Source organism: Stomoxys calcitrans, chromosome 3 (assembly GCF_963082655.1).
Source record: "Stomoxys calcitrans chromosome 3, idStoCalc2.1, whole genome shotgun sequence".
Lineage (NCBI taxonomy): Eukaryota > Metazoa > Arthropoda > Insecta > Diptera > Muscidae > Stomoxys > Stomoxys calcitrans.
The window spans coordinates 93562000-94042426 of NC_081554.1; the positions used below are offsets into that span (position 1 = coordinate 93562000).

At 39.3% G+C, this 480427-nt stretch overlaps 1 protein-coding gene and 1 non-coding gene across 9 annotated transcripts; one reads left to right on the forward strand and one right to left on the reverse strand.

Moving 5' to 3' along the window:
* The first annotated feature begins 46476 nt into the window (after positions 1 to 46476).
* Positions 46477 to 364516, forward strand: LOC106084052 (mitogen-activated protein kinase-binding protein 1). 8 transcript variants are annotated; one of them, XM_059364412.1, is made up of 18 exons: positions 75840 to 76297; positions 92115 to 92657; positions 304337 to 304428; positions 331773 to 332016; positions 332068 to 332697; positions 332759 to 333487; positions 333557 to 334827; positions 339225 to 339523; positions 339637 to 339782; positions 340076 to 340120; positions 342461 to 342572; positions 350312 to 350410; positions 350478 to 350626; positions 350699 to 350774; positions 350844 to 350927; positions 354300 to 354491; positions 354565 to 354730; positions 363120 to 364516. In XM_059364412.1, the coding sequence occupies exons 2-18, from the start codon at positions 92439 to 92441 to the stop codon at positions 363277 to 363279; spliced, it is 4713 nt and encodes a 1570-aa protein (XP_059220395.1). In that variant the 5' UTR covers positions 75840 to 76297; positions 92115 to 92438; the 3' UTR covers positions 363280 to 364516. The 8 variants fall into 8 exon arrangements, with proteins under 8 accessions (XP_013102940.1, XP_059220395.1, XP_059220396.1 ...); XM_059364413.1 differs by having other exon boundaries at positions 339225 to 339496; XM_013247482.2 differs by having other exon boundaries at positions 75840 to 76214.
* On the reverse strand, positions 341881 to 341951 carry Trnag-gcc (transfer RNA glycine (anticodon GCC)). Its single transcript has one exon. It is a non-coding gene; the product is annotated as a tRNA-Gly (tRNA).
* Positions 364517 to 480427: the final 115911 nt, after the last annotated feature.

A 480427-nucleotide genomic window follows, 5' to 3' on the forward strand; every position in this document is an offset into this window, starting at 1 on the left:
ACTCTCCCATCGCCTTAAGCCTTAAGCATTTAATCTGTATGAGAGGTTGCTCCCAAGATTTGTGAGTGACTCACCGTTTTGATCGTTTGTAAATCGACCCGTATATTATGCTCTCTGGTGTAATTAGTTGTCCAGGAGGTAAATAGTGTTGATGATGATTTGGTGGGAGACACCTCGAAGCTTGGTGTCAGAGATTTTAGAATGAGCGCAAAAGATCGAAGCGCTTGGAACGCTATTCTACGTTCGGCTAGTGGAACAAATGTTCTGTCATAGCCAATTAAAGTAAGTAAAATAATTTGGTGGGGGAGATTTTTAGATTAGAGCTCCGAGGCTAAATATTTATTTCTCGCATAGTCCATTGATATTGTTTCCCCTCGACAGGACAGAGCCATCATCAGCAAATGATATGATCTCCACGGCAGAGGGGTGAAGGGAGTTTGGAAATGTTGATCTTAAACAGGATTGGGACGAGAGCCACGAGTACAGTAGGTTCTTGAGGCTATCTCCCATTCAGACCGCTGCTGATATGAGTGGTGAAAGCTGCGAGTGTTGTTGTTGTGCTATGCATTTTACGGAAGTCGTGTTGATGATCCGCTGGAGTCAGAGACGAGCTCAGGCCAGGTACGTGGCTTGAGTGTCCAAGGGACCACTCGAGTTACCGTCCGTATGACTGGATTCACCAGGGTGGAGATGGACAGATGTAGGACATACGTCAGGTATTTCATTCCCACTTTTACCCTATTGTTTGAGCATCACCATCGATATTCCATCGGAGCTTACAGCTTTCGATGGCTTAGCTGTTTTTATAACCTCGGCAACATCTTCTGTACTGAATAGTTATATTTCAGTGTTGAACGAGAGTTTCCACGTTTTTCTCCTTCTCGCGGTGCTCCTTCTCGCCTTGTCCCTAGTTGGGTGCTCGATTTTGTCCATTGAAGGCAATTACGATCTCCAATCTATTGGCTTCAGAGCCTGTGTTGCATTTTTCAACTTGCTCCAACCATTTTTGAGTTTGTGATTTTTGTTCAACTTCTCAATCTCTTCGATATGTTCACTTATGCTTGTACTGCCAGGGTTTGCTAGGCGAAGCTCATCACGTTCCTAGCCAATCTCATTGCTTCGGTATATGACCGGCTGGAAGGAAACGGACAGCTGGATAGCTGCTGTCGTGATGATTGACCGGAGAATCATTGCTTCGCTGTGAACATCTGAAAGGGGCGGATGTCATCGGAATGCGTCTTCGGTATGGGCCCCTGAATACTGACCAGTATGCTCTCTTATAGTTGACGTATGTTCGGCACTTGGAGATTATGAAGCCATTTGAACAACGAAGCTCTGTAGTAAATGAAACGTGATTTGAGGCGAGGGTGAAAATCGTTCGCCATGTCGTTAGGTCTATCAGATTTGCGCTGACTATCGTAATATCAGGTGAACTAGAGCAATTTTCCACAATTCTAGTTGGGGCGTCGTCGTTATGGTGCAGAACGTGGAGTTATCCATACGTTACGCCATATCGGTACCTCTCTGGTCGTGCCCCAAGCGCCAGAGTGCATAAGTCATCTCATGTAATTAAGCGGTTCTCGCCCAAGAGCAATGCTCCAACACCAGGGCCATAGCCGAATCGGCAGGAGGACATTGACAGAAAATATACATTGAAAAGCACTATCTCAGTTTTACCTGTTTTGTCGGGGAACGCTTGCGATTTGAGATTCTCATCCTGTAACCGCTAGTCAGGTTAGGTCGTCCTGTATTTCACTGATAGGTAGATTATGAACGCTATGCCCCCACCATCACTTGTCACTCGATCTTTTCGTATAACGTTGTAGTAGTAACAGCTGTGAAATTGTTGTTGTTGTTGTAGCCACATTTGCCTGTGGAGATAGCGATCTTCGTCGTTCCATAGGACCGATCGCCACGGGAACGTGATGACCATTATTTGTTTAATGGCCCAAAATTTCGCCGTTTCATGAGACTCTCCACTCCATATCAACAGTGATGTCTGGAGTTGCTGTTTATCTTTGTCTCTTAGATCGCAGCAATTGAGCGGCGTGTCTGTGCATGAAGACCGTTGTCACCGTTATCTAACTCCGGAGGCCATTAGAGTTGAATTGCGTTAATTTAATGCCATCCTGGATTGGCATGTTGAGATGTGGTGTTAAATAACGGCGTTGTATTAGGACATGTGGTGGTGAGGCTTTGGGTAATGACTTTTGTGTTGGCCGAAGTAGGGAGTGTGGCGGTGAAGGAGTTGGTGGGTGTGGATGAGGCGGTATTGGTGACGGTGTAGTTAGCAATGGTTGTCGGTTCATATTCTGACATTTTAGTAGGCCCCGCGGTGACGAGGCAGTGATTGTTGCGCTAGTCGAGGTGGTGAGTGTGGAGACGAAGGGGGTTGAAGAGGTGGTGTTGGTGACAGGGTGGTAAATCGTGATTCCTGAGTTCTTCGAGGCGGTGTGTGTCGGTTCTGTTATGAAGGAGATGCAGGGGAGATGGCGTTTGATATGTCGGGGACGAGGGTGACAATTTTCTTCGTTCTATAGTCACCACAGCATGACGTCATATACGATGAATTCTAGTCTTTATGATCATCCAGGCCTGATCAGTTCTTACTCCGGAGGCCATTACAGTTGAATTGCGTTACTTTAATGCCATCCTGGATTGGCATGTTGAGATGTGGTGTTAAATTATGACGTTGTATTAGGGCATGTGGTGTGAGGCATTGGGTAATGACTTTTGTATTGGGCGAAGTAGGGAATGTGGCGGTGAAGGAGTTGGTGGGTGTGGAAGAACGGTATTGGAACGGGGTAGTTAGCCATGGTTGTCGGTTCATATTCTGACATTGTAGTAGGCCCCGCGGTGACGAGGCAGTGATTGTTGCGCTAGCCGAGGTGGTGAGTGTAGAGACGAAGGGAGAGAGGATGTGAGAGGATGGTAAGTCGTGGTTCCTGAGCTCTACGAGGCGGTTTGTGTCGCTTCGGTTGTGAAGGAGATGCAGGGGAGATGGCATTTGACTTGTCGGGGACGTTCTATTGTCATCACAGCATTACGCCATATACGATGAATTCCAGTCTTTATGATCATCTAGGCCTGAGCAGTTCTTCCTTTTTCGGAAGTGACACCAGCCATTACAGTCATTACAATTAATCGAGGTGGAGCGTCTGGCATACCGTGTATGTTTGCAGGTTCCGTTTTGATTCGATTCTTTGCTAGTGTCTGGGTGACTGATGCATAATTGGTGGGATCTTGTAAGTCGCTGTCGTCGTTGCTGTCATTTCCAGCCGTGTGGCTGAGGACGGCCTGCCCCTCAATGAATGGGAGTCACTTGATGGCTGTGGTGATAGTGACAGAGATGTCGGGGACGAAATAATTATTGCGAGATTCGCGCAGAAGGCATCCCTGACTGGTTATGGCCATGGATGGAGGCGATCTTCATGCAAATAAGGATTGGTTCGCGCAGCAAGAGCCCACATAATCCACTCTTTAATCCCCAAGCCCACGAAGGCTTGGGCAATTTCTATTACTGATTTTTTCAAAAATTTATCTTTTCTCCTTGGGTCAAACAAGTGGAACGTTTTATGGCAATCGGAAAACAAACGCGACTTGTATTTGGATTATAAGAACACCATAGCATACAAACTACTTTGACCTGTACAATTAACAATGGGCCTAACACTTACTCCATCTTAGCTTTAGTAACAAATCCCCTATGTTATAATACCCTGAATCACAGTGATGGTGTAGGGTATAAAAAGGGGCGGGATGAATGCTTTACGTAAGTTTTAATTCAAACCAAATGTGCTATGATAGTTAATAGCTGTGCGATTTCAATGCCTGATCATTCAGTGTTCATTCATCAAAAACTAAATGAACAAAAATCGAACTTGCATCCCATTCAAGTTAAAAACTTGCCGCCAAAACGTGTTTTCAAGCATGATAGTTTTTTACGATAGCCAAAACAATTTACAATTTGTTTTGCAATTCAAACTATTTTCATATTTGTTTCTCTGGTTGGTGGAAATAAATCATTTTACAAGACAATTGAGGCTTTTCTTTTTTTTTTGCAAATTTCTTTCTATCACTTGTTGGTGGGGGAAAAAAACAAAATCAAAACAGCAACGAACAAGTAAAATTTACATGTTTTGTTGTATAAACTAATTTGCATACCACTTGATGATGACGGCGATGGCGACGCCGATGCCGATGCCTTGTTGAAAATGAGTTTGAGGGAAAAGTTTTTTTTTCTCAAAAATATTTGCACATTTGTTTGGAAAAATTTTGTTTTGCTGGTTCGTTTGTAGAAACAACATCTATTGTTAAGGATTTGTTTTAACAAATTGTTACTGCTAAATTGGCCATAGCGAACACAAACTGCACTTTACACTTGCTAACCGGAAAAGTTAGTTGAAGAGAAGTGAGCTACTTTAAGATGAAAATTGCACAATTTTGTGGTATGGTAGGGCAACTTTAAGACACAACATAAAAGCGGGCATGATGGGATGATTGTTTTAATTTTGAGATATTTCGAGTAAATTCATATTAGCGACTCTATCTAATTAGTGCAAAGTGCAAGGGAACAGGGGCCAACTTCTCACATATCGATGTATGCTGTCCGATTCACATGAATCTCAATAATAATGGGATTATTTTATATAGCCGAGTCTATACAGAGCGACACCACTTTGAGCAGAAGTTTTTACATGGCATAATACCTCAAAAAAGTTGCCATCAAAAAAGTCACAGCTAAACATTTTTTTCTGATGTTCTCGCCAGGATTCGAGCCCAGTCCTTTAGTGTCGTCCTTAATGTGGTTGTCAGGCACATACTAGTCAATCTTTTAAATCTGACTGAGTATTGCATAGTAGTTTTTTAGCCCACTTCGTAGTGTGGAAGTTTCCTGAATGACGTATTAACGAGTGTTGAGAAACTTTCGGCAATTGGCACACAGTTATCATGTGCGACCCTTTGAACATTCTTCCAGCTGTCCCTTTGTTAGGTTAGGTTGAAAAGAGGGTGCTGATATTAATCCGCCCCATGCCTTTCTGGACATGCACTTAAGCCTGTAATCGGCTTGTTGTGCGCTCTAAAAACTATAAAGTAACCTCTAAAAAGAAAATTTTAAGTTAGGAATTCCGTGCTACTTACAAAATCCTTAATTGTTTTCAATACCACTCCCCTAAGTTTGTTCATGTCTGGTATTTTGTCTCCACCTAAGTGCCGGTATCTTTTAGACGTGAAAGCCGGGCAATGACAAAGGAATTGCTCCAACGTCTCACCATGCTATCACTTGTCGCACCGATTTTACATAATAAGCTCGTAGTCCTATGTGTCCCGTTATGATACCAATAGCTATACTAACCTCCTTCTTCCTAGCCTCGTCTTCTCACGATCTGGATCCCCCCATAGGATTTTCGCCGTCCTACCGACCGTTTCGCTGTTCCACAATGTTACATGCGCTTTCGTCGCCCACTCCCTTAACTCGGACTGCGTCGACCCGAAAGGCTTCGTGTTTACCAAGTTTATTGACGGCAGTCCTCATTTCCCCTTATTGCCCCTTTGTTAACATATCTATGTGTTGGAGAGTTTCCTAGAAAATGGGTGTCCAATTGGCAATTCATTTTCTTACTTCTGAAAGTACCTGTATGTGTCTGTATGTGCAATCGTTCTGGCTATGGAAGTTTAAATCTTCTGTAGTTTAGAGGCTTCTGGTGTATCTGCAACGATGCTGTAGAAGTCCATCCACGATTTTTTGTGAGCTACCTCGGTTACTACCAGCTTCTCTCAGGGAACCTTAGGTCCTAGAAGTAATAGGTAACACAGAGAAAACATGTGGTACCAGTCAGATCGGGAAGAAATTCTCGCTGATTAGAATATTGTCCAGTCGGCCAGATCAGGACTGCGTATGGAATTATTCTCACAATTACAAAGACACAATGGTGCTCGACCGTCTGTAACTCCTCCTTGTCATTCCACAACCTGCAGAAGTCTACCTCTTCGCCAAAGATCTGATATTGGAACGACGAGTCGACATAAGCGAAGTCCTGTTCCGCGTAATCCACTGTATCAGTTGATTCAATGAAGACTTCTTTCTAATCAAATTAAGACCCTCTATATATATAGAAGGCCCCAGGATAGGCGGGATACCTCCAGCAAAGAGATCCCTTTTCGGAAAAACGACTTTCAACCTTTTAACAAGAAATTACTCTCTTGGTGTATAATCAGTTGCGCCGCATCTGTCATCCCATCCTTCAGCAGAGCGGAAGAATGCAATGCAGTATGAGAAATTCCGAGGGCGATCATCGTAGTCATAGACCCAACATACAGTTGCAAATGCCTAAGGACCACAGTGGTAATCAGCGCCTCTCTTTGGCCAATCCTCTTCTATCCTGATGTCGGCACCGCCGCGCTATTTGGCACAGTTATACAGAATCTAAATAAACATCCAGTGTAGCGATGTGCGCGCTAGTGATTTTTACCTCGAGCTCACGAGAACAAAATTTTACTCAAGCACGACTTTTTTTATGTAGACTCACGTTCTCAGCGTGCGTGGACAAAAACATTTCTCGTGCAAGACTCACAAGAAAATCACGGGACACTCACGACACACACGGGCACGAGCGTCTCATAAGTCGTGAGTGTTTCGTTAGCCTTTTTTAGCGTCGTGAGCATGATTTTACTCACTTATGTCCACGGACGAAGAATTTTAAATCAATCACGGTTACGCCAATCAAGTGATTGGATTTGTATCTTACTCACGAATCACGTGATTCACGCGTGCCATGATAATTCACGACGCACCTGCACACCTCTAGTTCGATCGAGTATAGCGGAGACATCTTGATGCTGTGGTTCGCGACAGCAGAATTTATACCCTCAAAAAGTCCGTTAACGCATTCCCAATATCTGGGGGCGCAAAGATAAACTTGTGAGGAAGCGATGGTCTTCATCAAAGGTTGGAACAGCAAGTTTGCGATGGAACGCATGATGCAGGTCTAAAACAACAATGTTTGATTGAGGTGTAAAAAGGAGGTTTTCCACCGGAAAAGTCTCCTTGAAAAGTTTGATTAAAACGTAAGCCCTGGTGTTCTATGTCTTCAAGTTTATCTTTTTCAAGATTGGTAAGACTAGGATAGCCAAATATCTTTATCTTCAGGCATCAACATCCGTCAGTGCAGTGACAGCGGACTCAATATAGCCTGTTGAACAGAAACTCACCGACGAAATCATCACCTGCTCCCAAGAAACCTGTTTACTGGAGAACCAATGATCGACATCATCTAGAAAAACCTCCACCGAAACGAGATATTGAATTTAATATTGCTTTAATTCTGAAGCCATGGTCGATCCAGAACAAAGTTACTGGACCGAATCATGTCAAACAGCAATTATTCAATGCTAACCCAGGACTGGACCGAGAACCTGCATTATAGTCAATAAAAATCTAAGTTATCTCTCTCTTCCCCAGAATTGTCAACGTTGGACGCAACAGTGTTGAGACAAGCCAACGGTGGAGCATACCTCTTTATCTGCCTTTCGTCTCTCTGATGCAAGCGCCGGGATATAAGCTTCCGAAATAAGGCGAACACAAAATTCGGAGAGACCAAATTCAGTATATATATATTCATTGTCGTCGTGACATTCTAAGTCGATTTAGGCCAGTCCGTCTGTCTATAACCTGTTATATCCATATAAACAGATCTCCCGATCTGATCAGAGCACCAAACCCTACCTAAAAGTTCTTCCCTGAACAGGTCGATAACGAAAACCCATGTCCGACGTGGGAGCAAGAACAATGGGGGCTTTAGATGATTTTTCCAGGTTATTTGGTGACTTAGATTTTTTCGAAGTTACTTTTTATACCCTCCACCATAGGATGGGGATTATACCAATTTAGTCATTTCGTTTGTATCACATCGAAATATTGATCTGAGACCCAATTTCGTAAATATATTCTTGGTCGTCTTGACATTCTAAGTTGATTTAAGCCAGTCCGTCTGTCTATAATCTGTTATATCCCATATAAACAGATCTTCCGATTTTATTTCCGCAATTCGCATCCGATTTGATTGAAATTTTGCACAATGAACTCCACTTTGGTCTCCAACACTCAAGGCAAATTGCCCCAATCGATTCATAACTAGGTATAGCTCAAATAGCATATCAAATACCGATTCAAGTTTAAGCCTAATGATAATCGGCTTTTAATAGCCGGGTCCGAATGGCAACACCCCTTTGGGGAGTAGTTTTAATGTGACATAGAAGTCACATTAAAACATGATATTTGTGAGGTACCGTGATATCACGGTACCTCACAAATTTCGCCAGCATTGGGAGGGTTAAGCCCCATTCAGGCGTTTAGCGTCATAGACGTATAAGCTAACCTCTGCGTTACTGTGGTCTTCATAGTGACATGTGGTGGATTGATATCCGCACCCTCATTTTAACCTAACCTAGCCCTATTTCGCATCTGGGTTATTCAAGCTAGTATTACTGCCTACCAAAAAAGCAGCTCGTCAGCATTTATATATATATAAGATCCCCTTATTTTAGTTTATTATTTAGTTAGTATTATTCGTTTTTCTGCGTTAATTTACTTATGTACGCTTTTTTAATTTCAGGTAAATGTAAATGGAGTTTTAATAAGACAAGGTAACTTTCATATGCACACATTCCATTTAAAGTATGTCTTGAAGTTTATTGCTGTAAAAATTGATCTCCATCATTATATTCACATTATCACCTGCTACATCTTCACACATAGCTATTATAAGGGAACATTTTCATGCTTCCCATGACTGTACGGAGTTTAAAGAACAAATTTCATCTAGTTGTCCTAGCATATTCTTTACCAATTGTCCCACATTTACACTGGCTCCCATCAAAAGAAATTGCAGAAAAGTGATTATTCATAACATTTTCGTTGTGAAGATAGGAATGAGAACTGACGAAAAGAACATAAGAACTGTACATTAACAAACCATAAATAATTTGTAAATTTTATATTTGTGTGAAAATCATTAACACCACCCCAAGTCTCTAGCCCACAATATTGCCCTCCCACTTTTGATGGTATCCCAGTCTGGCTGTTGAGTCGAGTAATAAGCGTAAATGTTCAACTGCAATATAATGGGCCTGCAAAGAAATCACAAAAGAAGACAACTGAAAAAGTTATGAAATAATATTCTCGTAGATAAAAGACGTAGAACAGCCGCAGGCACGACATTTTAACATGTAAGGAACCGTAATATGTAAACGATACATAAGGAAAAACAAACAAAATCGTTGTCTTAGTGCTACTTTCAAATAGTTGGTAATTAAGATTGTCATAAAGTAGGCAACCGGTTGCAAACAAACAAATTGTGTGTTCTACCAATATGTATACTTTGACAAACGTTATTGGGAAGATACTTGCATTAAAATCCCGTAAGAGCTCTTAGTTCATACTGAATACGAATATATAAAACGAAACGAACTGGACTCCTTAAACAGTCCTCTTGAAGTCCTGAGTATTTGTATGAATTTATCTTCGTTGTTTTAAAGTTTTCTAATATTGATATCTATATTACATGTTTCCATATTCCTCCTGATTCCGACATCGAGGTATACTATGCTCATCTAGAACTTATTACCAGTATTTCCAGCGGACTGGTAACAAATGACATTTTCTTGGGTTTGGCGATTTTAACATTACCAACGTATACTGGTCAACGAATTCGGAGGATAATTTACAAATTCCTTCTAAATGGTGTGCTTATGAAGACTTCATTGATACTTTGTATCATTCTTATCTAATACAACTTAACAACGTACCAAATATGTATGGTAAAATGTTAGACATATTTTTTTTAATTCATCACCATTCGAGAGATATATCAAACGGTGTATTTTATTACTTCCGAAGATACCTACATCCTATGCCTACTGCGTCCATTAATATTGACAATACTTAGAATTATCGATGCAAGGGAAATCTGAAGAAATCTTGTTATCGATACAACTTCAGGCGCATAGACTTCAAGACTCATTGAAATTCCTTATATTATGTCGCCTGGCCCTCGTAAAACGTACTAAATACTGAGCGGCTCTACCTCAGTACCACTTTGGTTTTGCCAGGAGTTAACAACTCTGAGAAACTGCAGAACCAGACTTTTTAAGTAGTTCCAGAGGTATAACTCAAGGCAATTTTCGCGAAATGTATTAATGCTCGATATAGGTATCAAATTTTTGTAATGAATGCTATGCAAAATATTTGGAAAGCATAAGAGATAACCTTAATGGCAATCCTAAGAAATGTCTTGGTATTGTCAAATTCAAAAAAAAGTCCTTCTAACATCCTTAAATAGGTTAATACTGAATCTTGAGACACAGCGGAGATTAAGAATGTTTTAGCCGATATTTTAGAGAAGCGTCGCTTGACACAGTTTATCTGTAAATGCAAATTTTGCCCATGAACATTCCACTAAGGAACAGGGGCAAACTTCTCACATATCAATGAGTGCAATGCGATTCAAGTTTTAAGCTCAATGATATGGGACCTACTTTTTATAGGCGAGTCCGAACGGCGTGCCGCAGTGCGACACCTCTTTGGAGAGAAGTTTTACACGGCATAGTACCTCCCAAATTTGCTAGCATTAGGAGTGGTAAACCACCCTTGAAAATTTTTCTGGTGGTCTCGCCAGGATTCAAACCCAGGTGTTCGGCGTCATATGCGGACATGCTAACCTCTGCGCTACGGTGACCTCTACAGTTTATCTATTTGCAATAAATTCCTTCAATACCATATCTAACATAGACTAGGATAGGTTGAAAAGAGGGTGCGGAGGATGTCAATAAGAATATGTATTATATCCCCACCTAAGTAGCGGTGTCTGTTAGCCGCGAAAGCCGGGCAATGGCAATGGAAATGCTCCAGCGTCTCCATCATCTTCCCCATCTGCCCTACACATGCTAAAACGATTTAGCATAACTGAGCTCGTAGTAAGTAAGCGAGCTATGTGTCCCATTATTATATTGTAAGATATACTGGCCATCTTCTTACTTCCTTTCAGCAATAGCCTCGTCTTCTCACGATCCGGATCTCCACATAGGATTTTCGTTGTTCTACCGGCCGTTTCGCTGCTCCATAGTGTTACATGGGTGTTCGTCGCCCATGTATAGCTTATAGGTCTGTAAGCTATTGGTCTTGCATAAATTGCATTGCTGGACTTGAGTATAAATACCACCGCTGTGAAGTTAATGGCCAGATGGGGCGCCAGATAGTCGGCCTCCATCTGTACTAACTCTGAAAATATTTCATCAGGTTTGGGCCACTTAAATGAATAGAAACTCCTCAAGGCTTTCTTTGCCATAAATTCTGTATTGCTAATCCTTCCCATTATTACAAGATTCCGAGGTCTCCGTTAATCCCGTCGTATCCTATGGAAATAAGTTTGCATCAAAAGCCTCAGCATATCCTCCGTTGCATCCGCTCTCATTCCCATGTGCAACGTTTCAGTTTGAACATGGGTTTTTGAGGGAAACTTTTTCGTATTGGCGGCGTCATTAACGTTATCGACCTGTTCCCAGAAAATCTTCCAGGGGAAACGTTTTCGCTCTGATCAGCTTATTGTATTCCTTAAGCCGTGGTCCCAAGGCTTGGTCCTGCTTATTAATATTGATACTACTCCACGAAATGTGGTGAGAGTTCGCATCGCAGCCTTTTAGTTCCTCCTTTACTGTCTATTTTGCCTTCCCTACCAGCCGTTGCCGATATTTAACATAAGACTGGCGTATGATGAGGTTTTGAATGCACTTCATACGTGCAAGTGTTATTTCGATTCCTTTTCAGATCGAATCGCATCTGTAGTTTTAAGGAACTGTTCGACTTCGTTGTATGTTCCCCTGACTGATTGAATCAACTTCTCTTTATCCTCTGAATGGGTTTCCCCTTCCTTTTTACACTGCATTTCATCATATTTATCCATTAAGACTCAACAGATCGCGATAAAAGGATTTTTTTTGTCCTTTGTTTGTTAATCTGGGGTCCCACAGGGAAGTCATATAGGGTCGATTCTATTTGCACTGTATCTTAATGACCCACCATACCCAATGTAAGCGCATGATATTAAGCTTTTTTCTCCTGTTACTTCTGCCATTGAATCTGTTGTCCTCCAGAGGGATTTGGACGAGTTACCAAATTGGTGCGAAACGAATCATATGACTCTGAAAATGGATTAATGTTAGAAAATTATCTTTTACAGAAGGTCTGCCTTGACCACATCGTATTTCATTGGTGGACACCAACTGGATAATGTGGATCTATTTAATAATTTAGGAGTATTACTTGATGGCAGGCTGACATCTGATGCTCACATCGATTCTGTTCAGAGTTGATCAATGTGTTCTCTAGGGTTCATCAAACTATGGTCTAAAGAGTTCAATGATCCGTACTTGTTTAAACGTCTTTTCCCTTGTGAGGCCAACGCTCGAGTACGCTTCTATCGAATGGACTCCTAATTATGAGTGCTATATAGACAGAGGTGAATCCATCCAGAAACAATTCTTTATTTTCACATAAAGAGGCTTAGGTTAGAGGGACCCTTTGTATCGCCAGCCCCATGTGAACCGTTTAAAATTGATTGTTCCATGATTGCTTGAAACTGTTTTCATGAAACTTATAAACGGGAAAACCAACTCTCACTCCTTAATATGCAGGATAAGCTTTAATGTCCATTCTTAGACAACAAAACACTTCATTCCTTTTAAATTACCTATTTTAAAAGTAATTACCAAGTAATCATGCCTTTTTATAAACTTTGGTAACAACTTATTGTAATTATAAAAAGTCATTTATTTTCCACGTCGGATTCTGTTTTTCATATTAACAAATCTATCTTACGACAACATTAAACCCGAGTCCTGTAAAAATGGGTTACCAACTGACGATCCTATTGTTCCTGTTATTCCTGCTATAATATTGAGTCCCCGAAATCTCCACGCTATCGACTGCTATTCATCTATATATGTAGCTTGTTTTTCTGTTCTTTTCGCTCCAGTACCTTATTTGCATTTTTGATTCCACTGGTTCCAGTATTCTGTCTTGAATCTGTGCATCAATCCATCATCCATCACGTTCCTGTTCCAGTTTCTTCCTTATTCTATTTTGCTATTGATCGTGCTTGTTCTTGTAGCCTGTTTTACTTCCAGTATCCTCTATGCTCTAGGATCCTGTTCCAGCCTCTTCCTGTACAAATTTTTCCTGCGGTGTTTCCGTTACAACAGTTTTTTATTCCCATATGATATTCATTTAGTCATTCCGTTTGCAACACATGAAAATATCAATTTCCAACCCTACAAAGTGTATATTTTTCGGATCGTCGTAAAATTCCAAGACGATTTAACAATGTCCGTGTGTCCGTCTCTTGTAATCACACCCTTCAAAAATTGAGATATTGAGCTGAAATTTTGCACATTTGCACAGGTTAAGTTCTTGGACGGACCAAATCAGATAATTCTTGGATATATTAGCTGCTATATAGACCGATAAACCGAATTGGGGGTTTTGAGCTCATAAAGAGCGCATTTATTATCCGACATTGCGGAAATTCGAAACAGTGAGTTGTATTAGGGCCCCCAATATACAAACCAAATATGATTCACATTAGGCCATATTTACATATAGCTGTCATACAAGCCGATCTGCGGATTAAGGGTCTTAAGCCCATAAAATCCGCATTTATAACTCGATTTCTCTGAAATTTCCGAGTATGGTCCACATCATACCACATTTAGAGAAGCTATATTACTATATTACTGCTATATTACTATATTGAAAAGGTTTGTTGTGCGCTCTGAATACTAAAAAGTAACCTCGAAAAAGAAAACTAAATTAGAAACTCGGTGCTAATTAAATCCTTAACTGTTTTCCACATCACACCTCTATGTTGGTTCATGTCTGACATAGAAAATGCTCTATTGTCGCATAAACTTCCCCGCATGCCTTGCACATGCTATCACTTGCCGCACCGATTTTGTATAAGTGTCCTATGTGTCCCGTTATGACACCGAAAGCTATACTGACCTCTTTCTTACTTCCTTTCAATAATAGCCTTGTCTTTTAACGAACCAGACCTCCTCATGGGATTGTCTTTGGGTCTTAAGTGCGTAAAAGTGCATTTATTATCAGGTTTCGATGAAATGTGAATTTGATCTGGCCACCCTATATCCCAACCAAGTATAGTACACATAAAACAACATTTAGATATAGCTGCCTTATAGATCGATCTGCCCATTAAGGGTTTTAAGCATATAAAAGGCACAGTTGTTACCCAATTTGACTGAAACTCGGAACAGTGAGTTGCAGCTGGGCACTTGGTATCCGAACGGAGTATGAATGTTTCTATTATGCTAGGGTTGTTGTAGTTAAAATTGGCTATATCAGCTATTGTGGTGCTGGTTCTTTTCCAAAGTTTGAAAATTTGATAGTGTACAGTTTAGATCAAGCCTATGGAATACTATCGAATTCCTTTACAAGTATTAAGTCCCAATCATACCGTAATCGATTTTAGTTGGATGAAAAATTCTTACAATTTAAACTTGAAGTGTGCTGCCAATTCGCTTCGACCAGCTGTTAGCGTTTTGATTTCCAATTCATTTTCCCATTCCTATCACCATTCATGACAGAAACATGAATATGCAACCTGGAGAAAATAGGTAATCTAGTTAAGGCACGACAGCAACATATCTCTGTACGTTCTACGATAAACAACAGGGAAAGATTTGTACGAGTATAGCAGAACAGAACAAATAGCAAATGAGAACAACTGGGCCCATTATGTACAAAAATACAACAACAATAATCACAATAAGGAATAAAGACCAAGAAGAAGAAGAGTAACAAGCAGCAGAAATGGTAAAGTGGTATGAGTCAAGCATACCATGAACGGAATAAATGCGGGAAACGGAAAACAATTTTCGCAACAGCCTATGGGTGGGTTAGTTGTATAAACATTGGTACCAATTCTTTGCTTGTCCCCAAAAAGAACATTTTAAGGGCTATACAAATATGCCATATTTTGTCGAATGAAACAATCCCCAAAGCGCCCAAAGTATTTTGTGATAACAGTGTTGAGTATAGCAACAATGATATTTTGAACCCTTTTAATGCATATTTAATCAAATAGGGGAAAGAAAAAATTATGGCAATGGTTGTGTGTTGGTTAAACAATCTGCAACTTCAAAGTCCCCCCTGTTGGTTACAAGCCATTGACGGCCACAATGTTGACTTTTGAGAATTCATTGAATTAATGTATGATGTATGCGGTATCTCTCTGCTTTCTTGTCACTTTTTGAAACCTTCTTCACCAATAACTTATAATTGATTAATTCACATTTTTGATCCTCTTCATAGATCTCTATTATTGATTTAACAGAACTTTGTTGAGGTGGTAGGAGAAACGTATCGTTGGTATCCGCCACTACACAGATCATGAGTGTAGTCTAAGGAGCAGCCCTGGGCTCAATCATGGCTATTGGTATCATTCGCCTCATCCTTATGACTCTTATTTCTATTGGGTGCGGATATTAATCCGCCCCATGCCACTATGGACATACACCTAAGCCAGTAATCGATTTGTTGTGCGCTCCAATTACTAAAAGTAAACTCGAAAAAGGAAACCTAGTAAGGAATTTCGTACTACTTACAAAATCCCTAATTGTTTTCTATACCACCCCCCTAAGTCGGTTCATGTCTGATATTGTGTCCCCACGTAAGTGCCGGTGTCTGTTAGCCACGAAAGTCGGGCCATGACATAGGAAATGTTCCAATGGCTCATCATCTTCGCCACCCACACATGCTATCACTTGCAGCACCGATTTTGCTTAAGTGAGCTCGAAGTCCTATGTGTCCCGTTATGATATCGGAAGCTATACTTTCGATGTTGTATCCTTGCACGGTATATTTTTAGATCTATTGCCATTTGGTTGTTGCTATGGCGTGAATTTCGGTGAATTCTAGCCCTCACTCGTAGAGCTATTTCAGTGTTTTTTTTTTTAACCACCATGTCATTTGGCAACGCTATATATCGTTAAAACGAGATTTTTTTTTTTACTTCGATAACAATAGCCGGTTGTGCTATAGGTTAGGTTAGATTAAAGTGGCAGTCTGCCATCAGACTCACTTAGACGTTTACGCCAATTGTGATACCACGGGAACAGGACAAGGGTGATGCCATGTTATTCCAGATCGCTTAAAAAAGCTCAACAAATTGCGAATGTTCACATTCGCTAAATCAGACAGGAAGGTTAGGTTAGGTTTAAGTGGCAGTCTGCCATCAGACTCATTTAGACGTTTTCGCCAATTGTGATACCACAGGAACAGAAGAAGGAAGATGCCTTCTTCTAGTTCTTACCGTTGAACCATCCAGATCGCTTTAAAAAGCCCAACAACTTGCGAATGCTCACATCCGCTAAATCATCCAGGTTCTCAAAGATATGAGAACCTAAAGTGGAACTCAACTGCTAGTAAGGGATACACACAGTAGGTGTTCTATTGTCTCTTCTTCTTCGATGTCCTCCCAGCTTCTCCAAAAGTCGTTGCTGGCAATCTTCAGTCTGTCAGCATGTTTTCCGATTAGACAGTGACCTGTCATGACGGACACAGTGACTGAGACGTCTGTTCTAGCCAATGACAGCAAAGCAGTAGACCTCTTCAAGTATAGATTAGGCCACTTAGTTTTGAAATGCTCACTCCCCCCACTTTGTGACCATCTATCATTCGTTGTCCTTCGGGCCTGGTCCTGAAAACTTAGCTTACATGTAGCTAGAGGCATAACCACATATTTTAGTATCCCTGAAATGTTTAGGGTAGTTCCTAGTCGCGCAAGCTCGTCCGCTATACAATTCCCTGGATATCTCTGTGGTCCGGCACCCAGAACAGGTGATTTTTTAACTGTTCAGCCATCTCGTTGAGTGATCTGCGACAGTCGAGGGCGGTTTTTGGTGTTCAGAAATACGTTCTCCAGGGATTTTATGTCTGCCTGGCTGTCTAAGAAGATATTTATGCCAATCGTCATAGTGAGATTATATCTTAGCCATTCCTCCACTTCTTTCATCCGCTTAATACACACTGCAGTGGTCGGGTAACCGATCATCAGACAGGAAAAGAAAGTAGAACCTAAAGAACACAGTTGGAGGCCACCGTAGCGCAGAAGTTAGCATGTCCGCCTATGACGCCGAACTCCTGGGTTCAAATCCTGGCGAGACCATCAGAAAAAATTTTCAGCGGTGGTTTTCCTCTCCTAATGCTGGCAACATTTGTGAGGTACTATGCCATGTAAAACTTCTCTCCAAAGAGGTGTCGCACTGCGGCACGCCGTTCAGACTCGGCTATAAAAAGGAGGCCCCTTATCATTGAGCTTAAACATGAATCGGACTGCACTCATTGATATGTGAGAAGTTTGCCCCTGTTCCTTAGTGGTATGTTCATGGGCAAAATTTGCATTTGCAAAGGACACAGTCACACTATTACTCTTCCTGTAGATTCGTGGGTCAACCCATAAAAATCTCAAAAATATTTCTGTTCTTCCATGATGTTATGGAAAAAATTTCCCAAACTTGGTTATTAAGAGGAACTGTGAGTATCAAGAGTTTGCCCAACTTTTTCGTGGATTAACCTAAATAAACCCTCAGATTTTGTAGAAATTATTCCTTTCAAATCTATTATTTTTCACTTTGTCTTCAAGCTTAGTATGTTTAGCTGTCACTGTTATTATCATTGGTTGTTTAATCATCATGCCTTAGGGTATCTGTGAACTTTTCTTTTCTGACTAGTTTTGCTTGTTTTGTTTTTCACTTTGTGTTGCTTTAAGAAAAGCCTACCTACCTAATTTTTTCCGGTTTATACGCAGTGATGACATTTGCTTATTTAAATTTCTTGATGTCATCACAACTCAAATTTAAATTTGGGCCAACATTTTGCTAAATAAATATTGTTGTTGTTTTTTTATTTGGCTTTTGATGTTTGCCTACCTTTGTGTGTGTACGTCTGTCTCTCTGTTCTCGACTAGAAGTCAAATTAAAACAATTAAGGTCGGTCAACAAATCATAAAAAAGCACATTGACTTGTCGTAGAGAGAATTTTTATACGGGTGGCATCTCTTTGAATTTCGCTGCACAAGTAAATTTGGCATTTGTACGGGCGTGTGTCTAGTTTCTACATTCATTTAATTGTTATGGTTTTATTAAGGTGTATGCAAAATAAATAACTCGATTAGAGCAATGATCATAAAAACTAAATAAAAAATTATGGTTGTCTTCTGAGGTTGGTTTAGGGCGAAAAAAAACCAAGCTGAAGCATTTGTTTTTCGAATATTGTATTTTGACACATTGAAGGAATCTAAATTCGAAATTCTGTTCAAATCTGCTCTAATTTAAGCTGAGTTCGCTGCTCTAACGAAATCGGGAATGCTGATTAGGTTTAGGTTAGGTTAGGTTGTTTGCTAACACATGGTGATAAAAAAACGACACCTTCGTTTGGCCAATCTGCCACAATTTTTGCTGATAAAGTACGTCATCAACAAAATTAATAATCAAAGCATAAAAATTTTAACATTTAAAGATGCTGCTATTTGTACGGCATTAATGTGACTTCAACAAAGGTGTAAACTTGTCCCTGTCCCTAAACTTCAACGATTTTTATATTTTTCCACTAATCGCAATGGTCACTTCATCAGCATTCCCAACCATTTATACACCATTTTTTTCCAGAGACAATAATATATTGTAATGGCTATATTCCAAAAGAGTGAAAACAGTACACCCCCCTGAGAAGACTCTTCACTGACTCATCTGATCCATCAGATCCCAAACCTCCCGTCACGTATCTTCTACTAAGTAAATTGTTAATAGACTTTCTTACGGTTGTATTGAGGCCGAGAACTGTCAGCTTTCTCATGATTGACTTCGGTTTTACAATATTGGGATTATTGAATGACGCTGCTATTTGTAGGGTTATTTTGCGTCGTTAACTACGGTCAAATGCTGTCTTGTCCCAAAGCCAATTTCTTAACTTTCGACGCTATTTTGATCTTCATTTTGGATTATTTTTTTCAATAACAAGACGCAAAGTTTAGGAATTATTAACCTACCATTTCCAATAAAAAATTCTTAGTATGAAGGAAAATATTTCTCAACAAAAGTCTTTTGTCTTTAAATTAAATTAGCTAATCTTTGGTTCGAATATTTAAAATACGGACAAAATTGTTTCGTTGTGCTAACACATAAACCTACCGCTTGTTTCACATCTTGAGTTCCTACAGGCTTTAATTTTACCCTACACCACAACTGTAGAACCGGATATTAAAACTTTGTGTATTTGTTTGCCAAGCAAGGAAGGAGAAGAAATTTACCCATTAATAAGCATATCGATCGGCTCAAAATCACTACCTGATTCAAATTAGCCATTAGTCCGTCTGTCTGTCCATGTATACTTGTAATCAAAGTACATGTCGCATTTGTTGTCCAATCAAATTTTGCACAAGTCAATTTTTTTTTGCCCTGGGACGATTTTTCCCGAGATTTACTGAGATTGGAGTCGGGATTGTAAAATTAGCGGGAAATGCGGGACTTTCCGGGACGAAATTTCCTGATGAAAATTCTTAATCCTATCGTAATATGTTTCGAGGCTGCATCTTCAGTAGCCTAGGGGCGTAGGATGTATCCTTCACGGAGTTGCAGAATGCCACCCAGGATTTGTTCTGAGCCTTTCTCAGCTTGCGCTTGTATTTTCTTAGCTCAGCCAGTCGTGTAATGCCCTTGTGGTTTTCGTCCTATTGAAGAGTCTTTTGCGCAATTCAATACAAGTCCTAAACAAAGCAGGCATGAAAATAAAAATAATTGCGAAATGTTAATTCAGGCGATTTATAAACAAATCTTCTGGACGATTATGACGCAATAATCGTCGCGAAGGAAGCCACCGTAGCGCAGAGTTTAGCATATCCGTTAGCATATGACGCTGAACGCCTGGATTCGAATCCTGGCGAGACCATCAGAAAAAATTTTCAGCGGTGGTTTTCCCCTCCTAATGCTGGCAACATTTGTGAAGTACCATGCTATGTAAAAATTTCTCCCCAAAGAGATGGTGCTCTGCGGCACGCCGTTCGGAATCGGCTATAAAATGGAGGCCCCTTATCATTGAGCTTAACCTTGGTTAAGTAAACACGTTAATTTTAGGAGTTACGAATTGTTCAATTGTTAAATTTCTCTCGTCAGAGAACACCATGTCTATAAATTTACCACATTCGTCTGGCAACGCTACCAGTATCATTATAACGAATATTGGTGCGATGCACAAACATTTTGTTCACTTTGAACATTCTTTGCAAGAGCACATGTCTGTATGTCCCATTACCATTACCCTTGAGTAGTTTAAATCCAGGAATTTGTAGTCCACGAATCATTCCTCTACACATACATGGTTCCTGGATAAGAACAACTTCAAATCCTCCTGTTATTAGAAGCACAAGTTACCTACAGTGGTACCTGTCTCCTTGGGAGGAGAGAAGGGAGCCATTGGAATTAGGGTTTTGACCTCTCGTCGTTCACTGGGTATATATTGCAGTTGTCGATACTTCTTTACGTTCAAAGGTATTTCAAACCTGCAAAATTAATAAGACTCTACAGGATGACACTTGCTGATACGCGTTCCTCAGCAAGAATAGAAAATAATCTCTCCGAAGCATTTAATTCCAAACGAGGTTGCGGACAAGGAGACAGCCTATTGTGTGATCTCTTTAATATCCTGGGAAGATTATACGAGATGCAGATGTGAATAGATATGGCACACTAATCACAAGAGAACACATGCTACTCGCCTATGCCGACGACATCGATATCATAGGTCGGTCATCGAAAGTAGTAACTGCAGCCTTTGAAAGAATAGAAAGAGAGTCAGTGAAAATGGGTCTGGCAGTGAATGGAGATAAGACGAAATCGATGGTTTCAACTCCCAAAAAGCCTTGCACCGCCGAGCAGATAAAGAAAATGGAGAAAGTTGGAAACCACAACTTTGAGACAGTCAGTAACTTTATCTACCTCGGCACCGCCGTAACCGAAACGAATGAGACCAGATTTGAGATTAAGAGAAGAATAATACTGGCTAACAGATGCTACTTTGGACTAAGTAAGCAGTTTAGAAACAAGGTCACCTCCCGACAGACGAAGATTACACTATACAAGACACTGACACTACCCGTGGTGTTATATGGTTCTGACGCATGGGTACTTGTGAAAGCAGATGAGACAGTGCTTGGAGTATTTGAGAGAAAGATTCTTCGTAAAATACATGGACCATTTTGCGTTAATGGAGAATATAGGCGACGTATGAACCACGAGCTGTATAACGACGATAGCATAGTTACATGCATCAAAATACAACGGCTGGGTTGGCTAGGTCATGTTGTCAGAATGGATGAAGAAGCTCCAGCAAAGAAGTCTTTTGAAGGCAAACACGGTGGTACACGCAAACCAGGAAGACCAAAAGCCCAATGAAAAGATCAAGTGATGGGAAACACCTCGAAACTTTGTGTCAGAGATTTTAGAATAAGCGCAGAAGATCGAGGCGCTTGGAAAACTATTCTACGTTCGGCTAGTGGAACAAATATTCTGTCATAGCCAACTTAAGTAAAGTAATATTGCAGTTGTCAGACCTATAATGCTATATGGTGTAGTGGTCTGGTGGACGGTGCTTTAGAAGTCCATCTACTGTTAGATACTGGAATCTCTGGGTATTCCTCTAGCGACAAGTAAGCTTTGTTTTTAGGACCAGGCCCGAGGGACAACGAATGATAGATTGTGAGCATTCCCAAACCATGTGGCCTAATCTAAACTTGAAGAGGTCTAGCGCTTTGTTGTCACTGGCAAGAACAGATGTCTTAGTGGTAGCGTCTGTCATGACAGGTCACTGTCTTATCGTAAAAACATGACTGACACAGACTGAAGTTTGCCAGCAACGACGGAGTTCCACTTTAGGTGCTCATTTCTTTGAGAACCTGTCTGATTTAGCGGATGTGAACATTCACAAGTTGTTGGTCTTTTTAAAGCGATCTGGAGGGTTTAACGGTAGGAAATAGATGGCATCCTTCTTCTGTTCCTGTGGCATCACAATGGACGAAAACGTCTAAGTGAGTCTAATTGCAGACTGACACCTAAGCCTAACCTCACCAAGAAGGAATTTTTGTCTGGATGTGGAAGATAAAGTATAACGGACAGACTTTTAGACCCATAGTTTTCGTTTGCGATATCCGCTTGGTGATATACTTTTTATTGGTTCACACAAAATGACCCACCCTAATCATGATATTCATGGGAATCATGGTAACAGAACCAGAAAGCCAATCTTTGATTTCGATTTTCACATCATTACACCTGACATGAAGAAACTCACCGTTAAAGAAGAGATTCGTTATCACAGAAATTCCAGAGTATTTAAGCGTAATACTGTTCAGTTTCAGTTAATTTATGTTGACATTATTTGCATGGCAACCGCTACCGTAGCTCAGAGGTTAGCATGTCGGCTTATGACGCTGAACGCATGCATTCGAATCCTGAATCAGCGGTGGTTATCCCCTCCTAATGTTGGCGACATTTGTGAGGAACTATGCTATTGGATAAATTGTTATGGCAGCCATGTAAAAACTTCTGCCCAAAGAAATATCACACTGTGGCACGCCTTTCAGGTTCGGCTATAAAAGGCGGCCCCTTATCATTGAGCCTAAACTTGAATCGGGCACCACTCATCGACAGCATTAGCCACCGAGAGTAAACCTAAAGTTGAATTCATTTGTCGTTGCTCTGAATTTCTGTGGCTGATAAAATTTAATCTCTATTCTAGACTCCTAAGGTCATAAGGCATAGGAATTCCAAGGCAAGAAGGGCAAAAAACAATCTTTTTGGACCGTCAAAGAGCCCGCAGGCCACTTTGACCAACTAAGGAAACTACCATTTATAGGTTTGCCCCTACCGTTTATAGTTTGCCCCTATTCCTTAATGGAGTGTTCATGGGCAAATTTGCATTATTTGGATTCAAAGAAAATTGACGAGGTGAATGAAACAGTATTCTCTGCAACTTTAGCTTTCTTTGAAATTACAGGAAATAATTCCTATTAAGGGTAAAAAATCCAATTAGCAAAAATTCACTTATTTGAACATTTTATCCATCCGTACGTTTACGTTCATTTTCCGTTGTGTTTTTCATCAGAATAATTTCATGGCAATTTTCGCTATGCAATGAAATGAGTAAAAGCAAAATATTTTCGTGTTGATTTGCCCTTAAATGTCTGAAATTAATTTATTAATTCATTCATTTGTAGTTGTTGTTGTTGTTGTTATTGTTATTGGTATTGTTGTCGCAGTTTTGTTAATATTTATGGCTAATTAATACGCATTGCTTAGCACGCGACTATGCCCGATTTTAGATTTAGTCTCCAGTGTGCTGCCTCCGTTTTATGGTCATGGAAAATATTTTTTCACACTGACCAAAGAAGGTCTTTTGTAACAGCAGCAACTGGTAGCTGCAGATATATGGGTGCTGATGATGGGAGATGGTGGTACCCAATGCTTTTATTTGGTCACTTCAAAGGCAAAAGAAAAACATATTTGATACGTGCTGGGAATTTCAATTTTGAACCATCACAATTGCCTATTTCTCGAAGACAAGTAAAAGTGTTTTGCCTTTTTTTGTAGGTTTGTGGGTTTGGAAAGACAACAACAACAACAACAACAAACAAGTAAATTATGCAAACACACATCTTTGGCATGACATCGATGATTTCAAATACCATGCACGCACTTTTTGTGGCATATCAATTATGGGGTTTATTTTAGATTTACTTCAAACTCTGGGTTGTCATTGAAAAGCAATGTACCTTCATCGATCTTCTCATCCAATTGATGTTGAGATGTCTGTAAATCATTGCGGATATGAGATTGTGTCAATAGCAGCTAAAGCTTTTGAGCCAAAAATAATTGTCTAGCCTCGAAGTGTGACGAAAGCCATGTTATCACTATCGTCATTCATCACCTTCGTATCTTCGTCATCATTGTTTCTTCATCATCATAGCCCATAAGCAATACATCAAGATCTGCACAATTTTCGAAAGATTGCATGGCCAAAGTGGGTTTAATGTTAAAAGTCAAATAATGGGAGGGAATACTGGATTATCATATTGGCTTTATTTAGGCACATATTAAGAAGAGCTCCGTGGAAGGAGTTCACCAGGAAAGGACTCTAATTTAAAAAAAATCGAAACGATATTGATTTTTTAACAAATGGATATTGAGGCCACCGTGGCGCAGAAGTTAGCATGTCAGCCTATGACGCTGAACGCCTGGGTTCGAATCCTGGCGAGAACATCAAAACAAATTTTAAGCGGCTATTATCCCTCCTGCTGCTGGCGACTTTTGTGATGTACTAATGCCATGTAAAAACTTTTCCCCAAAGATGTATGGCACTGCGTCACGCCGTTCAGACTCGGCTATAAAACGGAGATCCCTTATCATTGCGCTTCAACTTGAATCGGGCAGCACCCATCGATATGAAAGAAGTTTGTGGCTGTTCCTTTATGATATGCTCATGAACAAATTTTCATATTGAATACCCTTCTAAATTGAGAGATCGTCACTAGCATTCGCCACCCAGAGTAAACCTTAAGATGAATTTATTTCGTCGCTGCTCTGAATTTTTGTAGATGATAAAGATTTATTCTCTATTCTAGACTCTCAAGGTCATAAGGCATATAAATCTAAGACGAAAAAGAGAAAAACTATTTTTGTGGATCCTCAAAGAACCCGCAGGGTGCTTTGACTAACAGCAACGAAAAATCTTTTAAGCTTGGATGGATGAATTCTGTAATGAATGCACAACAGCCCAACCGTTGCCACCTCACCCCATGTATAAACTTTTCGGCAAGATGAATAATGTTTACGGAAAAGTGTTAATGATTGATTGCAAGGAATCTCGGGCAGGTGGTACTGCGGATGAGGATGGAAACAATCGTAAAGCATTTTGACAGAAGTCGTATATATAAGATCGGCGACGTCCAAGTTGCAGACTCATACACCAGATTACTGCAGACCGTGTGTGAACGTTTAACAACTTTGGGCAAATCAACACTGGCCGGAGGAAGACACATTTTTCGGGGGGATTTCACCATCCAGTCCACCATCCCCATCCACCATCGCAATCCACTTCAGAGCCTGGATGGGACCAAGGATATCCTTTGGCATGACAGTCGGACTAGTGACTTTATGCCAAATCAGACTCACTTGGACAATTTTTATACCCTCCACCCTATGATTGGGCTATACTAATTTCGAAATATTTATCTCAGACCCAACAAAGTACATATAGTCTTGATCGGCTTTAAATTCTAAGTTGATTTAGCCATGTCCATCAGTCCGTCTGAAGCACGCAAACTTTCTAAGCAGTAAAGCTAGGCACTTGCAATTTTGTACAAATACTTCCTGCTTGTGTGGGTCGATGGGATTTTAAATGGGCCAGATCGGTCCATGTTTTCATATAGCTGCCGTATAAACCCAAATTTCTAATTCTTGAGCCTCTAGAGAGCGCAATTCTTATTCGATTGGTCGTTTTGTTTCTCTTTCTAGACGATCTCAATAATCAGAGATCACAACACACACCAACCACTAAGGGACGTGTTTCGTCATTTGGTTAGAATAACTCATCGGTCCTGTTAGGTGTGGAAGCTTTCAGGGCCATACATTTGTAATCGTACTTACATGGAATATACCGCGAAAACGATGTAAGCAAGTAAGAAGTAGGTCAGTATAGCGATATAATAACGGAACACATAGGACTACCAGCTCACTTATGCAAAATCGTTGCCGCAAGTTATAGCATGTGTAGGGGATGCGAGGAAGATGATGAGACATTGGAGCATTTCCTATGTCATTAACCGGCTTTCGCGGCTAACAGATACCGGCACTTAGGTGGGGACACAATACCAGGCTTGAACCAACTTAGGGGCGTGGCATGGAAAACAATTAAGGATTTTGTAAGTAGCTTGGAATTCCTAACTTAAAATATTCTTTTCAGAGGTTACTTTATAGTTTTTAGAGCGCCCAACATGCCGATGACTGGCTTAGGTGTATGTTCATAGTGGCATGGGGCGGATTAATATCCTTTTCAACCTACCCTAACCTACAGCATCCACCGATATGAGTTCAGTCTTCCCTATTCTTAATGGGATGTTCGTGAGAAATTTTTGAAATATAGTTTGAGGATTATGTACTGCAAAACTCCACAACAAAATTACCAGCCCACTATAAGTAATTGCACTTTTTCTATCAGTTAACTTCATAAAATTTCATACATGACTATCCAACACCATCGGTATATCAAATTTCAAACGGTCAGCAATTCATTTCCAACATGTAATGTGAATAAAAAGTGATAAAACTTTCATCGGCACATCTCACATTCACTCACTCAATAAATAAATGATTCGAGATAAACACAACCTACAAAGCAACATCATTACCACCATACGGCCGTCCATTCGAGACTAAATTGATTAAACGATACTCAAGTGCAACAAAATGAGCATCTGCCGGCATTACAAACATTCGTCCGGTTTATGCCATCATTTATTTGTCCGTCCGTCCGTCTTCTAGGCGGTGTGTCCATCCACCAAGCCACAATGTCTTGGAGCAATATCTCAATTGCTGCAGCGCTGTTGCCCACACACAGTTGGAGTTGTTGTGAATGCTTGCTGATTGTTTTTGCAAGTGTTTACATGACTTCGTGTTATTGCATGTGGTCAACGTGGTATAAAAAGGGGCAGGCAAGGAACTCAAGTCAAGTGCATCATCATTATTGATAGCCTCAGCAGTGATCTGGAGGAACTTAACGGACACCTTACCTAGTGACCCAGTATATGGAACTTAAAAAAAAAAAAAAATTTATAAGTTTTTATATTGAAAACGGAGAGTCAACCACCATAGGAAAATGTGAAAGGAAAAGTTTAAGTTCTTATAGAAAGGAAGTATATCCAAATTTTTTGTTTTCTGTGTACAATAGACTTTGGTTTTAAATCACTTATGTGGGTTTTGGGTGACATTTTAAGCGTTTATAGCGACTAACACTACTCAACCTTTTTTATACCCTCCACCATAAGATGGGGGGTATACTAATTTCGTCATTCTGATTGTAACTACTCAAAATATTCGTCTGAGACCCCATAAAGTATATATATTCTTGATCGTCGTGAAATTTTATGTCGATGTCCGTCCGTCTGTCCGTCCGTCCGTCCGTCTGTCTGTCGAAAGCACGCTAACTTCCGAAGGAGGAAAGCTAGCCGCTTGAAATTTTACACAAATACTTCTTATTAGTGTAGGTCGGTTGGTATTGTAAATGGGCCATATCGGTCCATGTTTTGATATAGCTGCCATATAAACCGATCTTGGGTCTTGACTTCTTGAGCCTCTAGAATGCGCAATTCTTATCCGATTGGAATGAAATTTTGCACGACGTGTTTCGTTATTATTTCCAACTACTGTGCCAAGAATGGTTCAGATCGGTCCATAACCTGATATAGCTACCATATAAACCGATCTGGGGTCTTGACTTTTTGAGCCTCTAGAGTGTGCAATTCTTATCCGATTGGAATGAAATTTTGCACGACGTCTTTTGTTTGTGATATCCAACAACTGTGCCAAGTATGGTTCATATCGGTCCATACCCTGATATAGCTCTCATATAAACCGATCTTGGGTATTGACTTCTTGAGCCTCTAGAGGGCGCAATTCTTATCCAATTTGAATGAATTTTGGCTCGTAGTATTTTGTTATGATATCCTACAACTGTGCCAAATATGGTTCAAATCGGTTCATAACCTGATATAGCTGTCATATAAACAGATCTGGGGACTTGACTTCTTGAGCTTCTAAAGGGCGCAATTCCTATCCGATTTGGCTGAAATTTCGCAAGACGTTTTTTATTGTTACTTTCAACAACTATGTCAAATAAAGTACAAGTCGGTTTATAACCTGATATAGCTGCCATATAAACCGATCTGGGATCTTGACTTCTTGAGCCTCTAGAGGTCGCAATTATTATCCGATTTGCCTGAAATTTTGTACGACGGATTCTCTCATGACCATTAACATACGTGTTTATTATGGTCTGAATCGGTCTATAGCCCGATACAGCTCTCATATAAATCGATCTCTCTATTTTACTTCTTGAGCCCACAAAGAGCGCAATTCTTATTCGAATTGGCTGACATTTTACACAGGTCTACAACATAAATATAATTTAATTGTGGTCCAAACCGGACCATATTTTAATATCGCTCTAATAGCAGAGCAAATCGTTTCTTATATCCTTTTTTTTTGCCTAAGAAGAGATGCCGGGAAAAGAACTCGACAAATGCGATCCATGGTGGAGGGTATATAAGATTCGGCCCGGCCGAACTTAGCACGCTTTTACTTGTTTATTCACACTTTGGGTAAACATTTCATTCAGGCTTTGTTTTACCCCCCAGTTGCACAGCTTACTATTTCACTTGATTCCATTTTAAACCTACAAATAATGTGTGATTTGCGTAGTTTTCTTACACCAACATAGCACAGAGGTTAGCATGCCCGTCTATAACGCTGAACGTCTGGGTTCGAAATCTGGCGAGAACATCGGGAAAAGGTTTTTCAGCGGTGGTTATCCCTTTCTAATGCTGGCAACATTTGTGAGCCATGTAAGTACTTCTCCCCAATAAGGTATCGCACTGCGTCATACCATTCGTACTCGGCCATAAAAAGGAGGCCTCTTATCATTGAGCTTAAACTTTAATTGGAAGGCACTCATTGGTTTGTGAGAAGTTTTGGGCAAATTTCCATTGGCAGCTTTGTTATAAATCTGATAAAACACTCCGATTTGCAGCATATATTGAATTTGTTTATTGAAATCAATAAATCGGTTGCTTCTGCCGACTATTTTTTAAAAATAACGTGTAAATGTTGCCCCAGCTCCGTTTAAAATTGTTCATTCGTAAGATTTAACTTTGAACCTCTACACTTCACAGACGTCTTTAAAGAAAAATTAACCATGACACCATCAGCCCGTAAATCGGCTGAGCCGTATCTTGGGAACCCACCACAATGGATTCTGCTATAGATGTTTAAATAAATTTAATTGAAGGGCATAATGTTATTTTATTCTACATATTTGTAGAAACCGAAAAAGGATGATTGAGAGAACGGTTTACATGGAAGCTATATCAGGTTATAGATCGATTCGTACCGTACTTGACACAGTTGTTGGAAATCATAACATAACACCACACGCAAAATTTAAGACAAATCGGACTCGAATTACGGCTGGAAAGGGCTCAAGAAGTCAAATCGGAAAGTTGGTTTATTTGGGAGCTGCATCAGCTTATAGATCGATTCGTACCGTACTCGGCACAGTTGTTGGAAGTCATAACAGAACACTACATGCAAAATTTCAGCCAAATCCGACAAAAATTGTGGCTTGTAAGGGCTCAAGAAGTCAAATCAGGAGATCGATTTATATGGGAGCTATATCAGGTTATAGACCGATTCGGACCGTACTTGACACAGTTGTTGGAAGTCGTAACATAACGCCACATGCAAAATTTAAGCCAAATCGGACACGATTTACGGCTGGTAATGGATCAAGAAGTCAAATCGGGAAGTCGGTTTATTTATATTAAGTATCTGTGCGAAATTTCAAGGGGCTAGCTTTACGCGTTCGACCGCCATCGTGATTTCGACAGACGGACGGACGAACATGGCTAGGTCGAATGAGAATGTCGAGACGATCCAGAATATATATATTTTATGGGGTCCCAACTCAATATTTCGAGGTGTTACAGACAGAATTGGATGCCGCCGTAGCGCAGAGATTAGCATGTCCGCCTATGAAGCTGAACGCCTGGGTTCGAATCCTGGCGAGACCATCAGAAAAAAAATTTTCAGCGATGGTTTTCGCCTCCTAATGCTGGCAATATTTGTGAGGTACTATGCCATGTAAAACTTCTCTCCAAAGAGGTGTCACACTGTGGTACGCCGTTCGGACTCGCCTATAAAAGGAGGTCCCTTATCATAGAGCTTAAACTTGAATCGGACTTCACTCATTGATATGTGAGAAATTTGCCTCGTTCATGGGCAAAATGTGCAATTTTTTCAAACGGAATTACTAGATTAGTTTACCCCCATACTATGGTGGTGGATATAAAAATGGTGAAATCAAATTCATGGGAGGAATCCTGTGAGGAATTTAAAATTTCTGGTCTTGGGGATTTTTGACTTTTATTTTTTTTTTTTCGGAATTTTGGCCGAGATAGACTTTGTATTTTCCAATCTGAAATCAAATTCATGGGAGGAATTCTGTTAGGAATTTAGAATTTCTGGTCTCAGGGATTTTTGATTTTGATACAAATAACCACATTAAACACGCTCGACAAACCTGTCTCTTAGCTGTACTTTTCCCAATGCGTGTGTTTTTGTGTATTGGCAGATTTTCTTTCTGCACAAATTACACTACTTTCATTGGTACGTTCAAGATTCTGTGCGTCTGTTGGAAGTTGTATTGATGGCTTCGAACAGATTATTTAAGTTTTTTGATTTTTCTTATCTATGAAATGAATTGAAAATTCAGAATCTCTAATAATTTTCAAGGTGTATAATCTTTCTATTTAACTTTAACTCAGGTGCACCGTGACCCTCATTTTTAAGTTTCCATTAATTAAATTTCCCTAGATTTTTATCACCTGTTTTGCTACTTTGGAAAATATTAAAACCTTTAATGACTTGCTAATTATATTGCATTGTGTGCTCTGAAAGTTTAGTATCTTCTGCTTATTTAATTTCCGTGCTTGCAAATAAAAATGTTCGTAAAGTACCAACTTTGACACAAATGTGAAAGATATTTTCGTAACTAATTTAACGATTGCTTTATAACTAATGACACTTAATTTCCACGCAAACTCTTTTTCTGCGGGTTCATATCTCCTACGTACATCCTCTAGAAAATGTTGAATAGAAGCATAAGGCTTAAAGAAGCTTCATAATTTTCAATTTTTGTTTTTACCCAAGCGCAAAAGTTTTCCTTATCCGGCACCTTTGCCACCTGTGTCATCATCTTTTGCTGCTGTTGCAAAAATTGATTACCCGCTACCATCCCGTTTTAGTTGTTGAGTTTTCTGAAGAAAATTCATTCATTTTCACGACCATAAAATAAAATAAAAGTTTTTCTTGCCAAGTTCAAAGGAAAGAGTGTCATTATGGCTTGCAGTGTTCACAACATCATCAGCATAATTTTATTTACTTCATTCATTGGTTAGCGGCCAAGCAAATTGGAAAAGTCTACTCAAGAAAATAGTTTTGTTGGAATTTAAACAAGTAAAATTATCATAAGAAAAATAAATCCTATGCATTCGTATTGGAATATGCATCGTAAGGAATTCTACGAAAATCATTAGTACTCTAATTTTTACCATATAAATAATTGAATTTTAATCTACTAACAGGAAAAAATTCAAAGATGTTAAAAACAAAAATGCAAAAACTTCTTCCGAAAGATGCACAATAAACAGGTGTATTCCATGGAATTGATTGTAGTTGTGTGGACAAAAAATCCATCACTACAACCCAAAAAACATGCATTGGGACAAGAACAGCCAAAACTTTTAAAGGGGATGCTTAGCCCAACCCCCAGAGGCGTTTCTACGCTTATGATGTCAGCTACATATACATAAATATAGTCACATCTGGACCATACTTGGGTCGGAGTCTGGACCACTGGTCCGATTTATCCCGTTCAAGAACTTTATCTGCGTGTAGGAAAAATACGGATTTGTGCCAAATTTCAGCTTTGAAGCCTGTAGCGTGATTGCAACGGACGGATGCACAGACACACGGACATCGTTATATGAAAATTTAGGTTTCCAAGGGATCGAGAAGGCAAATCGGGGGATCGGTTTATATGGGAGCTATATCAGGTTCTTGAGCGATTTGAACCGTACTTGGCACAGTTGTTGGAAGTCGCAACGAAACACTATATGCAAAATTTCAGCCAATCGGAAAATTTGCAGCTTCCAGGGGCTCAAGAAGTCAAATCGGGAATACGGTGTATATGGAAGCTATATCAGGTTATAGACCGATTTGGACTGTACTTAGCTCAGTTGTTAGAAGCCATAACATTTCAAAATTTCAGCCAAATCGAAAGAAAATTGAGGCTTACAGGGGCCCAAGAAGTCAAATCGGGAAATCAGTTTATATGGGAGCTTTATCAGGTTCTTGACCGATTTAAGCCAGGTTTAAGTGGCAGTCTGCCATCAGACTCACTTAGACGTTTTCGTTCATTGTGATACCACAGGAACTGAAGAAGTAAGATGCCTTCTAGTTCCTACCCTCGAACCATCCAAATCGCTTTAAAAAGCCCAATAACTTGCAAATGTTCACATCTTCTAAATCTGACAGGTTCTCAAAGAAATGAGAACCTAAAGTGGAACTCCTTCAAACTGCTAGTGCGGGACACACCCACGGAAGGTGTTCTATAGTCTCTTCTTCTTCGATGTCCTCACAGCTTCTGCAAAAGTCGTTGCTGGCAATTTTTAGTCTGTCAGCATGTTTTCCTATTAGACAGTGTCCTGTCATGACGGACAAAAGTACTGAGACATCTGTTCTAGCCAAGGACTGCAAAGCAGTATCCCTCTTCAAGTCTGGATTAGGCCACATAGTTTTGGAATGCTCACAGCTTTGTGACCATCTATCATTCGTTGTCCTTCAGGCCTGGTCCTGAAAACTTAGCTTACATGTTGCTAGAGGTTGTTGGAAGTCATAACAGAAATTGAGGCTTCCAGGGGCTCAAGAAGTCAAATCGGGAGATCGGTTTATATGGGAGCTATATCAAGTCAGAACTGATATGGCTCATTTGCAATCCCCTACGACCTGCATCAATATAAAGTATCTGTGCAAAATTTTAAGTGGCTAGCTTTACGCGTTCGACCGTTATCGCGATTTCGACAGACGGACGGCGGACATGGCTAAATCGAATCAAGATTATATATACTTTATGGTGTCGAAGATCAATATTTCAAGGTGTTACACACGGAATGACGAAATTAGTATACCCCCATCCTATGGTGGAGGGTATAGAAATTAATTTGTGTTTGTTCGTGGGCTTGTAAATTTTTTTGTTCCGCAAAGACTCAAAAACAGCTAAACCGATTCTCTCGAAATTTTTACATATTATGTAGGTTGGTCTGGAAGGAGCGATAGGCTTGATATCGAAAGGGGCGGATGCTCCCCCTTACCACAAAAGTACGACCCCAAAATAAAAGTGGACCGATGGGGACAATATGGGACTCAAATTAAAACTTTTCAGGAGTAGAGTACGAATTTTATATTAAAAATTGGGTTCAAGTAACTGAGGGGCCGCCCTGATCCCAAATCCTCATAAAATAGGTTTATTGGACGCTAATGACAATATTAGACTCGAATGAAAGCTAATCGGGGATAGATACGAATATGGTCAGGAAGGAGGAAAGGGCTTTACATTTTGTTGATATTGGAATGAGGCGGTCCCTCCTCCGTTGCCCCAAATACTCCACTTAAAATCTGAAGTGGATCCATAGGGACAACATGGGTATAAAATGAAAGGTATTGGAGAGTAGAATACGAATATGTTATTAAAAGTTGTGATCACGTACCCAAAGGGTACTCGCAAACGACCGTGATGGGATTCATTGACGGCTGAACTAACCCCATACCCGGTCGCTTATCCCACGTGCAGTCCAATTTCCTGGCACAGGCAGTGGACGAGCGTGATGGGATTAGATGACGGCGCACTAACCCCAGTATTAACGGACATAAGCGGAATTTGTGGCTGGAACACTTGAAGCAATGTGACTTAGGCACCGGTTAAGTGAGATGTGGTCTACTGTTTAGTCACTCTAGAACCCCGAAAGAAGGGATGAAAGAACCTCATTCACTTTTGGCGACGGCGACTTATTTAGCATCCTGAGAGTGACAAGGCAAAGACGAGAGCCATTCGTCGTATCCGTGGTCACCGAACCATCACAATTTACCGTAGACGAAGTTACAAATCCATGGCGGCATGCCATCCAAGGCATTGGGCCCCGACGGAATATACACTGATGTTTAAGAATTTTGATCTACCTAAAGTCGAGTACCTTATGACTGTCCTTAACCTGTCTCTGAATTCTCTTAAAATAGCCGATGTCTGGAAGATGAGCAGAGTGATCCTGCTACTGAAGCCTGGAAAGGACGCGGGCAAGGGGGAGTCGTACAGACCGATCTCCCTTCTCTCACCAGTAGCCAAGACGCTTGATGGAGTACTGCTCCCGGGCCTCGTTGGAGAATTTCCATTCGCCGAGCATCAGCATGGATTTCGAAGATTGCACAGTTCCGTAGACCAGAGGCGCTGAACGCCTGGGTTCAAATTCCGGCGAGAACATCAGAAACAAAATTTCAGTGTTGGTTTCCCCCTAATGCTGGCAACATTTGTAAGGTACTTTGCCATGTGAAACTTCTCCCCAAAGAGATGTGGCACAGCAGCACGCCGTTTGGACTCGGCTATAAAAAACTTGATGCGGACAGAACTGATTTGTGAGAAGTTTGCCCCTATTCCTTGATGGAATATTCATGTTCTAAATTTGCAAAAAAAAAGCACAACTATCGTCTTGCATGCCATCACTGCACAAATTTGTCGTGACTTCAATGTGCCCTGGCCATGTAAAAGGACGGTTCTTGTAGTACTGGACCTATCGAAAGCATTCGACACGCTTAGCCATGCCTAACAATTTGAGGACATCGACAACACGTCCCTCCGGAGAAGCCCGAAACGCTGGGTCACGAATTACCTGTGTAGTCGTCAGACGTTTGTGGAATTTAGAAATAAGGATTCAAAACACCGTAGAGTAAAATAGGGAGTTCCCCAAGGCGGGGTGATATTTCGGGCACTGTTTAACTTCTACCTATCCTCTATTCCACCTCCTCCGGCCGGTGGATAGAGATCGTATCATATGCGGACGATTCTACGATCATGGCATCAGGTCCCCACCCATTGTAACATCTGCGATACGATAAACGTCTACCTCAGCGAACTTGCCTTCTATTTAGCTGCAAAGGTTCTAAAGATGTCTACCATCAAATCTTCAACCATATTGTTAACTACAAACACGGATAGGGAGCTGAATGTGATGGTCGACGGAGTGACAATTTCTACCATCAATTGTCCACATTCAATTGATCAATTGTACCCATTCTCCTTACATACCACTGCTATTTGCAATAAGTAGAAACAAGGTGCTCAAGTCACTTGCCAGCAGCACATGGAGTACTGACAAAGAAACCTTGTTGACCACATACAAAGCAATTGGCCGGTCAATGGTAAGTTATGCAGGCGCCACTGTGGTCTCGTCAGCCATGTGACTCACAGTGGAAAAATATTCTGATCTGTCAGAATGGTGCTCTTCGAACTGCGACGGGCTGTCCCCTCAGTTCTCATGCGGGCCACCTTCAACAAAGGGCCAAAATTCTACCCCTGCAAAATCATATCTTTATGTTGTCTAAGCAATAACTTCTGGGTTGTTATCACAGGCACCGTTCAAATCATCATCTTGTGGATGGGTATCCACTGCCCAGAGGTCTCAAGGTGGATCTTCATAATTTAGAGCGAGAGGTTCAGCGCTACAAGAGAGAAGCTCTTTACCAAGCGAGTCTGGACAACATTTATGCAGACACAGTAGCTGATGCGGTGATCAGCTATTGATTGAATGTTATCTTTGGAGAACGAGCACCACCAATCGCTTATTTCCCTCGGCAAACCAGTGTAGTTCTGGCTCAATTACGGTCCGTCAGATGCAGCCGCCTCAACTTCTACAGAGCAGGGATTGATGCCGACGTGCAGGATGTATGTCCCGATTGTGGGATCTGGGACCATACGACACACGACATCTATCTTACCTTAACTGCCAGCCAGGCCCACTCGACTAAGACCCAAATCCCAATGGACACACCCTTGATTCTGCATCTGGATATACAACAGAACCAAGCAGACGAAAGACAGAACACAACAGACTGTTGGTTAAAAAAAAAAAACATATTTTTAAAATTCCTCAACTATGTGTCCAGGGAGCTGGTATATCGGACAATGCTAGTAATTCAAAACCAAATCGGATGACAATCCCAAAAAAAAGTTGTCATTATTTAACCTATGGGGCGTTGCAGCATCTCTCACTTTGATTGGTATCCCCTTAGGCGTATGCCTGTTACTCGACTCTTAAATGAACTTGATAAAAACTTTATTAGCCACCCCCCCTATAGTCATCAACTGCACAATCATTATGCTCCTTACGTTTATTACCTCTGTTTGGTATTTTATTTTACCACCTTTAGAGCGGGAATTTTCCTCGAATAAAGTGAAAGGAGTAGCAGAAAATATTTTCTCAAATGCTATGTTGAGTAAGCAAAGTGTCAGCATGACGAGTAGTTACTGGGGTTTGATGGAAGGGTAAGGAGTGGCAATAGGGGCAGTTTGCCACAACAGCCATCGCAACATATTTAATTATTCAATGTCATTTAAATGCCCTCCGCACATGTTGTTGGCGGTGGGCTTTGGTATTTTGTTTTGTCTGTTGTTGGTATGTACGATTGTTTTTCTGTTTTTTTTTGGTTGTTTAATTTTCATTGAATTTTTATTTTTATTGCAAACATTTCTTGCAGTTCATTTCAATTTTCAATTGCAAATTATTTGCAATTTCTCAATTGTCAGGGTTTCATTTTATTGATGGCTTATTGTTGTTGGTGTTGCGGGTTTTCTGTATAATTTTTTATTTGCCTTCACTAAAACGTTGCCTTAATGCCAAAAGGTGTTAAGTCGACAATATTCGATTGTTTTTAAAATATTTTTTGGCTAAGGTAAATGGCTTATCACAACAAATCTTTTGCCATTTTTATACATTCCACCATAGAACTATTCGAAATATTCGTCTGAGACCCCATAATGTATATATATTCTTGATCGTCGTGACATTTTATGTCTATCTAGCCATGTCCGTCCGTCCGTCTGTCTGTTGAAAGCACGCTATCTTCCGAAGGAGTAAAGCTAGCCGCTTGAAATTTTGCATAAATACTTCTTATTAGTGTAGGTTGGTTGGTATTGTTAATGGGCCAAATCGGTCCATATTTTGATATAGCTGCCATATAAACCGATCTTGGGTCTTGACTTCTTGAGCCTCTAGAGTGCGCGATTCTTATCCGATTGGAAATTTTGCACGACGTGTTTTGTTATGGCTTCCAACGATTGTGCCAAGTATGGTTGGAATCGGTCCATAACCTGATATAGCTGCCATATAAACCGATCTTGGGTCTTGACTTCTTGAGCCTATAGATTGGAATGAAATTTTGCACGACGTGTTTTGTTATGACTTCCAACAATTGTGCCAAGTTTGATTCAAATCGGTCAATAACCTGGTATAGATGTCATATACACCGACCTTAGGTCTTGACTTCTTGAGCCTCTAGAGGGAGCAATTCTTATCCGATTTAATTGAAATTTCGCACGAAGTATTTTGCTATGATATCCAACAACTTTGTTAAGTATGGTTCAAATCGGTTCACAACCTGATATAGCTGTCATATAAACAGATCTGGGGACTTGACTTCTTGAGCTTCTAGAGGGCGCAATTCCTATCCGATTTGGCTGAAATTGTGCATGACGTATTTTATTCTTACTCTCAACAACTGTGTCAAATAAGGTTCAAATCGGTTCATAACCTGATATAGCTGCCATATAAACCGATCTGGGATATTGACTTTTTGAGCCTCTAGAGGTCGCAATTATAGGCATTTTGCACAGGTCTCCAATATATAATATAATTGTGGTCCAAGCCGGATCATATCTTGATATCGCTATAATAGCAGAGCAAATCTTTTCTAATACCTTTTTTGCCTAAGAAGAGATGCCGGGAAAAGAACTCGACAAATGCGATCAATGGTGGAGGGTATAAAAGATTCGGCCCGGCCGAACTTAGCACGCTTTTACTTGTTTCTTATAATTTCACCAAATCGGCATAGGCTATTTCAATGTTAGGGTATTGGAAAAAAAATTGAGTAGAAGTTTCTGCCTTGTTTGTGTCAAACCAAGTCGGTTACAATTGCCTTTGTGTGTGGGGAAGTTTTTATCTTTTGTTTGCCATTTTAGGAGATTTATTACCTTTTGTTTATTAATTCAAAATATTTCATTTCACTTACTTTAAATCATTCCTTTTAATATTCTCCACCATAGGTTGGAGGTATACTAATTTCTTCATTCCGTTTGTAACACCTCGAAATATTTGTCTATGAAGCCGTTTGATCGTCATGACATTTTAAGTCGATCTAGCCGAGTCCGTCTGTCAGTCTGTCGAAAGTTGGCAAACTTTCGAAGGAGTTAAGCTAGGTGCTTGAAATTTTGCACAAATACATTAGTGTAGGTCAGTTGGGATTGTAAATGGGCCAAATCGGTCTATATTTTGATATAAGCGATCTTGTGTCTTGACTTTTTGAGCTTCTAGAGGACGCAATTCTTATCCGATTTTGCACGCGGTGTTTTGATATAACTTCCAACAATTTTTCTAAGAATACTCCAAATTGTTTCATAACCTGATATATTAACCAATCTCCCGTTCAGACTTCTTTAGTTTCAAGAAAGCGCCATTCTCATCCGATTTGATCCGAGTTTCAACAATTGTGCCACTTATGTTCTTAATCAGTTCATAACCCGATATAGCTGCCATATTAATCGATCTCCCGATTTGACTTCTTGAGCCTCTGGAGGGCGCAATTATTACTCAATATGCCTGATATTTTGGAGGTGACATTTTCCTATGACTGCTAACAGTCGTGACAAGTACGATGCATATCGGTTAATAATTTCATATAGCTCATATATATTTGAAAAAGTCATTTAAAGAACGTGACAAATGCGATTCATGTTGGAGTGTATATAAGATTCGGCCCGGCCGATCTTGGCACGCTTTTACTTTTTTCTTTATTTTTATACCCACCACCGAAGGATGGTGGGTATACAATTCATTCTCATTCCGTTTAGGGCGCCCCGGTAGCCGAGTTGATAGCGTGCTTGGATTACCAGTATAGGGGTCGTGGGTTCGATTCCCGCCAGAAGGCTGGGTCTGTCGCTACTGTAGTATCACAATGGACCTAAAATTGTCTAAGTGAGTTTGTAAAGGACTGCCACTCTTACCTAACCTAGCAACACATCGAAATATCCACTTCCGACCCTATAAGGTATGTATATTCTTGATCGTCGTAAACATCTAACATGATCTAGCCGTACGTCTGTCTGTCTGTTGAAATCACTTTACAGTCTTTAAAAATAGAGATATTGAGATGAAACTTTGCACAGATTTTTTTTTTGTCCATAGGCAGGTTAAGTTCGAAGATGGGCTATATTGGGCTATATGTGGATGTAGTCCCCATATAAATCGATCTGCCGATTTAAGGTCTAAGCTCCATTAAAGCCACAGCCACAACGTCGAAGACCTGACTTTGCATTGGCCAATTAGGCTCAACATCCTTAATGGCCCGGGAAGGATTAGAGCCTAATAGCCTTTCCCATGCAAAGCTAGAGAACAGAGTAGGCCTGGGTTTACATTGAGAACCCAGGGAACTGAGATTTGTTTCCGGCTGCATGACTACAATACGGTCCTGCAAGCAGAGATACGGGCGATCACGAAATGTGTTAGGTGGTAGGGTAATAATGCGGGGAAGTCTAGTATGAACATCTTTACGGACATTAAACTGGCCATTAGGACAATAACAACCAATACGGTAAGGTCGCGAACAGTCTTGGAGTGTAAGAAGGAGATTAACGCCTTCTCTGAGGATGACACGATCCTCGTCATTTGTTTAACCCGAAGCCTTTTGTGTCGACGCAGTCCGAGTTTAAGGTGTGGGCTACGAACGCAGATATAACATTGTGGAACATTGAAACGGCCGGTAGGGCGACGAAAATCCTATGGGGAGATCCGGATCATGAAAAGACGAGGCTATTACTGAAAGGATGTATGAAGGAGGTCAGCTACTTATGGAAAATCGGTGCAGCAAGTGATGGCATGTATAAGGCATGTAGCCAAGATAATGAGACGTTATATAGCCCCCATATATAACGTCTCATTATCTTGATATAGCCCCCATATAGACCGATCCGCCTATTTAGGGTCTTAGGCTCATGAAAGCCACATTTATTATCCGATTTTGCTGAAATTTGGGACAATGTGTTGTGTTAGGGCCTTGAATATCCGCCTTCAATTTGGCCCCCATCGGTCCAGATTTGGATATAGCTGCCATATACACCGATCCGGCGATTTAGGGTCATAGGCCCATAAAAGCCACATTTATTATCCGATTTTGCTGAAATTTGGCGCATTGAGTTGTGTTAGGTCCTTCGACATCCGTCTTCAGTTGGCCCACATCGGTCCAGATTTGGATACAGCATATAGACCGATCCGCCGATTAAGGGTCTTAGGCCCATAAAAGCCATATTTATTACCCGATTTTGCTGAAATTTGTGTTAGGCCCTTCGACATTCTTCTGCAATTTGGCTCAGATCGGTCCAGATTTGGATATAGCTGCCATATAGACCGATCTCGATTTAAGGTTTTAGGTCCATAATAGGCGCATTTATTGTGCGATGTCGCCGAAATTTGGGACAGTGAGTTAAATTAGGCCCTTCGACATTCTTCTGCAATTTGGCTCAGATCGGTCCAGAATTGGATATAGCTGCCATATAGACCGATATCTCGATTTAAGGTTTTGGGTCCATAAAAGGCGCATTTATTGTGCAATGTCGCCGAAATTTAGGACAGTGAGTTGTGTTGGGCCCTACGACATTCTTCTTCAATTTGGCTCAGATCGGTCCAGATTTGGATCTAGCTGCCATATAAACCGATCTCTCGATTTAAGGTTTTGGGGCTATAAAAGGCGCATTTATTGTCCTATATCGCCGAAATTTGGGACAGTGAGTTGTGTTAGGCCCCACGACATTCTTCTTCAATTTGGCTCAGATCGGTCCACATTTGGATATAGCTGCCATACAGACCGATCTCTCGATTTAAGGTTTTGGGGGCATTTATTGCCCGATTTCGTCATATATATATACCGATCCGCCGATTTAGGGTCATAGGCCCATAAAAGCCACATTTATTATCCGATTTTGCTGAAATTTGGGACAGTGAGTTGTGTTAGGTCCTTTGACATCCTTCTTCAATATGACCCAAATCGGTCCAGATTTAGATATAGCTGCCATATAGACCGATATCTGGATTTAAAGTCTTGGCCCCATAAAAGGCGCATTTTGACATCCGTGTCGTATATGGTTCAGATCGGTTTACTTTTAGATATAGCTACACACTTGAGCAATGACTTGTACTTATTAGTATTTGGTCCAAATCGGAACATATTTCGATATAGCTGCTATGGGTCATAAGTTATGAATTTTTCACCGGATTTTGACAAAACGTGGTTTACATGCATAGCCGAGGTGGTATCCAAAGTTCGGCCCGGTCGAACTTAACGCCTTTTTACTTGTTTGTAATTAAGGTAGAGATTATCCAATCATTTCGAATATATGCATATATCACTTTCTAAGGCCAAAGACAAGCGCTATAAATTTTGGGAAAAATCGGTTCAGATTTAGATATAGCTCTCATATATATAATTCACCCGATTTACACTTAAAAGAACGTACTTACATCAATTTTCGACTGACTTACACGAAATTCGTTATGGAATAAGGGATTACCCATCTAAAAGCCTCTGCCAATTTTAACAAAATAGATTCGGATTTGGAACCTTATTTCTATAGTGGCATGGGGCGGATTAATATCCGCACACTTTTTTCAACCTAACCTAACCCAAGCCAAGTAGTAGGATCTAATAGCTGATATAGCTCCCATATAAACCGATATCCCAATTTTACTGCTTCTTTACCCTTTCCCAAACGACAGATGTTTTACCAGTTTTTTTCGTTTCTACCCCACTGTGTCCAACACACAGTTTATCCTAAAAACAGAACATCAGTTTGTAGTCAGCATTTCCTACCGTTTTATGTTCTTTGTAGTTTTGTTCATTTTTGCAAAAACTCCACAAGGCTATGCTAGGTAAAATTTTTATCCAAATAATTTGATTTGTGTTGTTCATGGAAATCGTTTGCTAAATAATGTAGGATGTACATCTATTTCGGATTCTGTGTTTGATGTTTTATTTGCAAGTGACTCTAAAATAATTTGCATATTTCTATTTTGCCATCAAACAACAGACCAGTACCAAAAACACTCACAATAAGGCCAACTCATGTCTACAACGGCATCAGCAACCATGGCAAAAGGTCAATAATGCATGTCAGTCAGGGTCAATTGAGAGTTGAGGAGGACATGAAGCCTGCAGCCCAATCTGCTCTCTGAAATCCATGCTCCCTCATAAAGTCATCATCGCCATAAAAGAAAACAAAAAAAAAACACACACAAGAGCTATTATCAAATCCACCCGAAGCATTTGGCAACTGGCCATGTGGAAATTGAAAATATCCCTTGAAGCACCACACCCTCCCTCCAAATCTTATTATCCTTTCTGGGTAATGCATCGAAATATTTCGAACTATATCATCTCTAAAGAATGATAACAAAAATTATATGGAAAAAAATGGAAGCAAACCTTGAAACAACTCAAAGTGTATCACTGAAAGTCCGCCAATCCTAGTTGTTGAATATAAGCTAAGATGCTGTGAAACCTCAGTCTGTCGTCGTTGTAATTCACAAGAATGCGATTTAGTACATGGATAAAACACGGCTGTTTGAAGGAGGTGATGGCAAATAAGGATCTTAGTATGATAAGTCCTTGATACAGCTTTTTTATGGTTAGTATATATGAGCAGACTTTTCGGACTGTTACTTGGGAAATGATTTCAACATATCGGACATTGTATTAAGAATTGTCAAATTGTCTACAGCGGCTGTTTGCTGCGGCAGTGGTCTCATAAATTAGTATAGCATAAAAGTCTGACAACTGCAGTATACCTCCAATACTTAACCTCCAACGATTGTCAATAGCCCCTGTGCAGGTTTGTGGGGCAAGAGTTGGCCTTTATGCTCCAAACTTTTTAGATGAGGGACTTTTAATCATTCTGATAATATCATACGTAATCATTGTGTTTTAATACTCTGTCAACATCGTCATACAGCTCGGGGCCCATACGAAGCCCATATTCTTCATAAACGCAGAATGGTTTATACATTTTCTCGTTTTCTTTCCTAATTTCTCATTATTGGAACCATATGACAACATAGGCGGCACCAGTGCCTTACTTACTTAGTTGACCATTACAGAATATTTGTTCCTCTAGTCGAACGTAGAATAGATTTCCAAGTGCCTCAATCTTCTGCGCTCCTTCTCCAATCTCTGACCCCCAGTTTCATCTGAGTTTTTGTCTTCCTCTTTTGCGTACTCTATTATGATCGCCTTCAAAAGACTTCTTCGATGGAGCATGATGATCCAGCCAACGCAACCTTTGTATTTTGATACGAGAACTATGTTACGTTACGATGCCTATCGTTACGTTACGATGCCTATGCCGTTGTAAGCCTGCTGTAGAAGGTGGCTTTGTAGTATGGTATGGTAGGTGTTGATTTGTCCTTCTCCAATGTTTTCCAGGATTTGCCATAGTGTCTGGTCTATGGTAGATTTGCCAGGTCTAAAGCCGCCCTAGTAGGGCCCAATTATTTCGTTGACTCTAGAGCCAAATTATTTTTTTGACGTGTCATGCACCGCGTGTATACTGTAGTTTGGTATATGGTGTTGTGGTCTTGTGGACGTCGCTTCAAAAGTTCACCACCTACCTTTTAATTCTCAGGAATTCAATTCTCGGATCCGAAGTATGGCTTGTTTGTGCATTACAGCCACACAGACGTCGACACCCTCTGATGTACTGAATTTAATGCTACACCTAATGCTGTTGCGCATTGAGGCTAGGCAAATTGATGCGACCCCTGTTGTGAGGCTTAGGGAGCTTTCTCATTGGTCATGCAGGAGCTACAGACACTGTGTTATCATTGATACAATGCCCCATGTTCCAGGGAGTATGAATTACACATCGCCTTTTTGATAAACATTACTGTACAAATTTTCCTGATGGAACCGATTGTGCTATTATGTGGTGGGTTCCTAGGTCTAGGATGACCCGGTGGGCTTTGGGGTGTACTCTGAAGAACTAGTAATGGTTATATCGAGAAGGTTACCCGACCACTGCAGTGTGTATCAAATGAAGAAGAATGGCTAAGATAAAATTTTATAATGACGATTGGCATAAATATCTTCCTAGATAGCCCTGGAGAATGTATTTCCGAATTCAAAAACCGACCTCTAAGTCGCAGATCTTTCAACGGGATGACTGAACAGTTCAAAATTCACCCATTCTGGGTGTTGGGCCACAGAAATATCACAGGGAATTCGGGAGCAAACAAGCATGCTAGACTAGAAACTTCCTTACACATTCCAAGAGAACTGGAGCCTGTGGGTATGACTCTAGCGATATGGAAGCAAAGTCTTTGGCATCAGGCCCGAAGGGCAACGTATGATAGAAGATCACAAAGTGGAGGTGTGACCCAATTTGCATTTCAAGAGGTCTACCGCTTTGCTGCCACTGCCATTGTGTCCGTCATGTCAGGTCACTGTCTAATCGAAAAACCTTCTAATAGGCTGAAGGTTGCATGTAACGACTTGCGGAAGCTGTGAGAACGTCGAGAAAGAGGAGTTTGTAGAACATCTGCTGTGTGTGTGTGTGTCTCGCACTGAAAGTCAGAAGGCGTTTCACTCTGGCTTCTCATTTCATTAAGAACTTGTCTGATTTAGGGGATAGGAATATTCGCAGTTTGTTGGTCTTTTTAAAACGATCTAGATGATTCAACGGTAGGAACTAGAAGGCATCCTCCTTCCCCTTGTTCCTGTGGTATCACAATGGACGATAACTTCTAAGTTAGTTTGATGGTAGACTGCCACTTAAAACTTAACCAACCAAGGTTCCTCAACGTTCGCACCGAGTATGGTCCAGATCGAGCTATATTTGGATATAGCTGTCATATATATACCGATATCTCCATATAAATCTTTGGGCCCATAAAAGGCTCCTTTATTAAGCGATTTCGCTGAAGTTTGGCACAGTAAGCCGTGCCCTATATGGTCCAGATCATCCTGAATATGGTGAAGATCGAACTATATTTTGATATAGCTACCATATAGATCAATCTCCCGATTTATGTTCCACAACAATGAATTGTACAAGACTCCTCGAAGATCCTGACAAGTTTGGTCCTCAGACCGTATTTCGATATAGTTGCAAATGTAATGAAGCCAATATGTGTATCCGAGGTGGTGAGTATCCAAAGTTCGGCTCGGCCGATCTTAATGTAATTTTATTTCTTTCAAAGTTGATTTTCTCATATTTTACCCGACCCCCTTAACAAACTTTTTATCCTTCTGCGGGAGAACTCGTGATACATTTTTACTTACTATCATCAGCGGATGTTAACAGCAGCTACTAAGGTAACACCACGTCCACATTTGAGATAAAGTCAGACTAGGATAAGCCTGCGTTTTGTCAAGTTGGAACCATTCAGAATCGTTTCATGGTTTCCAACATCCCCAAGTCACCCAGCATCAGTGCCGTGTAAAGCCTATCAGAGGTAGCTTTTTTTTCTCAACAGCCTGTTTAATCCGAAGAATTACCTCATTTAGTAGTATCTAAAGTCAACTCGTTTAAAGCCCACAGAAATGAATCACCTCTAACGTATTAAACATTTCATTCTTAATACCAATAGCTGGCTTCCTACTAATTTGAATCCTTTTATTTTTACGTTTACAGATTCTTTGGCCAAAACTAATTACTAATTCCAGGGAGCAGCTAAGCCGCCACCACCGTCATCCGTCGTTCAACAACCATTGATCATCGTTATCATTCAATGCCTTTGTTGGTTTATGCACCACAATAACTGCCAACAACACCAGAGAGCAATGTAAATCAAGTGAAAAATCTACAAAGAAAAGTAACTCTTTTATACCCTTACCCCTCAATCATAATATATCAGCTCTCTTTCTCCTTTTACCCTAACCAATCGAGAGCACTTTGAATGAGAATGCAACGAATCTACCAGAAAATGCCTATGATTTATTCGCCACTAAAACATATCAAAATAACATTGCCAGAGAAAGCCTTCAGTTTTAATTGCTGTTAAAAACACAGCACTGCACTTCACTGAACAGTAACAGTAAGAGTGTTGCTGATGTCGCTGCCAATATACGTGTGTGTGTGTGTGTTAAACGTCTCCATCCATTAATGTACATTCCATTGTTAAGTTGCCGTTATTTTCGCAGTCGCTGTCGTCGCCTTCGTTGTCGTCGCCTTCGTTGTCGTTTTCGTCTTAGTAGTCGTTGTTGACGTTATTTGGATCGTAAACTATCGCCTTTTTGTCTTAGCTAAGCCCTCAACCTCATGAACTCTACAACAATACCATCCACATACGCTTGCTTACTACTTGCTACTCACTTAGCCTGGACATGCTGCTTTTAACCGTTAAACATAGCGTTATTACCTCGGCCACCAACAAAGCGTGGATCTCAAATCACTGACACCAACCCAGTGTTCTTGAACAGCACACAGCCATAGTCAAGACACATTGCGAATTGCCGTTGTTGAGTCATCGGCAGAATTTTATGTGATTCCTCCTATTGTTGATAGCGTCACAAACCAACAAAGAAACCACCAACAACACAATGGATTCCAAAGATGGTCTTATGCTGCGAGCACCCATACGCCGTAAGCGCAACGACGAGCAGTTGGTTGATAGGGTGAGTACAATTTTAATCAAAATCTAAAAAAATGGGTCACCATGTTTGCTTTAACATTATTTTATTATTATGGATATGAACCGATATTAAAAACTGTTAAGGTCGACTTAAATCAGTGATGGGAACACTTAACCGTTGAAAATACAAAAATGGGTTTGTTTGGGACACAGTATAAATCGAACAATCAACTCATGGAAAAATAAAAAGTGTGTTAACAGAACGAAGCCACATGAATTTGCCTACACTGTACTGTTCGTACGTTTCTTTGCTATCCCCGGGGCCATACATATGTTCGGTTGTATGTTGTTGCCCATCTATCAGCCCAGCTAACAAAGTTTTCCAATTTCGATTTCCAACAATCGAGTGATCATCCGATGTCGAATCCGATGTCTTGCCGACATCTTATATATAAAATTGATTTTGTGTTTGTTGTTTGTTCCGTATAGACTCAAAAACGGCTGAACCGAAAATCTTGAAATTTGCACAGATTATGTAGGTTGGTCTGGAAGGAAACATAGGCTGTGTAATTTTCTGATATCGGACGGGGGCGGACCCTCCCCCTTACCACAAAAGTACTACCCAAAAGTAAAAGATGACCGATTGGGGCAATATGGGACTCAAATGAACGAAATTTCATGTTAAAAATTGGGTCCAAGTAACTGGGGGCCGCCCCAACCCCAAAACCTCTTAAAATATGTTTTGTGGACGATCATAACAATAATGGGCTCAAATGAAAGATATTCGGGAGTAGATGGCGAATATGGTCAGGAACGAGAAATAGGCTTTATAGTTTGTTGATTTCGGAAGGTAGCGAACCCATCCCTTCCCCTTTACCAAAAACAACACTCAAAATCAAAAGTGGACCGATTGGGACAATATGGGCACCAAATGAAAGCTATTGGAAAATAGAATACGAATATGGTATTAAAATTTGGGTCTAAGTACGACATCGGGCCGCTCCAACCCTAAAATTTCCTCAAACAGACATATTGGGCGTTCATTTCAATATGGGCCCCAAACGAAAGGTATTCGGGAGTAGATTACGAATCTGGCAAACAAAATCAGATCGAAGCATAGGGGGTCCCCCTACCCTCCAAAAAGCCTTCAAATGGGCATAGGACCCATCATTGCTATATGGGACTTGGATTTTTGTTTATTCCGTAGAATCAAAAACGGCTGAGCCAATTTTCTTAAAATTTTCACAGATTGTGTAAGATTGTCTGGAAGGAAACATAGGCTATATAATTCTTAGATATCGGATAGAGGCGGTCCTTCCTAACAACGCCATCCAAAACATCCATCCAAAAGTAGACCGATAGGCACCGATATTGGTATCAAATGAAAGGTTTTGGAGACTGGAAAGCGAATATCGTATTAAAATTTGGGTCAAAGTACCCAGCGGGCTTCCCTAATCCAAAAACTCCTCTAAACAGATATATTCGACGTTCATGTCAATATGGGACTCAAAAAAAAAGTATTCCACAGTAGATTACAAATATGGCATAAAAAATTAGGTCCAAGTAATGGGAGGTCGTCCCACTCCAAGTACCCCCAAATGGGCATATTACCTGACCATGTCTATATGGAACTCGAATGAAAGATATTTGAGAGTAGATTACGAATATCACATTAAAATTTGTGTTCAAGTCTAGGTCGCACTTTTCTTTCCAAAAATAAGTCAAATAGGTTGTTTGACCCATTATGACAATATGGGACTCAAATGAAAGGTATTTGAGAGTAGAAAACGAATTTGATGTCCAATTTCGGAGCCAAGTGTTTGGGGGTACGCCTTAATGCGCCCCCTAAACTAACTTAATTTTCGATTGTGGCAATATGGGGCTCAAATCAACGGTATTTGGGAGTAAAGAACGAATTTGATATCTATTTTAAGGGCAAAGTGCGCCGGTGGCCGCCCCAGCCCCAAAACACCCTCCAAACATTTTATATTTACTGACCATGGCAATATGGGGCTCACATTGAATGGAATTGGGAGTGCAGAACGTATTTGATATCCATATTTGAGTCGAAATGTCTGAGTGCCATCCCTCCCCTAAAAATCACTTCTCATTACCCTAATTTTCAAAAACACCAGATCTCGGAGATTGGTAATGCGATTCGTTCGAAGTCCCTGGGGTCCTCCCCACCCTCAAACAGAATTTATTTACCGATCATGCCATTATGGGACTCATGTATTTGAAATTAGAGCACGAAGCGCATATTTACATTAAGGGCCAAGTGTCTCTCTAAACTGGATATACAGCGGTCAAAAAAAGTATTCATCATTAGCAAAATTGATAATAAATTCACTTATTTTGGGTAATTGAAGAAAATTTAAAGTAAACAAATAATGCAGTTTTATGCAATAGTTTATTTTTCGTAATATGTTTTAAAATAAATTCAAAAAATAAATTTAATTAGCGCAAAAAATGCAATTTTATATAATAACACCAAAAACAGAACAAAAAAAGTATTCATCATTGATGTGCTATCATCAAAGTCAAATTCAAATATTATTTGGGAATCCCCCTTTTCTGTTTTATTTAGTAAAGGAGGCTTTGCCCTTGACAGCAAATATTTAATTTCATTGAAAATATAGTTTTTGTCAAAATGGGTCGTAAGCAAAACGAGGTTTCTGATGAGGTAAAAGTTTTGATAATAAAACACCACAGGAATGGTTTAACTCAAAAAACTATCAGTGAAATATTAAATAGACCACGATCTACTATACAATCCATCATCAGAAAGTGGACAGAAACGAAAACTGTTGACAATAAACCAAGATCTGGTCGACCAAAAGCACTTTCAGTTGGAGATGTGCGTTGGCTAGTGCGGCAAGTTCAGAAAACTCCGAAGACAAATGCGACCATTCTTCGTAAAAACACTATGGAATATTTAGGGAAGGAAGTTACTACACAAACAATTCGAAATACACTCAAAAGGCATAGTTACAGAGGAAGAACTGCACGTAAGAAGCCCTTTATAAATAAAATAAACCGAGTGAAAAGGCTAAACTTCGCAAAAATGTATGTAAAACAGCCCGAATCATTTTGGAAAACAGTCATTTTTGCAGACGAGAGCAAGTTTAATCTTTTTGGGTGCGATGGAAAGGTCATAGTGTACAGAAAACCAAATACAGAGCTTGAAGAACGAAACACAGTTGCTACTGTAAAACATGGTGGAGGTGGTTTAATGGTTTGGGGGTGTATGGCGGCTTCAGGAGCGGGAAATCTTGAAATTATTAATGGAGTAATGGATCATAAGTATTACATTGACATTTTAAAGAGGAATTTAAAAGATAGTGCTGTAAAACTTGGGCTTGGTAATAACTTTCAATATTATCAAGATAATGACCCCAAACATTCTGCTTTAAATACCAAGATGTGGATGCTGTATAACTGCCCCAAAGTCATTAAAACTCCTCCTCAAAGTCCCGACTTGAACCCAATTGAACATCTTTGGGAACATCTCGAACGCAAATTGAGAACGCGCAATTTTTCGAGCAAGAGTCAAATGCAACAGGTGATAATGGAGGAATGGACTAATATAGACCAAAATATAACCGCTAAATTAGTCCAATCGATGTCAAACCGTTTAAAAGAAGTTATAAGACGCGGTGGTCGAATAACAAAGTATTAATTTTTTTAAATTATGTTATTTATTTTTTTGTTTTTTTGCAATGATGAATACTTTTTTTGTTTAATTTTTTGTGTTCAGCTGTAAAATGGCCCTTTTTGTTCCAATAAATACTATTTTTTTCTTTAAAAACAATGAAATTGTGTACATATATATCACACAAGCACTACTGCATCATTAGTTTAATATGTTTTTATTCCAATTGTCTTTTGTAGACTTATTAAAAAAAAAACATTGAATGATGAATACTTTTTTTGACCGCTGTATTTACCAATACGATAATATAGGACTCAGAGGAAAGGTATAAGCTTTTCGATTCAGGTTTAAACTTAATGATAAGGGACTTTTTTATAGCCGAGTCCGAATGGCGTGCCGCAGTGCAAGAATTTTTTACATGACCATGCATGGCAAATGTCGCCAGCATTAAGAAGAAATCACCACCGCCTTAAATTTTGTCCGATGCTATCGCCAGGATTTGAACGCAGGCGTTCTGCGTTATAGGCGGACATAGGCTACAGTGGCACGATTTCGATATACACATTCAGGGTGAAGTGTGCCAACCCTAAAAAGATATTGGAGGAGAGTTAAAGAAGGCGCAGCGGAGTGGGCCCGGTTTGGCTAGTCGTAACTTAAAAACGAAAGAAGTGGTTTTCACGTTGCACAGTGGGGTGAGAAAAAGGAATAAGTGGAAATAAGTCTGCCATTTTTTATTTGATGGAAAGTGCTTAAAAAACCCTACAAAAAACATGCTTTTATAGTGTCCAAGAAATTCGACTAATAAATTTTTTTTTAGAAATTTTCGCAGAGACTGTTACCTTATTTTGTTGCTTGTGAAGGCATTTCTGAATCGATTTTAAATTTAACTGATTTGTAATATCGATTAAATTTACTATATTTCTGCCACGATATAAGGTCCGATTCTTCAGTCAAAAGCTATGTGAGTTACATAACAAAAAATATGAAAAAGTAAGGTTTTGACATTTTTTCTTGAAAGAGGTAATTTTATTGTTTCCTCTTTATACAGAAAACTTGGCCTAATACTATCAATTTTGCTTAATGTAGATGAGTTTTAAGTGTAATTTTTATAAATTGCATTGACTCTTGTAGGTGATATGTGACATACAATATTGGCCTTTTTTCCAAAAAAAAAAAAAAACTGCGAACACCCATCGAGTTCTCAAAACGCAATGCTGCAATATACTAGCTGGGCAGGGCCCGCCCCGCTGCGCCTTCTTTCACTCTCTTATTTTATCGGAGCCCTATAATGGCACGTTCACGAAATAAACCCTGTTTGGGGGTGATGGTACCGCCTTTCAGATATTTCACGCCAATGTGGATATTATATTGGTCCTCTACTCCCAAATACTTTCATTTGAGCCTTAAATTTCTATTGTCGGTAAATATATCGGGATGTTTTTGGGGTGAGGTGGACCCCAATATATCAGACTCGTGCTCTAGTGTCAAATACCTTTCACTTGAACCCCATTTTGTCATCATTGATTTAAATTTCCATTTGGCGGGCTTTGGGGGTGGGGCGGCCGCCCTTGATATCCCACCATACTAAATTTCTGTTTTGAGCTAAATTTCGCGTAAATTACTCCACCCATCTCCGAGATCTGGCGTTTTTGAAAATAGGTTAAGGAGAGGGAAAGGACACAGGGTACGCCACAGGGGGTCATTTTATCGCCACTCCTATGGGTGACCACCAAACATTTATGGTCCAATTACGGATGCTGACTGGGGAGGAATTTGAACCCGTCTGCTACGCAGACGATGTTATAATACTTCTAAGGGGTAAGGATCCGAACGAGCTATGCAGAAGGGCCGAAAGAGTCTTGCATATGGCATATGCAAGTGGATATCAGATTCATACTCAACTCCCAAAAACCACATTTGTGCTACATATGGCTATAGTCGGTATATATGTGTGGTTCAGGGGGGTTTATGAGATGATTCGTCAATGAAACAATAAAACAGATATCAGATTTGAGCCCCTTTTTGACATAATCCACAAATATGTCCAGTTTGAGGGGCATGTAGGGTGGGGCGGCCAACCACGCATTTAGCCCTGAAAAAATGTCTGCATCGTGCTCTACTGTTAAATTCCTTTGAGCCGCAAATGCAATTGCTTTAGGGGGAGTTTATGGGGTTAGACTACACCCAAAGACTTGGTCTCAAATACCTATTATTTGAACCCCTTATTGCCATAGTAGGCAAACATGGCCGGTTTGAAGGGAGGTTAGGGAGCGGACTCTAAAGTGGCCCCATAATGACAATGTTTGAGCCCCATAATGTCAATCATGGTGAATGTGGCGATCCAGATATTCAGGGCTACGAATCTCGTTCAGATCCACATTAATTATTTTTTTTTTGTCTTGGTTATCTACATTCAAAATCATATTTCATAGTTACCACTTGGGATACCACATTTTTAAAGATCCGCAGATCCTCCTGTGCCTATGCCAATTTGAGGGTGGAAAGTGTACTCTCCTACCAAAGATCTTTTTTTGCTGTGCTATTCTATCCTGATCGGCCTTCATTTATTATTTTTAATTCCTTTTTTTTTGGGTAAGATGGGGAATACTCACAGATGTTGGGTACTCAGTAGTTTAGTGGATAGCGTTGGAGACAAAACAGGTTCAGTGAACTTGTTGTCCTAGTATAGGTGGGGGATGAGAACCATGCCTCTAGGGCACTGCATAACCAACACTCACACCAAATTCTACCCAGAAAACTACGATTCGAATACAAACTAACGGATTCGAACCTTGCATTGCATATTATGCAATGAGTGCGAGTCGAATGTGCCACATAGTAGTACGCATGAGAAAACGTCTATCATTAGTGCCATATTCAATAAACCATTATTCGAGACTTTTTTTTTTGTATTTGTACTGGGCTATATAATACATATATAAATCTGGTATTACTAGGATTTTTATACCCTCCACCATAGGAAGGGGGTATAATAATTTCGTCATTCTGCTTGTAACTGCTGGAAATATTCGTCTGAGACCCCTTAAAGTATATATACTCTTGATCATCGTTAAATTTTTTATCGATTAAGCCATGTCCGTCTGTCTGTCGAAAGCACGCTTACTTCCGAAGGAGTAAAGCTAGCCGCTTGAAATTTTGAACAAATACTTCTTATTAGTGTAGGTCGGTTGGTATTGTAAATGGGCCATATCGGTCCATGTTTCGATATAGCTGTCATATAAACCGATCTTGGTTCTTGACTTCTTGAGCCTCTAGAAGGCGCAAGGCAAGTATCCCACAACTGTGCCAAGTATGGTTCAAATCGGTCCATAACCTTATATATATGGGCCATATAAAACGATCTTGGGTCTTGACTTCTTGAGCCTCTAGAGGGCGCAATTCTTATCCGATTGGAATAAAGAAGAAGTATTTTGTTATGATATCCAATAACTGTGCTAAGTTAGGTTTAAATTGGTTCATAACCTGATATAGCTGCCATATAAACCGATCTGGGATCTTGAATTCTTGAGCCTCTAGAGGGCGCAATTGTCATCCGATTGGAATGAAATTTTGCAAGAAGTATTTTGTTATGATATCCAACAACTGTGCCAAGTATGGTTCAAATCGGTTTATAATCTGATATAGCTGCTATATAAACCGATCTGGGAACTTGAGGTCTTGAGCCTCTAGAGGTCGCAATTATTATCCGATTTGCCTGAAATTTTGTTCGACGGTATACAACTCCCATATAAATCGATCTCTCTATTTTACTTACTCGAATTGGCTGACATTTTACACAGGTCTCCGACATATAATTTAATTGTGGTCCGAACCGGACCCTATCTTGACATCGCTCTAATAGCAGAGCAAATTTTTCTTTTATCTTTTTTTTTCCTAAAAAGAGATGCCGGGAAAAGAACTGGACAAATGCGATCCATGGTGGAGGGTATACAAGATTCGGCCCGGTCGAATTTAGCACGCCTTTACTTCTATTTGTAATAGGACGTTCATTTTGAATAGCAGGTAACGCTTTAATGAATCAACTAAAAATAATGGCATGTGCTTCAACAGTTCTAACGGGACTTTAAGCGAAATGTTCAAGTTGCAGAGATATATGTCAGTTTTCCACAGAACAATATTTTTTATAAGCAGGGGCTTTTAAACGAACATATGCAGCAGCATAGCTAAAGATAAAGGAAACCCCATAATTAAGTCTTGGCTTACGAACAACATTCTAGCTGAGGAAAAATTTTCTTCACAAATTTGTTTCTCTCCATTTTGTACACGAAATTTGGGCTTTCAACAACATTCTTAACGTTCGCATGGCCAAAATAAGGCTTAGGAGGAGATTTGTTTAAGTTGTCCATGCTCCATTGGCAACGTTGTTTGTTATTAACCAAAAGATGTGGGTCACATTGAAAGTCGTGCCTACAAAACTCCACTGTCAAGCGTGTAAACAGAGTATGCAACACAGACTGCCGGCCGTGCTACGAGCGGATGGATGGACCAATTTGTGGAGTTGGCATGCAATACGATGCCGATGACTGGCAATGCAAGACGATATGATTGAGTTATGGCCAGACAAATACTCTCGACATTAATAGGAAATGTGTGGTCGCCTGGACGGACAAGCTGCGCCTGGTTTGTGTCAGAGTTTTTTTTCAATTTTCAATTTTCTTCTAACCACTATCTGTATGTATGAGTATGTGAAAAATGGCTTTAGAATTGTGGCCAACGCAAGAGAAGGCATGAAACCATAACATTAAGGCCATTAAGACAAACATTTTGTCAAAACATTTAAAAGACTGCGACAAAAGTCAGAGGAGTGAAATCCAAACCCATGAAATCCAAGGAGCAGCTACAAGCCACAGTGTCAATGCTGTAGAACATTAGAAAGAGAAGATGTCAAATCAACGACACACCGACCAAGCAATCCATAAAGATGCCAGTCATCAATTGCTCCTTCTGCTGCAGAAGAAAGTTATTGGAATCATTGCTAGTGAAAGACCTCAAGACAATGCCGTTGATAAGAAGAGCTGATGACTGTTGCTTTTCTTTGATCTTTTTTCCCCCAACGTGTGGCTATGGGTATGCATAGAAAATTGGATAAATTTTCTTGCGCTTGGACTGACAGATGATCAGCAAGATGGATGGATATGGACATGGAAATAAAAACGTTTGCCATCAAACACCGCAACAAATGTTTGCCATTTAGAGGTCACATTTGTCAAGCAGCCAATGTCATATCGATTTCCAACCTCAACTGCATACTCTGCGAAATGTCATTGATATTTACTCGTCACCCGCCTCCAGGGACTGGATTTGAGGCAACTTTTATTGGCTTGTTGCAATACTTTCTAGGCCATACTCTTATTTAAGCCACAAACTGATCATTTGTCTCTGCGGCATGAGATGTCGAAGTTTTAGTACAAATCAAAAATCGAATCAGTTCACAGAGGAGGAAGGGGGGGGTATTGGAGCAAGTTGGGGTTTTTTTTTGTTCAATTCCGTTATCATGATCCACTTTTCTGCAATCACTCATCGCTCCCACGACAATGCAAATGTCAATTTTAATTTCAAAAGTATACAATGCTGTTTTTAACACTCCGAATGAAATTGCACAGTGGGATAATAGCACCATGAACTGAAAATAGAATTGTTTTTGTATGACGCTAACAATTGACCACTGTTAGCCGGAGGGAGATGCTAAAAATGTACCTTGCTGAACTAAATATTAGCCTCAGCTCCGAGGTGTGCCAGTCATCCTTTATGGCGAAGACTCTGCAACGGTTGAAAAGTATATAGTCCAGTGCGTAGATTTTTAAGGATCGCCTACCTCGACAACGTCCATAATACCGCAAGGGAAATTCCACTGAAACAGCCCTTCCTGACATTGTCGGTAAAATACAATAGAAGACTATATCGCCATTTCTTTGCATTGAGGTTATCTTCGGTGTTAAACCAGCTAGTAATATAATATACTCAAAAAAGCACCTATTCCTTGGGAAGACATAATGTTCTGAAAAGCCTGGTTGTTTCGATGGACAGTCCACTGAATTTGAAATCCTTGCCGTATACAACTTCAAGAAGGCTGTCATTAGCCCATAGAAAAAATCAAGCACGACGTTGACAAAGTGACCACATTCGTTCATAGTAAAAGTAAATCAACACACAGATGATATCAGGTCAACCACAAATGTTCATGAACCAACAAAGCTTTTGTAAATGAAACGTACACACTCGTTCATATTCTGGGAGTTCTTTAAAGATTTAAAAGATTTCAAAAAGATTTTTTGTGATACTTAGTACTGAAACTGTGTTCCATCCATCACATTGAATGTTTGCAAACGCCTTACAACACTGCACCACAGCCGGCTATGTTGGTTAGGTTTAAGTGGCAGTCTGCCATCAGACTCACTTAAACGTTTTCGTCCATTGTGATGCCACAGAAACAGAGGAAGGAAGATGCCTTCTAGTTCCTACAGTTGAACCATCCAGATCGCTTTAAAAAGCCCAATAATTTGCGAATGTTCACGTCCGCTAAATCAGACAGGTTCTCAAATAAATGAGAACCTAAAGTGGAACTCCTTCTGACTGCTAGTGCGGGACACACACACAGAAGGTGTTCTATAGTCTCTTCTTCTTCGATGTCCTCACAGATTCTGCAAAAGTCATTGCTGGCAACCTTCAGTCTGTCAGCATGTTTTCCGATTAGACAGTGACCTGTCATTACGGACACAATGACTGAGACGTCTGTTCTAGCCAATGACAGCAAAGCAGTAGACCTCTTCAAGTCTAGATTAGGCCACATAGCCCTCCCTTTGTGACCATCTATCATTAGTAATTATTCGGGCCTGGTCCTGAAAACTTAGCTTACCTGTCGTTAGAAGCATACCCACAGATTCCGGTATCCTGGAATGTGTAGGGTAGTTCCTAGTCTCGCAAGGTTACCCGCTTTACAATTCCCTGGGATATCTCTGTGGCCTGGCACCCAGAACAGGTTAATTTTGAACTGTTCAGTCATCTCGTTGAGAGATCTGTGACAGTCGAGGGCGGTTTGTGTGTTCAGAAAAACGTTCTCCAGGGATTTAATGGCTGTCTGAGAAGATATTATGCCAATCGTCGTAATGACATTATATCTTTGCCATTCCACCACTTCCTTAATTGCAAAAGTCTCTGCTTGATATACACTGCAGAGGTCGGATAGATCTTTAGAGTACACGCCAAAGCCCACCTGGTCGTTTAGTTTGGAACCATCCGTATAGAAGTCTATGTAACTTTTGTTACCAGGGATATCGTAGTTTCAATCGGTTCTATCAGGAATAGTGGTACAGTAATTTTTATCAAAAAGCGGTTCAGGTAGGGTGTAATCCACACTGCCTGGAACATCGGACATTGTATCAAGGTTAACACAGTGTCCGTAGCCGGCACATGACCAAAGAGAAAGCTTCCTTAACCTCACGTCATCAGCATACGCGACCACTTTTACGCCTTTTCTTCCAGAGACAAATATATTATTGTTAGTGATTATATTCCAAAGTTGAGAAGACAGTACACCTCCTTGAGGTGTTCCTCTGCTGACCCACCTTTTTATATCCACAGATCCCAAGCCTGCCGTAATGCATCTTTTAGTAAGTAAGTTATTAACAAACTTTCTTGCGGTAGAGTTTATGCTAAGAAACTCCTTCATGATTGGCTTCGGTTTTACGGTAGAGTTGATGCCTAGAAACTCCAACTCCTTCATGATTGGCGTCGGTTTTACATTATTGAAAGCACCTTCAATGTAAAGAAATGCTACCATTGCATATTCCTTGACAGCGAGAGAATCCTCTATGTAGCCGACTAGGTTGCAAAGGGGTGTTTCAGTGGATTTGCTTTACTATATGCATACTGCTTCCGCGACAGGCGATCTCCAGGGATCTTTGCCCTAAGATATGTTTCTATCAACCTCTCAAGAGCCTTCAGCATAAAAGATGACACACTAATAGGACGAAAATCTTTCGCCTTCGTGTGGTAGGATTTTCCTGCTTTCAGAATGAAAATGACCTTCGTGTCCCTCCATCCCACAGGTATATATATCATTCTGATACAAGCAGAGTATATATTCCTAAGCCAGGGAACCAGTCTATCAGACACTGCTTGTAATTCAACCGGTGATACATCATCAGGCTATGTTAATACAATATTACAGAGTTTTAGACCCATTTAAACTAAGAATTTACGAGTTTATCATATGTTTGACAAAAATGGTACAGCAAGTTGGGTCAAATATTTGACTAATTTGAATGTAGCTTAAGTTTAGAAGAGGGAGCTCCAACGACTCGTCATATTCCCCACATGCTATTACCTACCGCACTTATTCTGCGTAATTGCTCTCGTAGACCTATGTGTCCCGTTATGATACGAAAAGCTTTAATGATCTCCTTCTTACTTCCCCTCAGTCTCGTCTTCTCTTCTCACAATCTGCATCTACCCATCGGATTTTCGTCGTCCTACCGACTGATACATATACCGAAAGAAAAATTTATATATGAATACCGTAATACCAAAACAATACCGTAGTGTATTTGAAAAGCTTTACATCATCCATTCTATGCGGTATTGTTTTGTATTACTTTACTATCAATGCCATTGGCATACATTTTTCGTTCGGTGTACCTATTTTGTAGGGACGATGTTCATAACGGTCGGTGCATGAAACAACAACGTGTGTTCACAAAATCATCCACGCTTGTTAACAATATTTCCAACAACGTAGGTGTATGAAAATGGCAACACTGGTGCATGATTTTGCAACGTCTATTTTCTATCAGTGTGCATTGACTGCATACTGCAGTTGTCAGGATTGGTCTGACAACCACCATCATCTGTCATCAATTTAATGCTAGACATAATGCCTCTCGACATTGCGGCCTAATAAATTTCTGCGAGTTAAGCAATGGAAACGAACGCAGAGTTATCCTTATAAAAATGGCTGATTTCCCGGACTGTGTGGACTATACATCGCATAAGCCGCAATTTGATAAAAAGTGCTATAACACTCTACCTAATAAAGCCAATTTAAACAATGTCCCTGAAGAAGAAGGCATGCAGACTCTTATACGACCACGTGGGCTTTGGGGAGACTCTGAAGAACTGAGACTTGGTATATCGAAAAGGTTATCTGATTTTGGTAGTGTGTATCAAAGCGCAAGACCATTTTTTTCTGCTTTCAAGACAACAACAATCATTGAGCATTTTAAGAACTGATCTCTTTGTTTAGAAATACAACCTTGAATGAGACAATTGAGAACTGAGTAAAACAGATAACAAGACACAAAGGCAATGAGATGAGTGAATGGATAAAAATAAATAAATAGATTCAGATTTCAGTGAGTGCATGTTCAACAATGCTACATGCATTCGGGTCCATTTTGTTTCAGATAGAGTATTACTTTTCTTGTCGTCTGCTTTCGTAGTACGAAATTCGTACGAAGGCATCGTGGTTGACTTGGCAAAAGCATGGTTAAACACACACACACACACGCCTAGTTTTTTTTATATGAGAAAACAAACAGTTTGCAAATGATTTGTGTGATCAGTTCCTCTATAGAAAATGACAGCGAGACGCTTTCATATACAGCCAGTACATCGAGTAATTTCTTATATCTCACTGTAGCGGCGATGAATTCGAGATAAAAATACTCCCAAGTACTGAATGGTGGTTGTTTTTGAAGATTATCTACTCAACAGCAACTTGTTCGTTTTACTCTATCTTCAGGGTCTCGCTCTTCAGTAGTTTTGAAATACAACATCATGTGGGTTCAGTATTCACGAGTTCAGCAAAAACAGTCATCAATGAATGGTTTTTGCCAGGCCTTTGGTGTGTATCAAGTGGGGAAACTCGCATTCAAAGAATATTTTGGGTGGGTGGCTCAGATATAATGTCGGAAAGATGGTTCGCATATAGTGACCTATTTTACCACCGGAAATATGTCGAGTATGACCTTCAAAATCTAGAACATAATACTACGTAGTGAAGTTGGTTTGGACCCATATTTACTTTGTATTTTATTTACTTTTTGTTTTGAATTTTTCAATATCACAATTTTTTTGCGACATCAAACGAGGAAATCCAAATTTTACATGCAATCGAAGGTAAGACAAATAAAAAGCCTTCTTTTGATCTAATGGCTAACGCTATTTGATTTGCATTTGGACAAACTAAATGTGTCATATAAATGTGTCTAATGTGAATACAAAATCAAGAATTTACGAGTTTATCATATTTTTGACAAAAATGCTACAGCAAGTTGGGTCAAATAATCTAATCTGACTAATCTGAACGTAGCTTAAGTTTAGAAGAGGGTGCTCCAACGACTCGTCATATTTCCCAATTGCTGTCACTTACCACACTTATTCTGTACATTTCCGCTCGTAGACCGATGCGTCCCGTTATGATACGGAAAGCTTTAATGATATCCTTCTTACTTCCTATCAGTCTCGTCTTCTCTTCTCACAATCCGCCTTCGTCGCACACGCACTTAACTCTGTCAGCATCACTCCGAAAGGCTTCGGATTCACTAAATATACTGATGGCGCTCCTCTGTTCTTTACATCTGCTATTCTGCTATTTCATTCCCCTTTATTCCGCTATTGCTAGGCACCCACACAACGCGATTTGGCTTCTCTTCTCACAATCCGCATCTACCCATCGGGTTTTCGTCGTCCTACCGACTGTTACTCTGTTCCACAGCTCTACAAGCGCGTTCGTCGCACACGCCCTTAACTCTGTCTGCATTACTCCGAAAGGCTTCGGATTCACTAAATATACTGATGGCGGTCCTCTGCTCTTTACATCCGATTCGTCAGCTATTTCATTCCCCTTTATTCCGCTAATGCCAGGCACCAACACAACGCGAATTGTGCCATCCTCAAAGAAGGCATTAATCTCCTTCTTACACTCCAAAACTGTTCGTGACCTTAGGTAAGGCTAGGTTAGCTTGAAAAGAGGGTGCAGATATTAATCCGCCCCACGCCACTATGGACATACACCTAAGCCAGTAATCGGTTTGTTGTGCGCTCTAAAAACTATAAAGTAACCTCTAAAAAGAACATTTTAAACTAGGAATTCCGTGCTACTTACCAAATCCTTATTTGTTTTCCATACCACTCGTTCGTGAGCTTACCGTTCTGGTTGTTTTTGCCCTGATGATCAGTTTACAGTCCGTAAAGACATTAACCATACCACCTCAAGCATTCCGTGATCGCCCGGATCTCTGCTTTAATTCATCTGTGTATCATGAACTTTTAGATGGCAATACCAGAGTTCCGTCAATCCAATACTGTCCCGCTGGCAGCAGTGCCTCGTACTCGACTTGAAGTATCGTCTCTGGTATTCGATCCGAAACTTCTGACAGGTTTTCTATTGTCGCCTCAATTATACCGTTATTGGCCCACCTTTTTCATCCTAGTGAACAAGCAAATTTCAGTCTTCTCTGGGTTGACATAGAGATTCCTAAGTCTAGCCCAGTCGTTTGACATCTCCAAACCCTTTCAGCCTTTTTGCATAGCTAATCGTCTTTGTAACAGACGTTTTCAAATCCCCCTCAGTCAGCATCCGTAGTAGGTTATTTCTGGTGGTCACTCATAGGAGTGACTATGAAATGCCCCCTGGGACATGCCCTGTGCCACTTTCTCCTTTATCTTTATGGCAAGAGACCCTCAGCTACCTATGACTTTTGTGTCTCATAACCTTGGCGGGCTTGTGTTCAAATGCCACACTTACCTCCTTCCAAGTTTTCATAGTATATGCAAGTCCTAGGCACGCCGTGAAAAAAGCGGCCAGATGGGTCGCCAGATAGTCCGTCTCCTTATGTGTTAATACAAAATCGCCAATGATAATCCCATTAACTAACAGGGGCAAACTTCTCTCATATCAATGAGTGCTGTCTGATTCAAGCTAAAGCTCAATGATAAGGGGCCTGTTTTTAAGCCGAGTCCAAACGGCGTGCACCAATGCGAAACCTCCATGGGAAGAAGTTTTTACATGGCAAAATACTCCTAAATGGTTGGAAGCTTCTCAAGGCTTCCTTTCCTTTCTTTCTGTAATGCCGTCGATCAACCTCTTTATTCCATTCTGATGTCTCCTTGGGTCCCGTCGTATTCTGTGGAAAATGAGTTTTTTTTTTATTTAGAGCCTCAACATGTCCTCCATTGACTCTGCTCTCACTTTTGTTTGGACATTGGTTTATGTGGGAAAGTTTTTCATCTGTGCGGCGTCATTAACGCTATCGACCTGGTCGCAGAATAGCTTCCAGGAGGCACAATTTTCCGTTCTGATCATCTAATTGTATTTCTTTTAGCCGTGTGTAATACAAATTCAAATAAACTGCCGCTTTTTACGACGTACTCTGTTATAAAGTCTGCAGACCTCTTACCCAATATTGCGAACCACCCCGGTCATCCAGGTTTTTTCTTGGGCTGATTTTCTTTCTCGATGAAGACCCCACTAGTGCAGTCGTATAACTGTTGACATTGTCGTCAATGTCTTTTATGCTTGGATAATGTAAATTATCTTGTCCAAGCCTTCTTCTGAGTTTTGTCCAGTTGGTTTTCAACTTATTTCGGAAGCTTATCGTATTCGGCACTGACCTTTCTATTCTGTACCTGATGTAGCGATGCTGTGAGAATGAGTGCTCCTTGGATACCCTCCAACCCTAAACCTCATCGATCAGATTTACCAAACATCTAAAACCTCCTTCCCAATCCAATTGACAAAGGTGGGGGTGTTACCAACGTTAAGTGTTATTATGTCGTAAGTATGCAAGAATTCTGCCAGTGCTTGGCCCCGCTTATTAATGTTGGTACTACCACACGAAATGTGCTGAGGGTTCGCATCGTAAAGTCATTCCCTGGCTGTTTTGCTTTCCTCACCAGCCGTTACAGCTCCGACGTGCGTGGCGGTGTCGAAGAGTCTAACGGCAGATTAAGTGATGCGAGGTATGCTCCACCGTCTCCCTGTATCATCACTGTTACTGCATCCGACGTTGACAACTCTGGGGAAAATATATAATTTTAATTTTTGACAAATAACGCAGGTCCCCGGCCGAGTACCAGTGTGTGGATAGAATAATTGGTAGTTTATATGGTTCAGTCCAGAATCTTTGTTCTGGGTCGTCCATGGCTCCTGAATTAAGGCAATATGAATCTTGCCCTTGCTGATTTCCTCCATCAGAGCGTTTGTAGCTGTCTCGCTCCGGTGGAGGTTTATCTGGATAACATCAATAATTGGTCCTCAAGTAAATGGGCTTCTTGGGAGTGGGTGATGATCTCATCGTCTGCTCCCTGTTGGTTAGGCTGCACTGAGATTCTTGCCATTGCACTGCCCGATGTTTCAATATTAGGATCATTGCCTAAACTAGTCTTACGAATATCGAGAAAGTCGGTGATGGTTCCATCGTTGAATCCCAGTTTGTTAGGTTCTGTTGAGTCTCTCGCCCTTGCACCGCCTGTTGTCTCAATTTTGGGACCTTTTATAATCCTAGTCTTCCCATTATTGGGACAGTCGGTGATGGTCTCGACCTGATGTCTCAATATGAGGATCTTTGCCTATCCTAGTCTTCCCAATCTTGAAAAAGGTGGTCTTTGTCCCTAAGTACGACATGCCTTTAGTCTAAGCCAAACTTGTCATGGAGACTTGATTAGTGCTTACCACAAGTAGAGTTCCTTCCTCCTTCTCCTCCCTCTGGAAGACCTCCAATTTCTCTGCGATGAAACCTTGGTTTTGCTTGCCCAAGAATCCCAATATGCGTTGCGTCACGAATTTACTGCCCCATTCCTTGATGAAGATCGTCGCCTTTGTGAGCTGGGGGTTGTCCACTTTTCTCACCAGGTCAAGCTTTGCGCACTCCCAGGGAGTGTGGATACTTCTGACGAACTTTTTGACGGTATCAATACATTTTGTTGACGTAAAGCGCAGAAAAATGTATTGATACCCTTGGTGAAGGTCGTCGCCTTTGTGACCTGGGGGATGTCCACTTTTCTCACCAGGTAGAGCTTTGTGCACTCCCAGGGAGTGTGGATACTTCTGACGAGCTTTTTGGGCGGTATCAATACATTTTTCTGACGTAAAGCGCAGCGTAAAGATGTCCCCTCTATACTTGCTGCTCATCATTTCTATGGGTGGACCCTCTTTAGAGTTCCACACATGTTGGAAAATCCGATTGTTGACCAGATCCTCCACTTGGGACCGATGATCTGATGGAATCCCACCGGATGCTCAGCCGATATTGATGACTGCATAGTTCAGCTCTTCTCCCTTAAGCTTCCCTGCCACTAAGGTGCAAAAGGGTCGCTCCTTACTGTTATCACTTCTGCCGTCATCCCGCTGTCCTCATCTCTCGATTCGGCTGCGATGACTGTTTCATTGACACTATCGAAGTCTGAATATAAAACAAAACCTTTACTTTAAGTCTGGGGACGAACTGTGCATAACTCGATTCGGCTGCGATGACTGTTTCATTGACACTATCGAAGTCTGAATATAAAACAAAACCTTTACTTTAAGTCTGGGGACGAACTGTGCATATCTCTGGTTCATGTGTCCCTTCCTAATTCGTCAGTCTGACGGCTGATTGTGCGCTTGAAGTATTACTCTCGACTACAGGTGCCAAGGCCCTGACACCTATAGGAAGGGCGGATAACACGCTGCGGTCTGATGCCAGCACCGCATCTGTTGGGTATTTGGAGTCCCTCTCGAGGCTACTCCTGAAAGGCTGTAAAATTGTTCGTAATAGGTACCTATTCCGAGACACAGGTATTTTTCTTCAAGGAGCGAAATGAAAAAACGTCCGATCCACACAACGGTACTTATGGGTGTCTAAACCGATCCCCCGATTTGACTTATTGCGCTTCTGGGGGGCGCAATTCTTATCCGATTTGGCTGAAATTTTGCACGTAGCGTTTTGTTGCTGCAAAAGTTTTTATTTATTTTGTTCTAAGTATAACTTTCGTAAGATGCTAGATCTGACTACAAGAATCTAGACTTAACTACAATACAAGGACAAAAGGGTGAATGCATTTCAGTTTAGCAGACTATTTTTACTCTACTTGCTCTTGTTTGCCCCACTGTGCGTCATGTAAGGTTTACATTGGCATTTGACTATGTTCAACTTACAACAAAGTACACAAATGCTTAAAGCAATCACTTTATAATATCGTAGCACTCAACCTTTTTTTATACTAGCCCAATAGCACAGCCTTTGCATATCTTGACCAATTTGATGACAGTAACTCTCCTGCCGCTACAGTCCTTTCAGGCCAAAATCTCTGAACATTTCAAGGGATGTGTGACAGCACCATCTTGGTCCTTTATACTATGTGTCGTCATGAAAACAATCTCCGAGGGCATAATTTAACCAAAAATTTAGGAAAACATTCAACCGCCTTGCCCCCTACCCCTTTTTGCCAGCATATCAAAGAAATCGCTTTATTGTTTTCATCATGGACCAAGAGATGAATGAATGGACGGAGAGGCGGCTAAATGAAAAGCATTGTTGATAATGCAGTTAGTAGCAATTTTCATTTTCATGTCTCACAATTTTCACCAATTTTCATCTGACCAAAAATGTAGCTCAGCCTTTTAGGGTAAAATCAACAAAACGAAAGCAACCTCCTTGTCACGATAGTGTTGGAAGCGCCAGGCCACCTATTCTCCTCCTACGTGCGTTCAATTTTCAATGACAACAATGGGTCCATCTCTTTGCCTAAGTTTGGCAAACACTTTTACTTTCTGCTTATGGTTATTGTTCAACTGACCAACAATTGCCACCATTGGACTTGTGGGCGAGGAGGACTGGTTAAGTGGAACGGAAGCACTGAGGCCCCCGACAACGACAGCTCTGGATAAATTAAACATTTATCAATATTTTAATTGGCGAATGTATGTCCAGCTCATGTAGGAGCAAATGCTCTCATTTTGCAGTTGCAGATTTCCCATGGCAAAGTAACAACCCAAGTGGAATGGACATTTTTTTTTTTTTTGTAAAACAATTTAAAAAATGATTTATTGTCGAGCAGCTGGTGTCGAGCTGCGACCACCACCAGCAAATGTGTAAAGAATGGTGTTATATTTTTTTATTCTTTGCAGAAACTTGGTTGAAAGGTTAAACTTTTGTCAAATATCCTTGGAGATTACTCAAGGATGTTGTTTGAAAAATTACAAAAAGTGGCATATCTGTCGCGATACCCCTTATTTTTTCAATGTTGTCCACCCCGGAGTGATATTGTAACGATGCCATGAACTCGATTAATGAGAAAGATAATTAAAATGCGATAAAACGCTGCGAGAAAAATGTATACCAATATTTGGTTCGTTAAAGGCCAATGCATTGCTCATGCAGATTTGTTGGTGGACAATTTTTCACAAAGAGCATTAAGACAAAACGGAGGAGTTTATCATCATGCATGCTTTTTAAAATGGTCAAATGCCTTTCATTTACTTTATGTATTAAGTTTGGATTTCACAATGAAAAGGCTTAAAAAAATTTAAATGTTTGACACTTTGTTCTATTTTTTAAGGTATACTTGTTTCCGATTTAAAACTCTATCGACTAATGGTGGCGATACAACTTTATCTTTTATTTTTAACAGAAATTCGAGTAAGAATTTAAGCGTTATTTTCCAGCATCATTACCGGAATATTTTTCAAATCAAAAGTCCCATACCCATCTTTCTTTCATTAGGTAGGTTAGGTTGAGAAGAGGGTGCAGATATCAATCCGCCCCATGCCACTATGGACATACCCCTAAGCCAGTAATCGGCTTGTTGTGCGCTCTAAAAACTATAAAGTAACCTCTAAAAAAAAAAATTTAAGTTAGGAATTCCGTGCTACTTACAAAATCCTTAATTGTTTTCCATACCACTCCCCTAAGTTGGTTCATGCTTGGTATTGTGTCTCCACTTAAGTGGCGGTATCTGTTAGACGCGAAAGCCGAGCAATGACAAAGGAAATGCCCCAACGTCTCATTATCTTTCCCGCATGCCCTACATATGCTATCACTTGTCGCACCGATTTTACATAAGTGAGCTCGTAGTCCAATGTGTCCCGTTATGATACCAATAGTTATACTAACCTCCTACTTGCTTCCTTTCAGTAATAGCCTCGACTTCTCTCGATCTGGATCCCCCCATAGGATTTTCGCCATCCTAACGACCGTTTCGCTGTTCCACAATGTTGCATGCACACTCGTCGCCCACGCCCTTTACTCGGACTGCGTCGACCCGAAAGGCTTCGGGTTAACCAAGTTTATTGACGGCAGTCCTCTAGCCTTCACCGCCAAATCGTCTGCCTTTCATTTCCCCCTTACTTCGTTAGGGCCCGACATCAAAACGATGCGGATTTTGCCATCCTCAGAGAAGGTGTTAATTTCCTTTTTACACTGCAAGACTGTTCGTGACCTTATCGTGCTGGTTGTTATTGCCCTTATGGCAATTTTACTGTCGGTAAAGATGTTCACACTCGACGTCCTCGCGTTAGCACCACACCACTTCACGCATTCCGTGATCGCCCGGATCTCCGCCTGCAGGACCGTATTATGGTCAGACAGTCTAAAACAGATCTCAGTCCCTGGGTTCTCAATGTAAATCCTCAGGCCCACTTTGTCCTCTAGCTTTGATCCATCCGTGTAACACGATCTTCCAGATGGCAATATTAGAGTTCCGTCAATCCAAGACTGTGCCGATGACAGTAGTGTCTCGCACTCGACTTCAAGGGTCATCTCTGGTATCCGATCGGAAACCTCTTCCCTTCCTTCCAGGTTTCCTATCGTCGCCTCGATTATACCGCGATGGTATGAGCTGCTCCCATCCTCAATCCATTCTCCCATCGCCTTAAGTCTCATAGTCGCAATGGCTGCTTCACACTTAATCTGTATGTCAATGAGTCGGATATCTAGAATAGTCTCCAGTGCCCTAGTGGGCGTGGTCCTCATCGCTCCGTCTATGCCAAGACAACATGTTCTCTGAACCTGTTGTATGGTCCTTATGTTGCACTTTTTCTCCATAGCAGTCCATCAAACTACTAAGACGTAAGTAAGTATTGGTATAATCACGCTCCTGTAGAGCCAGTGGACTATCCTCGGATTCGGGCCCCATTTCGAGCCTACGGCCCATTTACATAGTGTCCAACATCTGTGAGCCTTCTCAGCATGCTCCTGAATGTGATATTTCCAATTCAGTTTCCTATCCAAGATCACACCTATTTTGACCTTGTCAGTTATCGAAATCGCCTTATTGAGGAAACGTGGTGCGTTAAATTGGCCCGCCTTCATTAGGTAAGGTTAGATTAGATTTTGTGACAATCGGTTCTCAGTATCACTTTGACATATTAGTCTATTGTGATAACACAGAAACAGAAGCGGGAACATGCCTCCTAATTCCCTCCGTTGAAGCAGCCAGCCCAATAACTTTAAAAAGCCCAATAACTTTTGGGTATAAGGGTGCGATGCTCACTCTCAACACATTAACAACGGCATCAAGTCCTGGTACAATTCGTAAATACTAACAACCAAATAACACTTAATACAGATAATATAGCTAGGTTTGTAAAAAGGATTAGGGAGGAAGTTTTAACAATATGTTCGGAAAACCTGACCGATTTAGAATAGCAAGCTTACAAAAAAGTGTTAAATCCAACTAGACTAAATTCGGATGTCTACTCAGACGAAGGCTTGGGCAAGATGCTTTGGATTGCTCAAGCATAGACGACATTGATGGCAATGACAACAGAATTACGAAGATAGTTGTCCTCTTCGAGAAAGGAATTCATCCCAAGAATAACCCTGGATGACCAAGGAGATTCGCAACATTGCGAAAGAGGTCCTCGGGCTTTATAACAGAGCTCGTCGTAAAAAGCGGCAGTTTATTGAAATGTGTATTACTGCTCTAGGGATACAATAAGAGGACCAGTGCGTTAAAACGGGCGTCCTGAAAGATGAAAGGGTAGTGGATGAAAACGCATTTTCCACTTGATACGACAGGACACGACTTATCTTATAGACTTTATGGCAAGGTTAGGTTAGGTAAGAGTGGCAGTCCTTTACAGACTCACTTAGACAATTTTTATGCCCTACACCACTTTGAGCATTTCTTTGCAACGCTCAGAAGGAGAAGAGCTAGACCCATTGATAAGTATACCGATCGGCTTAGAATCACTTTCTGATTCGATTTAGCTATGTCCGTCTGTCTGTCCATGTATTCTTGTGATCAAGTTACAGGTCGCATTTATTGTCCGATTACCATGAAATTTTGCTCAAGTCTTTTTTTTTGGCCCAAGGACGAACGCTATTGATTTTGAACAAAATCGGTTCAGATTTACATATAGCTCCCATATATATCTTTCATCTGAAATGGCCTTTAAAGGCTGTAGAAGCCACAATTTTGGTCCGATCATTACAAAATTTGGCATGAGGTGCTTTATTTGACGTCTTGATTAGATTTAGATATACCTCCCATATATATCTTTTTCATCCGATTTGGACTTTTAGGCAGAATTTTGGCCCGATTTCTACAAGTTTAAAAAAAAAATAAAATTTGGCTTAGATTTAGATATAGGTCCCCGATTATCTTTCATCCGAAATAGACGTTAGCCTGTAGAAACCACAATTTTTCAACACTTGCCCAAAATTTCATTAAAATCGGTCCAATGTATATATTTTATCCGATATGAATTTTTAGGGCAGTAAAAACCACAATTTTGGTCACATCTTTACAATATAGGGCGTGAGATGTTCTATTTGACGTGCAAGTATGTGTCATCAAAACTAGCACTGATTTCGATGTAACTCCTATATAATATTTTATCCGATATGGCCTTTTAAGGGTGGGTAAATCAAAATTTGTTGTCCTATCGTAGGAAAATCTTATAAGGTTCTATTTGATATTCCAATAGGTATCCAAATTAAAGTCTGACTAGATTTCGAGATAAGTTCTACATATAATAAGTACTACGTACACAGGTGGTGTAAGGTATTATATAGTCGGATCCGCCCGACTTTCCCCTTCCTTCTGGTTTAAGTCTATTGTGATACCAAAGTAGCGACAGACCAAGGCTTTTAGCAGGAATCGAACCCATGACCCCTGCACTGGTTATCCAAGCACGCTACCAACTGGGCTACCGGGGTGCCCGAATTTATGGCAAAGGAAGCCTTGAAGAGCTTAGAACCATTTAAGTCAATCAGTCCTGAGGATGTATATCCGGTATTACTACAGAAGGAGGCAGACTATCTGGAGCCACATCTGGCCGCTTTGATCACAGCGTGCCTAGGAATTGCATTTATTCCGAAATCATGACAGGAGACAAGGGTGGCGTCTATCATCCAAACCCGGAAAGACAAACTATGCCAACACTAAATGCCTGCAGTCCTACACTGATAGAAAGGCACCAATGTTGTCATTATCATACACAGACGTTGCTGGAAATATTGTTAACAAGTGTTGATGATTTTGTGAACATGCGTTTTTGTTTCAGGCACCAACCGTTATACACATCATGCCTAGAAAATGTGTATGTACACCAACCTTAAGCTTAAGGGACTCTTAAACAGTGTTGGACAGTGTAGACGTTTCATTCACAAACATTGTTGTTGGTTTATGAACATTAGTTGTCGATTTGATAACATCTGGGTGTCGATACACTTTTATGAACCATTGTTGTCACTTTGCCAACGCCGTAGTTGACTTTTTCTATGAGTATATAGGACTATAGGCACGCCATATGCAAGACATTTTAGACTCCTATGGGTGACCACCATAAATAATAATAAATGTTATAATACTTCTAAGGGTGTAGGAATCCGAATCAGCTATGCAGAAAGGCCGCAAGGCTCTTGGAGATGGCATACGACTGGGCTAGGCCTAGAAGTCCGTCCCAATGTTAACTAAGAGAGGACTAAAATAGGCCTCTTCTTGAGGAAGACGAAGGTGGGCGACATTGACGCACACCTCCTCCAATAGGAGGCGTTATTTAGTTATTCAAAGAAAAAATCAATTTTGTTGAATTGATTAAACGGATGTTATTTCATCAGCCAAATGGCCACCACGCTTGCAGGACCAGATCCTTTTCATGAAACTTTCCATTTTGAAATTCTGCAGACGTATTGGGACATAAAAAAAATATCATGCAAAAGTTTGTAAAGATTGGAACAAACTTGTGGCTTTATAGCCATAAAATGCCATATCGGATGAAAGATATATACGCGAGCTACATCTTAATCTAAACCAATTTTTATGAAATTTTGTACACATGTTGAAATGTCAAATGAAACATTTCGTGCAAAATGGACGGACTAAAATTGTGGCTTCTACAATCTTAATAGGCCATATCAGATGAAAGATATATATGGGAGCTATATCTAAATCTGGACCGATTTTTTTTTTCAAAATCAATAGCGTTCGTCTTTGGACCAAAAAAGTGACTTGTGCAAAATTTTGTAATAGTCGGACAACAAATGCCAACTGTACCTTGATTACAAGAATACATGGACAAACAGACACACGGTATACTTATCAATGGGTCTAGCTCTTCTCCTTCTTAGCGTTGCAAACAAATGCAGAAAGTTATAATACCCTGTACGACAGTGGTGGTGTAGGGTATAAAAAAAGCTGCACACTTTTGTCAATTTCGTAACGTAAATTGTTTTACAATCGACATGCGTTTGAAAAATGTTATAAACCATAGTTTTAGCTCTCATTTTACGCCATTTGGAATCCTTTATTTGTCTGTTTGTTTTTACTTGTTTACTTTTGCTTGCTTTTTTTTATACACCACCATAGCAGGGGGGTATACTAATCTAGTCATTCCGTTTGTAAAACCTCGAAATATTGATTTGCGACTCCATAAATTATATATATTCTGGATCGTTTTGACATTCTGAAACGATCTAGCCATGTCAGTCCGTCCGTCTGTCGAAATCGTGATAGCGGTCGAACGCGTTAGGCTAGCCTCTTGATGTAGGTCGTTGCGGATTGCAAATGGGCCATATCGGTTCAGATTTGCATATAGCTCCCATATAAACCGATCTCCCGATTCAACTTATGAGCATCAGGAAGCCACAATTTTTTCCGATTTAGCTTAAATTTTGCACAAAGTGTTCTCTTATGACTTTCAACAACTATGTACGTATTCCAAGTACGGTTTAAATCGGTCTTTAACCTGATATAGCTCCCATATAAACCTGATATAGCTCCCATATAAACCTGATATAGCTCCCATATAAACCGATTTGACTTCTTGAGCCCCTGGCAGCCGCAACTTTTGTCCGATTTAGCTGAAATTTTGCATGCGGTGTTCTATTACGACTTCCAACAACTATGTCATGTACGGTCCAAATCGATCTATAACTTGATATAGCTCCGTATAAACCGATCTGCTGATTTAAATTCTTGTCCGATTTGGCTGAAATTTTGCATGCGGTGTTCTGTTACGACTTCCAACAACTGTGCCCTGGTCCAAATCAGTCTATAATCTGATATAGTTCCCATATAAACCGGTCTCTCAATCATCCTCGTTCGGTTCCTGGAAGCTTTAATTTTTGCTGGTTTGGCTGAAGTTTGGTAAAACCGGTAAACCGATTTGCCGATTTGGTTTCCAAAACTTGTGCCAAGTACGGTTCAAATCGATCTATAACCTGATATAGTTCCCATATAAACCGAACTCCCGATCTGACTTCTTGAGCCCCTGGAAGCCGCAATTTTTATCCGATTTAACTAAAATTTTGCGCGTAGTGTTGTGTTATGACTTTCAACAACTGTGCCAAGTACGGTCCAAATCGGTCAATAACCTGATATAGCTCCCATATAAACCGTTTTGCCGAGTTGACGTCTTGAGTCATTACAAGCCGCAATTTTTATCCAATTTGGTATGCGGTGTTCTGTTACGACTTCCAACAACTGTGCCAAGTACGGTTCAAACCATATAAACCGATCTGCCGATTTGACATCTTGAGTCCTTACTAGCAGCATTCTTTGTCCGATTTACATGCGTTGTTCTGTTACGACTTCCAACAACTGTGCCAAGTACGGTCGAAATCGATCTATAACTTGATATAGCTCCATATAAACCGATCTGCCGATTTAAATTCTTGTCCGATTTGGCTGAAATTTTGCATGCGGTGTTCTGTTACGACTTCCAACAACTGTGCCCTGGTCCAAATCAGTCTATAATCTGATATAGTTCCCATATAAACCGGTCTCTCAATCATCCTCGTTCGGTTCCTGGAAGCTTTAATTTTTGCTGGTTTGGCTGAAGTTTGGTATGTAGAACAAAATCATGCCCCTCAACTAAATTTAGTTTGTAGAAATTTTAATCAGAATCCATGGTGATGGGTTCCCAAGTTTCGGGCCGGCCGAATTTAACACGTTTTTGCTTGTTACTTTTTGAGTCCTAGATGGTGGGTACATTTTGGTCCAATTTCGCCAGAAATTTGGTTTAAGGCGGTTTAGCTCCATCAAATACTACCTAAATAGGTCCATGGATAAATTAAGACCCAATATCAATCCGCTACCTTGAATTCATCTCGTACTTTACTAGAAGATTTAACTTTTGCTTGATTCAACTGTCATGCGGAGAACATATATGACCTCCAACACACTCACAGAAAAAAAGCCTGCAAACACTGTATTGCCACCTTTAAACTCATTCTTTGTCTCGTAACTCTTTGTTTTCGTTACTTTTCGTAACAGTGATTGACACTACCATTTTTGCCATTGAAACCGTTCCAATGTAAACTTGAATAAATGCATCTATTGGGTTGCCCAAAAAGTAATTGCGGATGTTTTAAAAGAAAGTAAATGCATTTTCATTCTAAGTTTTATTAAAAACTTAGAATGAAATTTAATCAAATATACTTTTTTTACACTTTTTTCTAAAGCAAGCTAAAAGTAACAGCTGATAACTGACAGAAGAAAGAATGCAATTACAGAGTCACAAGCTGCGAAAAAAATTTTCAACTATATGAAAAATTACTTTTTGGGCAACCCAATAATTTTGTAATGAAAATCATTTCTTTTTTTCTCTTGACAGATAAATGAAATTAGCACTGATTAAATTCGTCTAATTGTCAGAACTGCTTGCGTTCTTTCTGTATTCATTATTTCATTAAGCTACTTTACTCTTCAGCAGAATTTGTTTTATTGCTTAGCAAGTTGTGGGGTATGTTTAATTATTTTGTTTACTAAGAATAATTACCGTTTGCAAAGTGTTTGTTTTTCGTGATGTATTATTCATTTTTATTGTTTTTTTGGCCTTTTGTTTCCCCCAAAATTGAGGAAAAAGCTACCATTCGGCATTGCAACATATAATAGTAGAGAACCTAAACGATTTGTGTAGGTTCTGTATGTCTTTCTCCTTTGCTTAAAACTCTGCTCTCTCTCTCTCTCTCGCTCACACTCTCTCGGTGTGTTCACTATAAAGTGTTGTTGGTTTTTCTCACAGTGTATTGGTTATACGATCTTCGTTATAGCGTTTCTTATTGTATTTGTTTGGTAGGTTCAGGAGGAGTGCTTGCCACCTAGAGATGTTACTTGGGTGCGGGATGAGTGGGGAAAAACTTGTTGGGAAATTTCAAGCCATAAACAGCAGTAGCTGAGTGTTTTGTTTGGTCTTTGTTGTTGCTGTTTGTTGGGTTTTTGTAGTTGAGGCTCTAAAAAAGTTTTCCCCCATTTTTAGCCAAATCCAGTTGTGTTTGGTGCTGGTGGTTGTTGTTTATCGCGCTTGCTAGTCCGTTCGCTCGTATGAAGTCGTCATGTGCCCATTGTTGGGTGGCTTTAACGCAGCGCGTTTAGTGCGGTTTAGTCAGTTTCCCTGTAAGCGGTTGATTAAGCGATAGAAGAATCCCTTCGTGTTGTTTTACTTGAACTTTTTCTTAACCCCCCTCCCATAAGAGTGTATGTGTTGGTGTGAACAAATATGTAATTTTGCATTTCTTTTTCAAGAGTTATGAATGGCTAGTTGAGAAAACATTGTTGTGGCGCTGAATGAGTGAGTGTGTGCCGCCAGTCTTTCTGTGTGCGATCTTTCGTTTTTCGCCCTCTTTATTTTGATCATCATTTTCGCATTTCTACTGGCCTCGCATCGCCAACGTAGACATCGATGTTGGCGCCGCAGCTGCTCCCGCTGAGCAAAAGAAGATGACGACTGCGCTGCCCCCTGGGGTGGTGATGGCGGAATGAGCCAAACGGCGGTTTACCAAGCGCTAAGTGTTGGCGCAGCATTTAGTCTCGTTCGTGGCATTCACAATAGACGATGGACGGGTTGCTGTGGCAAGGCTACAACGCCATAAAAATAAATAAATAGAAGTGCAACATGAATTATTAATGAAATAAGAAGAAAAACGAAAATCAAGAGAATTATTCAGACAAAAATATTAATTTTCAACAAATTAGGCCGCGTGGTGAAGAAGGCAAAGATCTGAGTGCTTTGCTCTCTCTCTCTCTCTCTCTGGTTGTCAAAAGTGTGTATGTTAATAAAACCCATTGGGGTTAGTGTAATTAACGAAGCAATTAACTCGGATCGGTTGGCCGGTCGGTCAGAGGTGATGGTTGCATTATCGATTCATCGGCAAGTTCATGCAACCACCCGTCGTGAGTGAACAGAAATCATTTTAAAGGGTTACCACCCACTCAAAACGAAGGTGTTTTAATTACCACACACAAAAAATGAAGTGAAAACAAAATCCAAAAAATAATTGCAAAATAATACCTCAGCTGAAAAAAAGTGTGACTTAATTGGTTTAGTGTGTTGCTTTGATTGTTGTTGTTTTGCTGTTGCGGCTGATGGCTTGCCAGCTGACTGACGGACTGGCTGGCTGACAATAGAAAATTGTCTCTATTTATTCTATGAGTCTTCATTATGCTTTGTTGTGTATTTATCAACGCTATTCTTGTTTTTTCAATTTTGACTATTTGTGTTCTAAACATTCGTACCTATGTAGCAAGCAACCTGCTGTGGTTGCCGAGTTGTATTTTTATGGTGCTGACCTCCATTCCATAACACTCGCCACTCTGTCAGTCATTCATTCACCGAAATACGCTCTGCCACAAAATAATCAACAATTTTCAATCTTTGCGATTCTTTGCTGTTTTCATTTTGGTTTTCCGTTTCTGTTATGCCTTTTGGGAGGTTTTAAATGTGGACACTGTGTAACCAAAACCCTCTCCGCGTTGCCCCACCACCATCGCCCTGCATTATGTTAAATAATGGATTTATTAAATTTTTGTCGGTCTAGTTTAGTTGTAATTCTTCTTTGTCACGGTTGTTGCTTTTCTGGAGCGTGAAAATGTACGTGAAAATATTGCCCCCTCAAAAAAAAAAAAAAACAATCTTTGGCAAAAATGTAAACAACAAAACTAGGGAGAAATTATGACAAACTATCAGCAAGGGATTTTAAAGCGAAAAATTTTTCTATAAAACCAGGAAACCGAAAACCAAACATAACGAAAGCATTCAAGACGCTAAAGTAACAGCTTTCAATGGGCTGCATATGTTGAAAACAAAGGGTATACATAATAACAAGGGGGAGAGCTTGCGTCTTACAGTATTAGATAATGTTTTCATTGGGGTTCCCATTGCGTTCAAAGGCACTATGATGCCACTATTATTAATGTGTTAAATGTTCCTCTTTGTCGAGTTTTGCAGTTCCGAGAAAAGCCAGGTTTTGGTTTCCCATGCACCTAGAAATGTAAGTTTGCTGATATGAACAAACACTGTCTGCTGATTTTAAATTAATCATTTGTAACCTTTGAAGGACAGTGTTTCAAAATATTAAGCCAGCAGCAAATGCTTGCTGTTTTAGTAAAAAAATTACTGCTGTCACATTACCAGCAGACTTTTAGTTGTTACAGAAAATATTTTTGGTAACAAATTGCTCTGAGCGTGCCTTTATCTTATCCCTGCACCATAGGATGAGGGTAGACTAGATTCGATTAGGTTAGGTTTAACTTACAGTCTGCCATCAGACTCACTTAGACGTTTAAGTCCTTGTGCCTGCCAGTGCAGGACACACACACACCAGATGTTCTTAACTCCCTGTTTCACTTTGCAGTGTTTCGACTTCTTATCCCTAAATTCCACAAATGACTGGCGACCTTACAGATAATTCGCGACCTATCGTTTCAAGCCGGAGGAACATGTTGGTGATGCCCTCAAGTAGTTTGGGTTCGCTGACAATGTCGAACGCTTTCGATAAAAACAAGCCTCGGCAAATGTGTGCGGTTATGGCATGCAAAGCAGTTGTTGTGCTATGCAGTCTTCGAAATCCATTCTAAAGTTCGCCGAAGAAAATTCTGCAACGAGGCTCGGGAGTAGTAGTCCCTCAAGCGTCTTGGCTACTGGTGAGAGAAAAGTGATCGGTCTGTACGATTCCCCCTTGCTCGGGTCTTTTCCAGACTTCAAAAGTGGGATCACTCTGGGTACTACAATGGTTCAGAGACAGGTTGGGGCAATTTTAAGGCACCAATTTGAAGCTAGATCCATATCCTTCAGCAACAGTGCAGAGATTCCGTCGGGGCCCAACGCCTTGGATTGTCGCCACGGATGTCATTCGTAACTTCATCCACGATAAATTGTGAGAACTGTCCATTGGCCATGAGACCACGGTTCGACAAAGTGCTCTCCTCCCAGCTTTCTCACTCCCGGGATGCGACTCCCATAACGCCCATCTGCGAGTACCAATGCCTGCGCCGGAAAAACAGGCCGCATTTGGGGTTTTAAACCGGCAGGTATAAAGTGAGCGGATGTTGCGTTAATGATGTCTCGAAATTTCTCATTATTGGGCTTTTGGGGGGAGTCAGCTAACTGAAGCGGACCAATTTTCCGGTTGATAGACTTCCGACGCTCAGAGGTTATGAAGTCGGGTGGTTGGTCCATGATGAGTATTATCGGAAGGCGGTTTGTTCCCAAAAAAATGGCGGCTTGTCAGGTAATGTCACTCAGGAGATCAGGGGATGCAATGGAAATGTCTGGAGAGCTACTGCACCTCCTCGTAATCCTAATGGGATTCTCACTCACCGTGCAGAACGTGGGGTCATCAATCTACCCTACCAAAGCTATGCCCCAATGGTCCTTAGTGAAACGTGATACGCGTTAAATTCCCATAGAAACAGGCGGTTATAGCCAGATATAAGACCACTAATGTCGGTACTGTATGTTTGGTTATTCTCTGGGACACAACTAGCAACCGGCGGTATATACACATTGTATAGCTCCCGGAATGGGATAACTGTGAGCACACAGGCTCGATCCCTAAGCTCCGATCTGTGTAGTGTTCATTGTTATTACGAAAAGCTTAGCTGCGAGCTACCGGGTGCGTCCACAGGTTGCGGATAGTCGAATGCTCCATACGGAGTAGCTGCAATTACAGTCGTCGATCGAGCGGAGAGTCCCAGTGAGAGGCCGGGTGACACCGGCTCTTATATAAATATGCTCGATATGACAATGGCCATCATAGTATATCACGAGGGTCAATCCCCCATCTTCACTCTAAGCAATCCTTACATAAAACATTGTATCTGTGACAACTGTGCAGGCTGCAAGTGCTGGTCAGCTTTGTCTCCTGTATTACTGCAACCACTATGTTCTTCCAACTAATAAAATCTAACTTATTGATCTTGCCTCGGAGACCATTGGAATTCTATTACAAGAAAAATAGTAGTAGTAGTTAGTATTGAGTTTTGCCAAAGGTGACGACGACGACGGTTATGACCCACTGCTGTCTATGTTTGCACAACACCTTGCAACATATTCAGTGCGACGATACTCCCCAGGCCAGAACACGATCGGAAATGCACCCGCTCCATGCGATGGTTACACGTCACTAACACCGACCGATGATGGTGGCGATTCTGGCAAAACGACCAAAACCAGAGTCCGGGGTTCACTTTAATCTCGGCACGGACAAGAAAAGTGCGGGGAAGGCACTCCGGGATGTACCTCTCCCATTACGAAAATAGGACAAACACGTTCACAGAGGTGACAGCCGTTGCCAATGGAGGACGCAATCGGGGCATCCGGCACGTATAACCGGCAGCCCAACCTGTTTGTAATGTCCATATATTGAACTTCTTGTTGTAGCAGTTTGTAGAACTCTAAGGCGGCAGCTCTTGAGGATGAAGGACTTCATCGGGTAAATACGGTACTTACAACCGGCTGCCATGGGATTGCACTTGAACTTGTTCTCCATCGCAGTACAACTTATGAGTCGTAAATTAGTATTGGTCTAATCACCAGTGAACTATTGGCGTATTCAGGCCCCACTTCGAGCCTACCTAATGCCCAACATCTGTGAGCCTTCTCAGTATGCTCCAATATCTGTGAGCCTTCTCAGTATGATTCTGTATCTGTGTACCTTCTCAGTATGATTCTGCATTTTCCATCAAAGATCACTCCCATGTATTTGACCATATCAGATATTGAAATCATTCTGTTGAAGAAACGTTGTTCTTAAATTGACCCACCAACCAGGTAGATCTAAGACTTCTCTAGGTTTTTTTTTCATATACTCAGCACCGCCCGACTTATGCCTTACCTTATTTGTCATGTCTATCGAATGATTTTTTTAACGTTTTGAAACATACGGTTACAGCTTGAAATTTTAGAATTGAATTAAATGTTCAATGTTTTTGTGGTCAAGTTACCATCGATCGCAATTCGAAGTGGTAGTCTTTAAAGAATTTGGATTTTATAAAAATGTACATTTGTGTGTCATATTTGAAATGGATGAATGAGGGACTAATTTAACTCTCCATTCACATTGCACTTGAGAACATAAGGAATCCAATCACGATATCGTTCTATGGGGTTTTCCAAAAAAGGAATCTTTTTTTATACCCTCCATCATTGGATGGTGGGTATACTTATTTCGTCATTCCGTTTGTGACACCACGAAATATTCATCTGATATTTCATGCCGATCTAGCCATGTCCGTACGTCTCGGGACGGCTGGGACTGTAAATTTGTCATATTGGTCCATGTTTTGATATAACTGTCATATAAACCGATCTTAGATCTTGACCTGTGAGCCACTAGAGGGCGCAATTCTTATCCGATTTGGCTAAAATTTTGCATGAGATCTTTTGTTATAACTTCCTTCAACTATGCTTAGTATGGTTCAAATCGGTCCATAACCTGATATAGCTGTCATATAAACCGATCTGGTATCATGACTTCTTGAGCATCTAGAGAACGCAATTCTTATCCGATTTGGCTATAATTTTCTACAACGACATACGTGTCAAATATGGTCTAAATCAGTTTATAGTTTGATACAGCTCCCATATAAACCGATCTTCCGATTTTAATTCTTGAGTCCCTAAAGGTTGCAATTCTTATCTGAATTGGCTGAAATGTTACACCATGACTTCTTCTATGGTGTCCAACATTTGATTTAATTATGGTCCGAATCGGATTTTTTAAGATAAAAAGAGATACCGGGCAAAAAACTCGACAATTGCGTTTCATGGTGCAGGGTATATAAGATCCGACCCGGCCGAACGTTCACTTGTTTTATATAAAACTCAAAACCATTTGGAATATTTTAAAAACTTTATTATGGGTTTGAATCAAAACACCGTAAGCACGTTTGCATCTGTCAATACGTTGAACCCGTTTTTCGATGACTCGGCCACAAATTACAGCCCAAACGGTCGCTATTTCCCGTTCAATATTGGGTCTGAGCTCTTTGAACGTCGTCGGCTTTTTGGCACTGTCCATTGACCTGACGTACCCCAAAGAATATAGTCTAGAGGCACCAAATTGCACGAAATAGAAAACACGTTTATCAAAACCATTGCAACGTGGGCTGCGTGACTTGTGGCATCATCCTGTTAAAACCAGGTGTCGTCCAGATCCACATCTTCCAATTCAGGCCAAAAATAATCTGTGAGCATGGTGCGGTAGCATTGTACATTCACGGCAACTTGACGATTGGCATCGTCGACCAAGAAGTATGGCCCAATGACGCCGCCGGCATGCAAATCTCACCAAACAGTAATTTTTGTGGATGAAGTGTGGGGATTTTCGCCTGACCAATACGGCATATTTTGCTTATAGACGAACGCATTAAGTCAAAAATGAACTTGGTCTCTAGTTTCGCTTTTAAAGCAGCGGTAGTAAAATTCGGTAGTAAAATTTTATGATTTGCAGAGTTTGTTCCTTCGTGTACTTTACCATAACGACAATGCTGAGTTTACTGAATAAATTTACGTTGAGTGTAAGAGTGCGTTCACAAATCAAATTTGTCAAATCCCTTTTGGAAAGCCCTTCATATGGGAGTGATTGTCAAGATATAGTCCAAAACGGACTACTTTTGAGCTAAACTTGTCCCTGGATAAAATACAACTTCCATGTCAACATCTCTTTATGATAGCAGACTGAGGGGTGGAAAAACGGACCTTACCAAATATGTTTAAGAATTTTACAACGATGTAGAATGTATGTACGTAGGCTGCCTAGAGCCGGAAGTCAATATTTGGATATGTTACAATAGCAATGACAAAATGAATACCCACACATGTCCTATCGTATGGTGATGATGCGTACTTCCAGCTGACTTTCATTACACACAATGTGCGAAAAGGTTTGATGTTCTAGCCATTCATGTTTGGGGAAGTGAAAACAAAGTGTATATTTCCTTACTCTCTACCAGCTTAAGCCCCAAGTAAGCCAAAATTAGATGTGATACCAACGTTGTTTCTTTTCCGCCTATGAAAATATTTTTATACCCTCCACCATAGGATGGGGATATACTAATTTCGACATTCTATTTGTAACACCTCGAAATATTCGAGGTGTTCGAAAGTATGTATATTCTTGATTGTCGTTACATTTTAAGTCGAACTAGCCATGTCCGTCCGTCTGTCTATAGAAAGCACGCTAACTTTTGAAGGAGTAGAGCTAGCCGCTTGAAATCTTGCACAAATACTTCTTATTAGTGTAGGTCGGTTGGGATTGTAAATGGGCCAAATCGGTCCATGTTTTGATATAGCTGCCATATAAACTGATCTTGGACCTTGACTTCTTGAGGCTCTAGAGGGCGCAATTCTCATCCGATTTTGCACATAGTGTTTTGATATCACTTCTAACAACTGTGCTTAGTATGGTTCAAATCGGTCCATAACCTGGTATAGCTGCCATATAAACCGATCTTGGGTCTTGACTTCTTGAGCTTTTAGAAGCCGGAATTCTTATCCGATTTGACTGAAATTTTGCGCATAGTGTTTTGATATCACTTCCAACAACTGTGCGAAGTATTGTCCAAATCGGTCTATACCCTGATGTAGCTGCCATATAAACCGATCTGGGATCTAGAGTTCTTGAGCCTCTAGAGAGCGCAATTCTCATCCGATTTGGCACAGATTTTGTACAACGGATTTTCCCATGGACTTCAACATACGTGAGCAATATGGTCTGAATCGATCTATAGCTTGACACAGATGGGAGCGGGAACCGATCTTCCGATTTTGCTTCTGAGCCCCGAATCGGACTTTCACTTGATATAGCTTCTCCTCCGTCCATATTCATTATTCTTTGTTTGCCTAAAAAGAGATACTGTGCAAAGAACTCGACAGATGCGATCCATGGTGGAGGGTATATAAGATTCGGACCGGCCGAACTTAGCACGCTCTTCTTGTTTTTTTTTTAATTCCCTTATTTTTTAATTCCCTTATATTATTTGCTTATGATATGAAACGACCTTTGGCACTAAGATAATCTGTTAATATCTTTAGCAAACCTTTATCAGACCACATCCAATTGAAAAAGAATAGGAAAAAAAAACACAAAATACTTGTGAGAAAATTTGCATTTTTAGCTCCTCCGAATATGTGCAAATTTAATGGGCGAATAAAAGCAATTGTGCTCTCAGCAAAAGCGAAAAAAAACTTCAATTTCGCTTTTAACGAGACAATGGTGATGTTACGCCAAAAAGTAATCAGAATAGGTGATGGCGTGTTAGTTCTGCGGCTGATAACACACGGGCCCCAAATCTTGGCACAATGTGAGACAGTGGCGCACAGTGGCATTAGGCGAGAACCCCCCTCACACAAGTGCCATAGACAGACAGTTCAAAAGGTGTCATTACCATTCATATAAAATTTTATATTCCATTCGATATCAATTCTTCCCGTACCCTTAGAAGCCTATGTGTTGTCACTTCTTTGCAAACGAAAGACCCGAAATTATTGATAAGATTGTGTGCAAAGGTTCTACATTGACAGGAAAAATACAAACGAAAATAAACTCAAATATCGAATAGAAAACCATTCTAAACGCTCTAAGCGTTCTCTGGAGACAGTATAGCAATCGTCATTTTTGTTTGGAATGAAATTAGTTCGACTATCTAAAACCCATTGAGAGAAAAAGTTGAAGCGAGCTTCGCTGTTGGCTTCAACGCCAACTGCTACAGCTATTGTTTATTTTTTGTTGTAGCCTCTTTTTTTCTTGTTATCATCGGCCAGAAAAAAAGTTTTTGTATAATTTTTTCAATTTTTTTTATTGTTTTTTGCTTCTCCATTTTTTAAATAAGAGGTGTCATTATCACGGCAACAACTACAAACATTTGATGACTTTTCAGTTTATATTTTGCGCAAAATTGTTTTTTTTTCTTCTTGTTGCTCTTTCTCTAATTTTTATTCCAAACACTGATGTTGAAGAAATCACTTTAGCGTCTGTTTCAGTTTCGGTGTTCTTTTGTTTTTGTATTTTTATATATGGAAAAAGGTTAAAGTAAAAAAAAAACAACAGCAACAAAACGACGATGTTTAGCTTTTATTTTTAATGAAATTACCTCATTTCACTAAAGTTAGATATGCCGGTTTTATTTACGTTGTTTGGTCGGAGGGCTTCTAATTCAAAAATAATTCGTATAAATGTACACCATGTTCGTTACTTGTAGTTTGGGATGTGGGGGCAAATAGATACCGAAAGGGGTTACCACTATCAGTTCGCAACTTTGAAGTGGGTACTGAAGGGGTCATTAACAAGTGGGTATACAGCAAAAAAAAAAAAAAAAAAAAAAACAAAAACGTTGCTTATCTATTTCCAATTAGCACATTCTGACAACAATTCATCAATCAATTTAAATGATATTTTATATAAAGAAAGTTTTTTTTGTTTGGTTTACTCAAGATAGCCAGAAGCACTGGCTTGTGAAATTGTTAGGAATAAGGAATGCCAATCAAAAAATCGCATTAATAGTTTTTTCTATTATTTATTTTTTTAATTTTGTACAAATCGCAAAAATAGAACATAGATATCAGATTCCTGCTCTGCTCTAAAATACCTTTAATTTGAGTCCCATACTGTCGTGGCTGGTAAGTAAGCCTGTTTTGAGGTGGTGTGGTAGATTTCCAGTTTGCCTAGGCCTGAAAGTGAATAGAAGACCCGTACTCTACTTCCAAATAGCTTTTAATTGAACCCCATTTTGTCACGGTCGGTAACTATGTCCGAGTTGGGGGGTGATTGGGGGTGGATCCCTATACACTTAGCCCCACAATTGTGTACCGGATTCATTATATATCTTTAAATCATTTGAGTCCCATATTGATATGATAGGTCTTTCTATCGATTTACCGGTGGTGGGGCGGCCTGAAGCTAACTCACCTAAAATTTGTATAAAACAAATGCAAACAAATTTCATAAGAATTGCTCCACCTACCCGAGATCTGTGGCTTTTGACTATTTTTGAAAATGAATAAGGGTCCGTCCCCCCTTTTGATATCATGAAGTACCTTATTTTCACCACAGGACCATTGTGAACCAGTCGGAACTTGCTATACAATGGGGCGGCGACTAAGACACTAGGACCTAAATATTAATATCTGATTTGTAGTTTACTCTCAAAAAAACTAACCTTTGAGTCACATATTATCCCAATCGGGCCACATGTCCCGATGATGGGATCCTCAGATTCTAATTGCTAATATCATATCAAATTCGTATTACACTCTCAAACACTGTTTATCTGAATCCCATATTGTACTGGTAGGTCTATTTGTCCGTTGGGAACAGTGAATTTTTCTACTCCCAATTTTTATACCCTCCACCATAGGATGGGGGTATACTAATTTCGTCATTCTGTTTGTAATTCCTCGAAATATTCATGCAAGACCCCATAAAGTATATATATTCTTGATCGTCATTACATTTTAAGTTGAACTAGCCATGTCCGTCCGTCTGTTCGTCTGTCTGTCTGTCGAAAGCACGCTAACTTTCGAAGGAGTAAAGCTAGCCGCTTGAAATTTTGCACAAATACTTCCTATTAGTGTAGGTCGGTTGGGATTGTAAATGGGCTATATCGGTCCATGTTCTGATATAGCTGCCATATAAACCGATCTGGGATCTTGACTTCTTGAGCCGCTAGAGGGCACAATTCTTATCCAATTTGGCTGAAATTTTGCATGAGGTGTTTTGTTATGACTTTCAACAACTGTGCTAAGAATAGTTTAAATCGGTTCATAACCTAATATAGCTGCCATATAAACCGATCTTGGGTCTTGACATCTTGAGTCTCTAAAGGGAGCAATTCCAATATGATTTGGCTGAAATATAGCATGACGTGTTTTGTTATGACTTCCAACAATTGTATTAAGAATGGTTCAAATCGGTCCATAACCTGATATAGGTGCCATATAAACCGATCTGGGATCTTGACTTCTTGAGCCGCTAGAGGGCACAATTCTTATCCAATTTGGCTGAAATTTTGCATGAGATGTTTTATTCCAACAACTGTGCTGAGTATGGTTGAAATCGGTCCATAACCTGATGTAGCTGTCATATAAACCTATCTGGGGTCTTAACTTCTTGAGCGTTAAGAGTGCGCAATTCCTATCCGATTTGGCTGAAATTTTGCACGACGCGTTTTGTTACGACTTCCAACAACTTTTTTAAGAATAGTTCAAATCGGTCCATAACCTGATATAGCTGCCATATAAACCAATCTGGGATCTTGACTTCTTGAGCCACTAGAGGACGCAATTATTATCCGACTTGGCTGAAATTTTGCATGAGGTGTTTTGTTATGACTTTCAACAACTGTGCTAAGAATAGTTTAAATCGGTTCATAACCTGATATAGCTGCCATATAAACCGATCTGGGGTCTTGACATCTTGAGTCTCTACAGGGAGCAATTCCAATACGATTTAGCTGAAATATTGCATGACGTGTTTTGTTATGACTTCCAACATTTGTATTAAGAATGGTTCAAATCGGTCCATAACCTGATATAGCTGCCATATAAACCGATCTGGGGCCTTGACTTCTTGAGTCACTAGAGGGCGCAATTATTATCCGATTTAGCTGAAATTTTGCATTACATGTTTTATGATAACTTTCAACAACTGTGCTAAGAATGGTTCAAATCGGTCCATAACATGATATAGCTGCCATATAAACCGATATAGGATCTTGACTTCTTGAGCCTCTAAAGGACGCAAGTATTATCCGATTTGGCTGAAATTTTGTCCAACGGCTTCTCTCATGATCTTTAAAATACGTGGCGAATATGGCATAAATCGGGTTAGAGCCTAATACAGCTCCCCTATAAACAGATCTCTCTTTTTGACTTCTTCAGCTCCTGAAGTGCGCAATTCTTACTAGATTTGGACCTTTAAGACCTTTTTTGTTAGTCCTATATTATCCCGATCGCTCTACATGTCCCGTTGGGTATGTTTGGGGATTGGTCTACCCCAATATATTTGGTCATTGACACTCATATCGTATACATCTCCTAATTCCAAATACCTTGTATTTGATACCCACATTATCCCAATGGGTAATCATGTCGGTAAAGATGTTCTGTTGGGCCGACCCCACAGATATTTGGCGCCAAATTTGTATGAGTATATCGAATTCGTATATACGAGTATATCGAAACCGCCCTCGACTGTCGCAGATCTCTCAACGAGGTGGCTGAAAAGTTCAAAATTCAAATTTCAGCAGACGAGCTTGCGAGACTAGGAACTACTATACGCAGTTCAGGGACACTGGAATCTGTGGGTATGCCTCTAGCTAAGTTTTCAGAACCAGGCCCGAAGGGCAACGAATGATAGATGGTCACAAAGAGGAGTTTGTGAGCATTCCAAAACTATGTGGCCTCATCTAAACTTGAAGGGGTCTACTGCTTTGCTGTCATTGGCTAGAACTGACGTCTCAGTCATTGTGTCCGTCAAGACAGGTCACTGTCTAATCGGAAGACATGCTGACAGACTAAAAGTTGCCAGCGACGACTTTTACAGAAGCTGTGAGAACATCGTGGAAGAAGAAAGAACACCTTCTGTGTTCCGCACTTTAGGTTCTCATTTCTTTGAGAACCTGTCTGATTTAGTGGATGTGAACATTCGCAAGTAAGTGGGCTTTTTAAATCGATGTGGATGGTTCAACGAAAGGAACTAGAAGGCATCTTCCTTCTTCTGTTCCTGCGGTATCACAATGGACGAAAGCGTCTAAGTGAGTCTGATAGCAGACTGCCAATTAAACCTAACCTAACCTAACCATATCGAATTCGTACACTAATTTTAAATACCTTTCATTTTATACCCATATTACCCAATCGGCAAATAAGTAATTGTGAAGGGTCTTGGGGCCAAATTTTTATTTTACATTCGCACGTGCCTTTCATTTACCCATTCCCACTTTGTTCCATACGGTAAACATGCTTGTTTGAGTGTATTTTGGGGTGGTCCGTTCCCCCAGGGTATTTCACCCCAAGTTTTATATCAAGGTTTCGTCTGGAAACTCTGATTTCATTATTTGATCATTGCTGGCATTTCAGAGATTCGGTAAAGATAGGTTTTATGGATAACGGTTTTGAGTATTGGAAAGCTACATCAGACCGATTTGATGTAAACACAACACCACATGTTGAATTTTAGCCAAACCGGGCGACAATTATGCTCACTAGGTGCTTTAGAAGTAAGATCGCAAAATTGGGTTATATAGAGCCGACCACATGAATAATAAATGTTTGTGCAGAATTCTAACGAATAGCTATGTAGATAATGCACTCATAGAAAAGAGGTTAATTTTTACTGCACAAAATGTTTCTATCAGCAGCCTTATGTTTAAGTGTTCCATATCTAAAGTGTGTGTCATATAGAGGAAACCTATTCGGTAGTGGGATTTATTTATTTCCAAAGTGGCTCCTATTGCATCTTCACTGCCTCCACCTGTGGCTTTACAATTGTAAAGATTTACTCGAAGAAATCAGAGCAAGAACACAGTTTAGATTCTACGTCACTGTTCCATTAGACTCATCGTTTCTGGTGGAAAGGAGTTTATCCTCACAAGATTCCTTTCAATTCTAAATAAAGTTTACAGAGAGTAGGCACCATACCCCCCAAAGGCAGGGCATTTAAGGTGTGAATATTTCCTCCTTCAATGTCCTTTGCACGGTATCTCTTTCACGGCAAACTAAAGATAACGGATAAGAATTCCTAGGCTGTTTGAGCTATAGCAGGTCATGGAACGATTCGGACCATACTTGGTTTGGATGTTGGACACCATTACCGTTACAATCCAATTTTTCTGGGGGGTGCCAAAACTCTCTGAGATGTACAAAAATTAGAAAAAATTGTCGAATATAATGTTGTTTTGAGAGTTCTGGGGGAGGAGGCTAAATCTATTTTGGAGAATGCTTAGCCCGCCCTCAGAGGCGTTTATTTGCTTATGTTGGAGACCATAGTGAAAGTCATTGTGCAAAATTTCAGTCAAATCGAATAAGAATTGCGCCCTTTAGTGACCCAAGAAATAAAATCGGAAGTTCGATTCATATGGGAGCTATATCAGGTTGTGGACCGATTGAGACCATATATGGCACGTGTGTTAAAGGTCTTAGCAAAAGTTGTTGTGTCAAATTTTAGCCAAGTCAGATAGGAATTGCGCCCTCTGGGGGCTCAAAAAGTGCAATCGGGAGATCGGTTTATATGGGAGTTATATCAGATTTAGGTTGTGGACCGATTCAGACCACATATGAGACGTGTGTTAAAGGTCTTAGGAAAAGTTGTTATCCAAGTCGAATCAAAAGTATAGGTAGACCATCTGATGCAATTGAACATTTAATCCCTATGGGCAATGCCAGACAATGTTTTTTTTTTATCAGTATTGTACTGAGATGGGAGCTTTTCTTTGCCCAAGAAATGGTTACCTATTGCTAGCCTGTTCAATTGGACCTGTTGTGGATTTTGGGCCTTCATCCAGCCAAATGTCTGCTGACTGTCCGTAGTTAATTATGCCACTATTCCAGCAATAGTTCTGCCGTTATAGCAAAATGTTTTAGATAACGGAATTTTAATTTGCGCGCAATTCTCTTGTTTGTGGATAAAATGTATTTTGCTTTGAAACCCTGTTTTTGGCTTCAAGAATACTTGCGCGTAATGTACTTTTTTTAAACAAACAATGTATGCTTCAATGGCAGAATAATTCGTTTGCTATCATAACAAATTGGGTTTTCGTCATATTTTTGCTAAAACAGCATACAAAAACGGCTGTTTTACCTAACTTTTTTGCAATGTTGAATTTCGTTGAGTGCTCCTAATTTCAATTCTGTTAATTAACTTTTTGATTTGGCCGAGTTTTGATATAGGAATGTTTATACCTCAGCGCAGAGGTTAGAATGTCCGCCTATGATGCTGAACGCCTGGGTACGCATACTGGCGAGACCATCAAAAACAAAAAAAAAATTCAGCGGTGGTTTTCCCCTCCTAATGCTGGCAACATTTTTGAGGTACTATGCCATGTAAAACATCTCTCCAAAGAGGGGTCGCAATGCGGCACGCCGTTCGGACTCGGCTATAAAAAGGAGGCCCCTTATCATTGAGCTTAAACATGAATCGGACTGCACTCATTGATATGTGAGAAGTTTGCCACTGTTTCTTAGTGGAATGTTCATGGGCAAAATTTGCATTTGCATACCCTACACCACCAATGTCGTACAAGGTATTATAGATTTGTGCATTTGTTTGCAACGCTAAAAAGGAGAAGAGCTAGACCCATTGATAAGCATACCGATCGACTCAGAATCACTCTCTGATTCGATTTAGCCATGTCCGTCTGAGAGTCCATGTATTCAAAGTGGAGGTCGTATTTGTTGTCCAATCATCACGAAATTTTGCACAAATTACTTTTTTGGCCCAAGGACGAAAGCTATTGATTTTGATCAATAGCTATTGATCTTAACATATTTGCAATATTTCATCAAAATCGGTTTAGATATAGCTCCCATATATATGCATCGCCCGATTTGCACTTAAATGGCCGTTGTAGCTTAAATTTTCAACCGCTCTGCACATAATTTGGCACGGATTGTTTTGCTACTGATCTTAACATATTTGCAATATTTCATCAAAATCGGTTCAGATTTAGATATAGCTCCCATATATATGCATCGCCCATCATGCATTTAAATTGCCGTAATAGCTACAATTTTGAACCGATCTGCACAAAACTTGGCACGGATTGTTTTCTTACTGATCTTGATATATCTGCAAATTTTTATCCAAATAGGGTCAGATTTAGATATAGCTCGCATATATGTATCGCCCGATTTGCACTTAAACGGCCATAGTAGCTACAATTTTCAACCGATCTGGAATGAAATGTTTTCTTACTGATCTTGACATATCTGCAAATTTTCATCAAAATCGGTTCAGATTTAGATATAGCTCCCATATATATGTATCGCCCGATTTATACTTATAAGGCTGTAATAAACACAATTTGCAACCAATCTGCACAAAATTTGGCACGGATTGTTTTGTTACTGATCTTAACATATCAATAGCTATTGATCTTAACATATTTGCAATATTTCATCAAAATCGGTTTAGATATAGCTCCCATATATATGCATCGCCCGATTTGCACTTAAATGGCCGTTGTAGCTTAAATTTTCAACCGCTCTGCACAAAATTTGGCACGGATTGTTTTGCTACTGATCTTAACATATTTGCAATATTTCATCAAAATCGGTTCAGATTTGGATTTAGCACATATTTATCTTCGAATTTGCACTTATATGGCCTTAGTAACAACAATTTTCAAACGATCTGTTTAATAGTCGGTTCAGATTTAGATATAGCTCTCACATACATATATATTTATATATTGCCCGAATTTATAATTTTAGGGTAGGTGTAGGGTATTATATAGTCGGCTCCGCCCGACTTTTGCCTTTCCTTACTGGTTTGTATTCAAATTTACTAAAATTTGGGTTGGTATGTGATGTTAGTTCTTTCTGAAATATATATTCTTGAATTTTACTACACCCAAAAGCAAAGTCCCATCCATAACAATTTAGTTTAACACACAAATGTTGTATTCCATGTAGTGAGGTCGCTTGTCCAAACACATATTCTCTGAGTTTTTGCGGTGTGCCTGCCTCGACTGTCGCTTAGGTCTCATTCATTATGTGAGTATTAAATCATTTCCGGTGAGATTCTATCAACACAACAAACAACAGCAAGCAAATTCGACAACCGTAATTTACGGCTTCTAATCGCCAAGCGAGTAAAGCCACCCGCTAAAATAGAATAATCGACTAGGTTCTCTTCCCTACCCCATGGGCTCAATTAGGCTCGAACTAACAATATAATAACAATAAGAGGCGACAATGAAAACCTGTGAAAATGTGAACAACAACAACAGCAACTAATAATTATGACAAATTTATGCAACCAACAACAACGACAAAGAAAAAAAGAAAGTCCATGGAAGAAAAAAGAAATTCAATAACAACAGCGGCTAAGCAACATAAAAAGTGATTCCATGCAATTCAGTGAAATCTGTTATTGAAAGTGTTATGTTTTACTGACAACAATAACAATCATCCCTCCCTTCTCCCGCCCTACAACTGCAAAGTCGCAACAATGTATTCCAATCACCATAATCCAACAATGAGGCGTATAACACCTCTGACCAACAACTCCCCCTTTGGTTATGGCCCACAGAGATCGGTATCAACATCAGCCTTAAATACTCCCTTCAGCGCTCCAGCTCATCTGATGCAGGCTGCTTTTGAATATCCAACCGTACCAATGGTGCACAAAGTTTCATCCAGGCCGCTAAATTATGAACGAACAGACAAAGTAAGTTCGGTTTTGAGTTAGCTTGAGCTGCTTCAAATTGCAAAAGTAATTCTTTTGTAATTTTCATTATGGAAATTTATTAACTTTTAATTGATGGTGATGGGGAAGAGCTTTAATTTGAAAAGTTTTTTTTTTTATAAGAGCGAGAGGGGGTATGCTATTGAACCAATTGAGGATTGTTTTTTGTGTAAAACTAATGCTTGTGGCAATGCACTTTGGTATAGGCGAGTTGAAAATCTCTTCAGCAGCGAACTCTTAATGTGGTCATGTGGGTCACAAGTGTTGTAATAAATTTCATTTGCCTCTGAAATCATTTTGAGTTTTATGAAGCTTTAATTAAATATCAACCATGAAGAGATGTAAGTGATTTAGTATTAGGAGGAAACAAATTATTTTCTCTTCTTTTGGGGGGAAAGACATATTTTATGGTTTTATTTCTAAAGTTTGAGTTCAAAATGCAAAAAATATGAACAAAATATTTTTTGTTAATATTCCATTGCAGGATATTCTCCGGCTTTAGACCATTGTTTAATGCTTTCTATTCAAAGAATAGCATAGCAAAAACAGCAAAAGGTGTGTAGTTGCTAGAAGCATTTGACTGGTTTCCTGTATCGCGATTTCAGGAGATGTAAAATGGATCATGGTGCTTTACAACCATTTCAACTGTGTCAACAAATGTCACGTAAGCAAGACCGATGACTGGTCCGCCCGACGCAGAAGAACTCCTCTTGGTGCACTCGTCCGCCCTCTCATTTCCTGGAATCCCCTCATGCCCAGGAACCCATGTCAGCGTCACATGGTGGGCCCGGAGTCTATCCAGGGATTCAAAACATTCCGCCACTCATCACATAAATTCTGAGTTTCGAGGGCGGTAGGCCCCTTGCCAGGATTTCTCTTGCGGTTACTGCAATGGCACAGACCTCTGCCTGAAAGACCGTGCACTCGTCCGGCAGTCTTAGAGTCATACTGATATTGAGTGCATCAGAGAAGACCCCCAATCCAGTCCCTGCCTCCATCTTGTAGCCATGTGTGTAGATCGAGGTCTCATCCTCCTCAAGTACACAATCCGCCCTCCATTCATCCCTCTTAGGAAAACGAATCGCGAGTCCACTCACTCCAGTCGGCACTGGTGCCAGGTAGTCGGAGATCCTCCTCAGTCTACCCTCCGTATCCATAACACCCAAAATTGAACTGTGGCAGCAACCATCCTCCTTCAGCATGCCGAGCCCTCTCAGCCTAAGCGCGACCCTGGCGGCGCACTTCCATATATAGGCCCCAATGGGCTGCATGGCCTCCAGGCCTGTCTACGGTGCGGATTACAGCGTCCCTGAGATCTCGACGCAGGCCAGTCTCTGGACTTTCTCGAACTCCTTTGCACTTGTCCTCTTTCCTACGGCGTCCCACCATACCAGTGATTCATATGCCAGTACAGTAAATCATCTTGGGAGTCACCCCCCACTTCCTACGGAACATCCTTCTGCAGGAGTAAAATGCGCACAGTGAATTACAGCTTCTTTCCTCAATGTTCCTCTTCCAGGACAGTTTCAAATCGAGGATTATGCCAAGGTACTTCGCCTCCTTCGACAGTCGCAGGGTGACCCCGTCCAAGGACGGGAGTCTGAATTCCGGTATCTTATATCTACGCGTAAAGAGCACCAGCTCCATCTTCCCTTGGTTGGTCCTCAGTGACGCTTCCATGATCTAGCTGATCGTTGTCAGAAACTTGCCTCGGACCAGCAGCACGACTTCGTCCGCATAAGCGTAATGCTCGTGCCGTCCCCACCGAGATCGCATTACAAACAAGCAAAAGCATGCCCACAATACTTGTTACCAAATTCGGTTATCAGATTGTAATCCCAAACTCCTTTCATTAAAGTCCCATATTGTCCCGGTCGGTCTGCATATCCGTTTTGGGGATTTATGGTCACCGTCCGACATTTGGTCCTTAACATTACTAACGGATTCATATCCTTCTTTCAAACTCCTTTCATTTGAGTCCCATATTGTTCCGGCCGACCGGCTGCCCTGCCACTTGGTGCCTAATTCTAATATCTGGTTCGTTTTTTCTTTCTGATAACCTTTGATTTGAGTCTCATATTGTCTCGAAAGGTCTACATATTTTATTGCGGGTCCCGCTTGGCTTCGAGATTGGTACACAAGTTTTTGCCCTACACCCGAATACCTTTCAATTGAGTCACATATTACCCCGATGGGAATATCCGTTGGGCACATTTTGGGAGTCTGGCCCCAAATACTGTTACAAATTTCGCATTATCACCACAAACACCATTGTATGGTGTTTGGGGCAATTAAATATTATAAAGCCTATTATTACATCCAGACCAAGACCATTATTACATCAAGAAAATCGGTTCAGCTGATCCAGCTGTCTGAACCCAGTCCGAGGACGTATTATGGTTGGCATAACATCAACCGATAATTTGTACTTTAGCTAAGGTTCATATGTAATGGGTTCTGATCTCTCAATCCAAACGAATTTTTGGGGGAGCTATCAGAGTAATCCAAACTATTTCATATAAATTTAAAGAAAATATAAATTTTTCGTCCCTATGATCATGTTAATAATGCTTATCTTATTTTCTCTTTGCAGGTACGTACAATAATCAATCATTGTGAACTAAATAGAATAAGGTACATTTAACACACATAATGTAATTTTATTTAATGTGTATAGTATACGTCTTTTATCATATCAAGCTTAGAATTTGGTCCTTACTACCTAGGGCATTTTAACAGTAGTAGTAGTCTGTGGCCAATGTTACACATATTTTATTGGGATGCCCAAAAAGTAATTGCGGATTTTTTAAAAGAAAGTAAATGCATTTTTAATAAAACTTAGAATGAACTTTAATCAAATATACTTTTTTACCCTTTTTTTCTAAAGCAATGCAATAACAGAGTCACAAGTTGTGAAAAAATTTGTCAACGCCGACTATATGAAAAATCCGCAATTACTTTTTGGGCAACCCAATAGCTCAATGTTATGCCACATGCGGCAGATTAAAGACTCTGGTGTCACAGCACACATTTTTGCTGTTTTCACTAACAGATTTCTCTTCTTGTACCGCTGTCGGCTATTTGTGATGGTCGCATATAACAGGGCAATAACAGGGCCCTATGCCACCTTATCCCTATCCCACAATTTGGCCACCTGTTCCTTAGCATATGTCTAATCCAGTATCTTAGGATCGAGGCAATCCGGAACTGGTCTAAGCATATCGCTGAGCGATTCGTATGGTACCCCCTCTTGAGTACAAAGGACTTAAGGCTTATAAGTCTATGGAGTTTTGGTTCCTCATAACTTGTCCTGCCGGTCTTGTTTAAAAACACCACACTTTGTGTCCATAGTGGCATGAGGCTGATTAAAATCTACACCCTCTTTTCAACCTGACCTAACCTAACCTGACAGGAAGAGACTATAGAACACCTTCTGTGTGTGTGTCCCGCACTAGCAGTTAGAAGGTGTTCCACTTTAGCTTCTTATTTCTTTGAGAACCTGTCTGATTAAGCGGATGTGAACATTCGCAAGTTATTAGTCTTTTTAAATCGAAATGGATGGTTCAACGGTAGGAACAAGAAGGCATATTCCTTCTTCTGTTCCTGTAGTATCACAATGGAGTCAATGGAGTCTGATGGCAGACTGCTACCTAAACCTAACCTAACCTACCTTCTGACAGAAAATATTGTTGCTGTTGTAGCAATGTGTTATACACTGAGGTGGTAGCCCTTGCCGATGAAGAACTCCATCTGTTCAATCCGGTACGTACAACCGGCTGCCATGGAATTGACAATGTGTTGGTGTCATGTGCTTATATAAAAAAAAATTATAAATTTCTGCATAATGTCTCGTGTAAAAATCCAACCTAATTTGAGTTTCTGCCTCTCTTATGTTTATATCAAATGGTAAAACATTTAAACGTTTCTTTTATATATACCCGACAAGTATGAAGATAAGACTTTTTCAGCCCGAGCTCAGTTATTAATTAGTTTTGTGCTATAATTGCCACCATTTGTTTTATGGTATGTGACACAAAAATCACACACACACAACCACTTGAGCAATGACTTGTTTTCTTTCCATCTTAATTGTAGCCATCATTTAATAAAAATAATTTCTTAATTTTATAACGGCCAAGATCCAATTGAGTTTCGCTATCTCTTTACGCTGCGCTAAGAAAACTGAAGAAAATTTCCACTTTTCACATTGGAAGCTACCTATGCTGGCTTCTTTCTCTGGCATTCAGTGATTATTGATGGAGTTGTAGCTTTTTATTGCCATTATTAAATGGCTTTGATTTGTTTTTTTTTTTCACAGTTTTTTCGCCTCCCTGAGTTTCCCACTCACTCAACGTTGTAAACAGCACTCACTGCCTTCCTTTCAAAGACATTCACTTTTTACGTGGCAAATTTTTTTGTTTTTGATTTTTTTATTACATTAATTTTTTCATTTTTACTATGTAATAACTACAACAACAACAACTAAAAATACCCACAATGTTTGCTTGTCTGTGGAGTGTCGAACGCTTTATGAGCAGCGCTGCAATTAAAGTTTGACGCCTCTTAATGTGTTTTTTATCAAAACAACTTTATCGAATTTTTCATTTTGTTTAATGTCTGTTCAATGCCTTGTCAGACAGTTGGTGGTCTTCGTGAGAAGCAGCTTAGCCGGGCATTACCAAATAGTTAATCCTGATGTGTTTTTCCTGAGCAAACCGGCAGTAATCGGAATTCAGACACAAGTCTCGGTTTTCATTAATACGAAACCATACTTAAAATTTTACGAATTGTTTTTAAATTTTATAATTGTTTGTGAATTATGTGAATGATAGTAGTAAGGCTGTGGTTAGAATTCAATTGCGACCAAAAGCATTTTTAGTCTCCACATTATGTTTCTATCATAATTTTGACTGTAGTAGTTGTTGCTATTGCTGCAGTGTGTGGTACACTGAGGCGGTAGCCCTTGCCAATGAAGAATTCCATTGGGTCAATCCGAAATGTGCAACCGGCTGCCATGGGATGTAATGTAGTATAACATCTAGGTAAGATTAGTTTGAACAAGTAAAAAGGCATTAAGTTCGGCCGGGCCGAACTTTGGATACCCACCACCTCGGGTATATATCTAAACCCCATTTCGTCACAATCCGGTGAAAATTGGATAACAGCACCCAAATTCGGCACGGACATTGAGTGGTCTAAACGTATTGGTCTTTTGAGCAGATATATCCAATTATAAACCGATCTGAACCATATTAAGGTCGGATATCGTCAGGCTCAGAAAAACGCACTGTTTCAAATTTCAGCTAAATCGGTTTAAAAATTGAGCTTTTTGGGCTTCAGTCCCCTTATCGGCAGATCGGTCTATATAACAGCCAAATATAGTCCGATCAGAACCATATTTAGGTCGGATGTTGAGAGGTCTTAACCTACTCAGTGTTTCGAATTTCAGCGAAATCAGGTAATAAAGCTATATCTAAATATAGTCTGATCTGGACAATATTTAGGTCGGATATCAGGATATCAGCACCGAAAGCGGGGCAATGACAGATAATGCTTCAACGCACTATGCCATTGTGCGTTGGAATCGAAACTAGTAAGGAAACCGCCGTTTGAGAACGGTTAGAGATAACAAATACAAATACAAATTTTGCCCATGAACATTACACTAAGGAACAGCGACAAACTTCTCACATATCAATGAGTACAGTCCGATTCAAGTTTAAGCTCAATGATAAGGGGCCTCCTTTTTATAGCCGAGTCCGAACGGCGTGCCGCAGTGCGTCACCTCTTTGGAGAGAAGTTTTACATGGCATAGTACCTCACAAATGTTGCCAGCATTAAGAGGGGAAAACCACCGCTGAAAATTTTTTCTGATGGTCTCGCCAGGATTCGAACCCAGACGTTCAGCGTCATAGGCGGACATGCTAACCTCTGCGCTACGGTGGCCTCGGTAAGAGATAACTCTTTAAAATTTTGTAAGGTTATCACATCCGCTGTGTTATTGTGATCATAAGTTGCCTGTCTCGGCCAAAGTTCCAAAAAAATTTAAAAGTCGAAAATCCACAAGACCAGAAAAGATATTATAATTATATAGAAGACTTCAAGTGCGCTTTTTTGTAGGAGTTTTTGAGCACTATCCTCGAACAGATTTTCGAAATGCCAAAGTCACCAACATTAGGAAGCCTGCCAACAAGCGCCCCTCTCTTTCTCTACCAGATCAAGACCTTTGGTGGGAATCAAACCCACGACCCCCACTCTGGCAATCCAAGCGCGCTACCAACTTGGCCACCCGGTTCCTAAGGTTACTGTGCTAGTATCAAAGGCTTGCGCAAGACCATTCATTTCTGCTTTCAAGACACACTAACAATCATAGAGTATTTCAAGAACTGAACTCTGTTAAAAAATACAACATTGTATGAGACCTTTGAGAACTGACTCAAACAGATAAACATGACACCATGTTACGAGATTAGTGAATGCATAAAATGAGCCCTTCAGCAAGAAGAAAGATTGATTCGGATTTCAGTGAGTGCATGGTGTACAATGCATGTATTCGGATACATTTTGCTTCAGAAAAAGTACTATTTTTCTTTCTTTCGTAGTACGAAATTTGTACGAGGGCAACGTGATTAGTGTGGCAAAAGCCACTACTGTGGTACAGGGTATTATAACTTAGTGCATTTGTTTGTAACACCCAGGTCGCAGTTTTCATCCGATCATTTTCAAGTTTGGTACAGGCATGTTTTTCAGCCTAGAGATGAAGCATATTGAAATTGAAAAAATCGGTTCAGATTTAGATATAGCTCTTATATATATGTTCGTCCGATTTGCAGTAATAATGTAATAAAATGGTCATTTGTTAATCAATTCCCTCGAAATGTAGCAGGCAGGATTTTCTAATGACTCTCAATATTACTGGCTAGCTCTCATATATATAAATATCGTCCGATTTGTACTCCTAGACCCACTGCAAGCGCATTTATTGACCAATCTTCCCAAAATTTTGTACAATGCTTTCCTCGACGACTTTCACAATATTAATAGAGTTTTCTCGAAATCGGTTTAGATTTAGATATGGCTAACATGTATATGTTTGTCCGATTTTGAGAAATATTGCAATTAAGTGCTCATTTGTTAACCGATTCTCCAGAAATTCGGCAGGAAAGATCTTCTAATCATTTTCAACGTTATTGGTGAATTTCATAAAAATCAGTTCAGATTTAGATATAGCTGTCATATATATATATATATATATATATATATATATATATATATACATATATAGAACATCAGAAAAAAATTTCAGCAGTGGTTTTCCCCTCCTAATGCAGGCGACATTTGTGAGGTACTATACCATGTAAAACTTCTCTCCAAAGAGGTGTCGCACTGCGGCTCGCCGTTCGGACTCGGCTATAAGAAGGAGGCCCCTTATCATTGAGCTTAAACTTGAATCGGACTGCACTCATTGATATGTGAGAAGTTTGCCCCTGTTCCTTAATGGGATGTTCATGGGCAAAATTTACAATTTTTGCTTTGCCCAACGACTACCACAATATCTAAGAAGTTTGCTAGAAATCATCTACTTAACAGTAACTTGTTCGTTTTACTCTATCTTCAGTGTCACTCTTTAGTAGTCTTGATATACAACATCATGTGGGTTCAGTGTTCACGAGTTCAGCAATAACAGTCACCAAGTTTTGTGCAGGACTTTGGTTAGTATTCATGAATTCCACCAGTGCTTTGCCCCGCTTATTAATGTTAGTACTACCCTACCCTGTGGTGAGGGTAAGCAATGCACCCTACTTGTATTTCGTTACCTGTATGTGTTGCTTTCCTCAATAGTCTTTGAATCTTTTTTGGAGCAAGGAGCAATGTTTTCCTTTTTTTTCCAAATCAATTTCCTGACCTTTAACGACGTTCTGACCTGCATTAAAAGACTTTGGTATTTGTTAGGACCCAAAGTTAAATATTTATAAGAACACCATTTAAGATGAACACTCCTTCCAATCAAGTTAAAATTCATTCATTAAAAGCACTCTCTTTATTTAGTTGCAGAATTTTATATCTTTAACTTTACTTCTTTATCTTCGATTGAAATCTTAAGTTGGCACAAACATTTTCTCAGTGTATACTTGCAGTTTGTAAAAGCTTTTGACCACTTCATACATCAACGTATGCTTATTTTTTCCTTCATTAGAACCAATCAGGAAAGTGAAAATCTCAACATGGCCACCATTTCCTTTTGATTAAAAAAAAATCCGGTCATGGAATTCAATGTGTCTGCTGCCAGCATTTATGTATCTTCTAGTTGTCGGCTTTTCCGTGAATTATTGTCTGTGCCTCTCTACGCCTTGCCTCGACATTCTATTCAATGGCACCAGAACAAATGGAAAGTCGGCTGCGTGAAAGTAAAACATAAGCCAGATATGAAACTGAAAAGTATTTTTTGTTTCCTTCTTTTCTCTGCTCAGCCTGCATGCTTATCAAAAATAGCATCCTTTCAATTGAAACGAATGACAATTCTGTAAAAGTATGTTTTTTTATGAATTGCAAAAAAATAAAACAAATAGACAAACGAAAGTAGGAAACAAATAGCATGAAGTGGAAGTCTCCCAACCAAAGGCCGAGAGAGTGGAAAGCAAGGCAAGAAAATATCACAAAAAACATCTCTTTGTAAATTATGAATTTTTAAACAAAATATGGCAAAATTAATGATTCATAAGAGTTCATTGTAACACTGGACAAACGATAGGCAGTGCAATGGAAACAGGGTCCTCAATTGTCTGGCTTAAAAAAAACCGAATTGAACGGAAAATATGACTCCCAATTGATAAGGTGAGCCCAAAAAAACACTTGAAAATAAGGCTGCTTTCCAAAGAAAACTCTTTGAAACATTTTTGTTTTTGTATTAGGATGGCAAGTAAAATTAATGTTTGACAGTTTCCTTTCGAAAAATCTTTTAAGAGGCGATAAATTTATTTCGTTTTCATAACAAAGGCGAAAATGTTGTTTCTTATTATGGCTTTCCTTACATCAAATGTTATTTTCCCAAAATCTTAGAGTTTATTATTTTATGCTTGTAAGATTTTCAAAATCCTCAAGGGACATCTTATTTGTCTTAAAATGGTTAATTTGTAGTAATTCCGGAAGAGCTTTCAAGAAGAGCGCAGAAAAAATACAGGCAGGATTCCATTGCAGTGCACTATGGGCGGAAATTGAAAATTTTCGACAATAATTATATACAATTTAGGCAGCGTTTCCAAACTAAGTGAATTTGTACTTCTTATCAAAAAAAAATTTTACAAATGATTTTGGGAAATATCGCTTCAGATTTAGATATAGCTTTTATCAGATATGTTCTATTATGTCTGCAATAGCCATATCTGTGCTACGATCTTTTCAAAATTTTGCATAAGATCTTCTATTTAATGCAATATGTGCTCAAAATTTCATTCATATCTTTCATCCGATATGCACTATTATGGCTAAAAAGCTAAAAATTTGCTCCGATCTTTTCAAAAATTAGCATGATAATTATTCAAAATTTTATCTAAATCGAATCAAATTTAGATAAAGGTTCCATATATATCTTTCATCCGATATGTCGTCAGTCCTATCATTACAAAATTTGGTATGAGAACTTATTTTTGATGTCTCAGTGGAAAATTTTATCAAAATTGGTTCACATTTAGACATAGCTCCCATGTATATCTTTCCTCCAATATTCCTTTTTTTGGCCATTAAATAACAGTATGTAATTCAATTGGAGGTCACCGCAGGAAGCAGGGGTTAGCATGTCCGCCTATAGCGCCGAACGCCTGGGTTCAAACCCCGGCGTGAACATCAGAAATATTTTCAGCGGTGGTTATTCCCTTAAGCCGCCATTAGACGATAAAACATGTTATATGAGCTGTCACTTTCTTTATTCATAAGACTTGTCTTAAGTACGTCGAATACGAATAGAGCGCACTGTAATCGGCATGTATTCTCATATGTATTGTAATTTTTTTTATAAACTATGTATCTACTTGTATTTTCGATGAAATAAAAGCTCGATTTAATCGAAAAAGTTGCATATATATTCCGAAATCGATTTATCATATTAAAAAATACGAACGAAAAATCGTATCACACGATGTGTACAACTTCTAGAGTTGCTGTTTTTGAAATTATTGTACATATGACATGTCTTATCGTCTAATGGCAGCTTTACTAGTGCTGGCAACATTTGTGAGGTATCCTGTCATGTTAAAACTTCTCTACTATATGGTGTCACTATGGAACACGCCGTTCAGGTTCGGCATATATGGGATTCGTGCTATGGACCCCGCTAACCCCAGAATCAGCGAGCTGAATCGGGAAATAAACAGGGTAGTCAACGAACATAAGCGGAATTTGTGGCTGGAACACTTGGAGCAATGTAACTTAGGCACCGGTGCAGGCAAATTGTGGGCCACTGTTAAGTCTCTCTCGAACCCCGGTAGACGGGACGACAGGACCTCAGTCACTTTTGGCGAGTTAACCGTGACTGATCCGAAGAGATGCGCCAGGTTGTTCAACCGTCAATTTATCGTGCATCCCGAGAGAGACAGGGCAAGGAGGAGAGCCATTCGCCGTATTCGTGGTCTCCGAGCCGATGAACAGCCATCACAATTTACCGTGGGCGAAGTTACGAATGTCATCCGTGGCGCCAAATCTTCCAAGGCGTTGGGCCCCGACGGAATCTCTACATTGATGCTGAAGAATCTGGATTTACCTGGAGTTGAGTACCTTACCACTGTCCTTAACCTGTCATTGAACACTCTTATAGTTCCCGATGTCTGGAAAATGGGCAGAGTGATCCCGCTACTGAAGCCTGGTAAAGACCCGAGTTTGGGGGAGTCGTACAGACCGATCTCCCTTCTCTCACCAGTGGCTAAGACACTTGAGGCATTACTCCTCCCGAGCCTCGTAGGAGAATTTCCATTCGCCGAGCATCAACACGGATTTCGGAGACTGCACAGCACAACAACAGCTTTGCATGCCATCACCACACACATTTGCCGTGGCTTCAATCAACCCAGGCCATGTGATAGGACGGTCCTCGTGGCATTGGACCTATCGAAGGCATTCGACACGGTCAACCATGCCAAATTATTTGAGGACATCGCCAACACGTCCCTCCAGCCAGGCCTTAAACGTTGGGTCGCGAATTATCTGTGTGGCCGCCAGTCATTTGTGGAATTTAGGGATAAGAAGTCAAAACACCGTAGAGTGAAACAGGGAGTTCCCCAAGGTGGGGTGATATCTCCGGCTCTGTTTAACCTCTACCTATCCTCCATCCCACCTCCTCCAGACGGCATAGAGATCGTATCATATGCGGACGACTGTACGATCTTGGCATCAGGCCCCCCACCCATTGATGACATCTGCGATAGGTTGAACGTCTACCTCAACGAGCTTGCCTCATATTTCGCTGCAAGAAATCTGAAGATATCCGCCACCAAATCTTCAGCCACACTGTTCACTACAAATACGCGTGAGGTGAATTCTGAGCTGACTGTGATGGTCGATGGAGAATTGATTCCGACCATCAAGTGTCCCAAAATACTTGGCGTCACATTTGACAGCTCCTACACTTTCTCCCCACATGCCACAGCAATCTGCAATAAAGTCAAAAGTAGAAACAAGGTCCTCAAGTCACTCGCTGGCAGCACTTGGGGTGCAGACAAAGAAACCTTGTTGACCACGTACAAAGCAATTGGCCGGTCTGTGGTAAGTTATGCAGCGCCAGTGTGGTCACGTCAGCTTTGTGACACGCAGTGGAATAATATTCAGATCTGTCAGAATGCCGCCCTCCGAACTGCGACGGGCTGCCTCCTTAGTTCTCATGTGGACCACCTCCACCAGGAGACAAAGATCCTACCAGTGCGAAGACATAACTACATGCTGTCTAAGCAATACCTTTTGGGCTGTTATCGCAGAAATCATCCAAATCATCATCTTGTGGATAGATACCCACCGCCCAAAAGCCTTAAGGTAGATCTACATGATCTAGAGCGTGAGGTCCAGCGCTACAAGAGAGAACCTCTAGATCAAGCGGCATATCAAGCGGGTCTGAACAACATTCATGCAGACACGGTAGCAGACGCGTTAACTGGCTACCGGGTGAATGTAGTCCTTGGAGAACGACCGCCACCCATTGCACCCGAAGAAATCGACCTCCCCGGCAAACCAGAGTGATTCTGGCTCAATTACGTTCCGGCAGATGCTGCCGCCTCAATTCCCACAGAGCTAGGATTGATGCCGACGTGCAAGATGTATGTCCCGACTGTAACCAGGGACCGCATGATACACGTCACCTGTTTAACTGCCCGGCCAGACCCACTCGACTCAGACCCAGATCCCTGTGGACGCACCCCATCTTAGTTGCGGAGTTCCTGGGTCTTGACACTCAACAGAATCAAGCAGACGAAAGATAGTACACAATAAACTGCTACAACAACAACAACAACATAAACAGTAAACATTTTCAAAAACACTTGTTAACAACTCCAGTTGTATTCCAAATAAAATGGGGAAAGTGTTGAAATTTAAAATTTATGAGTTTTGAAGGTGGAAGAGTCTACTGAAGCATTAGGATGGTGATTAAGATTGGTTATCGGATGCTGTGTACACCAAACATACACAGCATCCGATAACCAATCTTCGCCTCTGGAATTGCATGCCTTGAATATCCTAGCATGAATTGATCTCGCAGGAATGTAGTATGCTGTGTACACCAAACATACACAGCATCCGATAACCAATCTTCGCCTCTGGAATTGCATGCCTTGAATATCCTAGCATGAATTGATCTCGCAGGAATGTAGTCCAGGTCCTCCAAACATTCCTAAACATATATCGTACGCACAATAGTAATGTGACCAGTAATATTCCTCTTAAACAGACCGAGTTTTCTCAACCAAACTTTGGCAGCACTTCTTCCATTTTGAGACGAAGCTCATTTTTGGCTCTATAGGTATGTAAATAAGCAGAATTGTCGATTTTGGAGTGATAATCAGCCAGAAGCATTGCAAGAGCTACCAATGCATGCAGAAAAAGTCACAGTTTGGTGTGGTTTATGGGCTGGTGGCATCATTGGACCGTACTTCTTCAAAGTTGATGCGAATAGTAACGTAACTGTGAATGGTGAGGGCTACAGTGAGATGATATCCAACTTTTTTGGGCCAAAATCCAAAGCTTGACTTGCATGACATGTGGTTTCAACCAGACGATGCCAAATGCCGCACAGCACGCGTAACAATGAACTTATTGAGAGGCGAGATTGGTGAACATATTTATTTCGCGTAGATCGTGCGGCCAATTGACATTTATTCGTGAAGCATTTGTTTGTGAGATTGAAGCATTTATTCGTGAGATGCCGGTCGAAATGTTGGAGCCGCAGTCACGGTCAACATTTTCAAAAGCATTTTTTTTATTTTATATGGACCGTACTATCGATTCAAATAAAGATTTCATGCATTTCATTTTTTGATGAACTTTCTTAAAAAATCACCTTTAATAAGATCAAGTTGAAATATTTGACTTCTTCGGCTACGACTCAATTCAGAGATAGTTAGTTAATGGCATGATTTTTATACCCTACACCACCACTGTGGTACAGGGTTTGAGAAATTTGTGCATTTGTATGCAATGCTTAGAAGGAGAAGAGCTAGATCCATTGATAAGCATAGCGATCGACTCAGAATCACTTTCTGATTCGATTTAGCCATGTCCGTCTGTGAGTCCGTGTATTCTTGTAATCAAGGTACAGGTCGTATTAGTTGTCCAATCGCCACGAAATTTTGCACATGTCACTTTTTTGGCCCAAGAACAAATGATATTGATTTTGGTAAAAATTGGTTCAGATTTAGATATAGCTCTCATATATATGTATCGCCCGATTTGCACTTAAATGGCCGTAGTAACAACAATTTTAAATCGAACTGCACCAAATTTGGCAAGAATTGTTTTGTTACTGAAATTAACCTATTCATCGAAATCAGATCAAATTTTAATATAGCTCCCATATTTTTTCAACTGATCTGGACAAAATTTGGCATGGATTGTTTTATTACTGATCTTGACATATCTGCAAGATTTCATCAAAATCGGTTCAAATTTAGATTTAGCTCCAATATATAAATATGTATAGCTCGATTTGCACTTTATTGGCCGTAGTAACTACAATTTCCAACCGATCTGCACAAAATTTAATATATATGCAAGATTTCGGTCCACATTAAGATATAGCTCGCCTGAATTGCACTTTAATAGTTGTAGTAACTACAATTTTTAACACATCTGGACAACATTTAGAATGGATTGTTTTGTCACTAATCTTGACATATCTGCAAGATTTTATTAAAAACGTTTCAGATCTAGCTATAGCTTCCATATATATGTATCGATCAATTTGCACTTTAATGGCCGTAGTAACAATTTTTAACCGATCTGGTCAAAATTTGGCACGGATTGTTCCGCCCGATTTTTGCCTTTCCTTATTGGTTCCCAAAACGTTTGTCGTCTCCCATTTCAAGAGCCTTTTAAGTGACATTTCCATGCTATCTCTGATGGCTAACAAAAATTTACCTAACGCGACGTCATCCAAACATGGGATTTTCGTGTCTTCTTTGTTGAAATCTATTAAGATTTAATATATATATGGAAGTTCCGGAGAACAGCTGATAAAATATCTTGCTTATCTCCTTATATACTTCTGACCATAACATTTCACAGAATTGTTTTAATAAATCTGTTGTACCGCATATTATTTTCCTTGGAAAATACTTATATAGATGGAGCGGTAACCTCAGATCCTATTTCCATGTTCTTGAATGACCCTTCAATATTCAGAAACCTTCCACGGGGTATTGTTTCTGCTCAAAGGACCTCCTTTTTATGGGCGAATCCGATCGGCTCATAGTGGTCCCAATTACATCAACTGACGCACAAGTCTCTATGCAATTCAAGAAAACATGACTTGCTGGTATAAGAAAGAAACAGTTTTGAAGAAAACCGGGCCAACTATAACAATATATTAACAATATTTATAGACAATCGTTTAGATGTCTATCATACAAATAATACTTCTTATACTCAGAAGGGCTGAAAGGGTCTTGGAAATGACATACGACTGGTCTAGACCTAGTGGTCTCAATGTTAATCCAGAGAAGACTGAAATTTGTCTGTTCACGAGGAAGACGAATGTGGGCGAATTTGACGCACCACGTTTACTCAATAGAACGATTTCGATATCTGACAAGGTCAACTAATTAGGAGTGATTTTGGACAGGAAACTTAATTGGAAGTGTCACATTCAGCAGCGTAACGAGAAGGCTCACGAATGATGGGTACTATATAAATGGGCCGTAGGCTAGAAATGGGGTCTAAATCCGAGAATAGTCTACTGGCTCTACAGCATCGTGATTAGACCAATACTTACTAACGCCTCAGTAGTTTGCTGAAATGCGATGGAGAAAACGTGCAACATAAGGACCATACAACAGGTTCTGAGAACAACATGTCTGAGAACAACATGTCTTGGCATAAGCGGAGCGATGAGAACTACGCCCACTAGGGCATTGAATACTATTCTAGATTTCCGACCCATTGACATATAGATTAGGTGTGAGGCAGCCACTAAGGCTATGAGACTTAATTCGATGGGAGAATGGATAGAGGAAATGAGCAGGTCATACCATCGCTGTTTAATGGAGGCGACGAAAGGAAACCTGTAAGGAATGGAAGAGATTTCCGATATTATACCTGAGACGACAATTGAGGTAGAGTGCGAGGCACTGCTGCTAGAGCTACAGTCTTAGATTGATGGAACTCTGGTATTTCCATCTGGATTCCAAAGAAGGAATTCCCATTTGCATCACAGACAGAGTGAGCCTGGGGTCTTCATTGAGAACTCAGGGATTTAGATCTACTTTCGACTGCCCGACCATATTGCAGGCGGAGTTCCGGGCGATCACGAAATGCGTGATGAGTTGTTATGATAACTCAAGGATGACGAATGTGAACATCATTACGGATACTAAACTGTCCATCATGGTAATATCAACCAGGACAGTAAGGTCACAAACAGTCTTGGAGTGTAAGAAGGAGATTAACGCCTTCTCTGAGGATGGCACAATTCCCATGGTTTGGGTGCCGGGCCATAACGAAGTAAGGGGAAATGAAAAGGCAGACGATTTGGCAGTGAAGGTCAAAGGACAAAGGACTTTGGTTAACCCGAAGCCTTTCGGGTCGATGCAGTCCGAGTTAAAGGCGTGTGCAACGAATGCGCAAGTAACACTGTCGAACAACGAATCGGTCGGTAGGGCGACGAAAATCCTATGAGCAGATCGGGATCATGAGAAGACGAGGCTATTATTGAAAGGGAATAAGAAGGAGGTCAATATAGCTTTCGGTATCATAACGGGACACATAGGACTACGAGCCCACTTATGCACAATAGGTGCTGCAAGTGATAGCATGTGGGGAGGATGATGAGGAGTTGCACAGTTTGAGAAAATCGAAAAAAAAAATAGATAAAAATATGCCGTGTGAGAAAGGGTAGAGATATTTGGAATAGTTAGAGCTGAGGTGTTATAGCCCTAGGTGGTCCGGGTGCTTCTTGGCAGGCCCATAAAATCGGTCACCTCTGCATTTCGAAATTTTGGCCGAGATTGGCTTCGCATTTTGCAATTTGCAAAAACATTTGTGGTTAGATTTTTATTTTAATGTATGATTTAGATTCGTTACAACTTTGTCGCAATTATTGTCCACATCTGATTATTCAGTAAAAGGTTATACAGTTTGGAAATCAAAAAATTTGAAAAAGTGTATTTTTTGCATTTTTTGGTCAAAAAAGTATTTTTTTGATTAGTCTTTTATGAAATAACTTTCATAAATACCTTATTTTTTCTGTGAAGAGGGCATATTGCAGATGCTTTTTAAGTGCAATTTGAACAAGATAAGTCAACTGAAGCGAGTGCTACACGAAATTCAAAATAGGCAATTTTTTATTAAAAAATTGGAAAAACACCTCGAGTTCAAATTTTCCAAAGCCCAGATCCTCAAATAGGGCACTTGTTTTTTTACTCCATATGTACCCTAAACCAATGCAAAGAATGTGTTGCATCTAACAATATTTGTAGCCTCCACAGAAAACTCGGGCAGGATATATTTTTTGATTTTTGAATGACACTGCATCTGCAAAATTCAAAAACAATTACTAAGAAATCTGTATTCGTTTTTGTCTTACAATGGTTGTGCGCACTACTCAGCAAAAAAATAATTTTGAGAATTGGACTTAAAATGAAGATTTGGCAGCCCGAACAATTTTTCGAAATGCCGTCACCTCGGCAACTTTAGGTGCCTGCCAAAAGGTGCCCGGACCACCTAGGGGCTTGTTCTAACTATTCCAAATTTCAAATATATGTCTTCAGCCGTTCTCACAAGGCATATTTTTTACTAGTTTGGATGGGGGTATATTTATTTTGGCATTCCGTTTGCAACACATTGAAATATCCATTTCCCATCCTATGAAGTATATATATTCTTGATCAGCGTAAAAATCTAAGACGATCTAGCCATGTCCGTCCGTCTGTCTGTTGAAATGGGGGACTATATATTGATATAGCCCCCACACAGACCATAAAAGTCACATTTATTCTCAGATTTTGCTGAAATTTGGGGCAGTGAGTTGTGTTAGGCCCTTCGACATCCTTTTTCAATTTGGCTGAGATCGGTCTAGTTTTGCATATAGCTGCCATATAGACCGACATGACGATTTAGGGTCTTAGGAACACAAAAAGCCACATTTATTATCGGATTTTGCTGAAATTTGGGACAGTGAGTAGTGTTAGGCCCTTCGACATCCTATTTCAATTTGACTCAGATCGGTCCAGATTTGGGTATAGTTGCCATATAAACCAATATCTCGATTTAAGGTATTGAGCCCATAAAAGGCGCATTCATTGTCCGATTTTGCGAAAATTTGTGATAGTGAGTTGTGTGAAGCCCTTCGACACCATTCTTCAATGTGGCCTAGATTAGTCCAAATTTGGATATAGCTGCCATATAGACCGATCTCTCAATTTAAGGTTTTGGGCCAATAAAAGGCGCATTTATTGTCCGATTTTGCCAAAATTTGGGACAGTGAGTTGTGTTAGGCCCTTCGACATTCTTCTTCAATTTGGCTTAGATCGGTTCAGTTTTGGATATAGCTGCTATATAGATCGATATCTCGATTAAAAGTCTTGGCCCCATAAAAGGTGAATTTTTAATCCGATTTCAGTGAAATTTGACACAGTAACTTATGATATGCTTTTCGACATCCGTGTCGTATATGGTTCAGATCGGTTTATTATTTTTAGATATAGCCACTAAAAATGCCAACATTTTGTTAAACACAATTGAACAATGACTTGTACTTATCAGTATTTGATCCAAATTGGATCATATTTCGATATAGCTGCTTTGGGGCATAACGTATGCATTTTTCACCGGATTTTGACGAAAGGTGGTTTACATATATACCCGAGGCCTTTTGACTTGTTTTTTTTAGATTTTCTCCCATTGTGCGTTGGAGCATTTCCTATGTCATTGCCTGGCTTTCGCGGCTAACAGATACCGCCATTTTATTAGGGCCACAATACCAAACATGAACCAACTTTTGGGCGTGGTATGGAAAACAATTAGGGGTTTTGTAAGTAGCTCGAAATTCTAGACATAGATTTTCTTTTTCAATGTTACTTTTTATCATTTAGGGCGTTGTCCAATGGGCATACACCTAAGCCACTATAGACGTTGTCGATAGCGGCATGGGGCGGATTAAGATCCGCACCCTCCTCACAATGGAACCTAACATTACCTAGATGTCTATCAGGATTTATACTCCGAATGAGTGATTTCACCACATTGGCGAAATCCCATCCCATGGTAGCGATATAGCGGTTGTACATATTGGATTGGCCCGATGGAGTTTTTCATCGAGTACAAAACAATGCCTAGTGTACAACACACTGCAACAAAAACAAGTAAAAGCGTGCTAGTTCGGCCGGGCCGAATCTTATATATCCTCCACCATGGATCGCATTTGTCGAGTTCTTTTCCCGGCATCTCTTCTTAGGCAAAAAAAGGATATAAGAAAAGATTTGCTCTGCTATTAGAGCGATATCAAGATATGGTCCGGTTTGGACCACAATTAAATTATATGTTGGAGACCTGTGTAAAATGTCAGCCAATTCGAATAAGAATTGCGCCCTTTAGAGAGAATAGAGAGATCGATTTATATGGGAGCTGTATCGGGCTATAAACCGATTCAGACCATAATAAACACGTATGTTAATGGTCATGAGAGAATACGTCGAACAAAATTTCAGGCAAATCGGATAATAATTGTGACCTCTAGAAGCTCAAGAAGTCAAGATCCCAGATCGGTTTATATGGCAGCTATATCAGGTTATGAACCGATTTGAATATTTGGCACAGTTGTTGGATATCATAACAAAATACTACGTGCCAAAATTCATTCAAATTGGATAAGAATTGCGCCCTCTAGAGGCTCAAGAAGTCAAGACCCAAGATCGGTTTATATGGCAGCTATATCAGGTTATGAACCGATTTGAGCCATACTTGGCACAGTTGTTGGATATAATAACGAAACACGTCGTGCAAAATTTCATTCCAATTGGATAAGAATTGCGCACTCTAGAGGTTCAAGAAGTCAAGACCCCAGATCGGTGTATATGGCAGCTATATCAGGTTATGGACCGATTTGAACCATACTTGGCACAGTTGTTGGATATAATAACAAAACACGTCGTGCAAAATTTCATCCCAATCGGATAAGAGTTGCGCACTCTAGAGGCTCAAGAAGCCAAGACCCAAGATCGGTTTATATGGCAGCTATATCAAAACATGGACCGATATGGCCCATTTACAATACCAACCGACCTACACTAATAAGAAGTATTTGTGCAAAATTTCAAGCGGCTAGCTTTACTCCTTCGGAAGTTAGCGTGCTTTCGACAGTCAGACGGACGGACGGACGGACGGACAGACGGACGGACATGCCTAGATCGACATAAAATTTCACGACGATCAAGAATATATATACTTTATGGGGTCTCAGACTAATATTTCGAGTAGTTACAATCAGAATGACGAAATTAGTATACCCCCCATCTTATGGTGGAGGGTATAAAAAAACAACAACCAAATTGGTGTGGAAGGGAAGGTGTTTGATGAATTTCAAAAAAAACCGATTCAGATTTTTGTGGATGTGGTCAATATTTTTATTTGTTTTTTAATGTGGTCAACATGAAATACTGGCTTAAGGCGTATTAAAGCAGATTCTCCATGGTGGACTTCAATTATATCTGTTTAGATTCCTGATTAGTGATAACATAGTGAGAGTTACAATTATTTACAGCTCTTTAATAAGCACTGCTCAGCAATGAATTATTGAACACTGGCATTGTAAATGATAGATTTCTTTAATGCAAGTCATCCGATATAAGTTTGTGTAACACCATTTAAAGGGTTATTCCACGGGAAACAATTCATGAAAACAAAAAGAACGTGATTATTGCTTAAGTTTTTGTTAAGTAGGCTTCCAGTTTAAAAATATCAACTTTCACTTTAGGCTTCTCGGACAACTTTCTTGGCATGGTGTCCTTCATATTTTTGTTTATAAGATCAAAAAATGCAATAGAATTACTTTTAAGTAAACATTCTTATACAAATTGGGCCTAAATAAACACAACAACTTGTTTGTACTCGAAGCTCGCATAATCCTATTTTCATCGTATCCAAGCAGTTTAATTTTCAAAAGCATCATCAATTGTTTGCAGCAAACAAATTGTTGCCAATGGAGAAATAACCCCTCCCTGAACTACCCTCCCCCGAAATAACAAAGCAGTTAATTATACCTTGAAGATTATCATCAGCATGAAGATATAACAAATTTATTTAACACATCGCAGCACATAATGAACACTGCTAACATATACTCGTTCCAGAAAACAAGAGTTCCACACGCACAAAACAATTGAAAGCTCAGCCGCAGGCTAAAATAATTAATTCCTAGACATTTATTTTCTTTACATTTGTGGTTTACTATTAAAAACATCTGATATTTAATAATGTTATTTGGAAATCTATATTGAGCCTCCTATTATGATGGTACTATGGTACCTCTCCGTTTTTCAATTTCTTTAACAAATATGTAGCCCCACCTCATTGTTGGAATTATTTTATGATTTTCCCTTAACAAAAGAGCTCAATTTTTATTCAAATCCATAACAAAAGATTCAAAATGAAACCGAGTGAACATAAAACATTTTTACAACCTGTGCTACCCATCCATCCAACCAACCTTCGTTCATCCATCCATCCATCCAAACATCTACTCATCCATTTGAGCTCCCCACCATCCTAAGCAATTATTCTAATCAACAGCGTAAAAAGCCATGCAAGCAACAATGTTGCTGTAGCTGTAGCTGTTGTTGGTGTTTTTTTATGTTTTGTAAAATGTACTTTAAAACAAATCGTGTTGGCGAAATTGCAACATTTTTTATTGCACTTAACATAATTAACAGCATGTTAATTTTAAATCAGCATTTTTATTTAAATGTGAGGTGCAAATTTTTGTTTTCGAATTTGTCCAAATTCGTGATTCGTGTTGCCTAATTCAAATCAATAAATTTAATGAAGATACAGCATTCCTACACTGAAAAAAGTTGTCCTAATTTTAAAGATTACAGCCACAGCCAAAGATTAGCAAACTTAAAGATGATAAATTGTCCTACTTTTTAAAGAAACATTCTCTTTGGTGAATAATATTTTTCTTCATATTAAAGATTTTTATACCCTCCAGGGTAGAATGTACCTCCTCGAAATATTCGTCTAAGACCCCATAAAGTATATATATTCTGGATCGTCTTGACATTTTAAGTCGAACTAGCCATGTCCGTCCTTCTGTCCGTCCGTCCGTCTATCTGTCGAAAGCACGCTAACTTTCGAAGGAGTAAAGCTAGCCACTTGAAATTTTGCACAAACACTTCTTATTAGTGAAGGTTGGTTGGGATTGTAAATGGGCTATATGGGTCCACGTTTTAATATAGCTGCCGTATGAACCGATCTTGGATCTTGACTTCTTGAGCGTCTAGAGTGCGCAATTCCTAACCGATTTGGCTGAAATTTTGCACGACATGTTTTGTTATGACTTCCAACAACTGTGTTAAGAATAGTTCAAATTGGTCCATAACCTGATATAGCTGCCATATATACCGATCTGGGGTCTTGACTTCTTGAGCGTCTAGAGTGCGCAATTCCTAACCGATTTGGCTGAAATTTTGCACGACATGTTTTGTTATGACTTCCAACAACTGTGTTAAGAATAGTTCAAATTGGTCCATAACCTGATATAGCTGCCATATATACCGATCTGAGGTCTTGATTTCTTGAGCCTCTAGAGAGCGCAATTCTCTTCCGATTTGGCTGAAATTTTGCAAGAGGTATTTTGTTATGACTTCCAACAACTGTGTTAAGAATAGTTCAAATCGGTCCATAACCTGATGGTGCTGCCATATATACCGATCTGGGGTATTGACTTCTTAGGCGTCTAGAGTGCGCAATTCCTAACCGATTTGGCTGAAATTTTGCACGACATGCTTTGTTATGACTTCCAACAACTGTGTTAAGAATAGTTCAAATTGGTCCATAACCTGATATAGCTGCGATATAAACCGAACTGGTGTCTTGATTTCTTGAGCCTCTAGAGGGCGCAATTCTCTTCCGATTTGACGTGGTGTTTTGGTATCACTTCCAACAACTGTTCTAAATATGGTTCAAATCGGTACATAACTTGGTATAGCTGCCATATAATCCGATCTGAGGTCTTGACTTCTTCAGCTTTAAAAGAGGGCGCAATTCTAGTCCGATTTGGCTGAAATTTCGCATGAGGTGTTTTCTTATAATTCCTAACAACTGCGCTTAGTATGGCACAATTCGGTAAATAACCTGGTATAGCTGCCACATAAACCGATGTGGAATATTGATTTCTTGAGCCTCTAGAGGGCGCAATTCTCATCCGATTTGGCACAAATTTTGTACAACGGCTTCTCTCATGACCTTCAACATACGTGTCTAATGTGGTCTGAATCGATCCATAGCTTGATACAGCTCCCATATAGACCGATCTCCCGATTTTGCTTCTTGAATCAGACTATAACTTGATATAGCTCCACTAACATAACAGTTCTTATTCATTATTCTTTGTTTGCCTTAAAAGAGATACCGCGCAAAGAACTCGACAAATGCGATCTATGGTGGAGGGTATATAAGATTCAGCCCGGCCGAACTTAGCACGCTCTTACATGTTAGTACTTAGAGCGAACAACAAGTCAATCGCTGGCTTAAGTCCATAGTGGCAAGGGGCAGATTAATACTCGCACCCCCTTCTCAGCCCAACCTAAGTTAATCTATAAATAAGTCAATTTCGTCTCTTAAAATGTGTTACAACAAATGCACTACCCACTATACTTTGCTTCAATTCTAGACCACTGTGCGCTATTTAGGTTGATTAAATTATTAAAGTCTTGCCAAAGAGCAACATGATTCATTGAGCTTTTATAAAAATGCCTAAGCCATATTTGCCACCAACAATTTTCCAGACTAAATTCATTCCCTTTTTGCACTTCACTTTTACTTCCCTTTGACTTTCTGTTGCTCTCTCCATGATTCTAATGTGGAAATTCTATTGTTTTTGTGCCTCCCTCGTGGTAATTGCGTGTAAAAATGCAATTTCGTCTCCTTGTACTCTTCTAATGTTTCACCTTGAACTTTTTTAGTTGCCACAGCTGTTTCACTATCTTGGTGCTTTACCCAAATGCGTTTGAAATGAAAAGTGTTGAGGCTTTCGTCATTCTTCACGACATTCAGCATTTCCCCGCAAGGTGTGTAGCTTCAGTTCTATGCGCTTACATTTCTGCTCACGTCAAGATTAGGCCTTAGACTTTAAATTGCTGTTAATTTTGTGGTTGTTTTCGGTCGTAATTAATTGTTTGTTTGTCTTCTTGTTGTGTATGCTCAATGGAGATAAGGAACCACAGCACCACGGCCCAACTTTTTTTGCTCATTCCGAAAAAAAGTTTGATATGAGTTGTGTTGATTGGTGCTGTTTAAAAGCCTTTCATAATCCATGATCTTGACATTAAAAATTTGGTGTTTTATCCAAAACATGTGGTAAGCGAATATTGTTTTGTGTTTTCGTTTCTGCGAGTATTTGATAATAGGATAAAGTAATTGGTGTTTATACCCTACGCCACCACTGTGGTACTGGGTATTATAAGTTTGTGCATTTGTTTGCAACGCTGAGAAGGAGAAGAGCTAGACCCATTGATAATTATACCGATCGACTCAGAATCAATTTCTGATTCGATTTAGCCATGTCCGTCTGTGAGTCCATGTATTCTTGTAATCAAAGTGCATTAATCGATCCCCCCACCCCCAAAACCTACCAAATATATGTGTACACCAATCACGACAATCAAACTTATCTGATGTCCAATTTTCGGACCACACCAACCCCCAAAACACCCCTAAATCGGAAATTTTTACCGACCATGGCAATATGCGACTCAAATGAAAGGTATTTACGAGTAGAATACGAATGTGATATCCAAATGTGGCACCAAGTTTCTGGGGGTCCTCCCTTTCCCCAAAACAGCTCCCAAACAGGACTTATTTACTGACCATGGCGATATGGGGCTTAAATAAAAGGTATTTGAGTGTAGAATACGAATTTGATTTCCAGATGTGGAACCAAGTGTTTGCGGGGCCGCCCATCCCCGAGAACATCCCCCAAAGAGGACAAATTTACGACCATACCAATATGGGCTCAAATGAAAGGTCTTTGGATGTAAAGCACGAATCCGATCAATATTTGGGAAAAGTATTTATGGGGCCACCCCACCCCCATAATACCACCCAAATTAGAAGTATTTGCTGACCATTGCAATATGAGGCTCAAATAAAAGGTATTTAAGAGTAGAACGCGAATCTGATATATATTTTCAAAGCCAAGTCACAAAAACACCCCCCAAAACGGTCATGTTTGCCGACTATGAGAAAATGGGGCTCAAATGAAATGTATTTGGGAGTAGACCATGTATCTGATATCAACATTCGGGACCAACTATCTAGGCGACGTTCCACTACCATAACAACCCTCAAATAGGACAGTAGACACTCAAGATAGTGGAGCTCGATATTCAAAGTTTTTAGGGCCCATTCCCCAAACCGGAAATATTTGCTGACTTTTGCAATAAGGGGTTTAAATGAATAGTTTTTGAGATTAGAAAACGAATTTGATATTTAATTTTGAGGCCAATAGCAATATAGGGTTCAAATAAATGAAATATGGATATATGATAATAGAACACATTGCTAATATATTTTCAGGGCTTAGTGTTTGGGGGACCACCCCACTCCTCAAAACACCACTAAATCGAGCATATTTACCGACCAAATACAATGTAGGGCTTAAATGAAAGGTATTGGGGGGTAGAGCAAGAATTGATAGCCACTTTCGGGACCTCAACCCCGAAAACACCCCTAAATCAGACATCATGAGAATATCGGTCAGAAATAAAGTCTTTTAAGAATGGAGTACACCTTACATCCAAACTTAAATTCGTAGACCAATAAAGATCATATGGGATTCAGATAACGGCACTTATATTGTTAAATTGTTAGTCAAACGATATACTATTTTCGTAGCATGGTATTTCACTAAAAGCTATTTAATTGTCGAAAATAAATATTCAAAGGAAAATTTGGTTCCATATAAAAGAAAAGAAGGCGCAGCGGTGCTGATGCAGCTAGCACGTATATATTTATATTTTGCCCGAATTTAAAATTGTAGGGCGGAGCCGACTATATAATACCCTACACCTAGTAGGGTATTATATAGTCGGCTCCGCCCGACTTTTGCCTTTCCTTACTGGTCTTAGTTATGCTTTGTGCAAATAGGCTAGGATTTGTGGCAATATATAGAAAGATTTCCATAAGAATTAGTTATCGACTAAGAGGTGATATTGAAATTTAATCGAAAGTATTCGTCAACTAAACATAACCACAGAATATTCCATTTCCAAAATAGGTTTGTAATCATTTTCTTACATTGTTGTTTCTTACGCCATTAAATGGTGTTTCTTATTCTTTGATCTGTAGTTTTGCAATTTTTTTTTCATTTAGCTGAAACGTGAACTTTTTGTGTCTTTTAGCCAATGTCGACAATTTTGGCGGAGTTGTTTTTTGGGCTTTTACACCACCGCTCGCTCTCTCAACTGCGATGTCTGTCAGATCAGCATTTTAAGATTTTGTAGTATACTCGTATCTAGGTGTTGGTTTGATATTGTTCGCATAAGATTTGCCAAAATGGTTTTCGATTGTGTTTTTTTCACAATATGTTGATGTTGTCTAAAGTTTTGGTGTCATGCCACATAACGAGGTGGGGAGGCTTAAGTTAAGGTGGAAAATATCAATGAGTTGCATGAACAACCTTCCTTCACTTTATAGTGCTATTGATGCTTCAGTCTTCCCTATTTGCCCACCCATATGTGGTGATTAATTTTTTTTACCTTTCTGCTTCCTCTTTCATTCTCAAAACATAGCCTAGGCAACGTAAACGTTGTAATGTAATACGCTTAACTCACCAACTCTTAATGGTGGCGTATAGCTTATACAGCTTGTGTTTATCCATTACTATCTCATCTGCTTTTATAAATACCCATAACATTTCTATTGAGAAGCTTAATTTGTAATAGTGCCTTGTTAAACGCGAGAGCGGACTTTGCTTGTGAACTTTTTACTTAGTTCAAAGAAGCATCTGTTTTAACTCTACTCATTTCGCATGGGAAATGAGCAGTCGGTACCAGACCCATGCTGACCTGACCCAGCTTCAATGTCTCGATAAGACCGTAAAGAAGCGGGCGAACTAGAGCTCTACGTCTACGTAAACTCAGCTCAGAACGGAGGGTATGGTCAACTCCCTCCTTCTTCCCCACTTCCTTACAGCTACGGCAGTTGCCGTTATATGGGAGTTTATTGCTGTATGGTGCCTTTATGAAAGATTTTTTGATATACCAAATGTTTTTTTTTGTTTTTTTCGTCTAATACCCCATAAAGTATATATATTCTTGATCGTCATGGCATTCTAAGTCGATCTAGCCATGTCCTTCCGTCCGTCTGTCGAAAGCACGCTTACTTTCGAAGAGTAAAGCTAGGCGCTGGCTGGAGGCCACCGTAGCGCAGAGGTTAGCATGTTCGCCTATGACGCTGATTGTCTGGCTTCGAATCCTGGTGCCCACATTATGCGAATTTTCCGCTGTGGTTATCTCCTCCTAATGCTGGCGACATTTGGGAGGTACTGTACCATTTGGTATGGCAGCCGTGTAAAAATTTCTCCACAAAGAGGTGTCGCACTGCGCCACGCCGCTCGGACATAAAAAGGAGACCCCTTATCATTGAGCTTAAACTTGAATCGGACAGCACTCATTGATATGTGAGAACTTTTCCCCTGTTCCTTAATGGAATGTTCATCGGCAAATTTGCCATTTGAAAAACTTGGCGCTTGAAGTTTTGCACCAATACTTTTTATCAGTGTAGGTCGGATGGGATTGTAAATGGGTGATATCGGCCCGTAGCGCAGAGGTTAGCATGTCCGCCTATGACGTTGAACGCTTGGGTTCGAAGTTGGTGTTCCCCTCCTAATGCTGGCGACATTTGTGAGGTACTATGCCATGTAAAACTTCACTCCAAAGAGGTGTCGTACTGCGGCACGCCGTTCGGACTCGGCTGTAAAAAGAAGGTCCCTTATCATTGAGCTTAAATTTGAATCGGACTGCACTCATTGATATGAGAGAAGTTTGCCCCTGTATCTTAGCGGAATGTTCATGGCCAATATTTGCAAAAAAATTTGCAATTTGATACCGGTCCATATTTTGACATAGCAGCCATATAAAACGAATTTGAGTCTTGACTTCTTGAACCGCCAGAGGGCGCAATACTTATCCGATTTGGCTGAAATGCATCATGTGTGTTATTATGGATTCCAACAACTGTGCTAAGTATAGTTTAAATCGGTTCATAGCCTGATATAGCTGCCATATAAGCCGATCTTGGATCTTGATTTCCAGAGCCACTAGAGGGCACAATTCGCATCCGATTTTGCTGAAGTTTAGCATGATGTTTTTTGTTATGATTTCCAACCACTGTGCTAAGTATGGTTCAAATCGGCTGTCATATTAACCGATCGGGGATCTTGACTTCTGAAGGGCGTAATTCTTATCCGATTTGGCTGAAATTATGTACAACGAGTTCTCCCATGACCTTCAACATACGTGTCTAATATGGCCTGAATCGATCTATAGCCTGAGACAACTCCCATATAAACCGATCTCCCGACTATGCTTCCTGAGCCCCTACAAGGCGCAATTTTTATCCGAATGGATGACTTCTACTATGGTCTTCAACATTCAACTCATTTATGGTCCGAATCGGACTAACAGCAAAACAATTATTATCCATTATTCATTGTTTGCATAAAAAGACATAACGTCCAAAGAACTCGACAAATGCGATCCATGGTGAAGGGTTTATAAGATTCGCCCCGGCCGAAATTTGCAAAACAAATAAAACTTGTTTTTTTTTAATCATTCTTAAGTCTACATAATAAATATATATAAATATACACAAATTTTAGATTCAAAACAAATAAAACTATGTATTAAGTGAAGTGTTAACCTTCTTTTAACAGAATCACGTTTTTCAGAGAAATCGATGAGGCTATAGAATTTATTAAATTCCAAAAAGAGGCGGTGTAAAGGGTCGTTGTTTGCATAGTTTGATGTTAAATAATTTATTTGAAACAGCTTATTGTTACGGAAAAGTTAAATTAAATCGGAGCTTATATTGCCTTCGATAATATTGTGAAGGAAAGTAATATTTAGCATTATTCGTCGGCTATTTAATGTTAGTGATTTAATTGAGTTTAGTCTGAATTCATACGATTGAAAAACAGACCCTGAGGATCCCACCCCTTGAAACGAAATTAAAGAAATTGTTTCGGAACAGACTCAAGCGCATTTAAATGAATGGAATATGCTGGATCCCATATAATGGACCCATATTCCACAGTAGAACGGACAAAAGAAAAATATATTATTGTTGCGTTACTAAGGGATGTAAAAATTCCTTACTCCAACGCTTCAAATATCCCAGATTTCAATAAGCTTCATTCGTAATTAAAAAAAAAGTGTTTCCTGAAATCTAACCTGTTATCCAATAGGATCAGCAAATCATGAATAGAGTCCACATACTCCACCATACAATCTTTCAAATAATGACTTGTATCAATCTTCCTTAGCCGAAAGATCGATGTTTGGTAATCTTTCAAAGTTCTAAGTTCTAATAAGTTAGTATTGCACCATTTACAATATAACATCTTTTAAGATGAGATGGCAGTAAATACAGGTTTTCTACCTCATCAAAAAGATGCAAAAATTTAACATAATCTGCATACATTAGAATCTTTGATGGAAATATCACATTAAGCAGGTCATCTATAAACAAGGTGAATAACATCGGTCCGAGATGAATTCCTTGAGAAACATTGGATATCACAATTATTTTGTCAGAAATAACATTTCCTACCTTCACCATTTGAGCTGTGCCAGTAAGATATAATCTTATCTTGTTCAAGAATGCGCTGGAGAAGCCTATAAGAAACAACTTCAACATAATTAGTCCGCGATTGACCTTATCGAAGGCTTAACTAAGGTCTTTGTAAATACAGCCAGTTTGATATCGTCTTCTAAACCCCTCATTCACAATCGTAGTTAATTCTAAAAGATTCGTTACTGTAGACCGATGTTTCCGGAAGCCATGTTGAAATTCTCAAAAATAGGTGAAATAATTTAGGAATTGTATTAAATTAGCGATTCCCCTATATATCGAAGCTTCAATTCTACTACCCGTCTTAAATAAAGGTATAATAAAAGATTATTTCCATATTGGTGGTAAATAGCCTGTATCCACAGACTTAATAAACTACAAAGAGAGGAAGAGCAAAATTCTCAGCGCAGTATTTAAAGGGATTCCATTCGGACCTGGGACCGTTATCTCGTTTAGGCATTTTAAATTGGCCAACACTATTGGAACATCCAATAATGGAACATTATTGGTCGAGAATTCTTTAATATGGCAGGGATATTGGAAACTAGAATCATATACTCTATCAGAGTAAAGATAAAATGACGCAAATATATTGGAAATCCCAGTGTCATCATCTACCACATCTGATCCAAAATGTAAGCTCTTTGGATAATCGCTAGATCGACGCTTAGATTTTATGAATCCATAAAAACATATCGGGTTGAACAAAATTCATTCTTCGTTCTCGATATGTAGCCGTGATATTATTGATTTAAGATATTGTATCCTGACCTTGTTACGGAATAATTTACAAAGACCAAAGAAGAACCAATCTTTTTAAACTTATTTTAAAGCTTATTCTTTCTATTCTTTAATCTTGATGAAGCAGCCGAATTTCACGGGAGACTAGCATATTACATATAATCATCATCAGAATAGAACATATCAATCGTTTCATCTAATGAGTCTAATGATTCAAGTATAGACCAATCAAACGAACATAAAAAAATTAATTCATTTTATTATAGTCTGTTTTGGAGAAACAATACCTAGCTTCCTCCAAATAAGAATTAGCAGAGTCACTAGATCAGGACAATAAGGGAAATGGCATTCTTATGGTTGCATGATATTTATTCTCAGGGTGGACTAAAGGATCACATGCAAAAACCAAAATATCGTGAGGGTGACAAGGTCAAGAATGTCAAATAATGAGCCTATACATTGATTAGTGCTTTCACTGATTGCAGTACGTCTGGACTACAAGTCCAATTACAATAATATTTGGCAAATTAAAGTATCGAAGAACAATTAAAATATCGTTAAATTTTGCTGATTCAAATGCACTTAAAATAGACGACGTGTGCTTGATATGATACGAGTATATATCAATCATCATGTAAGCAATATCAACACTCGTATGTACCAACTAGACATACGAACACTTTGTAAAAAGTGTGAAATTCTTAAGAAAAATTTTAAAAGGGAATATTTCAGTACCAAGCGGCAAGAGAAGAGGAATTTCTTCTGCTCTAAATGGAGAAGCTACAGCTATAACTACTCCGCCACCTCTACTTTTGGAAACTGTTGACATACAATTTTTGTTATTGTAGCAGTGTGTTGTGTGCTATCCTTCGTCTGCTTGGTTCTGTTGAATATGTAGAACCAGAAACTCTGCTCTGCTCTGGGTGTGTCCAGAGGGAACTGGCAGAATGACCCAACATAAAATTGTTGTATATCTCGGAAACTGTGAGTGCTAGGTAGACAAAACGAGTATGGAATTGTAGATATTATTATTGACTTTCAAGCGAATCAATCCGATTGCGAATCGGTTTAGTCGTTTCCGAGAAAAACGGAAATTACATATTCCATCCGCACAAGTCACTTCCAGAATGACCCAACATAAAATTATTCTATATCTCAGAAACTGTGAGTGCTAGGTAGACAAAACGAGTATGGAATTGTAGATATTATTATTGGCTTTTAAGCGAATCAATCCGATTGCTAATCGGTTAAGTCGTTTCCGAGAAACACGAAAATTACATATTCCATCTGCACTAGTCACTTCCAGAATGACCCAACATAAAATTATTCTATATCTCGGAAACTGTGAGTGCTAGGTACACAGAGCAAGGATGGAATTGTAGATATTAGTATTGGCTTCCAAACGAATTAATCCGATTGCTAATCGGTTAAGTCGTTTCCGAGAAACACGAAAATTACATATTCCATCTGCACCAGTCACTTCCAGAATGACCCAACATAAAATTATTCTATATCTCGGAAACTGTGAGTGCTAGGTAGACAGAGCAAGGATGGAATTGTAGATATTATTATTGGCTTTCAAACGAATCAATCCGATTGCAAATCGTTCAAGTCGTTTCCGAGAAACACGAAAATTACATATTCCATCCGCACAAGTCACTTCCAGAATGACCCAACATAAAATTATTCTATATCTCGGAAACTGTGAGTGCTAGATAGACAAAACAAGTATGGAATTGTAGATATTATTATTGCCTTTCAAACGAATCAATCCGATTGCGAATCGGTTAAGTCGTTTCCGAGAAACACGAAAATTACATTTTCCATCTGCACCAGTCACTTTCAAAATGACCCAACATAAAATTATTCTATATCTCGGAAACTGTGAGTGCTAGGTAGACAAAACGAGTATGAATTGTAGATATTATTATTGGCTTTCAAACGAATCAATCCGATTGCGAATCGGTTAAGTCGAGTGGGTCAGGCTGGGCAGTTAAACAGATCACGTGTGTCGTGTAGTCCCTGATCACAGTCGGGACACACATCCTGGACGTTGGCATCAATCCTTACTCTGTAGGAGTTGAGGCGGCTTCATCTGCCGGATCGTAATTGAGCCAGAACTACTTTGACTTAATTAGAGATTCGGTCCGAGATTAGAGAGATCTCTCTTGTAGATGATGAAGATTCGCCTTAAGTCTTCTGGGGGTCGATACCTGTCCACAAGATGATGATCTGGATGGTCCCTGCGATAACAGCTCAGAAGCTTTTGCTTAAAGAGCAGGTAGTTATGTCTTCGCACGGATAGGGTGTTTGTATACTGATGGGGGTGGTCAACATGAGAACTGAGGAGACAGCCCAGATGTCAACAATGGGTGAGGGCCTGATGCCATGATCGTACAATCGTCCGCATATGATACGAGATATCACACCGGCTTGGGAACTCCGTGTTTGACTCTACGGTATTTTGACGTCTTATCTCTAAATTCCACAAACGACTGACGACCACACAGATAATTCTTGACCCAGGGTTACAGGACTGGCTGGAGCGACGAGTCGGCGATATCCTCAAATATTGGGTTGCCTAAAAAGTAATTGCAGATTTTTTAAAAGAAAGTAAATGCATTTTTAATAAAACTTAGAATGAACTTTAATCAAATATATAATTGCCATTTTGTTCGATAACCTTTTGCCATCTTCCTGGCAAATTTAGTATTCCACGCTCATAGAACTTCTGGCCTTTATCTGCAAAAAACTGAACCAAGTGCGATTTTATAGCCTCATCATTGCCGAAAGTTTTACCATTTAAGGAGTTCTGCAAAGATCGAAATAAATGGTAGTCTGATGGTGCAAGGTCAGGGCTATATGGTGGATGCATCAAAATGCATTCCCAGCCAAGCTCACTCAGTTTTTGGCGAGTGACCAAAGATGTGTGCGGTCTATCGTTGTCCTGGTGGAATATGACACCTTTACGATTGACCAATTCTGGTCGCTTCTCCTTGATGGCTGTATTCAATTTGTCCAATTGTTGACAGTAAACATATACCACACCCTTCCAATCCCACCAAACAGACAGCATAACCTTCTTTTGGTGGATATCAGCCTTTGAAGTGGTTTGAGCTGGTTCACCATGCTTGGACCATGATCGTTTTCGACTAACGTTGTTCAAAACAATCCATTTTTCATCTCCAGTTATGATTCGTTTTAAAAACGGATCGAATTCATTGCGTTTAAGCTGCATATCACAAGCGTTGATTCGGTTTGTTAAATGAATTTCTTTCAATACACGCGGTACACATATTAAAATTGACGCCAAACAAACAAATGTAAACAAAATTTCGCGCACTTTTTTTCTAAAGCAAGCTAAAAGTAACAGCTGATAATTGACAGAAGAAAGAATGCAATTACAGAGTCACAAGCCGTTGAAAAAATTTGTCAACGCCGACTATTTTACTACTATATTACCGACAATTACTTTTTGGGCAACCCAATAGTTTGGCATGACTAACTGTGCCGAATGCTTTTTGATAGGGCAGTGCCACGAGAACTGTGCTAGGACATGGAAAATGTGTACGGTGATGGTAAGCAAAGCAGTTTTTGTGCTATGCAGTACTTCAAATCCATGCTAATGCTCGGCGAATGAAAATTCTCCAATGAGACCTCAAGCGTCTTGGCTACTGGTGAGGGAAGGGAGATCGGCCTATACGAAACCCGCGTCCTTTCCACGCTTTAGTAGCGAGATCACTTTGCTCATATTCCCGACATCGGGTACTAAAGAGTGTTCAAAGACAGATTGAGGACAGTTGTAAGGTACTCGACTCCAGGTAGATCACCCAATGACTTGGATGGCATGGCGCCACGGATGGCATTTGTAACTTCGTCCACGGTAAATTGTGATAGCTTCCAATCGATACGACGAATGATTCTCCTGTTTGCCCTGTCACTCTCAGGATATTCAATAAATTGACGGTTGAACAACCTGGCGCATCTTTTAGGGTCAGTCACAGTTACGTCGCCAAATGCGACTGAGATCTTGTCATTCCTTCTTCCTGCAACTTAACAGTAGACCTCAGGAAATAAGGCCACACCTTTGGCTGCATTAATGATGTCTCAAAATTTCCTATCTGCAACTAGGACATATGAGGGGGATGCCAATTCACTGAAGCAGCGATTGGTGTACTCTCTGAAGTCGATCCAATCGGGTTACTTCTGATTGATACGTCCACCGCTCAGAGGTTAGGAAGGGGGTTCTCGGTTGTTGGTGTGTAGTATGGGGACGTGGTTTGATCCCAAAGGAACGACGGCTTGCAAGGACACGTCGCTTAGAAGATCAACGGACGCAATGGAAATATCTGGCGACATCCCCATTCACCGTATAGAACGTGTAGTCTTCAATCTGCTCTGCCAAAGCTATGTCCCTCTGTTCGTTACCTAGGGAAGAATCCCATGAAACGTGATGCACATTTAAGACTCCAAGAACCTGGCGATTATGTCCAGAGAGTAGGCCACTAATCTAAACTTGACCATAAACTGGGACACAACTTACCGGCGGTAGTGACGCAAGACCAGAAACAGGTCGGAAGTGCACCCACTCCATGGACCTATTGCACCTCACTGACACCGACCGATGATGAAGGCGATTCTGCAAACCGAACAATGCTATATATATGGTGGCCGTCTGGTGTATGGTAATTCAAAAATCTTCTAGTCTTCAAAATTCGACCAGATTCAAACGATGGCTTGTTAGTGCATTACATCCGCAGTGACAATGACACCACCCGAAGCACCTAATTAAAAGCTACATTTGGTGGCCCTGAAGATAGGTTTTAGATAAATCGCTTCTACCGCCTACCGTAAGGCAAAGATATTTTCCTATTTTAGATCGGCTTGTGCAGTAAGAAGGCCGAAAAATAAGAAGGCAGTGGTGGCGGAGAATTATGGGAAGCTCATAATGATAAGCTTAGAGTTTATAAGAAGTAAATGAGCAAGTCCAAAAGGATAGACTTTGACAGGTTGATCGAGGAAGTCCCAAATATAATGGATACTTCAAGATTGCGGAATCAAATGGACAAGGATTCTCCATTCACGGGAAACTTGCAGAAGCAACAACTAGCACTCGTATATTCAGGGTAGATCAGTGGACCCTGCTCAAACAGTGTGGTGCAGAACTTTAAGAGGATACTGGATTATAAGGAATTCACCTTGTAAGTTAAGAGCCTCTAACAATGTATATGAGTCTGCTATAGAAAATGCGCTGCGGGATGCAGATGTGAATGATAGTTGGTATAGTAAGAATGCCTGCGCTTAGAGAGGTTATGGCCAGTATTGGTCAAACGACGATAAGGTTTAACGCCACCAGGGGTACACCTTAGGGCGGCTCCATTTCACCGCTGCTATGGATACTTGTTGTTGATGTGATTCTGTTCAGATTGGGGGCGAAATGGGTAAGTGTGTGTGCATATGCGGACGATCTTGTCATTCTCGCTACGGGTAAATTTCTGCACACTATTTCGGAAATTCTTAGTGGTGGTGTTGATTGCTAGGAAGAACGAAATAGTCCTGTTCACAAGGAAGAGAAGAATTTGGAGCTCGAACTACTCACGGTGCAGGCACTTTGGTTATGTCTAAATCGGTTAGATTTGTTGGCTTGATTCTCGACAGCAAATTGGACTGGAATTTGAAAAGAATAAAGGCCTTTGCGAATTTCTATTCTCGTCAAATGCTTATAGTCAGTAAGTGGAGTCTACGATCTAGCTTGATGCACTGGCTGTACTTGGCGGTGGTAAGGCCAGTTCTGATGTATGGCTGTCATGTTTGGTGGCCGGTGACGGATAAAACCACACATCTAGACAGTGCTAATAGGGTTTCCTTAAGAGTTATGACTGGGGCTTTGGTGCAAGATGTTATGATGGAATTTCAGCCGATCGATTTGTTTATAGAGGAGTCGGCATAGGGGACACTATTTAGACTATTTCAGCTTGACCTGCTTAGGAGAACTCCAGTTAGACACACCCGTAGACTACACAACACATTGAAAGATCATCTCACGGACTTACAATTAGGAACAGAAGGACAGACAGACTTACTAGGACTTACAACAGAGAACAGAAGTTTTTGCGATTACTAGAGCGGTAGAGAATGTGCTATCCAGAGGAATAGATCTATCTTTAATCTGTATCTACAGCAGTGGCACGCAAATACACACACACTATTGCACATAATTATGTACTTGCACAAGAACATAAGCCCATGGTTTAGAAATATTGCGCACACCAGCACATGTGCCCAGTCCGGATCTACAGCGATAGTCAATCACCCTTGAAAGCTTTAATTGACACAAGTATAGGATCTGAAGTGCTTGTTCGTTGTCGAGGGATTTTAAATTGTCTTCAGGGGTATCATGACCTAAATTTATGCTGGGTTCCTGGATGTGATGATATTTAGGAAAAGAAAAAGCTGACATGCTTGCGGAATCGGGTGTAAACCTTGCTCATGTGTCAATATTGGATTTAAACTTAGCACTATCAAAAATTTTCCAGGAACTTAGGAGCGTTAAAAGTATACATGGTTAGATAGTCTAGATGGAAGAGCCATATCTGAGCATGGTTATCGGGATTATAAGAGGACATAATAAGCTAAGTGAGCATATGTCTCGTATTGGTATAAGGTCGGTGATGTCATGGCACCTCGGAGGACAGCTTTCACTTATGCTATGGGTTATTTTTTTTTATCCAGATACTCGCAGAACTGAGAGGCGTAAATTCGTGCAAGTTCAAGGCCTTTACCTTTAAATCCGGTGGCACTAGAAAGTACATTAGGGAGAAGAGGGAGGATGAGTAATCACAATGGGTCTTAAACTGGCCAACGTGAATGTCTAGACCACTAAAGTCTTGGCATCATCCTCCGCCAACCCTATCTTTATTCATGTTTGACCAAGGAATGGTGACGGCAACTGTGTTATTCTTCCATCAATGCCCAATTACCCAGACAGTATTTTTCTCAAACTTGCATACCAGCCCCCAATGCAATCATCTATCTATCGCGTATGGCTTTAGAGTTTTCACGTTCATGTAGCTGTAGTTGTTAGTAAATGAATGAATGTCTCGTAGATTTTTGACTTGTTGAATGCTAAATGAACTCCAAAGTTTTCTCATTTTCATGTCTCGTTTTTTTGCCTTTTTAGTCTCTTTTTTTTAAAAAATTTCAGCTTTGCCCTGAGTTTAGTGCTAGCTTTCAGGAAATTTATGCACTCCAAGCACTCAGCACTTGAAGTGAGTTTTTTCTGCCATCGAAGTTAAATGATTTGTTATGGAGTTCAGTTTTTCCAGAGCTGAAAATGAAAATCCGTTGTTTTTTGTAGATTTTCTAAGCGGTTCCACTGAAACACCTTTGCGTCACCTTTAACGACAGTATTAATTTATGGGTTCAAATCGTGATTGGTTTGTTTTCGTTGTTTACGGCGTTTTTTTTAGTTTCAGCAATTTTCAGACAACCAACAAAAACGCTTTTCTAGGCGGAAAATCTATTGTTTTTTGTTTGTTCGTACATATGTTTTCCTTGGCTTGGCTGTAATGCATTTCGTGGCCCAACCCATCCATTCCATGTTCAGTGTTCAATGTTCGTGCGGAAAATTACAAATTTTTGCCTGAGAGTTGACCACAACTCTGTTTTGGTATATGTCAGCCATACGTCCCTCCATCCAAACGGGACTTTGTTAATCATTCACTCGCCTGCTTTGTTACAATGTTTGCTGGACTTGCAAGCCATTTGGTATCTTGGATTTCACCTACTTTTTTCTGTTTTTTTTTGGGGGGGGACAAACGATAGTGTAGGCGTATCTTACGCTCATACATTTTTGCCTTTCGTTGATTTTTGTCATTTATGGGGTTTCGATTTAGTGCATGAACAATTTATGTATGTCTTGTGCCTCAATCTACATTTTTAATTTCAAATTTCGGTATCCTGCTGCTATGCAGCGTTTCTCTGGTAGAGGTGAAGGATGACAATGTAAGCCACCTACCCTTGCCATTCTCTCTTGCACGGTTTTTAATTTATGCCATGTTTTTGCAATAGATTTGGCCTTGATATCTGAATGAAGGAATTCACTGTGGCTCTTTGAACAATATTTGGTTTAAAAATTTCCCCCGCGCTGTGAAGAGGCAAATAGCGGCTGAATAGAGATTGACAGAAGCTGGCTACATGGATTTCAATACTTTTTGAATGCCAGAGGTGGCCAACTATACTAAAGGCATCACTGTCCACGGTTCAGATGAAGGAGGTAACAGGACTGTATATCCCGTATGTAGTGAGAAACGTCCGAAGTGACACAGCATGGAATCTGGGACGTCGAAAAGCTTCAAACATTCCACTCGACTCACCCAGTTGTTTGAAGAAAGCGCTGTTTGTTCCGAAGATGTTACAATCCATTGGGTACCAAAAGCCTTCCCCAGGGAACCCATGGTATCACCAGGAGTGTCAACATGTGACTGAATCCATGAATACGACATGTGACTGAATCCAAATCGGCAAATCTTGTAAATAATTCTGGAACTTTTGTACCGATAAAGGTATATATTCGTAACTTTACATAGTCAATGTTAAGGTCTTTTACAATAAGTATGCAAAATTTCCATGGGGCTTGCAAGTTGGTCACCTCGTGCATGTCAAAATTTGAATTGTTTGCCAAACAGTCATGGACCAATCGTCTCGATTGGTCCTCCCAAGTATCTTCAGCATAAAGGATGACAGACTAATAGGACCAAAATCTTTCGGCTTCGTGTGCTAAGGTTTTCCTGCTTTCGGAATGAAAATGACCTTCGGGTATATCCATCCCACAGGTATATATGACAGCCTGATACAAGCAGAGTATATCTCTCTATGCCAAGGAACCAGTCAATCAGACACAGCTTGTAACTTAACCGGTGATACATCATCAGGGCCTGGCGACTCAAAGGAGTCGAAACTTCTTATCGCCCAAAGGATATACGGCTAAGACACAATTTCCCCAATAACCTTCGACGAATGCATACCAGTGACAACCTCTTTTGCCACCACGTTGTCCGTTGGAGAATTTCCCGGGAAATGTGTATCAAAAAGAAATTCTGGTGTTGCCTCACTAGACATTGTCCATACATTTTCCCATCGTAATAGGTTTCGAGGACAGAATCTTCCTTAGCCCAGAGGCCTCAGATGTATCCTCCACGGAGCTACAGAATTCTACTCAGGATTTGTTCTGAGCCTTTCTCAACTCACCCTTGTATTTTCTTAGCTCAGCCTAATAGATGACCCAATCGTGTGGTGCTCTTGTGGCTTTTGCTCTGTTGAAGAGTTTTCTGGAGTCTTTCCATAGACCAACCAGCTCTGAGGTCTACCATGGCGATTGCTGTTTTCCCCTTGGCTCGGCACTAGGACGTGCTGACACAAGCGAGTTATTCAGGGTCTTCATGATGCGCTTTTGATCATTATGTCTATATTCTGCGCAATTGCCACTTCCTTTTCTGGTCAAGAAGTGATAGACGTGCAGAATTTGTGTCGAAATATATCCCAATTTGCCTTTCTTCTGTTTGTCCAAGGGAACAGTGTTTTCTCCAAAGCTGAAACTAATATAACGATGATCAGAGCAGCTGTGGTCATCGAATATTTCCCAGTCGCATATTTTGCTGTCAACGAAAATTTTTGGGTTAGAAGAAGTTTTTAATTTTTTTATAAAAGATCCATCCTTTCTAAAAGTTTTACAATAATCGAAGTGACTTTTCATTAAAATGTGGCATATTAACGGCTAACGTACAACATTGTAAGAAAATGTTGTACAATTACACAGTAAAAAATTTCACGAACATTTTTTCAATAAAAAATTTAATTGAAAATACAAATGTTTTGAATCAATATTATACCCACCACCATATATAATCTAGTCATTCCGTTTGTAATACTCGAAATATTGATCTGAGAACCCATAAAATATATATATTCTGGATCGTCTCGACATTCTGATTCGATCATGTCCGTCCGCCCGTCTGTCAAAATCACGATAGCGGTCGAACGCGTAAAATTTTGCACATATACTTCTAATTGATGTAAGTGGTTGGGGATTGCAAATGTGTTATATCAATTCAGATTTGGATATAGCTCCCATATAAACCGATCTCCCGATTTGCTTTCTTGAGCCACTGCAAGTCGCAGTTTTTGTCCGATTTGGCTGAAATCTTGCATGTGATGTTCTGTTATGACTAACCACTGTGCCAAGTACGGTTCAAATCGGTGTATAGCCTAATATAGCTCCCATATAAATCGATCTCCCGATTTGACTTCTTGAACCCTTACAAGCCGCAATTTTTGTCCAATTTAGCTGAAATTTTGCATTTAGTGTTTTGTTATGACATCCGACAACTGTGCCAAGTACGGCCTAAGTCGATCTATAACTTGATATAGCTCCCATATAAATCGATCTTCCGATTTGACTTCTTCAACCGTTACAAGCCACAATTTTTGTCCGATTTGGCTGAAATTTTGCATGCGGCCTTCTATTATGACTTCCATGTGGTGTTCCGTTATGACTTCCAACAACTGTGCCAAGTACGGTCCAAATCGGTCTATAACCTAGTAAAGCTCCCATATAAATCGATCTCTCGATTATCTTTCTCCGGTTCCTAGAAGCTTTAATTTTTGCTGGTTTGAGAAAATTTGGTATGTAGAATAAAATTATGCCCTTCAACTAAATTTATTTTGTATACATTTTTATCAGAATCCATGGTGGTGGATTCTCAAGATTCGGCTCGGCCGAGCTTAGCACGTTTTTACTTGTTTTTTTTTTTTATGGAATCTGGATTTTGTTTTGATCATAAACCCAAACAAAAACCTGAAATTCGTGTTCCAGGAGTTTTAAATATGTGAAGCATATTGCATCTAAATCGAGGGTGCGCCTTATACAGCACGCTTTCCGAAAACATTTTAATATAACACTTGCATATTTTCAATTAAATTTCTAATTGATCGAATAAATTTTATATTTCGGAAATTCAATCAATCGTTTTTTTAATTGAATCGCTTAAAAATTAATTGGCAATTTCCAAAATTTTCAAAATTTAATTGAATATCCAATATTTTAAAGACTGTAATCTATAAAATCATTTTCGTGATTGAAGCAGTTTCAGTTAAAAAATTAATTGGATCAATTAAATTCCTGATTGAAACCCATATTTATTTGTTTCTGTGTACATAAATGTCGTACTTCATCATTTATGGAAAGTAAATTCAAACGTTTTATTTCTTGTTTTTCGTTTATAATTTTCAACAAAATTTGGTGTGCTAGGTTTTATTATCTATCTGAAAGCCTCTATTATATTTCATCCAAATCGGTGCAGAATTTCAGGTATTAGGCTATAGGGAGTGTCTGTTGAAATTGTGCTGAGAGCTTTATACAAATCTGAACTGATTTTGATGAAATTTTGCAGAGGGAAGAATTTCCTATTCGAATTTTATATTGCATCACAGCCTTAGTAGTGGAGCAAGGAACAGTTCATGTTTAAACTAAAAATACTCGAAATGTGTTTCATATGGTTTTTAACTCCCATGCACAGCAAAAAATAATTTTGAAAAACAACAACTTTGGTCGAAAAAAGAACGACGAAATTTGTTAATTTTCCTGCAACAATTTATTTTGAATCTCAGCAACCGAAAAGAGCACTCTTTACAAGCCAACATATAACAACAACAACAATATATCCATAAGCAAGACAAAAAACCATTGAACCAGCCACCACATGTGCTTTGTTGCACAGCTATAGGTTAGGTTGAAAGGAGGGTGCAGATATTAATCCGTCCCATGCCACAATGGACATACACCTAAGCCAGTATTCCGCTTGTTGTGCTCTCTAAAAACTATAAAGTAAAAATTTTAAGTTAGGAATTCCATGCTACTTACAAAATCCTTAATTGTTTTCAATACCACTCTTCTAAGTTTGGTTCATGTCTGTTATTGTGTCTCCACCCAAGTGCCGGTATCTGTTGAACGGGATAGCCGGGCAATGATAAAGGAATTGCTCCAACGTCTCATCATCTTCCCCGCATGCCCTACACATGCTATCACTTGCCGCACCGATTTTACATAAGTGAGCTCGTAGTCCTATGTGTCCCGTTATATTACCAATAGCTGTACTGACCTCCTTCTTGCTTCCTTTCAGTAATAGCCTCGTCTTCTCACGATCTGGATCCCCCATAACGACCGTTTCGCTGTTCCACAATGTTGCATGCGCATTCGTCGCCCACTCCCTTAACTCGGGCTTCGAATTGCGTCGATCCGAAAAGCTTCGGGTTAACCTATTTTATTGACGGCAGTCCTCGTCTGCCCTTTCATTTCCCCTTACTCTGGTATGGCCCGGCACCCAAACGATGCGGATTCTACCATCCTCAGAGAAGAAGAAGAAGAATCTCCTTCTTACACTGCAAGACTGTTCGCGACCTTACTGTCCTAGTTGTTATTGCCCTTATGGCAATTTTATTGTCGGTAAAGACGTTCACACTCGACGTCCTCGCGTTAGCACCACACCATTTCACGCATTCCGTGATCGCCCGGATCTCCGCCTGCAGGACCATATTATGGCCAGGCAGTCTAAAACAGATCTCAGTCCCTGGGTTCTCAATGTAAACCCCCAGGCCCACTCTGTCCTCTAGCTTTGATCCATCCGTGTAACATGATCTTCCAGATGGCAATACTAGGGTTCCGTCAATTCAAGACTGTGCCGATGGCAGCAGTGCCTCGCACTCGACTTCAAGGTTCATCTCAGGTATCCGATCGGAAACCTCTTCCCTTCCTTCCAGGTTTCCTATCGTCGCCTCGATTTTACCGCGATGGTATGAGCTGCTCCCATCCTCTATTCATTCTCCCATCACCTTAAGGCTCATAGCCGCAGTGGCTGCCTCACACTTTATTGCACAGCTTTGGTGTGGTGATGTTTTTTTTTTTCGTTTTACTGCTGCTCTCTGGTTTTTCTCTATCATTCTATCTACAATTATCCTTAAGAACAAATTTTATTAATTTTGGCGCCGAAAAACATATGTTTTTACGGCGAGATAACTCGCCATAACTCAAAGAAAAAAATATTTTTTTTTAGAGACTGGGAGATTCGATCCTGGTTTTGCAAGCCATGAGTTGTAGCTTGGTGCGCTACGCAGTAGTACGCCTAACTAAACAACAACCTCAACTAAAGAATTTGTTGAAATTGCACAAAATTTCAATAATTTCGTTTGTTAAGTCTCTACAAGCCTACTTCAACAAATAATGTCTTCGATTCAATGCTAAAATTCATAGAGAATTTAAAGTTTCACATACAAATTTGGTAGTTGTTTTTTTCTTAGAGTTATTTTTTTCTGTGTGTGAACACCTGTACCCAGATCCTTCACAATCGGTTCAGATTTAGATATAGCTTCTATATAATGATATCTTCCAATTTGCAATTATAGTCGAGGTGCAGGATATTACATGGTCGTGACCACCGACTTTTGCCTTCCCTTTCATATCTTAATAACCTCCACATTTTTTTGTACCCTCCACCAAAGGTTGGCGGTATACTAATTTCGTCATTTTGTTTGTAACTCCTCGAAATATTCGTCTCAGACCCCATAAAGTATTGGGTTGCCCAAAAAGTAATTGTCAGTAATATATTAGTAATATAGTCGGCGTTGACAAATTTCAACGGCTTGTGAATCTGTAATTGCATTCTTTATTCTGTCAGTTATCAGCTGTTACTTTTAGCTTGCTTTAGAAAAAAAGTGCGCGAAATTTTGTTTACATTTGTTTGTTTGGCGTCCATTTTAATATGGGTACCACATGTATTGAAAGAAATTCATTTAACAAACCGAATCAACGCTTGTGATATGCACCTTAAACGCAATGAATTCGATCCGTTTTTAAAACGAATCATAACTGGAGATGAAAAATGGATTGTTTTGAACAACGTTAGTCGAAAACGATCATGGTCCAAGCATGGTGAACCAGCTCAAACCACTTCAAAGGCTGATATCCACCAAAAGAAGGTTATGCTGTCTGTTTGGTGGGATTGGAAGGGTGTGGTATATTTTGAGCTGCTTCCAAGGAACCAAACGATTAATTCGGATGTTTACTGTCAACAATTGGACAAATTGAATACAGCCATCAAGGAGAAGTGACCAGAATTGGTCAATCGTAAAGGTGTCATATTCCACCAGGACAACGCTAGACCGCACACATCTTTGGTCACTCGCCAAAAACTGAGTGAGCTTGGCTGGGAACTTTTGATGCATCCACCATATAGCCCTGACCTTGCACCATCAGACTACCATTTATTTCGATCTTTGCAGAACTCCTTAAATGGTAAAACTTTCGGCAATGATGAGGCTATAAAATCGCACTTGGTACAGTTTTTTGCAGATAAAGGCCAGAAGTTCTATGAGCGTGGAATACTAAATTTGCCAGGAAGATGGCAAAAGGTTATCGAACAAAATGGCAATTATATATTTGATTAAAGTTCATTCTAAGTTTTATTAAAAATGCATTTACTTTCTTTTACAAAATCCGCAATTACTTTTTGGGCAACCCAATATATATATTCTTGATCATCATGACATTTTATGTCGATCTGGCCATGTCCGCCCGTCTGTCTGTCGAAAGCACGCTAACTTTCTAAGGAATAAAGCTAGCCGCTTGAAATAAACCGATCTTGGGTCTTGACTTCTTGAGCCTCTAGAGGGCGCAATTTTAATCCGATTTGACTGAAATTTTGCACGTAGTGTTTTGGTATGACTTCCAACAACTATGCTAGGTATGGTTCAAATAGGTCCATAACCTGATATAGCTGTCATATAAACCCATCTGGGGTCCTGACTTTTAAAGCCTCTAGAGGGCGCAATTCCTATCCGATTTGGCTGAAATTTTGCATGAGTCATCTCGCAACTTCCAACAACTGTGCCATGTATGGTTCAAATCGGTCGGTAACCTGATATAGCTGCCATATAAACCGATCTTGAATCTTGACTTCTTGAGCCACTAGAGGACGCAATTCTTATCCGATTTGGCTGAAAATTTGCACGAGATGTTTTGTTATGATATTCAACAACTGTGCTAAGTATGGTCCATAACCTGATATAGCTGTCATATAAACCCATCTGCGGTCTTGACTTCTTGAGCCTCTAGAGGGCGCAATTCCTATGCGGTTTGGCTGTAATTTTGCACGAGATGTTTTGTTATGATTTTCAACAACTGTGCCAAGTATGGGTGAAATCAGTACATAACCTGATATAGCTGCCATATACTCCAATCTGGGATCTTGACTTCTTGAGCCTCTACAGGGCGCAACTATTATCTGATTTGGGTGAAATTTTTACAACATGACCTTCAACATACTTGTCAAATATGGTCTGAATAGGTCTATAGCCTTATACAGCTCCCTATTTTACTTTTTGAGCCCCAGTTCTTATTCGATTTGGCTGAAATTTTACACAATGACTTGTATGGTCTCCAACATTCATTCCATTATGGTCCGAATCTGGCCATAACTTGATATAGCTCCAATAGTAAGCATAGCAATTACTATATTTTATCCTTTCCTTTACTTTGTTTGTTTAATCTATTTCCTCCTTAAGACTGGTCACCTTAACACATTTTGCTACTGTCTTCATGATGTTTAACACAGCCGTTTGTGGGAGGAGATTCTATTTCATCGCTACATTGCTGCTGCTCTTGCATTGTTTCAAGTTGATTTTCGTTGGGATATTTCCTTTTACTTTCAGTTGGTTTTGTCGTTAGTTTGCTATTCATTATTCACTATTACCAAAAAAAAAAAAAAAACAACAATCATCGCTTTGTTGCTGCAATCAAACATGTAAGATGACGACGGCAATGACGATGATAATGATGAGGTTTTTGTGACGTACTTTTACTCACTTCACTTAACAGGCGGCAACAATGTGTCAGCGTGAATTTTCCCCATGTTGCAGTTCAGTTTTGGTATGAAGTCTTGCCTGAGCAATGCGTCTGACTGGCTAGCTATGGCTGACTTTATTACAGATCGCCCACAAGTCGTTTTTGAATATTGTGTGGCCCCTTTATTTTTTTGCTCGAAATCATTTTCTTTTTTCGACAAGTAGTTTTTTTGTTGTTGTTGGTGTTTGTTTCTACAATAAATTGCATTGTATTTTAAGAAATCCCAACGAGTAGACCAAGACAACAGAAAACAACAGTCAAGTCAAAGTCTTTGATATAAGAAGAAAAATATTCGCTAAAGTGTTTTTCCTTTTCGCTTGGCGTTATTGGGTTGTTTTCTATCTAATTTTAATGTATTACAGTGAGTAAACGAAAAAAAAAAACACAACAATGCCATCAGTTTGCTTTGCTCGACAATGTCTGCAATTTTGTACACTCGAAAGAAGCGTCCAATAACAAAAAGTTTGTCATATATAAATGAACAATAATTGACAGTGACATTATCTGGGGGTAATTTTTTCTCGAGTGTATTTTATCTTTGTCTTGCATTTTTGCATACGAAATTTTGTGTTTTTTTTTTTGTGTTAGCTTTCCAACTTTATTTTTGTGCTTTTAAATGCATTTTGCATATAAAGAAGTTTGAATCATACAGTCTGTCTTCTTTTCCACCATCGCCACAATCGCGCCCACTGCTGCTGCAACCGCCACTTGCTTGTAGAGCCTGCCTTTGCCGCTTTTGTTTTGGGCCACACATAACGAGAAAATGGAAAATATTTGTTTTCCCTTTGTCTTCTGTTTTCTGTCCTCTCCACTAATCTTAGAGGAGGCCCATTTAAAAGCATTTTTTCGCCAATTCAATGAGTTGTTTGTGTATTAATGCGGCTTTTTGCTGAGAAATCGCCCAGTGGCTGTAGGAGACTTTTACAACTTTTTTCGGTTTCTTGTAAAAGTGAAGCTGCTTGTATTTTTTTGTTTGTTTTTTTCTTATCTCAATAGATCGCATGGCAATGTATTTGCCGCATTTTCTTTGCCACTTAGCTGCTTTCGTTTTGATTCGGCTTGAGATGATTTGCTCGGCTGAAAAAAAGTAGCAAAAAAATCTCCATTTCATTTCCCTTTCATTTGTCGTCGTTTGTATCATTTCATCGTAGTAATCAGATATAACTGAATAGCTTTTGTGTTTTCACCATCTATCTTCTTGGTCTGGTCTTGCCGCCGTCCCATTTGCCTTAGTCCCTGGTCTAAGGCCAGGATAATTTTCAATTAACTTAAGATTGCCTGTGTTTTTTATTGTGTCCGAACTCATTAATTGAAGAAATTGTTTTCTGCAGCCTCATTAAAAGACGTTCCATTAGGGTTAATTGAATCTGGAATGTCTCAGTATTTCTGGGAAGACATAATGTCAGCAAAAATTGCTGGGGAGTTTTCATCGATTTGCTAAAGAACCTTTTTATTCGCCCAAAAAGCATTTTAAACGCCGTTTTTGTTTGTGAATGATTTGCATTTCTATTTATTGATTAGAAAATGATTCAATCTTCAACTCCAAAGGAAGGTAATGAAGACACTGTGATTCTATCACCATTACGTAATATCTTGGCTAAACTTTGTGAGCATACGATTATTGTGGCTTGTTTTGTGCTATCACTGTGTGTTCTGATCCAAAGGAACACTGCAACTTGAATAGAATGCGTTCGGATAGCTCCTTTTGTGAGTTTAGTGAAATTGACTTGGTTGTTAAGCTTAGGTTGAAAATCGGTTAGAGCATTCTAATTCCGCCCAGTACCACTAATCGTGAACCCCGTATTGCTCACAAAATCCTTAATCGTTTTCCATTCTATGCCCCCTAGCTAGTTCAAGCGCCCGTAGTCCTCGCACTTATCACGGACTGCTTGGTCACGAAAGGTTCCGCATTCATCAAATTTGGTGATGGGGTCTTCTAACCCTTATGGTCCATCTGTCTGCTTTTTAGTTCGCTTTTACACCTCTATGGCCCGGTAACCAAACGATGCGGATCGTGTCTTATCGTCCTGATTGTTTTATGGTCTGATGTCCATTGTGGAAATTTGCAAATTTGCACATGAACTTTCCGTTAAGGCACAGGGCAAACTTCTCACATATCATTGAGTGCTGTCCGATTCATGCACTCAAAAAAAAAAAAAAAAATAATTCGTTTCACACAAAGAAAATGTTCGCCAAGTAAACTTCTTTTCTGAAAAACGTTCGACTTTGTTTACGATAAAAGTATAGGTTTGTTTTGCGATAAAATTTTTCAAGAGTTCGTGACGGATATAAAGTTTCTTTCACCCTGACAGTACCTTTCATTTTTAAAATACAGGACTTGTTTTTCGGGGTTTCAATTAGTATTTCTTTAATTATAAATTAATTTAGAGTCATGTTTATGTCTAAGTATATTCATTTAATTTTAAAGTAGTTTTTGCATTTTGAAGATGATACCAAGTTCAATTTAATTTTGTAACTAATTCAAACTCAATATTCCACCAATTATAAGCAGATCTCAGTTGGTAATTGAAACTCTTCTATAGTTTATTTGGATTTATTTATTATGTTCTGATATACAACCTTCCGTTTATGTTTTTGTATTTTAATTTACTGTATTCGTTATGCTACAAATAAGAAAAAATATTTATGGGAGTTGTTGTTTTCGCACATTTAAATAACTTTTTTAGGATGAAATATCTATCCCAAAGAAGTTATTTAAATGTCCGAAAACAACAACTCTCATAAGTATTTATCGCGCAAATGCTACCAAAATATATATGTGTCTAAGAAATTCTTGTTGTGTTTTTTTTTGTAACTGGCGGTGTGTTGCTCTTATGATTTCTGTCATTAGACATATCAGAATATTTGGACTAAATTTCACTTTCCAAGTTTACCATCCAGAATCTACGGAGCTGCTCAATATACTGACTGCTCTTTGCTCAGTTAAAACAAAAACGAAAAAATGGTGTATATGAGAATGTGTCTGTACCAGTGACGATCTCACAATTGCAAATATTTGCAATTCCATGGGCCTGCTTGGGATTTCTTGTATACGTATAAAGTAACGTGCAATTGTGTTACAATTTATGCCAAACACTCGTCTATACGCTCAAATACTCAATCTTTCTCTCTTATAGGAGAGACACAAGAGAATAATTATTGGTCCAGTACCTGAATAATCGCTTGCGCCTTTCAAAGCACTTTTGCAATTAAAAGGTTACGTTTAATAATGCTACGTTTATGGCCAACGTTTGATTTGTTGAAGCGAAACGTTACTCGGTTACATAATATGAAAAACTTCTTGATAAAATTATTTTGTTTGTCATAAAATAGCCCCAAACGGCTTTTTATAGCCGAATCCAAACGGCGTGCCGCAGTGTGATACCTCTTCGGGGAGCCAATTTTACATGGAATAGTACCTCATAAATGTTAGGGGTGAATAACCACCGCTGAAAATGTTTTTCTGATGTTCGCGCCAGGATTCGAGCCCAGGCATTTAGCATCGTAGGCGGACATGCTAATCTCTGCGCTACGTTGGCTTCATATCCAGTTTATTGTCCTTCAAAATGTTCACACTCGATGTCCTCGTGTTAACAATCCAATCTCATGCATTCCGTGATCGCCCGGATTTCTGCCTTCAGGACCGTATTTTGGTCAGGCAATCGAAAATAAAAACCCCATAAGATACAACTTCAATGACAATAATTAATCATTAACCTTTTAATAAGGCTTTGTGTCTGATATTGAATTCTAAACCCTTCATTCGCAATTATAGTTACTTCCAAAAGAATTGTTACAGTAGACCGATGTGTCCGAAAGCCATGTTGAAATTTACAAAAAATAGATGAAACTTGAAAAGATAATACCTCAGTCACAATCTTTTCAAATAACTTTGGAATTGTGTCCAATTCCTCTATAGTTTGAAGCTTCAGTTCTAATACCCGACTTAAATAAAGGAACAATAAAAGATTCTTTCCAAGTTGGTGGTAAATAGCCAGTATACAGAGGTTTATTAAACATTATAGAGAGAGGAAGTGCAAAATTTTCTGCACGGTATTTAAGAACACACGAAGGGATTCCATCCGGGCCTGGGACCGTTTTGTCCTTTAGACATTTCAGATTGTATAACACTGTTGTAACATCTAAAAAGAAACAGTAATAGTCGCAAATTCCGTAGTACCAATGAAACCATAAAAAGAATTAGGATTAGATATCATTTTATTCTTCATTCTGGATATATAGCCATGATATAGTCTTTTATGAAGATAGTATATTCCGATCTTATGACGGAATAATTTACAAAGTCCAAAGAAGAACCACTTTTTTATTCTTATACATATATTAAAATCAATTTGTGTTTGTTTGTTTGTTTGTGTTTTCCTTATAGACTCAAAAACGGCTAAATCAAATTCCATGAAATTTTCACTGATGGTGCATAATGATCTCGTGGTGAAAATAGGGTACTACATTTTTTTTTTATTTTGATACATATTGGACCCTCCCCCTTACTCTAATTTTCAGAAACTGCAGATCTCGATGATGAGAGGTTCTCTCTTATAATACCCTAAAAATAAAAATTTTGTATCCACATTTCGGATGGGGTATCTAGGTTGGCCGCCCACCCTAAAATCTATCAAATATATATTTAGACCAATCACGACAATATGGGATGCAAATGAAAGGTATTTAGGATAAGAAAACGTATCTGATATCCAACTGTCGGACCAAGTGTTAAGGGGACCACCCCACCCCGAAAACACCACTAAATCGGACATATTTACCGACCATGGTAATATGGGACTCAAATGAAAGGTAATTGCATGTAGAATATGAATCTGAAATAAAAATGTGGTACCAAGTCCACTCCTTCCCCAAAACACCCCTCAAACTGGACTTACTTACTGACCATGGCCATATGGGGCTTAAATAAAAGGTATTTGAGTGTAGAATACGAATCTGATATCCAGATGTGGGGTCAAGTGTTTGGGGGGCCGCCCCTCCCAAAAACACTTTCAAAAACAGGACAAATTAACGACAATAGCAATATGGTGCTCAAATGAAAGGTCTTTAGAATTAAAGAAGGAATCTGATATTAGTATTCGGTAAACAGTGTCTATGGGGCCACCCCACACCCATGACATCACCCATATAGAAAACGAATTTGATATCCAATTTTGAGGCCAATGCCATTATAGGGTTCAAATAAATGATATTTGAGAGTAGAGAACGATGCTGATATATTTTCAGGGCTAAGTGTTTGGGGGACCACCCCGCTCCCCAAAACACCCCTAATTCGAACATATTGTGGGGCTCAAATGAAATTTATTGGGGAGAAGAGTACGAGATAGATACCCAATTTTCTGGGGGTCCACCCCTTCCCCAAAACACCCCACAAACAGCAATTATTTAGTAACCATCGCCATATGGGGCTCAAATAAAGGTATTTGGGAGTAGAATACAAATCTGATATCTAAATGTGAGACCATGTATTTGGGGCACCACCCCTCTTCCAAAACACCCCCCAAAGAGTGCAAATTTTTGGACCAAGTGTTTGAGGACGCCTTATCCCATAAAATCCCCTTAAACCAATGGCAATATAAGGTTTAAATAAATGGTATTTGAGCACGATGCTGATATTTTTTTCAGGTCCAAGTGTCTAGGTGACCACCTCACCGCCGAAAACACCCCCAAATCGGACATCATGACGATATCGGGCTGAAATAAAGAGTATATCAAACACCCAAACGTTAATAACCCTAAACCCTTGGAGCGAATTCATATACCGATGAAGATCATATAGGATTCAGATAAAGGCAATCATATTCTTATACTGTCAGTCAAACGACATACATATACTATTTTCGTAGCATGGGATTTTCACTAAAAGCTCTTTAATTGTCGAAAATAGATATTCAAAGGATAATTTGTTCCACATAAAGTAAAAGAAGGCGCAGCGGAGCGGGCCCGGTTCAGCTAGTCTTTTTTAAAGCTTATTTTTCCTATTCTCTAATCTTGATAAAGCAGCAGAATTCCACGTGGGACCAGTACTTCTAGAGATAATTTTTGTCGGAACATCTCTAGATATTTCAGTTTTCAAAACAGAGTTAAACATTTGTTGAAAACAAAAGTTTGATAAAATAAAATAAGATTTTAATAATGACTGAAAAGATTTTTCTTAAAGGTGTACACGTTGCTGATGTTCTGTAGACCATCATCCCTCAACTATGTCACCCAGAAAATTAAAAATATATTCTAATGAATACAACTCATTGTTGTGTGGACACCGATTTTTAATTTTCCATTCGCTAACGAATCCATTGGGCATGTACTCTATATATAAAGTTCTTTACGCTTAACAGAGATTTATAAATCCACCTATTGATTTAACTTTATAATCAAAGATCTTCATATCTACTTCATTTCAAAGTCTTGTGGATGTCGTCTGTTATTGACTGTAGTTCCTTAGCTACATCTTTACCTTTCTGAACTGACTTATCCTTGTTCATTTTTATAACGTATCTAATTTTTTCGTTGCATCGATTTCATTGTGATAAGGGACAATTTATGACGATATGATGTTTGACACTAAAATCCAGTTTTATTCGTTTTTGTCAGAGCTTTTTTTGTTGTGAATAAATTGCGGGATTGAGATTTAGCAGGTCTCTACGGCAAAGGACAACACTCACATTATCTTTTACATCATTTTTCTTCTCGACTGCTTAGAAATGTCATGAATATCGTTTTTAGGTGTAAGCCCATCGCTTGGAAACATGTCCATCTGGGTTTGTGCTGCTGGCGTGATGTTTAAATGTTATGGTTATTATCATCACAATTTATGAATATTGTGAAAATTGGTTATAAATCAGAATGTAATTTTGCTAATAAGACGCAAAATAATGTTAAAGGTTAACATTTTGATGGTTGTTAAATTTTGACATTACCATTGTTAATATGGCAAACGATGTGAATTCTTCACAGTTCCAAAAGAAGTTTATTTTTATATAATATACAATATGCTTGAACACAATGTTTGGACAATTTTACGACATAAGATTATAAAACACTAATATAAAAAAAGTAACTTTTTTTGCCACATATATTTGTAAAATTTCGCATCTACCATTAATTTTACTAATAATCTGTTATTCTTTATTTTCAGGTATGTATTTTCATTCGAAGAACTTTTTTTGTTTTACTATTGTAAGTACAAAACAAAATTAGAAGAAAGTAATGAAGAAGATGAAAACTAGCTTTCTTTTTTTATTCTTAAGTCAATAGATACGAATATCCTTACAGACTATTATAATTATTCTCGTACATATGTTTTTCCAATAAAGAATCCGTTTTTAAACAGTGTTTAAGTGAAGTCCTTTACATTGAATATCTATCTTCGGAAAGATCAAATATATCACAACACTTATTAAAATCTATAGAAAGACGTCTAGGAGGATCCTTGCTAGTAAAATCTCTCTGATAATATTGGGAGTGTGGCCTAAAGGGAATGTTAATATGAATATGAAATCGATTCAACAGAAAGTCGGACTTCAAATTTCCATGTAAATAATTCGATATGAAGAGAATGTAAGAGTAGAAAGCTTTATCAAATTTAATCTAAACGTTTAAGAACGAAGTGTTTGATAATTATAACCCCTTAAACGAAGGTAAAATAAGAAAACTTCTTTCTGAGCTGACTCAATTTTATCAATGTGAACCGCATATGTGAATCATTAAAAGTTTGTACCGACAATGTACCAATTACGAAAACTTTCCCTGCGACATATCAATGTGTTATCCATATTCTAGATAAAATACACATACAATAGTAGCCACATATTAGGAATAAAAATGTGTGTTCTCAAGGTAATGCTGATGTTTTCCGATCAACATTCCTTTCACTTACTAAGATTTATAAGCGACAATTAAGTTTTCGAAGACAAAAATTTTTTAGACAACTAGAAAAATAAATTTGCTGATATCAGCAAACACTTTCACCTGAATTTAATTCATACGGTGTATCACAGGGACTTTTTAAATAATAATATTATGAAGGGCATCCATTAGGATCATGACTGTTTTACTTTTTCTATTAAAAATTATTTCCTGTTGCACGAATAAATGAATTTTTATCTTTAAATTACTAAAATAAAGCTTATTTCACTTTAATATGAAAACACAAACCACTTTAAAATTTATTTTTGTGAAAAAATTTCATTATTTCTTTTTTTTAAATCAAATGTGTCAAGTCTTATTACTTTCACAAAAAGCCATATAAGCTATGAACAAATTAAGATATTGGTCGTAAAAATGGGTTCACATACTTTTTTTTGTTACCAACTAGCCGAACCGGGCCCGCTCCGCTGCACTCTTTAATGACTTTTTAGGATGGGGACACTTCGCCCTGAATGTGGATGTCAAATTCGTTCCACTGTAGCCAATGTCCGCTGAACGCCTGCGTTCGAATTCTGGCGAGAATTCTTAATGCTGGCGAAATTTGCTAGGTACCATGCATGGTCATGTAAGTTCTCCCCAAAAAGAATGGCCTCCCAGATACTTGATCCTTAAAGAAAATATAAGCTTCCTGCTCCATTTTCAAATACATTTTATATGTGTGGACCCCAGTTTCTTTGTCTGGAAAATGAGTATCAATTTCATACAGTACTCCCAAATAGCTTTTATATAAGCTATTTGAGGATCTTGGATCTTCAATTGGATATCAAATTAGTTTTAATTTTTCTTTAAGCACCATTCGTTTGAGCTCTCTATTGTCATGGGATGTTTCGGGGTGTTGATATGCCCCTCTATACTTCAGTCTGATTTTACATGCCAGATTCGTAATCTATTCCTGAATACCTTTCATTTGACCCCCATATTGATATGAAAGTTCTATTTATCTGCTAGGAGGAGTCTTGGGGTTAGGGCGACTTTCTGGGTACTTGGACCCAATTTTTAATACCATAAAAAGCGAACATTCTACTGTTTAATACATTTTATTTGATACCCATATTGTCATTATCGGTTGACTTTCGATTTTGTGTGGTGTTTTTGAGGTAACGGGGAGGGTCCACCCCCTTCTGACATCAACAAATTATAAAACTTGTTTTTAACTCATGCCCATATCCGCAATCTACTCCCGAATATCCTTCATTTGAGTCCCATTTTGTCATGATTGTCCAATGAACCTATTTTAGGGGGTTTTGAGGTTGGGGCGGCTCCCAGTTACTTGGACCCAATTTTTGAGTCTCATATTGTCCCGATCGGTTCACTTTCATTTTTGGGTAGTACTTTTGGGGTAAGGGGGAGGGTCCGCCACCTTCCGATATCAATAAATTATATAGCCTATGTTTCCTTCCCAGCCAACCTACACAATCTGTGCAAATTTCAAGGTAATCGGTTCAACCGTTTTTGAGTCTATACGGAATAAACAAACACATATTAATTTTTATAAATAAGATTAAGTGAAGGTACCTTAGCTGGAATCATCTTTGGAAAAACCGTTGACAACCTTTTTATGATTCTCAGATTTAAAGAAAATTTTGTAAGAAACAAGATGTTGTTATTATTATGATTGTGGTAGGAAACTAATAAACTCTCATAAATTTATCTGAATTGTCCTGTGGGGTTTTTTTGATTTATTGAAGGAATTGTTTGACTTAACCAAGGTAAAAGGCAAATGAATGTGCAAAGCAGCAAACCTACTGGTGCCAATGCCATCCACTCATCAAAGCGAAAGGGGCAATGGACACGACTGTTTCCCCACTTACCAACTCAGCCATACTAGATTGTTCCGAAAGCAGCACGGACTCATTCGACAACATGCAGATAATCCTTGGGAGGAGGATAGTACAATGCAACATTGGGGGGAGGATAGGACAATGCAACATTAAAAAGGAAGCATAACCCAACAGGCATTGCAAAATGCTTTGTTACAAGCTTAAAACTGTCGTCCTGGAGCGGGTCTACCACAAGCTTTTCGCTGACGGCATTGAAATTCGAACCCCATGCCAATAAGGCATCCACAAGGCTATATACAAGGAAGCTGCTCGGGTAAAGGAGTACTTGGTTATGCACACTTTATCTGAAGAACATACCCTTTGATGGCACACACCTTGAGAGCGTTGAATGTCAGGCCGTGGTCCTCAAGAATGAATCCAAAGAAATTGAGTTGACTGCGCTCAATCCAAATTAAAAGATGGGAAAGCTCAAACAATCGCAGAAAGACTCCAGACTTTGTTAGATGAGTTCAACTTGTGGGGATCAATTGTGATGATTGTTGCCGATACAACAAGGGTGAATACAGACAAAAAGACAGATGTTTAAGTTCGACTGCAGCAAATGTTCGAAGAGAAAGTTCGCCCCACATCCAAGTTCACCAGTTCCCAACACCATGTGGTGGATCGCGTTCTTCGCGTTGTCAAGGACGATGAGGTCTATGGATCTACTAGATTACAAAACATCGAGTACATGTTTGTGCAGGAATTAATGAGCAATTATGGCCAATTAAAAGCAGCCTTCAGAAATGGTGAATCTTAGATAAAGGAAACAGGCGGCTGGAAAGACGACATGAAGTTTCTCTTCCACCTCACTCGTGTCTTCCGTCACTTCCCTGAGAGGAGTGAATTCCCTTTTATAAAGTTTAACCAGATCCCAAACATCTGTAATGCACGCTAGAACTGTCGTGCCATTCTAGCCCTTCTTTCGTATATTCTGATGCCTGAAACCCGGAACAGGTTGCGTAAAATATGTTCATTCATTAACTTATCATTGGTTCAGTAGTCAATTGTTTCGCGTTGAAGATTTTGAACAACTATCTGTAACTTTAAATGACTACCCAAAAGCTCTCAAAATGCTTCAAGACATACTTGAAGAAAGATGAATCTCCAATCAACATTGCCCGGAGCAACCAGTGCTGTAAGGGTGCGATCAATGTTATGCAACTACTGCCGCAACAAACGCAACCTCCTCCGAGATGCATTCTCTCCAATGTCATCGTGGATATTTAACTTCCTTGATTGTATGATCATGTTGCATAAAAGTTTTAATATCATTTTGTGCGTGAAGTTTCTTTTTTGTAAGATTTTATTTAATCTTAAATAAAAACTCATCAAAATATGATACAGGGATATGAGGTTGTAAAAGTCATCATCCTTATGCACATTGCCCAGATTCACCTTAAGGTGAATGAATCTTCATGATGTTAAATACCCCTTCAATATCGAGGAAGGACGCCATCGGTTAAACAATGTCTCTCTGCAGAAGAGATATCTTGACATCTCTTTCCACTTCTTGCAGGTCCGTCATCACCTGCCTCCCTCCCTTTGCGGTATGCATGTTATGCCCCACTGAAATTTTCTGGTGTCAGTATCTCCCTCACCTTCAGATCTACCAGTCTTTCCAGCGTTTTAAGTGAAAAACGAAGACAGACTGATAAGCCTATCTTCCGCAGTACTGTGGTTTATTTTCCGCGGCTTGGGGATAAATACCACTCTGACCTCTCTCCATGCCCTCGGTAGACAGGAAAGTGCCTAACAAAAATCTCTGAGTGCAGCTCCCGTATAAACTGATTCCGGGATCTTCGTCCATCAGTCAATAGATCACGATAGCAGCCATACGAATAAAGATATCCACTTGAAATTGTGTACAGATACTTCTTATTGAGTAGGCCATAGGAAACTATATCCGTACAGATTTGGGTATAGCTTTCATGGAAAGTTGTATTCGATTTGATTTCTTGAGCCGCTGGAAGCCTCAATTTTTACTCGATTGGGCTGAAATTTAATTGATATGTGAAGTATATTTATATCCTTCAACATCCATACAAAATCCCGCCCAGACAGTCACATATAAACCGATCTAGGGATTAGGGAGCGAAGTCACTTTTTGTCACAAATTGTACGCTCTTGGGTTTAATATTTTGTATGTGAATCCCGAATCCCGCTCAGAATCATCCATTAATATTGGGTTGCCCAAAAAGTAATTGCGGATTTTTCATAAAGTCGGCGTTGACAAATTTTTTCACAGCTTCTGACTCTGTGATTGCATTCTTTCTTCTGTCAGTTATCAGCTGTTACTTTTAGCTTGCTTTAGAAAAAAAGTGTAAAAAAGTATATTTGATTAAAGTTCATTCTAAGCTTTATTAAGAATGCATTTACTTTCTTTTAAAAAATCCGCAATTACTTTTTGGGCAACCCAATATAATATCCGAATTTTTTTATATATATCCCCTAAGTTGGTTCATGTCTGATATTGTGTCTCCACCTAAGTACCGGTATCTGTTGGACGCGAAAGCCGGGCAATGACAAAGGAAATGCTCCAACGTCTCATCATCTTCTCCGCATGCTCTACACATGCTATCACTTTCCGCACCGATTTTACATAAGTGAGCTCGTACTCCTATGTATCCCGTTAGCTATACTGACCTCCGTTAGCTATACTGACCTCCCAATAGCTATACTGACCTCCTTCTTGCTTCCTTTCAGTAATAGCCTCCTCTTCTCACGATCTGGATCCCTCCATAGGATTTTCGCCGTCCTACCGACCGTTTCGCTGTTCCACAATGTTGCATGCGCATTCGTCGCCCACTCCCTTAACTCGGACTGCGTCGACCAGAAAGGCTTCGGGTTAACCAAGTTTATTGACGGCAGTCCTCTGGCCTTCACCGCGAAATCGTCTGCCCTTTCATTTCCCCTTACTTCGTTATGGCCCGGCACCCAAACGATGCGGATTTTGCCATCCTCAGAGAAGGCGTTAATCTCCTTCTTATTATGCAAGACTTTTCGTGACCTTACCGTCCTGGTTGTTATTGTCCTTATGGCAATTTTACTGTCGGTATAGATGTTCACACTCGACGTCCTCGCGTTAGCAGCACACCACTTCATGCATTCCGTGATCGCCCGGATCTCCGCCTGCAGGACCGTATTATGCTCAAGCAGTCTAAAACAGATCTCAGTCCCTGGGTTTTCAATGTAAACCCCCAGGCCCACTCTGTCCTCTAGCTTTGATCCATCCAGCCATCATCTGCCCTTTCATTTCCCCTTACTCCGTTACAGCCCGGTACCCAAACGATGCGGATTTTGCCATCCTCAGAGAAGGCGTTAATCTCCTTCCTACACTGCATGACTGTTCATGACCTTACCGTCCTGGTTGTTATTGCCCTTATGGCAATTTTACTGTCGGTAAAGATCTCCACCTGCAGGACCCTACTATGGTCAGGCAGTCTAAAACAGTTGTTAGTCCCTGGGTTTTCAATGTAAACCCCCAGTCCCGCTCTATCCTCTAGCTGTGGTCCATCCGTGTAACATGATCTTCCAGATGGCAATACCAGGGTTCCGTCAATCCAAGACTGTGCCGATGGCAGCAGTGCGTTGCACTTGACTTTAAGGTCATCTCTGGTATCCGGTCTGAAACTTCTCCCCTTCCTTCCAGGTTTCCTATCGTCGCCTCGATCATACTGAGATGGTATGAGCTGCTCCCATCCTCAATCCATTCTCCCATCGCCTTAAGTCTCATAGCCGCAGTGGCTGCCTCACACTTAATCTGTATGTCAATGGGTCGGATATCTAGAATAGTCTTTAGTGACATAGTGGGCGTGGTCCTCATCGCTCCGTCTATGCCAAGACAACATGTTCTCTGATCTTGTTGTCTGGTGCTTATGTTGCACTTTTTCTCCATAGCAGTCCATCAAACTACTAAGACGTAAGTAAGTATTGGTATAATCATGCTCCTGTAGAGCTAGTGGACTTTCCTCGAATTCGGGCCCCCTTTCTAGCCTACGCCCCGTCTACATAATGCTCAACATCTGTGAGCATTCTCAGTACGCTCCTGAATGAGACACTTCCAATTCAGTTTCCTGTCCAAGATCACACCCAAGTATTTGACCTTGTCAGATACCGAAATTGTCTTATTGAGGAAACGTGGTGGGTTAAATCCGCCCACCTTCGTCTTCCTCGTGAACAGGCATATTTCAGTCTTCTCTGGGTTAACATTGAGACCTCTGGGTCTAGTCCAGTCATATGCCGTATGCAAGACCCTTTCGACCCTTCTGCATAGCTCGTTCAGATCCTTATCTCTTAGAAGTATTGTAACATCGGGTTCAAATCCCTCCTCAGTCAGCATCCGTAATAGGTCATTTATGGTGGTCACCCATAGAAGTGGCGACAAAATACGCAAAAGATGCATTTTTAGCGTTTCAACTGTAATTCATTTCATTAAATGTTCGATATCACTTTTTTCAAAAAAAAAAAAATTATTTATTGTCAACATTGGCTTTGCAAAGAAATTTGTAATTAGCATAATCTTTGGATTTCCCCTCGTTTGGCAGCTAGTTGTCATGTTCGCACCAAGTGCCGTGTTCTAATTTTCTTGATAAGGTATCGCATTATCATAAACTATCCAATTTCTAAGAAGCTTTCTTTTGTCAAACACCCCCCTTCTAGTGAGCAGCGTCTTATATTTCAGCTCATAGTCGCATATGTGGGTAGTAGAAGCCTTTCATTCATCATCGCCATGAGAGGATGTTTTGACTCAGCGTTGTTGTAATTATGTGAATGTTGGCATTTTCGAATCTGGAGCATTTCGAAGTGCATTTTGGTGTCCACTTTTTTAAGATTTTTTTTCTTGAGGCTGTGAAGCCGGTTTCTTTATGATATGGGCAAACGTATTTTTGAGAGTTTATGTCAAAATTGTGGCTTTTTACAAAATTTTAAGTCCAAATAATCATGGCTGCATTCACTCAAGAATTATGACAGGAATGCAACAGGAAACAAAACAAAATAACACTAACTTGGTGTTTTTTCTGTAATTGTTTTCTTACATTTGAAGTGCATTGGCGGCGTACAGACAATCTGCAGAAATTAAAAACTTTCTAAAAATTGTGGAAATCACATCCAATTGATCTTGATCGCTGCCACTTGAAAGTGTCCAATGGCATTGACCGACCTTTGCTGGCTCCAAGTGCAATCAAATGAAATGTTTTGTTATGTTTGTTTGTTTGTTTTTTTCCTGTATAAAACAGTTTGAACAATAACTGGTTCCAAGCGGGAAATATCGACCACAGAGCTATTCAATGAAAATTGTGGTGGCTTTGTGGCACCCCGCTGTGTTTGTTTTACACACTGCAGCTTAGGGGAAATGTTTATTTGAAGCTTTTTATATAACGGAAATTCTATTTTAGTTGTTAACGTGTCGTCTCTTTCCTTGTTCGCCTCATAAAAACGACACTTCATCGCTTTCAGCCAGCCAGCCAACCAGCCTACAGTCCATAGATGTCAACCATTATAGCCAACACAAACCAACCAACAGTGAAACGACGACTGCTAATGGTGATGATAATGATGGTTTGATTACTTGTTGGCCAAAACTCGGAAAAGTTTTGTTGACTGGGTTGGGGACATATGTTAATTGGCCCCAACCCAATGGTTGTTGTGTGTGTGTGACCCCCTTCATTGAATGACAATTGTTGAGTAATGTGATGGAAATCACTAACACCGGCAGTATGTTTGAATGACAAGAAAAAAATATCTGTGACAATAAAACACTTTTTCATAAAATATCATTTAACAACAACAATTACCACATAGATGGCCGTTTGTTATTGTAAGTAATTTTTAGAAAAATTTAAATAAAATAGTAGCCTTGTTGCTTTCGCAGCTTGTAAAATGCCTTTTTTACCGGATTTCTCAAAAAATCGAATGTATGCATCAGCACCCACGCATATAGCAATCCAAATAGGACCTGAAAAATTGCAAATTTTGCCCATGAACATTCCACTAAGGAACAGGGGCAAACTTCTCACATATCAATGAGTGCAGTCCGATTCAAGTTAAAGCTCAATGATAAAGGGCCTCCTTTTTATAGCCGAGTTCGAACGGCATGCCGCAGTGCGACACCTCTTTGGAGAAGAGTTTTACATGGCATAGTATCTCACAAATGTTGCCAGCATTAGAAGGGGAAAACCACCGCTAAAAATTTTTTCCTGTTATTGTTATTCTGTGTTATTGTAAGCAATTTTTGGAAAAAAATTAAATAAAATAGTAGCCTTGTTTCTATTTCGGTTTGTAAAATGCCTTTTTAACCGGATTTCTCTAAAAATCGAAAAATCGAATTTATGCATCAGCACCCAAAATTGCAAATTTTGCCCGTGAACATTCCACTAAGGAACAGGGGCAAACTTCTCATATATCAATGAGTGTAGTCCGATTCAAGCTAAAGCTCAATGATAAGGGGCCTCCTTTTTATAGCCGAGTTCGAACGGCGTGTCGCAGTGCGACACCTTTTTGGCTAAAAATTTTTTCCTGATGGTCTCGCCAGGATTCGAACCCAGGCGTCGTTCAGCCTCATAGGCGGACATGCTAACCTCTGCGCTACGGTGGCCTCCAGGACCTGAGTTATCCAATTTATCCACGAACATTCCCTTAAGAAACAGCGGAAAGATTTTTCTCATATCATTTTGCCATTAGGGCAATAACAACCAGGACGGTAAGGTCACGAATATTCTTGGAGTGTATGAATGAGATAAACTCCTTCTCCGATAATGGCACGATCCACATCGTTTGGAGTACCTGGTCACATCGGATTAAGAGGGAATGAAAGTGCAGGCGAATTGTCAGTGAGGCCCAGATGACTACCTTCAATAAACTGGGTCAACCCGAAGTCGTTCGGATCGACGCAGTCAAAGCAAAGAGCGTAGGCTTCGAACGTCACTGTGGAACGGCGAAACGGTCCGAAAACTAGATTGTGAGAAGACGAAGTAATTGCTGAAAAGAAGTAAGCTAAAGGTCAATATAGCATTCTGTATCATAACAGGACACCTACACGCAAAAAAAAAAAACGTTTGGAAAATTTTTACGACAAACGAAAAACTTTTATCTCGAAGTTTTACTTTTATTGTAACCATGTAACGTTTCGCGTCAAACGTTTGCCATAAACGAAGTATTATTGAAACTAACTAACTTTGTTTGTCGTAATCCCTTTAAAATTACCTTCCTTTTCTTGTTATACGAAAAACTCTTTAATTGCAAAAGTGCTTCGATAGCCGCAAAAGATAATTCTTGTACCGGACTAATAATTATTCTCTTGTGTCTCTCCTACTAAAGAGAAGGGGTGAGTATTTGAGCGTATAGAACAGTGGTTTGCAAAAATTTTCACTCTATTGTACATTACTTTGTACCATAGGCTTAAAAATAATAGCAATTGTGTGCTTGTCACTGGTATAGACACATTCGCACACACAATATTTTTTCCTTTTTTGTTTTGACTGAGCAAGGAGTAGTCGGTCTATTGAGTAGCTCGGACGAGTGCGGATAGTAATTTTTAAAGTTTCGGCACAAAAATGCTAGTATGTCCAATGACAAAAATTATTAGAGCAATACAAAAATGGCTGCGATAAAGAAATATCAATCGCAAATTAGATATTTAAGTGTGCGAAAACAACAACAACCATATTTTGTTTTATTTATAAGCAAAACATCAGATCATAATACAAAACCATAATGGAGTTGTGCGAAAATGGAAGGCTTTTAATATAATTGTGTATCATAACATCGAAATAAATCCAAATATACTCTGAAAGAGTTTAAATTACCAACCGAGATCTGCTGATTATTTGTAAAAAATTGATTTTGAATTATGTTACAACATTAAATTGACATCCTTTTCAGTATGCACAATCCATTTTAAACGTTTGACGCTACATAAACTTAAAAATAAAGAAAAACTATTTGAAATCCCGAATAACACGTTCTATATATCAAGAATGAAAAGTATTGTCAAGGTAAAAAACTTTATATTTGTCACAAATTATCGCAAAAGACATGTACTTTTATCGTAAACAAAGTCGAACGTTTTTCAGAAAAGAAGTTTACTTGTCGAAAAATTCTTTTATAGCAAAGGAATTATTTTTTTGTGTGTAGGACTACGAGCCCAATTAGTGAGGAAGATGATTAGACGTTAAGGTCATTTCCTAAGTCATTGACCTGCTTCGCGGCTAACAGACACCGGCATATATGAAGGGACACAATACCAGACATGAGCCGACTATGGGGCGTATTATGGAAAACAATTAGGGATTTTCAAAAGTAAATTGTATCATTGAGGCGTTTTCGCAATAAATACGATTCAAATACAACAACGCACGGCCTTTGAAGCCATCAAAGACAAAACGCGTGCCATAGTGGTTGGTGTGTGTTGCTATCTCTGGCTTTCCTTATCCATTTGCAAAGAAAATCTCTAATCATTGAGCTCGTTTCGAAAGAGAAACAAACAATTAAGGATTTGGTTAGCAGCACAGAATTCCTGACTTAGGTTTTCTCTTTCGAGGCTACTTTTTAGTATTTAGAGCGCACAACAAGCAGATTAATGGCTTAAGTGTATGTCCAAAGTGGCATGAGGCGGATTAATATCCGCATACTCTTTTCAACCTAACCTAACCTAGGGTAATAAGTTTTTTTCGTGAAGTGTCGAAGTTGACGAGATTCTTCTTTAATTTCAATAATAATTTTAAGAACTCTTTATGTGCTTTGGCAGACTAATCGCTTTGTTTTCTTTTTTTTAATACCTTAATGCAAGTTGCACTAAGTTGTTATTCAATCTCGCAAGATCCCGTATCTATTTTCCGGGGAAGCGGAAGTTCCCAAAAAATATCTCCCGGTGTCTCAGTTACTCGTTTTGTCCTATCGAGTATTAAAGACACTCAATATTTAAGTTAGAGGCGGTGCCACCCGAGAACTCACCGATACTCTCTCTCGAAACCGTTGATTTTCCGCGACTACAGTTGCAGCTATTCCGTATACTGAGAAGGCATTCTAATATCCGCAACCTGTGGATGAGCCCGGTATCTCTGAGCTGAGGTACCTGATATCGATCAACACCAATCATATCGAAGCTCAAAATTTCAACCAGTGTGGTGCTCGTAGTTACCCCAGGACGCGGGGCTATCTTCAGTCAGGGAATAACCAAGGTGAGTCGAGAGGTATGTGAATCAGACTTGAGTGAGTTTTACTGCACAGTTAAACAGGTGATGTGTGTCGTGTGCTCCCAGGTCACAACCGGGACACATATCCTGCACATTGCAAAGTGTTGCCAAATCGAAAAATCTTGGAAATTCTTCAGAAATTCTTGAACTTACATAGTCAATTCAGAGGTGTTTTCCAATAAGTACGCAAATTTTGGGGACCCCTGTGGGTCTAGAGGTTGATCCATGAGGGTTGAAAGATCACCTCGAGTAGGTCAAATTTTGTTCTGCTTTCCAAACAGTCATTTATGGACCGATCGGCGTGATTTTTTCCTTAAATCTTTCAATCGGCCTTCTTAAATCTTTCAATTGGGTTCCAAATAGCTTCACAATTTCAGAAATACTGAACATACCTTGACAAAAATTTTCAAAAAAAAAAAAATCCTGTAAGTCCATTAACTCATAAACCGTTAGAGATATATTGAACATTTCCGCATGTTTTTTATAGGGTTTTCGAGCTCTATCTTTAAAAAATCAAGCCTGCTTATTGGAAAACAATTCATAATTGACTGTATAAAGTTTCGTGTACATATCTCTATCTGTTTAAAAGATCCACAATTATTTCCACGATTTTTCGATTTGAGTGTGCTTTCGCTCCAATCCTTGCTCTGTTGGAGTTCAGGCGGCTGCACCTGCCGGATCCTAATTGAGTCAGAACTACTCTGGGAAGTCAATTTCTTCAGGTGCAATGGGAGGCTATCGTTCTCCAAGGACCACATTCACCCGGTAGCCATTCACCACATCTGCTACCTTGTCTGCATGATAAGCCTAGAGATCTAGAGATTCTCTCTTGTAGCTTTGAACCTCTAGCTCTATATCATGACGATCCACCATAAGGATTCTGGGTGGTGGATACCTATCCTTAAGTTGATTTGGATCGTCCCTACGATAACAGCCTATAAGGTATTGCTTAGACAGCATATAGTTATGACTTTTTACGGGTAGGATCTTTGTCTCCTGATGGAGTTGGTTCACATGAGAACTGAGGAGACAGCCCGTCGTAGTTTGAAGAGCGGCTGACCGATCTGAATATTATTCCCCTGCGTGTCACATAGCTGACGAGACCACACTGGCGCTGCATAACTTACCACCGACCGGCCAATTGCTTTGTACGTGGTCATCAAGGTTTCTTTGCCAGCACCCAAAGTGCTGTCCGGAAGTTATTTAAGGACCTAGTTTCTGATTCCCTGATGGCCGGAATCGTTACCCCATCGACTATCGACTAGCATTCAGCTCTACCCACATCTTGCGTGTATGTAGTGAACAGTTTGGCTGAAGATTTGGTGACAGATATCTTCAGATCTCTTCGAGCCTATCGCAGAGGCCATCAATGAGGGTGGGGCCTAATGCCATGAACATACAATCATCCGAAAATGATTCAATTTCAATGTTGGCTTGAGTTGTTTGAATAGAGGATAGGTAGAGATTAAACAGTGCCGGAGATATCACCCCGCCTTACGAAACTCCCTGTTTAACTCTATGGGGTTTGGACTTCTTGGCCCTAAATTTAACAAACGACAAGAGACCATATATATGATTCGTGTCCCAGTGTTTCAGACCTGGCTAAAGGGACGTGTTGGCGATGTCCTCAAATATTTTGGCATGGCTGACTGTGTCGAACGCTTTCCAATGCCACGAATACTGTCTTAAAACATGGCCTGAGTTGATTGAAGCCACCGCAAATGTTTGCGGTGATGGCATGTAAAGCAGTTGTTGTGCTATGCAGTCTTCGAAATCTATGCTGATTCTCGGCGAATGGAAATTCTCCAACGGGGCTCGGGAGGAATAGTCCCTCAATCGTCTTGTCTTCTGGTGAGAGAAAGGAGATCGGTCTGCTGGACTCTCCCTTGCTCGGGCTCCTTTCCAGGCTTCTGTAGCAGGATCACTCTACCCATCTTCCATACATTGAGTGCTATAAAAGTGCTCAATGACTGGTTGTGGACAGGTGTAAGATATTCGACTCCAGGTAAAGCCAGATTCTTCTTCGCGTCCTTTCCAGGATTCTAGTAGGATCACTCTACCCATCTTCCAGACATTGAGTGCTGTAAAAGTGCTCAAAGACTGGTTGTGGACAGTTGTAAGATATTCGACTCCAGGTAAAGCCAGATTCTTCAGCACCAGTGTAGAGATTCCGCCGGGGACTAGGGCCACGGATAACATCTGTAACTTCGCCCACGGTAAATTGTAATGGTTGTCCATCGATATGGCGAATGGCTCTCTTCTTAGGGTTATCACTCTCAAGATGCTCAATAAAGTGACGGATGACCTATCCTGGGCATCTCTTCGGGTCAGACACAATTACGTTGCCAAAAGAGACTGATGCCCTGTTGTCCCTTCTTATGGGGTTCGAGAGTGACATAACAGTGTACTACAGCTTGCCTTAACAGGCAGCTAAGTTTCATTGCTTCAAGTGTAGCCATGGTTATTAACAGATTTAGCTCGCTGATTCTGGGGTTAGTGGTGTCAGTGCAAAGAATCTGCGTCACTGGGTCGCACTTGAGGTATTTGACTGGTTGGTGTAAAGCGTGCGGCTACTGCGTCTAAAGATGTCTCGGAATTTTCTCTCAGCAACTACCACATTTGGTGAGTGTCAGTTCACTGAAGCGGCGATTGGTGTTCCCTCTGAAACCGATTCAATAGGCTTTCTTCTAATGGATAAACTTTCGGCGCTTAGAGGTTATGAAGGTGGGACGGTGATTTGATCCCAATTAAATGACAGGTTTGTCTGGATACGTCTCTCGGGAGATCAAAGGATGCAATGGAAATGTCTGGCGATCTGCTGCACCTCCTCGTAATCCTAGTGGGAGCATCTTCACTCACCTTTCAGAACGTGGGGCCTTCAATCAACTATGCTATGCCTCGCTATTCGTTACCTAGGGGAGAATGTCGAGAAACGTGATGACCATTAAAGCGCGTTGAACTCCAAGCAAAAATAATTTAAGAAAATTAATCGTACACGATAGCATGGAGATGTTGGTATATTTTTTGATAGGTAGTGTCAGTCAATTTAAAAGAATCTAGTGAAGGATGCAAAAACAGTATATCCTCCTTTATAAGAACGTTTTGTAGTCTTCAGTTAAAATCGATTGACTGATTTGGACTTTTTTGTGATTTGGACCCTCATGCGTCAGTAAAGGGCAGACATAACAGACAACTTCGGTACAATTCACATGACTGACTGAGCTGCTTGAAGAATTCATTCTTTGCTAACCTATGAAAAGCACCGCAAATTCATCCTTGCTTATCGTAAGAGGAACCCTTGAGGGGTTTTTTTGGGGAAACTCAGCTCCGTCTCTACCGGCTAAAATCCCACCTTATCACTTGCTAACCTACTTGCTTTGTAGGTTAACTCAGGAGGTAAACTTTTCAATACACATGCATTCTATGTTGATCTCCACTTTCACAATAGACTTCGTTTTTATACCCTCCACTGAAGGATGGGGCATATTCATTTTGTCATTCCGTTTGTAAAACATCGAAATATCCATTTCCGACCCTATAAAGTATATATATTCTTGATCAGCATAAAAATCTAAGACGATCTAGTCATGTCCGTCCGTCTGTCTGATATGATACAGTCTTTAAAAATAGAAATGATGAGCTGAAATTTTGCACAGATTATTTTTTTTTGTCCATATGCAGGTTAAGTTCGAAGATGGGCTATATCGGACTATATCTTCATATAGCCCCCATATCGACGGATCCGCCGATTTAGGGTCTTAGGCCCATAAAAGCCACATTTATTATCCGATTTTGCTGAAATTTGACAGTGAGTTGTGTTAGGTAAGCCGACATCCCAGTTCAATTTGGCCCAAATCGGTCCAGATTTGGATATAGCTGCCATATAGACCGATCTCTCGATTTAAGGTTTTGAGCCCATTAAAGGCACATTTATTATCCGATTTTTCCAAAATTTGGGACAGTGAGTTGTGTTAGGTTCCTCGACATCCCTCTTCAATTGGGCCCAGATCGCTCCAGATTTGGATATAGCTGCCATATAGACCGATCTCTCGATTTAAGGCTTTGGTCCCATAAAAGACGCATTTATTTTTCGATGTCGCCGAAATGTGGGACAGTGAGTTGAGTTCAGCTCCTCGACATACTTCTGCAATATGGCACAGATCGGTTCAGATTTGGATATAGCTGCCATATAGACCGATCTCTCGATTTAAGGTTTTGAGCCCATAAAAGACGCATTTATTGTCCGATGCCGCCGAAGTTTGGGACAGTGAGTTGTGTTGGGCCCTTGAACATTCTTCTTCAATTTGACTTCTATCGGTCCAGATTTGGATATAGCTGCCATATAGGCCGATTTCTCGATTTAAGGTTTTGGGCCCATAAAAAGCGCATTTATTGCCTGATTTCGCCGAACAGTGAATTGTGAATTGTGTTAGGCTCTTTGACATTTTTTTGCAACTTTGCTCTAAACGGTCCATATTTGGATATAGCTGCCATATAGACCGATATCCCGATTTAAAATCTTGACCACATAAAAGGCGCATTTATAATCCGATTTCACTGAAATTTTACACTTATGTAAGGCATTCGCCATCCGTGTCGTATATGGTTCAGATCGGCTTATTTTTAGATATAACTACTAAAAAGAGCAATATTTTGTTATGCACAATTGAACAATGACTTGTACCTATTAGTATTTGGTCCAAATCGGAACATATTTCAATATAGCTGCTATGGGCATAAGGTATGCATTTTTCACCGGCACGCATATTGACAAATGGTGGTTTACAAATATACCCGAGGTTGTGGGTCCAAAGTTCGGCCCGGCCAAGCTTAACGCCTTTTTACTTGTTCTTGTACGAATGTTTCTGTGCTGCATAGTGTACTAGGCTTAACTGGGAAGGAATGAAGACAATGGTAGCGACCCATATGGTAAATACCTATAATGCTTTTTTAACAAGACAAAACTCTTCCAAATTCCATACTCATCCAAAAGTAGAAATAGATTGACTCATTTGCTTTTGTATTCTTGTTCGTTTTTACATGACCTTTTCTTATATGCATACGGTTACCCAAAATTCTTCGAAATCCAACGCTATGTGGATCAACAAATTGTTTATGCGCTGGGATTTTGGAATGAATTCATGTTGAAGTCGTCCCACCGTAAAATACACAATAAACAGTTAGTAATGTAAAGTTTTTTACGGCTTAAGCTCTTGCAAGCAACTGGAAATACACATGGGGGGACCGTTGTTTTCTGGTTAGCCATTGCTGGCTAATGCAGGCCCCCTAATGACAACGGCGACAGGGTGGAGTCATTGAACTCGGTGTGACTCCATATTAAGATTCGTTAAATTGTCGTTTAACCCAAAGACTGACAGCTATGGGCTGCCAACACCAGTGGGCAACACTAACCACCAACCCGCAGCTGCAACAACAACAACGGTAACGCGTTTAGCCGCTAACAGAAACCCGCAGCAACAATAGCTGATTTGGCCTGCCCTATCAACAACAACAATAATAACTCCTCGTGTACCTAACTCTGTTTTGTTGTTTTTTTCTCCTGTCTTTTAATGACCATTTTTGCCACCATTTTTTTTTTTTATAAAATATTTTTTTTGATAACATTGTCGCGGTTGTTGTCATGTATTTGCATAATATTTAGGTAAAAAAATATTTTTAACATCTTTTGTTGTTTTTTTTTTTAATTTGAAACGTGACTTGTTCCAGCCAACACATGGCCTAAGGCGATTATTTTACACAATGGCCAATGTTATGGCATATGCTAGGGCTTTGATGACCGAAAGGTGAATGGATTGACCATAATCTAAATCTAATTGACTTCAATAAACAAAGAATATTTATATGAAATCATTTCCTGTTGAAATATTTATGTAAAAGTATGATAAATTTTATGTTTTGAAAATTTAATATTTCTTTAAAGGTCATCATACAATACTTACTTGGGCACTGGAACGTCTGCGAATATCTACGTTATTATAAAGACAAACTCCCTAAAATTTCTTCATCAGACTTGTACGTTGCTTATAATATCTTTCCAAGAACTCGAATTTGTTTCTTCGCTTAATTGTTCGATAGACGGCTGGTGTCTCACGAATAAATGCCTCAATGTTGTCCTCCAATGCGCCAATTGAAGCGGGCTTGTCTGTATAGACATGAGCTTTAACATAGTCCCACAAAAAAATAGTCTAAAGGCGTTTAATCGCACCATCTAGGCGACTAATTGACCTGTCCCAAACGTGAAGTGAAATGTTCACCAAACTCGCCTCTCAATAGTCCATTGTTACGCGTGCTGTGTGGCAGGTGGCACCGTCTTGTCAATGCAAGTCAAGCTCTTGCATTTTGGGCAAAAAAAAAGTTGGATATCATCCTCACGATGCCGCTCACCATTACGTTACGATTCGCAGTACGGTCCATTGATGCCACCAGCCCATAAACCGCATCAACTGTGACTTTTTCTGGATGCATTAGTAGCTCTTGCAATGCTTCTGGCTGATTTTCAATCCGAAATCGACAACTCTGCTTATTTACGTACCCATTGAGCCAAAAAATGAGCTTCGTCGGTCAATGGAAGAAGCGCACGATGAACTTTCTTAACAGAGCACTGTTTGTTTGTAAGATTCATGTTTAAATCATAGACCGAAATGAAGATGTTTGACAGTGAAACAAAATACGAAACATGCGTGAGCTGTTTGAACCAGTGTTGCCAAAAAGATAATAGCTATAAAATCACCCTTCATTATATTTATGCGTTGAAATAAAAAAGTTAACGTCTAATATTGGCAATTCTTTTATTAAAATATTTCCAATGCCTAAATTGTTGTTTAGAAGTTAAAAAATGTTGTATAAAATTTAAATTTGCTCATATCAGCAGACTAATTTTTCTGGGTGTAGGTATTTCAGTTTTTATTTGAATTTATTTCGACATTATGACATACAATTATACTATAAGCCTTCCATTTTCGCGCAAGTCCATTATGGTTTTGTATTCTGATCGGCTGCATTCATTGTGATTTAAAGAAAACAAAGAAAACCTTATGGGAGTAGTTGTTTCGCACATTTAAATACACACCTTGGGGATGGATATTTTTTTGCGCAAATATTACCAAAAAAAAGTATGTGCATTTAAAGTTTTCATTGTGTTTTCTTGTACCTGGCAACTATTTGTTTGTTGTTCTAATGCTTTTTGTCATTAGACATACCGAGTCTACCGAGCTGCTCAAAATACTGACTGATCTTTGCATGTGTCTTTACCAGTGACGAGCACCCAACTGCTATTATGTGCAAGCTCAAGGGGCTGCTTGGGATTACTTTATTGTGTACATACGCTGTAATTTGCAATGGTGTAAGTATTTTTTTCCATCACTGGTCTACACTCTCAAATACCCATCCTTTTTCTCTAAAAGGAGAGACACAAGAGAATAATTGTTGGTCCGTAAAACGAATAATTGTTTGCAGCTATCGAAACACTTTTGCCATTATATAACAATTTGCAACAAAAGAAAGATCCTTTTACCGTGGGCGAAGCTGCTAAAGGGTTTTCAATAAACAAAATTAGTAACATTCAATATTACTGCGTTTATTGCAAACGTTGAATATGTTGAAGCGAAATATCGTAATAAAAGTGTTTTGTGTGTTTTTTAAATAGTCCCAAACCTTTAGGTTTGCAGGTTACTGCTTTGCTGTCTTCATCCTGACTCTGCGGTAATGTATGTATTTTTCATTTTTTGTTCCTGCAGGAGTATGCGCGTCTACCAAACCCATCGGTTTGATGTTCTATTCTAGTAGAATTTCTAACTTCGTTTTGACTCCGGAACTTGTCGATTCGTTCATACCATAGTCTTTCGATTTCAATGTACGCTTAAACGTGTGCACATCTCTGCACCAACGTGGTTTCGATACAAATCAATATTTGATTCCCCTGATTATCTAAAACCAAAAAAAAAAAAATCGTTTTACATTAAAGAATTTTTCGCCAAGTAGACTTCTTTGTTGAAAAATGTTGAATTTTGATTACGATAAATTCTTGTGGTGGTTATCCCCTCTTAATGCTGGCAACATTTGTGAAGAACTAAATGGCAAAACAAGTAAAAGCATGCTAAGTTCGGCTGGGCCGAATCAAGGGAACCCACCACCATGGATTCTGCTAAAATATGGGAGCTATATATAGCTATAGAACTAATTGGACCGCAGTTGTTTCAATTTCAGCCAAATCGGATAATAATCGCAGCTGGTTAAGGCTCAAGAAGTCAAATCGGGAGATCGGTTTATATGGGAGCTATATCATGTTCTTGATCGATTTGAACCGTACTTGCCACAATTTCAGCGAAATCGGACAAAAATTGTTGCTTCCAGGGGCTCAAGAAGTCAAATCGGGAGATCGGTTTATATGGAAGCTATATCAGATTATAGACCGATTTGGACAGTACTTGTCATAGTTGTTAGAAGCCATAAGACAACACTATGTTCAAAATTTAAGCCAAATCGGATGAAAATTGAGGCTTCCAGGGACTCAAGAAGTCAAATCAGAAGATCGATTTATTTTAGAGCTACACCAGGTTAAAGACCGATTTGCACCGCACTTAACGCAGTTGTTGGAGGGCATAAGAGATTATCATGTGTCACATCGAATGAAAATTGTGGCTTTCAGGGGCTCAAGAAGTCAAAGCCGGAGATCGGTTTATATGGGAGCTGTACTAGGTTATAGACCAATTTAGACCGTACTCGAAACAGTTGTTGGAGGTCATACCAGAATGGTATATGCAAAATTTCAGCTAAATCGGATGCAAATTGTGGCTTCCAGTGGCTCAAGAAGTTAAATGGGAGCTATACCAGGTTATAGACCGATTTGGACCGTACATGACACAGATGTTGAAAGTCATAACAAACCACTACATGTAAAAGTTCAGCCAAATCGGACAAAAATTACAGATTCCAGGGGCTTATGAATTCAAATCGGAAGATCGGTTTATATGGGAGATATATCTAAATCTGGACCTATATGGCCCGTTTACAATCCCCTACGACCTAGATCAATATTAAGTATCTGTGCAAGCGACTAGCTTTACGCGTTCGACAGACGGACGGACGGACAATTATGGATAGATCTAATCAGAATGTCGAGGGAAACCGTTCGGACTCGACTACAAAAAGTAGGCCCCTTATCAATGAGCTTAAACTTGAACCGAATATCACTCATTGATATGTGAGAAGTTTGCCCCTGTTCCTTAATCGAATGTTCATGAACAAATTTGCATTATTACACAAAATTTTTACCAATTATAAGCAGATCTAAGTTGGTAATTCAATCTGTTCCAGAGTTTATTTGGAATGACCAGTGTTGCCACTAAAGAAAATTATTTCCTACCAAAATTTAAGAAAAAATTCTACCAAAACCTACCAAGCCAAAATGTGGTATAGCGTGTACTTTTAGCCACCGCCGAACAGTTGGTTATTTTGACATTCCATTTTGAAACTACATTATATACATTTCAACTCTACCAAGTACTAGATCGTTGTTAATCATAGGGGGTCCAGACATACCCGTCCATCTGTTTGTTGAAATCACCCTACTGCTTTAAATTAAAAATTGCCTATATCTTGATATAAAACTCTTTATCCTCATCTCCCGATGAGAAATCTTCAGTTTACAAAGTCGTATATCTGACGTAATTTCAATGAACAGCCGTGCCGAGTTTGGATAGAGCGATCTCTCAATTTAAGTGTTTGAAGCACTTTTACTTCCCATTTTCATTGTTACACTGACTTGAATGGACCATGAGTATGGATCAGATTTGTCCATATTTGTATGCAGCTGATACATATGCCTGTTTTCCGACTGAAGGCATTGAACGCACAAAATCATCATTTTGTACTCAGATTTACGAAATTTAGAAGAGATCCCTTAAACTCTCATACCGAGTATAGTCTTACGTCCTTTTTCTGAAATTTGAAGCAGTAAGACCCCCTATAACAGTAACATCCATGGTTTTATTCTGCACTCCTAACGAATACACAAAAACGACATGAATTGAATTTGTTTTGAGTTATTCCCGGCATTTTTTCTATAATTAACTTGATTTTTACGTATTGGTGTTAAGATATTTATGTTGGGAAAACCTACCAAAAATTGAGGTCAGCCTACCAACCCACCACGAGGATAAAAACCTACCAATTTTGGTAGGAACCTTCCAAAAACGGCAACACTGGTTATGGTACACAAATGCATTAAAAGCCTTCCACGTTTCTCTCGATTTTTGTCACTGGACATAAAACGAAAACCTTAAAGATTGTCATTCATCACTGGTCTATAGGCTTAAATACTCACTCTCTCTCTCTTTCAAGTAGGAGAGATAAAAGAGAATAATTATTGGTCCGGTAAACGAATAATTGTTTGCGGCTATCGAAATACTTTTGCCATTAAAGAGTTTTTGGTTTTACAACAAAATAAAGGTACTTTTGCCGTAGGTGAAGTTGCTAAAGGGTTTACAATAAACAAAGTTAGTTACATTCGATAATACTACGTTTATGGCTATCGTTTGATATGTTCAAGCGTAACGTTTCATAGTTACAATAACAGAAAAACTTCGTAATAAAAGTATCTTGCTTCTCGTAAAAATGCCTCAAACGATTTAATTTTTTGCGTGTAGGCGTCTTACATAAAATATTCGGTGAATGTATGAAATCAAAATATTTATCGAGTTGTCGAAGTCAAAAGTATAATTTTATAAAACAATTCTCAATATTTCTGTGGTTTTGTTTGCCTTTTTGGGATTCACTATCATTTCAATGAATGGTTCACTTTGTTCAGCTACATTTGGTAGGAGATTCACAACTTGTAGAAAAAGTTTTGGTTCGGAAAGGTCCGCAGGATTAAACAGTTCGAAATCTAGAACCAACCACAGTAGTTTTGAATTGGTACTTCTACATAAAGTTGATATTAGATGGTGTTCAGATTAGCTGTAATGGATTCGATACTGTAAATTTTGTTGTTTTTAAATTGTATTGCCACAAAAGTATATTTGCTTTGCCATGGTGGAGAAGAGAAAAAAAAACTATTGCTGCTGACCTTAACATACAACCCACACTTGTCGTCATCTCCATTGGAGAGCCCTCAGGTGTTTAGCTATTGGTTTTTGGCTTAAAACCATTTGTGTTTATGACATGAGCTCCTATGTTATGTGTTTTTTGTGCAATCTGCTGCTACCTTTGTTTGTCCATCTAATTGATGTTAATTACTTTAAGGTCTTATCGCTAAAATAGAAATAACAAATATTGGCATTATTTAGTGAGCGGCATAGATATTGTTCATGAACACTTATAGAATTGTTATATTGTAGTTCAACGGACGCCAGTATGCCTAATGCCCCCGGGCAAGGTAGGGTTTGCAACAGGGTGTGGTAGTAAATGCTTAGCAAAGCTTGAGAGCATTTCAAAGAAAAAGACTTTACGATATCAGGTAAAGATGACTTCATTTCATTTAATAAATTCAGTTCCACTCTACAGTGGACATTTGTCAGATTATCAAATAAATAATAATAGACTATGAATGGCTATGTTAAGTGGTTGTTAAAAATTTTTTTATTGTTTCTTTGATTAATTGCATGGTTAAAATGTTAAATAATTGTTTATATTTGAAAAATGCTTATTAATATCCACTAGAAATCGTAAAAATATGTCACAGAAGACAAGACAAGATTTTTATAGATTCGTTGTTTTTTTTGGTAATAATCGAGTTCAAAGTCTTAGTTTGTAGTTAAAATTTTATTCTTAATTCGCTATTTCATCTTCTCACGGAAGATATCATCTGGAATACTATTTAAAATTGGCAAACATGCATAAAAATAGAGCTAAACACAAGAGGATTTGTGTATTAAATTCCAACGAATTTACCTCGAAAAGTTCATACCAGAAATTCTATGTTTTCCACATGATCTCTATGGGGATCTATTTATTCTTTAGAGACACCCAGTTGTATTCTCTCGATTGGTTTCAATAAATTGGGTGAGGTTAGGTTTAAGTGGTAGTCTTCGTTTTCGTCCATTGTGATACCACAGGAACAGAATAAGGAAGTCGCCTTCTAGTTCCTACCGTTGAACCATTCAGATCACTTTAAAAAGCCCAATAACTTGCGAATGTTCACATCCGCTAAATCAGACAGGTTATCAAAGAAATGAGAACCTAAGGTTGAACTCCTTCTGACTGCTAGTGCAGGACACACACAAAGAAGGTGTTCTATAGTCTCTTCTTCTTCGATGTCCTCACAGCTTCTGCAAAAGTCGTCGCTGGCAACCTTCAGTGTGGCAGCATGTTTTTCGGTTAGACAGTGCCCTGTCATGACGGACACAATGACTGAGACATCTGTTCCAGCCAATGACAACAAAGCAGTACCCCTCTTCAAGTCCCGATTAGGCCACATAGTTTTGGAATGCTTACAGCCCCCTCTTTGTGACCATCTATCATTCGTTGTCCTTCGGAACTGGTCTGGAAAACTAAGCTTACATGTCGCTAGAGGCATACCCACGGATTCCAGTATCCCTGGAATGTGCAGGGTAGTTCCTAGTCTCGCAAGCTCATCCGCTCTACAATTTCCTGGGATATCTCTGTGGCCCGGCACCCAGAAAAGGTGAATTTTGAACTGTTCAGCCATCTCACAGAGAGACCTGCGACAGTCAAGGGCAGCTTTTGAATTCAGAAAAATATTCCCAGAGATTTAATGGCTGCCTGGCTGTCTGAGAAGATATTTAAGCCAATCGTCATAATGACATTATATCTTAGCCATTTCACGACATCCTTCATTGCAAGGATCTCTGCTTGATACACACTGCAGTGGTCGGGTAACCTTTTCGATATGATCAATTCTAGATCTTTAGAGTACACCCCAAAGCCCACCTGGTCGTTTAGTTTGGAACAATTCGTATAGAAGTCTATGTAACTTCTGTTACCAGGGATATCATAGTTCTAATCGGTTCTATCAGGAATTGTGGTACAGTAATTTTTATGAAAAAGCGGCTCAGATATGGTGCAATTCACACTGCCTGGGACATCGGATATTGTATCAAGGATAACACAGTGTCCGTAGCCGCCACATGACTAATGAGAAAGCTCCCTTAACCTCACGGTAGTGGTCGCTGCAATTTGGGAATCCACAATGTCCAGAGGCATAAGATGTAGCATTAAATACAGTGCATCAGATGGTGTAGTCCTCAGTGCGGCTGTGATGCACAAACATGCCATCCTTCGGATTCGGTTAAGTATTGAGCTGTAGGTGGACTTTTGAAGCTCCGTCCACCAGACCACAACACTATAGCAATATAGGTCTGACAACTGCAGTATATACCCAATGCTTGACACGCGGTCTAAATCCCCAACTTTTGCCAATGGCTCTCTTGCAGGTGTATAGGACAAGAGTGGCCTTTCTTGCCCTTTCCAAAATGTTGGATTTGAAGTTCAATTTCCTGTCCAGCAAAACACCCAGGTATTTTGTGCTTTCTGTAAATGGAACATTCTCTTCACCCAATTAGACAGGTTCCCCTGTAGGCAACTTGTATTTCCTGCTAAAAAGAACTACTTCTGTTTTGCGCGGATTTATACCCACACCACTTTTGGTAGCCCACTTTGCTGTTGCACATAGAGCTTCCTGAAGTATATCTCTTAGAGTGCTGGGAAACTTTCCCCTTACCGCAATTGCCTTGAGGAGTTCCTCTGCTGACCCATATTTTTAGATCCACAGATCCCAAGCCTACCGTAATGCATCTTTCAGTAAGTTATTAATAAAACTTTCTTACTGTAGAGTTGATGCCTAGAAACTCGTGAAATATGATTTGCTAAAATTTAGAATAGTGAGTTGTGATTTTCATTCCAAATTCGGAAGTATACAAAGTTCGACCCCACTTCATGCGTTTTTACGTAATTTTTAAGCATGCCATTTTTGTACAATCTATTCCTTTTGTAGGCATTTTCATGAGGCATTATCTACCAACACGATCCAAACCAGTATGTTGCTTACACCGTTATATATGCCTAAGAAAAAATGCTTGGACACTAAACCAAATATTCTAAAATCTAAATAAAACTTCTACTTGAACTGGTTTAAATGAGACATTGTGTTTGACCCCTGTTTTTCATAGCCAGGGATTCCTTGTTCTTTGTATGACAGCTGAATAACACAAAGCAAGCGATTACACCATATCAGACTATTAAGAAAATAAAATTAATCTGTCCACAGTGTGATATGAACTAAACTTTAATAGCACTTTTATTAAACAACAGCATAAAAAGAGACAAACAGAATAGTGAAATATTATGAAGCAACCCTAAATGCGGCTTTAGGTCCGAAACAAATGTGATGGACAGAATTGCTCGCTACAAAAAAGTCATCAACCCAACGAAGCTTAAGGCTTCAACTATAAAAACCCTAGAACTCGATATTTTGGTTATATTTCATTTTCGACTGAAACACGTTAAGCATTACAATTTGTCCTCTCATACAGTAGCCATTGTTGCCATGGTAATGATGATGGATGTAATGATCATAGCCAACGCCACAAACTGAACTTTAAGCCGCCATGAATGATTGAAGACAATGATGATTGTGTTTTTACAACTCATTTCGAAATATTTGTTGCCATTGTGAAAACAAAATGGATTTTGTCGTTACAAAACAAAACTTTTTTTGCGCGTTTGGAAAATTATTGATTTGAGAGATGTCATGACTTCAACACTTTAAGAATGAATTTCGAAATATTGTGTCGACAAAGTTGTTTTGAAGTTGAAATGCTGGAATAATATTTCCAAAAAATATAATGTATGGGGTGGAGCAATACGTGTTGGAGATCTTTCTGCTAGCCGAGTTGGTAGTGAGCTCGATTTACAGGTGGAGTGGTCGTGGGTTTGATTTCCCCTAGAGCCCTGGTCTGTCGCTACTGTGGAATCAGAATGATCACATAACATAATCTGCAGGTGTTCGTTTTAGAAAATCTACTGCCTCTGTGACTTAACCTAATATACAATGCCGGGTTAAATTAAACGCCACGTCGATTTCGCCAAGATTTGCATAAACTTTGGTTGATACCATCCGAAAGCTTATTTCCTCTTTTCAACTTGATGGCCTCCTTTTGTTAATACTTCTTATTTTATCCATATTAAGGCCCTCGATTGTCCTATTGTAAAGAAACGGATGGTCATCAATCAGCTTGAACTTATATGACGTCTACAGAGAAGCCTTAGGACCCCAGGACTGCTTGTAGGATTTTAAATACGGCCGCCTCGTGCTCTCATAAGCGATCCAACTTCGATTAGGGCTAACTTTCACTCACTAAGACATTTTTTCCCATTGTGATACCACAGTAGCGCCTTTCGGACTTCTGAATAAAAAGGAGGCCCCATATCATCGATCTTAAGCTTGAATAGGACTGCACTCTTTGATATGAGAGATATATCCACTGTTCCTTAATGGAATGTTCATGGGAAAATATGTTAGTTTGGCCGGTATAAACTTTGAATATCTTAAAAATTATTTGGATTGACAAAACCCTTGTTCTGTCATCTGGGAAATCATGTTATACGGATGGTTCAAAGCTAGAGGACAGAGTGGGCCTGGGGGTCTACAATGCGAACCCAGGGACTGAGATCTGTTTTAGACCACCTGACCATAATACGGTCCTGCAGGCAGAAATCCGGGCGATCACGGAATGCTTGAGGTGGTGTGGTGTTAACGCGAGGACGTCGAGTGTGAACATCTTTTCGGACAGTAAACTGGCCATAAGGGCAAAAACAACCAGGACGGTAAAGTCACGAACAGTCTTACATTGTAAGAAGGAGATCAACGCCTTCTCTGAGTGTGGCACAATCCGCATCGTTTGGATGCCGAGCCATAGCGCAGTAACTGAGAATGAGAATGCAGACGATTTGGCAGTGAAGGCCAGAGATTTGCCGTCAATAAATTTGGTTAACCCAAAGCTTTTCGGGTCGACGCAGTCCTAGTTAAAGGCGTGGGCGACGAAAGCCATGTAACCGTGTGGAACAGCGAAACGGTCGGAAGGACGGCGAAATCCTATGGGGGATCCAGATCGTGAGAAGACGAGGCTATTACTGAAAGGAAGTAAGAAGGAGGTCAGTATAGCATTCGGTATCATTACGAGACACATAGCATTATGAGCTCACTTACGTAATATCGGTGCGGCAAATGATAGCATGTGTAGGGCATGTGGGGAAGATGATGAGACGTTGGACCATATCATAGGTCATTGTCCGACTTTCGCGGCTAACAGATACCGGCACTTAGGTGGTGGTGACACAATACCAGACATGAACCAATTTAGGGTGTGGCATGGACAACAATTAGGGGTTATGTAAGTAGAACAGAATTCGTAACTTAAAATTTTCGTTTTCGAGGTTACTCTTTTAGAATTTAGAGCTTACAACAAGCCGATTACTGGCTTGGGTGTACGTGTATGTGGTGGCAGGGGGCGGATTAATATCCGCACCTAAAAATTTTGTCAAAATCAAATGAAAATTGCATGTTTTAATAGAGTAAATTTTTATGGCTTTTACGATTGGCGGATATAAAATACATTCCTTTTTGGAATTAAACAGTTTTCTTGTACTGTATACATTTCTTAGTGCATAGTGGCAACTTACTAATATTTGTTTAGGACACATAGCAACTAAAATTAGATGTAGAGTCCGGATTTTTATGCAAAATCGAAATTTTGGTATCTATTTTGGTGTCTATTAAAAAAAAAATGTTCGTCCGATTTAGAGAAATATTGTAATAAAGTGCTCATTTGTTAACCGAATCGCTCGAAATTTGGCAGGAAGGATTTTCTTATGGCTTTTAATATTACTGCTGTATTCCATATAACTTGGTTCAGATTAAGATATAGCTGCCATATATGTATATCGCCCGATTTTCACCTAAAGCCACTGCAAGCGCATTTATTGACCAATCTTGCCAAAATTGTGCACAACGTTTTCCTCGATGACTACCACAATATCTAAGAAGTTTGGTCAAAATCAATTCAGATTTAGATTTGGCTTCCATATATATGTTCGTCAGATTTTGGGTAATTCGTTGGCATTTGTCAGCAGTAGTTATGACATTTTGAACATATTTGCTTTGATCGAAATTTGATACGGTGATTTTAATATCCCATCTAAAAACATCCGCCGAGGTCCATCAAAATTGGTTCAAAATTAGATATACCTCCCCTTTTTGTATTTATAGGGTATTATAAAATCGGCACCGCCCGACTTTTGCCTTTCCTTACTTGTTTTACTTTAATGATAAGAAATGTTATGCATTCATACCAGCTCATGATGAATTATGGGATTCCTTCCCTGCTTATCTCATCCTTGTGACCATTCATTTGTAATGTAATTGCATTACATTTGTTAAATTTGTACACGAGTTATTGCAGAAAAACAAACAGACGGACAGACAAACATTTCCTCTGGCTCCTTACAGCATCATATCCGATTCAATGTTGGCAGCCACTAGAAAGCATGTTAGGAGCCACCACTTGATAAATTTTCTGATTTTCAGAAAAGCTTTTATTGACTTTTATTTCTATTCTGTTTTTTTGTTGGCTAAAGCGTGAAGTGTATCCTTGATAGTTGAACTTTTTTAGAGATTTTTTTTCTTGTTCTCGCTTCCACCAGTTTTATTGCCCCTATGTGGTAACAAGCTTCAAAATTGTTTTGTAGCAAATCCAGTCAAGTCGAATTCCCTGAACCTTAATGTTGAAAAGTTGTTTTGACGGTATATCATTTCATGATGTCGAATAATATTTTCGCTTCATAAATATTTAAGTTTATTTCTAATACAGTAGAAGAAAGGTTGGATAAAGTTTTCTTTTATGCATTTTTATTTAAGCTTATTATAACTATTCACAGTCGACATATATTTTTTACCCACCCTACACTGAGTAGTGACTGTAATAAAAATTACGAAATGTATTCACTGTTGGCTGACGGGTTTCTTTCTGCTTCGATTGTGTTTTTCTGTTTACACAATGGCAATTACTCGAAAAGAGATTAGGTTAAATGTGGCATTTGGAATCAATTCGCTTTATCTGGATTTTTTATGAAGTCTATGTGGGTTTTACTTTGTAAAGCAATTCTTAGCGTAGGGTTTATGTTGGTCTTAACTGAAATTATGAAAATGCCAAAGGTTCAAGAGATTATTGTAAGTAAATATTATTACAAGGATAACCGAGCAGTTTTTTCGGCATTGAGGTCAAGGGGCAGTCATACAGAGTCCAAAGGAAATATACAAGGCCCCAACAGCCGCAATTAGGTTGAAAATGGGAGAATTGAAGTATCCTAAAAGGCTTATTGTGGGTGACTAGAGAAGTGGATTCTTATGTAGTTATACCCTACACCAATACTGCGATACAGAGTATTACGACAAAGTGGTGCGAAAAAGTAACGAAAAACGTTAATTATAGGTAGCCCAGCATAATACACTACCCATTCATTTACACTGTCGGGCAAAATAAAGTGCGGTTGTGTACCCTTCTTCATTCATCCTCAATATTTTTTATCTACGTGTATTATTTACTGCTTTTTTTTATTGTCCCCTTATTTGTTGGAGTGCCTCAATTATTTCCATAAACATTTGAAATTTTTAAACTCGTTCGTAAGCGCAAAATACCTGGGTGTGTTGCTGGACAGGAAATTGAACTTCAAATCTAACATTTTGGAAAGGGCAAGAAAGGCCACTCTTGCCCTATACACCTGCAATAGAGCCATTGGCAAAAGTTGGGGGTTTAGACCGCGTGTAATGCGTTGGGTATATACCGCAGTTGTCAGACCTTTAATGCTATATGGTGTTGTGGTCTGGTGGACGGCGCTTCAAAAGTCCACCTATTGCTCAATACTTAACCAGATCCAAAGATGGCTTGATTGTGCATCACAGCCGCACTGAGGACGACACCGTCTGATGCACTAAATTCAATGCTACATCTTATGCCTCTGGACATTGTGGCTACCCAAATTGCAGCGACCACTACCGTGGGGTTAAAGGAGCTTTCTCATTGGACACTGTGTTATCCTTGATACAATATACGATTTTCCAGGCAGTGTGGATTACACCCTATCTGAGCCGCTTTTTGATAAAAAGTACTGTACCACTATTCCTGATAGAACCGATTGGAACTACAATATCCCTGGTAACAGAAGTTACATAGACTTCTATACGGATGACTCCAAATTAAACGACCAGGTGGGTTTTGGGGTGTACTCTAAAGATCTAGAATTGATCATATCGAAAACGTTACCCGACCACTGCAGTGTGTATCAAGCGGAGATCCTTTCAAGGAAGTTGTGAAATGACTAAGATATAATGTCATTACGACGTTTGGCATAAATATCTTCTCAGACTGCCGGGCAGCCATTAAATCCCTGGAGAACGTATTTCTGAACACACAAACCGCCCTCGACTGTCGCAGATCTCTCAACGAGATGGCTGATCAGTTTAGAATTCACCTGTTCTGGGTGGCGGGCCATAGAGATATCCCAGAGAATTGTAAAGCAGATGAGCTTGCGAGTCTAGGAACTACCCTACACATTCCAGGGATACTGGAATCTGTGGGTGGTAAGCTAAGTTTTCAGGACCAGGCCCGAAAGACGACGAACGATAGATGGTCGCAAAGAGGGTGCTGTGAGCATTCCAAAACTATGTGGCCTAATCTAGACTTGAAGAGGTCTACTGCTTTGCTGTCATTGGCAAGAACAGACGTCTCAGTCATTGCGTCCCGTCATGACAAGTCACTGTCTAATCGGAAAATATGCTGACAGACTGAAGGTTGCCAGCAACGATTTTACAGAAACTATGGGCCATCGAAAAAGAAGAAGAAGAGACTATGGAACACCTTCTGTGTGTGTGTCCCGCACTAGCAGTTAGAAGGAGTTCCACTTAAGGTTTTCATTTCTTGGGGAACCGGTCGAAGCTCGAGGATGATCATATTGCAATTCTAGCAAAGAGATATTCTTTTACGACAGCCAGAGATATAAAAGAGAAGCTAGAATTAAATATTTCGACTTGAACTGTCCAAAGAAGACTTAATGAAAAGGGATTAAAAAGTGCCTTCGCTAAGAAAATACCTATCCTACGAGCAGCCGATATAGAAAACATGATTGGATTTTGCAAAAAAAGATTTTTAAATATGCCTGCATCATTTTGGAATAAAGTTATTTGGACAGACGAGTCAAAATCTGAACTAAAAAATTGCAAAAATCGGAAAAAAGTGTGGTGTGAACCAGCACAAAGGCTGAAATCGAAAACCTTATACATACTGCAAAACATGGTGGAGTAAGCCTTATGGTGAGGGGATGTTTCTCCTCTTCAGGAGTTGGTAGGATTAACCGCTTACCCCTTTACCTGCGACCACATAAAAGGTCACCCACTTGATTCTACATTTATTGCTACAATCATAGGACGGACTTTCAATAGTGGGAAAAAATCGAAAAAAACTAGTAAAGAAGAGGTAGAGACATCTCTTTGAAATTTGGTATGGTTAGAGCTATGTTAGCGAGATCAAATGCAAAATTTCAAGGCCCTAGGTTGTTCGGGCGCCTTTTTGGCAGGCCTTAGAAGTTGACCACCTCGATAGTTCGAAAATTTGTTGGCGCTGTCCTATCTTCGTTTGTGGTCCGATTTCCACCTTTTTTGCGGGATAATGCTCAAAAATCCTTACGAAAAAGTGCGCTTGAGGTCTACAATATTTTCTTTCAGGGATATTCGACGTTTAATTGTTTTTCTTTGCATATTTGACCGAGACCTGCTTCGTATTTTGCAATTTTCGAATGCATTTGTGGTTCGATTTTCATTTTTGCCACAAAAAGTCTCCACATCTGATTATTCAGTTGAAAGTTATACCGTTTGGAAGTCCAAAAATCAGAAACAGTGTATTTTTGCATTTTTTGGTCAAAGAAAGTATTTTTATTTATTAGTCTTTATTGCAAAAACTTGCTTAAATACCTAAATTATTTTCTTTTTTCTTTGAAAAGGGCACATTGTATTGTAGATGCCTTTTTAGTCAAATTTGATCAAGATCTGTCAAATTAAACAGGTGCTACATGTTCTTCAAAATTGGCAATTTTTTTAAAAAGTAGAGTTCTAATATTCGAAATCCCTGATCTCTCACTTGGTTTTTTATTTTTTTTATACTCCATATGTCTCCTAAACCCATGCAAATACTCTTTTGCACCTAACAATATTTGTAGTCTCCAAGCAAATTTACTAGAAAATTGCGATTTTAGAACGATCTTTGCCCAAAATTTTTGTATCAAAAATCGGGCTGAGTTTATTTTTCGTTTTTAGGGACTCCATTGTCCGCAAAAACCCAAAAAGAATTTTTAAGGTGTCCTTATTCGTTTTTTTTTTCTTAGAATAAAGACTAAATGCTAAGTTCGGCAGGGCTGAATCTTGGGAACCCACCACCATGGATTCTTCTTAAAAATGTATATAAACTAAACTTAATTGAAGGGGAAATTTTATTTTACATACCAAACTTCTGTCAAACCGAACAAGGAACCGAACAAGGATTATCGAGAGACCAGTTTATATGGTTATAGACCGATTTGGACAATACTTGCAAAATTTTAGCCAAATCGGACAAAAATTGCGGCTTGTAAGGACTTAAGAAGTCAAATCGGGAGATCGGTTTATATGGGAACTTTATCAGGTTATAGATCGATTCGAACCGTACTAAGCACAGTTGATGAAAGTCCTAACAGAACTCAGCATGCAAAATTTTAGCCAAGTCGGACAAAATTAGCGGCTTCCAGGGTCTCAGGAAGTCAATTTTGGAGATCGGTTTATATGGGAGCTATATCTAAATCTGAACCGATATGGCCCATTTACAATCCCCAGCGACCTACATCAGTAAAAAGTATCTGTGCAAAATTTCAAGCGGCTAACTTTACGCGTTCGACCGATATCGTGATTTCGACAGACGGACGGACGGACATGGCTAGATCGACTCAAAACGTTGAGACGATCAAAAATAAGTATACTTTATGCGGTCTTAGACGAATATTTCGAGGTGTTACAAACGGAATGACTAGATTATTATACGCCCATCTTATGGTGGTGGGTATAAAAATACACTTTTTAAAATTTTTTGACTTCCAAAATGTATAAATTTTAACTTAATAATCAGAAATGAACGCTTTTTGCGGCAAGGTCGATGTAAATTTTGTCAAAAATCCAAATTCTGCATAAAAATTAAAATCGAACAACATATGATTTTGTAAATTGCAAACTTCAAAACAGTTTTCGGTTAAAATTGCAAAATAAAATAAAAGCGATTGTCCCCGAAACGCTGGAGATATTGTAGACAGCGGACAATTTTTTTGTAGCTATTTTTGAGTATATGAGGTACAAACGAAGAAATACCGAGGTGACCAATTTTAGGGGCCTGCCAAAAGGCGCCCGGACAACCTAGGTCCTTGAATTTTTGCACGCTAACACCTCTGCTCCAACCATTCAAAATTTTAAAGAGATATATCTACCCGTTCTCACACGGCGTATGTTTTACTACCTTTTTTCGATTTTCACCCACTGTGCGGCGCTACTTGCCAACAAGCCATGAAACCATTGATCTTTTATGGGGAAAGTTTCACAATTGGACACCGAGATCTTTTGAGCTAACACCTTGCGACTTCTTCCTTTAAGGTCACTTGAAAAATAAGGTGCACGCCAATAGCCCAGCGTCAATTCAATAAGACAGCCACTTTGCGATTTGATTATGGAAAATTTCCCGTAAGCGTGGAGGTGGTGGTAGCCATTTGGCTGATATTCTATTCCATTATTAACACCTTCCTCTTTTTTGTAAAATAAGCATCCGATCATTTATCCTAAAAATTTTGATTTTTCTCTGAATACCAAAATCACACCTCCTATTGGAAAACACTTAATTTGTATGGCTCGTTTCTTTCTAGTTCCTTTATCAGGGATTTTTTCAATCGATCTTCTGAAAAATATGCACAATGTCATCTTCTATATGTGCGGGTTTATGTCTAGATAGGTTCAGATTTTGACATATTTCCCATATATGTATATGTTCATCCGATCTCAAGTAATTTTGTAATAATGTGATCATTTTTCATCCGATTTCCACGAAAATTGGCACATACCATTCTCTTCACATCAAATCAAAATCGGCTTAGAAAAATTATAAATGGTGATTTTCTAAGAGCTATAGGAAAGTTTTTCAAAAAACATATGAAATTCAAAAAAAAAAAAAAAAAATCATGAAATATGTATTTTAATCGAAGGTGCGGTCCATATAATTTAATGCTTGAGGGTTATTTCATGCAAATGTTGACCGTGACTGCGGCTCAAATGATTCAGCCACTTACTCCAATTTTGGCATACTCTTTCATCCATTTCGGCCGGTATCTTACGAATAACTACTTCAATGTTGTCTTCCAATGCATCAATTGAAACGGCCTTGTCTGTATGGACATGAGCTTTAACATAGCTCCAGAAAAATTAGTCTAAAGGCGTTAAATCGCACGATCTAGGAGGCCAATTGACCGGCCCCGAACGTGAAATAAAATGTTCACCGAACTTGCCACTCAATAAGTCCATTGTAACGCGTGCTGTGTGGCATGTGGCACTATCTTGTTGAAACCACATGTCATGCAAGTCAAGCTCTTGCATTTTGTTCGAAAAAAGATTTCAATAATATTCTCACGGTAGCGCTCACCATTCACAGTTACGTTACGATTCGTATCAACATTGAAGAAGTACGGTCCAATGATGCCACCAGCCCATAAACCGCGCCAATCAGTGAATTTTTCTGAATGCATTGGTAGCTCTTGCAATGCTTCTGGCTGATCTTCACTCCAAAATCGACAATTCTGCTTATTTACATACCCATTGAGCCAAAAATGAGCTTCGTCGCTGAAGAAGAGCCATGAACTTTCTGTTAAGAACGCACGCACTTTGATAATAAAATTCAATGATTTGCAAGCGTTGTTCGTTTGTAAGACGATTCATGGTTAAATTATAGACCAAACTGAACATGTTTGACAGTAAAACTGTTTAGACCTTACTTACTTTAATTGTCTATGACAGAATATTTGTTCCACTAGCCGAACGTAGAATAGCGTTCCAAGCGCCTCGATCTTCTGCGCTCATTCTAAAATCTAGGACACCAAGTTTGGAGGTGTCTCCCACAACTTGATCTTTCCATCGGGCTTTTGGTCTTCCCGGTTTGCGTGTACCACCGTGTTTGCCTTCAAAAGACTTCTTTGCTGAAGCTTCTTCATACATTCTGACAACATGACCTAGCCAACGCAGCCGTTGTATTTTGATGCGTGTAACTACACTATCGTCATCATACAGATCATACAGCTCGTGATTCATACGTCGCCTATATTCTCCGTTAACGCAAACTGGTCCATATATTTTACGAAGAATCTTTCTCTCAAATACTCCAAGCACTGCCTCATCTGCTTTCACAAGTACCCATGCTTCAGAACCATATAACAGCACGGGTAGTATCAGTGTCTTGCATAGTGTAATCTTCGTCTGTCGAGAGGTGGCCTTGTTTCTAAACTGCTTACTTAGTCCAAAGTAGCATCTGTTTGTCAGTATTATTCTTCGCTTAATCTCAAAACTGGTGTCATTTGTTTCGGTTACGGCTCAAATTTGTGGTTCCCAACTTTCTCCATTTTCTTTATCTGCTCGGTTGTGCAAGGCTTTTTGTGAGTTGAAACCATCCATTTCGTCTTATCTCCATTCACTGCCAGACCCATTTTCACTGACTCTCTTTCGATTTTTTCAAAGCCTGCAGTTACTACTTCCGGTGACCGACCTATGATATCGATGTCGGCGGCATAGGCGAGTAGCATGTGTTCTTAGTGTGCCATATCTATTTACATCTGCATCTCGTATAATCTTCTCCAGCGGGACATTAAAGAGATCACACGATAGGCTGTCTCCTTGTCTGAAACCTCGTTTGGTATTAAATGGTTCGGAGGGTATCTTTCCTATTCTTACTGAGGAACGCGTATCAGCAAGTGTCATCCTGCAGAGTCTTATTAATTTTGCTGGGATACCGAACTCAGACATGGCTTGAAGAGCTGTTTAAACCAGTGTTGTCAAAAAGACAATAGCTAAAAAATCACCCTTTGTTATTGCCCTTTTTACATGTATAGAGTTGTAGTTATTAAAATGTTGAACAGATTTGTTCGAATTTTGGTACGGATTTGTTTTTTACCAATCGTACGCTAGTGATATTGCCTAATTTCCAGATACAGGGTAGACTTAGGGTATTATATAGGCAGCACCGCCTTTCCTTACTTGTTTTTAATACATTATCGTTTTTTTTTCCTTTGCAGGTATGTATTTTCTCTCCATTAATGCAATAAACCCACTGTTTCTGTAAGTGTAAAATTAGCATCAAATTATGTGGCGTTCTTGTTGTACACCCCCAATTTTGTCGCGCTCGACATGTTCGATGTCAATAAATTCTGTCCATAATCATGAAATAATAAAAACAATTAAATAAACGCTCGTAAATCAAATGTTTCGACGCTGGTCATAAGAAAACAAAAATCGCCATTAACAGATTGAAATTGGAAAACGTTCGTGCATCTGTCCCCTCTGCCTGGGGCCAAGTCGATACCGATTTAAGATAAACAGGTTTTGTGTGCGAATTGTATGAAACTCTGTATACATTGGCGTTTCTGTGATTCTGAATTTGTGTTTTTTGTCTTTTGTTTTTTTTTTTTTTTTTGTTTTGGTTTGGTCAGACTTTATTGACATTTGGCGTGTTTTTTGCCATCGATATTGTGGTGGTGCTGTTGTTGGATTTTTTTTTAAATTACATTCGTTATGCACACAAATTTTGCAATAAATTATTATATCTACAGATAAAAATAAAATTATAATGACAACAATAATATTAAATAAGCGCAAAATGATATAATTCGATGAGGTGATTTTTTTTGAGATTTTTGTTTAGCTGTAGGGGGCGTCTGTCTTGTTCTGCCATTTTTGCGTTCTAAACAAAACATCGTCTAATTAGGGGAAGTCTAATATGATGTATGGAATGTCAAGTGGAAGTTGCTGCCATTATTTGGAGATAGTTATGTCATAACATAAGTCCGGTTTAAGAATTTTATTTGGAAAGGTAGAAGATGGTCAGCAAATATAAGGGTGTACTGAAAATGAGACAAGCAGCCGAGGTGGCCATACCAGTTCTTGGACCTTTGTTTTTAAGGACTCTATGAAAAATCTGTATAATTGAGCTCGGTTCACTGCTCAGTGCTTTGAACATTTTTTCAACAGTTATTCCTCTGCGTCTAAGGTCACAGTTTATACAAACCGGGAAGACCGAAAGCCCGATGGAAAGATGATCTAGCCAACGCAGCCGTTGTATTTTGTATCAGAGATTTTAGAATGAGCGCAGAAGATCGAGGTGCTTGAAACGCTATTCTACGTTCGGCTAGTGGAACAAATATCCTGTCATAGCCAATTAAAGTAAGTAAGTACTAATAGATGCTCAACAACCTGAGACATCAGTAGGCTTAATGATGTCTTTGTTAATGTCCCACAGATCCCAGTTGATGCAAGTTTCTATGGTTTCAATATATCCCCCTCTCTCGGTGAGGACTCTGGTTTTGGCTTCTGCTGTGTTGGTCCCTGTGTTGGTGTGTCGCGACTATAAAATCAAACGCTGTTGAATATGATGGTATTGGTCCTAGATTTATAAGAATCTTGCTCCCACTTCTTATTCCTCATGTCACCTATGTTTGCAATAGGATTTTGACCATGAGTTATTTTCCATTAGCGTGGAAGCATGCCAAGGTCATCCCACTCCCAATGAATTCTAAGGAATATAGAACAATAGCGATTCTTTGTTACTTGTTGAAGATATTTGAGAAATTGTTGTATTTGCAAATGTCGTATTTAATCAACGAGAACTCTTTGTTATATGCAAGACAGTCCGGGTTTCGTCCTAACCACAGCTGTTTAACTGTCTTGCCAGAGGTCACTGAGAGGATCAGGGTCAATTTGGAGAATGACAAGATTAATTTTCTCCTTATCCTTAACCATTCTAAGGTTATTGACACTGGATCATTCCTTGTTATGTGACAAGATGAGACAACGTTACAATTTTTCTTCTACTTCCGTTCATCTTATAGTGTCGTATCTGTCATACATCATTCAGTCCGTCAGTAATAAGTCTTCTGTTTCATCACCTGTGCCTGTTTTAAAAGGTGTTCCTCAGGGGTCAATTCTGGGTCCTCTTTTCATTGTATAGTAATGACTTGGCAAGTCAATTGTCTTACAGTGAGGCACATATGTACGCTGACGATGTACAGATATTTATTGGCAGTCCCATTGATAAGATTGCTAAAAATATACGTCTGCTTAATTATGATCTCTCAAGAGTTAGCACGCGGGCGAAAGCCAATGGCCTGTTTCTCAGCCCTGTAAAGTCCAAGTGTGTTATTGAAAGAAACAGGTTGTCTGGTTTTTCTTGTGATGTCGGTATATTTATTAACGACGCTAGGTTAATAGCATTGACACTGTCGTTGGTCAGGGATATTCGAAATTGCGTGCTCCTTGGGCCACTCAGTCGGATACTTTGCTCGGGGTTTGGTCTCTCTTGGCAAAGACTGGTTCTGTTCCGGGATTCTGTACGGCTGCGAGTTGCGAAGAACTTGGGCATGATTATTAATACCACTCTGACGTGGAGTAATCATATCGACTCTGTCGTTGGTCAGGGATATTCGAAATTGCCTGCTCTTTGGGCCACTCAGCCGGTTACTCCGCTGCGGGTTAGGTCTTTCTTGGCAAAGACTTATCTTGGTACCGGGATTCTCTACGGCTGCGAGTTGCGAAGAACCTGGGCGTGGTTATTACTACCACTCTGACGTAGAGTAATCATATCGACTCCGTCGTTGGTCAGGGATATTCGAAATTACGTGCTCTTTGGGCAACTCAGTCGGTTACTCCGTTGCGGGTTAGGTCTCTCTTGGCAAAGACTTATCTTGTTCCCGGCATTCTCTACGGCTGCGATTTGTTTGCTTATTGCGACTTGGTAAGTAGACGCAAAATTAACACCTTTTTTGATAGTGTCACTCGTTGGGTATTTGGCTTGGGACGGCGTGACTCAATCGCTAAGTACTCCACGTACGTCTACGGCGTCTCCTTGCAGCACTTGTAGTAGTTGAGGTCACTAAATTTCTTGCACAAACTGATCCACACACAGGCACCACAATATCTGTATGGTTTCATTGATTTCGCCAGATCTACTAGAGGGAGAAAAATCACTCCCAATATACATCGGATTCTTATTTTTGAATGCCATATGTTCATATTCGCTGTACGTCTCTGGAATTCACTTCAGTAACTCGGCAACATTTAAAACCAGACTTTGGAAACATTTTACTGAATGAAGTTAATGAATGTTAATGCTCATTTATTTATTTATTCATTTTATTCTTATATGCTTACCTTATTTTCTTTTTCTCGGATTAACTAAGTCTATTAAATAAATTTTTCTCTTTTTTTTTGTTTTATGTTTTTTCTTTTAAATTCAAATCTCCAAAACAACAAAGGTTCGCCTTTTTCCGTTTCCGTATTGTATGACCATAGATTCTTAGTCCTAAGTCTTTACAATGTACTATTGTTGGAGAAATTACCCGTACTTCAATTATAAGAATTTTATATTCTTGTTGTGCGGGTGTAAATAAATAAATCTGTTCACTAAGTAGAAATATTTGAGAAGACATTGTGTAACATGTTGTGAAGATTGTCTCTAAGCTAAAAAAATATCTGGACGAAAATGTGAAGATGATCCCATCCGTACATTGTACGCAATTTAGCATGAACTGAGACTTTAAATGTCAGGACAGGACAATGACATCCTTGGACATTAGTATGATGGGCAGAGCTAAGTTGCATGCTCCAAAGTGCGCTACACCTTAAGTCAGTTAGACTAACTAATTGAAAAATACCATTTCTATTCTATGCCTGTAAGCCGCCAGGCCATACTGATGCTTCTCTTAGGTGAGGTTAGGTGGCAGACCGTTTCAGACTCATATTGACAATTTCTTGGCCATTGCCACACCATAATTTCGACATGCCTAACTCTCGACTCAAACTCAACCACCGGGAAACTTCCGACGTTCCTTTTACTTCCCCTCAGTATAAGTCTCGATTTGTTACGGTTTATCTTAATACAGATCATGCCATAATCAGAGTAAGCCTTAATCTCCTTCTTACATTCTAGGAATTTTAGTCATTTCATTGCATTAGTTGTTGGCGCTATGTTAGGTTTACAGTAGATTGAAGGACAGGCGACTAGCAACCTCGGTTACCATCCGCTTCACTTGGAGCTTATATATTGGAGTATAATAGAGAAAGAACAGGAGGACGATTCCAACGTATAAGACAAGAAGAAGAAACTCATCGGCGAGAGTATGATACATTTAGCCAATTCAAGCTTCTAAAGTACTCCCTAATCACAAAAGGAATTAGTGCCGGGTGGGAATCCAGACTCTGTAAGAGTTGTTCACCCATTATCCCGTGTCTTCTGTCGGTAACTGCGGGGGAGTGGCACAAAAGTGCTCGACAGTCACCAACTCCTCTTCGTCTTCGCACAGACTGGAGATTTTTGCATATTTCTGCGTCCAGCGCACAGTGTTGCCCCGGTAGACAAAATTAGAAAAATCGAAAATGAAAATTATTATTTTTACTAATTCATACAATGGGATATTGTCCGACTGCAGACCATAGGTTAATCTGTTTCTATTACAAAGAGAAAACACAGAAAAATCCTTGTTTTTTAAAGTTAACTGGTTTCCTAGATCGTGATTTAAATAAAATTTTAATCAGCCGGATCTAAAGGGTGGCTTTTTTGTGCATCATTGAGGAAGGCACCGTCTGATGTACTGAATTTAATACTACCCTGGACATTGTGGCTAGACAAATTGTTGCGACCACTGCTGTGAGACTAAAGAGCTTACTCTTTGGTGCTGCGGTGACTACAGACACTGTGTTATCCTAGATACAATGCTCGATGTTCCAGGCAGTGCAGATTACACATTGCTCGAGCCGCTTTTTTATAAAAAGACCGATTGAATTGGATAATATCTCTGCTATCCAAGCTAGACGACCATTTGGGCTTTGACCAGTCCTAGTTCTGAAGAACTAGGAACTAGAAGAACTGTGTGTCCAGCAGTAGGAGCCAGAAGGAGTTCCACTTTAGATCCTTATTTCTCTGAAAACTTTTCTGATTTAACGGATGTGAACATTCGCAAGTTGTTGGACTTTTTAAAGTGAGCTGGATGGTTCAACGGAAGGAACTAGAAGGCATCTTCCTTCTGCGGTTTCTGTGCTACACAATGGACGAAAACGTCTAAGTGAGTCTGATGGCAGACTGCCACTTAATCCTAACCCAACATACCGGGGCAAAGACCGATATCGAATTTTTTTACCCACCACCATAGGATGGGGGTATACTAATCTAGTCATTCCGTTTGTAACACCTCGATATATTCGTCTAAGACCCCATAAAGTGTATATTCTTGATCGTCTCGTCGTTCTGAATCGATCTAGCCATGTCCGTCCGTCTGTCGAAATCAAGATAGCGGTCGAACGCGTAAAGCTAGCCGCTCGAAATTTTGCACAGGTTCTTAATAACAAAGTAGGTCGTGTGAGATTGCAAATGGGCCATATCGGTTCAGATTTGGATATAGCTCCCATATAAACCGATCTCCCGATTTGATTTCTTGAGTCCGTACAAGTCGTAATTTTTATCCGATTTTGCTGAAATGTTGCATGTAGTGTTTCGTTACGACTTTCAACAACTGTGCCAAGTACGGTCCAAATCGGTCTATAATCTGATATAACTCCCATATAAACCGATCTCCCGATTTGATTTCTTGAGTCCTCACAAGTCGTAATTTTTTCCGATTTTGCTGAAATTTTGCATGTAGTGTTTCTTTACGACTACTGTGCCAAGTATGGTTCAAATCGGTCTATAATCTTATACAGCTCCCACATAAACCGATCTCCCGATTTGACTTCCTGAGCTCTTACAAGCAGCAATTTTTGTCCGATTTTGCTGTGTCAAGTAGTTAAAATCAGTCTATAACCTGATATAGCTCCCATGTAAACCGGTCTCCCGATCATCCTAGTTCGGTTCCTAAAAGCTGTACTTTTTGCTTTTTTGACAGAAGTTTGGTATTTAGCATAAAATTATGCCCTACAACTTACTTTATTTTGTATAAATTTTTAGCTGAATCCATTGTGGTGGGTTCCCAAGATTCGGCCCGGCCGAACTTAGCACGCTTTTACTTGTTTTAACTAGTGCACTAGTTCTTTTTTCGGTCTCATCCCACAACGCTATGTACCGATAGGTCGGGCGACATATGTAGAGAAAAATAGTTTGCCTCACAATTTAAAATTTTAGCAAATTCGGATTTTATATACGTCACTTATTGGATCATACCATGCACCGGGAGATCGATCTATTGGAAGCCATATCTATATATGTAGTCGAAACCATATTGGCAATAATGTCCGGCTATATCTATATACAGCCGGATCGGTACCATATTTGGCAAGAATGCGCAGATTTCAATATATTTCACTCTCTCAAATTGCAGCAAAATCATAAAAAAACGCGTCCGTTATGTCTAAATGAACCTAAATCGGCAGATTGGTTCAAATGACAGCTATATTTAAATATGGTCCGGTTTTGTCCGGTCTGCGTATGGAAGAAATACGCATCTGTGCCAACTTTCAATTCAAAATCTCAATATTTTAAGGCTATATTCAAAGAGCCCTTAAACAAATTTTGGCCTGAGAACTCAAGACCCTTCTAGGGTTTTACTTTTCTGACCTAGTACTTCCATTCCCATTTGGAATTTTCTAGCCCTCACATCATTACCCTGAAATTGTTCTACGTTGTTAGTCACAACAGATCGGACAAAACTCTCCTTACGGAGTCTTCTGGTCGCAATTTTCCTTTTCGAAGCCTCTGCCAGTGATGCTTTAATAATCCGGCCTTTAAGTATTCTATCAAAGTCAATTACTTAAAGAGGGGAACCATCAGAATGCATGTAGCCAAAAGCAATAGTTATGTTCAATCGTATGCCAGGACCTTCACAGCCTTTCTTCAGGGTTTATTTGGATTCATTCCCCATGTCCCATATAAGTAGATAGGTTCAAAACTATTCTTCGGTTAAAATCTTCAGTGGTCAGCCACAGGAGTGGGTAACAAGATACCCCCGTGTTTTGTCCTATTCTATGTATATTAAAAAATCCTGGGAAATGAAAATTCCTACTCCTTGTTATGTTATCCATCATATGTTCCACGGTATTGAGTAGAAAAAAGGATGTTAGGCTCTTAGGTTATCCCCTTCTGTCATAATGCCTAAAATATTACACAAATCCCTGGGGACTTAAAGGGCAATGAGATCTGTAAAGCCGCCTTAAACAAAATGCCCGTTTTAATGAACCTTTGATCAGTATCGTTGGTCGTAAGTTCCAAAGTCCGAATGCCCCATTCAACAATGCAAATGCAAATTTTGCCCATGAACATTCCACTAAGGAACAGGGGCAAACTTCTCACATATCAATGAATGCAATCCGATTCAAGTTTAAGCTCAATGTTAAGGGGCCTCCTTTTTATAGCCGAATCCGAACGGCGAGCCGCAGTGCGACACCTCTTTGGAGAGAAGTTTTACATGACATAGTACCTCATAAATGTTGCCAGCATTAGGAGGGGAAAGCCACAGCTGAAAATTTTTTCTGATGGTCTCGCCAGGATTCGAACCCAGGCGTTCAGCGTCATGGGTGGACATGCTTACCTCTGCGCTACGGTGGCCTCCATTTAACAATAGCCTATTCAACAATGGTCTTAACATATTCTCCTTTGGTTCCTTTCATGTCATTTATCAATACCTCGGCTTGAGTATAGGTTTTTGGAAAAAATTTATTTCGTATCCACATTTTCTCAAAAAGTTGTTCGTTACATTTGGTCGCCATGTGTATCTCATTTTTCTAATCCCAGTACACTGTCGTCTTCCTATGATATGCCCTACTTATTGTGAAGCCTACGTGCTTAAAGTCCCAAGGCTACCAAAATGCTATCGGAATTCCAATGTTAGCTAATTTGCAATTTTATAAAAATCTTTTCTTTATCTACTTGATACCCAAATCACTTTTCATACAAATTCCATTCTTACGCGCACCTCAGAAAGTCTGTATTAAACTTTTTGCACTCTGTTTCATTACATTGGGATCAAATGCGAGTATTGCCATTATTCAGCTTAAATTTTTTGCAAGATTTAAATTTCCATTTTCATGCCGGAATAGTGAAGCTGAGAAGCCTTTAATTAAATAATAATGGTATCTGTCATAAAATGTAAAATTTATGGCTGTCTTTATGACTGCTGCTGCTCCAGCTAAGCCATTTTCAAAGCCAAGCACGTTGTTCTCACTGTGTCACAAAAATGGTCTACAGCCACCTGCCACGCTGTGAGTCTTGCGGCCTTTGAGTTTCTCCAATCTTGTGTTGTAGACTCAGGCAGCCTGACATTTACCAAAGCCTGTGCTTCAGACACCAGACATCCAAGATTGCAACAGCGATGGCTGTTTAGTGTTGGTGGTTTCTTTCCAAAAAGTTTTGTCAGCATTGGGGAGTTGACACTTGACAGCTGACACCTGTTATTAAATGAAATGATGGGGCGAATGAGGCAACAATCGGTTGCGGCAATTGGTCTGATTGGTAAAAGCAAAGAGAAAGGGAAAGCAGGGGATGGAGGTAAGTGGAGGTGTAGTGCTCTATCAGGAAAATGTACCTGTTGCCATTCATGAGCATTCATTGGTGTAGCTTTCTTTCGGAAAGGTAATATTTTTTCAGCTTTTCTCTTCACCTCCTACAACATTTCCTAGAGCAATTCGGTGGGCTCAAGCCATTCAGTGGGCGTTAATTTTACATGCATTTTGCCACAGCTATTGGACATACGCTCGACACTCCACATTTTTGACTAATGACATGTGTCATAATAGCTTAAACAAGCCAGCATGCAACCTCCCACGTGACGATGGTGGTGTAGTAATTTCAACGCATACGATTAACTGCAAGTGTTGGTGCCAGACTCAACAGCATCCAAATTGTTTTTATACCCTCCACCATAGGATGGGGGTATACTAATTTCGTCATTCTGTTTGTAACTCCTCGAAATATTCATCTGAGACCCCATAAAGTATATATATTCTCGATCGTCATGACATTGTAAGTCGTACTAGCCATGTCCGCCCGTCTGTCCGTCCGTCCATCTGTCTGTCGAAAGCATGCAATCTTTCGAAGGAGTAAAGCTAGCCGCTTGAAATTTACTTCTTATTAGTGTAGGTCGGTTGGGTTTGTTAATGGGCTATATTGGTCCACATTTTGATAAAGCTGCCATATAAACCGATCTGGGATCTTGACTTCTTGAGCCTCTAGAGGACACAATTCTTATCCGATTTAGTTGAAATTTTGCATGAGGCGTTTTATTATGACTTTCAACAACTGTGCTAAGTATAGTTGAAATCGGTCCATAGCCTGATATAGCTGTCATATAAACCAATTTTGGGTCTTGACTTCTTGAGCCACTAGAGGACGCAATTAATTTCCGATTTGGCTGAAATATTGCGTGAGGTGTTTTGTTGCGATTTCCAACAACTGTGCCAAATATGGTTCAAATCGGTTCACAACCTGATATAGCTGTCATATAAACCGATCTGGGATCTTGACTTCTTGAGCCACTAGAGGACGCAATTATTACCCGATTTGGCTGAAATTTTGCATGAGGCGGTTTGTTATGACTTCCAACAACTGTGCTAAGAATAGTTCAAATCGGTCCATAACCTGATATAGCTGCCATATAAACCAATCTGGGGTCTTGACTTTTTGAGCCACTAGAGGGCACAATTACTATCCGATTTTGCTGAAATTTTGCATGAGGTGTTTTATACATCGGCTTCTTTCATGACCTTTAACATATGTGTCGAATATGGCATGCATCGGTTTATAGCCTAATACAGCTCTCCTATAAACCGATCTCCCTATTTTACTTCTTCAGCCCCTAAAGTGCGCAAATCTTACTAGATTTGGCTGAAATTTTACCAATGACTTCTACTATGGTCTCCAATATTCAGTTCAATTATGGTCCGAAATGAACCATTAGTTGATATTGTTCCAATAACATAGCAAGGCTTTTGTTTTATCCTTTGTTTGCCTAAAACGAGATACTGTGGCAAGAGCTAGACAAATGCGATGGTGAAGGGTATATAGGATTCGGCTCGGCCGAACTTAGCACGCTTTTACTTGTTTTTTTTTTGTCTTCTCAAAAACAATATTTGATCTTGTATCTTGGGCTTACAAACGAGGTCTATGTGGAAAAAAAGCCACTGAATGCATTCAATTCGGAGCAATTAATAATTCACACACCGCCATTTCGAGTTGGTGCTGTTGCTGTTGCACCAGCTAAGTCGTTCAATCAGAAAAATTATGATTTTATTAATTAAATCTATTAATATTGCCCGTATCCGACAAGCAAGAAATTGAATCGAGTACTTTGCGTGGCCTAATGATGCCTAGAGGAACAGTTCAACTCATTTGTACACTCTATTCTTAAGCATATCACCATCGTAGAATGTCAAAATATCGATTTCCGTTCATGCAAACATTCTTGATCATTGTAAAATCTTAAGAAGATCTACACATGTTGGTTTCTCCTGACTGTCTGGTAATCACATCACACTCTTAATAACTAAAAATATTGAATTTGAATGTGGGCAGAGATGAGACAACAGAATATAAGGAGTCACCTGAAATCCAAAACATTGAATCTCTTCAAAGGTTTTCGATAATTATGGTCACTGAAGTAATTCACTGGTTCAGCAAAAGTGTAAATCGACCAACCCAGGGTCACCTCATGGCGTAATAAACGGGGTAAATATATCGAACATCTGGGACGAAACATAAGTGTGAGTGCAAAACATTGTAACCAGGATTAAAATCTTAAAAGGACTGAACTCTGGCACCATTGTCATCTGGAAAAGGAAGGACTTGGAACTTGGTGTCTACATAGAAGATCAAAAAAAATTGAGTTGCAGTCAATCCTTGTTGACGGATTTGGCATCATTCCCTGATAAGGGATTTATGGGATGGGGGTACCCCATTCTTCCCGTTCACTTCCGTATAAACGAATAAGTCTAAATTTGATGGGGACACCTGGAAATCCGAGATAAATATGGGTTTTTGGACGGTTGCAGCTTCTTTCAATTGGAGGTCTTCGTGGTCCTGAAGGCACTGGACATGATGTCGATGTGGGAATGGGAGCGGCAGCCCGTTCAGACTGTCACGTTATACGTGAAGAGTCAGGCAGAGTCTGGTGTTGGGCCATGTGAGATTGAGACTGGCTAGAAAATGCAAAGATCTTCCTCGAACAATGAGCAATGCTATCAGGCTCTGCTGCTTCCCGGACCATCAAATATACATCGCTGATTTGTGCAGATTGTGCTGCGGAAACAGGAAGCCCTCTACTGTTCGAGCTTCTTCATAGAATGGACGCCCGCTGTCAGGCTGTGCTGGGTCTCGGACCGTCAAAAATACATCACTGATTTGTGCAGATCGTGCTGCGGAATCAGAAAGCCCTCTTCTGTTCGAGCTTCTTGATAGAATGGACGCCTTCAGCGATGACCGCGCAAATGAAGCAAGGCCTGGTGCTGTGAGTGACAAAGGCAGAGGTTTTCGGGGAGCAGGGCGTCGCTTATCCTGTCTCCGATGCATCATAACTTAAGACTGCTGATAAGAGGAAATAAGTCTGCCATTTTCGAATTCCGAACGAATAAAGACATCTTAATGAAATTTTATATGGTTATATATAAGCTTATAGCTGAGATGTCAACTTGCTTATGTGCTAAATTGGCTCGAGGGCCAATTGGAGGGTTTTCAAAGTTGGACACCTCGGCCCTACAAAATTTTGTTCGGGCTCGGGCAAAAGTGCATTTATGGTCCCATTTTCAAAATAAAATAATTTTTTTTTTGTATGTTTCTCTTTCGAGACGAGCTCAATAATCAGAGATGCAAATGGAAATGGAAAGCCAAAGATTACCAAACACTATGGGACGCGTCTCGAAGTAAGAAGACTTTTCAACCATGTTAGGTTTGATGGCTTCAAGGGCCGTGCGTTGGTATGTTGAATTTGAATCGTATTAATAGCAAGAACGCATCTATGATACAATTACCACATTAACCAAGCTCGACAACCCTGCCTCTTAGCTGTACTTTTCTGTAACAAATTACCCTTCTATCTGTAACAAATTACTCTTCTTCCGTACTACACATGATTTTATTCATCTGTTGGAAGTTGTATTGTAAGACAACGGCAATGGCCCTCGCTGTTGTTCCGTGTGCCCAGGTTAGAATCCTGGCCGAGATAGAAATTGGTATAGAAAGGCTTACAAATGCACCTATATTGAATATGAAGCTGTCTACAGAGCATATGGGGAGAATGCAACTATCTCTCTGCCTTTCGCGTGAGAATGTTCGCACCGACTCAAGAGCATTTGATGAAGAAGATTGAGGTCTCACCGGTTGAGATCGGACACTCAGAGAAAAAAGTTTGCTGATAATAACAATCACAGTCTGATGAATGCTAGTTGATAGTTGATTTTGCTGCTATTACAGCAGTAGTTCTGCTGTTATATCAAACTATTCCCAATTTCTGTTGGTTGATGAAAAGGTGCCTACTATTCAATTTACGATAAATAATTGAAATATTTCACATATATTGGGTTGCTCAAAAAGTAATTGCGGATTTTTTAAAAGAAAGTAAATGCATTTTTAATAAAACTTGGAATGAACTTTAATCAAATATATAATTGCCATTTTGTTCGATAACCTTTTGCCATCTTCCTGGCAAATTTAGTATTCCACGCTCATAGAACTTCTGGCCTTTATCTGTAAAAAAATGAACCAAGTGCGATTTTATAGCCTCATCATTGCCGAAAGTTTTACCATTTAAGGAGTTCTGCAAAGATCGAAATAAATGGTAGTCTGATGGTGCAAGGTCAGGGCTATATGGTGGATGCATCAAAAGTTCCCAGCCAAGCTCACTCAGATTTTGGCGAGTGACCAAAGATGTGTGCGGTCTAGCGTTGTCCTGGTGGAATATGACACCTTTACGATTGACCAATTATGGTCGCTTCTCCTTGATGGCTGTATTCAATTTGTCCAATTGTTGCCAGTAAACATCCGAATTAATCGTTTGGTTCCTTGGAAGCAGCTCAAAATATACCACACCCTTCCAATCCCACCAAACAGACAGCATAACCTTCTTTTGGTGGATATCAGCCTTTGAAGTGGTTTGAGCTGGTTCACCATGCTTGGACCATGATCGTTTTCGACTAACGTTGTTGTAAACAATACATTTTTCATCTCCAGTTATGCTTCGTTTTAAAAACGGATCGAATTCATTGCGTTTAAGGTGCATATCACAAGAGTTGATTCGGTTTGTTAAATGAATTTCTTTCAATACATGTGGTACCCATATTAAAATTGACGCCAAACAAACAAATGTAAACAAAATTTCGCGCACTTTTTTTCTAAAGCAAGCTAAAAGTAACAGCTGATAACTGACAGAAGAAAGAATGCAATTACAGAGTCACAAGCCATTGAAAAAATGTGTCAACGCCGACTATATTACTACTATATTACCGACAATTACTTTTTGGGCAACCCAATATTGCAGAAGATTTTGACCAATAGTAAAAAGATCACCGTGAACATAGGACATCAAGAAGCCCTCCCATTTGAATTTCGTTGACCAAAGCCTTTGCTTGATTCCAAAGTGTAGTGGTTGATTCAAATTCTTTAAGTACAGCCGATTCATGTGTCTCTCGGCCGTCCCTTTCTTCGCTGTCCTTTCGAATTCCAGTCTAGGACATTTCGCGCTATATCATTGCGCGGTTGGCTTCGGAAATGACCCAACCAAGACCATTGTCTCTTCCGAATTTTTATATAGAGGCGTAGAGTTCGTTGTAAGGGGTAGTGGTAAGGGGTAGTGTTCGTTCTAATTTAAAGTATCTGATGTAGGCAAAGACTTATAAAAATTTGGGTTTTGCCTATAGTTAGATTGTGTTAGCCGTGTAATAAAATGGACTTCACGGTATAGTTGAAGAATCTGACTTTTGTATTATATGAATTGTCACGGCATTTCCAAAATTCTTTGAGTTTAAAACGGGTACATTTAGCCTTGTTGTTACATTTACCGATATCCGATTCCGATCCTCCGTGGTTTGATTCTGAAGGAATATAGAAAATTTACTTTTTGCAACAAATTGCCTGCATAAAAAAATAACCAAAAATAATCAAAATACATAACCGGTCGTTCAAGACCGGTTATGACAAGAGGCAAATGGCTAAAGTAATCATAACACATGACCGGCCGTTATAGGTTAACAAAATAAAAGAAATGAAAAAAATTTGTTGTCACTTCAGCTGTAAAACGTCTAAGATATTCTTGCAGATTTTTGTAGTTAAAAACAGCCGCCTTATGTTTGCAGCCATGTCTGCTTTTCCATTTTCAGCATACAAAATCTGTTTTTTTAGCAAACACTTTTGCTATTTTGAATAACAAATTTCTTTGAGTGCATGATTGAACATAGAATGCAATGGAAAGTACACATAAATGATTGGTTATGCTCTCATAGATGTAGTGTAAATGTAGAACAAATGTATCGTAAATGTAAAGAGGCAATTATGCCTATTACAAAAAATAGCATTTGACATTTCAAACAAAACAATACTTTTTAACAAACGAGGAGATGGGTCGACAGTCGCCGCCCTGAGCCGCACGGGGGGACAGAATGCGGCCAAACTGCCCTTTTGGGCACTTTGGATGCGGGGGCAGACTGAGAAGGGTTTCAGGAGACAGGAACTGGATTGGAGCTATACTACGACACACGCAACATTTCGGGGAGAGCTATGTGCCATAATGATAGACGGAAAAGAAATTCTGGGAAGGGATTTACATTTTTCGAAATCTATTGTTGTAGCCACGTTTGTATATGAAGGTATCGATTTTTGTCAAGCTCGTTTCAGTTCGTAAGACCGATCGCCGCAGGAACGTCATGCCCATTGATTATTAAGAGACACCACTAGATCGCCTTGTCACATTGAGTAACACAGGCACTCAGTATTAAAGCAAGAGCCTTTGTCGCCCGGCCTCTCACTGAAACTCTCCCTTCGATACCGATGAGTGTTCGCGACTGCAATTGCAGTTACTCCGTATACAAAGCATTCCACTAACCGCAACCTGACCTTCTCGTAATGACGATGAACACCAAACAAATTGGAGTTCAGAGTTTCAACTGATGTGGTGCTTATAATCATTTTGTGCCGGGTCGAAATCAGTATGTGTATATGGGGGCCCTCAAAGCCGTGGGTGGTGGATTGTGTGAAATCCCTGAATTGACCCCAGTTCTATGATGTAGTGCTAACATGGATTAGCGGATACGACAACACCGTATTGACACACATTTTTGGTTTTGAAATTTCTACAAACTTAAAATTTTATCAGCTGACACGAAAACGAAACGTAAAATTTTGTTTTTCCTGCATTCTACTTTCCGGTTATGGTAGACAGACGTTCGGTAATCGTTTGCATGTGTACAGCTGACGCATTTTCCTACATTAACGGTAGGAAAGCATAACCAGGCCTTAACTCTTACATAGGCTTTACAATGTTTTTGTACCCACCACCATAGGCTATATATGGTGGTGGTTATAAAAATCCACCACCATATACTACCTACCTAATCTAGTCATCCGTTTGAAACACTTCGTAATAGTGATCTGCGACCCCATAAAATATGTATATTCTGGATCGTCTCGACATTCTGAGTCTATCTAGCCATGTCCATCCGTCCGTCTGTCAAAATCACGATAGTGGTCGAACACGTAAAGCCAGCCGCTTGAAATTTTGCACATCTTATTGATGTAGGTCGTTGGGGATTGCAAATGAGCCATATTGGTTCAGATTTGGATGTAGCCACCATATAAACCGATCCCCTGATTTGACTTCTTGAGCCCCTGGATGCCTCAATTTTCCCCCGATTTGGAAAAAATTTGGCACTCAAACTTGAATTATGACTTCCAGCATCCATGCCTAGTATGATCCGAATCGGTCTAGAAACAGATATAGTCCCCATATAAACCGATCCCCGGATTTGACTTCTTCAGCCTTAAAAAGTCTCAATTTTCAACCGATTTGGTTTAAATTTGAAACAAAAAATTGTGTTATGACTTTCAACATCCATTCCAAGTATGATACGAATCGATTTATAAACAGCTTTAGTCCCATATTAACCGATCCCCGGATTTGACTTCTTCAGCCCTTAGAAGCCTAAATTTTTACCTAATTTGGCTCAAACCCCTATTGGTCAATATGGTTATATGGACCCCCTAAGTACCAATATCCCGATATGACTTCTTGAGACCAACACGACTAAAAGCGTGCTAAGTTCGGCCGGACCGAATTTTGGGAACCCACCACCTTGGATTATGCTAAAATTTGGGAGCTATATCTGGTTATAGACCGATTTAGACCCTACTTGGCACAGTTGTTGAGAATCATAACAGAACACTATATGCAATAGTTCAAATAGGATAAACATCGCGGTTTGCAAGGGTTTAAGAAGTCAAATCGGGAGATCGGTTTACATGGGAACTAAATCATGTTCTCGACCGATTTGGACCGAACTTGGCACAGTCATAACAGAACACAATGTGCAAAATTTCAGCCAATTCGGACAAACATTGCGGCTTCCAGGAGCTCAAGAAGTCAAATCGGGAGATCGGTTTATATGGGAGCTATATAAGGTTATAGACCGACTTAGGTATAACTTGGCACAGTAGTTGGAAGTCATAGCAGAAATTGGCACACTTTTACTTGTTTTTAATTTGTTTCGAAATTGTTATAAAGCACACCAAGCGTGTTGTCCGCTGTAGCACGGCTATGGATATTTCGTCTTACTTTTTGTAAAAGTTTTTTTCTTTGGATTTTCAAAAAAATGCTTAACGGTTGAGTTTTCCTAGCGAGAATACATACGTAAGAAGAATTTTAACGGTGTGCATGCTTTACAACATTTGAAAGGTTATCAGCCAATAAAATGTATCTTTATGAAGTAGTAGCTTTGAGGCACGCTAATCTGGGTCGACTGTAAAAATTAGATCTATTGCGGGAGAATTTTTCCCGCTCTTTCTCAATAGGATCATCGCAGGAAAATGTCCAATCTTTGGATTTGATATCTTTAGCTCATATAAATGCAAATTTGTCCACGGACATAACGTTAGGGAATGAAGATAGTTGAGTCCGAAATGCGTGGGCAATACCTCTATGACGACAAGTTTTTAAATGGCTTGATGTCTCACAAATGCCGCCATCATTAGGAGGGGATAACCGCCGCAGAAAACATTGTTTAACTCAGGCGTTTAGCGTTATATGCAGACATGCTAACACAGTGGCATAGTTTTCATCCACCTTTGTTTGAATTTAAAAAAGTGCCACGAACCCCTTTTCCCATTATATTTATGAATGAAGTTGATGCTTTCCTGTTTTTGTTTTAAACCCTCACAACTTGCATATAGGGACACATGAAGCTAAAAGATTTGGTTTTTCGTTTCGAAAATCTTTAAAATCGTCAAAAACTCGCTTCATGGCTAAAGTGTCAGATTAATTGTTTGGATTTAATCACTCGTAAGGAACTTAAGACTCTTGACAACGACTTGACACCATATTCGAATTTCTTAAAATTGCCCTACGTCCTGAACCGTTTAAGGTAATTTTATCTCATTAAATGGTTACGTACTCGCAACTGCCTTCAATGTGACCTTGTTTAAATGTCATAATCATAATTTTTAATTGCCCTTATTAGCAGAAACACCAAATTTGTAATTTGATGCCAAAAAAAAAAATAAGCACAAGAAAACAGAAAACAACAACCCACATTAGGCCGCCGTATGGCAATGTTAATTTATTATGACACATCATGTAAAAGCAAAACTCTTGAGGACAGCTTCAAACCGAAAACAAGAAGCAAAAATGTTGGCACACATATCCGAAAACATAAACAAACGCACACAGAAAAAAAACGCCTAAATGCTGAAAGAAAGAAAAATTTATGAATGAAAAAGCGTCTGTTTGCTCACAATGTAACCAGACCTGCAAAGTCTGAATTTTGTCAAAATGAATGATAATTTATCGCTGCGTAGTTGTGGACCATGTCATTTAAAGCCAGCGATGTTTTACTCCAATGACCAACTTGTCAATAACACGGGCTTGAGTTGGCCACCATAGCAATGGCTTGTGGGGGGTGGGAGTTGCGGGGAGCGGCGTTCAATGATTTAAACTTAAGCGCTGGTGCTAAATCACTCTGCAAAACAACGTTGATCCAAGCCTTATGGCATGGCCAGTTAGTAGCAGCCACCCAGTCAGTCCATAAGATTCGCATCGTGGTTTTAAGGTTTCTGGCGCCCACACGCATCTCTTATACTCGCCAGTAGTTGTTTGCAGGCTACAATGGGTGAATGGAATAGCCGATAAAGAGCTGCCAAGACAGTTTCAATGGCTAAAACAAAGTTTTGGCCTTACAACAGCACAACCAAAGACAAGCTCTTGCTGATCTGCTGAGAAGAATATGGCCTTTAATTGAAATGTTAAACAAATTGTTGATTACATTTAGCATACAGCAGTCATTCTAGTCATGCCCGCCGCTCATTCAGCCAGTCAATCATTCCTTCATTCATGTGTTCGTTTGTTGCTATTGCAGGCTCTCGTCACTTTAATATGATTTTCATGTTTAGCCAAATGTCAGACAGATATCTGCAAACACCGTTTCGATTGATGTAACGCGGCGGCTTCCTTTCATTTCGAATTCGGCCTGCGCAACGGCGGCGAACGTCGTCAACATTTGACACTAGAAATTAATGGCATTCTTCCTATAAAAGTCTAATTGCTGCTAAATTTGTACTTAATCATAGTGCTTTTTGTGTGTTAGCTGTAGCGTTTTGTCTAAATTTGTATTTAATTATAGTGCCTGGACTTGGATGTCGAAAATGAAACGCGTCCGCGGTTGCGCAGTTACACTCGGTGCTCGTACTACTGCCACACGCGGTCTTGGCGGCTCGCGACTGTGTGTTTCAATAAATCATTTTAATCAATCCCCAATTACGCCAAATGTCCAGCAGTCCAAAATTACAGCAGCATCTAATCGATATGGCCTCTGGTATGCCATTTAATGCAGCTAAGTTATTGTTCAACTCGGACATCCACTTTGGAAACCTTAAAAGAGGTTTAATTTTGGAATTGTTGAAATCAAATTTTGCAAAATTAAGGGAAGATATCATTACACGAAAATTGAGTTAATTGGTAATCCGGGAGATGTTACATTGAGCTTTCGAAATTATCAAAAACCCGGATATCTTTTATAGAGGACAAAAAATTCGACAAACATTTTTTTGAAATTTTCGCAGAGGGTAGTCTAATATCCTTACAGACCACTATATGCATATATAAATTTTATTATATAGGTTAGGTTAGGTTAAAAAGAGGGTGCAGATATTAAGCCGCCCCATGCCACTATGGACATACACCTAAGCCAGTAATCGGCTTGTTGTGCGCTCTAAAAACTATAAAGTAACCTCTAAAACGAACATTTTAAGTTAGGAATTCTGTGCTACTTACAAAATCCTAAATTGTTTTCAATACCACTCCCCTAAGTTGGTTTATGTTTGGTATTGTGTCCTCCACCTAAGTGCCGGTATCTGTTAGACGCGAAAGCCGGCAATGACAAAGGAAATGCTCCAACGTCTCATCATCTTCCCCGCATACCCTACACATGCTATCACTTGCCGCACCGATTTTACATAAGTGAGCTCGTAGTCCTATGTGTCCGGTTATGATACCAATAGCTATACTGACCTACTTCTTGATTCTTTTCATTAATAGCCTCGTCTTCTCACGATCGGGATACCCCCATAGGGGTATTGCCTTCCTACCGACCGTTTCGCTGTTCCACAATGTTGCATGCGCATTTGTCGCTCACACCCTCAACTCGAACTGCGTCGACCCGAAAGGCTTCGGGTTAATCAAGTTTATTGACGGCAGTCCTTTGGCCTTCACCGCCAAACCGTCTGCCCTTTCATTTCCTCTTGCTCCGTTAGGGCCCGATGCGGATTTTGCCATCCTCAGAGAAGGCGTTCATCTCCTTCTTACACTGCAAGACTGTTCGTGACCTTACCGTCCTGGTTTTTATTGCCCTTATGGCAATTTTACTCGGGGAAAAGATGTTCACACTTGACATCCTCGCGTTAGCATCACACCACTTCACGCATTCCGTGATTGCCCGGATCTCCGCCTGCAGGATCGTATTATGGTCGGGCAGTCTAAAACAGATCTCAGTCCCAGGGTTCTCAATCTAAATCCCCAGGCCCACTCTGTCCTCTAGCTTTGATCCATCCGTGTAACATGATCTTCCACAGGGCAAAACTAGGGTTCCGTCAATCCAAGACTGTGCCGATGGCAGCAGTGCCTCGCACTCAACTTCAAGGTTCATCACAGGTATCCGATCGGAAACCTCTTCCCTTCCTTTCTGGTTTCCTATCGTCGCCTCGATTATACCGCGATGGTATGAGCTGCTCCCATTCTCAATCCATTCTCCCATCATAGCCGCAGTGGTTGCCTCACACTTAATCTGTATGTCAATGCGTCGGATATCTAGAAAAGTCTCCAGTGCCCTAGTGGGCGTGGTCCTCATCGCTCCGACTATGCCAAGACAACATGTTCTCTGAACCTGTTGCACTTTTTCTCCATAGCAGTCCACCAAACTACTGAGGCGTAAGTAAGTCTAATTACGCTCCTGTAGAGCCAGTGGACTATCCTAGGATTCAGTCCCTATTTCGAGCCTACGGCACGCTTACATAGTGCCCAACATCTATGAGCCTTCTCAGTACGCTCCTGAATGTGACACTTCCAATTCAGTTTCCTGTCCAATATCACACCTAAGTATTTGACTTTGTCAGATATCGAAATCGTCTTATTGAGGAAACGTGGTGCGTTAAATTGGCCCACCTTCGTCTTCCTCGTGAACCGGCGTATTTCGGTCTTCTCTGGGTTAACAATGAGACCTCTGGGTCTAGCCCAGTCATATGCCATATGCAAGACCCTTTCGGCCCTTCTGCATAGCTCGTTCGGATCTTTACCCCTTAGAAGTATAATAACATCGTCTGCGTAGCAGGCGTGTTCAAGTCCCTCCTTAGTCAGCATCCATCATCGCAGACATTTGCCGTGGCTTCAAATAACGAAGGCCATGTGATAAAACTGTCCTCGTGGCACTGGAGCAATCGAAGGCATTCGACAGCCATGCCAAACTATTTGAGGACATTGCCAAGACGTCCCTCCAGTCAGGCCTGAAACGATCGGTCATGAAATATCTGTGTGATCGCCAGAGGTTTTTTCAAAATTTGGTGATAACAAGTCGAATCACCGTAGAGTGAAACATCGTGTGTCTCAACATACTGAGTGTCACATTTGGCAGCCCTTACAAATTTTCCTCACATGCCACTGCAATTTGCGATAGGCTCAGAAGTAAAAGCAAGATCCTCAAGTAACTTGCCGGCAGCACCAGATGTGCTGGCAAAGAAACCTTGTTAAACACGTACAAAGAATTTGACCGCTCAGTGGTAAGTTATGCAGCGCCAGTGTGGTGACGTCAGCTCTGTGTCACGCAGTGGAATAATATTCAGATATGTCAGAATGCAGCTTTTTGAACTGCGAAGGGCTGTCTCCTCAGTTCTCACGTGGATCAACTCCATCAGGAGATAAAGATACCCGTGCGAAGACATAACCACATGCTGTCTAAGCAATGCCTTCTGGGCTGTTATGGCGGGGATCATCCAAATCATCATATTGTGGAAAGGTATCCACTGCCCAAAAGCCTCATTAACGAGAGTTTCCTCGCTACAACCGAGAATCTCTAGATCAAACGGGTCTGGGCACCATTCATGCAGATGCTGTGAATAGCCACCAGATAAATGTGGTCCTTGGAGAACGACCGCCACCTATTGCATCTGAGGAAATTGACCTCCCCAGGAAAACTAGAATAGTTCTCACTCTGTTACGATCCGGCAGATGCTGGCGGCTGAAGTCCTACAGAGTAAGGATTGATGCCAACGTGCGGGATGTGTGACCTGGGACCACACGACACACGCCGTTTGTTTACATGCCCAATCGGCTCAGACCCAGATCCCTCTAGGCAAACCCCACCTTAGTCGCAGAGTTCCTGGATCTGGATATTCAGCAGAACCAAGCAGACGAAAGACAGAACACAACAACAACAACAAATTTGGGTACATAAACAACAACCGAGAAATTTGGCTGATATTTTAAACTACACTATGCATATCACATTAACAGTACCAGTAGTTCTTGCCAAGCACTTTCTTCAGAAGCCTGAATCAGGTTAATTGGTTCAGTATATAGTTATAGCCCCCAGATGATTGAAGAATTGGCTAGTGGTTAACGTTGATACCCTGTACCTCACCATATATTAAAGATATGGTCGAGCAACTGCAAAAATGCAAATGCAAATTTTACAAACATTCCACTAAGGAACAGGGGCATACTTCTTAATGAGTGCAGACCGATTCAAGTTTAAGCTCAATGATAAGGGGCCTCCTTTTAATAGCCGAGTCCGAACGGCGTACCGCAGTGCGACACCTCTTTGGTGAGAAGTTTTACATGGCATATTACCTCACAAATGTTGCCAGCATTAGGAAGGGAAATCCACCGCTGAAAAGCTTATCTGATGGTCTCGCCGGCATTCGATCCCAGGGCGTTCAGCGTCATAGGCGGACATGCTAACCTCTGCGCTACGGTAGCCTCCGGTCGAAAACTAAATTTTCCTGAATCCCTATGTCCTCCTCTAGAAATGTCTTGAATATTTTGTAACGCTCAGACCAACAGACGTGAACTTATTTCCACTTTTTTAGCGAAGAACTTTATTATCTAAGAACCTTATATTTGGACTGATTTGGCTCAAATTCCACGTCGGTTGTTTGTAGGTTTGTTCGTTAGTTTGTAGGTTTGTTCGTTTGCTTGTAGGTTTGTTCGTTTGTTTGTTTGTTTGTGTGTGTGTTCCTGAACCGATTTTTCTTGACATTTTCACTGATGGTGCAAAATAATCCCGTGGTGAAAATAGGGTACTCCTTTTTTTGATATCTGAAGGGGGAGCGGACCCTCCCCCTTAATCTAATTTTCAGAAACGCCAGATCACGGAGATTTGCTGGGTGGTGCGATTTAAGCGAAATTTTGTGTGCTCTCTTATAGTAATCTACAAACAAAAATTTGGTATCCCAATTTCGGATGGGTAACCTAGGAGGGGCGCCCTACCCCAAAACCTACCACATACAAACCAATCACGAGAATATGGGACTCAAAAGTATGGTATTTAAGATTGGAAAACGTATCTGATATTCAATTGTCGAACCAAGTGTTTGGGGACCACCCCAATACCCAAAACACCCCTAAATCGGACATATTTACCGACAATGTCCGATACCGATGATATCCAATTTTGGAGCCAAGTGTTTTGGGGGTACGCCCTTAAGCGACCCCTAAACTGAACTTCATTTCCTTTGGGAATAAAGAACGAATTTGATATCTAATTTCAGTGCAAAGTGCCGGTGGCCGCCCAAACTCCAAAACACCTTCCAAACGCTTCATGTTTACCGGCCATGGTAATATTGGGCTCAAATTGAAAGGATTTGGAAGTGCGGCACGAATATGATATCCATATTTGAGTCGAAATGTCTGAGGTGCCATCCCTCCCCTAAACAGAACGTTACCCTAAGAAAGAACATTACCACCAGGAACCGAGAAGCGGCAAATTCTCACACATCAATGAGTGCTTTCCGATTCAAGTTTAAACTCAATGATAAGGGACCCCTCTTTATAGCCGAGTGCGAACAGGGTCCTGCAGTGCGACACCTCTTTGGGGAACATTTTTTAAATGACCATACATGGCATTGTACCTCGCAAATGTCGCCAACATTAAGAGGGTATAAACACCGTTTTGTCCGATATTCTCGCCAGGATTCGAACGCGTTCAGCGTCATAGGCTACAATGGCACGAATTCGATATCCCCATTTAGGGCAAAGTAACCCCATCCTTAAAAGATATTAGAGGATTAAAGAAGGTGCAGCGGAGCGGGCCCGATTCGGCTCCTATATAAACCGATCTCTGGACTTGACTTGTTAAATCCCTTGGAGTTTTATTCGTTCACCGCTTATTTGTGTTTTTTTTTTTTGCAGAATCCATGGTAGTGGCTACAAAAGTTTCAGCCAAACGCTTTTTTACTTGCTAAGTTTTACTAGTTTGGATTTATTGTCATTAATAAGGTATGACCTTCTTTCGCAAGACAATACCTCGCTGTCATGTTGAGTTCTTTTTTTATTTATTTTCATTCATAATAAATCAATGATGTCAAGAATTTCTTTCTTTTGTGATTCCATGATAATTCCCTGCCAAAGATTTTGGCATTGATATGATTGCTTGCAGTGATAGCTGGTCTCTAAACTGCTGGGAAAAGATTGCCTGGAGGAGTAGGTGACAATGTTGACAAACTTGAACACATTCAAATGACCCCAAATGACCTGGAATACGAGAAAATTTTAAATTAGAATTCTTGTTTTTTTTTTTGTGTTTTGTGGTTTTGGATTGTCTCTTGCCTTCCACCGATGTCATATGGATTTTATCGCCGCTTTAATATCTCAAAATTCATTAGAAAACCACAAAATTCTACCATATAATTGATTAATTGTTTAATATGCTGCAAATATTTCTCAGCCAATGAAAAACACAACGCGAATCGAAGTTGATCTCCATAAATCATGGTGGACAGCTTAGAGCGAATTTGTGTTACCGCGAACTCTGCAATTAAACCAAAATTTTCTGGTCCACTATCTGGAGACACAGATCTAAAGACAATTTTCCATGGTGGCGTTGAAATAATTTATTCTCTCGTGGTCATTGTAGGATTAAATGCACGACTTTTTAGGAGCGAGATGGTAAGAGCCATAGCCACTTTGTAGATCTGAAATCCGAATCAAACTTCAATGTTGGCAACAATTAAATTTTTAGCAACAATTGCTCAGCAGCCACTCTATTACCTTTGTGTTTTGAGCCTAATCTTTGGGTTTCTTCAATTTAATATTACGCTGCAAGCCATTGTCAAATTGTCGTTGAACTGCTGTTTTTTTTTTGCAAATTTTATCTTTGTCTTCCCAAAGTGAAAATGTGGGTGTGATGGCGGTGTTTTCCATGTGAATTATGTTGTGAATAAAAAAACTCTGTTGCCAACAAAAGCTTAGGCATTATTGCAGCGGTAACAACCGCAGCGTTGACATAAAAAGGAAAATCGCCGAGATAAATTAACAAAATGTGGCTGGGACCGGAGCTCCAGAGCTTTAATGAAAAATGCCAACAACACAAGCCATGACTAAATAAAGTCATGCAAATAAATTTCTGTTGTAGTTGTGGCTGCCTTTTTTGCATTGTTTCCAAAGACATGCCAACAATGGCCGTCGCATTGACAGCAACAATTTGTTATTGTGTTTTTGTTTGTTGGCGTTTTTAAGAAATACATCTTAAAACACCACGGAATTATAGATTGGAATTTCTCAGGTGGCGATCCGTTGGCTGTTGCATTAATCTCTAGTGAGCTGTATGCTCGCCTTAACTACTCCTGATAAGTTACTTTTGTTATATTTAATTCTGCAAATGCCTACATTGCCTCTAGGTTAGGTTGAAGGCAGGCTGCCTTTGTAATACCATAGGAACCCTAGAAGGAAAATGCCTTCTAGTTAGTGCCACTGAATTATCCATATCGCTTTAAAAACCTCAACAACTTGCGAATGTTTAAATCCGCCAAATCAGAACATTTTTTAGAGAAATAAGAACCTAAAGTGGAACTCCTTCTGACTGCCAGTGCGGGACACACCACACACAGCAGATATTCTACAGTCGCTCTTACTTCTCGACGTCTTCACAGCTTCGCAAAAGCCGTCACTGGCAACCTTCAGTGTATCAGCATGTTTTCCGATCATATGGTAGTGACCTGTCATGACGGACGCAATGACTGGAACGTCCGTTGTAGCCAATGACCTCTTTAGGTCAAGACTAGGCCACATTGTTTTGGAATGTTCACAGCCGATATTTTGTGATCATAGGTTATTAGTTGCACTTCGGGTCTTATCCTGACCACTCAGTTTACATATCCCTAGGGGCATACCCACAAATTCCAGTATCCCTGGAATTTAGGTAGGGTAGTGTTTAGTCTCGCGAGGGATATCTCTGTGTCCCGGAACAGGTGAACAAGGTTTTTGAATTCAGAAATATATTCCCCAGGTATATAATGGCTGCCTGGCTCTCTGAGAAGATATTTATGCGTATCCTCGTTATGACATTATATCTTATTCATTCCAACACTTAATTAATTGCAAGCATCTCCGCTTGATACACACTGCAGCGGTCGGGTAACCTTTTCAATATGACCAGTTCTAGATCTTTAGAGTACACCTTAAAGGCTACCTGTTCGTCTAGTTTGGAACCATCCATATAGAAGTCTATGTAACTTCTATTACCAGGGATATCGTAGCCTCAATGCCTTCTATCAGTAATAGTGGTACAGTACTTTTTTCTCAAAAAGGGGCTCAGGTAGGGTGTAATCTGCACAGCCTGGAACATCGGATATTGTATCAAGTATAACACAGTGTCCGTAGCCGCCACATGACCGAAGGGAAAGCTCTCTTAGAGGATAGTGGTCGCTGCCATTTGTCTAGCCACAATATCCAGAGGTATGGCATTATGGCATTAAATTCAGTGCATCAGTTGATGTCGTCCTCAGTGCGGCGGTGATGCACAAACAAGCCATTCTTTGGATTCGGTTGACTATTGAACAGTAGGAGAACTTTTGAAGCGCCGTCCACCAGACCACAAAACCATATAGGAGGTCTGACAACTGCAGTATATACCCAATGCATGACGCGCGGTCTATACCCCCAACTTTTGCCAATGGCTCTCTTGCAGGTGTGAGCGGCAAAAGTTGCCTTCCTTGCCGTTTCCAAATGTTGGATTTGAAGTTCAATTTCCTGTTCAGCAAAACATCCAGGTATTTTGCGCTTTCTGTAAATGGAACATTCTCTCCACCCAAGGAGACAGTCGCCACTGTAGGCAACTTTTATATCCTGATGAAAAGAACTACTTCTGTCTTGCACGAATTCATACCTAGACCAATTTCGTTAGCTGACATCGCTGTTACACGTAGTGCTTCCTGAATTATATCTCTTAGAGTGCTGGGAAACTTTCCCCTAACCGCAATTGCCACGTCATCAGCATACGCGACCACTTTTACACCTTTTTCTTCCAGAGACAATAATATATTGTTAATGGCTACATTCCTCCTACACCTCCTTGAAGTGTTCCTCTGCTGACCCATTTTTAAATCCACAGATCCCAAGCCTACCTTAATGCATCTTTTAGTAAGTAAGTTATTAATAACTTTCCTACGGTAGAGTTGATGCCTAGAAACCCCAACTCCTTCATGATTGACGTCGGTTTTACATTATTGTAAGCACCTTCAATGTCAAGAAATGCTACCATTGTATATGACAGCGAGAGAACCCTTTATGTAGGCAACTAGATCGTGAAGGGCTGTTTCAGTAGATTTGGTTTTACTATTGTATATGCATGCTGCTGCACCGACAGGCGATCTCCAGGGTTCTTTGCCCTAAGATACGTTTCTATCAACCCATCAAGGGCCTTCAGCATAAAGGATGGCAGACTAGTAGGGCGAGAATCTTTAGCTTTCATATCGTAAGGTTTTCCTGCTTTAGGAATAAAAATGACCTTTGTGTCCCTCCATCCCACAGATATATACGACATGCTGATACAAGCCGATTATATTGTCCAAACATTCTCTGACTTCTGAATATACCCAACCGTAATAGGTCTCGCCACTCCTGTGGATGACCACCATGCTGACTGAGGAGAGATTTGAACCCGTTTGCTACGCAGACGATGTTATAATATTTCTAAGGGGTAAGGATCCGAACGAGCTATAGAGAAGGGCCGAAAGGGTCTTGCATATGACTGGACTGGACCCAGAGGTCTCAATGTTAACCCAGAGAAGACTGAAATATGCCTGTTCACGAGGAAGACGAAGGTGGGACAATTTATCGCACCACGTTTCCTCAATAAGACGATTTCGATATCTGACAAGGTCAAATACTTAGGTGTGATCTTGGACAAAAAACTGAATTGGAAATTTCACATTCAGGAGCGTACAGAGAAGGCTCACAGATGTTGGGCACTATATAGACGGGCCGTAGGCTCGAAATGGGGCCTGGAATCGAGGATAGTCCACTGGCTCTACAGGAGCGTGATTAGGCCAATGATTACTTACTCATCAGTAGTTTGGTGGTCTGCTATGGAGCAAAAGTGCAACATAAGGATCATACAACAGGTTCAGAGAATATGTTGTCTTGGCATAGGCGGAGCGATGAGGACCACGCCCACTAGGGCACTGGAGAATATTCTAGATATCCGACCCATTGACATACAGATTAAGTGTGCGGCAGCCACTGCGGCTATGAGACTTAAGGTGATGGGAGAATGGATTGAGAATAGGAGCAGCTCATACCATCGCGGTATAATCGAGGCGACGATAGGAAACCTGGAAGGAAAGGAAGAGGTTTCCGATCGGATACCTGAGATGAACCTTGAAGTTGAGTGCGAGGCATTGCTGCCATCGGCACAGTCTTGGATTGACGGAACCCTAGTATTGCCATCTGGAAGATCATGTTACACGGATGGATCAAAGCTAGAGGACAGAGTGGGCCTGGGGTTTAAATTGAGAACCCAGGGACTGAGATCTGTTTTAGACTGCCTGACCATAATATGGTCCTGCAGGCGGAGATCCACTTCACGCGATCACGGAATGCGTGAAGTGGTGTGGTGCTAACGCGAGGATGTCGAGTGTGATCTTTTCCCCGAGTAAAATTGCCATAAGGGCAATAACAACCAGGACGGTAAGGTCACGAACAGTCTTGCAGTGATGGCAAAATCCGCATCTGTTGGGTGCCGGGCCATAACGGAGTAAGGGGAAATGAAAGGGCAGACGGTTTGGCGGTGAAGGCCGGAGGACTGCCGTCAATGAACTTGCCGTCAATGAACTTGGAGTTAAGGGAGTGGGCGATGAATGCGCATGCAACATTGTGGAACAGTGAAACGGTCGGTAGGACGGCGAAAAACCTATGGGGTGATCCAAGACAAGACTATTACTCAAAGGACGCAAGAAGGATGTCAGTATAGCTATTGGTATCATAACGGGACATATAGGACTACGAGCTCACTTATATGATATCGGTGCGGCAAGTGATAGCATGTGTAGGGAAGATGACGAGACGTTGGAGCATTTCCTTTGTCATTGCCCGGCTTTCGCGTCTAACAGATACCGGTACTTAGGTGGAGACACAATATCAGACATGAACCAACTTAGGGGAGTGGTATTGAAAACAATTAAGGATTTTGTAAGTAGCACGGAATTCCTAATTTAAAATTTTCTTTATAGAGGTTACTTTATAGTTTTCAGAGTGCACAACAATGGCCTAAGCCAGTAATCGGATACACCTTAGGTGTATGTCCATAGACATACGCCTAAGTGTATGTCGATAGTGACATGGGACGGATTAATATCTGCACCCTCTTTTCAACCTAACCTAACCTAATAGGTTTCGAGGACCTTAGCCTAGAGGCCTCAGATATATTCTCCACTGAGCTAAAAAATTTCACCCAGGATTTTTTCTAAACCTTTCTCAGCTCGCCCCTGTATTTTCTTACCTCTGCCTTATGGACGTCCCAATCGTGTGATGCCGTTGTGGCCTTTGCTCTTTTGAAGAGTTTTCTGCAGTCCTTCCTTAGACCAACCAGCTTTTGTGTCCACCATGGCGGACGCTGTTTGCCCCTTGTCTTGGCACTAGGACATGCTGATGCAAGTAAGTCATTCAGGGCCTTCGGGATCCTCTTGCCCATTATGTCTATATCCTCTGCAGGTTCGACTTCCTTTTCTGGTCAAAAAGTTAGTCGTGCAAAATGTATAGCAAAATTTATCCTTATCCGCCTTTCTTCTGTTTAGCCGAGAGATATAAACCAATATCTCGATATTACATCTATCACAATTTAAAACTAGTAAGAGCGTGCTAAGTTCCGCCGTGCCGAATCTTATATACCCTCCACCACAGATCGCATTTGTCGAGTTTTTGCGCGATCTCTCTTTTTAGGCAAACAAAGAATATTGAATATGAACTGTCATGCTGTTGGATCTATATCAGGTTGTAGTCCGATGCGGACCATAAATGATTTGAATGCTGAACATTGTAGAAGTCATTGTTAATATTTCAGTCCATTCGGATAAGAATTGCGCCTTTTAGGGGCTCAAAAAACAAAATCGGGAGATCGGTTTATATGGGAACAGTATCAAGCCATTGATCGATTCAGACCATATTAGACACGTATTTTGAAGGTCGTGAAAGAAGCCGTTGTATAAAATTTCTGCCAATTCGGATGTGAATTGCGCCCTCTAGATTCTCAAGAAGTCAAGATACCGGATCGGTTTATATACTTAGCCATACTTAGCAAAGTCATTTGAAGACATAACAAAACACCTCATGCAAAATTTCAGCCAAATCGGATGAGAATTGCGCAGTTTATTAGCTCAAGAAGTCAAAATCCAAGATTGGTTTATATGACAACTATACCAGATTATGAACCGATTTGAATCATACTTAATGCAGTTGTTGGAAGTGACACCAAAACACTACGTGCAAATTTAGTCAGACCGGACCGGACGGAGCCTCTAGAGGCTAAAGGAGTCTAGACCCAAGATCGGTTGATACGGCAGCTATATCAAACAATGGACAGATTTGAATCATACTTAGCATAGTTGTTGGAAGTGATACCAAAACACCACGTGCATATTATAAGCAACGTACAAGTCTGATGAAGAAATTTTATGGAGTTTGTCTTTATAATAACGTAGATATTCGCAGACGTTCCAGTGCCCAAGTAAGTACAATATTTGGGCAAAATTTCGTGCTTGCCGGACATGGCTAGATCGTCTTAGATTTTTACGCTGATCAAGAATATATATGCTTTATAAGGTCGGAAATGGATATTTCGATGTTTTGCAAATGAAATGACAGAATTAGTATATCTCCCTCCTTCGGTGGAAGGTATAATAACGACAGACGAATTATCAGCACAGAAAGGATATGCAGACAGACAGACATTGCTAAGCCAAATCAGCTGAATTTTCTGAGTCCAACTACACATTTTATCACAGTCATAGTATGGTGCAGGGTACAGTTTGTGGTTTTGTAATAAATTCCATAAAATTGTACACTTAGTTAACCAATATTATGCTAGGACCTATAATACGGAACTAGATTCCTTAGAAAGCACTACATCCAACTTTGGAAGTCGTGGCGGCACGGGTTATCTAACCGGTCGCCACAATATTTCGTATTTCGCTTATTGGTTTCAACGAAACAAAAATACTCTTAGTTTTTTTGGGACACTCTAATATACATATGTATAATTAAGTGCCATAAGGGAGATAGTGTAAGCCCCAAGATATATTCATTTACAAGTAGTGGCAGTTGCCCAACAACAAAATATTGAGTGCACTATCTGTCAAAATCAGTGATTAGTGCAACCCTGATTTTGAGTATGTTACTTATTCGCGGCATTTTTCGTTGTTTGTGTGTGGTTTATGGTTCTTAACTATAATACTACACACACACAACCAAAACTCGTTGAAAGATAGTGCAGTTCGCAAGAAAAAATTGCACTCAGCTGTTTACCGCACACTCCCTGGTAATTATGTATATATATGGTCTGTCCGTTCTTGTGTTCGGCCAGAAAAGAAAAACAGATATGACGGATGCGTTGCGATAAAAAATGAATCTTTGCAAACAAATGTCAAAAAATCAATTCACAATAGTTAAAAAATTTTTAATTTTGGCGACTAAAAACACTACTTCAATGTGGCAGCACAGAATGACACTTTTCTGTATTGTTATTGTGCAATTTGTGTGCAGAGTTGCATTTTTGCAACGCGACGTTCAAAATCACAGCTCAACGCGCTTATCCTGTTTCAGCCTTTATTCGTGTATGCGAACTATAGTTAGCTCCTTATCTAACGGAGAAAGGCTGCAAACAAATTGTTAAGCTATTACAAAGTGTACCGTCTTTGATGTTGTCAATTTAGTTTTGCAACAAATTTGTTCAAAAATTTAACGGCAGTCACAAGATGCTCTTCCTTATTCCTCAAATTTATTTAATCGTTAAAAACTGTATATATTTATCTATAACAAATCATAATAAAACGAACGCGTTATTCATAACAATTCCACTAATCCAACTCTCAAAGAGAGCTACAAATAATCAATCTAATCTGACAACAAATAAAACCAATTTAGTTTGCATTTGCCTCGAACATTGCTATGAATTTTGGTCACAAACTTCGAAGTAAAAGCTAACAATCTGTCATCAGACATTCCAATCCCAGCAATTGTGGAAAACATGCAGCTTTCCGAGGAGGAAGTTTTTGAACACAGATGGATGCATGCTGGCAACAGATAGACTGAATTGAATGCAATGACGGTTACCACTTGTCCATGGATTAACTCTGATCACAAAAACCATCAAGCCAACTGAGACGGACGAATAGTTTGGGATTGGATGACTGTTAGCTACCAGCATTCAGTCAACTGTGCTAAATGGTTTGTTACCAATTTCGGTTTAAAATGCATTAATCTTTTTGACAAACACCACACTCAAACGTAAACGGCAACAATGGAAATGACGACGACACTTTATGCGCTCTCTTATGCAAGGGAGACCAATTTTGCTGTAATGATGACAGTAGCCCCACGCTAACGTTGTAGTACTAAAAAAGCAGGTGTTGTTTTATTGGTCGTTTACACTTGAAGATTTATTGTGCAATAAATCGGTGTTTGGATAGAATAATAAAAATATCAATTAAAATTTAAATATGAAAAAGAAAACTGCCGGTATGGTAACTTTATATTTGATATACTAAAAAAAATTATTTCGCATGTTTAACAACATTATATACAGAAGAACATAAATAACAATGTGGTTACATATAATGCAAAAGTTTAGGTTTTTATGTTTAAATTAGGTTAGGTTGAAAAGAGGGGGCGTATATTAATACATCCAGTGCCACTATGGACTTACACCTAAGCCAGTAATCGCCTTGTTGTATGCTCTAAATACTAAAAAGTAACCTCGAAAAAGAAAATTGAAGTCAGGAATTCCGTGCCACTTACAAAATCTGTAATTGTTTTTAATACAACGCTCCTAAATTGGTTCAAGTCTGGTATTGTGTCCACACCTGTCTGTTAGCCGCGTGTCCTCTCAGGTATCCGAACGGAAACCTCCTCCATTCATTCTAGGTTTACTATAGTCGCCTCAACTATACCGGTATCATAGAGGGACAAATGGGACAACGAGCTCGCTTATGCAGAATAGGTGCGGCAAGTGATAGAAGATGATATCGTAGGTCCTTGACCGAGTTCCATTGTTAGCATAAATAATTTATAGTTGATATAGTTCAGTCCAGAAGCTTTGTTCGTTCCGAGTCGTCCACGGCTTCTGAATTACAGCAATATGAATCTTGTCCTTGCTGATTTGCTCCATTAGATCGCGTGTAGCCGTCTCGTTTCGGCGAAGGTTTATCTGGATTACCTCAATCATTGGTCTTCTTGAGAGTGGGTGATAGTCTCATCATCGGCACCCTGTTCGCTAGGCTGCATTGAGTTTCCTGCCACTGCCAATCCTAGTACTCCAAGTCTTTAGAAAATTGGTGATGGTTTGACAGTCGGCTCCCTCTTTGTTAGGCTGTTCCTTCCCCTGCACTGCCTGATGTTTTAATATTAGGATATTTGCTTATCCTAGTCCTCCCAATAGTGAAAAATTCGGTGATGGTCTCGTCGTAGGCCTCTTGTTCATTAGGCAGTATTAAGTCTCAAGCCACTGCACTACCTTTTATAACAAGATATGGATTTGGACTTTGCTATCCTAATCTGCCGAATCTCGAAAATACAGCTTCGATTCCATAGAACCAAAGTTGTCTCAGAGACTTGATCAATGCCCACCACAAGGATATATCCGTCCTTCTCTCCTTTCTATGGAAGACCTCCCATTTCTCCGCGACCAAACCTTGGTTTTGTTTGCTTAAGAATCCTATCATCGCAGGATCAGCTTATGAATAGTCACCTTAGGGCAAAGGTTTGCAAGCCCGCCGATGACATTGAACTCCTAGGTTCCAATCCTGGCAAGAACACAGTAGAGGGGATGGCCAGGGCGGCATTGGTGGCGAGGGGGGACACGGTGGATGGTTGCCGGACTGCGAAGGCGCTATGGCCGGTCATAGACCGGAGGAGGACGAGGAATTACTGGCGTTCGATAAGAGGTCGATGATTACTTTGACAGGGATCATAACCGGAGACTGGGTCATATTCCGCATGGCGGCGCGCATGGGGATACCGCACAATGATTTCTGTAAGAGTTGCCTCAATGAGGATGAGGAGGAGACTTGCTTTGTTGCTGTTCGGGTCTGCAGAGACGTAGGCTTTCCTTTCTGGGGAGCCGTTTCTTCTGTGATCTGGGTGAACTTGGGAACGTACCTCTCCTGAGATTTGTTGAGGGAACAGGATGGTTCCGAAAGGGGGTGACATAAGCTCCGGCATAGGTAGGTTCGTCACCTCCCGCTCGGGTTTTCTCCACTCCTTCTGTCTTTTTCTTTTTTTTTTTCGTGTATAACCTCTAGTACGAGGTCTCACATTTTTCCTTTTTCTTCCCTTTCTCTCTCTGGGGTACCACAATGGGCCAAACTGGCGTAAGAGTGAACTCACCTTTGGTGGGCGACCCATTCAACCTAACCTATCCTGGCATGAACATGAGAAAGAAAATTGCAGCGGTGGTTATTTCCTCCTAATGCTTGCGATATTTGTGAGGTACTATGCCATGTTAAAATTTCTCCTCAAAGAAACTGTCGCACTGCGGCAAGCCTTTCGGACTCGGCTATTAAAAGGAGGCTTAAAATTGAATCGAATCCCACCATCCCTTGATGAATAGCATCGCTTTTGTGAGCTGGGGTATGTCCGTCTTTTTTACCTGGTCGAGCTTTGCGCCCAACCAAGGAGTATGGATACTCCCAACGAGCTTTTTGACGGTATCAAAAAATTATGCGTACTCAAAGCGCAGCGTCAAAATGTCCCCTCTATACTCCCAGCTCATAATTTGTATGGGTGGGAGTTTAACACATGTCCGAAAACTCGTTTACCAGATGCTCCACTTGGAACGGATGATCTGGTGAAATAATTCTGGATGCACTGCTGACATTGATGGTGACTGCATACATCAGCTTGTCTCTATTGTGCTACCTTACCACTCTGGCTTAAGAGGGCGGCTCCTTACAAATTTTAGTGGCCATCTACCCCTTCGGTAATGGCTTTGGCCTCATTTTGGATGACACAGTCCTCCACAAAGACTCAGGGGTTGTGCGCGCTTCCTTCGTTCTTTTTACGACTTGTCTCCCTCTGCATTACAATGTGTGGAGTCTCTATTGAGGGAGGCTTGGTCTTTCCAGAGTACTTGATAGCGTAGAGCCCTGTTTCATTTTCAGCATTTTAGCAGTGTTATGCCCTTTGGTTGCCCTTCGGGCCATGATGATAGATGGTCACAAAGAGGGAGCTGTGATCATTCCAAAACTATGTGGCCTAATCTAGACTTGAAGAGGTCTACTACGTTGCTCTCATTGGCAAGAACAGACGTCTCAGTCATTGTGTCCGTCATAACAAGTCACTGTCTAATCGGAAAACATGCTGACAGACTGAAGATTGCCAGCAACGACTTTTGCAGAAACTGTAGGGACATCGAGGAGGAAAAGACTATAGAACACCTTCTGTGTGTGTGTCCCGCACTAGCAGTTAGAAGGAGTTACACTTTAGGTTTTCATTTCTTTGATAATCTATCTGATTTAGCGAATGTGAACTTTCGCAAGTTATTGGGCTTTTTAAAGCGATCTGGATGGTTCAACGGTAGTAACTAGAAGGCATCTTCCTTAAGTGGCGGACTGCCACTTAATCCTAACCTAACCTATGCTCTTTGGTAGATCTGTTTCTCTTTCCAGCTTTCGTTAAAGTGATTGGAATGTCAGTTGGATGCCTACCAACATCCTGCACTTTCGCCCGATTTCGCTGCCGGTACATACTCCTCAGTCTCCTTTCTCGTGCCACGAACTAAAGTCTGAGGACGAACTGCGCATCCGTCTGGTTTATCCGCCACTTCCTCATTTCTCATAGTCTCTCTGTCTACTAATCGTGCTCTTGAAGTATTACTCCCGACTACAGGTGCGAAGGCGGCAGAGATGGCCTGTCCGAAACTCTGACGTATATGACTTATATTTCCGACATATAATCCGGACGGCGAAAACGTCGTAAAGCTAGCCAAAAAAAAAAATTGTTTTTGACAGAGTTAAAAATTAATAAAACAGGCAAGTAACCATTTTTGAACATTTGCGAAAGGAGCGTCTATAATAGAAAGTGTCTGAGTTCGAATCCTGGCGAGAACATCAAAGACCATTTCAGTTGTTGTTCTCCCTTACAAATGCTGATGGGAGGTATTTATGAATATCTTAAAATGGTCCACATAGTGCTGACATTACAAACAAATTTATGCAAAACTTTTTATCATATTCAAAAATTTTGAAATATTAAAATAGCAACAACAACATCTAAAACAAGTAGCCGGCATTTTTCGAGGTGTATGAGTTTGACTACTTTTTATACGTTTTTTTACAAGTATATGACGTTTTCGACTTTTACTACTTGTTGGCAGTCGAAAACGTAAAAGTCGTCTTACGTACCATCTCTGTAAGGCACCCACACCTATAGGAGCGGCGGCCAACATGCTATGCTCTGATAAGGGGTCTCTTTTTTTAAAGCCGAGTCCGAACGGCATGCCGTTGTGCTAACCTCTTTGGAGAAAAGTTTTTAAATGGAATAGTATCTCACAAATGTCGCTAGCACTAAGAGGGGATGACCACCACCGAAATAAATTTTCTGATGTTCTCGCCAGAATTTGAACGCAGGCGGTCAGGTGTACCCATTTCGATATACAGATATTTTTTAGGAGCGAAATGAAAAAATTTCCATTCCATTCAATGGTTACTTTACATTTTATGTTTAAGATCTCAAAGCATTGGTTTACACCCACAGAAAAAATCAAGCACGGCGTTGACAAAGTGGCCACATTCCTTCATAGAAGTGAATCAACACACATATGTTATTAGATCAACAACAAATATTTATAAACCAACAACAGTTATGTTGAACAAAACGTCCACAGACGTGCACATTCTGACAACTTCTAGTGCACAGTTTATTTAAAGATCACAAAAAGATTTTGTGTGCCGATGAGTATCGAACCTGTGTTCCATCAATCTCCTGTGCGTTTACAAACGCCTTACCACATTGCTCCACGGCCGGCTATACACATACAAGGGATTAAGAGTCATTTAAACTTAAGGTTGGTATACATACACATTTCGAAGGGATGATGTACACAACGGTGAGTGCATGAATCAACAACGCTTGTTCACAAAATCATTCATGCTTGTTGACAATATTGACAACGACACCCGTGTATAATAATGACAACGTTGGTGCATGATTTTGAAACATATTTCTCCTATCTGTGTATGGTCTTAGAGGTTTTACTTAAATTCGGAATCTATGTTCTGTCCCTTACGCATCTTACTGCTGTCGTACATGGACTCGATACTTCATTGCAACATAATTCGGTCAGCTACTACGATAACAGACCATCTCTTAACTCACATTACAATCTCCAGTGGTATTGAATCCAAGCGACTGTGTTTTTTCACTTTTGGAATTCTGTCTGGTATCCCACAAAAGAAATTGTATCATTTTTCATTTGTTTTGTTGGTTTGTCCATTTCTTAGAGTTTTCATTGGGGCGAAAGTTTTTGAAAATCTGAAATGCTTTTGTGCTGCATTGCCACCAGCATCCTTCCTTCGTTTGGGTCTTGTTGGCTTTTGCTTGAAATTTGAATAAATTTTCTTAATATGTGTCGGTTGCATGCCATCAAATTTCTGGTAATTATGATGTAGCCGCCTCTGCTGCCACTGTTGCTCCAGCACTTTGGTATCTTAAAAACATTAAGCCATGCAACATAACAAGATGCTGATGTGAATGTTGTTGTGGTGCCATCGACATTGTCTTTGATTTTTCTACCTCATTTTAAACAATGTGGCCTGTATGACTGCTTTCATTTTTTCCCAAATCTCTCGCTGTTGATATTCAAATTATTATTTTTTGTTTTGTTGCTTTTTTGACATTCCAGCCATTTGTCATTGGCATAAATGTTTCTATCTCTTGCTCGTTGTTTGATTGTACGATACCATAGACGTTGTGGAAAAAGAAGACCAAAACAATTGGTTAAAAACTCAATGTCTTTGTCATTAATTTTTTCTTAAATCTCAGTTGGCAATGTGTTTATAAAGAGGATCTTTGACTGATTGCCATAATCATCATAGACATAATTATATCCAAAGTTTTTAGAGTAGCGGTATGAGAGTAAGACAATGTGGCTGTTTTTATACCCTACACCAAGGTATTATAGATTTGTGCATTTGTTTGCAACGCTATGAAAATGAAGATCAGACCGATCGACTCAGAATCACTTTCTGATTCGATTTAGCCATGTCGCACTGTCCGTCTGTGAGACCATGTATTCTTGTAATCAAACTGCAAGTCATATTTGTTGTCCAATCATCACGCAATTTTGCATATATCACTTTTTTGGCCCAAGGACGAACGCTATTGATTTTGATAAAAATCGGTTCAGATTTAGATGTAGCTCTCATACATATATGTATCGCCCAATTTGCACTTAAAAAGCCGTAGTAAGGACAAGATATAGCTCTCATATGCATATATATTTATATATTGCCCGAATTTTGTCTTTCCTTACTGCTTTGAATTACTATCATCATGTTTTATATTCTGCACCCTATGATGGCTACTAAAGAAACAGACGCACTTCGGAACCTATTTGCTTCAGAACTTCTGTGGTCTATTGTGGAAGGCTAAATTCATCAGAAGCATTAACTCGTTCGCTGTTTAACGCTTCAACTATAGTATCCTCGTGAACGCTATTTAGACCCGCCGAACACGCTGCTTGGATGGATCGTGGATCTATCTTTAGCGCTGAACTTCCCACTCTAGATCATAAAGGACCAACCTGACTTATCTGGGCGGTGGTACCCTATCCACAAGATGACGATTTGAATGGATGCTGCGATAACTGCCCGTCGCAGCTCGTGGAGCATTCTCGCAGGTATGGATCTCCACGGTGTCTCGCTCAGCTGGATAGGCCACACAGGCGCCTCATAGTTTATAACTAACGACCAAAGTATTTATGACAAGGTTTCTTTGTCAGTGTCCTAACTTCTTGCAGCTTGGGGATCTTGCATTGTTGTAGAATGTGCGGATGGCTTGTAAAGGCCACAAGCATTTTGGGACAATTTGTGGTTGGAATCGTTATGCCATCACCCCATGACAAAGCTTGACCTGGGTGAGATTTGGGCTAGTATTTGAAGTGATGGCGCGCAAAACTTTGCCGTGCTATACAGTTTACCAAATCAATGCTGATGCTTAGCATATGAAAATTCTCCAACAAGGCTTGGGAGGGGTGTTGTCCAAATTTGTAAGATTCTGGCGAGAGAGAGAAATCCGCCTTAACTATTTTCCCATGCTCAAATCATATCCTTGTTTTATCCAGAGAGAGGTTTACAACCTTGGTCATGAACTCAACTCCAGGTACATACAGATTTGTCACTGTAAATTGTGATGGTTGCTAATTAGTTCTGCGCCCTCTTATGCCACAAATGGCACTCTTTCTCGCCCTATTTCTCTGGGAATGCTCACAGATTTTAGTCAGGCTTTTGATAAATATAATCATACCATTTTCTTACACAAATCAAATAACCATTCTAATCAGACTCAATCTGTAGAATTTTCTACCTGCCTACATTTCTGAGGTATACTGTCATGTTAAAAATTCTCTACCAAGTGGTGTCGCTATGCGGCACGCCGTTCGGCCTCAGGAATAAAAAGGAGGCCCCTTAACATTGAGCTTAAACATAGGACTGCACTTATTAATATGAGAGACGTACCGCCTATTCTTTTACATAATGTCCATGGGAAATTTAGTTAGGTTAGGTTGAAAAGAGGGTGCAGATATTAATCCGCCCCATGTCACTATGGACATAAACCTAAGCCAGTAATCGGCTTGTTGTGCGCTCTAAAAACTAAAAGGTAATCTCTAAAAGGAAAGTTTTAAGTTAGGAATTCCGTGCTACTTACAAAATCCTTAATTGTTTTCAATACCACTCCCTTAAGTTGGTTCATGTGTGGTATTGCGTCTCCACCTAAGTGCCGGTTAGACGCGAAGCCTGGCAAGTACAAAGGAAATGCTCCAACGTCTCACCATCTTCCCCGCATGCCCTACACATGCTATCACTTGCCGCACCGATTTTACATAAGTGAGCTCGTAGTCCTATGTGTCCCATTATGATACCAATAGCTATACTGACCTCCTTCTTGCTTCCTTTCGGTGATAGCCTCGTCTTCTCACGATCTGGATCCCCCCATAAGATTTTCGCCTTCCTACCGACTGTTTCGCTGTTCCACAATGTTGCATGCGTATGTCAATGGGTCGGTATACTGTCATTTAAAAATTCTCTACCAAGTGGTGTCGCTATGCGACGCGCCATTCGGACTCGAGAATAAAAAGGAGGCCTTAACATTGAGCTTAAACGTTAATCGGAGAGAAGTACCCCCTGTTCTTTTACATAATGTTCATGGGAAATTTAGTTAAACACACTTGTACCACCTCCAATATACTTTGTGTAGTGGCAACATTTGTTGTTGTTGTAGCCTCATTTGCATGTGAAGGTGCCAATCCTCGTCAAGCTCTTATAGGCGAGCAAGCTCGTTCCGGTCCATACGACCGATCGCCGCGGGAACATGATTCGCAATAGCCGGTACTACCCGGTGATTGATTGACTGATTGTTCGCGACTGCCGTTGCAGTATGGAGCCGTATGGAGCATTCCACTATCCGCAACCTTTGTTGATCCATATTGGCCACACGAACTGAACTAGTGAACGAACTAAGCGGCTACTTTAGTGAAGAAAAACAACACATTTCCAAGTAACTCTACCCTTAAAGGAAGCTGTGTCAAAGTGAAACTAGTTGTGATACAAAAACTATTTTTTGTCAAAGGTTTATATTATCATGTAAATATAAAATATTTACAGCAATCTAAAATAGTGAAGAGAAAGTTGTATTGTGTGCGTGTGTGTAGTTATAAGAACTTTTATAAATGTATATGTTTAGTTTTCCAAGAAGACTTCTCTCTGTGTCTGTGCATTCTCTTTTGCTTCGTGTACTACCATTCTCTCTGTCGTAAACATATGACGTACATGTATGTTGAGGCAGTCATTTCTTTCTTTTCGCCTTTCTTTAGCCGCTTTTGTTGACCAAGTGTGTGTCATTTGTCATGAGATGCTTAATTTGAATTTTAATCTCTGAATCCCCTGTTCTAATCATCTCGGCCCCCCTATTCTGCTGCACTTCTGTTTGCTCCGTGTATATCGCAGTGCTTTGTGCTATGCCGGCAATCAGATGTTTAACTCCAAGTTGAATCACGCACCAGCAGCAGCCAACCACAACGTCTACACTCTAGGGGAAGCGAGTTAAAATTAGTGGTCAAAAGAAGAAGAAGAAGGCAAGTCCAAGTCCAAGACGATGAATTAAAAAAGAAAAGATAATAACCACAACAGAGACAAACACAATGAATAAGAACTACGATTAAAAGCCAAATACCACGCACAAACAACAACGACAGCACTGGGGCCATATAAGCGATGACAAAAAGAAGAAAACGTTAAACACATTCACATCACACCCTCAATCATAACTTGAGAATGCCTAAAGAAAGAAAATCAAATAAGAAACACAACAATACTGGCAATACCCTCCATCATAGCCATCATAGATTGAAAACGTCAGCAGCAGGTTTAGCATCGAGAACGCCAACAAAAGCAACGTGACTGACTGAATGACTGCCAATAAACCAACACACAAATAATATCAACAAATATCGATCTGGAGAGCCATTGTCAACCAACAACAACGAAATGAGAATAACAAGTAGCAGAAAAAAAAAACACAACCCAAGATGGAATCTCATATATACACGCTCTCATCCCCCACGTGAGGTGGGGTGGCAGAGATGTGGGAAAGAATCAAATGGCTGTTAACATTTTGAGAGAACGAATGACTGAGTTTCAAATTCTCAAATTTTGAACGGAAGAGTGTGTGCGTAAGAGTTGGGGTCGGAGAGAGCGAGACCTATTGATATTTTTGAGTTGGAGTCGTTGTGACTCCAACAACGCCAACATTAAAAATGCGGTTTGTTGAAGACATTGTTGTTGTTGATGTTGCCGTTCTTAAGCTGCTGATTTGTACTGAAGAGTACGCACATAATCATTAACATGTTTTGAGATGTGTTATGAGAGCCAAAGAAAATTATTAGCAATAATAAACACCACAACATAGCGTATGAAGCATCAGCGAATATGTTGCGCTCGCGTTGAGTGAATACAAACGGCTCACAAGGTTCAGTTTGTCAAGTTATGGCTTTAATACTTCCCTCTCTCGGGGTTTCGGTGTACAGTGGAGCAAATGTTTGTAGGTCGTTGGTGAATGCAAATGGCCCCCATCGGCTCAGATTTGGATGTAGCTCTCATATAAACCAATCTCCCGATTTGACATCTTGAACCTCTAGAAGCCGCATTTGTTATCCGATTTAGCTAAAATTTTGTACAGAGTGTTTTGTTATAACTACCGTGCTTAGAACGGTCCAAATCGGTCTATAACCTGATATAGCTGCCATATAAACCGATCTCCCTGTTGTACTTGGCACGATTGTTGTGAAATCGTAACAGAACACAACATACAAAATTTCCGCTCAATCGGACAACAATTGCGGTTTCCAGAGGTTTAAGAAGTCAAATCGGGAGATCGGTGCTATATGGAAGCTATATCTAAATCTGAACCGATATGGCCCATTTGCAATCTGCAATGACCTACATCATTAGGAAGTAACTGTGCAAAACTTCAAGCGGCTAGCTTAACGTGTTCAACCGCTATTGTGATTTTCACAGACGGATGGACGATCAAGAATATATACTTAGTGGGGTCACAGATCAATATTTCGAGGTGTTACAAACGGAATGACTAGATTAGTCTTGTTGGCGGGTATAATAAGAAGCAAGTAAAAACGTGCAAAGTCCGGGTCGAGTCTTTGTAACCCCTATCATGGATTCTGCATAAAATTGACACAACACAAAAAAGCTCAGACTAAGAATCCCGAGACGATCAAGAATATATATATATATACTTTATAGGGTCGCAGACCAATATTTCGAGGTGATACAAACGGAATGACTAGGTTAGTACACCCTCTATGGTGGTGGGTATAAAAAATACGAAACGCATGAGTTACCCGATGATAACATCTTTTAAAATATATTAAAATTGCCACACCACACATTGATACAGTTGGGTCTGAAAGGGTTAAAATTGTAGACGGATGATTTGAAACTTCTCATAAGGATTTCATGCAGTGACACGAGTGATTCAGCACGAAAACCCTAAGCTTACCCCGTATTCTTTGTAGTTTTAGTTCTGATTGATAATACCCAAGAAGTTGAAGCCTTAGCACCATCCTAATTTTGAAATGCAATCTCGAAGAGAGTTCATCGCGCGCTTCTTCCATTTTGGGGTCAGTTTAATCAACCCGCTATGGCGACTATTGGGGCTACTGTGGTTTAATGTTTAACTTTACATTGTTGGACATTAAACCACCAACACGCTTATGACAGTGCGAACTAAAGAAAATATCGCAGCTGTATCGGCCAGTGTTAATGATGACCATCAATTATCGATTCGTCGCCGTTCGCAGCAATTGATCCTCTGTTACTCAACAACGTGGACAATTATGCGGAAGTATTTAGGTGTCAAGCCATTCTTCAAACATTAAAATACATGACCGTACTATCGATTCAAATAAAAATTTTGTGCATTTTCCTGAATTTTATGTGTTTTTTTTTTGAAAAACTTTCCTATATCGCTTTAAAAATCACCCCTTAAATCTAATAGAAAAACTTTATACACCTATATAAAATAATTTTCTACTTTATTCGATATTAACTTATTTTTTTTTTCAAATTTATTTACAGGTATGTATGTTTTTACCTCTTATTACACAATACGTGAGTACAAGTTTTATAGAACAAATCACCAATTGTATAGGATTCAACGAAGAATTTGAAACAATCTTATTTCAAAGCAGTTTAGGCTATGTTACCTTGCATTTGCGATTGAAAAATTTAATCTTATTCAAAAATGTCTGCTGATAATAGCAAACACTGTCTGCTGGTTGTTAGTAATGTTGCTACTACTACAGCAGTAGCTCTGCTGTCATAGCAAAATGTTTGCAATTCTAGACCAACAGTCGCCTGCTAAAAGGTATGTTGTTTGCTGAATATTTGCTGCTCATTTAATAGAGGGCTGTTAGGAGAAGAGTAATATAAACTGAAATAAAATAATTAAATAAAATAAAACGTGTAAAATAAAATATAATAAAAAATAAATGAAATTAAAATGGGAGAGTGAAGTACTATATGCGATATTCCATGCAAATCATATAATAATGTTCATTGTAATTAAAAAAAAATAACCTCAGTAATATGGTTTATAATTTTTTTTATATAATTTTCAACGTACGCCCTCAATGCAGTATTATTTATTTGCTATCGTAGCAATCATTTTTTGTATGTTCAGCAGAAATACGTGTTCAAAATTCTAACCGGTTTTTGTAGCAGACCGAAATGTTTGCTAAAACCACCGTCATGTCTCCGTTCCTCGAACGCTATCGCGATTTCGGCTATCTGTTGATCGGATGAACGAATTAACGACGAATGGGTTAAAAAATACCCTAGAAAAGAACTGTCTTAGAAAAATTCTAACTCGAATTAGAAAAGATGTATTCTAATGAAATTAGGATTGGCGTAAAGTGGACGAATGAAGCTAGTCAAAAAAAAAAAAAAATTTTGTCAATAAGGTCATGTTTTGGGAGAAAATTGGCAATGTTTTATAGCTCTTAAAAACCAAACGAAAAATTTTCGCAAAATTCTTAGGAGTGCGATTTCTGGAAACCTTTTTAGAGTCTTGTTGCATTTGATGCTTTCTATATTGAAAAAATAAATTAATGGCTATTAGCTTACTACTTTTGAAAGTAGGTGCGGTATCATGTCAAAGTCATTCAAAAGACATATTTAGAAAATTATCTTTTTTGTTACAAAAGCATATTGCTATTTTTTTTTAATTTAAAATTTTTCAATTTTTGTTTGTTTCTCCTTCGAGACAAGCTCAATGATCGGAGATTGTAAAATTCAATGATCTTCGCCCTAACAGGCAAAAAAATTGAAGGAGATAAAATTCGGCAGAGCCCGACAGGGGATTGAACCTGGGCATACGGAGCAACAACGGGAGCCGTTATTGTCTTCTAGTGTTCGAAGCCATCAATACAACTTCCAACAGATGCATAGAATCTTGTGCATATCATGGAAGTAGTGTAAATTGTGTAGACGGAAAATTTGTCATTATACCATAAAACACATGCATTGAAAAAAGTACATTGTAAACGTCTATTAGGACGGGATTGTCGAGCGTGGTATATGGTATTTGTATCATAGAGGCGTTTTCGCAATAAATTCGGTACAAGTAAATAGAACATACCAACGTACGGCCCTTGAAGCTTTCACATATGATAAGTAATTGTAACCAAACTACAAAAAACGGCCCATAGTGGTGGGTGTGTGTTGCGATCTCTGGCTTTCCTTTTCCACTTGCAAAGAAAATCTCCGATCATTGAGCTCGTTTCGAAAGAAAAACAAACAAAAATTTTAAAATTTAATGATCCTCCTAACAGACAAAAACTTGAAGATTTAAAACTTTTTTTTAAAATGTTGTTACAAAAACTAATTACTCGCAGTCAACTCGGAAGTCGAGCAATCTTCCCGGAGTCGGAGTCGAATAAATATTGTTCGACTCCGAAGCCTTGATTTGGAGACCATCTTGGCGCAGAGGCTAGTATGTTCGCCTACGACGCCTGGCGTGAACATGAGAAACATTTTCAGCGGTGGTTATCCCCTTACTATTGTTGGAAACATATGTGGGTATCCTGTCATGTTGAAAGTTCTCTACGACTAGCACCACTTTGTAGAGAAGATTTAATATGGCAGGATACCCACAATGTTTCCAGCCACGTCCTTCGAATTTGGCATAAAAAAGCAGGCCCTTATTATTGAGCTTAAAGTTAAATCGGAACTGCACCCATTAATATGAGAGAAGTATCTCCTGTTCCTTAATGTGAAATTTGGTATTAAGTAGGAATGGCTAAGATATAGTTTCATAACGACGATTGGCATAAATATCTTTTCAGTCAGCAAGGTAGCCGTCAAATCTCTGTGGAACCTACGTAATTCAAAACCATCCTCGACTGTCTCTCAACGAGATGGCTGAACGGTAAAAAAATCAACTGTTCTGGGTACCGAGCAACTGAGCTAAGAGCTTCTAAGACTAGGAACTACCTAACACATCCAGGGGAACTGGAATCTGTGCACTCAAAAAATTTTGAACCTCAACACCAGTTAAAATGAACTAACTTTGGGAAGTATTGAACTTCCTATGGCGCTTAAGAATAATGTGTTTGCTGTGATTTCAATGATGGCATAACAGTTACGAAATTGTTTTTAACATGCTATTAGTTCACTTTTTACTTCCCACTGGTAAAATATGAACTAACGAGCATTGAAACTGAAAGGTATCATTGTTGAAAAAAATCGCTTTTTCCGAACCTTTCAAAGCATCTAATTGGAGATTGGCGGACACATCCCCACCCCCATGCTATCAATTGCTCAGCTGTTTTGAAGAAGATAAATTTAAATGAAATGTTGCAATTATAAATTAAATAAAACTTTACGTGTTGTCGCAGCTGATAATTAAACCAAGAACCGTCCGTTTACAAAGCAACCGCTCCACGCATTCATCCACATCGCTATTGTTAGAATCTTCCGCTATTTTCTTCTTTCAATATTTGCTAACAACACAAAAGCAAAATATTTTCTCTTCCAAAAAGTGTATAAGCTTTTGTGGAATAGAGCATGTGTTTCTGCTTCTCAAACAAAAGTCCCGAATTCGAACCAGCAAAATGATTTTTAATTACTTTATACCTTAAAATTATGTCCCACATTATACCGCATTTGTGGGGAACCAAAGGAAATAATAAAATATATTTTTGTGGCGTTCAGTCAGCTAATTCAATTTTAGTTCAACACTAACTAACAGTTATTAAATTATGCTTACTTCCGAGAATGCTATTGTGAACTCAAGAAATAAAAATTGTAAACATTTTCTTTACACATAATGAAATAAAATTCGAAATTTCTTTGAGTAGTTCATTCAGTAATAAGTCTCAGAAGAGATATCGTCGACGATAATTTGCCTTTACCCATGCTTGGTAAAGTACTTGCTAATTCGAAAGAAATTAGTTTAAGTAAAATTACTAACACCACCTGAGTTTTTAGCTATTTCAGCTATAGTCAAAAAAAAGTTAGTCTTTCTTGTTGAAAGTTAATTTTCCAACGCCTTACGAAATTTTAATTAAACCTGAGTGATTATCATGATCTAAAGTGCATTACGTAATCGTGAATATGCATTTTACCGAATGTGGGTATACCGAGATGTAAGCTAAGACTTCAAGGTCAGGTCCGAGGGCAATGATTGACACATGGTTTGTGTTTTAATCAATTACTTGTCCTAATACAAAGGAAAATATAATATCTATGTCAAAAATTATCAGCTATTAATAAACACATTGTTCGAAGATTTTTTAAAAGTCAATACCATGTTTAATTGATAAAAAATTTTGCCAATATTTTTTCTGTGTAAAACAATTCTATTGGTCGGAGTCAGTATGAAACAAATTTTTTCGACTATGACTCCAGCAAAATTCTCCGAATCCGGAACCCTGAACTCCACCTTGATTGCAAAAAAAAAAAAACAAACGAGGACGGGCTAAAGTCGGGCGAAGCCGACCTTTTGATACCCTACACCACATTGGATATACAGGCTAAGTCGCCGAATTTAAAATTTGCTTAAATTTGATATGCAGAATTTCGATCAAAACCCTTACATGTAGTAGGAGCCATAGAGTAAATCGTGCAAATTTTTGAGAAGATCGATTGATAAATCGATTTGCAAAGGCCTTAAAAGTGAAAATCGGGAGATACATATCGGGGAGATGCATATATATGGGAGCTAAATCTAGGTTAAGTTTGGTAAGAGTGACAGTCCTTTACAGACTCAGACAATTTTAAGTCCATTGTGACACCACAGTAACGACAGACCAAGGCTTCTGGCGAGAATCGAACCCACGACCCCTGCACTGGTAATCCAAGCACGCTACCAACTCGGCTACCGGGGCGCCCTATATCTAAAACTAAACAAAATTCTATGAAATTCATCAGTCATCAGAAGGATTATAAGAGAAACATTTGTGCCAAATTTTGTGAAGATCGGTTAACAAATTAACAAATTATTGAGTTTATTTTTATATATGGGAGATATATGTAAATCTGAACCGATTTCTTTTAAATTCAATAGCAATACCGGGAGTCATAAGGGAATCCTTTGTGCCAATTTTCGTGTGGATCGGTTAACAAATGACCAAATTATTGCAATAGTAGTCCAACTCGGACGAACATATACAATATATGGGAGCTATATCCAAATCTGAACCGATTTTTTCCAATTTCAATAGGTTTCGTCCCTAGGCCTAAGAAAATGCTTGTGCCAAATTAGAAGACAATCGGATGAAAATTGCGAACTGTTAGGTTGAAAAGAGGCCGTAGATATTAATCCGCCCAATGCCACTAAGGACATACTCCTTAGCCAGTAATCGGCTTGTTGTGTGCTCTAAAAACTATAAAGTAACCTCGAAAAAGTAAATTTTAAGTTAGAAATTCCGTGCTTCTTACAAAATCCTTAATTGTTTTCAATACCACACCCCTTAGTTGGTTCATGTCTGGTATTGTGTCTCCACCTAAGTGTCGGTATCTGTTAGACGCGAAAGTCGGGCAATGACAAAGGAAATGCTCCAACATCTCATCATCTTCCCCGCATGCCCTGCACATGCTATCATTTGCCGCACCGATTTTACATAATTGCGTTCGTAGTCCTATGTGTCCCGTTGTGATACCAATAGCTATACTGACCTCCTTCTTACTTCCCTTCAGTAATAGCCTCGTCTTCTCACGATCTGGATCCCCCCATAGGATTTTCGCCGTCCTACTGGCCGTTTCGCTGTTCCACAATGTTGCCTGCGCATTCGTCACCCTCGGACGGCGTCGACCCGAAGGGCTTCGGGTTAACCAAGTTTATTGACGGCAGGCCTCTGGTCTTCACCGCCAAACGGTCTGCCCTTTCATTTCCCCTTACTCCGTTATGGCCCGGCACCCAACAGATGCGAATTTTGCAATCATCAAAGAAGGCCGTTAATCTCCTTCTTACACTGCAAGACTGTTCGCCGTTAATCTCCTTCTTACACTGCAAGACAACCGTCCTGGTTGTTATTGCCCTTATGGCAATTTTACTGTCAGTAAAGATGTTCACACTCGACATCCTCGCGTTAGCACCACACCACTTCACGCATTCCGTGATCGCGTGAAGTGGATCTCCGCCTGCAGGACCATATTATGGTCAGGCAGTCTAAAACAGATCTCAGTCCCTGGGTTCTCAATTTAAACCCCAGGCCCACTCTGTTCTCTAGCTTTGATCCATCCGTGTAACATGATCTTCCAGATGGCAATACTAGCATTCCGTCAATCCCAGACTATGCCGATGGCAGCAATGCCTCGCACTCGACTTCAAGGTCCATCTCAGGTCACCGATCGGAAACCTCTTCCCTTCGTTCCGGGATTCTTATCGTCGCCTCGATTATACCGCGATGGTATGAGCTGCTGCCATCCTCAATCCATTCTCCCATCGCCTCAAGTCTCATAGCCTTAGTGGCTGCCTCACAATAAATCTGTATGTCAATGGGTCGGATATCTAGAATAGTCTCCAGTGGGCGACAACATGTTCTCTGGACCTGTTGTATGGGTCTTATGTTGCACTTTTTCTCCATATCAGTCCACCAAACTACTAAGCAAGTATTGGTCTAATCACGCTGCTGTAGAGCCAGTGGACTATCCTAGGATTTAGGTCCCATTTCGAGTCTACGGCCCGTCTACATAGTGCCCAACTTCCAATTCAGTTTCTTGTCCAAGATCACACCTAAGTATTTGACCTTGTCAGATATCGAAATCGTCTTATTGAGAAAACGTGGTGCGTTAAATTGGCCCATCTTCGTCTTCCTTGTGAACATAGGCATATTTCAGTTTTCTCCGGGTTAACATTGAGACCTCTGGGTCTAGCCCAGTTACATGTCATATGCAAGATCATTTCAGTCCTTCTGCATAGCTCGTTCGGATCCTTATCCCTTGGAAGTATTATAACATCGTCTGCGTACCAGACGGTTTCAAAACCTTCCTCAGTCAGCATCTGTAAATGCAATGCAAATTTGTCCATGAACATTCCATTAAGGAACAGGGACAAACTTCTCACATATCAATGAGTGCAGTCCGATTCAAGTTTAAGCTCAATGATAAGGAACCTCCTTTTTATAGCCGAATCCGGACGGCGTGTCGCAGTGCGTCACCTCTTTTGAGGAGAAGTTTTTACATGGCATAGTATCTCACGAATTTCGCCAACATTAGGAGCGGGTAACTACCGCTGAAAATTTTATGATGGTCTCGCCAGGATTTGAACCCAGGCGTTCAGCATCATAGGCGGACATGCTGACCTCTGTTGTACGGTGGCCACCAAGTCAGCATCTTTAATAGGTCATTTATGGTGGTCACCCATAGGAATGGCAATAAAATGCCGCCCTGTGGCGTGCCTTGTGCGACAGGGGGCGACCTGTACTTTGTACACAAATTAAATCGAATCAGGAAGTGATTCTGAGTCCATCGATATATATATATATATCATTGGGTCTGTCTCTCTTCCTTCTGGGTGTTACAAACAAATTCACAAAGTTATAATAGGCGGTACCTCAGTAGTGATGTAGGGTATAAAAAATTAAAGACGGACAAGTAGCACAGGAAGTATATGCGAAGAGACGGACAGCCTAGAATAATATCTGAATCGAAACGTACACAGCCACAGCATACACTGCGTCACACACAAGACTTATGTTAAAGAATTTGGAAGTTAGATTACCATCCCCTTAAAATGAATTTTGCTGTGTTTTCATGACAGCACTTCTTCTGTCCCACTGTTGTACCTTGTTGTTGGTGGTTTTTGTGACTGTGGTCGAGTCTGAAGTACTAGTATGGTGTTAGAGCGTGAGTTTGTTTCTTGGTTGGGGATTTTTATTATTCTCGTCGATGTTTCTGCAGCCGTTGTTGTCACTGTTGGCTAGATGGCTTGCTGGTTTGCTGGCTTGCTGGCTTGCTGGCTGGCTAGCAAGCTGATTGAATGACTCGCTGCCTGGCTTATGAGGTTGTTTTGTGTCTGATTACTGTTGTTGTTGTTTTTGTTGCTGCTGGTGGTTGTTGTCGTGGCTTTGTATTTTTTTTTTCTCGTTTTTCTCCCCCAGCTTGAGCGTTTAACATGCGGAGAATGTTAACACAATCAGTTTGATTTGAGCCGTGTTAATAAACGTATCTTTAAGATGCGATACCATAATAGATGTAATATCAATAACAACAAAAACAACAACAAATACTACTACGATAATTATATTCTAAATATTAATAAGAGGAAATTCAAAGCAACAACAAACAACGATTATCCAACAACGACTCCATCTTAGCAGAACAAGTGTAATTTAAAAGAAAAAAAAAAAAACAAAAATAAATCGAATTTTTTAAATAATTCTTAGTGAAAAAAAAATAGTTTATAGTATTTAGTTCTATGGGATATAGTAGAGCCCTCCCTCAGAAACCTCTGTAAGAAATTTTCCTTAGCCTAAACAAATAAGAAAACGAGCGATCTACAAAAATATAAAAAAAGAAAAACAAAGCAAAAAAGAGAAAACAAAAATCAAAAGAATTGCTAACGAAACGAGACGACTGGTTAAACGACATAAAAATAGAACGCAGTTATCTAAACGAGAAATGTTTTTTTTTTTGTTTTTTGCTCAAGAGAAGTTGTTGTTAACAAATAAATAATTATATATCTATGTGTAAGCCCATATGCGTATGATGTGTACACAGTCAGTCCAACGTGAGCGATAAGAAACAATAGCAAAATTTGCAACAAGTGTCGGTAGCCACCAGGAAACACACCGCAAAACGTGAAAAACCCACCAGAGAAAGTTCAAAAGTCTTTGGCAGGAAATGTTTAGACATTTTTGGACTTTTGAAGAAAGTCTCTTCTATTTTACTAAAAATCAAAAGAAAACAAAAAGTTCCACGAAATCATAAGAGCATTGTTAATGGCTACAGGTGGTCTGATTCATTTAAATCCAATGCGGCCAACAACCTCCATAGCTTAGTGTACACGCTTGAACAGATAAAGTTTTAAGGCGCACACACACACACAACGACCTTGACTTGAAGCCAGACTATGAGCCACAAATAACGCGAATGAAACCAAAAACAAATCAAAATTTTTGAAAAAAAATCATGTTTAAAAAAATCTAAGAAAAATCTTTTCTCAACACGGCATCCAGCCAACGAAAATCAAGAAGTCATTATTACGTGAATAGTTTGTTGTTGAAGTAAACCGATACTCTTCTGCAGCATCAACGTCAACATTGCTGCGCATCTCAGCACCCCTTCCCATCGACTTGACAAACGTGCTTTTAAGTTTTAAGATTAACAAAAACAAAACACCTTAAAAAAAGGCAGCCAACAAACAAATCTTTGGCATGACGCACGGCGGTTTTATCTTTCCTCAGATGAGAATAGAAGGCGTTTAAATTTCCTTCAAGACCACCAGCCAACCTCCAACAATTCAATGTTGCCTGTGTTTTTTTTGTTCAAAAAATAAATTCTTCATATCAAGTGCCATTGTTTTTAGTCTGTAATAAACAGTGCAAAAAAACAAAAACAACAACAACAAAATAATTACAATTAATAATATAATTATTTTTAAAAAGAAAAAACCGCAACAAAGAAACAAAGAGCCAATAACCCGGCCTATGTAACGTGCCCCTAATAACCTTATCCTCTGGCTTTTTAAAAATTGTGTTTAACAAGTTGGCCTCTAAAGTAGCCTCCCCGAACAACGGCATTGAAAACTTTTTCCTTCCTTTTTTTTGGCATCCGGTCACATCCTCAACATTTGAAACTGCCCTCCACAACACACAACGTAATCCACCGTTTTAGCTGTAATCGTGGCTTTTGGATTTTGCGCTTGCGCACTTTTGTGGTGTCATGCCACCATCAACAACCTAACTACCACTGTCAACTATAAACAAAACAACACCAACAACAACAATAACGTGCAATACTCCGGTCTTTAGTTTCTGTGTGTCATCATTTGTTTCATTTGTGTCTTTTCCCTCGCTTCGGAAAAAATAACAAATTTTGAAAATTATCCACCAATCAGGCAAAACCACCCAAAAAATTTGCAATGTTTGCTCCACGCAACTCATCACCGGTGGCCATTTATGGCAAAGAGGATGTTGCTGCATATGAGGTAATTTGCATACAAACAGCTATAATTGTACATAATAAAGCAAAAAATAAAGTTATAAAAATAAAAAATTAAATGGACTTTTGACTAAGCACCATTAATTGCCGCATACGTTTAAGTAATTGGTGGCTATAAGCGAGTTTATTCATTCATTTCGATAACTTATTGTTATCGTCATTGAAACTCCATGAAATTGAGATAGCACATACGATAAACAGATACAAATGAATTCAAAGCAATCGCATTTGTAACTACAGAAAAATGTAGGGGGAGCCACTAAAATCCATCACCGTCTACCTTTTGATACCCTACAACACAGATGGTAGGACCGTAAATTGATTAACCATGGATAGCGTACACATTTCTATGCTTAATCGATTTGAACATCTATTGCCATGCGCACAAAGCACAGCTCATACACAACATCACAACTCACTATTGTGAATGATTGTAACCAGTGATGCCAACGATATACCACAATAATGTATAATAAAAAGGCTGAAAAAGTAGAAAATGTTGTGCAAAAAGTAGTAAAATTTCGATTTTTGAAGAATTTTGCGCACGAGTATAGTTTTGATGAAAAATCGTGGCTTAGCATTATAATTGTTTTTGGAACAAGTCAAAATCTAAGAAAATCACAACGAGTGTGCGATTAGACGCCTAATAAGGGGGCGTCACCATCAAATGTTTTCGTTTTTATCCTCCAGCTCTAGATTCGGTTGAACGCGTAGTTCTGACCCTGGGTAGAACCTCAGAAAAAAATTTAGTTGTTTTATTCATTAGTTTTTTACAGTGTAGCTGCCACTAGGTGTTACGAGTTCACACTCAAACGACCTTTTTATACCCACCACCCAAGGGTGGGGGTATATTCATTTTGTCATTCCGTTTGCCACACATCGAAATATCTATTTCCGACCCTATAAAGTATATATATTCTTGATTAGCGTAAAAATCTAGGACGATTTAGCCATTTCCGTCCGTCTGCCTGTTGAAATCACGCTGAAATCAGAAATCAGTCTTTAAAAATAGAGATATTGAGCTGAATATTCTTATTTTGTCCATAAGCAGGTTAAGTTCGAAGATGGGCTATATCGGACTATATCTTGATATAGCCCCTATATAGATCGACCCGCCGATTTAGGGTCTTAGGCCCATAAAAAACACATTTATTATCCGATTTCGATGAAATTTGGGACAGTGAGTTTTGTTAGGCCAGTCGACATCCTTCTTTAATTTGTCCTAGATCGGCACAGATTTGGATATAGCTGCCATATAGACCGATCTCTCGATTAAATTTTTTGCGCCCATAAAAGTCGCATTTATTGTCTGATTTCGCTGATATTTGGGACAGCGAGTTGTGTTGGGCCCTTCAAAATTCTTCTTTTATTCAGCTCAGATAAGTATAAATTTGAATATAGCTGCCATATAGACCGATCTCTCGATATAAGGGTTTTGACCCATAAAAGGCGCATTTATAGTCCGCTTTCGCCGAAGTTTGCGACAGTGAGTTACTTTCTGCAATTTGGCCCAGATCGTTCCAGATTTGGATACAACTGCCTTATAGATTGATATCTCGATTTAAGGTTTTGGGCCCATAAAAGTAGTATTTATTGATCGATTTCGCCGAAATTGTGAGGACAGTGAGTTGCGTTATGTCTTTCGACATACCTCTATCTATATGGTTTATATGGTAGCTATATCCGTATATGATCCAAATACAGGTCTATGCCAAATTTTAGCTTAATATCTCAATGTTTAACAAGTAAAAGCGTACTAAGTTCGGCCGGGCTGAAGCTTGGGAACCCACCACCATGGATTCTACTAAAATATGGGAGCTATATCTAGTTATACACCGAATTGGACCGAACTGGGCGCAGTTGTTGAGAGCCATAACAGAACACTACATGCAAAATTTCACCCAAATCGGATAAAAATCGCGGCATGTTAGGGCTCAATAAGTCAAATCGCGAGATCGGTTTATATGGGAGCTACATCATGTTCTTGACATCATGTTCGATTTGGACCGTACTTGGCACAATGGTTGGAAGTCATTACAGAACACTATGCACTAAATTTCAGAGAAATAGGAAAAAATTGTGGCTTCCATGGGCTCAAGAAATCAAATCGGAAGATCCGTTTATATAGGAGCTACATCAGATTCCTGACCGATTTGGACCGTACTTGGCACACTTGTTAGAAATCATAACATAACATTATGTACTGTGGCTTCCAGGGGCTCAAGAAGTTAAATCGGGAGATCGGTTTATGTGGGAGCTATATCCAAATCTTAACCGATATGGCCCATTTGCAATCCTCAACGACGTACATTAATATAAAGTATCTGTGCAAAATTTCAAGCGGCTAGCTCTATGCGTTCGACCGCTATCGTGATTTCGACAAACGGATGTACGGACGGGCATAGCTAGTTCGAATCAGAATTTGGAGACAACCAAGAATATATATACAATACTTTATCGGGTTCTAGATCGATATGTCAAGGTGTTACAAACGAAATGACTAGATTTGTATACCCCCATCCTATGGTGGTGGGTATAAAAACTGTATCGTGATTACAACTGACGGAGTCATGGACATTGTAAAATAGTCTTAGAATTTTACGACGACCAGAAATATATATACTTTGGAGGGTCGGAAATGGATATTTCGATGTGTATGATTGTGGGTATACAAATAAGGAAGAAACTGGCACATAACACTAAGTTGCCAGCCCTAGGCCGCTGAAATACTCTAAAGGATTATTCCGAAGCATGGAACCGGCTGCCATATTATTGGAAAGTAAAAAGGTGACCTTATTTACATACAAATGGCATGGAGGCCATTGGAGGAAGTATTAATCCATCCATAGTTTATTTGTCTTTTCTTTAAGTCGCTACCTACATCACACACAATTAGGACTTTACACTCTCTGTACTCCTTTCGGTTAATATCTCTTCGTCACCATCAATATGTCTCAGTTGTTTATAGGGCCGATTTGTATCATGCCACTTTAGTTTGTAATATTGAACCTTTTTATGCTTCCTCTACTTATAGCCATAGATTCTAGTAACCAATCGTTGATCTATGTGGAGAGCCAGTATCCATTTCCTGGTCACTTGGGCATATACTAACAAAGTATTATTTCTCATTGACATTTTTTCAGACAATAAAAGTGGCAAACTGCATTCTTATTTTTAATTAAAACCATTCAATTTTCTTATTATAAAACTGATTGGATCTAAGGCTCAATGTTAATATCCTTCGGCACACATACGTATCATTACCTACAAGGAAAGCACAGCCCAAAGTATTTGATCCTAATGAGGTTTCTGCTGAATTCAATTACATAAACTGTACCCACAAAACCCCAAAATCAGTTGAAATGAAAAACAAAACAACCATCCAATTTTATACCCACCACCGTATGGTAGGGGGTATATTCATTAAGTCATTCCGTTTGTAACACATCGAAATATCAATTTCCGACCCTACAAAGTATATATATTTCGGAACGTCGTAAAACTCTAAGACGATTAAACGATGTCCGTGTGTCTGTCCGTCTATTGTAATCACTCCACAGCCTTCAAAAATTGAGATATTGAGCTGATATTTGGCACCGATGCGTCTTTTTATTGCACGCTGGTTGAGTTCTTGAACGGGCCAAATCGGATCATATTTGGATATAGCTGCTATATAGAACGATTTTCCGATAAAGGGCCCATAAAAACTTTATATTCAATCTGATTTTGCTAAAATTTGAAACAGTGATTAGTTTAAGGATCCCGAAAACTGACCCAAATATGCCTCAGATCGGACTATATTTAGATATAGCTACCATATAGACCGATTTCCCGAATAAGGGTCTGAAGCCCATAAAAGCTTTATTTTCGCTGATATTTAAAACAATGGGTTATTTTAAGCCTACCGACATCTGACCTAAATATGGATTAGATCGGTCCATATTTTGATATAGCTCCCATATAGAGCGATCTCCCGATAAAGGGTCTGAAGCCCATAAAAGCTTTCTTTTTTAACTGATTTCGCTGATATTTAAAACAGTGGGTTATAGACCGATCTGCCGATCAGGGGTCTGAAGGCCATGAAAGCTATATTTATTGCCCGATATCGCTGAGGCTTAAAATAACAGTGGATTATTTTAAGCCTCCTAACATCCGACCCAAATATAGTACAGATCGGACTATATTTAGATATAGCTGCCATATAGACCGATCTCCCGATAAAGGGTCTGAAGCCCATAAAAGCTATATTTATTACCCGATATCGCTGATATTTAAAGGGGACTGACTCCAAAATAAGCTCTATTTATTACCCGATTTCGCAGAAATTTGAAACAGTAAGTTTTTCTGAGTCCCGCGATATCCGACCTTAATGTGGTTCAGATCGGTTTATAATTGGATATATCTGTCAAAAAGACCATTATTTTGTTCTAAAAAATTTAACAGTGAGCTCTGAATTTGGGTCCTTAAGTTATCCAATTTTCACCGGATTGTGACGAAATGGGGTTTAGATACATATACCCGAGGTGGTGGGTACCCAAAGTTCGGCCCGACCGAACTTAATGCCTTTTTACTTGTTTTTACGCTCTATTGCGGTGACAAAATATTCATGGCTTTAAGATACTTTTGGGATACTTGTTATACTTTTGTATTACATGAGCATACAGATAAATACTTAGAGACAGACAGAAGGAAGGATGAAATAAACACAAGGACACATCAGTAGTCTTGCTGATAATATCTTAAAGGCCATGTACGGGTGATGAATGGAGAGTATGGGAAAAATTATTTTTAAGCAGAAATTGTTAAAAAAAATCGGCTTCTAGGAACTCAAGAGGTTCCATTGGTAGATGGATTTATATAGAAGATTATGGACCTATATAGTCATACTATTGATTAAAAATTAAGACTTCTAGAAACTTAAGGAATCAAATCGAAGGACCATTTAATATAGGAGCTATATCTAAATATCAACTGATTGTGCTTGTTCTTAACGCTGAATAAGAGGTATATGTGCAAACTTTCAAGCAAGGGGCAAATTTCTCACATATCAATGAGTGCAGTACGATTTAAGTTTAAGCTCAATGATAAGGGGTCTCCTTTCTATAGCCGAGTCCGAAGTGCCGCAGTGCGATACCTCTTTGGAGAGAAGTTTTACATGGCATAGTACCTCACAAATGTTGCCAGCATTAGGAGGGCAAAACCACCGTTGAAATTTTTTCTGATGGTCTCGCCAGGATTCGAACCCAGGCGTTCAGCGTCTGGGCCCCTGTTTGCCCTTGTTCCTCAGTGGAATATTCAAATTTGCAATTTTGCAAACTTTTAAGCGGATAATTAAACTTTTTGAATGTTATCTTCAGAACTCCTTTGTACCATCTTTTTCCACTATTCCCTCCATTGTAGGCCCACACTAGTTTTTGAAGTTCCAATGTATGTCGTCAATATACATATATTTACTGTTTACTTGTGTACTCCAATGTGTGTTTGTGAATAACATGCTAACTTTCTGACAACATTTACATTTCTATGGGAAAGTGTCTCTTTGGAATATTTCGAAATTGTCCACCGAATGTTGGTGTTGTTGGTATGGCACTGCTAAAACACAATGAAATCATTGAAACTATTTGCCATAAAATCTTGATGGCTATGTTTCAAAGTCAAACGGCTGTTAGTCTTCCAATACCACCACACTGTGGCCTGTAGAGACAGACACCCCAAGCAAGACACATTTGAAAAAAAGTTGTATTGTGTTTTATGGGCAAAAGTTTAGATTTCACTTGTAAAATGTAATTAAGATCTACTGATTACAAATTAGGAAGTTATTAACATTTTAACGAGAGATCTTAGTGCAGTTGCAGCAATACATATTGCTTGCAATGCAGCCGAGGGGGGGGGGGGGGGGGGCATATGTGCATGAATGAGTGGCTGCCGGAATGTATGAATGAATGGATTCATGAGAATGGTGGTGTTATATAACATGGCACATTTCTTTCGTTTATATCATTCGTGTAATAATAATTACAAACACATCCATTATGGAGAAGGCGTTGGAAAATGCATCAAAGATTTCAAAACAAACAAGATTTCATTTTTGCTATAATACGTTATTATCATTCAATTTCTTGTAAGCAGGTAGTAAAGAAAAGGCAAGTGATTGAAGGTGGATTAAATGTAATCATTTCCTGTGTTATAGGCCACCCCATAATAGATGATCGAAAGACAAGTCATAAGAGTTTGTGTTACAAATATGGCAAAATCTTATAAATGATTGGATTGATATATGGTTAATATGTAGGCTAATCTATATATGCACAATCTTCCGCATTTCATAGACAATGATGAAGAAGTATTCAAGCTGTAAAAATGGAAATAATGCCAAACATATATAAATAATAACTTGTTTGTAAAATTATTATTATTATTATACCCACCACCAAAGAATGGGGGTATATTCATTTTGTCATTCCGTTTGCAACAGATGGAAATATCCATTTCCGACGCTATAAAGTATATATATTCTCGATCAGCGTAAAAATCTAAGACGATCTAGCCATGTCCGTCCGTCTGTCTGTTCGAATCACGCTACAGTCTTTAAAAATAGAGATATGAAATTTTGCACAGATTCTTTTTTTTGTCCATAAGCAGGTTAAGTTCGAAGATGGGCTATATCGGACTTTATCTTGATAAAGCCCCCACATAGACCGATCCGCCGATTTAGGGTCTTAGGCCCGTAAAAGCCACATTTATTATCCCATTTCGCCAAAATTTGGGACAGTGAGTTGTGTTAGGCCCTTCGACATTCTTCTTCAATTTGGCCTAGATCGTTCCAAATTTGGGTATAGCTGCCATATAGACTGATCTGCCGATTAAGGGTCTTAGGCCCATAAAAGCCACATTTATTACCCGATTTTGCTGAAATTTGGGACAGTGAGTTGTGTTAGGCCCTTCGACATCCTTCTTCAATTTAACCCATATCGGTCGAGATTTGGATATAGCTGCCATATAGACCGATCTCGAGATTTAAGGTTTTTCGACCCATAAAAAACGCATTTATTGTCCAATGTCGCCGAAATTTGGGACAGTGAGATGTGTTAGGCCCTTCGACATTCTTCTTCAATTTGGCCCAGATCGGTCCAGATTTGGTTATCTGGTCCGATCTTAGAGTCTTAGGCCCATAAAAGCCACATTTATTATCCGATTTTGCTGAAATTTGGGACAGTGAGTTGCGTTAAGCCCTTCGACATTCTTCTTCAATTTGGCTCAGATCGGTCCAGATTTGGATATAGCTGCCATATAGACCGCTCCGTCGATTTAGGGTCTTAAGCCCAAAAAAGCCACTTTTATTATCCGATTTTACTGAAAATTGGGACAGTGAGTTGTGTTAGGTTCTTCGACATCCTTCTTTGATTTGGCCCACATCGGTCGAGATTTGGATATAGCTGCCATATAGACCGATCCGTCGATTTAGGGTCTTAGGCCCAAAAAAGCCACATTTATTATCCGAAATTTGGGACAGTGAGTTGTGCTGAAATTTGGGACAATGTGTTGTGTTAGGCCCTTCGACATCCTTCTTCAATTTGGCCAAGATCGGTCGAGATTTGGATATATCTGCCATATAGACCGATCCGCCGATTTAGGGTCTTAGGCCCAAAAAAGCCACATTTATTATCCGATTTTACTGAAAATTGGGACAGTGAGTTTTGTTAGGCCTTTCGTCATCCTTCTTCAATTTGACCCAGATCGGTCCAGATTTGGATATAGCTGCCATATAGACCGATCTCTCGATTTATGGTTTTGGGCCCATAAAAGGCGTATTTATTGTCCGCTGTCGTCGAAATTTGGGACAGTGGGTTAAGTTAAGCCCCTCAACTTATTTCTGCAATTTGGTTTAGATCGATCAAGATTTGCATATAGCTGCCATATAGACCGATCTCGAGATTTAAGGTCTTGCGCCCTTAAAAGGCGCTTTTATTGTCCGATTATGCCAAAATTTTGGACAGTGAGTTGTGTAAGGGCCTTCGTCATCCTTCTTCAATTTGGCCCAGATCGGTCCAGATTTGGATATAGCTGCCATATAGACCCATCTCTCGATTTTAGGTTTTGGGCCCATAAAGGGCGCATTTATTGTTCGATTTCTCCGAAATTTGGTTCAGTGAGTTGTGTGGACCCCTCGTCATCCTTCTTCAATTTGGTCCAGATCGGTCCAGATTTGGATATAGCTGCCATATATACCGATCCTCCGTTTTAGGGTCTTAGGCCCATAAAAGCCACATTTATTATCCGATTTTGCTGAAATTTGGGACAGTGTGTTGTGTTAAGCCCTTCGACATTCTTCTTCAATTTGACTCAGATCGTACCAGATCTGGATATAGATGCATATAGACCGATCTCTCGATTTAAGGTTTTGGGGCCATAAAAGTCGCAGTTATTGTCCGATTTCGCCGAATGTGAGTTGTGTTAGGCTCTTCGACATTTTTCTGCAACTTGGCCCAAATCGATCCAGATTTGGATATAGATGCCATATAGACCGATATCACGATTTAAAGTCTTGGCCACATAAAAGAGGCATTTATAATCCGATTTCATTGCAATCTGACACAGTGAATTATGTAAGACTTTTTGACATCCGTGTCGTATATAGTTCAGATCGCTTTATTTTTAGATATAGCTACTTAAAAGACCAATATTTGGTTATACACAATTGAACAATGGCTTTTATTTATAAGTATTTTGTCCCAATCGGATCATATTTCGATATAGCTGCTATGGGGCATAAGGTATGCATTTTTCACCGGATTTTGATGAAAGGTGTTTTACATATATATCCGAGGTGGTGGGTATCCAAAGTTCGGCCTGGCCGAAATTAACGCTATTTTGCTTGTTTATTATTACTAACGCTTTTACCCTTAGAGGACGAAGAATTAACCGCTAGATAAAGTTTTGATTTTTTGCATATTTTTTCTTAGAAGAGTTCTATTTAACTAAGTGTTGCCAAAATGACAAAAATGTTAAAGCTTCTATGAAAAACAAATCATGGGACATAATGTCCCATTCGTCATCAAAGGTAAATATTTGGGTAGAAAAGTGTTTTCAAATTCAAAATAAATCAGTTCGTGTATTCTGTTTAAACTCCCAGAGATTAAAAATAATGCAAGTGCGATTTGTTGTGGAGAGGGTTGTGAGTTTGATGGGTGTGGTGGGTATAGTGGGGTATACAGTGAGGGTCAAAATGAAGTGTAGAAAAGCTTTTGATTAAAAAAAATATATTTCATCTTTAAATTTACTATTTATATGAAACACGAAAATAATTTACTTTCTTTCTGAAACAACGTTTTATTTATTGATGAAAATAAGTTTGAGATATTGGCCTGTAAACGTATGGCTTTTGTACACTTTATTTTGGCGCTCACTGTCATCAGGAGGCTCAAGAAGCATATTCGGGTCTATATCTATTTATAGAATTATCTCGGCCGTATCTTGTTTGGGTATTGGAGACAATTAGTGGACTATGAATTCTTAACTTAAGGCAAATTGGATAAAACATAGGGCTAAGATTAGTTCCGAGCCTTTCTCAGCTCGCCTATCTGTTTCTTTTTATTTTACTCAGCTGTATAGACGGCCCAGCCGTCTGCTACCTTGTACCTTGAGTCCTATCGTAGAGTCTTCAAGAACTCCTTCTTGGTCCAACTCGTTCTTTCGAGAACCATGGCATTCGTTGGTTGTCCCTTGGTTTGATTCTATGACATGCTGACTTAAGCGTGCAGTTAAGGTCGTTCGTGATTTCTCCGCTTTTGCAAGTATGCTACATGTTTCCGAACCATATAAGATAACAGAAACAGTGCCTTGAAGAGTTAAATTTGGTAAATATATTAGGCAGTGTTCCTTCATCTTTGTTTTGATGAAGTAGTGGGGAAGTGAAGTAGACAAAATCGCTGTTGATTTCCTTTAAGCTAGAGCGCTACCTCTGTAGTCTACTGCACCATACTGATCTATGTAGTTCAGTAGTTCATTTCGTAGATATATTTTGTATGGAAAAAGAGTGGTGTGGTTTTAATGGAACTCGCATTTAAACGCCCAGAAGTCTTCGGTGGCATGTATATTATTGATTACACCCTAGGACGTTATGTGTTAAGATAAGTTTCTAGTGTAGGAGTTTATGTATTTTTTGGTCCTTTGTCCCCGTATGCAATTAATGGATGGTAGCGACTTATTTCTCAACACTAAGTGTCCACAGATGAGTTCTACTCACCCTGCGGGCTACGATAGTGCAGTGGAGTTGACCATTTCTTCCTGTCTCGTACTGTACACAAAATTCCAATTTTATGAACTGAGGGAATAAAGCTCTCCATAATCAACCCAGGGACATTAGATACATTTTTGTCCAATTTATTGTGAAATTGAAATGGCATTTGGTTTATCAATTGCTCAATGCAGTCAGCAATAGATTATCAAGAGCAAACGGTAATCTAAAATCATATTTATATTGTCCAGTGATGTCAACTCGGAAACGCCAGTTAAGATAAATCCGCATTAAAGTGAAAACAAAAGAATGATGTCATTCTTCTTTAATTGATCCTCCAACGAAACTTGTTTCCGAAAGCAAGACATTTGCCTTTGTTAAGAGGGGAGATATTTATAAATGGTCGATGGAATTAGTGACAACTGCCACAACGGTGAAAATGAAATATGGACTGGACAAATTAGGTAGCCAGCCGAAATGAATTCAAATGCAGCACTCAGTCACCCGCATTTCGTGTGTGGGCCATTAACTGATAATGTGATAATGAATGCCATTTATATATAGTAAATAGGAATAAAAACTGAATGAGCTAAGCTTTATTGGAAAGTAGTATAGAACTTGAAGAAATTTTAAAAGTTAAAAAGAATATGCAAAGCAAATTATTTATTAAGCTTACCGCAAAATTTACATTTTTCGGCAAAGTGTGATGACTGTTCACTACTACGCATTCAACCGTTGCGTGCAAAACGAAGGAAGGCATGCAAGAAAAAAAAAAATACTTTGCAAACAACCCCACTCAATGACTTCATAAATGCCGGTTAAAAAAAAAGAATTTTTGCAATATAAATAAAAATAATAAAACCAGGTCATTTGAATGAGAAAATGAAAGGCAAGCCACACACAAAATAAGAGCTATCTAGTGGATTTAATATAAGGATTGTAGCTGAGTCAAGAATTCCTTAGTCAATGTAAGGTTTAGGACCCTTTACATGTTCAGCTGTTGCTAATGTGTCGCGGGTTTAGACCCTCGCTGTATTAGACAGACTACTATGCCATTTAGAGTGTTGTGTTACAAAATATCCTACTTAGTGAACTGCCCAAATATTAATGTGATCACCCCTTATATAAAATCATATGTTATGATCTTACATCCTAATGAAGACACAACAACAAAAGTGTGCCGACAAGCCCTACAAGCCGTACCATGAGAAAGCAAAAGATTTTCATCTCATTGGTCTGACTTCTATATAATCTTGTAATCTCTGGAAATTTTGATAAATACACATTTTCGGGCGAAATTCTCTAAGAATCACCCGCATCGATGACCGCACGCCGCACGGCAGATCTAGTCAGCTCGTATGTATTGTCTTCTACTTTGGTATGTTGCCAATATATTGCTGTCTCAGAAAAAAAGTGGTATTAAAGCTGATGGCCTGGCTATCACTGTGAGGGGGTAGGTTCATTATATCACTCGTAACTCATTATCCACTCTTCAATACGTTTGTATAACAATAAATATAAGCCTCATCCGAACTGTGTGTGTGTGGTTTTTTGCGCAGTCATGAACCTAGTCTGCCGATTTACATAGTGCCAGGTGACCTCTGTCATATCTATAGGCATCACCCTTTCTGGGAACCTAAGTTCCATTTTATTTCTCAAAGTCTAGGTTCTCTTACCGTTTATGCAGCATTCTTGAAGACATCCTTCAGGAAGCTCTGCACACCACGACGAAGTGGGTTAACAACATGGTGGCTTCAGAAAAGTGAACTTAAATCCTACTATCTATACCCACCACCGAGAAGGACGTGGGTATATGAATTCGTATATAAAGTATATAAAGGAATCTCCAACAGGAGGTATATTTAAAGCTTTTATCTTTGACTTTCGACAATTAGAATCTACGGCATTATTAAAAATGGAACGATACACGCTTCAGCAGCGCTTTATAGTTATTAAAATTCACTACAAAAATCGTGAAAAACTTGCAGTCACAGTTCACATCAAAGTCGAAAAATCGTCTTGACTGATGAAGTCCATTTCCACCACGGTGGCTACCCCAACAAGCAAAATTTTGGCATCTTGGGCTCAGAAAACCCAAGAGTTATCGTTAAGAAGCCTCTGTATCCTCAGCGTGTGACTGTTTGGTGCGGCTTATGATTCGGCGGGGTCTTTGCACCTTACTTTTTCGAAAATGAGGTTGGATCGGCGAATGGAATTGCGTCATCGAGAGATGATTAATCATTTTGCATGGTCGGGGTTAGTTGGTATTGATCTGGACAACGTTTATTTTCAACAAGACGGTGGAACGTGTCACACAAGTAACGAAGCCATTGCTCTTTTTTAAGGGAAAAGTTTCCGGGCCTTGTTAACTCTGGTAGAGGCGATCACAATTGGCCACCGAGATTTTGTGATTGAACACCTTGCGGCTTCTTCTTTTTGGGCCACATGAAAGATAAGGTATAGGCCAACAGCTCAGCGGCGATTAAAAACCTGAAAGTTAGAATTTGTGAGGCTATCGACGACATTTCATTTTCATTAACAACGACATACCTTCCTCTTTATCGTCAAATAAACATCCGATCATTTATCTCAATAAATAGAATTTTTCTTTGTATTCCAAAATAGCACCGTTTCTATTTTTTTTGAAAACCCTATACAGGTTAGCTGACACGAAGTGTTACCCATACACACAACCACATATTTTTCATGACTAAATTATATCTCCTGGTGGAAAGAATAACTTCCGTCTTAGATTTAACAACGCCTATACCACTTTCGGTAGCCCTTTCGCAGGCGCCTCAAAAGTCTAACTACTTTACAAAAAAGACTAAAGGAGCTTTTTTTTTGCTCTTGCAACGGCTTAGGTCACTGTGCATTACGCATTACAATCCGCTGTTTGATAAAAGCGATTCTATTCTACCGATTGGAACTATTGGGTTGCCCAAAAAGTAATTGCGGATTTTTCATATAGTCGGCGTTGACAAATTTTTTCAACGGCTTGTGACTCTGTAATTGCATTCTTTCTTCTGTCAGTTATCAGCTGTTACTTTTAGCTTGCTTTAGAAAAAAAAGTGCGCGAAATTTTGTTTACATTTGTTTGTTTGGCGTCAATTTTAATATGGGTACGACATGTATTGAAAGAAATTCATTTAACAAACCGAATCAACGCTTGTGATATGCACCTTAAACGCAATGAATTCGATCCGTTTTTAAAACGAATCATAACTGGAGATGAAAAATGGATTGTTTACAACAACGTTAGTCGAAAACGATCATGGTCCAAGCATGGTGAACCAGCTCAAACCACTTCAAAGGCTGATATCCACCAAAAGAAGGTTATGCTGTCTGTTTGGTGGGATTGGAAGGGTGTGGTATATTTTGAGCTGCTTCCAAGGAACCAAACGATTAATTCGGATGTTTACTGTCAACAATTGGACAAATTGAATACAGCCATCAAGGAGAAGCGACCAGAATTGGTCAATTGTAAAGGTGTCATATTCCACCAGGACAACGCTAGACCGCACACATCTTTGGTCACTCGCCAAAAACTGAGTGAGCTTAGCTGGGAACTTTCGATGCATCCACCATATAGCCCTGACCTTGCACCATCAGACTACCATTTATTTCGACCTTTGCAGAACTCCTTAAATGGTAAAACTTTCGGCAATGATGAGGCTATAAAATCGCACTTGGTTCAGTTTTTTGCAGATAAAGGCCAGAAGTTCCATGAGCGTGGAATACTAAATTTGCCAGGAAGATGGCAAAAGGTTATCGAACAAAATGGCAATTATATATTTGATTAAAGTTCATTCTAAGTTTTATTAAAAATGCATTTAATTTCTTTTAAAAAATCCGCAATTACTTTTTAGGCAACCCAATACAATATCCTCGGTTACAGAATGTACATAAACTTCAATAGGATAATACCAGACAAGGCATCCAGGTGAGCTTTGAGGTGTACTTTGAAGAACTATGACTGGTCATATCGAGAAGGTCAACCAACCACAGTAGTTTGTACCAAGCGAAGATTCTTGCAAAGAAAACTGTGATTGAATGGTTAAAACACTTTTTCTTTCTACATACGCTTTGTTCCTGCTTCATCCTTGTAACATACTTCTTCATAACATTCGTCTCCTATCTATGGAATTTTGTGCTTTCTGATAAGATCATTGTTCCTACCGTAACCATATGGAAACCTCTCGTTTCCGTTGGCTCCTACTGCTCTGTCCTGAGCTAGTCGGCGACAAAATCTGTCACTGCAGACTCGATGTCATTGTCGATTCCATTTGAATCATTCGTTCCGAATTCGTGTGCGTTTACTGAGCTCATGTGTGAATGCAAAAACCGTGACTGCTGGTTCATCTTTATCTTATTTGGCTTCGGTATATAAAAATGCTTGGTCTGAATCCTTTACTACACCGTAGCACAGAGGTTAGCATGTCTGCTTATGACACTGAACGCCAGGGTTCGAATCCTGGGGTGAACATCAAAAAAAATTTCAGCGATGGTTATCTCCTCCTAATGCTGGGGACATTTGTGAGGAACTATGCCATTTGAAAAAATGGAACGGCAGCCATGTAAAAACTTCTCCCCAAAGAGGTGTCGCACTGGGACACGCCGTTCAGGCTCGGCTTTTATAAGAAGGCCCCTTATCATTGAGCTTAAACTTGGATTGGAGCTTAAACTTAAATAGTCCCCAACTATGGTTATATAAATATAACGATGAGTGGTATAGATATCTTCTCCGACCGCCAGGCAGCCATTAAATCTCTGGGGAACATATTTTTAAATTCAAAAGCCGTCATCGACGGTCGCAGATCTTTCAACGTGCACCTGTTCTGGGCGCCCGACCACAGGGATATGCCCCAGGATATTGTAGAACAGATTTTGCTGGACTAGGAACTACCTCACACATTGCAGGGAAACTGGGATTAATTGCCTATATGACCTCCATTAGCCTTAAAAAATTCACTTATATATATGTCACATGTTTTTAGCTTATACCTTTTTTATATGTAGTTTGACATTTGTTCAAGTGAAAAGCCCTTACCCTTACTATCAATACCATTGATGCCATACGATATCAATTTTTCTTTCGGTGTAGCATCAAAACACAATGCATTTTAAAGCATGGTAACCTTACAAAGTTGATTCCTGGTGTCACATCACACTTATGCATGGTTGCATTTTGTCTTCACATGGCGATGGCAAAACTTGGCATATTTAATATTCTTCAGGCGCAGCAGAATACTCAACTATCTCCGAGTTCTTTGCTTGTTCACAGAAACAGAGCTATGAAGAATTGTAAAACAAATTTGAAAAAAATGTCTTACGTTTGTTGCGTGGCATCATCGTCGCCAGAAATCACACATGGAAGGCATCAGAATTCCAAATTAAAAGTTACCAGGCGGGTGGTTGTTGTTTTGTGCGCGTGTGTGTTGTGGTTTTCGTGTATGTAAATGATTAAATATAAGGTGAGGTATGCGGTGTGAGCAGAATCATAGGAATGCCTAGCTGGCGGCCTGGCCTTTTGGCATGTCCACCAGTCTGTCAACTATAAATGCCGGTATGCGTTTTCCCCCACATGAACAAAGGGTTATTATATAAGAACTTGGCAGGAAGGAACTGACTGTGATTAGTTCCAGAATAGATTAAAGAAGATCTTTAAATTGGAATGGTAATATTATCTTTCTTTAGTAATGAGTATTCGCAAATACATCATCCGTTATATCATTGCATTATTTCGGAATTGTAGTGAAATTCTATAAAATGCTTTAACGAAAATCGTTTCGCCAAAAAGCGATAGCAGAAAAGTTAACAAGTTTGGTATTCGGTAACCAATTTTAACGATAATCGACATCATTAAAATCAGCTGTTTTCGATAACGAATAGAACATCTTCAACTAAATGACGGACAATTATTTGGTGTTTAATTTAACGACAAAAACCAAAATTATTATTGACATTGGCTTTAGAGTATTCTTCTCCTCTTTTGTTCCTTAAACATTTCGGATACGAGTGCACAATCAATTAAACATGCTTTTCGTTATATGAAAAATATCCGCAAAAGTCGTATTCGATAAATTGGTATTAATAATAGCTTTCCTAAATAATTGTGAACATTTTATTTAGATTTGGGATGTATTTTAGTTCAAATAAGAAGATTTTCAGGCTATGAAATTTTTTTTTTATTATTTTTATCATTTTCTCCACCATGTATCGTATTTGTAGAGTTTTATGCTCGGTATCTCTTTTTAGGTAAACAAAGAATAATGACTAAGAACTGTTATGCTATTGGAGATATATCAAGTTATAGTCGGATTCGGACCATAAATGAATTGAATGCTAAACATATAAGAAGTCATTGTGCTATATTTCAGTGGATATGGATAAGAATTGCACTTAATAGAGCTCAAGAAGCAAAATCGGAAGATCGGTTTATATGGGAGCTGTATCAAGCTATAGATTGATTCAGACCATCACATGTATGTTGAAGGTCATAGGAGAAGCCGTTTTACAAAATTTCAGCCAAATCGGATGTGATATGCGCCCTCTAGCGGCTCAAAAGTTAAGATCCAAGATCGGTTTATATGGCAGCTATACCAGGTTATTAACCGATTTAAATCGTACTTAGTATAGTGGTTGCAAATAACACCACAACACAACGTGCAAAATATAGCCAAATCAGATAAGAATTTCTCAAAAGTTAAGATCCAAGAACGGTTTATATGGCAGTTATATCAGGTTACAAACCGATTTGACAAAACACCACGTGCACAATTTCAGTCAAATCGGACGAGAATTGCGCCCTCCAGAGGCTCAAGAAGTCAGGACCCAAGATCGGTTTGTATGGCAGCTATATCAAAACATGGCCCATTTACAATCCCAACCGACCTACACTAATAAAAAGGATTTGTGCAAAATTTCAATGATGTAGGTACTTATCATAAATTCTAAAAATTCACCACATCCCTAGTACTGTGTATCAATAGACCTTTTACCATAACCCTTTAATATCTAGTACATACTATATTGTAAACATTCAGCCACAAACGCCGGTTCAAGTATGACATGACAAAGCCGCATAGAGTAAAACACACTTGACAGTCACACGAATCTATTTAGGAAAATCACGTACAATTTAATAGAAAACAAACCCAGACAAACACTCATTGATGATGATGGTGATGATGATGATGACGACGACGACGGCGATCTCTATAAAGTCTCAAGTCGACTTTTAGAGAAGTTATGTTTTTTGTGTTCGTACGCAGTACGTATGGTGTGGTGGTCCGTTTAGTTGTGGTTAGACAGACGTACATGGCTAAATGGGAAAAAGAGAACTTTAAACAGAGGCAATTTAGAATACAAAATGAACTTCAAACCGCCTCTGAACAAGCCAAGTTCATTTGTGAAGCGCATTCAAGAATCGCATGAAATCAGACAACTGGAAAAAGAGGCGTAGCCTTCGTCTACGGTCACATTGAATGTTAAAGCATTTATATTTGTGTGACTGTTATATGATTTTTTGCAATTATATTTTAGACTTGAACATTCCTTGACTCTGTTGTCATTTGTAGCAAATGTTGCAGCAAGAAATCTCATTTCAACACAGAATTTCATTGAGGTCCATGGGTCCATGAAACGGATATGGCAATCTGTTGCCTTCATAGATTACCTAAAATGAGTAAATGTATTGAGAATTGGCACTACTACTACTACATGTACCTGGACCCAAATATATATGTCAGATTCGTACTCTATGCTTCAGGAAATTTAATTCAATTGTCATACTGTGCCGATCGGTTTATATGACTGTTGTGAAGATAATATGGGAGTGCGCGGCTACTAAATACTTGGCGCCGCATTTCGAACTCAGACGCGACAAGACACACCGAGACACCGGAATCCAGGGGCAAGTTTTCCGGCTATACTACAGAAGAGGCGTACTACATGTCTGAGAAAAGAGTGTTCGAGATTGGCTAGATCTAGAGATCGCCATTTTTAATACTGGTAAGATTAGATCTGCCTGTTTACGGAAGAAGATAAAGCTGGGCCAATTTGAGGCGCCACATTTCTTTAACGATATCCTACAGGGGCAAATACTAGTGAGTGATCTTGGATAGGATATTCACACATTCAGAAGTGTACTGAGAAGACTCAGAAGTTGACCGTTATGTAGACAGGCCGTAGGTTCAAAATGGTGCCTGAATACGAGGATAGTTCACTGGCTCTACAGGAGTGTGATTAGACCAATACATACTTACGCCTAAGTAGTTTGGTGGACCGCGATGAAGAAAAATTACTACATTAGGATAAAACAACAGGTTCAGTAGTTGAGTTGTAGTTGAGAGTAATGCTTTAAGCGCACAACTAGTCGTCAGACTAATTAATGAGGAAGAGACGGATTAACCAGAGGGATGCACAGTTCGTCCCCAGCCTTTAAGTAAAGGTGGTGTTTCTGACTCGGATTCAGACAGCGACTGTGTCAAAGAAACAGTTATCGTAGCCGAATCGAGAGATGAGGGCATCGGGATGACAGCAGAAGTGAGCGATGGCTTTGCTAAGCTCCCAAACCCAAGCCCGGCAAGGTAAGTTATGCGACACTAAAGGCATACGGACCCATAAGGCTTACGTCCTTTCTACTCAAAACCATGGAACGTATTGTGGACATCATGATAAAGAGTAGGACATCCAGCGAAGTGCTCAAATACAAACAGCATGCCTATGTCGTTGGAGACTGCCAGCACGAGGTTGTACATAAAATAGAAGAATCCTTCGATGCCAAAACGTACACGCTGGCCGTATGGATTGACATGGAGGGGGCTTTTAACAATGTGCGGACCAACACATTGATCCAATACTTATGTGTGATCTTGGACAGGAAACTGAATTGGAAGTGTAACACTCAGGAGCGTACTGAGAAGGCTGACAGATTTTGGGCACTACATAGACGGGCCGTAGGCTCGAAATGAGAACTGAAGCCTAGAATAGTCCATTGGCTCTACAGGAGCGTGTAGTGCCTTAGTGCCGCCTTAGTAGTGTGGTGGACTGCTATGGAGAAAAAGTGCAACATAAGGACCATACAACAGGTTCAGAGAACATGTTGTCTTGTCATAGGCGGAGCGATGAGGACCACACCCACTAGGGCATTGGCGATTATTCTAGCTATCCGACCCATTGACATACAGATTAAGTGTGAGGCAGCCACTGCGGCTATGAGACTTAAGGCGATGGGAGAATAGATTGAGGATGGGAGCAGCTCATACCATCGGTATAATCGAGACGACAATAGGAAACCTGGAAGGAAGGGAAGAAATTTCCGATCAGATGAACCTTAAAGTCGAATGCGAGGCACTGCTGCCATCGGCACAGTCTTGGATTGACGGAACCCTAGTTTTGCCCTGTGGAAGATCATGTTACACAAATGGATCAAAGCTAGAGGACAGAGTGAGTCTAGGGGTTTACATTGAGAACCCAGGGACTGAGATTTGTTTTAGACTGCCTGACCATAATACGGTCCTGCAGGCGCAGATCCGGGCGATCACGGAATGCGTGAGGTGGTGTGGTGCTAACGCGAGGACGTCGAGTGTGAACATCTTGACCGACAGTATAATTGGCAATAACAACCAGGACGGTAAAGTCACGAACAGTCTTGCGGATTTTGCCTTCTCTGAGGATGGCAAAATCCTCATCGTTTGGGTGCCGGGCCATAACGTAGTAATTGGAAATGAAAGGGGTACGATTTGGCGGTGAAGGCCAGAGGACTGCCGTCAATAAACTTGGTTAACCCGAAGCCTTTCGGGTCGACGCAGTCCGAGTTAAGGGAGTGGGCGACGAATGCGCATGCAACATTGTGGAACAGCGAAACGGCCAGAAGGACGACGAAATCCTATGTGGGGGATCCAGATCGTGAGAAGACGAGGCTATTGCTGAAAGCCGATTTGGCTGAAATTTTGCACATAGAGTTCTGTTATGACTTCCAACAACTGTACCAAGTATGATGCAAATCTGTAAACCGATCTTCCCATCTCTCGACTTGACTTCTTGAGCCCCTGGAAGTCCAAGATTCGACCCGGCCGAACTTAGCACGCTTTTACTTGTTTCAGAATAACAATGAAATCAACTGTTTTTTTTTTATCTGTTGTCCTAACAAATTCTCGTAAATTAATTAAAAATAACAAGATTCATTAGAACTAGTTCTGATAAAAATTTTGTGTCGCTCCATTAAAAGAATCCACCTACGTCTCTGCCAATTAATAACAATTAACACTTGGCTTGGATCTGAGCATACCCCTTTTCGACTTTACCTCTCAGCCTAGGGGGACTTCACTTGTTAGCGGCTGATTTAGAGGGAGAGAAGACAATAAAAAAATTAAAACTGCATAAATTTCCTCCCATCCTCCCGTCTATCACGTCAACGAACTAGCATTCGTTCATTGTACTTTAAACCAAAGGAAAAAAATCAAGAGTAATTTTTGCAGTGGCACATTCTATGACTTCATTATTTAAAAATACTTTTTTTAAATATATTGCGCTTAAAAAAATGTTTAATGCAAACTCATCAAATGAGGACTGTGCTTAAAATAAATATGGGCATGGCGAACGTGAATAAATGTTTGCGGTCTGGGGGAGTGAAACAAATTCCCTCCAGTTTTTATGTTTTTATAATATAAGGGCAGTTAACGAATCAATCCAAGAGAACAGTTTCAAAATCAATAAAATAAAAGCTTAGGTGAGTTCTCTCAGATTGCCAACACCCCATAAATGCCTCCCAATTTATTAAAATTTATTTTAAATTATTTTTTTATTACTTTTTAACCAATACCCCTCCTTGCGATGATGGATTTTGGGTCCATTGATGACTTAAGAAATCTAAACTTTTTTTTATTAATTTAGTGTTGATGTCTAGCCACTCTCTGTTTTCACCACTTAATACAAAGTTTAACATTTGCATAAGTTTACCATTGTTTTGGAATGTGAAAAAACTCATTCGACTGTGATGCCAAACGTGATTTCTGGCCAACACAAATGTTTACTTATTAAACATCGATTTCCGCTTTTTCTGTGTGAATGGAGATGGAGATTTGCTATGTTTCTTTGTCGCTTGATTTGTTGTTGCCAAATGAGTATGAATGTGTGATTGTTTTGTGTTTTCAAACAAAAGAGAATAACTCATTTTCTTCCGCCGTAGACGGCGTTAATGATTTATTTGAAGATGGATAACCTTCCACGGAGATTGGTGAGGTGCTAAAATGTACCACCAAATTGGAGATAAATCAAAAATAAAAATATTAATGTGAAAAAATGAGCTGAGATTATGGTGATGGTAGAGAAATGGTTTCCGAATATCGAAAGAATTTCCGGCATACCAGAGCCTACAGCCGGAACCAGTGTAATTGTGCAGAAATCTAAAGCGATTTAGCAAACATAATCTGTTTTTCAGTCTTTTTGTTCTAACCCACTTAAATCTTTAAATAAATGATATCGAGCTGAAACTTTGTGCCGACAAGTACTTTGTCCATAGGCACGTTAAGTCGCTAAGCGGCACACCGTTCGGACTCGGCATATGAAAGCTAAAACTTGAAGGACTGCACTCGTTGATGTGAGAGAAGTATCCCCTGTTTCTTAAAGGAATGTTCATGGGAAAATATATAATGTATGTAGATTCTGCAGACATAACATATTTTCTACATTGTATAAGCTGCAATTATTATCTGATTAGGGCTTTGCAATTAGTGTTCTGTTACGACTTTCATTGATCATGCCAAGTATGTTTTAAATTTGTATATAACGTGATATAAAGAGGTACAAACCTCCCACATATCACTGAGTGCTTTCCGATTTAAGTTTAAATTCAATGATAAAGGGCGTTCTTTTCATAGCCGAATCTGAACGGCGAGCCCCAATGCGACACTTCTTTGCGGACAATGTCGCCAGCACTACTTACTTCACTTTTATTGGCTATGATAGAACATTTGTTCCACTGGCAGAACGTAGAATAGCGTGCCAAGCTTTTCAATCTTCTGCGCTCATTCTAAAACCTATGACACCAAGTTTCGGGGTGTCTCCCACCACTTGATCTTTCCATCGTGCTTTTGGTCGTCCCGGTTTGGGTGTACCATGCCTTCAAAATACTTTTTTGCTGGAGCTTCTTCATCCCTTCTGACAACATGACCTAACCAATGCCGTCGTTGTATTTTGATACGTGTAACTATGCTATCGTGGTCATATAGCCCATACAGCTCGTGGTTCTATACGACGCCTATATTCTCCATTAATGCCAACTGGTCCATATATTTTACGAAAAATCTTTTTCTCAAACACTCCAAGCAATGCCTCGTCTGCTTTCACAAGTACCCATGTCTCAGAACCATATAACTTTGTATTCGTTGGCGAGAGGTGGCCTTGTTTCTAAACTGCCTACTTAATCCAAATAAGCATCTGTTTGCCAGAATTGTTAATCGCTTTATCGCAAAACTGGTGTCATTCATTACGGTTAAAAGTTGCTGATTACCACAAAGTTGTGGTTCCCAACTTTCTCCATTTTCTTTATCTGATCGATTTTACAGGGCATTTTGCTTGTTGATTCCATCTATTTTATCTTATTTCCATTTATTGCCAGACCCATTTTCAACGATTCTCTTTCGATTCTTTCAAAAGGTGCAGTTATTACTTGCGATGACCGACCAATGATGTTGATGTCGTCGGCATAGGCTTGTAGCATTTGTTGTCTTGTGAGTACTGTGTCATATCTATTCACGTCTGCATATTCATCTCCAGCAGAATATTAGAGAGATCATATGATAAGCTGTCTCCTTGTATGAAACCTCGTTTGGTATTGAATGATTCAGAGAGATTCTTTCCTATTCATACTGAGGACGTGTATCACCAAGTGTGATCCTGCAGAATCTCATTAATTTTACACGGATACCAAAACTCAGACATGGCTCGAAATACCTTCGAACATATAGGACTATCGAAAGCGTCTTTGTCGATTGCTTTGTTGATTTGTTCTTCTCGGATCTTTTCCAGGATTTGGCGCAGTGTGAATATCTGGTCTAGGGTGAATTTACCGAGTCTAAGGCGGCTTTGATAGGGCCCAATTATCTCATTGACTTAGGTTTTAATCTTTCACACAGTACGCTCGAAAGTATTTTATATGCGATAGGGAGGAGCCTTATTCTTCTATAGTTGGCACATTTCGTGTTGTCTCCTTTCTTGTGTACCGGATATAGTATGCTGAGGTTCCAATCATCGGGTATGCGTTCTTCTAGACAGATTGTGCAGATAAGCTGATGCATACGCCTTATAAGCGTGTCGCCTCCGGTCTTAAAAAGTTCAGCAGGTAACCCATCGGTTCCTGCTTCCTTGCTGTTCTTTAGTCGGGTCAGTGCTTCTTGGATCTCATTCTGACTAGGAGGTAAACATTCTATACCATCATCAGGGATTGGTTCTGAGGTATCCTCTTCGCCGCTAACGTCGGACACTAGCAGTTGGGTAAAATGTTCTTTCCATATCCTCAGCATGTTATCTCTGTCAGTTACCAGATTTCCTTCTTTGTCTCTGCAGGAGGATGTGCCTGCACCAAAACCATCGGTTTGATGTTTAATTCTTTGGTAGAATTTCCGGACTTCGTTTTGACGCCTGTACATCTCAATTCTCTTACACTCATGTCTTTCCATTTCCTTTTCTTTCTGCGGAATAGACGTTTCTCCTTTTCTACCGATAGCTCTCTTTCATCTGGGGCGTTGCTCTGTATGCCGCATTCTTGGCTTCAGTAGCATCTCGACACTCTTGGTCGTACCATGGGTTTCTTGAAGGAGGCTTCCGGTACCCAAGTACGGATTTCGCCGCATTTTCCATGGAGTGGGCAATGGTTTGCCACTGCGCCATTATATTATCGGAACAAGGAGTGCTTTCATCAAGCAGTTGGGTCAGTCGAGTGGAGTATGCCTCTGCCATTTGTTGTGTTTGCAACTTTTCAAAGTCCAGCTTCCGTGCAGTGGCAGTTGGTACTTTTATCGCCATACTCAAACGGATGCAAACCTTTGCTGCAACAAGGTAATGATCCGAACTTATATTCGATCCACGGATCGATCGTACATCTAACATGCTAGATGAATGTCTTCCATCTATCAACGTAACCAATTTGGTTCCTCGTGTTTTGATCTGGTGAAAGCCATGTGGCTTTGTGAATATTTTTATGTTGAAATCTGGTGCTGCTAACTACCATGTTTTTTGCCGCGGCGAAATCTATCAGCCTCAACCCATTACTGGACGTTATCTCGTGGAGGCTAAACTTTTCAACTGTTGGACAAAAGATGTCTTCCTTCCTTATCTTCACATTAAAATCTCTCAGATCGACTTTAATATCATGGGCAGGGAAGCGGTCATATTCTTTCTCGAGGCGCTCGTAGAAAATATCATTGGTCTGCTCGTCTTTGTCTTCCGTCGGGGCATGGGCACAAATAAGGCAGATGTTGAAGAATTTGACTTTTATGCAGATTGTGGCTAGTCTCTCATCCACCGGAGTAAACCTGGAGACAAGGTGTTTCAGTCTCCGACTAACCACAAATCGATAGGACGGCGATAATCCTATGGGCGGATCCAGATCGTGAGAAGACGAGGCTATTACTGAAAGGAAGTAAGAAAAAGGTCAGTATAGCTATTGGTATCATAACGGGACACATAGGACTACGACTCCACTTATGTAAAATCGATGCGGCAAGTGATGGCAAGTGTAGGGCATGCGGGGAAGATGATGAGACGTTGGAGCGTTTCCTTTGTCATTGCCTGGCTGTCGCGTCTAAAAGATACTGGCAATTGGGCGGAGACACAATACCAGACATGAACCAACTTAGGAGAGTGATATTGAAAACAATTAAGGATTTTGTAAGTAGCACGGAATTCCTAACTAAAAATTTTTTTTAGAGGTTACTTTATAGTTTTTAGAGTGCAGAAGAAGCCGATTAGTGGCTTAGGTGTATGTCCATAAATTCACTGCCAAATGTATGCCTTCTGTTATGGCAGCTATAGTATAGTTCGTCACCGTTTGGTGTTGTAGTGACGCCATTCCCAGTCCAGTGGTAATATCTGTCTTGTACTTTTCTAATACACCCGCCACCGCGTATACTGCACCTTTTCTATAAAGAGTGCGGACATTCCAGGTATAGATCCGCAAATCATGGTCCTTTTTTCGTTTGTGTGTGCCGTCAACGTTAGGGGGTCCGTTTTTACTATTGCTTTGTTTCTCATAGTTTTTCGGGGCACTGGCCTAGCGCCCCAACCTCGATGTCGCGAGTCACTTGCTCCAACATCCGACGGACGCCTCCAGCTGCCCCTAACCTGGGAACTGTCGCTAATGTTGGCCATTGGTTGTTTGAAGGCGTCAAGAACTCGCCTTGTCATCTCGAGTATCATTAAGAGCCAAAGCCACCTGACCCTTCCCTGAGACCCTCCTGTCGAAAATCACTGACTGCCCGCGCTCGCATTTGCAGCTACTCCGCATAAATTGAAACTTTTCTATATCCACATTCTGTGGACGCGCACGGTAGCTTTCAACAACGCGTCTCGTGATAACAATGGACACCACACAAGTCGGGGCTCAAAGTTCCAGCCTGTGTGGTGCTCATAGTTATCCCGTGTCGACCGGCATTAGGCGGGGATAACCACCGTCGAAAATCTGCTCTACGGTAACAACCGAACTGGTATAGCTCCCATATAAGCCGATCGCCTTGCCGATCGATTTGTCTTCCTGATCCCCTAGAAGCCAAAGGCCAACCCAAATTTTATTAGCCACCAATGTAAATTCATTATCGATTCCACTAGCACTAGTGCCTGGATCCGCTCTGGGATGTCCAAATTTGGTTTGGCCAAAATAGGAGTAACCTAGCCACATTTACTAGGTCACTATTCCCCTCTTGTTTATGCTTTGCTTATGTTTCAAATCCATGATTCAAGTGCGTATTCAACCCATTTGAATATAATCAGTGAATTTCAGGTTGCCTTGTGTCGATTAATTTTTATACCTTCCGCCATAGGATGGGAGTATATAATTTCTACACTCTGCTTGTAACACCTCGAAATATGCGTCTGAGACCCCATAAACTATATATATTCTTGATCGTCATGTTATTTTAGCCATGTTCGTTCGTCCCTCCGTCCGTCCGTCTGTCCGTCCGTTCGTGTGTCTGTCGAAAGCACGCTAACTTTCGAAGGAGTAAAGCTAGCCGCTTGAAATTTTGCACAAATACTTTTTATTAGTGTAGGTCGGTTGGGATTGTAAATGGGCCAAATCGGTCCATGTTTTGATATAGCTGCCATATAAACCGATCTTGGGTCTTGACTTCTTGAGCCTCTAGAAGGCGCAATTCTCGTCCGATTTGACTGAAATTTTGTACGTAGTGTTTTTTGGTATCACTTCCAACAACTGCGCTTATTATGGTTCAAATTGGTCCATTTTTTATATATCTGTCATATAAACCGATCTTGGGTCTTGATTTCTTGAGCCTCTAGAGGGCGCAATTCTCATCCGATTTGACTGAAATTTTGCATAAGGTGTTTTGGTATCACTTCCAACAACTGTGTTAAGTATGATTCAAATCGGTACATAATATGGTATAGCTGTCATATAAACCCATCTTGGATCTTGACTTCTTGAGCCAATAGAGCGCGCAATTCTCATCTGATTTGGCTGAAATTTTGCATGAGGTGTTTTGTTATGACTTCAAGAATGGTTTGGCGCCATCTGGGATCAATGTTCAGCATTCATTTATGGTCCAAATCGGATTATAACTTGATATAGCTCCAATAGTAGCATAATAGTTCTTATTCAATATTTTTTGTTTGCCTAAAAAAGATACCGCGCATGGAACTCGGCATAAGCGATCCAAGATGGAGGGTATATAAAATTCGGCCCGGCCGAACTTTGTTTATTCGGCACGCCCTTACTTGTTTTAATTAAATTTCATAAAACAGCAATGTTGTATATATTTAACTATGTGTTGTAATATTCTTCAAAAATCTTAATTATTCATGTATTAATCATATTATTTATTTTCTTTGCAGGTATGTACCACATAAATTGTGATATGTTGATTGTATGATCAGTAAGTCAAAAAAACCGAGAATAGCTTAAAATAATTAACGATGATATATGTTTTACTTTATAATGGTGGTGCTGGGGAAGATATTGTCGCCATTGTCTGCTCGAGTCGTCGTAAATCATTTAGTTTTTCTTTTGGCAGCTGTGGAATTTCGAATAATTCTTGGCCATAGAATGCTGAATGTTCTTTTCTTAGAAATCTCGTTTTATACGGGGAATGGTTTTGAGATTTATTGGTTTTATAACCAAGGCGCAAGTTTAAGTTTCAGTTATAGGTTTTGCAAGGAGAATATGACCGCCAACTTAGATTTTAAACTCTCTCGCTCTCAATCTATGAAAGGGTATTTTAATGAATCAGTTCCTGCGATTCTGAACATTCGCAGGTTTAACCATGACAACTTAGATTGCGATTATATTGAATACTCCTATGTATTTATTGCGGCTTCCAATGGTGATGTAGCCTTTCATAGAACAATCAGCAGATTTGAATGCTTGAACCCACAAGTTTTTATCAAATTTGATAGAAATTTAGTCTGTCGTCTCTAATTAGCCATTCAGATTTATCTTAAAGTCCACAGATTGTTCAACTTAATCACAAGTGATACATTCTTCTTTCCTCTTAAATTTAGGCTGTCACTGAGATTAGTCTTCTTACTACCCCATGAAGACCGGTTCTACGATATTCTTTGGTGATTTACAATCAAAAACAAAAACGCAATCTTTACTAATTATATTCTAATTTATTATAATTCTCATGCTAGAAACCCCTTGGCTATTTGATGATGAATCCAAAAAAAGATTTAGCTTCTAATCAAGAACACCAAAAAATTGTAGTATTAGTAGCTAGCCAGCCAGTCAGCAAGCAATTAAATTCTCAGAAGCACCTTTGCAAAATCTCCATACAAAAAATCAATTTAATTCGTTTTCTGCCCCCATTCATGGTGTGGCATACGTGGTGGTAATCAATCATGTTTTCAACACTTCATCACAAGTCACTCATAGAAAAAGCCTACGTATCCTCGCCAATAGAGGCAGCAAAGGTTTGAAAAAATCATCTGTTCTAGTTTACTTTTGAACATGAACATACACCAAGATTAAGAAGTTCTTAAGAACCAAGTTGCCTAAGAAGTTTCGCTATTGCCAGTCGTCTGTCAATTCAAATCTCTAGTGGGAATCGAATGAAGCAACTGAAATTTTTCAAATTAAAAACCCACTCACTTGGAGTGTGAAAGGCAGTCGTGTAAGACTTGAGAATAGTTTTGTAAAGTCGTTAAGCAGCCCAAAACCAAAACTAAAACCAAATCAAATGCCTGCCTTGTCCGCATGTGAGTGAATTCTAATTGAAATTCATTAGAACGTGGTGAGAAGGCATATGAACACCATTTTAGTCCATAATCGTATCGATTTGGTTAGAATACAACAATGTTGTATTTTATGCCGGCGATTGCCGCAATGGACGGACAGACGGATGCTGCCAACATGTCTGCAATATTTAATGCAAAGTCATAGAAACTGCAATTTTCTCAAAGTTTTCCTAAAATTCGTCCACAATGTGAACGCGTTTTGTATGAGGCCAAAAGCAGGTGATTGTTGCCTTGAATGGTACTTTGTAGAGCAGTGTTGCCGTTTAAAAGTTTGAAATTTTACTTTTTTCAAACAGTCTGACAACGCATGACGTTTTTCATATCTCACTTTCGAGCTGAGCCTATGATAGAAGATTTTCGAGATGGAAAGCAAAGCTAGAGATTACCACACACTAACAATGGAAAGACGAGCTTCGCCCTTGAGGGGAACCTATCACTCGGATGTTTAGGCTTCAAAGGCCTAACGTTGGTTGTTTGTATTTTGTCTACATGCAAAATAATAATTTTCCGCAAATTCACACAACCGATATGAAAAATTCGATTTTACATAAAAATCCGGACGCTAGAGATTACTTTTAGCTAAAGACATCATTGATGTTTAAATGACATGCTATACTCGCTAGAGCCCAAGTTTAAGTGTTTATCTCAGCCTATAATAAAAAATTTTTCAAAAGAAACAAATAATAGTGCGTTAAGCTCGGCCGGGCCGAACTTTGGATACCATCTCGGATATATATGTGAACCACCTTTCATCAAAATTCGGGGAAAAATGCATACCTTATGCCCCATAGCAGCTATGTTGAAATATGTTCCGATTTGGACCAATTACTTACAAGTACAAGTTATTGTTCAATTGTGTATAAAAAAATATTCGTCTTTTGAGTAGCTATATCTAAAAATAAACCGATCCGAACGATATACGACTAATCCTAACATAAGTCACTGTGTCAAATTTCAGTGAAATCGGATTATAAAAGCGCCTTTTATGGGGCCAGGACTTAAAATCGAGATATCGGTCTATATGGCGGCTATATCCAAATCTTGACCGATTTGGGCCAAGTTGTAGAAAAATTTCGAAGAGCCTAACACAACTCACTGTGCCTCATTTCGGCGAAATCGGGCAATAAATGCGCCTTTTATGGCCTCAAAACCTTAAATCGAGAGATCGGTCTATATGGCAGCTATATCCAAATCTGGACCGATTTGGACCAAATTGAAAAAGGATGTCGAAGGGCCTAATACAACTCATTGCCCCAAATTTCAGTAAAATCGGATAACAAATGTGGCATTTATGGGCCTAAGACCCTAAATCGGCGGATCGGTCTATATGGGGGCTATATCAAGATATAGTCCGATATAGCCCATCTTCGAACTTAACCTTATGGGCAAAAAAAAAAAAATTTGTGCAAAATTTCAGCTCAATATCTCTATTTTTAAAGACTTTAATTGGCTATGACAGAACATTTATTCCACTAGCCGAACGTAGAGTTGCGTTCCAAGCGCCTCGATCTTCTGCGCTCATTCTAAAATCTCTGACACCAAGTTTCGAAGTGTCTCTCACGACTTGATCTTTCCATTGGGCTTTTGGTCTTCCCGGTTTGCGTGTACCACCGGTTTGCCTTCAAAAGACTTCTTTGCTGGAGCTTCTTCATATTCTGACAACATGACCTAGCCAACGCAGCCATTCAACATAGACTTTTTAATATCGATGATTGTTATCCGGATCACAGCTCATGTAGAAATCGGTCATGACGTCATGACGGGTCATCGATCATCTGTCATATATTGTCCTTTGAGCCTTAACTCAAAGAATCAGTTTAGAGCCAGATTCCAGATCCCCTGTCCCGGCATCCTCAACGGCAGAATTTTGAAATGTTCTCCGACAATTGATAGAGGTTTTTAAATTCAAGAATATGTTATTTAGAGATGAGATTGGCCATTTATTAAAAAAATATATATATCCTGGAGAGAAATGTGGCCATCAGGACTGGGTAGAGCATCTCGAGACCTGTCTGCCATGGTGGCCACATTTCTCTCCAGGATAATTTTTTTTAATGAATGGCCATATTCGACCTCGTTAGGAGATATTTTTAGCATCTCGCACCTTGAGGCCCAATTTTGGCGCTTCCCAAATTCGGATGGAAATGCTGAATGTGTCAACGATAATTCAGAACATTTCAATTGAAATTTAGATATTCCATTTAAAATTCGGAGTATTTCAATTGAAATTCAGAATCTTTCAACTGAAATATCAGAATAAAGTTTTACAATAAGAAATGAGAAAGAAAGAAGGCTAACGTCCAACAGGTATATCTTGCAGGGATAGGGGTTTTTCCTGAAATATTAAAGAATGTCCAATGGCGTGTCAGCAGTCGCCTATACTAATAGTTAATACAGCTTCGTCTATGGCTGACTCTAAATATTGCAGTCGCTGCTGTCCAATATTTGTAGGTACCATGAATATGACATTAGCCATATAGGCTTTGATTTTATTCCATATTACTTCAATAGGTTTCATTTGAGGTGAATATAGAGTCAATCTTAAAAGAGATGCAGAATGGAGTGAAAATATCTCTTCAAGCATTTTGTGTCACGCTGTGTATCCAGTTTTATGACGCAACACATTCCTATTGCATCAATAAGGTGGATAATTGGTCGTCTTTGGTAGAGACTGCACTGGCCTAGTACCCATGCAGGACCACCCGAAGTTGCTTCTGCAGAACAGGTTGAAATTTGTTTTGTACATATATACCACTTGCTTGCCCTTTTGAATAAATTCGTACAGTTCTTGCTCAAATTCTGACCTTTCACGTGGATGTTCTGGTATTTGCTTCATAGTCAGAATATTCTGTTTCAATTGAAATGTTCTGAATTCTAACCCTGATTTTCAATTGAAATGTTCTGATTATCAATTAAAATTCTATAAATTTCAAATGGATTTCCTGAATTTCGAATGAAATATCTAAATTTGTTTTGAAATATTCCGAATTTCAAATGAAGTATCTAAATCTCAAATGAGTTATTCTGAAATATCAAATATCAAACAGAAATATTTGAATATCAAACAGAATTTCTGTATTACAAATGGAATTTTCTGAATTTCAAATGGAGTTTCTGTATTACAAATGGAATTTTCTGAAATTTGAATTGGTATTTTCTGAATTACACTTGAAAATGGTTTACATTTTAATCTTCAAATTTGACTGGCAAAAATTATTTATCAAAAAATTTGTTGGTTTTTCTTGTTTTGTTTCATGGCAACTCTCTTTTCAAGATACAAATCTTTGTTTAAACAGCTTTGTGATGCTTAAATTGCTGCTGGCTGTTGCTCTATTCTCCGCCATTCATGGGTAAATGATGAGGGCATTTTTGGTGTGGGATGATGGCCCATGCTTGAGTTAAGTGAATGATTGAATGAATGGAAGAATGATTTGCAATGTTGACTTTTAAACATTGACAGTTCTACGTTTTATATTCGGCGGTGATCTTTTGTTTTTCGAAAAATAAAATTTATTCGAATTTGATTTTAGTCCAAAAGCGCCAAAAATAACACAAAACTCAATGTTACTCGTTCTCAAAACATTTCACATTTCTGTATTCGTGGATTTTTTTTTGTAAGCGAACAGTCTAGCGACTTTATTTTTCGATTTGTTATTTGTCGTTTTGTCTTACCATTTGACAGGTGTCAACTTCAAATAGTTTGACTTTAAATCTTGCAAAGAATTTGAATAATTTACTGAAGATTTTTGTGTGCACAAATCAGCGTGGCTTGTTGTGGTTGTAGCCTTAAAAAGAGGCATATAAACACGTCTTTGTTGTCTTATTATGGAGATGTCTTTGCCTTATTTGGAGACATTTTCATTGAAAAATACCCTTCATCGCGCGACAAGTATATTAATTTTACGGAGTGGTATGTAGGTTAAACAGCGATTATTCGTAGACCAAAATCTTCAAAAGAATTCGTGGCACCTTAAATGGGTTTATTGCTGGATACTGCCTAGTAGGCCGGGTTTACATTGTCTAAAACACACTTTTTAGAAGTTCTTGTCATACATATGTATTTTAGATTTTTAAAGCAAAGTGATGTCCAAGGAAAACATTGGGCCCACGAAATACACACGACACAAAATGTTACCAATTCCCAAAACGACCACATTTTATTTTATATGAAAATATGTTTTATTATATTCAAATGACAAAAATATGTGGAAGTAATCTAAGTTACTGAATGAATGGGTATACACCAGCAAGAGAGCCATTGGCAATAGTTCTCAAACCGCTCAAACCGCGTGTGATGCTTGGTATATACTGCAGTTGTTGCTATATGGTGTTGCGGTCTGATGGACGGCACTTCAAAACTGCACCTACTGTTTTATACTCAGCCTGATCCAAAGTATGGCTTGTTTGTACAACACAGCCGCACTGTGGACGACATCATCTGATGCACTGAATTGAGTACTACACCTAATGCCTCTGATCATTGTGGCTAGAAAAATTGCTGTGACCAATGCTGTAAAGCTAAGAGAGCTATCTCATTGGTCATGCGTCGCCTAAGGACACTGTTATCTTTGATACAATGCCCGATGTTCCAGGCAGTGTGGATTACATATTGCTTGAGTCGCCTTTTGATAAAAAGTACTGTACCACTGTTACTAATAGAAACGAATGGAACTACAATATCCCTGGTAATATAAGTAACATAGACTTCTATGTAGATGGTTCCAAACTAGAAGACTAGGTGGGCCTTGGGTTGTACTCTGAAAAACTTCGACTGGGCATATCGAGAAGATTACCCGACCACTATAGTGTGTATACAACCTCAGATCCTTGCAATTAAAGAAGTTATGGAATGGCTTTTTCATTGGCATTAATATCTTCTCAGTCAGCCAGGCAGCTATCAAAACCCTGGTGAATAGTAGTAGTAGGGGGGAATAGTAGAGCAAACGAGCTTGCAAGACTAGGAACTAACCTAACACATTCCAGGGAAACTGTAATCTGTGCAAATGTCTCTATCCACAGGTAAGATAAGTCTTCAGAATCAGGCCCAGAGGGCAATGAATTATCGACAGGTTCTATGAACATTCCAACTATTTGGCCTAATCTAGACTGAAGACATCTACAGCTTTGCTGTCGCTGGCTAGAACAGACGTCTCAGTCATTGTGCCCGTTTTTACATGATTACATTTAGCTATGTCCGTTTCTCTTTCCTTCCCTCTGTATGCATTTGTTTGCCTATGCTTTTAGCCTAGAGGCAAAGCATATTCAAATTGGAAAAATCGATTCTGATTTGAATGTAGCTCCGGTAATAATATCTTCATTTGTCAACCGATCAGCGAAATTAGGCACGAAGGTTTTCTTAAGACTCTTCTGATCACTAGTGAATTTCATAGAAATTGGTCCAGATTTAGATATAGCCCCCTTGTATATGTGTAGCCCTATTTCCACTTCTAGAGTCTTTGCAAGCGCATTTTCAACCGATCTTCTCCAAAATTTGCACATCTATTTCCTCTATGACTCCCAAATATGTTCGGATTTTGGTCGAAATTCTAGATAGACAGAATTATTTTAATAATAAATAATTTTTCGAAAAACAAAATTTCAATGCATTTTTTTTAGAAAAAATATTAATGAAATTTTTTCTACAGCTTAAAATTTTAATTAAATGATGTCTTAAGGCAAAACTTTTTATTTTTTTTTTTTAATGTCAATGACCCTTTTGTGAAAAAATTATTGAAAGTTTCTTCAAAGACAACACATCAATAAAATTTTGTCTAAACAAATATTTCGATAAAGGTTAGGTTGAAAAGAGGTGCGGATATTAATCCGTCCATGCCACTTGTTGTGCGCTCCAAATACTAAAAAAGTAACCTCGAAAAAAGAAAATCTTAGTTAGGAATTCCGTGCTACTTATAAAATCTTCAATTATTTTCCATGCCACGCCCCTAAGTTATTTCAAGTCTGGTATTGTGTCCCCACCTAAGTGACGTTTTCTGTTTGACGCGAAAGCCTGGCAATAATATGAAATGCTCAAACGTCTCATCATCTTCCCACATGCCCTAAACATGCCATCGCTTGCCGCACCGATTTTGCGTAAGTGAGCTCATAGTCCTATGTGTTCCGCTATGACACCAAAAGCTATATTGACCCCTTTCTTACCTCCTCTTAGTTATAGCCTCGTCTTCTACCGATCTGGGTCTCCCCATAGGATTTTCGCCGTCTTACCGAGCGTTTCGCTGTTCCACAGGGTTACATGCGCGTTCGTAGCCCACACTCTTAACTCGGACTGCGTTGACCCGAAAGGCTTTGGGTTAACCATGTCTATTGACGGCAGTTCTCTGGCCTTCACCGCCAAATCGTCTGCCCTTTCATTCCCCTTACTCCGTTATGACCCGGCACCCAAGCGATGCGGATTTTGCCATCCTCAGAGAAGTCATTAATCTCCTTCTTACACTGTCACTTTTACCTATGTAGATGTAGACCTCAGGCCCACTCTGACCTCTAGCTTTGGTCCATCCGTGTAACATGATCTTTCAGATGGCAATACTAGGGTTCCCTCAATTCGAGACTGTGCCGCTGGCAGCAGTGCCTCGCACTCCACCTCAAGGTTTATCTCAAGTATCCGATCGGAAACCTCTTCCCTTCCTTCCAGGTTTCCTATCGTCGTCTCGATTATTCCGCGATGGTATGAGCTGCTCCCATCCTCAGTCCATTCTCCCATCTTAAGTTGTTTATTCGCAGTGGCTGCCTTACACTTAATCTGTATGTCAATGGGTCGGATATCTAGAATAGCCTCCAGTGCCCTAGTGGGCGTGGTCCTCATCGCTCCGCCTATGCCAAGACAACATGTTCTCTGATTCTGTTGTATTGTCCTTATGTTGCACTTTTTCTCCATAGCAGTCCACCAAACTACTGAGTAAGTCTAATTACGCTTCTGTAGACCCAGTGGACTAAACTCTGATGCATGCCCCATTTCGAGCCTACGGCTCGTCTATATAGTGGCCAAAATCTGTCAGCCTTCTTAGTACGCTCCTGAATGTGACACTTCTAATTCAGTTTCGTGTCCAAGATCACACCTAAGTATTTTACCTTGTCAGATATTGAAATCGTCTTATTGAGGAAACGTGGTGTGTTAAATTGGCCCTCCAATTTAACACACCACGTTTCGTCTTCCTCGTGAATAGGCATATTTCATTCTTCTCTGGGTTAACATTTAGACCTCTGGGTCTAGCCCAATCATATACCATATGCAAGACCCTTTCGGCCCGTCTTCATAGCTGGTTCGGTTCCATACCCCTTAGAAGTATTATAACATCGTCTGCGTAACAGACGGGTTCAAATCTCTCCTAAGTCAGCATCCGTAATTGGCCATTTATGGTGGTCACCCATAGGAGTGGCGATAAAATGCCCTCCTGTGTCGTGCCCTGTGCCACTTTCTCCCTTATATTTATGTCATGGGACACACAATTTATCCACCTAATACTTTATCCAGTCTCTAAGGACCGGGTTCACCCGGTACTGATCTAAGGATTGGATCAGTGTGTCGGGCCGCTCATTATTCAACGGCCCTCGATGTCAATGCAAACCGCCAGAGTGTGAGTTTTGGCATCGAAGGATTCTTCTTTCTTATGCACAACCTCGTGCAGGGTAGTCTCCACCAACTTTCCCTTGACATAGGCATGCTTTTTGCATTTGAGCAGTTCACTGGATGTCCTACTCTTTATCATGGTGTCCACAATACGTTCCATGGTTTTGAGTAGAAAGGACGTAAGGCTTATAGGTCTGTAGGCCTTTGGTATCGCAGAACATGCCTTGCCGGGCTTGGGTATAAATACCACCATTGCCTCCTGCCAGGCTTTCGGAGTATATGCAAGTCCTAGGCATGCTGTGAAAATATTGACTAGGTGGGGCGCCAGATAGTCTGCCTCCTTCGATTAAAGTTTTTCAAGAAAAATTTCTCTGAATTTTTTTATTTTTTTTTTCAATTTTTCTATTTTTCAATTCAAGCTCGGGGTCTTTCTGCTTTTATACCCTCCGCCATGGGATGGGAGTATACTAATTTCGTCATTCTGTTTGTAACACTTCTATATACATAAATTCTTAATCGTCATGTCATTTTAAGTCGATCTAGCCATGTCCGTCCGTCTGTCTGTCGAAAGCGCGCTAACTTTCTGTCATATAAACCGGTCTTGGGTCTTGACTTCTGGAGCCTCTAGAGGGCTCATCCGATTTGGCTGAAACTTTGGATGAGGTGTTTTTTTTATGACTTCCAATAACTGTGCTAAGTATGGCGCAAATCGGTACATAGCCTGATATAGTTGCCAATAAACCGATCTGGGATCTTGATTTCTTGAGCCTCTAGAGGGCGCAATTCTCATCCGATTTGGAAGAAATTTTGTACAACGGCTTCTCTCATGACCTTCAACATACATGTCTAATATGGTCTGAATCGATGTATAGCTTGATACAGCTTCCGTATATATCGATCTCCCGATTTTGCTTCTTGAGCCACTACAAGGCGCAATTCTTATCCGATTGAACAGAAATATTACACAATGACTTCTACAATGTTCAGCATTCATTTATGGTCCGAATCGGACTATAACTTGATATAGCTCCAATAGTGTAACAGCTCTGATTCAATATTCTTTGTTTGCCTAAAAAGAGATACTGCGCATAGAACTCAACAAATGCGATCCATGGTGGAGGGTATATAAGATTCAGCCCGGTCGAACTTAGAACGCTCTTACTTGTTTTATTTAATTTATTTTTCAATATTTCAATGGAATGCATTTTCAAGATATGATATACTCAAATGAAAAATAATGTTTTATACGAAGTATCGATAAATTACTTAAATAAAGATCAAACATACATCGAGCCTGAATTTAAAAGCAGCATAATTAATACAACAGTCTACTATAAAAATAACAACATTTTAATTTATTAGTCTAAAAAGTTTTTAGAATTTAATTTTTTTACAGAAACATTTTTAACTGCTTTGTCCGAAGACGAGGTAATTTTCTCGACTCTGACTCCGCAGCCCTGATTGTATCATACATACAGTGTATGTATGATACAAATGAAGATTTGTTTATTTAAAATGTTGTGATATATTAAAATAATTCTTTAAACTTCTTTACAAATTCCCCTTCATTTTTGTATCTCAAAACAAAACAAAGTTCCATTCTAATCACAGCACTGAACGAATGAAATTCCTTTAAAATATTTTTAGCCAGTTTATAGTAATAAATTTTAAATACAATACTCACTGTGACATTTCCTTAAGGTGATTTGAATATCTTAGCATAATAGCACCAGGAATGAAGAAGCTTATTATTGTTTTGTTTTTTTTTTTAACCGCTATAGCTTAATTATATATTTGGGTTCGAAATCTCGTCAATATTCAGATGGCAATGTCCATTGTAATGGCTAGCTTACATTCGTCTAAACGGCTAAGGGTATTTCAGATTCGATTAATGCGTCAAAAATTGGCTTAGCTTATTTGTTTCGAACTTTTTAAGAGCGTTAGACATGTGACTATGGATGTGGGGTTGGATGTGCCTATGGCTGTGTCTGCTGGCGTTGGAGTCAGGGTCATTATGAGATGATTTTTTTTATGCAAATTTATCGAACAAATGCCAACTGTTTGGTGTTTTTTGGTATTTTTGTGATGATTTAAAAGCCATGATTAGCGGCAAGTTTTTCAAAAACTTAATGATGCCATATAAATAAAAACACAATAACAAAGTGCCAACAAATTTGCCATTTGGGCATGCTAACATTGCAAACGAATTCTAAATCAAGCGCAATGCGAATTCAAACCGAAAGTCCAGCGTGGCCAAAAACAGCAAAAAATTGTGATGCAATTTTTCAATTTCAGATTTCCTTTGTGGCTCTTTCATTTTCTATGAGATAGAAATAACAAAACTATAATAATAGATTTGTTGCAATTTTTCCATGATGGATGTACATTGAGTCAGTGAATTTAAGCAATTAATTGCTTTAAATATTTCATATTAAATTTAATGCAATCCATCATAATGGCAACTATTAAAAGCCAGCAATGTTTAATTGTAGATATTTGTAATTCTTTTTTTTTTTTTTGCTCATTATACCTATGTATATTTAAAGCAGCCACCTCGCATATATACAACAGAAGACTGACTGTAGAGCAAATACCATTGCCCATGGTGCATTGCCTTCCAGGCCTCTTGTAATAGCTTGATGTGTACTTTCCTGAAGTATTGTGGTTTTGTTTTCTGATGGAGTTTTCTCTTTTTTTTGGTTTCTTAATAGCAGGCCAGCGTTAGCAATTGTCTGTTGGTCTTTAATTTTAGCAAACATTTTCATCATTATCCCCATATTAAATGGCTTTCAGCATGCTTTTATGTGCCTTTTGGTTATTATCTGGAATTTATAGCAAAGTTTCAATGTCAAGTTTAATTTAATCGCTTAAAAGGCATTAAAGAAGACTTTATTATGAGAATGACTCGCTTTAGTTTGTTTTTTTTTAATGCCACAAAAAATTAAAATCTAATTTTATAGTTCATTTTGTGTTGGATTCCCATTTACTTTAAATTATAGTTTGTTGCAGAACGTTTGAAAATATTTCATTGTTTTGAACAAAAGACATGCTTATAATGTAATAATGAAACTTAATTCTTTAATAGTATTCATCTAAATAAATATTTCCCGGCAAACTCCTCAGCTCACGCACGCTTCGTGTTTTGTTTGACTGTCAAATGTCTTCAGTGTGGTCTATAATTTAACCATGAATCATCTTACAAACGAACAACGCTTGCAAATTATTGAATTTTATTATAAACATGCGTTAGAAAAGTTAATCGCGCGATTTTGGAAGTGAAGATCAGCCAGAGGCATTGCAAGTGCTACCAATGCATCCTGGAAAAGTCACAGTTTGGTGCAGTTTATGGGCCGGTGCCATCATTGGACCGCACTTCTTCAACATCATTGGACCGTACTTCTTCAACAAGACGGTGCCACACAGCACGCGTAACAATGGACTTATTACATTATATTTGTATTAGGCGAGTTGGGTGAACATTTCATTTCACGTTCGGAACCGTTCAGTCGGCCGCCTAGATCGTGCGATTTAACGCCTTTAGACTATTTTTTGTGGGACTATGTTTAAGCTCATTCTATACTCATGCTCGCTTCAACTGACGCATTGATATGTCGGCAAGATATGTTGGCAAGAGTATGCCAAAATTGGACTAAGCGGATGGACCATTTGAGGCGCAGCCAAGGTCAACATTTGCATGAAATCATCTTCAAACATTAAATAATATGGACCGTACTATCGATTCAAATAAAGATTTCATGCATTTTTCTGAGTTGCAAACATATGCATTTGAGAAACTTTCTTGCAAAAATGCAAATTTTGCCCATGAACATTCCCCTAAGGAACAGCGGCAAACTTCTCACATATCAATGAGTGCAGTCTGCAGTCCGAGTCCGAACGGCGTGCCGCAGTGCGACACCTCTTTGGAGAGAAGTTTTACATGACATAGTACCTTACAAATGTCAGCATTAGGAGGGGAAAACCACCGTTGCAAATTTTTTTTCTGATGGTCTCGCCAGGAACTCAGGCTTTCAGTGTCATAGGCGGACATGCTAACCTCTGTGCTACGGTGGCCGGTGGAGAAACTTTCTTATAGCTCTTAATAAATCACCCTTTATAAATGGGGACTCTATCTGAATATAAACCGTTTTCTATGGAATTCAACAGCAATCCCAAGGAAATTCTTTGTGTCAAATTTCATGTGAAACGGTTAACAAATGATCACGTTATAGTTCGAAGGGCGGCATTCTCTCACAGAGCTGACGAGACCACATTGGCGCTGCATAACTTACCACAGACCTGCCAATGGCTTTGTACGTGGTCAACAGGGTTTCTTTGTCTGCACCCCAAGTGCTGCCAGCAAGTTACTTGAGGACCATGTTTCTGTTTTTGACTTTATCGCAAAATGCTGGGGTATGTGTAGAGAATGTGTAAGAGCTGTCAAATGTGACACCAAGTATTTTGGGACACTTGATGGCCGGAGTCATTTCTCCATGGACCATCACAGTCAGCTCGGCATTCACCTCACGCGTATTTGTAGTGAACCATGTGACTGAAGATTTGGTGGCAGATATCTTCAGATTCCTTGCAGCGAATTATGAGGCAAGTTCGTTGAGGTAGATGTTCAACCTATCGCAGTTGCCAACAACATATGATACGATCTCTATGTCGTCTGGAGGGGGTGGAATGGAGGATAGCAAGAAGTTAAAGAGTGCCGGAGATATCATCCCGCTTTGGAGAACTCCCTGTTTCACTCTACGGTGCTTGGAGTTCTTATCCCTATATTCCTCAAATGACTGGCGGCCATATAGATAAGTCGCGACCCATCGTTTCAGGTCTGGCAGGAGGGACGTATTGGCGATATCCTCATATAGTTTGGCATGGCTCACCGTGTCGAATGCCTTCTATAGGTCCAGTGCCACGAGGACCGTACTATCGCATGACCTAGGCTGATTGAAGCCACGGCAAATGCGTGCTGTGATGGCATGCAAAACAGTTATTGTGCTATGCAGTCTTCGGAATCCATGTTGATGCTCGGCGAATGGAAATTGTCCTACGAGGCTCGCGAGAAGTAATGCCTCAAGCATCTTTGCTGCTGGTGAGAGAAGGGGGATCGGTCTGTACGACTCCTCCAAACTCGGGCCCTTTCCAGGCCGCCCAGGTTTCGTCGGGGCCCAATGCCTTGGATGTTATGGCGCCACGGATGACATTCGTAACATCGCCCACGGTAAAAGGTGGTGGCTGTCCATCGGCTTGGAGACCACGGATACGGCGAATGGCTCTTCCTTGCCCTGTCACTCGGGATGCACAATAAATTGACGGTTGAACAACCTGGCGCATCTCTTCGGATCAGTCACGGTTACGTCGCCAAAGTAACTGAGGTCCTGCCATCCCGTCTACCGGGGTTCGAGAGTGACTTAACAGTAGCCGCTATTGTTATCTGGTTTGGCTAAAATAATGCTCCAGGTGTCCTGTTGCGAAATCCAACAACTGTGCGAAGTACGGTCCAAATCGATCCATAACCTGGTATAGCTCCCATATAAACCGATCTTCCGAATTGAGTTTTGTGCCCTTGGAAGCCGCAATTGTTATCCGATTTGGCAGAAATTTTGCACATAGTTTTCTGCTACGACTTGTCAAATCCGGTGCAAATCTGTCCATAACCTGATATAGCTTCCATATAAACCGATCTCCTATTTTGAGATCTTGAACCCTTGGAAGCCGCGTGGTAGGTATGGTCCAAATCGGTGTGTAACAGTGCTGGCAAAATATCTATGGCACTATCGATATTTTATTTGTTGTCTGAATATCGATAGATATTTTTCCATTGATACTATCAGTAAAGTTGCAATGCGCTAGAGCTGGCAAAATATCAATGGCACTATCGATATTTAATTTTTTGACAGGATAATAATTGATATTTTTCCGATGGATACTATCACAAAAGTTAATTTTTTTCCAAAACTTAACAAAAATAAGCAATCCGGCACTAAACGTTTCCTTTAAGATATTTTGCGCCTATAGAGGGCGCAATTTTTGTCAGATTAGACTAACATTTTGTGCAATAATTTCTATCATTACTTCCGACTGACTTTAATAACTTTGGTTTTATTTGGCCTGTGCATTGATAATGCTTCTATATCAGTCGATCTCCCAATTTTTACCTCTCATTTTCGCTTGAAATTTAGGTGATGGAAAATTAACGATAGTATCGATACTATCGATATTTGTTATTAAAACTACAATGTGCCAGCTCCACATTGCGCCAATTTTCATCCAATTGGGCTAAAACTTTGTACATGATTTCCAATTCATGACTTCCAACCTACTTTTCTTAATTTGGTTTTATTCGGTCTGTGCATTGAAATGGTTTTTTTATATTCTATTGCAGGAAATTGTCCGCAGGATATTGATTTTATATAAATCGATCTCCTGATTTTTAATTCTAGTTTTCGTTTGATAATAATAAATATCGATACTAGCGATATTTATTTTTAGAAATGTCGGAAATATCGAATGTTGTGGTTATCGATAGTTTGCCAGTTCTAGTGCATAAGGTGATATAGATTGGTATAAAATTTGTTACATGTGCCCTTCAACTAAGTTCATTTTTGAACATTTTTACTAGTATCAATGGTAGTGGGTTCCCAAGATTCAGCCCGGCCAAACTAAGCACATGTCAACTTTTTTATATTTTATAACTAGCTGAATCGGGCCCGCTCCGCAGCGCCTTCTTGAACGCTCTTATACATTTTATTTCAGCTCAATATTGCAATGGTCGATATAGAGTTTTGGTAGAATTTTAAGATGGGAACATTTCGCCATGTGGATATGGAATCCGTGTCATTGAAGCGCAGAGGTAAGCAAGTCCACCAATGATGCTAAACGCGTGGATTCAAATCCTGGCGAGAACATTGGAAAACTGTTAAGTGATGGTTACCCCTCCTAATGTTGGTGACTTTTGAATCCAATGTGGTCATAATGGTTCAAATAATCTGTTTCAAGTGTTTTAAGGAGGTTAAGCGCCCAAATTTAAATGTCATTTTCCTAATCTACTCCCAAATTTCTTTCATTTGGGTCCCATATAGCCATGGTCAGCTATTATGCCCATTTGAGAAATTTTTAGGGGTGGGTTTCACCTCTTATTAATTGGACCTCATTATGTTTGCCATTTTCATGATCTACTCCCGAATAACTTCATTCATTTGAGCCCATATTGACATGAAAGTTCAATATGTATTTTTGGGGGAGTTTCAAGATTGAGCGGCTCGCTGGTTATTTATACTCAGATTTTATTACCATATTCGTAGTGTACTCCTCAATACCATTAATTTGATGCCCATATTGTTTTTGGGATAAGGGGGAGGGTCCGCCCCCTTCTGATATCAAAAAATTAAATAGCCTATGTTTCCTTCCAGACCAACCTACACAATCTGTGAAAATTTCAAAGTAATGGGTTCAGCCGTTTTTTAATCTATACGGAACAAACAAACAACCCTAGTCCAATATCATGAACGGTTAATATGCCCATTTATGTCGTTTTCGACGAGTGGGGTGACCTCCTATGCTTCGACCTGATTTTGTATACCAGATTCGTAATCTACTCCCGAATTGATATAAACGTTCAATTTGTCTGCTTGGAGGAGTTGTGGGGTTAGGGCAACTTCCACCCAATTTGTAATACCATATTCGTATTGTACTCCTCAATACATTTAAATTGATACCCATATTGTTCCGATAAGTTCACTTTTGATTTTGGGTGGTGTTTTTGGGACAAGGGCCAGGTTCCGCCTCCCTTCCGATATCAAAAATCTGTGAAAATTTCAAGATAATCGATTCAGCCCTTTTTGAGTCTTTACAGAACAAACAAAACAAGTAAGAGCGTGCTAAGTTCGGCCGGGCCGAATCTTATATACCCTCCACCATGGATCGCATTTGTCGAGTTCTTTGCGCGGTAGGCAAACAAAGAATATTGAATAAGAACTGTTATGCTATTGGAGCTATATCAAGTTATGGTCCGATTCGGACCATAAATGAGTGCTGATTATTGTAGAAGTCATTGTGTAATATTTCAGTTCATTTGGATAAGAATTGCACCTTGTAAGGGCTCAAGACGAAAAATCAGGAGATCGGTTTAGATGGGAGCTATATCAAGCAATAGATCGATTCAGACCATATTGGACACATATGTTGAAGGTCATGGGAGAAGACGTTGTACAAAATTTCTGTGAAATCGGATGAGACTTACAATGTCATGACGATCAAGAATATATATACTTTATGGGGTCTAATACGAATATTTCAAGGTGTTACGAATAGAATGAGGAAACAAATTGATTTATTTTATAATAAGATAAGAAAATTATATAATAAGATAAGAAAATGTTCCCACGAACATCTCGTAAAGGAACGGCAGCCTTGTCTGCCTGTATTTAAAATGGATTATTCCTTGTTATTCTCAACTTCACTCATTCCATTTGACGTACTCGTATGAATAACAGCACTTGTTCCTGGTTGCGTATAATTAATATAATTTTTACCATCTTTAAATTAATTTCTCAATTACTTGATGAATTTTCGATATAGTAAATAGTTTTATCATAGAATATTCTGTAATGGAATATCCAATCAGATACTTAAAAAATTTTTTCGATTGTTTAAAGCTGTCGATTAACTTAAGCACTTAGAGCTCATTTTCTATATTTCGCTTTGTTGTTGAAATTTGTTTGAAAAACTTATTTCGTTTGCAGCCCACACAAATGTCATGGACTGACATATATCATTTTTGGGTGTCTGTTATTGTTGTTGTATGCGTATTGTTTGTTGTTAATTATTCAATAGCACAATGTTGAAAACAAAATATGAAATGCAAAGAATTGGAGATTTTTTGTTGCAAAATAAGTTATCTTTGCCTAATGATAGAACGTGGCTGAATTTGAAAAATGCCAGAATGTGGCAAAATTATTTTTTTCTATAGGGACTTTGAAGCTTTCAAATACCATAAATTTAATTGTTATTAATTTCCTTCAACTTTTAATTACAGCGGTCAAAAAAAGTATTCATCATTAGCAAAATTGATAATAAATTCACTTATTTTGGGTAATTGAAGAAAATTTAAAGTAAACAAATAATGCAGTTTTATGCAATAGTTTATTTTTCGTAATATGTTTTAAAATAAATTCAAAAAATAAATTTAATTAGCGCAAAAAATGCAATTTTATATAATAACACCAAAAACAGAACAAAAAAAGTATTCATCATTGATGTGCTATCATCAAAGTCAAATTCAAATATTATTTGGGAATCCCCCTTTTCTGTTTTATTTAGTAAAGGAGGCTTTGCCCTTGACAGCAAATATTTAATTTCATTGAAAATATAGTTTTTGTCAAAATGGGTCGTAAGCAAAACGAGGTTTCTGATGAGGTAAAAGTTTTGATAATAAAACACCACAGGAATGGTTTAACTCAAAAAACTATCAGTGAAATATTAAATAGACCACGATCTATACAATCCATCATCAGAAAGTGGACAGAAACGAAAACTGTTGACAATAAACCAAGATCTGGTCGACCAAAAGCACTTTCAGTTGGAGATGTGCGTTGGCTAGTGCGGCAAGTTCAGAAAACTCCGAAGACAAATGCGACCATTCTTCGTAAAAACACTATGGAATATTTAGGGAAGGAAGTTACTACACAAACAATTCGAAATACACTCAAAAGGCATAGTTACAGAGGAAGAACTGCACGTAAGAAGCCCTTTATAAATAAAATAAACCGAGTGAAAAGGCTAAACTTCGCAAAAATGTATGTAAAACAGCCCGAATCATTTTGGAAAACAGTCATTTTTGCAGACGAGAGCAAGTTTAATCTTTTTGGGTGCGATGGAAAGGTCATAGTGTACAGAAAACCAAATACAGAGCTTGAAGAACGAAACACAGTTGCTACTGTAAAACATGGTGGAGGTGGTTTAATGGTTTGGGGGTGTATGGCGGCTTCAGGAGCGGGAAATCTTGAAATTATTAATGGAGTAATGGATCATAAGTATTACATTGACATTTTAAAGAGGAATTTAAAAGATAGTGCTGTAAAACTTGGGCTTGGTAATAACTTCCAATATTATCAAGATAATGACCCCAAACATTCTGCTTTAAATACCAAGATGTGGATGCTGTATAACTGCCCCAAAGTCATTAAAACTCCTCCTCAAAGTCCCGACTTGAACCCAATTGAACATCTTTGGGAACATCTCGAACGCAAATTGAGAACGCGCAATTTTTCGAGCAAGAGTCAAATGCAACAGGTGATAATGGAGGAATGGACTAATATAGACCAAAATATAACCGCTAAATTAGTCCAATCGATGTCAAACCGTTTAAAAGAAGTTATAAGACGCGGTGGTCGAATAACAAAGTATTAATTTTTTTAAATTATGTTATTTATTTTTTTGTTTTTTTGCAATGATGAATACTTTTTTTGTTTAATTTTTTGTGTTCAGCTGTAAAATGGCCCTTTTTGTTCCAATAAATACTATTTTTTTCTTTAAAAACAATGAAATTGTGTACATATATATCACACAAGCACTACTGCATCATTAGTTTAATATGTTTTTATTCCAATTGTCTTTTGTAGACTTATTAAAAAAAAAAACATTGAATGATGAATACTTTTTTTGACCGCTGTACCTCTCCCAATATCCCGTTCATGCTCTCGGCGAAGAGGATGTGGGACTTCCGATATGTGAGATAAGTATTTGACAGCTTCAAAACACGTTTAAAGAATTTTTATTAACTTGCCTTCTTGTTATACCCTCCACCATAGGATGGGGGGTATACTAATTTCGTCATTCTGTTTGTAACTACTCGAAATATTCGTCTGAGACCCTATAAAGTATATATATTCTTGATCGTCGTGACATTTTATGTCGATCTAGCCATGTCCGTCCGTCCGTCCGTCTGTCTGTCGAAAGCACGCTAACTTCCGAAGTAGTTAAGCTAGCCGCTTGAAATTTTACACAAGTACTTCTTATTAGTGTAGGTCGGTTGGTATTGTAAATGGGCCATATCGGTCCATGTTTTGATATAGCTGTCATATAAACCGATCTTGAGTCTTGACTTCTTGAGCCTCTAGAGGGCGCAATTCATATCCGATTGGAATGAAATTTTGCATGACGTTTTGTTATGATATCCAATAACTGTGCCGAGTATGGTTCAAATCGGTCCATATCCTGATATAGCTGCCATATAAACAGATCTTGGGACTTGACTTCTTGAGCTTCTAGAGGGCGCAATTCCTTTCCGATTTGCCCGATACAGCTCCTATAAAAATCGATCTCTCTATTTTACTTCTTGAGCCCCCAAAGGGCACAATTCTTATTCGATTTTGCTGACATTTTACACAGGTCTCCAACATATAATTTAATTGTGGCCCAAACCGGACCATATTTTGATATCGCTCTAATAGCAGAGTAAATCTTTTCTTATATCCTTTTTTTGCCTAAGAAGAGATGCCGGGAAAAGAACTCGATAAATACGATCCATGGTGAAGGGTATATAAGATTCGGCCCGGCCGAACTTAGCACGATTTTACTTGTTTTTGCTTCGTTCTACAATTCTTAAGTGTTAATAATAATTGCAAAGCGACAACATTTCTGTGCCTTTTTTGCGCAATATCCATTAACATTCGCTTGGACAAACAAATTTCAATCTTTAGGAAAAAAATCTCAAATGCTTTGGTTGTTTTTTTTTGTCTACTGCCTTCCGATGATTTCATAGCTGGGGTGTTATGTCGTAATTGCTTAAAATACTTAAACGATGTTATGCATAAAAAACGTTAATAAATGCACATTTTATATGTGTCGATTTTTCGTTATGAACCAATAAAAAAAAACAAAAGTATCCCAGCAGCATCTGTGTCGGTACGCCATCTACCCATCGAATCTAGAATAAATAATAAAAGAATGCAACAATGTGAGCGATATATGTAGACGATTACCTGTAAACCATAAATAAAGCAACCTTTTAAACGCCCTCAAATCGCACTCCATAAAAACATCTCTCAAAAAAAAATGTTTATGCAAATTTACGTAGAAAAACACAATCTTCATATTTATTCGTTCGTTCATTCATTCATTCAATTACGTTGTGAAATAAGGCTCAAAAAATGTTGTTTACATAAAAAAATGATTTCAATTGTGGGCGTCATTCAAGACGATAACAAAACTCACTCTCATCCAATGTGATCGCGTCTCACTAGTCGTTTTTTTTATTTTTTCTAAATAACACAGTCAACAAAAAAATTAAAAAAAAAACTCAAAATCGTCGTAATCAAATCACCAACTTGACTTAAATTGTTGTATTCATTCAATTCGATTGAAATTTGATGCTGCAATCCCAAAGATGATCTCACACCTTTCGAAGACGTTAGCTGAAACAATTTTGTATCGGGAATGTGTCTAAATCTTGAAATTGACTAATCTGGTTTGAAGCGAAGAAAATATTTAAAAACAATTAAAAAGGGATAAAGTTCGGCCGGGCCGAACTTTGGATACCCACCACCTTGGGTATATATGTGAACCCCCTTTCGGAGACCACTGTAGCGCAGAGGTTAGCATGTCCGCCATCAGAAAAAAATGTTCGGCGGTGGTTTGCCCTCCTAATGCTGGCAACATTTGTGTGGTACTATGCCATGTAAAACTACTCTCCAAAGAGATGCCGCACTGTGGCACGCCGTTCGGACTCGGCTATAAAAGGAGGCCTCTTATCATTGAGTTTAAACTTGAATCGGACTGCACTCAATGATATGTGAGAAGTTTGCCCTTGTTCCTTAGTGGAATGTTCATGGGCAAAATTTACATTTTTTACCTTTCGTCATAATGTGGTAGAAAAGCATTATTTATGCACCCATGTATCAAAATAGGGTCCGATTTGGTTCAATTTCGGCAAGTTACTGTTAAATTTTCGTTCAATATTGGTCATTTTGGCAAATATAGACCGTTCAGAACCATATAGGACACGGATGTCGAAAAGTCTAACATAAGTCAAATTTCAGCGAAATCGGATAATAAATACACCTTTTATGGGGCCAAGACGTTAAATCAAGAGATTGGTCTATATGGCAGCTATATCCAAATCTGGACCGATCCAGCCGTCTTCATGAAGGATATCGGGGGGCCTAACACAACTCATTGTCCTAAATACCAGCGAAATTGGACAATAAATCCGCCTTGGGCCCAAGACCTTAAATCGAGAGATCTGTCTATATGGCAGCCATATCCAAATCGGGACGGATCTGGGCCAAATTGAAGAAGGATTCCGTCAGCATCCATTAAGAACAAGGGATACTTCTCTCATATCAATGAGTGCAGTCTGATTAATGTTCTAAGCTCAATGATAAAGGGCCTCCTTTTGCATGCCGAGTCCGGACGGAGTGCCGCTAGCGACCCCACTTGGTAGAGAAGCTTTAACATGGCAGGATACCTCACAAATGTAGCCAGCATTAGTAAGGGGATAACCACCGCTGAACATTTTTCTGATGTTCGGTGGCCTCCGGCCTAACATAGGTTAGGTTTGGTTAGGTTGAAAAGATGGTGCATAGGGAGGGACATACACCTAAGGCAGTAGTCGGCTTGTTGTGCGCTCTAAAAACTATAAAGTAATTTCTAAAAAGAAGATTTTAAGTTAGGAATTCCGTGCTACTTACGAAATCCTTAATTGTTTTCAATACCACTCCCCTAAGTTTGTTCATGTCTGGTATTTTGTCTCCACCTAAGTGCCGGTATCTTTTAGACGTGAAAGCCGGGCAATGACAAAGGAATTGCTCCAACGTCTCACCATGCTATCACTTGCCGCACCGATTTTACATAAGTGAGCTCGTAGTCCTATGTGTCCGGTTATGGTACCAATAGCTATACTGACCTACTTTTTGCTTTCTTTCAATAATAGCCTCGTCTTCTCACGACCTGGATGCCCCCCTTAGGATTTTCGCCGTCCTACCGACCGTTTCGCTGTTCCACAATGTTGCATGCGCATTTGTCGCCCACTCCCTTAACTCGGACTGCGTCGGGTTACCCATGTTTATTGCCGGCAGTCCTCTGGCCTTCACCGCCAAATCGTCTGCCCTTTCATTTCCTCTTACTCTGTTATGGCCCGGCACCCAAAAGATGCGGATTTTGCCATCCTCAGAGAAGGCGTTAATCTCCTTACACTGCAAGACTGTTTGTGACCTTACGGTCCTGGATGTTATTGTCCTTATGGCAATTTTACTGTCAGTAAAGATGTTCACACTCGTTGTCCTCGCGTTAGCATCCCACCACTTCATGCATTTCGTGATAGCCCGGATCTCCGCCTGCAATACCGTATTATGGTCAGGCAGTCTAAAACAGATCTCTGTCCCTGGGTTCTCAATGTAAACCTCCAAGCCCATTCTGTCCTCTAGCTTTGATCCATCCGTGTAACATGATCTTCCAGATGGCAATACTAGGGTTCTATCAATCCAAGACTGTGCCATCAATCCAAGACTTGGTCTAATCACGCTTCTGTAGAGCCAATGGACTATCCTAGGATTCAGGTCCCATTTCGACCCTACATACAGCCCAAAATCTGTGAGTCTTCTCAGTAAGCTCCTGAATGTGACACTTCCAATTCAGTTTCCTGTCCAAGATTACACCTAAGTATTTGACCTTGTCAGATATCGGATTTCAACGTTCTCTGGTACAACGGCCGTTTTTGAACGATCCTCTCGGAATTTGACTTTTAACGAGCGTCAACTACGACTTAAGTCATTATATCATTTTTTCACAGTGCTATAGGATAGGGGTTGTAATTAATTTTTATACCCACCATCGTAGGATAGGGGGTATATTCATTTAGTCATTCCGTTTGCAACACATCGAAATATCAATTTCCGACTCTACAAGGTATATATAAAGGGTGATTTTTTTGAGGTTAGGATTTTCATGCATTAGTATTTGACAGATCACGTGGGATTTCAGACATGGTGTCAAAGAGAAAGATGCTCAGTATGCTTTGACATTTCATCATGAATAGACTTACTAACGAGCAACGCTTGCAAATCATTGAATTTTATTACCAAAATCAGTGTTCGGTTCAAAATGTGTTCATTCACCGTAACGTTGCGTCCAACAGCATCATTGAAAAAATACGGTCCAATGATTCCACCAGCGTACAAACCACACCAAACAGTGCATTTTTCGGGATGCATGGGCAGTTCTTGAACGGCTTCTGGTTGCTCTTCACTCCAAATGCGGCAATTTTGCTTATTTACGTAGCCATTCAACCAGAAATGAGCCTCATCGCTGAACAAAATTTGTCAAAATTTGAACACATTTCGAACCAAACACTGATTTTGGTAATAAAATTCAATGATTTGCAAGCGTTGCTCGTTAGTAAGTCTATTCATGATGAAATGTCAAAGCATACTGAGCATCTTTCTCTTTGACACCATGTCTGAAATCCCACGTGATCTGTCAAATACTAATGCATGAAAATCCTAACCTCAAAAAAATCACCCTTTATTTCGGATCGTCGTAAAATTCTAAGACGATTTTACGATGTCCGTGTGTCTGTCAGTCTGTCCGTGCGTCTGTTGTTATTACTCTACAGCCTACAAAAATTGAGATATTAAGCCGAAATTTGGCACAGATATGCCTTTTTGATCCACGCTGGTTAAGTTCTTGAACGGGCCAAATCGGACTATATTTGGATATAGCTGCTATAAAGACCGATCTGCCGATTTATCCGATTTCGCTGAAATTTGGAACAGTGAAAAGCTTAAGGCTTCCGATCTGGTTCAGATCGGACTATATTTAGATATAGCTGCCATATATACCGATCTAGCCCATAAAAGCTTTATTTATTACCCGTTTTCGCTGAAATTTGAAACAGAGGGTTAATTTAGGCCTCCCGACATTTGACCTTAATATGGACTGAATGGGGACTATATTAAACGCCCTTAAAAGCATTCTATTTTAATCGATTTCGCTGAAATTTGAACCAGTGAGTAGTTTTACGACTCCCAACATAGGAGCCATATATGGTTCGGATCGGACTGAATTTAGATATAGCTGTCATATAGACCGATATACCGATGAAGGGTCTGAAATACAAAATTCAAAGTGACTTATACTTAGTAGACCACTCAATGTTCGTACCGAATTCGGGGGCATAAGTTATCCTATTTTCACCGGATTGCGACGAAAGGGGGTTTACATATATACCCGAGGTGGTGGGTATCCAATGTGCGGCTCGGCCGAATTTAATGAATTTTTACTTGTTTTAAATGAATTAAGGAACTTTTTTGACAGCACTCGTAGTTTTCCTGCTTTTAGAATTAAAATGAGAACTTTAGGTATTAAGACAGCATAAATGACCTCATATAAGTGCCATACAGAGGGTAGCCAGCCAGTAGTAGTATTTAATAATTTCAAGGCCAGCTTTGGATCTGCCTGGTATAACTCCTGATTTTAATTCTGGTGGTATATTATATTAAGTTTTTTTTTCCTGTTTTTCCTCGTTATAACTGAGGGTTTATGGTTTTGCGCATTTCATTTTAATTTTTTCTCTTTAACCACACACCTGTTTCGTGTTATATTCATCGTTTTTTTTTTTTTTTGTTGCTTCATTGACAATCTGTCCAAATCATTGAACAATTTCAACTGCAAAATCAATTACGAAACAATGAATTTTGTAGTGTTCTCTGCCAAAATAATGATTAATGGCATGCAAACATGAGATAAATCAATTATGCATAAAAATGTATTGTCTCTTGAAACTATAATTGAATTGAAACTTGAAATGCACTTGGCATTGGGAAGACTAATCCACTGCCAGGGGTTGAGTAAGAGATTCCCATCCCGGCAATGCTTCAAATGATATGCGTTTACTTGTGCTACTAATCGCCAAATGATTTAGTATTACAAATTATCTACGAAATGGGATAGTTTTGCGGATTCCCAACAATTTGTAACAATAATCTCTTGATTTCATTGTCACTTAATTTTTGCTCCCTTTTGTTTTGTTATAATCTCTAAAAACAAGATAGCATTCTGAGGTGGAAATCGCTTTTGCACAGCAGATGCTTGCATCATAGCTTTAGAAAATCTCAATCGCAAAGGCAATGAATAGCAAAATTGTCTGACTTATTGACTGACCCTCCCGGAGACAGGCGAAAATGGTTACGCTTGCCTGGAGATACATAAATTGGAGATTAATTACAAAACACATTCGTCGATCATTTGTAAAAAAAAGTCCAAAATGATTTGTAACGACCACTGACAACTTTATTCCATTTCACATTCACCGACTTCAACGTCTATTAATAACAACTTGGCTCTCGACAAATGATATATTTCAAATCAAATTATTAGTGAATGCCATCACCACCGACATCATTATCATCCGCATTACCTGTAACCAAATACAAAATGAAAATTACATAGGCGAATACAAAGTGCATTTTATAATTAAGGGGGTATTTTAAACGGTGCACAGTGGATTCAACTAAAATTTAAGTAATATAACAAAAAATTTAAAAAAATTGATATGATGTTCAGATTATACACAAAATGCAAGTTTTCATGAAGTTTTGCTAACCTGACATTTAATCCAGTGAAACTTGAATTTATAGTTTTGTGAGAATAAACTTCTCAGTTATTTATCTTCTAGCTTTTGGTGTTGAACTAATCAGAACAACCTAGGAACTTACGAATGTTATAAATAAGAAATAATAGCTTGTAGAGGAACTTCTTCTGCTTGCCAAAGCCGAGACACGTACGTTTCTTCTTCCTTGACATCCTTACAAAGTTCTAACTAACCTTCAGGTATACAATAATTGGCTCTACCATGAATAGCAATACAGTAGCGGCCTGATAGATGTGTAAACCACATTGCTATTGCCAGGCCGCAACACCTTAAAGCATTATAGGTCTAGCAATTTTGAATAAAGTCGTTTAAATTCTCAGAAATTTCCAATAGGAACCTTGCTTGTGTATAGAGCAAGAATGTCCCTTTCACTCTTTTTAAAATGTTGGACTTGAAACTGTTATTCCTGCCTGACAAATTTCCATGCATGAGCTTTCCGTAAACAAAACTTATATTTTTCCTCTGTATCTTATATCTGCGAAAAAAAATACAATACTAGTTTTGGACTTATTTACACCTAGAAATTTGGTACGACTGTTGGTCTTGGACTGTAAGCACGTGATAAAAGTGGCAAAAAGTTCAATATGTTGAATAATTGCCAATTGCGAATAGAAAGGGACTAGGCTTATAGAGCTGTACGCAAATTTTAGAGTGTCTCTTAAATATTTTCCTTATATCGTACCGGAGGTCAATTTAATACCAACGATCATACCAGCGTAGTATAATCGAGGCGACGATAAGAAACCTGGAAGGTGTGGAAGAGGTTTCCGATCGGATACCTGAGACGACACTTGAGGTCGAGTGCGAGGCACTACTGCCAGCGGCACAGTCTCGGATTGTCGGAACCCTAGTATTGCCATCTGGAAGATCATTTTACACAGATGCATCAAAGCTAGAGAACAGAGTGGACCTGGACGTCTACATTGAGAACCCAAGGACTGAGACCTGTTTTAGAATGACTGACCATAATACGGTCCTGCAGGTAGAAATCCGGGCGATCGCGGAATGCGTGAGGTGGTGTGGTGCTAACGCAAGGACATCGAATGTGAACATCTTTACGGACAGTAAAATGGCCATAAGGGCAATAACAACCAGAATGGTAAGGTCATGAACAGTCTTGCAGTGTAAGAAGGAGATTAACGCCTTCTCTGAGGATGGCACAATCCGCATCGTTTGGGTGCCGGGCCATAACGGAATAAGGAAGAATGAAAGGGTAGACGATTTAGCGGTGAAGGTCAGAGCACTGCCGTCATTAAACTTGGTTAACTCGAAGCCTTTCGGGTCGACGTAGTCCGAGTTAAAAGCGTATGCTACGAACGAAACGGTCGGTAGGACGAAAAAAATCGTATGGGGAGATCGGGATTGTAAGAAGGCGAAGTTACTACTGAAAGGAAGCAAGCAAGCGGTCAGTAAAGCTTTCGGTATCATAACAGGGCACATAGGACTGCGGGCTCACTTATGCAAAATCGATGCAGCAAGTGATAGCATGTGTAGGTCCTGCGGGGATGATTATGAGACGTTGGATCATTTCCTATGTCATTTCTCGGCCTTCGCTGCTAACAGACACCGACAATTAGTACTATTGATTCAAATAAAGATTTCATGCATTTTTCTGAGTTTTATGTGTATTTTTTGAAACACTTTCCTATAGCTCTTAAAAAATCGCACTGTAAATATTATTAAATTAAAAATTAAAATAAATTAAATATTAAATTAGTTATTAAATTAAATATTAAAATAAAATACCAATAGTGAACTGTTCATTGTGAACATGGGGCATCAATAAGCTCTCTCCATCTTGCTATGTCGTTACCTTAGCGTAATTGCACGATATATGGGTTGATTCCCACTCTCTTTTCGTTAATGGAATGAATGTGTGTTTTCGGGCCAAGTCCAAGCCCATTTTCTCTTCCGGAGTTCTACATCGCCATTAGAAGTGTTTGTTCTTATTTCCAATTCCTCATAACATTACCTTATATAGCTCCCATATAAACCTCTCTCCCGATCTCGTTTTGACTAGTTGAGCATCTACAGAAATCAATATCATATCCCCATTTATAAAAAAAATCAAAGGATTTTTGTTGTTAACTTCTCACTATGATTCTTGTTTAGTTTCTGTATATTAAGAGAAATTTGACAAATAGCGATCCATGGCGGAGGTTATATAAGATTCGACCCAGCAAACAAATGCGGCACCTATTTCTTGTGTAGACATGAATTGGAAGATCAATAAGGTAATTGTCTAGGCCGCTTGCAACGCAAGGTTTAAATTTTGGCCATCCATTGTTTTTTAGATGCCATTGTAGGCCTTACCTGGTTTTGAGTTATACGTATCAATGATCAATTTGTTCATAAGTTTACAAAATCTCAGAAATCGTTTAAGTGTTTAATTTAGAAAGTTCTCAATTTCATGTTTTTAAAATAGCAGTGACATCTATATGTTAGATCGGCACAGTATTATTATAGCATTTTCAGATATAATGCTGTTTTCTTCATCATTGTTACCAAATTTTGGATCATTGTTCCTAAATTTATGCAAATGTATTCAATATGAAACAGTTCTTCAGTATATTGCTAAATGTGACTTTAGTGAAAGCAAACATGAAGTTTTTACAGAAATATTCCTCACCGCGATATAACGTTCATTTATACAAAAACCTCCCTAATATATTCTGATAGAATCAATGTATTGTAGTTAGTTTTATTTATTTTTTTTTGCTTGCCCCTGTTATGCACGAGTACGATAGTTTATTTATACAATCCACCTTGATCTTGAATACGCCTCTAAATACGATCCCAATTACAATCGAGCCAACTAGAGGGCGTTGCCGCTGTGAACAAGGCTTTGACGGTATTACCATCAATAGAGAATAATTCTAAAATCATTACTGACTGGCATTGTTGTATCTATCTTAAAAGCGTATTGAAATCAAAATAAAAAATATTGGCCTCATCTAAATTTGAGCAAAACAGGTAGTTAAACGTAAGTCTCGGCGCAATTGTCTTCTTGTCAGCCCATGTCTGTCCGGCCGGCACTTGGCATGTAGGAAATTTTGTAATAAAAGATCGAATTTATTAAGGAAATCTGCGCAGCTGAATTGTGGGTTGCGAAAAATGACAAACAAAACTAATGAGTTTTGTCTTTTAAATGCCTTGCGACATACATCATTTATTGGCCATACATACATCGACTGGCATGTAGATGTGATGTGAGAGGCATTTGCTTTCTCAAAGTAGTGGTTTATAAAGACAAGTATGCGAATAGTAGGATTTTTCTAAATTAGCATTTAATAATGTAGGAAATAATGGCTAATTAGCATTTGTGGACAAATCGACATAAAGTGTAAATGGTAATAAAGTCATAAATCGGCGAATTGAAATGTCACTCGCAGGCGAAGCATTTTAATTGATCATATCTACTTACACTTGATTGAAGAAATAAACAAAGTTTTCTTTATTACCAATGCTAAAGAGGTGGTATTGAGAAAAGTAGCCATAATACAAAATTGGGTCTAATTTCGTCATTCCGTTTGTAACACAACAAAGTATATATATTCTCGATCGTCTGGACATTTTAAATCGAAAGAATAAAGCTTGAAATTTTGCACAAATGTAGTGTAGGTGGATTGGGATTGTAAATGGGCTACATCGTTCCATGTTTTCATATAGCTGCCATATAAACCGATCTTGGATTGGGATTGTAAATGGGCTACATCGTTCCATGTTTTCATATAGCTGCCATATAAACCGATCTTGGATTTTGACTTCTTGAGGCTCTGGACGACGCATTTCTTACTCGATTTAAATTACATTTAGCATGAAGTGTTGCTTTACCTCTTAACAGCTATGCCAAGTATGGTCTAAATCGGTGTATAACCTGATATAGATCCCAAATAAACCGATCTCCCGATTATAATTCTTGAGCCTCTAGAGTGCGCATTGTTTAACCGATTGAACCGGCTGAAATCTTTTCCTATGACCTTCAACGTACGTGCCATACATGGTCTGACTTTGTACATTAGCTCATATTACCTACCATATAAACAAATTTCCCGATTTTACTTCTTGAGTCGGGCCGGTTCGTTTGGTTTTTCTGGACGGACATTCACTTGAAAATTAAGATCAAATACTTCGTACTAAATAAATTAATTTTTAAACCATTCGTAAGCAGAAATATGTTTTTATTCTCAGATCTTGGAGTGAGTATAACAAAACTACAATAATATGCTTCTTTGGAATGAACTGCTAAATTTCAGCAGAAGTTTTGTCCGAATTTACGGTTGTCTTTATCAACAGTTTTACCCGGGAAAGTCATCCTTATTTTATTTAAAATAATAATAGCAGTATTCGTTTCGACTAAGAATGACTGTGCAGGGTAAAGAAACGTAAGGATCACTTTTTGGGGTCTCTACATTTAAAAATTGTTGTCCTAAGTCATGATTGCCTAAAAATGACAAAATGCTTTTTTTTATTTTCTAGAAAATAAAAATGTCATTTTCATAAATAATTTTAATATTAACCACAAATTGTTTGACTTAAGCTGTGAACGTAATACTCATAAGACCTTAATTATGAAAAAAAATATTTTATAAATTTCATGTATTAAAGAGTAAAATCCAGCAATTCAAATGAAAAACATATTCACAACACATCACAAAAAAAGCTAAAATGACGATTGGGCTGAGAGCCATAAACATAAACAAAAGGCTTTTCTCATCATCATTGTTGTCGTCATTATTTTCCATTTATGGCATCACAATTTTTCACCAATAAGATGTATGAATATTCCTATACAGTAAGGAACAAGAGTATGGCCACGCATTGACTTGCCAGCTTTTGTTGAATAAAATACCATGCATATCATACCGTGTTAATGCAAAAATTGTTTGCATTACACGGTCAACGTTTTGCAAATGTCGCCCTAATCCTTTCAAAGTGTTTCACTTTTTACATTTCAATCAAACATGATCATATGTTGTTATTTCGTCCAATTAATATTATATGGAGAACTTTGTACTAATAGGGAACTTTCTAGTAATGCATCCAATATATCTTTAGCTTAATAAAATGCGTTCACCTTTTCTCATTTTTATATCTTGATTTTTAAATATTTGTCTTCTTATGTTGAAACCAGGGCTACGGAGTCGACCGGAGTCGAATTCGGACTATTGAGCCGGAGTCGGAGTAGAGCACGCTTACCCCAACTCCGAACCTCCCTATGACTCCGGCTTAATACTTCGACCACTGTTCGGAGTCGAGAGCTAGACTCCGCAGCCCTAGTTGAAACGAGGTAAGCTGGCGGCAATCTGTTGTTTTACGAGTGAAGTTACGCACACATATCCTAAATATTGGCGTTCACGAATATCCTAAATAATCAGTGAACGCCGCTACTTTGGTACAGTTGCCTATAAAATGATAGCAGCTGGTTTAAAGAGCGACATTCTACAGATGCAACATTTTTGCATTCTCTGTAGGTATCATCATTACAATAAAAAACTCCATCAGGTGGTGGGGTAACATTTTTACGGGTTACCCATCAAATCAACGTTTTGCCCGGTCAAAGAGGCGCTGGTTTGAGCCATTGTCTCATGGCGAAAAATGATTTGTCTCATCTTGTTCGTTTTTCGAATTTTTTCGAAGACTTCAGGCATTCAAATTATGTTGTACCACTCAGAATTGACCTCCTATGTTGCTCGAGCGGAACAGTCGCCATATGACCAGTTTAGCGGAAGAAATAGGCTACTATTTGCTTCGAAGTTCTTCTTTCACGAACAACTTTCTTTGGATTTGGCTCGACTTGGAAGGCTCGCACGATCGATTGTTGTTTTGTTACGGTCTCATAGTTCCACGATTCGCCAGGAAATGTCAAATTAATTTTTTCAAGGCACTGTAAACAGCACAAATGGTGAAAAAATCAAACACGTCCTTGTCAAATTGACCCAATTGGTTTATAAAAGTTAATCAAAACACAGATGTTCATAAATCAAGAACCGTTCAAAACTATCCACAGCCGTTAACATTCTGATACCGTCTAGTGCACAGTTTTTTTTAACATTGTAAAAATATTTTGTGCGATGTTGAGAATTGAACCTGTGTTCCATTTACCCCATGATTGTGTGTATACAAATATCTTACCACGCTACATTACAGCTACCTATGTACATATTGTACAATGTTCTAAAAGTCACTTAAACTTACATACACATTTTGAAGGGACGATGTTCATAACGGTTGGTTTCAATGTTTCACCGCTGGTGCATGATTTGGCATCATCTATTTTCTAAGTTTTGTTAAATATAATGCTTATGTTGTTATCCGTCTATATGCATAATGTTTACCACTTTCTAATACTCACTGTGTATCTGATGTACCAATGCACTATCATCACACTTTTCATAATGTATGTCTATGGACGATTTATTGTCCATATATCAACTGTCTGTCTAGCGCTCCCCATTAACCTTAATAGCAAAATTGCCTTACTGCATATGACTCTGCGACTCTCTCATGGATATCAGTATGAAGAAGACAATATAGACAACATATCAAACCACCATATCCCGCATTATTATAAGAAACTTAATTATGCAGTTCATTTGGTCAACTCTATCTTCCTAAAACTGTAGATGTAAGACTAAGCCTACTTTTGTATATGAATTATTTACAGTACATAAACGAAATCAATAACCGCCATTACAGATTTTTTCCAAAAAAAAAAAACATGTTTTAAGCTCAAAGTAGCCACAATGTATACTTTTTCCACTCAAAGACAAACGAGCTAGCTTTATTTGTAAAATTGTTGGTCGCCCATATGTAACACAATTATCTCAGTCCAACCAATATAGTACCTGATCAGTATTCTATCTGCGACAGGATTTAAAAGGGGCAAGGCGAAAAATGTTATGGTTTACCAATGAAACCATAGTCTTGCGTTTCTAAGAATTTAGACACTCTTCTTTTTTGCGGGTTTAGCCAAATGATTACTATGAAATTTTGCTATAAGTCTCTAAATACACCAAAACCCAGAACCTTACTTAAAAGCTCGCTATCAGTAAAATTGCAAAGTACATTTAAGGTTAAAGTAGTGCCAATCTACGTTGATGTCAAATTTGCCTATAAATCTCCATTTTAGGAGAATGAAGACAAAGACAAAAATGTTCTTTACCAAATTCGACTAAAACTCACTGAACAACAGAAATTTGTATATATTATACACTGTGCTTTACTTTAACTAATCATTAGAGAAAATTTATTACTCAAACCGAACGTAGAATAGATTTCCAAGCACCTCGATCTTCTGTGCTTCTTCTCCCAGTTTCGAGATGTCGCTCTCCACTTGGTCACTACATAGGAGTTTTGGTCTTCCCTTTTTGCGCATTCTATTATTGTCGCCCTTAAAATACATTTTTGGTGGAGCTTCTTCATCCATTATGACAATATGACTTAGCCAACTAATCCTTGTATTTCGATGAGTTTAACTGTGCTATCGTCGTCATACAGCTTATTCAACCCGTGGTTCGTACGACGCCTATATTCTCCATTATTTTTAAATAAAACGAAGGATAATATTGTCTAATAGGTGCTACTTTGGATTAAGCAAGCAGTTGAGGAGCAAAGCCACCTCTCGACAGACGAAAATTACACTATACCAGACAATGTTATTACCCATGCTATTGTATGGCTCCGAAGCATAGGTACATGCTAAAGCAGATGAGGTAGTACTTGGAGTGTTTAAGAGAAAAATCCTTCCTAAAATACATATTCTTCATAAAATATATGAATTTATCTCTAAAACACTTCAAGGACCGACTCACCTGCTTTCGTAAGTACCCTTGCTTCGGAGCCATACAACAGCACGGGTAGTGTCAGTGTCTGGTATGTAATTTTCTGTAATAATGTAATTTTCGCCCGTGGAGCGGTGCATTTGCTCCTCATCTGCCTGCTTAGTCCAAAGTAGCATATATTAGACAATGCTGTCCTTCGTTTTATTTCAGTTTTGCCAGAATACCAAACCCAAACATGGCCTGAAATATTTTTGAACGAATAGGGTTGTCGAAAGCGGCTTTGTGGTCAACAAAAAGATGGCAGGTGTTGATTTTTCCTTTTGGGTGATGGACGCAGTGTAAATATCTGGTCTATGGTGGATTTAGCAGGACTAAAGCCGCATTGATAGGGCTTAATTATCTCATTGACTTTAGGTTCTAATCTTTCGCACAGTACGCTCGAGAGTATCTTTTATGCGATGGGGAGGAGACTTATTTCTCTGTAGTTGGCACATTCCGTCTTGTCTCCTTTCTTGTGTACGGAACATAGTATGCGGAGGTTCCAATCATCGGGTATGCGTTCTTCTAGCCAAATTGCGCAGATAAGCTGATGCATACGCCTTATCAGCGTGTCGCCTCCGGTCTTAAATAGTTCAACGGGAAACCCGTCGGCTTCTGCTGCCTTGTTGTTATTAGGCAGGTCACTGCTCTCGGACCTCATTCTGACTAGGTGGTAAACATTCTATACCATTATCATTGATTGGTTCTGCGGTATCCTCTTCGCCGCCATCATCAGACACTATCAGCTGAAAAAAGTGTTCTTTCCATATCCTCAGCACACTATCTGCATTATTTACTAGATTGCCTTCTTTGTCTCTGGAGGAGAATGTGCCTCTACCAAAGCCATCAGTTTGATGTTTAATTCTTTGGTAGAATTTTCGGATTTAATTCTGGCTTCTGATCATCTCGATTCGCCCACACTCACGTCTTTCCATTCTTTTTTCTTCCTGCGCAGTGGACATTTCTCCTCTTTCCTTTTCTCGCGATATCTCTCTTCGCCTGCTAATGACTGTAATTTTGCCCTGTATGCCACATTCTTGGCTTCAATAGCTTTATGGCACTCATGGTCGTACCATGGATTGGGGGAGGCTTTTGGTACCCAGGAATGGACGTTGCAGCTCTTTCCATGGAGTGGGCAATGGTTTGCCATCGCGCTGCTATACTATTGGAACAGGAAGTGCTTTCTGCAAGCAATTGGGTCAGCTGAGAGGAGTAAGCCGTTGTCCAGCTTTCGTTTCAGATCATACGTTTTTCGCTACACTAGAAGTACGAAGCTTTGCTTGAACAAGGTAATGATCCGAATCGATGTTCGCCCCTCGGATCGATTGTACATTTAAAACGTTGGCTGAATGCCTACCATCTATCACAACATAATCTATTTGCTCTCTCGTGTTTTGATCAGGTAACAGTCATGGGGTCGTGTAAATCCTTTGATATTGGAATCTGATGTTGCTATCTATCATTTTCATTGCCGCGACAAAATCAGCCTCAATCCATTGTCGGAAGTTTCTTCATGTATTCAAAATCCTCCGACTATTGGGCCGAAGATACTTCCCGAGTAAAAAAAGTTGATAAGATCAGATCTGGGATCAGATATAATTGGACCCTGAAAAGTTATATATGATTGGATCTAATTGTACCAAATTAGATCTAATTGGATACTATCTGATACAATTAGATACAATTGAATCTCAAATTTGTCCCAGATATAAATAGATTCAATTATATATAATAAAATCTATTTGGATGTTATATTAAGAAAAATGTTTTTGTTTTGTTTTTGTTTGTTTATTTTACATCTTAATGTTGCTGTTTTTAATTAAACTCTTATTTTTTACCGTTTTCCATATAAGTGCTACCTTTATTTTTGCCGCCAGCGGGGTTTGAACATGGGTCCTCTCGTTAGCTAGTCAGATGCGTTACCATCTCAGCCAACATCGCCTTTTGCTCCCGTTTGTACTCCTCATTATACTCACCACCCTTTTTTTCTTTCCGTTTGCAACACATCGAAATATCTCTTTTCGATCCTATAAAGTATATATATTCTTGATCAGCGTAAAAATCTAAGACGATCTAGACATGTTGGTTCGTCTGTCTGTTGAAATCACCATACAGTCTTTAAAAATAGAGATATTGAGCTGAAATTTTGCAGTTTTTTTTTTCCATAAGCTGGTTAAGTTCGAAGATGAGCTGTATCGAACTATATCTTGATATAGTCTACATATAGACCGATTCGCCGATTTAAGGTCTTAGGCCCATTAAAGCCACATTTATTATCCGACTTGGTTAAATTTAGGACAGTGAGTTGTATTAGGCCCTTAGACATCCTTTGCCAATTTGGCTCAGATTGGTCCAGATTTGGATATAGCTGCCATGTAGACCGATCCTCCGATTTAGGGCCTTAGACTCATAGAGACCCCATTTATTATCCAATTTTGCTGAAATTTAGGACAGTGAGTCGTGTTAGGCCCTTCGACATTCTTCTTCAATTTGGCCCAGATCGGTTCAGATTTGGATAAAGCTGTCATATAGAATGAGCTCCCGATTTAAGATTTTGGACTCATACAAGGCGCATTTAGTTCACTTAATATTGAGTTAAGTTAAGCCCCTTGACATACTTCTGCAATTTGGCACAGATCGGTCCAGATTTGGATACAGCTGCCATATAGATCGATCTCTCGGTTAAAGGCTTTGGGGCCATAAAAGGCACATTTATTGCCCGATGTGGCTGAAATTTGAGACAGTGAGCTGTGTTAGCCTCTTCGACATCCTTCTTCAATTTGGCCCAGATCGGTCCAGATTTGAATATAGCTGCGATATAGACCGATCTCTCGATTTAAGGTTTTGGGCCCATAAAAGGCGCATTTATTGTCCGATTTCGCCGAAATTTGGGACAGTGAGTAGTGTTAGGCTCTTCAACATTTTTCTGCAACTTGGGCCAAATCGGTTTAGATTTGGATATAGCTGGCATGTAGACCGATAACTCGATTTAAAGTCTTGGCTCTATAAAAGGCGCATTTATAATCCGATTTCCCTGCAATTTGACACAGTGACTTATGTTAGGCTTTTCCACATTCCTGTTGTATATGGTTCAGATCGGTTTATTTTTAGATATAGTTACTAAAAAGACCAATATATTGTTGCACACAATTGAACAATGACTTGTACTTATTAGTTTTTGCTCCAAATCCGAACATATTTCGATATAACTGCTATTAGACATAAGGTATGCAATTTTCACCGGATTTTGATGAAAGGTGGTTCAAGTATATTCCCAAGGTGGTGGGTATCCAAAGTCCGGCCCAGCCGAACTTAACGCCTTTTTACTTGTTTTTGTTTTGCTTACTCTTGTAAAGTAATTATGAATTTGAGTTTCCTCTTTCTCTTTGTGTTTGGGTTGCACTCACACCCAACATATCGCTCATGTGTAGAGTTTTGTATTGAGTAAAAGGAGAAATTTTGTATCCGATTTCGATGAAATTTAGAACAGTGAGTTGTGGCAAACCCCACTCCTTTTTGTTGAAAGTGGTCCAGATCGGACCATATAGCTGTCATCCCGTAAAAGGATAATTTTTCATCCCATATATATGAAATTTGAAACTGTGAGTTTTTGTAGATGTAATTAAAAATATAAAAATATTTTTTAATATTTTTCATTCTGTAAGAAAATAAAACTCCCATTTATCACATATAACCAATTGTTAACACCAACAATCACATATTGGTCAAATTTAAAAATGACAAAATATCTCACGTTTGGGAATTGGAAACTCTCTTATTAAAATGCCTTATATTTTAGGATTTATCATTTAAAATAAAATAAATTCACTGAAAGAACAAAGTTCAGTTATTTGTTGTCCAAGATATACATCTATATAGCCCAAGATATAATTATATCTAAGGTCAGATATGATTATATCCAAGGCCAGATATAGTTATTTATAGCATAACTCTTTGGATATAATTATATATAGCAGATATACATTGCATCAGATATATTTATATATAATTGGATATGACAGATCCATTTGGATCTAATTAGACCCAACTTTATTATCCCTGATTACAGGCTTTTAGGTTTAGTTTTGGTGTATTCTGAGACTTATAGTGGAATTATATAGCAAACATTTTTGTTGAATATTTCAATCAACCACAAATAAATTTTAAAGGAATTTTTAATCCTTTTGCAAAAAATGAGTGGCCTGCAGATTAAAATGCTCCACAAGAATATTCATATTGCTTACAGTCTTTTCAGTAATATTGCCGAATAAACTTTACACCTAAAATGAGGGGATTACGAGTAATCTTAAGCCGAACTTTTGAAATGTATTCATAAGAGAGGAAAATACCCCTCTTGTTTGGTTACTTTTCGATGTAAACTTTCAGAACGCCGATTTTGCTTCTTTTATCATAATCTATGCAGTTGTTTTCGAAAAAGTTAAATTGTGTCACACAGTGCAATCAAGAAAATATCTATGAAGGTCCTTAAATGAGTTTTGCTTGAGTTCATAAGATTTTTAAATTCACAAGCGTGTCGAAAAACATCAATTCAAATAACGGCTTGAATTAATCACAAACAAATTGTATTCAAGATGTTTTTTTAAATTTTCTAAACAAGAATTGCCTTCGCGAACAATAGACATTCCCAGCTCTGATTAATTCAAATAGGCCTAAAATAAAATATGCAAAATTTATTATTATTTCATTTTAATGATCATTGGCTGCTGGAATTCAAAAGACGCAGTAAACTCGACAATGGAAACAACATCAAGAATTTTGTTTGTAATGCATAAAACATGAATTGAGAACTTAACAACACTATTGGCAACAAATGGATAATGACATCGAAAATGTTTTGTTTATATCGAGGAGAGAAATAACGTGTTAACGAACAACTTGTTTTACCTCCCCACCCCTTGTATTTTTGTTGTCAATAATTTCTGTTTATTGCAAAATAAGCACAACAGAAAACAAACAAAATGAAATGAAAAAATTTCAATATTTTGATATGGCAATTGTGTCACAGCTCGAAAAAACAAAAACTAAATCTTCAACTATGCCCATTTTAACATTCAACTGCGAATTAGTGTAAATTATTTAAGCAAACCATGAATAAAGCAAGACAAAGAAGAATACTTGCTTTTAAGCCCCCACAGCTCCAAACAAGGCTAAACCAAAGTAGCACAGGCTAGCTGGTTATTGTGTAAAATTCTTTAGAAGAGATTTTTGTAACTTTTGTGAATCAATTGTGGTATAAACTAAAATCTTTTTTTTTGTCTCTTTTTCGCTCTTTACAGATAAAACTTAAAAAAGTTTTAGGCCTCACAGTATGCAGCAATGCAGCCTTGGATTGTTCACCCATCAGTGGCCTATTGGCCTATCCAGCCGGGTAAGTTTTTCTTTGTTCTATCGCTTTTAGCACATTGTTCGGTGGTAACGAGTTGGTTGGAGAATCCTGAATGAATAGGTTTACACTCGACAAGAAATGTCTATCTAATTGAAAGTATAAAGCAATACAAAATCTAGAGTTAGAGCTATACATACCGCCGATTGGCAGTTGTGTGCCAGTTCATGGCCAAGTTAACAGGCCCGACATTAGTGGTCCACCGTCTGGCCATAATCTCCTGGTTCAAGGAGACTTTAATCCTCATCATGTTATATGGAATTCTATCCTGGGTAACGATCAGTGGGACATAGCTTTGAAAGGGCAGAGAACCACGGTGAATCAGGATGTCCCCACTACACTCGCATAATTTTGTAAACAGCAAAAATGTTTGCTGTAACAGCAAACAATCTGGGCCAGCAGTAATTTTTTGCTGAAAGAGCAAACATTTTCTGCAGTTTGCAAAAGGTAAAAGTTAAAAGAAGCTTAAAAATTTCATTAATTTTTAAAAAATAAATTATAATCCATCTTATCTTGAGTTCAACAAGCATGTAACGCAATTTTTTTCGAAATTTCTAAAATTTGCTTATTTTTGAACGAATTTAAAAAACAGCAAACAAAATAACAAATGCTATTATATTTATGCTTTTAAACCAAAAAATAACGTCTAAATTTGATAAATATTTTTATTAGTTATAGCAAATGCCTCACTTGTTGTTTAGAAGTTAAAAAATCTTGTATGGATTCATTCAAAGTTAAATATTCTTAATATAGTATCCGCAAACAATGTTTGCTGATATCAGTACACCAATTTCTTTGGGTGTACGATTAAGAGGAGGTTCAGCAGTTCGCCAGACATTTCCATTGCATTCCTCGAGTGACTTATCTTGGGAAACCGTCATTTCTTTGCGATCAGATCAGCACCCCATAATACTCACCATCGCCCAAACCCCCTTTCGCATAACCTATGAGCACCGGACGTTTATCAATCAGAAGAAGTCCGATTAGGTCGGCTTGAGAGAGTACACCATTCGCCGCTTAGGTGAGACATCCCCTTAAATGTGCCAGTTAGGTTAGGTTAGGTTTAAGTGGTAGTCTGCCATCAGACTCACTTAAACGTTTTCGTCCATTGTGATACCACAGAAACAGAAAAAGGAAGATGTCTTCTAGTACCTACCGTTGAACCATCCAGATCGCTTTAAAAAGCCCCATAACTTGCGAATGTTCACATTCGCTAAATCAGGCAGGTTCTCAAAGAAATTAGTTCCTAAAGTGGAACTCCTTCTAACTGCTAGTGCGGGACACACACACACAAGGTGTTCTATGGTCTCTTCTACCTCCATGTCCCTACAGCTTCTGCAAAAGTCGTTGCTGGCAACCTTCGGTTTGTCAGCACGTTTTCCGATTAGACAGTGACCTGTCATGACGGACACAATGACTGAGACGTCTGTTATAACCAATGAAGGCAAAGCAGTAGACCTCTTCAAGTGCAGATGAGGCCGCATAGTTTTGGAATGCTCACAGCCCCCTCTTTGTGACCATCTATTATTCGTTGCCCTTCGGGCCTGGTCCTGAAAACTTAGCTTACATGTCGCTAGAGGCATACCCACAGATTCGATTGTCCCTGGAGTGTGTAAAGTTCCTAGTCTCGCAAGCTCTCGCTCTCTAGTCTCGCAAGCCCATCCGCTTTAGGATTCCCTGAGATATCTCTGTGGCCCGGCACCCATAACAGGTGAATTGTGAACTGTTCAGCCATCTCGTTGAGAGATCTGCGACAGTCAAGTGCTGTTTTTGTGTTCAGAAATACGTTCTACAGGGATTTAATGGCTGACTGGCTGCCTGAGAAGATATTTGTGCCAATCGTCGTTATGATATTATATCTTAGCCATTCCAACACTTCCTTAATTGCAAGGATCTCCGCTTGATACACACTGCAGTGATCGGGTAACCTTTTCGATATGACCAGTTCTAGATCTTTAGAGTATACACCAAAGCCCACCTGGCCGTTTAGTTTGGAACCATCTTTATAGAAGTCTATGTAACTTTTGTTACCAGGGATATCATAGTTCCAAACGGTTCTATCAGCAATAGTGGTACAGTAATTTTTATCAAAAAGGGCCTCAGGTAGGGTGTAATTCACACTGAATGGAACATCGTATATTGTATCAAGCATAACACAGTGTCCGTAGCCGCCACATGACCAATGAGAAAGCTCCCTTAACCTCACTGCAGTGGTCGCTGCAATTTGGGTAGCCACAATGTCCAAAGGCATAAGTTGTAGCATTAAATTCAGTGCATCAGATGGTGTCGTCCTCAGGGCGGCTGTGATGCACAAAGAAGCCATTGTTTGAATCCGGAATCCGGCCGTCCACCAGACCACAACACCATATAGCATTATGGGTCTGACAACTGCAGTATATGCTCAATGCATGACGCGCGGTCTGAATCCCAAACTTTTGACAATAGCTCTCTTGCAGGTGTATAGGGCAACAGTGGTCTTTCTTGCCCTTTCCAAAATGTTGGATTTGAAGTTCAATTTCCTGTTCAGCAAAACACCCAGGTATTTTGCGCTTTCTGTAAATGGAACATTCTCTCCGCCCAAGGAGACAGGTTCCACTGTAGGCAATTTGTATCTCCTGCTGAAAAGAACTACTTCTGTCTTGCACCGATTTATACCCAGACCACTTTCCCACTTTGCTATTGCACGTAGAGCTTCCTGAAGTAAATCTCTTAGAGGGCTGGAAAACTGCCCCCTAACCGCAATTGCCACGTCATCAGCATACACGACCACTTTTACGCCTTTTTATTCCAGAGACAATAATATATTGTTAATGACTATATTCCAAAGTAGAGGAAACAATACACTTCCTCGAGGTGTTCCTCTGCTGACCCATCTTTTTAGATCCACAGATCCCAAGCCTGCCGTAATGCATCTTTTAGTAAGTAAGTTATTAATAAACTTTCTTACGGTAGAGTTGATGGCTAGAAACTCCAACTCCTTCATGATTGACGACGGTTTTACATTATTGAAAACACCTTCAATGTCAAGAAATCCTACCATTGCATATTCCTTGACAGCGAGAGAACCCTCTATGTAGTCGACTAGGTCGTGAAGGGCTGTTTCAGTGGATTTGCTTTTACTATATGCATGGTGCTGCCGCGACTGGCGATCTCCAGGGATCTTTGCCCTAAGATATGTTCCTATCAACCTCTCAGGAGTCTTCAGTATAAAGGATGACAGACTAATAGGACGAAAATCTTTCGCCTTCGTGTGGTAGGGTTTTCCTGCTTTCGGAATGAAAATTACCTTCGTGTCCCTCCATCCCACTGGTATATATGACATTCTGATACAAGCAGAGTATATCTTTGTCGCGCAAAGAACTCGACAAATGCGATCCATGGTGTAGGGTATATAAAATTCGGCCCAGGCGAACTTAGAACGCTTTTACTTGTATTTAATCACAGCCTCTCTATAATGGCGATCGGTTAGCGATAACCCGCGCCGACATGACGTCCAGAGTTAGATGTAGTACGTACTTTCTAAGGCATCCAGTTAAGGATTTGGATTTTAGAATGATATTCGTTGACAAAGTATACATTTATTGTATATAGCCTAATAGTTAAAAGATGCACTGGAACCTGCGACACCACTGTTGCTATAATGCAGTTAACGGTTTGCGTTTGTCCCCGTATTTTTGTTTTTGATAACGGTTCTCCTTGGTTTTTTCGTCGGAGTTCTGTACTTCCCATTTTATACCCTCCACCATAGGATGGGGGTATACTAATTTCTTCATTTTGTTTGTAACTACTCGAAATATTCGTCTGAGACCCCATAAAGTATATATTCTTGATCGTCATGACATTTTAAGTTGAACTAGCCATGTCCGTCCGTCTTTCCGTCCGTCTGTCTGTCGAAAGCACGCTTCCGAAGGAGTAGAGCTAGTCCCTTGAAATGTAGTGTAGGTCGGTTGGTATTGAAAATGGGCCATATATGTCCATGTTTTGATATAGCTGCCATATAAACCGATCTTAGGTCTTGACTTCTTGAGCCACTAGAGTGCGCAATTCTTATCCGATTGGAATGAAATTTTGCACGACGTGTTTTGTTATGATATCCAACAACTGTGTTAAGTATGGTTCAAATCGGTCCATATCTTGATATAGCTGTCATATAAACCGATCTTGGTTCTTGACTTCTTGAGCCTCTAGAGGGCGCAATTCTAATCCGATTTGCATGAATTTATGAACGAAGTATTTCGTTATGATATCCAACATCTGTGCCAAGTATGGTTCGAATCGGTTCATAACCTGATATAGCTGTCATATAAATAGATCTTGGGACTTGACTTCTTCAGCTTCTAGAGGGCGCAATTCCTATCCGATTTGGCTGAAATTTTGCATGACGTATTTTATTCTTACTTTCAACAGCTATGTCAAATAAGGTTCAAATCGGTTCATAACATGATATAGCTGCCATATAAACCGATCTGTGATCTTGACTTCTTTAGCCTCTAGAAAAAACTAGCTTCCGGTTTTTAACGACACAAGCGGTTATAGCGTCCAGGCAAAACGGTTATATCGTGAATATCCAAGCTTCTTCCTGGCCGAACTTGTGCTGTTTTAGTTTGTTTATCTTTCGAGACGAGCTCAATGATCGAAAATTTTCTTTGCAAATGGAAAGGGAAATCGGAGATCGAAACACACACCAACCAGTGTGGGACCCATTTCGTAATTTGGTTACAATAACTCTTCAGCCATATTAGGTGTGATGGCTTCAAGGGCCGAACCTTGGTATGTTGTACTTGAACTGAACTTATTGCGAAAACGCCTCTATGATACAAATACCACATTAACCATGTGGTATAATTTTGTCGCATACCTTTTCTAATTCAGCCATTTGATTATTACCTAAATTTTTCTTTGGGCTTACAATTAATAATCTTTCAACGTTTGGTTTGCCACCAAAAAGAAAATTGTTACCCGAAAACTATTTTAAATGGTTTTCATTTAAAACAATTTCATGTTGCAACTACTGCTGGTGAAAAACTACTGTGGCTATTGGGATTTCCACAGGCATTTCTAACCACCACCACCGTCTGCACCCTCTCAGCTTCGCTGCCAACAAAGTGCCCACAATTGCCACATTTTTCAGCAATATAGTTTTGCTAGGCTTTTCACCAAAACCTTTGATTAAACTACTCTTTGAAAGAGTTCGGCGTTTCTTCTGTTCACAGTTTTGTTTGTCTGCCACAAAAATTTCTAACATCCGCCAAACGAAACTGTTCCTTTATTTGGCTTTTAAAAGCAGGCTGCAGTGCTAATGTTCGCATCTTCCAAACAATTTCATGAATTAAAAGTGTGTTAAAGGTCATTCATTAAACACTTTGGCAAGAAGTGTTTCTAACACAGCCCTCTCTTCTGTCTCTCCCTCTTTCACTGTTTCTTTAAACCCGGGTTTAGCCTCAACGCCAGTTTCGACTTTGTTTAGCGTCACATTGTGTTGCAATGCACTTTTGTGTTGAAGTAGGGGTACTTGAGCTATTTTCTGCAGTCTCCAGTTAAGTGGCATTGCGGCAGTATATGATTTTTTGTTACAATTGCAGGAAGAAGCAGAGGAGCCTAGAGACATATCCGTACAAACATTAGTTATAGGGATTGCGTTTTAAGAAAAAATTTTAGCTATAAAGGGGGTATTATGATAAAAAAGTTGGCGATTTTTACAAAAATGGAGGGCCAAAAAATGTTTATTCACATCTGCATTTTTACAGGAGTGTAAAGTGAACACACCTTTGAAATGGGGTGCTGGAATATGTCGTTTCCATTTATTTGGAAGCGAAATGCGCTCTTCACTGGATTTTGGTTTAATATATCAATAAATCACTGCTACATTGTATGCAAAGAGAAATACAATTGATTAAAGGTTGATTATTGAACTTCTATATAAAGTTAGGTTTGAACGGCGAGAAGCGATACTTCTTTGTGGAGAAGGTATACAAAGCCCAATTACGCACAAAGTCGCAAGTAATTGCGGTGATAACAGCCGAAGAATATTTTTATTTGATTTACTTACCAGGATTTATCGAGCATCGCTTCATTTGTTCACAAGACAAAGCCTAGTAAGGTTCCTATAATAAGGAAGCATCCTTCTAGCCAGAGTCTAAGAATATGCTGACGCATATGCCTTCTCAAAATATCGCCTTCGGATATTCATTGCTCAGCTAGCAACCCATCAGCTCCTCTTGACTTATTATTGTCCATTCATTATAAAAATGCATGAAATAACATTACTCTGAGCTTGATGTGTTAGCATTACACAGATAAAAACGATTTTGAAAAAAACAACTTTTGTTGAAAAATCAACTACAAAATTTGTCAATTTTCCTGCAACAAATCAAATTTAAATTTCAGCAACCCAAGGTAAAAATTGGATATCAGCAATCATTATAATATAATGTATTCTCCGCAGTAATGTTTGCACATAGTTTGTTGAGCCCAAAACATTACAAAATATTTGTCGGTGAATCGTAGATCTGCTATTTAACTATTATATTTGTTTTTTTAACAACAAAATTGGTGTGTTTGTTTATTGAAAAAATGTCCTTTTACTATCTACAGCTAACTCAAAAAACAAATTTGTTGAAAATCCTTAAAATTTTAAAGTTTTCTCTGTCAAGTATCAATAGACAAACTTCAACAACTAAAATCATTATTTCTATAACTAAAATTGTTGAGCATCAACTCTTTTCACATACAAATAAATTAGTTGCGATGATTATATTCTATGTGTTATGAAGCGTAATTGTTTTTTAGACTCAATGTAGCGCTACTTTAAGTAATTTTGTAAGGGAAGAATATACTAATTCTAAAGCATGGATTTTTGCAATGCCAAAAATTATAGTGCTGAAAATAACACATTTTTGGTGCACTAGCTTAAGCGGATGCACAATGCCTTATAAAATCACCACCATAGTGATTCCGTTTATAACACCTCGAAATATTGATATGTGACCCCATAAAGTATACCTGTTCTTGATCGTCTTGAAATTCTTAGTCGATTTCCGTCCGCCCTTCGGACTGTGGAAATCACGATAGCGGTCGAAAGCCTAGAGCTAGCTGCACGAAATTTTGCACAGGTACTTTTTTATTGATGTACGTCATTGCAAATTCCTTTGGAAATTGAAAAGGGAAACCAGAGATTGCAACACACACCAACACTATGGGACGCGTTTCGTCTTTGATTTGAATACTTTTCAACCATATTAGATGTGATGGCTTCAAAAGCCGTGCGTTCTTCGCCCAAACAGACAATAAACTTGAAAATAAAAAAAATTTGGCAGAGCCCGGCCGGGATTCGAACTTGAGAACACGGAGCATCAGCGAAAGCCGTTGTATACCGCTCGAAGCCATCAATACAACTTCCAACAGATGCACCGAATCATGTGCACCATGGAAGTAGTGTAATTGTTGCAGAAAAAAAATTTTTTTTTTCATTACAGGAAAACACATGCATTGGGAAAAAGTACAGCTAATAGACACGTTTGTCGAACGTGGTTAATGTGGAAATTCCATAATAGAGGCATTTTCTCAATTAATACGATTCAAATACAACATGCAAACGCACGGCCCTTGAAGTCATCACACCTAATATGGTGGAAAACAGTGTTGCCACTCAAGAAAATTATTTCCAACTAAAATTTAAGAAAAATCCTACCAAATGTTGTACAAGCCAAAAATAGGTTATAAGTTTTTTTATACCCACCACCGAAGAGTTGGCCATTTGGCATTCGATTGGGAACACATCAACTTATTCATTTTCAAGGCTACAAAGGCTAGATCGTTGTTATTCATATGGAATCCAGACATGTTCATTTGCCTGTTGGTTAAAATCACTCTACAGCCTTAAGTTCAAAGATGGTCTAATCTTGAGTTCATAAAGTCATGCCGAGTTTGGATAAAGCGATTTAAGTGTTTGAACCCAGTAATGCACTTTTACTTCCCATTTTCTCCGTTACAGCGAGATGCATGTACCGCTCAACTTTTAAGTATAGACCACATTTGACCTTATTTGTATGCAGCTCCCACATAGCCCTGTTTTCCGATTGAAGGCATTGAACTCACAAAAGCCGCATTTTTTATACAGAATTTTCGAAGTTTGGAAGATATCACTTAACACTCGTACCAGCAATTACGATGAATATCAGAACTTACACCCTTTTTCTTGAAATTTGAAACAATGAGACCCTTTGTAACTTCCTTGACTCCTTGCTATCCTTGACTTAATTCTGCACTCTTCAGCAAATACTCAGAAACAACACAAAGTGAACTAATTTTGGGTCATTCCTGGCGATTTTTTATACCCTCCACCATAAGATGGGGGGTATACTAATTTCGTCATTCTGATTGTAACTACTCGAAATATCCGTCTTAGACCCCATAAAGTATATATATTCTTGATCGTCGTGAAATTTTATGTCGATCTAGCCATGTCCGTCCGTCTGTCCGTCCGTCCGTCTGTCTGTCGAAAGCACGCTAACTTCCGAAGGAGTAAAGCTAGCCGCTTGAAATTTTGCACAAATACTTCTTATTAGTGTAGGTCGGTTGGTATTGTAAATGGGCCATATCGGTCCATGTTTTGATATAGCTGCCAGATAAACCGATCTAGGGTCTTGACTTCTTGAGGCTCTAGAGTGCGCAATTCTTATCCGATTGGGATGAAATTTTCCACTACGTGTTTTGTTATGATATCCAACAACTGTGCCAAGTATGGTTCAAATCGGTCCATAACCTGATATAGCTGCCATATAAACCGATCTTGGGTCTTGACTTCTTGAGCCTCTAGAGTGCGCAATTCTTATCCGATTGGAATGAAATTTTGCACGACGTGTTTTGTTATGATATCCAACAACTGTGCTAAGTATGGTTCAAATCGGTCTATCACCTTATATAGCTGTCATATAAACGGATCTTGGGTCTTGACTTCTTGAGCCTCTAGAGGGCGCAATTCTTATCCAATTTAAATGAATTTTGGCACGTAGTATTTCGTTATTATATCCAACAACTGTGCCAAGTATGGTTCAAATCGGTCTATAACCTGATATAGCTGCCATATAAACCGATCTGGGATCTTGACTTCTTGAGCCTCTAAAGGTCGCAATTATTATCCGATTTGCCTGAAATTTTGTACGACGGACTCTCTCATGACCATTAACCTACGTGTTTATTATGGTCTGAATCGGTCTATAGCCCGATACAGCTCCCATATAAATCGATCTCTCTATTTTACTTCTTGAGCCCACAAAGAGCACAATTCTTATTCGAATTGGCTGACATTTTACACAGGTCTCCAACATAAATATAATTTAATTGTGGTCCAAACCGGACCATATTTTAATATCGCTCTAATCGCAGAGCAAATCTTTTCTTGTATCCTTTTTTTTTGCCTAAGAAGAGATGCCGGGAAAAGAACTCGACAAATGCGATCCATGGTGGAGGGTATATAAGATTCGGCCCGGCCGAACTTAGCACGCTTTTACTTGTTTGGTAATTAACTTGGTATGTATGTATTGGAAAACCTACCAAGAGAATAAAAACCTACCAATTTTGCTAGGAACCTTCCAAAAACGGCAACACTGGTTGAAAAGTCTTCTAACCAAAGACGAAATGCATCTTTTATATTTTTTTCTTTGTTCGTTCCCACGCCACTCGCACCCGCTCTTGCGAACCGAGGAAGCCATCTTCCATTACGTAGGGATGCGCACATCCCACAATCGGAAATATGGAGGGTTAGTATAGGTTTAGGGTAATACTGGCTACAGAAATTTCAAAGCCATTAAAACACTAGAGTTAGTTCAACATACACATTCTGTCTAAAGCAACATAGATAGTACACAACAATTAAAGGAATACAGTTATATCTACCACAACAAACTATAAACGAAGGATGGAATTCTTTATTACATAAATAGCACCGGTGATGGATATGCTATTCTCCAATTTATTTTATACATCACATAAGAAGCGAAGCGGATTGTTCAATTCGTAATTAGATCTCAATAAAGATAGTCTAAGAGGTATGTAATGTCGAGTATTTCGAAGAGGAATATTGAAATTTAATTTTAAGACTTAGGATAAATTTAACCAGGTTATTGTTTTACAACAAACATGTTGTTTTACAAATCTAACCAGGTCGCTAAGCATCAAGTGTCTTCTTCTTCGAGAAAGAAGAACTTCAGCTGAATTCCATGATAAGCTTCTAAGCGCAAAACCAAGAAATTATATCTGGACTGATTCAATCTTATCCGAATAAGATTTGTAAAAAAGGTTTCAATTACACAACCGTATTCCGATATCGGCCGGACTAAGTCAAACGCTTAGTCACGAAAAGATCATCAAACTCCTTGGACCAACGTTTTATAAAACCCAACAACGACTTCACCTTATTGATGCACGAATCAATGTGCAAATTAAAACGTAATCTACTGTCCAAAGTAACACTCAGATCAGATAAAGAATCTATGTTATTCAATTTATAAGATTCTATATAATAGTCATGTAATAGCCATTATAACCACACCAGTCCATCAGAGAGTGAAGATCCTTCCGCTAGCATAGTGACCGCTCTTAAGACTCTAAATTACATTATCATAGCACTCAATGGAATCCAATTTCGTGGTTTTTGATTTTTTTCTGACTCAGCAAACATTCCAAGTCATCTTCTGGGGAAGTTGGTATGTAGAGGGTAATTAAAAAAAATGTCTTTGGATAGACGTTACTCTAATATGCCTGTTTATTAATATTGATCTGGGTTTATACTACTATGGATGCCCTAGTGAATTATCGAACTTTTAACTTCTTTCAATTGAAGGTTTTTTGTTCAAAGACAATCTTTTTCCCATAAAACAGTTTATTTTTAAGTCCATAATTTTTCAAACATTATGCTTTTTAAACGCAGCCCTAATGTACGAGTAGCCTGCCTTTTAATTCTATTAAAATATAACCTTCATTAAGGTATTCATTCGTACTGCAATCACTTTGTTGAGTGTCACTTTAATTAAGATTGGAATTGTTCGTTTATTTTGTATGAAATTCATTAAATTACTCTCATTATCAGCCTTTCAAGCACATCCAATTGGGTGAAAAACGTGAACGTGCAATAAGAAACCGAAATATACTAAAAAGGAAAGACCAGATAATAAATCAGAACTTCAAAATGAGAGAAAAATTAATATATTTGAAAATTAAATTTGACATTTTTTTATGGAACAATACGGGAAAAAATCATGTTACTTTAAAGAGTTATCCTGTTTTATGGTAGAAGGCCATTTCCTCTCTTCTATTACAGACTTGGACCTTGTTTCTGATTGCGATAAAGTCAAAAGTAGAAACAAGGTCCTCAAGTCACTTGCCGGCAGCACTTGGAGTGTTGACAAAGAAACGTTGTTTACCACATTCAAGGAAATTCAAGAAGAACCTCTAGATCATACCATAGGAGTCTAGACAACATTCATGCAGACACGGTAGCAGATGCGTCTAATAGCTACCGGGTGAATGTGGTCCTTGGAGTACGACCGCCTCCCATTGCACCTGAAGAAATTGAACTCCCTCGGCAAACCAAAGTAGTTCTGTCTCAATAACAATCTGGCAGATGCAACTGCCTCAATTCTTACAGAGCAAGGATTGATGCCAACGTGCAGGATGGATGTCCCGATTATGACCAGGGACCAGACGACACACGTCACCTGTTTAACTGCCCAGCCAGACACACTCGTCTCAGACACAGATTCCAACCCATCTTAGTCGCAGAGTTCCTGGATCTGGATACTCAACAGAATCAACTAGACGAGAGATAAATCACAACACAGTGCTAAAACAACAACAGACTTGGTTCAGGGACGTTGAGGAAGCTCTCTGATCTGGTACTTTTCATCAGAAGGAAGCAACTGGTTGTTTTCAAGGGACCTGGCCTGATTGGGGTAGACCTGCAATTACTAGGGCATGATTCATGACCACCAAGTAAGCCGGAGAAGCAACGTCAACTAAATGCGCTCTATTCCTATCGGAACACGATTGGAGGAATTGGAGGCTTATGCCGGGGATGGCACACTCGAAGTGGCTGTTCGGCCGATATCCCCCCATTGGATGTCTGATGTGGCATCGAGCTCTTCGCAGGATGATCGAAAAGTACAGGGTACCGCGGTGGCCCTGATCACCTGAGCAAAGAGGGATGCCCCCTGATAAGCACTGAATGTCATTATCGATCTTAGATTTTTGCGCCTACATGTTGGGTGTGGGCCTGAGTGAGTTACACTCATAGAAAAAAGTCTGCTGAAATTGACTGCTTACTGTAAGTAGTTAATTTTGCTGCTATTAATGTTTGCAATTTCAGATCAGCAAGTTGTCTTGTTTGTTGAAAATGTCTGCCACTCTATTTATGATGGAGTTGTTAGAAAGAGAGTAAAGTAAAATAGAATGAAATAAAGTGAAACATAAATAATAATATTAAGCTAAATAAAATAAAACAGAACAAAATAAAATAAATTATTCGTTGGATTTTTTTGTCCAGCCAGAAGCGTGCCTTTTTGAGACGAACATTGAGACGAACCACCAATTTCTTTAACTCAAAAAGAACTTCCAGCATAAGCAACACACACAATGCCAAAAATTTGTTAAATGAAATAAATAAATTGAAAGAACCAAATAAAATGCAACAACCACATAAATTGAAACAACCAAAATAAAAAGTAGCGCAAAAACATATGAATGAAAGGACGGCACGCCGAAAAATGAATGCTGGGATATGCACACATTGAAACGGTATTCTTTGGCAAACGAAGATTGTTGGGTTACAGGTAGTGTAGCGTGATTTTAACAGACAGAGGGACGGACATGGCTAAATCGTCTTAGATTTTTACGACGATCAAGAATTATATACTTTATGGGGTCGGAAATGAATATTTCGATGTGTTGTAAGATTAGGTTAGGTTTAAGTGGCAGTCGGCCATCAGACTCACTTAGACGTTTTCGTCCAATGTGATACCACAGAAACAGAAGTAGGAAGATGCCTTCTACTTCCTACTGTTGAACCATACAGATAGCTTTAAAAACCCAATAACTTGCGAATGTTCACATCCGCTGAATCAGACCGGTTCTCAAAGTAATGAGTACCTAAAGTGGAACTCCTTCTGACTGCCACTGCGGGACACACGCACAGATGTTCTGTTGTCTCTTCTTCTTCAATGTCCTCTCAGCTTCTGCAAAAGTCGTTGCTGGAAACCTTCAGTCTGTCAGTATGTTTTCTGGGTGCCGGGCCATTAAGGTGAGTTGGAGACCGAAACGGCCGATCATCTGGCCAGAAAAGGATAGCTGATCGCCGCAGATCGTGCTACATAATCAGTGAGTCCTCCACTGTTCGAGCTTCTTGCGATGACCGCGCGAGTAAGGTTTGTCATGGTGATGTGGATTGTCGGTATGCAGGGTGCAACGACCCCGTGAAACATATCGTAGCTTATCTTGCAGCTGAGGAAGCAGCATTTTGGATTACTGATAGGCATGCTGACTAGTTATTGCAACGTTAGGTCTTTACGTCGCTCAGGACGCAGTGACTGCGCGTTGTACAATCCATGTATTCGGGTACACTTTGCTTCAGACAAAGTATTTTTCTTGCCGTCTGCAGTTTGAACTGTCGATATTCGCAAAATTCAATATTTTCGATAGTATCAATATCATCTTTAATTTCCTATATATATAAATAAATTTGTGTTTGTTTGTAAGTTTTTTTGCTCCGTACTGAAACGGCTGAACCGATTTTCGTGAAATTTTCACTGATTAAGTAGGTTGGTCTGGAAGGAGCATTGGGCTATAAATTTTTTTGCTGCTGCCAAAAATAAAAAATTGACCCATCGGGACAATATGAGACTCAAATGAGAGGTATGTGGGAGTAGAATATGAATATGGTATTAAAAATTGGGTCCAAATACCTAGGAGGACGCCCAGGCATAAAAGTAGCGTTCAAAATCAAAAGCAGACCGATCATGACAATATGGGACCCTAATAAAAGGTATTCGGGAGTAGAATACGAATGTTATGTCAAAAATTTAATACAAATAAATAGGCGCTGTCCCAAGCCCAAACTAACCCAAAAGTACCGCTTAAAATCAAAAGTAGACAGATCGGGACAATATAGGACAGTAATGAAAGGTATTTGAGAGCAGAGTACGAATATGATTATCGAATATAAAAATTGTGTGCAATTACCAAGGGGCCGCCCTAAGCCCAGAACCGTCCCAAATGGACATATTGGACGATCATGATAATATGGGACTCAAATGAATGGTATTCGGGAGTAGATTACGAATATGATATTAAAAATAAGGTTCAAGGGATAGGAGGTCACTTACCCCTCAAAACACCTCCGAAAAAGTGAATATTTGTCAATCATGGCTATATGCGGTTCAACAAAAGGTATTTGGTAGTAGATAAAGAAATTGTACTAAGTAAGAAATATATTTTTCGCATGGTGCTAATGAACGCGTAGCGGAGCGGGAGGTACAGCGGGGGGTACAGCTAGTCACCTATAGTCACAACGAAAATGAGAAGTAAAAGCGTGCTAAGTTCGGCCGGGCCGTATCTTATATACCCTCCACCATGGATCGCATTTGTCGAGTTCTTTTCCCGGCATTTTTTCTTTGCCAAAAAAAAAAAAAACAAAACAAAAAAATAAAAGAAAAGATTTGCTCTGCTATTAGAGCGATATCAAGATATGGTCCGTTTCGGACCACAATTAAATTATATGTTGGAGACCTGTGTAAAATGTCAGCCAATTCGAATAAAAATTGCGCCCTTTGGGGGCTCAAGAAGTAAAATAGAGAGATCGATTTATATGGGAGCTGTATCAGGCTATAGACCGATTCAGAACATAATAAACATGTATGTTGATAGCCATTAGAGGATTCGTCGTGCAAAATTTCAGGCAAATCGGATAGTAATTGCGACCTCAAGAGGCTCAAGAAGTCAAGATCCCAGATCGGTTTATATGACAGCTATATCAGGTTATGAACCGATTTGAACCATATTCGGCACAGTTGTTAGATATCATAACAAAATACTTCAAAATACTACAAAATTTCATTCAAATCGGATAGGAATTGCGTCCTCTAGTGGCTCAAGAAGTCAAGATTCTAGATGGGTTTATATGGCAGCTATATCAGGTTATTGACCGATTTGAACCATACTTAGCACAGTTGTTGGAAGTCATAGAGAAACTCTTCATTCCAATCGGATAAGAATTGCGCCCTCTAGAGGCTCAAGAATTCAAGACCCAAGATCGGTTTATATGGCAGCTATATCAAAACATGGACCGATATGGCGCATTTACAATCCTCACCGACCTACGCTACAAAGACATATTTGTGTACAATTTCAAGCAGCTAGCTTTACTCCTTCGGAAGTTAGCGTGCTTTCGACAGACAGAGGGACGGACAGACGGACGGACATGGCTAGATCGACTTAAAAAGTCACGACGATCAAGAATATATATACTTTATGGGGTCTCAGACGAATATATCGTGTAGTTACAAACAGAATGACGAAATTGGTATACCCCCATCCTATGGTGAAGGGTATAAAAATCAGGAGATCGGCTTACATAGAAGTAATAGAAGCAATGACAGTTTATTGTGCCATTATGGTGATATAGCCCTTGTACAAGTATGTGGGAATCTAGAGTAGCCACAAAGTCAATTAATATATTTAAAAAATCTCCATGTACACAATTTTTCTTTGAATGAATTTGTTATTAAGAAACTTAAACAACCAAAAAACCTCAGTGAAATCCATGGAGCTTTCAGCCTTATCTTGACATCATTAAATATTTACAATTTACATTTGCTGAATCATTTACACAAAAAGGATGCAACCTAATTGAGGAGAAATGTATCCTGGGGGTATACACAAATCACAGCAATAATGACCAGAACAGCACAAAGCAAGTAGTTATGAAAAATTAACTAAAATATGCATGATGCACTAGCAACAAATTCTAGAGGCTGGGAACAAAAAAAAAGAGAGAGCGAGAGAAACGATACTTAAATGGCACAAACTGAGCAAAGCAAATGATTGTCATTGGCATGCATTAAGTTATTCTCTAGCCTGGACTTTGGCGATGATTGTGTATGCAACTGAAGAAAGGTCCTCGTTGCCAAAGCACTCACAACCAAACAGCCCCCCCCCCACCCCCCCTTCCCTCCCAAACAAAATATCTGGCATACCCAGTAACATCCTTGATTTGTGACGACGACGGTAGTGTAAAACACCAGGGGCAACATCAGATGCATTCTCATAGCATTGAAGGCTCAAGTAACGTCTACCGACAAAATTAAGGGTGACAGTGGCAGTGAATGGCAGGATCGGGGGTGGCCGCGAGAGCAAGGGTCTAGCAACACTAGTTACTGCTTTTTCATTGTAATAATTGTTATCTTTATGGCAGTAGTAGACAACGGCGTTTTTGCCTTTGCAAGTTGCATGCAATGTTGATTTTCACCAACATCCTTCCTTCCTTGTGTGGCCGCATTCGCTGGGGCCACATATAACAACGAGAAAACTATTAAAGCATTTGACTCTGGTGGTTCGAAGCATTGGCTGTTAGATGCCTGGCTGGTTGACTGGCAGTCCAAGTAACTGTGACTAAAGTACTGTATAATAAATTATGACAGGATCGCAGTTGTCTCATTGCCAGCCAGAAGAAAGGAAAACGAAAAAAATGGCAATTTGTTTTAACCAATTGCTTCCGTTTTATTTAAATTCACTTTCAGTTGGCATCTCAGCTGCAAACGTCATTGAGGGTTTCCTCTCGAGCTTCGGTTTATAATTAAATTTTCTTCAATAAGCAAAGGTTAATTGCTTGGTGGCAGAATATAACATTGCATTAGAGGTAGTTATTAAACAAACTATAAATCACTTAGAATGATATGTAAATTAATGGAAGTTATATACTAACCACAATATGACTCGGTTAAACTTACAACTAGTAACCGAAATGATGGCGTACTTGGGTTTTTAGAACAGGCGTCGTGTCATCGATCACCATCACCAACTATGTAGGTTCACCGATTTTTTCTGCCTTAAGAATCACAAGCTATAAGTGAAGAAAAATTTTCAGAACCCTGGAGAGATGCCGGGCCCTTCCAGCGCCTTATTGCATTATATGGTTTTTATATTAAACTTGCAATTACGTGTTAAGTTTGACCGGGCCGAATCTTACAAAACAGCGAACTATCGAGGCCTCAAGAATAGAATTTTCACATATTAACTCATTTTATACCTGGATTAGTCAGCAGTGGTTATCTCCTCCTAATGCTGACGACAACTGAAAGGTACTGTATCATTTGTTTTGGCCGCCATGTAAAAACTTCTCCCCAAAGAGGTGTTGCAGTGCGGTACTCCGTTCGAACTCGGCTATAAAATGGAGTTCCCTTATCATGGAGCTTAAACTTGAATTGCACATCATTCGTTGAAATATGAGAAATTTGCCCCTGTTCCTTAATGGCATGTTCAGGGGCAAATTGGCAATTTGATATTTACGTGATCATAAAGGGGCGTTTGTGTAATCCACGTACAAAATTTCATAACAATTGGATAAAAATTGATATGTACAGGGACTTGGCACTCTTAGCTCGGGGCCGATTCATATGAGGACTATATCTAATTATGGACCTATCAGAACGTGTTTTATTGAAGAAATTGGAAGTCATAAACGTAGTTAACATTTAAAATTTCAGCCGTTCGGTCTCGGCTACAAAAAGGAAGTCCCTTATCATAGACCTTAAACTTGAATCGGACTGCACTCATTGATATGTGAGAAGTTTGCCCCTGTTCCTTAGCGGAATGTTCATGGGCAAAATTTGCCATTAGCATTTTCGAGGTATGATGTATTTAAATAAAAAAACAGAAGCCGATTTCCATATATGTTAATAATTTAAATAAAAAACATTAAGACTACGAGCTTGAATAAAAAAACAGCAAAATTAAATACAACAGTCTAGTGTAAAAAATCAACATTTTATTCTTTTGAATCCAAAAAAAAAAACTTTTTAATTTTTTTGTTGAATCATTTTTTTCTACCTTGTTCAATTTTGGGCAAAATTGCTGGACTCCAACTTTAAGACTCCGATTCCGCAGCCCTGTTTTGAACTATCTTCATAAATATTGCATTTTCACCTGATTTTGGTTATTTCGATGGTCTAGATGACCATCCAAAGTTAATGCATTTTTACTTGTTTTTATTCAGATTGCCCTGTAATTGAAGCGATGAGTTTCAACGATTTGGCAATTTACTTGACATTTTTGTTAGTGTTGTTGGCTTATTTATTACAAAATTTTCTATGGCATTATATATTGGCAGATGAATACCAATTCGTTAAACTTTTGCTGCAGACATTTCATTTTGATAATAGACAAACTACTTTTACCACGATCGTTTTTTTTTTTTTTGTGTTAATGATAAAAAATGTATTTGTCAAAAATTTTCACATGTCTAAGCACTCCATCATCCTCACCCCAAATTTATGCATCAACAATGTTTCGCTGTATGCTTTCAATCCGGAAGATATAACTTTGCAGTTCATGTATCACCCACATCATAATCATTTCCCATAATTTTACTACTTCATCCGACCGTTTATCCTTCCATCAAACGTTGTTTGCATATATGTTTGCGGGGCTTTAGTCTATGATTTCACATCAGGTTAACAGCCAAATTGCCTCTAACAAGCGTAAATATTTTGTAAGCATTTCAGGCTTGTTTTTCCCTGATTTTGTTGTTGTTGCTGTTAAATTATTATACTTTTTTCCCAAAAACTACATGGGATGAATACAAAAAGGCATTTCACATGATATGCAGCCAACTCTGAGGAAATATCCACAAAACTGTGAAAAATTTGGTTAACATTTGGTAACGTTATGTATGCGAAGAGCTTATGGGGCCGTCCTTAAATCATTGACAACATCCTTAAATGTCGTTTGAGGTAATTTTTCTAGAATCAAATCAAAATACACTTATCATTTTATACCCACCATTATAGGATAGGGGGTATATTAATTTAATCATTCCGTTTGCAACATGGCGAAATACCCATTTGCGATCCTACAAAGTATAAATATTTTTGATCTTCGATTTAACGTTGTTATCATGCTAAAGTCATTAAAAAATATTGGGTTGAAATTTGCACAGACTCGTATTTCTTCCATATGCAGGTTTTAGTTCTTGCATGGGCGAAATCGGATTATATTTGGATATAGCTCACATATCGACCGATCTGGCTATTTGGGTCTTGGGACAATAGCTGGCGCATTTCTTACCCTATTTCGCTGCTATTTGGAACAATGAGTTTTATTAAAATTCTCACATCTGTCCCGGATGTGGTCCAGATCGGCCTATATTTAGATATAGCCGCCATCATTAGCGAAGCCAGTCCAGCTTTCTAAGGGGGGGCTAAAACACATTGAATAGCAATAAAATCAACATATATTATCAAAAACAACGCACTTTTTTAAGTTCGATCGATCAGCCGATTTAGGGTTTAAGCTAATAATTATCCGATTTGGGTGAAATTTGAAACAGTTAGTTATATTAAGACTTCTGACATCCGACACGAATATACACTCATAAAAAAGTCAGTTGATAAAAGCAGACACTGTCTGCTGACTGAAAGTAGCTAATGTTGCTGCGATTACAACAGTAGTTCTGCCTTCATAGTAAATGTTCCCAAAGAAGAGGGAAAGCAAAATAAAATAGAAGAAACGAGGTTGTGCATAAAATAGAAGAATCCTTCAATGCCAAAACGTACACACTGGCGGCATGCATTGACATTTAACAATGTGCAGACCGCCACACTGATACAATCCTTAGACCAGTACCAGGTGGACCCGGTCCTTTGAGACTGGATAAACCATATGCTAAGGACAGGTGGATAAATTGTCTGTCCCATGACATAAATATAAGGGAGAAAGTGGCACAGGGCACGCCACAGGGGGGCATTTTATCGCCCCTCCTATGGTTGACCACCATAAATGACCTATTACGGATGCTTAATGAGGTGGATTTTGAATCCGTCTGCTACGCAGACGATCTTATAGTATTTCTAAGGGGTAAGGATCCGAACGAGCTATGCAGAAGGGCCGAAAGGGTCTTGCATATGGCATATGACTGTGCTAGACCCAGAGGTCTTAACGTTAACCCAGAGAAGACCGAACGAAATACGCCTGTTCACGAGGAAGACGAAAGTGGGCCAATTTAACACACCATGTTTCTTCAATAAGACGATTTCGATATCTGACAAGGTCAAGATCTTGGACAAGAAACTGGATTGGAAGTGTCACATTCAGGAGCGTACTAAGAAGCCTCACAGATGTTGGGCACTATGTAGACGGGCCGTAGGCTCGAAATGGTGCATGCATCAGAGGTTAGTCCACTGGCTCTACAGAAGCGTAATTAGACTTACTAACGCCTCAGTAGTTTGGTGGACTGCTGTGGAGAAAAAGTGCAACATAAGGACCATACAACAGAATCAGAGAACATGTTGTCTTGGCATAGGCGGAGCGATGGGGACCACGTCTACTAAGGCACTGGAGACTATTCTAGATATCCGACCCATTGACATACAGATTAAGTGTGAGGCAGCCACTGCGGCTATGAGACTTAAGGTGATGGGAGAATGGATTGAGAATAGGAGGAGCTCATATCATCGCGGAATAATCGAGGCGACGATAGGAAACCTGGAGGGAAGGAAAGAGTTTTTCGATCGGATACCTGAGATGAACCTTGAAGTCGAGTGCGAGGCACTGCTGCCATCGCCACAGTCTTGGATTGACGGAACCCTAGTATTGGCATCTGGAAGATCATGTTACACGGATGGATCAAAGCTAGAGGACAGAGTGGGCCTGGGGTTTACATTGAGAACCCAGGGACTGAGATCTGTTTAAGACTGCCTGACCATAATACGGTCCTGCAGGCAGAGATCCGAGCGATCACGGAATGCATGAAGTGGTGTGGTGCTAACGCGAGGACGTCGAGTGTGAACAACTTTACCGGCAGTAAAAAAGGGCAATAACAACCAGGACGGTAGGGTCACGAACAGTCTTGCAGTGTAAGAAGGAGATTAACACCTTCTCTGAGGATGGTAAAATCCGCATCTTTTGGGTGCCGGGCCATAACGGAGTAAGGGGAAATGAAAGGGCAGACGATTTGGCAGTGAAAGCCAGAGGACTGCCGTGAATAAACTTGGTTAATCCGAAGCCTTTAGGGTCCACGCAGTCCGAAGTCCGAGTTAAGGGAGTGGGCGACGAATGCGCATGCAACATTGTGCAACAGCGAAACGGTCGGTTGGACAGCGAAAATCCTATGGGGGGATCCAGATCGTGAGAAGACGAGGCTATTACTGAAAGGAAGCAAGAAGGATGTCAGTATAGCTATTTGTATCATCACGGGACACATAGGACTACGAGCTCACTTATTTAAAATCGGTGCGGCAAGTGATAGCATGTGTAAAAGATGATGAGACGTTGGAGCATTTCCTTTGCTATTGCCCGGCTCTCTCGTCTAACAGATACCGGCACTTAGGTGGAGACACAATACCAGACATGAACCAATTTACGGACGTGGTATTGAAAACATTTAAGGATTTTGTAAGTAGCACGGGATTCCTGATTAAAAATTCCATTTTAGAGATCACTTTATAGTTTTTAGAGCGCACAACAAGCCGATTAGTGGCTTAGGTGTATGTCCATAGTGGCATGGGGCGGATTAATATCTGCATCCTCTTTTTAACCTAACTTAAAATATAAAGCAGTATTTAATACTAAATGTAAAATTCCATGCAAATATACACTCGCCATTAAAGCAGCGCAAATTATTTGCTATCGTTGCAACAGTCTTTTGCCAATAATACGTGTTCATTATTTTAGCGGGTTATGTAATCGAACAGCTGATTTTGTTTTTTGAAACTCTTGTTAAAAGAGCAGACCTTTATTTTCAGAAACAGCAGTCATATCTGCTTTCCGATTTTCAGCAAACAAAAATTGTTGTTTAAGCAAACTTTTTTGCTATTTTGAATAACAAATTTCGTTGAGTATAGTCCAGATCGGACTAGATTTAGATATAGGTACCATGTAGACCGAACTACCATTTAAGAGTCGCCTAAATTTAGAACAGTGAGTTGGACTAGGCCTCCTTTTGTCAGAGTTGAAGATGACCTAGATCAGACAATATTTTGAAATAGCTGCTATAAAGAGCTATCGGCCGATTTAGGGTTTGAAGCACATGAAATGCGCATTTATTACCCGATTTTGTTTAAAATTGGAACTGTTACTTGTATAAAGCCTGGACCAAATATGATTAAGGTCGGCCATTATTTGGACATACGGCATACCTCACTCGACTGACCCAACTGCTTGATGAAAGCACTCCTTCTTCCGAAGGAGTGGGCAAACTATTGCCCACTCCATGGAAAATACGGCGAAATCCGTACTTGGGTACCGGAAGCCTCCTCCAAGAAACCCATAAGGCAGCAGGAGCCGACGGGTTACCCGCTGAACTATGCATGCATCAGCTTATCTGCACAATCTGGCTAGAAGAACTCATACCCGATGATTGGAACCTCAGCATACTATGTCCCGTACACAAGAAAGGAGATAAGACGGAATGTGCCAACTACAGAGGAATAAGTCTCCTCCCCATCGCATACAAGATACTTTCGAGCGTACTGTGTGAAAGATTGAAACCTAAAGCCAATGAGATAATTGGGCCCTATCAATATGGCTTTAGACCTGGTAAATCCACCCTAGACCAGATGTTCACACTGCGCCAAATCCTGGAAAAGTTTAGAAACATGGCCACCTCTCGACAGACGAAGATTACTCTATACAAGACACTGATACTACTACGTGCTGTTATATGGTTCTGAAGCATGGGTACTTGTGAAAGCAGATGAGGCAGTGCTTGGAATATTTGAGAGAAAGATTCTTCGTAAAATATATGGACGAGTTTGCGTTAACGGAGAATATAGGCGACGTATGAACCACGAGCTGTATGACGACGATAGCATAGTTACAAGCATCAAAATACAACGGATGCGTTGGCTAGGTCATGTTGTCAGAAAGGATGAAGAAGCTCCAGCAAAGAAGTCTTTTGAAGGCAAACACGGTAGTACACGCAAACCGGGAAGACCAAAAGTCCGATGGAAAGATCAAGTTGTGGGAGACAACTCGAATCTTGGTGTCAGAGATTTTAGAATGAGCGCAGAAGATCGAGGCGCTTGGAACGCTATTCTACGTTCGGCTAGTGGAACAAATATTCTGCCGTAGCCAATTAAAGAAAGGATGATTATTTGGACATCTATGTGAATATAGTAGAATTATAATTAAATGGGACAATAAATACACTAATGTTGGTGGGTATCAAGTGTTCGGCGCGGCTTCACTTAAGGCGTTTTAACTTGTTCTATATCTTATGTATGGAAATATCCATACACTTTTAGTGTCACACATAAATAATTTTCACACATTTAACGAAATGTTATGGGAAAAACTTTTCTGGTTTTTTGGTAGCAGCAAACTAAATTGAATCGTATATAGTTGATTTAACATCATTTTCTGATGAGATTACAGTAATTGGGCAACGGCAGGAAATATGTGTGATTTTGACATCTGACAAGTGCCGTTGGGTAGTGAAATGTTTTTGCGAAGCAAGAAAGTGTGATATCCAATGCGAAAACTTACATGCATAAGTTAACATCAAGGCCATTATCAAGCGTTAGTATTAAGGCTAAAAAATATGTAATCATAGCCCAATTGCAAGGAAGCGATAGGAAAGATATAATCTACTAAATATGAAACTGTTTTTTGATTCATAAGCAAAAACTATTAAACTTAACTTGTACCCTTGTAGCGAGCTTAATGGTGTGAGATTCTTACATCAGATAAGCATTTATGCTTCTTAGTTTGACATGCATCATCAATCGAATTATCTGTTTCTATCCTAAAATAGGATACAGTTCGGTTAATCTCATCTGGATGTTGTTGGTGGTAAAACTTAGGTATTCTTCTAAAGGGGTTTTATTAATTCTAATATCGAGAAGTTCTAACAAAGGTTTACAGTAACATACTTTAAAACGTTTTACGCTACATTTATTCGGTATTGATATAATTCATACAATCGGATTTTGCCCGGTTGCAGACCGTATTCTTTGTTTCAATTACAAATGGCTTTACTTTACTTTAATTGGCTATGACAGAACATTAGTTCGACTAGCCAAACGTAAAATAGCGTTCCAAGCGTCTCGATCTTCTGCGCTCATTCTAAAATCTCTGACGCCAAGTTTCGAGGTGTCTCCCACCACTTGATCTTTCCATCGGGCTTTTGGTCTTCCCGGTTTGCGTGTACCACCGTGTTTGCCTTCACTTCTTTGTTGGAGCTTCTTCATCCATTCTGATAACATGACCTAGCCAACGCATCCGTTGTATTTTGATGCGTGTAACTATGCTATTGTCGTCATACAGCTCGTGGTTCATACGTCGCCTATATTCTCCATTAACGCAATCTGGTCCATATATTTTACGAAGAATCTTTCTCTCAAATACTCCAAGCACTGCCTCGTCTGCTTTCACAAGTACTCATGCCTCAGAACCATATAACAACACTGGTAGTATCAGTGTCTTGGTTTCGTCTGTCGAGAGGTGGCCTTGTTTCTTAACTGCCTACTTAATCCAAAGTATCATCTGTTTTCCGATATTATTCTTCGCTTTATCTCAAAACTGGTGTCATTCGTCTCGGTTACGGCGGTGCCAAAGTAGATAAAGTTACTGAGTATCTCAAAGTTGTGGTTCCCAACTTTCTCCATTTTCTTTATCTGCTCGGTTGTACAAGGCGTTTTGGGAGTTGAATCGATCCATTTCGTCTTATCTCCATTTACTGCCAGACCCATTTTCACTGACTGTCTTTCGATTCTTTCAAAGGCTGCAGTAACTACTTCCGGTGACCGATCTATGATGTCGATGTCATCGGCATAAACGAGTAGCATGTGTTCTTAGTGTGCCATATCTATTCACATCTGCATCTCGTATAATCTTCCCCAACATGATATTAAAGAGATCACACGATAGGCTGTCTCCTTGTCTGAAACCTCGTTTGGTATTGAATGGTTCGGAGAGATTCTTTGCTATTTTTACTGAGGAATGCGTATCAGCAAGTGTCATACTGCAGAGTCTTATTAATTTTGCAGGGATACCAAACTCAGATATGGCTTGAAATACCTTTGAACATAAAGGGGTATCGAAAGCGGCTTTATTGTCAACAAAGAAATGGTAGGTGTTGATTTGTCCTTCTCGGGTATTTTCCACGATTTGGCGCAGTGTGAATATCTGATCCAGGGTGGATTTACCAGATTTTAAGCCGCATTGATAGGGCCCAATTATCTCATTGGCTTTAGGTTTTAATCTTTAACACACAATACGCTCGAGAGAATCTTGTATGAGATGTGGAGGAGACTTATTCCTCTGTAGTTGACACATTTCGTCTTGTCTCCTTTCTTGTGTACGGGACATAGTATGCTGAGGTTCCAATCATCGGGTATCCTTGGTCTGCTCGTCCTTGTCTTCCGTCTGGGCCTGGGCACAAATAAGGCTAATGTTGAAGAATTTGGCTTTTATGCGGATTATGGCTTGCCTTTCATCCACCGGAGTATAGCTGGAGACAAGGTGTTTCAGTCTCCGACTAACTACAAATCCGCAGCCAAATTCATGCCTCGTGTTATGTCGGCTATAGTATTGTTCGTCACCGTTTAGTGTTGTAGTGACGCCATTCCCAGTCCATCGCATTTCCTGTAAGGCGCTAATATCTGCCTTGTACTTCTCTAATACATCCGCCAGCGCATATACTCTATAAAGAGTATATTGCGTATGTCGTCAACGTTGGGAGGTCCGTTTTTACTATTCCTTTGTTTCTCATAGTAGTTCTCAAAGTTTTCCGGGGGCGAGTTACTGGCCCAGCGCCCCAACCGCATGGAATTTGTGGGATTGCACATGTATCCCTCGTTGTGGCGAGCCCGCTTGCTACAAGATCCGACGCTCGCCTCCAGCCGCCTCTTACCTGGGAACAGACGCTGATGTTGGGCATTGGTTATTTGAAGGCACCAACAACTCGCCTTGTCATCTCGAGTATCATTGGCACTCAGTATGTAATTAAAAGCCAGTGCCACCTGATTCCTCACTGAGACTCTCCTTTCGAAAATTGTTGACTGTCCGCGGCCGCATTTACAGCTACTCCGCATAAAAACGGAGCTTTCCACCATCCGCAACCTGTGGACGCGATCGGTAGCTTTCAGCTAAGCTTCCCGTGGACATCATACAAGTCGGAGTTCAAAGTTCCATCCTGTGTGTGGCTCATACAAATTACAAAATAGAATTACAAAACAGAAAAACAAAAAACCTTATTTTTAAACTTAAGCAGAAAATGTGTTTTTGTTAATGGCATTGACTGGTTTCCTAGATCGCGCTGTAGTCTTGCACTACAACCAGACTCATCAGCAAATTTTGACCATGAGCATTCCACTAAGGAAATGGGGAAAACTTTTCACTTATCAATGAGTGCAGTCCGATTCAAGTTTAAGCTCAATGATAAGGCTCCTGCTTAGCCGAGTCCGAACGGCGTGCCGAACATGCGACACCTCTTTGGAGAGAAGTTTTTACTTGACAAAGTACCTCACAAATGTCGCCACCATTAGGAGGGGAAAACCACCGCGTTCAGGACGTTCAACGTCATAGGCGGACATGCTAACCACTGCTGTACGGTGACTTCTCATCAGTAGGATCTGTCAAACTGGACACCGATGAGTCTGGTTGTGGTGGTTAGATTTGGACTGGGACGTATAAGCGACCCGTAGAGTTGGTAATCCCCTACAAGTTTTTGTTTGCGCTGCCAATGATTCATATTTGGTTCAATTAACAGTTTGATAGAGCTTGAAAACCAAATACAGACCACACACAGAGTTTCCAAATCGAAAAATCTTGGAACTTTTGAATTCGGAGACTTAGTAGGCCGATGTTGAATTGATTGTAAACAGTCATTTTTGGGCTGATCGGCTTGATTCTTTTTTAAAGATAGAGTTCGTAAGCCCCACATGCTAAAATGTGTGGTATAGCCCCCAGGATTTTTTTTTTTTTTTTTTAATTGAAAAGTTATTTTGGAAATTGCATGCTTATTGGAAAACACCTCAACATCGGCTATGTTAAGTTTTTTGTAGATATCTCCTCCCGTTCATAAATTCTAGAATAATTTATATCTTGTTTTCATCTCATTTTAGCTGCACAATTGTATTATTCAATGCCAAAAGACAGACGCAGGCCTATCTGGTCAACACATCCCGCAAAGCTTTCACATCCGTGGCATTCTCGCGATGTGGTCGCTATGTGGCCACCGGAGAGTGTGGCATGAATCCTGCCATAAAGGTGTGGGAACTTGAGGCGCCGAATGGCAATCTGGAACACTGCACCGGCGGTAATGTAGTAGCGGAATTTGTGGATCACAAATATGCCGTCACATGTGTGGTAAGTATCGCAAGCACCAAATATTATCACAACTAATCCCTCGTCCCCTAGGCCTTTTCACCCACCGGCAAATTTTTGGTATCTGTCGGTTCCCAGCATGACATGATCGTCAATGTTTTCGATTGGAAGTCCAATCTCAAAATGGCCTCGAATAAAATTAGTTCTAAGGTCTCTGCCGTTAGTTTTGCCGAGGACGGCAGCTATTTCGTGACGGTGGGAAATCGTCATGTGAAATATTGGTATTTGGAGGGTGGACGTAAATACAAGGACCCTGTTCCACTAATGGGTCGCAGTGCCATATTGGGAGATTTGCGTGACAATGATTTCTGTGCTGTGGCCTGTGGGAAAGGGGCCTGCGCGGAGAGTACTTATGCCATTACGCGGCAAGGCCACTTGGTGGAATTCAGTTCGAGGCGCCTGCTCGAAAAGTGGGTGCAATGTCGTACAACCAATGCCAACTGCATTAGCGTGGCGGGCCAATTTATTTTGGTGGGTTGTGCCGAGGCCATCATACGAATATTCAATGCCAGCACACTGGAGTATGTGACCACTTTGCCCCGCACGCACTATCTAGGCGTAGATGTAGCTCAGGGTATACATATCAATCACATAATGACAGTACCACCGCAGGCCAAGTATCCCGATTGCATTGCCATGGCATACGATGAGCAAAGGTTAAAGGTAGGTTGAAGACTTCTTTCCCCATTTTATTAAACTAAAACTTTTGTTTCTTCCATTCAAGGTCACCTGCATCTACAATGATCATTCGCTGTACATTTGGGATATGCGAGATATCAAGCGCGTGGGCAAGTCACATTCCTTCCTCTATCACTCCACTTGCATATGGGGTGTTGAAACAGTGCCATATAACATGGAGCGTGAACTCTCCCACACCTTGCCCGAAGATTCCTTCGTTACCTGTTCCTCTGACGACACTATACGCGTTTGGGGTCTGGAAGGTTGTGCCAATAACGAAATCTATCGCAAGAATATCTACTCCAAGGAGCTACTCAAAGTGGTCTATATCGATGATGATTTGAATTTCATCAAGGACCAGGAGATCGTGGGCGACAAGAATTCAGCAACCAACAATTCCAATTACGATGGACGCAACGGGGTGCGTTGCATTAAGATCAGCCCAGAGCTGGAGCATTTGGCCAGTGGCGACCGGAGTGGCAACATTCGCATTTATAATTTAAATAATCTGAAACTGATAACTGCTATAGAGGCTCATGAGTCGGAGGTATTGTGCTTGGAGTACTCGAATGACAAAATCGATCGAAAACTCTTGGCCAGTGCCAGTCGTGATCGTTTGATACACGTCTTCGATGTGGCCCAGGACTACAAGCTACTGCAGACTTTGGATGATCATTCGTCCTCGATAACATCGATAAAGTTTGTGGGGGCTGGTTTGAATTTCCAAATGATATCGTGTGGTGCTGATAAATCGATAATGTTTAGAACGTTTCAGGTGAGTGGGAGGGGCAAGACAGTAAATCTGCGAATGGGCCCATAATGGCGATATTCAATTGTCTTTCAGGGTAATATTTTCCTACGTGGTACTCACACATCGGGCAAGACAACCCTCTACGACATGGAAGTGGACTCGAATGCCAAACACATACTCACCGCTTGTCAGGATCGCAATATACGCGTCTATGGTACGCAAAACTCCAAACATACCAAAACATTCAAGGGTTCGCATTCCGATGAGGGTAGCCTGATCAAGCTCAGCTTGGATCCCAGTGGCATATATGTGGCCACCTCGTGTACGGACAAAACCTTGGCCGTATACGACTACTATTCCAATGAGTGCATGGCACGCATGTATGGGCACAGCGAGCTGGTGACCGGTTTGAAATTCACCAACGATTGTCGCCATCTAATATCGGCCAGTGGTGATGGATGCGTCTTCATTTGGCAAGTGCCTCACGACATGATTGTTACCATGCAAGCAAGGTTGTCACAGCAGAGATTGCGTTCGGGTCATGCTCCCATATCGCGATCAATTTCACAAGCTTTAATTGCTCCCGAGGGTATTATTGTAGAATCGCCCACGCCAGACATAGTAGAGGATCACAAATTTGCCATGTCTCCGAATATACTACAAGGTGAAGTGCCCCTTACACCGGGTTATAAACTTTCCGATGTGGGCCAATTGCCGCAATGGGCGAAAAGGAAGGCTGGCGTTTCAGCCCTAGCTGCCGAACCGGAATCACCATCCATGAATATACCCACGGCTACTGCTGCAGCCGCCAACAACTCCTCCTCGATGACCAACTTGAGTTCATCACCCAGTCAAGGGGGTGGTCTGGCGCCAAGGCCGCGAAATCGATGGGCCCAACGAGGGCAAATTGATGCCGATACGCTCACGGATATCAGATCGAATTCAGAAAGCCCATTGGGCAGTGTTTCCACCACATCGGGCATAGTACCAGCCATGCATCATCCAGGTTTTGGCAATACCCAGACATCGGATTACAACAGTGCTTCCTCGAAGGACATTATGTACAACCAAACGTATTTGAGTGAAGACTCCTCCATTGATTCGGGCATGGAGACGCGAAGAGAGCTGAAGTTTATAGGCAGTAATAATACCGGCACAGTACCCACCATTTCTGCTCCCGGAGCTGCAGACACCAGTCGAGTAACGGTTTCTGCAAACTTATCTGTTGATCGAAAGCAAGGTTTACGCTTTGATACCATATCGAACAATGACCATGATGGTGATGTTGAGGATATATCGGATGGGGAGAGGACAAGTTCGGATCATGGCATGTTCTATAATAACATATCACCAAGTACACCCACGTAAGTAAAATCACTGTTAATTGCAACACAAAAAGCTAAAAGCTTAAAAATCAAATCGTAAGCTATGCTTAGTTCATAGTGCTATATACTGATGAACCTTTTTACGCCAATGAAAAAGATCGCATCAGAGAAATATACGAAATAAAATGAAAAATGATATTCGCCATGACAGGCAAAAACTAAACAGGATGTCGAAACACGTATAACAAAAATCTTTTTGATCTATCATTTCTAAGCATATTCCAGCTCGCTCAGACTAAGAGTTTGGCGGCTGTGACATGCCTTTGCCAGTTGACTGGGTTTATAGTACGCTGATGAGCAGAATGATCTATTGTTTAGTAGGAGTGCATTGCAGTAATGGAAAATTTCAACAGAAATCTCTTTGATCTCTCCATCGCTGTTGCTATAGGACTGTCCATCAACATAATGATAGTGTCTGTTCCCCATAACAGTTGCCCGACTCATTTTTATATTTTTTTCATCAATCTACCTCTTTGATTGATAACTTTTTACGGTCGCAACCGCATTATTTGAACCGTACTGGCCAGGTTATTTGCCCTCTCTCTCAACGTCACCATGGCGATAAATGATGAATTTTATGAGTTTTTTGATGACAACAGTTTTAGTGAACTAACATTGCATGACAAATGTACCAAGTGTCCTGAGATCAGATTTCACCAATCAATGGCGGATTTTGCTTACAAAGATTTTTTTCGAGTTGGGAGTGATGATAACTGGAGGACATATGGCAAATTGCGGAACCAAGCTGAGAAAGTGAAAAGAAGGATTAAGAAGAACGTGCATCGTGCTCTATTTGATAGTTGCACTTCTAGGGGTTTGTTGAAAGTTATTAGAAGTAACGGACTTTCCAAGACCAGTTCCTCATTTACTACTGGCAACTCTCCAAACTGATGAACCGTCATTTGTAAACAACAAATCTGATGTACAAGACAATGTTCTGGAATTTCTGCGTTTCGCTGCCGGTGGTCCAGCATTACTCCAGATGAATTGTTTTAGGCTTTCATATCAGTTAAATCTAATGTGGCTGGGTATGACAGATAGATTATTTTCACATACATATACTTCTTCTTCTTGTGGTTAATAGCATAACCATGAGCTCCACATTTCCAAACAGCTGGATGAATGCGAGGATTAATCCTATATAGAAGAAGAGCAGAACTGGTAATGCAACAGAATATAGACCAATAGAATTACTGCAGGTGCTTTTGAAAGTATTGGAGCATGTTTTAAAGACACAGCTTATGGCCTACATTAATCGCAGTTCGGTTATATATGATTGTCAATGCAGATTCAGGAAGGTTAGAGGGACATCCATGTTGCTGTTGGATCTCCCCGGCCAGACCAGAACTTCGTTGCTTATCACAATATTTTACTTTTCTTGGATCTAGAGAAGGCCTTCGATCGGGTGGATTACTTCGTCTTGATTAAAAAGCTGTTCACAGTTTTCAGTCTTAGTAAAAAACGCGAGTAAATTTTTGTTTTCCTATTCCGTTGATAGAAAACAATTTGTTCAGATAGGTGATATAACTTTATCTACACTTAAAAAATCAGTCTGCTGATATCAGCAAACACTGCCTGCTGATATTTAATTAAAATTTGTAAACTTTTGATAAAATCAATTCAAAATTTTTGAACTTTTGAACAATATATGAGGCATTGCCGTAGCAACAAATTACTGCTGTCCCATTTTCAGCAGACTTTCTGCTGTTGCAGCAAACAATTTTGCTGTTTTTACAAACAAATTTCTATGAGTACACTGCCTGTTAAAAGGGGGGTTCCTCAGGGATCTGTACTCGGTCCCCTTCTATTTTTTAACGACTTATTTGAGTTCATAGAGTATTGGTGTACCTTATATGCATATGCGGACGATGTTCAGATGGTGTTTATTGGTAACCTTCGCACTTTGAATGTTCTTCAATTGAAGATTGATTTAGCCTTGCCTTCCTTGGCTTCATGGCCGTCTGTGAATCGTCTGTATTTGAATCCAGCAAATAATTTGGCTCTTTTTTTCAGGACATACCACTTGTCCAGATTTGAGGCTGGTATATAACGGGAATGAAATAGGATTTGTCCATAACATTCAGTGCTTGGGTATACTTTTAGATGACAGATTGCCATTCGTTTTAGGTTAGGTTGAAAAGAGGGTACTGATATTAATCCGTTCCATGCCACTATGGACATACACCTATATCAGTAATCGGCTTGTTGTGCGTCCTAAACACTAAAAAGTAACCTAGAAAAAGAAAATTGGAGTCAGGAATTCCGTGCTGCTTACAAAATCCCTAATTGTTTTCCATACCACGCCCCTTAGTTGGTTTATAGCTGGTATTTTGTCCCCACCTAAGTGCCGTTGTCTGTTAGCCATAGCAATGACATAGGAAATGCTACAACGTTTCATCATCTTCTCCACATGCCCCACGCATGCTATGGCGCACCGATTTTGCATAAATGAGCTCGTAGTCCTATGTGCCCCGTTAGGATACCGAACGCTTTATTGACCTCCTGCTTGCTTCCTTTCAGTAATAGCCTCGTCTTCTCAAAATCCGGATCTCCCCACAGGGTTTTCGTTGTCCGTTTCTTTGTTCCACAGTGTTCGTTCGGTCGTAACCCATGCACTTAACTCGGACTGCGTCGACCCGGGTTAACCAAGTTTTTTGACGACAGTCTTCTGGCTTTCACTGCCAAATCGTCTGCTTTTTCATTCCCCCTTACTCGATTTACACATTGTCGACGGTTTCTCTTTGTAGGAAGAAACTAACAAAATATAATGGGAGGTCATAACAAAAAATCCTCATGGATTTTATTATATACTTGGATAAGAATTGCGACCTCTAGAGGCTCAAGAAATATATTCGTGAGATCGGTCTTTATAAGAGCTATATCAGGTTTTGGGCCGATTGGGATCACACTTTGTACATCTATTGGAGGTCATAGGAAAAGTCATCGTACAACATTTCAGCTAAATCGGATAAAAATTGGGAGATCGGTTTATATGAGAGCTATTTTGGACTTTGGACTGGTTGAGGCCATACTCAATACATCTGTTGGAGGTCATAGGAAAACACATAATGGGAAATTTAACTTAATCGGATAAGAATTGCAATCTCTATAGTCTCAAGAAGTATATTCGGGAGATCGGTTTATATGAGAGCTATACCTAAAGGTGGATGAATTTGATTTAATCACAATACCAACTGACCTACATTAATAAGAAGAATGTATACAAAATTTTAGGCGTCTAGCTTTACTCCTTCAAAAGTAAGCGTACTTTTAACAGACCGGCGAACAGACATGATTATATCGACTTAAAATGTCATGACGATCAAGAATATGTATGGGTAATTTAGGTTTAAGTGGCAGTCTGCCATCAGACTCACTTAGACGTTTTCTCAAAGGAATGAGAACCTAAGGTGGAATTCCTTCTGACTGCTAGTGCGGGACACACACAAAGAAGGTGTTCTATAGTCTCTTCTTCTTCGATGTCCTCACAGCTTCTGCAAAAGTCGTTGCTGGCAACCTTCAGTCTGTCAGCATGTTTTCCGATTAGACAGTGACTTGTCATGATGGACACAATGACTGAAACGTCTGCTCTAGCCAATGACAGCAAAGCTGTAGACCACTTCAAGTCTAGATTAGGCCACATAGTTTTGGAATGCTCACTGCCCCCTCTTTGTGACCATCTATCATTCGTTGTCCTTCGGTCCTGATCTTGAAAACTTATCTTACATGTCGCTAGAGGCATACTCACAGACTGCAGTATCCCTGGAATGTGTAGGGTAGTTCCTAGTCTTGCATGCTCATCCGCTTTACAATTCCGGCATTGGCCCGGCACCCAAAACAGGTGAATTTTGAACTGTTCAGCCAGCTCGTTGAGAGAACTGCGACAGTCGAGGGCGGTTTTTATGTTCAGAAATACGTTCTCCAGGGATTTAATGGCTGCCTGAGAAGATATTTATGCCAATCGTCCAAATGACATTATATCTTAGCCATTCCACCACTTTGTTAATTGCAAGGATCTCTGCTTAATATACACTGCAGTGATCGGGTAACCTTTTCGATATGACCAGTTCTACAACTTTAGAGTACACCCAAAGCCCACCTGGTCGTTTATTTTGGAACCATCCGTATAGAAGTTTATGAACTTCTGTTACCAGGCATATCGTAGTTAAAATCGGTTCTATCAGAAATAGTGGTACAGTACTTTTTATCATAAATCAAGAATATATATTCTTAGACGAATTTTTCAAGGTGTAACAAATGGAATGACGAAATAAGTACGGCCCAATTCTAAGGTGGAGGATATAAAAACTATATTTTATTTATATTTGAGTCCATACGGAGTTGTAATCTTTTTGATCCCTTTTTATTTTTTGCAGAGATTTTAAAGTCAATGCCATGAACGAAGAGGAACTACGAAAGTCAGTGCGTCGCCAAAAGTTCGAAAAGGCTGGCCTTACGCTCAGTGGTAATGGATCACATACAGCTAGCACGGGTACTGGCACCGGGACTTCAGACACGGAAGATGAAGGATCCACTCCCAGTGCTGAAAATGCAGACCGTTCACTAGCTTCAACACTGGGCGGTAGTTCCGAGAGTATACCGCAAACATCATCTAGTTTTCTACAAGCAGCTTTACCCGACGGACCTGGTAATTTGCTCGAAAGAGGCAGTACTAGTAAGATTTTTGTTTTGTTTTTTCATTTTATCCTTTGTGTTTCCACCAGCACACATATTCACAACAGCTATGCTCACAATTCTTTACTTTTTTCCTAAACTTTTCCTATACAGACCGTCGCAGCATAAGTGCCAAACATAACACGGAAAACGGTAAACCTGGTGTTTCCGCCCCGCCCACCATAACAAAATCATACACCAGTACAAAGAAGGAAGAACTGTTGAAAGTCATTAATGAAGCTAAACAGAAATTGGAAAATGTAAGTCCAAGCCGTACACAACATTCATATTTAAATCATTTGTTTTTTTATTTAATTTTTTTATTTTATATTTTTGGTTTTTGATTTACGTTTACCGTCGTGGTTGTTTATGGGGTTCTTCTTCTTCTGTTGTCTGGTTTTGTTTGTATATAAACCTACTCGAACTATATCCTCCACAACTTCATGCATCTATCTTTGTTGGTTCATAATACAAATCCACCTTCACTTGTAAAATATCTCCCCCCTTCCCATATTATATATCCAAATGGTATATTTGTGTATCGGAACTATAGGGTGCACGCAAAAATGGTGTTAAAAAGTTATCAGCCATACCCGAGGTGAGCACAGTTTTGCAATAGTAGCCCAAAATGTGGGGCACGCTCTAGACTCTTTTAAAATTGCGCCCTAATAAAATTTTAACACATCTCGCTTTAAATAAAATTCAGTCCTAAAACATCAAGCAGCATTGATATTAATAAAAAAAAACTTTCCAACCAATTAACATTCATATATAGAAAAAAAAAAATTACATTTATCAGAATCTTAGCCAAATGGATTGGTAAACAAAACAACTCTAAAACAAGTAAAAAGGCGTTAAGTTCGGCCGGGTCGAACTTTGGATACCCACCACCTCGGGAATATATGTCAACCACCGTTCATCAAAATCCGGTAAAAATTTCATACCTTATGTCCCATAGCAGTTATAACGAAATATGTTGCGATTTGGACCAAATACTAATAAGTAAAAGCCATTGTTCAATTGTGTACAACAAAATTTTTATCTTTTCAGTAGCTATATCTAAAAATAAACCGATCAGAACCATATACAACATAGATGTCGAAAAACCTAACTAAGTCACTGTGTCAAATTTCAGTGAAATCGGATTATAAATGCGCCTTTTATGGGGCCAAGACTTTAAATCCAGATATCGGTCTATATGGCAGCTATATCCAAATCTGGACTGATTTGAGCCAAGTTGCAGATAAATTTCGGAGAGCCGAACACAACTCACTGTCCCAAATTTCGGCGAAATCGGACAATAAACGCGCTTTTTATGGTCTCAAAACCTTAGATCGAGAGATCGGTCTATATGGCTGCTATATGCAAATCCTGATCGATCTGAGCCAAATTGCAGAAGTATGTCGAGGGGCTAACTAAACTCACTGTCCCAAATTTCGTCGAAATCGGACAATAAATGCGCCTTTTATGGGCCCAAAACCTTAAATCGAAAGATCGGTCTATATGGCAGCTATATCCAAATCTGGACCGATCTAAGCCAAATTAACGAAGAATGTCGAAGGGCCTAACACAACTTACTGTTCCAAATTTCAGCAAAATCGGATAATAAATGTGGCTTTTATGGGCCTAAGACCCTAACTCGGAGGATCGGTCTATATGGCAACTATATCCAAATCTGAACCGATCTGGGCCAAATTGACGAAAGATGTCAAAGGGCCTAACACAACTCACTGTCGTAAATTCCAGCAAAATCGGATAATAAATGTGGTTTAATGGGCCTAAGACCCTAAATCTGAGGATCAGTTTATATGGCAACTATATCCAAATCTGGACCGATCTGGGCAAAATTAACGAAGGATGTTCGGAGGCCTAACACAACTCTCTGTCCCAAATTTCAGCAAAATCGGATAATAAATGTGGATTTTATGGGCCTAAGACCCTAAATCGGCCGATCGGTCTATATGGGGGCTATAACAAGATATAGTCCGATATAGCCATCTTCGAACTTAACCTGCTTATGGACAAAAAAAGAATCTGTGCAAAATTTCAGCTCGATATCTCTATTTTTAAAGACTGTAGCGTGATTTCAACAGACAGACGGACAGACGGACGGACATGTATAGATCGTCTTAGATTTTTACGCTGATCAAGAATATACATACTTTATACGGTCGGAAATGGATATTTCGATGCGTTGCAAACGGAATGACAAAATGAATATACCCCCATCCTTCGGTGGTGGGAATAAAAAAGAATATAACGCATTCGAACTAAATATTTAGTTGGATATATTAATCCACCTATTATAAAATTATCAAATACATTGTAAAAATAATAACGTAAGAAAAAAAATTGTTTTGCATCGGCCGGGAATCGAACCCGGGCCGCCCGCGTGGCAGGCGAGCATTCTACCACTGAACCACCGATGCCTGTGAAATACTCTCAGCATCATCTGCAGCATACTAATTTTCTTGTAAGCAATCATAAGCTGCCCCACACTGGTATATGTGAACCTTCATCATCATCATCATCAGCTTAAACTCAACAACCAGTTGTTGAACTTTCACTTCCACTTTAGTTTGCCCCTTGGTGGATGGGGAGGCAAAAAATCGCTAGAAATAAACTGTTACTAAAAATAGCCCCATGCTTGCCTCAAACTCTGCTACATCAGCACATAAGCCGGTATACGAAAAACATTTTTTATTTTGCTTTTGAATTAACAACACATTGGCCTGAGTGGGGTCATAAGCTAAGGGGCAAATAACCTACTCTCAGCAAAGGCTATGTGTGAATGCATTTAACTTTTTAACACATAACGATGCATTTAAACTTTTCCTATTACACTCACACTTGTCTACATGTAACTCCACTAATGTGTTCCTATGCCCAATTGAGTCGAACATTACTTCAATTTGATATTTTATCCCAAACGTTGTAGGTTGGCTATCGTTCGCTACGTGGCAGTCATAGTATTTCGGACTTAAGTTTGGCTGGAAATTTGGATGGTTCCCGTTCTGGTTTATCGGCTGCAAACCGTTACGCCAAAACAGGTAAGTGATATACTATAATGTAAAACAGTTGTTTTTATGAAGATGCTAAAGATGCTAGAGTGTTAAAAAAGGAAATGATATCAATACTACGCGGTTTTACATATTTGGCTTTCGATTGGTAATGTAACAATTTAAAGGACAAACTTTTTTGTGGAAATTTTATTTATTGGTTCAAATAACAAAAACGTTTGGAAATAAATTAAATCCATTCGCTTTTTTTGCTTGATATGACCACCTTTTGCCATGGTGGCTCAAATCAGCTTAGACCATGTCATAGGATGGTTCTCGTGGCACTGAACATACCGAAAGCATTCGACAAGGTCAGCCATGTCAAATTATTTGAGGACATCGCTATCTCGTCCCTGCAGCCACGCCTGAAACGCTGGGTTACGAATTGTATGTGTGGTTGCCAGTCATTTGTGGATTTTAGCGTTAAGACGTCGAAACACCCTAGAGTGGAACAGGGAGTTTCCTAAGGCGGGGTGATGTCCCCAGCACTGTTTAACATCTATCGATCCTCCATTCCACTCCCTCTAGACGGCATAGGTATCGTATCGTGCGGACGATTGTACGATCATGTCATGAGGCCCCCACCCATTGTTGACATCTGTAATAGGTTATATGTCTACCACAACGAACTTGCCGCTTATTTCGCTACAATAGATTTAAAGATCTCAGCCACCAAATCTTTAGCCACCTTGTCCACAACATACACGCATGAGGTGCGTAATGAGCTGAATACGATAGTTGATGGAGTAAGATTTCGACCATCAAGTTTCTCAAAAAAACTTGGTGTCACATTTGACAGCTCTTACACATTCTCCTCACACGCCACTGCCATTTGCGATAAAGTCAGAAATATAAACAAGGGCCTCAAGTCACTTGCCGGCAGCACTTGGTTTGCTGACAAAGAAACCTTGTTGGCCACGTTCAAAGCAATTTTCCGGTCTGTAGTAAGTTATGCAGGAGGCCATCGTAGCGCAGAGGTTAGCATGTCCGCCTATGACGCTGAACGCCTGGGTTTGAATCCTGGCGAGACCATCAGAAAAAAATTTTCGGCGGTGGTTTTCCCCTCCTAATGCTGGCAACATTTTTGAGGTACTATGCCATGTAAAACTTCTCACCAAAGAGGTGTCGCACTGCGGCACGCCGTTCGGACTCGGCTATAAAAAGGAGGCCCCTTATCATTGAGCTTAAACTTGAATCGGACTGCACTCACTGATAAGTGAGAAGTTTGCCCCTGTTCCTTAGTGGAATGTACATGGGCAAATTTTGAAGTAAGATCCATCAGAATGCCGCTCTTCGAACTGTGACTGGCTGTCTCCTCAGTTCTCACGTGGACCACCACCTTTAGGAGGTAAAGATTATACCCGTGCGAAAATATTACTACATGCTGTCTAAGCAATACCTTCTGGGCTGTTATCGCAGAGACCACACAAAATCATCATCTTGTGGGCAGGTATCCACCGCCGAGAAGCCTCAAGGTGGGTATTAATGATCTAGAGCGAGAAGTTCAGCACTACAACAGAGAACATCTAGATAAGCGGCAGGTATTGACAACATTAATGCAGACTGGGAAGCAGTTGCGGCAAATAGCTACTAGTGTGTGGTGCCTAAGGAACACCTGAGGAAATTGACCTCCCCCGGTAAACCAGAGTAGTTCTGGCTTAATTGGGGTCCGGCAGATGCAGTCGCCATAACAGAGCAAGGATTGATGCCAACGTATAGAATATGTGTCCCGATTGTGACCTGGGACCACACGACGCACGTCACCTACTCGACTCAGACCCAGATTCCTCGGACACAATTCACCTTAGTCGGAGAGTTCTTATTCAACAGAACAATGCAAAAGAAAGATAAATCACTACACTCTACTACAACAACAACGACTTTTGCTCGGAGTAGATCAAAAAAATAAGTTTCAAGCCGCACGAATGTAATCTGTCGGTATTTTGGCCAATACCCACACAATGGCTTTCTTCAGCGCATCCCCTTACCTAAAAATTTTGTGATTCTTACCTTGATCTCTAAATTGACCCAAATAGAATTGGGTCAATTTGGAATGTGGAACATACTTTTTAGGCATTCTTGATTTACACGTTGTTGTTGTTGTAGCAGTTTTTGTGTCCTATCTTTCTTCTGCTTGATTTTGTTGAGTGTCAAGATCCAGGAACTCTGCGACTAAGATGGGGTGCGTCCAGAGGGATCTGGGTCTGAGTCGAGTGGGTCTGACTGGGCAGTTAAACAGGTGACGTGTATCGTGTGGTCCCTGGTTACAATTGGGACATACATCTTGCACATCGGCATCAATCCTTACTCTGTAGGAGTTGAAGTGGCTGCGTTCTTCAAGTTCTTCAAGAACTACAATCACTCGATAGCTATTTACCGCATCTGCTACCGTGTCAGCATGAATTTTGTCTAGACTCGCTTGATATGCTGCTTGATCTAGACGTTCTCCTTTGTAGCGCTAAACCTCACGCTCCAGATCTGGGCGGTGGATACCTATCCTTTACCTATAATGTACACGTAATTTATGTAAGTGACGGTGCCGAGTTTTGTTGGTACATCCCTGGTCTACGACCGAAATGTTTGTGTACTCACGGCCCCAAGCAGATTCCAAAACATTTTGCCTTTTGAAAGTCGCGTTTGCTTTGATTTGAGAGAGTGGCCACTTGATTTGAGCAGAGGCCATCGTGGCGCAGAGGTTAGCAAGGGTTCAAATCCCGGCGTGAACATCAACAAAATGTTCAGTGGTGGTTATCCCCTTACTTATTCTGGCTACATTTGTTAGGTATCCAGCCATGTTAAAACTTCTCTACCAAGTGCCGTTCGGAATCGGCATGAAAAAAGGCCCCTTATCATTGAGCTTAAATTTAAATCGGACTGCACTCGTTGATATGAGAGAAGTAAACCCAGATCCTTAATGGAATGTTCATGGGCAATTGAGTTGTTGTTGTTGTAGCCACATTTTCATGTGAATGTGGCGATTCTCGTCAAGCTCCTGTAGGGCCGCTGGAATAGGGTGGCCATTGGATATTTAAAGGCGCCAATAACCCGCCTTGTTATATTGAGCATCATAGGCATTCAGTATTTGTGAAAGAGCAGGTGCCGTCCGACGTCTCACTGACACTCTCCGTTTGATACCGCTGATTATCCGCGACTGCCGTTGCAGCTAAACTGTATGGAGTATTGCACTATTCGCAACATGTGGGCGCACCCGGTAGATCGCTGCTAAGCTTCTTGTGACAGCAATGAGCACCACACACCTATCCCGTGCCGGGGGGAAATTTAGTATTTAGAGAGTGGCCATTGGCGGTCACTGCTGTCCATACCATCACTTGATATGGAAACTTACTTTGGGGTGCCGTTCATAGGCTCAAATTCTCGTACGTGCGTCATTTGCGAGTTCATGAATTGCTCCATTGGGAAATTTTTCTCGTCAGAGAACTAGATGCACGCGCAGCAACTCCTTGGCTCTTTTGAGTCTAACGTATTTCTTTTTAATGTAAGATCGTGTGCCTTTTGGAACTTGTTAAACTTAACCTTGAGCTCGTTATTTAATATTTGGTTCATCCTTGCAAGCGAAATTTTCAGATCTTTAGGGATTTGATTGCCACTACGGCATGGAATTCGTTGAGTTCGAGACTTCACTTGCCGAAACATTTCAAGAGTTTTTGCATTTTTTTTGGCGTTTAGCAACGCTACAAGTAAAATTTCAACGATTTATGGTGCGATACACAAACATTTTGTCAACTTTACGGTGCTTTAGTTCGCCCACAATAGCCGATTGTGATTTCCAGCCAAATATAATGCAATTACACTTTTACGCTTGAACTGGATGGAGATAGAGTGTCCCAGAGCCTATTGCTGGGTTTTCAATGTTAGTTAGTTACCTCGGTCCTGCGAAACATTTTTGGACCGTAAAATGTTTAGTGTGATCCAACTTCAAACTTTCTAATTTTGTAATGCAAGATAATCACTGGTATCAATTACAACTATCACCAAATATAGACAACCTTTTTCCCACGAACTGATTTGAAACCCAAATATGGTCCACTTAGATCCTTGTTTTGATATAGTTTTCACTCAGTTCAACCACCCAATTTGAATTATTGGGCTCACAGAGCCAAACTGATTTGGAATGGTAAGCTAAATCGGCCCATGTAAAATGCTGCCTTATCTGGATGAAAAATTGGTTAATCCCAGTTAACTCTGTTGTAAATATGACTATTGAAAGGAATGAGGTTTAAGCTTTGTTTCTTAATGCAGTATTTAAGGAAAAACGTAACATAAATCCAAAATCCACTGTCTTAGAATGTATTGATATCTTTCCTTGGTATTGTTTAAGATTAGACTAGGGTAGATTACAAACAAAAAATGTTGTCTTCCTTACCCTTAAGTAACTATGACTAAGCTAATAACGATTTGTTTCTCATCTCCCACTCTCTTGTGTATCTTTTTCTATACACCATGCTGCCATTTGTAATGAAATTGTTTTACCTAACATTTATGCCTAAATGAATAACCTTTTACTAATACAAAGCTTTTGATCCCACACTGAACCCAAAACAGTATACTAGCCACAACGAGGCGGATAGAAAGACTGCCTCTAACGCATTCAGTGGCGAGCGATCGCCCCAGAGCGGGCTGCCGCCACATTCACAATCACATTATTCACCGAAACAATTGTTGCCCCCACCGCAACAGCATTTCTTCAATTGCGCTGCCTCCAAGGCAGTGTTACAACAAAATTGTCAAGCAATGCGTCAGGTGCAACAACAATATCCTCCATATCCCCATCATGTGGGAGTTCATCAGATACATCCTCCACCGGGAGTGCCATTCATGGGACCAACCACAACTCAAAAGCCATCATCGCAGGTGCAGCAGCAAAGACCGTTCTCAAGTTCTACCTTACCGGCCACTGGGGGCCAAGTTAAGGTCAAACGCAATCCAAATGGGAATAATCGTCGAACACCAAGCATTCTAAAGCATTACAAGTCCTGTCCTGTGTCCCCGGTACACGAAGAAGTCGAATGGTCTTCGGACAATAAATCAATCATCATAACCGAGCCAAAACGCCATTCGGTGTACGCCGATGATGCTCGCACTATTCTGGATATGATTCAGGCCGACACAGAAAAAATGATTGAAGAGATAACCAAGAAATATGGCGATCTAGATGACATAGGAGTGGATGTTTACGACCCCATTTCAGGCAGGAGACATTCTCAGATTGTAGCCTCGAAATCGGTACCCGAAAATCTAGCCATGCATCGTGGCTACATGTCCATGGGCAGGAAAAACGATTTGAACTACTCTCCCGAGGGTTCCATAAGTCCTCGTGTAATAAGACAACCATATGTTCCCTTGGCTCCGAAACACTCATTCTCTGAATTTTATGTCTATCAGGAAATCTATCAATGCGAACGTAAAGTGTCTTTGTCCGATATACTCCAGGACAATCCCGAGCAAATGGCCGAAGCAAGACGTTTGGAAGAAGCAAGATTTTTGGAGACACAACGCCACTCAAGTGCTTCCTTCTTTTTGACCTCCAACAATCCCTTCGCTACGGATAGAAGTCAGGAGTCATTGCTGTCCGAAGAATTCATGGATGACGGCAGCTACTGCAATAGCATGGAGAGTATTTTATCGGATGAGAGTGATTGTAAGAGTGCTCCTCTGGAGCAGCAAGTCGTTCCCAAACATGCTGGTCTTCGTAATTTCATTATTCATGGTCCCACATCAACGATAGCTGCAGCTCAAATGGTTTCTAAATCGTATGGCTCAAGCCCCAACGCCTATGGTAGTTTTGATTATTACATGCAACAACGCCATCTGCAGGCTGGCTCCAATGTATCGCCCTACGAAAGCTTTGATGTCTCCAGCTATAACCTGGAAAGAATCCAAGCACCCAATGACAGGAAAATGATACCACCAAAACCTATACCAACCTCGAAAACATATCCAAAACTAACTGATCCCCCCTCAATGGTCCAACGCCAACCGCCACACAAACAATCATCAGCAATATCATCAAAGGTTTCAGACGATATACCCACATTGAAATGCAAAAATCAACAGTACTCGTCGGGAGTCAGCAAGAGTATCAGTTCCGACTTTGCCCAAACACGTTGGCAGAGAAATACCAATCCCATGCAGGCGGCCGACAAGTCATACAATGAGAAGCTTTTCCAAAAGAAACCGGTTAAGCAAAAGCCCCCAGTACCGGCCAAGCCTGAAAATCTTAAATCAACCCTCACCTCCACCGTGGAAGCCAGCAAATTGCAAGTGAGCAAAGAGCCTCTCAAGAAATCCTGCTCCTTTGAGGTGAATGCCGACGACTTGAGGTGTCACTCACGCACCGCCAGTGTGGTAAGAAAATTCGAAAGGAATTTGCAAAAGTTTGAGAGGGAGAAACAGGCTGAGCTGCAGGCGCATAAAAAACGCGGTAACATGAGACCTTCGGTGAGCTCTGGGGCCTTGGCAGGCCAAAGCTGCCTGAAGAAGGTGTCCAAGTTTGACAATTCTCCATCGCGCCGAGCCACCTCAATGCGTCAGAAAGAGAGGCCAAAAATATCGGTGCGTTTCAACACCGTCTCGCAAATAAAATACACGCCGAGCAGCAAAAGAGCCAATGCCAATGGGGCCAGTACGACAACAACGTGTCCGCTGAATGACATTAACCTTAATGTCTCCCCTTCGACGGGTTCCAGCCTGCCCTCGGACTATGGCGAGAAAACATTCGAAATGTTTATATCGGAGAATGGCAACGATGAGCATGACAACATGACCATGGACAGTCTAAAGCTGTACACCAAACCGGGGCTCCAGCAGGTGGTCGATGAAATAAAACACGAAAGAGAGAAACGAGACTCAAAGCACAAGAAAAACTTGGCCAATACCGAAATTACCCAAAATCCCTGTTCCACAGATTCCTCATCGCCATCGTCCTCCTCGCCCTCCTCCACCAGCAACCAGTGCAAGAATATAGCCAAAAAAATCGATATCATACAAAAGCTAATCGCCATGGAAGAGCGCAAATTTGAACAAATCCGCTTGGCCACAGAGTCCAGAATGCGGCCTTTCGAGTGCAACACCAAACAACGCGGCTATGTCAAATCCTTGACCATGAACTTTGACATGCTGGCCAAGGGCATTGAAAAGGACATTGAGAATGAACAGAGGCGCATATTAGCCGATAGCTCCGATACGGACCTGTGTGCCTATGCTCGCCACATAAAAAGAAATGTCAGTCTTCCTGACGTCTTGGAAAGTACTGAGACCTATGCCCTGAACAAGAAGCTTATGCAACGTGTCCAACTCGATTGTGATGGGGTGGAAGTCGAATTGGCCAAAGAAGTGAAAGCCGATTCGGACGTGGATAATGAGGAGGAAAAAGAGGATGAAAGTGAGAAGGCTTCCATGGAAAATGTAGAAAAAACGCTTGAAGGTTTGCAAAACTAGCTGCGCTTAGCTGCACTTTGATTTTCTCGATGTCATTAAGTTTTCGATAAGAGCACCCCCTTTTGAGTTTTTTTTTTTTTATTGAATTTTGTTTTTACATTCGCCTGGGATCGAAATCATTTGGTCATATCGATTGTATTATTTATTCCCACCTGTCATACATAGATCTCTTGTATTCACTTTAAGTTGTTGTAATTTAATTTTTGTTCTCTCATTGATCGTGCTTGAAGGAATGATTTTTGATGGAATTTCTGTGAATTATCTCTTTTCAGGCAATCCCAAAAATTTGAATCCCATGCCAGTTGATGATTCCTCATCCATACGTAGGGCTTGTTCCCTAAGTGATCTGCACATGGGCAACATGGGAAAAGGTAAGTTGTTGGCAAGAAATGCCCTTCGATGGTTTTTCTAAAACTAAAGTCTCTAATATGTTTGCAGGCAACAAATCAAATAGTTCTTCCCAAAAAACGGGTGCTGCTCATCGCAACAGTTCTGCCACCCGTACAGCTAGTAAACGTAATAGTCTGCAAATAAAAGGTTCTTCCACTAATTTAAGTGCAAATGCTTCAATGGGTGTACTCAATCAGGTAGGTGTGACCAAGATAGTCTTCAAAAAGCAGGCCCTTGACACTAATCTTAATAATTCCTTTGCTTTTTAGAGTGATTCAGAAACAGAGGGCAACAGCCGAGGCCGATCTGGTTCCAATGGACAAAGTCGAACAAATGGGCCAACAGGTAAGATTATACCAACCACTTGTGTTCTCATTTACTTAATAGCTTTTCTTATGTCTTTGCTTTTAATAGCTTCAACTCGTTCATACAATTCTAAAAATGCCAATGCCAATAATAATCGCCGCAAGGGGGCGCTACAAACAAGCTTTAATAACGGTAAGAGAATTAAAAACTTAAGTTTTGTTTTGTCATTGTGTGGATAGATTTGTTATTTTCCGTAAAGGGTCTGAGGGTTACTTGGGTCTGGGTATAACGCCCCATTTCTGATAGCAGTGGTATTGTGTTCCTCACATGTGGGGCATACCATATGGTTGTTGTGGTTCTAGCCACATTTGCATGTGGAGGTGGCGATCCTCGTCAACCAGATGGCCATTGGTTCTTCAAATTCTTTAAATGTGCCAATATCTCGCCTAGTCGTATCGGGCATCATAGGCACTCAGTATTTAAGCAAGAGTCGGTTCCACCCGGCCTCTTGTACACTCGATACGGCTGCATTACAAACAAGCTTTAATAATACAGCATTACCACCAAACCTTTAATAATTGTAAGAATTGAAAACTGAAGTTTCTTTTGTCATTGTGTGGATAGATTGGTTATTTACCTTAAAGAATCCGGGGATAAGGTCCTTTTCTGGTATTGCCTTTTTCACATGTGGGGTATATCGTATGGTCCCTGGTTACGGTGTTACGTCCTGGATCGTAGGTTTACTTCTTCTGATGCTATGGATAGCTACCAGAACGACATTGATTTGGTAGCCGTTTACCGCATCCTTAAGTATGCTTCTAAGCATTGTTTGATCTTGATTTTGTTCTGTGGCGCGCGTTTAACGATGGTTAGATTAGTCGCTTTACACAGACCAGTTACTTTACTTTAGTCAGGCTTATTGTGTTCGCCCGAGAGAAGAAAGATTGAGTTACACGGAGCGTTAATACAATTAAAAGAGTAGGTAAGAGAAACCTAACAGACATGACAACAACGAAAGGAGCCCCGAGAACAGAAGAAGAGCCATAATTGGTTGGGCTTTGCTACACTGTAACTTACAGCATCGGTTTCACTGCGCGGTCATAGTATAAAACACCTACCCTACCAACAATCTCCCACAGAGGATGATTCACAGATTCAGTAGCTTGATCCATTCTAGCTGGCACGTTAGCTTCCTCATTCCCTGCTTCACCTCTTGATCGCTCTGGAACCGTCAAAGAATAGTGACCATGGTTCAAAGATCTTTTTGCATTTCAAGATTAGTCTGACATCACACGGACCGACGTAAAGTGGCAGAATTTAAAAAAAAACAAAAAAAAATATGCCGTGTGACAACGGGTAGAGATATATCGATATATATAGAAATATATTGAAATTTGGAATGGTTAGAGCTCTAGGTTGTCCGGGCACCTTTTGCCAGGTCCCTAAATTTGGTCACCTTGATATTTCGAAAATATATTGGGGTTGCCAAATCTTTGTTTGTGGTCTGATTTCCAACTTTTTGAACGTTTAAAGTCTACAACATCTCCCCTTGCTTCGAGGTTAATCGGCTTTTATTTATTTATTATATCCATCACCGTAGGATAGGGGGTATATTCATTTAGTCATTCCGTTTGCAACACATTGAAATATCAATTTCCGACCCTACGAAGTATATATATTTAGGATCGTCGTAAAATTCTAAGACGATTTAACGATGTCCGTGTGTCGTGTGTCTGGCCGTCCGTCTGTTGTAATCACTCTACAGCCTTCAAAAATTGAGATATTGAGCATTTTGATGCACGCTGGTTAAGTTCTTGAACAGGCCTAATCGGACCATATTTGGAAATAGCTGCTATATAGACCGATCTGACAATAAAGGGTCTAATGCCCATAAATGCTTTATTTTTTATCCGATTTCGCTGAAATTTGAAACAGTGAGTAGTTTAAGGCTGAAGCCCATAAAAGCTTCAGTAGCTTTGGGCTGAGCTGAGTAGCTTTGGGTTCCCCAACATAGGGCCAAAATATGGTCCAGATCTGACAATATTTAGATATAGCTGACATATAAAGGGATCTGCCGATAAAGGGTCTGAAGCCCATAATAACTTTATTTATTACGCGATTTCGCTGAAATTTGAAATAGTGAGTAGCTTTATGCGTCCCAACATAATACCCGAATATGGTTCAGATCAAACTATATTTCGATATAGCTGCCATATAGACCGATCTGCCGACAAAGGATTTGAATCCCATAAAAGCTTAATTTTTTAACCGATTTCGCTGAAATTTGAAACTGTGAGTAGCTTTAGGCCTCCTAACATAGGACCCAAATATGGTTCAGGTCGGACTATATTCAGATATAGCTGCCATATAGACCGATCAGCCGATAAAGGATCTAAAGCCCATAAAAGCTTTATTTATTACCCGGATTCGCTGAAATTTTAAACAGTGAGTTGATTTGAGCCTCTTGATATTCGAACTTAATATGGCTGAGGTCGGACTATATTTAGATATAGCTGCCATATAGACGGATCTGCCGTTATCCTGAATTAGTCTGCAGGTTTCTGAACTAGGATTTGATCAGCGTTGCGGCATTTTCTTTGTCCACTCCACAAGTGCTACTGTCCAGTGACTAGAGGGCCTTTTTTCTGCATCTGCTTTATACTAGATTACCCATGGCAGCCGGTTGTACGTACCGGATTGATCCGATGAAGTCCTTCATCGGCAAGGGCTGTCGCCTTAGTGTACAATACACTGCTACAACAACAACAACAACAACTAGATTACAGCGGTATGGGCGATATGGGAAAAAAAGAAGATAAACCTACTTCCATATATGCCTTCCAGGAAAAACGAAGAGGAAATTGTTGTCTAAGCTGAAATGTGTATACCCTTCAAGGAGAATACCAAGTTAAAGTGGTTTCCTATACTGAAAAACGTCACCATCAAACTGGGTGTCATATTTTCCTTAACAATTTCGAAAGTTTGCCAGGGATCACCAAGAAAATGCTATTTATTGACTATGTTTTGTTTAAAGGAAACACTCTCTATCCTAGGTGGTACACATATTGGCGTAGTCCTTGATCACAGACTGTGTTGAAAAAACAAATGTTTAAATATCGATATTTACTGGGATATCGTTATTGAAATACCAGTGCGACGATCGTGGGTAAGATTCCTACCATATGCCTTGTCTGTCGATACTGTGGTATCACAATGGATAAAAATTGTCGGAATGGGTCTGTTAAAAAATAGACTGCTGCTCTAAACTAACCTAGCCTTCATATAATCCGGTTTCCGATTTCACTTCTTGAGCTCTTAGAAGATTTAATTTGTACGATTTTATAGTCTTTTTGCCAATCTCCCTATTGTATTTCTTGAGAACCTTGAAGCTTCGATTTTTAGCAGATCTGTCTGAAACTTATAATTTACAAGACAAACTCCAAATAAGGCTCAGTTAGGTCCATACAAGATATAGCCCCCATATGATCTGATCCGTTCTTGTTTTAGTACCTTGACAACTTTATTTTATGTGATTATAATATTTTTCTTTGTTCAATGCAACAGCACCACCTCAAGATGATTCTAGCTCTGAAGAAACCCAAGGTAGTTCTTCCACTGTAAAACCTATTGTGCCACCACGTCCGCGTAATTTAGCCTTTGATCATAAGAATAAAATTATAAACAGTCCCAATGTTGTGAAAACGCGCGGTGTCTTTGAAGCTGCCGACTTTGCCGATTTGGACAGCAATGGAGATCGTAAGTTTTTTTGTTTTATATATTTTTTAACGTATATCATCAATTTTAAATGCATTTCATTTTATTTTTGCAGCAAAATCTCAAGTCCACAATGTTATTAACAAATTGTACACCACCACACAAACCGTACTACAATTGCACGCAAATCTCAGAAATTGCGAGGATTCTTTGATGCTTAAAGAATTGGAGAATGCTGTGATTATGACACAAAATATGTTAACCAATATTACACAAAATAAGTAAGTACTGTTGTTGTCGTTGTAGCCACATTTTCACGTGGAAGTGACGATCCTCGTCAAGCTCCTGTAGGTTAGCAAGCTCGTTCTGGTCCAAAGGACCGATCGCCGCTGGAAGGGGGTGGCCATTGGATATTTAAAGGCGCCAATAACCCGCCTTGTTATATCGAGCATCATAGGCACGTAGTATTTGTGCAAGAGCGGTGCCGCCCGGCCTCTCACTGAGACGCTCCGTTCGATACCGCTGATTGTCTGCGACTACCGTTGCAGCTACTCCGTATGGAGCATTCCACTATAGCAAACTGTGGACGCGCCCGATAGCTCGCAGCTAATCTTCTCGTGACAGCTATGAACACCACACAGATCGGAGCTCAAAGTTCCAGCCGGTGTGGTGCTCACAGCTTTCCCGTGCCGGGTACTATTTAATAATGTTTAAAGGGCGAAGCATGTTGCCATCATTAAATTGGAAACTACGTTTAAATTAGAAAGAATGTAGCAAAACCTATTTAAAAAACAGTTTTAAACAAATGATCCAAGTGATTCTTGGCAATTTTTTTAATTTTATAAGTGGGACGTGCGGCTTAAAATGGCGAAATTGGGCAAATAAAATAAATAAATAAATATCAGATAGGTAAGGTTTGGTTTAAGTGGCAATCTGCAATCAGACTCAGACATTTTCGTCCATTATGATACCACAGGAACGGGAGAAGGTTTATGCCTTCTAGTTCCTGCCTTTGAACCATCCAAATCACTTTAAAAAGCTCAAAATTAGAGTATTCAGACCAGTTCTCAACGAAATGAGAATTTCGAATGGAACTCCTTCTGACTGCCAGTGAGCGGAACACACACACACAGCTATAGCCTCTTCTTCATTGACGTCCTCACAGCTTCTGGCAGAAGTCGTTACTTGCAACCGATTAGACAGTGATCTGTTATTACCGACGCAATAATTGAGACGTCAGTTATAGCCAACGACAGCAAAGCAATATACCTCTTCAAATCTAGTTTGGGACACATAATTTTGGAATGCTCACTCCACTTTGTGACCATCTGTTATTTATTGCCCTTCGGGCCTTGTCCTGAATACTGAGTTTACATGTAACTAGAGCCATAGTAACAGATTTCAATTCCCCCAATCCACTATTCACTGGCCCGGCACCCACAACAGATGAATTTTGCTCTGTTTAGTCATCTTGTTGAGAGATCTCCGGCTGAAGGGCGGTTTTTGAATTCTGAAATACGTTCCACACAGATTTCATGACTGCCTGTCTGTCGGGACGGATATTCATGTTGTTGTTGTAGCAGTGTTGTAAACACTGAGATGGCAGCCCTTACCGAAAAAGGATTTCATCGAGTCAATCCGGTACGTACAACCGGCTGTCATGGGCTTGTAGAGCAATTTTATGCCAATGGCATAAGATCTTTCCACCACTTCTTTAATTGTATCTCCGCTTGATACACACTCCAGTGGTCGGGTAGCCTTCTCGATATGACCAGTCCTAATTCTTCAGAGTACAATAGCTTAGTCTAATTTTGGCATACTCTTTCCAATATTTCGGACGGTATCTCACGAATAAATGCTTCAATGTTGTCTTCCAATGCTTCAGTTGAAGTAGGCTTGTCTGTATAGACATGAGCTTTACCATAGCACCACAAAAATTAGTTTAAAGGCGTTCATCGCACGATCTAGGCGGCCAATTGATAGGTCCCGAACGTGAAATATAGTGTTCACCAAACTCGCCTCTCAATAAGTCCATTGTTACGTGTGCTGTGTGGCATGTGGCACCGTCTTGTTGAAACCACATGTCATGCAAGTCAAGCTCTTGCTTACTTTACTTTAATTGGCTTTGGCACAATATTTGTTCCACTAGCCGAGCGTAGAATAGCGTTCCAAGCGCCTCGATCTTCTGTGCTCATTCTAAAATCTCTGACACCAAGTTTCGAGGTGTCTCCCAAGCTCTAGCATTTTGGGCAAACAAAAGTTGGATATCATCTCTCGATGGCGCACATCATTCACAATAATGTTACGATTCGCATCATGTTTGCAGAAGTACGGTCCTATGCTGCCACTATCCCATAAACCGCACCAAACTGTGACGTTTTCTGGATGCATTGGTAGCTGTTGCAATGGTTCTGGCTGATCTTCACTCCAAAATCGACAATTTTGCTTATTAACGCACCTATATAGCCAAAAATAAGCTTCGTCGCTCAGTGGAAAAAGCGCGCGATGAACTTTTTTTTTAACAGATCACGCATTTTGATAATAAATTTCAATAATTGCAAGCATTGTTCCTTTGTAAGACGATTCATGGTTAAATTATAGACCAAACTGAAAATGTTTGACGGTAAAACAAATCACGAAACGTGCGTGAGCTGTTTAAACCAGTGTTGCCAAAATGATAATAGCTAAAAAATCCCCCTTTAGAAGTCTATGTAACTTCTATTGCCAGTTCTAATTTGTTCTATCAGGAATACTAGTACAATACTTTTGATCAAACAGCAGCTCAGGGAATGTGCAATCCATACAGCCTGGAATATCGGGCAATGTATCAAGTATTACACATAGCTCCCTTTGCCACACACCATGGTCGCAACAATTTGTCTAGCCGCAACGTCCAGAGGCATTAGTGTAGCATTTAATTCAGAGCATCAGATGGTGTCGTCCTCAGAGCGGTTGTGATGCACAAATAAGCCATCCGGTTTAGTATTGAACGGTAGGTGGACTTTTGAAGCGTCGTCAACCAGATTACAACACCATATAGCGTTATAGGTTTGACATCTGCAGTATACATAAAATGCATCACTCGCGTTTTAAGCCCTCATATTAATCCAATTGCTCTCTTGCAGGTGTATAAGGAAACAGTTGTCTTTCTTGCCCTTTCCAAAATATTGGAAGTTCAATTTTCTGTCCAGCAAAATACCCAGATATTTTGCGCTTTCAGTAAATGGAACATTCTCTCATTCCAATAAGACAGGTTTTTAACGTCGATAATTTGTATCTCCTGGTGTAAATAACAATTTCTGTCTTAGACGGATTTACACCTGGACCACTTTAAGTAGCCCATTTCGCCTGCGTAGGTAGAGCTTCCTGAAGTATATTTCTGAGATTGCCGGCCTTTCGACTAGGTCGTAAAGGGCTATTTTTTGGACTTGTCCTTACTATATAAATGCTGTTGTCGAGACAGTCAACCTCCAGGAATCTTTCAGTTAAGATATATTTCTGTTGAACACACCCTTCAACCTGTTCGCAGTGAATACCCTTTATCATTTTTATGTCATATTATTAACCTGTCATTTAAATTCTTTTTGTCACATACTCTGGAATTCTCCTTACTTCCATATGGTGAAATCTTTTTTTACTCCTTAGACTCAAGTCAATGATCTCTTTCTCTCGCTTCCCGCCTAAAGTGAGCTTTTCATATTGTAAGTTGTAGAACCGCAACCATAGAATAAAGTTGTGTAAATTCTCCGAACTCGCTTTGTGTTTTTATTTAACAAAAGGTCAATCGGAGGAAATTTTCAACTTCACTTGCATCTGAGACAATATATTTGTCCCCATAATCCCTCCTACGGCTCGGGATTATTCAATTTCTATCAACCTCTCTAGAGTCTTTAGAATAAAGAATGAGAGTCTAATGGGATGAAAATCATTCGCATCCGTATGGTATGGTTTTCCTTCTTTTGGAATGAAAATGATTTTTGTAAATCCCACTTAGCCAAGAACCCAGTCTATCGCGCACAGCTTGCAATTCAACCGGTGATACATTATGAGGGCCTGGCGATTAGAAAGATTTTAACTTTTTACCGCCCAAAGGGTTTTTTAAACGGACACAACTTCCCCAACTACCCCCGACTAAGACATATTCGTGGCAACTTCTTCTGGCGCCACCTTACCCCTTTGAGAGTTTTCCGGAATATTGGTGTCTACGAGTATTTCTAGTGTTTCTTCCCAAGACATTATTGTCCATACATCTCTGGCTTCTGAATGGATCCTAACTTGAAAGGTTTGAAGGCAAAGAACTTACGTAGCCTACAGGCCCTGAATGTATCCTCCACGGAGCTGTAGAATTCTACACCAGATTTGTTCTGAGCCTTTTTCGGCTCGCTTTAGTGTTTTTATACCCACCACCTTAGGACAGGGGGTATATTCATTTAGTCATTCCGTTTGCAACACATCGAAATATCAATTTCCGACCCTACAAAGTATATATATTTCGGATCGTCGTAAAATTGTAAGACGATTTAACGATGTCCGTGTGTCTGTCCGTCTATCCGTCTGTCACTCTACAGCTTTCAAAAATTGAGATATTGAGCTGAAATTTGGCACAGATGCGACTTTTTGATGCACGCTTGTTAAGTTATTGAACGGGCAAAATCGGACCATATTTGGATATAGCTGCTATATAGACCGATCTGCCGATAAAGGGTCTAATGCCCATAAATGCTTTATTTTGTAACCGATTTCACTGAAATTTGAAACAGTGAGTAGTTTAAGGCTTCCCGACAACTGACCTTAATATGGTTCAGATCGGACTATATTTAGATAAAGCTGCCAAATAGACCGACCTCCCGATAAAGAGTCTGAAGGCCATAACAGCTTTCTTTATTATCCGATTTCGCTGAAATTTGAAAAAGTGGGTTATTTTTTGCTTCCCGACAACTGACCTAGATATGGATTAGATCGGAATATATTTAGATATAGCTGCCATATAGACCGATCTCCCGATAAAGGGTCTGAAGGCCATAACAGCTTTATTTATTACCCGATTTCGCTGAAATTTGAAACTGGGTTGTTTTAAGCCTCCCGACATCCGCCCCTACATTTGGTTCAGATCGGACTATATTTTAAGGGTCTGAAGCCCATAAAAGCTTTATTTTTTATCCGATTTCGCTGAAACTTAAGGTCTCCAGCATCCGACCCAAATATGATTCTGATCGGACTATATTTAGATATAGCTACCATATAGACCGATCTGCTGATAATGGGACTGAAGCCTATAAAAGCTTCATTTATTACCGATTTCGCTGAAATTTGAAACAGTGAGTTGTTCTGAGCCTCCCGATATCCGACCTTAATATGGTTCAGATCGGTTTATATTTGGATATAGCTGCCAAAAAGACCAATATATTGTTCTACAAAATTGAATAGTGACCTATATATATTACATCACTCGATGTCCGGGTCGAATTTGGGTGCTTAAGTTATCCAGTTTTCACTGGATTGTGACGACAGGGGGCTTACATATATATACCTGAGGTGGTGGGTATCCAAAGTTTGGCCCGGCCGAACTTAATGCCTTTTTAGTTGTTTTAACCTAGCCTAGCATTTAGACGTTCGAGTCATGTGGAGCGCTTGTGACTTTCGCCCTATTGAAAACTTTTCTGCCACCCTTTCTTAGACCAATCAGTATGGCGGAGGCCATCGTAGCGCAGAGTTTAGCATGTCCGCCTATGACGCTGAACGCCTCGGTTCGAATACTGACGAGAATATTAGAAAAAAAGTTTTCAGCTGGCGACATTTGTGAGATACTATACCATGTTAAAAGAGGAATCGGACAGCACTCAATGATATGTGAGAAGTATGCCCCAGTTCCTTAGTGGAATTTTCATGGCCAAATTTGGGCATTTTACATGCAGACCTAAGGAAGTCATTTAAGACACTCATGATCTGCTCAAACATTATGTCAATGTCTTTCGTACCGATTCAAATCAGACTATACCGATTCAGGTCTTGAGGGGATAGCCATGCAGAATATGTGCCGAAACTCATCCAAATTCGTGTTTCTTTAGGTTTAGCATTTCTGCAGTGTTTTCCCCAAGGTTAAAGCTAATGTAACAATGATCAGCGACGATGCGGTATCCACATTCCTAGTTGTCAAAAATAAAAATGGAACCAGGAAAAATTTATATATTTACACATTTTCAGTTCAAGGTTCCGTATCCAAACAAACAGACATGTCTAAAACTAAACTATATAATTACAGCCTTATTCACAAACAGTTCTTATTATGGGCTTAAAATCTATTTTAACTATTATACACTTTTTGCTTAATAAACTGATTTTAAAATTGTGTATTCACAAACACATAATAACAGTCAAATAACTATGAAACATTTTTAGATTTTTTTGAAGTTTTATCTGGCAATTCCGGCTATTTGACAATGTCAAATTATTAATAAAAATATACAATGTTATGAAGCACAGCAAGTGCAACGATAACAGTCTTCGCATTTGATAGACTAACCGTCATTCCATCTAACAAACAACGAAATCGCTGCTTCCACACCCCAAAACACCTCTCTACTGTATTCCTTGTTGCAATATGAGCAACATTGTAGCGTTCTTCCTTTTCGTTGTTAGTCCGGAGGAGAGGAGTAAATAGATAATGCGTCAACTGATATCCAGAATCTCCAAGTAAACGACCCCTGAATTCTTTTTTTTTTCAAATCGTTCCTTAATAGAAGATTCATTAAATATCCGACAATCATGAGTACTTCCTCTCCACCTAGCAACTATGTCGCGAATTTTCAATTGGGCATCACACACAACCTAAAAATGAAATTCTAATTTTTTATTATGCTCCTTCGATTAGTAAATCACCTCACACCTGTACATTCAGTGAATAGAATCCTTTCCGGTTTATATAATATTGGGCAAGATCTCCACCAGTTTTTTTTATTTTAACATGAGTTCCATCAATTGCTCCAATAACGCCCGGAAAGTTTCTAATGGCCTTAAAATCTCTCATTATTACGGCTTGCTCTTCGAGAGATGTCGGCATGTTTATGTATTCCATACCATGACGAGCCAAAGCGCGAGCAACTCTATTGCATATTCTTGAAACCGTTGGTTGGGCTAATCCGTGCAAATCTCCCGCATCATCTTGAACCTAGAAACAGGATTTTGCCAATAAAAGGATTAAATTTAATCATTTAACAACAAGTAAACAAACCTCTCTGCGACCCCAACAACGCAAAGCAATCATAACTTGTAGTTCGGCCGGAGTCCCGTGCCCTCTTTTGCTTAATTCAATATCATTTTTTATTAGACCAATAATTTTTTTTGCCGTTGATTTCTTAAACCGATATTTGGCTTTAAAGTGATGGTCCGGAATAGAAAATGGATCAACTCTTTCTTTGTAAACTCGTGGACGTCTCCTTTTAAAAGTCTGCTCCAATCTCCCTATAAATTTCAAAAGAATGAGAAACAAGTAAAAACGCATTAAGTTCGGCCGTGCCGAACTTTGGATGTCGTGGCTCTAAGTACAACTCATTGCTTCAAATTTCATCGACATCGTACAAAAACTGCGGTCTTTATGGCCTGAAGACCCTAAATCGGTCTATATGGCAGCTATATCCAAATATCGTCAGATTTTGCCCATTCAAGAACTTAACCTGCGTATAGAAGAAATACGAGTCTGTGCAAAATTTCAGCTCAATATCTCAATTTTTAAAGACTGTATCGTGTTCTCAACAGACAGACGGACGGACATGGCTAGATCGTCTTAGATTTTTATGACGATCAAGAATATTTACATATACTTTGTAAGGTCGGAAATGGATATTTCGATGTGTTGCAAACGGAATGACTAAATGAATGAATCCTATGGTGGTGGGTATAAAAATACACGGATTTTCATTCCTTTCGCTAGCCGCTCAAAATTTTGCTAAATATTCTTATAAGTTTAAGTAAGCTGCCATATAAAACAATCTCCTAGTTTGCCTTTTTGGGCCTTAGAAGGCGCATTTATTATCCGATTTGGCTGAAATTTTTCCCATAGCGTTTTGTTATGACTTTTAACTACTATGGGAAGTACGGTACATCCTCCGAAAAAGCTTCCATAAACCGTTTTCCCGGTTAGATTATTTGAGCCTCTAGAGATGATCTTTTGATAACATGTAACATGGTCAATAACGTTACATAGCGTATATACAAATCGGTCTCAGCATTTGAGGTGTCATTGACAAAACTTGTCAATTGCAATCCATGGTGGAAGGTCTATAAGATTCGGCCCGGCCGAACTTAACGCGGTTTAATTTGTTCTATACTTACTTATTTCACCGATTACATTAAGTGCATCCATTTTTATAAGATTTTTCGCTATTCACAAATTTAATCAAACGTTTCACATTTATTTAAAGTAGTTTATGCTCGTGCAATTGAGAAATGTAATTTTAAAATGGTGTTAAATAAGGGTAAAACCAATAATAACTTTTTCAAATTTAAAATTGGTTTATTAAGGGTAAAATAGGCTATTATGTGTTTGTGAATACAAAAAACAACATTTTATCCTATTTTCGGTTTATAGAGCTCTTTTAAATGTTTGTGAATAAGGCTGTTAGAGTATAAGTTTTCTTAATTTCTCTTCCTTTCCTTTCCCCTCTATTGCAGAAATGATAAAAACAATCAACAACCAAATCATACGTACTCAAGCACGGAACAAGCGAATTTAGAGAACGGCGATTACATGATGATGGTGAACAATTGCGCCGATCTTTTGAATAATTTCCGTATGAAGCACAAACCCGATGACTGTGAGAACAACTCCTAGTGTGTAGCAAGAAAAAAAAATAAATAAACAAAAAAAAAAAAAAAAGAAGTGAAACTGAACTAAAACAAAACTAATACAAAGGGAAAGAAGAAAATGAAGAAAAACAAAATAATTTAATATTAATTAATACTATACATATACAAATATAATACTATACATAATAAATTAAAACACAACCACTAAAACCAACAAAAACATATTAAGATAAATTTACATTTAAATACAAATATTAGTAGCTAACAATGTTTTTTTTTTATTATTACATAATACTATTATCATTATGATTAAAAGAAATTAAATATATATTATTACAATTATGTGTTTATTAATAATATTAACTAATTAATTACATGTAAAATATTTAATTAAAGAAATATATATATATATTATTTAACAAAAGAAAACACAACAACACAATTGTAATTAAAATTTTTTTAATTTGTTTTACAACTTCTTAATGAAAGAAAACAAAAAGACATGGAGTGAAAAGAGCTAATGGAATAAACGCTGCAATTTGGATTTTCAATAGTCCTACAAATGGTGAAGGACTTCATCCTGTCATTCACTTCCACAGGAACACAAAGGTGTTCCCTCCGAAAGGGATTCCAGGCGATTACGGCATTTGTTTTATTTAGTAGCAATCAAATCTTTATGTAGTCTTCTTTTGGTAAACGATAAGGATAAATGGAAAGAAAACGACGCTTGTTTTGTTATATATAAACTAATAATTTGTTATGTTACGTTTTTTTCTTTGCGTGAGAATGTATGTATGTTTCGCCTTAGATTTTAGTATAATTTGCCTAACTATTGTAATTTCAACTGTAATAACCGCCCCAACAATAACAATGTGTCTTTGCCTAACAACCATTCGAAGTTAATTTTTTTTATCAGAGGCATTCTGTTATTATAACCCTCTGTCAAATGTGAATCAAATTTGTCCTAGATAATGTTTTCTTAATACCACCACCACCACCACAACCACTCCCGCCCTGTGTGGTCCTAGTTTATGTTTTACCAATCATTTGCGTTTTAAGCATAGTTTAAATATTTTTAATGTTAAGTAAATCCATTCACTTACACTTGTATATCCTAAATTAGCTTTAATTTCAGCTGCTGCAAGAGAAGGCGAATCAAATGTATTTGATATTGGATTCAATTCCATATAATAACTAAAAACAAAAACAAATAAAAACAACAACAACAATAATAATAATAATAATGTAATACTATACAATAATATGTTTTCTTTTTCTTTTTCTTCTGTCAATGTTCTGTTTGAAATGTAGCGCCTTAAGCTTAAACCGATTGGTGAAACTGTTGGTAGACAAAATATTCCAGTAATCAGGGGTCTAACTCTTTCGCATCCGTTATCGAGCGAGTTTTTGTTTGAAGATTTATTCGGTTCCGTAAATACTAATTGGATGATGATCGAAATTTGTTGAAAAGTTATCGATTTCGGAGAGGAAAAAATCATCGATCAATCGAGCATTTTTTACCATCTCAAAGGTAAACAAAGCAAATGGAGTTTTTATACCCTCCACCATAGGATGGGGGTATACTATTTTCGACATTCTGTTTGTAACACCTCGAAATATGCGTGTGAGACCCCATAAGGTATCTATATATTCTTGATCGTCATGTCATTTAAAGTCGATCTAGCCTTTCGAAGGAGTTAAGCTAGCCGCTTGAAATTTTGCATAAATATTTATAATTGGTGTAGGTCGGTTGGGATTTTAAATGGGCCAAATCGGTCCATGTTTTGATATAGCTGCCATATAAACCGATCTGGGGTTTTGACTTTGAGCCTCTAGAAGGCGAAATTCTCGTCCGATTGGAATGAAATTTTGCACGTAATGGTTGGGTATCACTTCCAACAACTGCCATATAAACCGATCATATGTCTTGACTTCTTGAGCCTCTAGAGGATGAAATTTGGCACCCAGTGTTTTGGTATCACTTCCAACAACTGTGTTAAGTATGGTTCAAATCGGTTCATAATCTGGTCATATAAACCGATCTTGGATCTTGACTTCTTGAGCCAATAGAGCGCCCAATTCTCAACTGATTTGGCTGAAATTTAGCATGAGGTGTTTTGTTATGAATTCCAATAACTGTGCTAAGTATGGCGCAAATCGGTACATAACCTAATATAGTTGCCATATAAACCGATCTGGGATCTTGACTTCTTGAGCCACTAGAGGGCGCAATTCTTATCCGATTGGAATGAAATTTTGGACGACGTGTTTCGCTATGACTTCCAACAACTGTGCTAAATTAGGTTTAAATCGGTCAATAACCTGATATAGCTGTCATATAAACCGATCTTGAATCTTGACTTCTTGAGCCACTAGAGGTCGCAATTCTTATTCGATTTGAATAAAATTTTGCAAAAAGTATTTTGTTATGATATCCAACAACTGTGCCAAATATGGTTCAAATCGGTCCATAACCTGATATAGCTGTCATATAAACCGATCTGAGGACTTTTTGAGCTTCTAGAGGGCGCAATTCCTATCCCATTTGGCAGAATTTTTCTACGACAGATCCTCTCATGACCATCAACATACGTGTTTATTATGGTCTGAACCGGTCTATAGCCTGATACAGCTCCCATATAAATCGATCTCTATTTTACTTCTTGAGCCCCCAAAGGGCGCAATTCTTATTCGAATTGGCTGATATTTTACACAGGTCTCCAATATATAATTTAATTGTGGTCCGAAGCGGTCCATATCTTGATATCGCTCTAATAGCAGAGCTAATCTTTTCTTTTATCCTCTTCTTGCCTAAGAAGAGATACCGCGCATAGAACTCGACAAAAGCGATCCATGGTGGAGAGTATATAAGATTCGACCCGGCCGAACTTAGCACGCTTTTACTTCTTTAAGTTATTTTAAGTAAAAAAGTAAACGAAAACACGTTTTAAACAATACCCCATTGTTTTTTTTTTTTAACGGCATGTAATTGTTTTTACGGTTGGATCAAAGCTAGAGGACAGAGTGGGCCTGGGGGTCTACAATCAGAACCCAGGGACTGAGATCTGTTTTAGACTGCCTGACCATAATACGGTCCTGCAGGCGGAGATCCGGGCGATCACGGAATGCGTAAAGTGGTGTGGTGCTAACGCGAGCACGTCGAGGGTAAACATCTTTACGGACAGTAAAATTGCCATAAGCGCAATAACAACCAGGACGGTAAGGTCACGAACAGTCTTGCAGTGTAAGAAGGACATTAACGCCTTTTCTGAGGATGGCAAAATCCGCATCGTTTGGGTGCCGGGCCATAACGGAGTAAGGGGGAATGAAAGGGCAGACGATTTGGCGGTGAAGGCCAAAAAACTGCCATCAATAAACTTGGTTAACACGAAGCCTTTCGGGTCGACGCAGTACGAGTTAAGGGAGTGGGCGACCAATGGGGATGCAACATTGTGGAACAGTGAAATGGTCGGTAGGACGGCGAAAATCCTATGGGGGGATCCAGATCGTGAGAAGACGAAGCTATTACTGAAAGGAAGTAAGAAGCAGGTCAGTATAGCTATTGGTATCATTACGGGACACATAGGACTACGAGCTCACTTATGTAAAATCGGTGCGGCAAGTGATAGCATGTGTAGGGCATGCGGGGAAGATGATGAGACGTTGGAGCATTTCCTTTGTCATTGCTCGGCTTTTGCGTCTAACAGATACAATGCCAGACATGAACCAACTTAGGGGAGTTGTATTAAAAACAATTAAGGATTTTGTAAGTGGCACGGAATTCCTAACTTAAAATTTTCTTTTTAGAGGTTACTTTATAGTTTTTTGAGCGCACAACAAGCCGATTACTGGCTAAGGTGTATGTCCATAGTGGCATGGGGCGGCTTAATATCTGCACCCTCTTTTCAACCTAACCTAACCTAGCCTTACTGTTTTTAACACAATCAAATTTACGTCGCCTCTATCACATCCAACGAACGGTGCTTCTTCAATGTTTGGCCATGTTTGTAGTTTGGACCAAAAATGTGAATGTATTACAGTGAGTGTTTTATTTTAAAAAATAAATATTTCAATGTCCTATTTTTTAACAAATAGTTGTAAATTGGTTGTTTACGATAGGTTAATAGCGACGGGCAAAAATTCGCAGATTTCTATTCGAAGTTTCAACAAAATTCGATTGTAATAAGTTGATTGCGGATGCGTGAATTATGCCCCAGACTTGAATATTCCACTAGTACTAAACAGTACTCGATTCTTGATTCTTCTCATATCAAGAAATGCTTCATTGGGATGGACTTTCCCCGAGGGATACTAACTTGGCACAAAAATAATTGAGGCTAGCGACCTAAAAGAGCGTTCCGCTGTAAGTGGCATCTCTTTTAGAGAAATATATAAGAGGAATTTTCTTGCCGGGTTTTAAATTCAGGAGAATTGCCACTATAAGCGAGCAATCTCAATTGCTAGCTGCTTCTAGTCAGCCACTTCACACCCCTCAAGTAGTCTAAATTGACGGGAGGACTATGTGTCTCAAGAGAATCTTGACAATAAAAAGTATCTTGATTCACAATCTCTCATCATTGAGCTTAAATTTGAATCGGACAGTACTCATTGATGTGTGAAAAGTTTGGCACTGTTCCTTAATGGAATGTTTAGGGGCAAAATTTGCAATTTCGCATGCCAGCTAGGTAAGGATAGGTGGAAAAGGCAGTGCAAATCCGCGCCATGCCACTTTGGACATACACATAGGCCAGAAATCGACTTTTTGTACGCTCCAATACTAAAAAGTAACCTCAAAAAAATCTATATTAGGAATTCCGTGCTTCATACAAAATCCCTTATTGTTTTCCATACCTGACTCCTAAGTTGGTTCATGTCTGGTGTTCTTACCTGAGTGCCGGTATTTGTTAGCAGCAAAAGCCAGGCAATGACATAAGAAATACTCAACGTCTCATCAACTTCCCGACATGCCATACAATTGCAATCACTTGCCGCACAGATTTTGTATAAGTGAGCCCGTAGTCCTACGTGTCCCATTGTGAAACCGAAAGCTATACTGACCTACTTCTTACTTTCTTTCAATATTAGCATCGTCTTTTCACCATCCGGATCTCCCCATAAGACTTTCGTGGTCCTACCGACCGTTTCGTTGTTCAACAGTGAATTGACTTGACTTGAATGGCCTTACCCTGAAAGTCTTCGGGTTATCCAAATTTATTGACGGCAGTCCTATGCTCTCCAATTCCCCTTACTACGCACTGGCCCGGAACCAGAATAATGCGGACGGTGCGATCCTCACAGAAGGCGTTAATCTCGTTCTTACACTCAAAGACTGTTCGTGACCTTACGGGCCTGATTGTTATTGCCCTGATGTCCAGTTTACTGCCCTCAACGATGTTCACACTCGACGTCCTCGCGTTAACACCACGTCAACTCACGCATTCAATGATCGGCCGGATCTCCGTCTGCAGGATCGTATTATGATTAGGCAGTCAAAAACAGATCTCAGTACCTGGGTTCTCAATGTAGACGCCCAGGCCTTCTCTGTCCTCTAGCTTTGATCCATCCGTGTAACATGATCTTCCAGATGGCAATACCAGAGTTCAGTGCGTCGCACTCTACCGACCTCAAGTATCGTCTCAGGTATCCCTTCGGAAACCTCTTTCATTCCTTCCAGGTTTTCTATCGTCGTCTCGATTATACCACGACTGTATGACCTGCTCCTACTCTCTATTATTTCTCGCCTTAAGTCTCATAGCCGCAGTGACTGCCTCACACTTAATCTGTATGTCCATGGGTCGGATATCTAGAATAGTCTCAGCAAAAAGTAGAATATTGACTGGTTTTTGGTAAATAGGGCTGTAAAGAACATAGAAACAATTGAACCAACCATTTTAATAAATGCGTCAATATAGGGTCAATGGACAAATCGAGTCATTGACCATTGACCATTTTCGGCAACTCAGCAGTTATGCAAATGCATTTGCATAGCACAAACGTAGAGTCAATCAACTCAATTTTGGTAACCCCCTGACAATAGGTTATGGACATTTGAGTTTCGCCCCACCAGAGGTAAGGGACTTTAAATGATATAATTCGGAACACGCACTGACGCTCCAACAAACAGGCACCAATAGCATTTTGGTGACCCCAAACCAAAGTTATAGACATTTTTGAGTTTCCCCCACCATTGGCAAGGAACTCCTTAATGCGTTAAACTTAATCAGACGAACGCACATTTTCATTAATATTCAGGCACCATACGTTTGTTGACCACCTCCACCAACAGGCACCAATAGCATTTTGGTAACCTCAGTGCGCATTGGACACGCATTAAAACAGTCGAAGACAGTTTATATTTGGACAGACATAACTCAAGTCTGTGGTCTAACAATCAATTCCACATCAACCAACGGAACTCAGTCGAGAAGATAGCACGATGTCCAATCTGCAACAAATCATGGCCCAGCAGAGGGAGAAGGCGTTGGAGATTGAGAAATCCATAGTCAACATTGAGAAGGCTCCCATGATCGTAGGACGTTGGAATTTTATGAAAAAAAAAATCGGAAGAGTTGACATTCCTGTGGCAGGCATTTGAGCGAACTGAGAATGCTATACGATATGACCTAACGCTGTCGGCCGATGATCCTTACATAATGGAGGATTTACACACATCTATGGGAACTACATATAGTGCCGCCATGACTGGCATTGAAGAGTGCATAAAGAACCTGAGAGGCAAGCCATTGCCATCAACAAGAGAAAAAGTGAACGAAAACCCACCAACTTTACAAATTCAGCAAAACGAGTTGAACCCGCTTCAAGGGATAACTAGGAAAATAAAGGCTCGGATGACAGCCTTAAACCGATTCCTGCAGGGTTTGACATCGGTGGAGAACGGCGAACATAACCTTTACGATGAAGTTTGGCAGCACCTGAAGGACCCATCGTCAGCAGGCCTTCACAAAGAAGAATACAATCCGTTGGAAGATTCAGTTCAACATCAAATTATAAGGCTTTCTGTAATGGCGGACAAACATGAAGAACAGTCACATATAGACAATCACGGGCAATCAATTCAGTGCCGCTTAATTCATACCAATTCCAAAGGCAACAATCCAAAAGTTTAACGGCGACTATTTAAAGTGGAGCGAATTTTATGAACTATTCTCGGAGATGGTGGATAGGAAACTGCTGTCCAACGTACAAAAAATTTGGTACCTGAAAACAAATGTTTCTGGAGAAGCAAGCAACCTTATAAGCCACCTGACATTAACAGATGAAAATTATAAAACTGCTTAGTTGCTCCTGCAGGAGCGTTACAACAACAAAAGGGGTTTAGAGTCTACATTAGTTGAGAAGATCTTAAATCAATCAACGGGGGCATCCTGTGCAGCTACAATCAAAAGTTTGCATGACACTACTACAGAATGTCTGTTGGCACTGAATAATATGGGGATTAATACTTCCTCTTGGGACGCCATACTGCTGCCATTAATGGTTATAAATATGGATCGTAACCCTCACATTAGGTTTATGCAATCACTCGGTAAGCCAAAGGAGGTACCAACAATTGATGAATTACTATCTTTCCTAGAATTCCAGTTTCAATCAATGAATTCTATTGGAGTCAAGGATAAACCGGCAGGACATTAAAACAAAAGCCGGATAGTCTCTTCTGTGGCAGCATCTGGAAACAAATTTTACAAATAATGTAATAATGGACCCCATCCGCTTTATCACTGCAAACAATTTTTGAACATGGCAATCTATAAAGACAACTCCAGTTGTTATAATTTGCCCATTTTTCTACTAGTTACAAGTGCTAGGAGAAAATGTTTAGAAATTCAAGAAAGGAAAAAGTGATAGTTTTGACGCATCGTTTAAACTGTGGGTAGTTACCCCTTCTTGAATTGGCAGGGGCAAGAATGTAAAAAAAAATAGGGAATGTTATGAATTATGTTTTGTAGTGGATGTCAATATTCCTACTTAAATTGCTCAGAAATCCAGCAAAAAGTTGGGCTTATAAGAACACGTTTTTGAGCGCCTTAAATGTGGTCAAGACATCTAGTCTGTCAATGTAGCAACTAAATTGAAAAACGATTTTAAGGTAAATCTGTATGACCGGCTATGCAAACAACAGTTCCAAAATCAGGTCTTGATTAGAAATCGACGTGCACGATAATATGCTTATCCAATCGTCTGGCGAACACTTTCTACAACGCCAGCCCTCACAGTCGGAAGCGTTGATTGCAAGTGGATGGGCTGGGACCATTAATTTAAGAAATAAAATCTAATAAAAACGTTCCAAGTTCTGCTGGGCCGAATCTTAGATCCCCTCCAATACAATCACTTTTGTCAAGGAATATGTTTATATGTTAGCTATATGAGGTTATGGACTGATTTAGAAAATACTGAGAAAGCCCCTAGACGGCGCCAAATCGGATAAGAATGGCTCCCTCTTGGTGCTCAAGAAGTCATATTGATGAATCGGTTTATATGGGAACTATATGCAAGTCAGAACCGATTTAACCCACTTGCGATTCTCAATGACCTACATCAACATGTCAAATGCCCGTTTGCAATTCTCAATGTTTTACATCAACAATATACCTACATATGCACATCAAGATGTCGCTATGCTTATTTCGACAGACAGACGGACGGACATTGGCTAGATCGACTTTGTTGGGTCGCAGCTCAGGGGCCGAATTACCGCATACCTAATCGAGTACGCTTTTGTATCGAAAGAGATTTCGTCACATTTCGAATGGATATATTATCGCACTCGAAAGCTGTCGTATTGAAATTTTTCAAATGGTTACCGATTACTTTTTGCATAAGATTTGATTTGAACATATTTTTTAGTGGCAAAACAAATGATAATTAACATATACCCGGATTTAGTAAAAATTTGAATTAATTGAAATTTTCGAAACAAACATCAATTTATAAATGAAAAAAGCGTGGCTACTTTCCGTTTGCTGTGCTTATCGTCCTCCGAATCCCAAGAGGACAAGTTAATCAACCCACAACGAATAAGGAATATACATAGCACGGCACTCTGTTCCTTAATTTGCCTTTGCATTTTGATTATATAAAACAGATCCGATATTGATAAATTTGTTTATACGCTAACTGTGATAACCCTAAAAATGCATATATGCATGCAAACAAAAGCTATAACTACATCTGAATATGTTATAATAATTGTTTGTTTTTTTTTTTTATTTTATAATATCTCAAAGTCCTATCTTCTATCTGATTTCCTAAAAATGGACGAAAATCTGTTTTTTACGATAGGTAAATTGTTGCGGGCAAAGGCTCGTACATTCAAAATTTTGATAACGATAATTAATCGATAACGGATGTCATCATATAAAAAATGCAAAACTCGATCATAATAAGTCGATTACGGATGAGGTAATTAAGTCCGACTTCAGACTTTTATAAAAGTCTGCCGTGGATAGCTACAAGCTGCTGCGCCTCAACACCTGCAGAGCAAAGATTGACACTTTTGCTGCCTAGCCGGCCTACTCGACTCAGACTCAGATCCCTCTGGACACACACCAACTTAGTCGCAGAGTTCCTGGATCTAAATATTCATCAGAACCAAGCAGACTTAAGATAGAACACTACATACTGCTACAACAACAACAAATTCCAAATTTGCCATGAACATTTCATTAAGGAACAAGGGCAAACTTCTCACATATCATGAGTTCTGCCCGATTCAAGTTTAAATTCAATGATAAGGGACCTCCTTTTTACAACCGAATCCGGCTCTCTCTATGGGGAGAAGTTGGCATGACATAGTGCCTCACAATTGTTGCCAGCATTAGGAGGGGAAAACCACCGCTGAAAATATTTCTGATGTTCTAGCTAGGATTCGAACCCAGATGTTCAGCGTCAAAAGCGGACATGCTAACCTTTGAGCTAAGGTGACCCCCAACAACAACAATAATAAAGGTCTAATAATTTTGCCCATGAACATTCCATTAAGTAACAGGGCTAAACTTCTCACATTTCAATGAATGCTGTGGGATTCAAGTTCAAGCTCAATTATACGGGTCCTCCCTTTTTATAGCCGAGTCCGAACGGCGTGCTGCAGTGCCACACCCCTTTGGGTAGAAGTTTTTATTTGGCAAAGCACCTCACTTTAATCGCCAGCATTGGGAGGGGATTACCACCGCTGAAAATATTTCTGATGTTCTCGCTAGGATTCGAATCCAGGCGTTCAGCGTCAAAGGCAGACATGCTAACCTCTGCGCTATGGTGTCCTCCGACAACAACAATAATAAAGGTATAATAATTTGGGCCATAAACATTCCATTAAGGAGCAGGGGTAAACTTGACATTGTTGGGATTCCAGGTAATGCAAAAGGGGTTCACTTAATAATAGGTTTGTTTTCATTAATCCTATTTCTTGTACACAAAATAAATTCAATCGAATCTGAATTTTCTTAATCCTCCCCAAAATCTGTCCTTCATGATGTTTGTGATTTAACATTACAATCATCAGGTAGCTCCTATATAAGAGCTTTATGGTTAAATTATCCTAGTTGTTTTTACCTTAAATATTTTTCCATGGCTTTTTGGTCGGATCATGATCCGATAGCCTGATATAGCAGCGTGCCCTACTTACTACAGCGCGGGTTTTCGATTCGATTGTTACCTAAGGTTTCGATCTTTCGCTACTGTGTCAACACGATGGACTAATTTGCCTATTACTTCTAGTAAAGTGCCGACTAAGCTAGGTTTATTAGTACGTGAGTCATGAACATGATTCCCACATGAGGGTTTGATCTGTCGCTAACTGTGTTATCACAAAGGACTAGATATAATGCTTCAGCCCTGTTCCTTTATGGAAGGTTCTTCAATAAATTTGCATATATAGTGAAGTCGGACATCTACTTCACTATATATGCAAATACTTCTTCAGATATATATAACGTCAATTGATTTGCATTGTTTTGGTAAATGCCAGAGAAAAAGAAATAACACATTTTGTAACTTTGTGGGTAACTTGTCTTACAACAATAACAAAATTATAGATAAATTCCGTATTAGAATTGAAAATAACAATAAGAATTATTTTACAACAAACATAAATCAATCTTGAAACTTACGCAATTTTATAATGTCTTTTATTCTCGTTCACTCTTTCTCGTTTCTAATTGTGTGTATTTACAAAGATAATTTTCAACTTAAAATATTTCCGATTATAAAGAATATATACAAGTAAATGCTACACTTATACAAAACCCTATATAGAAACATATAAATAAAACCTACTAAGAACTTGAATTATACTTTAACACAGAAACGATCTAAGATAACTAACAATAAGATATGATGATGCATATAAAACGAAACTGCTATGAATAAAGATGTGAAATTAATTTTAAAATTATACCAATTCGAGTTGAAATTTCAACCACTAATTTTACCGAATATGAAATAAAGAAAATAAAATATATACATTTAATTTTTGCAAGAAATCTTTTGAGTCTTTTTTTATTAGCTACCAAGGTGTGAGGTATAGGGAAAACAAATTGCAAACGAGTAAAAAGGTGTTAAGTTCGACCGGGCCGAACTTTGGATCCCACCACCTCGGGTATATATGTAAACCATCTTTCGTCCAAATCTGGCGAAAAATGTACACCTTATGCCCCATAGCAGCTATATCGAAATATGTTCCGATTTGGAACAAATACTAATAGCACAAGTCATTGTTCAATTGTGTATAACAAAATATTGATCTTTTTAGTAGCTTTATCTAAAAATAAACTGATCTGAACCACATAGGAAAGGGATGTCGAAAAGCCTAACATAATACACTGTGTCAAATTTCAGTGAAATCGGATTAAAAATGCGCCTTTTATGGCCCCAAAACCTTAAATCGAGATATCGGTCTATATGGCAGCTATATCCAAATCTGAATCGATTTGGGCCAAGTTACAGAAAAATGTCGAAGAGCCTAATACAACTCACTGTTCCAAATTTCGGCGAAATCGGATAATAAATGCGCCTTTTATGGCCCCAAAACCTTAAATCGAGATACGGGTCTATATGGCAGCTATATCCAAATCTAGACCGATTTGGGCCAAGTTACAGAAAAATGTCGAAGAGCCTAACACAACTCACTGTTCCAAATTTCGCCGAAATCGGACAATAAATGCGCCTGTTATGGCCCCAAAACCTTAAATCGAGATATGGGTCTATATGACACCTATATCCAAATCTGAACCGATTTGGGCCAAATTGCAGAAAAATATCGAAGAGTCTAACACAACTCACTTTCCCAAATTTTTGCGAAATCGGACAATGAATGAGCCTTTTATGGCCCCAAAAACCTTAAATCGAGAGATCGTTCTATATGGCAGTTATATCCAAATCTGGACCGATCTAAGCCAAATTGCAGAAAAATATCGAAGAGTCTAACACAACTCACTGTCCCAAATTTTGGCGAAATCGGACAATGAATGTGCCTTTTATGGCCCCAAAACCATTAATCGAGATATTGGTCTATATGACAGCTATATCCAAATCTGAACCGTTCTATGGCATATTGCAGAAGTATGTCAAGGGGCTTAACATAACTCACTGTCCCAAATTTCGACGACATCGGACAATAAATGCGCCTTTTATGGGCCCAAAGCCTTAAAACGAGAGATCGGTCTATATGGCAGCTATATCCAAATCTGAACCGATCTGGGCCAAATTGAAGAAGGATGTCGAAGGGCCTAACGCAAATCACTGTCGCAAATATCAGCAAAATCGGATAATAAATGTGGCTTTTATGTGCCTAAGACCCTAAATCGGCGGATCGGTCTATATGGGGGCTATATGAAGATATAGTCCGATATAGCCCATCTTCGAACTTAACCTGCTTATGGGCAAAGAAAGAATCTGTGCAAATTTTCAGCTCAATATCTCTTTTTTTAAAGACTGTATCGTGATTTCAACAGACAGATGAACAGACGGACGGACATGGCTAGATAGTCTTAGATTTTTACGCTGATCAAGAATATATATACTTTATAGGGTCGGAAATGGTATTTCGATATGTTGCAAACGGAATGACAAAATGAATATACCGGTGGTGGGTATAAAAAGGTTAATTTATGATTTCATATTAACATCTTTACCTTAAAAGAACACAAGGAGTGTTGATTCAAAACTATTGCAAACAGAATCGAAGGCCATCACTTGAGTCCTTAGAGGGCGCAATTTTTAACCAATTTGACATTTTTCACAATCACTTCTGTTATGACTTTCAACATGCAAGCCAAGTTTAAATCGAACTATAGCTCATGCATACATCGATTCCCCCATTTGACTTTGTGAGCCCTTCGAGATCGCAATTATTATCCGATTTGGCTGAAATATTAAGCGCGGTATTTTTGTATGGCTTCATATTTAAACATTTACACCCAAAGAAATAAACTGTTTGAAAGATTTTAACGACCTACAAAATACTTTAATTACGAAATTTTTCTTTTATTGTTGTCATTGTAGCAGTCTGTTGTATTCTGTCTGATTGATTCTGTTGAGTGTCTAGATCCAGGAACTCTGCGGCTAAGATGGGGTATGTCCACAGGTATCTGGGTCTGAGTCGCGTGGGTCTGGCTGGGCAGTTAAACAAGGACAGGTTGAGGTTAAACATTCCCGGAGATATCACCCTGCATTGGGGAACTCCCTGTTTCACACAATGGTGCTTCGACTTCTTATGCCTAAATTCCACAAACGACTGGCGACCACACATATAATTCGTGATCTAGCGCTTCAGGCCTAGCTGGAGGGGCGTGTGGCGATGTCCTCAAATAGTTTGGCATGACTGACCTTGTAGAATGCCTTCGATAGGTACAGTTCCATGAGGACCGTCCTATCACATGGCCTGGACTGATTGATGCCACGGCAAATGTATGCGATGATGGCATGCAAAGCACTTGTTGTGCTATGCAGTCTTCGAAATCCATGCTATTGCTCGGGAGGAGCAAGGCCTCAAGCATCTTTGTCACTGCTGAGAGAAGGGTCCTTTCCAGGCTTCAGTAGCGGTAGTAGCTCAACATTCCAGACATTGGGAACTATAAGAGTGTCCAAAGACAGGTTGAGGACAGTAGTAAGGTACTCAACTCCAGGTATATCCAGATTCTTCAGCATCAGTGTCGAGACTCTGTCGGGGCCCAACGTCTTGGATGACTTGGCGCCACAGATGACATTCGTAACTTCGCCCACGGTAAATTGTGATGTCTGGCCATCAGCTCAGAGACCACGGATATGACGAATGCTTCTCCTCCTTGCCCCGTCACTCTCGGGATGCACAATAAATTGACGGTTGAACAATCTGGCGCTTCTCTTCGTATCAGTCACGGTTACGTTGCCAAAAGTGGATGAGGTCCTGTCATCTCGTCTTTCGGTGTTCGAGAGTGACTTAACAGTAGACCACAGCTTGCCTAAGTCGGTGCCTTATTTACATTGCTCCAAGTTTTCTAGCCACAAATTCCGCTTATGTTCGTTGACTACACTGTTCATTTCCAGATTCAGTTCGCTGATTCTAGGGCTAGGAGGGCCGTACAACAAGTCCCATTACGCTCGTCTGCGAGTACCACTGCCTGCCAGCATTTTTATTTTGAAGATTTGCTTCTTTGGCTCGCAATCATTACCAAAACCTTAGATCAAGTGCAAACGCTTTAAGTTTGAGCGAACTTTTTTCTTTAAGTGTGAGTATGGTCTAAATCGGTCCATATCTTGATGCAGCTCCCATATAAATCGATCTAATGGCTTAAAAGAAGTACTTAAAAACAATTATTACTAGTGTAATCTGAAGGTAAGATTGTGTTAGTGGAACAAATTTCAAGTACATTGAAAAAATGTTTGTCCCAATTTTAAAGATTCGAGCCCAAGATAAGAAAACTTAATTTAAAGATGATAAATTTTCCAACTTTTTAAAGTAACATTTCGTTTGGTGAAAGATATTTTTCTTGATAGTAAGGATTTGTTTTTAATTGAAAATGGTAGGTCAATAAATCCTTAACATTGCGTCTTGTTATGAAAGACAAAAATATAATATTAAGGTCAAAATATCGTTGAAAGTAAGGAAATTGACTCAGGGACAAGACAAAAGTGTACCTTTGTTAAAGACGCAAAAAAGCATTACAAATAGGAGTGTCTTTAAATGTTTAGTTTTTTATACCCCCTACCGTAGGATAGGGAGTATATTCATTTCGTCATTCCATTTGCAACACATCGAAATATCCGACCCTACAAAGTATATATATTTCGGATCGTCGTAAAATTCTAAGACGATTCAACGATGTCCGTGTGTCTGTCCGCCCGTCTGTGGTAATCACCCTAGAGCCTTCAAAATTTGAGATATTGAGCTGAAATTTGGCACAGATGGGACTTTTTGATGCACGCTGGGTAAGCTATTGAACGAGTCATATTTGGATATAGCTGCTATATCACGATTAATTGGTTGTTATTATCTGTTTTTTCATGTTATCGACAACTATCGAAGAAAACTTTGCACCGAAATTTTATCTAGATCATTTGATTTGCAATAGATTGGACAAAAGCAGCGATGCCCAGCCCTTTACGGTAGCGTTGATGGCAAGTCACACGTATTCTTATTTTCTTTGTTTCAGTCGTTGTTGAGACAGAAACGAATGTACATGTGCACGAATATTTGCATTGTTTTTCTGGTTTTGTTTTCCAGGAGATTAACATCTGTGTACCAAATATTATTGAAATTAATTGAAATTTTCAGAAAAAAATCGATCACTCTTTTAATTGGATCAGTTCAAAAACTAATTGAAAATTTTAAAATTTTCAATCGTTTCAATTACAAAATATTTTGTAATTGAATATGCATTTTGCTTTATGTATAACTTTTTTTCAGTTACTTTTTCAAAATTAATTAAAAACGTAATTGTATCAATTAATTTCGTGATTGAAACCGATTTTTTTGTTTTCTGTGTACATGTATATGCATAACGATCAACAATTTTAGAAATTTTACAAGATCAAGGGTTACCTCATATATTTCGGGATTAGGGAACACAAAAACAAATATTAATCATCGAAAACCGCTTTATTGTTTTTCAAAATATTCCCCATTAAGATCTAGTATACACTTTTGCATGCGTTTGAACCAATTGTCGAAGCCCTTTTGCCACTCTGATTGAGGTATCTCCAAAACATGAATTCTAACGCATCAACCGCTTCTTCAGATGTAAAAAAAAAAACGTTGACCTCTCATTTTATTTTTTACGTACGGGAATGAAGGAAGTCATTGGGTGCCAAGTCAGGCCTATACGGCGGATGACTCATCTAATCGATGTTTTGAGTGCTCAAAAATGCAGTTGTTTCGTATTTTTGGAGCATTTCTTTCGACCAATCGACACAAGCCTTTTTTGAGCAATTGACAAATTGTGTGGGATCCAACGTGAACAAATTTTTTTTTTGACGGTCATATGTTCATGCAATATTAAATGAATGCTTGTCCCACTAATGCCTAAGGTTGTCTCAACCTCACGATAGGTCACATGACGATCTCGCACAGCATCAATGGTTTCTGGAACAACAACTGATTTTGGACGACCTTCACGAAATTTGTCTTAGAGTGAACTACGACCTCGGTTGAATTCATCATATCATTGATAAACACTGATCCTTGATGGAGCTTCATCACCAAAAACTGAATTGAATCGATGCAATGTTGTTGCACAACGTTGAAAGTTGTAAAAAATAATCACACGTAAATATTCACGATTTAATTTTTTTCCTTTTTTGGGCGAGATGAATCTTTAAAGTTACTGTAAACAACACAAATAGCGCTCGTATGCCAAAACGTTTTGAGTACGTATAACCTCAAAAATGTCAAGCTTTACGATAGGCCCGTCAGTTGGCAGATTGCAACACAAGGGTTGTCCAATCCCGAAATATAAAAGGCAACCCTCGTATACGAACTGCTTGGTCTTCTTCTCTAATAAACCCTCAATTTAGGTTCAAACATGTGCGAAACTGCCATTTTTTACTAGCAGTATGATGTTTACATTTTGAAATTGTTCTATTAAATAAAAAATAGGCCTTTAAACTTGTTATAAAAGGTGCCAAAAGATAAAGAAAACATTTAAATGCATATTTAAAAGACTTTTTCAATACAATTGAGCGTAATTTCGCAATAATTTGTAAATTAGTTTTCTATTTACACACAAGGAACACAAAGAGCAATTGATAAAGGCTCTATTACACGGCATGTAGTTGGCTTATGACATGTCAAATTTAGCACATATTGAGTTTTATATGTCGTGTGATACAAACGAAACTAACATATAAAAATTAGTTTTCAAAATAGTACATGTTTTTTTTCTGCGATTAGAGCGTGCTCTATTCCTTCTAACAAAAACATAAAGAAATCAGCTATGTCTGTTGTCAGTCGAATGAAAGTAACCCCAAATTAAATTGTTTTTCATTTAACCAGCTTTCTCACAACTTTTACAAAAAAAAATCAGCTTTTACTAAAATTTTAAGGTTATGTCAAACGAAAATAACATACAAGTGTGATAGCAAAAATGATGTATCGTATGTGAATTGACAATTTTGACAAAAATTTTCAATTGCATGTGCATACAAAAAGTGACATGTCATAAGACATCTATCTAAATGCCGTGTAATAGCGCCTTAAAAATGCTGAATTTGACATGCCAACTTGCATGAATCTAATCTGTGCCAGTTTTACAATATTAGGAGGACCAAGCAGACTGTATGTATTGGTCGTATACGGTCTTTGGTTACGATATAAAATAAATAGTATGGTCAAGAACCACACAGACATTGCACTCATATGCTAATCACAATGACAATATCAATTCACAATTGTTCTTCCGGTAGAATGTCGTGGTGGAGAGGTTTTAAATCAAATTCAAAGAGTGTGGTCATTTTTATACTCACCACTATATATTGTAGTTCTGGCCTGAATTTCAATCTGCCTTCGAAAGTGATGGAAATCAATAATAATTAGAAAACATGGATCGATTTATCGCATACGAATAACACCGTTCGAAATCCCTCTATTGTGAATTATATAGTTCTTTATTGAAACAGAATTATTAAAATTTAAGAGAGGAAATGTTTAAATCGGTCATGATTAAAAAAAACAAGTAGAAGCGTACTAAGTTCGGCCGGGCCGGCCCTCCACCATGGATCGCATTTGTCGAGTCCTTTTTCCGGCATCTCTTATTAGGCAAAAAAGGATATAAGAAAAGTGTTGCTCTGCTATTAAAACGATATCAAGATATGGTCCGGTTCGGACCACAATTAAATTATATGTTGGAGACTTGTGTAAAATGTTAGCCAATTCGAATAAGAATTGTGCCCTTTGGGGGCTCAAGAAGTAAAATAGAGAGATAGATTTATATGGGAGCTGTATCGGACTATTGACCGATACAGACCAAAATAAACACGAATGTTGATGGTAATCAGAGGAACCATCGTACAAAATTTCAGGAAAATCGGATAATAATTGCGACCTCTGGACGCTCAAGAAGTCAAGATCCCAGATCGGTTTATATGACAGCTATAACAGGTTATGAACCGATTTGAACCTTATTTGACACAGTTGTTGAAAGTAAGAATAAAATACGGCATGCAAAATTTCAGCCAAATCGGATAGGAATTGTGCCCTCTAGAGGCTCAAGAAGTCAAGACCCAAGATCGGTTTATATGACAGCTATATAAGGTTATGAACCGATTTGAACCATACTTGGCACAGTTGTTGGATATCGTAACAAAACACGTCGTGGAAAATTTCATTCCAATCGGATAAGAATTGCGCACTCTAGAGGCTCAAGAAGTCAAGACCCAAGATCGGTTTATATGGCAGCTATATCAGGTTATGGACCGATTTGAACTATATTTGGCACAGTTATGGGATATCATAACAAAACACGTCTTGCAAAATTTCATCCCATTCGGATAAGAATTGCGCACTCTAGAGGCTCAAGAAGTCAAGACCCAAGATCGGTTTATATGGCAGATATATCAAAACATGGACCGATATGGCCCATTTACAATACCAACCGACCTACACTAATAAGAAGTATTTGTGCAAAATTTCAAGCGGCTAGCTTTACTCCTTCGGAAGTTAGCGTGCTTTCGACAGACAGACGGACGGACGGACGGACGGACGGACGGACGGACGGACAGACGGACGGACATGGCTAGATCGACATAAAATTTCACGACGATCAAGAATATATATACTTTATGGGGTCTCAGACGAATATTTCGAGTAGTTACAATCAGAATGACGAAATTAGTATACCCCCCATCTTATGGTGGAGGGTATAAAAATTTATGCAAAAGTGCTATAACATCCATCAAAGGAGTGGGGTGTTCCCCCAAACACTTAACACTGAAAAAATATATCAGCATCGAGCTCTATTCTCAAATACCATATATGTGAACCCCATATTGCCATAGACCTCAAAATTGGATATTAAATTCCTTTTCTAATCCCAAATACCTTTCATTTAAACCCCTTATTGCCAATGTCAGCAAATATGTCCGGTGTGGAGTATGGGATACACTCCCTTTAAGACCCAAATTACCATGGTGAGCAAATGCGTCCTATTTGGGGGTTGCTATGGGGGTGGGACGTCCCATAGGCAGTCGGTTCCGAATGTTAATATCAGATCCGTTGTTTACTCCTAAATACTTTTCATTTGAGCCCCACATTTCCAGGGTCGGCAAACACGACTGGTTTGAGGGGCGTTTTGGGGCGGCCGTTCAGTGACTTGGCCCTGAAAATATATATCAAATTCGTGTTGGAAAGGTCAGCAAATACGTCCTATATGGGTGGTGTAATGGGAGTGGGGTGGTCCCATAGACACTTTTCCTGAATATTGATATCAAATTCCTGCTTTACTCCCAAAGACGTATTATTGAGCCTCATATTGCTATGGTCGTAAATTTGGGGGATGTTTTTGGTGAGGGACGGCCTCCCAAATACTTGGCCCCACATTTGGATATCAGATTCGTATTCTACACTCAAATAGCTTTTATTTAAGCCCCATATTGCCATGGTCAGCAAATAGTTTCATGTTTGGGGGTGTTTTGAGGAAAGGGTGAACCCCCAGAAACTTGGTCCCACATTTTGATATCAAATTCGTGTTCTACTCGTAAATACTCTATATATATATATTTTGTAGGTTTTGGGGGTTGAGCGGCCCCCCAGGTACCCTAAACGCAATTTGGATGCAAAATTTTTGTTTTTAAGTTACTATAAGAGAACACACAAACTTTCGCTTTAATCGCACCACCCATCTCTGAGATCTTGCGTTTCTGAAAATTAGGGTAAGGGGGAGGGTCCGCCACCCACCTTCACACATCAAAAAATATAGTACCCTATTTTCACCACGGGATCATTGTGCACAATCTGTGAAAAATTTCAAGAAATCGGTTCAGCCGTTTTTGAGTCTATAAGGAACACACAAACAAACACAAATTGATTATTTTATATAAGAAAATAGGGGCTTGGATGAATATTTCGATGTGTTACAAACGGAATGGCGAAATTAGTATACCTAATTCTATGGTGGAGGGTATAAAAAGACACGGAAATGTCTTTTGGGATCATCTTTTGTTCTATTCCTGAAAGATATGGTATAAATCTATTTATTCAAATAATTGACTAAAGAAGGAGGCCACCGTGGCGTTCTCACCTTTCCTAACGCTGGTGACATGTTTGAGAAATTAAGCTGCGTAAAAACTTCTCGGACATACGGCCACATGGACTTATCCCTTTGTTTGAAATCGTTAAAAATCCGTTATTTGCAATTGTATCCATCTGAAATTTTGAGGGAAGGTGCATCAGACATTTCTCTTCCAGAATAAATAAAAAACGACATTTTGGAAAAGAATTATTTACGCCATTTTTATATTTAGCCATCGATATATACTTTATGGGGTCACAGATCAATATTCCGGGGTTTTACAAACGGAGTGGGTAGATTAGGTACCCCCAATCATATGGTGGTACCTTGAATGTTTTTGGATAAAATCGGGAAATTTTCTGAAAAAGCGTACATTTTTTAAGGAAAGCACGATTTGGCGGGATAGGAAAAAACGGATTTCATGTGAAGAAAGTGGGATATTCACGCCAAAATGGGACAGATGGTCACTTTAGTTATGGATGATGAAAAGCGTTTAATCGGTATTTTCACAAAAGTTGCGATAATTCACTATTGACAACTTAGAGTGTCAATATATCTTTCTGTGTGCATGATTTTTTAATGACCATGGTTAATTTGTGTGAGATAAAGTAAAAATAATTTAGCCGCCCGAGAAACAGCAATTCCCAAGACAATCAAAGATATTTATACCTAAAAAATTTTAAGATCGATAATTCGATACATTACAAACGGATTGAGAACGGTGGGGGAATCAAAAATGTATAGCCATACATTATACCAATTAAGTCTTCGGTCAAGTTGGCAAGTAACAAACAATAACTCACTTTCAAACTTTCATAACAAACCTTAACAAAATCGAAAGCTATTGTTTACCTTTTTCATAGCTCCAAGGCATATTGAGTTATATCTCACATATGCTTCAATAAATGGCAATTGTGAGCTCGCAGCATGATACAATTGACCAATAACACAAAATGGGGTGAATTTTAAAACGCAGAGATTCCCCCGCTATCGTGGCCCCAAGAAAATGGGTAATTGAATCGCAAACACCATCTACCTGCTGGCGAATTAGTTTAATACTTCCCCTCATAAGGCATTTTTATTGTAGTTATGAGAGGATGTTGTTCTGTAACACCCCATAGTCCAGGCAATTAAGGAAGGGTATGTTTAATACTTTCAAGGTGCTGGTTTCTTATCATAGAACTTGTCCTTTCAGTAAATGTGGTTCTGGAAGTTAAGGTCATATTCTTTTTGTAGAAAGTTTCTATTCCATGTTGTGGATGATGTATTGAGAAGCAATTAACTTAGTCAAATGTGTTAAGCAATTTCTAGTAATCAGAAAATGGTGGCTAGCCTTGTGTCGATCATGCTTTGAAGAGGATAAAGGGGAACATTAATAGATAAACACTATCAAAAAACTTTGCCAAACCCTAATCAGATTTTACAAATTGTTATAACAAAGTTTTTGCATACCGACATTGACCAATTTCGATGGTACGCAGAAACAAGTAAAAAGGCGATAAGTTCAGCCGGGCCGAACTTTGGTTGCCCAACACTTCGGGTATATATGTAAACCACCTTTCGTTAAAATCCGGTGAAAAATGCATACCTTATGCCCCATAGCAGCTATAACGGAATATGTCCCGATTTGGACTAAATACTAATAAGTACAAGTCATTGTTCAATTGTGTACAACAAAATTTTGATGTTTTTAGTAGCATATTTAAAAATAAACCTATCTGAACCATATACGATACGGATGTCGAAAAGCCTAACATAAGTCACTGTGTCAAATTTTAGTGAAATCGGGTTTAAATGCGTCTTTTATTGGGCCAAGACTTTAATCGAGTCTATATGGCAGCTATATCCAAATCTGGACCGATATGAGCCAAATTGAAGAAGGATGTCGAAGGTTCTAACACAACTCACTGTCCCAAATTTCGGCGACATCGGACAATAAATGCGCCTTTTATGGCCCCAAAACCTTAAATTAGGAGATCGGTCTATATGGCAGCTATATCCAAATATGGACCGATCTGAGCCAAATTGAAGAAGGATGTCGAGGGGCCTTACACAACTCACTGTCCAAAATGTCAGCAAAATCGGATAATAATTGTGATTTCGATGGGCCTAAGACCCAAAATCGGCGGATCGGTCTATATGGCAGTTATATCCAAATCTAGACCGATCTGGGCCAAATTGAAAAAGGATATCGAAGGACCTTATACAACTCATTGTCGCAAATTGGAGCAAATTTCAGCAAAAAATATTAAATGTGGCATTTATGGGCCTAAGATCCTAAATCGGCGGATCGGTCTATATGGGGGCTATATGAAGATATAGACCGGTATAGTCCATCTTCGAACTCAACCTGCTTATGGACAAAAAAAGAATCCTTTCAAAATTTCAGCTCAACATCTTTATTTTTAAAGACTGTATCGTGATATCAACAGACAGACGGACGGACATGGCTAGATCGTCTTAGATTTTTACACTGATCAAGATTATATATACTTTATAGGTCGGAAATGGATACTTCGACGTATTGCAAACGGAATGACAAAATAAATACCCCCCCCCCCCCCCCCATCCTTCGGTTGTGGGTACAAAAATATAGATTTATTTATGACCGATTAGACATGGTATTTGACCAAAGGATTGATAAGGAAGGCATACAATGATCATATTTTAATTAAGGGAATTAAAATAGATAATTAATAAAGGGTGATTTTTAAGCTATTATCTTTTTGGCAACACTGGTTTGAACAACTCACGCACTTTCGTCTTTTGTTTCACTGTCAAACTCTTCAGATTGGTCTATAATTTAACCATGAATTGTCTTACAAACGAACAACGCTTGCAAATTATTGAATTTTATTATCAAATTGCGTGCTCTGTTAAGAAAGTTCATGGCGTGCTTCTTCCATTTTATGGACGAAGCTCATTTTTGGCTCAATAGGTACGTATACAAGAAGAATTGTCGATTTTGGAGTGAAGATCAGCCAGAAGCATTGCAAAAGTTACCAAAGCATCCAGAAAAAGTCACAGCATGGGCTGGTGGCATCATTGGATCGTATTTCTTCAAAGATGATGCGAATCGTAACGTATCTTTGAATGGAGAGCGATACCGTGAGATGATATTTAACTTTTTTGCCCAAAATGCAAGAGCTTGATTTGCATGACATGTGGTTTTAACAAGACGGTGCCACATGCCACATAGCACGTGTAACAATGGACTTATGTCCGTCCGCCTGTCTGTCGAAAGCACGCTAACTTTTGAAGGAGTAAAGCTAGCCACTTGAAATTTTGCGAAAATACTTCTTATTAGTATAGGTAGGTTGGGATTGTAAATGGGCCATATAGGTCTATGTTATGATACAGCTGCCATATAAACCGATCCTGGGTCTTGACTTCTTAAGCCCCTAGATGGCGCAATTCATATCCGATTTGGCTGAAATTTTGCACATAGTGTTTTGGTATGACTTTCAACAACTGTGCTAAGTATGGTTAAAATCGGTTCATAACCTAATATAGCTTCCAAACCGATATGGGATCTTGACTTCTTGAGCCTCTAGAAGGCGTAATTACTATCCAATTTGGCTGAAATTTTGAGCAACGTCTTCTCCAATAACTCCCAACGTACGTGTCAAATGCGGTCCGAATCGGTCTGTAGCCTGAAACAGCATTGGGGGTATAGCCGGAAACAGCACAACAGAGATACCGAGAAAAGAATTCGACAAATTTGATCCATGGTGGAGGGTATAGAAGATTCGGCCCGACCGAACTTAGCACGCTTTTACTTGTTACTTTAAATTTAGAAAAAAGGCCATGCCAGCCAGTCTACTAATGTGTGTAGAGGAATAACAAAAAATTAGAGCTAACTCAGCGACATTTCGAAATGTATACCAATGTAGCTTTTTTACAATAATATTCCACAAATTAAAATCATCCCTTCCAACAAAATTTCCATGCAAATGCGTAAAGTAATCAAAACAAGTAGCAGGCAAACATAAACAAGTAAAAGGTTCCCACTACCATGGGTTTTGCTAAAAATTTATACAAAATAAATTTAGTTGAAGAGCATAATTTTATTCTACATACGAAACTTCTGTCTAACCAGCAAAAACTAAAGCTTCCAGGAACCGAACAACGATGATCGAGTGACCGGTTTACATTGGAGCTATATCAGGTTATAGACAAATTTGGACCATATTTGGCACAGTTGTTAGAAGTCATAACAAAACACTATGTGCCAAATTGTAGCTAAATCGGACAAACATTGCAGCTTTAAGGGGCTCAAGAAGTCAAATCGGGAGACCGGTTTTAATGGGAGCTATATCGGGTTATAAACCGATTTTGACCCTACTTGACACAGTTGTTGGAAGTAGTAACGGAGCTCGGCATGCAAAATTTCAACCAAATCGGATAACAATTGTAGGGGGCTCAAGAAGTTAAATTGAGAGATCGGTTTATATGGGAGCTATATCAGGTTATATACCGATTTGGACCGTACTTAGCCCAGTTATTGAAAATCATTAGAGAACACAACGTGCAAAATTTCAGCCACATCGAACTAAAATTGTGGCTTTCAGGGACTCAAGAAGTTAAATCGGGAGATCGGTTTATATGCGAGCTCTATCCAAATCTGAACCGATATGACCCATTTGCAGTCTCCAACGCCCGACATCGATACAAAGTATATAAGCAAAATTTCAGGCTGCTAGATTTACGCGTTCGACCACTATCGTGATTTCGACAGACGGACGGACGGGCATGGATTGAATCAAAATGTCGAGACGATCCAGAATATATATACTTTATGGTGTATCAGATCAATATCTCGAGGTGTTTCAAACGGAATCACGTGATTAGTATTTCTTCCATCCTATGGTGGTGGGTATAAAAATAGCATAATATATTTCGGCAGATTTTTGTACTTAAAACAGCAGATTTTGTTTGCTGATTTTGCTGACCGAAATGTTTGCTAATACAGCATACAGCAGCCCTTGGTGGAGGTCACCGTAGCGCAGAGGTTAGCATGTCCGCTTATGACGCTGAACAGCTAGGTTCGAATCCTGGCGAGACCATCAGAAAAAATTTTCGGCGGTGGCTTTCCCCTCCTAATGCTGGCAACATTTGTGAGGTACTATGCCATGTTAAACTTCTCTCCAAAGAGGTGTCGCACTGCAGCACGCCGTTCGGATTCGGCTATAAAAAGGAGGCCCCTTATCATTGAGCTTAAAATTGAATCGGACTGCACTCATTGATATGTTAGAAGTTTGCCCCTGTTCCTTAGTGGAATGTTCATGTGCAAAATTTGCATTTTTGCAGCCCTTTGTTTACTGAAACAGCAATAATGTCTGCTTTCCCATTTTCAGCACACAAAAGCTGCTGTTTTAGCAAAACTTTTTGCTGTTTTGAATGCCAAATTTGATTGAATGTTAATATTTAGTGACGCTCCTTATTCAGAGTCTTTAACTAAAATAAAACGTTGTCTTTGTTCCATGGCCACTTTCCTTACCTTCAACGCTATTTTGACTTTCATTGAAGAATTTTGTGTTTAATGATGAGACACAAAGTTAAGGTTATATTAAAAGTTTCAGTATTAAATTAAAAATTGTTCATCAAAGGAATTGTTTCCTAAAAAGTGTACCATTTTAAATACGTACTTCGCCTTTGGTCGAATCTTTAAAGTTAGGGTAAACGTTTTTTCAACAATTAAAAAGTAGTACTAATTACTACTTTGGTGTAGGATATCATATCGGAATCCTCATTTCTTAAAAGTAAAAGCATTGTTATTTGTGAAAGCATGCTGGGCTTCAATTATACACTATCATTTTCTTTTTGAGAGTATAATTAAATCTCCTGTTTCTAAAACTACACATGACAGGCTATAGCAATGCAATTTTGCCTATGAACATTCCATTAAGGAGCAGGGGCATCCCTGACTATCGGCATACGTATATCACAACTTTTGTAACTCACATGTTAAATTGAATAGATTTATTTAGTGAGTTTGTGTGACTCTTATGAACCTTCTGAGCTATTTTATGAGAATACTGCTGATGCTTTTATGCATCCATTTAGGATATTTCAAAAAGAACTACATATAATCCATTGAAATTTTGCACATTCAAAGAATTTTCAAAATCTCTCTCACTTGCTGGTGAGGCATAGGTACAACACATGATGGGAATTTGCACTTGCTACCACACCAAATGCGTTATTCAAAGAATTCATGGAATGTTGAACATTTGAAATCAAACAAAATTTGTACTATTTTCGGATTCTCATGACGAAAAGTTGTAACCAAAAATGTGTGAACCCTTCACGTAGAATAGGGCAGTACAAAGTGAGTAGTAGTAATAAAACACCATCAAAGCATAGCGGGCTAATGCTTTTCACAAAATATCACTGACAATCATAACATGTATTGCATTTAAACCATCTAAGCTACTTGAACATTGCCAATGCAGATAGTTTGGAATTTTGATTGGGGTATATACCATAGAATGCTTGCACATTGCCAATGTAGAATAGTCTGGAATATATATCATAAAATGCTTTGTGGTTGCAATTAAGGTTGCCACAGAAAACATAAAAACATTTATAGAACTTTCATGAAAAAGCTGCACGTAAAAAAATAATTCGTTTGCCTTAAACGAAATTTTCGACAAGCAAACTTCTTTTGTGGATGGAGCCCACAGTAGCGCAGAGATAAGCTTGTGCATGGGTTATCCTCTCCTAATGACATACACATTTGTGAGGTACCATGCCATGTAAAAATGTCTTCCCAGAGGTGTCGCACTGCGGCACGTCGTTCAGAGTCGGCTATAAAAAGAAGGTCTCTTATCATTGAGCTTAAACTTGAATCGGACAGCACCCTTTGATATGTAAGAGTTTGCCCTTGTTCCATAAAGGAATGCTTAACTTAACTCACTGTCTCAAATTTCGGCGACATCGGACAATAAATGCGCCTTTTATGGGCCCAAAACCTTAAATCAAGGGATCGGTCTATATTGCAGCTATATCCAAATCTGATCCGATCAGGGCCATAGACAACTCAATGTTCCAAATTTCAGCAAAATCGGATATTAAATGTGGGAGGACAAAAAAGAATCTGTGCCAAGTTTCAGCTAAATATCTCTATTTTTAAAGACTGTAGCGTGATTTCAACAGACAGACGAACGAACATGTCTAGATCGTCTTAGATTTTTACGCTGATCAATAATATATATACTTTATAGGGTCAGAAATGGATATTTTGATGTGTTGCAAATGGATTGACAAAATGAATAAACCCCCGTCCTTCGATGGTGGGTATAAAAATGGCAAGTGCACGAGATTGTGCCTATACTCTCAAATATGTACTCTCTCTCTCTCTAGCAGGAGAGACACAAGAGAATAATTATTTGTCTGATAAACGAATATTCGTTTTCGACTATCGAAACACTTTTGCATTTAAAGAATTTTTGTTAAAGATTCCTTTACAGTCGGCGAAGCTGCTAATTACAATAAACAAAGTTACTTACGTTTAATAATTCTACATTAACATTTAACGTTCGAACATCGTAATAAATGTTTTTTTTATACCCACCATCATAGGATGGGGGTATACAAATCTAGTCATTTTGTTTGTAACACTTTGAAGTATTCGTCTAAGACCCCTTTAAGTATATATACTCTTGATCCTTTCGACGTTCCGAGTCAATCCAGCCATGTCCGTCCGTCCGTCGAAATCACGATAGAGGTTGAACGCGTATAGCTAGCCGCTTGACATTTGCACAGATACTTAATATCGATGTAGGTCAATAGGAATTGCAAATGGGTTGTATCGGTTCAGATTTAGATATAGCTCCCATATAAACCGATCTCCTAATTTGACTTCTTTAGCCCTTACAAGCCGCAATTTTCCGATTTGGCTGAAATTTTGCATATAGTGTTGTGTTATGAGTTCCAACAACAGTGCCAAGTACGATTCAAATCGGTCAAGAACCTGTTATAGCTCCCATATAAACCGATCTCCCGATTTGACTTTTTGAGCCCTTACAAGCCGCAATTTTTGTACGATTTAGCTGAAATGTCGCATGTAGTGTTCTGTTACGACTTCCAAAAACTGAACCTAATACGCCCCAAATCGTTCTTTAACATGATATAGCTCCCATATAAACGGGTCTCCGTATTATCCTTATTCCGTTCCTAGAAGCTTTAATTTTTGGTGTTTTGACAGAAGTTTGGTATGTAGAATAAAATAATACCCTTCAACTAGATTTATTTTGTATAAATTTTTATCAGAATCCATGGTGGCGGGTTTCCAAGATTCAGCCCGGCCGAACTAAGCAAACTGTTACTTGTTTTGTCGTAAATACGTTCCAAACGTTCTCTTTTTATATCCTCCACCTTAGGATGGGGGTATACTAATATCGTCATTCTGTTTGTACCACCTCGAAATATGCGTCTGATGCCCCATTAAGTATATATATTCTTGATCGTCATGTCATTTTAAGTTGATCCATGTCCGTCCATTCGTCCCTCCGTCTGTCTGTCGAAAGCACGCTAACTTTCGAAGGAGTAAAGCTAGGCGCTTGAAATTTTGCACAAATACTTTCTATTAGTGTAGGTCGGTTGGGATTGTAAATGAGACAAATCGGACCATGTTTTGATATAGCTGCCATATAAACCGATCTTGGGTCTTGCTTTCTTGAGCCTCTAGAGGGCGCAATTCTCGCCCGATTTTACTGGAATTTTGCACGTAGTGTTTTGGTATCATTTACAACAACTGTGGTAAGTATGACTCAAATCGGTTCATAATCTGGTATAGCTATCATATAAACCGATCTTGGATCTTGACTTCTTGAGCCGCTAGGGGTCGCAATTCTCATCCGATTTGGCTAAAATAGCATGAGGTGTTTTGTTATGACTTCCAAAGACTGTGTTATGTATGGCGCAAACCGGTCTATAGCTTGATGATGACTCCATATAATCTGTTCTCTCGATTTTGCTTCTTGAGCCCCTACAAGGCGCATTTCTTATCCGATGGGTTGAAATATTACATGAGGACTTCTACTATGGCCTTCAACATTCAATTCATTTATGGTTCGAATCGGACTATAACTTGATATAGCTCCAATAGCATAACAGTTCTTTTCAATATTCTTTGTTTGCCTAAAAAGAGTTACCGCGCATAGAACTCGACAAATGCGATCCATGGTGGAGGGTATATAAGATTCGGCCCGGCCGAACTTAGCACGCTCTCACTTGTTGTCACTCGATTCGTTTGTCAACTCACTGAACACAGGTGTTTTTCCTTTATTAAATGAGCTGTTCAATGAATTGGCCACCGAATCGAGTAACAAAAAGAAACAAATTAAGTGTGGTCTAGGCCTTAAGTTTTCCGACCGTTGGACCAATATATTTTTCTTCCCTATCATTGCATAAAATCTCCTAGAACGATTTTTAGATCATGGGCGTGGAAGTGGTCCTATTCTCTCTCTACGCGCTCGTAGAAAATATCCTTGATCTGTTCGTCCTTATCTTCCGTCGGGTAATAAGGCTGATGTTGAAAACTTGGAATTTTATGCGGCTAGCCTTTTATCCACCGGAGACAAGGTGTTTCAGTCACCGAATAACCACAAATCTACAGCCAAATTCATGCCACGTGTCATGGAAGATATATTGTAGTTCGCCAAAGTCAGAGTAATCTTTATAATTTTCTGGGGGCAGGTTATTGCCCCAGCGCCCCAAGCACATGACTGATAAGCTGATATAGCCCCCATATGAACCGATTCCCGAATTTGATTTCTTGAGCCACTAGACGCCTCAACTTTCATCTGATTTGGCTGAAATTTGGCACATAGACTTCTGTTATGATTTTCAAAATCCGTGCCAAGTATGAACCTATATACTGTTTCTTCTTGTGACCGTAGAAGCCGTTACCAATTCCGGGTTTGAATTTTGCAAAATAATTCAGCTAAGTTAATAAATGTACATTTTTGGCGATCCATGGTGGAGTTTACCCAAGATTCGGCCCGTCCGAACTTTTTTATACCCTCCACCATAAGATGGGGGGTATACTAATTTCGTCATTCTGTTTGTAACTACTCGAAATATTCGTCTGAGACCCCATAAAGTATATATATTCTTGATCGTCGCGACATTTTATGTCGATCTAGCCATGTCCGTCCGTCCGTTCGTCTGTCCGTCCGTCCGTCTGTCCGTCCGTCCGTCTGTCTGTCGAAAGCACGCTTACTTCCGAAGGAGTAAAGCTAGCCGCTTGAAATTTTGCACAAATACTTCTTATTAGTGTAGGTCGGTTGGTATTGTAAATGGGCCATATCGGTCCATGTTTTGATATAGCTGCCCTATAAACCGATCTTGGGTCTTGAATTCTTGAGCCTCTAGCGTGCGCAATTCTTACCCGATCAGAATGGAATTTTGCACGACGTGTTTTGTTATGATATCCAACAACTGTGCCAAGTATGGTTCAAATCGGTCTATAACCTGACATAGCTGCCATATAAACCGATCTTGGGTCTTGACTTCTTGAGCCTCTAGAGTGCGCAATTCTTATCCGATTAAAATGAAATTTTGCACGACGTGTTTTGTTATGATATCCAACAACTGTGCCAAGTATGGTTCAAATCGGTCCATAACCTGATATAGCTGCCCTATAAACCGATCTTGGGTCTTGACTTCTTGAGCCTCTAGCGTGCGCAATTCTTACCCGATCAGAATGGAATTTTGCACGACGTGTTTTGTTATGACATCCAACAACTGTACCAAGTATGGTTCAAATCGGTCTATAACCTGATATAGCTGCCATATAAATCGATCTTGGGTCTTGACTTCTTGAGCCTCTAGAGTGCGCAATTCTTATCCGATTAAAATGAAATTTTGCACGACGTGTTTTGTTATGATACCCAACAACTGAGCCAAGTATGGTTCAAATCGGCCAATACTTTACAGCAAAAAATGCTTTCTTACACGAAAAGATGGTTTGTTTGCTTCGTTTTTCTCTTGTGTCCTTTCCACTAGGCAGAGGTATCAGTTCGTGAGCGTATATAGGCGTACGATCAAACATCTTATATTTGGGGTTTTCATTGAGTAAAGGTCGGTGCTCTTTAACTAAGATCATTCATAGAAATTTGTTTATCTCTTGTGTCCTTTCCACTGGGCAGAGAGTGTCAGTTTGTGAGCGTATATTGGCGTACGCTCAAACATCTTACATTTTGTAATGGGTTTTCATTGAGTAATGGTCGGTGATCTTTAACTAAGTTCATCCGTAGAAATTTTCAGCAGAATCCAGTGCGATGGCTATCCAAAATTCGTCCCGGCCGAACTTATCACGTTTTTATCTGTCTATCATTAGATTTCTTGCGATCGTGGAGTTACAATTCTTATCTGATATGTCTAAGTTTTAAGTTTTCATTTGTAAATAGAAATCGCTCGAAGAACTTGGCAACTGTCATCCAACTGGTGGGGGGTGTATAAGATGTAATGGTTTTTCGCTTGTGTTTTTTTATTACTTGGAAGTGCGTATTTGCAAGGCATTCAACATGTATGCATAGCAACCCTTCTCAACCCCAAAACGCAAGGATGGTTTCATTTGAAACAATGATCTCGAGGTGTGAATAAGTTTTTAAGCATCTTTGTAACAATTTTTGACTGAAACAGAAAAATTACTCAACACACTACAATGGGACTCAATTCAACCCAAGCATCATTTGGTTGAAATTAAGAAGCAGGCATTCATTCGTTCTGTTGCATGCACGAAAATAATCCCTTCGTTTTGTTTGCGATTTTTGTCAATTGTCTCTTTGGGCCGATTTGTTCGCAGCAACAACAAATTCAACTGTAACGGTAGAGGGAGCACATAAGGACAATATGATGCGCTGTAGATAGGAACAATGGGACACACAGCCATTGGCTGCATCTTACACAGCACGAGGTAGCATCATCATGGTGATGGCTCTATTCAGTGTTTCCTCCCAATGTTCCACCGACCTAACAGCGACAGGACATGTCGCACTATTCGAGTGTTTGTATTCGAATTTGTTGAACCGTCATAATTGATCCGCATTATGTTGACATGACTAAGTTTCAATGCAAAAGCCCACCAAAGGATGGGGCTATGGATTGGGAGCAGCGGGCGAGCCAGAAGTTGGATGGTTGGGTATGAACATCATTTGTGCAAATTCACATCCTGAGATGACGAGGTATCTCTCTATTCATTCATTTCTCCATTCATTCGCATTCAGGCTTGCTTTGCACCGTTTCCACGTGAATTATTTCGCCATCCTTATTAAAGGTGACACTTTGGTAATTTTGTTACAAAAAAGGTGAATTGAAGTAAAGAAAGGCGAAGTGGAGTCCTTATTAATGAAGCCACCATACCAAAGGCTCGTTGCCCTCGTTGGCCTCGTTGTTGCCTTCATCACCTTGCCTTTGTGTCGCTTGGAGGATTATCGTTTTTGAAAAAAAAAATCAAATGAAAAGTTTTGCGAAAAAGAAGCGATTTTAAGAAGCTATTCCTTTTAAAGGCTTTCATTTCTATGAAAGCTGGGTACTCCACATGATTACTTACTTATGTATGGAAATATTCGCATATTGTTTGTTGGCCACAAAAACGACAGAAGAACCAAGTCCCTCTTAATTATATCTCATAATTTTTTGAAGCGTTGGCTTTTGTCTGCGCAAAAATATTCAGCCAAGCGTGTGGCACCACCACCACCACTTGCTCTCAAATAAGGAACGAGCAATAGCTGATGCCTGTATTCTATTCAAATCTAAGACTTTACAATTTTAATTGACAAATCCTCTACTAAGGTGGGGCCTAGTATGTGGTGATACCAATTAGAAGAATAAGAAATTAAGAAAAAAAATTAAGAAAAACTGTATACCGCTGAAATTTGTAATACTGATACGTCTCTGAACACAATTAAGACCCATATCAATAGAACTAGCTGTTTGATTATATTGGTGAAATAAAATTGGGACTTCTAAGAGTTAAAAAGGGGACAGTACCAAAGCAGCCCACCATCTGGTTTAAATGAGGTCTGTACCTATTTATGAACCAAAGCAGCCCAGCATCTGGTGTGAGGTTTGTAGAGAAAGAGACTATTTTACAAAGTATAATCAGACTGTTAAGCGCACAAGAGGTTAAATCGGAAAATCCCATAAGGCCATCATTTATTTTCGTTTGTCTTAATTACTTTGAGTGTACCTGCAAACCAAATTTCATTCAAACCTGAAAAAAATTAAGGCTTTAGGTGCAAAAGAACCCAAATTGGGTGATCTATATTGGCGGGATTTTGGTTGGGCATTAGAAAAGCGTTTCGATAACCGCAACCGGTTATTCGTTTGCTGGGCCGATAATTATTCTCTTGTGTCCCTACTTCTAGAGAGAGAGAAGGTGAGTATTTGATCGTATAGACCAGTGATGGAGAAAAATATTTACACTATAGCACATTACTTGTACGTATACAAGAAAGTAATCCCAAGCAAGCCCATGTGTTTGCAAATATTTGCAATTGTGTGCTAGTCACAGGCATAGACAATTTCACACACAAAATTTGTCAATATATTGAACAGCTCGGTCGAGTGCGAATGGTAAACTCAGAAATTGACAATTTTTAAAATTCCGCCATATGTACAAAAAAGCTGGCATGTCCAAAATTCATTAGAGCAACATGGAAGATTTTTAATATTATTGTGTATCATAACATCGGAATAAATCCAAATATACTCTACAAAAGTTTGAATAACTTAGATCCGCTTGGTAAAAATTTAAGTTCGAATTAGGTTACAACATTAAATTGAACTTGGCATCCTTTTCAATATGCACAATCTAATTTAAAATTAACAGGTTTCTCGAATGACTTTTTCAAATAGAACAAGTAAAAGCGTGCTAAGTTCGGCCGGGCCGAATCTTATATACCCTCCACCACGGATCGCATTTGTCGAGTTCTTTTCCCGGCATCTCTTCTTAGGCAAAAAAAAAGGATATAAGAAAAGATTTGCTTTGCTATTAGAGCGAGACCTGGAGACCTGTGTAAAATGTCAGTCAATTCGAATAAGAATTGCGCTCTTTGTGAGCTAAAAAAGTAAAATAGAGAGATCGATTTATATAGGAGCTGTATCGGGCTATGGACCGATTCAGACCATAATAAACACGTATGTTGATGGTCATGAAAGAATCCGTCGTACAAAAATTCATCCAAATTGGATAAGAATTGCGCCCTCTAGAGGCTCAAGAAGTCAAGACCCAAGATCGGTTTATATGACAGCTATATAAGGTTATGAACCGATTTGAACCATACTTGGCACAGTTGTTGGATATCGTAACAAAACACGTCGTGCAAAATTTCATTGCAATCGGATAAGAATTGCGCACTCTAGAGCCTCAAGAAGTCAAGACCCAAGATCGGTTTATATGGCAGCTATATCAGGTTATGGACCGATTTGAACTATATTTGGCACAGTTATGGGATATCATAACAAAACACGTCTTGCAAAATTTCATCCCATTCGGATAAGAATTGCGCACTCTAGAGGCTCAAGAAGTCAAGACCCAAGATCGGTTTATATGGCAGATATATCAAAACATGGACCGATATGGCCCATTTACAATACCAACCGACCTACACTAATAAGAAGTATTTGTGCAAAATTTCAAGCGGCTAGCTTTACTCCTTCGGAAGTTAGCGTGCTTTCGACAGACAGACGGACGGACGGACGGACGGACGGACAGACGGACGGACATGGCTAGATCGACATAAAATTTCACGACGATCAAGAATATATATACTTTATGGGGTCTCAGACGAATATTTCGAGTAGTTACAATCAGAATGACGAAATTAGTATACCCCCCATCTTATGGTGGAGGGTATAAAAACACCAGTCATAGAACAACACCAAATCCAAAATTTCAGGCAAATCGAGTAGTAATTGCGCCCTCCAGAGGCTCAAAAATCAAACTGGGAGATCGGTTTATATGGCTGCTACATCAGGTTATATACGGATTTACACCATACTTCGAACAGTTTTTGATAGTCATACCAAAACGACATATGCAAAATTTCGACCATGCTGGATGACAATTGCGCCCTCTAGTAGCTCAAGAAGTCTAATTGGGAGATCGGTTTATATGGCGGTTATATCAGGATATGTAGATATCCTTGACACAGTTGCTGAATGTCGAAATAAAACACTTCATGCAAATTTCGGCCAAATCGAATAAGAATTGCGCCCTCTAGAAGCTCAAGAAGTCTAATCGGGAGATCGGTTTATATGGCGGCTATATCAGGTTATGGACTGATTTATACCAAACTTAGCACAGTTGTTGGAAGTCATACCAGAACACTTCATGCAAAATTTCCGACAAATCAGATAAGAATTTCGTATACTAGAAGCTGAAGAAGTCAAGACCCATGGTCCGTTTATATGGCAGCTATATCAGGTAATCAATCAATTTAGACCATAGACTTGACACAGTTGTTGGAAGTGATACCAAAACATCACGAGCAAAATTATAGTTTAATCGGATTAGAATTGCGCCCTCTAGAAGCTCAAGAAGTCAAGACGCAAGATCGGTTTTTATGGCAGCTATATCAAAACATGGACCGATTTTGCCCATTTACAATCCAAACCGACCTACACTAATAAGACCAATCACACCGATCGAAATTTTTCACCGGGTTATGACGAAAGGTGGTTTACATATATACCCGAGGTGGTGGGTATCCAAATTACGGACCGGCCGAACTTAACGCCTTTTTACTTGTTTAATACTCGTAGATTTTTGTAGCCTTGTAATCGGTTTAAAAATAATTAAACAATTTCCGAAATACTGACGCTACCTTGGCTAAAATATTACTGTTTGGCAAGCAACTCCACATGCTCGAGGTGATCAAATTTCAAGCGCGATGAAACAGCCTCTGAAACAACTAGGTTCCCAAAATATTGAACGGTTTATAGAAATACCTCACCATTGACTATATAAAGTGTCTTCGATTTTAGCGTTTGATTTTTTTTTTTATTTCTGATATAGTAATCGACTTTTGATTTACGACAAAAAAGAAAATTCGATTTATTCTAGCTCCAAATTGAATCTTTTTTGATGAGTGTTAATTGTTTTCCATACCACGCCCCTAAGTTGGTTCATGTCTTATATTGTGTCTCCACCAAAATTCCGATGTCTGTTGATTGATATAGTTCTTAAATAAACCTTTCCCCGGATTCGACTTCTTGGTCCTCTAAAAGCGTAAATTTTTGCTCTATTTGGCTGGAATAGCCATACCATTATACCAAAATTTACCCAGTTAGATCTATAATTAAATATTGCCTCTACACAAACTGATATTCCGATATGACTTTTTGAGACTCTAGAAGCATCAATCATTACTCGATTTTATTGCTCTAAAATATTTCAAGAAGAAACTGGGCCACAAAGTGTAAGTTCTTAGCAGAATCCATGGTGGGTGGATTTCTAAAATTTGATAAGATAGTTGCCACCATGGCAGAGAGGTCAGCATTTTCCGCGGTGGTTCATACTAATAATAAAAAAACAATATTTTTAAGGTATTCGGCCATGGACATTAGGGTGTCCCGAAAAACAAAAAGTTTTTTTTATACCCTCCACCATAGGATGGGGGTGTACTGATTTCGTTATTCTATTTGTAACACCTCGAAATATGCGCCTGAGACCCCATAAAGTATATATATTCTTGATTGTCGTGTCATTTTAAATCCATTTAGCCAGGTCCGTCTGTCTGTCGAAAGCACACTAACTTTCGAAGGAGTAAAGCTAGCCGCATAAATAATTCTTTTTATTAGTGTAGGTCGGATGGGATTGTAAATGGGCCAAATCGGTCTATGTTTTGATATAGCTGCCATATAAACCGATCTTGGGTCTTAACTTCTTGAGCCTCTAGTCCGATTTGACTGAAATTTTGCAAGTAGTGTTTTGGTGTCTGTTCCAACTGTGTTAAGTATGATTCAAATCGGTTCATAATATGGTATAGCTGTCATATAAACCGATCTTGGATCTTGACTTCTTAAGCCTCTACAGGGAGAAATTCTCATCCGATTTGGAAGAAATTTTGTACTACGGCTTCTCTCACGACCTTCAACATACGTGTCTAATATGGTCTGAATCGATCAATAGCCTGATACATCTACCATATAAACCGATCTCCCGATTTTGCTTCTTGAGCTCCTACAAGGCGCAATTCTTATTCGAATGAACTTAAATATTACATAATGTTCAGCATTAATTTATGGTCCGAATCGGACTCTAACTTGATATAGCTCCAATAGCATAACAGTACTTATTCAATATTCTTTGTTTGCCTAAGAAGAGATACTGCGCATAGAACTCGACAAATGTGGTATAAGATTCGGCCCGGCCGAATTTGAGCGCTTTTACTTGTTTTAAATGCATACCGCTCATTTTTTTAACTTTTAATCCCTATAATCCAAATTCAAATTAAAATGGAGATCGGTAAAAAATAAACCGTGCCAACACGACGTCCAAATTTGGGTGTGGTAATTTCTAAGGGATCCAGTTTAGGATTATTTGGCCTAAAATAAAATTCGTAAACTAAGTTCACACCTAGAAATATAAGTTTGCTGATCTTATCAACATTATTTGCTGATCTTATATTTAAAAATTTTAGCCTTCGCAGGAAACAGTTGCAATTTTTCGATGTCAATAAGGATATTAAAGGTGTTTCCTGCATATTAATGCAATAATATGATTTGAGCAGATATTTTTTCTACTGTTTTTGAAATGGTTAGGTTAGGTTATGTAATATTAGGTTGAAAAGAGGGTGCAGATATTAATGCGCCCCATGCCACTATGGACATACACCTAAGCCAGTTATTGGCTTGTTGTGCGCTCTGAATTCTAAAAAGTAACCTCGAAAAAGAAAATCTAAGTCAGGAATTCCATGCTAGTTACAAAATCCCGAATTGTTTTTTCACCACGCCCCGAAGTTGGTTCATGTCAGGTATTGTACCCCATCTAAGTGCCGGTGTTTGTTGCCCTGTTATGATACCGAAAGCTATACTGACCTCCTGCTTACTTCCTTTCAGTAATAGCTTCGCCTTCTCACAATCCGCATCTCCCCACAGGATTTTCCGCTGTTCCACAGTGTTACATGCGTTCGTAGCCCACGATCGAATCGAAAGGCTTCGGGTTAACCAAGTTTAGTAATGGCAGTCCTCTGGCCTGCATTGCCAAATCGTCTGCTTTCTCATTCCTCTTTACTCCGCTATGGCAAGGCACCCAAACGATGCGGATCGTGCCATCCTCAGAGAAGGCGTTAATCTCCTTCATACACTTCAAGACTGTTCGTGAGATTACGGTCCTGGTTGTTATTGCCCTTATGGCCGGTTTACTGACCGCAAAGATGTTCACAATCGACGTCCTCGCGTGAATACCACACCACCTCATGTATTTCGTGATCGGTCAGGTTATGGACCGATTTGATTATGGCACAGTTGTCGAATGTCATAACAAAACACGTTATGGTAAATTTCTGCTATTTCGGATAAGAATTGCGCCCTCTAGTGTTTCAAGAAGTCAAGATCGGCTTATATGGTAGCAATATCAGGTAATGGACCGATTTGGACCATGCAACAGTTGCAAGGAAACACATCATGCAAAATTTTAGCTTAATCGGATAGGAATTGTGCCCTCTAGAGGCTCAAGAAGTCAAGACCCAAGATCGGTTTATATAACAGCTATATCAAAACATGGACCTATATGGCCCGTTTATAATCCCAATCAACCTATACTAATAAGACGTTTTTGTGTAAAATTTTAAGTTGCTGCATTACTGCTTCGAAAGGTAGCGTGCTTTCGACAGACAGACGGACGGACGGACAGACATGGCTAGATCGACTTAAAATGTCATGATGATCAAGAATATATATATACTTCATGGGGTCTTTAACGAATATTTCGAGGAGTTACAAAGAGAATGATGAAATTTGTATACCCCCATCCTTTGTAAAGGGTATAAAAAATAATAATTGGACACTTATCTATGAAGTTAAATAAGAACCAATGCGTGATCAAAATTTGAAAGGGATGTTCTTAAGTAAATAGGAAATTAAAATTAAAGTAAATAGGAAATTAAAATTAAAATTACATTAAAGTTTTGGTTCTTTGACTTGTTTTCATTGCTAAAATCCCTCGAATAAGGAAAAATCTTAAATTTTGGGACAACTTTTTTTAAATGTAGCTTGGGAAAGCCTAGTGCAGGCATGGTCACATTTTCGGCTATGTACGTGTGAGTGAAATTATTTTGTTCTACATGCGAAATAAAATTGCAGTGCGACCAAGGGCAAAATGTTTGGGCAATAACTTTTTTATAAAACCTTAGTTTTAAATACGGATTGACTTAGTGTTTTATTTGTGGCTATTTAGTTAAAAACTTTTTGACGATTTATGGTTTCAAACATTTTTATACCCATTAACGAAGGATGGGGGTATATTCATTTTGTCATTCTATTTGCAACACATCGAAATATCCATTTCCGACCCTATAAAGTATATATCTTCTTGATCAGTGTAAAAATCTAAGTCGATCTAGCCATGTCCGTCCGTCTGTCTGTTGAAATCACGCTACAGTCTTTAAAAATAGAGATATTGAGCTGAAACATTGCACAGATTCTTTTTTTGACCATAAGAAGGATAAGTTCGAAGATGGGCTATATCAGACTATATCTTCATACAGTTCCCATATAGACCGATCCGCCGATTTAGGGTCTTAAGCCCATAAAAGCCACATTTATCATCCGATTTTGCTGAAATTTGGGATAGTGAGTTATGTTAGGCCCATCGACATATGTCTTGAACTTGGCTCAGATCGGTCCAGATTTGGATATAGCGGCCATATAGATCGATTCGCCGATTTAGGGTCTTAGGCCTATAAACGCCACATTTATTATTCGATTTTGCTGAAATTTGGGACAGTGAGTTGTGTTAAGCTCTTCGACATCCTTCTTCAATTTGGCTCAGATCGGTACAGATTTGGCTATATCTGCCATATAGACCGATCCGATAGGCCTATAAAAGCCACATTTATTATCTGATTTTGCTTAAATTTAAGACAGTGAGTTGTGTTAGGCCCTTCGACATCTTCCTTCAATTTGGCCCAGATCGGTTCAGATTTGGATATAGCTGCCATATAGAACGATCTCTCGATTTAAGGCCTTACGTCCATTAAAGGCGCCTTTATTGTCCGATTTTGCCAAAATTTGGGACAGTGAGTTGTGTTAGGCTTTTCGACATTTTTCTTAAACTTGGCCCAAATCGGTCCACTTTTGGTTATAGCTGCCATAAAGACCGATATCTCGATTTAAAAGACGCATTTAAAACTCGATTTCTCCGAAATTTTTCGCAGTGACTAATGTTTGGTTTTTCAACATCTGTGTCGTATATGGTTCAGATCGGTTTATTTTTAGATACAGCTACTAAAAAGATCAATATTTTGTTATACACAATTGAACAATGACTTGAACTTTTTAGTATTTGGTCCAAATCGGAACATATTTCGCTATGGGGCATAAGGTATGAATTTTTCACCGAATTTTGACGAAAGGTGGTTAACATATATAACCGAGTTGGTGGGTATCCAAAGTTCGGCCCGGCCTTTTACTTGTTTTAACTTCGATTTGATTCGAAAATACGTCGTTCAGAATTATTAGATCTTTTTTCAGTGTTCAGAATTATTTTTCTACGATTATTAGAAACTATTTTCCCATTCGTAGATCGTAGTAACGCCGAACAATAACTCGTCATCAATGAACTGTTGCTTAAGCTGCAAGGCATAATGTTCATGTTTTGTTGCTATTTCTGCTAGGGTACGAGAGTTCACATTTAACGTAACGCTCTCAAAAGAACGTAAGCTGCTGAGCGAGGAAGCATGGGACACATACTTTGCCCGTCCTTGGTCTATGCACCTCTTCTCGGGAGAAGGTGTTGCTAAGCGGCACACAGTGCCGACTCGGGCATAAAATGGGGTCCTTAATAATGAAACCTAAACTTGAATTGCACAGCACTCATTTATATGAGAGAAGTGTCCGCTGCTACTAAATGGATTGTTCTTGGCAAGTTTGCATTTGCATCGATATAAATTAAATTTCAATACACATTTCCCTTCTGTGTTATTTAAAATGTTCCCGGAGAAAAACTGTACCAAATATTGACCAATTATGAATATTGGCGAAAACAGTTGCTAGAGACAAATTCAATAAAATACAATTTCTAAAATGAGAAAGAACACTCAATTAGATGGCAAAATTCATCATCATCATCGGCGGATTAAATCATTAAATTCACCTTTTAATAATGCATTTCTATAGAAATTGCAAACCCAACCTCCCGTGGCATCACATGCAGCGCCAAATATCGACCACCCAACAGCCCCTGTACCAATGAAACAACGTACATAGGTCACCCATCAGCCAAACATATCAACAAACAACCAGTCAACCACCCAACATTTCGAACAATTTCCTCTCTCCTGTGCTATACACCCAAAAGCAGACGATGAGACATTATGAATAATTTATGGCAAGTGCCCAATCGAAATACAGACATTCTTCATTCATTCACTCCACAGTGAGAGTGATGATGACGATACCTATCCCACTTTACCCAAATAAAAAAGAAGACAAATTGTTGCCATAGAAGAAGGAAGCAAAATGAACTGTGAACCGAAATGGAGTTCATAAAAATATTTTTGTTTACCAACAGCAACTGGCAACGATGTAGCCTTCCATCCACTTCATATATTGATGGATTTGTATGGCTTGGATAGCAACCATCGGCAGAATGATGGTGGTACTTCACATTCAACACCAGCAGAAACGGCAAAAGCGAAGAGGAAGAAGGAAAAACAAAGGCAATATCAGCGGCAATAACTGGCAACCAGAAAGCTGCTCATAACGAAGACACCCAACTGTCAGGAGCAGAACACGCCCCAGTCAAATGACATCCAAAGGAAACTTTTCAATGCCACATTCTGCCCGAAGTATTGCCATTTTAGTATATGGGCATGAATGTGAGAGTGTGTTTGGGAGAGTATTCAAAAACTACAGCCATATCAATGGCCATACTTCGACGACTACATGAATTTACTTACCAAGAACACGATATTGCTGTTCAATGTAAGTCTATGCACATAAAACGCCCGGAGTAACTTTGGTATTGTTAAACTACTTTATCGAATTGTAAGAAGACAAAAGGCAAAATCTAATAAAGGCGAAGTCGACTACCCCTTAGCTTTTAGTATAAAATGTTAGCTATTCGCTTTAAAAAGTTATCGCTTCATTAGCTCTTTGTGATCCATATTTTGAAAATTATAATTTGTCGTTGGGTCGCTGCTAGTTATCAGTGGAGAGAGAGGGGAAAATTGGTACATTTTGTCGGAAACCCGGATTTGACCAAAGCTTATATTTACACGCAAAAAAAAAATAAAACGTTTGAGAAGTTTGGAGAACAAACAAAATACTTTTATCACGAAGATTTCCTTTTATTGTAAGTGTGAAACGTTTGGCTTTAACATATCAAACTTTTGCCATAAACGGTGCATTATTCAACGTAACTAACTTTGTTTATTGTTATCCTTTTAGCATTTTCGCTTACCGTAAAACGACCTTTCTTTTGTAGAAAAACCACAAACTCTTTAATGGCAAAAGTGTTTCGATAGCCGTAAACGGTTATTCGTTTACTTGGACTCTTGTGTCCCTCTTTCTAGAAAATTGTCCCAAGTGAGCCCATGGCTCTGCAAATAATTCCAGATCATAATAATAACACAGATCATAACACAAAACCATAATAGAGTTGTGCGTAAAACGAAGGAATTTTTTCAATAAAGAAAAACAAGTTGAAACCCCGCCCGGCCAACTACGTTTGGCCAAGTCGAAGCTCAAAGCACCACACAGGCTGGAGCTTTGAGCTTCGACTTGTGTGGTGTCCATCGTTACCACGGAAAGCTTTGCTGAAAACTACCGTCCAGGTAGATGTCAAGGCGTGTTATTGGCGCCTTCCAATAACCAATGGCCAACATCAACATCTGTTCCCAAGTTAGGGGTGTCTGGAGGCGAGCGTCGGATCTTGGAGCAAGCGGCTTGCCACAACGAGGAATACATGTGCAATCCCACAAAACCCAAGCTGAATTCTTCAACATCAGCCTTATTTGTGCCCATGCCCCGACGGAAGACAAAGACGAGCAGACCAAGGATATTTTCTACGAACACCTAGAGAGAGAATATGACCGCCGCCCCGCCCATGATATTAAAATCGTTCTGGGAGATTTTAATGCGAATATAGGGAAGGAAGACATCTTTCGTCCAACAGTAGAAAACACGAGGAACCAAATTGATCACGTTGTGATAGATGGAAGGCATTCATTCTGCGTGTTAGATGTACGATCGGTCTGCGGAGCGAATATAGATTCGGATCATTACTTTGTTGCAGCAAAGGTTTGCACCCGTTTGAACATTGCGAGAAAAGTACGATCTGACACTGCACGGAAGCTGACCATTGAAAAGCTGCAGACACAAAAGATGGCAGCGGCATACTCCACTCGACTGGTCCAACTGCTTGGTGAAAGCACTCCTTGTACCGATGATATAATGGCGCAGTGGCAAACCACATCGGAAGAAAAGGAGAGAGGAGAAAAGTCTATTCCGCAGAAAGAAAAAGGAAATGGAAAGACGTGAGTGTGAGCGAATCGAGATGTACAGGAGTCAGAATAAAGCCCGGAAATTCTACCAAAGAATTAAACATCAAACCGATGGCTTCGGTGCAGGCTCATCCTCCTGCAGAAGCAAAGAAGGTAACTGGTAACTGACACAGATAGAATGCTGAGGATATGGAAAGAACATTTTACCTAACTGAACCAATCCCTGAAGATGGTATAGAATGCCTACCATCTCTTTGTTGATTACAAACACGCTTTCGATAACCAAATACGTTCAAAGGAATTTCAAGCCATGTGTGAATTTGGTATCCCTGCAAAATTAATAAGACTCTGCAGGATGACACCTGAACAAAGAATCTGGCACAGAATCTCCCCGAACCATTTAATACTAAACTAGGTTTCAGACAAGGAGATAGCTTATCATGTGATCTCTTAAAAATCCTGCTGGAGAAGTTTATACGAGGTGCAAATGTGAATAGATATGGCACACTAATCACAAGAGAACACATGCTACTCGCCTATGCCGACGACATCGACATCGGTCACCGGATGGATGATGATGGTTTCAACTCCCAAAATGCCTTGTACAATCGAAAGAAAATGGAGAAAGTTGGGAACCACAACTTTGAGATAGTTAGCAACTTTATCTACCTCAGCACCGCCGTAACCGAAACGAATGACACCAGTTTTGAGATAAGGCGAAGAATAATACTGGCAAACAGATGCTACTTTGGATTTAGTATGCAATTTAGAAAAAAGGCCACCTCTCGACTGATGAAGATTACACTATACAAGACACTGATACTACCTGTGATGTTATATGGTTCTGAGGCATGGGTACTTGTGAAAGCAGATGAGGCAGTGCTTGGAGTATTTAAGAGAAATATTTTTCGTAAAATATATGAACCAGTTTGCGTTAATGGATAATATAGGCGTCGTATGAATCACGAGCTGTATGACGACGATAGCATAGTTAGTTGGCTAGGTCATGTTGTCAGAATGAATGAAGAAGCTCCAGAAAATACATATGAAAAAATAAAAATCTGTTTCAACCACGAAATTAATTGACCAATACATTTTTTAATGCTTCGATCACGGATATGATAATATCAATCACAGTTTTTGAAAAAAGGTGATTGGAAAAAATTAAACTAGAACAATTACATAATTAATTAAAAAAAATATTGAAATTTTGAGAAATTTCCAATTAATTTTTTAATTGATGCAATTAAAAAATCATTGAAATTTTTAATTAATTTTTTAATTAAAAAAAATTATAGAAGTTTTTAATTAATTAAAAAAAATTATTGAAATTTCCGAAATATCCAGTTTATTTTTAATTGGACTAATTAAAAATATAAATGAAAATATGCAAATGTTATATTGAAATTTTTGCGAAAAGCGCGCTATATTGTTCGCACCCTCAATTTCAATGCAACATGGCTCACATATGTATTTAAAACTTCTGGAACATGAATTTGAGGTTTATGAGGTTCCATGATCACTGCTTAAAATGTAAGGAAAAATATTGTTTTCCCAATTATAAAAAACAAATAGAGAAATGGGTTTAGGTCTAGCTACCGACATAGACTAACAGTAATTAATATATTTTTGTAACAGTAACTTTTGAATTGCATGCATTGGGTGTGTGAAGTGAACCCAACAGAAACACCTATAACTATTATATATAACACATTATAATTAGATCGATGCTAAAGAAGCCGTTAATATGCATATTTTGATCATAAATAAGATTAGAATTGCATCTAGAAATTTAAAAAGGTAGTCTGTTGGGGAGTTCTATCTTCTATATCGAAAGTTTTCATCAAAATTACGAGCGGCTAGAATATTTCAAAAACGGACAGTCATTATAGTGCTGTTGAGTCTAAAAAAGTTTCCAATTCAAATATATAGTGATTGAAGGAATCTACTGCCTAGAACACCACTAATATTTTTTTCCTTGTTGGCTTGATTCGTTCACCAATTCAATGAAAACAGCTATTTTCCTGTTATAAAATCAATTTATAAAAAAAAAAATTAAAGTACAATTAAAAAAATTATTCAGTCAATTAATTTTTTCATTAAAAATTACAAAAAACACAGTTGTAATTAAAAAAAATGCAGATTCAATAACAAAAATTATTGAATCAATTAATTTTTTCATTGAAAATGACAAACTTTCAATCAAAACCGCAATTGAAAATAAAGTTCAGATTCGAAAAAATTTTTGAAACATTTTGATTTAAAACCAAATGGTGCTTTTATTAATAAATAAAATCACCCACATTGGTATGGTAGTTACCCCTGTGGTAAATGCCAGCCAAAAATAACTGGTCTTGCGCCGAATTAGTGAAATTTTTGGCATTTGGAGCGTATTCATATGCCCCCATATAAACCCATTATGGAAATGGATTTATTGAGCGCTTAGGCGCCATAGTTAGTTTCGCCCGTATTTCGTTCTTTTTACATGTTACAATTATAGAAAAAAAAATAATAATAATTTGAATAATTTAGTTTTTAAGTTATCGCTTACCATAACAGATTGCTTCAAAAGAATTTAGAAATCGTTAAAGCATTGAATAAATGACTGTTTTCACCCTTGGAATCATACACCAATCACCAAACGTTATTGGTTAGCTACCAGAATTTATCAACACTGATAGTATAAGGATTTTGTGTCCTTTCCCAGTAAATCTTTTGGGGATTGATTTGTGTGTAGCAGACACCCTAAAGAGCAACCAATTGTATTTGTAACAAAAGTCAATTGGGATGTTGCTATGAGTGAGGGTCGCTTCTCTTTATTTGCAGTTCATAGGGGGGATGTTTTTATTCCACTACTTCAAGACATTATTCAGAAAAGAGTTTTAGCTTATTTCGGATGTGTTAAAAAAGAAAACTTGGTATTTTTTTACAATATTTTCAGCGTTAAATGTACTAAAAATTAAAATCTTTATTTTAAGTTTACACATTTTTTGAAGATGGGCTCCACATGAAGGGCTGTATAGGCGAGATCAAATGAAGGGCGATTTTTATAACACCAACGCATTATAATGCTATGTCTTACTGTTCACAGAAAAAATATAGGTCTAAATTTGACGGATTAAACACGGTATTGACTTATAAAAAACTTTTCAAACAAGGTATCATGCCAAGTGATTGGTAAAGAAGACATTCGTTGAACATATTTTTAATTGTACGAATCACATTTTTATTCAATAATACAAATTGTGAGTATCCATTTCTTGCGTTCTGTTGTGTCCTCTTTCACACATATGTAATGCGAAGAAATGCGAATGAACCAAATATATGTATATCCAGTTTCTATCATAGACAGGTGGCGTGGGTAGGCAAAAAACCAGTAAGGAAATGCAAATCGGGCGGAGCCGACTATATAATACTCTACACCATCTACACTATATAATACTCTACACCATCTAGTCTCCGTACTAATTTTAATAAATAGAATTCATCTCCAAGTCTAGTCAGACTTTAATTTTGCACACCTATGAAATATCGAAAATAACCTTGTACGATTTTATTACGATAGAACAAAAATTGTGGATTTCTATAGCCTTAAAAAGTCATATCGGATAAAAGACCAAAATTGTGGCTTCTACTGCCCAAAATTGTGGCTTCTACTGCCTTAAAAGTCCATATCGGATGAAATATATATAAATGGGAGCTATATCTAAATCAGGACCGATTTTATAAAAATTTTGCGCATGTTTGGGTGCCAAATAAAGCACCTCATTCTAAATTTTGTAAAGATCGGATCGAAATTGTGGCTTTTACAGCCTTAAGAGGCCATATCGGGTGAAAGATATATATGGGAGCTATATCTAAATCTGGACCGATTTTCATGAAATTGTGCACACATATTAGGACTCCAAGTAAAATATCTTGTGCTTCAGTTTGTAAAGATAGGACCAAAATTGTGGCTGTTACAGCCTTAAAATTCCATATCGGATGAAAGATATATATGGGAGTTATATTTAAATCTGGACCGATTTTGACAAAATTTTGCACACATATGAAGACGTAAAATAAAACACCTCGTGCTAAATTTTGTAAAGATCGGACCAAAATTGTGGCTTCTACAGCCTTAAAAGTTCATATCGGATGAAAGATATATATGAGAGCTATATGTAAATCTGAACCTATTTTTTCAAAATTAATAGCGTTTGTCATTGGAGCAAAGAAGTGACATGTGCAAAACTTCATGGCAATCCGGCAATAAATACGACTTGTACCTTGATCACAAAAATACATGGACAGACAGACGGACATAGCTAAATCGAATCAGGATGTGATTCTATGCCGATCGGTATGCTTATCAATGGGTCTAGCTCTTCCCTTCTTAGCGTTGCAAACAAATGCACAAACTTATAATACCCAGTACCACAGGTGGTGTGTGGTTTTTATTTACCCCTCAATAAAATTAAATAATTTATTAAATAATAATCCAAACGAAACGTATTTAAGGACATGGAAGAAGTTAGACGAGGTATTTATAAATATTATTTTATTGTATAATATGTTATTATCACTATAGAGACAACGACGCTAATGACGGAAGATAACAAATGCTGCATTCCTTCATGTGGATCTAGATTTCGTGGTATTGTGCGAAAAATGCTGAGATTGGTATTTATTGCGATTCATTTTAAAATGTATATAAACTATTTTGTTCATTATGCTTTTTACAGACTGTATCTACGATAATGAAGAGAGGCTTATAAAGAAAAGGCCGTTTTTTTTCCCTTAGATAATATAAATTAAAAAATAAATATTTTAAATTAATATATTGCATGTTTTATCAGCATTTTAATCCAATAAAATAAAATTTCTTAATAATGCAAAAATATCAATTCTTTCCTTTTATTAAGTTTTATTTAAGAAAAGGCACATCTTTCAAATAAATTGTTTTATTGAGTTAATAACTGTTTTAATTGAATTTTTGAGCCTGTCACTAAACCAAATTACCAAATTGTTAATCAATAATACAAATTCGTTTATAGGTCCGATTTCAGGGAATATTTTAATTGAATGAACAAATTTCTTAATTGAACCATGTTTTTCACTTTTTCTGTGTAGTTATTACAAAATGGAAGCAGGCGACAGCCATTGTACATCTACTTATATATATAGGCAGATTTCTATAATAAACCATCCCGCTATCTTAAAGCCAATATGGCGAATTTTTTACTAAACTTCAAAAGTTTCCATATTACCGTTTATTATTCCCCTTTTTATACCCACCACCGAAGGATGGTGGGTATAAATCCGTTTGCAACACATCGAAATATCCATTTCCGACCCTATAAAGTAGATATATTCTTGATCAGCGTAAAAATCTAAGACGATCTAGCCATGTCCGTCCGTCCGCCTGTCTGTTGAAATCACGCTACAGTCTTCAACAAGTAAAAGCGTGTTAAGTTCGTCCGGGCCGAATCTTATATACTTCCACCATGGATCGCATCTGTCTGGTTCTTTTCCCGTTATCTCGTTTTAGGGAAACATATGATATTGGATATGATATTGGAGCTATATCAACTTATGGTCCGATGATCTGGACCATAATTAAACTGAATGTTGAAAACCATAGTAGAAGTCATTGTGTAAAATTTCAGCCAATTCAAATAAAAATTGCGCCCTCTAGAGGCTCAAGGAGTCAAGATCCCAGATCGGTTTATATTTATTTAGTGACTCGAGATGTCAAGATCCAAGATCGGTTTATATGGCAGCTATATCAAAACATGGACCGATATGGCCCATTTACAATACAAACCGACCTACACTAATAAGAAGTATTCGTGCAAAATTTCAAGCGGCTAGCTTTACTCCCTCGAAAGATAGCGTGCTTTCGACAGACAGACGGACGTACATGGCTAGAACGACTTCAAATAACATGACCATCAAAAATATATATACTTTAAAGAGTCTCAGAGGAATATTTCGAGGAGTTACAAACAGAATGACGAAATTTGTATACCCCCATTCTATGGTGGAGGGTATAAAAATAGAGATATTTAGCTGAAACTTTGCACAGATTCTTCCTTTGTCTATAAACAGGTTAAATTCGAAGATGGCCTATATTGGATTATATCTTGATATAGCCCCTATATATACCGATCCACAGGTTTAGGGTCTTAGGCCCATAAAAACCACATTTATTATCCTTCTTTAATTTGGCCCAGATCGGTCCAGATTTAGATATATGTGCCACATAGGCCGATCGGTCGATTTAAGGTCTAAGGCCCATAAAAGCCAATTATTTGCATCCTTTTTGGCCCAGATCGGTACAGATTTGGATATATCTCGCCATATTGACCAATCTCTCGATTTAAGGTCTTGTGCCCATAAAAGTTGTATTTATTGTCCGATTTTGCTAAAATTTGGGACAGAGAGTTGTATTAGGCGCTTTGACATCCTTCTTCAATTTGGCCCAGATCAGTCCAGATTTGAATATAGCTGCCATATAGACTGATCTCTCGATTTAAGGTTTTGGGCCCATAAAAGGCGCATTTACTGTCCGATTTTGCGAAAATTTGAGATAGTGAGTTGTGTGTAGAACCTCGACATACTTCTGCAATGTGGCTCAGATCGGTTTAGATTTGATTATAGCTGCCATATAGACCGATCTCTTGATTTAAGATTTTAGGCCCATTAAAGGCGCATTTATTGTCCGATTTCGCCAAAAATTGGGACAGTGAGTTGTGTTAGGCTCTTCGACATTTTTCTAAAACTTGGCCCAAATCGGTCAAGATTTGGATATAGCTGCCATATAGACCGATTCTCGATTTAAAGTCTTGGCCCCATAAAGGCGCATTTATCATCCGATTTCACTGAAATTTGACACAGTGACTTATGTTAGGCTTTTCGACATCCGGGAAATATTTAGATATATCTATTAAAAAGACCAATATTTTGTTATACACAATTGAACAATGACTTGTTCTTATTAGTATTTGGTCCAAATTGGAACATATTTCGACATAGCTGCTATGGGGCATATGGTATGCATTTTTCACCCGATTTTTACGAAAGGTGGTGGGTATAATTATTTAAATTAAAACTTGGAATGGTTTATATATCCTAGCCGACATTCAACTAGTGTTATTCTGTATATTAAGACCCAAGTAGGACAACACATTTTATTGCCCATATGAGTAACGAACTTTTATTCTCCATTTCGTCTATAAAACCAAAAAGAAACACCAAAATATATCTATTCTATCCGATTTTATCCACACACGTATCGACGCATTGTCAAAGATCATTTTCCAGAAATGTCGAATTTTCCACCATCAAACATGAAAACAGACTCTCTTATTTACGCACTATAGATTTTTTTATAGGACATTTTCAACGATGTGTAAAACTTTCCCCAAATCGGGGTCTATGTATTCTTAAATCCATCTAGACTTCGCTTAATTCGGTATAAAAATCCCCATTTAAGAAATGTACCCTTATATGAAATCTACTATATTGGTCGAATCGTCTATCTGTTGGAATATATTTGTCTTATGTCGAGAAGTGTTGCTAGCCAAGCTGTAGACAAATTCGATTCACAAAAAAGTGGGTTTTAGAGCCAAAATACCGAAAATTGGGGGTACTTTAGGGACCTATACCTTATGTTGGACCGATATGGACCATATTCGATATATTGGTATTTTATAGGATTAAGATGATTAATCTGGAGATCGATCTATATATTATATACATTATAAAATTGTTTTCCCAAATTTCAGCAAAATCGGACATAGACCACTACTGTGGTACAGGGTAATATAACTTAGTGAATTAGTTTGTAACACCCAGAAGGAAAAAAGATAGACCCATTGATTAGTATACCGATCGACTCCGAGTCACTTTCTGATTCAATTTAGCTATGTCCGTCTGTCCATGTTAATTTGTGTACAAACTACAGGTCGCAATTTTGATGCGATCGTTTTCAAATTTGGTATGGGAGTGTTTTTCGGCCTAGAGACGAAGCCTATTAAAATTGGAAATAGAAGTGTGGGCCAAAAGGAAAAGGAAAAGTGAAAAATTTGTACGTATGTGAAAAAAGAAGAAATTACAGAAGAGTCTGTCCTCGAGTCTGTCGCCAACTGTCCACATTAATCTTAAGCTTTGCAGACTGTATATCTCTTCCCAGAACTTCTTTTGCAGCTATAGTTATGGTACAGACTTTTGCATGAAAAAATGTACACACAAGTGTTGTGTACCTCGGAGTAAACCCCCAATTCATTCTTGCAGCGTTGATAATCCTGCCACATAGTATGCCGCGGCGATGACTATCGACTCTATTTCCACGTTGTTAAATATCCCTTCAATATTTAGGACGGCCGCTATGGCCTATTTCTTCAGTTGGAGAGACGTCTCGACGGAGGAGACGGCCCTCCACGAAGTTGTGCGGGAAGTCGAGACGTCTCTTCTACTGAAGGAGTACGCGATGGTGGCTTTCTTGGATATTAAAAGGGCATTTAATAACGAGGATATGGGTCGACAATCACCGCCCTGAACCGCACGGGCGTCGAACTGAGGTTCTCCCTGTGTGACTGTATACTACGTGACAGGGCTATCAATGCGGACTTATCAGATAATGAAGTCCGAAGGGTCCGAAGGCGGGCGATAAGGGGAATGCCTCAAGTGTGGGGTGTTCTCGGGATTAGTTTTCCTGAGAGGAAGAAACTGATAGCTCCAAGATGGAGACAGGCACTGGATTGGACGGAAGATTGTATGTTTTTTGGGACATAGCTCTGTGCTACAACGATAGCCACAAAGGAAATTCTGGTAAAGGATTTACAGTTATCGAAATCAGTATACATATATGGCGGCCCTCAGGGCCGCGGGTTCCAGGACAGTGAGGTCGAAGTTCTTGGCGGAATGTGTGGGGTCCCTGAATAGCCTCCAGCTCCACAACAAGGTGATTATATGGATTAGCGCATATGACGGCACCGTATTGGCGGTTACCCCCTACTCTCTTCTTGTAAATTCTTTTTATAACATATTTTTCATTTTCTTTTCACCACAGGCCACCGACTGAACTCACCTTTTCATGGTGGGCTACCCATTCAACCTAAACTATTAACAATAAATTGTGATTAATTCCACAAAGAAATCATAAAATAGGAGAAAAGATGTTTCCTAAACAAAATTTTTGGTTTTGAAATTTGTTCAAACTTCAAATTTTGTCAGCTGACACGAAAACGGAACGTAAAATTTTGTTTTTACTGAATTCTACTTTCCAGTTACGGTTGACAGACGTTCGGTAATCAATAGTATATGTATACATCACAGATGACACGTTTCTCTACATTATCGGTATGTTTACGAGGGCATGACCGGACCTTAAGGCTTCATTAAGTTTTGTTATTTTGTTTAAATAATTTTAAGTTTCAACATTATATTAATGGCAACCAGAATAAACAAAAGAGCAATAATTCGTAGCACTTGAGAATAAAGCTTAGCAACATTATCAAAGCGAAACTTGTATCTCTGTGCAGTTTATTTTCGGCGTTCGACTTCATGCTCAATTATTCGACTTTTTAATCAGTGTTTTTCGGCTAGCGGCATCGTTGGCCATACTTCATCGTCGACGATGTCAATCGTCACGTTAGTGTGAATGGAAAACGCTACCCCACCAGGCTTACTGATTATTTTTGGTCTGAACTGGTAGATATGGACCTGAACGACATGTGGTTTCAACAGGACGGTGCCGCAAGCCACACAGCACACGTTACAATCGATTTACTGAAGAGTAAGTTTGATGAGCGTATTATTTAAAGAAGTTGCCCAGCCGATTTGTCACCTCGTTCGTGGGATTTTTTTGGGGCTACGTCAGGTCATTGTTCTATGTTCACAAGCCTATAAGAGCTCAGAGCCACCATTGAACGGGAAATAGTGACCGTTTCGGCTGAAATGTGTGGCCAAGTTATCGAAAATTGGGTCCAACGTATGAACAGATGCAAACGTCCCCGCGGTGGTCATATGAATGAAGTCGAATTCCATTCATAAATGTTTTGATTGTAGTTCAAGCCGACAATAAAGTTTTTGAAAAATATCAAATTGTTTGCGTTTTATTTAAAAACAAATGTTCTCAAAGCCTTATTGGAAAACCCGATAGATAGAAGACCTCGATTTGGTCTCCCAAATCGAAGTTTGATTAAAAAACTTAAAGTTCGTATTTTCAGAAAGTCCAATCACTGCACTGTATGCAACTTGCACACGATTCAATTCTGCTATCATAGCTCGTAAACAGTTCACATCTGAAAGCAATGTAGGAAACTATTGTAATAAGGAGTTCGAACATTTACCGGTATATAGTTGCGTGTTTTGTATAGAGTAGGTAGCATTCAAAAGACTTTCCGGTCGAGTTGATTACATGATCACTCTAAGTAAGGCGATAATTGAAATTTATTTCCAAGTTTTTGCTTTATCGCCTATCTCAATTTATTGGTTTCAAATGGGAATATTCTGAAATGTTTGGAGGTTTATTTGTTTTCTGGACACCACACTACATTTTGATTTATCTGGGTTCAAGTGCAATTTGTTGGCAATTGCCCAGTTGTATATTTATACCCTACACCACTACAGTGGTACAGGTTTTTATTAAACTTAGTGAAATACCCAAAAGGAAAAGAGATAGACTCATTGATAAGTATACCAATCGACTCAGAATCACTTTCTGATTCGATTTAGCTATGTCCGTCTGTCCATGTTAATTTGTGTACAAAGTACAGATCGCAGTTTTCATCCGTTCGTCTTAAAATTTGGCACAGGCATGTTTTTCGGCCTAGAGACGAAGCCTATTGAAATTGGAAAACATCGGTTCAGATTTGGATATAGCTCCCATATGTATGTTCGTCCGATTTTCCGTAATAATGCAATAAAATGGTCATTTGTTAACCGATTCTCTCGAAATTTGGCAGGAAGGATTTTTTTATGACTGGCGACATTGACATTACTGGCGAATTTCACAAAAATCGGCTCACATTTGGATATAGCTCTCATATATTGACCAATAATCCCAAAACTCGTACAGCACTTTGCTCGACGACTGTCACAGTATGTGAGAAGTTTGCTCGAAATCAGTTCAGATTTAGATATAGCTCCCCTATATATGTTCGTCCGATTTGCAGTAATATTGTAATAAAATGGCCTTTTGTAAACAGATTCTCTCAAAATTTGGCAGGGAGGATTTTCTTTTGACTCTCGACGTTACTGTTTAATTTCATGGAAATCAGTTCAGATTTATATATAGCTCGCATATATATATATATATATATATATATATATATATATATATATATATATATATATATATATATATATATATATATATATATATATATATATATATATATATATATATATATATATATATATATATATATATATATATATATATATATATTGCCTGATTTTAACTTCTGGAGTCTCAGCAAGCGAATTTATTGACCCATCTTGACAAAATTTTGCGAAACGATTCCTCAACGATTCCTGAGAAGTTTGCTCGAAATCGGTTCAGATTTAGGCATAGCTCCCATATATATGTTCGTCCGATTTTGAGAAATATTGCAAGAAAGTGCTCAGTTTTAAATGGATTCTCTCGAAATTTTGCAGGAAGGATTTTCTTATGACTCTCGATATTACTGGTGAATTTCATAGAAATCGGCCCAGATTTAGATATCGACTAATTTTTACCCCGTGAGCTACTGCAAGCTCATTCTTTAACCAATCTTGCCAAAATTTTGCACAACGATTTCCTCGAGGACTACCACATTATCTGAGAAGTTTGCTCGAAATCGGTTCAGAATTAGATATAGCTCCTATATCTATGTTAGTCAGATTTTGGGCAATTTGCAATAATGTTGTCTTTTGACAACCGTAGTTATCAGTTTAAGGAGTGCTTTAGAGCGTCACCCCTTAAACTGAACTTTCTTATCCGATTGCTTTAGAGCGTCACCCCTTAAACTGAACTTCATATCCGACTATGGCAAATTGGAGCTCAAATCAACGGTATTTGGGGGTAAAGAACGAATTTGATATCTATTTTCAGGGCAAAGTACCGGTGGCGGCCTCAGCCCCAAAACAATCTCCAAACGGTTCATATTTACCGACCATGGCAATATGGGGCTCAAATTAAAGGGATTTGGGAGTGTTGCACGAATTTGATATCCATATTTGAGTCGAAATGTCTGAACTGCCATCGCTTCCTTAAAAAGAACTTCTCAAAACCCTAATTTTTAAAAACACCAGATCTCGGAGATTTGTGATACGTTCGAAATTTTTTTATATTCTTACAGTCACCAAGGAGTGCAAGAAGGACATAAAGCCCTCTCTGAGGATGACACAATCCACATCGTTTGAGTGCCGGACCATAACGGAGTAAGGGGGAATGAAAGGGCAGATGGCAGTGAAGGCCAGAGGACTGTGCGTGGGCGACAAACGCATGTATTACAGTTGAACAGCGAAACGGTCGGTAAGACGGCGAAAATCTTATGGGGTGATCCGAATCGTGAGAGGACCAGGCTATTACTGAAAGGAAGTAAGAAGGAGATGAGTATAGCTTTTGGCGTCATAACGGGATACAGAAGACTACGAGCTCACTTATGCAAAATCGGTGATGGCATGTGTAGGACATGTGGGGAAAATGATGAGACATTGGAGCATTTCCCAAAAATTAAATCTTAACTTCTTCGAGGTTACTTTTTAGTTTTTAGAGCGCACAACATGCCGATTACTGGCTTAGGTGTATGTCTACAGTGGCATGGGACAGAACATGGTTTCTATTGTTGTAGTCTGGTGCCTCGGGGGCCGCCCAAAACCCGTCAAATGTATATATAGACCAATCACGACAATTCAGCGTCATAGGCGGACATATGCTACAATGGCACGAGTTCGATATTCACATTCAGGGCGAGGATTCCCCACCCTAAAACGATATTAGACAGTTAAAAAAGGCGCAGCGGAGCGAGCCCGGTTCGGCTAGTACATTATAAAGTCGTAAAGGAAATCCCAAGCAATTTGCTTAGTATTATTATTGTAGTACTTGAGATGTCCGAATTTGTAACAGCGTACTTATTCATTGCTTATATAGGATCAATATTATATTTGTTTATTTGTAGACTTAAATATAAATTGTAAACTTAAGTACATAAATTCAAGCGAAAAGGTAAAAAATAGTGATTCATGGCTTCGAGAAATTCAACTAAGAGATAGGTCAACAAAATATCTTTAAAAAAATATCATCCTGCAAGCAAAAAAAAAAAAAAATATCATCCTGCAAGCACATTTGAAATGAGGAGTAGTGTTTTACTTCCCTGACTGGAACTCGTGCATTCGAAATATGTTTTGGCTTTTCTAATTCAGGTGCAGCTTTTTTTCTACGTGGATTGCCAAGAAATCTGAAAATGTATAAAAAACGTACGCATGTCATTAAAAAATCACACAGTAGTTTAAATATTTAGATCTTATCCCAAAATATCACATATGAAAATAAGTTGAACTACATTTGGCGCTTCCCGTATTCCCCCGATTTTTTTACTATGATAATTTCCTGATGTATGGCTAATTGTTATAAATTTAAACGGGAGTTGTCTATTGCCTCCGTCATGCTCAGCTCCCATTACCCCTGATAATGCCATGGCCTCGACAATCACAGCATGATATGACAGCTCTTAAGCCCACATAAATTTTGTGATATCAATTAAAATATCACACAAACGGGCGAAATGTGAGTAGACACAAATTTCGAGGCTTTCATGTGTGACGACCATTATAAGACTAATAATGGTGGTGGATATGGTGATGGAGTCATTTGCGTTGGTGATAATCGAAACGATGAAGAAGCCACTTAATAAAATAAATTTCAACAAGACAATTACTTCCAGTTAACACTTCACACCCTCTTGCCGAGCTAACATACGATTCTCCAACTCCAAAAATATGTACGACAAAACCTGCTCCCTCATGCTTCTAAGGCTTTATATTTTTTGTATGTTGCAAAAGTCCTTCTAACACCAATAACTAATTGTTGTTGTTGAACTAAACTTAATAATTGACAGCACACACACACTCACCACCGCATTTGGGCACTTGAGTCCTTAAAGTTAGTCAGCTAACCCGGCAAACTTTCCGACAACTTTTTAAATACCGCTCAAGCATGGAAAGGAAAAAACCATGGAGTTGTACGTAAATTGCAAAATCATTTTAAATATTTATATAAATTAACTTGCTATAATACTCTTTACATACCACGACAAACGACAATTTTTCTTCTTTTTTCGAAGCACAGGATTATTAAATAAAATATATATGCATGTATATGCAAATGGAAATATGGTCATGAACATTCCCATATGTTTTCAAAATCTGAAATTGCCGAAAAACAGTTTTTGATGGAAAATATATGAAGTAAAAATTGTCGTAAATGCTTATAATTTGCATCATGGGTTTATAAGTTCTAAAGTGGAGATAGAAAAAGAGAAGGTGGTAGAACTTAAAATCAGAACCGCGAAGAGTCTTCCACTTTATAGAAGTTTTAAAATTTTTTTTCTTTGTCCACTAATTGATGTCAAATTACCTAGCGGCAAACGTAGGTGTAATGCAAAACTTGATGTCATAGATAAAAGTCTGCTGATTAATATTATTTTACATTTCCTCACTTAAGGTGGGTATTAAGTTCGTGTTTCACTGTGAAAAATTAATTTTTGTAGATAATAGATTTTGAAGTAAAAAGACTTTCTGATCTCATTCATTAGGGCATTTCCATTATTTATGATAAAATTTTAATAAATGTGTTATGTTTTTCTTGAGCCTCGTCCGATTTGACTGAAATTTTGCACATAGTGTTTTGATATCACTTCCAAAAACTATGCGAAGTATGGTCTTAATCGGTCCATAACCTGATATGGCTGCCATATAAACCGATCTTGGGTCTTGACTTCTTGAGCCTCTAGAGAGCGTAATTCTCATCTGATTTGGCACAAATTTTGTACAACGGCTCCTCCCATGGCCTTCAACATACGAGTGCAATATGGTCAGAATCGATCTTTAGCTCCCATATAAACCGATCTCCCGATTTCGATTTTTGAGCCCCGAATCGTACTATAACTTGATAAAGCTGCTCCTCCGTCCTTATTCATTATACTTTGTTTGCCTAAAACTAAATACTGCGCAAAGAACTCGAGAGGTGCGACCATGGTGGAGGGTGTATAAGATTCGGCCCAGCCGAACATAGCACGCTCTTACTTGTTCGTTTTGCTTCTCTTTCAAGACAATCTCAATGATCGGAGTTTTTTGCAATAGAAAAGAAAAGCCAGAGATCACAACACACTATAACCACTATTTCATCTTTTTTCTAAAGATAAAAATCAATTAAAATAATAAACCGAGAATTAAAAGAAAATTCATATAGAATTATGGCTTAGAAAAATGTTTGTAAAATGTTTGTCTTTCGAAACAATTTTTATAAAAAAAAAAAAAATTTATAAAAAAAATTTTAGCAAAAAGTTCCTTGAAGATTTTGACGTAAAGAAATTTTATCTTTTCATTTGAAACAATCACAAGTATATTATCTGTTGAAAATTTACATTGCGATTCGGTCTTTACAAAAATACATGAACCCATAAACGACAAAAAATACCCAAGAATAGAAGTGCCTTAGAAAAAATCTAGCTCGAGTTAGGAAAGAGATATCTTAATGAACTGAACTGGACAACTGAAACCAGTTACACCAATTTTTCCCTCCATGTTTGGGAGAAAATATTTCTCAAATTTATTACGAGTGTCCGAATCCGTTTTAATGTCTTGTTGCATTTGATATTAAAAATAATAAATATATGTCAATAATCCTACTTCTTTTGACAGCAGGTGCGATTTATGCCAAAATCATTAAATCCAGCTTTCTTGGCTAAATGGTCATAAAATATTAAGAAAATGATTTTTTTTATTGTAGGGCTTAGGAAATAAAAAGATTTAAATTTTCAAAAATTATTAAAATTCAAAATATTTACAAAAATTTCTACGTCAATATAAATTCTCTAAATTATGAATATATAAAATTCATCATCAAAATCGGACAACGGAATCGAGGGTCAGGTGTAACGGGTTAAAAATGTTGTCTTTAAAAATCTTTATTTTAATTTGCTTACTGTAAAAAATTTTAGGAAAATGTTGTTTGGGACAGATAAGCATAAACAAGTAAGAGCGTGCTAAGTTCGGTCGAGCCGAATCTTATATACCCTCCACCAAGAATAGCATTTGTCGAGTTCTATCTCTGTCTAGGCAAACAAAGAATATTGAATAAGAACTGTTATGCTATTGGAGCTATATCAAGTTATAGTCCGATTCGGACCATAAATGAATGCTGAACATTTCCGAAGTCATTATGTAATATTTCAGTTCATTCGGATAAGAATTGCGCTTTGTAAGGGCTCAAGGAGCAAAATCGGGAGATAGGTTTCACTCAATCGGATTATTGCGCGCTCTATTGGCTCAAGAAGTCAATATACAAGATCGGTTTATATGGCAGCAGTATCAAAGTTTTTGTTGTGAGCTCTAAAAACTGTAAAGTAACGCACTAAAAACTATAAAGTCTCCCATTTTTGTGCGGTGTGGATTAGCTGATTGCAAATCTATTGTAACACATAAAATTCAATAAAAATTCATTTAATTAGATAAAGTCTTGTTGGGTATAACAACTCCAATTGGTTTATTTAATTGGAGTTTGTATACCCAACACCATAGGATGGGGGTATACTAATCAAGTCATTCCGTTTATAACACCTTGAAATATTGATCTAGGACCCCATAAAGTATATATATATTCTTAATCGTCTCGACATAGTAAGTCGAACTAGACCTGTCCGTCCGTCCGTCAGTCTGTCGAAATCACGATAGCGGCCGAACGCGTGAAGCTAGCCGCTTGAAATTTTGCACAGATACTTAATATTGATGTAGGTAATTGGGGATTGCAAATGGGTCATATCGGTTCAGATTTGGATCTAGCTCCCATTAGACCGATCTTCCGATTTGACTTCTTGAGCCCCTGGAAGCCCCAATTTTTGTTAGATTTAGCTGAAATTTTGCATGTAGTATTATGTTATGGCTTCCAACACAGAATAGGAGTGATAGGAATCATATTTATAAATTCTAAGTACGATGCAAATCGGTCTATAACCAGATATAGCTTCCATATAAACCGGTCTCCCGATTGATTTCTTGAGTGTAGTGTTTGTATTGTTTTGTTACGACTTCCAGCAACTGTGCTAAGAACGGTCCGAGTAGGTCTGTAACCTGATATAGCCCCCATATAAACCGACCTCCCGATTTGACTTCTTTAGCCCTTACAAGCAGCAATTTTCGCCCGATTTGGCTGAAATTTTTCATGTTCTGTGACGACTTCCAACAAATGCAAATTTTGCCCACGAACATTCCACTAGGAACAGGGGCAAACTTCTCACATATCAATGAGTGCAGTCCAATTCAAGTTTAAGCTCAATGATAAGGGGCCTCCTTTTTATAGCCGAGTCCGAACGGCGTGCCGCAGTGCAACACCTCTTTGGAGAGAAGTTCTACATGGCATAGTACCTCACAAATGTTGCCGCTGAAAATTTTTCTGATGGTCTCGCCAGGATTCAAACCCAGACGTTCAGCGTCATAGGCGGACATGCTAACCTTTGCGCTACGGTGGCCTCCTTCGACGGCTTCCAACAACTGTGCCAAATAGGGTCAAAATTAATCTATAACCTGATAAAGCTCCCATGTAAACTGGTCACTCGATCATCCTTGTTCGGTTCCTAGAAGCTTTAATATTTGCTGGTTTGGTATGTAGAATAAAATTATGCCCTTAAACTACATTTACTTTGTATAAATTTTTAGTAGAATCCATGGTGGTGGGTTCCCAAGATTCGGCCCAGCCGAACTTCCCAAGCTTTTACTTGTAACCATATTGTTTGGTCGAAATGACATCATATGGACATATAAACATGTTCGATTGAAAATGTTAAACTTGTATCATTATGAGAGGGTTGGGGCAACAGTTGTAAAATGTTATCCTGTATAAGTGTTTAATAAGTGAACATTTTCTTCAGAATCGAAATCTCCATTAGATTTTCTTTTTCGAGGTTACTTTTTAGTATTTAGAGCGCACAACAAGCCGATTACTGGCATAGGTGTTTGTCCATAGTGGCGTGGGGCGGACTAATATCTGCACCCTCTTTTGAACCTAACCCTATCAAAGGAATTTAAACTTTTTTTTAACTTATAACTCCTTTCAAGTACTTATTTGAGGCTTATATTGTTTGGGTCTCCCCACCTCCGAAAAGCCTCCAAGCGAACATGTTGGAGGATCTAGACGAAAGGACTCTCTAATCAAGGTATATGGAAATAGAATACGATTCGCATATCTAAACTGGAATCCATGTGTCAGCATCCCTAATCGGACATCATTTCTTGATAAACTTGTGTTATTCAAGGAATAAAAATAAAATTGTTTAAATCGGCGGTACCAGATTGTGTTGGTCGCATGACCTATTGTACATGCATATTTGGGGTTCAGCACCACCACCAAACCATTTGTCGAGTTCTTTGCGCGGTATTTCTTTTTAGGCAAACAAAGAATAATGAATAAGAACAGTTAATCTAGTGGAGCTAAATCAAGTTATGGTTCGGTTCGGACCAGAAGTCAAGAAGTCAAGATCCAAGATCAGATTATATGGCAGCTATATCAAAACATGGTCAACCGACCTACACTAATAACAAGTATTTGTGTAAAATTTCAAGTGTCTAGCTTTACTCCTTCGCATGTTAGCGTGCTTTCGACAGACAGTCGGACATACATGGCAGATCGACTTAAAATGTCATGACGATCAAATATATATATACTTTATGGGGTCTTAGATGCATATTTCGAGGTGTTACAAACAGAATGACGAAATTGGTACACCCCTATCCAATGGTGGAGGGTATAAAAATCAGCGGCGACATTTGTGGAGTAACTCTCCGAAGTGGGGTTTCGCTATGTGGCACACCGTTTGAATTAGGCATTTAACAGTAGGTCCCTTATCATCGGACAGCGCTCATTGATATGGAAGAAAAATCCCCGCTGTGAAATGTGTATGGGAAAATGTATATTATGTATAAAATGTTTTCTGGGTTATTATCACAGTCCCCAGAATAAGTGAGGCATTCGAGGCTTCAAATAATCTCTGATATAAAATAAATTAACATATGAAACACCTTCACAATGAACAACTCTAGGAAGCACAAGTGGGAGGAGGTGTTGAATTCCTACGACATATTTGCACCTGTAACGTGAACTGAAAGCGAACATTATTCCAATACCTAATAGAGTTGTTCACATTCACCAACACCCCTTTCTATTTTGCCCTGCATCGAACGATCAATGGTGGGGGTGTCTCGAGGTAAGTTAAAGTTTATTGTATGTTTCCTTGCTCCCTTGCATGTGATGTAACACCACACTAACGTCAAGCGAAGGGCAAACATTAATCTTTGTTTTCATTTTTTGCTTTTTACGATGTGATGTCCTGGTGTGCAGAGTTCATTCCGTTTTGTATGGAGCACTAAGTCCTTTGTGTGCGGTACTTTGTAAAAGTGAGGGTGTTTGTTTGGCTAAAAACATGTCAGGGCCAAATAAACTTTTTGCTGACCATTTGAATTGGCCTGCGCTTTTCCCCCACCGTATCTTTAACGCTGCAAACACACTCGCATCATTGTCCAGACCTGACCATGTAAGCTTTTTGCTCTTCTGTCTTTGGCTGGGTTTTGTGAATGAGTTGGGTGATTGTGGCGTGCTCGGGACTTATTTGTAATGACACCTGATTACCTTTTTAAGGTTTTGTTATGCGTGGTTGAAAAGAGGCAGAGGCGGGGTATTGGCTGACTTTTTCCTGTTGTCGTTGCGCATTCATTCGTAAAAAGGACTTTGATTTGTAATCACTTCCGACACTTCATTTGTATTCTTTTGAATGTTGTTTTCGTTGTTGCCCTGTTACCCCTCGTTGTTGGCGTTTTAGTCTTATCTGAGACCTAAAACATCTGATGTCTCCTTTGTTAGCGGCTTATACGGCCATGGCAGGATGACAGAATTAATGGCCCAAAGTGACCTTTATTCAATGATAATGCCTTAGCTTGAATGATATCATAATGAGACAATGTTTGAAATTTAATTAACATGCAATATCCACCATTTTAAGTGTACTCTAGTTTGCCAGTTCTGAAGCCTGTGGCAGTTACTTGCTGCAATCTAGTATACCCAGGTTTACAATTATTTCTATAGTTTTTAAAACATTGGGGCACAGAAAAATTGATTGGTATATTAAAAAGAGAAGAATTCTTAATATAGAATTCTTAAATAGAATGTTAATGCAAAAAAATTGCGTCCACGATTTTTTTATCCACAAACGAATCGGAGGACTGGTTTATAAGGGAGCCGTATCACAATCTAAAGAGGCAACATAGGTTGGTATTTCCACCTCTGCCGCTGAACGCCAGGTTTTAAGTCCTGTGGCGAACATGTGAACATTGTCCACAAGTTTTTATCCCTTCCCACACTCAACGAAACTTTCTATTCAAAATAGCAGAAATGTCAGCAAAAACAACAGTTTTTGTCTGCTAAAAATGGGAATGCAGATATGACTGCTGTTTCAGCAAACAAAGGGCTGATGTTTAAGCAAACATTTCCGTTTGCTATTTCTATTAACCAAATCTGCTGTTTACACTACAAAGCCTGCTAAAATATTGAACACGTATTACTGCTGAAGGATGGCAAATAAATTGCACTGCTTTGAGGGCAAATATATACTTGCATGGAATTTCGCACATAGAGTTTTACTCTCCCATTTTATTTCTTTTTGCACTACGAAATAACCCCCAATAAACTAAAGCCCAAACAAAAAATGAAATAACCACTAATAAAATTATCCTCAACATAAATGAAATAAACCCCAAACCAAAATAATGAAAAGATTCCCAAGTTTTTGGAAATAACTGCATAAAAAGCATTAAACTTCAGAAAATAATTATAACAAGTAAAAGCGTACCCCTGTTCCTTTGTGGAATGTTCATGGCCAAAATTTGCAATTTGCGTGCTAAGTTCACCCGGGCCTAATCTTGGGAATCCAACACCTTGGATTCTGCTACAAATTAAAATTTAGTTGAAGGGCATAATTTTATTCTTCTGTCAAACCAGTAAAAATTAAAGCGGGACCGATTTATAATGAGCTATATCAAGTAATAGAATGATTTGGATCGTATTTGACACAGTAGTTGAACACTACACTCAACCAAATTTGTTATTCAAAACAGCAAAAGAGTTTGCTAAAACAGCAGTTTTTGTCTGCTGAAAATGGTAAAGCAGACGCTACCGCTGTTTAAGCAAGCATAGGACTGCTGTATTAGCAAATATTTCTTAATGATATTTCAACTAACAAAATCGACTGATAAAAAATGTTGTATGCTACTTTTATGGTTGCCTGTTACTTGTTTTGATTACTTTAGCCATTTTTTAGAAATTTTTTGGAAGAGATGATTTTAATTTGTGGAATATAACCACAAAGAAACTACCTGATCCATCCATTGGTGTACATTTCGAAATGTGGCTGAGCAAGCTAGCATTTTTTGTTATTGCTCTACTAATGTGCACATGACTGGCATGGCCTTTTGTATCTAAAGTTTTTGGAAAGTATACATTCAGTGGTGATTATAAACATCCTTTGAGACACACATTTTATATATGGGGGGTATACTAATTTCGCCATTCTGTTTGTAACACCTCGAAATATGCGTCGAAGACCCCATAAAGTATATATATTCTTGATCATCATGTCATTTTAAGTCGATCTAGCCATGTCCGTCCGTCCGTCTGTCTGTCTGTCGAAAGCACGCTAGCTTTCGAAGGAGTAAAGCTAGTCGCTTAAAATTCTGCACAAATACTTTTTATTAGTGTAGGTCAGTTGGGATTGTAAATGGACCAAATCGGTCCATGTTTTGATATAGCTGCCATATAAACCGATCTTGTGTCTCGCCTCTAGAGGGCGCAATTCTTCTCCGATTTAACTGAAATTTTGCACGTAGTGTTTTGGTAGCACTTCCAACAACTGCTCTAAATATGGTTTAAATCGGTCCATGTTTTAATATAGCTGCCATATAAACCGATCTTGGGTCTTGCCTTCTTGAGCCTCTAGACGGCACAATTCTCATCCGATTTAACTGAAATTTTGCACGTAGTGTTTTGGTATAATTTTCAACAACTGTGTCAAGTATGATTTAATTCGGTTCATAATCTGGTATAGCTGTCATATAAACCGATCTTGGATCTTGACTTCTGGAGCCAATAGAGCGTGCTATTCTCATCCGATTGGCTGAAATTGTGCATAAGGTGTTTTGTTATGACTTCTAATAACTGTGCTAAGTATGGCGTAAATCGGTATGGAACCTGATATAGCTGCCATATAAACCGATCTGGGATCTTGACTTCTTGAACTTCAAGAGAGCGCAATTCTCATCCGATTTGGCTGAAATTTTGTACAACGGCTTCTCTCATGACCTTCTACATACGTGTCTACTATGCCCTGAATCGATCAATAGCTTGATACAGCTCCCATATAAACCTATCTTCCGATTTTGCTTCTTGAGCCCCTACAAGGCGCAATTCTTATCCGAATGAACTGAAATATTACACAATGACTTCTACAACGTTCAGCATTTATTTTTGGTCCGAATCGGACTATAACTTGATAAAGCTCCAATAGCATAACAGTTCTTATTCAATATTCTATGTTTGTCTAAAAAGAGATACCACGCATAGAACTCGACAAATGCGATCAATGGTGGAGGGTATATAAGATTCGGCCCTGCCGAACTTAGCCCGCTCTTACTTGTTTCTTCTAACATTCCATTCATAATTAAGCAGCAGTCACTTTCAGCAAAAAACAGACTTATCAGCAGTAAGCCTGCTAATCTGAAATCATAGTATTAGTGCTGTAATAGCTGAACTCCTGCAACAATAGCCGCAAAATTAACCTCTTATGTTCAACAAACAGTGTTTGTTATTTTCAGCTAACTTTTTTCTATGAGTGTATGTGCAAAATTAATTCCAAATTAAACAAAAATTGTGTTTTCAAGGGGTTCGAGAAGTCAAATCGGGAGATCGGCTCATAAGACAACACTATGTACAAACATTCATCCAAATCGGACAAAAATTGTGGCTCAAGAAGTCAAATTCGTGAGTCAAATGGAAGCTATATCCAAAACTGAACCGATATGACCCATTTGCAATTCAATAGTAACTATTTGTGCAAAACTTCAAGCGGCTAGCTCTACGCGTTCGACCGCTATCGTGATTTCGACAGACGGACGGACGGACATGGCTAGATCGACTCAGAATGTCGAGACGAACCAAAATACATATACTATATGGGGTTGCAGATCAATATTTTGAGGTGTTACAATGGAATGATTAGATAAGTATACACCCATCCTATGGTGGGTATAAAAAGACTTGCAATGTGTCATCAACTAATTCATGAAACGGGCAATGCAATTTTAGTCGTGATTGGTCTTAACGCTCAAATAACTGAAAAAGTTTAACTTGATGGTCTTCGCTTTTTAGTTGATGCAAAGTTTGCAGTCGCTCCTCCTGTGGTTATAAACAGTTGATTATACCCGCATAATATTATAGATATGGCAAATATTTAAGTACTTAAATTATAAAACATCGTGGGAATGTTTGTAGTAGTACTAGTAGTTATACAATTTAAAATCGCGCACGCAATTGAACAAACATGTTTCGTCTGCGGCACTCCATACTTTACACACTTTTTATACCCACCACCATAGGAAGGGGGTATACTAATCTAGTCATGACTTTTAACAACCGTGCCAAGTGCGGTATATAAAACGATATCCCGATATGACTTCTTGAGCCAATGGAAGCCGCAACTTTTGTCGGATTTGGGTGAAATTGAGCACGTAGTGTTTTGTTACGACTATCAACAACTGTGGCAAGTACAGTTCAAATCGGTCTATAACCTAATATAGCTCCCATATAAACCGATCTCCCGATTAGACTTTTGGAGCCCCTGAAAGCCGCAATTTTTGTCGGATTTGTCTGAAATTGAGCACGTAGTGTTTTGTTACGACTTTCAACATCTGTGCCAAGTACGGTTCAAATTGGTCTATAACCTGATATAGCTCCCATATAAACCGATCTCCCAATTTGACTTCATGAGCCCCTGGAAGACTCAATTTTCATCCGATATCAATGACATTTTGCACGTATTGTTAATCTGATATAGGTGCCATGTAAACCGATCTCCCGATTTGATTTCTTGAGCCCTTACAAGCCGCAATTTTCTCCGATTTGGTTGAAATTTTGCACATAGTGTTCGATTATAGCTTCCAACAACTGTGCCAAGTACAATCTAAATCGGTCTATAACCTGATATAGATCCCATACAAGCCGTAATTTTTGTCCGATTTTGCTGAATTTTTGCATGCGGTGTTCTGTTACGACTTCCAACAACTGTGCCAAGTCGGTCTATAACCTGATATAGCTCCCATGTAGACCGGTTTCCCGATCATCAGTGTTCGGTTCCTAGAAGCTTAAATTTTTGGTGGTTTGACAGAAGTTTGGTATGAAGAATAAAATTATGCTCTTCAACTAAACTTATTTTGTTATTTCTTAGTGCATTTTTTATTTATTTTATTTAGTTTTTACTTTATTTTATGCAATAATTTTTTGTTTTTCATTTTATTTTATTTAATTCTCCCCCCAACAACCCCTGCATAAATGGACCATCAGGTATTTTCAGCAAACAGAAATCTTTTGAGCATGCACCCAACTGACTTGAATTTACAAACATTTAGCTATGACATCAGAACAACTGCTGTAATAACAGCTATATTAACTACTTACAGTCAGCAGACAATGTCTGTTATTATCAGCAAGCTGTTTTTCTAGGAGTGTAGTTCTGGCGACATTTGTGCTCTCTTTGTGTGGAAAAAGTTATGTCGAAAAAATTTAAATCAGGAAATTTGTGCTACTCACAAAATCCCCCTGGTATTATGCGTCCACCCAAATGCCGGATTCTGTCAGCCGCGGAAGCCGGGCATTCAATAGAACTACGTCTTCAAAGGTTATTGACTTCGCTGGATGATGATGATCCATGTCTGTAAAGCAACTGCACTCAACCTGGATAATCATGGCTTTATATTGCATTTTCTTCTCTTCTACAGCTAGCAATACAACACTTGCTTATCTTCCCAATACGGCCTAAAAGTGCTAATCTTTGATATACACTCCAAATATGTCCTTTTCTCTTTCCATCACTAATCTAGGCATTAAATCTCTGGATATTCGATAAAAATGTGCAAAATATGAATTAAATGTAATGCATCCCATCCAAACATTCTTCGTCTATCATCAGCATTACATCATATCAATCTATTCCATAACAATGGGAAACGTGAAAAAAATAATAACTGACAGTTTAACAACGTTTATGTAATAGAGATAAAGAATTTTTAATCCAATTCCATTGTTCAGCATCTCAGTACAGTGTGGAAAATATGTAAGGATCAAGGCATGGAAGCCAACAGTTTGGCAGTTTGTTGCAGCAGTGTATGGGCTGGATAAGTGATTGCATGCTGGAGTGAGGGAACATATTGTTCCCCCCTAATTGAGAATGGTCTAAACAAGCATAATCGTTATCACCTCCACGTACCATAAGTCTTTTCAATCTTTAGAGTCCTTCGGCTTGCCATGGAAACAATAAAGGGCTCAGCATTTTTATTGTTGATGCATCAACATCGCTCCAAAGTGGTGGTGGTGTTGATGCCTAGCCCATGCTAAGGATTCTTTCTTTCAGTAACAATGACGTTGATGACAGTATAAGCAACTCACCCACCCTTAAAACGAGACCTGAGTGATCCCAACTATTATTTTAAAATAATGTAGATTACGACAGTTAAAGGAAGATGCGTTTATTCGTAACAGCAAAGTAATCTCTTCCGGATACTTTTTAAGCTATAGTTATAGTCCTGTCAATGTGAATGGTTGCCTCCTTAGGGTCAGGAGGTGTAAGAAGTTTCTAATGCCACATTCGCTAAAACACATGAAAGCATCTTGGCTTTGCAGAAATGCATTTAATCTAATATTTAACAGAACTCCACTACTCAACATTTTTACAACAGCACAGTGGTTTGATTCAACAATGCTTTTTGTTCTGCTTTCAAAACGTATTAACTTAGAAACTTTAGGCATGACTCAAATACGGTATACGCGTAAGTCGTTAATTGAGGAGCGCTGCGTTGAAAATTGCAATTTTGCAAACAAATGTCAAAAAATCAACTCAAAAAGTTTAAAAATGTTTAACTTCGACGACTAAATGCACTACTTAAGTGTGACAGAACAGAACGACGCTCGTTTTCAAGCGAGCATTTTTGCAAAGCGACGCTCAAAAACAAAGTTCAATGCGCTCATTTTGTTTTGGCCTTAAAGCGTACAAGAGTAAAGCACAATCACTGCAAAAATCACGGGGCATTTCTCCTCTCTCGGGGCACTTCTCCTTGCTTTCAAGATTGGTATACCGCGGTCCCCTGTACTTTCTCGTTCATCCTGCGAAGGGCACAATTGTCCAGAGCTTTGTGACCCACAAGACAACCATGAGTGAGAATTGGCCGAATGACTAAAATTAACAAATTTAAAATTAACTCCTTCCTATCGTGATGAGACAGGAGTAGAGCGCATTCAGTCCCCTTTTGACCCGTTCTTCGACGTTTCTTCTCCAACTAAATTTCTGGTCAAGAATCACTCCCAAGTACTCCGAAGGGAGACAGGACCCTGAAAAACAACCTGCCTCCTCCGCCTGGTGTTCAGTCTTTCTGGGACTTATGCCAAGCACGTAGGCCCTCACCCATCCGAACAGCGTCCTCAAAGCTGTTCGGATGGGTGACCTCCCCTGAACGAGTTCCGTAATAGTAGAGAGGAAACGGCCACCTACCATGAAGACGTCGTCCGCGTTAGCAACGACCTTCACCCTCTCGCTCTAGAAAGATCTCAGAATACCATTGATCACCAAAAGCCACAATAGAGGTGATAAAACTTCTCCTTGCATTCTTCTGGTCACAATCTTCCCTCTGCCAGTGATGCATTGATAATTCGACCTTTCAGCATTGTATCAATACAATTTAACAAAAGAGCGGGACCTTCAGGTCCATCAGTGCGCCATGTATTGACGTTCACGTTATTAAAAACACCCTTCTATATCCAAGAAGGCCGCCAACCACATCATGAAGGGCACTATCAACCGACCGACGCTTAGTGTACACATGCTAATAGCCGCATACCAGTGCCAATTAGTCTCTTGACAGTTCTCATGCCGATGGATGAGATGTTTATTGGCCTGCAGTCCTTGGGTAGAGAATGGCTTGATTTTCCCTATTTCGGAATAAAAACCTTCCGCCACCCAGTCGGTACATAGCCCAGCCACACGCAGTTCTCAAGAATCTTCTCAAGGAATCGTATGACAGTCGGTCCTGCCCTTTGCAGTATAGCAGGCAGTTCGACTTGTACGGTTCAAACAAATTCACTGTAAAACTATCTTTCCCGGGTTAAATGACCCATCGGCCACGTCCGAACATCCTGGGAAGTACGCAGCAGCCGGTAGCTTTAGCGCCTCAGAGCTTGATTCCGTCCAGGTTCCGTCGCACAGTGGGCCAAATGGCAAAAAAATTGGAAAAAAGTCTACAACTTTTTATCTGTTGATTTTAGCCATACAAAATGTTCTAGACATTTGTAGAGGAGGACATAGGCTTTCAGAAAAGTGCTGTTGTTGGTCCATATCTTTAATACAGGGTGAGCTACAGGGTGTCAAAGTTGACCACTTTTGACTTCTCCAAGCTTCTGGGGGCCATAACTTTTGATCTACTCAACCGATTTACATGATTTAGGACTCTAGAGAAAGAGCTTGACAAGATCTAAAAAACTTATGCATAAAGTACCATGCCATCGTGTACTGTTAAGGAGTTATGAATTGTTTAATTTTAAAATATGAAAATTTGGCCTTGGTTTTTTTCAGTGTTTTTTAAATAACTCCGTCAATTTTAAAGCTATAAACTTCATACTTCACACAAATTATGCCAGCATATGTGTGCATAAAATACAAAAGGAATCACGTGAATATCTTTGGCGGTTTAAAAATGGCATCGTTTTCAATATGAAAAATATTTTTTTTGTCAAAAAATTGCAAAATTTGTCAAAAAAGATACTCCCATTTCCTTTAAGTTTTCGCAAACTTTGGCCGTCAAAGCATTATCATTTCTTTCCATTTTCACAAAGTCGAGGTATTAAGAAAAGTTTTAAGTGCTAATTTGGCTAATTTCGATATCAAACAACACCGTTATCTTAAGACCAAAATGGCCAATTTTTTTACTAAACTTCAAAAGTTTCTCACTGGAAAAAAAGTTCCACGGGGATTTTTTCGCTTTTTTTGAACTTAAATGAAAGCTTAAAATGTTCCCAACATTTTAAGGTATGTCTCGCCATATCCTAGCCATAAATGAGATCGTAGCGATCAAAATACTGAAAAAAGTCAATTTTCAAGTAGTGCTATATTCATTGCTAAAAAACAAGTATTACGTCACATTTTATTGCAAAGATGTTAAATAAACTTTTATTTGGTAACACTTCTTCTACAAAACACAAAAAGAATCATGGAAATATCTCTATTCTATTCCATTTTATGGAACCGGCAATAAAAAAGTCAATTTTTCAAAAAAGTCGAATTTCCCAAATTTTGTTTTTGTTGTCCTAATTGCACATGACACACTATAGCCATATTTACGCAACATACCTTATCGTAAAGGAAATTTTCATACCTTTCCAACAATGTATAAAACATTTCTCTACTCGGATTCTATCTACTCTAAAATTCATTTACACTTCATTAAACTCTATATAAAAATGTCTATTTGTGAAATGGAACCTTATATGGGGCCTACACTAAAACATTGATAGATTTGCCCAGGGTTTATAATACAAATGTGTTAGAATAAAAAAAGGTCTCCTGCCAAAGTTTAAAAAAATTGGAATAAAAATATGTGTTTTAGAGCGAAAACACTTCGCATCGGCGTGCGTTTATATGTATATTAGCTACTCCCAAAATAAAAAAGCATTTTAGTTTTGTATTATTTGATTTTATTCTCTACCAAATAATCTAAGGTATCAAAATTTAAAAGCTCTTTAATTTGAATGGCATCGGGATCGTCCTTATCTATATCGTCACATATTTTTGGTAGCCATTTAGTTCTGATGCTGTATAGTACCGGATCAGACGATAACAATAAATATTGAAGTAAATCATAATTTTGGTTAAATTTGGTGCTCTTTCGGGTATTGAAAAGCCGGAACTGTTTAACATCTCTATTACGGGATTCCTGAGCTTCTTCTGTAAGTTCTCCTAACGGAAGTATGTTGTATTCCACAATTTCCTTGCCATGATGTAAGACTTTATGTACTGTCGGTGTTAAAGCTTTCCACGAATATAAATCAGATAAAATGTTTTTTGTGTCATTACTATAAGCTTCAAATTTGGTTGAATTTATCATCTTTTTGCTATTGATTACAGCCAAAATCACTTTGAATCGTCTTAGCAAGTGTTCATCAAGACCGGTTATTTTAGATGTCGATACGGGGTCCTCAAAAAACCGCCTTGCCGAGTTGCCATCATTTGTGCTTCCGTATCCGTAAAGAGGTTTATCTATTATAAGTCCCTTTTGTTTAAACTCCAACTGGATTCGATTCTTCTCTTCCTGCCTCATTTTGTGAAGATCTTGGTTGTTTCTAGCAGAGACATCGCGGTTTCCAGGGCTAGTCCGATATTTAAGGTCATACGATAAATGCAAACAATACTCCATGAATCGAATTCTACAGTGCAGGGGCGAAATACCGAAATTGAGCGCATTTTCGTTTACTAAATTTTCATCAGACTTGTCCTCGAATTGCCCATTCTTCTTGCCACAAATATTGCATCTCCAATTGGACATAACGCCAGTTAATGCGTTTGCCACCTTTCCATCGATCATAGTGAGTTGTAGTTGAAACGAAACTTTTATATTTCTTCCCAATTGGTTTATAACAATCATGGGTAATGCAGCAATTTCTTCCTTTATTTCGTTCACCAAAGATCGTGTTGTGTTCCGGTCTTCCTTTGTATACTCAAACCGAATTGGGCGACATAAATATTTTGACCCAGGTGTTCTATTTATCCATATATCTTGAAATGCATTTTCTTTCGATGATGAAGATTGGTCCTTGTACAATCTCATTCTCAATGGTACTAATGATGCCATGAAAATTGATGCGAAGTTGGTATCTATTTCTGTTTGTTGCTTATATTCGGAAAATCCAGATGATCCATCACAACCCCATTTGCTGATCAAAACCACTTCGGAATTATTACATGTGTTCAACTGTTCTTCAGTAAAATTAGAAATAATTCTAACAGCTGTATTTTCAACAAGATCAGCAAGTTTCACTCTTGCTTTTAATTCGTCCACGTATATATTTGATGGCACCATTTTCGTCCTGGTGTTGTACAATTTATGTTTTGAGGGTAAACAACCCCATCCTTTTTCACGAAGAGCCTTCCTCATTGTTGAGTATTTGTTTCTTGAGAGGCCTAGGTTCAAAATCAGGGCCAGTGCATCTTCCTCCGTGAATTCTGTAGTCGATTTTGGAGTTGGAATACTTTCTACCATTCTCTTTACCCTTTTCGGAGATGCTAATGGTAAAACATCGACAATTCGTCCAACATTTTTTGGTTGTGTTTTTAACAATGCTGTTTTGAACGTATCTTTTATTAAATTTGGCGGATGTGCCGCCAATAGTTCCTCTTGTTTTTTCTTTTTGGTTTTCTCCGTAACTTCGTCGTATGCTTTGCTAGGCCGGCCGGGAATCAGCGGTTTAATTTCAATAAGTAGATCCGATTTCAGCCACTTCTCATACATTTTGAAAAACTTGATTTTTGCGAATGAACATTCTGGCAACCTTCTCTCAAATGATTTGTAGAATTTTTCAAGTTTGTCTAAAGCGTCTTTATTTAGCCTTATTCCATATATGTGGTCCAAAGTGTAAACAAGTTCCTTAAATGACTCCGTGTATGATTTGGAATCATTTTTGATGTCCCATACAATTTTCGAAAGAGTGGAATACTTCAGTATGACTTCCATAACTTATAAATGTCCTTTACGCCTCTACAAAATATAATGAAGAAAATTTGGATTTTGTTCAAATATTTATGCAATATATTCACAATTAATGACCCATTTCAGGTATCAGACGCAATCGTAAAAAGGGGTCCAAAGTGCCTCTTTTTACTTACTCTTCTATAATTATTTACCTGGACTCGAATTTGGTTAAAAAAAATGACAATGAATTTTTTATGGGTAGGTTTTTTCACATTCATTGATACGGTGGATTTCCTGGGAATTCGACATAGCGAAACAGGTAACATTTGTCTGCATCAAATCTTAACACAAATATATATATATATGCAGGTATATTTCTAGGTTACTTTTTATTCAAAAATCATCAGCTTACATTAAAAATAGATGTAGGTACCATACAAACGCACGCCGATGCGAAGTGTTTTCGCTCTAAAACACATATTTTTATTCCAATTTTTTTAAACTTTGGCAGGAGACCTTTTTTTATTCTAACACATTTGTATTGTAAACCCTGGGCAAATCTATCAATGTTTTAGTGTAGGCCCCATATAAGGTTCCATTTCACAAATAGACATTTTTATATAGAGTTTAATGAAGTGTAAATGAATTTTAGAGTAGATAGAATCCGAGTAGAGAAATGTTTTATACATTGTTGGAAAGGTATGAAAATTTCCTTTACGATAAGGTATGTTGCGTAAATATGGCTATAGTGTGTCATGTGCAATTAGGACAACAAAAACAAAATTTGGGAAATTCGACTTTTTTGAAAAATTGACTTTTTTATTGCCGGTTCCATAAAATGGAATAGAATAGAGATATTTCCATGATTCTTTTTGTGTTTTGTAGAAGAAGTGTTACCAAATAAAAGTTTATTTAACATCTTTGCAATAAAATGTGACGTAATACTTGTTTTTTAGCAATGAATATAGCACTACTTGAAAATTGACTTTTTTCAGTATTTTGATCGCTACGATCTCATTTATGGCTAGGATATGGCGAGACATACCTTAAAATGTTGGGAACATTTTAAGCTTTCATTTAAGTTCAAAAAAAGCGAAAAAATCCCCGTGGAACTTTTTTTCCAGTGAGAAACTTTTGAAGTTTAGTAAAAAAATTGGCCATTTTGGTCTTAAGATAACGGTGTTGTTTGATATCGAAATTAGCCAAATTAGCACTTAAAACTTTTCTTAATACCTCGACTTTGTGAAAATGGAAAGAAATGATAATGCTTTGACGGCCAAAGTTTGCGAAAACTTAAAGGAAATGGGAGTATCTTTTTTGAAAAATTTTGCAATTTTTTGACAAAAAAAATATTTTTCATATTGAAAACGATGCCATTTTTAAACCGCCAAAGATATTCACGTGATTCCTTTTGTATTTTATGCACACATATGCTGGCATAATTTGTGTGAAGTATGAAGTTTATAGCTTTAAAATTGACGGAGTTATTTAAAAAACACTGAAAAAAACCAAGGCCAAATTTTCATATTTTAAAATTAAACAATTCATAACTCCTTAACAGTACACGATGGCATGGTACTTTATGCATAAGTTTTTTAGATCTTGTCAAGCTCTTTCTCTAGAGTCCTAAATCATGTAAATCGGTTGAGTAGATCAAAAGTTATGGCCCCCAGAAGCTTGGAGAAGTCAAAAGTGGTCAACTTTGACACCCTGTAGCTCACCCTGTATTAAAGATATGGACCAACAACAGCACTTTTCTGAAAGCCTATGTCCTCCTCTACAAATGTCTAGAACATTTTGTATGGCTAAAATCAACAGATAAAAAGTTGTAGACTTATTTCCAATTTTTTTGCCATTTGGCCCACTGTGCGTCGTCTCTTAGAATGCTATCAAGAGTTTTGTTAAACGTCCGCTCGATGTCAATGAATATCGCCAATGTGTACTTTTTGGCATCGAAGGATTCTTCTATGTTATGCGCAATCTCGTGCAGGACAGTTTCCACCGAACTTCCCTTGATATAGGCATGCCGTTTGTATTTATCAATTCGCTGGGTGTCAAACTCTTTATCATGGTATACACAATACGTTCCATGGATTCGAGTTGTAGGGATGTTAGGCTTATGGGTCTGTAGGCCTTTGGCGTCTCATAACTTGTCTTGCCGGGCTTGGGTATAAACACCACGCTTGCCTCCTGCCAGGCTTTGGAAGTATATGCAAGTCCTAGGCACGCTGTGAAAATATTGACCAGATGGGGCGCCAGATGGTCTGCCTCTTTCTGTAGTAACGCCGGAAATATTCCATCAGGTCCGGGTGACTTAAATGGTTTGAATGGATTTGATTAGTCTTCGATCAATATCATTATTCCCAGATTCCGGTGTCTCCGTGAGTCCTGTCGTATCATGTTGAAAATGCGTTTTTATCAAAAGCCTCAACACGTCCTGCGTTGTCTTTGCTCTCACTCCCATGTCGTTTTTATCAAAAGCCTCAACATGTCCTGCGTTGTCTTTGCTCTCACTCCCATGTCGTCTACTAATGTTTGAGTTAGTTTGGACATGGGTTTTTGAGAGAAACTTTTTTATCTTGGCGGCGTCATTAACGCTATCGACCTGTTCGCAGAAAAGCTTCCAGGAGGCACGTTTTGCCGCTCTGGTACTCTCATTGTATTCTATGAGCCGTTTGTAATACGAATTCCAATAAACTTCCGCTTTGTTACGTGCTCTGTTATAAAGTCTGCGGACCTCTTTCCCAATATTGCAAATCTCCCCGGTCATCCAGATGATCTCATCGTCTGCTCCCTGTTCTTTAGACTGCATTGACTTTCCTGTCACTGCACTGTCTGATGTCATCGTTTTAGGTTCATTGCCTAGTCTAGTGTTCCGACTCTTTATAAAGTCGGTAATGGTTCCATCGTCCGGTCCCTGTTCGTTAAGCTGTATTGGGTTTCCATTCCCTATACTGCCTGATGTTTCAATACTAGGATCTTTACATATCTTAGCCTTCCAAATCTTAAGTAAATGGGCTTCTTTGGAGTAGGTGATGATACCATCATCGGCTCCCTGTTCGTTGGGTTACATTGGCACTTCTATCGCTGCACTGCCTAATGTTCCAATATTAGGATCATTACCTATCCCAGTATTCCGAATCTTTAAGTCGGTGATGGGTCCTTCGTCGGGATCCTGTTTGTTAGGCTGTGTTGGGTCTCTCGCCACTGCGATGCCTGATATTTTAGTAATAGGAACTTTGCTTCTCCTAGTCTTTCCAATATTGAGAGATGCCGTGATTGTCTTGTTGTCGGCCCCCTGGTAATCTCTGGTAATCTAATACCAATGTACTTCCGCTTTTATACGACGTGCTCTGTAATAAAGTCTGCGGACCTCTTTCCCAATGTTGCGAATCTTCCCTGTCATCCAGGGTTTTTCTTGGGCTGATTTCGTCTCTCGAAGAGGACGACTATCTTAGAAAGAATCCACTAGTGCAGTCGCACGTCGTAAAAAAGCGGAAGTATATTGGGATTAGATTACCAGAGATTACCAGGGGGCCAACAACGAGACAATCACGGCATCTCTCAATATTGGAAAGACTAGGAGAAGCAAAGTTCTTAATACTAAAATATCAGGCATTGCGGTGGCGAGAGACCCAACACAGCCTAACAAACAGGATCCCAACGACGGACCCATCACCGACTTAATGTTTCTGAATACTGGGATAGGTAAAGATCCTAATATTGGAACATTAGGCAGCGCAGCGACCGGAGTCTGAATGCAACCCAACGAACAGGGAGCCGATGATGGTACCATTACCTACTGCCAAGAAGCCCATTTACTTAAGATGGGGAAGGCTAACATAGGCAAAGATCCTGGTATTGAATCACCAGGCAGTACTGGGAATGGAAACCCAATACAACTTCACGAACATGGACCGGACGATGGAACCATTACCGACTTTATAAAGAGTCGGAACACTAGATTAGGCAGTCAGTGCAGTGACAAGAAAGTCAAAGCAGTCTAAAGAACAGGGTGCAGACGAAGAGATCATCACCTACTCCCAAGAAGCCCATTTACTGGAGGACCAATGATTGATGTAATCCAGATAAACCTCCACCGGAGCAAGACTGCTACACACGCTCTGATGGAGAAAATCAGGAAGGGCAAGATTCATATTGCCTTAATTCAGGAGCCATGGACGACCCAGAACAAAGTTTCTGGATTGAACCATATCAACTACCAATTATTCTATGCCAACTCTGGTACTCGGCCGAGGACCTGGGTTAGTTGTCATAAAAATTTGAATTATATATAGTTTCCTCAGAGTTGTCAACGTCGGATGCAACAGTGGTGAGACAGGGAAACGGTGGAGCATACCTGGCTTCACTTTATCTGCCTTTCCACTCTCCGACACCGCCACCCACGTCGAAGCTGCAACGGCTGGCGAGGAAAGCAAAACAGACGGGAAACGAGGTACTAATAGGGTGCGATGCGAACTCTCACCACATTTCGTGGGGTAGTACCAACACTAATCATCGGGGACAAGCCCTGGCAGAGTTCTTGAATACTAACGTCCTAATAATACTTAATATTGGTAACTCCGCTACCTTTGTTAATAGGTTTAGGGAGGAGGTATTAGATGCGACGATATGTTCAGAAAATCTAATCGAAGAGGTTCAGGATTGGAGGGTCTTCAGGAAACTGAATTGAAAGTGTCATATTCAGGAGCGTACTGAGAAGGCTCACAGATGTTGGACACTATGTAGACGGGCCATAGACTCGAAATGGGGACGGTATCTGAGGATAGTCCCCTGGCTCTACAGGAGCGTGATTAGACCAATACTTACTTACGCCTCAGTAGTTTGGTGGACAGCTATATAGAAAAAGTGCAATGTTAGAACCATACAACAGGTTCACATAACATGTTGTCTTGGCATAGGCGGAGCGATAAGAACCACGCCCACTAGGGCACTGAACACTATTCTATATATCCGACCCATTGACATACATATTAAGTGTGAGGCAGCCACTGCGGCTATGAGACTTAAGGCGATGGGAGAATGGATTGAGGATGGCAGAAGTTCATTCCATCGCGGTATAATCGAGGCGACGGTAGGAAACCAGGAAGGAAGGGAAGAGGTTTCCGATCGGATACCTGAGATGAACCTTGAAGTCGAGTGCGAAGCACTGCTGCCACCGGCACAGTCTTGGATTGACGGAACCCTAGTATTGTCATCTGGAAGATCATGTTACACGGATGGATCAAAGCTAGAGGACAGAGTGGGCCTGGGGCTTTACATTGATAATCCAGGGACTGAGATCTGTTTTAAGTTGCCTGATCATAATACGGTCCTGCAGGCGGAGATCCGGGCGATCACGGAATGCGTGAAGTGGTGTGGTGCTAACGCGAGGACGTCGAGTGTGAACATCTTTACCGACAGTAAAATTGCCATAAGGGCAATAACAACCAGGACGGTAAGGTCACGAACAGTCTTGCAGCGTAAGAAGGAAATTAATGCCTTCTTAGAGGAATGGAAAAATCCGCATTGTTTGGGTGCCGGGCCATAACGGAGTAAGGGGAATTATAAGGGCAGACAATTTGGCGTTGAAAGCCAGAGGACTGTCCGAGTTGAGGGGGTGGGCGACGAATGCGCATGTAATATTGTGTAGCAGCGAAAATCCTATGGGGGGATCCAGATCGTGAAAAGACGAGGCTATTATTGAAAGGAAGTAAGAAGGAGGTCAGTATAGCTATTGTTATCACAACGGGATAAATAGGTCTACGAGCTCACATATGTAAAATCGGTGCGGCAAGTGATAGCATGCGCAGGGCATGCGGGGAAGATGATGAGACGCTGGAGCATTTCCCTTGTCATTGCCCGGCTTTCGAGTCTAACAGATGCCGGCTCTTAGGTGGAGACACAGTACCCGACATGAACAAACTTAGGTGAGTGGTATTGAAAACAATTAAGGATTTTGTAAGTAGCACGGAATTCCTAACTTTAAATTTTCTCTTTAGAGGTTACTTTATAGTTTTTAGAGCGCACAACAAGCCGATTACTGGGTTAGGTGTATGTCCATAGTGGCATGGGACGGATTAATATCTGCACCCTCTTTTCAACCTAACCAACCAGAGCGGCAAAATAAGCATCTATGTATAAAAACACGTGGGAGATTTGCTTTCACTGGGAACTATGCACATTCATTTTCTTTATTCCTTCTGCTTATAGAAAGAAGGAAATTTTTTGGTACTAATGAACTTAAATTATTTCGAGATGATACCAGTGTGCAAATCCCTTCTACTTCTCGCATACACGGGATCATAACCTTCTAAATGTGGGGAATACGTCATACATACTCTTCTGTTTTTACTATCGGTTACTGGTGAGGTGACCAAGCAAATCTATTATTGTTTAAAAGGACGATTGTTGCAGCAAAAGATTTCGATTAAACATCCATCCAACTAATGAAGACCCCATTGAAATTGATGTCGATGCCGATGCCGATGCTGAGGATAGCAATGATGATGGTGGGTTAACTCATAAAAAAGACGATGGTTGTATCGGTGCTGATGCTGATGTGTTCGCTGATAACAATGGATGGTGATACTAAAGGCTGTGACCTATCTTCAAATCTTGACATCGTTCGCCTTGCTCTGTTGGTGGATGGATGGTGATTTTTTGTGTATGTGGATAAAGGATTTTCTACTTTCTGCTTTCCTTTGCAATTATTTTGCAATCATCTCTGACAATGGCTCCTCGTTGCCTGTTATAAAATTGCAAAGAGCACCGACAACACGACTAAGTGCAAATTCTGTTGTTCATCATCATCAGCAGCAGCAGCAGCAACATCTCAAACTGGCACAGCGTCATGGAATGGAAGGAAAGAAGGTGATCAGATCATTTGCTAAATGCAAAATGAAAAAATGCATATGTTGCATGTTTGAGTTCTCGTCCTTGTCACTTGATTTAAAAGCGCCCCATCGTGTCATAAGTTCATTTTTCATTGTATCGCTTTTGCGGTCGCTCAAATGGTGAATGGATGGATTGTGGATCCTAAACACAAGTGTTAAGTGTCCTAAAATGTGGTAAGCACTTGCCTTTGTGGTTGTTGTTTTGTTGTCCTTTGTACAGCATCTTTTAGATTTTAATGGGTGAAGTCGTAGAGATGCATTTGTTGCAACGCTATTACGATTCATTTTGGAAGTCTAATGCTCGTTTAATATGGGACATTGCCTAATATATTTCCCTGATTTTCCAGAATTCTTAAGCAGTATTTGTGGAGAAGGAGAATACTGGATGCTGTTACCTATCCAATAGAGGAAATAGACTGAACTTGATTACCAGAGAAGCTACTAGATATTACCTTTTTATCGAAGAATATCAGAGCATGAATATGTGGCTGGAAAGCATTCAACGACAACAGCTTCTTAAACTCATTTTAGACCACTACCCACTTCTTGTGGTGCAATCGCTTTAAAGCTTTACATGTAAGAAGCTTTGGACCCCAGAGAAATACACCTGGAGATTTTATGTAGTATTGTTTCGAGAAACCGGAGTTGGAAAAGAACATAGGAGAGACACTATATTTGATATCTTCTTCTTCTTATATATAAAAATGAATTTGTGTTGGTTTGTTTGTTTGTGTATATGTTCCGTATAGTCTGTAATATATGTATTGGGTTGCCCAAAAAGTAATTGCGGATTTTTCATATAGTCGACGTTGACAAATTTTTTCATAGCTTGTGACTGTTATCAGCTGTTACTTTTAGCTTGCTTTACAAAAAAGTGTAAAAAAAGTATATTTGATTAAAGTTCATTCTAAGTTGTATTAAAAATGCTTTTACTTTCTTTTAAAAAATCCGCAATTACTTTTTGGGCAACCCAATATATTGCCCGATTTCAACTTCCAGAGTCACAGCAAGCGCATTTATTGACCAATCTTGCCAACATTTTGTACAACGATTTCCTCGACAATAGCTAAGAAGTTTGCTCGAAATCGGTTCACATCTAGATATAGCGCCCATACATATGTTCGTCAGAGTTTATGTATTGTAGTTTGCAATAATGTTTTAATTTTTCTACCGTAGTTATTATAGTTTGCACATATTTGCACGAAATTTGATAGGGATTTTTTAAGAACCCATCTGAAAACATCCGCCGAGGTCCATTAAAATTGGTTCAGAATTGGATAATGCTCCCAAATTATACTTATAGGGTAGGTGTAGGGTATTATACAGTCGGCACCGCCCGACTGTTGCCTCTCCTTACTGGTCTCTTAAAAAGAAATGTTTTGTTTGGTGCTATATCATGTAGCTGTCATTTCTAGTTTGACAGATATACCAATGTGAAAACTTCGAATCTGCTGCCCAATATAAGACTCTCTCGCTGTCAAGGAATATAATATGGGAGCTTTTCTCCGACGTCAATCCTGAGGGAGCTTTCATACTACCGTAAGAATGTTGGTTGTAACTTACTGACTACTAGGAGTTTAACGACAGGCTTGTAATCAGTAGATCTACAAAGAATAGTCAATAGAGGGAAACCTCAAGGAAGTGTGCATTCTTCCCTAATTTCATATACAGCCATTTCAAATATATTATTGTTTTTGGAGGAAAAAAGGCTGACAATTGTTACATATGCGGATGATGTAGCAATAGCGGTTTGGAGAAGTTTTCTGCACCTGGTCTGGGTGCCAAGGAAAACAACCCTACGGGAAATGTTTAGTCAATTGCCCCAAATATACCGGTCATAAACTAGAGAATTAGTTACCTGTCACAGGACATATCCTACAGGAAATGAAAAGTTTCAACTGTTATAACTTATGATTCTTCGTTATGTTTTATATTCACCACCGTAGGATAGGGGGTTTGTATTCATTTAGTCAGTCCGTTTGCAACACATCGAAATATCAATTGCCGACCCTACAAAGTATATATATATCGGATCGTCGTGACATTCTATGACGATATAACGATCGCCGTGTGTCTGTCCGTCCGTTTGATGTAATCACTCTACTGCCTTCAAAAATTGAGATATTGAGCTGAAATTTAGATCGGACTTTATTTAGATATAGCTGCCATATAGACCAATCTCCCGATAAAGGGTCTGAAAGCCCGTAAAAGCTCTATTTATTACCCGATTTCGCTGAAATTTGAAACAGTGGGTAGTTTGTAGGTCTCTCGACATCGGTTCCAAATATGGTTCGGATATGACTATATTTAGATATAGCTGCCATACAGACCGATCTCCCGATAAAGGGTCTGAAGCCCATAAAAGCTTTATTGAAATTTGAAACAGTGAGTAGTTTTACGCTTCCCAACATCCTACTCAAATATGGTTCAGATCGGGTTGTAGTTAGATATAGCTGTCATATAGACCGATACGGCGGTTAAGGGTCTGAAGCTCATAAAAGCTTTATTTGTTATCCGATTTTGTTGATAATTGAAATACAAAATTCAACAGTGACTTATTAGACCACTTAATGTCCGTGCCGAATTCGGGTGAATAAGTTATCCAATTTTCACCAGTTGTGACGAAAGAGTTCGGCCCGGCCGGCCGTAATGCCTTTTTACTTGTTTAAAATGTCGCTTAATTATAGTTAAACATTGCTTTCCCGTTAAATATATTTGCTAATTAATGTTATCTGCTAATTAATGTTATTATTTTAAAATAAATTAAAATAAAGGGTGATTTTTTTGAGGTTAGGATTTTCATGCATTAGTATTTGACAGATCACGTGGGATTTCAGACATGGTGTCAAAGAGAAAGATGCTCAGTATGCTTTGACATTTCATCATGAATAGACTTACTAACGAGCAACGCTTGCAAATCATTGAATTTTATTACCAAAATCAGTGTTCGGTTCGAAATGTGTTCATTCACCGTAACGTTGCGTCCAACAGCATCTTTGAAAAAATACGGTCCAATGATTCCACCAGCGTACAAACCACACCAAACAGTGCATTTTTCGGGATGCATGGGCAGTTCTTGAACGGCTTCTGGTTGCTCTTCACTCCAAATGCGGCAATTTTGCTTATTTACGTAGCCATTCAACCAGAAATGAGCCTCATCGCTGAACAAAATTTGTCAAAATTTGAACACATTCCGAACCGAACACTGATTTTGGTAATAAAATTCAATGATTTGCAAGCGTTGCTCGTTAGTAAGTCTATTCATGATGAAATGTCAAAGCATACTGAGCATCTTTCTCTTTGACACCATGTCTGAAATCCCACGTGATCTGTCAAATACTAATGCATGAAAATCCTAACCTCAAAAAAATCACCCTTTACTTTCAAAGTATAATCATCCTTTTCGAACTGTCCCCGGACCTATCTTGCGGTGTTAGAATGGTGGCAGTTCGTCACCACGAGCGACAAACCTTTACAAAAGTAATAGTTTTTTTTTCATGTAAGGGGACAAGAACTGGGATCGGTCCCTATCACCAGAGGACCTATCCCGTGACATGTCTGGGACCTATCCCATTTCTAGTAGGGAAATTATAGATGGGTACCGGTTAGTGACTTATCGTCCCGATAAATTCAAACAGATGGTAATATAAAATCAGCTGTTTTTTGTTGACTGATTGCTGCATAGAATTAGGTGTGTTCGCGTACCTATCCAGTAACAATTTGCTAGTAGGAATATGCAGGTGAGTGAGAAATCTCCCCTCCGTGCGTAGTTTCCATGCTTGATCTCCCATCGCACGCCTCTCCGGATAAGGAAAAGCTCGTCAGATATGTTGGGTACCGCAGAAATAAAACATGTGGGGTGAACAAAAATTGGTAGCAAAAGCAGGTATCCCGCTTGTGCGAATACGGATACGAAAACTATGGAACCCTGCAGCTGTTGACCACTACTTGTCACCAAAATATAACTGAAAGATGGGGTCTTTTTATACCCTCTACAATAGGATGGGGATATACTAATTTCGTCATTCTGTTTGTAACTCCTCGAAATATTCATCTAAGACCCCATAAAGCATATATATTCTGGATCATCATGACATGAAAGCACGCTTACTTTCGAAGAAGTTAAGCTAGCCGCTTGAAATTTTGCACAAATACTTCTTATTAGTGTAGGTTATATCGGTCTACGTTTTGATATAGCTGTCATGTAAACCGATCTGGGATATTAATTCTTACCCGATTTGGCTGAAATTTTGTATGAAGTGTTTTATTTCGACTTCCAACAACTGAGCAAAGTATGGTTGAAATCGGTCCATAACCTGTTATAACTATCTTATAAACCTATCTGTGGTCTTGACTTCTTGAGCCGCTAGAGGGCACAATTCTTATCCGATTTGGCTGAAATTTTGCATGAGGTGTTTTATTATGACTTCCAACAACTGTGCTGAGTATGGTTGAAATCGGTCCATAACCTGATATAGCTGTCATATAAACCTATCTGGGGTCTTGACTTCTTGAGCGTCTAGAGTGCGCAATTCCCATCCGATTTGGCTGAAATTTTGCACGGCGTGTTTTGTTATGACTTCCAACAACTGTATTAAGAATAGTTCAAATCGGTCTATAACCTGATATAGCTGTCATATAAACCGATCTGGGGTCTTGAATTCCTGAGCCACTAGAGGATAAAATTATTATCCGATTTAGCTGAAATTTTGCATGAGGTGTTTTGTTATAACTTTCAACAACTGTGCTAGTTCAAATCGGTCCATAAACTGATATAGCTGCCATATAAACCAATATGGGATCTTGACTTCTTGAGCCTCTAAAGGGCGCAAGTATTACCCGATTTGGCTGAAATTTTGTACAACGGCTTCTCTCATGACCTTTAACATACGTGTCGAATATGGAATGAATCGGTATATAGCCTAATACAGATACCGTGGCAAGAACACGACAAATGCGATCCATTGTGGAGGGTATATAAGATTCGGCTCGGCAGAACTTAACACGCTTTTACTTGTTTGTACTAACGACATCCAAAAGGCGCAATTGAAAGACTGTATCTTTACATAATGGATGTCTTTGCCCCATAAATGTGTGAGAAACCCCAATTTGTTTATTGGAGGTTTATCTCCGTTGAGTTAACACTAATTTTATTTATCTAGATAAACCCGGTCTACGACTAAAAAATACCTTTTACATACTGTTACAGCAAACGTCATAGAAAATAATTTTGTGCAATCACCCATACTTACATTAAGGCTCTTCAATTCATTTCGCTTTTGTACCTGGAATATGGTTTCTTTAAGCATTCGAAGACACCTGTTTGGTTAAATTTCATGTTATGTTGGTGGAATAAGTTATTGTTGGCAAGGATGACATATAGATTCTCCATTGACATGCAAATCGTTCTGCCATTTGCAATATTAAGATTTTTATACCCTCCACCATAAGATGGGGGGTATACTAATTTCGTCATTCTGTTTGTAACTACTCGAAATATTCGTCTGAGACCCCATAAAGTATATATATTCTTGATCGTCGCGACATTTTATATCGATCTAGCCATGTCCGTCCGTCTGTCCGTCCGTCCGTCCGTCTGTCTGTCGAAAGCACGCTAACTTCCGAAGGAGTAAAGCTAGCCGCTTGAAATTTTGCACAAATACTTCTTATTAGTGTAGGTCGGTTGGTATTGTAAATGGGCCATATCGGTCCATGTTTTGATATAGCTGCCATATAAACCGATTTTGGGTTTTGACTTCTTGAGCCTCTAGAGTGCGCAATTCTTATCCGATTGGAATGAAATTTTGCACGACGTGTTTTGCTATGATATCCAATAACTGTGCTAAGTATAGTTCAAATCGGTCTATAACCTGATATAGCTGCCATATAAACCGATCTTGGGTCTTGACTTCTTGAGCCTCTAGCGTGCGCAATTCTTACCCGATCAGAATGAAATTTTGCACGACGTGTTTTGTTATGATATCCAACAACTGTGCCAAGTATGGTTCAAATCGGTCCATAACCTGATATAGCTGCCATATAAATCGATCTTGGGTCTTGACTTCTTGAGCCGCTAGAGTGCGCAATTCTTATCCGATTAAAATGAAATTTTGCACGACGTGTTTTGTTATGATACCCAACAACTGAGCCAAGTATGGTTCAAATCGGCCCATAACCTGATATAGCTGCCATATAAACCGATCTTGGGTCTTGACTTCTTGAGCCTCTAGAGGGCACAATTCTTATCCGATTTGAATGAATTTTTGAACGAAGTATTTCGTTATGATATCCAACAACTGTGCCAAGTATGGTTGAAATCGGTTCATAACCTGATATAGCTGTCATATAAACAGATCTGGGGATTTGATTTCTGGAGCTTCTAGAGGGCGCAATTCCTATCCGATTTGGCTGAAATTTTGCATGATGTATTTTATTTTTACTTTCAACAACTCTGTCAAATAAGGTTCAAATCGGTTCATAACCTGATATAGCTGCCATATAAAACGATCTGGGATCTTGACTTCTTGACCCCTAGAGGTCGCAATTATTATTCGATATGGCTGAAATTTTGCACGACGGATCCTCTCATGACCATCAACAAACGTGTTTATTATGGTCTGAATCGGTCTATAGCCCGATACAGATCTCATATAAATCGTTCTCTCTATTTGACTTCGTGAGCGCCAATGGGCGCAATTCTTATAGGAATTGGCTGAAATTTTACAGGTCTCCAACATATAATTTAATTGTGGTCCGAATCGGACCGTATCTTGATATCGTTTTAATAGCAGAGCAACACTTTTCTTATATCCTTTTTTGCCTAAGAAGAGATGACGGAAAAAGGACTCGACAAATGCGATCCATGGTGGAGGGTATATAAGATTCGGCCCGGCCGAACTTAGCACGCTTTTACTTGTTTGTTTTGCATTCACTTAGGATAGCCATAAAAACTCGTTTCATTTACTTTTCAAATGACTTTTGATTTTTATGGGGCGCATTACAATGTAGACAGACATAAATTGCAGATATTTAAAAAAATCTACAAGGGATGAATAAAGAAACACCTTGAGCAACAATTGGTTCAATATTTCCAACTCCAGGGTATTAAATGACATCAGCATGTGTCGTAACATCTTTTGTTCAAAATAATAGGCACTAGGCTGCCAACAATAGAGGAAGATACTTTACCAATAAAAAGATTGCTATCAAAATTAGCACGAGTTTATGTGTCATCGTAGCAAAAATCATGGCTTCCTATGCCATTATTATTATAAATATTTGTTTAGATTTTGTAAACAATTTTTGTTTTGTTTTATCGAGTCTTGGCAATCAAAGTGCAAGTTATCATGCAATACTCCATTAAAATTTAATCAGAGCCAGTTAGGAAATGCTAAAGTAAGGTATTATATAGTCGGTTCCATATAATAGCCTACATCTGCCCGACGGATTTTTTAAAAGAAAGTAAATTCATTTTTAATAAAACTTAGAATGAACTTTAATCAAATATACTTTTTTACACTTTTTTTTTAAAGCAAGCTAAAAGTAACAGCTGATAACTGACAGAAGAAAGAATGCAATTACAGAGTCATAAGCTGTGAAAAAATTTGTCAACGCCGACTATATGAAAAATCCGCAATTACTTTTTGGGCAACCCAATAATTCGGGTGATAGTTATATATGGGAGCTATATCTAAATCTGAACCGGTTTTGATAAAATTTACAGGCGTGTTTGATCGGCAACGGAAGAACACATACCAAATTTCGTAAGTGGCATATAAGTTCAAATCGGGAAATGCATATATGTTTGTGGGAGCTGTATCGAAACCCACACGGAGTTCTATCAAAACCAATAGCGTCGTCCTCGGTCCAAAAGATTGATATGATTAAAATTTCGTGACAATTGCATTACAAACACCACCTGTACCTTGAACACAAGAATACGAGGACTCATATGGACTCAGAATGTGATTGTGAGTCGATCAGTATACTTAAAGATATGTCTTTCACCTCTCCTTCTAAGTGTTGCAAACAAATGCATAAAATTATTATACCACAGTGGTGGCGTAGGGTATAAAAATGTAGTGGCTGTGTTTGATGTTATGGTTAATGGTATTAAATATAGTTTTAGAAATTCACTGGAAATAATTCACTACAAGTACAGTCTGTTGCTCTGCAGAATCTATAGCAAATTTGTGATTTAAACGGTTTTGTAATCATAATGGATTAATCAAGGCATTACTTATGTTTATAACCTACGAATATGATATGCCCAAATTATAGCAAGTTGTGAATTGTCCCAACGACGAGAACTTGCGAATTTGTCTAATGTTGAGCATCTACAGCTGTCTCGCCTCTCTTTCCAACAGCAATAGTTTTATGGCTATCCGTATTATCGTTGCGTAGGTTTGAATCGGTCTAATTATATACAGGCAATGCCTTGGTTCATTTTCGGATGCAGGTACAATTTGTCAGATTTAAACTGTACCACTAGTGTGGTACAGGTAATTAAAAATTAGTGCATTTGTTTGTAACATCCAGAAGGTATATAAATAGACCCATTCATAACAGTATACTTATGAATCGACTCAGAATCACTTTCTGATTCGATTTAGCTATGTCCGCCTGTCTGTCTGTCCATGATAATTTGTGGAAAAGTAAAGGTTGCAATTTTCATCCAATTATCTTCAAATTTAGCACAAGCATTTTTTTTAACCCAGAAACGAAGCTTATTGAATTTGGATAAAATCGGTTCAGATTCGGATACAGCTCCCATATATATGTTCGTCCGATTTGGTCTAATATTGCAATAATGTGGTCATTTGTTAACCGATTCTCCCGATTAGCAGAAATTATTTTCTTTTGAAGGTACATGGCATTTCATAAAAATTAGAAATTAGCAAAATTTTTCTTTGAATATTTATTTTCGACAATTTAAGAGCTTTTAGTGAAATAACATGCTACGAAAATAGTATATCGCTTGACTAACAGTTTAACAATATAAGTGCCTTTATCTGAATCCCATTTCAGCCCGATATTCTCATGATGTCCTACTTAGAGGAGTTTTCGGGGGTGAGGTGGTCCCCTAGACACTTGGCCCTGAAAAAATTTCAGCATCGTGCTCTTCTCTCAAATACCGTTTATTTAAATCCCATATTGCCATTGTTTTAAGGGGAGTTTACAGGATGCGGCATCCCCCAAACACATGGCCCCAAAACTGGTTATCAAATACGTTTTCTAATCGCAAATACCTTTCATTTGAGCCACATATTGGCATGGTAGAACAAGTTTTACCCTTTGGGGGATGTTTTAGGGAACGGGTGATGCCCTATATACATGGTCCTACATTTGAATATCAAATTGCGATGGTGAGTAAAAAATTGCTGTTTGTGGGGTATTTTGGGAAAAGGGCAGACTACGCCCTATTTGGGGGTTGTTATGGTAGTGGACGTCCCCTAGACAGTTGGTTCCTAACGTTGATATCAGATTCATTGTCTACTCCCAAAAACCTTTCATTTGAGATCCATTTTTCCATAGTCGGCAAACATGAACAGTTTGGGGCGGCCACTCAGTGACTTGGCTTTGAAAATATATATCAGATTCGTGTTCTACTCTAAAAAACCTCTGATTTGGGCTTCATATTGCAATGGTCAGCAAATATTTCCTTTTTGGGTGGTGTTATGAGTGTGGGGTGGCCCCATAGACGCTTTTCCCCAAATATTGATATCAGACCTTTCGTTTGAGCCTCATGTTGCTATGTTTGTATGTTCTCGGGGAAGGGCGGCCCCCAAGCACTTGGTCCCACATCTGGATATGAGATTCGTATTTTACTCGCAAATACCTTTCATTTGAGTCCCATATTGCCTTGGTCGGTAAATATGTCCCATTTAGGGGTGTTTTGTGGGTTGGGGTGGTCCCCCAAACACTTGGTCCGACGATTGGATATCAGACACATTTTCTAATCTTAAATACCTTTCATTTGAGTTCCATATTGTTGTGATTGGTCTATGTATATTTGGTAAGTTTTGGGGATGGGGCGGCCCCCCTAGGTACCCCATCCCAAATTTAGATGCCAAATGTTTGTTTTTAGATTACTATAAGATAGCACACAAAATTTGGCTTAAATCGCACCACCCATTTCCGAGATCTGGCGTTTTTTGAACATTAGGGTAAGGGGTCCTCCCTCCCCTTCAGATATCAATCTTCTCCAAATTTTGAAAGTTGTTTGGTTCGGCACAAGCTGCTGGAAAATTGAATCTGAGCCAAAAATTTTTGAGCAATCAAAAGCTTTTACTTCTTCAAGGCGCCAGGACCTGATAATGATCACCAGTTGAACTACAAGTTGTGGACTGGCTTTCAGCCGTAGGGAGATATACTCTGCATGTATCAGCATGTCGTGTATATCTGTGTGATTGAGAGCTACAAAGGTTTCCCTGCAGGACTTTAACCGGTCCCAAATAGAAGATTTCACCGGTTTTCAGTGACTAGTGATTGGTCCCCTGACTATCCATATTACCGTTGCTTTTGTATGGGCATGTCATACCTAGGGACAAATAATTGTGAATCGGTCATTTCATCGGGTTAAAACATTGATCATTTCATTGATTTAAAAAATCGGTCATATCACTGGTTTGAAAAATCGGTGATTTCTCCGGTTTAAAAAACGAACCACTTCAACGGTTTGAAAAAAACAGTCATTTCCCTTCATAAGACCAACACATCACTTCACCTGTTTAGACAATGTTTTAATTCATGTAACTTTAACATTTTTTAGAACAAACAATAAATAAAATCAAGATAAAAATAAAAGTGGAGTAAAAATGAATGAGTTCATTATATTGTATAACAAGTAGAAGCGTGCTAAAGGTGTGTAGATGTCTTATGACATGTCACTTTTTGTATTCACATGTAATTGAAAATGTTTGTCAAAACTGTGACTTTACATACGATTTATCACTTTTGCTATCTGTAATGCCTGTATGTTATTTTCGAGTGGCATAACCTAAACATTTGAGCAAAAGCTCTTTTTTATGCGTAATAACTGTTAAAATTGTAAGAAAGCATACATTGGTGAAAACAATTTAATTTGAGGTTGCTTTTATTTGACTGACAACAAAAACAACTGATTTCCTTCTGTTTTTGTCAGAAGGACTAGACCACGCTCTAATCGAAACAATCAAATGCTATTTTGAAAAGTGATTTTCATATGTTAGTTTCGTTTATATCACACGACATATACAACTTAACGTGTGCTAAATTTGACATGCCATAAGACATTTGCATGCTGTGTAATAGGCCTTAAGTTCGGCCGTGCTGAATCTTGGGAACCCACTACCATGGAGTCTGCTAACAATTTTTATAAACTTCTGTCAAAAATTTAAGTTTCTAGGAACCGAATAAGGATAACCGATAGTCCGGTTTATATGGGAGCTATATCGTGTTATAGACTGATATGGTTTATATGCACATATTCGCACTTTACTTGGTACAGTTATTGGAAGTCAACATTTCAGCCAATCAAATTGCGGTTTGTAATGGCTCAAAAAGTTAAATCGGTAGATCGGTTTATATGGGAGCTATATAAGGTTATAGGCCGAATTTAACCGTACTTAGCACAGTTGTTGAAAATCATAACAGAACACTACATGCAAAGTTTTCGCGGCTTCCAGGGCCTCAAGAAATCAAATCGGGAGATCAGTTTACAGGGGAGCTATATCCAAATCTGAACCTATGTGGCCCATTTGCAATTCCTAGAGATCTACATCAGTATTAAATATCTGTGCAAAATTTCAAGCGGCTAGCTTTACATGTTCGACCGCTATCATGATTTCGACAGAAGGGCACGGCTAGATCGACTCAGACTGTTAAGACCATCAAGAATAAATATTTTTATGGGATCTTAGATCAACATTTCGGGGTGTTAAAACCAGAATGACTAGATAAGTATACTGCCATCCAATGGTGGTGGGTTTAAACCACAAAACAATTTAGAATTATTTCAAAACAAAAACAAATTAATTTAATATTAAAAATTATTTCTTAATTCGTAAATTTCGTTTTTCCATTAAATATATGGCTTTTCTAAGCTATTGCGTTATCCTTTTATCATTTGTCGACGGTAGAATTACTTTTTTAAGAAGAGTAAAAAATAATTAAAATTTTGCATCATTTATCGCATATTATTTTCATTTAGCAAATTATTTCTATTTATTATATTTGGCAAATTTTTGCGCTCTTACCTGTTTGTACTCGTATGTCACTTTCGTTTGAAATCAGAACAAAGGCTGAAATAACTGCAGCCAAAGCAAAAAACATCGACTTATATGCGAACTTGTAAAGGTTTAAGTTTTTTTTATTTTGCTATACAATGCCGTGGTTTTTATGTCCTTTACCATAGGATGGGAGTAAACTAATTTCGTCATTCTGTTTGTAACTTCTCAAAATATTCGTCTCAGACCCCATAAGTATATATATTCTGGATCGTCATGACATTTTATGTCGATCTAGCAATGTCCGTCCGTCCGTCTGTCTGTCGAAAGCACGGTAACTTTCGAAGGAGTAAAGCTAGCCGCTTGAAATTTTGCACAAATACTTTTTATAGGTGTAGGTCAGTTGGGATTGTAAATGGGCCATATCGGTCCATAACCTGATATACCTGCCATATAAACCGATCTTGAATCTTGTCTTCTTGAGTCACTAGAGGACGCAATTCTTATCTTTTGATTTTAAACTACTGTGTCAAGTTTGGGTGAAATCGATGCTTAACCTGATACAGCTGTCATATAAACAGATATGGGGTCTTGACTTCTTGAGCCTTTAATGCGCGCAAATCCTATTCGATTTCGGTGAAATTTTGCATGACGTGTTTCGTTTTGACTTTCAACAACTGTGCAAAGTATGGTTCAAATCGGTCCATAACCTTATATAGCTGCCATCCATATAAACCGATCTGGGATATTGACTTCTTGAGCCTCTATAGGGCGCAATTATTATCTAATTTGGGTGAATCTTATCCTAGAGGGCGCAAGTCCTACGACCTCGGTTGTATTCACCATTTCATCGATAAACACTTGTCCAATTTTGACCATATTGGTCTTTTTGGTAGCCATATCCAAATATAGACCGATCTGAACCATAAACGAAACGGATGTCGAAAAGTCTAACATAAGTCACTGTTTCAAATTTCAGCGAAATCGGATTATAACTGTGCCTTTTATGGGGCCAAGACTTTAAATCGAGAGATCGGTCCATATGGCAGTGATATCCATATCTGAGCCGATCTGGACCAAATTAAAGAGGGAAGTCGAAGGGCCTATCTTAACTCACTGCCCCAAATTTTGACGAAATCGGACAATAAATGCGCCTTTCATGGACCCAAAAGCTTAAATCGAGAGATCGGTCTATATGGCCGCTATATCCAAATCTGGACCGACCTAAGGCAAATTGCAGAAAGTTGTTGAAGACCCTAACGCATCTCACTGTCCCAAATTTCGGCGAAATCGGACAATAAATGCGCCTTTTATGGTCCCAAGACCTTAAATCGAGAAACCGGTCTATATGGCAGCTACAATATATATAAGCCTAGACCGATCTAGGCCAAATTGTAAAAAGATATCAAGGGGGTTAACATAACTCCCTGTACCAAATTTCGACGAAATCGCGCAATAAATGCGCCTTTTATGGGCCCAAGACCTTAAATCGAGAGATCGGTCTATATGGCAGCTATATTTAAACCTGGACCGATCTGGGCCAAATTGAAGTGGGATGTTGGCTGGCCAACTCACCGTATCAAATTTCAGCAAAATCCGATAGTGAATGTGGCTTTTATGGGTCTAAGACCCTAAATCGCCGGATCGGTCTGGGGGCTATATCAAGATATAGTCCGATATAGCCCATCTTCAAAATTAACCTGCTTATGGACAAAAAAAGAATCTGTGCAAAGTTTCAGCTTAATATCTCTATTTTTAAAGACTGTAGCGTGATTTCAACAGACAGACGGACGGACATGGCTAGATCGTCTTAGATTTTTACGCGGATCAAGAATATAGATATTTATAGAGTCGGAAATGGATATTTCGATGTGTTGCAAACGGAATGACAAAATGAATATACCGCCATCTTTCGTTGGTGGGTATAAAAAGATTCATAGAAACCAATTAAACAAACAAAAATAATGCCATTTTTATCACTGTAAGCAGAGTTATAATTTTTCACCTATTTTTCTCAAACGTTTCGCCGTCATTTTTTATAAAGAATTTTACAGCATTCCGCGTGAAATGCTGAACAGAATAGCCTGCTTTGGAGACATACTTCAGAAAACTTTACGTACGACGGCAAAGTGGGCGACCGAATGGCACTTGTTCCATTTAGTATTGGCAAAAGTTGCATGTCATGCTTTAGCTGTATTCGGTAGTTGTCAGATCAATAATGATATTTGAAGTTGTGGCCTGGTGAAAGGCGCCCATTCTCCCCATAACCCCAAATTACAAAAACCTCAGAAATCGAAGATTGGTGGTATTTTTTTTTGGTTCCTTATGTAACCTAAAAATACGAATTTGTCATGCAAATTTGGGGTGGGATATCTGGGGGACCTCCCACTCGCCCAAACGGGTACATATACCGATTAGCGCAAAATGGCGTTCACTTTCACGATCAAGGGTCTGGGGGTCCTCCTCTTCCCCAATACTACCACCAAACCAGACATAATTACCAACCGTATTTTGGAGTAGAGTACGGACCTAAAATAAGCTTTCGGAGGCAAGGCACAGTGGGCCTACTTTTCTTCCTTATATTATATTAGGTTGCCCAAAAAGTAATTGCGGATTTTTTAAAATAAAGTAAATGCATTTTTAATAAAACTTTAATAATACTTTTTTTACACTTTTTTTCTAAAGCAAGCTAAAAGTAACAGCTGATAACTGACAGAAGAAAGAATGCAATTACAGAGTCACAAGCTGTGAAAAAATTTGTCAACGCAGACTATATGAAAAATCCGCAATTACTTTTTGGGCAATCCAATACAAAAGCGCAATAGGGCGGACCCGGTTTAGCCAGTATATAAAAAAGCTCTATCGCTTAAGAAGGCTTGCTTGATTGTGTGACATAATAATATGAATGGAGAACGTTTATAGGCTTACAGGCTTCCATGAGACTCAATTATTTTTTTTTTCACTTATTTTTATGCCCTCCACCATAAGATGGGGGGTATACTAATTTCGTCATTCTGTTTGCAACTACTCGAAATATTCGTCTGAGACCCCATAAAGTATATATATTCTTGATCGTCGTGACATTCTATGTCGATCTAGCCATGTCCGTCTGTCCGTCCGTCCGTCCGTCCGTCTGTCTGTCGAAAGCACGCTAACTTCCGAAGGAGTAAAGCTAGCCGCTTGAAATTTTGCACAAATACTTCTTATTAGCGTAGGTCGGTTGGTATTGTAAATGGGCCATATCGGTCCATGTTTTGATATAGCTGCCATATAAACCGATCTTGGGTCTTGACTTCTTGAGCCTCTAGAGGGCACAATTCTTATCCGATCAGAATGAATTTTTGCACGAAGTGTTTCGTTATGATATCCAACATCTGTGCCAAGTATGGTTTAAATCGGTCCATAACCTGATATAGCTGCCATGTAAACCGATCTTGGGTCTTGACTTCTTGACCCTCTAGAGGGCGCAATTCTTATCCGAATGGAATGGAATTTCGCACGACGTGTTTTGTTATGATACCCAACATCTGTGCCAAGTATGGTTTTAATCGGTCCATAACCTGATATAGCTGCCATATAAACCGATCTTGGGTCTTGACTTCTTGAGCCTCTAGAGGGCACAATTCTTATCCGATCAGAATGAATTTTTGCACGAAGTGTTTCGTTATGATATCCAACAACTGTGCCAAGTATGGTTGAAATCGGTCCATAACCTGATATAGCTGTCATATAAACTTCTTGAGCTTCTAGAGGGCGCAATTCCTATCCGATTTGGCTGAAATTTTGCATGACGTATTTTATTTTTACTTTCAACAACTCTGTCAAATAAGGTTCAAATCGGTTCATAACCTGATATATCTGCCATATAAAACGATCTGGGATCTTGACTTCTTGACCCCTAGAGGTCGCAATTATTATCCGATATGCCTGAAATTTTGTACGACGGATCCTCTCATGACCATCAACAAACGTGTTTATTATGGTCTGAATCGGTCTATAGCCCGATACAGATCCCATATAAATCGTTCTCTCTATTTGACTTCGTGAGCCCCAATGGACGCAATTTTTTTTTGCCTAAGAAGAGATGCCGGGAAAAGAACTCGACAAATGCGATCCATGGTGGAGGGTATATAAGATTCGGCCCGGCCGAACTTAGCACGCTTTTACTTGTTTTTTCACTTATTTTTATACCCTCCACCATAAGATGGGGGGTATACTAATTTCGTCATTCTGTTTGCAACTACTCGAAATATTCGTCTGAGACCCCATAAAGTATATATATTCTTGATCGTCGTGACATTCTATGTCGATCTAGCCATGTCCGTCCGTCCGTCCGTCTGTCTGTCGAAAGCACGCTAACTTCCGAAGAAGTAAAGCTAGCCGCTTGAAATTTTGCACAAATACTTCTTATTAGTGTAGGTCGGTTGGTATTGTAAATGGGCCATATCGGTCCATGTTTTGATATAGCTGCCATATAAACCGATTTTGGGTTTTGACTTCTTGAGCCTCTAGAGTGCGCAATTCTTATCCGATTGGAATGAAATTTTGCACGACGTGTTTTGCTATGATATCCAACAACTGTGCTAAGTATAGTTCAAATCGGTCCATAACCTGATATAGCTGCCATATAAACCGATCTTGGGTCTTGACTTCTTGAGCCTCTAGCGTGCGCAATTCTTACCTGATCAGAATGAAATTTTGCACGACGTGTTTTGTTATGATATCCAACAACTGTGCCAAGTATGGTTCAAATCGGTCTATAACCTGATATAGCTGCCATATAAATCGATCTTGGGTCTTGACTTCTTGAGCCTCTAGAGGGCACAATTCTTATCCGATCAGAATGAATTTTTGCACGAAGTGTTTCGTTATGATATCCAACATCTGTGCCAAGTATGGTTGAAATCGGTCTATAACCTGATATAGCTGCCATATAAATCGATCTTTGGTCTTGACTTCTTGAGCCTCTAGAGTGCGCAATTCTTATCCGATTAAAATGAAATTTTGCACGACGTGTTTTGTTATGATACCCAACAACTGAGCCAAGTATGGTTTAAATCGGTCCATAACCTGATATAGCTGCCATATAAACCGATCTTGGGTCTTGACTTCTTGAGCCTCTAGAGGGCGCAATTCTTATCCGAATGGAATGGAATTTCGCACGACGTGTTTTGTTATGATACCCAACAACTGTGCCAAGTATGGTTTAAATCGGTCCATAACCTGATATAGCTGCCTTGAGCAGCTACCGACCGATCTTGGGTCTTGACTTCTTGAGCCTATAGAGGGCACAATTCTTATCCGATCAGAATGAATTTTTGAACGAAGTATTTCGTTTTGATATCCAACAACTGTGCCAAGTATGGTTGAAATCGCTCCATAACCTGATATAGCTGTCATATAAACAGATCTGGGGATTTGACTTCTTGAGCTTCTAGAGGGCGGTATATCTATCGGTCTATAGCCCGATACAGATCCCATATAAATCGTTCTCTCTATTTGACTTCGTGAGCCCCAATGGGCGCAATTCTTATAGGAATTGGCTGAAATTTTACACAGGTCTCCAACATATAATTTAATTGTGGTCCGAACCGGACCATATCTTAATATCGTTTTAATAGCAGAGCAACTCTTTTCTTATATCCTTTTTTGCCTAAGAAGAGATGCCGGGAAAATAACTCGACAAATGCGATCCATGGTGGAGGGTATACAAGATTCGGCCCGGCCGAACTTAGCACGCTTTTACTTGTTTGTTCTTATATTCCATCCGCAAATTCCTTAAAAAACTCCTATATGGCCATGTATTTGCAGATAACTCGATTTTTCAATTTGCAAATAGGATGGATTGTAGGACAAACAACCACCTATGTTGTTTTTCCTAAAACGAATGAATAAGACAAACCACTCAACCGGTCACCGAAGCTTGAATGTACAAAGTAAACATCAAACGAAGACAAGGACCTTTGCGCCACAACAATCGATGAAAGGCAGCAAAAGAAAAGGACTATAGCAGAAATGGTTAACGCATATGAACATTGCAAAAAAAAAAAAAAAAAAAAAAAAACAAATAGGATTTGTTCACTTGTTCATCTGGAGTGTTTTAAGAGAGAAACGATAATGCTGAACAACACGAAGATGGCTCAATGTTAACGAAAATGAATACAAACCGAAGAAAGTGTTTTCTTATGTGGCAGATGAAATTTTGCACTAATGCTATTTATTAGTGTAGGTCGGTTGGTATTGTAAATGAGCCAAATCGGCCCATGTTTTGATATTGCTGCCATATAAACCGATCTATACCTATCCGAATGGACTGAAATATTACCCAATGACTACTATTATATTCTCCAATATCCAATTCACTTATGGTCCGAATCAAGCTATTACATGATATATCTCCAATAGCATAAAATTTCATATCCTTTATTCACACGGGAGATGTCCTAGCATAAGAATAAATCTTCTTATATATAAAAATTAATTTGTGTTTGTTTGTAGGTTTGTTTGTAGGTTTGTTTGTTTGTGTGTTCCTTATAGACTCAGAAACGGCTGAACCGATTTTCCTGAAATTTTCACTGATGGTGCAAAATGATCCCGTGGTGAAAATAGGGTACTAAATTTTTTTTATATCTAAAGGGGGAGCGGACCCTTCCCCTTACCCTAATTTTCATAAACGCCAGTTCTCGGAGATGGGTGGTGCGATTTTAGCGAAATTTTGTATGCTCTCATATAGTACCCTAAAAATAAAAATATGGTATCCAAATTTCGGATGGGGTAACTGTGGGGGCCGCCCCACCCTAAAACCTACCAAACATGTATTTAGACCAATTACACCAATATGGGACTCAAATGAAAGGTATTTAGGATAAGAAAACGTATCGATATCCAATTGTCGGACCAAGTGTTAGGGGGACCACCCCAACCCCAGAAACAGCCCTAAATCGGGCATATTTACCGACCATGGCAATATGGGACTCAAACGAAAGGTATTTGCGAGTAAAATACGAATCAAATATCCAAATGTGTGTTTCTGGGAGTCCACCCCATCCCCAAAGCACCCCCAAACTGGACTTATTTACTGACCATGGGAATATGGGGCTTAAATAAAAGGTATTTGAGTGTAGAATGCGAATCTGTTATCCAAATATAGGACCAGGTGTTTGGGGGCCGCCTTTTCCCAAAAAAATCCTCCCAAGGGGACAAATTTACGACCATAGCAATATGGGGCTCAAATGAAGGATATTTGGGAGTAAAGCACGAATCTGATATCAATATTCGGGAAAGTGTGTATGGGGCCAACCCACCCCCACTCCTACAACACCACACAAATAGGAAGTATTTGCTGACTATTGCAATATGAGGCTCAAATAAGAGGGTTTTTAGAGTAGAACACGAATCCGATGTATATTTTCAAGGCAAACTCACTGAGTGGCCGCCCACCCCCAAAACACCCCCCAAGCCGGTCATATTTGCCAACTATGGAAATATGGGGTTCAAATTAAAGGTATTTGGTACCTTAACACCATAACAACCCCCAAGTAGGACGTATTTGCTTACCATGACAATTTAGGTCGTAAAGAGAGTCGAACTAAATATTCATAGTTTTTAGGGCCAATACCCCAAACCGGACATATTAGCTGACATTTGCAATAAGGGGTTTAAATGAGATAAGAAAACGAATTTGACATCCAATTTTGAGGCCAATGACAATATGGGGTTCAAATAAATGATATATAGATATATGAGAATAGAGCACGTTGCTGATATATTTTCCGGGCTAAGTGTTTGGGGGACCACCCCAATCGCCAAAACACCCCTAAATCGGGCATATTTACCAACCGTGTCAATGTGGAGCTTAAATGAAAGGTATTGGATGGTAGAGCAAGAATTGATACCCAATTTCGAGACTAATTTTCTGGGGGTCTACCCCTTTCCCAAAATACCCCACAAACAGCAATTTTTTACTGACCATTGCAGTATGGTGCTCAAATAAAGGTATTTGGGAGTAGAGTACGAATTTGATATCCAAATGTAGGACCATGTATTTTAGGCATCACCCCTTTCCCAAAACACCCCCCAAAACATTTTTCGGCCATTTCAATATGTGCCTCAAATAAAAGGTATTTGAGATTGGAAAACGAATTTGATAACAAATCTTGGGGCCGTGTGTTTGGGGGCGCCTCATCGTGTAAACTCTCCTAAACCAATGGCAATATGGGGTTTAAATAAATGGTGTTTGAAAAAGGAGCACGATACTAATATTTTTTCTGGGCCAAGTATCTGTGGGACCACCTCACCCCCGAAATCACCCCTAAATCAGATATGAGAATACCGGGCTGAAATAAAGTATTTTAAGAATGGAGTACACCTCACAAACTTTAATTCGTAGACCAATAGAGATCATAAGGGATTCAGATAAAGGCACTTATATTGTTAAACTGTTAGTCAAGCGATATGCTATTTTTGTAGCATGGTATTTCCTTAAAAGCTCTTTAATTGTCGAAAATAAATATTCGAAGGAAACTTTTGTTCCATATAAAGTAAAACAAGGCGCAGCGGAGCGGGTCCGGGTCAACTAGTTATTTATATATATTCCAAAGAGGCATTATAAAATTCGTTTAATAGAATACATTACGATCGTGGGTTCGATTCCCGCCAGAACCCTTGGTCTGTCGCTACTGTGGTATCACAATGGACTCAAAATTGTCTAAGTAAGTCTGTAAAGGACTGCCACTCCTACCTAACCTAACCTAGGAAAGAAATTATTCGGGAGATATGGCAAAAACACCCAAATATGGTTCGATTTGGAATGTATTTGAAAAAGAAGAAACGTGAGAGCTCTAAAACAACTCACTGCCAATGAAAATACAACTTACCAACGCACGGTCCTTGAAGCCATGTGTGTGTTGCTATCTTTGGCTTTCCTTTTCCATTTGCATCTCCAATCATTGAGTTCGTCTCGAAAAAGAAACAGACAAAAATTGTAAAATTTAATTATCTTCGCCCTAACGGGCCAAAAAAACAAGTAAAAGCGTGCAAGGTTCGGCCGGGCCGAATATTATATACCCTCCACCATGGATCGCATTTGTCGAGCTCTTGCCACGGTATCTCTTTTTAGGCAAACAAAGGATAAAAGAAAAGAATTGCTATGTTATTGGAACAATATCAAGTAATGGCTCATTTCGGACCATAATTGAACAGAATATTGGAGACCATAGAAGTCATTGTGTAAAATTTCAGCCAAATCTAGTAAAAATTGCACACTTTAGGGGCTGAAGAAGTAAAATAGGGAGATCGGTTTATAGGGGAGCTGCATTAGGCTAAAAACCGATTCATGCCATTTTCGACAAGTATGTTAAAAGTCATAAGAGAAGTCGTTGTACAAAATTTCAGCTAAATCGGAAAATAATTGCGCCCTCTAGTGGCTCAAGAAGTCAAGACCCCAGATCGGTTTATATGGCAGCTATATCAGGTTATGAACCGATTTAAACTATTCTTAGCACAGTTGTTGAAAGTCATAACAAAACACCTCATGCAAAATTTCAGCCAAATCGGATAATAATTGCGTCCTCTAGCGATTCCAGAAATCAAGACTCTAGATCAGTTTATATGGCAGCTATATCAGGTTATAGACCGATTTGAACCATTCTTAATACAGTTGTTGGAAGTCATAACGAAGCACGTCATGCAATATTTCAGCCAAATCGGATAGGAATTGCTCACTGTAGAGGCTCAAGAAGTCAAGACCCCAGATCGGTTTATATGGCAGCTATATCAGGTTAATGACCGATTTGAACTATTCTTAGCGAAGTTGCTAAAAGTCATAACATAACGCCTCATGCAAAATTTCAGCGAAATCGGATAATAATTGCGTCCTCTAGTGGCTACAAAAGACAAGACCTCAGACGGGTTTATATGGCAGCTATATCAGGTTATGAAGCGATTTAAACCATACACAGTTGTTGGAAGTCATAATAAAACACCTCATGCAAAATTTCAGCCAAATCGGATATGAATTGTGCCCTCTAGCGGCTCAAGAAGTCAATATCCCAGATCGGTTTATATGGCAGCTATATCTAATCGTGGACCGATATAACCCATTTACAATCCCAACCGATCTACACTAATAAGAACTATTTGTGCAAAATTTCAAGCATCTAGCTTTACTTCTTCGAAAGTTAGCTTGCTTTCGACAGACAGACGGACGGATATGGCTAGTTCGACTTAAAATGTCATGACGATCAAGAATATATATACTTTATGGGGTCTTAGACGAATATTTCGAGGAATTACAAACAGAATGACGAAATTAGTATACCCCCATCCTATGGTGGAGTGTATAACAAGTAGGAGCGTACTAAGTTCGGCCGGGCCGAATTTTATATACCCTCCACCATAAATCGCATTTGTCGAGTTCTATACGCGATATCTCTATTTAGGCAAACAAAGAATATTGAATAAGAACTGTTATGCAATTGGAGCTATATCAACTTATAGTGCGATTCGGACCATAAATGAATGCTGAAGATTGTAAAAGTCATTGTGTAATATTTCAGTTCATTCGGATAAGAATTGCGCCTTGTAGGGGCTCAAGACGCTATTGACCGATTCAAACCATATTAGACACGTATGTAGAAGGCCATGAAGGAAGCCGTTGCACAAAATTTCTTCCAAATCGGAAGAGAACTGCACCCTCTAAAGGCTCAAGAAGTCAAGATCCCAAACCGGTTTATATGACAGCTATATCAGGTTATGTTCCGATTTGCGCCATAATTAGCACAGTTGTTGGAAGTGATACCAAAACACCTCATGCGAAATTTCAACCAAATCAAATTGCGCGCTCTATTGGCTCAAGAAGTCAAGATCCAAGATCGGTTTGACAGTTTTATCCAAACATGGACCAATGTGGCCCATTTGCAATCCCAACCGACCTACACTAATAAAAATTTTTTTGTGCAAAATTTCAAGCATCTAGCTTTACTTCTTCGAAAGTTAACGTGCTTTCGACAGACAGACGGACGGACATGGCTAGTTTGACTTAAAATGACATGACGATCAAGAATAAATATACTTTATAGGGTCTCAGACGCTTATTTCGAGGTGTTACAATCAGAATGACGAACTTAGTATACCCCATCCTCTGCTGCTTTAAGTAAATAAATCTGCAAAAAAATTTATGTTTTTTGCCGAAACATCAGTAATGTCTGCTTTCCCATTTTCAGCAGACAAAAACTGCCGCTTTAGCAAACATTTTTGCTGTTTTGAATAACAAATGGTTGAGCGTACCTTTTCTTTGAATGCCATATTGTCCCGATCAGTCTACATGTCTGTTTGGGGGTGACTTTTTGGGTAGGGCTGCCCCCTGGGACTTGACCCACGTTTTCCACTTGCAATTATCTTTATTGACCGATTTGGACCGTACTAGGCAGAGTTGTTGGAAGTCGTAGCAGAACACTTCATGCAAAACTTCAGCCTAATCCGACAAAAATTGCGGCTTGTAAGAATTTATATCGGGAGATCGGTTTATATGGGAGCTATATCAGGTTATAGACCCGCTTTTGACCGTACTTAACACAGTTTTTGAAAGTCATAACAGAACACTACGTGCAAATCTCAGCCAAATACGGTCCAAATCAGTTTATAACCTGATACATTGTAGCTCCCATGTAAACCGGTTCCTAAATCATCCTTGTTCGGTTCCTAGAAGCTTTAATTTTTGCTAGTTTGACAGAAGTTTGGTATGTAGAATAAAATTATGCCCTTCAACTACATTAATTTTGTATACATTTTTAGCACTTAGAACTAAGCAGAACTTAGCAGGCTTTTACTCCACCATAGGATGGGGGCATACTAATTTCGTCATTCTGTTTGTAACTACTCGAAATATTCGTCTGAGACCCCATAAAGTATATATATTCTTGATCGTCGTAACATTTTATGTCGATCTTGCCATGTAAATCCGTCCGTCCGTCTGTCTACCGAAAGCACGCTAACTTTCGAAGGAGTAAAGCTAGCCGCTTGAAATTTTGCACAAATACTTCTTATTAGTGTAGGTCGGTTGGGATTGTAAATGGGCCATATTGGTCCATGTTTTGATATAGCTGCCATATAAACCGATCTGGGGTCTTGATATCTTCAGTTTCTAAAGGGCTCAATTCTTATCAGATTTGGCTGAAATTTTGCAAGAAGTGTTTTGTTATAACTTCCAACAATTGTGCCAAGTTTGATCTAAATCGGTTCATAACCTGATATAGCTGCCCTATAAACCGATCTGGGGTCTTGATTTCTTCAGCCTCTAGATGGCTCAATTCTTATAGGATTTGGCTGAAATTTTGCAAGAAGTGTTTTGTTATGACTTCCAATAACTATGGTAAGTATGGTTCAAATCTAGTTGAACATCTTTACGGACTGTAATCTGGCCATCAGGACAATAACAACCAAGACGGTAAGGTCCCAATAGTCTTGGAGTGTAAGAATGATATTAACGCCTTCTCTGAAGATGGCACGATCCACATCGCTTGGGTCCTGGGTCATTACGGAAATGAAAAATCAGACGATTTTGCAGTGAAGGCTAGAGGACTGCCATCAACAATCTTTGGTAATCCGAAGGCCTTCACGCCGACGTAGTCCGAGTTGAGGGCGTGGGTTACGAACACATGTAACCCTATGGAACAGCGAAACGGTCGGTAAGACGACGAGAGATCCGGGGAAGATCCGGATTATAAGAAGGCGAGGCAATTACTGAAAGGAAGTAAGAAGGAGGTCTGTATATCTTTCGGTAACACACAGACACAGAGGACTACGAGATCACTTATGCAAAATCGGTGCGGCAGGTGATAGCATGTGTAGGGCATGCGGGGAAGATGATGAGACGTATAAACATTTGTAATGTCATTGCCCGGCTTTCTCGGCTAACAGACACCAGAACTTAGATGGAGATAAAATTCCAGACATGAACCAATTTAGGGGCGTGTTATGGAAAACAATTAGGGATTTTGTAAATAGCACGGAATTCCTGACTTAGATTTTGTTTTTCGAGCGCACAACAAACCGATTACTGGCTTATATGTATATCCATAGCGGCATGGAGCTGATTCATATCCGCATCCTCTTTCCAACTTAACCTTACCTAACAATTCCTTCATAAATTGAACAGCAGACTTTTTCAGTAAACCATAAACTTTTTATCAGTCAGCTTGCTGGTCTGAAATTCCAAACATTTTGCTATAACAGCAGAACAACCGCTATAACAGCAAATGCAAGTGCAAATTTTGCCCATGAACATTCCACTTAGGAACACGGGCAAACTTCTCACATATCAATGAGTGCAGTCTGATTCAAGTTTAAGCTCAATGATAAGGGGCCTCCTTTTTAAAGCAAGGTCCGAACGGCGTGCCGCAGTGCGACACCTCTTTGGAGAGAATTTTTACATGGCATAGTACATCACAAATGTTGCCAGCATTAGGAGAGGAAAACCACCGCTGAAATTTTTTTTAATGGTCTCGCCAGGATTCGGGCCCTGGTGTTCAGCGTCATATCATGCGTTCAGCGCCATATCATCATGGACATGCTAACCTCTGCGCTACGGTGGCGATAAAATTAACTACTTACAGCCTGCAGACAGTGTCTGCTATTAACAGCAGACTTTTTTATATGAGTGTACATTACGTAACTTAGGCAAACATAACTTTGCATTTGCAAAAAAGTAAATGTTCCTGCATACTATTTTAGACGTCTCCTATTTTGGACTTTATGTATTCACTATGCACAGAGTACAGACGAAATCCTATGTAGACGAAAATGTCATCTTAACAAAATGTTGCTTAGAAATGGGTAGCCATCAAATCAGATAACAATTTGCTTTTGACCAGAAATCTAAAACAAAAAAGTGAAAGGTCATTAGAGACTGATACGGTGACTTCAAACGCCAATGCCGCCGTGTTAGAAGTCAAGTTAAAGTAGAAGGCGTTTGGAATGATTAAAACACTCTGATAGATAATGACAACCGATGACATGATAACCAACGAAGCGAAACCACCCACCCAACCCAATCCAAGACACGGGGGATGTTTTCGCCCTCTTTCGTGTGGTATGGAGAAGGCATGCGGCCATCAGCGGGTGGTAAGACCACATCTTTGAGCGAGCATATGGTCCAAGTGATATCCAACTGATGACAGTTTTCGCATACAAATTTAACCAATAATCATATCCTTTGGGGTGGATGAGGACGGGATGGGAAGGGACGGGACGACACTTGCTTTGGTTTTAGAGGTTTGACAGTTTATTACAAATTCAGTTACTTGAGATGAGAGATGCTTGAACTGACATTAACAAGTATTGGTAATTTCTTAAACGAAAACATCAAACAAGGATATTTTGTTTTTGATTTTTAACTTGCATTTTAAGCATCACCAATTAGTTTTTTGTTTAACTTATCTTTTTTTCTGAATTATGTTTTAATGAAATTATTTTATGGCATATTTATTTTGGTCTTTATTTCGAAAAAAAGGAAATCGAAGCAACAAAGATGAAAAGTTCCGCAAATACAATTCAAAATATGACTCACTTGACAAATTGTCTGACATTTTAAAGTACTTGTGACAGATGCTTCAATGAATTTGAATTCTAAATTCATATCCCTGTGAAGGTCGCCCTTAAGAATGGAGTGGCGTTCGTTTCAGGGAATACAAAAGGCTACGATAGATCAAAAGAATTGGATAAGGAATAAAAAATGCAAATAAATGTGTTAACTTTAGAGTGGTTATTGGACAAGTGTTCTCGTATATTTTTCTAATGAATTCCGGCACAGTGGTGATGGTAAGTAGGGACAAGAATTGATTCCTGTACTTCTCTGACAAAACCAATTTGTACAGTGGCTTGTTTTAATAGCCTCCATCATCATGATGTGGTATACTAAATTAGGCCAGTTTTATTTGACAACTTGGAGGATTCGCTATCTTATGGACAAATGAAATGTACCTAATTGAACCGATCTTATTTGAACCGTGGAGGGGAGCGGACGCGCAGTGGGATGGGCGAGAACAATTAGTGGAAATAAATTTCCATATTAAAATGGGAAAAATATCTTTGACAAATTTTAAATGGACATAGATGAGGTGTTAACCTGAACATTGGTGGGCCTTCAAAATTGGTCACCTCGGCTCTACAAAATTCTGTTCAGACTGCCTATTTTGCATAAGTGAGCTTGTATTCCGATATGTCCCCTTATAACACTGAAAGCTATACTGATCTCTTCTTATTTCCTTTCAGTAATAGACTCGTCTTTTCATGATTCGGATCTCCCCATAGGATTTTCGTTGTCCCATCGACGTGGGCGTTCGTCGCCCACACACTTAACTCGAACTACGTCGACCCGAAAAGCTTCACGTTAATCAAGTTTATTGACGGCAGTTCTCTGGCCTACACTGCCAAATCCAGCACGCAAACGAAACTGTGATGAGAAATTTGAATCCTGACTATGATTCGATTTCTGCAGATAAATCTCCTCCATTGTAGGGCCGTTCGGTGGCTCTAACGATTCTTCTGACGGTGGGAGGATATTACGTTCTTCGTGTCCAGCAACCATTGGTGTGTAGACTAAGGATTCCGGGATTTAAACTACTCAAGAGCTCGCAGAATGGATGACACAGAGCCTATATTCTTGCAAAGAGACGCCCGAAGAGATAGTCACTGATATGCATTCGTCGGAGGTTGTTGAGCAAATTGTACCTGAGTAGAAAATCCTTTGGGCGGAAAAAGTGTTGACTCCCTTAAGTTGCCAGGCGCTAATGATGTATTACCGGGATTAGATTAGAAGGGTAAATTGGCTTCTTGGGTTAGGGGGATATACCCTGCTTGTATCAGCATGCCGTATATACCTGTAGGATGGCGGGATACAAAGGTAATTTTCATTCCAATAGCAGGAAAAGCTTACTACATTAAGGCGAAAGAGTTTCGTCCTTTTAGTCTGTCATCCTTCATTGTGAACATTCTAGAGAGGTTGATAGAAACATGCATAAAGTAAGTGCAAGTCCACTGAAACAGCCCTTCATCACATAGTCGGCTAGATAAAGGGTTCTTCAGCTGTCAAGCGGTACACAATGAAATTTTAGCAACTGTTTTCTTGACATTGAAGGTGCTTTCAATAATGTGAACCCGATGTAAGTCATGAGAGAGCTAGAGACATCAATACTACCCAAAGAAATTAATATGGTTAGAACTGAAACGAGGTGTACTGTCTCCTCTACTTTGGAATATTTCATCCCACTAGGTGATCAGTGCGGAACTGTTTGGAGTTCAACTGGAAGTAGTTGGATTACGTGGTCGGACCAGAGTCCTTAATGTAGTACCTCGGGAGTCGGGAGCCCCTGGAACTTTGGCTCCAGTCTGACCATGGTGAGGCCCTTAGTTGAAAACAACGTAGTGGCTGTGGATTAGACCTAAAATCGCAGGAAGGGCATTTCGATGCTTGATGTGGAGTTGCGTGTAATCAACCGGTTGCCGTGACCCATATATCGGAAGGAGTTTTAGATTGTGCTCCTCACGTCCAAACATCGTAGGATCAAAATGGTACTCATGCTGGCTTCAGCCATATCAGGGTGGCGTTGGTAGGCGCATTATATTCACCCGGGGTAAAGAGCCCTGCAGAATTAAGCCAACACGCCAGGTGCCTGCACAAACCAACACTTGGACTTGTCTCCTTGAAAGGAGAGAATGTTCTACTGGATAGGAAATTGAACTTCAAATCCAACATTTTGGCGAGGGCAAGAAAGGCAACTTTTGCCCTATACACCTGCAAGAGAGCCATTGGAAAAAGTTTGGGGTGCCATACACTGGGCATATACTGAAGTTGTCAGCCCAATAGTGCTATATGGTGTTGTGGTCTGATGGACGGCGCTTTAAAAGTCCAATGTTTAATACTAAGCCGCACTGAGGACGCGCCATCTGATGCACTGAATTTAATGCTACATCTAATGCTCCTGTACAATGTGGCCAGACTACTGTTGTGAGGCTAAGGGGGCTTTTTCTCTGGTCATATGGTGGCTACGAACACTGCATAAATATCTTCTTAGACAGCTCGGCAGCCATTAAATTCCTGGAGAACGCATTTCTGAACACAAAAACCGCCTTCGACTGTTCAAAACTCACCTGTTCTGGGTGCGTTGCCACAGTGATATCCAAGTGGATTGTAGAGCAAATGAGCTTGCGAGACTAATAACTACCTGATAAATTGTGTGTCCCATGGAATAAATATAATGGAGAAAGTGGCAAGAGGCCACTTGACGTTATAATGCCCCCACGCCACAGGGGGGGGGGGGGGGGGGGGGGGGCATTTTATCGCCACTCCTATGAGTTACCACCATAAATGACCTATTACGGATGCTGACTTAGGAGGGATTTGAACCCTGCTACGCAGACGATGTAACAATATTTCTAAAGGATAAGGATCCGAACGAGCTATGCAGAAGGGCCGAAAGGGTCTTGCATATGGTATATGACTGTGCTTGCCCCAGAGGTCTCAATGTTAACCCAGAGAAGACTAATATATGCCTGTTTACCAGGAAGACGAAGGTGGGCCAATTTAACGAACCAGGTTTCCTCAATAAGACGATTTCGATACCTAAAAAGGTCAAATATTTAGGTGTGATCTTGGACAGGAAACTAAATTGAAGTGTCTCATTCAGGAGCGTACTGAGAATGCTCACAGATGTTGGGCAATATGTAGACGGGCCGCAGGCTCGAAATGGGGCCTGAATCCGAGGATAGTTCATTGGCTCTACAGGGGCGTGATTGTACCAATACTGACTTACGCCTCAGTAGTTTAGTGGACTGATATGAAGAAAAAGAGCAACATAAGGACCATACAACAGGTTCAGAGAACATGTTCTCTTGGCATAGATGGAGCGATGAGGACCATGGCACTGGAGACTATTCTAGATATCCGACCCAATGACATACAGATTAAGTGTGAGACAGCCACTGCGGCTATGAGACTCAAGGCAATGGGAGAATGGATTGAGAATGGGAGCTGCTCATACCATCGCGGCATAATCGAGGCGACGATAGGAAACCTGGAAGGAAGGGAAGAGGCGAGGTCGTCGAGTGTGAACATCTTTACCGACAGTAAAATTGCCATAAGGGCAATAACAACCAGGACGGTAAGGTTACGGATAGTCTTGCAGTGTAAGAAGGAGATTAACGCCTTCTCTGAGGATGGTAAAATCCGCATCGTTTGGATGCCGGGCCATAACGGAGTAAGGGGAAATGAAAGGCAGACGATTTGGCGGTGAAGGCCAGAGGATTGCCGTCAATAAACTTGGTTAACCAGAAGCCTTTCGGGTCGACGCAGTCCGAGTTAGGGAGTGGGCAACGAATGCGCATGCAACATTGTGGAAAAGCGAAACGGTCGGTAGGACGGCGAAAATTCTATGGGGGGACCCAGACCGTGAGAAGACGAGTCTATTACTGTAAGGAAGTAAGAAGGAGGTCAGTATAGCTATAGGTATCAAACAGGACACATAGGACTAAGAGCTCACTTATGTAAAATCGGTGCGGCAAGTGATAGCATGTGTAGGGCATACGGGGAAGATGATGAGACATTGGAGCATTTCCTTAGTCATTGCCCGGCTTTCGCGTCTAATAGATGCCGGCACTTAGGTGGAGACACAATACCAGACATGAACCAACTTAGGGGAGTTGTATTGAAAACAATTAAGGATTTTGTAAGTAGCACGGAATTCCTAATTTAAAATTTTCTTTTTAGAGGTTACTTTATAGTTATACCGGCATGGGGCGGATTAAAATCTGCACCCTCTTTTCAACCTAACCTAACCTAACTACCCGACACATTTGGGGGGAACTGCAATCTATGGGTATGCCTCTGGCAGCAATTAACCTAAGGTTTCCAGGATCATGCCCAAAGGGCAACGAAAGACAGATGGTCACAAAATCAGGGTTGTGAACAGTTCAATCTAGATTTGAAGTGGTCTACCGATTTGCTGTCGCTGGGTAGAGCAGGCGTCTCAGTCATTATGTCCGCCATGACAGATCCGATCGGTATACATCTTGATAGACTGAAGGTTGCAGTAACGACTGCAGAAGCTGTGAGGACATCAAGGAAGACAAGACTATTGAATATCTGATGTGTGTGTGCCCCGCACTGGCAGTCAGAAGGAGCTCCACTTTAGGTTCTCACTTCTTTGAGAACTTGTCTGAATTAGCGGATGTGAAAATTCGCGAGTTGTTGGGCTTTTAAAAGCGATCTGGATGGTTGAAAGGTGGGAACTAGAAGGCATCTTCAAAAAACCTCTAAGTGAGTCTGATGCCAAACTGCCACCTTAAATTGACCTAACCCAACTTATCTTTTTTTTACCATCCGTACTCTAAATAGATTTTCAAGGGCCTCGAACTTTCTGCGCTTCGTCTCCACTATTTGCAGATTTTAGCCGCCACTTTTGCGAGAGAATATTATTATTATTAACTATAATATCAAGTGTTAAGGAAGTTAAATGTAATCCCTACACATACTAAGTAGAATTAAAAATTGCTTTCTATTTGAATTCACCCTCAGTCTCCAACATCCTGTGATTTTGGCTTCCGGAAGTGGTAGAAGTTTTTAGTCTGCTCTTTACACAATCGTCAATAGTGTCACCGATTTGAGCCACATCTCAGAATTAAGTACTCAGTATAATTACATTTTAGCAACTGCTCGACGACAACAAAAAGAGAAGAGCGTAAAGGAAGTTTATCAACGTGCAAACAACTTTTGCCACTTGAGACACTTCAGAAATCTTTTCGTTGGTTGTTACCTTTTGCTTTGACTTTTTTTTCTTATATTTGCCACAGCAGCGGCAGCAGCCATTGTTGCATATATATCCGAATCATTTCCTCTGGCTCTTACGCAGCATTCCACATGGCAGCCAACCGAGAGAGCTTGGCAAAAAGGATAAAAACAAGCAATTTAGGAGCCTGAAAATGCAAAACTAATTGTTTTCATTTTACCTTTTTTCGCTCACCCAGTCATACTCGCCTTCCTGCCCGCCCGCTCGTTGACAGAACACAAGAATGTCTCATTTGCATATTTTCTCGCTCTCCACCGGAGGATGCCAACAGTATCTGCTCTTATTAGACGCACCAAATTTGCATAAACGCTGACTGCAGCAGTAGCAACATCTAAGGATAGGATGCATTGCTTCCCTTGGAGTGTGAGTTTATATGTGTGCCACTTGAATGATGCCTTTCTTTACTTGGTTATGGCAAACAAGGATATCTATCCAGACACATGTGAACAAGCATATCATCTGCGGTGTACATATGAGAACGAATGGATGTGTGCACATTTGAGTCCTTATGTATGTACGTTAGCAATTTAAATGCATTTTTCATATGTTAATTTAATGGGATATTTATTATCTTTTAGGACATCATCATATCCTTATCCGGCGCTCTAAGTGGTTGCACGAAAAATTCAAAATGGTGGATGAACTCTGCCAGAAGTGAATGGGTGCCTGAGTGCTTCCTATTTGGGAGTTACTTTCTTTTGATGGGAGAATGGTCTCTAACCATTCAGATTTGCATTAAGGTATGCAAAGGAATATGGACAATGAATGAATAATCATAAATAATCCCTCTATATAACAACTCAAAAAATAAGGGACGATTTATAAATTGTAGAGTACGGAATACTTTCCTAGCCTATTTAGCAGTTCTCATAGTGCTTGAAACCAGTGTTGTTCCTTGAGTGAAATTATTTCCTTCCAAATTAAAGAAAAAATCCTACAAACCCAACCTAAACCTACCAAATGTTCTACAAGCTAAAAATAGGGTATATGTTTTTTACCCAACTCTGAGGAGTTGGCCATTTTGCCATTCCATTTGAAACGCATCAAATTATACGTTCTCAACCCTACAAAGTACACAAACTTGATCGTCGTTATGCTCATAGACGATCTAGACATGCCCGTCCGTTTGTTTGTGGAAATCATTGTGCAGCCTAAAGCTCAAAGATAGCCTATATCTTGATATGACATCCTTGATACCGATCTCGCGATACGAAATCTTGAATTCATAAAAGATGTATTATTGCCTTGATTTCCATGAACAAACGTGCCGAGTGTGAATATAGCCATCTCGCGATTTAATAGTTTGAGCTCAGAAATGCACTTTTACTACCCATTTTCGTCTTTACAGTGAGTTGCATGTACCCATCCACATCTGAGTATGGACCAGGTCTGTATGACTGAAGGCATTGAACGCACAAAAGCCACATTTCTTATTCAGAATTAACGAAATTTGGAAGAGTTCTCTTAAAATTCGTACCAGTAATAGTCAATATCAGAAATTACGTCCTTTTTCTGAAATTTGAAGCTACGACACCCGTTGTAACAGCATTAGGCCTCTCGACAACCACGGTTTTATTCTGCACTCTTAACGAATACACAGTAAGGACGGAAAGTAAAATGAATTTGAGTAATTTTTATATTGAGGTCAGCCTACCAACCTACCAAGAGAAAAAAACCTACCAATTCTTGTAGGAATCTACCAAAAACGGCAACACTGCTAGTTACATATCCTAAATATGAAGAGATTTTCTAACCATAAAGTTTAACAAGTTAAAAGTCGTTATGATTGGCCATGCCGAACTTTGAAAACCCACCACCTTAGGTATTTATTTAAACCACCTTTCGTCAAAATCCGGTGAAAATGCATACTTTATGCCCCATGCCAGCTGTATCGTTATATCTTCCGATTTGGACCAAATACTAACAAAATATTGCTCTTTTTAGTAGCTATAACTAAAAATAAAGCGATCTGAACCATATGCGATACGGATGTCGAGAAGCCTTACATAAGTCACGGTGTCAAATTTCTGTAAAATCGGATTATAAATGAGCCTTTTATGGGACCAACACTTTAAATCGAGATATCGGTCTATATGGCAGCTATATCCAAATCTGGACTGATATGGGGCAAGCTGTAGAAAAATGTCGCAGAACCTAATACAACTCACTGTCCCAAATTTCGGCTAAATCAGACAATAAGTGCGCCTTTTATGGCTCCAAAACCTTCAATCGAGAGATCGGTCTTTATGGCACCTATATCCAAATCTGGACCGATATGAGCCAAATCGAAGGAGCATATCGAAGAGCTTAACTTAACTCACTGTCCCATATTTCTTCAACATCGAACAATAAATGCGCCTTTTATGGGCCTGAAACCTTAAATCGCCTGATCGGTCCATATGGCAGCTTTATCCAAATCTTTACCGATCTGGGCCAAATTAAAGAAGGATGTCGAAAGGCTTCACACAACTCACTGTCCCAAATTTCAGCAAGATTTGATAATAAATGTGGCTTTTAGACCCTAAATCGGCGGATCGGTCTATATGCAGCTATATCCAAATCTGGACCGATCTGCGCCAAATTGAAGAAGGATGTC

Excerpts from the sequence above, each read along its gene's own strand:
- LOC106084052 (XM_059364412.1), top strand. The coding sequence starts at position 92,439 with ATGTATTCCAATCACCATAATCCAACAATGAGGCGTATAACACCTCTG. Across the intron at positions 339,783-340,075 it reads CTAAACAGAAATTGGAAAAT|GGTGCACGCAAAAATGGTGT; the intron begins GTAAGTCCAAGC and ends TCGGAACTATAG. Across the intron at positions 350,627-350,698 it reads CAATGGGTGTACTCAATCAG|AGTGATTCAGAAACAGAGGG; the intron begins GTAGGTGTGACC and ends TTTGCTTTTTAG.